Source organism: Eschrichtius robustus, chromosome 18 (genome assembly GCF_028021215.1).
Source record: "Eschrichtius robustus isolate mEscRob2 chromosome 18, mEscRob2.pri, whole genome shotgun sequence".
Classification (NCBI taxonomy): Eukaryota; Metazoa; Chordata; class Mammalia; order Artiodactyla; family Eschrichtiidae; genus Eschrichtius; species Eschrichtius robustus.
This window is the reverse complement of record NC_090841.1, coordinates 23,844,316-24,338,207: the sequence shown is the minus strand read 5'-3', so window position 1 is coordinate 24,338,207 and position 493,892 is coordinate 23,844,316. Positions and strand designations below refer to the sequence as shown.

The 493,892-nt window shown below is 41.6% G+C and overlaps 1 protein-coding gene and 3 pseudogenes across 6 annotated transcripts; all 4 read right to left on the bottom strand.

The window, feature by feature from the left end:
* Positions 1-76,317: 76,317 nt before the first annotated feature.
* Positions 76,318-77,646, bottom strand: LOC137752210 (spliceosome-associated protein CWC15 homolog; annotated as a pseudogene).
* Positions 77,647-89,269: 11,623 nt separating this feature from the next.
* LOC137751841 (adenylyltransferase and sulfurtransferase MOCS3-like) lies at positions 89,270-90,251 on the bottom strand (annotated as a pseudogene).
* Positions 90,252-96,178: 5,927 nt separating this feature from the next.
* LOC137752073 (dynein light chain 1, cytoplasmic-like) lies at positions 96,179-96,447 on the bottom strand (annotated as a pseudogene).
* Positions 96,448-131,256: 34,809 nt separating this feature from the next.
* On the bottom strand, positions 131,257-443,586 carry ENOX1 (ecto-NOX disulfide-thiol exchanger 1). 6 transcript variants are annotated; one of them, XM_068526690.1, is made up of 16 exons: positions 443,446-443,586; positions 410,332-410,478; positions 360,942-361,088; positions 359,947-360,081; positions 298,081-298,251; positions 296,660-296,866; positions 292,752-292,985; positions 282,289-282,501; positions 264,574-264,680; positions 260,534-260,651; positions 234,973-235,157; positions 203,587-203,694; positions 198,908-198,964; positions 172,758-172,860; positions 160,389-160,474; positions 131,259-132,144 (listed from the first exon to the last, which is right to left on the bottom strand). In XM_068526690.1, exons 2-16 carry the CDS (start codon positions 410,417-410,419, stop codon positions 132,013-132,015), a joined length of 2,091 nt encoding a protein of 696 aa, XP_068382791.1. In that variant the 5' UTR covers positions 410,420-410,478; positions 443,446-443,586; the 3' UTR covers positions 131,259-132,012. The 6 variants fall into 6 exon arrangements, with proteins under 6 accessions (XP_068382793.1, XP_068382792.1, XP_068382791.1 ...); XM_068526689.1 differs by having other exon boundaries at positions 131,260-132,144; positions 359,947-360,084; XM_068526691.1 differs by lacking the exon at positions 198,908-198,964 and having other exon boundaries at positions 131,258-132,144; positions 359,947-360,084.
* Between the last annotated feature and the right edge of the window lie 50,306 nt (positions 443,587-493,892).

Below are 493,892 nucleotides of genomic sequence, written 5' to 3'. Positions count from 1 at the left end.
GGTTGCTTCCATGTCCTGGCTATTGTAAATAGAGCTGCAATGAACATTTTGGTACATGACTCTTTTTGAATTATGGTTTTCTCAGGGTATATGCCCAGTAGTGGGATTGCTGGGTCGTATGGTAGTTCTATTTTTAGTTTTTTAAGGAACCTCCATACTCTTCTCCATAGTGGCTGTATCAATTTACATTCCCACCAACAGTGCAATAGGGTTCCCTTTTCTCCACACCCTGTCCAGCATTTATTATTTGTAGATCTTTTGATGGCCATTCTGACTGGTGTGAGGTGATACTCATTGTAGTTTTGATTTGCATTTCTCTAATGATTAGTGATGTTGAGCATCCTTTCATGCGTTTGTTGGCAATCTGTATATCTTCTTTGGAGAAATGTCTATTTAGGTCTTCTGCCCATTTTTGGATTGGGTTGTTTGTTTTTTTTGATACTGAGCTGCATGAGCTGCTTCTATATTTTGGAGATTAATCCTTTGTCAGTTGCTTCATTTGCAAATATTTTCTCCCATTCTGAGGGTTGTCTTTTCATCTTGTTTATGGTTTCCTTTGCTGTGCAAAAGCTTTGAAGTTTCATTAGGTCCCATTTGTTTATTTTTGTTTTTATTTCCATTTCTCTAGGAGGTGGGTCAGAAAGGATCTTGCTGTGATTTATGTCATAGAGTGTTCTGCCTATGTTTTCCTCTAAGAGTTTTATAGTGTCCGGTCTTACATTTAGGTCTTTAATCCATTTTGAGTTTATTTTTGTGTACAGTGTTAGGGAATGTTCTAATTTCACTCTTTTACATGTAGCTGTCCAGTTTTCCCAACACCACTTATTGAAGAGGCTGTCTTTTCTCCATTGTATATTCTTGCCTCCTTCATCACTCATTAGTTGACCAGAGGTGCTTGGGTTTATCTCTGGGCTTTCTATCCCGTTCCATCGATCTATATTTCTGTTTTTGTGCCAGTACCATACTGTCTTGATTACTGTAGCTTTGTAGTACAGTCTGAAGTCTGGGAGCCTGATTCCTCCAGCTCTGTTTTTCTTTCTCAAGATTGCTTTGGGTATTCGGGGTCTTTTCTGTTTCCATACAAATTGTGCAACTTTTTGTTCTAGTTCTGTGAAAAATGCCATTGGTAGTTTGATAGGGATTGCATTGAATCTGTAGATTGCTTTGGGCAGTATAGTCATTTTCACAGTGTTGATTCTTCCAATCCAAGAACATGGTATATCTCTCCATTTATTTGTATCATCTTTAATTTCTTTCATCAGTGTCTTATAGTTTTCTGCATACAGGTCTTTTGTCTCCTTAGGTGGGTTTATTCCTAGGTATTTTATTCTTTTTGTTGCAATGGTAAATGGGAGTGTTTCCTTAATTTCTCTTTCAGATTTTTCATCATTAGTGTATAGGAATGAAAGAGACTTCTGTGCATTAATTTTGTATCCTGCTACTTTACCAGATTCATTGATTACCTCTAGTAGTTTTCTGGTAGCATCTTTAGGATTCTCTATGTATAGTATCATGTCATATGCAAACAGTGACAGTTTTACTTCTTTTCCGATTAGGATTCCTTTTATTTCTTTTTCTTCTCTGCTTGCTGTGGCTAAAACTTCCAAAGCTATGTTGAATAATAGTGGTGAGAGTGGACAACCTTGTCTTGTTCCTCATCTCAGAGGAAATGGTTTCAGTTTTTCACCATTGAGAACGATGTTGGCTGTGGGTTTGTCATATATGGCCTTTATTATGTTGAGGTAAGTTCCCTCTATGCCTACTTTCTGGAGGTTTTTATCATAGATGGGTGTTGAATTTTGTCAAAAGCTTTTTCTGCATCTATTGAGATGATCATATGGTTTTTCTCCTTCAATTTGTTAATATGGTGTATCACATTGATTGATTTGCGTATATTGAAGAATTCTTGCATTCCTGGGATAAACCCCACTGGATCATAGTGTATGATCCTTTTAATGTGCTGTTGCAGTCTGTTTGCTATTATTTTGTTGAGGATTTTTGCATCTATGTTCATCAGTGATATTGGCCTGTAGTTTTCTTTCTTTGTGACATCTTTGTCTGGTTTTGGTATCAGGGTGATCGTGGCCTCGTAGAATGAGTTTGGGAGAGTTCCTCCCTCTGCTATATTTGGAAGAGTTTGAGAAGGATAGGTTTTAGCTCTTCTCTAAATGTTGGACAGAATTTGCCTGTGAAACCATCTGGTCCTGGGCTTTTGTTTGTTGGAAGATTTTCAATCACAGTCTCAATTTCAGTGCTTGTGATTGGTCTGCTTATATTTTCTATTTCTTGGTTCAGTCTCAGAAGGTTGTGCTTTTCTAAGAATTTGTCCATTTCTTCCAGGTTGTCCATTTTATTGGCATATAGTTGCTTGTAGTAATCTCTCATGGTCCTTTGTATTTAAGCAGTGTCAGTTGTTACTTCCCCTTTTTCATTTCTAATTCTATTGATTTGAGTCTTCTCCCTTTTTTTCTTGATGAGTCTGGCTAATGGTTTATCAATTTTGTTTATCTTCTCAAAGAACCAGCTTTTAATTTTATTGATCTTTGGTATCGTTTCCTTAATTTCCTTTTCATTTATTTCTGATCTGATCTTCATGATTTTTTTCTTTCTGGTCACTTTGGGGTTTTTTTGTTCTTCTTTCTGTAATTGTTTTAGGTGTAAGGTCAGGTTGTTTATTTGAGATGTTTATTGTTTCTTGAGGTAGGATTGTATTGCTATAAACTTCCCTCTTAGAACTGCTTTTGCTGCATCCCATAGGTTTTGGGTCATCGTGTTTTCGTTGTCATTTGTTTCTAGGTATTTGTTGATTTCCTCTTTGATTTCTTCAGTGATCTCTTGGTTATTTAGTAGTGTATTGTTTAGCCTCCATGTATTTGTATTTTTTACAGTTTTTTTCCTGTAATTGATATCTAGTCTCATAGCGTTGTGGTCAGAAAAGATACTTGATAAGATTTCAATTTTCTTAAATGTACCAAGGCTTGATTTGCGACCCAAGATATGATCTATCCTGAAGAATGTTCCATGAGCACTTAAGAAAGTGTATTCTGTTGTTTTTGGATGGAATGTCCTATAAACATCAATTAAATCCATCTTGTTTAATGTATCATTTAAAGCTTGTGTTTCTTTGTTTATTTTCATTTTGGATGATCTGTCCATTGGTAAAAGTGGGGTGTTAAAGTCCCCTACTATGATTGTGTGTTACTTTCGATTTCCCCTTCTATGGCTGTTAGCATTTTGCCTTATGTATTGAGGTGCTCCTATGTTGGCTGCGTAAATGTTTACAATTGTTCTATCTCTTCGTGGATTGATCCCTTGATCATTATGTAGTGTCCTTCTTTGTCTCTTGTAATAGTCTTTATTTTAAAGTCTATTTTGTCTGATATGAGAATTGCTACTCCAGCTTTCTTTTGATTTCCATTTGCATGGAATATCTTTTTCCATCTCCTCATTTTCAGTCTGTATGTGTCCCTAGGTCTGAAGTGGGTGTCTTATAGAAGCATATATATGGGTCTTGTTTTTGCATCCATTCAGCCAGTCTATGTCTTTTGGTTGGAGTGTTTAATCCATTTACATTTAAGGTAGTTATCGATAGGTATGTTCCTATTACCATTTTCTTAATTGTTTTGGGTTTGTTATTGTAGGTCTTTTCCTTCTCTTGTGTTTCCTGCCTAGAGAATTTCCTTTAGCATTTGTTGTAAAGTGGTTTGGTGGTGTTGAATTCTCTTAGCTTTTGCTCATCTGTAAAGGTTTTAATTTCTCTGTCAAATCTGAATGAGATCCTTGCTGTGTAGAGTCATCTTGGTTGTAGGTTTTTCCCTTTCATCACTTTAAATATGTCCTGCCACTCCCTTCTGGCTTGCAGAGTTTCTGCTGAAAGATCAGCTGTTAAGCTTATGGGGATTCCCTTGTATGTTTTTTGTTGTTTTTCCCTTGCTGCTTTTAATATTTTTTCTTTCTACTTAATTTTTGATAGTTTGATTAATATGTGTCTTGGCGTGTTTCTCCTTGGATTTATCCTGTATGGGACTCTCTGCATTTCCTGGACTTGATTGACTATTTCCTTTCCCGTATTAGGGAAGTTTTCAACTATAATCTCCTCAAATATTTTCTCAGTCCCTTTCTTTTTCTCCTCTTCTTCTGGGACCCCTATAATTCGAAGGTTGGTGTGTTTAATGTTGTCCCAGAGGTCTCTGAGACTGTCCTCAATTCTTTCCATTCTCTTTTCGTTATTCTGCTCTACAGTAGTTATTTCCAGTATTTTATCTTCCAGATCCCTTATCTGTTCTTCTGCCTCAGTTATTCTGATGTTGATTCCTTCTAGAAAATTTTAATTTCATTTATTGTAGTGTTCATCATTGTTTGTTTGCTCTTTAGTTCTTCTAGGTCCTTGTTAAACGTTTCTTGTATTTTCTCCATTCTTTTCCCAAGATTTTGGATCATGTTTACTATCATTACTCTGAATTCTTTTTCAGGTAGACTGCCTGTTTCCTGTTCATTTGTTTGTTCTGGTGGGTTTTTACCTTGCTCCTTCATCTGCTGTGTGTTTCTCTGTCTTCTCATTTTGCTTAACTTACTGTGTTTGGGGTCTCCTTTTTGCAGTCTGCAGGTTCGTAGTTCCCGTTGTTTTTGCTGTCTGCCCCCAGTGGCTAAGGTTGGTTCAGTGGGTTGTGTAGGCTTCCTGGTGGAGGGGACTGGTGCCTGTGTTCTGGTGGATGAGTCTGGATCTTGTTTTTCTGGTGGGCAGGACCATGTCCAGTGGTGTGTTTTGGGGTTTCTGTGACCTTATTATTTTAGGCAGCCTCTCTGCTAATGGGTGGGGTTGTGTTGCTGTCTTGCTAGTTGTTTGGCATAGGTTGTCTAGCACTGGTCGTTGAGTGGAGCTGGGTCTTAGCGTTGAGTTGGAGATCTCTAGGAGAGCTTTCACTGTTTGATATTATGTGGAGCCTGGAGGTCTCTGGCGGACCAATGTCCCTGAGCTCGGCTCTCCCACCTCAGAGGCACAGGCCTGACACCCGGCTGGAGCACCAAGACACTGTCAGCCACTCGGCTGAGAAGAAAAGGGAGAGAGAATGAAAGAGAGAGAGAGAGTAGAAAGGGGGGGGGGAGAGAAAAGGAAGGAAGGAAGGAAGGAGTGAAGGAAGGAAGAAGAGAGCAACCAAACCACAAAAAACAAATCCAAAAGAGAAAAAGAAAAAATATATATGTCTATATATTAAAAAGGAAGAGAGAAACCAAATCAATAAACAAATCTACCAATTATAATAAACTCTAAATACTAAACTAAGATAAACATAAAACCAGAAACAAATTAGGTGCAGTAAGCAAACCCTAAGCCTGCAGTTGCTCCCAAAGTCGAGCGCCTCAATTTTGGGATGATTCATTGTCTATTCAGGTATTCCACAGATGCAGGGTACTTCAAGTTGATTGTGGAGGTTTAGTCCACTGCTTCTGGGGCTGCTGGGAGAAACTTTCCTTTTTCTTCTGTGTTCGCGCAGCTCCCAGGGTTCAGCTTTGGATTTAGCCCCGCCTGTGCATGTAGGTCGCCTGAGGGTGTCTGTTCCTGCCCAGACAGGACGGGGTTAAAGTAGCAGCGGATTAGGGGGCTCTGGCTCATTCAGGCCGGGGGGAGGGAGGGGTGCGGAATGCGGGGCGAGCCTGCGGCGGCAGAGGCCATCATGACTTTGCAACAGCCTGAGGCACGCTGTGTCTTCTCCCTGGGAAGTTGTCCTTGGATCATGGGATCCTGGCAGTGGCGGGCTGCACAGGCTCCCGGGAGGGGCGGTGTGGATAGTGACCTGTGCTCGCACACAGGCTTTTTGGTGGCAGCAGCAGCAGCCTTAGCATCTCATGCCCGTCTCTGGGGTCCGCACTGATAGTCGCGGCTTGCGCCCGTCTCTGGAACTCGTTTAGGCGGTGCTCTGAATCCCCTCTCCTCGCGCACCCCGAAACAATGGTCTCTTGCCTCTTTGGCAGCTCCAGACTTTTTCCTGGACTCCCTCCTGGCTAGCTGTGATGCACTAACCCCTTCAGGCCGTGTTCACGCTGCCAACCCCAGTCCTCTCCCTGGGATCCGACCTCCAAAGCCCGAGCCTCAGCTCCCATCCCCTGCCTGTCCCGGCTGGTGAGCAGACAAGCCTCTCGGGCTGGTGAGTGCTGGTCGGCATCGATCCTCTGTGCAGGAATCTCTCCGCTTTGCCCTCTGCACCCCCGTTGCTGTGCTCTCCTCCATGGCTCCAAAGCTTCCCCACCTGCTACCCCCCGTCTCCGCCCGTGAAGGGGCTTCCTAGTGTGTGGAAACCTTTCCTCCTTCACAGCTCCCTCCCACTGGTGCAGTTCCCATCCCTATTCTTTTGTCTCTGTTTTTTTCTTTTTCTTTTGCCCTACCCAGGTATGCGGGGAGTTTCTTGACTTTTGGAAAGTCCGAGGTCTTCTGCCAGCGTTCAGTAGGTGTTCTGTAGTTGTTCCACATAGATGTATTTCTGATGTATTTGTTGGGAGGAAGGTGATCTCCACGTCTTAACTTCTCCATCTTGAAGCTCTCCAGTGGGGGAGTTTTCAACGTTGGCAATATTGACTTATTGAGCTGAATAATTTCTCTTTATGAGGAGCTCTCCTGCACATGGTAGGATGATTAGCAACAAGGGGCCTGTACCTATGAAAGGCCAGTAGCACCCCCTCAGTTGTGACAATCAAAAATGTTTGTGAATGTTGCCAAATGTTCCTTGGAGGGCAAAATTGCCCTGGGTGGAGAGCTACTGCTGTAAATGTTAACTGTGTCTTTTTTTCTTTTCATAAATTTATTTATTTATTTTTGGCTGCGTTGGGTCTTCATTGCTGCACGCGGGCTTTTCTCTAGTTGTGGCGAGCAGAGGCTACTGTTTGTTGCAGTGTGCGGGCTTCTCATTGGGGTGGCTTCTTTTGTTGCAGAGCATGGGCTGTAGATGCATGGGCTCCAGTAGTTGTGGCACATGGGCTCAGTAGTTGTGGCTCAAGGGCTCTAGAGCGCAGGGTCAGTAGTTGTGGCACATGGGCTTAGTTGCTCCGCGGCATGTGGGGTCTTCCCTGCCTATGGATCGAACCTGTGTCCCCTGCATTGGCAGGTGGATTCTTAACCACTGCGCCACCAGGGTAATCCCACTGTGTTTTCTTTTGGTACGTAAAATAATGGATGGCTGACTTAATTGATTGATTCTTAGAGTCACTAAAATATGGTTCTTAAAATCCCCCTGTGTGTCCTAATTTTCTTGTGCTTTAGTATTTTTTTTTTTTCTGCTCACTGTTACCCTGTACCTCAAATACCCTCCTAATTCTCCACATGCCCAAAGCCTAGGTATAGCTTAAGGCCAAGCTAAAATCTCTATCCCTCCATTTCTGGTGCTTTCAGCAAAAGTAATATCATGAATCATCAGCTCTTTGAGAGCAGGGACCATATCTGTCTTGGTCACTGCTACACTGGCACCCAATAAATATTTCTTTAATGAATGAATAAATTCCCACAGTACTTTATTCCTCACTTATGGTACCTTGTGAAACAACTGTTTGTGTAACATGACTTATTTCTTCTACAAAAGTGCAAGAGCCTTTAGAGCAAGAATCTTGTCATTCGTCTTTGTAACCTCTTTAGTGTGGAGCACTTGGCACTTAGTAGACATCATGAAGTTGTAAGTACTAAAAAAAATGTTGTTTTCTGAATACTGTGCTTCAAAAAATGTTACCACTGATTTTGAAAGTTATGCTAAGCAATATTGGGGTACCCTCAGGACATACCTGTTAATTGACATCATTTTCTTCTCCATAATGTATTCATGAAAATTTGAGTCCCCAGCATTAGTTTGGAATTTCCTTCATTCTGTTCTCATTTATCTGCTGAGCATGTGCCCAAGAGACAGATCTGGTTTTGAATACTATCTTCCTATCACATGATCTTGGGCAATTAATCTGCAAGTCTATAATTGCGTCATCTATACAATAGAGAAAATAAGAATCCTATCTTAAAAAGTTGTTGTAGGGAATAAGGTTGTATAAAGCATTTAGTCATATAGCAAGTGCTCAAAAAATATAATTACTCCTTCTTTCAGTGTCCCATCTGGTAGAATACCTTGAATTAAGGTTTGGTGTGCCAGTAATCATTTATTTTACTCTTGAATCTGCAGTTTGGTTAGTGCATGGTGGAGACAGCTCATCTCCATTCCATGCAGCGTCAGCTGGGGCTGTTGGCTCGGAGGTTAACCGGGGGTGTCGGCCTGGAGCCTCAGTTCCTTTGTACAGAGGTTTCTGCCCGGAGCTACTAGGGCATCATTACACCACCGCAGCTGCAGTCTAAGAGACAGGAAGTGGAAGCTGCAAACTCTACCTGGGTCTGAAAACTGGCAGTTTTAATGGAAAACTGTTTCATGGAGCCCCCCTAGATTCATAGGGAGAGGACATAGAGGACTGTGAAAGAATTAGGGGCCATCTTTAATATGTAGCAGGGCAGGGCCTGGAGTTTTTACCCCCATAATCAAATCAGTTAAGGCATTGTCTTTATTTATTTGTTTTTAATATTTGGCCTCGCAGTGTGGCATGTGGGATCTTAGTTCCCCGACCAGGGATCAAACCCACGCTCCCTGCATTGGAAGCACGGAGTCTTAACCACTGGACCGCCAAGGAAGTCCCGGCATTGCCTTTAAAAAATTCTTCAGGAATGTAGAATTTAAGTTCAACTACCTGGTGTAGTTTCAGATGATACAACTATTTTTTAAGGTAGATATTAATTCAGTACTCAGTCTCTAAAAGGCAGAAAACTTATAAAATTGGATAAACAGCTACCCACTCAACTCCTTATTATCTGTAAAAAGCTCATTTGAATGGTTACCTATCTTCAGTAAAGATTGCTTTTATGTATTTGCTGTCATTGCATATTCTTCTTAATTAAGTGCTTGTTGATGTTGCAGTTTCTGTTTATTCTTACATCTTAGATGCAATCTGAGGGATTAGGAAAGACCTTTTAAAAACAAAGCAATTACTTCCCAGATTCCAGAGAAAGTGTAAGTCAAGTAAACAGTTAATTAAAGGGGGAGCACAGAATGCCATTTACAGTATAGTTGATGGTGCCAATCTCCAGCATGAAGTCAAAAGTGGAGAGAAGTTGGGCTTCCCTGGTGGTGCAGTGGATAAGAATCTGCCTGCCAATGCAGGGGACACAGGTTTGATCCCTGGTCCAGGAAGATCCCACATGCCACGGAGCAACTAGGCCCGTGCGCCACAACTACTGGGTCTGCGCTCTAGAGCCCGTGAGCCACAACTACTGAAGCCCGCGTGCCTGCAGCCCATACTCCGCAACAAGAGAAGCCACCGCAATGAGAAGCCCGCGCACTGCAACAAAGAGTAGCCCCTGCTCGCCGCAATTAGAGAAAGCCCGCGCGCAGCAACGAAGACCCAACGCAGCCAAACATAAAGATAAATAAATAGATAAATTTTTTAAAAAGTGGAGAGAAGTTTAGTAAGGAAAAAAGTATGTTCACTGAGGGAGACATTGTTTTATTTAATCTTCAAATCATTTCCTTTATTTAGTTTGAAGTGCATTTTGGTTATTCAGCAAATATTGAATACTTACTATATCAGGCAGTAAAGATAGAAAATACGTTCATCCTTAAAATGTGTTGTATGCTCAAACTAAATAGAAGAAAAAACCAGATTCTTAAATATAGAGACCTTTTTTTTTTCCTGATACTTTTGAATTAAATATTAAGAGTTGTATTATTGGGTATGCTTGTGATTACCCAGCAGGGTCATAAGAAATAACATACTTTATCCAAGTATAGAAATCCTCTGCTTGTCATGGGGGACCTTGAAAGAGCTTCTAATGATGAATCTGCAACACATTTGGCAATTAGCTTAAGGTAGTTTAATGACGTTTGTGGGGGAAGATGAATTAGCCAGGCCCTTAATGTCAAAAAATATGAAGTTTCTATGACTCAGCCCACTTAGGACGAGCTACAGAGGCCGCAGCAAGAAGTGAAATATACTAGGAGGCCAGCTCATTTCGCACAGTGGGAACCACACCATTCACAGAGACTCTGCACCTTGCCCAGCACCTCCTGGACAAAGGCCTCTGGCTACAAGGAGGATTTAAGGGCAGTGAGTAAATGTGTCAGCACTGAGCCTCCCTCCTAGTGGAAAAAGAGCATATCCAAAGAGCATATCCTGTTAACACTAGGTCAGTATCATCTACTTGTCAAAAATATGCCATGAATTATGAGCCAAAATTTTATTTATGGTGGAGTTAGACACATTAGGAGATTAGATGATTTATTAGCTGGAAAAGTTGAGAAGGTTCTCTGGACTCGTTTTTTAGGTGGAATCTAAGTGATCTGGATCACTGCCCACTAGTGAAATTGCTGGGTATGGTAGACAAAGAAAATGTTCCTTCTAATGATTTTTATGAGCTCTGTAGCTCCTGTTCCCAGCCGAGTGCTCTTTTCCCTTTTTTTTATTGTTGCTGAGCAAAGAATTTATAAAAAGCTTTTTCTTCCTTTTTTTTAAATTTTATTAAAAGCCCTGCTCAATTGAAATGGAAGTTCATTAAGTACTGTTCATTTCTCCTCCTGTCGTTATAACCCCATCCCCCTCCACTCTATTCAGCAGTGCCTGGCAGCCTGGCCAACATTTTAAGTCTGAACAGACTATTACATAGATATAGATATGCAGCCTCCAACATCAAGAGGGAGTTCAGTGCCACATGGGCAGAATGTGATCACTCAGGCTAGAGGTCGACCGTAAATTTCAAATTAGCCCCTCACCTTAGAGGGGCAAATGCCCTGGGCAATTAAATCAGCAGTCGGGAACTGCTGTGCCAAGCGGACTGCCTACATTCTCCCTCTTAATTTTCATGGCACCCCTGAGAGGCAGCTGCTATTGCTGTGCCCATTTTAGAGATGAAGAGACAAAGGCCCAGAGGAGCTTAGGAACTTTGCCAAGAATACACAGCTAGTAAGAGGTGGGACTGGGATCCGAGTCCAGTTTGGCTTGACTCCAAAGCCCACGTGCTTTACCTTTACTGCACTAATTGTAGACAGTGCGGGAATCATGGTAGAATTAAGGGGGCTTGCGTGGCTCTCAGCTCCTTTGACAGCTGTGTCCTTGGGTTATAATTTGGGAGCTAGGTTTATGGCAGGATGCAGTGTCACTTGGCATGAGCAAGGAGTCCCTAATGTCCTTCCTTCTGCTCCGGAAGCCTGTTATGTCCATCCGACCGCTCATAGCGAAAGTTCCGTCATAGAGTTTAGCAGTGTGAGCTTCTCTGACTTAGAGTGTGGCTGGAGGAAACTTTGTTGAGATTTTATTTGAAACACTGCTGGGTAAGAGCTTTCAAGGAGAACATCTAGAGCAAGGTTCAGAAAACAGCTCATGAAAGTGAAGCAGCAGACCTTGGGGAGAGAAATGGAGAAATTACTCGGTATAATACAGATGAGAATAAGAAGCCTGCATTTATTGAAAGAAGTAGTGAGACAATGAAAAAAATTAAGGTTAAAAAGAGAGACAACTGAAATAAAAAGAGGTAACTTGCATTTGAAAGGGAATTGAGTGCTCAGAAGAATTTTTGAAAATTGCTTTCCAGTATTCCCAAGTGTGGACTTGGTTATTGGTTCAAGCCATGCTTTTATGCCAGATTCCACAATTAAATTTTGCACAGAGTATTGTCTAATAGAACCCACAGAACTGTAGTCACCAACCTAAGACTGGGTCTTTAAGGTTGTCACGTAACTCTCTGTTCTTTCACCTGCTGTAATCAAATGGTGAAAAGGTTTAACTCTTGGAGATTTCTACCTCCTCATGACTATAATATTCATAGCAGACTTGTGAGTTCCATGAACATAGATATACCTATATTCAAAAAATAAGTGCATTCCAAAGCCAACTCATCGATCTTTCCATTTATCCACTCTTGCTTTTGCTGTTTCCTTCTATGAATGTGGATAACCAAGAGCTGACTTTAGAAACTGTTTACATTTTGGCTTCCATGCCTCTGGAGTAGGATGAAAATATCTAATAATATTTTTCCTCTGGTGGTGAGATGTCAGACTATATTTGCACAGTCTGCATCTCCTAGGCTGGCCTGGAATGTTGGATAGCAGTGTTGCAGAAAGAGCAGTGTGTACACACAGAAATGCAGCCTTCCCTAATTGACCCCCTCGGACCTGATGTATGCTTTGTTCCTCAGCTTCTTGGTACTTAGGTATCCACTTTGCATTCTGTTCCACTGCATTTTGTACTCACTTATATACTGTATTTTTGTCGGGCTTTTTTTCCCCTCGTAAACAGATTTTTTAAAAATCCGATCTGTGAAAATAAAAAAATTAATAATAAATACTGCCATGTTTGTTTTGCTTTAAAATTGTAAAGGATAAACTATAAGACACTTCTATCTATTTAGTTTTCCGAATACAATTAAAATTAAAGCTGACTTGCTAAAATTGAATTTACACTCAGTTTTTTCCATTGTACAACTCTTGAAGAAAAGACACTAACCTTATGTGTTATGTAACTTCATCTGCCCTGTGAGCCCTCGTACAGGCCCTGCTCTAATTACTTTTTAGACCTCCCTGCTGGAGGAGATGCTCTGCCCCTTTGTCCCTCAGGACACAGTATTGATGGCTTCACTTCTAAAGGCAGCTATCAGAAACCAAAATCATAGACATGTGGGTTTTCTCAGAAGCCTTTAATGACACTTGGGTTTTCACCTCTCATACCAAAATAAGCAAGGGAAAAAATAGAAATCAGCCCTACAGTACTTTAAAGTTGATTTTTGTATTTATCTTCTAATGCAAATGCCAGAGAAAGTGCCTGCTTCCTGGGTTTGTTTAGTTGTTTTTTGCCTGAGGTATCTTCATGTCAATTTTTGACCCACAGCACTTTCGACTGCATAAAGAACTCTAAACATAAGCATTGGTAATAGAAATGCTGACACAACCCAACTGTCACTCCTGGAATATGTCATTGAATGTCTGCACACATGCCAGGATCCCGTACTTGGGGTAAGTGAAGAATAAGGCCACTGTTCAGTTTCCAGCGTCTAACAGGGGGAGAGTATGGAGGGTGGTGCCCTCTGTTTCTCATCTCCCCCCCTTTCATCATCTCCCCCCACACACCGTGCCCTGGGGAATGGTCACAGCTTAATTATCTTTTGTTCCAAGGCCAATTAGACCTTCAGAGGGTACAGTGTGTGTTGCCATCCCTCATGCTGTCATGAGACTCTGTCCTGTGATCAAGTGTTTTCAAGTCCGTAGAGAAAGGAGGACTGACAACGTTGGGCCAACATAACATGAAGAGTCTGTGTACCATCAAACGCGAGCTTGGATCTTGTTTCATCAGGGGAGGAATATGATTTTCACAGCAGTCTGGTGCATTAAGAACAATATACAGAATCACGCAGTGAGTCTGTTATATTTGACTCTGTTGATGGGATTTGCGTATGGAACATCAGTTTCCTCTACAGACATAATTGAGTACATATTTACCGTGATATGAAAACTGCAAGCATATGTAGGGTGTGTGTAATGTTAAATTTTAAGAAACGTAATGAAGAGGAAAATCAGAGAAAACCTGAAAATATGCAAATAATTATTAATTTGAATTTTTTGCTCAAGATATATGTGAAGCAGCTATGCCCTCCATAATACTCTGTGGAAATACAACAACAGATAGATGATCTTAATGTGTTACCATCTTCCTTTTTGGATTAATTTTTTAATAGAGCCATAATGCCTGATGGGCGGTTCCTAGGGTCTGGCATTGGTTCAGGAATGCTCTGTCGGTTACAGCTTCTTCCCTCAGGGCTCTGAGTGGTGTCTGGTGTCAGTAGGTCTGAGGGCCTCTTGTATTTCTTAATATCAAGGGAGTAGGATGTTTTCCCCCAAAGCCTGGCTGACGGTTACTCCTGGGGAAAGAAGAACAGTCGAGCTAAACTGACCAGAAATATCTGGAGGCACGAACACCTCGTTAGTGGAGGTCAGCAGGTCAGGCGGTAACTGCTCAGAGCGTCATTCTTGGGCAGCGGTGGGATTACCATGGTATAAATTGGCTTCGGGGGACAAATCGATCAACCAAAAGAGGTTTAACGATTTTTAGTGTTCAGTTACAATAAGGGTTCCGACTTTCTGGATCCAATGAGGGGATGCGTGGCAGTCGACTCTGCTTAATTCTAGGCTATGCATCCCCCATCCAACCCCCAACACCACCATTTTTTGTTCTCAAGGCTGCCTTAGCCTAAAACAGCTTTTGGTCTTTGCTGTCTGGGAGTTAGAAATCCACAATGGCAGTGAACGTTTCTCTTTCTCCTAGTGAGCCCGTCGGCTTTGTCCTCTCCTCTTCTTGGCCTCTTTTTCACTCTTGCACCAGTGACACCTTGGGACCCTCGCAGCCTCGGGGCGCCTGGGTGAGATTCCTCCCAGACCATCCGTGAGCTGCGGGTCCAAGCCCAGCACCCCAGCCTGCCTCGCCTTGCTTTCTCCTTCTGGAATACCACCCACCTGCCTGCCCACAGAGGGAGACAATGAGACTAATGAGAAAGGAATGGGAACCAATGGGGAGAAATGCACTGAATCCTCTGGACTCCTTGGAGAGAGGTGTTTGTTCAGGGCATTATTCATATTTTTGCGAGGAAGAGCAACATTGATTTTTTTTCATCCAAGAGCCATTCTGTCTTTGCACGGAGTCACCAGAGCACTGAACGTTCCTCTTTTGTAAATGGGCAAAGTGCCTCACGCATGGCCTAATAGCACGGGCTTTGAAGCTAAATTTTTTATTTCCAGCTCCAGGCATGAATTGTTGCTTCATTTTGCAGGTGACTGGGAGATCTTCTATTCACTGGAATCCGTCTTGGGTAATACTGCATTATTTTAAATTTTCTCTCTGGGGCTTGGTGTATGAGTTCGCCAATGTCAAGCACATACTCCATTACGCATAGAATGCTCTGCACGGGCTCCAGGCTGCAAACCTACCACGCTGCTGTGTTTAAAATTTTCCTTTGCAGCCCAGCCAATCAGGTGTCCGACTAAACCTTGAAGCCAATTAGTGTGTTTCACAGAGCCAGGTGCAGAGCTGCCAGATAGCGCCTGCAAGTGAGTTACATTGCTCTGATGGGATCTGCACATGTTTGGCTTTATATGAAGATGTTTTCACTTGACATGGAGTCATCTTTGGTCTTGTTCTCCAACCACTCCACTAAGCAGACACACCCACACATGTTACCAATTTGATCCGCTTTCAGAGGAGGATGGTACCTAGTCTTTCTCTTCCTGCTGCTAATATTTATGCTGATGCCCCTTGGGAAACTGTATTCTCCCATCCAAAGTTCTTTCAGAGGGGAGAGGACCACAAATCTTCGTTATTATCAGGGCATTTTCTGATAACACTGCATGTCTAACTTAAATTAGCCCATAAAGATCTATTTGAGAATTTTGTGCTTTCTTTTTCAAAAATATGTTTGAAGATGGCAATTTTTCTCAAAGAAAGAACACACCTGAGTTCCTGTAATTTGGGGACTGAAGACATGGGCTCTGGTCCTATAGCTCTGCAGCTAATGAGCTGTGTGCCTGGGCAAGACACAGCCTTTTCTGAGCCACTTGGATTCACTGTTCTCTAACGAGCATGGAATCTGTAGAAGCAGCACATAGACCTAAGTGTAATACCCTGATCCACTTTCTATTAGCAGAGTGACCTGGTCGAAGTTTTGTAGCCTCTCTTTTGGTCTCCTGACCCATAAAATGGGTATAATAATATGTACCTCAGAGGGTAATTTGGGGAGATTAATGATTTCATAGATACAGATATACCAGATTAGTGCCTGTACACGGTAGCTTTTCCAAAAATGTTCATTTTTACTTGCCTATCTCTTTGGCTTTGCTGGTTTTTAATTTCAAGTACTATACAGATATTACAACAATAAGTGGATTTTTAAAAATAATGAATACCAATACAGTTGACCGCTGAACAACGGGGGTCAGGGGCACCAACCCCCATCCACCACCCCACCCCACAGTGGAAAATCCTCATATAACTTTATAGTCAGCTTTATACAACTTTATAAAGTTGTATAAAGATTTAAATTCTGGCTCATATACTTACTTGCTGTGTGGCTTTGGACAAGTTATATAGCCTCTATGAGTCCTCAGTTTCCCTATCTGTAAAATGGGGATCGTTTCACTTCACACAATTGCGGTGAGGATGAAATAAAGTGATGCGTGTAAAACATCAAGCACGGTGCCTGGTGCCTAACTCCACAACTGTGCACATAACCGATTTCTTTTCACTAAGCCAGTGGTTCTCCACTTTGGCTGTTTCTTGGAATCACCTCTGTAGCTTTTACAACTCCTAATATCCAGGCAGCACCCCAGACCATCAGACTTTCTGGAGTGGGAGCCAGGCAACAATTTTTTAAAGCCCCTCTGGTATTTCCATGTCCAGCCAAGGCTGAGCATCCCTGCGCTAGATGCACCCTGTGTGTCTCAGCCTGTCTACACGGGCTCAGCAGGAGCACAGCTCAAGAAGGCGGCAGGACTGAGGTCCAAAGGGTGGTGTGGGAGGGACTCTGGGAGCTGCTGGCAGGGCCGTCCCCAGGGTCTGAGTGATGTTAATCACCCTGGGGCCTCTCCTTTTCCCACAGCATTTTTATCTAAGTGAAGCCAGCTTAAAATGGAATTCTGGGGGAGCCTAGAGAGGAATCATGTGCAGAGCAGGCAGCTTAAGGAGAGATGGTCAGCAGAAAGGGGAAGAGAGAGCGAAAGGAGATGGTGAGAGCAGGCTTACACCCGCAGGTCCTGACCGAGAAGGCACTCTGACCTTCAGGACAAGATAGCCAGAGTTATCTCCTTCTCCTCCAGGAGTCAAATCATCAGTGGGAAGTGCAGTGTGGTCAGTCCCAGAACCAGCAGCAAAGGTGTCACTGGAGAGCTAGTTTAGAAGCGCAGACTCTCACACTCCCCCCACAAATCTTCTGAATTAGAATCACTAGGGGTGGGGCATAGGACTATGCATTTTAACAAGGTTCCCAAATGATTACATGCTCGTTAAAGATTGAGAAGCACTGCTAAAGCGAAAACAGAGCAAGCTTTAGAGGCAAACGGTGCTTCTGAAAGAGTTCTAGCTCTTTCACTTACTCTGTGATCTTTGAAAATTTACTTAACTTCTCTGAACTCCTGTTTCCTCATCTGTAAATTGGGAATGAAAGAATTTACCTTAATCATAGACTGCCAAGGGAACTGTGGATGGAATACAGGGGTTCCGTGGACTCGGATAGGACAAAAAGGTCATTTTTATTTTCACTAATCTCTATCTGAAATCTAGCATGCCCTTCAATTATGAACATAGGCAAGAAATCACAGTAGTATTAGTAGCCCATAACTGTCAGCAGTAGAAATCACAGATATTTTCATATCACATTACAGTTCTCTGCAATTAGATATTTACAGTATCTCTACATATCATTGGTGTTCATCTACTTCAAAATTATAGTTTTTAGACTTGCCAGATCTCAATACTTAATGTATTAATAATGAGGCACATACATTACTCTATCATAAATGTGTTTTAGTTTTATAAAAACTGTATTTTAAACTAATTGGTTTCCTTTGTAATTTTATTTTTTATTGCCTGCATTTGAAAACTATTCTGAAAAAGGGTCCAGAAGTTCAAGGCACAAAAAAAGGTTTAAGAGAAGCCTCTCTTGCCTTGCAAGTTGTTGTGATGATTAAACAATGGAATCAGATGTGTCTAATACTTGGCAGAGACACAAATAACAGCACCCTGATTGCCCTCCTCCGCATCATCCATCATCGTGTTTGTCCTCAGCCTGGACCAAACCATCCTTCAGCCTTTTCTGGGGGGTCCATCAGAATGCACAGTGTCTAGTCAACTTCCCCCACAGGTATTTTTCTAGCTAATTCTGGTTTTATTGAATGAGAGTTAGTGTTCACTGAATGGCTGCTCTGTGCCAGAGAGGTGAAATAAGCTGTTTGGAATCACACAGCTGGTAGTGGGAAAGGTGGCATTCAGCCTCCACACTGCCATGCATATGCCTACATCCAGGCGTAGGGGCACAGATGAAGGGCTCCTGCATCCTCCTGGTTCAAGAAGGCAACAGAGGGTTATCATCTGGCTCACTAAGCACCTATACTCTCTTAGTTCTTGTATATTCAATAAACATTTATTGAGCACTTACTATGTGCCTGGCTCTGTGCCAGTTGCTAGGATACCCAGCTGAGTAAGTCATGAGCCCTGCCTCTAAGAAGACACTATGTGCTCTGGAAGCACAGAAAGAAAACCCCTAACCCAGCGGGGGCAAAATGTAGAGACAGAAATGAGGGGAGGGTCCCCCAGTCACTTGGGTACAGTGTGAAGTTTAAAATGGTTAATTTTACGAGTCAACTTGTCTGGGCTATAGTGCACAAATATTTGGTGAAAGGTTATTCTGAATGTTTCTGTGAGGGTGTTTTTTTACCTGAGTCTAGCATTTAAATTGGTAGACTTTGAATAAAGCAGATTGCCCTCCATAATGTGGGTGGGCCTCATCTAATCAATTAAAGAAATTAGTATAAAGACTACCTCTCCTAAGCAAGAAGGAATTCTGCCAGCAGATGACCTTCACATTTGACCTGCAACATTGGCTCTTCCCTGGGTCTCCAGCTTCCTGGCCCACCCATCAGATTTTGGACTTGCCAGCCTCCATAATCACATGAGCCAATTACTTAAAATAAATCTCTCCATATATACATACATATCCTATTGGTTCTCTTTCTCTGGAGAACCCTGACTAATACAAAATCCAACTGGAGCAGGATGGAGGAATAAGGCATCTCTCAATTATATCTCCCCTTCAACAACAATTTAGCATCCATCTACAGACAAAAGTGCTTTATGGGAGTGGTGGGATTCAGCATCACACAGCCAGGGACCCCAGGAAGAGTCTAGCCCACCCATGCATCAGGGTCCTTGGTCCTGCCTGTGAACCCTGAAGTGGTTCATGAACTGGCTAGAGCTCTTCTTGGCCACCGTACAGGAGCCCCTGATTTAGACAGTCACCCATGGGCAAGAGAGCCTTAGTGGAAGTCCAGTGGAGAAGGTCCAGGACATCATTGGAGCAAAGAAATCAGATTGGATGCATTAGAAGGGGTAAGAGGACCAAGTTGACTTTATCCCATCAACCACCACCCCTGCCCTGGGTGGGCACAGCTTGGGGCCAAGAGAGCCCTTCTTGGCCTGTGATTTCCCCCCACAGGGGAAAGTGAGAGCATGTGAATGAGCGTCTGGCTTCTCCAGCTGTGCTGGATGCTGCCACAGAGGCCCAGTTCTCTCTCACTCCATCCAGAGTACTGAGTTGTGAGCTGCACAACTAGGGGGCTGTGAGCAGCTGGGGGGACGTGAAGCTCATAGGTCTCCAAACAAATTCAGCTAAAAAAATCTCTTCTTGAAAACATATTATAACGAAACTATCAAAAATCAAAGACAGAAACTTAAAAGCAGCAAGAGAAAAGAAGGTCATTGCTTTCAAGGGAACCCCCAAAAAGCATCAGTGAATTTCATAGCAGAAACCTTGCAGTCTAGAAGGTAGTAGAATGATATATGTAAAGTGCTGAAAGGGAAAAAACAAAAACAAAAAAAAACTTGCCAACCAAGAATACTTTATCTGGTAAACTTGTCCTTCAGAAATGAAAGAGGGATAAAACATTCCCAGACGAGCAAAGGCTGAGAGGAGTTCATCACCACTAGATCTACCTTACAAGAAATGCTAAAAGGAGTTTGTCAAGCTGAAATGAAAGGATGCTAATTAGTAACTTGAAAACATGACAAAATACAACACACTGGTAAAAGTAAGTATATAATCAAATTCAGAATATTCTAATACTGTAATATGGTAGTGTGTTAACCACTTAACTCTAGCAAAAAGGTTAAAGAACAAATGTGTTAAAAAATAACTATAGCTACAATTACTTGCTAATGAATACACAATATAAAAAGAGGTAATTTGTGACATCAAAAACATCAAAGGGGGAATAAAAAGAGTTTTTGTGTGAGGTCAAAGCTAAGTTGTTAGTGGCTTGAAATAGACTGTTAGGGGCTTCCCCGGTGGCGCAGTGGTTAAGAATCCACCTGCCAATGCAGGGGACACGGGTTTGAGGCCTGGTCCGGGAAGATCCCACATGCCGCGGAGCAACTAAGCTGGTGCACCACAACTACTGAGCCTGTGCTCTAGAGCCCGCGAACCACAATTACTGAGCCCACATGCCACAACTACTGAAGCCCATGTGCCTAGAGCCCGTGCTCTGCAACAAGAGAAACCACCACAATGAGAAGCCCGCACACCGCAAAGAAGAGTAACCCCCGCTCGCCACAACTAGAGAAAGCCCGCACGCAGCAACGAAGACCCAACACAGCCAAAAATAAATAAATAAAATAAATAAATTTTTAAAAAAAGAGAACAACTGTGAAAATGATTTATTAAAAAAAGAAATAGACTGTTATATCTATAAAATGCTCTATGTAAGCCTCATGGTAACCACAAAGCAAAAACCTATTGTAGATACACAAAAAATAAAGAGAAAGGAATCATAATGTACGATGCCAGAAATCATCAGTTCACAAAGGACAACAGCAAGAGAGGAAGAAAGGAACAAGGGAACTACAGAACTGCCAGAATACAATTAATAAGATGCTGTTAGTAAGTTCTCACCTATCGATAATTACTCTAAATGTAAATGGATTAAAGTGTTCAATCAAAAGGCAAAAAGTAGTTGACTGGATAAAAAAATGAGACCCAACTATATGCAGCCCACAAGAAAGCAGCAATAACTATACTTGTATCAGAAAAAGTAGACTTTAGGGCTTCCCTGGTGGTGCAGTGGTTAGGAATCCGCCTGCCAATGCAGGGGACATGGGTTCGAGCCCTGGTCTGGGAAGATCCCACATGCCGCGGAGCATCTAAGCCCATGCGCCACAACTACTGAGCCTGTGCTCTAGAGCCCGTGAGCCACAACTACTGAGCCCACACACCACAACTACTGAAGCCCACGTGCCTAGAGCCTGTGCTCCACAACAAGAGAAGCCACCACAATGGGAGACCCATGCACTGCAGTGAGGAGTGGGCCCCGCTCGCTGCAGCTGGAGGGGGCCTGTGAGCAGCAGCGAAGACCCAATGCAGCCAAAAATAAATAAAGTAAATAAATAATTTTTTTTAAAAAAAGTGGACTTTAACTCAAAACCTGTAACAAGAGAAAAAGAAGGTCATTATATAATGATAAAGGTGTCACTTCATCAAAAGAGTATAAACAATATATGCAGTCAACATTGGAATTCCTAAATATGTTATTAAGCAAATACTAACAGGGAATTCCCTGGTGATCCAGTGGTTAAGAATCCGCCTTCCAATGCAGGGGACGCATGCTTGATCCCTGGTTGGGGAACTAAGATCCCACATGCCACAGGTCAACTAAGCCCGCACGCCTCAACTACTGAGCCCACGCACCTGAGCCCGTGTACTGCAACAACAGAGCCCACACGCTCTGGAGCCTGTGCGCTGCAATGAAAGATCCCACGGGCCACAACTAAGACCTGACGCAGCCAAAAATAAATAAATAAATAAATATTAAAAAAAAAAAGCCACGTGTTTCTATTCAGGTTTCAATTAAGATGCTATGAGATTCAAGTAGGATAAGAAATGAGATAAAAATTGGAACTAAATGTTATTTATTTTAAAAAAAGCAAATACTAACAAATCTGAAAGGAGAAATAGACAACAATACAATTATAGTAGGGGATTTCAATACCCCAATATATCAATAAATAGATCATCCAGATAATAACCTTTGCATATATGATCAACTAATATTTAACATGGGAGCCAAGAATACTCAATGGGGAAAGAATAGTCTCTTCAGTAAATGGTGCTAGGAAAACTGGATAATCATATACAGAAGAATGAAATTGGACTCCTATCTTACATCACTCATAAAAATTAACTTGAAATGGGTTAAAGACTTAAACATAAGACCTAAAGAACCATAAAACTCCTAGACGAAAACAGAGAGAGAAAACTTTTTGGCGTTGGTCTTGGCAATGATTTTTTAGGTTTGACACTAAAAGCAAAAGCGACAAAAGCAGACATAAACAAGTCGGATTACATCAAACTAAAAAGCTTCTGCACAGCAAGGGAAACCATCAACAAAATGAAAAGTCAACCTACCAAAAGGGAGAAAATATTTGCAAACCATATATCTGATGAAGGGTTAATGTCCAAAATATATAAAGAACTCAAACAACTTGATAGCAATAAATAAATAAACAAATGTTTAAAAATAATAAAAAATAATTTAAAAAATAAATAAAAATTAAATTTTTTGGGGGGGGAAAAGGGTCTTCCCTGGCAGTCCAGTAGTTAGGACTCCACATTTCCACTGCAGGGGGTGCGGGTTCGATCCCTGGTTGGGGAATTAAGATCCCACATGCCGTGGAGCGTGGCCAAAAAATAAAAAATAAAAAATCTTATTAAAAAGTGGGCAGAGGTAGACATTTTCCAAAGAAGGCATACAGCTGGCCAACAGTTTCATCAGGGAAATGCAAATCAAAACAACAATGAGATATCATCTCACATCTCTTAGATATCTTCAAAAAGATAAGTGTTGCCAAGGATGTGGAGAAAAGGAAGTCATTGTGCACTGTTGGTAGAAATATAAATTAATGCAGCAAATAAGGGAAACAACATGGAGGTTCTTCAAAAACTTAAACATAGGACTACCATATGATCCAGCAATCCCATTTCTGGGTACATATCCAAAGGAAATGAAATCAGGACATCAAAGAGATATCTGCGCTCCTATGTTCAGTGCAGGATTATTCACAATAGCCAAGATACAGAAACAACCTAAGAGGCCATCAACGGGTGAATGGATAAGGAAGATGTGATGTGTGTGTGTGTGTGTATATTTATATACATATATAAATGTACATATTTATATATATACAAAATGGAGTATTTTTCAGCCATGAGAAGGAAGAAAACCCTGCTGTTTGCAACAACATGGATGGACCTTGAGGGCATTATGCTGCGTGAAATAAGCTAGACAGAGAAAGACAAATACTATATGATCTTACTTATATGTGCAATCTGAAAAAAGCCAAACTCATAGAAACAGAGAGTGGAATGGTGGTTGCCAGGGTCTGGGGCATGGAAGAAATGGGGAGATGTTGATTAAAGGGTACAGACTTTCAGTTATAAAATGAACAAGTTCTGGGGATATAGTATATAGCATGGTGACCATAGTTAACAAAACTGTATTATATATTTGAACGTTGATAAGAGAGCAAATCTTAAATGTTCTCACCGCAAAAATTAAAAATGCTAATTACATGAGGTGATGTGAATGTTAACTAACCTTACTGTGGAAATTAGTTTGCAATATAAGTGTATATATATATATTATATATAAGTATCAAATTATCACATTGTACACCTTAAACTTATACAAAGTTATCTGACAATTATATCTCAATAAAGGTGGAAAAAAATAAAATTAAAAATTAAACAAACAAACAAAAACCCAAAGTCCAACTGGCTCTATCCACCTGTGATTATGCTTCGGTGTGCTTTACTTTTTGTCTGAATATGTCTTATATTACAAGGCTCCTGGTCTGGGATTCTGAGTCCCCAAGAGATTTTTGTTTCATTACAGACCCTTTGTGGCAGTGTTGTATCTAGGCTAATATAAGCAGTGCTGGGAAGCCTGGGGTTAGGAAGCAAAGGAAATAACGTTTATTGAGTGCCTACTGAGTGCTGGGCACTGTGCATTTTACCTTCATTTTAACCTCTAATTATTAGTATACAAAAAAGTAAATGGAATTGTGCCCATTTTACAGACAAGGAAACTGAAGCCTGGAGAGAGTAAGTGACTCTTCTGTGATCACCCAGCTAGCAAGGAGAATCAGAGCTGGCATCCAAACCTGAGTCTCTGCCTGGCACCCAAGACAACCAAGGCCAGGCTCTTCAAGACACAGGGTGTCACCTCCCACAGAAAGTGCTAGGCCCAGGGAATAAGACCTCCAGCTCCTTAGAGACCTCACTCCCTCGCTGGCACAGCTTCCTACCCCCAAGGGGCCCCTGCAACCACACTAGCCCCTCCCGTGAGAGATTACTCTATGCCCTGCTTGAAGCCCATGCAGAAGATCACCAAATCGCCAAATAAAGGAGCCCTTTGGTCTTAGTAGAGTCTTTGAAACATCCCACTTTGACGTTGGCCCCAGAGCTTGGGTTTCACCCAGACTCTCCGGGTCTCAGTCGTGTTGATCATCAAGGGCCTCTTGACTTACTTCCATATGTCACTCCACCAGGACCCTGCCATTTTGCTCTACTGATGGGAACATCACTTGGGCAGAGTCAAAATCTCTCCTGCATCCCCAGAAGATGGCATCTATTGCTGGTTTCCTTATCTGTATTCCCTTTCATCCATCAGACAAGGAAATTAAATTGGTCTGGCACCATTGGCTCTCCAGAAAGCTCCTTTGGCTGCCCAACCTACCAAAGAGGGTAGATTTTTTTTTTTAACAGCTTTATTGGAGCATAATTGCTTTACAATGTTGTGTTAGTTTCTGCTGTATAACAAAGTGAATCAGCTATACATATAGATATATCCCCATATCCTCTCCCTCTTGCGTCTCCCTCCCACCCTCCCTATCCCACCCCTCTAGGTGGTCACAAAGCACAGAGCTGATCTCCCTGTGCTATGCGGCTGCTTCCCACTAGCTATCTATTTTACATTTGGTAGTGTATATATGTCCATGCCACTCTGTCACTTCGTCCCAGCTTACCCTTTCCCCTCCCCATGTCCTCAAGTCCACTCTCTACATCTGTGTCTTTATTCCTGTCCTGCTCCTAGGTTCTTCAGAACCTTTTTTTTTTTTTTTTTAGATTCCATATATATGTGTTAGCATACGGTATTTTTCTCTTTCTGACTTACTTCACTCTGTATGACAGTCTCTAGGTCCATCCACCTCACTACAAATAACTCAATTTCATTTCTTTTTATGGCTGAGTAATATTCCATTGTATATATGGGCCACATCTTCTTTATCCATTCATCTGTCGATGGACACTTAGGTTGCTTCCATGTCCTGGCTATTGTAAATAGAGCTGCAATGAACAGCTCCAATTTTAGTATATGTGCTGCCAAAGCAAGCACGAGATGGTGGATTTATTTGGGTGTTTCTTTTTGGAGTGAGTGAACAGGCCTTTTCAGAGCCGCCCACAATTAGCTGAAAGGCCTGAACTGCCGTGCCAGGCCCACCTGTCAAGAGGATGGCGGCCAAATGGGGCAGATAGGATCCAAGCCAGGCCAGCAGAGAGCCTCTTAAATTAGCCTCGGAGTCCTTTTCCTCTCTTCTCTGGGCACCCTGGAAATAGGACAGCGGTGGAAGACAAGAACATGAGTCAGAGAAAACCATCCAGGAGCCTGTGTGTTAAAAACTCACCTCCAGACTGCAACAGTGATTGTTTAGAAGAGAAGAGCTGAGGGACTTCCCTGGCGGTCCAGTGGTTAAGACTCTGCGCTTCCACTGCAGGGGCACGGGTTCAATCCCTGCTGGGGGGAGTAAGATCCTGCGTGCCGCACGGCCAAAAAAAAAAGAGAGAGAAGAGCTGAAAACCAGAATTAAACATTGGTTTTGCTCATGCTGCCTGGAAGGCTCTCCCTTGCCTTGTTTTTTTGGGGGAATAAATGTCTACTTCTCCATCCTTCAAAGGGCGCCCCCTTTCAGGGGCTTTCCCAGCACTGCCCCCACCCCCCACCCCGCCCAGCTCCTCAGGCAGAGCCCACTGGCCCTTCTTCGTGAATCCTTTGCACAGTGAGATGACCTCTTGGTGCAATTGTGGGTGCAGGTTATATATTTTTATTTTGACATGCTCCAAAAGGGAGGTAAGGTGGATTGCAAATATGTAACTAGAATGTAAAATAAACCATTTACTTTAGGTGACAAGATCAGGGCAAAGGGAGATAAGGGTTAGAAAGGTAAGAAACAACAAAGGGTGGCATTTGTGCATAAATTACGTACTCCGGGATCTTATACTCAGGTTTCAGGTGGGCCATAGCTGCTGCTCTAAGCTTTCCGGCAGCCAACGCAGCTCTGTGAGGGGTTGTGAACAATGCCCTCCACAATGTCCTTAGAAGGGACGCTATATGTTTCATGGGGCTGTGTCATATAACATCCTTTCCTGTCCACCCATGACATCGCACCTAAGTGCCCTTCAGGGAAAGCAGTTCTACAGGGCGGCCAATACAATTTTGGCCTGGTTAGATTCACAGATAGGTGTTACTGAATCAGGGGAATTGAAGATCTTGCTGACTTCAGCGGAGGTTTGGATAAGTGTTGTGTTGTGCTCATTAAGGAGTATTCATTCTTTTCATCACCGAGCATCTGAGCCCCTTCCTAGCTTTGTGGAGTTAGTTCCCTGAGCTAAGGTAGATCCTGCCTCCCATTGTAGAAGCTGGAAGTGGCAGCTACTTGCTTCCCAGCCCCTCTGCAGCCAGCATGTGACCCAGGTACCACCAGCCTGCTCCAAAATTATGATGACAAGGTCACTGCCAGTGGCTGCAGAAGGATAACCTTTTGAAGGCGGCATTGGCACCCTGACCTGTGGCATCCAGTGACTGATGTCATCAGTATCAGTAATGGAGACTGTGACCCCCCCCCGCCCCATTCCATCCAAGCCACTGTCCTGGCTGCAGGGCGCTGAACCTGGTTCTTCTGCCTTCTCAGTGATTCTGTGTGCCTGTCAATATCCCTGTAATGAGTTCATTTCCTGCTTAAATCAGCCTGAGCTGGTTCCAGTTGTCGCAAGAAAGAAACTGTCTGATGTACAGAGCTCTTCTACTCTGCCTCTCGCCACCGACACATAGAGGGAAGGAAAGTCAAACCGCTGTGAAGATCGGGGGTGCATAAGGACATAAGGACACAATCTAGGTCGGCCCACAGAGAGTCACTAAGAGGCATAGATAGGGAAATTGAACCAAGGGAGACTGTTCCAGTGCTGGCCCCCTGGAATCTCAAAGCCTGGAATTACATTGTCCAATATGGTAGCCAGCAGCTACATGTGGCTGTTTAAATAGAAACTTAAATTATCTACAATTAAAATTAAATACAATTAAAATCTTATTTTCTCAAGTGCGCTAGCCACATTCACCTAGTGGCTACCATTTTGTACAGCAAAGATATAGAACATTTCCATCGTTGGAGAAAGTTCCATTGGGCCACACTGCCCTGGAACCTTGAAATTCCAGACTGAGTGGCAGGATTACTGCCTTATTTGGTCACATCTGTCCTTTCTGGTGTTTGATGAGGCTCCGAGTACAAAGGCAGTGGGGCAGCAGTTCTATGCTTCTCTATCCTGGTGGACCTCAAATCCACACCAGCTGGCAGGACCAGGAAACCCTGGGTGTGCCCTGTGAGAAACAGTGGGGTCATGGGGAGCCCCCTTTACCCTCCTGCATGTTCGTCTTATGTTCCCTTTATACTGCTTGTTGTTGGCTGCCCCGGAGGAAACAAAAGTAAAGGCAACTTTGAATCTAGCCCGCAACATCATTCTCATCTTTCCAGGACCTGGACCGGGCTCTGCAGCTTAGGCCAGTGTAGAGGCTGCCTGAAGGATGCAGGATGTGTGTTAGCGATGGGGACTACATGCTCACCCAGGACCTAGCATGGTGCTTGGCATATTGGAAGCACCCAGCAAACATTCACTGGATTGACATGGGTCTAATGCAGACTCCAAGGGACCTGACTTAGGACAGTCGGATAATTTTCATGCCAGATACCTTTCATCCAAAGGTTGAAGGAGACACTAATAATGACGATATGATGGTGAAGGTATGAAAAAAATGGGACTTAAGAGTATAAACTCATTATAATTGGAATTAGGCAAAAGTAGGGTACACATGTGAAGATGTTTGGAGCTATGGGAATGTTTCTCTTTTAAAATTCCTTAAATATTGTTGTAGATATCAGAGTGATTAAGAACGTTCAGACAGGTGTGATCCCTTTGGTGAAACGGCAGTAATAGTACCTACTCATGGGAACTAGGGCTCAGAGAGATGTCATGATTTGCACACTCTCGCAGACTTAGTTTCACTGCCGCAGGGCCCAGAATACTCATCTGCTAGGCACCTTCAGCCCCTGTCGTTCCCCTCCACGCCCCTGTCAGCTCTAGGACTCTATGATTCCCACCAGAAATTGCAAACCACTCAGATCAAACTTGCCCAAGAGAATCTGTGTAGCTTTGATGCACACGGTGTCCTCTATAAATCACAGTCACAGCCACACATGCTCCTGGGGACTCCAGGCTGAATGACCACTCAGAGCTCTAATCACGTTCTGGGTCTTAGTCCACTGCGGTGAATCTTACAGCAGAGCAGCGAGTGCTAAAGCAGAAACCCCGGTGACAGAAGGAGCTCTCTGAGGGTTTGGTAGAATAAATGACTCAAACAGTTGGATTTGTCTAAAAGCAGTGAAACTGAATTCCTGCTACGATACTGGGATAAACAAAATGTAATCTACAGCATTGTCCTAGCTCATCCAAATCGTGTCTTCCTTTTTCATGTAAGTAATTGAAAAAAAACTGCAGAGACCTTTAGGAGCGTTATCTTATTTGGATCCGATTTTAACCAGAACGCCGAACATTTCATACTGAAATGTTTAAAGCGACTCAACAATTTTCCACTTGCAGCTGCCCGTTTTATCTCTCGCAAAACTAGTAATGATACAAGCAGTTGATTATGGTTTACAATAGCAATAAACCTCTCACAATTGGTTGTTTCCAAAATAAATAGCCATTCTGTTAAATGTTAAATAATAAGTCATAAACGGCGAACAACCAATTTCTTGTGGAGTATTGCCTGAATAAATTTCAACAGGAATGGCAGATCATTAAGCTATAAACGCCACAGATCAAAACCATTGAAAAGTTTTTTAAAAAATCAATCAAGGAATTCATCAAGGACTCCCATTTTACAAACCAAATCACACCACACATTGTAACGTATTCTTTGGAGCTTTTCCTTTGCTGTTCATGGTTAGCTCTATTCTTGCCCAAATCCTTCCAAACTTTTTCAGAATACCTTTTTTTTTTTTTTTTTTTTTGGCCGTGCTGCACGGCTTGCAGGATCTCAGTACCCCAAGCAGGGGTCGAACCCATCCCTCACCCCACAAAAAAAAGAATACCTAGCCTGGTAGTTAAATTGGCCCATTCTGAGAGCACACAGTTTCACTCAGCTGCATTCTATAAGCCCTACATTTAATGTCTACAATATTCCAATTGACAAAACACAGACCTGTCCACTAAGTTAAACAGCTGAGTCAAAGCTCAGTGGCAAATATATTCAAACTGCAGCTCTAATAGAGGCTGTTGTTACAAGAGGAGCCAACTTCATCCGGGTGACTGACAGAAGATTCCTCGCCATAGCAACCGGGGTTATCTCTCTGGAATAACAACACTAACCTCTTTCATAACCAGTTTTTCATCCTTAAGTTTCAAAGGCAGTTGCATGCATATTGTGTGATCCTTTATTTTTATTTTTGAATGAACAGTTAGCACTTAGATAAAAATAAAACAAGATGCAGGGAAACCAAATTAATTTCGCATTCTTCCTGAAAAAGAGCGTTACAATGGGTCTTGTAGGCAGAACAGTTAAAGGGCAGGAAGGGTCCCTGTGTCTTCTGAGCACAGAGGGATGGCAGAGAGATTTCGATTCATCTGCCGCCTCTGAAATAGCCCTACTGCACTGATTTGCTTTGTGCTGTCATGGGATCAGGGTAAAGAATTTTTTTCAGATTTTATTCCTGCCTCATTATTTGACCTCATAATCCCTAATAAACACACACACACACACACACACAAACCCCTTAGGTATGATCCAGTGCAAAGTAATAAATGGTCTGTAGAGAATGGTAGAAAAATGTATATTCTCTCTGGAAAAACATGCATATTCCATCACCTTTTTGAAAGAAATTGCTAAATGAATCTCAAACCACCTCCTCTGTCTTATATCTAATGTTCTAGGGAAGCCATAGACATCAGTGTCTTTCAATGTCACTGAAGTGTCTCACCAGCCCCTCACAGGGATGCTGTGATAACGTTCTGGACCAGACTTCTAGTCAGAGACTTCAGTCTCTGCAAGTGAAAAGCATGGCCCTCAAGCCTCGAGGAACATGGAGGCTGTGACGAGGAGAGACAGACCATAATCCTAGATGGACCACTGCCAAATTCTCCCCATCTCTTGTCCCAGCTCGGATCCATTTCCCATTGGAGCCAACTTGATTGCAGTTGCTCTCTTGAAAGTTTGAGTGATCCTTCTCCAGTCTTGTATATCATTCAGAGCCACAGTCTTGAAACCTAGGGCCTCACTGTACCCCTGGAGACTTTCAGTCCTCTGCTGAGGAGAGAGTAGGCAGGAAGTGAAAAAGGTGCCACTAGGGCCAAAGCAAGAGGAATCTGGGGATATGGTTTCTAAAAAGAGCCAAACAATGTGGGACCCTAAGAGGGGGAGGGTAGCCATCCAACAGAATCGCTCCAGGTGAATCTTTGACCTGATTTGGATTTAAGCAAAGAAACTAGCCAGAAGGCATGACAAATGGATTCCAAAAGATGTTCTGTATAGCAATTTTTTTTTTTTAAAGATTTATTGATTGATTGATTGCTATGTTGGGTCTTCGTTTCTGCGCTAGGGCTTTCTCTAGTTGCGGCAAGCGGGGGCCACTCTTCATCGCGGTGCGCGGGCCTCTCACCGTCGCGGCCTCTCTTGTTGCGGAGCACAGGCTCCAGACGCGCAGGCTCAGTAGCTGTGGCTCACGGGCCTAGTTGCTCCGCGGCATGTGGGATCTTCCCAGACCAGGGCACGAACCCGTGTCCCCTGCATTAGCAGGCAGATTCTCGACCACTGCGCCACCAGGGAAGCCCAATGGGCCTTTTTTTACTCATCAGCAAAGGGTCGAACTGGGAGCAAATTAAGCCTCCTGGCATCCAAGGTGTTCGCAATTAGTTTCTCCTAAAACAGAAGAGAACTTTCTTTTAATAGTCAAAAGAACAATAGCAACAGCAGCAAAACCCCACAAACTGCAGGTCATCAGACGGAGGAGACCTCATGCCCACCTTGAACCCACACAGAGGTGGCGGTGCCCTCCCGGCCCAGAGGGAGGAAAGCCGGTGCTCTACTCTGCACTCAATGCCCTCCTCACGAAGTCTTGCTCAACCCTGCGGCACCTGTAAATATTTCATTATTTACAGGTGTGCTGGTTTATTCATGCGCTGGCCCAGCATCCTGTGATCTCTCTCTGTGTTGCGGAGTCTGTGTGGGGCTGGTTGGTTGCAGCTGGTGCTAATGAGGACAACGTGTGGTTCAATCCCCACGGGAGTCAGTTAACTTCAGTCTGCTCCACGGCCGGAGGCTGCACCCAACCACGGAGCTTGCGTGCACTTCCGACCAAGGGCGTCCAGGGAAGGGGGCGTGGCTTAACACTCCGCCCCCACCTCTGCTGGAGAAAGTTACTCCGCATGGTGGTGCCTTCACTCCTGCAGAGGTCAGCATGGTTTTCTCCAAGATTACCTCTTCGATCCTCTCTAAAGAGGTATGTATTTTTTAGAATCTTCCTTTTTCTTTCAGTGAGTGGGTATTTACCAAGCACCTGTTATGCGTTAAGAGCACACTCCTTTGAGCCCCTTTCTCATTTATTCTTCATGCACTAGAATGCAGTCTCCTAGGGGGAGAGGCGCTCTGTGGACCTCAGGAAATAAACTAGGTGGCGTTACAGATTTTTGTACGTTTCTGTATAATGTTAATATACTAGAAAACATTTATTCACTCAATAAATATTTATTGACTATTATGTCTTTCTTGGACACCTAGGGATACAACAGTGAAACAAAACAGCTTAAACAATTCCTATTCTCATGGAGTTTATGTTTCAGTGTGGCGAGTGATAGAGAGTAAATAAGAAAAGCTAGTTAAAAAATATGTATGTTGCCTGATTGTAAGTGCCAAGGAGGAAAATAAAGCAGGAGCACGGATGGGGGCTGCTGGGAAGGCTACTGCGATTGGAAATGCTGCGGTCAGGGTAGACCTCGCTGAAGTGACATTACGCGAGGACCCTTTGCCACGTGCCCTTGGCCGGAAGTGCACACAAGCTCCAGTGTCGGGTGCAGCCTCCGACCGTGGAGCAGACGGAAGGTAACTGGCTCCCGTGGGGACTGAACCCAGACGTTGGCCTCATTAGCACCAGCTGCAATCTGGGGAGAGAGAGTGAGCTGTGTGGGTAACAGAGGGGAGAACGGTCCAGGCAGAGGGAACAGCAAAAGGTGGAGACCACGAGGAGGGAGCATGCGTGGCCAGTTGGAGGAACAGCAAGGAGGCCCTAGTGGCTGGGACAGAGTGAGTGAAGGTGGCAGTGGAAGATGCACCAAGGAAGCGGGGAGGGAGGGGGACCAGGGAGGGTACACGGGCGCTCAGAAGGGCTTTGGCTTCTTTTGGACGAAATCAGAAAAGGCTCATCAGAGGCGTTACTTTGGACCCGGGTGGTACAGGGTGAGCGGTGTTAATGTGTGCGTCTGCACTCCCCTGGAGGGGGCGCTGTCGGACCTCGCGTGCGATTCGGGAGATGACTGTGCAGGTGCCGGCGTTGCCTTTTCAGACTTGAGGGCTGAGCGGAGTTAGCGCTGGCTCCCTGCCCGCCCCTCGCCCCCCCCCTCGTCCCTCACGTGCTACAAGCCTGGGAGTCACGTGTGGTCGCATGTTGGGAGCCCACACAGAGACTGGGATTGCATTACCCACCAGCCAGGCAGGTGGGAGCTGAGAACAGACGCGAGAGATCAAAGGGTTGAGTCATTTCTTACCTTGTAGATTACAGTCATCGTTCCCACCTGCCAAGACACAGGAAAATTGCCTAGCACGTGACCCAAGGCCACGTGAGTGAAGGAGAAAGCAGAGGCGTCCCAAGTTCCAGGAAGGAAGGTGTTGCCTTGGGGTTATGGAAGGGAGGGAAGGGGTAACTGTAGAACGCTTAGAGGAGGGGTGAGATTTAAGCGGGTCGTGAAGCATGGGAGCGATGTGGGTCTGTGGACAGGAGGAGGGAGGGATTTCAAGTCTTTGTTCCTGAGTGAGGAACGGTAGGACATTTGGACACATTCAGGGCTCAGGAATAGGGTGATCTAGGCTAGAACGGAGAGGCCGTGTTGGGAAAGAGCGAGAAAAGGCTGGCAAAGAGTGGGCCACGTTGTGGAACTCCTGGCATGCCAGCGGGAGGAGTTCGGACTTTTCCTGGAGGCGATTTGCTGCATTAGATGGCAGGGTTGTAGCAGACAGAACCGTGTCTGTTTCCTTTACGCCTATATATGTGTACGTGGTAGTCTTGCCAGATATAAAATACGGGAGACCCAGTTAAATTTGGATTTCAGATAAACAATGAATAATTCTCAGTATAAGTATGTCCCATGAAATATTTGGGACATAAATACAGGACACCCAGGTAAATTTAAATTTCAGATAAACAACGGACAATTATTTTTAGTGTAATGCAATATATGTCCCATGCAGTACTGGGGATGTACTTATACTTTAAAAAATTCATTGTTTATACGAAGTTCAAATTTAACTGGACATTGGGTATTTTTATTTGCTAAGTCTGTCAACCCTAGTATGTGGAGCTGAATCAATGCTGCTTTCCGATGCTGTGGCCTCCAGGCCAGAACCCCCCTCCTGCTACACTAATTGGCCCGGACAGCTCTGCCACCAGGGAGCTGATTTCTTGGCCACCCTGGGTGCCGGCTCAGCTCTCTGATGTCTCCAGCCTAGGCGTTACCCCTGAGAACTGTGGGGCTCCCAGCTGCCTCCCCAGGGACCAGCCGCAGCTCTCCACCCCTGCCTCTCTAGACATGGAATAGGAACCCTGACTTTGCCAGCAGAGCAGTGGCAGCGCTGAGAATCAATATCAGTCCTGTTGTGTAGGGTGAGGGGACACAGCCTGCTACCCTAAGTCAGTATTGATTATGCAAGCGGGCTGCCCTCAACCAAGCAGGCGTGCTGAAACAGGATGCTGGTGGCAGCCTGCCCTTTCATGGGGAACTCTTCAGCTATCCCTCAAAGTCTAACAGGCTCAAAAGGGAGGAGCAGCAGAGTTCTTTCCTTTCACTAATGCAATGCCTTAGGGAGCTACATTGTATTCTTTGTTTTTTCTTTTTCTTAAAGGCAAACTTGAGGGGGGGGGAACCCATAGCAGTCTTCTCTCCTTTGGGACTCTCTCTTCTTAAATGTGGTCCATCATTCAGTTCAAGAAACAGAGCACAAAATATAAAAACTTGGACTTCCCTGGCGGTCCAGTGGTTAAGTCGCTGTGCTTCCAATGCAGGGTTCATGGGTTCCATCCCTGGTTGGGGAACTAAGATTCCACATACCATGTTGTGTCGCCGAAAAAAAAAAAAAAACCTAATAGAAGTTGCATTGAAAGCCTAGAATGTGTTGGGCTCTATAGTGAGCATTTTGTATGTGTTGTGGGGTTTTATCCTTATGAGAATTCTATGAGAGGGATATTACTCTCCCATTTCACAGATTCAGAACTAGAGACTCACCAAGGCTGTGATTTGATCAGGGCCACACGGCCTGCCAGTGGGTCAGAACCTCGGTTCAAACCCAGGCCAGTTTGACTTGTAACACAACTGCAGGCCCAAGGAGCCAGACAAGCCACATACACCGCTGGTTTGTCATGAAAATGACAGCTTGTCCTTGAAAATTCCTAAATGGGAATTCCCTGGTGGTCCAGTGGTTAGGACTTGGCGCTCAGCCACAGGCCCAGGTTAGATACCTGGTCGGGGAACTAAGATCCCCGCTCTGCGCGGCCAAAAAAAATAAAGTAAAAAATTCCTAAGTGATCAACATCCTCTGAGAAACTGTCCCTGGCTGCTCTGAAAACCTCAGCTACTTCTCTCTGCTCTTAGATGATTTCCGTTCCACCTGTGTTGCAGAACCTCTGTCGTTGTGCTGTGAAAACACTCACCTTGGTACGTCCCCACTTATCCCCGAGGTCCTTAAGGTCAAAGTCTTTTTTCTATCAAGTGTGTCCCTCTCTGTCTTCAGGGGCCAGAATATTGTTTGGCACACAGTAGACTCTCAATATATATCTGCTCTTGGATACTATTATTTCTAATTCTCTTTTCCCATTTGTTTAGGGAGCCCAAGGATGCCGTCGTGTTGGTGTGTAGCATTGTGACTGCAGGTCTTCTGCATGCCTATCTATTTTCTTACACTGAGTTTTCTATTCTCCTGTCTTCACTGGGGACTCAGCTAACTGGTCAACACCAATACTGATAGAAGGTTCTTCTGCGGTCAAAAGATTGGACCAGCGTGGATGCCAAGACGGGTATATTTGCAAAAGTCCAAGCTGGTCTCCTCAGTTGTCCTTCCCTGTGATTTGGTGGAAGGGTCGAGGGCAAAGTGAGCCCAGTGGAAGGCCTGACTTCCCAGACTCAGGGTCTTAAGGCTGATGTATTTTCAGTCACAGCGATACAGGGATGGAGTATCAGGAGAAGGATGAAAAATATGCTATTGAATGAGGATGACAGGTTGGCTCTGATCCTACCTTCTCACAAAAGCTTCTTAGAGAAGTCACCCTGTTTTTGAAAAGCGTACATATTCCCACAAAACCTCTTTCAGGAAGTAGATAGGTTCATTCTCCCATGATTCTGCTTCCAGAAGGAAATGTGGGTATAAAGGGAAATGTGGGACCCCACGTGTAGTCTGACCCTTCAGGGATGAATGGGCCGTGGAGCGGGTAGTTGGTGCTCCGCATTGGCTGAGAGGGCTGGATGAATACCCAGCCTAGCCACCGGGAGCTCAAGCACGAAGGAAGTCTGTAAATGGAGATTGAAGCACTTAAACACTCCTGATCTTTGTGTTCTTCTGCACGTCCTTCAAGGGGTCTTATGACTAACAGTGATTGCCCTGTCACATTAATTCATCTCCCACAGGCTATTTTTCTTTCAGGTCCTATCTGGGGCAAAGATGACTGCGTTAAAAATCTGGGCTTGTTCTTGCTGACAGAGTTAAATTTGGTCTGTGTTTCTTCTGCACAAGAAGAAAAGTCTGAACTGCACAGAACAACTGTCTTGAGGGCACGTCCAGAGCTGAGTTTGTCTCTCTCATCTTCATCTTTTTATTGCTTTTGTTAACGGTACATATTTCAGTGGTGTCAGGATTTTTTAAGGCTCTACCTTGGGAGAAGCTCAAGAAATGGTCTGTGTTAGCATTGGTGAGGCTAAGACAGGTTTATGCATATGAGTCCGGCTGTTTATTGATCCCATGGAATGAGTAACCACTTAGAATATCCTGGCCGTGAGAAATGTAACCCTTGACCAGCCAAAGCCATTTGTCTGCCTTCCCTGTTGAGAGAAGCACATTTAAAATTCCTCACCTGGGAGGAACTTCTTGGAAAGAATATTTCATGCAAACGAATACACTCCTTGGACTTCCATTGCAATTTGGATTAGAAAATATGAGCTCGTTATGCCTGGGCATACATTTTGTTAGAGGCCATGTTGAGAATGAGAGCGTGGATCATTCCGGGAGTCTTGTGTAGGATCTATCGTGGAGTAGATTGGGGATGTATTTGGCTTCACATCTTGCGTGAGGTGTTTGAATCTTGGACTGCTGCTGCTTTTGGTTTAATGCTATATGTTGCTAGGGAGGAGGCCCAACAAAGTTCAGAATTTTGAAACAAAGCATTGCCATCTGCTGGGAGGAAATGGAGAACAGTTCTCAATTCCCATCTTGAGAGCTTTATGGTTAGTTACTGGGGGAAAGAGAACCTCCAAAAATTAAAGTCAGAGATTTATATTTTGTACACATTTTGCATTTGGTAGAATGTTAGGTTTTCCTCCAGAGGCTTGATTTTGTTTTTTAAACTAGCCAGAGTTCTGTGAAATATGATCTCTAAAGAATGTCGAAGAAACTTCCAATCAAGAATTTTAGTTTCTACTGCTTTGGGGGCACTAATCGTGCCCCAAACGTTCTGCCTCACAACCTGCCATCTTTGAAGGCCTGAGCTTGGAAGGCAGACGACTGAGTGGCATTTGAGTACCTTATTAGAAAAAGGACTTGGACAGCTCTGCCTGCTGTGAGGTAATGTGGGCTGTGATCCCTGATTGGGACTCGGTTACGCATCTGTTGCAGCCATGTGCTTGGCCAAAGATGGAGTAGGTACACAACTACAGAAACTTTAGAAATTGAATATATATATGTATAAAAATTATAAATTTGTATATTATTTATAAATTTATAAATATACTATCAATATATAATATTAAATAGAAAGTTTATATCATAATAAATTATATTATATTAAATATATAAATATAGTATATTTACTATAAATTTATAAATACATATATTATCTATGGATATTTATATGTATACTCATCACATGGATTTTGAGAAGCTGCTGTACAGAGAATGACTGAGGGGGTAAGCCTGTTTTTTTTAAATTAATTAATTTATTTTATGGCTGTGTTGGGTCTTCGTTTCTGTGCGAGGGCTTTCTCTAGTTGCAGTGAGTGGGGGCCACTCTTCATCACGGTGCGCGGGCCTCTCACTGTCGTGGCCTCTCTTGTTGCGGAGCACAGGCTCCAGACGCGCAGGCTCAGTAATTGTGGCTCACGGGCCTAGTTGCTCCACGGCATATGGGATCTTCCCAGACCAGGGCTCGAACCCGTGTCTCCTGCATTGGCAGGCAGATTCTCAACCACTGCACCGCCAGGGAAGCCCCCGGTAAGACTATCTTGAACGCATTGGCTCACACTCAGCGTAAGGGATGTAGGAAGTGGTGTCTGCCCTGCTGCTCCTCTCCGAAAGTCGTGGACGTCATCATCCAGGGTATGTGCTAAAACCAGATTTCAGCGCCTTTCTGGTTTTTGCCTCTCAGATGCTAAAGTGTTCATGAATCTCCACAATACCTAGGACAGAGTGCATAACTCTTCTGGTTACTTCCAGGTAATAACATACATTCTTATTAACAGATATTAAAAACCCCCAAACAATCTGATATTAAAACTGTAATCATTCGTCCTGTTAAATCTCCCCTACCCACCCACTGCCATTTAGCTCAGGCCAGACTCAGGTTCAGAAACCTGCAGGAAAGGAAGATGGAAACAGTTCCATCCGCTCTGGGTTAGGCTGGACTGAGTGGGAACAGGAGCAGGAAGGGGGCTAGAGATCTTTTCCACCAGAGCTGTTGGTCTCTGCCATTAGGGCCCTCCCCGTGGCCTGAGTCCTAAGCTCGCTGCCTGCTGGTTCCTTGTGGGGAATTTCAACAGGAGCATTTAGTCAGTAATGACAGCGCTGTTCTAGGTGCTACAGAAAATGAAGATCATCAAAATAACCCACTGATACTTATCAGAGTTTGCAAAGTGCTTTTCTCTTTCTTGATCTCATAAAGTCTTTTCCCTCAAGGAAAGCTCTAGTTCTGAGCCTAAAAGAGGGCCTCCCCTGGAAGACTAGTACGCAGGCCTGAGGTGACCATGGGCAACCAGGTCCAGATAGGCCTCTTTGCTGAAAACTTCTTGTAACTTCTCACTCTGTGCATCCATCCTTTTCCTGAGTTCTTGGATCATCTTTACGATCATTACTCTGAACTCTTTCTCAGGTAGAGTGCCTATCTCCACTTCACTTAGTTGTTCTGGGATTTTATGTTGTTCCTTCATTTGGAACATATTCCTTTGTTTACATTTCTATTTGTATTTTTATGTATGCAGTAGGTTAGTTGCATTTCTTGACCTTGGAGAGGTGGCCCTCTGTAGGGGATGTCCTATGTGTCCCAGCAGTACACTCCCCTCTCGTCACCCAAGGGCCAGGGACCAGCTGGTCCCAGGGTAGGTTCTGATCTGCTTTTTTTTTTTTAACATCTTTATTGGAATATAATTGCTTTACAATGGTGTGTTAGTTTCTGCTTTATAACAAAGTGAATCAGTTATACATATACATATGTTCCCATATCTCTTCCCTCTTGCGTCTCCCTCCCTCCCACCCTCCCTATCCCACCCCTCTAGGTGGTCACAAAGCACCGAGCTGATCTCTCTGTGCTATGCGGCTGCTTCCCACTAGCTATCTATTTTACGTTTGGTAGTGTATATATGTCCATGACACTCTCTCACTTCGTCCCAGCTTACCCTTCCCCCTCCCCATATCCTCAAGTCCATTCTCTAGTAGGTCTGTTTCTTTATTCCCGTCTTGCCCCTAGGTTCTTCATGACCCTTTTTTTTTCTTTTAGATTCCATATATATGTGTTAGCATACGGTATTTGTTTTTCTCTTTCTGATTTACTTCACTCTGTATGACAGACTCTAGGTCCATCCACCTCACTACAAATAACTCCATTTCGTTTCTTTTTATGGCTGAGTAATATTCCATTGTATATATGGGCCACATCTTCTTTATCCATTCATCCGATGATGGACACTTAGGTTGCTTCCACGTCCTGGCTATTGTAAATAGAGCTGCAATGAACATTTTGGTACATGACTCTTTTTGAATTATGGTTTTCTCAGGGTATATGCCCAGTAGTGGGATTGCTGGGTCGTATGGTAGTTCTATTTTTAGTTCTTTAAGGAACCTCCATACTGTTCTCCATAGTGGCTGCATCAGTTTACATTCCCACCAGCAGTGCAAGAGGGTTTCCCTTTTGGTTCCGCACGCTGCTGGATCGTAGTTCTCTTGCTTCTCTGTCTGCCCCATGGTGGGTGAGGCTGGTCTAGAGGCTTGTGCCGGCTGCCTGGTGGGAGGGGCTGGTGCCTGCCTACTGGTGGGTGGGGCTGGGTCTTGGCCCTCTGGTGGGCAGGGCCGTGTCTAGGGGTGTGTCTAGAGGTGGCTGTGGGCTCAGGAAGTCTTTAGGCAGCCTGTCTGCTGATGGGTGAGCTGTGTTCCCATCGTGTTGGTCACTTGGACTGAGGCGTCCCAGCCCTGGAGCCTACAGGCTGTTGAGTGGGCCAGGTCTCCATGTCAAGGACCCAAGCAAGACGTCTGCCTCTGGCTGGAGTTCACGTAGAGGAACACTCCCCGATATTGCCACCCCCTGTGTCTACGTCCCCAGGGAGAGGCACAGCTGCCCCTCCCCCACCTCCAAGAGACCTACCAAGGCCAGCAGGTAGGTCTGGCCCAGACTCCTATGAAGTCACTACTTTTGCCCTGGGTCCCGGTGCACGTGAGACCTTGTGTGCACCTTCCAAGAGTGGAGTCTCTGTTTCCCCCAGTCCTGCGGAGTTCCTGCACTCAAGCCCCACTGAACTTCAAAGCTGAATGCTCTGGGGCTCCTCCTCCCAATGCTGGACCCCTAGGCCAGAGAGCCTGGCTAGGGGCTCAGAGCTCCCACTCCTGTGGAAGAATTTCTGTGATACATTTGTTCTCCAGTTTGTGGGTTGCCCACCCAGGGGGTATGGGATTTGATTATATCTCGCATGCACCCCTCCTACCATCTTGTCGTGGTTTCTTCTTTATGTCTTTGGATGTAGAATATCTTTTTCTGGTAGGCTCCGATCTTTTGTATCGACGGTTGTTCGGTAGGTAGTTGTGATTTTGGTGTGCTCGTGAGAGGAGGTGAACTTAAGGCCCTTCCAGATAGCCCTTTAGTTCCCATAGGAAATCTCTTTGTCCTGCAGTCACCTGCCCAAGAAGTCTGCTCACAACAGACTTCCCCACACACTTTTGCTCAAATTGGCAGTCTACTGGAACTGAAAAATTTCAAGGCTCCCTGGTAAGAATTGCTTGGTTAATGTTGAAAAAGTACATTCTAGGGTTCAGAATAAGATGCCATTGGGGAAAGAAAGAAGGAACAGAGAAACCAGAGGTCCATGGGCCACAGCGGTTAGACCTCAGTGGTTTATGGCAGGGCTGCCCTGACACTCAGAGGAGAAAGGCCTGACCAGAACCAGTATGAAATGCTGACCCGTTGTCAAGACGAGTCAGGTTGAATTCATGCCTTAAGTCCTGCACACAGAATAAGGTTAAGCCTTAACGCCTTTCTCTCATTCACAAGAGTGCATCAAGTTTTAAAGATCCATATGTTATGTCCCCCACAGAAGGGATGTTGAAGTCCTAACCGCCATACCTCGGATGTGACCTTATTTGGAAATAGCGTCACTGCAGATGAAATCGGTTAAGGTGAAGTCATATTCGTGGATGGATCTAGAGACTGTCATACAGAGTGAAGTAAGTCAGAAAGAGAAAAACAAATACCGTATATTAACGCATGTATGTGGAACCTAGAAAAATGGTACAGACGAACTGGGTTGCAGGGCAGAAGTTGAGACACAGATGTAGAGAACAAACATATGGACACCAAGGGGGGAAAACTGCGGTGGGGTGGGGATGGTGGTGTGCTGAATTGGGCGATTGGGAATGACATGTATATAGTGATGTGTATAAAATTGATGACTGATTTAAAAAAAAAAAGATGAAGTCATATTGGAGTAGGGTGGGCTCCTAATCTAATATAACTGGTATTCTTTTTTTTTTAATATAATTTTTATTTTTGGCTGCGTTGAGTCTTTTTTGCTACGCGTGGGCTTTCTCTAGTTGCGGTAGCGTAGCGGGGGCTACTCTTTGCTGCGGTGCACAGGCTTCTCATTGCAGCGGCTTCTCTTGTTGCGGAGCACAGGCTCTAGGCACACGGGCTTCAGTAGTTGTGGCACACCGGCTCAGTAGTTGTGGCTCGCAGACTCAGGAGTTGTTGCTCGAGGGCTCTAGAGCGCAGGCTCAGGAGTTGTGGCACACAGGCTTAGTTGCTCCGCGGCATGTGGGATCTTCTCGGACCAGGGCTTGAACCCGTGTCCCCTGCATTGGCAGGTGGATTCTTAACCACTGCATCACTGGGAAAGTCCTGACTGGTGTTCTTATAAGAAGGCCATGTGTAGACAGAAACACACAGGGGGAACACCATGTGATGACCAAGGCAGAGACTGAAGTGATGCACCTACAAGCTAAGGAGCGCTGAGGATTGCCTACAACAAACAGAAATTAGGAAGAGAAAGAAATGGACCCTCCCCTCGGGTCTTCAGAGAGCGCATGCCCTGCTGGTACCTTGATTTTAGACTTCTAGCCTCCAGAATTCTAAGAGAATAAATCTCTGTTGTTTTAAGCCTCCCAGTTTATGGTATTTAATACAGCAGCCCTAGCAAACTGACGCCCCCTTTTATGATGCTTACAGCAGAATCGTAACAGCATTTACTTGTGAGCAAATCTGATCTTTCTCAGGAGTCTGGGAGCTCCTAAGGATCCCTAGCGCCTACTGCCTAACACAGACCACAGTGCATGCTAGTGGATATGGGCGGAATGAACACATTTTAGGAGTTTAGATCTCAATGGTATATTAAATACGAACAAAATATAAGAATTAACAAGGGAGAAATGACTGCCAAGATTGATGTGTGTATCTTATTTATAACATTACATAATTTCATTTACGATTTGCATAAATGAACTCTTATGCCATAATCTGAAACCCCAAACAGTGGCTTTCCTCTGCGACATGAATGAAACAAAAGTCTACGTCTTGTCTCTGTAGGTTAGAGATGACTGTTGTGTTAGTCACACAACAGACCCTGGTCTTTACCACCTCTTAACTTCTTAGCATTTTTTCTGGTTTCTCACTGGGGCTGGAATGGCTGCTGAGGGACCCTTCCTGCCTGTGAGATTTATATTATTGGAGATTTAAAGCAAACACTGTTTCAAAACTAGCAGTAGCTTCAATAACTGAGTGAAGTTGATGCCCCGAGGCAGAATCTCAGATCATCAGTTTAACTTACCTGGTTCCTAATGTCTGGGAAGTAGCTGGCATCTGGGTCACTGCTGTGTACCTGAGAGGCCACGACAGAAGGGACCCAGTGCCTTGGAAGAGATTTGTGGTATTAATCTCATTGGGTCTTTATTTCTGAATAGCAATTTAGCAGATACACAATTGAGAGGGACAGTTGCACATATGTGTTTGCATGTGTATCCCTGCATGAACCAGAACCAGCAGAGGTAAAGGATTAAGAAGGATCTATATTGCAGTCACTTATGGAGGATGTACAAGAAAATATATGGGGGATAAGAGAAAGAAAAAACAAACTCATTAGAGAGGGTCCCAATTCCTTTATTGTCTCTCTTTTCACAGTTTATCTATTCTCTGTACTTAAAGATTCTGGTTCCACTGGGTGGTGTCCTTTACTTCTTATTCAAAGGAGATCAGCAGTGACATTTTGGGGGATTTCTTTTTTAGACCCTGACAGAGCCCATGCCATCAACCTCATCCTTAAATTCATCATCCGCAGGCACATCGTATTCAATCCAGGCTTTAATTCAGTGCAATAAATATAGTGATTTCCTACCTTATGCCAGGTTCAATGCTTGACAGTTAAATACAAAGATAAGTAAAGCATAGCTCCAGATTATGAGGAATTTATAATCTAGAGAAGGGACTAGATGCATTATGTAGGTATGGAAGGGTCCCTTCATTTTCTATTCTTAAGGGTGATCTTGGCCAACCCTTGGAGGGCAATCAAGAAGTTAAGTCACATTGTCTCCGAAACCTGGAGTCTGCCCTAGCATCTCCTGGTCATGAGTCTCTTCTCTGCAGCTGAAGCAACAGGTAATCTCAGAAGTAACCCACTCAGAGGGCTGGACCAGGTCCACCTCTCCCTGGACCACCCTATGCTTCAGCCCCCATGAAGTCCAATAACTCAGATGACAATGTAGATGCATGGAGTTCTTTACTGAATGGTTAGAGGTTTGGAGGTCTCATTTGGGTTCTGATCAATCCAGAGATGGTATAGGTTGCCACCCTGGGGAAACGAAAGGTGGGATCTACTTGACTGTGGGCCCAGAAGAGGCTCAATGACAAGTATAGGGCTTCTGGGCCACTCAGGACTGCAGCACTGTGGGCACCCAGGGCCAAAATATGCCCTCTTGCTCCCTCCCCCAGAACTGAAGTTATGAGGTTCCCATTGAGGGCCAGCCCCACCTCCCCAGTGAGTCACAGATGGAGGAGAAGGAACTAAGAGGGCAGATACCTACCTGGACCTCCCAAAGCAGACCTGTCTGGTCTGTGACCCCCATCTCCACCCCCAGGGAGCTTGGGGACACAAAGGACCCTTTGGCCTGAGAGCAAGAGAGGGTCTGAGCCTGTTTCCCGCTTTTACGGCCAAGCACCCCGACCCACTGGCATGTGGGGTATGGTCCCAGGAGTTTCTTCCGCCCACCATTCCTCCATCAGGCCAATTCCTCCTCCTCTGGCCAGAGGGCAGGGAGGGTGAGAAAGGGAACCAAAATATGCATTCCGATACTTCCTCCTGATCTTGGAGTGGAAATTCCCTTTCCTCCAAGAAAATGTGCATGTGCTTTGGGTGCAGAAGGCAGCTAAGAATGTTCCTGGCAATGGGGCAAGAGAAACAACTGCCAGACAAACTCTCCAGAGTATTCTAAGTACGTAGAGAAGATTAGAGTTGAAATTCCAGGTAGACATTTCTTCCTCCCACACCTTCCAGACTTGGGCCTGCGCAAGGGAATTGTCCCTTCACACCTCCTCCCCTTCGATGCCGAAAGCTCAGCTTCTCTGTACACCAGTGCCGAGTCGAGGCTCGGAGACAGAGTTTTGGGTGAAGCAGAAAAGGATAGCTTTATTACTTTGCCAGGCAAAGGGGGACAGAGTGCACTCCTGCCTCGAAAAACTATGTGTCCCAACTTGGAGAGGGTAGGGAGACGTTTTACAGTAATGGTTCAAAGAGGGCATGATCAGCTCGTGGACATTCTTCTGATGGGTTGGTGGTGAGATAAGTGAGAGTCAGCCTCATCAACCTTCTGGTTCCAACTGGTCTGGGGTCTACATGCTTGCAGGCAGCATACCATGTTAATCGTTAACTTCTCCCACCTGGAGGGGGTTTCGTATCTGCAAAACAGCTCAAGGATATTGTTGTGTGTGTCCGTTGATGGGGAACCAGGACCTTGCCCCAAGGCTGCACTGTTGTTTCTCTTGACTTTGTTTCTCCCTTGTCTCGCATCCCCTCCCTTCCCTAATTAACAACTGCTTGAATCTGCCCCGTTGGAACTCAGGGAAGGTCATGGAGGCTGAATGAAGGCTGTTTCCTGTAATCAAAGAAATGGGGGACACAGAAAGGCTTTGTGCCCAGGAGCCCCACAGGGCCCTGCTTGGTATCACCCTCCCCCATCAGCTCTGGTCTTGAATTTCCTCCCCCTGGTCATCCCTGCAGTGACCTCCCCAGGTCTCTCAATACAGGGACCCCATACCGGCGTTGGGAAAATGCTATGCCTTTCTTTTTTTTAAAAAAAATATATTTATTTATTTTATTTTTGGCTGCATTGGGTCTTCGTTGCTGTGTGCGTGTTTTCTCTAGTTTCTCTAGTTGTGGCGAGCGGGGGCTACTCTTCGTTGCGGTGCGCGGGCTTCTCACTGTGGTGGCTTCTCTTGTTGCAGAGCATGGGCTCTAGGCGCACGGGCTTCAGTAGGTGTGGCTCCCGGGCTCCAGAGTGCAGGCTCAGTAGCTGTGGCACGTGGGCTCAGTAGTTGTGGCTCGTGGGCTCCAGAGCACAGGCTCGGTAGTTGTGGCTCACGGGCTTAGTTGCTCCGCGGCATGTGGGATCTTCCCGGACCAGGGCTCGAACCCGTGTCCCCTGCATTGGCAGGCGGACTCTTAACCACTGCGCCACCAGGGAAGCCCCTGCCGTGCCTTTCTGAAGGTTTCTTTGAGAATCTTTTAACCTACATCTTAGCCTAGGTGTGCCATGATGTTTCCTTCTCCAGCATCACGACTGCTGGACGGGGTGGGCTGAGGACTCCTGGCTGTGGACCCGGGGGAGATGTGGGTGGGCTGAGCACCTTACTAGGTCATTCATGAAGTTTACCTAGCGAGACAAGCACAGATTTTCCTCAGAGAGCGCACAGCCTCACCTTAGAATCCTACACGGAGAGAGGGGCGTGTTTCCCACTTGTCTGCTTTGGGCCTTGACTCTTGGGAAGAGTGGACGATCACTGCCCCATCCCTCCCAGGCCCTGTGGCCATCAGTGTTACCGAGTCCAAGCTCGCTCTGCTCGCCGCAGGACGGGCCAATGAATCGGAGACGAGGTGTTCAGGCAAGGAACACGACTTTATTCGGAAAGCTGGCAGACCGAGAAGATGGCAGACCAGTGTCTCTGAACAGCCATCTTATCAGGGTTTGGATGCCAGTTTCTTTTACAGAATAGAGAGAGGAAGGAGATGAGGAAGTAAAGTAAAAAGGCCATAAGATTTGCAGATGTCCCCTGGAATGGCCAGCCTTGGGGAGGGGATGTGTTCCTTTCTTCTTTCTTGCAGCCATCCGCAGGTGGACCGGGTCAGGATGTACAAAGGCACTTCGGTTTAACATTCAGGCAGAGGGGCAGGGTTCCCTGAGGCAGGCCATTATGTATGATTATAATAACAAAAGCAACGAAAAGCAAAGGTTAAAGTCAAAGAAACAGATCGAAACTAGAGTCTGATTTAGCTCTTCCCTGTTAACATCGGGAGATGCTCGCTGTCCCAGAGGGAGACGTGGCACCAGGCCTGTTGCGCCGCCTCAGATTAAGTTGTTTTGATCCAGGTTCTTCCTGATGAGAGCCAGCAGGAACGAGGGTCTCCAGGTTCACTCTAACATGGAGATGTAAATAAATGAGTTTATTCGGGGAGGAGAAAGGTAGGGACTGCATGGGGAGTATTGAGAGTTTTCAAGGTTTCTGAGACTGAAAAGCTTAAAAGTAGGCAGGGACCAGAGGATACGCCCTGGAGGCAGCCCTGGGGAGGGAAATATGGGGAAAGGAAGTCACAGGATCAGACGCCGGGAGGTAAAAAAGCAAATCTAGCCCATGTTTGGGGAAAATGAGGTTCACCCTTTGGCTGTGGTGTAGGGGGTAAGGAGGGAGCTGGGAAGACTGGCAAAGTATTGATACCAGGGCTGAAAGCCAGGCTGTGAAGCTCCTACTTCACACGGAAGATGTCCCGCAGTGATGGAAGGTAATGGAAGAGAGTGCGCTGATCAAAGCAGAACTTTAGGAAGATTGACCCCACAATGGCATGGAGGAGAGACTGGAGCACAGGTTAGGTTGATGGTGGTGATGAAGAAGAAGATAATGGTGGTAAGATTCATCAAGATAGTCACGGTTTTAAGCACTTCACATCCGTTATCTCCTCTAATCCCCACGACACTCTTATGGAAGGAGATGGCCATTTTCATCATTTTACAGATAATGAAACTAAGGAACAGAGAGGTTTAGTAACTTATCCAGGGTCACCCAGCGAATAAGGAAGAGACCGGGGTACAGCCAGGGGCTCTCATCTGTTCATCCAGGCAAACCACAAGGAGGGCCTGAGCAAAAGTGGAGTGGTGGCACCAGAAAGGCAGAGACGGTTGGGCTGTCACGGAATCGGAGGCCACCTGATCGTAGTGACAGCAGGAGACTGGCAGAAGGAAAAGTGGAAAAGATCCCCCAACTTATTGCCATGGGTTTCTGGAAACAGTGGTAATATCACTGAAATAGGGGCGCCCAGAGGAGAAGCTGGTTTCCAGAACCAGATGGGGCACTGACGTAGCCACCAGCATCTTTGCTCCCAGCCCTGTCTGTTCTGCAATCGCCTTCCCCCTGCTTTCCCTCCTTTCTCCTTGTCCCTCACCATCCATTCTTTACAGGGGGATCTCTCCCTGATGGAAAGCAGATCACGTTTCTCTGCTAAAATCCTCCAGTCTTCACAGCTCACCAATCTAAACTCCAAGTTCCTTACTCTGTACGACAAACCCTACCCGAAGTGGCTGCAGCCAGTCTCTCTGACGGCATCTCACAGCCCCGTGCCCTGGGCCGCCTTGCCTCCATCTCCCTGGCTTCCATTTGCTCCCCGCGCCCCTGGAGCCCCGCCCACCTGTGAGCCTCCACGTGGCCGCCGTCCTGTCTCTGCATTGCTCGGGGCTCACAGGCTCTTGCTGAAATGCTCGCTGCAGAGCGGCCTGCCTGTACCGTGTCCTCTGAAGTGATTCCTCCGGTCACCGTTTATCACGTCTCCCGGTCGCATTGATCGCCACTGATGTAATCATGCTTATGTGCGCGTGTCTGTGTTAGTTTCCTAGCGCTGCTGAAACAAATTACAGCACTCTTGGTGACACAGAAATGTATTGTTTCACAGTTATGCAGACCAGAAGTCCAGAATCAGCACCACTCAGCCAAAATCAAGGTGTCAGTCAGCAGGGCCACACTCCTTCTGGAGGCTCTAGAGGAGAATCTGTTCTTTTTTTAATTTTTTTTATTGAGTGAATTGTTTTTGTTATTTGGAAAACCTTTTTTAAAAAAGATTTATTTATTATTTTATTTATTTATGTAATTTATTTTTGGCTGCGTTGTGTCTTAGTTGCAGCACGCAGGATCTTTAGTTGCGGCACGTGGGTTTCTCTCTAGTTGTGACGCTTGGGCTCTAGTGCTCATGGGCTCTCTAGTTGTGGCACACGCGTTCCAGAACTCATGGGCTCTATAGTTTGCGACACGTAGACTCTCTAGGTGAGTCACGCAAGCTCAGTAGTCGTGGCGTGGGGACCTAGTTGCCCCGTGGCACGTGGAATCCCACTTCCCTGACCAGGGATTGATCGAACCCCTGTCCCCTGCACTGTAAAGCAGATTCTTTTTTTTTTTTTTTTACATCTTTATTGGAGTATATTTGCTTTACAATGTTGTGTTCGTTTCTGCTGTATAACAAAGTGAATCAGCTATACGTATATATATATCCCCAGGATTCAGTTTTGGTTTTTTTTCCTATTAACTTTGTTCTTTTTGTTGTTGTTGTTTTTTAACATCTTTATTGGAGTATAATTGCTTTACAATGGTGTGTTAGTTTCTGCTTTATAACAAAGTGAATCAGCTATACATATACATATGTCCCCATATCTCTTCCCTCTTGCGTCTCCCTCCCTCCCACCCTTCCTATCCCACCCCTCTAGGTGGTCACAAAGCACCGAGCTGATCTCCCTGTGCTATGCGGCTGCTTCCCACTAGCTATCTATTTTACATTTGGTAGTGTATATATGTCCATGCCACTCTCTCACTTTGTCCCAGCTTACCCTTCCCCCTCCCCATATCCTCAAGTCCATTCTCTATGTAAAGCAGATTCTTTACCACTGGACCACCAGGGACGACCCTGGAAAACTTTTTAAGGAGGTATTATTTTATCACTTTTACATTTGTGTTTTTTTGCTTTATTTATAATTATTATTTTTTAAAATTTATTTTATTGAAGTATAGTTGATTTACAATGTTGTATTAATTTCTGCTGTACAACAAAGTGATTCAGTTATATATATATATTTATATATATAAATATATATATATATATAAATATATATATATATACACACATTCTTTTTCCATTAGGTTTATTACAGGATATTGAATATAGTCCCCTGTGCTATACAGTAGGACCTTGTTGTTTATCTGTTCTGTATATAATGGTTTGCATCCGCTAATCCCAAACTCCTGGTCCATCCCTCCCCCTCCCCCACCTTTCCCCTTGGCAACCACAAGTCTGTTCTCTATGTCTGTGAGTCTGTTTCTCTTTCATAGATAAATTCATTTGTGTCATATTTTAGATTCTACATATAAATGATACCATATGATACTTGTCTTCCTCTGTCTGACTTACTTCACTTAGTATGGTAATCTCTAAGTCCATCCATGTTGCTGAAAATGGCATTATTCTATTCTAGGAGAATCTGTTCTTCCCTCTTCCATGTTTTGGTGGCCTCTGGCGTTCCTTGGCTTGTGGCTGCATCACTCCAATCTTCAAGGCCAACATCTTCTCTCTGTGCCATCTTCACATCACCTCCTCCTTTGTGTGACACTGTCAAAATCTCCCTCTGTTTCCCTCTTAGAAGAATACAGGTGATTGCATTTGGGATCCTCTCTGATAATCCAAGATAATCTCCCCATGTCAACACCCTTAACTTAATCACATCTACAACGACCCTCTTTTCATGTAAAGTGACATTTACAATGAGATTTCTGCATGGGGAAGGAGGTTGAGGCAAAGTATCTCCAAGGACTCCTCTGAAACTCAAGTTCTATGAAACAGTGAGTCCATAAAAAAGGAAGTACAGGGCAAAAAATGAGGCAAAACACACCACTCTGCTTTGACATGTATTCTGGTCCAGGGATTAGGAACTGATATCTTTTGGGGGCCATTATCCAGCCTCCTATAGTTTCTGTTTCCCTCCACTTGCTCAGTGGAAGAAATCTGCTGTATTTCAGGCACCTAGAACTGTGCCTAGAACATAGCAAGTGCTCAGCTGTTATTTATTAAATGATTAAATAAATTAACATAGCCAAGTGTTATTTTATTCTAAAAAGTATTTTTCATTATATGTTCATCATTTAATAATAATCCACCATACTCTTCTAACTTCTATAACAATAAAATTGCTTTGTTCTAACAGTCATCTTAAATACATGAAAACATGATTTAATGAAATGGCACTTTATGAGCTTTAGGCAAGCAAACATTTGAATTATCTTGTTTAAATTAAATGGCTCTTTTGTGTTCAGGAGTAAGCATCACTAAGTGTGTCTATCTTGCTAATACAGTGGCATCATTATATTCTGAATTATACAATTTAATTACATGTAACTTGAAATTTAAACTGAAACATTGTTGAGGTACAAGCCTGACCTGCACATCCACTCACTACCGTTTTTTTCAAATGATGTGACACTCAGAAACATTTAACAAAATCGTAGCTTTTCAGCTGCTTAAATAAACCTTAAGAAACGGACAACCCCGGTTCTAATGCTTGCTTTGCCACTTATAGGCTGCATAACCCTGGGCAAGATATTTGAGCAGCTAAGATGCTCAGGTCCCACTCTATAAAATGCAGTTCTTGAGAAGCGTGAGATGAGTTAAGATAAGCATCTCCAGTGTTCCTCTCGGCTGTCAGCCAGTACTAGCTCCCCCTTCCTCCTTCCTTTCCCACAAACATGCCAGGAAAAAAAAAAATCTATTTTAGATCTCATAACTCCTCCAACCCACACTACTATATGTGAACATATTGGCTTAAAATATATAGGCGCATAGCATGAAGGGCTGACTCTCCCAGCATGAGCTGTGCTGCTTTGCTTTCCCATCGCATTGTGAATCGAGACACAGCCACCAGCTGCTGTGTGGGAGTTGATGCCTCCCCCAGAGGGATCAGGGTCCAGGAATGAGAAGGAGTGAAGCTGAGCCCTTTTCAAAGAGGACACTCTCCTTTGAGCATCTGGTGGTTAACAAAAGCTTCATACCACAAATCAGGCTGAGTGGGCTGGCAGAGGGAAGGGGCGATTTGCCATCAGAACTGTCCAAGGGACAGAGAGAGAGAGAAGGAGACTGAAGCATGGCGACAGGCAGGTTTTCTTCAAGGAGAAACAGACTATGTAACCGGGTATGTTTTTTGGAACTTAAAAAAAAATAAGGGCCAGTTTACCAACCTGAGGCTGAGCAGGCAGTGGTATCAGAAATCAGCAGAGTGGTGTGTTTTGCCTCATTTTGTCCCCTGTATTTCCTTTTTTAGGGACTCACTATTTCATAGAACTTGAGTTTCGGAGGAGTCCTTGGAGATAATTTGCCTCAACCAAGTTCCACATGCAGAAATCTCCTTTATGACACTCACAACAGATGGCCAGCCTTTGCCTTGTGGCTTTTGATATAATTTATTTTCTTCAGTAATGGGTTTTTATAGAACACCATTAAGTTAAGGAGTTTATTTTTCAAGTCCCCATTGAAATTCCTCTCTCTTGTGTGTGTGTGTGTCTGTCCCATATCAGAGGCCGCCCTGGGACTTTCTGCCCCCTGGTGGTCCCAACTATTAAGGGAAAAGGACTTGACTTTTCAGGTAAGACTCCTGGGCAGGATTCAGTGCCAGGGAATGGGGAGGGAAGGGTAGGAATAATGAAAAAGAAATCTCCTAGCTTGAGAAAGATCTTTCTGACATTTAGTGGTGGTGGTGTTTTTTCAAATAGTGCCAATCGAGATTTCCTCCTTTTACAAGTAACCCAGGTTCAAAGAAAAAATTTAGAAATACAAAAAAGGCACACAAAAGATAATAAACATTTGAGAATCCCAAGATTATGCTTTTTTTTTTTCAGTTTTCATATTCTGTTCTTTTCATGGTATATTGTGGACATTTTTCATGCCATTATTTGTTCTTCTGCAGTGTAACTCCTAATTATGCATCATGTTCTATTGTATGGCTGTGGAATTATTTACTTGACCAGCCCCTTCTAGTTCCCCTCACGTCCTGCCTCCTCATGCTGGTCAGGGAAGCTGCCTCTGGCATAAGCCCTTCTTAATCTTCCTTGACTTTCATCCAGACACATAAACGCTCGTCCCAGTGCATTCGGATGGGATGATATGATTACAGTGTGTTTCCTGGGAGTCATCGTGGCGTGCCGTGGACTCCATCTTTGGGCTTTGTGTGAATGATATGTTAATTACACTCTGTCAAGCCACAAACTTCTATTCCCCAAGCCTGTCTCGGTGAGCTCAATCACTTGTGTTTCATGCCGCAAGTGAGAATAATTCTAATTGGTCTTTTTACATCAGCCGTGGCTGCTAACTTTGGCTCCACTGACTTGCTGCAGTCAAGGCTCAGGCAATGGGAGGGTCATTGGACCAGGCCTGTATTAGACCGGGATGGGCTACGGTAGAGCCACTAGCCTCGTATTCTATGACAATCGACCCAGGCCAAAGTGTGGTACCAGGGCTCCCACTCCAGGACCGGGCAGTACTGCTTGCATGCTCTAGTCCCACCCCACCTGGCCCCCCGCTGTCCCTCATCCAAATGAGGCATCGTGCTGCACTGTGGCTGCTGATGAGAGGTGACAACAGGGCCTGATGACCTGATGCTTTGAGAAGGACATCCAGAGTCAGAGATTCTAAAGTTACAGAATCTTGAATCCATCTAGAGCTGACTTGGATTATTCAGTCCCGTAAGGACACACACACACACACACACACACACACACACACACACACACACCCCAACCCTTTAAAAGAAATCCTGAGCCAGTAAGACTCCACCTGCTGGTCTGACCTTGACTTTCCAACTCTCTGTCTCATTTGGTGCTGCCTGAACAGCTGTCCTTAAGGGTAGCCTTGGTACGTGTTCCTTGACCTTGTTCTGATAACTTTCACCTCCTCCTCACACAGATCCATACCCTAGACATTGGCACCAACTTACTTCACCCTCCTCCCTCCCTCATCCTGTGCTGCACATAACTGCTGACTTCACCGGGGTCCTTGGGTATCAGACTATGAGTTTTCACAGAAAAGAATGCCCTCCTCTTCTGAGTGATGTGCTTTGTCACCTGGACCTTCAGCTTGTGCTCTGGGTCTTATGGTGGCATTGGCACTGACGAGGCTTTACCGTGTGGCTCTGGAGGCAGTGGACACAGACACACAGAGAGGATGACAGAGGAAGACACGCGTGTGGTGGCCTGTGGTAGCTGCTGATGTGGGCTGTCACTCTCTTTCTCCCAGTACCGACTTTGCCTCCTAGCTGCAGAAATGGCCATGTGCTCCCTTTCCCTGGACACAACCATCAGCCCAGGCTCGGGCGTGAGACCCACGCAGAGTTCATCAGAGTCTGTCCCTGGGGTTGATTCATGTAGCCATGTCCTGTGCCATGTGGGCGAGGAGAGAAACTGAAGCCAGTACATAAAGGAGAGCCAAGACAGCAGAAATGAGAGACAGGAGCAAAGGGAAGTGTCGTGGAGGCACTGAAAACTGCTTCTGGTCCTTGAGGTCCTGGACCCTCCACTGCTACTTCAGTTACATGAAAATCTTCAGCATCCTTCTTAACGATGGGAGCCACTTATTCTCTTGTCTTCCTTAAGCTAGTTTGTGATGGTCTCTGACACATATGGCCAAAATGGCCCGGACTCATACACTTTCTGATGCCAGCAGGTGCCAGTTTGATTAGTGAATTTAGATGAGACATCCCTCTAGGGACTTCTGGAAATAGCAGGAGGGTACTTTGAGAAAGAACTGTTTCCTGCAGGCAAGCAGGATGAGGTCTCCTGCCATAATAATTTGGATTGTAAAAGGGAAGTGTGACCTTGTTTTATAATCACAGGCTAATGAAGCCAGGAATATGTAGGTTATACCCTCACAAAGTCACATAAACCATTTAGCCAGACTGGCTCTGGCTGGATCTCCCCCACTTGCCTGGTGCCCCAGTGTCTCGGACAAGATCAGACACATGTCTGAAATGTAGCTGTGAAGATCACTTGATGATAACTTCACCCAACACTCTACAGAGAGAAGCTTCTAAGCGAGAATTGTGACCTTTTAATGGTAAGATCAATGTAGAGAGAGGAGAAGCGGGAGGAATAATCAAGGGTAACATCAAGGTTTAAGGCTGGGGAGGCAGGTGTTTGGCGATGCCACTGACCTAGATTCAAAAATTACTGAGGGGAGACTAGGTACGTGGCAGAGATCAGTTCAGTGCTGGACACATTACACAGACAGTGCAGGGCACTGAGATCCATTGTGTCTGCTGGAACTTGGAACCAGTGCTTGGAAAGCAGATCTAGAACTCAGGAGAGAGAGCTCCCAGCCAGCACTTAAGAACTAGATGTCACAGGCATGTAGATGGACTTGAAACCTTGAAGATTAAATTCAATTATTTAAGAAGGTGGTTGTGTTAGTTTCCTAGGTTTACTGTAACAAATGATCACAAACTGGGTGGCAGAAAGCAGGGGAAGTTTAGTCTGTCACGGTTCAGGAGGCTAGAAGTCTGAAATCAAGTCGTCACGAGGGCCATGCGCCCTCTGAAGGCTCCTGAGAATTCTTCCTTGCCTCTTCCTACCTTCTGATAGCTGCTGGTGTTAAAAAACAAAATTCAACTGACTAAATTTTCAAGACCTTTATTGGCTTTATTCAATGATTCATGAATGAAGCAACATCCCATGCAGCAGACAGAAAGGAGCTCTGAGGACCTCTACAAAAGGAGAGACTTTTGTAGGCAGAAGGGAGCAGGAACAAGGAAGTTATACTAGACGAAAAAGCGACTGGTTATTGCAAGGTTACTTTCTTTTAGGGGAAGGCAGGGGTCCGCGTAGCAGATGACCTCACTAGAGCTGAACAGGTGATTCCTGATTGGCTGGTTTAAGATTCCATTTCTGGAAGAGGCTGAAACTGCAATTAAGTATTAAATCTCTTTTTAGTGACGTGGGGTTTAGCATAAGTGACTCCATTTGGGGCCCGTTGTCTTGTTTTTAACACCGGCAATTGTTGGTGCTCCTTGGCTTGTGGTGGCACCACTCCCATCTCTGCCTCTGTTGTCACGTGGCCTTCTTCCCTCTGTGTCTGTCTGTCTGTGTGCGTCCTCTCCTTTTCTTATAAGGACATTAGTGGGAATTCCCTGGTGGTCCAGTGGTTAGGACTCAGCGCTTTCACTACTGGTGCCCGGGTTCAATCCCTGGTCTGGGAACTAAGATCCTGCAAATTGCATGGCACGGCTGAAAAAAAAAAGAGAGAAAAAAAATTAGTCATCCTGGATTTAAGACCCTTGCTAATCCAGTATGACCTTGTCAACTGAAAAATAAATAAATAAAGAAGCACAACCTAAAAGTTGTGAGTTATAGTCTACTCGGGGACCTTACTGAGGACTTCAGCCTGGGAGACAGCCTCTCAGATAGCTCTGAGGAACTGCCCCCCAGGATATAGAGGAGGGGTTGCTGGAATAAAAAATGTAGTCTGACATTAAAAGATTACTGCTAATGGCAAAAACCAGATATCTCAAGTTAATGATTTTAGTGCTTTCCTGTGTGTGGGAAGATGCAAGAATCTGGGCTCACTGAAATTGTTCCTTTGATCTGCACCTTAACTCTCTAGGGCCAGTGTCCTGTTTTACTCTATCCTGAGTTCCCCTCAGGGTGCACCACCCGGGGTGGCACCATTCCTTGTCCACAACCTCATCTTAACTAATTACCTCTGCCAAGACTCTAGTTCCAAACAAGGTCACATTCTGAGGTTCTAAGTGGACAGAAATCTGGGGGGGACACTATTCAACCCAACATGAAGTGAAGAGAGAAAGCAAGCAAGCTAAGGACAGAATCGTGAGAAGCACTGGCATTGTAGAGGCTGGAAGGGAAGTGTCAGCAGAGACAGGAGGTAAAGGAAGGAGAGGTGAGAGAGGGAGGGGGCAAGGAAGCCCAGGGGCAGAGAGGCTGCTCGAAGCACAGGGGCTACCACACATCCAGAGCCGCTGAGAGGGCACGTGTCCATCGGAGAGTACTGGTGACCTCAGTGGGGTGACCGACCATCCCAGTTTGCCCATGACTGGTGGGGTGCCTTGGATGCAGGACCTTCAATGCTAAAACCAGGACGGTACCAGGCCCACCCGGACGGTGGGTCTCCCTCCATCAGCATCCACTGTTATTTAGAGCTGAGGGTGGAAAGAAGACAGGGATGCAGAGTAAAGGTTGGGGAGTGAGTGGGAGTTCACAGATGTACTTCCCTGAGGCGTGGCTGTGGCTCTGATGGTGACTGGGTTGTCTTTTTCTGAAAATTTCACCACACTGGGAGTTTTCTCGGTTAAGATGTGGACTGGAGTTTTTAGTCCAAAGTAAAGGTCTTCAGGTAAGGTCAGCTCAGTCTCTAACATCATGAAACAACCAGATTATTGGAGATCAAAGTGTCCAGCAGATGCAATGAAAGCCACTCTCACCCTCCTTGGCTGGTGAGACATTCTAGGGCACACTATTTAAATGATAACCCACTGAATGTGACAGCTACCTTACTCTGCCTTCAGAGCACTTATTTTCACAGCATTCAGCACTAGGCAAAAGCCTTAATTTTTCCTCAAAAGGAAATCATCAGGATGTCTGATTCCGTCCAGACCTTTGGATGTGTGATTTCATTATTCATGGTTGACACCCCTCTTCTGGCTTTTGATCTGTAGTTTACAGAATATGTGCATAAGGAAGCTCTCTTTTCCATAAACTGATCTCTTTACCCTCTCAGCCCAGAATAACTTTCCATTTATTCCTCTGATAAAGTGTTGATGCCGTGAGCCAGCATATATTAAAACTATTCTTATACAAACACAGCACTAGACGTATATCCAGCCCAGACCGGCATCCAGGTCACTGTCAGGGCTCCTCAAGTGTCTGCTGATGATGAACAGGAGAGGGACCTGGGGGATCTTCCACAACCATCAGATCTGGAGAAGGAATCTCTTCTGAGAACAGTTCTCACAGTCTAGCACCAGTCTCCCAATTCTGTTGCTAGCTTGCCAAGGTAGCTAAATAATCTCAGCCTTAACTCAATAATAAGCATTTTTAAAAATTATTTATTTTGGCCACACCCCACAGCAGGTGGGATCTTAATTCCCCCACCAGAGATCAAACCTGGGCCCCCTGCATTGGAAGCGTGGAGTCTTAACCACTGGACCACCAGGGAAATCCCAATAATAAGTATTTTAAAATACACATTAAAGCACCAATTAATTTAAGTTCTTCAGTGGCTTTCCACTCTTCTGATGAAGACTAATATTGTTAACGAGGCTTCCAAGGACCCTGCCTGCCTTGCCAGCTTCACCTACCCCAGACTATTCCTCCCTTCTGCTCTCAGCTCTGCTGCCTGTCGTTCAATTCTTCAGAGGTGATACTGTCCCCTCTTCTGCCTCCTCTGAGTTTAGTGTTCTTCATTCTCCCTTCACCTGGACATCTCCTACTCATCCTTCTCCTGTCAGCTCAATTATCACTATCTCAGGGAAGCATTTCCTGACCCACCCTATGTCCCACCCATCTACTCACCCCCATCCTTAGGCTAAATCAGAGTCCTTTATTTGCTTTCGCAGAATCTCTACCAAGTCAAGATAGGCTGGATATGTGAGCATAGCAAGCACCACCGAAATCTCAGGGGTAGATAAATGAGGATCCACTGAACTTGACACTCACCCTCCAAAGCTTGATGCCAAATCCTCTCTTGGGAACTCACCTCTCTCTCTTGGGAATTCATATCTCTATCTATCTGTCTGTCTATCTATCATATCTCTATATAGTTTTTGTAACACAATTATTTGTTAGGTATAGACATCCATCTTTCTAATACTTTATATTATTTGCGCTGCTCTATTGACTGCAACTAAATTTACAAAGGATATGTTTTGCTACAAGTAGCAGAAAACCTAAATAGCAGGGGCTTAAGCAATAAATATGTTTTTATTTACTCACCAAGAAATCTGGAGGTAGGTAGGTGGGTCCTGGGTAAGCACTTAGCATTTCTATGACATCAAGACACTAGATTGTCATCTCATCTGTTTTTGGCTTTCTCCTCATGGTCACAAGATGGCTGCCACAGCTCCAGGCACTATATCCTCCCCTGACCATGTCCAAAAAGCAGCAAGGAGGGTCACATAAGAGTGTTCTCCTCGTGTGCCTCCCTCCTTTGATGAAGGAGGGAAAATACTTCCCAGAGACCTCCCAGCATAGTTCTGTTAGCACCACCTTTAGTCGCAAAGGGGGCTTGGAACATGAGTCTCTAGCATTTTCACTCTTTATAGTGGGAGGTGGGCAAAGGGAAGAGGGATTTGGAGTGTAGCAGTGTTTGCCATGGGACCATGTTTATTGATCTTAGTCCTTCAACCTCTGACTTGGAAACAGATAAACCATCTGTTTTCCCTTCCTGGGGAGTAGCAAGTTGTTAATAAATTATGCTGCCAGAGCACAGAGAGTCCTTAAAACAAAGTACTGTCAATCCAAGGCCCCCGTTTCATTAAACCCATATTAGTTTCTATTGCTCATTTGATGGCCTCTGATTGTTCCCTAGGAGGAGAAGTATTAGCAGTAGAGGAGAAGGGGAGAACGGTCCCTCACATCTACTCTCCCACCCCCTTTCCCCAGTTGCTGAATAATCATAAGACCCCAGGCATTCCAGCCACTGTTGGGTAACCAGGGAACTAAGGCTACAGGTTCAGGGCAGGGGGATTGATATGTTCCAGAAACCTCTGTGCTAGAGCCCTGAAGAAGGCCACTGGAAAGCGGATACATTTCTGATAGAGCAGCGGTGAGGAAGCTGGCAGTGCCGGGCAGCGCTGGGCTTTCCTAAGCCCCTGAGATGACTCCTGTGTCAAGCCCACCGATGTACCTCCCCGCCTCCAACGCTGTTCTCATCTCACTATGATTTCATCTTCCCAATTCTCTTAATCTCACGATTCTCAAGAGGGTTTTAAGAAACGCTCCGTTCATTTCCAGAGGACACTTCCTTTGGAAGCAGGGCTGGCTGATGGCCGATTGTGGACCCACAAGTCTAAACCGGAAAGCTTGAACATGCAAGAGGCCAAGCAAGGCAGGGTTCCTGAAGAATCAAGTGCAGCCACGTAATCACCGTTGTCACTCCTGACCTGAGCCTTCCCACGCCAAAGGGCCAGAAACACAAACGCCTTGACCTCCCCATGCCCTGCACGTCTGTCTCCCATATCTCACCCACACTCCTGTCTTCCTCTTGCCTCCTCAGATACTCACTGCTTTGCTGGCCTGACTCCACTGTATCTCTCTGACACAATTTGTCTCCTGTTCCCTGGTGTTTGGGGGCACATGCTTTGCCCCCCACCGACCACTCCAGGCTCCTAGGGACCCATCCTGCTTTGGTTGGCCTACTCAGGTTTCCCAAGTCCATCATTCCAAGCCAAGAAAAGAGATCCTAGCTGTGAACACCGCCTGGATCTTGGAGGTTAATCTAAACTTGAACAGGCTTCCTTGGGAGTTTTCTGGATCTGGTCTGCACCTGTCCTAGACCACGATCAGTTCCTCTCTTTCCCCTCATACTCTGGCCAGTGCTGGTCTGGCCCCCAGAAATGGGAATGATGCATGGCCTTCATGGAAAGGCCATCCCAATGGGCTCTCACCTCCACGGGCTGCTGGGGCTTGTTTGTGAGACCTGACTTGACATCTGTTTTCCAAGAGTACCAACAGACTCACAACACCATCAAAATGTGGCCTGGCCCCTGACTCCATTAGTTTGAAAACTGTTAGTCACAAGGAATTTGCAACCCAGATGTCAGCTGGGATCCTTGTGACTTTTGAGATTCGAATAGCATTGGCTTCAGAGCACTTGTGCAGGTGACTTAACCTCTCTGTTTCTTTGTCTGTAAAATAGGCATAATAATACTTTTATAAATTTGCGGTGATGATTCAATGAACCATTGCAAGTAAAGCACTAAGAACAGGGCCAGACATACAGTGTTACCATTAACTCTGCCCCATTTCTTCTAGCAACCATGGCTCTGAATTTCTGCGGTAGCTAAGGGGCCAGTTCCAGGGACTGTCTTGCCATCTCATGCCCTCTGGTTGTTTTCTACACTGCCACCGTGCTCAGTGCCACCCCATGCTCAATACCACCCTACTTTCTTTACTTGCCCAAGTACCTCTGATCTCTGAGGTTGGGTATGCAGATGGCTTTCTGACGTTGTAGGGCAAGGAGGGGGATTTATAGTACAGTGCTACACAACTTAGATTGAAATATGACATCCAGTTCTTAAAAGTTCTTTGAACTCCACAGTCCCTAGCCTCACCATCTCTCTTTTCTGATTGCCTCTTTCCTTACCTTTATTCCTCTGTCTGCTTATGACAAAATTCTTGAGGCTTTACCTCTGCACCGAATATTCCCAGTAAGGTATTTTCTTGAACACAGATAGCTCTTTTGTCCTCAGAGGAACTCAAGTTGCAGCTTTTTAAATAAAAAAATTCTCCTCTTTATATGTTTTTCATGATAACTAATTGTGACAAGCAGAGATTTTAAATGGGCACTAGTAATAAAATGGTAACTAACAACTATCATTAGCTTGTGTTTTACAGTTTACAGAGTATGTTCAAATTCCTTATTGTCTCATTTGGATGAATTTCCTTTTCTGTTTATGCCTGAAGGGTTTACAAATAAGGGCTTCATAGCAGAGAAGGGACACACACAAGTACCCATGAATACACACATGCACACGTGCGCATAGCTCCCCGTTTTGCGTGGGCTCTGTGATGCTCGCATAAAGCTCCATGAGGGACAAGGCCCCAGATCAATCTACAGACAAAGTCACTGATGCAGTGTCTATTGATCCCAAGTCCTGGGCTGGAAACTTCTGACACCATGGGCCACCATGAGGAGCTATTACAACCTTGTTCTCCTAGTGGATACACGTATTGAGTTTCTGAAAATTCAGAGAACGGTTGGGCTCATCTTCCTCTGGGATTATTGGGTCATTTCTCAGCATGTCTGAAGTCTGAACAGGAGTGAGGCCCTGATGAATCACACTCAGCGTCTACAGTTCAAGCAGGAGAAATCTGAAATTTGAACAAAGATTTAAGGACTTCCGAGCACACCGCCTTTCATCTTCAAGGACTAATTCACAATGTGCATTTTATACATCTTTATAGGGTCATGTTACCATTCCTGGACCCTTATTTCTTAACAGTTGGTGGGTGGAGTGACACTTACAAGTGAATTCATTCAGTGGAAGAGCTTGCTTTGACACGTATTTCATTGGCAGAGGCCATACTTTCAGCACATATGTCTGTATATCCGTGTGATGCTTCATTTTGGAAAGCAACAATAACAACTGTGTCGTTAAGCAACAGAGAGGCTAATGTGTCAGCTGGCCTCATAGAGAAGACAAACAAGAATTATCTTGTCAAGTCATAAAATGGATTGTGCTTTGGCATCAGGTGCCTGCTTATTGCTGGGTTCCACAATTCCAGGACTTGAATTTAACCTGTGATTTTAACTTAAGCTATCACCATGACCCCAGGCAACTTACCAGTTTCTCTCTGGCCTCTGGGGTCTTTGCCATGACTGGGATGGGAAGTTGCTGGAAGTCTACAACTTGGATCAGTCATTGCCCAGGCCTTTTCAAAGTGTCCCTGAATAGTTGCAAAAATGCAGCACAATGACTTGTCAGGAGTGTCCTTAAGGCTCTTTGCCACCATCATAGCTTTGAACACACGTTTAATGTTGTAATTGGCTGATCACTTTTCAGTCTCCATCGTTGGATCAAAAACTCCAGGCAGGGACTGTATCCTATTTATCTCCATATATCTAGCATCTAACATAATGCCTGGAATATAGTAATGAATTAACAGCTTTGTTGATTGAATAAATGAATGGCCCTGTCCCAAGGGGATAAAGGAATTAGTTTTCTCTGAACTGAATGATTCCCCTATGACAATGCTCACCTCTCCTAATTTCCTTTGGATCTCTTTATGTCTCTTGTGTGGTGCCAACTAAAAATTGTCACCTGCCCTCTGGTTCTACAAGGATTAAGTCACTAGCCACTGTAGTCGCTGACCTTCAACACACCCTGAAAGGAGTTCAGGGTGGAGATCAGGAAGGAGGCGCTCTGTGCTCTGGGAGAAACAGGCAGAACAGACCTTCAGATAGATATTTTCAGGAGAAGATTTTATAAGCTCAATTTCTGGCATGTTCTCACATCTAGAAAAACACTAAGGGACTTCCCTGGTGGTCCAGTAGTTAAGACGCCGCGCTTCCAATTCAGGGGGCAAAGGTTCGATCCCTGGTCAGGGAACTAAGATCCCACATGCCACACAGCACGTCCAAAAAAAAAAAAAAAAAATTAGAAAAGCACTAAAATCATTACGGAGACATCTGCTCCTCGTGACTAGCAGCAACCTTCTGCCAAAACGTGTGCTTGATTGCATGGACCCTGTCTTCGCTAAAATCATATGTATATACTAACCTCCCCCCTACGTCTTCAAAGCAGTTCCTCAGAGCTCTCTGAGAGGCTGTCTCCTGGGCTACAGTCCTCATTAGGCCCCAAATAAAACTTCACTCACAACTCTCACGTTGTACGTTTTTTGTTTTTGTTTTTTTCAGTCGACAGTTGCATGCAGGTAATGAATATTGATTGAGAACATTTACACTTTATTTATTCACTATCTCCCTCAACAGACATGACAGTGAATAATTTTATCATAAAATCAAATATAAGGTCAAAGGGAGGACTTCCCTGGTGGTGCAGTGGTTAAGAATCCGCCTGCCAATGCAGGGGACACGGGTTCGAGCCCTGGTCTGGGAAGATCCCACATGCCACGGAGCAACTAAGCCTGTGCGCCACAGCTACTGAGCCTGCGCTCTAGAGCCCGAGAACCACAACTACTGAGCCCATGTGCTACAACTTCTGAAGCCGCCCACGTGCCTAGAGCCCGTGCTCCACCACAACAGAAGCCACTGCAATGAGAAGCCCATGCACCACAGCGAAGAGTAGCCCCTGCTCGCCGCAAGTAGAGAAAGCCCGCGTGCAGCAACGAAGACCCAACACAGCCAAAAATAAAATAAATAAATAAGTAAATAAATTTTTTTAAAAAAAGGTCAAAGATGGGTTGGGACCATGGGAGAAGAGATGCCTAAGCTTATCCCAAGGCCAGGGGATGTATGAGCAACTTCAGCTGAGAGTGGGGCTCAACCACCTCCTGGGGCACTTTGAAATGTGGTTGTCATGATGAGAGAACTAGCAGCCCTTAATGGGTGAGGCTCAAGGATGCTAAACATCCTATAACATTTGGGTTGGTCCCTATAATGTATAATTTTCTGCCCTAATGCCATTAATGACTCCCATAATGGTGAGTCATCTTTTCTATTGTAAGTTAGTTTAATTTCAGGATATCATGTTTCTTTCCTTCCTCCACCCTTTCCTTCCTTCTTTTTCTTCCTTCCTGCCTCCCTTCCTTCTTCCAATACTTACTAAACATCTACAGGAAATGAATGGTGAGGCTTATGAAGATGAACCAGGCATGGACTTGATCTCAGGGAGCACAGCCATCCAGGGAAAGGTATGACATGTGCTTAAAAAGCAAGAGGGGCTTCCCTGGTGGTGCAGTGGTTGAGAATCTGCCTGCCAATGCAGGGGACACGGGTTCGAGCCCTGGTCTGGGAAGATCCCACATGCCGCGGAGCAACTAGGCCCATGAGCCACAAACTACTGAGCCTGCGCGTCTGGAGCCTGTGCTCCGCAACAAGAGAGGCCGCGATGGTGAGAGGCCCGTGCACCGCGATGAAGAGTGGCCCCCGCTTGCCACAACTAGAGAAAGCCCTCGCACAGAAACGAAGACCCAACACAGCCAAAATAAATAAATAAATAAATAAATAATAAAAGTGTTAAAAAAAATAAATAAAATAAAATAAAATGAAGAACAGGAAGGGTAAAACCCTATCTGGTTCAACACAAAATATATTTAAAAAAAAAAAAAAAAAAAAGCAAGAGAACTGGGACTTCCCTGGAAGTCCAGTGGTTAACACTCTGCACTTCCAATGCAGGGGGTGCGGGTTGACCCCTGGTCAGGGAACTAAGATCCCACATGCCACGCAGTGTGGAAAAACAAAACAAAAACAAAACAAAAAAACCAACCAACCAAACAAACAAACAAAAAAACAAGAGAACTGGGCAGAAAATAAAAAGTGGAAGGCAAGTAAAGGTAAAGTGTTAGAGGAGATCAGAGGGAGAGATGTGCTTGGTGTTTTCAATGAAATGCATCTTATAAATCAATACCCAGTCATGTTTATAGAACTTTACAGTTTACAAAGGCCTCTCCTATAGAATTTCTCATCCATATTCATCCTCACAATAACCCTATAAAGGTACTTTGTCCTCAGATTTATCCCTCACCAGTTCTCTGCTCTACTCTGTGTCTCCAGGGCCCTGACCATGTAGGCCATGCCCCGCTCCCTTAAGAGCCCGTTTCCAACAGGGTTTGATTAATGGGAAGTACTGGTGAGAGCTGGGAGCTTCTCCATTAAGCAGTGAGTGGCTCTTTCTTTTCTGCGACCCCACCTCCCACCAGACAGGCCTTGGTGCCTGGACTCCAGAGTTCTGCCTCCTTCCCCTTTCCTCTTCCTGCTGTTGTAAGTCTCTGGTTTCCCTTGCCCTCCCTTCCTGGGTTTCAGAGCCTCCATCACCTGACTAAGCAACTCCTTGCATGAAATTCCCTTGGCTGTAAATATTTGAAGGGGATTATGTTTTCCTAATTAGAAGGAAATCATTTTCCTTAACATTTAGAGATAGGGAGAGGAAAGAAGTAAAGGACTTTCCCAAGGTCAACCAGGTACACGAGGCAGAGCCTAGGTCTGTCTCCTGACTCCAAATACAGGCCTTTATCCACTGCTTCATGCCCCTTCCCATAGAGAAAATAACAATGAAAAAGTCATACAAAGATTTTTCCAAGATCATATGAAAGACATATCAGGGGTTTTTTTTCTTCCTCTTTTAAGCTTTTGTGATATGGCTTTTGTTTTGATTTGTTCTTGGAAAAAGTTAATATATTAGCTAGTTTAGGGGAATGCCACACAAGTGTTTATGGATATTAGCCTGGCATTTGGCAAAGTCGCTTATGATAGCCTCATGGAATAATGCATGTTGGTACAGTCACATGGATTAGCAAATGACTGATACAAGATAAAGTCCTCATGGTACTTTATGCCCTAATATCTCAGCATATTGCTATGATTATCATGGTTAGCTCACCTTGGAAGAAGAAGAAAAGTAAAAATACTGAAAAGACTTTGGGTTTAGAAACATTTTGATAAATATATGAATCAGAGATACATTTGTACAGATTACCACACCCTGACAAGAATATTTTAATTCCTCAATATTACTAAATTAATTACCAAATGTTACTAATCAATTAATTCAATAATAACAAATCCCTGTTCTCTGAAAAGGCCTCATGAGGAAGGGTCTGCATCTGAAGTAAGGGTCTTGGGGGATATGGGCCAGTGGGGTGCTGACCTGGGAGGGATGGACAGGAAACGGGGCTCTCCAAGAAGGCTCAGTTTGTGGAGGCTGCTTAGCCAGAAGTCCCATGCGGGGTGGGGTCTCCTTGTTCAGATAATGCCATGACCTGACTCCTATTATTTCTCCGATAGAACCAGCAACTGAAAATAAGAGTCTAGAAGCGTCAATCATGGTTTATCATGGACCATGGACCACATCCACCTCCAGGCAAATCTATCCTGCCTTGAACGCAGAGAAGGAGTAATAGGAGAAAAAGCGTTTGGTGGTGCTATTTCCTTCTTTGCACATGAGACCCAAGAAATAGCCTCTCTCTCTCTTTCTCGTTTTAAGTGCATGGCATTGAATGCTAAATTATCAACATCTTTGAAGGATTGGGTTTGGATGAGTTTACATATAAATCCCAGTGATTCTCGATTGTGGGTTCCAGTGGACAACTGGAAAATTGTGGGTCATTTTTGTTAGACACAATGGCTAGGGGTCATTTGGTGCATGTTGGGATAGTAAGGACAGTTCCACACAACAAAGAATTATACTAAAATTATCGCATCTGGGGAGACCTTCAAGATGGCGGAGGAGTAAGGTGTGGAGATCACCTTCCTCCCCACAAATACATCAGAAATACATCTACATGTGGAACAACTCCTACAGAACACCTACTGAACGCTGGCAGAAGACCTCAGACTTCCCAAAAGGCAAGAAACTCCACATGTACCTGGGTAGGGCAAAAGAAAAAAGAAAAAACAGACAAAAGAATAGGGCCAGGATGTGCACATCTGGGAGGGAGCTGTGAAGGAGGAAAGGTTTCCACACACTAGGAAGCCCCTTCACTGGCGGAGACTGCGGGTGGCGGAGGGGGGCAGCTTCGGAGCCACGGAGGAGAGCACAGCAACAGGGGCGCGGAGGGCAAAGCGGAGAGATTCCCGCACAGAGGATCGGTGCCGACCAGCACTCACCAGCCCGAGAGGCTTGTCTGCTCACCCGCCGGGACGTGTAAGGGGCTGGGATCTGAGGCTTGGGCTTCAGAGGTCAGATCCCAGGGAGAGGACTGGGGTTGGCTGCATGAACACAGCCTGAAGGGGGCTAGTGCACCACAGCTCTCTCGGAGGAAGTCCAGGAAAAGGTCTGGAACTGCCGAAGAGGCAAGAGACCATTGTTTCAGGGTGCGCGAGGAGAGGGGATTCAGAGCACCGCCTAAACGAGCTCCAGAGACGGGCATGAGAAGCTAAGGCTGCTGCTGCCGCCACAAAGAAGCCTGTGTGCGAGCACAGGTCACTCTCCACACCGCCCCTCCTGGGAGCCTGTGCAGCCCGCCACTGCCAGGGTCCCATGATCCAGGGACAACTTCCCCGGGAGAACGCATGGGGCGCCTCAGGCTGTTGCAACATCACGCTGGCCTCTGCCGCCGCAGGCTCGCCCCGCATCCGTACCTCCGTACCCCTCCCCCCCCCCCCCCCGCTCCCTGGCCTGAGTGAGCCAGAGCCCCCTAATCAGCTGCTACTTTAACCCCGTCCTGACTGGGAGGGAACAGACGCCCTCAGGCGACCTACACGCAGAGGCGGGGCCAAATCCAAAGCTGAACCCCGGGAGCTGTGCGAACAAAGAAGAGAAAGGGAAATCTCTCCCAGCAGCCTCAGGAGCAGCAGATTAAATCTCCACAATCAACTTGATGTACCTGCATCTGTGGAATACCTGAATAGACAACCAATCATCCCAAAATTGAGGCAGTGGGCTCTGGGAGCAACTGTAGACTTGGGGTTTGCAGTATACGACTGACTGGTTTCTGGTTTTATGTTTACCTTAGTTTAGTATTTAGAGTTTATTATCATTGGTAGATTTGTTTATAGATTTGGTTGCTCTCTTCCTTTTATTTTTTTTTTTTAAACAGTGGTTTCATGAGCAGTGATGGGGGGCCTCTGTGTTTTTTGTTTTGTTTTTTTAATTTATTTATTTTTTATTTATTTTTGGCTGTGTTGGATCTTCGTTTCTGTACGAGGGCTTTCTCTAGTTGTGGCAAGTAGGGGCCACTCTTCATCGCAGTACGCGGGCCTCTCACTATCGCGGCCTCTCTTGTTGCGGAGCACAGGCTCCAGACGTACAGGCTCAGTAGTTGTGGCTCACGGGCCCAGTTGCTCCGCAGCATGTGGGATCTTCCCAGACCAGGGCTCGAACCCGTGTCCCCTGCATTGGCAGGCAGATTCTCAACCACTGCGGCACCAGGGAAGCCCTCTCTTCCTTTTTTAAAACTATATAGTTATATATATATTTTTAAACTTTTTCTCTTTTTGTGAGTGTGCATGTGTATGCTTCTTTGTGTGATTTTTGTCTGTATTGCTTTGCTTTTATGATTTGTCCTAGGGTTCTGTCTGTCCTTTTTTTTTTTTTAATATAGTTTTTAGCACTTGTTATCATTGCTGGATTTGTTTTTTTGGTTTGGTTGCACTCTTCTTTCTTTCTTCCTTTTTTAAATTACTTTTTAATTTTTAAAATTTATTTATTTAAAGTCTTTTATTATTTTTTAAAAATTTTTTATTTTTAATAATTTTTAAACTTTTAAAATTTAATAACTTGATTTCCTTTCAATTATTTTTTCTTTCTGTCTTTCTTTCTTTCTTTTTTTCCTCCCTTTTCTTCTGAGACGTTTGGCTGACAGGGTCTTGGTACTCCGGCCAGGTGTCAGGCCTGTGCCTCTAAGGTGGGAGAGCCAAGTTCAGAACACTGGTCCACCAGAAACCTCCCAGCTCCATGTAATATCAAACAGCAAAAGCTCTCCCAGAGATCTCCATCACAACACTAAGACCAGCTCCACTCAACAACCAGCAAGCTCCAGTGCTGGACACCCTATACCAAACAACTAGCAAGACAGGAACACAACCCCACCCATTACCAGAGAGGCTGCCTAAAATCATAATAAGGTCACAGACACTCCAAAACACAGCACCAGATGCAGTCCTGCCCACCAGAAAGACAAGATCCAGCCTCATTCACCAGAAGACAGGCATCAGTCCCCTCCACCAGGAAGCCTACACAAGCCACTGAACCAACCTTCGCCACTGGGAGCAGACACCAAAAACAACAGAAACTATGAACCTGCAGCCTGCAAAAAGGAGACCCCAAACACAGTAATTTAAGCAAAATGAGAAGACAGAGAAACACACAGCAAATAGAGGAGCAAGGTAAAAACCAACCAGACCAAACAAATGAAGAGGAAATAGGCAGTCTACCTGAAAAAGAATTCAGAGTAATGATAGTAAAGGTATCCAAAATCTTGGAAATAGAATGGAGAAAATACAAGAAACGTTTAACAAGGACCTAGAAGAACTAAAGAGCAAACAATGATGAACAACACCGTAAATGAAATTAAAAATTCTCTAGAAGGGATCAATAGCAGAATAACTGAGGCAGAAGAACGGATAAGTGACCAGGAAGATAAAATACTGGAAATAACTACTGCATAGCAAAATAAAGAAAAAATGGAAAGAATTGAGGACAGTCTTCGAGACCTCTGGGACAACACTAAACGCACCAACATTCGAATTATAGGGGCCCCAGAAGAAAAAGAGAAAAAGAAAGGGACTGAGAAAATATTTTAAGAGATTATAGTTGAAAACTTCCCTACTATGGGAAAGGAAATAGCCCATCAAGTCCAGGAAGCGCAGAGAGTCCCATACAGGAGAAACATATTAATCAAGCTATCAAAAATTAAATACAAAGAAAAAATGTTAAAAGCAACAGGGAAAAACAACAAATAACACACAAGGGAATTCCCATAAGGTTAACAGCTGATCTTTCAGCAGAAACTCTGCAAGCCAAAAGGGAGTGGCAAGATATATTTAAAGTGATGAAAGGGAAAAACCTACAACCAAGGTTACTCCACCCAGCAAGGATCTCATTCAGATTCGATGGAGAAATTAAAACCTTTACAGACAAGCAAAAGCTAAGAGAATTCAGCACCACCAAACCAGCTTTACAACAAATGCTAAAGGAAATTCTCTAGGCAGGAAACACAAGAGAAGGAAAAGACTTACAATAACAAACCCAAATCAATTAAGAAAACAGTAATAGGAACATACATATCGATAACTACCATAAATGTAAATGGATTAAATGCTCGAACCAAAAGACATAGACTGGCTGAATGGATATAAAAACAAGACCTGTATATATGCTGCCTACAAGAGACCCAGTTCAGACCTAGGGACACATACAGACTGAAAGTGAGGGGATGGAAAAAGATATTCTATGCAAATGGAAATCAAAAGAAAGCTGGAGTAGCAATTCTCATATCAGACAAAATAGACTTTAAAATAAAGACTATTACAAGAGACAAAGAAGGACACTACATAATGATCAAGGGATCAATCCAAGAAGAAGATATAACAATTGTAAATACTTATGCAACCAACATAAGAGCACCTCAATACATAAGGCAAATGCTAACAGCCATGAAAGGGGAAATCTACATTAACACAGTAATAGGGGACTTTAACACCCCACTTTCACCAATGGACAGATCATCCAGAAAGCAAATTAATAAGGAAACACAAGCTTTAAATGACACAATAGACCAGATAGATTTAATTGATATTTATAGGACATTCCATCCAAAAACAGCAGATTACGCTTACTTCTCAAGAGCACACAGAACATTCTCTGGGATAGATCACATCTTGGGTCACAAATCAAGCCTCAGTAAATTTAAGAAAACTGAAAACATATCAAGCATCTTTTCTGACCACATCGCTATGAGATTAGAAATTAATTACAGGGAAAAAATGTAAAACACACAAACACATGGATGCTAAACAATACGTTACTAAGTAACCAAGAGATCACTGAAGAAATCAAAGAGGAAATCAACAAATACCTAGAGACAAATGACAATGAGAACACGACGATCCAATACCTATGGGATGCAGCAAAAGCAGTTCTAAGAGGGAAGTTTATAACAATACAATCCTACCTCAAGAAACAAGAAACATCTCAAATAAACAACCTGACCATACACCTAAAGCAATTACAGAAAGAAGAACAAAAAACCCCCAAGTTACCAGAAAGAAAGAAATCATAAAGATCAGATCAGAAATAAATGAAAAGGAAATTAAGGAAATGATAGCAAAGATCAATAAACCTAAAAGCTGGTTCTTTGAGAAGATAAACAAAATTGATAAACCATTAGCCAGACTCATCAAGAAAAAAAGGGAGGGGCTTCCCTGGTGGCACAGTGGTTGAGAGTCTGCCTGCCAATGCGGGGGACACGGGTTCGAGCCCTGATCTGGGAGGATCCCACATGCCGCGGAGCAACTAGGCCCGTGAGTCACAATTACTGAGCCTGCGCGTCTGGAGCCTGTGCTCCGCAACAAGAGAGGCCGCGATAGTGAGAAGCCCGCGCACCGCGATGAAGAGTGGCCCCTGCTGGCCGCAACTGGAGAAAGCCCCCGCACAGAAACGAAGACCCAACACAGCCAAAAATAAATAAATAAATAATTTTTTAAAAAAAGAAAAAAAGGGAGAAGACTCAAATCAATAGAATTAGAAATGAAAAAGGAGAAGTAAGAACTGACACTGCAGAAATACAAAGGATCATGAGAGGTTACGACAAACAACTATATGCCAATAAAATGGACAACCTGGAAGAAATGGACAAATTCTTAGAAAAGCACAACCTTCCGAGACTGAACCAGGAAGAAATAGAAAATATAAGCAGACCAATCACAAACACTGAAATTGAGACTGTGATTTAAAATCTTCCAACAAACAAAAGCTCAGGACCAGATGGTTTCTCAGGTGAATTCTATCAAACACTTAGAGAAGAGCTAACACCTATCCTTCTCAAACTTCCAAAACATAGCAGAGGGAGGAACAGTCCCAAACTCATTCTAGGAGGCCACCATCAAACTGATACCAAAACCAGACAAAGATGTCACAAGTAAATAAAACTACAGGCCAATATCACTGATGAACACAGATGCAAAAGTCCTCAACAAAATACTACCAAACAGAATCCAACAGCACATTAAAAGGATCATACAACATGATCAAGTGGGGTTTATCCCAGGAATGCAAGGATTCTTCAATATACGCAAATCAATCAATGTGATAAACCATATTAACAAACTGAAGGAAAAAAACCATATGATCATCTCAATAGATGCAGAAAAAGCCTTCGACACAATTCAACACCCATTTATGATAAAAACCCTCCAGAAAGTAGGCACAGAGGGAACTTACCTCAACATAGTAAAGGCCATATATGACAAACCCACAGCCAACATCATTCTCAATGGTGAAAAACTGAAACCATTTCCTCTAAGATCAGGAACAAGACAAGGTTTCCCACTCTCATCACTATTATTCAACATAGTTTTGGAAGTTTTAGCCACAGCAATCAGAGAAGAAAAATAAAAGGAATCCAAATCGGAAAAGAAGAAGTAAAGCTATCACTGTTTGCAGATTACATGAGACTATACATAGAGAATCCTAAAGATGCTATCAGAAAACTACTAGAGCTAATCAATGAATTTGGTAAAGTAGCAGGATACAAAATTAATTCACAGAAATCTCTTGCATTCCTATACATTAATGATGAAAAATCTGAAAGAGACATTAAGGAAACACTCCCATTTACCATTGCAACAAAAAGTATAAAATACCTAGGAATAAACCTACCTAAGCAGACAAAAGACCTGTATGCAGAAAACTAAAAGACACTGATGAAAGAAATTAAAGATGATACAAACAGATGGAGAGATATACCATGTTCTTGGAATGGAAGAATCAACATTGTGAAAATGACTATACTACCCAAAGTAATCTACAGATTCAATGCAACCCCTATCAAACTACCACTGGCATTGTTCACAGAAGTACAACAAAAAATTTCACAATTTGTACGGAAACACAAAAGACCCCAAATAGCCAAATCAATCTTGAGAAAAAAACATGGAGCTGGAGGAATCAGGCTCCCAGACTTCAGACTTTACTACAAAGCTACAGTAATCAAGACAGTATGGTACTGGCACAAAAACAGAAATATAGATCAATGGGTCAGGATAGAAAGCCCAGAGATAAACCCACGCACATATGGTCACCTTATCTTTGATAAAGGAGTCAAGAATATACAATGGAGAAAAGACAGCCTCTTCAGTAAAGTAGTGCTGGGAAAACTGGACAGCTACATGTAAAAGAATGAAATTAGAACACTCCTTAACACCAACACAAAAATAAACTCAAAATGGATTAAAGACCTAAGTGTAAGGCCAAACACTATCAAACTCTTATTGGAAAACATAGGCAGAACACTCTATGACATAAATCACAGCAAGATCCTTTTTGACCCACCTCCTAGAGAAATGGAAATAAAAACAAAAATAAACAAATGGGACCTAGTGAAACTTAAAAGCTTTTGCACAGCAAAGGAAACCATAAGCAAGACGAAAAGACAGCCCTCAGAATGGGAGAAAATATTTGCAAATGAAGCAACTGACAAAGGATCAATCTCCAAAATTTACAAGCAGCTCAGGCAGCTCAATATCAAAAAAACAAACAACCCAATCCAAAAATGGGCAGAAGACCTAAGTAGACATTTCTCCGAAGAAGATATACTGATTGCTAACAAACACATGAAAGGGTGCTCAATATCACTAATCATTAGATAAATGCAAATCAGAACTACATGAGTTATCACCTCACACCAGTCAGAATGGCCATCATCAAAATATCTACAAACAATAAATGCTGGAGAGGGTGTGGAGAAAAGGGGACCCTCTTGCACTGTTGGTGGGAATGTAAATTGATACAGCCACTATGGAGAAGAGTATGGAGGTTCCTTATAAAACTAAAAATAGAACTACCATACAACCCAGCAATCCCACTACTGGGCATATACCCTTCGAAAACCATAATACAAAAAAGAGTCAAGTACCACAGTGTTCCTTGCATCTCTGTTTACAATAGCCAGGACATGGAAGCAACCTAAGTGTCCATCGACAGATGAATGGATAAAGAAGATGTGACACATATATACAATGGAATATTACTCAGCCATAAAAAGAAACGAAATTGAGTTATTTGTAGTGAGGTGGATGGACCTAGAGTCTGTCATACAGAGTGAAGTAAGTCAGAAAGAGAAAAACAAATACCTTATGCTAACACATATATATGGAATCTAAAAAAAAAAAAATTCTGAAGAACCTAGGGACAGGACGGGAATAAAGATGTAGACGTAGAGAAGGGACTTGAGGACACGGGGAGGGGGAAGGGTAAGCTGGGACGAAGTGAGAGAGTGGCACTGACATATATACACTACCAAATGTAAAAAGATAGCTAGTGGGAAGTAGCTGCATAGCACAGGGAGATCAGCTTGGTGCTTTGTGACCACCTAGAGGGGTGGGATAGGGAGGATGTGACAGAGACCCAAGGGAGAGGGGATATGGGGATATATGTATACTTATAGCTGATTCACTTTGTTGTAAAGCAGAAACTAAGATACCATTGTAAAGCAATTATACTCCAATAAAGACGTTAAAAAAAAAAAAAAGAGCACAGGAGCCTATTATGGAGTAACGCATTAAAGCAAAGGCACAATTTTTGAAAGTCTGAGACACTTTCACAGCAAGACAAAGGTGAGGAGAGAATGTACGTTCCCAGAGTCAGTTCCTTGTCTCGAAAGATGTTAAAGAAATAAATAAGATTTTTAAAAAATTATCTCATCTATCCCTAGGTGTAATACGTGGTAGGTACTCTGTTGTGATTGTCCTGCTTAAACTATAGAGTTGAGACCACACTGCTTCTGGGGTTGGGACTGGGGTCTCCCCTGAAAAAGAAAGGCTTACAGGTATCAGTTTTTTGTAAAGGAGGTGATTTATCAGGAAAAATTCTCATAGTTCTTTGGGGTAAGACATATAAGAGTGTTTCTGCTTGGAACAGATGTGGGACCACCTGCAAGAGAGAGTTAACATAGGATCGTATCAGGTTTTGTTGCTTAGAGGGGGCAACAATTCTCAGCAGAGAGAACTTGTGAATTGGTGGAGTTATCACCAAGTTTCTTTGGGCTGTGTAAGGAACAAGCTGGCCTGTTTCATCTAGCTCCACTGGTGAATAGCATCTTTTCCACATTGTTAGGTTGGTGGAAAGTGTGAGTCCCTCTTTGGTGGGTGCACTTAAATGGTTGCAGAAGCCTCTGATGTCTGCATGGTGATGGTAGTGATGTGAATGGATGAGCTCCAAAGGAATGCAAATTCTGAGGGGAAAAAGAGTAAGGCTGCAAGGTCCTCTCACCCCTTCCCACTTGGAAAGTCTCCTGCCAGTGCCAGCTTTGGAAGATTGAGGTTTTATTAAATTGAGGAAGTTGTGGGTAGATGCTCATCAATACCACTTCTTCTCCTTGGGCACTTTGGAAGATTACATTTCCCAGCACTTAGTTTGAGGCTGGTGTGACCCATGAGATGTGGGCAGAAGTGATACATGCCACTGTTAGACCTGGCCCCTAAAATCTCCTGTGAGGTTCTTAGCTTACACTCTCTGTTCCCTATCCAAGTGCACGTTAGAGCCATTCTATGGAGGCAGCCCAGTTCCCTGAGTATTGCATAGTGGCAAGGTGCCCAGGAAAGTCATTTACCCTACGCTGGACTGAGACATGAATAAGAATTAAATTTCTGCTCTATTGAGTCCCTGAGATTTGAAGGTTAATTTGCTACAACATCATTGCCTAGTTTTTGTACAAAAAGGTTGAAAGAGCACTAATCAATGAAATGTTGCTGATTATCTGGAGAAAGGGGTACAGTGGTATATGGCACGGCTCTGCTTTCTGCCTGTTAATGATCTAGATGAGGACACTGGTAGTTTGCTAATCAAATTGGAAACTGATGGGAGACTGGAAGGGATACCTCTGTACCTGATGGTATCATAGAAATTTAAAAATAAGTTAAAAAAATTAGAATAATGGGCCAAAATATACTTCTCTAGGGCTAAATAGAAACACCTAGACATTTGCTCATGGCCATTTAGATATCTTCTTTGGAGAAATGTCTATTCAGATCCTTTCTCATTTTTAAATTGTGTTGTTTGTCTTTTTATTGTTCACTAGTATTGGTTCTTTTTATATTCTGGATACTAGACTCTGGACAGACACATGACTTGCAAATATTCTATCCCATTTTTTGATTTCTCTTTATAATTTCTGTTGTTTTTTTTTTTAGATTGTTAGAAACACATTACAAGCAGATTCCCTTTCCCATATTAAAAAGAAAATATATGACTGGAAATATTCAGAGGTGAAAACTGGGTTAAACCAATTCCCAAGTCCTTATCAAATAAGGTATCAATAAATGAAAAGATATTTTGGAACTTAAAATTAGGGAAACCTATACACAATTTAGAAGGGGGGAAAGAGAAAAAAAACTAACCAAAATAAATCAGAGTGTTTACATTTTACAGTCTTTAATTAAGCACAAAAACTGTACTATTTAATATATTTCTCCATGAACTTTTTGTGAAATTCAGATTGCAGCGTATCATTCACTAATCTTTTTCTTTCTTCTTCTGATCATCCACACCTTTTGCACAGTCCTTGAAAACAAAGTCATCCTCCCACCTCCTTTTTTTTTTTAAAAAGAGAAAGGTGGGCTTCCCTGGTGGTGAAGTGGTTGAGAATCTGCCTGCCAATGCAGGGGACACGGGTTCGAGCCCTGGTCTCGGAGGATCCCACATGCCACGGAGCAACTAGGCCCGTGAGCCACAATTACTGAGCCTGCGCATTTGGAGCCTGTGCTCCGCAACGGGAGAGGCCGCGATAGTGAGAAGCCCGCACACCGCGATGAAGAGTGGCCCCCACTTGCCGCAACTGGAGAAAGCCCTCGCACAGAAACGAAGACCCAACACAGCCAAAAATAAAAATAAATAAATAAATAAGCAAATATGGTAAAAAAAAAAAAAGAAGAGAAAGGTCATTTTAAATTTATTTATTTATTTATGGCTGTGCTGGGTCTTCGTTTCTCTGTGAGGGCTTTCTCTAGTTGCGGCGAGCGGGGGCCACTCTTCATCGCGGTGCGTGGGCCTCTCACTATCGTGGCCTCTCTTGTTGCCGAGCACAGGCTCCAGACGCGCAAGCTCAGTAGCTGTGGCTCACGGGCCCAGTTGCTCCGCGGCATGTGGGATCTTCCCGGGCCAGGGCTCGAACCCATGTCCCCTGCAGTGGCAGGCGGATTCTCAACAACTGCACCACCAGGGAAGCCCCATCCCACCTTCTTTTAACTTTGAAGTTGGCCTGAGGCTGGGATGGACCAGTGAGATTAAGGAGAGGATTTCCATTCAGAATGTTTTTCGTATGAATCCTTTTTTCTTCACCTTTTTGTTTTTGTTCTTTCCTGGCCTGCTCTTCAGCTCTTTCTTTGTTAATCTTTTCCAGTTCTGCAAGAGCTACAGTATCATCATCATCATCATCATCACTCTCTTTATCAAAGTCTTCATCTTCATCTTATCCGTTAGAGGATCAGCTGCATCAAGGTTGGCAGTGGGAATCTGGTCTAATCAAGGCTTCTTTGACACTGAAGAGGAGGTTGTATGTTCTCGGTTGGACAATCTCTTATTTTTTTCTCTCTCTTCCAACTCTCTCCTGAAGTCATGGTTCCTAACCTCTTCAGGGACATCCTGAGTGGTTTGTCTATATTTTATCTGTATGAGAGGATAGATCTCTACTTGAATATCGCTTTGAGAGTTGGCTCAAATCACTTTCTCCTTTTCCTCTCCTACCTACTGCAGGTTCAAAAGTTGGCCTAGCTGCTGCTGTCATGTTTTATGGGTGGCTGAGGTCCAATGCACCAGTCTCTGGAGGTTATACAGACACCATTATGACTCTATAATTTCTTGATAGTATCTTTTGATGCACAAAAGTTTTTAATTTTGATAAAATCCAATGTATTTTCTTGTTGGTTGCTTGGGCTATAGGTGTCGTATCTAGGAAATTATTGCCTAGTCCAAAGCTATGAAGACTTAACCTAAGTTTTTTTCTTACATTTAGGTCTTTGATCTATTTGGGGTAAATTTATTTTGAGCAAAAATATGGTGCAAGGTAAAGGTCCAACTCCATGCTTTGCACGTATATATTCAGTTGTCCCAGCACCATTTCTTTTATTTATTTATTTTTTAAACAACAGCTCCTGTTTTTTGTCTTTTTTTTGTTTTTTTTTTTTTATTTATGGCTGTGTTGTGTCTTCGTTTCTGTGCGAGGGCTTTCTCTAGTTGCGGCAAGTGGGGGCCACTCTTCATCGCGGTGCACGGGCCTCTCACTATCGTGGCCTCTCTTGTTGCGGAGCACAGGCTCCAGACATGCAGGCTCAGCAATTGTGGCTCACGGGCCTAGTTGCTCCGCGGCATGTGGGATCCTCCGAGACCAGGGCTCGAACCCGTGTCCCCTGCATTGGCAGGCAGATTCTCAACCACTGCGCCACCAGGGAAACCCCCAAGCACCATTTCTTGAAGACTGTTTTTTTCCCCCTTGAATGGTCATGGCACCCTTGTCAAAAATCAGTTGAGCATAAATGTGTGGATATATTTCTAGACTTTCAATTCTATTCCATTGATTTACACATCTATCTTTATACCACTACTATACTGTTTTGACTTTGTAGTAAGTGTTGAAATTTGGAAGTGTGAGTCCTCCAACTTTTTCAAGATTTTGGCTATTCTGAGTTCCTTGAATTTCTATATGAACTTTAGGATCAGCTTGTCACTTTCTGCAAAAAAAAAAAAAAGCCATCTGGATTTGTGATAAGGATGGCATGAATCTGTACATCACTTTGGGGAGCATTGCCACCAGAACAATATTAAATCTTCCAATCTGTTCACATGGGGGTGTCTTTCTGTTTAATTAGGTCTCCTTTAGTTTCTTTCAATGATGTTCTGTAGTTTTCAGTGTATAAACCTTGTACTTGTTTTGCTAAATTTAAACCTTAGTATTTCATTCTTTTTGATACTATTGTAAGTGGAATTATTTTCTCAATTTCGTTTTTAGATTGTTCATTGCTAGTGTATAGAAATACAACTAACTTTTGTTTATTTTTTATCCTACTACCGTGCTGAAATGGTTTATTAGCTCTAAAATATTTTTTGTGTGTGTGTGAATTCTTTAGAATTTTCTATATACAAGATTATGAGTTTGGAAGTGTTCTCTCTTCTTCAATTTTTTGGAAGAGATTGAGAAGGTTTGGTGTTAATTCTTCTTTAAATGTTTGGTGGAATTCATCAGTCAAGCCATCTGGTTGTAGGCTCTTCTTTGTTGGGAGGTTTTTTATCCCTTGAGCCACTCTATGTCTTTAGGTTGGTGATTTAATATATTACATTTAAAGTAATTATTGATAGGTAAGGATTTATGATCACCATTTTTGTTAATTGTTTTCAGTATGTGTTCACACACACAAAATATATATATATTTTGTAGTGGTGTGAATTGATTCCCTTCTCTTCATCTTTGGGTGTCTATTAAAGATTTTTTCTATGTCATAAATATGAAGTTTATATAAAATAGCTTGTATTTAAGATGTTATAAGAGCCTATTTTAAACTTATAACTTCACTTACATACAAAAAAACATAATTTTACTTCTTGCCCCACATTTTGTGTTGTTAATTTACATATTTTAAAATTGTATATCATTTAAATTATTCTAGTTATAGTTATTTTAAATGGTTTCACCTTTTAACTTTTATAGTAAACAGTGACTTACAAGGCATATCATTTTCAAATTATAGAAAATCAGAGATAAAGAAAAAATCATGAAGGAAACCAGAGGGAAAAAATATCTTACCTATAAAGGAACTAAGATAAGAATTACATCTGACTTCTCAGAAACCATGTGAGAAAGAAGTCAGTGGAGTGAAATAAAGTATTGAGAGAAAGAAACCCAACAACCTAGTATTTTGTACACTGGAAATTATTCTCAAAAAGTGAAGAAGCAGTAAAGGACTTTCATAGACTATTAAAAATTGAGAGAATTTATTGCCAGAAGACTAGTTTAGTCTGTTCTTGCTGCTATTTGTTATTGTTTGTGCATTTGTTTCATGACTTGTCTGAACTAATGTTGTGAAGTCTACATTTTTTTCTATGTGTGGCCACTTAAGTCTCTGCTCAGTTAGCTAAATGGTGCTGGGGAAGTAGGCTATACAGGTAGAAAATAAAACTTGACTTCTAGTCACCCCCCATACAAAAAATAATTCCGTATGGATTATAAATCTATATCTTAAAGATGACATGATAAAGTTACCTTTGGATGAGTCCTACATGATTTTGGAGTATAAAAATATTCTTAGAACAGTAAAGAAAGGTACTAACCTACAAAAATTGATGTTGATTTATTTTCCCACATTCAAGAGTAAAAGAAAATATTATCTCAACAGTTGCAGAAATTCAACATCCTCTCATGAAAAAAACAAAGCAACAAAACAAAACAAAACAAAAAAACCCCCAGAAAACAAGAAATCCTTTGCTAACTAAGAATAGAAAGGAGTAGTTATCATAGATGAGTATCTTTCTTTTTTTTTTTTTAATGTTTGTGGGTTGGCACTCCTAGGAGGGCTCCTCGAGGCCATATTTTTATTTATTTATTTTTGGCTGTGTTGGGTCTTCGTTTCTGTGCGAGGGCTTTCTCTAGTTGCAGCAAGCGGGGACCACTCTTCATCGCGGTGCGCGGGCTTCTCACTATCGTGGCCTCTCTTGTTGTGGAGCACAGGCTCCAGACGCGCAGGCTCAGTAGTTGTGGCTCACGGGCCCAGTTGCTCCGCGGCATGTGGGATCTTCCCAGACCAGGGCTCAAACCCGTGTCCCCTGCATTAGCAGGCAGATTCTCAACCACTGCGCCACCAGGGAAGCCCAATGAATATCTTTCTATGTGTAGGTCTATCTTTTTTTTTTTTTCCTGCAGCTACTGATATGATCATACAATTTTACTTTTTTTTTCTGATGCAGAACATTTTTAATTTATTTTTTATACAGCAGGTTCTTATTAGTTATCTGTGTTATACATATTAGTGTATGTATGTCAATCCCAATCTCCCAATTCATTCCCACCACCAACCCCACCACCCCTTCCCCCCTTGGTGTCCATACGTTTGTTCTCTACATCTGTGTCTCTGTTTCTGCCTTGCAAACTGGTTCATCTGTGCCATTTTCCTAGACTCCACATATATGCATTAATATAAGATATTTGTTTTTCTCTTTCTGACTTACTTCACTCTGTGTGACAGTCTCTATGTCCATCCACATCTCTACAAATGACCCAATTCCATTCCTTTTTATGGCTGAGTAATATTTCATTATATATATGGAATATTACTGTCGATGGGCATTTAGGTTGCTTCCATGACCTGGCTATTGTAAATAGTGCTGCAGTGAACATTGGGGTGTATGTGTCTTTTTGAATTATGGTTTTCTCTGGGTATATGCACAGTAATGGGATTGCTGTGTCATATGCTAATTCTATTTTTAGTTTTTTAAGGAACCTCCATACTGTTCTCCGTAGTGGCTATATCAATTTACATTCCCACCAACAGTGCAAGAGGGTTCCCTTTTCTCCACATCCTCTCCAGCATTTGTTATTTGTAGATTTTCTGATGATGCCCATTCCAACCAGTGTGAGGTGATAACCTCATTGTAGTTTTGATTTGCATTTCTCTAATAATTTGTGATGTTGAGCAGCTTTTCATATGCCACTTGGCCATCTGTATGTCTTCTTGCAGAAATGTCTATTTAGGTCTGCCCATTTTTGGATTGGGTTTTTTTTTTTAACATTGAGCTGCATGAGCTGTTTATATATTTTGGAGATTAATCCTTTGTCCATTGATTCGTTTGCAAATATTTTCTCCCATTCTGAGGGTTGTCTTTTCATCTTGTTTATAGTTTCCTTTGCTGTGCAAAAGGTTTAAGTTTCATTAGTTCCCATTTGTTTATTTTTGTTTTTATTTCCATTACTCTAGGAGGTGGGTCAAAGAAGATATTGCTGTGATTTATGTCAAAGAGTGTTCTTCCTATGTTTTCCCTAAGAGCTTTATAGTGTCCAGTCTTACATTTAGGTCTTTAATCCATTTTGAGTTTATTTTTGTCTATGGTGTTAAGGAGTGTTCTAATTTCATTCTTTTACATGTAGCTGTCCAGTTTTCCCAGCATCACTTATTGAAGAGACTGTCTTTTCTCCATTTTATATCCTTGCCTTCTGTGTCATAGATTAGTTGACCAAGGTGCGTGGGTTTATTTCTGGGTTTTCTATCCTGTTCCATTGATCTATATTGCTGTTTTTGTGCCAGTACCATATTGTCTTGATTACTGTAGCTTTGTAGTATAGTCTGAAGTCAGGGAGTCTGATTCCTCCAGCTCTGTTCTTTTCCCTCAAGATTACTTTGGCTATTTGGGATCTTTTGTGTCTCCATACAAATTTTAAGATTTTTTGTTCTACTTCTGTAAAAAATGCCATTGGTTAATTTGATAGGGATTGTGTTGAATCTGTAGATTGCTTTGAGTAGTATAGTCATTATCACAATATTGATTCTTCCAATCCAAGAACATGGTATATCTCTCCATCTGTTTGTGTCATCTTTGATTTCTTTCATCAGTGTCTTATAGTTTTCTGAGTACAGGTCTTTTACCTCCTTAGGTAGGTTTATTCCTAGGTATTTTATTCTTTTTGTTACAGTGGTGAATGGGATTGTTTCCTTAATTTCTCTTTCTGATCTTTCATTGTTAGTGTATAGGAATGCAAGAGATTTCTGTGCATTATTTTTGTATCCTGCAACTTTACCAAATTCATTGATTAGCTCTAGTAGTTTCCTGGTGGCATCTTTAGGATTCTCTATGTATAGTATGTCATCTGCAGTGAGAGTTTTACTTCTTCTTTTCCAATTTGTATTCCTTTTATTTCTTTTTCTTCTCTGATTGCTGCGGCTAGGACTTCCAAAACTATGTTGAATAATTGTGACGGGAGTGGACGTCCTTGTCTTGCTCTTCTAAGAATTTGTCCATTTCTTCCAGGTTGTCCATTTTATTGGCATAGAGTTGCTTGTAGTAGTCTCTTAAAACGCTTTGTATTTCTGCAATGTCCATTGTAACTTCTCCTTTTTCATTTCTAATTTTATTAATTTGAGTCGTCTCCCTCTTTTTCTTGATGAGCCTGGTTAATGGTTTATCAATTTTGTTTATCTTCCCGAAGAACCAGCTTTTAGTTTTATTGATCTTTGCTATTGTTTTCTTTGTTTCTATTTCATTTATTTCTGCTCTGATCTTTATGATTTCTTTCCTTCTGCTAAATTTGCGTTTTGTTTGTTCTTCTTTCTCTAGTATCTTTAGGTGTAAGGTTAGATTGTTTATTTGAGATTTTTCTTGTTTCTTGAAGTAGGATTATATTGCTATAAACTTCCCTCTTAGAACTGCTTTTGCTGCATCCCATAGGTTTTGGGTCATCGTGTTTTCGTGGTCATTTGTCTCTACGTATTTGTTGATTTCCTCTTTGATTTCTTCAGCGATCTCTTGGTTATTTAGTAACGTATTGTTTAGCCTCCATGTGTTTGTGTGTTTTAGGTTTTTTTCCCTGTAATTAATTTCTAATCTCATAGCTTTGTGGTGGAAAAGATTCTTGATATGATTTCAATTTTCTTAAATTTACTGAGGCTTGATTTGTGACCCAAGATGTGATCTGTCCTGGAGAATGTTCTGTGTGCACTTGAGAAGTAAGCGTAATCTGCTGTTTTTGGATGGACTGTCCTATAAATATGAATTAAATCTATCTGGTCTATTGTGTCATTTAAAGCTTGTGTTTCCTTATTAATTTTCTTTCTGGATGATCTGTCCATTGGTGTAAGTGAGGTGTTAAAGTCCACTACTAATATTGTGTAACTGTCAATTTCCTCTTTTATAGCTGTTAGCATTTGCCTTATGTATTGAGGTCCTCCTATGCTGGGTGCATATAAATTTATAATTGCTTTATGTTCTTCTTGGATCGATTCCTTGATCATTATGTAGTGTCCTTCCTTGTTTCTTGTAACATTCTTTATTTTAAGTCTATTTTTTCTGATATGAGTATTACTACTCCACCTTTCTTTTGATTTCCATTTGCATGGAATATCTTTTTCCATCCCCTCACTTTCAGTCTGTATGTGTCCCTAGGTCTGAAGTGGGTCTCTTGTAGACAGCATATATGTGGGTGTTGTTTTTGTATCCATTCAGCGAGCCTGTGTCGCTGAGCATTTAATCCATTCTCACTTAAGGTAATTATTGATATGTATGTTCCTGTTACCATTTTTTAAATTGTTTTGGGTTTGTTTTTGTAGGTCCTTTTCTTCTCTTGTGTTTCCCACTTAGAGAAGTTCCTTTAGTGTTTGTTGTAGAGCTGGTTTGGTGGTGCTGCATTCTCTTAGATTTTGCTTGTCTGTAAAGCTTTTGATTTCTCCATTGAATGTGAATGACATCCTTGCCAGGTAGAGTAATCTTGGTTGTAGGTTATTCCCTTTCATCACTTTAGATATAACGTGCTACTCCCTTCTGGCTTGTAGAGTTTCTGCTGAGAAATCAGCTGTTAACCTTATGGGAGTTCCCTTGTATGTTATTTGTCATTTTCCCTTGTTGCTTTTACAATTTTTCTTTGTCTTTAGTTGTTGTCAATTTGATTACCATGTGTCTTGGCATGTTTCTCCTTGGGTTTATCCTACCTAGGACTCTCTGCACTTCCTGGACTTGGGTGGCTATTTCCTTTCCCATGTTAGGGAAGTTTTCAACTATAATGTCTTCAAATATATTCTTGGGTCCTTTCTCTTTCTCTTCTCCTTCTGGGACCCCTATAACATGAATGTTGGTGTGTTTAATGTTGTCCCAGAGGTCTCTTAGGTTGTCTTCATTTCTTTTCATTCTTTTTTCTTTATTCTGTTCTGCAGCAGTGAATTCCATTATTCTGTTTTCCAGGTCATTTATCCGTTTTTCTGCCTCAGTTGTTCTGCCATTGATTCCTTCTAGTGTATTTTTCATTTCAGTTATTGTATTGTTCATCTCTGTTTGTTTGTTCTTTAATTCTTCTAGGTCTTTGTTAAACATTTCTTGCATCTTCTTGATCTTTGCCTCCATTCTTTTTCTGAGGACCTGGATCATCTTCACTATCATTATTGTTAATTCTTTTCTGGAAGGTTGTCTATCTCCACTTCATTTAGTTGTTTTTCTGGGGTTTTATCTTGTTCATTCATCTGGTACATAGTCCTCTGCCTTTTCTTTTTGTCTGTCTTTCTGTGAAAGTGGTTTTCGTTCCACAGGCTGCAGGATTGTAGTTCTTCTTGCTTCTTCTGTCTGCCCTCTGGTGTATTGTGTAGGTGTATCTTTAGACTCTCCATTCTATTCCATTGTTTCATTTGTCTATCGTAGCTCCAATATCATACTCTCTTAATTTTCAAAATTTGATGTCCAGTAGAGTGGGCACTCTAATATTTTTGCACTTCAAAATTATGCTGATTTTTGGGCTTCACTGGTGGTGCAGTGGTTAAGAATCCGCCTGCCAGTGCAGGGGACACAGGTTCAATCCCTAGTCCAGGAAGATCCCACATTCCGTGGAGCAGCTAAGCCCATGCACCACAACTACTGAAGGTCACATGCCTAGAGCCAGTGCTCTGCAGGAAGAGAAGCCACCACAGTGAGAAGCCGTGCACTGCAACAAAGATTAGCCTCCGCTAGCTGCATCCAGAGAAAAGCCCGAGCACAGCAATGAAGACCCGTAAATAAATGAAGCCATAAATAAATAAATAAATAAAATTTATTAAAAAAAATTATACTGATTTTTATCTTTTGTATTTCCATATAACTTTTAGAATCACCTTGTCAATTTCCACAATGAAAACACTAAAACATGTTGGTATTTTCTTTTGGAGTGCATTGAATTAATAAATCAGTTTAGGGAAATTGATATCTTGACAATGTTGAGTTTCTCAATGTATGTACATATACTTACTTAGATATTTTTTAATTTCCTCCATAATATTTTATAGTTTTCTATGTAGAAGTCTTGCATATGAGTTTTTGTTTGATTTTTTTCACAGATATTTTATGCATTTGGATGTTATTGCAAATGAAATCTCTTAAAACTTTATTTTCATTTTTTTCTGGTATAAAGAAGTATGATTAATTGGCATAATAGGGTTGTTCAGATAAACAGAACCAATAGGATATATATAAGTATGTATGAGGAGATATATTTTAGGAATTGGCTCATGCTGTATGGAGGCCAAGAAGTCCTTTGATTTGCTGTTTCCAAGCTGGAGAACCAGGAATGCTAGTGGCATAATTCACTCTGAGTCTGAAGGCCTGAGAATTGGGCTCTGATGGCATAACTTCCAGTGTGAGTTTGAAAGCCTGCAAGCCAGGAGCACTGAAGGGCAGAAGATGGAAGTCTCAGCTCAAACAGAGCAAATTCGCCCCTTTTCTGCCTTTTTGTTCTGTTCAGGCTCTCAAAGGAATGCATGATGGTCACCCATGTGAGTAAAGGAGATCTTTAAGCAGTCTACTGATTCAAATGCTAATCTCTTTCAGAAATACCTTCACAGACATACCCTGAGATAATGCTTTACCAGCTATCTTGGCAGCCCTTAGCCCAGTCAAGTTGGCACAGAATATTAATCATCACAATTGGTATATTTACCCCATGAAAGCTGTAACCTTATAAATATGATTTTAAATTTTAATAGCTTGTAATTGTACTTTGAACTTTCTACATATACAATCTTGCTTTCTGCAAAAAAGAAAAAAGAAAAAAAAAGAAGAGGAAAATGTTGTTTTATTACTTCTTCCTCTCCAATACGTATATACTTATTTCTTTTTCTGCCTTCATTGTGCTGACTAGAACTTTTATTAAAATGTGAATATAGTGGGTTGTGTAGGTTTCCTGGTGGAGGGGACTAGTGCCTGTGTTCTGGTGGATAAAGCTGGATCTTGTCTTTCTGGTGGGCAGGTCCACGGTTGGTGGTGTGTTTTGGGGTGTCTGTGGCCTTATTATGATTTTAGGCAGCCTCTCTGCTAATGGATAGGGTTGTGTTTCTGTCTTGCTAGTTGTTTGGCATAGGGTGTCCAGCACTGTAGCTTGCTGGTCATTGAGTGAAGCTGGGTCTTGGCGTTGAGATGGAGATCTCTGGGAGATTTTCGCCGTTTGATATTATGTGGATCTGGGAGGTCTGTGGTGCACCAGTGTCCTGAACTTGGCTCTCCCACCTCAGAAGCACAGCACTGACACCTGGTTCAAGCACCAGGAGCCTGTCATCCACACAGCTCAGAATAAAAGGAAGGAAGGAAGGAAGAAAGAAAGAAAGAAAGAAAGAAAGAAAGAAAGAAAGAAAGAAAGAAAGAAAGAAAGAAAGAAAGAAAGAAAGAAATAGATAAAATAAAATTAAATTAAATTAAAAAGTTATTAAAATAAAAACAAAAAATAATTATTAAACAATTTTTTTAAGTAATTCAAAAAAGAAAGAAAGAAAAACCAAACCAAGAAACAAATCCACCAATGATAACAAGAGCTGAAAACTATACTAAAAAAAAACAAAAGCAAACAAACAAAACGGACAGACAGAACCCTAGGACAAATGGTAAAAGCAAAGCTATACAGACAAAATCACAAACAGAAGCATATGCATACAGACTCACAAAAAGAGAAAAAGGGGGAAAAAAAATATATATATATCTCATTGCTCTCAAAGTCCACCTCCTCAATTTGGGATGAGTTGTTGTCTATTCAGGTATTCCACAGATGCAGGTACATCAGGTTGACTGTGGAGATTTAATCCGCTGCTCCTGAGGCTGCTGGGAGACATTTCCCTTTCTCTTCTTTGTTCGCACAGCTCCTGGGGTTCAGCTTTGGACTTGGCCCTGCCTCTGCCTGTAGGTCGCCTGAGGGCATCTGTTCTTCACTCAGACAGGACGGGGTTAAAGAACAGCTGATTCAGGGGCTCTGGCTCACTCAGGCCGCCGGGAGGGAGGGGTACGGATGAGGGGCGAGCCTGCGGCGGCAGAGGCTGGCGTGACGTTGCAGCAGCCTGAGGCGTGCCGTGCGTTCTCCCGGGGAAGTTGTCCCTGGATCACAGGACCCTGGCAGTGGTGGGCTGCACAGGCTCCCGGGAGGGGAGGTGTGGATAGTGACCTGTGCTTGCACACAGGCTTCTTGGTGGCGGCAGCAGCAGCCTTAGCATCTCATGCCCGTCTCTGGGGTCCGCGCTGATAGCCGCGGCTCACGCCTGTCTCTGGAGCTCCTTTAAGCGGTGCTCTGAATCCCTTCTCCTCCCGCACCAGGAAGCAGAGGCAAGAAAAAGTCTCTTGCCTGTTCGGCAGCTCCAGACCTTTTCCCAGACTCCCTCCCGGCCAGCTGTGGTGCACTAGCCCCCTTCAGGCTGTGTTCACGCCGCCAACCCCAGTCCTCTCCCTGCGATCCGACCAAAGCCCGAGCCTCAGCTCCCAGCCCCTGCCCGCCCCAGCGGGTGAGCAGACAAGCCTCTCGGGCTGGTGAGTGCTGGTTGGCACTGATCCTCTGTGCGGGAATCTCTCCGCTGTGCCCTCCGCACCCCTGTGGCTGTGCTCTCCTCCGTGGCTCCGAAGCTTCCCCCCTCCGCCACCCGCAGCCTCCGCCCGTGAAGGGACTTCCTAGGGTGTGGAAACCTTTCCTCCTTCACAGCTCCCTCCCACTGGTGCAGGTCCCATCCCTTTTCTTTTGTCTCTGTTTTTTCTTTTTTCTTTTGCCCTACCCAGGTACGTGGGGAGTTTCTTGCCTTTTGGGAAGTCTGAGGTCTTCTGTCAGCATTCATTAGGTGTTCTGTAGCAGTTGTTCCACGTGTAGATGTATTTCTGATGTATTTGTGGGGAGGAAGGTGATCTCCATGTCTTACTCTTCTGCCATCTTGAAGCTCCTCCTCCTGGATAGATAGTCTTTAATACATGAAAAAATTCCCTTCTATTCTTTGTTAACAAAGAGATTTATTTTTTATGAAAGGATGTTACATTTCTGCATCTGTTTAGATGATCATATTTTGTCTTTTATTATGTTAATGTGGTAAAATACATTGCTGTTTTTTTAATTCTCCCCTCCAGCTCTGTCACGTATTCAGATAACTTTTTGGGACAAGCCGTAATAAGAGTTCTGTTATATCTTCAAAACAGGAAGGGAATTAAGCCCAATCTGGCCTCTGTACCCTGACACTGAATGAATTCTCAGAGATAGAGTTTGGGGTGAAGTAGAAAAGAATAGCTTTATTCTTTGCCAGGCAAGGTGGGCCACAGCAGGCTTTTGCCTTCAAAACTCTGTGTCCCAGCCTGGAGGGGGTAGTGAGAAGTTTTATAGTAATGTTCAAAGAGGGCGTGATTAGCTCGTGGACATTCTTCTGATAGATTGGTAGTCAAGTAATTGGGAGTCAGCATCATCAACCTTCTGCAAGATATTTCATGGATTTCTGTGAGTCACTGCCCAGTTTTCAAGTCACGTAAATGAAGAGAGAGGGGCCACTTCCCATGCGAATCCCTTCCTGGATTACTTCTAGGATCTTCCAGCTCTTCTGCATCCCTCGATTACAAACGTTTCAAAGGGATGCGTAGTGCAAGAGGCAAACAACACATACTTTGAAGTGTGAAGTTCAGCCACAGGTGGGGTGCCCCAGAATCCAGAAGTCATTTAGAGTCGGTGACAGAAGCCTGCTCCCCTGGGCTCAGCAAGTGCAGGGAGCAGAACTTTCTGGTGGTTTCGGAGCCACAGAAGGCTTGCTTCGTAGTTCTGCAGATTAGCCACAGTGGGCTGCTCCTCGCCAGCTGCACAGTTGGCCCTGCTGCTCAGCTGCTGAATTCTGTGGAAATGCTTCTGAAGGCATCCCAGAGCGGCAGGCTGCCACTGTGAGAGGGCCCAGACGGCAGTGATCCTCAGCACTTCTACGGTCTGCAGGCAGCCCAGCATCCGGATTATGGTTACAACACCAGACGCTGAGCATCCCGCCATCCACGCATGTGGTTACTGCCTCTGTCAGAGGCAGCTGAGGGAAGATGCAGGGATAGCAAGGCCTGCTATCGTCGTAGTAAAAGGCTGGGATTTGGGCCTGTAAGCAAAGGCACTGGCCAACACGAGAGGCCGGCTGGCCAGCATGATGTGTCATTAACCAGGTGGCGAGTGAGCACGTGATCCGAGCAGTGGCGTATAAGGGCGTGGAGTAGGGCACGCACTCGAGGCCGAGGAGAGGTGGCCGCAGAAAAGGCCTCGTGGTGCAGCCCTCAGCGGGCCAAGTTGCTCATCTCCAAACAAGAGGCAGTCGCTTAAGCGGAGGAACGCCACGCCAGAAGTTGCCAGGTGCTATGGGTAGCTCAGCGCATCGTTGCTCACGACGCACGTTACGCTCCCAAACCCAGCCGTCCGCGCATGCTCAGCACAGGCAGCACTAGCTGCTGGCCGAGCGCGGAGTCTCAATTCGGAGAAGTTCCCGGGCAGCCGCAACACCAGAAGCGGATATTATCGCCCTGGCTACAGGCTCCAGCGCAGGGTCTGGCGCAGGCTCTGGCTCCTGCTCGTGCTGCAGCTGCAGCTCCAGCTCCTGCTCAGCCCAAAGAGCCTCCACCAGCCTGTGCTTTAGGAAATTCAGCCCCTCCTTATGCTTCAGCCTGGAAGGTGAGTACCTCCTCCCTGGCAGCCATGACTGCCTGTTTTGGAAATGGTCAATACGTTGATTTTTGAATGTTTAATCAAACTTGCTTTTTTTTTCTTTCTTAAACCCAAATCGGTCATGATGTGTTAAACTTTCTGTATGTTATTAGATTTGGTTTGCTAGAATTTTGCATAAAACGTTTGAATATATGTAAATGTGAGAGACGGACCTCTAATTTTCCTTTATTTAATATCCTTGGCAAGTTTTGTGCTTTCCTCGTTGAATGAGCTGGGAAATAGTCCCTCTTTTAATACTCTACAGAATTTGTCAGTATGATGTAATTTATTCCTTAAATATGTTGACTTAAAAAAGTGCACAATGGGAGAATTGTGAGTTAAGTTTTATTTGGGGCAAAATGAGGACTGTAGCTTGGGAGACAGCCTATCAGATAGCTCTGAGGACCTGCTCCAAAGAGGTAAGGGGAGAAGTCAGTATATATGTGATTTTAGGGGATACAGTGCAATCAAGCACACGTTTTGGCAGAAGGCTGCTGCTAGTGGCGAGATGCAGATGTCTCCGTAATGATTTTAGTGCTTTTCTAGGTATGAGAAGATGCAAGAAATTGGGCTCATAGAATAAGTTCACCATAAAAACAACTTTTCCATATGGGATTTTTCTTCCCAGTTTACAATCTTCTTATCACAAACTTACACAAGGTATTTCTCTCAGAAGTCCCATTCAGTAGACTTCTTATATCTCATTGGCCAGAACTATGTTGACTCTTAGATACAGGAGTGTTCAGGGAATTGATCATTTTCACCTGGGCCCACTGCTGCCACAAACAAGACTGGGGTTCTGTTAGATCACAGCAAAAAGCAATTAAGAAGATCTTAGTTATTTTGCTTTTGTATTTTTAAAGATTCCTCATAAAAGCAATATCATATGATATTTGTCTTGTCTTGTCTGACTTACTTCACTCAGTATGATAATCTCCACGTCCATCCATTGTTGCTGCAAATGGCATTATTTCATTCTTTTTAATGTTTGAGTAATATTCCATTGTATATATGTACCACATCTTCTTTATCCATTCATCTGCTGATGGATATTTACATTGCTTCCATTTCTTGGCTGTCGTAAACAGTGCTGCAATGAGCATTGGGGTGCGTGTATCCTTTTGAACCATGGTTTTCTTTGGGTATATGCCCAGTAGTGGGATTGCTGGGTCATATGGTAATTCTATTTTTAGTTTTTTAAGGAACCTCTGTACTGTTCTCCATAGTGGCTGTATCAATTTACATTCCCACCAACAGTGTAGGAGGGTTCCCTTTTCTCCACACCCGCTCCAGCATTTATTGTTTGTAGATTTTTTGATGATGGACACTCTGACTGGTGTGAGGTGATATCTCATTGAATTTTTTTTTCAACTTTTTATTTTATATTGGAGTATAGGTGATTAACAATGTTGTGTTAGTTTCAGGTGTACAGCAAAGTGATTCAGTTATACATATACATGTATCTATTGTTTTTCAAATTCTTTTCCCATTTAGGTTGTTACATAATATTGAGCAGAGTTCCCTATGCTATACAGTAGGTCCTTGTTGGTTATCCATTTTAAATATAGCAGTGTGTACATGTCAATCCCAAACTCCTTAACTATTCCTCCCCCCGACCCTTCCCCCGGTAACCTAAGTTCGTTCTCTAAATCTGTGAGTCTGTTTCTGTTTTGTAAATGAGTTCATTTATATCATTTTTTAGATTCTGCATATAGGCAATAGCATACGATACTTGTCTTTGTCTGACTTACTTCACTCAGTATGACAATTTCTAGGTTCATCCATGTTGCTGCAAGTGGCATTATTTCATTCTTTTTAATGGCTGAGTAATATTCCATTGCATATATGTACTATATCTTCTTTATCCATTCCTCTGTCGATAGACATTTAGGTTGCTTCCATGTCTTGGCTATTGTAAACAGTGCTGTAATGAACACTGGGGTGCATGTATCCTCTTGGACCATGTTTTTCTCCAGATATATGCCCAAGAGTGGGATTGCAGGATCATATGGTAGGTTTATTTTTAGTTTTTTAAGGAACCTCCATACTGCTCTACAAAGTGGCTATACCAATTTACATTCCCACCAACAGTGTAGGAGGGTTCCTTTTATCTCACACCCTCCCTGGCATTTACTGTTTGTGGATTTTTTGATGATAGCCATACTGGCTGGTGTGAAGTGATATCTCATTGTAGTTTTGATTTGCATTTCTCTAATAATTAGCAATGTTGAGCATCTTTTCATGTGCCGCTTGACCATCTGTATGCCTTCTTTGGAGAAATGTCTATTTAAGTCTTCTGCCCATTTTTTTTATTGAGTTGTTTGTGTTGTTTTGATATTGGCCTGCATGAGCTGTTTGTAGATTTTGGAGATTAATCCCTTGTCGGTCCCATAGTTTGCAAATATTTTTGCCCATTCTGTGAGTTGTTTTTTTGTTTTGTTTATGGTTTCCTTTGTTGTGCAAAAGCTTTTGAGTTTAATTAGGTCCCATTTGTTTATTTTTGTTTTTATTTCCATTACTCTAGGAGATGGATCCCAAAAGATATTTCTGCAATTTATGTCAAAGAGTGTTCTACCTATGGTTTCCTCTAAGAGTTTGATAGTATCAGATCTTACATTCAGATCTTTAATCCATTTTGCGTTTATTTTTGTGTATGGTGATAGAGAATGTTCTAATTTCATTCTTTTACATGTAGCTGTCCCGTTTTCCCAGCTCCATTTATTGAAGAGAGTGTCTTTTCTCCATTGTGTAGTCTTGCTTCCTTTGTCATAGATTAATTGACCATTGGTGTGTGGGTTTATTTCTGGGCTTTCTATCCTGTTCCATTGATCTATATTTCTGTTTTTGTGCCAGTACCATACTGTCTTGATGACTGTAGCTTTGTAGTATAGTCAGAAGTCAGGGAGCCTGATTCCTCCAGCTCCGTTTTTCTTTCTCGAGATTGTTTTGGCTATTTGGGGTCTTTTGTGTCTCCATACAAATTTTAAGATTTTTTGTTCTAGTTCTGTGAAAAATGCCATTGGTAATTTGATAGGGATTACATTGAATCAGTAGATTGCCTTGGGTAGTATAGTCATTTTGACTGTATTGATTCTTCCAGTCCAAGAACACAGTATATCTTTCCGTCTGTTTGTGTCATCTTTGATTTCTTTCATTAGCGTCTTATAGTTTTCAGAGTACAGGTCTTTTGCCTCCTTAGGTAGGTTTATTCCAAGATATTTTATTCTTTTTGATGTGATGGTAAGTGGGATTGTTTCTTTAATTTCTCTTTAAATCTTTCATTGTTAGTGTATAGATATGCAGCAGATTTCTGTGTATTAATTTTGTATTCTGAAACTTTACCAAATTCATTGATGAGCTGTAGTAGTTTTCTGGTAGCATTTTTAGGATTTTTTATGTATAGTATGATGTCATCTGCAAGCAGTGACAATTTTACTACTTCTTTTCCAATTTGGGTTACTTTTATTTCTTTTTCTTCTCTGATTGCTGTGGCTAGGACTTTCAAAACTATTTCTAATAGAAGTGGTGAAAGTGGACATCCTTGTCTTGTTCCTGATCTTAGAGGAAATGCTTTCAGCTTTTCACCATTGAGTATGATGTTAGCTGTGGGTTTGTCATATATTACCATTATTATGTGGAGGTATGTTCCCTCTGTGCCCACTTTCTGGAGAGTTTTTGTCATAAATGGGTGTTGAATTTTGTCAAAAGCTTTTTCTGCATGTATTGAGATGATCATATGGTTTTTATTCTTCAATTTGTTGATGTGGTGTATCACATTAACTGATTTGTGGAGATTGAAAAATCACCCTTCAATACCAGCATGTAGGTCTGGCCCAGGCTTTAATGAGGTCACTTCTTTATTTCCTGGGTCCTGGTGCACACGAGACCTTCTGTGCACCCTCTAAGAGTGGAGTTTTCGTTTCCTCCAGTCCTGTGGAATTCCTGCGATCAAACCCCACTGGCCTCAAAGCCAGATTCTTTGGGGGCTCCTCCTCCTGTTGCCAGACCCCCAGGCTAGGGAGCCTGACATGGGACTCAGAACTTTCACTTCTGTGGGAGAACTTCTGTGATATAGTTATTTTCCAGTTTGTGGGTCACCCACCCAGTGGGTATGGGATTTGATTTTATCACAATCACGCTCCTCCTACTGTCTTGTTGTGGCGCCTTCTTTGACTTTGGACGTAGGATATCTTTTTTGGTAGGTTCCAGCGTTTTTTGGTCCATGATTGTTCAGGAGTTAGTTGTGATTTTGGTGTTTTTGTAAGAAGAGGTGAGCTCATGTCCTTCTACACTGCTGTCTTGTTCCCTCCTCTCCTGTATGGGATGTTTTGTTTTGCATTCTTGAATTAATCTTTAACTGACTTCTTATATCTGCTGTCTTATTCCATTTAGGCTGCTATAACAAAAATACCATAGACTGGGTATTTTATTTTATTTTTTTAAGTGTAAATTCCTGCAGACTTTTTTTTTTTAAATGAGTTTCTTGTGACTTTTTTTTTTTTTTTTACTTTTATTTATTTATTTTTAGCTGCGTTGGGTCTTCATTGCTGTGTGTGGGCCCTCTCTAGTTTCGGTGAGCGGGGGCTACTCTTTGTTGCGATGCGCAGGCCTCTCATTGTGGAGGCTTCTCATTGCAGTGGCTTCTCTTGTTTCCAAGCACGGGCTCTAGGCATGCAGGCTTCAGTAGTTGTGGTGCATGGGCTTAGTTACTCTGCGGCATGTGGGATCTTCCCAGACCAGAGCTCGAACCTGTGTCCCCTGCATTGGCAGGCGGACTCTTAACCACTGCACCACCAGGGAAGTGGTGCACAGAAGGTCTCGTGTGCACCAGCCTTCCATGTGATTCTAATAGAGTATGCAGGCAGCTTTTTCCCTTTTAAGACCGCCTTTAATCTTTAGAGTATACTTTGGCCAAGGCAGAGGAGGGGACATAGTCTAGAGCCCAACAAATTTCTCAGTAGCCCAACTTTCTTATCAGCTTATTTCCATTTTACAGCCATAGAAGGTTTAAGGGAGTTCTACTACACGTTCATCACCAATTGAGGACTAAGGTCCAGAACACTCTAAATCAGTATCTTTTAACAAAATGAGCACTTAAGGAAAGTATTTATCAGATTAGGAGTAAGAGTTAATCCAGTAGTTTCTCTGCCATGCATTTCTCAACATGCACTTCTAAGTAGTATTCTTCCATGCACAACAGTAGCAGGATGGGCAAGAATGAAACTCAAGAGTATTGAATAGGCTAGTCTATTATATCGCACAGAAACTTCAAGGAATCACCCCCACCAACCTACCCAAGATCAAATAATAGGCCATCTTCAACCCTAGATTATTATTATTATAGATTATTTGGACAAATCATAATTAATGCACATTTCTCTAACAGATTTATTTCTTTAAAGGAGTGGATTCTGAAGAGAAGAAACATGGGGCAGAGAGGTATGGAATAGAAAATAAATACAAATGTAAGCTGTTTTGCTAATTGCTTTCTAACCACAACAAACTAGTACAGAGAATGCCCTGTACAAAACAACACTATAAAGATCGAGGTGTTCCCTTAGGCAAGGCTGAAGATTTCAGTCTCTGGTATTTGGAATTTAGGCTGCAGTTCTTGTGATGGATCACAGGGTATGTGGCACAGTCCATGCTTTTAACCAGATTTGAACAGGAGAATGGCCCTTGGCCCAGGTAGAAGTAGATGAAGTCTTTGGTTTCATGTGTCACATAATTACCGAAGTTCCTCCCCACAATGCAGTGCCAGGTGGGGTTGTACTTCTTGTCAAACTCCTTCTTGATATGGGCCGCAATGTGCTTCTCTATATTATATTTCTCCAGTGCCTGAGTAGCACACTCCAGCAAGTCCTGTTGCATCTCCTCTGACATATTGGCATTTTTGATCACGGCCTTTTGGTCACACATGGTTACCAAGAAGCAGGGGCTGGCTGACTGCAATGGTCTCCTGGGGGAGGGGCTGGTGAGGCTCAGACCTGTTGGGAGCAGCCAGATGGGGTATTTTAAACAACAAATACTTATTTTTCACTGTTCTGGAGGCTGGAAAGTCCAAGATCAAGATGCCAGAAGGCGTGATGTCTGGTGAGAACTCACTTCTGGTTCATAAAGTCTTCTTCTGAGAAATATTTATCTGAAGGCCTGTTCTGCCAGTTTTTCTCAGAGCACAGAGTGCCTCATTCCTGATCTCTACCCTAAACTCCTTTCAGAGTGTGTTGAAGGTCAGTGGCCAGAGACTTCATCCTTGTAGAGGCAGATGGCAAGTGACAATTTTTAATTGGCAAATATTTGATGGAAGGGACTGGTGAATTCTTCTGGATTTAAGATTCTCACTGAGGGAAAGCTTTAGATTATGGGCTTATTCCTGTAATAGAAATAGAACTATTTGGAGTTTATTTTTGGATTTGGTAAGTTGAGCTTTCCTTAGGGTACATTTCATCTAAATTTTTTAATTAATTGGCTTAAAGTTGCTCATAATAAGCTCTTATGATTTTTCCAATATAGGACCTGTAATGATGTCACCTTTTCCTTTTTCTTTAATATTTTTCATTTTTTTAACTTTATTTTGTTTATTTTTTATACAGCAGGTTCTTATTAGTTACCTATTTTATACATATTAGTGTATGTATGTCAATCCCAATCTCCCATTTCATCCCACCACCAACCCCCCCCCCCAACCCCGCTTTCCCCCCTTGGTGTCCATACGTTTGTTCTCTACATCTGTGTCTCTATTTCTGCCTTGCAGTCCAGTTCATCTGTACCATTTTTCAAGATTCCACATATATGTGTTAATATACAATATTTGTTTTTCTCTTTCTGACTTACTTCACTCTGTATGACAGTCTCTAGGTCCATCCACATCTCTACAAATGACCCAATTTCGTTCCTTTTTAAGGGCTGAGTAATATTCCATTGTATATATGTACCACATCTTTATCCATTTGTCTGTCGATGGGCATTTAGGTTGCTTCCATGACCTGGCTATTGTAAATAGTGCTGCAATGAACATTGGGGTGCATGTGTCTTTTTGAATTATGGTTTTCTCTGGGTATATGCCCAGTAGTGGGATTGCTGGGTCATATGGTAATTATATTTTTAGTTTTTTAAGGAACCTCCATACTGTTCTCCATAGTGGCTGTATCAATTTACATTCCCACCAACAGTGCAAGAGGGTTCCCTTTTCTCCACATCCTTTCCAGCACTTATTGTTTGTAGATTTTCTGAAGATGCCCATTCTAACCAGTGTGAGGTGATAACCTCATTGTAGTTTTGATTTGCATTTCTCTAATAATCAGTGATGTTGAGCATCTTTTCATGTGCCTCTTGGCTATCTGTATGTCTTCTTTGGAGAAATGTCTACTTAGGTCTTCTGCCCATTTTTGGATTGGGTTCTTTGTTTTTTTAATATTGAGCTGCATGAGCTGTTTTTATATTTTGGAGATTAATCCTTTGTCCATTGATTCGTTTGCAAATATTTTCTCCCATTCTGAGGGTCGTCTTTTTATCTTGTTTATAGATTCCTTTGCTGTGCAAAAGCTTTGAAGTTTCATTAGGTCCCATTTGTTTATTTTTGTTTTTATTTCCATTATCTAGGAGGTGGATCAAAAAAAGATCTTGCTTTGATTTATGTCAAAGAGTGTTCTTCCTGTGTTTTCCTCTAAGAGTTTTATAGCATCCGGTCTTACATTTAGGTCTTTAATCTATTTTGAGTTTATTTTTGTGTATGGTGTTAGGGAGTGTTCTAATTTCATTCTTTTCCATGTAGCTGTCCAGTTTTCCCAGCACCACTTATTGAAGAGACTGTCTTTTCTCCATTGTATATCCTTGCCTCCTTTGTCATAGATTAGTTGACCATAGGTGCGTGGGTTTATCTCTGGGCTTCGTATCCTGTTCCATTGATCTAAATTTCTGTTTTTGTGCCAGTACCATATGGTCTTGATTACTGTAGCTTTGTAGTGTAGTCGGAAGTCAGGGGGCCTGATTCCTCCAGCTCCATTTTTTTCCTCAAGATTGCTTTGGCTATTTGGGATCTTTTGTGTCTCCACAAGACTTTTTGTTCTAGTTCTGTAAAAAATGCCGTTGGTAATTTGATAGGGATTGCATTGAATCTGTAGATTGCTTTGAGTAGTATAGTCATTTTCACAATATTGATTCTTCCAATCCAAGAACATGGTCTATCTCTCCATCTGTTTGTGTCATCTTTGATTTTTTTCATCAGTGTCTTATAGTTTTCTGAGTACAGGTCTTTTACCTTCATTAGGTAGGTTTATTCCTACGTATTTTTTTCTTTTTGTTACAGTGGTGAATGGGATTGTTTCCTTAATTTCTCTTTCTGATCTTTCGTTGTTAGTGTATATGAATGCAAGAGATTTCTGTGCATTAATTTTGTATCCTGCAACTTTACCAAATTCATTGATTGGTTCTGGTAGTTTTCTGGTGACATCTGTCTTCAAACAGTGACAATTTTATTTCTTCTTTTCCAATTTGTCTTCTTTTCATGGCTAGAACTTCCAAAACTATGTTGAATAATAGTGGTTGTCCATTTTATTGGCATAGATTTGCTTGTAGTAGTCTCTTATGACGCTTTGTATTTCTGTGGTGGTATGTTGTAACTTCTCCTTTTTCACTTCAAATTTTATTGATTTGAGTCCTCTCCCTCTTTTTCTTGATGAGTCTGGTTAACGGATTATCAATTTTGTTTATATTTTCAAAGAACCAGCTTTTAGTTTTATTGATCTTTGCTATTGTTTTCTTTGTTTGTATTTCATTTATTTCTGCTCTGATCTTTATGACTTCTTTCTTTATACTAACATTGGGGATTGTTTGTTCTTCTTTCTCTAGTTCCTTTAGGTGTAAGGTTAGATTGTTTATTTGAGATTTTTATTGTTTCTTGAAGAGGGATCGTATTGCTATAAACTTCCCCCTTAGAACTGCTTTTGCTGCATCCCATAGGTTTTGGATTGTCGTGTTTTCATTGTCATTTGTCTCTAGGTATTTTTGATTTCCTCTGATTTCTTCAGTGATCTCTTGGTTATTTAGTAATGTATTGTTTAGCCTCCATGTGTTTGTGGTTTTTTTCCCTGTAATTGATTTCTAATCCCATAGTGTTGTGGTCATAAAAGTTGCTTGATATGATTTCAATTTTGTTAAATTTACTGAGGCTTGATTTGTTACCCAAGATGTGATCTATCTTCGAGAATGTTCCATGTGCACTTGAGAAGAAAGTATAATCTGCTGTGTTTGGATGGAATGTCCTATAAATATCAATTAAATCTATCTGGTCTATTGTGTCATTTAAAGCTTGTGTTTCCTTATGAATTTTGTTTCTGGATGATCTGTCCATTGGTGTAAGTGAGGTGTTGAAGTCCCCTACTATTATTGTGTTACTGTCGCTTTCCTCATTTGTAGCTTTTAGCATTTGCCTTATGTATTGAGGTGCTGCTATGTTGGGTGCATATATATTTATAATTGTTAGATCTTCTTCTTGGATCGATCCCTTGATCATTATGTAGTGTCCTTCCTTGTCTCTTGTTACATTCTTTATTTTAAAGTCTGTTTTATCTGATATGAGTATTGCTACTCCAGCTTTCTTTTGATTTCCATTTGCGTGGAATATCTTTTTACATCCCCTAACTTTCAGTGTGTATGTGTCCCTGGGTCTGAAGTGGGTATTTTGTAGACAGCATATATGTGGGTGTTGTTTTTGTATCCATTCAGCAATCCTGTGTCTTTTGGTTGGAGCATTTAATCCATTCACATTTAAGGTAATTATTGATATGTATGTTCCTGTTACCATTTTCTTAGTTGTTTTGGGTTTGTTTTTGTAGGTCCTTTTCTTCTCTTGTGTTTCCCACTTAGAGAAGTTCCTTTAGCATTTGTTGTAGAGCTGCTTTGGTCGTGCTGAATTCTCTTAGCTTTTGCTTGTCTGTAAAGCTTTTGATTTCTCCATCGAATGTGAATGAGATCCTTGCCGGGTAGATTAATCTTGGTTGTAGGTTCTTCCCTTTCATCACTTTAAATATAATGTGCCACTGCCTTATGGCTTGTAGAGTTTCTGCTGAGAAATCAGCTTTTAACCTTTTGGGAGTTCCCTTATATGTTATCTGTCGTTTTTCCCCTGTTGCTTTTTTAAAAATAATTAATTAATTAATTAATTAGTTAATTAATTTTTGGCTGCATTGGGTCTTCGTTGCTGCATGTGGGCTTTCTCTAGTTGCGGTGACTAGGTGATACTGTTCATTGTGGTTTGCACGCTTCCTATTGCGCTGGCTTCTCTTGTTGCAGAGGATAGACTCTAGGCATGCACGCTAAAATAGTTGTGGCCCGTGGGCTCAGTAGTTGTGGTGCACAGGCTTAATTACTCCGCTGCATGTGGGATCTTCCCAGACCAAGGCTCAAAACTGTGTCCCCTGCACTGGCAGGCAGTTTCTTAACCACTTCGCCACCAGGGGAGCCCTCCCTTGTTGCTTTTAATAATTTTTCTTTGTCTTTAATTTTTGTCAATTTGATTACCATGTGTCTTGGCGTGTTTCTCCTTGGGTTTATCCTGCCTGGGACTCTGTGCTTCCTGAACTTGGGTGTCTGTTTCCTTCCCCAAGTTAGGGAAGTTTCTGACTATAATCTCTTCAAATATTTTCTTGGGTCTTTTCTCTCTCTCTTCTCCTTCTGGGACCCTTATAATGCGAATGTATGTGTGTTTAATGTTGTCCCAGAGGTCTCTTAGGCTGTCTTCATTTCTTTTCATTCTTTATTCTCTTCTGCAGCAGTGAATTCCACCATTCTGTCTTCCAGTTCACTTATTCGTTCTTCTGCCTCAGTTATTCTGCTATTGATTCCTTCTAGTGTATTTTTCATTTCAGTTATTGTACTGTTCATCTCTGTTTGTTCCTTAATTCTTCTAGATCTTTGTTAAACATTTCTTGCATCTTCTTGATCTTTACCTCCAATTTTTTTCCGAGGTCCTGGATCATCTTCACTATCATTATTCTGAATTCTTTTTCTGGAAGGTTGCCTATCTCTACTTCATTTAGTTGTTTTTCTGGGGTTTTATCTTGTTCCTTCATCTGGTACATGTCCTCTGCCTTTTCATTTTGTCTATTTTTCTGTGAAAGTGGTTTTTGTTCCACAGGCTGCGGGATTGTAGTTCTTCTTGCTTCTGCTGTCTGCCCTCTGGTGGATGAGACTCTCTAAGAGGCTTGTGCAAGCCTTGATGTCACTTTTTTCATTCCTAATTTTTGTTGTTTGTGTCCCCTCTTTGTCTGTCTCCATTCTTCTCTGTCTCACACACATATCGTCTCTGGGCTCATCTTTTTCAGGCTGGTCAATTATAGGCTTGGGCCAAATCTAGCCTTGGATCTGTTTTTGTCAATAAAGTTTTATTGGGACACAGCCACACCTATTCATTTATTGTTTATGACTGCTTTCATACTACAGTGCCAGATAACGAGTTGCACAGAGACCATAGGCTTGCCAAGACTAAAAAAATAATTTACTTAGCCCTTTCCAGAAAAAGTTTTCTTACTCCTGATCTATGCTTTTAGTCTACTGAACGAGCCAACTTTTGTCTTTGTTTCTCCTGTGTTTATAAGTTTATTCATTAAACGTTATTATTATTATCAATAATTCATTTTCTTACATTTATTGTTTTCTTCCGTCTTGTTTATTTGCTATTATTTTAACTTCTTGAGATGGTTTCTCAGATAAATTGATTTTCAGTCTTTCTTCTTTACTACCTTATTTATGAAGCAGTAAATTTCCCTTTAAACAAGGCTTTAACTTCAACCCACAAACTTTGATGTGTTTTTAGTACAATTCAAAATATATTCTAATTTCCAATGTAATTTCTTATTTGATCCTTGGATTATTTAAATTTGGACTTCCTAATTCCCTTTGAATTGGCAATTCCAATTCTGTTACCAGATCATAAGGAAATTATTGAAGATGCAGAAAATAGTTTTATATATAAGGGTATTCAGAACAACATTGAATAGGAAAAGTTGGGTAGAAACTAAATATTTAATGAGAAGGACAATAATTAAATTATGGTATATCTATAAGGTAGAATAATGTGTGGTGATTGAAAATCATATTTTGAAAAGCATTTACTAATATGGGAAAATAAAAGATATAAATAAAGGAGAAACAGAATATTGCACTTTTCACATAGCATTATTCCAACTTTTTAAAAAGGTGTATTTTCAGAGATAAAATGATAGAAAGATATAAAATAATTTTTAATGTACTTAACTCTGAATGGTAAGATCAATTTTTTTTTTTTTGGTAGCAGATTTTTCCCAGTTTTATTGAGATATAATTGCCATGCAGCACTGTGTATGTTTAAGGAGTACAGTATAATGACTTGACCTTCATGTATTGTGAAATGATTACCAAAGTAAGTTTAGTTAATATCCATCATGTCATATAGACTCAAAAAAAAAAAAAAGAAAATGTTGTTTTCCTTATGATGATAAATCTTAGGATCTACTCTCTTAACAACTTTCAAATATACCATACAGCAGTGTTAACAGTAGTCATCATGTTGTACATTACATCCCAAGGAATGTTTTTTATTTTTTTTTTCTTTATATGTTTTTGTATTTTTGAAAGATTTTTATATTGAGTATGTAGTATTTTATAATCTAGAAAAAGGGTCCTAAAAAAGTAAGCCCATAACTCACCTTTAATCCAGTGGATTGTGTGAACTGTTCCTTTAACACAGTCTTTTTTTCAATTAAAGTGTAGTTGATTTACAATATTATATTAGTTATATTAGGTGTATAACATAGGGATTCAATAGTTTTATAGATTATACTCTATTTAAAGTTATAAAATATTGGCTGTATTCCCTGTGCTGTACGATATATCCTTGTATCTTATTTTATACATAGTTTGGACCTCTTAATCCCCTACCCTTATCTTGCCCCTCCCTCCTTCCCTCTCCCCACTGGTAACCACTAGTTTGTTCTCTGTATGTGAGTCTGTTTCTGTTTTGTTATATTCATTCATTTGTTTTATTTTTTAGATCCCACATATAGGTGATAACATACCATATTTGTCTTTCTCTGTTTGATTTATTTGACTAAGCATAATAAGGTCCATCCATGTAGTTGCAAAAGGCAAGATTTCATTCTTTCTTATAGCTGATAATACAAAATCTTTAGCAAGCTAGAGATTCTTTACATTTTAAAATATTTAGTTCCTATATTTCACACTCATAAATGAAGACAGAGACACTTGGAAAAACCATATGGGAGGTTGCTGGTGAGGTGACACCGAACATCTTCATCTTGTTCCAGGGAGCAGTCTGCTCCATGGCTCTAGTTGTCTTTTCTGTAGTTGAAAATGGTTTCATCCCTTGCAGCCTTGGTAGTCTTTAGTTTTATTGATTGAGTTAATACTTCTTTATCTACAAAAGTAGAATGGATTTTTAAAAAGTCCTTTTCGTTATGACAGGAATGTATCCAAGTGGATTCTATTAATTAAATATTTTGTTTTAAAAGTATCTAAGTAGTATTAGGGGAATTCTCTTCTTGAAATTTCTAGCTAGCTTTTATAAGAACTGATATTTTTCCTCTGTTCTTTATAGAGCAGGTCATTTGTGGAGGGATCTTATCTTCAAAGGAAGGCTGAAGAGGGGCAATTTGGTTGCTTGACTGATTACTGTACACAGCTTTTCTATATGGGATGTTTTATTTCACATTCTTGAATTAATCTTTTTTTATTTACTTTTATTTTTATTTTACCTACTTAAACATGCAGCATGTGAGTTCTTTTTTTATTTTTATTTTTTAAATAATTTTTATTGGAGTATAGTTGATTTATAGTGTTTTGTTAGTTTCAGGTGTACAGCAAAGTTATACATATATCCACTATTTTTTTAGATTCTTTTCCATATAGGCCATTACAGGGTATTGAGACATCTTGAATTAATCTTTAACTGATTTCTGTTATCTGACGTTTTATTCCATTTGGGCTGCTATAACAAAAATAAAGACTGGGTGTTTTAAACAACAAATATTATTTCTCACTGTTCTGGTGGCTAGAAAGTCCAGTATCAGGATGCTGGCAGATTTGATGTCTGGTGAGGACTCCCATCCTGGTTCATAGACAGCTGTCTTCTTGCTATAACCTAGCATGGTGGAAGGGGCAAGGGAACTCTCCTGGGTCTCTTTTATAAGGGCACTAATCTCATTCATGAGGGCTCCACCCTCACCACCTAATCACCTCCCAAAGCCCCCACCTCCTAATACTATCACATTGGGGGTTAAGGATTTCAGCAAATGAATTTGGGGGAACACAAACATTCATTCTATAACATCTGACTTTTGTTTTCTTTCAAATGTTGATTAACTGATTTTCTTCCTCTACCCCATCACTCTTCTTTCTTCTCTAGCTGAGTTTCAGAAAACTGGTGAACTTATTTTGTATATTGATTCAGATATGAATAGTTTGTGAACTTTCCGAAGGTTTGTATTGCTCATTTTGGCTAAAAATTTTCCTGATATTCCCAGGACCCTGAATTCTTCCCTAATTCAATGAAATGGTCTGTTTTTATATTTAAACTTTGGCCTGCAAGAATAAGGCCATCTTGATAGAGCTAGGGGGTCTGCTACCTTGGACTGTTGCTTAAAAACATATTTCAGTTTTATTTAAAAGCTTTTTTAATGTGTATTCCCCCAAAGCACCTTAGGTGAAAATCAGATTTTAGTCTAGAGCTTTATACAGACCAATGTCTCTTTCTTTCTTTCTGTATACCAGTAAAATTGTGTATTTCATTTTAACCTCAATCTGCCTGTATTTAAAATATAAAGCTAAGGTTAAGGATTTCACTACTAGCAATCCCACCTGGACATCTCAGTTTCTAGATAAAATCTTTTACAGAGACTATTTTATTAGCCCCACAGCTCAACCCTACTATATATGCCAATTTATCCTATTAATCCTTAGCTACAAAAATATCAGAATCGTTTACAAGCTAAAGTTTGTTTTAGCTTTTTAGTTTTCTGGGCCTTTTCCATGCTATTTCCATCAGCTTGGGGGAGAAGAGTCTCAGACCTTGGGGACAAAGAGGTTTTAGAACTGTCCACCTACTGTAGCTGGCCCTCTCCTGCTGGCCCTTTGGCCTAAGGCCTTGGTACCTCCTGGTCGAAAAAGAGAGTGAGGCTTGCGGGGAAAGAGAGTGCCTCCCCTGGCCATTTATGGTGGGGCTCTGATGATCCTCCTTTGTTGTAAGAGGGTCTCCTGTCTTATCCAGGGAGGAATAACCTGGGACGCCTTCTGTTGCTCGGTTGGAGGTTGGAGATTCTGTGTCTGGGTGGCCTTCCTCTTTTGGGTGGGGAGATGCAAGATGCCTTGCTACTGTGTTGTTCCTCAGGTCCCGAGGTCCCAGACCAGTTGGCTTTCTTCTTACCACATTTTGCTTTCCTTTGGTGCCTCTTGTGCCATTCGCAGGTTTTATACTTGTGCTTAGTGGACAGGAGTCAGGAGAATGGGTCTGTACCCATCTTGTCTGAACCAGCTGTTTTTAGCTGTATAAAAGGTTTTATTGTATTCACACTTCTTTTCTTATTTATAAAATGGTGCCCTGCATTCAGGGACCATATGTGATTTTCATGCCAGAAGAACTCCAGGACTTATTCTCTGCTCATATACAAAAGCAATGATTGGATTGAAATGCTGTAGAACCCATGAAATACTGCTTGGACCAATTCTGCAGTTGGGACTCAGGATGTCTTAGGACTGGGTTCCAGACTTTACACTCATATTCAGATTTCAACATCCTACTCATGAGCTGGGAAAATATGTGTAAGTCTGTTGGAATTAGGGGCTGGGGAACCAATGCCATGTACTTTCTGCTCTTTCATGTTAAATAAGGAAACAGTCTGCCTGCTGAGTCGGAGATCTTTATTGCTTGGAAGATTTTACCTCACCTGGCTTTCTTGCCTCCCAACAGAAACTTGGCTGTGTCTAGAATTTTATTTACCAAAGCAAAGATCTCAAGGTTAACCTGGACATTACAACCACCAGGCTTCAGGAATGTCTAGTGGCAGCTGGAGAAGTCATAGAACAGAACTAATAGCCTGAGGCGTCTCCTGGGAAAGAACTTAAGCCCCGTCCACTGCTGGGGTTCAGACACAGGCGTGTATTTTTCTTGACTGTTCTCTTTCCTTCACATTCCGTGTCTAACGTCTGCACAAATCTTGTCAACACCACCTTCTAATATGTCCAGAATCCAACATCTTCTCATTGTCTCCATGGCTATCCTCCCACAAACCACCATCAGTGCTCAGTACACTGGCTCACCAGCTGGTCTCCCCTCCCCTGTAGCTCCTCTGCCACAGAACTGCAAGTCAGATGATGAAACTGCCCTGTTTAAATCCCTCCAGTGTTTTCTACCTCGCTCAGGGTAAAATTCAGTGGCCCATAGGGCCCCACATGATCCAGCCTCTGATACTTCGCTGACCTCACTTCCTTCTCCCCTCCTCGCTTACTCCTCTCCAGCAATGGCAGCCCTCAGACATGCCAAACACCCTCCTACTTCAGCACCTTTACACTTAGAATCCCCTCTGCCTGTGGTGTTCTTCCCCACATATTCACATGGCTGACTGTTTGACTGCTCAAATGGCCCCCTTGTCAACAGATCCTTGCTAACCCAGGTATATAAAATACTTTCTCCACTCCTGGGTTGCTCTTAATCCCCTTACTTTGCTCTGTTTTTCTTTATAGCGCTTGGCATCACTTGAAATAGATATGTATTTGTCTCTTTACCTCTTAGGAAAACGTAAGCTCTGTGAGAGATAGGACTTTGATGCATTCCTTCTGTATCACTTGAACCTAGAACAGAGCTTCACATGTTAGGTGTTCACTGTTTAATGAATACATGAATGAGTGAATGAATATAGATGATCTCATACATCTCTTCAAGGTGGAACTGGGAAGCCTCCTACAAGAACTCGTCATAATGAAATGAGGCATGTAAGAGTTTTAACCAAGAGCTGGGAAGGGTATTCTAAAGACTGAGTAATGACTATCCCTAGGCCCAGTACCCATTGGACACATCTTTGGATCTTTGGAAACAGTAAGATTGTACATAAAATCAAAGATTCATTTCCCTGGACTGTTAAACACGGGTACCAAAACAACACTGGTGTAGGGACCAGAGGAGAGAATTTTCCTCTCCTTTCTCCATGTATAAGTTTCCTATTTCTGTGTAACACACTACCAAAACTTAGCAGCTTGGAACAATACCCATTCATTATCTCATAGTTCTGTAGGTCAGAAGTCTTGGCTGCATTCTCTGCTTAGTGTCTCACAAGGCCAAAGTCATGGTGTCAGTCCAGCTGAGCTGTTCCTTGGAGACTCTGGGGAAGAATCTCCTTCCAGGGACATTCATGATGTTGACAGGATTCCGTTCCTTGTGGCCAAAGGGCTGAGGTCCTTGTTTTCTTTCAGGGGCCAATTTCAGCTTCGGAGGGCACCTGCATTTCTTTCTACTTTGCCCCTCCATCTTCAAGGCAGCAACGGTACATCAAATCCTTGTGCTTTATATCTCTGACTTCTCTCTCTGCCATGAGCTGGAGAAAGCGCTGCATTTAAAGGGTTTATTCAGTTTAAGTTAGGCCCAGCTGGATAATCTTTTCTTTGCCATATAAAGTAACATAATCACAGGAGTGACATCTCGTTGTGTTCACAGATTCCACCCACACTCAAAAGGGAAGGGGCACAAAGTGAGGGTCACGGTGAGTCATTCTTAGAATTCTATCTAACACACTCATTTCACTGCACATCACAGCAAAGTTTGGTCCTGAAAGTTTGGTTTCGGGCATCAGAAATGATACTGATGGAGAGGCGGTGGAACCCACTGTACTTGTGAGACAAATAGTGGACTCCTGAGGACTGTTCAGCCCTGGGGAATTCTAGAGGGAAATGGGATACTTCTGGGAGTGGCAGTACCCTTTCAGCTTGGTAGACCAGTGGCACTGGCAGGAAAAGACTTGATTATGGACCCATGAGAGCTACCTTGTAGAGAACTATAGAAAGACTTAAGAAATAAAGAATTTCCGAAGGGTAGGTGATCCTGTAGCAGCAGATAGGGGCCACAAATGAATCAAATATGGGTAATTACTACCGTTCAGGTGACATGTTTGTGTATATAAGGTAGTGAGGACTGGGGAAATTTCCCCCTGTTGGAGCAGATGTTAGTAACTTAATCTGATGAGGTCTTGAAGATCTGATGCATGGCCTTCTATGGTCTTTCAGTTTCCCATGGATGGGAAACAAGTGACACACTTGCTGGGATTCACCACTCCCAATGCCCCAGCATTGGCTGACCACATAGACCTACCTGCTGGGCCTCAGAATCGTCAAGACTCTGCTTCTGACCACCACTGCCAATGAAACAGAGTTGAAATCCAGGGTAGAACTCATCTCCCATCCCTGGACTACGTTATACCTCAAATTCCAGCCATCCCAGAAACAGAAAATTTCTACTTATTTCTTATTCCAGCAGCAAAATTGCATACTGTAAATGTTAGAGGAATACCTTGACTCCCTCTATTATGTACCGTTAGTTGAATCTGACTAGAGAAAGGGAAGTAAGGAGAATTGAAATCTTTTATACATTTTTTTTTAGGGTTATTACTCAAACTTATATCAATTCTGGGATTCTCTTCTCCTAGCAGTCCCCTTTTCTAATGAATGGAAAAGGAATTAAAATGATTAGATGGCAGGAATACAGACCCATAGAGGATGTAGTAAAGTCATTTGTGCTATTTAACCTTGTTAGAGAGAACTCAGTATGTTAACATTAAGAGGTTGTGCCTTGTTCCCATGGAGAAGCAGAGCAGGCTTAGGAGAGCCGTCCGGAAGCTCAAGCGAATGCAAGTTACTGAAAGCTATGTGATCTGTTGCCAAGAGAGGCAGAGGGGTCTCTTGGGTGGTGCGGAAGCTCTGTTTGGAGGTACGAAGATAGAGAAGGGGCTACTGGAGCCTTGTGTGGTACTGAGGTTTGAACCTTGAAGGTTAACTTTTTTTTTTATTTATTTTTTAATTGAAGTATAGTTGATTTACAATGCTGTGTTAGTTTCTGGTATACAGCAAAGTGATTCAGTTATACATATATATGTGTGTGTGTGTGTGTGTGTGTATGTATATAATACATACTTTTTCATATTCATTTCCATTATGCTCTATTAGAGGATATTGAATATAATTCCCTGTGCTATACATAGGACCTTGTTGTTTATCCATTCTGTATATATTTAATAGTTTGCATCTGCTAATCCCAAGCTCCCAATCCATCCCTCTCTCACCCTCACCCCCCTCTTGGCAACCACAAATCTGTTCTCTATATCTGTGAGTCTGTTTCTTTAACTTCTTTATATTGATGTCTCAAGGATGGAACTACACATCGCAGCCAGCTCACACAGTAGAGATCAGGTATTTCTAGATTAGACAGTTGAGTCAAAGAGAAAAACCATGACTCAGTCTAAAAGACAATAAACAGAGGTTACCCGTAACTCGGCCTTCCAGAGCCCAATGATATAACTCTGACCTATTTCCCATCACTTCTCATGATCTAGGTGGGAGCCACCCCGGTCTCAAGGCTTTCTGGATGGCTGTTCTCTCTTCCTGGTCTGCTCTTTTCTCCCTCTTTGTCTGGTTAGCTATGGTTCAGTCCTCAGATCTCAGTTTAAGTGTCATGCCCTGCAGACCTGATCAGATACCCCAGTTACACACCTGCCTAGAGCCCTGTACTTGGTCTCAGTTACACTTGTAGTTACTTTTTAGTAATTCTTACTAATTAATTAATTACTTGTGGAGTTCTTTGTTTAATAAGGGTGTAAGTTCCTTGAGGGCAGGGCTTAGCTCTTTCTTCTTCACTTCTGTATCTGCACAGCTTGCCTCCATATTTAACACTCAGGCAGGGGCCCAGTAAACATGTATTGAATGAATGAAAGAACCAGAACACTAGGACATGGCCTTTGGAGCACTGGCTATGATGAAAGCGTGCTGCAGGTGGGTCTGTTTTTTTTTTTTTTTAACATCTTTATTGGAGTATAATTGCTTTACAATGATGTGTTAGTTTCTGCTTTATAACAAAGTGAATCAGCTATACATATACATATATCCCCATATCTCCTCCCTCTTGCCTCTCCCTCCCACCCTCCCTATCCCACCCTGGGTCTGGTTTTTAGTATGCCTTCCCCCTCCTGCAAACATCCACCAATTCTGAGTTCATGTGCGTAGGGCTTACTAGGCTCTCAGTTGGCTGTTTGGTATTTCCCCAGTTAAGGAGCTGAGCTGACAATGACCAGAGCTATTTTATTGTTGGAGAACCTTAACAATGTATTTCTAGGTTCCAGGTGCTGGGAAGATTGTAAACTGGTAACCAAGGTGCTGATCTGGGAAATGTCATGTGCTGTGAGGAGGTTCTCCTCAGACTGCTAAAGGAATGTCTAAAATCAGGCCACATGGCAGATGGTGATAGCTGGGAGGGAATTGTTTTGTGGTGGTGATGTGGAGGGAGGTGGATCAAACAACTGTTTCTGTTTTTTAACAGAAGCTGTGATAGTCAAAAATGTCTGCAAGACATCTGGCATTTTTATTACACCTCTCGAAACTATACACCTCAATAATATGTGCCTTACAGGCAAGGGCTCTGCTTGTTGGTTGATTGTGGGTGGTTGGTTGGTTGGTTGGCTGGTTGGTTAATTGTTTGTTTGTTTTCTTCTGGTCAAGTCTTGACTTTCTAATTGACTAACGAAGTCATGAAACTCCTTTACCTTGCCTGAAATGGGACTTTCTTGTCAGAATTAATCACGTGTGCCTTGGTGCTCCCAGAGAGGTTGGTAGACATTTTATTTCATTCTGAGTGCTCCGCAGCAGGCAGCAGGCCATTTAGGGTAGGAAGCGTGTCGCTCAGATCTGTGTCCAGAGCCTCAACCACAGTGCATCACAAGTTTGTCCTCCAGACAGGTGTGTTGGTCTAAGCTGAACTGAATGTGTTAGAGTATTCTACCTGGCCTCTCCATCACCACCAAGCGTGGACTGGCCATGGAGAAACAAATCCAAAGCATCTGGCCCCCTTCCTTTTTCTTTGTTTCATGAGTCTTCCTTCTGTCTTCTCCCCTTCCCTCCCTTCTGTCTTTCCTTCTCTTCCCTCCTTTCTTCGACCTTCCCTCTCAGTTTCATTCTCTGCCTTTCCATTTCTCTCTCTTTCTGCGTGATTCTTTTTATTCTTCTTTCTTCGTCTGTTTCTCTCTTCTCTTCCCCCTTCCCTGTGCCATGTAATGGTTTGTAGGTGGTTAACTGCACAAGGATACCTTGCCAAGAAGAGAAATGAGGGTGGAAATCCAGCCTACACTCTGTTTGCTGAGGCCTAAGCACTGGCATGGGGCTTTGTCTGCCCAGGGGAAGCATCTTTTTCTAATTTACAAAAAAGCATTTCTGGGGCTAACAGCAGCTCTTTCTTTCCTTAGAATACTCTCAGGGGAAGCAGTCGTTTTGTATTTTTCCCTTGACCCAGGCTTCTTCTGAATCTCAACAGGAACCTCCTTTGCCCTTCTTCTCTCACCTGCTGACCAAACCTGAGCAGGTTAGAATTGCATTTGTATCAGAAACATACCATTAAAAAAGTCTTTCTGCAATAGTCTAGTGGTTTCATCTTTTTTCTGCTGATCCTTTACTTTTTTAAAAAATTTTTTATTTTTTAAAATTTTTATTTGTTTATTTATTTATTTATTTTTGGCTGTGTTGGGTCTTCGTTTCTGTGCAAGGGCTTTCTCTAGTTGTGGCAAGTGGGGGCCACTCTTCATCGCGGTGCACGGGCCTCTCGCTATCACGGCCTCTCTTGTTGTGGAGCACAGGCTCCAGACGCACAGGCTCAGTAATTTGTGGCTCACGGGCCTAGTTGCTCCGCGGCATGTGGGGTCTTCCCACACCAGGGCTCGAACCCGTGTCCTCTGCATTGGCAGGCAGATTCTCAACCACTGTGCCACCAGGGAAGCCCTAGATCCTTTATTTTTATTGGGACTCTTTTGAGTAGAAGAGCTAACCTTTCCATCATGTATGTGCCTTCGGTGTTTAACTCTAATTTTCTCTTTTCAGTTGTCTACATAACTAAACCCTCCTAAGCTCTTGTTGATCCATTGTCATGGTAGTGTTTATTTAACAGTGGTGTTGGTTCCATAATCTCTGACAGGAAATCTTAGGATGGGATATCTTTGCAAGCTGCTGGACAGTCAGAGGACTGTAGACCTGGAAGTTCAAGTTCTTGGAATGCTCTTGAGGTTAAGGTCATTTCTCATTTTCATTTGTATCTGTAGTGCCTGGCATGTTGCTTGGCTGGCGCGAGATAGGCATTCATCAAGGCTGCTGAATGCCCCCAAAGGAGGGCATAAGTAAAGCCTCCTTGCACTGAAGGCTGCCTAAGAGACTCATCCTGGTGCTAAAAGTAGCCATTATAAATCCACATCAAGGCGGCGCACTGACGCTCACATTCAGCTGACCCGGGGTAGAGTGAGGTGATACCAGCGTTAGGCTCTTGAGAAATGCAAGAAACAGGAGCATGTTAGGTTAAGCCAGTTAAAAAACATAAAGTACATGGGGAAAGCCAGTTTCCATAGAGCAAGGCCTCATGCCAGGTCCGTCAGGTTAGGAGAGCAGGAGAGATTGTTCCTTGATCTCCTGTTCCGCCATTGTGGTGACAGCAGTTTTGGTCTGCCTTTTTTTGTTCCTGTTGACTGACTTCCTGCCGTCCTCCAACCTCCCAGCTCCTGCTTGGTGGTTGGTGTTAGAGTGTCCCTCAGCTTCTGGAGTCCCTCCTTTCTGGTGGCCTCCCTCTGTAGGTGCCATCATCCAGCTTTTCAGGAGGGACCTAGTGGGTTGCTGGGCCACGTCCAGCAGAGGACCCACTGCACTGTGCAGAGCCCTGTACCAGGCTGCGGCAGGGGCAGTGCCTTGTATATGGTGAGCCCCTCAGACAGGGACTGTGGGGGGAGGTATTCAAGGCTTCCTAGAAGTGGTCAGAGCGCTTGGCCTTCATACCTTGTGAGGATTGCTGCTGCCCCTTGAGTGTCAAACCAGAATGTTTTTAAGGGTACAGTCATATCCCATTCAGCACTGACCCATTTATTGCAGCTTGTCCCAGGAATACTTTTATGGTCCATAAACAAATCCAGTGTGGTACTGAAACAGTCAGTAAAAGGACAGTGGAGCAAGTCAATCAGTAGAGGGAGCATTATTGAAGCTCTTGGCCATTGGGTACTTGCAAGTCATAGACACCTAGCTTTGCTTGATTCACAGTCATTTTTACTTGGCTGTGATGTCTTTTTATGTCGTTGACTCAAATGACTGACAAAAGGTGCTAGAGGTGCCTCAAAAGTGCCAAGGGAGAGTACCACACTGGAGTGTTTTACTGAAGTTTGGGTCTCCTTCAAGAAAATGGTTCAGAAAACAGAATTAGGCCATTAGGGATTGGCAGAAATCCTTTGACATTATGAAAGAAGGACATCATAAAACTCCCTGCAGCCTGGGAGGACTGACTAAAGAGTATATGGAATTGGAAAAAATGATGGTTGGAGCTTGCCGGACGTCAGGGGATTTGATGAGGACAGTCACCACCTTTTTAAGGATTATGCTATCATGATTCTGTTGGTGCTTTCATTTTGGGGAATGCGTTATCTTCAACCTCCCACCCCCATGCTGTTTCCCAAGAAATGAACTCAAGACAGCAACCAGGAGAGCCCCGATCTTTCCCCCATCCTCACACAAGTGGCACTCACTGGGATTTTCTCTGCCAGTGTGAGGAACAAATGGGGCTGAATCTGTCCTCTCGTCCCACAGTGGGTGTCGCCATGAGCCCAGCATACAGTTTTCCTTTTGGGGACTTGGCAGCTAGCCCAAGCCTCCTGCCTGGGATTGGGGTTGGGGGGAATTGAGGAGACACCGCCCAGGTCATCGTCCTTGTCCCCCTTGATCCCTCCCTTTAAGCGGCAGACTCAGTCACTGACGCCATCCATCCAGCACATTTCATAAACAGTAAATTCATTTTAAAAACCTGCCACTGAGCAGCCATCTGTCTCCATTTTGGTCAGTCTGCTATTATAACAACGCTCCTGTACTGTGAGGCTGTCTTTCACGGAAGATTCCTCGATCTGAAGGAGAACATGTTAAACATGAGACAAGAGCGATGGGCCAGCTGACAGCATTTCCACCCAGTAGCCTTTCATCACTGGAGCTTGGAATTTGAATCTTGTTTTTGACCTAAGGTGATGATATTGATGGTTTCTATATTTCGCTGTGCTTGATTTATAGACTTTAAGATTACAGAGCGTTCCAACATCCTGATTTATAACTTATTAGGAAGAAGGCAGACAAATGTTACCACTTGAGCACTGCTGGTGGATAAACTGAGGCGTAGAGTAGTTAAGTTTCCAAGGTCAGATAGCAACGGAGGAAAAATTGGAATGTATCTTGGAGTTATGATCTCCCTCTTGAACAACCAAGTCATCTCCCCTTATCTCTGTGTGTGTGTGTGTGTGTGTGTGTGTGTGTGTGTGTGTGTATACTATTTAAGCATTTCACAAAACTGCTATACATGGACATTTTTCTCTTCAGAGACCAGTCTGAATATAGCAGAGAGAACTGGAACCAGCCCTGGGCCGAGTTGTAAGAAGCTGACACCTGGATCCCAAGCCAGTTTTTAATACATAACATCCTACCATGTTTCTTCTTGTAGCACTCAAGACCTCTCTTCGCTAATCATTTTTTATTAGGGGGGAAAACATTAAACAAAACTCAAAAACCTCAACAACATAAAAATCTCTGAAACCAAGCCAAGGATGCAGACGGCACCAGAAGGGATTGTAGGCAGTGGGAGCTCCTCTTACAAAGGAAGCTTGTTAATTTATGCTATGTCCCCATGTGCTTGTCTCTAGACGGAATCCTTTGCAAGAGCTTGGAGTATATTTTCCTATGCTTACTTACCATCAGTGAACACCCTTAAAAGCCATTTTGGATGATAGAAGAAGAGTTTAGGTGGGGAACAAGCAGAAGAGTTTAGGTGGGGAACAAGTTTTCAGAGCTCTTGGGAATTTCATTATTTCCATGACTGTACCATACTTTTATCTGTTAACATGGAGACTTATCTAAAACAGTCGGATCTAATCTGCAGGCGTGGATATCAAGGAAGGCAGCCATCCTGTTGAGCTCATACCTGCAGCATCCTGGGCTGTCACTAGCTTTGCTTCCCTCCACTTTTCTTTGAGGGAAGTGCTTGGCATTGACACATTCCCACCAGTCTCAGTGTTAATCCTCTTTGTGGCTTTCCCACTGCTTCGTTTTTTTTTGTTTTTGATACACTGAGCACAGTACCTCCTTTCCTACTGGAATCGAAAGGGCCAACTTGCCTTTGAACAGTCAGTGGATGTTAAGAAAAACACTTCTGCCTTACTCTTGTTCCTTGGGGCGATGGTTATAAGTGTCAACTTGGATGGGTATGGCACCCAGTTGTTTGGTGAAATACTAGCCTAGACATTGCTGTAAGGTAGTTTTTAGATGTGGGTAACATTTAAATCAGTCAACGTTGAGTAAAGCAGATTACTCTCCATAATGTAGGTGGGCCTCATCCGATCTGTTGAAGAGGAAGAACAGGCCACTGCTGGAAAGGCTGTACCCAAGGAGGATTGTCAGAGCGAGTGAGCTGCTCCAGGACCCAAGTTTACTGCTACTCAGCCCGAGGTCACAGGCTGGTGTGTGGGTGCAGGTGTCCCCCGTGTCTGCCCAGCAGTTCCCTGCTGAGGGCTGGGCTGTGCTCCCAATGCTCAGGCCACCGGTGGGGCGGGGACCACTGCCGAGTGGTCTGAAGTGTTCTTCCACAGACTCTTCGCCAGAAAATGGAAATAAGGTTGACAAAAAAGTGAATTAAGAGAGTATTTGCTGTGGATTATTATGAGGATTAAATGAGGGTGGACCTGCCACACAGTGAATGCCGTATGTTTATTGAATTAATCTAGTATCACAGTCTGTTGATTTGATGTTGTAGGCATAAAAAGATGTCCGTGTATGTACTATTGCATGAGGAGGGGTGGTGAAAACTGTGGAATGCCCTTCATAGTGTTCCCACATTGTTGGTTCTAGTTTTTCTGAAGGCATGTGGTTGGCGTGGTGGTGAAGGAAAGAGTGTGAACATTTGGAGGTAAATAAAGCCACCTTCAAATCCTTGTTCTCCCATCTGTGAGTTTTATGGTTTAGAGCAAATAATATTATCTTTTGGAGACTCCAGACTTTTTTTTTTTTTTAGTTGAAGTATAGTTAATTTACAATGTTGTGTTAATTTTTGCTGTACAGCAAAGTGATTCAGTTATACATATATGTATACATTCTTTTTTTAATATTCTTTTCCATTTATTGTAGGATACTGAATACAGTTCCCTGTCCTCTACAGTAGGACCTTGTTGTTTATCCATTCCATATTTCCATCTGCTAACCCCAAACTCCCACTCCATCTCTTCCCCAACCCCCTCCCCCTTGGCAACCACAAGTCCGTGAGTCTGTTTCTGTTTTGTAGATAGGTTCATTTGTGTCATATTTTAGATTTCACATATAAGTGATATCATATGGTATTTGTCTTTCTCTTTCTGACTTCACTCAGTATGACAATCTCTAGGTCCATCCATGTTGCTGCAAATGGCATTATTTCGTTCTTTTTTATGGCTGAGTAGTATTCCATTGTGTATATGTACCACATCTTCTTTATCCATTCATCTGTTGATGGACATGTAGGTTGTTTCCCTGTCTTGGCTATTGTGAATAGTGCTGCTATGAACATAGGGGTGCATGTATCTTTTCGAATTATAGTTTTCTCCAGATATATGCCCAGGAGTGGGATTGCTGGATCATATGGTGATTCTATTTTTAGTTTTCTGAGGAACCTCCATACTGATTTCCATAGTGGCTTCACCAACTTACATTCCCACCAAAAGTAGGAGGGTTCCCTTTTCTCCACACCCTTTCCAGCATTTGTTATTTGTAGACTTTTTAATGATGACCATTCTGACCGGCGTGAGGTGATACCTCATTGTAGTTTTGATTTGCATTTCTCTAATAATTAGCGATGTTGAGCATCTTTTCATGTGCCTATTGGCCATTTGTATTTCTTCTTTGGAGAAATGTCTATTTAGGTCCTCTGCCCATTTTTCAGTTGGGTTGTTTGTTTTTTTGTTATTGAGTTATGTGAGCTGTTTGTATATTTTGGAAATTAAGCCCTTGTCGGTCACAACATTTGCAAATATTTTCTTCCATTCGGTAGGTTGTCTTTTCACCATTTTTTATGGTTTCCTTTGCTGTGCAAAAGCTTGTAAGTTTGATTAGGTCCCATTTGTTGATTTTTGTTTTTATTTCTATTGCCTTGGGAGACTGACTTAAGAAAACATTGGTATGATTTATGTCAGAGAATGTTTTGCCTATGATCTCTTCTAGGAGTTTTATGGTGTCATGTCTTATGTTTAAGTCTTTAAAGCCATTTTGAGTTTATTTTTGTGTACGGTGAGAGGGTGTGTTCTAACTTCATCGATTTACATGCGGCGGTCCAACTTTCCCAACATCACTTGCTGAAGAGACTGGACTCCAGACTTTTTAAGACTCTCAATTTGACCCTGGCTTGATAGGGGTGGAGGTCTTGGGAAGTATGCTTAGGTGGGTCCACAGAGAATTCACCTTGAGAGGATGCATGCTTTGGTGAATCACCCTAGCTGACAACCGCTGAGAAGCAAGCCTTCTGAATGTGACACCATGTCATGCCACTGGAATCTTCCCCAATTTTGCCACAAAATTTGTCCCAAACTGCTCAAGAATGATGGTTATAGACATACTGGAAGCCTTATAAAGAGCTATAAAACCTTGTGAGTAGAGCAGCAAAAGTAATTGGAGGTAGAGGACAAGCGGAAAACAGAACAGCTGCCTTTGGAAGGTGAAAGGTCTTTCCCGTGAACAGCTGTGAGAAGTCCCAACTACTCACAAGGCTGGGGGATGGAAGGAAGCTCGACACCCCGGGACATTGCTTGGTGACGGTGGAGGTGACATCCATTTTTAACAGCAACAATAAAATTGGGATTTTTTTTTCTCATACTCTTGAGCAGTGGTTCTTAGCTAGTAGAGAGGTTACTCCCCGCCAGGGGACATTTGACAATGTCTGGAGTCATATTTGATTGTCACGCCTGGGGTAAGGGGTGCTGTTGTCATTCAGTGGCATCTAGAGCTGCTAAGCAGCCCGCAGTGCACAGGACAGCCTCACAACAAAGTATCCGACTCCAATTGTGACTAGTGCGGAGATGGAGAAGCCCTGCTGTAGAGGCCCTCCCTGCCCTACGCGAAGGGGAGGCTCTCCTGGTGCGTGCTGTCAGACTGCTGGCAGTAAAAGCATAGGAGGCACATCGCGGCCTGTAGGAGAACAGGACTCAAATGTATTTTGGATGTTTCCTCCAAGACAAAGGATTTCATTCAAGGCCGAGTTTGGTGCTACGGGAGCTGCCACATCAAAACCAGATATTAGATCGAAGGATTTGAAACCAGTTCACCTCATTGCCCCAGCGTGATGGTGAGGTAAAGCCAAGATGAATTTCATGACAGTGTAATAGCTTCCCTGACAAAGTGATCTTGTTTCTGCCATTCATTTGGTGCTTTCTTTGTGGTCTCCTATTGCTCCAGGTTTCATCTCCCCAGTTAGAGGGCAAACTCAGAGCAGCCAAGGGCTACAGATTCTCCCCTTTTCTGGGCCTCCTGCCATTCCTAACAAAGGGCAAGCCCTCAGGAAAGAAATGTGTAATAAAGGAAAGTCACCACCTAGCTCAATGTAGTCCAAAGGGCTGACAACCTGGAAGAAAAAAAAAAAATTAGGACAGGAAGAGAAAAACCATCCTCAGTGATGAATGTTCTAAAATTAGAGTCTGCAGTACAGGTATTGTATTTCCTCAGAATATTAATGTGCCCTCCCTGTAGTACATCATCGAGATTTCACTGGAAAATTAGGAAGGGCAAGGGAAGAGTTTCAGGCCGGAAGGATATTTTGAATATCTTAAGTGATTGAAATAAGCAAATTTAAAAATGAACTTGTTATATTCAGGACCAGATTAATGACAAGGCAGTAAGTTTTAGGTCATTTTTATGGTGGCAGATCGGAAGCATTAGAGGATTCTTGTGTCCTAAAGAGAGCGGTTCATCAAAATATTTTCCAGATTCTTCAAGTTGCAAGGGAACATAAAGAATGGTGTTTCCAATCTACCCTGCTTAAGAGGTTGTGACCTGTTCAAGAAAACTTAGTGGCCAAGTCAGGAGTAAAACCAATTTCTCAACTGCTAGACTGTCATCCTGTGCTGCTTCACCTGCCATTTGTCGTGGTGCCTGATATTCCACCACTGACAGGTAGGGAGATGAAAAGATGGTAGGTGTTTGGTCAGGCAGACGTGGGCATGCATCCCAGCTTTGCTGCTCCCTTTCTGCGGGGCTTGGTTAGCTTTCCTGACTCTTGGTTTCTCATCTGGGAGTAGAGAAAGTGATAACCACGAGCAGTTTATTAACCTGTGCCACGAAAGTTTCTAGGTCTCCTAAAGCTCTTTATTGTAATGCAGTTATTACAAGTTTTCATAACTTGGACGAGCGCTTCTCAGAATGTTATTCGGGAAACACGTGTTCTGCAAGATGTCTTCAGAAGTTTTCTCTGATTAATGTGTATGTGTCTCATGGCTAAATAAGTGTCTGAGACACCAGTTAAACCAAGGTAAACAGACATGGGAATTCTCAGAGCCTTTAATAGGTTAATGGGTACTGTGATTCACCAAAAGGATATAATAAACAGCACTTCACAAATTTGTGTGACTATAGAACTTTTTTTAGTGGAATATCTCTTAGCATCTTCTGGAACATTAGTTTCTGTGGAAGACAGTTTTGGAGTTATGGTAGGTTGATTGCATTGAAGGCCCCACCCCTTGTCTGGGCTCAGCTGTGCGACTTATCTTGGCCAATCGGTGGTTAGCAAGTGTGATGAAAACAGAGACTTGGAAAGTCGTTGTGCGTTGAGGCTTGCTCCCTTGCTGCTCTTCATAATCATAACCTTAATCATACACTTCTCTTGCTCCTTCATCATTGTCATGAGTATATGCTAAGGCTGGTCTGCTGGACGGATGAGAGACACTTACGGAGGAGAGTGGATTTGTCACAGCTGAGGTCATTGAGACATGCTTGCTTCAAGCCAACCGCCAGCCAACTACCACCAGAGACATGGTCCCAGTCAGCAGCTAGTTGAGTTAAAGTTCATGCAAGTGAACCTAAGATCAGGAGAAATTCCCAACTTAAATCACAAACCTGTAGACCTTGTGAGCTAAATAAATGATTGTTTTAAGCCATTCATTTTTGGGTGGTCTGTTATGCACCATTATGTGTGGCAGTAGAAAATTGATACAGAAATTGGAATGGAAACTGGTATAGAAGTGACGAATGTCTACACTCTGATCCCAACTATTCATTTTATTCACACATGCAGAATATGCTTACCCCCTCCTCCCAAGATCCCTAGTGATATCATTTAATCATAGCATCAGGCTCAAGGTCCAGGGTCTCAAGACATGTAACATGTTCGAATGTGGCTCCTGGATGTAAATTCTTTTTGACGAAGGCCTATGAATGAAAAAGGTAAGCTCTTTTACCCCAAACCTAATATACTAGGGTAAGAAAGGACAGGATAATCCTAGCAGACAATCCCATTCAAAAGGATGAAGAATGGAAGTTACTTGAGGCAGTAGTTCATAGCAGTTCTGAAGTCTAGTCCTGTGAATGCTGCCAGGACCTCCTATTCCAGAGGAGGGGAATATTCCTTGATTGGGCCTCAGTTCTGCTCCCTGAGAGTGACTCTGCAGTCCATTGTTTTCTATGGCTCTCTGCTCTACCATCCAGGATGACTTTAGTTATCCGCTCTCCTTGGCTACCTCTGTGTGCTTTGAGCAATTTTCTCACCCTCCTTTTTGTTTGTGGAAATGGGGGACCCAGAGATTTTCCTACTTTTTCAACAGTCGTCTCAGTTTCTTTTAGTATAAATTGGTAGAACTCTTGCCAATGCGGTACCCACAAAGTTTTTGTGAGTTTCTTACAAATCTGATGAGCCCAAAGCGAAACCTACAATTCTTTTAGAGCTAGATCTCTCTCTAGACTTAATTACTGTTATTTGGGCAAGTCAGGTTGCTGTGGGGCAAGGCTCTTAAGATTCCTAGCAGCCCTTTTGTCTAGCTTAGAGGTTCTGCTAGGTTCTGCTTGCTTTCTTTCAGAAGTCATAATAAAAGGTCTTAAATGTTTGTTTGGATACTTGCCCCAGGCGTTATTTTGCTTTGAGAATCTTTTGCTGACTGAAGAGACTAGAGATAAGACACAATTTTGTTTTCCAACCAGGAAGTTATGGTCCTTCTATAGTCCCTCTAAACTTGCTTACACACTGGTTGGTTATTTCTTGAACCCTTCTCTTTTCTTACAGGAACCTTATCAATATGTAGGTAGTGAGAGCCACTGATACTTTCAACATTCTGCCTGGAAATGTTATTACTCAAATCCCAGAGTTCAGTAGGTACATTTCCTGTCTTTTGAATTACCAAATGGCAGTTTTACCAGGTTTTTTTTTTTTTTTGCTGCTACATAATCAATGTTGCTATTTTTCCATCCTTCTATAGCATTTTTCTCATTACTTTCCCAGCCTCTGCCCACTTCTTGGTCTCAAAGCCAATGCCACATTTTTTACTTTTTTGTTATAACAGCACCCTAATTCTAAATCTCAGTTTCTGTGTTAGTTATCTATTGCCACAAATAATGCTGCATAATAAGTCACCCCAAAATTCAGTGGCTTAAAACAACCATTTATTTAAGCTCACAAGTCTGCCGACCAACAATTAAGGCTGGGGACTTCCCTGGTAGCGCAGTGGTTAAGAATCCACCTGCCGACGCAGAGGACACGGGTTCGATCCCTGGTCCGGGAAGATCCCACATTCCACGGAGCAACTAGGCCCGTGCACCACAACTACTGAACCTGCGAGCCACAACTGCTGAGCCCACATGCCTAGAGCCCGTGCTCTGCAACAAGAGAAGCCACCGCAATGAGAAGCCCGTGCACCGCAACGAAGAGTAGCCCCCACTCACCGCAACTAGAGAAAGCCCGCGCACAGCAACGAAGACCCAATGCAGCCAAAAATAAATAAATAAATAAAATAAATTTTTAAAAAACCCAGTTAAGGCTGAATTATACTTCTTGTCTTTGACATGAGATCAGCTGGCTATCAGCTGATCTAGGGTGGCCTGGACTCAGGCCACTTGCCTCAATTACTTATATTATTCATCCTCCCATAGGCTAGCCTGATATGTTCTTATAGCCATGTCAGAGTGCAAGAGTGCACAAACCCAGTCATGCAAGAGGGCAAGCAGAAATTTGCAGGTGCTCGTCAAGCTTCTGCTGACATCTCTTTGGCCAAAGCAGGTCAAAATGACCAAGTCCAGAGTTGGAATGGGAGGAGATTACAGAATTACAGGGAAAGAGGAGTAGATACAGATTAGCCATTAGATAGGGCTGTTAATAATCTCCATCTGCTATAGGAATTGTTGCTGTAAATATAAGATTTCCTGGGTTAGAACCTTGCTCCAGGGCCTCCCCGGAACAGGGCTCATTGATGTCCTCATGGGTTAGCTAGCTCAGTTTCCTTCCCTTTTCTGACTCTTTCATACATTTTTTGGAAAGTTTTCAAATCCACCTACATTTTTTGCCAGTGTCATCTTCTCAGAGTACATTTCATATATTTATTGTCTACAGTGGTTAGTGGCACCTTCTCTTATTTGTCCTAAGTTAATCATCCTCCTGGGAAGAGTGAATAGCTGATAGAAATAGAAGGAGAAGAGGGAAGAACCTCTTCTTCCAATCATTTATTTAGCTCACAAGGTCTACAGGTTTGTGATTTAAGTTGGGAATTTCTCCTGATCTTAGGTTCACTTGCATGAACTTTAAGGGGCAAAAATGATTACTGAAAGCAGAGGTGTTTGAGTGTCAGTATAGTTGTTTCTGTGTAAATGTGGCTACATCTGTGTACATTTGCATTGTGTATGATATACACACGTGTGTACATGAAGTTTTATTAGTGTGTGAACATATACATGTCTGTGCACATGTGCATTCGTGCCTGTATATATGCATAGTGGTGGGTGTTCCTTCCCAGTTTATTAAAATATTCCACTATACTTGACCTGATAAATCATGAGACAGTGAGATGAGCACTTACAGGGCAAAGCCTTATGGGAAGAGAAGGAAACAGGAGTCCAAAGGGGGGTTATAAGAACAAAGCAGGAGTTGGGTGCTTCCAGGTTTGAGAAATTTCCAGCGGCAGTAATGAGGATTTCCTCACCCCTTCTCCTCCCATGTTTTTCCTTAAACCTGGATGCTGGAGAAACATGAGGTAAAACATCCATGTTGCCTTTCCATAAAGTAATATGAAGCAGAGAAGCACAAGATAGATTTTATCCCTTCTACTCTCCCACCAAAATGTCCCCTCCTTACTGGAGATGGAGGACCAGGGATAACCTACCTAGTTCTTCCTCAGTCCCAAGATTGGGATTTTGTTCTGTTTCCCTTGAAATATTTTATATTTGAAAAAACACACCAGGTTTGTCTTTGCCAGGACTGTCTTCCAGGAGGTCTGGTGTGAGTTCGGAGCTTTCCTGGTTCTTCATTGATTTCGTGAGTTCTTCGGAAGCCTCGTTCTAGTTCCACAAAGTCCACCAGGCTCTTGGGACTGGGGGAGATTTCCGGTTACGTTGTGTTAAAGCATTTGTTATCCCAGGGAGGAATCAGGAAGCTGAAGCCACTTGATACATTAGTGATGACCTCTGAGGGGATGTACTTTCCAACTGGCAGTGGCTGTGAGGCCATGAGATTGAAAACGTTTGATAGAAAACATTTGCTAAGGTCTATGAACTCAGATGACCTGGTAAGACCCAGGTAATGGATAAAATTACAGAAAGACCCTATGAGACAGCTTGTTACTATCATCCCCATTTCAGAGATTTAGTCACGTTCCTGTGATCACTCACCTGGAATGATTCCAGAAAAATGCTCTTGAGTGCCTCACGATACAGTCTCTACGACCAGGCAATCTACTCCTTCCATGGCCGAAAGGCTGGAAGCTTCATTTCTCAGCCCGTAGAAGCAAGCAGCGATATATGAGATACTTGACTGTAGGTTGGCATAGTCTAGATTTTGCTCTCTGTCCTCTGCCACCCATAGTTTGATTGCACACCAGGCCCAGCACCACAAAGCCTTTTCTTTGGCATACATTGAACCAAAGTTACCGTTATCGGCTCAAGGAACAGATGTTGAGGTGCAAAGCCCTTCCCAGTTGCTGCCCAGCCTTAGGAAGTGACAATTCAATTATCCTCACCAAGAATTCATAGCACTTTCTATTTGAAACTTGATTTACTGTCATAAAAATGATGCATGATATGTTGATTTGATGTAACAATCAATGCCTGTTTAATAAACCACCCACAGTGGTGTTCATACATTATCTCCGCCTGAAGACAGTGTTTGACTTGCCAGCCCATATTTCACATTCTGTATCAAAAAATACTAGAGAAACCAACCCTCACTTAGGCATAAACGTATTCAAAGGCAAAAGATTTATTTATTGATGAGCGCCTCAACTTGACCAATTTTTAGCTTTTTCCATTCTTCTTGGAAAGAAGAATGCTTTCCAAAAAGAGATTGCTACCAGATGTCGTGGGTTACATAGCACTTGCTCAGATGAAAAGCATATGAAATGGAATATTCCGGTTTCTGATTCAGTCCTATTCTTATCTACACATAGCTCTTCTTAAGTGAACCTGACAATGTTGGGGTTGATATTAAGGCAGACTACTTTAGTAAACAAGAAAAAGAGTTTTACTCCCTATGGTAGCAAATGAGCTTTATATAGAAATTTCTTTGTGCAGGGAAAGATATTACAATTTTCAACACACAGTAAATATATTTGCTAGATTTAAAAAAAAAAAAGCATTTCATTACATGCAATGCACTTTCTATTGTACATTAACCACTTTTTTGCTTTGTATAGAAAAGTACCATCTTCTACTGTAAAATGTTTGCAATTTATTTTGTGAGTCTGTTTTTCCCGTGAAGTAAGAACATTCCATTCCATAGCCCTGTACAATACATGTACATTATAAAAGAGGTGAAATGTGCATTAGAAACGTCTGAGCTTTATTGTTTGGGTGTCTGTACAGTTCTGAGAGCAGGCAAACAGAGTTAAAATTTTGGACCTAAACAGCTTATTTTATTAACACAACCAGTCTGTAATTACTAGATTTACTGGAGTCTTTTACTTTGATACTCTCAGCAACTGTAATAGACATGTATGTTCTCTAAAATAATACTGTTGCATGTTCCAGCTACAACTATAATTTTTCCTGACAGTGTTTCTGCTGGGTTAAAGAAAACATAATGAATACTTTATTTAATCTTTGCTTACTGTATACCTAGTTGACCATCATTCAAAATGGCAGTTGCCCAGAGCCATATAGTTTCTTCCCAGTTGAATGTATATGACCCTGATTACTGTTTGTTGGAAATATGCGAAATAAGTAAAAAGGGAGTTGTAACAAAGAATTCTGGCTCTAGATTTACTCCTTGCTGAGGGTCACTGTGACGGTGACTGCCCATTTGCCGATAAGAGTTGTGAGAGTCTTTGCAGGTTAGAGAGTTGCAACTATTTTGCTTATGTTGGTCTTAACGTATTTAATGGACTATTGAACATATTTAATGGACTATTTGTGGGGATGATGCTTATACTTGTCTTATTTTATCTGTATGTTTAGAAACATATTGACTATCCCTAAAGACAGGAGTTGGCTAAGAGCAGGGAAAGGACTTGCCTGCTTTGCTTGGGATGATATATCTAAAGTACTGTTTCTGAAGAAACCAATGCCTTCAGTCTCCCTGGGTCTGATTTGCGTGCTTTATGCATGCTCTCTTATTTAATCATCACAGTGATCCTCCGACATAGGTGTTAACATTACCGTATCATGAATCTGGGACTAGCACCTCACTGGGTTTAAGTAACGAGCCTTAGTCACAAGGCCAGTGAGGGTTAGGGCTGGGACTCAACTCTGACACAGACTGAACGCTCTCCTACGTAGTATGAGAAATTGCTAAATGTTTGAAGCCCAGAAATTAAAAAAAAAAAGAATCCACTAGAAAGCAGAAGAGGGAAATTAGAGTTGGTGGAACTAGAAACACAGTATTTTTAATGATCTGATATATAAACACATTCATTATAAATTAACTCTGAAATGTTCATGTTTGGTGTGCTACACATAAAAGTACAGTTTATTCAGATACTAATGACAGACTGATTGAATATACATGTGAACCTTTTACCATTTTGATATAAAGTGAGCCAAGCTATAAGATTTTAGGAGTCTAACATCTCTTTATTTTCTCAGTTTATGAGGAGAAACTATGAGCATTATGGTAAAATAGTTCTAACGTTTTCAGGATAAAACATCTTTTATTGAGTGTAACAAGTAAACACAGCACCCATTTTTAGAAAAGCGATTTAAAAAAAAAAACCATCAAAGTAAAACATCCCCAACCTTTACCAAGAAAAAACAACTTGTCACATACCATATTTGTTGCATGGATGTTTGTTTAAACAGTCTCGTTTTCTACACAACTACTGCCAACATTTTCTACTTTTGTCATTTCTTTTTTATTACCGTCAATGAAAACGAGAGGTTTATCAAGATGGAAGCAAACTTCTCTACACTTTCAAATGTTTTTGATGTGGTATTTACTAAAAGTATTTGAGTACTTTCAAGCATAGACAACTGACTTTTCCTTGCTCCAACAGAAGAAGGATACTTAAGCCAGCCGGAAGAGTTCTCATACAATGGAATATCATTCAGCCTCAAAAAGGAATGAAATTCTGACACGTGCTACAACATGGATGAACCTTGAAGACATTTAGCTAAGTGAAGTGAGACAGAAGAACAAATACTGTATGCTTCCACACGTATGAGAGACCTAGAATAGGCAAATTCAAAGAGACGTAAAGTAGAAGAGAGGTTACCAGGGGTTCAAGGAGGGGGGATAGGGAGTTATTGTTTAATGGGTACCGTAAAATTTGTTGGGGATGATGATGAAAAAGTTATAATATAGTGGTGTCTGGTTATGTACCATTGTGAATGTACTTCATGCCACTGAATTATACCATTACGAATGGTTAAAAGATAAATATTATGTTATACATATTCTTCCACCAAAAAGATTGTTTTCCAAAAGGCAAGAATGCTGCCAAGATCTTACAACTGAGGGAAAGAAAGTTCTAGCCTCTATTACTGGACCTAATATCTCAATATGTTCTGATTCAGCAAATTCAGAAAATTCCTGTGTGGTCTTTGCTTTCATGCATTGGGTTCATTCAGTCGATAAATACTTAAAAGTCATGGTATGTCGTGTCAGTCTGAGGGACTAGAGGGGTGAGTGAGGGAGGGGTCTCCAGCCTGCAGGACGTGGGGGAGACGGCTGCATTCATACATGGTTAACACACAGCATTAGGGCTGCAGTAGAAATATACTGAAGTAGTAGTGGGAACACAGGAGAGGAGATTCCTGAGGGGATCAGGGCTTCATAGAAGAGTTAGTAATTGACCTGGGTTTGAACTTTAAGAAGGAATTGGGTTGCTTTTTGTATTTCAGTAGTTATGTAGTACATTATCACTCACGTTGTCTGTCTTGGAATCTTGGATCTAAAATATTTGCAGCCTTTTCAAATGCTTTGTAATGTTTCCTTTTGTGTCTAAGCAAACCGGTCTCTGGAGGCAGGAAAACATCTTGGTTCCTTCTCTGTCCTGCTTTCTAAATATTTATAAGTAAAACCACTTTGAGAAATAATTCAAAGTAAGCGAGACATGCTTGGATCCCTCAAAGAACTTGCGGTCTAATAGGGAGATGAGGCAAAGACAGCTCGGCAGTAAATGCCTTAAGAAATAGTCAGTGTGGGATGGCCATGCAGAGGCCGGAGAAATGACTTCTGGGGAATGGAGAAAAAGCTTCACGGCTGAGGAGGGTCTTTGTGTTTTCCTCTTAAGGCTGTGTAGAATTTTGACAACTAGATGTGAGTGAGGTCTTTTCCTTCAGATAGAAAGATATGAGCAAAAGCAGAAAGGCAAAAAATGTTAGCCCTACTCAGGGGAGCAGTGAAAAAGCCAGCCAGAAAGCCCTGTTGGGGCCAGGGTACAAGGATGTCCAAACTTTCAATGCTCTGCTTATTCTCAGAATCCAAGAACAATGATTTGTTATTGGGTAGATTTAGGAGAGAAAGGCCAGGGTTTTCCCACTTGTACGCACGTGCAGGGGATGGTGGAGAATAAAGGAGAGTAAAAGCGGTGATCCGAAGGTACTGCATGGGCCTCGGGCTCACAGGAGGAGTGGGGATAGACTGAACTAGAAGCATGATGTAGTGAAAAGAAGAACGTGTTTTGGAGTCATTGGGTCCTGGTTTCAAATCCCATATTCAGAATTTTCTAACTGTGCGAATTGGGCCAAATTGTTAGAACTTCTGAGCCTCATTCTCCTTGTGTGACCAATGAGGACAATAATACTATCCTTGTATAGGGTCATCCCGAAGATTAGGGAGGATGGGGTGACAGACATATGTAGACGGCCCTCAAAGGTACCAATGTTAGTTCCTTCCCCAGGTGATCTCTAAAGTCCCATCTGAAACCAGAATGTGGGTGAAATAATTTAGAAGTTTTGTTTTTTTTTTCCTGCAAAAATAAGTTATTTGCACAACTGAAGAAGTTAGGAAGTGGTGTCTTTTTGTCAGATCTAAAATAAGGTCGCACCAACTCCTTTTCCTAATCAGAGCTCTAAGCTAGGTTTATTTACCCTGTGCAGTGTATCCTTCGGCTAAAGTGACTACAGGCAATGCTTTAAAGTATGAATGCACATTTGAAAACATCTACCAGACTTTCAATTTGCAGGTAGTCTAGATTGTGGTACCTCCCCTTGTGTCCCTACTTTATAACTGCCACTTCACAGAATTCGTTTTTTCTAATTATTTTTCAGGTCAACCTCTTAGGTCTTCTATTTTACAGTAATGTTATCTGTAAATGAGGTCATCTCCTTTCCGACTGTTGTATCCTTGTGTCTCCTGACTTTTTTTTTTTTGAAGTCTTAAAATGTTCTCTCATGTTTTATTTGATATTTTTTTCTCTCTCTTTTTTTTTTTTTTTAACAAATTGACACTGTGTACAAAGAGTTCAAGTGGCCAGTAAAACTATTGCTTTAAAATTGTTGGCTTTACGTAACAGAGGTATAGTTTGAATTCACATCAGAGCTTTCCAAAATGGCAATAGTACAAGCATATGACTTTCTCTAATATCCAAAACCTGTTCTGGCTTTCCTTTGGCTAAGGAATAGAAAACTAGACAGCCTTCTAAAGCTGCCACAATTTCCTAAAATGCTTTGATAAAAGTTGGCATGCTTCATTTCTCTTGCTTACCCTGATAACACTGGACTAAACAGAAAATTAAGAGAATTCAGTCAATAGTAACTTAAACAGTAGCTAGCTCGCTCTGGATAAATGTGTCAGGATGATGGTGGTAGTGGGCATTAACAGGTGGTGTAATGGGAAGGCCTCTAGTATTTCAACATTTAACATGACACTGATATTTAGTTTGAATCCCATAGCTCTGTTGTCACATCTTTCCTGTTACATGGCTCACATCATATAGACACTTTTGGGAAAATGTCTTTTCCCCATTGAACTATGAGCTCATTGGGGGCGGAAGGGGGTGGGTCCTTTCTTACTCAGCTCCATATTCATGGTTTTAGCACTGAGCCTGAACATAACATATGTGTAGATATTTATGGGAGGCATGAATAAGAACCTTAATTTATCAGGGCTCAGTAAAAAGAGCCTGAGGACAATAATGTCCAATAGGGAATTATGAATGTCTTTTCAGAATTTCAAAGAACATTCACTGTTCAGCTGTCTTCCTAAAAAATGTTTCATTTAAAATTAATATCTTGAATACTTGTCTTTTTAAAATAATTTTTATGTAAGGAAGCAGGAAGGAGATAACAATTTAAAACCCTATTCTACTTGTAATTAAAGAAGGGAAGCCCAAATTCTCTCTAAACCGTTGGTCCAAGTGTGAATTCTTTAATTCCTTTTCTAACTTGTATGTATTCCAGAAAACATACAAATAAGTAAATCCAGGAATTAATAATATTAACTAATTAATTGGCTACTTTGTTCCTATGCATGAGGACACAAAACAACAGTAAAATTTATGTTGATTACATTTGGATGTCATATCATCTTGGTATTTTCAAATACAATCTATCTATTCTAATGCTGTATAATCTCCTTTTCTTAGTACTTTCCACTTTATGATTTTTATATATTCCTGTTTGAAATAACGTTTTGTCTCAATGTCACTCATGCATTTATTTAATCATTTAAAAATTATGGTCTGTGAGATGGGACTGAATAATGTGAAAAATATTTCTTAAGGAAGAATGAAAATATATCAAAGAACAATTTGCAAAACCAATATGGTAGAAGTCATATTTATTGAAAAAAATTAATATCTTTGCTATAAAATTTGTAACAGGAATATTTACTGAATGTTTATTTTGATGCAGAAACCTGAATTTTATACCAAGTACAAGACAGTAGCACTAGTTTTTCTTTTATTTACATTTTATGAAAATTGTTATGCAGTCCATGTTAAAAGAACTTATGATGGAGAATTGTTACATTAGAAAAATAATATTCTTGGTAAAGCATTCTCAAGGAGTCCAATCACATCTTCTGCCTCTTCAATAAGGCAAAAGTCCCTAGAACAGCATATAACTTAATTTACAAAATACAGTAACTGTTCAGACACATATTCAAGTTTTCTTTTGGTATGATTTTTTTTCTCACTGTAAAATTACTTTTTTTTTCTCTCTCCTTTTTTTTTTTTCTTTACTAAAACAGAAAGACTTCTTTCAGGAAAATGTCATTGAATGATTTCAGCTATAGATTACATATACAACAACTCTGTAGCCTAGCAACAACCATTGCCACACCATCATTAACTTTAAATATTTTACTTGGTGAGCTATTCTCAAATGTAGCATATTTTAAGGTTTTTGCCATCATGACTGTGGAATCATTGGTTTTCATAGCAAACAGATCTGTCACAGTATGAAGCTTTGTTTGTTTTAGGGAACTGGTACACAATTACATTTCCACTCACAAGAGAACGCCACAGATGCAACTAAAGTCAGGCTCTGATGGCTCCATAAAGGTCCTGTGCTGGACCAGCCCCAAACCTCTTGGGCTCACGCTGCACAGCCCTGGCTGGGTTCAGGCAGTTTCATATCCAGAGACTTTGCTGCTCTTCACAGTTAGGTAGTTTTAATTCCTTCAAAGGCACACAACTTCCACCTTTTTTCCAGCGTTGCTCCCACGCCTGTGAATTCCTGTTTAAACATGCGTGGCAACCTCATCAAAAGCATTTCAATTTCGTTTGCAGATATCTGTTAGAAAGGAAGAAAAGTCACTTTTGGGAAACAAGGAGGCAGGGGCTTGAGTGAAGACATGCTTTCCCAATGAGACAAACATGTAGTGTCCTACTAGGCTGTAAAGTAATGTTCTTATAAAAGGAGCCCAAGTTAAAGGGCTGAATGTGATTGATTGGCTTCATCATTTCCTGGGCAGCTGGTGGGAGGGGGGCATGAGACAAGTGGGTGGAAAGTTTCAGGTTCACCCTTCATATGGATGACTACCTTACCGACAGCACCATGCCTGAACAGCCCTCCCTAGATAGATAAAAAAGGAGATGGGGTGGGATTTAAGACAGCTCAGAGCAAACTGATCACCACTTGGGGAAAGCTACCACTCCTCTGATACAAAGGGCAACACTTTTATCTAACTTGGTGAGGGCCAGAGAGCATGTGGGTGGCTTTCTTGCCACCCTAACTTTCTCTTCCTTTAACTTTCACAGGGACCAGAAGACCATAAAGGTTTAGGAGTAAAAATGAAACCCAGCACCCACAGCAATAAAAGTCTCAATGTCCATCCAGTCATAAAACGCAGGTAGGTTTCTTAAATGCAGCTTTTTTTTCTTCTCCCAACTTTTATTACATATATTTTTATACCAGTAATTCATTTTTTCTTAAATAAAGAACAAAACCACCACAACCCTTTTACTCTAATGCAGCCATTGCTCTTTTTTGTGTGTGTTTGTTTGCATCCTAATCCATGCATATATATAGGGATCTCAAATAGCAAGTTGACTGAGATCCTGGAAATGGAGGTCTGACATTTCTGTTTAAATTCCATATCATACTATTGTTATGATCTAAATGACCCTACCAAGACAGTTTCTCTAAGTAAGTCTCAACAAGTGGGGATGACCACATTTAGTAAGGATGTGTGAAGACTACTGGCTTAGCACAGATTTGGGCACATAGAAATGTTCAGTGAATAAGACCTCATTATTTTTCATGGTACAATCAATCACTGTATGGATATCATTTTAGAGTCTGTACTTTACTTTCCATTTAACAATTAAGAGAGACCAGGGACTTCCCTGGTGGTCCAGTGGTTAAGACTCTGCATTTTCAATGCAGGGGGTGTGGGTTCGACCCCTGGTCAGGGAACAATGATCCCACACACATGCCATGTGGCCAAAAAAAAAAAAAAAAAACCCGATTAAGAGAGACCAAACAACTGATACCACAGAAAAACCGTAAAAGAATACTATGAACAATTATATACCAACAAATTGGACAACCAAGAAGAAATGGACAAGTTTCTAGAAACATACAACCCACCAAAACTGAATCAAGAAGAAACAGATATTTCGAACAGACTGATCACTAGAAATGAAATAGAATCTGTAATTTAAAAAAGGAAAAAAAGCCTCCCTGCAAACGGAAGTCCAGGACCAGATGGCTTCACTGGGCAATTCTACCAGACATACAAAGAAGAACTTATACTGATCTTTCTCAAACTCTTCCAAAAGATTGAAGAAGGAATACTCCCAAAGTCATTCTATGAAGCCACCATCACCCTGATACCAAAACCAGACAAACAATATAAAAAAAGAAAAGTACAGGCCAATATCTTTGATGAATATAGATGCAAAAATTCTCAACAAAATACTAGCAAACCAGGTCAGAAGACTAGATGGATGGCAAGGTGAGAAGGACTCATCTTGCTGTGGCTGGCTTTGAAGACAGGTAGGGAGCCATGATTCAAGGAACACAGCTTCTAGAAGTTGGACAAGGACTCCTGCCAATGTTGCTGAGGCATCCTGCATCACTCAGAATCCCAGTGGTTACCCAGTTGGTGCTGAAGGAAGTTCTGTTATGGATGCACAATTAGACTTCCTTATTACTACTGTGAAGGGGTGCTCTTGAGCCTGTTGATATGGCACTGGTTTGTAAAAAAATCTATCAATCAGTAATTAAGAGTATGTACATCATGAAGATGGCAGAATAGAAGGACCTTGAGCTCACCTCCTGACATGAGCACACCAAAATCACAACTAACTGCTGAACAACCATTGATAAAAAAGACTGGAACCTACCAAAAAAGATATTCTAATCCAAAGACATAAAGAAGAAACTCAGCGAGATGGTAGAAGGGGCACACTTGCGAAATAATCAAATCCCATATCCCCTGGGTGGGCGACCCACAAACTGGAGAACAATTATATCGCAGAAGTTCTCCCACAGGAGTGAGAGTTCTGAGCTCCATGTCAGACTCCCCAGCCTGGGGGTCTGGCATTGGGAGGAGGACTGCCCAGAGCATTTGGCTTTGAAGGCCAGCGGGGCTTGAGTGCAGGAGCTTCACAGGACCAGAGGAAACAGAGACTCCATTCATTGGAGGGCCCACACGATTTTTTGTGTGCACCAAGACCCAGGGCAAAAGCAGTGACTCCATAGGAGCCTGGGTCAGACCTACCTGCTGGTCTCGCAGGGTCTCCTGGGGAGGCAGGGGGCAGCTGTGGCTCACTGTGGGGAAAAGGACACTGGTGGAAGAGGTACTGGGGAATATTCATTGGCATGAGCTCTCCTGGAGGCTGCCATTTTGGCACCAGGACCTGGCCCCAACAGCCTGTAGGCTTCAGTGCTGGGACGCCTCAGGTGAAATGACCAACATGGCAGGAACAGAGCCCCACCCATCAGTGGACAGGCTGCCTAAAGACTTCCTGAGCCCACAGCCACCTCTAGACATGCCCCTTGACATGGCCCTGCCCAGCAGAGGGCCAAGACCCAGCCCCACCCACCACCAGTGGGCAAGCATCAGCCCTTCCCACCAGGAAGCCTGCACAAGCCTCTAGGCCAGCCCCACCCACCAGGGGGCAGACATGAGAAGCAAGAGAACTAGGATCCAGCAGCATGCGGAACCAAGTCAGCAAACGCAGATCAGAACCTACCCTGGGACCAGCTGGTCCCTGGCCCTTGGGTGACAAGAGGGGCGTGTACTGCTGGGACACATAGGACATCCCCTACAGAGGACCACTTCCCAAGGTTAAGAAACATAATTAATCTTCCACATACATAAACATACAAATCGAAATTTAGACAAAATGAGATGGCAGAGGAATATGTTTCAGATGAAGGAACAACATAAAACCCCAGAAGAACAACTAAGTGACATGGAGATAGGCAATCTAACTGAGAAAGAATTCAGAGTAATGATTGCAAGGATGATCCAAGAACTCAGGAAAAGAATGGATGCACAGAGCAAGAAGTTACAAGTTTTTAATAAAGAGCTAGAAAATGTAAAGAGCAACCAAACAGAGTTGAAAAATACAATAACTGAAATGAAAAACACTAGAAGGAATCAATAGCAGAATAAATGAAACAGAAGAATGGATAAGTGAGCTGGAAGACACAGTGGTGGAAATCATTGCCACAGAAAAGAATAAAGAAAAAATAATGAAAAGAAATCAGGACAGTTTAAGAGACCTCTGGGACAACATCAAATGCACCAACATTCGCATTATAGGGGTCCCAGAAGGAGAAGAGAGAGAGAAGGGGCCTGAGAAGATATTTGAAGCAATAAAAGCTGAAAAATTCCCTAACATGGGAAAGGAAACAGTCACCCAAGTCCAGGAAGAGTGTCTCAGGCAGGACAAACCCAAGGAGGAACATACCAAGAAACATAGTAATCAAATTGACAAAAATTAAAGACAAAGAAAAAATATTAAATTGACAAGAGAAAAGCAACAAATAACATACAAAGGAATCCCCATAAGGTCATCAGCTGATTTTTCAGCAGAAACGTTACAGGCCAGAAGGGAGTGGCACAATAGAATTAATGTGATGAAAGGGAAAAACCTACAACCAAGAATATTCTACCCAGCAATGCTCTCACTTCAGATTTGACACAGGAATCCAAAGCTTTACAGACAAGCAAACACTAGAAGAATTTAGCACCACCAAAGCAGCTTTACAAGAAATGCTAAAGGAACTTCTCCAGGTGGAAAGGAAAATGCCACAACTAGAAACAAGAAAATTACAAAATGGGAAAGCTCACTGGTAATGGCAAACATACAGTAAAGGTAGGAAATAATCTACACACAAATATGATATCTAAGCCAGTAATCATGAGGAGAGTACAAATGTAGGATATTTGAAACACATTTGGAATTAAGAGATCAGCGACTTAAAACAATTATGTACATATATATAGACTACTATATCAAAACCTCATAGTAACGGCAAACAAAAAAATCTATAGTAGATACACACACAAAAAAGAAAAAGGAGTCCAAACACAACACTAAAGACAGTCATCAGATCACAAGAGAACAAAAGAAGGAAGAAAAAAGACCTACAAAACCAATCCAAGACAATTAACAAAATGGCAATAAGAACATACATGTTGATAACTACCATATGTAAACGAATTAAATGTCCCAACCAAAAGACACAGACTGGCTGAATGAATACAAAAACAAGATCTGTATATGAGCTGTCTACAAGAGATCCATTTCAGACCTAGAGACTCATGCAGACTGAAAATGAGGGGAGAGAAAAAAGGTATTCCCAAATGGAAATCAAAAGAAAGCTGGAGTAGCAATACTCACAGAAGACAAAATAGAGTTTAAAATAAATACTGTTACAAGAAACAAAGAAGGACACTACATAGTGATCAAGGGATCAATCCAAGAAGAAGATATAAGAATTGTAAATATATTTGCACCCAACATAGGAGCACCTAAATATATAAGGCAAATACTAACAGCCATAAAAGGAGAAATCAACAGTAACAGTGGGGGACTTTTCATCAATGGACAGATCATCCAGACAGAAAGTCAATAATGAAATACAGGCCTTAAATGACACATTAGACCTGATGGACTCAATTGATATTTGTAGAGGATTCCATCCAAAAGCATCAGAATACACTTTCTTCTCAAGTGCACATGGAACATTCTCCAGGATTGATCACATGTTGGGCCACAAAGCAAGCCTCGGTAAATTTAAGAAAAACTGAAATCACATCAAGCATCTTTTCCAAGCACAGCGCTATGAGATTAGAAATCAACTACATGAAAAAAACCTGCAAGAAACATATAAACACGTGGAGGCTAAACAAGATGCTACTAAACAACCAATGGATCACTGAAGAAATCAAAGAGGAAATAAAAAATAATACCTAGAGACAAGTGAAAGCAAAAACTACATTCTAAACCCTACGGAACACAGCAAAAAGAATTTTAAGAGGGAAGTTTATAGTGATACAAGCTTATCTCAGGGGACAAAAAAAAAAATCTCAAATAAACAACCTAACCTTACACCCAAAGCAACTAGAGAAGGAGGAACAAACAAAACCCAAAGTTAGTAGAAGGAAAGAAATTATAAAGAACAGAACAGAAATAGAGACTAAGAAAACAGTAGAAAAGATCAATGAAACTAAAAGCTGGTTCTTTGAAAAGATAAACAAATTGATAAACTTTTAGCCAGACTCACCAAGAAAAAAAGGGCCCAAATCAATAAAATTAAAAATGAAAAAGGAGAAGTTAAAACCAACACCACAGAGATACAGAGGATGAGACTAGTACAAGCAACTATACACCAATAAAATGGACAACCTAGAAGAAATAAACAAATTCTCAGAAAGGTACAGTCTCCCAAGACTGAACCAGGAAGAAATGGAAAGTATGAACAGACCAATTACCAGTACTGAAATTGAATCAGTGATTAAAAGACTCCCAACAAACAGAAGTCCAGTGCCAGATGGCTTTGCAGGCAAATTCTACCAAACGTTTAGAGAAGCGTTAACACCTATCCTTCTGAAACTACTCCAAAGAACTGTAGAGGAAGGAACACTTCCAAACTCAATCTATGAGGCCACCATCACTCTGATACCAAAATCAGACAAAGATACCACGAAAAGAGAAAATTACAGGCCAGTATCACTGATGAACATAGACGCAAAAATCCTCAACAAAATACTAGCAAACTGACTCCAACAATACATTAAAAGGATCATACACCATAATCAAGCGGGATTTATCCCAGGGATGCAAGGGGCTTTTCAATATCCACAAATCAATCAGTGTGATACACCATATTAACAAATTGAATACAAACCATATGATCATCTCAATACATGCAGAAAAAGCTTTTGATAAAAATTCAACACCCATTTATGATAAAAACTCTCCAGAAAGTGGGCACAGAGGAAACATATCTCAAAATAATAAAGGCCATATATGACAAACCCATGGCTAACATCATACTCACTGGTGAAAAGCTGAAAGCATTTCCTCTAAGACCAGGAACAAGACAAGGATGTCCACTCTTGCCATTTTCATTCAACAGAGTTTTGGAAGTCCTAGCCACAGCAATCAGAGAAGCAAAAGAAATAAAAGACTTCTTTTCCAAATTGGAAAAGAAGTAAAACTGTTATATTTGCAGATGACATGATACTGTACATAGAAAATCTTACAGACACTACCAGAAAACTATTTACTAGACCTCATCAATGAATTTGGTAAAGTCTCAGGATACGAAATTAATACACAGAAATCTGTTGCATTTCTATACACTAACAACAAAATATCACAAAGAGAAATTAAAGAAATAATCCCATTTACCATCACACCAAAAAGAATAAAATACCCTGGAATAAACCTACTTAAGGAGCCAAAAGACCTGTACACTGAAAACTGTAAGATGCTGATGAAAGAAACTGAGATGACACAAACAGGTGGAAAGATACACTGTGTTCTTGGATTGGAAGGATCAATATTGTCAAAATGACTATACCACCTAAGGCAATCTATAGATTCTATGCAATCCCTATCAAATTACTAATGGCATTTTTCACAGAATTAGAACAAAAATTTTAAAATTTGATGGAAACACAAAAGACCCCGAATAGCCAAAACAATCTTGAGTAAGAAAAATGGAGTTGGAGGAATCAGGCTCCCTGACTTCAGACTATACTACAAAGCTACAGTCATCAAAACAGTATGGTACTGGCACAAAAACAGAAATATACATCAATGGAACAGGATAGAAAGCCTGGAAATAAGCCCACACACCTATGGTCAATTAATCTACAACAAAGGAGGCAAGAATATACAATGAAGAAAAGAGTTTTTTTAATAAGTGGTGCTGGGAAAACTGGACAGCTACACGTAAAAAAATGAAATTAGAACATTCTCTAACACCATACACAAAAATAAACTCAAATGGATTAAAGACCTGAATGTACAACTGGATACTATAAAACTCCTAGAGGAAAACATAGGCAGAACACTCTCTGACATAAATTGCAGCAATTTTTTTTTGATCTCTATCCTAGAGTAATGGAAATAAAAACAAAAATAAACGGGACCTCATCAAACTTAAAAGCTTTTGCATAGCACAGGAAGCCATATACAAAATGAAAAGACAACCTACAGAATGGGAGAAAATATTTGCAAACAATGCAACTGACAAGGGATTAATCTCCAAAATATACAAACAGCTCATACAACTCAACAACAAAAAATCAACCCAATCAAGAATCAAGAAATGGGTAAAAAATATAAATAGACATTTTTCCAAAGAAGATATACAGGTGGCCAAAAGACACATGGAACCATACTCAACATTGCTAACTATTAGAAAAATGCAAATCAAAGCTACAATGAGGTATCACTTCACACCAGTCAGAATGGCCATCATTAAAAACTCTACAAACGGGCTTCCCTGGTGGCGCAGTGGTTGAGAGTCCGCCTGCCAATGCAGGGGACACAGGTTGATGCCCTGGTCTGGGAGGATCCCATGTGCCGCGGAGCAACTAAGCCTGTGCGCCACAACTACTGAGCCTGTGCTCTAGAGCCCGCGAGCCACAACTACTGAACCCACGTGCCACAACCACTGAAGCCCACATGCCTAGAGCCTGTGCTCCGCAACAAGAGAAGCCACCGCAATGAGAAGCCTGCGCACCTCAACGAAGAGTAGACTCTGCTTGCCTCAACTAGAGAAAGCCCACGCGCAGCAACGAAGACCCAACACAGCCAAAAATAAATTAAATAAATAAATTGAAAAAAAACTCTACAGATAACAAATGGTGGAGAGGATGTGGAGCAAAGGGAACCCTCCTACATTGTTGGTGGGAATGTAAGTTGGTAAAGCCACTATGGAAAACAGTATGGAGGTTCCTTAAAAAACTAAAAATAGAGCTACCACATGATCCTGCAATCTCACTCCTGGGCATGTATCCGAAGAAAACTATAATTTTAAAATATACATGCACTGCATTTTTCATAGCAGGACTATTTACAATAGCTAAAACATGGAAGCAACCTAAATGTCCATTGACAGATGAATGGATAAAGAAGATGTGGCATATTTATACAATGGAATATTACTCAGCCATAAAAAAGAATGAAATAATGCCATTTGCAGCAACATGGATGGACTTAGAGGTTATCAGACTACGTGAAGTAAGCCAGAGAAAGACAAATATCATATGATATTGCTTATATGAGGAATCTAAAAAAAATGATACAAATGAACTTATATAAACAACAGAAATAGACTCACAGACATAGAAAACAAACTTATGGTTACCAAAGGGGAAGTGGGGGGGAAAGGATAAATTAGGAGTTTGGGATTAACATATACACACTACTATATATAAATAAATAACCAACAAAGGCCTACTGTAAAGCACAGGGAACTATACGCAATGTTTTGTAATAACCTATAAGGAAAAAGAATCTGAAAAAGAATAGATACAGGAGGAGGAACAAAGATGGCGGAGTAGAAGGATGTGCTCTCACTTCCTCTTGCGAGAACACCAGAATCACAACTAGCTGCTGGACAATCATCAACAGGAAGACACTGGAACTCACCAAAAAAGACCCACATCCAAAGACAAAGGAGAAGCCATAATGAGACGGTAGGAGGGGCGCAATCACAGTAAAATCAAATCCCATAACTGGTGGGTGGGTGACTCACAGACTGGCGAACACTTATACCACAGAAGTCCACCCACTGGAGTGAAGGTTCTGAGCTCCACGTCAGGCTTCTCAACCTGGGGGTCTGGCAACGGGAGGAGGAATTCCTAGAGAATCAGACTTTGAAGCCTAGTGGGAATTGATTGAAGGACTTAGACAAGACTGGGGGAAACAGAGACTCCACTCTTGGAGGGCACACACAAAGGAGTGTGCGCATTGGGACCCAGGGGAAGGAGCAGTGACCCCTGGGGAGACTGAACCAGACCTACCTGCTAGTGTTGGAGGGTCTCCTGCAGAGGCAGGGGGGTGGTGGCTGTGGCTTACTGTGGGGACAAGGACACTGGCAGCAGAAGTTCTGGGAAGTACTCCTTGGCATGAGCCCTCCCAGAGTCTGTCATTAGCCCCACCAAAGAGCCCAGGTAGGCTCCAGTGTTGGGTTGCTTCAGGCCAAACAACCAACAGGGAGGGAACCCAGCCCCACCCATCAACAGTCAAGTGGATTAAAGTTTTACTGAGCTCTGCCCACCAGAGCAACAGTCAGCTCTACCCACCACCAGTCCCTCCCATCAAGCCTCTTAGATAGCCTCATCCACCAGAGGGCAGACGGCAGAAGCAAGAAGAACTACAATCCTGCAGCCTGTGGAACAAAAACCACATTCACAGAAAGACAAGATGAAAAGGCAGAGGGCTGTATACCAGATGAAGGAACAAGATAAAACCCCAGAAAAACAACTAAATGAAGTGGAGATAGGCAACCTTCCAGAAAAAGAATTCAGAATAATGATAGTGAAGATGATCCAGGACCTCGGAAAAAGAATGGAGGCAAAGATCGAGAACATGCAAGAAATGTTTAACAAAGACCTAGAAGAATTAAAGAACAAACAAACAGAGATGAACAATACAATAACTGAAATGAAAAATACACTAGAAGGAATCAATAGCAGAATAACTGAGGCAGAAGAACGGATAAGTGACCTGGAAGACAGAATGGTGGAATTCACTGCTGTGGAACAGAATAAAGAAAAAAGAATGAAAAGAAATGAAGACAGCCTAAGAGACCTCTGGGACAACATTAAACGCAACAACATTCACATTATAGGGGTCCCAGAAGGAGAAGAGAGAGAGAAAGGACCAGAGAAAATATTTGAAGAGATTATAGTCGAAAACTTCCCTAACATGGGAAAGGAAATAGCCACCCAAGTCCAGGAAGCGCAGCGAGTCCCATACAGGATAAACCCAAGGAGAAACACGCCGAGACACATAGGAATCAAATTGGCAAAAATTAAAGACAAAGAAAAATTATTGAAAGCAGCAAGGGAAAAATGACAAATAACATACAAGGGAACTCCCATAAGGTTAACAGCTGATTTCTCAGCAGAAACTCTACAAGCCAGAAGGGACTGGCATGATATGTTTAAAGTGATGAAAGGGAACAACCTACAACCAAGATGACTCTACCCAGCAAGGATCTCATTCAGATTCGATGGAGAAATCAAAAGCTTTACAGACAAGCAAAAGCTAAGAGAATTCAGCACGACCAAAGCAGCTCTACAATAAATGCTAAAGGAACTTCTCTAAGTGGGAAACACAAGAGAAGAAAAGGACCTAAAACAACAAACCCAAAACAATTAAGAAAATGGTCATAGGAACATACATATCGATAATTACCTTAAACGTGAATGGATTAAATGCTCCAACCAAAAGACACAGGCTCACTGAATGGATACAAAAACAAGGCCCATATATATGCTGTCTACAAGAGACCCACTTCAGACCTAGGGACACATACAGACTGAAAGTGAGGGGATGGAAAAAGATATTCCATGCAAATGGAAATCAAAAGAAAGCTGGAGTAGCTATACTCATATCAGATAAAACAGACTTTAAAATAAAGAATGTTACAAGAGACAAGGAAGGACACTACATAATGATCAATGGATCAATCCAAGAAGAAGATATAACGATTATAAATATATATGCACCCTACATAGGAGCACCTCAATACGTAAGGCAACTGCTAACAGCTATAAAAGAGGAAATCGACAGTAACACAGTAATAGTGGGGGACTTTTAACACCTCACTTACACCAATGGACAGATCATCCAAAATGAAAATAAATATGGAAACAGAAGCTTTAAATGACACAATAGACCAGATAGATTTAATTGATATTTATAGGACATTCCATCCAAAAACAGCAGATTACACTTTCTTCTCAAGTGCACAGGGAACATTCTCCAGGATAGATCACATCTTGGGTCACAAATAAAGTCTCAGTAAATTTAAGAAAACTGAAATCATGTCAGGCATCTTTTCTGACCACAACGCTATGAGATTAGAAATGAATTACAGGGAAAAAAACGTAAAAAACACAAATACATGGAGGCTAAACAATACAATACTAAATAACCAAGAGATCACTGAAGAAATCAAAGAGGAAATCAAAAAATGCCTAGAGACAAATGACAATGAAAACGCGATGATCCAAAACCTATGGGATGCAGCAAAAGCAGTTCTAAGAGGGAAGTTTACAGCTATACAAGCCTACATCAAGAAAAAAGAAAAATCTCAAATAGACAATCTAACCTTACACCTAAAGAAAGTAGAGAAAGAAGAACAAACAAAACCCAAAGTTAGCAGAAGGAAAGAAATCATAAAGGTCAGAGCAGAAATAAATGAAATAGAAACAAAGAAAACAATAGCAAAGATCAATAAAACTAAAAGCTGGTTCTTTGAGTAGATAAACAAAATTGATAAACCATTAGCCAGACTCATCAAGAAAAAGAGGGAGAGGACTCAAATCAATAAAATTAGAAATGAAAAAGGAAAAGTTACAACAGACACTGCAGAAATACATAGCATCCTAAGAGACTACTACAAGCAACTCTATGCCAATAAAATGGACAACCTGGAAGAAATGGAGAAATTCTTAGAAAGGTATAACCTTCCAAGACTGAACCAGAAAGAAACAGAAAATATGAACAGACCAATCACAAGTAATGAAATTGAAACCATGATTAAAAATCTTCCAACAAACAAAAGTCCAGTACCAGATGGCTTCACAGGTGAATTCTCTCAAACATTTAGAGAAGGGCTAACACCCATCCTTCTCAAACTCTTCCAAAAAATTGCAGAGGAAGGAACACTCCCAAACTCATTCTACGAGGCCACCATCACCCTGATACCAAAACCAGACAAAGATCCAACAAAAAAAGAAAATTACAGACCAATATCACTGATGAATATAGATGCAAAAATCCTCAACAAAATACTAACCAACAGAATCCAACAACACATTAAAAGGATCATACTGGGGCTTCCCTGGTGGTGCAGTGGTTGAGAATCTGCCTACCAATGCAGGGGACACGGGTTCGAGCTCTGGTCTGGGAGGATCCCACGTGTTGCAGAGCGGCTGAGCCCATGAGCCACGATTGCTGAGCCTGCGCGTCTAGAGCTTGTGCTCCGCAACAAGAGAGGCCATGATGGTGAGAGGCCTACGCGCCGTGATGAAGAGTGGCCCCCGCTTGCCACAACTAGAGAAAGCCCTCGCACAGAAACGAGGACCCAACACAGCCATAAATAAATTTAAAAAAAAAAAAGGATCATACACCGCGATCAAGTGGGATTTATCTCAGGGATGCAAGGATTCTTCAATATACGTAAATAAATCAATGTGTTACACCATATTAACAAATTGAAGAATAAAAACCATATGATCATCTCAATAGAGGCAGAAAAAGCTTTTGACAAAATTCAACACCCATTTATGATAAAAACTCTCCAGAAATTGGGCATAGAGGGAACCTACCTCAACATAATAAACACCATATACGACAAACCCACAGCAAACATCATTCTCAATGGTGAAAAACTGAAAGCATTTCCTCTAAGATCAGGAAGGAGACAAGCATGTCCACTCTCACCACTATTATTCAACATAGTTTTGGGAAGTCCTAGCCACGGCAATCAGAGAAGAAAAAGAAATAAAAGGAATACAAATTGGAAAAGAAGAAGTAAAACTGTCACTGTTTGCAGATGACATGATACTATATGTAGAGAATCCTAAAAATGCCACCAGAAAACTACTAGAGCTAATCGATGAATTTGGTAAAGTTGCAGGATACAAAATTAATGCACAGAAATCTCTTGCATTCCTATACACTAATGATGACAAATCTGAAAGAGAAATTATGGAAACACTCCCATTTACCATTGCAAAATGAATAAAATACCTAGGAATAAACCTACCTAGGGAGACAAAAGACATGTATGCAGAAAACTATAAGACACTGATGAAAGAAATTAAAGATGATACCAACAGATGGAGAGATATACCATGTTCTTGGATTGGAAGAATCAATATTGTGAAAATGACTATACTACCCAAAGCAATCTACAGATTCAATGCAATCCCTATCAAATTACCAATGGCATTTTTTACGGAACTAGAACAAATCATCTTAAAATGTGTATGGAGACACAGAAGACCCCAAATAGCCAAAGCAGTCTTGAGGGGAAAAAACGGAGCTGGAGGAATCAGACTCCCTGACTTCAGACTATACTTACAAAGCTACAGTCATCAAGACAATATGGTACTGGCACAAAAACAGAAACATAGATCAATGGAACAAGATAGAAAGCCCAGAGATAAACCCACGCACCTGTGGTCAACTAATCTATGAGAAAGGAGCCAAAGATATACAATGGAGAAAAGACAATCTCTTCAATAAGTGGTGCTGGGAAAACTGGACAGCTACATGGAAAAGAATGAAATTAGAACACTCCCTAACACCATACACAAAAATAAACTCAAAATGGATTCGACACCTAAATGTAAGAGCAGACAGTATAAAACTCTTAGAGGAAAACATAGGAAGTACAGTCTTTGACATAAATCACAGCAAGATCTTTTTTGATCCATCTCCTAGAGGAATGGAAATAAAAACGAAAATAAACAAATGGGACCTAATGAAACTTCAAAGTTTTGCACAGCAAAGGAAACCATAAACAAGATGAAAAGACAACCCTCAGAATGGGAGAAAATATTTGCAAATGAAGCAACGGACAAAGGATTAATCTCCAAAATATATAAACAGCTCATGCAGCTCAATATTAAAGAAACAAACAACCCAATCCAAAAATGGGCAGAAGACCTAAATAGACATTTCTCCAAAGAAGACATACAGATGGCCAAGAAGCACATGAAAAGCTGCTCAACATCACTAATTATTAGAGAAATGCAAATCAAAACTACAATGAGGTATCACCTCACACCAGTTAGAATGGGCATCATCAGAAAATCTACAAACAACAGATGCTAGAGAGGGTGTGGAGAAAAGGGAACTCTCTTGCACTGTTGGTGGGAATGTAAATTGATAACAGCCACTATGGAGAACAGTATGGAGGTTCCTTAAAAAACTAAAAATAGAATTACCATATGATCCAGCAATCCCACTACTGAGCATATACCCAGAGGAAACCATAATTCAAAAAGACACATGCACCCCAGTGTTCATTGCAGCAGTATTTACAATAGCCAGGTCATGGAAGCAACCTAAATGCCCATCGACAGATGAATGGATAAAGAAGTTGTGGTACATATATACAATGGAATATTACTCAGCCCTAAAAAGGAACGAAATTGAGTCATTTGTTGAGACGTGGATGGATCTAGAGACTATCATACAGAGTGAAGTAAGTCAGAAAGAGAAAAACAAATGTCGTATATTAACGCATGTATGTGTAACCTAGAATAATGGTACAGATGAACCGGTTTGCAGGGCAGACGCTGAGACAGAGATGTAGAGAACAAACGTATGGACACCAAGGGGGGAGAAGTGTGGTGGGGTGGGGATGGTGGTGTGCTGAATTGGGCGATTGGGATTGACATGTATACATTGATGTGTATAAAATTGATGACTAATAGGAACCTGCAGTATAAACAAAGAAACAAAACAAAAAAACCCAACTAATACTACACTTTCTTTGGGTTATTTGTATGGAAATATGTTAATATAAATGTTTCAGACATTACATGAAATTTCTATAAATCTTATATGTTCTGGTATAATGTTATAAGTCATAATTCTAGTTATTACTTTAAAATGTATACCTCAGAAATAACTAAATTTCCTTGTCAATTGCATTATTATGAACTTTCATCAAATCTTTAACCATGGTCATTTTAAAGTCTTTTGTCATTTACAGACAGTTCTGGGTGTACTCTGATGCTTTTGCAAAAATGTTCCTATAAAAGGGTTTCATCTTCAAGGAATTCATGGAAAAGACTCTGACAAGTACAGGTTTTCTGGTAACTGACTATACTGGTGAACTGAATGAATAAGCATTTTCAGAACTCTAATGGAAAACTGATGAATTCAAAAAGTGCTAACAAAAGATCAAGATGAAGAAAAAATTAATTACATGGGACTGAGTGAACTGATGAGGATGATTATAATTTTTGTGACTTTCTGTTTGAATAAAAAAAAAAGAATAGATATATATCTATGTGTAACTGAATCACTTTCCTGTACACCTGAAACTAACACAACATTGTAAATCAACTATACTTCAATAAAAAAAAATAACAAAAAAGTTATCAAACAAAATCCAGGAACACATAGAAAAGATCACACCCCATGATCAAGCTGAATTCATCACAGGGACAGAAGAATGGTTCAACATACACAAATCAAAGAATGTGATACACCACATCAACAAAAGAAAAGACAGAAACCACATGATCATCTCAAAAGATGCAGAAAAAGCATTTGATAAAATTCAATATCCATGGATAAAGAAGATGTGGCACATATATAAAATGGAATATTACTCAGCCATAAAAAGAAATGAAATTGAGTTATTTGTAGTGAGGTGGATGGACCTAGAGTATGTTATACAGAGTGAAGTAAGTCAGAAAGAGAAAAACAAATACCGTATGCTAACACATATATATGGAATCTAAAAACAAAAAACAAAAAAACGGTTCTGAAGAACCTAGGGTCAGGACAGGAATAAAGACGCAGATGTAGAGAATGGACTTGAGGACACGGGGATGGGGAAGGGTAAGCTGGGACGAAGTAAGAGAGTGGCATGGACATATATATACACTACCAAATGTAAAATAGGTAGCTAGTGGGAAGCAGCCACATAGCACAGGGAGATCAACACGGTGCTTTGTGACCACCTTGAGGGGTGGGATAGAGATGCAAGAGAGAGGAGATATGGGGATATATGTATATGTATAGCTGATTCACTTTGTTATAAAGCACAAACTAACACACTATTGTAAAGCAATTACACTCCAATAAAGATGTTAAAAAAGTATATATATGAAGAAAAAAACCCAAATACCTAAAAACTTAATGGCATAAAAAAAATTCAATATCCATTTATGATAAAAACTCTTACCAAAGTGGGTATAGAGGGAACATATCTTAAAATAATAAAAGCTATTCATGACAAACCCACAGCCAACATAATTCTCAATGGTGAAATGCTGAAAGCCTTCCTGCTCAAATCTGGAACAGGACAAAGATGCCCACTCTCACCACTTCTATTCAACATAGTATTGGAAGTCCTATCCACAGCAGTCAGACAAGTAAAAGAAATAAAACTTATCCAAATTGGAAGAGAAGAAGTAAAATTGTCATTATATGCAGCTGATATGATACTATATATAGAAAACCCTAAAATATCCACACAAAACTATCAGAACTGATAAAATAATTCAGTAAAGTAGCAGAATACAAGACTAACATACAGAAATCTGTTGCATTTCTTTACTTTACACTAACAATGAAATATCAGACAGGGAGAGTAAAAAAAAATCCCTTTAAAAATCACATTAAAAAAACCCCCAAAAAACTTAGGAATAAACCTGACTAAGGAGGTGAAAGACTTATGTGCTGAGAATTATAAGACACTGATAAAGGAAATTGAAGACGATTCAAAGAAACAGAAAGATACCCCATGCTCTTGGATTGGAAGAATTAGTACTGTTAAAATGGCCATGCTAACCAAAGCCATCTACAAATTTAATGTGAACCCTATCAAGTTACTCATGACATTTTTCACAGAAGTAGAACAAAGAATCCTAAAGTTTATATTGGAACCATAAAAGACCCAGAATTGCCAAAGCAATCCTGAGGAAAAAAGAACAAAGCAGGAGGCATAACCCTCCCAGACTTCAGACAATACTACAAAGCTACAGTAATCAAAATGGCATGGTATTGACACAAAAATAGACATATGGATCAATGGAACAGAATAGAGAGCCCAGAGATAAACCCACACACCTACAGTCAATTAATCTTTGACAAAGGAGGCAAGAATATACAATGGAGGAAAGACAGTCTCTTCAGCGAGTGGTGTTGGGAAAGCTGGACAGCCGCATGTCTAAGTCAGCGAAGTTAGAATACTCCCTCACACCATACACAAAAATAAACTGAAAATGGCTTAAAGACTTAAATATTAGACATGACACCATAAAACTCCTAGGAGAGAACATAGGCAAAACATTCTCTGACATAAATTGTACCAATGTTTTCTTAGGTTAGTCTCCCAAGGCAACAGAAATAAAAGCAAAAATAAACAAATGGGACCTAATTAAACTCAAAACCTTTTGCACAGTAAAGGAAACCATGAACAAAATGAAAAGACAACCTACAGACTGGGAGAAAATATTTGCCAATGATGTGACTGACAAGGGCTTAATTTCCAAAATATACAGACAGCTCATCCAACTCAATAACAAGAAAACCAAACAACCCAATCAGAAAATGGGCAGGGCTTCCCTGGTGGCGCAGTGGTTGAGAATCTGCCTGCCAATGCAGGGGACATGGGTTCAAGCCCTGGTCTGGGAAGATCCCACATGCCGCAGAGCAACTGGGCCCGTGAGCCACAACTGCTGAGCCTGCGCGTCTGGAGCCTGTGCTCCGCAACGGGAGAGGCCATGATAGTGAGAGGCCCACGCACCGCGATGAAGAGTGGCCCCTGCTCGCCACAACTAGAGAAAGCCCTCACACAGAAACGAAGACCCAACACAGCCAAAAAAAATAATAATAATAAAAAATAAATAAATAAAATTAAAAACAAACAAACAAACAAAAATACTGTCTTTAAAAAAAAACAAAAAAAAGAAAATGGGCAGAAGACCTAAATAGACATTTCTCCAAAGAAGGCATACAGATGGCCAATAGGCACATGGAATGATGCTCAGCATTGCTAATTATTAGAGAAAATGGAAATCAAAGCTACAATGAGGTACCACCTCACACCGGTCAGAATGGCCATCATTAAAAACGCTACAAATAACAAATGCTGGAGAGGGTTTGGAGAAAAGGGAACCCTCCTACACTGCTGGTGGGAATGTAAATTGGTACAGCCACTATGGAAAACAGTATGGAGGTTCCTTAAAAAACTAAAAATAGAGCTACCACATGATCCTGCAATCCCATTTCTGGGCGTGTATCTGGAGAAAACCATAATTCGAACAGATACATGCACCCCAATGTTCATAGCAGCACTGTTTACAATAACCAAGACATGGAAGCAACCTAAGTGTCCATTGACAGATGAATGGATGAAGAAGATGTGGTATATATAAACCATGAAATACTACTCAGCCATAAAAAAGAATGAAATAATGCCATTTGCAGCAGCATAGATGGACCTAGAGATCATCACAGTCAGTCAGAACGAGATAGACAAAAACCATATATCATTTATATGTGGAGTATAAAATGTGACACAGATGAACTTATTTACAAAACAGAAACAGACTCACAGACATAGAAAACAAACTTATGGTTACCAAAGGGAAAGGGGGTGGGGGAGGGATAAATGAGGAGTTTGGGATTAGCAGATACAAACTACTATATATAAAATAGATAAACAAGGTCCTACTGTATTGCACAAGGAACTGTATTCAGTAGCCTATAATAAACCATAACGGAAAAGAATGTGAAAAAGAATATGTATACATGTGTATAACTGAATCACTTTGCCGTACACCAGAAACTAACACAACATTGTAAATCAACTATACTTCAATTAAAAAAAAAAAACAAAAACAATTAAGGGAGACTAAATAGACCAGGAAGTCAAATTAACCGTTCATTTAATATTCACATCGAAAAGATTTTACATGATACGGTCAATTTTCCTAGGCCTATGAAACAAAATTTTAGTTAAATAGAGGCAGTCCTGAAAGTTGAAATCAATTGTATTCTAAAATTTTTACATGAATTGTTTTGAAATCTGAATGTATTTTTCCATAAAGCCATGTTAACTGGATTATTAGGTCCCCATGTCAACTCACAAAAGATTCATAATGAATTTGAAAAAGTAAGTTTTCTTTCAGTGAGCAATGTCCAAAGCACCTTCATCAGCATCCTGAGTTCCTTCTCACAACACTCCTGGAATATATATGGGACAGACATTATGATCTATCTTCATGTTATAGCTGAGAAAACTGAGTGAGCTACAGAGGGTCGAGTGTTATATCAGAGAATGAACTGGGGAAGAGTTCACCACATGTGGACTGGCCCCTGGCATTGGTTTGCTCTAAATGCTCCCCATGATTGTCAGAAGCTGCGGGTGAAGAACCAGGGGTATAGTGCATTCTTTCTAAGTATCAGTCACCTGGGGCACTTGTTAAAAGCACATTCCCTAGCCTCTTCTCTGGAGTCTCTAATTCCACCCAGTGTGGGGTGTACCCAGATTATTGTTAATAATTGCCCCAGGTCAGGCATATCTGGGTTTACATTGAGGATTTAAATCAGATACGCTTGAATTTGCATCTGGGCTAGGCCTCGAGCAAGCTGTCTGACCTTGGGCAAGTCATTTAATAGCTGTAATTCTCAGTTTCTTCATGTGTATAACAGAAGTAAAAACATCTCTTTCAGTGTAGTTGTGAGGATTGTTTGTAAAATGTAACACAGGGCCTGGCACAAATACAATTTCTCTATATATCTGTCTTAGGCGATGCTGATCGAATACTACACACTAACAGTCAAACCTTTTGTGGTAGATGGGTCAAGCCCTGTGTTCATAAGCCAGAGAAAACAAGTACAGAGAAGTGTGTGGTCAAACCCAGGTTTTAGTTGGTCCAGAAGGCAGTTTTCCTTAAGCTTTGTGAAGTCAAGGTATTCTCTTAACAAGCTCCCTTTTTTCTTTTGGAGGACAGTACAGGTCATCTCCAGTAGGTTCCGGACCCCAGTCAAATTCAAGTGATACCCCTGGGATGAGCAGTCTTTTTCCAGATCAAGCAGAGGCCATAGAGAAACTGACAGATGGAAGGAACAGCCATCCCACCACACACTTGTTTCCAGCACAGCTATCAGCTTTTTTTTGGAAAAGTGGGGAGGAAGCCTTGTACTGTTCATTAGGAAGGGGAGAAAAAGCTGAATTCTCGAGGGGAAGATAAAGATCTGATCTAAAGCTAATGGCTTTGTAGGAGGCCACCTGGGGTTAGGTCAGGCCATCCCACCTAGCAGTCCTGCAGCTGACTGTAAAAAGTGTAACATCTCACAACCACTGCGAGACTTTTCCTTGCCAAACTCTTCTGAACACACTTTCTTTAATTCTCACCATGCTCTTATAAGAGAGGGAATAATTCACAAATGAGGAAACTGAGGTCCAGAGTGATTAGGTAACCCAGGCAGTAAGTGTGGAGCTGAGATGCAGATCCAGGCTCCCTGGCCTTGTTCTTTGACACTGACTCCAGTCCCCAAATGGGTTGGGGATTGTGGAGTGGGAATTAGAAATAATCCATTTGGTCATTGCCTCTGTGCTCATGGGTGGGGACCATGGGGGAGATGTCCCTGTACAGGAGGGCAGAGCTCCTCTGTGATGAATACTGTTTTAGAGTGATATCAACATCAACAGCAAAAAAAAAACCCCTGAAAGTTCCCAACTCAACCAGCCCATACACAGTCATATGCTAATGCTTGGGCATCCCCTCCTGAACCATTCACCAAAAATTTGCAAGCAAATCGTGAGGAATCTTGGCTCTCTGTACTGAAAAGTAGCAACATCTTGTTTTCCATGGTGGCTTTTGACCTGAGCCGAGACTTCAACCACAAAGGAAGCAGAAGAAGGCATGCAGCAGGAAATAGGTAGCGACCACTTCCTGAGTCCTCGCTGTGGGCCAGGCACAGCGTACATGCTTTAAGCGTATTATCTCATCAAAAAGTTCATTAAACAAGCAAATAAACCTTTCACTTGCTGGAAGAAAGAAATGTAGAGGCAAAAGATCAGATTTCAGTCATGGAATGACCATTAACCGGCTTCACCATCTTGCCTAAGTCACTTAATCTCTTTGGGTATTTTCTCATTTGCAAGACAAGGGAATTGGAAAGAAGCTCATCAGATGCTCTAAGGACTTGGATTTGAGTGCTGGCCCTACCATATAGTAGCACCAGTCTCTGGGCAAGCCATTTAAAATTCATCTGTCCACTAGGTTGTGGCAAAGATCTCAAACTGAGAGAATGTAATAGGTCTTTTTTGCACTTTTAAGCACAAAACAAATGGCAACCAACACTTAGTAGCACTTACTGTGTGCCAGATACTGCTGTGAATGCTCTTCATATATTAAGTCATTTAACACACATTATAGCCCATAAAAAAACCCATTTTATAGACAGTGAAACTAAGGTTACAGAGATGTTAAATAAGTTGTCCAAGGTCACACAGCTAAGAAGTAGTGAAACTAGGATTTGAAATTCTCATAATTACTTAGTTTGAATAACCAATTAGCCAGAAATTAGCATAATGAAAATTGGTGTCCTCAGAAGTAGTGAACTCTCAGTTGCTGTTGGTAGTACAAGGTAACAGCCTGATTCTGCCATGAAGATGTAAATAATGTGCACAGGGATGTGTGACAATTACGCAGCAGTCACCCTCAAATGGAATCCCATCTAAAATATCCGTTTAAAAAAAAATAAAAAGCTTCTGTACAGCAAAGGAAACCATCCACAAAATGAAAAGACAACCTACCGAATGTGAGAAAATATTTGCAAAGCATATGTCTGATGAAGGGTTAATATTCAAATTATATAAAGAACTCATAAGCTCAATAGCAGAAATACAAATAATCCAATCAAAAAATGGGCAGAGGATCCGAAAGGCATTTTTCAAAGAAGACATACTGTTGGCCAATAGGTACATGAAAAGGTGCTTAACATCACTAATCATCAGGGAAACGCCAACAAAACCACGATGAGATATTATTGTAAATAATCTAGAGATGATTTAAAGTATAGGGAGGATGTATAGGTTATATGCAAATACCAAGTCATTTTATATAAAGGACTTGAGCATCTATGGATTTTGGTAGTCACAGGGGTTCCTGGAACCAATCCCCTGCAGATACCAAGGGATAACTCTATTCAGGAACCAATAAAAGGAGCCTGATGAAAAAAAAAATCCATTTAATAAGGCGCTCAGCAAATTCTAGAGCATTTCCCTAAACATGTTTATATCTCATGTGAGAAGAAAAATGAAGGAGAAACTGCTTTCCTGTTAGTTTGATGGTTTCTAAACCTTTTCCCTACCCTGACAAAATAACCTATACAACATGTGACATTTTGGGATCTCCAAGACAAAGTTGAGAGAAAATTCAATTTGTCCTTCTGTTTTACCCTATGGCCAAAGAATTTTTACTTTACAAATATCTTCATTTACTTTAATTCTGTTTTCTTCTCTTCCTTATAAAAATGTGTCAGCTCCTGTGATACTGCCTTCACAATATCCTTTCTCTTCCCACCAATCATTTCAAGACCATTGGTCTTGAGACCTGAAAGCGTCATGGAGTCATCACATAAACAAAGCATCCAGCACTCACTGGCTGAGCTCAGAGTGAGAGGTACCCGTTTCCCCACCAGGTGTGCAGGATTTCCTTCCCCATATCCCTTCTGAGGTCAGGGATCCTCTCTAAGCTCCTGTTTGTCATAGATGGAACACCGCGGTCCAGGGAAGGGCTGCTGTGCTGGCCCAGCTGGTGAGTGGAGGGGCTAGAACTCAGTGCAGGGTTTCTGATGCTGAATCCAGCCCTGCTTTCGCAGCACTGGATTCGCTCTCTCACAAGGATACTATTAGGCGAATCAGATACACGTGGCTAAGAGAGTCCCGTGTGGCATTACGATATGGATCAGAAACGTGCCGTGACTATGAAATCTCATTTTCCCATATACCATGTATTGGTGCTGTAGAAACTGGGGAGGGCTCTCATAAACATGATGCTTTTATTACCCTCTTACCCAGCTGGCTTTTATTCTAAGAAACTGGTGGTCTGTGTCTTTTTAGTCTTTGACGTTGTCAGTGGGACCCTCCAATCCTATTTTGTTTAAAATTTTCTAACATTTATTCTTTTAGAAAGGATTGATTTGCTCTAATTAAAAAGAAAAGGAAAGATGAGAGAGAAGGAATAAAGGCTCCGTGTAACCAAGGGGCTTATGTGGTGGCAATACCACAGAGGTAATTTGTAATTTGACTTATTTTCTGATTTGCTGACTCTAGCTCAAGCCCATTGCCTCCTTGCCAGGCCACTAAGCACGTGTATAAATTGACACGGGCTGGCATAAATCAGTTGTTATGCGGGTGGTCAGCTCCATGCCCCATATCAGTCAGGCAAGGGAGGCAAGCGGAGAACGGTTCCTGTTTGGGGGACTGAAAAGACGCCGAGATAGGCTTTGTCAAGGCTGGAGAGTCAGAGAAGCCAACTGCAAACCCAGATTTCCTTCCATAGGATAAACTGACGGTTAGCCTTTAGCGCACATTTAAATCTTGTTCATCCTCATATCCCTGGGCAGAGCATGGCGTCAGCACACAGACACCTTGCAATAAACGTCTGCAGAGAGAGATACAGAACGTAGGTGGGGAGGGAGGAAGGACACAGAGGAGGAGGTATGAGAGGAAAAAGGAAAGAAGATAAACAGAAGTGAGGACTTAGGAAAAGAGAAGGAAAGAACTGGAAGGAAAACGAACAGGGAGGAAGGCAACGAGGTACGAGGAAAAGAACAGGAAAGAAGGAAGAAGATTAAATAGAAGGAAAGAATTAGAGGGAGAAAAGGAAGGATCTGGATGGAAGATGAGAGAAGGAAGGAAGGAGACAAAGAGGAGAAAGGGGAGACATGCAGCAAGGACAGCTAAAGTGCCCCAGAGGAAACCAGGAGAATGAACACGGACTCAAGGGCACCGCCTGGTGGTCATGACCCTTATGTACTTCGCCCTTCTCCAACTCCTATTTCACTCAGTATCTATCTGCCTGCCAAATTTAGCACTTCATGAGTTCACATCTGATTCTCAAGTTAGTTCATAAATATACCATTTCCTCATTTAGACTACAAGCTTTTTGAGAGCAGGGTCCTTTCTTAGATTCCTTTTGTGCCCTGGCCACTCCCCGTTCTGTTCTGCCTAGTCCCTAGACAGTGCTGGGTTTGTGAAAAGCAGTGACTTAGCCGAGCAGTCACTGGGTCCCTGGTGACCTTGTCAATTTCTCTTGCTGTGAACGAGCAGCTTCCTTTCTACTTTTCACGCAGCCAGATGGAAATCCCGTTACCTCCGAAGTTTCATATGCCTTATGCTTTCGAGAGGTGCTGTGATGTCTAGAAAACACATTCGTGATAGCCTGTCTAAGCAACAGAAAACTCATTCACTCATTAACATACTGTGACAGGTGGCTATTTAGGAGAACACCAGAATATACATACTATTAAAGATTATTCAGGTGGGCAATCTTACAAACACTACTTGGAACATTTTCTCCAACCTTACTGCCTAGCTAGCTGTCATCTGGGAAAGAATGCTCTTCAATTAAGGCTGATTTGAACCGCCTTGGAACTGACAAGATAGTTTGTGTTTCAGAGGCATGCTTCTAGTATACACATGCAAATGGTTTGCCCCTTTGGTGGGAAATGAACACTTCACGAACACCCAAGCCTGTTACCAAACACGGTGTCATGCCAAAAATGGCAGCTCTTTCTAAAAAACTCGTCTCTGTGGCCACATTACATCGAGTCTGGTTTCAGAATCAAATCTTCCACTTCGTGGGTTTTGGGAAGAGGCTGCCGGTATGTAGAGGCGGGAGCCAGACACACTTGAGGAACTGGGTCTTAATCTCTTAGACAATATATAAATTGGGGGAAGAGTAGAGGGCTCCCTCCTCTTGACTATAAGACTGAAAATATTCATCTGCTGATGTTCAAATGTGACTTCCTTGCTGCTTAGGATCAGTGAGTGACCTTGAACGGCTCTGGGCTGATGTGAGAGATTCTAGATATTAATCAGAAACCATTTTCAAGATAGTGTTGCCTGTGTGGAAGAGCTTACCTGCCCGTGCCCAAGGCATGAGTTCTGAACTCAGCAAAGCTTCAAGAAGCCATCTCCTCCGACCACCCCGGCCCTGTCTCCCTCTGAATGCATCTTTCTGACTCGGTCATATATTTCTGATACGAGAAAGCTGAGCGAATGAGAGTGAGTGGTTTAGAAGAGGCAGAGAAGAAAAAGAAATATGCAAATATCCTTCTCAAGAGCAGAATAGTATTTAACTGGAAAATGGCCTGTTTGGGGATATACAGTTTTAGGGACCCATGTGCAATTTATATGCCCAGCCTAATTTAAATCAGTTCCTGTCTCTCCTTCCATTTCTGATCATTCATATACCCAGCTGTGGCCTTTGGGGAAATCCCAAGAAAAACAGCTCTGTTACAGGCTGGACTGAGCCTGCTTTCCTTCTTCCCGTCAGCACAGGGGAGGGCAGAATCTAAATGTTATCTTAACAACAGTCGTGGTAATGGTGATGCCGTCTGATCTCAAGGAAACTGTGTTGTGCTAAGCGGAATTTTTAAAAAGCTCTTTCACCAGAGTCAGCAAACCTCCTGTGTTGCGAAGGCCGGGCCGAGTCCCCTGCTTTAATGCAGCATCCCCCTGACACTCGGTTCGTTTCTGATTAACCAGAGCAGGTGCCCCGGGCCGCTGTGCAGGAGAACCTCAGCATCGGGGTCTGGCGGCAGCTCCAGGATTATGAGCCTTCTGGCAGTCTGTGCAGGTACAAGGCCCTGGTGGATACTTAGAGGGCAAACCTCTCATTATTTTGTTTTCTGCTTAAAGCCCCAAGGATATGGAGTTCCAGTATATAGCAGTAATTTGCCCTCTGGATTAAAAAGTCTAAGTATCCTCTCAGCCTCACTGGGATAGAAAGAATATTCGGTCCAATCCCTGGCACTCAGGAGTTTTAGTCAGAACACTTTTTGATATATTTTCAGGCGTGAGGAAAGAATTCAACAGCCCCACTGAGCATTTTGTCCAGGAGGTGAAGGGCTGTCTGGGAGAGACCGAGACCCTGTATATTTCCTCTGTGAGGGAAATAACCTTCTTTATTATCTTCTAAAACAAAGGTATCAGTCTGAGATGAAATGGAATTCCCCTTGACCGAATCCCTTCCGGAAAGGCCCATCATCTAAGGGCCAGGGACCAGGTGTGTGAATTCTCTCCTTACTGAGGGAGACACCACAGATCTCACCCGAGCAAGTGAATGATGGACACCGTCCTGAGGGTAAGAATAGAACAAGAGCTCCTACCCATCAAATAATCAATTATACCTGGATGTGCACACACACACACACGTATGCAACTCACATGTGCACACACATTTCATAGACATACAGATCATCAACCTGCACTGATGGGCCAGAGGAGACAGGAGCCCTACAATTCTTAGATGAATGATGAGTGGATTCCTTGGCCATTTCAGCTCATACTGAAACAACCCCTACTTCTTCACAAAGGCTTCCCACTTGGGATTTCCAGAAAGGGAAGGAAAGAAATGTCAACAATACAAAGGAAGGATAATAGCAACAATAGGAATCCTTTCTTGAGGGCTTATTCTATGCCAGGTACAGTGGTGCAAGTGGCATTTCATTTAATCCTCCAGGCAAAGGTAGTGGTGATATTATGCAGAATGGTATTGGAGAAAGAAAAACAAACAAACAAAGTAGGTCTTCAAAGCTTTCTTTCAACAAAGTAGCAATGTATCACCCCTCCTCCTCATTTCATCTGAGTTCATGTGAGCGTTTTCTGTCACCCTCCCCTCCCCCCCATGGAAGTGAGGGGAGGCCACAGGGAAGGCAATGACATGATTCTGAACGTCAAGACTCTTCCAGTCTCCTCCTTCCATCTCACTCTGTATGGTCTACCCTGTCACCAGCTGCGGGAGAATAAGAGGGCATGGATCTCTATGACTGAAAAACACTTTTTGTCCCAGATGACTTCTCTCAAAGGTGAAGTGTAAGACCCATTAGAAAGGTCAAGCGGTTGTGGGATTGTGAATTGCTAAGATCATCTGAATCAAAATTAGATGACAGTGTAGCAGGGTGATCGATACTGACCACTGAAGATTCAGAATGACTTCATGTGTGTGTATTCAGGTCAGAGAGCTGTGGGCCTGGTCCTGCACATCCCAGGCGCTTTGCTGTGCTCTATGGAAGAGCTTCTTACTTCCACTTTCCTTCTCAGCAGGACACTTAGCAAACTGCCCAGTGACAGGCTTAGTATCTCTGTCCCCTTCCAGGGCTCCCCAAGGCAGTACTGGTTGATGCCATCACTTGATTTTCACAGAGGCCCCCCTCACTATTCACTGGAATTTGATACATAAATTGAGCTCTTTTTGTCCCTTCTCTTTCGGCGCACAAACACCCCAATGGGCTAGGAGGGTAGCTGGTCTGCAGAGGAGAAAAACTAGCCTCACAGAAATGAGGAGTGATGTCCTGACCCTGGGTATGACCCTCGAGGGGCACAGCTGAGAGGAACTTTCGTAGTCTTTTTTTTTTCCCATTTGGAGAATGATGCTAAAAAACCACCATTAATACAGTTTTCTTGAGGGTCATATCAGATTTTTATGTTATTTGAGGTGATCTTTCCTCTTTTGTGTGGAGCCCTTAACATAGAGTCCTGTGAGAATATGGTCTAAGGATAATGCCACATCAGTTACCCTGACATGATTTCTCCCTTGTTGTGGGAACTTTCAGGCCAACCTGCACTTTAAAATCCCTCATATGCTTTTCAAAGTAATCTGGCATCTGCTGAAAGTCATTGTCATTTTCGATAACTGCTTTTCTCTCTACAAAGACAAAAGCAAGTGAAAAAAAGACGACTCTCTGCCAGAAACTGGGTTCTTGTGAAGGAGTACAGATAAACCTCCATACACTATTATATCCCTAACCCAGCTCACACAGCTTCGACCTGCAGCCAGCAATCAACATGCTACATTTTAGCAATGCAAGTTGAGAAAAAGGACTTACCTTGGAGTCCAGCTGCTGCATGTATGACCAGAGATATTCTATATTGGCTCCAAAAGGGTGGACGTGAAGAAACGTTGATATGATGCCTGAATTAAAAAGACAAACACTGGACATTATTGAGAGGCAAATGAAAGTCTCAGGCGAAGAATGTCATCTGACCCCAGTGACAGTTTTGTCAGGCTGAGTCGTGGTCTTGCCATTTCTAACAGCTCTCGGCAAGCATTCAATAACTGCACATTTTGAAGACGGTAATGGTAACATGGCCAACAGAACACTGTCTCCTGGAACGACAGTAGTTGGAAAACCGAGACTCTGAGAAAACACATAGATGAATGAAGGTATTTCTAAACAAAGACTCCTGGAAGCATTTCAACTACCAATTTTATGCTTGATTTGCCAATATAAAATTGTAGTTATTGGAAGGATAAAATGATCCCTTTTCTTTCCCTCACTAGACCCTGCAGTAGGAAAACGGCTCCTACAGCTGTGTCAGATTCCCCTGATAATTACAGCTGCTAGTTACGGAAAGTATTTAATCCATATTTCCCCTCACTGCCACTGAAGGAAAGCACAAATCCTTTGCCGTTTCCCCCTGGCTCTTGCTGTGGTTTAAAGGGAGCTAGCCTGCTCTCTCCTTCTCGCTGCTGTAATTTACAAGATCATTTTAAAAGGCCCAGGAACGGACGGTTTGGCTGGAGTCTGATTATAAATCAGAGGGCTTTTCCATCGTGAAATTCAACTGTCAACGTTGTAGTGACAAATGAAAAGCGGAACGTTAGTGTCGGGGCTGACGTAAAAGCATTACCCTCCTTCCCTCCCTGCTCTTATATCCAAGATCAAAATGGTGAAGATGAGGACGTCAACTCCATAGGCTGTATGCTCTTGTTAAGAAACTGTGTTCAGACTGACATTTTTGGCTTCTCTTTGAAACAGGCTTTGAGATGAATCCAATTTGAGGATAAGGCCTCAACGTTCTGTTTATTGTGATGCTTTGGTGCTCGAAAGCCAAAGGTCAGAGGGAAGACCCACACTTGTATGAAATGCAGTCGGGGCAAGCACGGGCCAAGCACATCGTTCTGCACTACGTCATGCTACGAACTGCAGGGTGGCCTTGCATTGACCTGGGAGAGGGTCTCATGGCCCCCTGATCTCCTGTGTGGTGCTTGGGATGTTCTGGATGAGTGTCAGTTTTTAAAGAAAAGTTCTCAGTTTATCCTTAGGCTGAGAACAGAGGACCAAAGAGTCTACGCAAGTACTTTCAAGACCTACCCTCAGAACACTGCTTTTCTGTGGGTGTTCTTGGTGGACAGTGAAATGAGGAACATAGAGACGATTAGTTACATTTCTCCATAAAGCTAAAACCTCAGTCTTCAGAGATTGACCTTTTCCCGGAAATATAAAGAACTACTGTTTTATTCTGAGATTACGTTCTTCTTTTTTTGTTAAAATGTCCTTCTCTTATGAATGGTGACGATAGAGGGTAACAATGGTAGTTTTAATCTCTTTAAGTGGCAAAGAGCCATTTTTAATATACGTAAGTGGGATTGTTTTGTCCCCCTCCTACCACTTTGTTAATTTATGTTTTAACTGTATAGACCTGGCAACTACTTCCCTGTGTCTGAAATTCTCAAATCTCGTGAGGTGGCACTATAAGTAATTCTGTTACCAATAAGAGTTAAAGTATAGACTCTCATGAATGATTTACTTAGAAAATAAATTAGAAGTATTTAAAAAAATAACATTTCCATTTGCATTCCTTAAGTGGGAGAGAGGGGGCAGAATTCTTATAGGGAATTAATTTTTTTTTTTTTTTTTTTTTTTTTTGGCCTCGCCATGCTGCGTGGCTTGTGGGATCTTAGTTCCCCGACCAGCGATTGCACCTGGGCCCTCAGGAGTGAAAGCACTGAGTCCTAACCACCGGACCGCCAGGGAACTCCCAAGGGGAACTGCTTCTATTTCAGGATGGTGAGTGGGGCTTTCCCTGCTGTCCCAGGCTGAGGACAAGTGGTACTATGTCTACTGCTTTCCACAGAGAGCCTCCAACAAATGGTAGGCAGACTCCTGCACCCTATAAGGAGGAAAGGAGGACAGGGAAGGGAGAAGGAGTAGTCAGTGCTGGCTGGCTTTGTGAGAAGGCGAGGGTGTTCCTAGTGAGAAGCTTTTCTCTTCTCTTAAATGCGATGCTCCCAGGGAGGGGAGGAGGTGCCTCAAGAGAGCGGCTTGTAGAGACTGGAGGGGCCCTGCAAGGCGGGGAAGCACATTCCTTTCCTTGGCTGGACTTCCACTTAGAGCAGCAGACTGACTAATCTGGCTTTGTGCCCAGCGGAGCACAGGGGAGGCGGTGGGGTGCTGTAGCCTTTGGGTGACAAGAATGTGTGAGTTTCCCATGGGACAAGGGGGCATCTCAGAAGGTAGACGGGCTTGAGCAGCCTTACGAGTATCCCAAGGGCCTCAGCAAATAGAGAAAAACACTTTTTATGTTAATATCCCTACAGGACAAAGAATCATCAACATCTCCTGGATAACCTGCAGCCTCTCCTATAAATGCCCTTGGGAGTGTGACAGGAAGTGAGTGAAATGCCTCCAATAGAATGAATAGGATGGTTCAGAAGAGGATGGGGGTGGGGCTGACAACTCTTGACCTAAGAAGATGAAGGAGGAAATTCAGGGATACCAGAAGTGGGAGGACCTGGAGTGGCCGCTTTTCTTGCCTCTGTGATGATGGCCTCCCTCACTGTTTACTGTCCCACAGCCCTAATATCTTGGGTCTGTAACCCCAAGGAACTCTGCCCTTAGACAGTATTTGTGTGTGCTGGTTCAGTAGCAGGAATATAGTATACATTTACAATAAATGTATGCTGAATGAATTTATCCTCTAGAACTGAGAATGGCCAGTGTACTTCTTTAAAATTTCTACTGTTCTATTATTGACAAATCAGGAGAAATAAGAACCTTAAAAATTGCTACCAGTACTAACCAAGGATGGTAGTACTCTTTCAAATACCAGGTAACTTTGAGGAATTATTCATCAGTGATTCCTGCCCTTAACTCATCCTGTTCATCCTGTTATGAATTCAGGACAGAGTAACTTGGATATTTTGGGCATGGAAACTTTTTATTGAAACTATTTTGCTCATAAAGCTAAGGGGAAAACGCACATGTGATTTCTATATATCTTTGTAAAATCAGATTAGAAATCCTAATCCGGACATGAGTATTTTTCCCTAGGAGAGTATTTAGAACCATCTTAGTGGTAGCTGATATTAACAAGCCATTAGCTTTTCTTTATAAAAGTTTAGCAATTGCCACTAAATACATGTGGGGTCAAAGCAGGTAGTTAAATAAAGGTTTTCTAAGCTTTTCCTATGGATGGCAACCAAGTTCTTCAGTATTGCTAGAGATGCAGTAGAAATGGGAACCTGTAGTCATCACCCCCCAAGTACTGCACCCCTCCTCCTCCTCCCCTTGCTCCTGCCCATCCCACTAGCATCACAGAAGCATCAGGCATGGCGTCTGAGAAAATGTACTTTCTAGGCCCTGGTTCTGGATCAGATTCACTTTGGGGAAGCTTCCTAAACAAACTAAAGCCTCTTAAAACTCCTTTAAAGGAACTGGGATATTTCCTGAGAATGGGGAAAAAAAACAAAAAAAAAGGATAGCTGTAACTCAAAATCCAATGAAAAATGCTACAAACCCAGAATTGGAAACTATTTATGGTTCTCTGGAAGACCATAAACACTATAAAGGCTGGGTAAAAGGAACACCAGGAACTGAGGGTGGAGAACTCAGCCATTACTGAACTGGTGGATCTCCAAAGGGATGGACTCAACAATTGGTCTTGGCTGGTTCCATGGAGAAGCGAGGTCTCCACATGTAAGAATGGGTTTCCCAACAGTGGAAAATACAACTGTAAGTAGCTAATTTAAGAAAATAAAGAAGGAATAGAGGAGGCTGTCAGTACTCTTGAGTATCCTGCACAGTTCAGGGCCTGAAACACTACTTTAGAAAGATACACAAACCAGCTCCAGACAGCCTGTGGCAAATCCCTCATTAGGAAGGCCCATATAAACAAGCACATAAAGCATTTTGAGCTTTTCCCATCAACATCATCTGGTTTATTCTCATTTTTAGATGTCACCAAGACCAAGGGAGTGACATTTAAATTAACCAAGTAGTACTAGATTTTTACTGATTCATTTCCTTAGCAGCAATTAGGTGCCAAGGTCCTAGGGATACAGCATTGCCCAGACAGACAAGGTTCCTGCTCTTGGAGAACTTATATTCTAGGTAAGCAACACAGACGATAAATGCAAAGATTAAAAAAGGAGATATTTTCAGAGAGTGGTGGGCATATTGCAGAAAACAAAACAGGTAATAGGACAGGAGTGGGGAGTATCCTTAAGCTTGGTGGAGGGCTGCTTTACAGGAGGTCAAGGAAGGTGAATTTGCCCGTGTGTCAGATGAAGAGGAGTCAGCCACAGAGAGCCTGGGGGAAGGTGACTCAGGTACAGGACCAGCGAGTGCAAAGGACCTGAGGTGGAAATGAGGTGGCAGGAACAAACTTGGCTTCAGAGTGGTGCAGCATGCGTTTAGAGGTAGGTGGGGAGCCAGATCACGTAGGGCCCCAGTTTAAGGGGGTTGGATTAAGCTCTAAACGTAGTAGGAAACCAATGGAAGGGTTCTAAGCAGGGGCATGATATGAGCTGAATTATGTTTTCAAATTTTCATTCAAGCTGCTGTATGGTGAATAGACAAAAGGGAAACTGGGAAACCAATTAGAAGTGTTTGCAACAACCAATGGATCACTGAAGAAATCAAAGAGGAAATAAAAATATACCTAGAGACAAATGACAGCAAAAACACCACGATCCAAAACCTATGGGACACAGCAAAAGCAGTTCTAAGAGGGAAGTTTATAGTGAGATAAGCTTACATCAGGAAACAAGAAAAATCTCAAATAAACAACCTAACCTTACACCTAAAGCAATTAGAGCAAGAAGAACAAACAAAACCCAGCATTAGTAGAAGGAAAGAAATCATAAAGATCAGAGTAGAAATAAATGAAATAGAGACTTAGAAAAAAATAGAAAAGATCAATGAAACAAAAAGCTGCTTCTTTGTAAAGATAGACAAAATTGATAAACCTTTAGCCAGACTCACCAAGAAAAAAAGAGAGAGGGCGCAAGTCAATAAAATCAGAAATGAAAAAGGAGAAGTTACAACTGACACCACAGAAATACAGAGGATCATAAGAGACTGGTATGAGCAACTATGCACCAATAAAATGGACAACCTAGAAGAAATGGACAAGTTCTTAGAAAGGTACAATTTCCCAAGACCGAACCAGGAAGAAACAGAAAATATGAACAGACCAATTACCAGTACTGAAATTGAATCAATAATTTAAAAACTTCCAACAAACAAAAGTCCAGGACCAGACGGCTTCACAGGCGAATTCTACCAAACATTTAGAGAAGAGTTAACAGCTGTCCTTCTGAAACTATTACAAAAAATTGCAGAGGAAGGAACACTTCTGAACTCATTCTATGAAGTCACTATCACAATCACCCTGATACCAAAACCAGACAAAGATATTTTACAAAAAAAGAAAACTACAGGCCAGTATCACTGATGAACATAGACACAGAAGTCCTCAACAAAATACTACTAAATCAACTCTAGCAGCACATTAAAAGGATCATACACCAGGATCAAGTGGGATTTATCCCAGGGACGCAAGGATTCTCCAGTATCTGCAAATCAATCAATGTGATACACCACATTAACAAACTGAAAACTACAAACCATATGGTCATCTCAATAGATGCAGAAAAAGCTTTTGATTAAATTTAACATCCATTTAGGATAAAAACTCTCCCGAAAGTGGGCACAGAGGGAACATATCTCAATATAATATACAGATTTATTTTTCTCTTATGGACTCTTATTCTTAAAATTGTATTGATACTGGCACAAAAAGAGATATATAGATCAATGGAACAGGATAGAAAGCCCAGAAGTAAACCCACACACTTATGGCCAATTAATCTATGACAAAGGAGGCAAGAATATACGATGGAGAAAAGACAGTCTCTTTAACAAGCGGTGCTGGGAAAGCTGGACATCGACATGTAAAAGAATGAAATTAGAACATTCTCCAACACCATACACAAAAATAAACTTAAAATGGGTTAAAGACTAACTGTAAGACTGGATACTATAAAACTCCTAGAGGAAAACACAGGCAGAACACTCTGACATAAATCACAGCAAGATTCTTTTGGATCTGTCTCCAGGAATCTCAGCTCTGCAGAGGAATAGATGTCTCTAGACACAGTCATATTTTGCTGGAAACCTACAGAGGACTGACCAGAAGTCTGGAGAGCCATCAGGGAGGGGTTATGTGAAATCTGGGTCTCCCACTAAGCCACTAGCGGACAGTTGTCCGTGGGTGGCTGCAGAGTGACAAAGCATTTATGAGAAGTGGAGAGAGACAAGACTGGGAGTGGGTAGCAGAAGACTGACCAAACACTTGTGGTTTGGTCTGATGTTTCTAAGTGCCTTGGGATTCTAAAAACCTTTAATTTTCCAAAAAGCAGTTTTTTCTACTTATTTGGTGATTATAATACCTGATCTTGTACAGTTAGTTTTTTAGTTTTTTAAAAAACATCTGTCCTTCTGTCTTATTTTAACTAAACTCCTGAGACTGTATTTGGGCCTTTCAGTAAATTGTTCCTTGTATCTGAAATGGCCTTGACAACTCCCCATCTAACCAGAGGAAACTCTATCCATCCTTTAGGGCTCCCTCAACTGTCCTTTCTTCCCACAAGGCATCTGCAGCAGAAGTAGCTCCTTCTCTGTGTTTCTGATTTCAGTTTCATGGTCATTAACTACTTTCTTTCTCACTAGTCTATAAAATTCTTGAGGGAAGAGATCACCTTATCACCACCGTCCGCTAAGATACGTCTTGGTACATGGCAGGCCAGTAGCTCCCAAAACACAGTCCCAGAGGTGACTGCTTCAGTATCACCTTGGATGTTCGTTTTACAATAAACAGAATCTCTGTGTGTGAGGACAAAGATTCTGTCTTTTAAACAGGCTGCCCAGATGATTCTTTTCCACAGTGAAGGCTGGTAATTTTTAGAGTAGGCTCTTGACAAATGTTTGTTGATTTACTGATACGGACATTTGTGTCTTGGAAACAAGATTTAGGTCAATGACTCATTCTTTATGGTCAGTAGCTTTCAGACAAGAACACACACCCCAGATTACTTTTCTCAGGTGCAGCCTAAATATAGCCTCAACTCTATTCACTGAAAACACGAAAAAGTCGCCACTCAACCTTCTTTAAGTGTTTTTCTCTACATTTCCTTCATCTGCTTCCTAATACCCATGTGTAAGGGGGGACATTCCAATTCAGATATAGGCTGGCTGTGAGGAGATGGGTTAAATGGTGAGAGTGATGGAAATGGTGGTGGTGGTAGGAGGGGTGGGGCTTGATGTGAACAGTCATCTTCGTTACCCATAATATGTATGTCCTGATCCGCAGAGGAGTCACGATGGTATGTGAAGAAGCTTGCCTGATCGTTAAGAATGTGAGGATGGTTCTCAGGGGTCTGGGGGAGTTTGGAACAGCAACTTTATAAACAGAGTTGTTGAGAAGGTTATGACTATATTTGGATGGGATTTACAATGATGACCAGCATTGACAGGGTGCCAGTCAGGGCTGCTGGGATTGGAAATGTGTTGTGTTGGAATTAATTAAAAAGCAAGAGAAGATGGAGTGATACAGACCCAGGGTTAGACTGTCAACATCTCCTCAGAGCTATCTGCCTGTCAATAAAAAATTTTGATCCATTCTCCTTCATAACAATTGCCAGGGGTTTCCAACCAAACACAGCTCCAAAGCTTTGGTCCTAAACCAGAAGTATTGACTCATCCTCTCCCACACAGGTTCAACACATGCCAAATCCAACATGTAGGGCACATGTGAAAGGAACTAGGAGTTCTGGCATAGACACTAGGCAATGTCAAGCTGACCTAATGTGTGGTTACCATACAGTTTTGTTTTGTTTTTTTTTTTAATTTTTAAATTAAAAGAATTTTATTGAGGTATAATTGACGTATAACAATATAGTACTTTCAGGTGTAGAGCACAATGATTTGATACTTATATATATTGCAAAAAGATCACCATAGTAATTTTAGTTACCATGTAAATACAGTTTAATACCATACAGTTTTGAGATATAAAATGCTACCCTCCAAAACTCCCATAAAAATGTAATTCTTTTAGGTTCAATTATATGCCAACCTGTCTTCACAAGGATTGATTGCAAAATAAATAATCTAGCAATCAATAATGAAGTGCTTCCTAAGGGCCTAGCTACTTTAGTTGCGTTGGAACATAGCACTGGATGCCCGTTCATTGTCAAGCAGAAAGTTTGGTAGAATGGTGGAACTCCCAAGGGACTCAGGATCGAAATCTGCAAAGCTCCAAGTAGTGTTACTGATGAAATTCCACTGATCTTCTGTAATGTATATATAATTTATATGTCTTAAAGACACCAATTTTATAAAATGGTCGTGAGAATCTCTGGAAAGAATATACTCTTTTGCCCGGATAAATTAATGCCACAAATAACTAGGATTGCTCATTATTTAGGAAGCTCTAGCCTCAGTTTTATGTTTTCTGTAGATGAAATCCATTTGAATAGCTTATCTTTCACTCCCCTCTTCTCTTCCAGGCAATCAAGATTTGTGCCACTGTGCATTTTTTATATAACATCTGTGTGTCCCAAGAGGGTGTTACCTGAATATATTCGCGTATAGCACATATATAGGCATCTACATGTGCTGAAGATTTTGCCAATAAGCATTCCCAATACAAGGGAGATTTTCTGCTGTGCTTCTAGCCTTTTAGAGTGACTTAGAGCAGGCCTACTCTATCCTATATATGGGTTTAATTATTCCAAGGGAAGATTCCAGGGAAATTGCAGAGTATTCCTGACCCCTCCAGATGTATCAGAAGTCCAGGGGGCTCCCAGAATCATTCTCCCCACAAGTATTCTTCAGAGAAGAGTAGCCCCAGCACCAGAAGCTCCTTTATCTCTCTAGCCTGGTCCAGAGCAGTTTTGGACCCATATTCTGTCATTCTGTCTCTATCACAGTCCTTATACGGATTCCAGAAGCTGCAGGAGAGGTCTTTATGGTCCCAACATTTAGATTTCTACAAAACATGAACGGCCAAACTCAATTAGCAGAGAGGCACATTTAATGGCGGGGACAACTGCACCCTTTGGCAAGATCCGTGTTGCCAGTGTTGGAAACTCTTCTCTACCCTGGCATTCTTTTGGATGATTACTCTCTCTTTGACTACAAAACAGTGTAAGTACCTAGGAATTTGGGGGTAGGGTTTGGGCAGGCAGTCACATCTGTAATAAAACTTCCATTAAACAGAGTAAAATAAAATATTGTGGTGGAGAGGTAATGGAGAAATGGAGGGAAAATTAAACTCCTAAATTTAACCAAACCTTAAATCTCCAGCCTCCCTTCTACCTAAACAGTCTCATATATTGATTCAAATTGAGTGTCACGTGCTGTTATTCTTTTGCTCAACGCTGAACTTCAAATGCTAATATGAGGGACCAGTTTAAGAGACCAAAAGTGAGAGAAAAGGCCTGGAAAATTTGGAGTTGGTTGTACCTAATTTTTATTGAAGATCCCAACTTACTAAATTTTTAATCCCAAACACAGTTGAATTTACCAATTTTTAAGTTTTTTCTATTAGAGACCTCAGCAGAGTTGACACATTATAAACGTGACCCTCGTATTTACTCCCATTAACTTACATTGTGTAAAGCATATTGTTTTTAAACTTTTGAGATGGCTGATTGAAAAAAATGTTGGTGTCATGTGTGTGTATACACATGGTCCCCAACTTACAATGGTTCAACTTAACGATTTTTTTGACTTTATGATGGTACGAGAGCAATACACATTTAGTAGAAACCATAGTTCAAATTTTGAATTTTGATCTTTCCCCCACCTAGTGATATGCAGTATCATATTCTGATGCTGGACAGCGGTATTGAGACGAAGCTCTCAGTTAGCAACACGATCACGAGGGTGAACAACCGACACACCATTCTGGACCCACACAACCAATTCTGTTTTTAACTTTCAGGCGGGTAGTCAATAAATTACATGAGATATTCAGCACTTTATTATAAAACAGGCTTTGTGTTAGATGTTGCCCAACTGTTAGCTAATAAGTATTCTGAGCATGTTTAAGGTAGGCTGGGCTAAGCTATGATGTTTGGTAGGTTAGGTGTATTAAATGCATTTTTGACTTACATATTTTAAACTTATGATGAGTTTATCGGCATGTAACCCCATCATGAATTGAGGAAGACCTGTGTGTGTGTGTGTTTGTGTGTGTGTGTGTATACACCTATAGTAATTTATATATAAGTACTGTAAAATAAATTTATATATGTAAAATAACAAATACTGTGTGTGTATGTATATAATCTATCCATCTATCTATATATACAGTAACTATTTAGCAGATATTGTAAATGAACTATGTTCTCCAAGTAGAACATAAAAGGAGAAGCAGCAGTCTATTGTGAGAGGAAGGAAATAAAGAAAATGGATACCCATTCCCATTTTTTTACCGTCAAGTGCTCTATATTATTCAGACTTAAAGAGGGAGGGTTTACTGCTGATCATTAATTATGTGCTCTGTTCATACCCTGAAAGTATCGTGGGGGAAATCACAACTTTGTCACACTGAGCGGAAGAGAAACAGTTGTCAGAGTTTGACACATTTTCCAATAGAAGAAAAATCCAGTTGCCAACTACATACAGGTTCATTTTGGGTTCCTGGAACTGGTAGCACATCAGCATGTCTTATGAAATTTGTGCACGGCATGTTATTACAGCTGTATATCATCACAGAGAAAAAAAATAATTGGTTTTCCTTGGAGTAGCTCTAAGTTGATGTCATATTCAATAACCTTGTAGTTGAAAAATCTATAGATGATGGATGAAGTTGGGACTATCTTTTGAATTTAATTCCTCCTGTGCCAGCTTCTACAGGACCTGATGTACCTGTCATTTTGAGGTGAGTGCATGCAGTATTTAGAAAATGCAGCCAGGCGGTACTTCTGCCAGATAACGAACTATAGAAGAACAGTTTGTCTCATGTGTACAACAGCCTCGTTCCTCACTCTTAATCATGCCATAGAGGAGCCAGGCTAAACTTGGAAGCTCACACTGGGGTCAGTGCCAAGGTGCAGCTTGAATCAATGCTGTGCATCAGGGAGTGAAGCTGGTGGCTTCTCCTTCTCTGGATTTGAGAACTCTGGAGACAGCCTTAAATATACAGGCTTCGAAGGTGGGGTCCCAGGCACGGTACCACCACAGCCCCATTGAGAAGACTTCCTTATGAGACTAAGAACTGCTTTTGTATACGCTGATGATCACTATCAAGTGGGGACAGGGTTGGATTGGGAGTTTGGGGTTAGCAGATGCAAACTGGTATATATAGGATGGATAAACAACAAGGTCCTACTGTACAGCACAGGGGACTATATTCAATATCCCGTGATAAACCATAATGGAAAAGAATATGAAAAAGAATGTATACATATATGCATAACTGACTCACTTTCTGTACAGTAGTAACACAACATTGTAATTCACCTATACGTCAATAAAAAAAATAAATAAATAAATAAAGAGAGGATATTTAGAGCTTTCTCTGGTCCTGACAAAGAAAAAGCCAACTTAGATATATTTTATGGGGCAACTGAATATGTTTAGGTGAACAGCAACTTCCTTGCTTCTTCTTTCCCCTTCCTTAGTGGCCAGCTCGTCTAATTTATCTTGGATAAATGAGTCCAGACTTGGGCAGAGAAGCCTGGTTAGACTGTCCTAGATTGGCCTAGCACTGTATCATCAGCATTTCAGGTTTGGCCTTGGGACTGACCTCAGGACGTGGACGTACCTGAGGCTGGGGATCTGTCTTGGTGTGGAACTTTTGGACTGAACCCAACCTGACGTCCAGTTGTGTCCACATTTTGAAATTCAGATTTATAACATGTGAAATGCAAGTTAATCTGTCTTCCTTGTACTCAGTTTTATGTTGGATAACCAACTAATATACATAGTTACAGAAGAGCAAAGTCCCCACTGGCTTGTATGCCCCTAATTTGAAATGTGTGTAATACAATCTTGATGAAGTTAATCCTACCTCTGACAAAGCTTTTAAATCATTAACAAGTTGGAGGTGGATTACTTAAATATTGTTTAAGTGAATTATTACCTACGAGAGAACAGATGAGGAAAACAGAATCTCCTTACCGATTAGCAGAGCTTCTTTCTCTGATTTTAAGCCTGGGCTTCTTTTCTCAATATTGTTCTCTCGGTCTTGGTTGACCGATGCGACTGTCAACACATTAATTTCCTATAAAGTTAAAAAACAAAAACATACAGGTGTTTATGTAGATTCTGTGCATTCCAACAAAAGCCACCAGGTCTTTTAAACTCTATAAGAGGTCATCGCTTCCATTTATAACTGAAGATCAACTTTTATAAGTGATTGATCTATTTGCCCAAGAGTAGAAAAGTAATTCTAAAACTTAGCCTCCTAGCTACTGCTCCCAGCAAACTAAGTAACTCTTTGCAAAAGTGGCACATTCTGTGCAATTATCTTAATGTTTTTTTTGTTTGTTTTTTTTTTAAAGAGCAGGTGATATACAAGCTGGCTTTTTATTTATTTATTTATTTATTTATTTTATTTATTTAAACACTATTTTATTTATTTATGGCTGTGTCGGGTCCCCGTCTCTGCGCGAGGGCTCCCTCCAGTTGTGGCAAGTGGGGGCCACTCTTCATCGCGGTGCGCGGGGCCTCTCACTATCGCGGCCCCTCCGGACGCGCAGGCTCAGTAATTGTGGCCCACGGGCCCAGCCGCTCCGCGGCATGTGGGATCCTCCCAGACCAGGGCTCGAACCCGTGTCCCCTGCATCGGCAGGCAGACTCTCAACCACTGCGCCACCAGGGAAGCCCCCAATTATCTTAACGTTTTTAATCCATGTTTTGATAAAACTGTTAGCAAAAACTATTTGACTTTAGCTACTTTAACAAAGTTTTTATTTCAAATATGAAAAAAAATTCCTGAAAAGCATATACAGACTCATTTATAATACTATGCAAGTAATTTGTGTGAGTGTGTAGGGAAACAGGGCCTCTTGGGAAGGTGAGATAGAACTGTTGTTAGGAGTGTTTAAGGTGAGTAAGTCTATGTCCTTACACATAACTGCAAAAGGTAGATAAAGCAAAGGTTGGGAAATTGTTTTCTCTGGACACTAGAAATGAAGAATTGCACAGCAAGCCAGTATGTGAAACACTGAGGCTGGACTACTTTTAGTTCTTTTAGTATTTTTAATTTAAAAACAGAGAAAAAGACTTAACTCATATTCTCCCAGACTTGCTATTGGGACTCAAAATGGAGAATGATTTAATAGGAGATCAAATTTAATGATCAGAGACCTGCATATACGGGATGGTAGAATCATTAGGGTAGTGGAGTCTCATTGGAGGGAAATTTCTCACTTAAGATAGGTCTTAAAGAAGGACTAGCACATTGGACAAAGAGTTAAGGATACTGTTTCCATTAGATGATAAGGACTCTGTCAGAAGGACAAAGGGTAGGTAGGGAGGGACAAAGGACAACTTAGATGGTTTGGCAGGTGTTCCCAGGACTGGAATTGGTTACAGGAGAGGTATTTAGCTAGCTTATATAAATTAACAGAGTTGGCCAGATAAAAGAATATAGGAAATTATTGGGAGCATTTTGAACATGTAAAGATTTTACCTGAAGGCATTCAAATTAAGACTGGTCCAAGGCAAGTCGAGCCAGTTAGACTTAAAAGGTCATTAGAAAGATGCTCTTAACACTTCTAAAAAGGGATCTTGGGAAGCAGTCCCAGTAGAAACACAATCCAGAACTTGAAAACAACAAACCCAAAGGTGTATGTAGATGGGATCAGAATATTTTATAAAGAGAAGTCACAGGGAATTCCTTCTGTGATGAAATAACATATGGATGTGTTTTAAGGGCTTGAAGAGTTATAGGAGGAAACAGAGCAGAACGGGAACTCTCATTTCCATTATAGTCAAAGGTGTGTCCAAAAAAAATATGAACTAGGATGATGATTGTATTATTTAAGAAAAATATAAATAATGAAGCTCGTGGCTGAGTGGAAACAGTCTCTCCAGGAAGGGGTGATCTGTTAACAGCCTGGATGATAACTGGGGCCAAATGAAATTACTGAGGAGAGTTTAGCAGACAAGAGGCCCATATTAATTGCCAACACTGAGTGGTGTCCTGAGGCCATCACACAGTTAAGGATCCAGGTTTATTAAGGAAAATGAACCACAGAGGGCAGGCAGCACAGCAGGAGCCAGCAAGAAATGGCAAGGGCAGGCCAGACTAAGCCTAGTCAAGGTGCTGTAAGGCACCTGTCCCCATGTCCAAAGCTGGAGTCATAAAGAAAGGGGACTTTGAGCAGGCTCCAGCAGATGCTACTGAATCAACAAGTCTACAAGGAGCCAGACAGGCCTTACCAGTGACTGTTACTCTGATGATGTTTTAGGGTTGGCTACATGAGGATGGAAAACTAAGAGTCTGTGGAAGTATTTCTTGAGGCTGAATATTGCAGCCTGTGCTCTGCCGACCACAAACGGTGCGTTCCTGCATGGTCATTGTCTGTGACCGTGGAGTAGACACACCTCTCTGCCAGGCTCCGACAGCAAGCAGTCCAGCGGGCCTGGCCCAGCAGAGACCCAAGGCTCGGCAGATGGTTCAGCCTTTGGGTACCACTCTGAGTTCTGTCCAGGGTGGAGATGTTGCTGCTTTTCTGACTCCCCCGGAGGGAGAAGAAGAACTCTGCCAGGAAGCGGTGCAAGACTTAAGCTCATCAGGCAGGTTCCAGTTACAGTTGCATATTGTAGTAAGGTGGCCTCAAGAGCCTACATAAGGGGAACTCTCATTTCCATTATAGTCAAAGGTGTGTCCAAGCATGTAAACAAGAGACTTGGGTCTTTAACATCATTTAGTGAAGTGGACCAACTTGTGACCATTCAAAAGCATTACTACTGACTAAGCATCCTAGAGCCTAAGCCTGCCTCAGGCATGATATAAAAGCTCAGACCCTTCAGAAAGAGACAGACAAATACCATATGATATCACTTATCTGTGGAATCTAAAATATGACACAAATGAACTTATCTACGAAACAGACTCACAGACATAGAGATCAGACTTGTAGTTGCCAAGGGGGAAGGGAGGAGTTGGGGGAGGGAAGGACTGGGAGTTTGGGATTAGCAGATGCAAACTGTTATTTATAGGATGGATAAACAACGAGGTCCTACTGTATAGCACAGGGAACTATATTCAATATCCTGTGATAAACCATAATGGAAAAGAATATGAAAAAGAATGTGTGTGTGTGTGTGTATGTGTGTGTGTGCGTATATATATACACACACACACATATACATATATATACATATATATGTATAATGGAAGCACTTTGCTGTACAGCAAAAATTAATATTGTAAATCAACTATACTTTAATAAAAAATTTTTTTAAAAAGTTCAGACTATTGCTGACAGAGTCACAGAATTAATGAGATGGGTGAATACTTTTGTTATACATTTTGGCAGAGACATAATTTAAAGTTAATATGGGTGTGTTTTAAGGATGAGAAGACAGGACAGTAGTTTTAGATAGCCACTTGATGTGCTGTGCTTTTATCTTTTTCCACTATAACAAAAAAGGCGAGGAGTATTGTAATGACTCGTGACTCACTGGTTCCTTAGAAAAGTAAAGTTAATTTGATTTGTCTGTATTTGTAGTAGAGTTGTTTAATTTAACAGGAGAATTACAGTTATTAGTAGGTGGCGAGTTTGAGGTTGTCTTCAAAGTACAAAGTAGATATAAGCAATATCCGTACCCTCTTTTTGTGTTTTCATTTAGCTAAATTATCATCCAATGTTTGTCAAAAGAGCTCCATCATTATAACTGGTTAAAGGGAGTACACAGAGAGAAGGTGGAACTAAATAATTCCCCAAGTCAAACCCTTCTTGCATTTAAGCTAAGCCTATTTTTACTTTTAGCCACTCAATAAATATTTATGCTGCATACATATATTACATGCCTACCACATGCCAAGGAATGCTAAGTTTTAAAGGATACTGAGTCTAAAAGTGGCAAGAAGTGCATGCTTATCAGCAAGCAATTCTTATAAAAAGGTCTGTAAGAAAGCTTACAGGAAATGTCAGTAGATGAAGCTGGAGAAGTAGGTAGATCTGGACAAGGAGCTTGGATTTTACCTGGAAGGCTTAATGAATGAAGAGTGTTCAACATAGGAGTTATATGAACAATTCTGCATTTTAGGATATTGGTTTGCAGGAAGTGGAAGTAGAGGCAGGGATGCCAGGTTAGAGCCTATTGCAATTGTCTATTTAATTCTGACCTTTTCATAACGAGGGTAGAACCCAAGTCAGTGATGTGCAGAGGGCAAAACATAAGAGATATTTAAGAGGTAGAACTAAAAAAAATCCGATGACCTGGTGGATGAGGAAAATGCTGAGAATGACTAAGTGCCTCAGTGAAAAGGAAAATAGAGACAGAAGCACGTATGGGTGAAGATAATTTGTCCAAATTGGAACTTAAGGTTTCTATGACATATTGTCAAGGTATCTGAGAGAAGGTAGGATCCACAGGTTTTTGAACTTAGAAGCAAGGCCCTGACAGCTCTTTTATGGCCCATTTCTCAAAGTTAGTGTTTGTAGCACACATCCCTGATGTCTCCTTCTGGGACAAAGAAAAGGCTTGCTTATTGCTTGATATAAAAGAGATGGCTCCCTCAAGCTCACTGTTCCTCTCCTGTAACATAATCCACTGTATGTTCAGGCTTCCACCTGGGCCCCTCTATGGGGGCATGATCAGCCTGTAAGATCCATGAGGATAAAGCTGGTGAAGCCAGGACCACTGTCTTGGGAGCACAGGATAGAACCTCAAATGGACATTTGCCAAAACCTTCTCTGAGAACAACCCATCACAAAAGGGACAAATTGACCATAAGGGAGCACATTTTCAAGGATATCAGAGGATGTAACTAGTTTGTGCTTCATCTCTAACTCTATAAATCCATGCTTCAAGTCTAAGTCCTGGTCCTACCTTAAGAGTTTCACATTCTCTACCCAGAATGTTCCAACTTATCTCTTCAGTAATTGGGGAATACCTTTTACTGGGATGTTGGATCGTAAGTTAGAAAGACTTTGCCCCTTTCTTAAAAACTTCACTGTTCTTTTGACTCATTCCTACCCCAAATCTCTGGAATATAGAAGGAAACTTTCATCATTAGAAACATAAAATTAGAAGACTCTTTATCTTTTATCACATACAAATCCTTTACCCTGATAGTTGTAATATACCCTGAAGAATTACGTGTCTACTGGTGAAGGTGTTCCAGATTGCAAACTGGATGTGGATCAGTGCAGATGGAGGTTATTAAGGACAAATTGTTAATGGTGTACAAAGCGTACACTAGGAAGGAAACATTAGGATGGGGATCAAGAGTTTCCGCACAGTGAGATCAATAGGATTATGAAATAATATTCCAAAGGAAGTGGTAAGAACACCATTCACTTGACACAGTAAAAAGCACTCCAGACTAGAAAATGCACAATAAGTAACAATTCTGCACTTGGCAGGAGAATGAACAAGATTATCTAATAAATCTTTTCTCAGTCTACCTTTTAGCTCTAATTTCTGTGATACTTAGAAGGAATCATTAAAGGGCTGGAAGAAGAGGTTTTTCAACAACTGAAACTAGATATCATGGAGGTTTTTTTTAGACTTCTTAAAGGTTAAGCTACTCAAAGGCAGAAATTTCCCCTCTAAGAGTCCTTGTCAATTACTTTAAGAAACGGTCAAAGTAATTTATCCATTTAGAAAAGCTCTTTTTTAATAATTTACTGAGCTAGAATTGTGCTTTGCTGTTGTTTTGTTTTTGTTCCCCTGTACCTACCCAAGCCCCTAAGAACCAAGAATACGGTTTCTTCAGCCTGATAAAATCCTTTCGTTATTCCTTTCACTTCATTATTCCTGTGACCTGCTTAACTTTAGTGCTATTTGCTTTCTGCTGCAAAGCTTCTTGAATACATGGTGCATACCCACTGTATCTACTGTCTCACCACCTGAAACCTCAGCTTTCTCATTAATCACCCGATGAAACTATCCTTTGAAAGATTTTCAGTGACTATTTTCTCAGTCTTCGTACCATGTGATATTTGACATCACTGACTCTGCCCCCTTAAACCATCTGCCTCATTTGCTTCTGTTACATAAGAAGTCCTGGTCTTTTTCCTCCTAATTTTTTATTTCATCTTCATTGGTTTCTTTCTTCCCTCTGCTGGCCCAGTACACATGGATAAGAAGGTTACTTTCTCCTTTTATACTCTAACTTTGGTACTTTTGCCAAAGCTCAGTCACCACTTTTTCTTCTCTGTTTCCTTTGATCAGAGTTCTTTCATTCTCACGGGTTCAACTATCGTCACACTTAACTCTTTAGCTTCTGTTCCTTATCATCAACTGACCACTGGGTTTGTTTGCTTGAAATTATCACTTCCCATTTCAAATTCAGAATGAGAGGTGGTCATAAGGTGGTAGGAGACATACTACATGCTTAAGTTTTAGCCTTGGCTCTTCCACTAACAGTTAGTTGACCTGGGGCAAGTTATGCAACATCTTTAAGCCTCAAATCAGTTGTCTAAAAATGAGGGCGCTGGGTAGGGTCCATCACCTCTGAATAATGCTTTATGGAACCCCATCAGCTCTACAGAGGTGACATGGAAGGTCCAAGGAGCGGATGTCTGCTCAGTCAGAATTCCCACTCCATTACTACTTGCTTCTGTTTTATAAATACAGGACTTCTATTTAAGGCTTCATTGAAAGAAATGTCCTTATTTTGAAAAATGTGTGAATCCAAGTCCTTCCTGATGTGGTGGTTCTTCTAAAATTCTATAATTTTATGGCTGAAGTCCAATTCACCTCACATGTCAGACTGCATTTTCTTCTAACTTTTCTGTTTCTATTAGTAGCACCGTCATTCTTCCACTTGCAGGCCTTTGATTCATTCTCTTCTATCCCCTAAGGCCTCTCTAGATCTGAATTCTATCAAGTATCTGTGAAATGTCTCTCATTCCCCTTCCGCATTTCCACTACCAGTGCTCTACTATCAGTTCTCCTCGTTTCTTACTTGGACCACCGCAAGAGCCTCCTACCTTGTCTGTGCCTGTGGTTTCTTCCTCTTCCAGCCCACCTTACATGATATTACCAGATCAGTTTTCTAAAATGCCACTTTCATCTTGTCAATCTCCAATTTAAAACTCAGATGCTTTCTGAAAACCCATAGGAAAAACTCCGATGCTTTCCAATAACCCATGGGAAAATGCCAGATTGAGCCTGGCGTTCAGGTTCAATCCTACCGATACAGCCTATCTCCTTTAGATGTTCTGTCCAGATACGTTCTTAGAAAGCTCTCTCCTTTTCTTCACCACCTCCTACATATATTTTTACATACAGCACAAGTCCCGTATCTCTTAAGGGCATTTACTCCAGGCTATTTGTACATTTTCCTTATCTCAGCACATTTCCCCTGTCACTTCTGTGGCAGCTGGCCACTTATACATTTGGAATAAACTGAGTCACCTGTGTTTGCTTCCTCAAAAAAACCGCCAACTTCTTAAGGGCACTCACCATATCCAAGCAAGTGAGACAGCATGGCCGAAAGGGATCCGTGTTCTCATTCTGTCACCATTATTTACGTACTAGGTAACTTTAGGCAGGGTTATCTCTGAACTTTCTTTTACATAAATCATGGATAATAACCTATACCTATCCCCCGGGGTGCTGTGAAGACCAAATGTCATATGTGACATGGTGCTTTTGAAAACTATAACCTTCCAGGAATATTGTGGCATCACTATTATCATGATTGTTACTCACTTTTCTTATCCTCAGGACTGAGTGGATACGGCACAGGTGCATAATACATACTTGGGGTACTGAATCTAGGTGAGAATTCTGTATAAGACCTTGACTACAATTATATAAAAACATGTATGCAAAAGTGATAAACTGTCATGGGATTCAAATTGTACATATTTTCTGTTTTCTAAATGTTCTGTGGCACTGTTCTTCTACTGCTATCCTTATACTTTAAAAAGAAATAAAAAGAAGCCTAGGACAGGCAGATGCCATTTTGAAGAGCTATATGTAAGCACAGCCACTAGCTGACTACTTCACTGGGTAACATACCAAACGACATCCTCCCCACACCACACACGTATGAAATCTACCCTGTGGCCCTCCAAGGGCTGGCGGGCCCTATAGGTCCTAGCGCAAGGTGAATGGGGCAGTTGTCAAGATCCGCAAGGTGAAGATTCCCCATGTCACTTCCCACACCGTCACCGCCACACCATAAGGCCTCACACTCCATGGAATCAAGGGCCCCGCAGACTACGGTCAAGATGCCAGTTAGCTACTTCAGTATCCTTTACTCAGAATTTTTTCAGAGTACCCAAAGCAATCCATCAAGTGATAGGCCAGTCTCCACTAACCTTCAGGGATTACTCGTAAGATTAGAACCATGGTCAGAGGAGGAAGGGGGATGGGGATACGTCTCACACTTTCCTTTATGAGCCAGTGACTGTCACGTAGCAGGTGCCCAGTGGCTGATAAATGAAGGAATGGCCCACAGACAATGGCCTGGAATAGTGAAAAAAAAATGATGGATTTGGACACGGAAGACTGGTTCTAATTGCCACTCGCTGTGTACCCTTGTTTCATGATTCCTGTTTGTAAAGAGAGGGATTTGAAGCAGATGAGCTCTACAGTGTCTTCTTGCGCCAATATTTCATCTCTGCTGCGTGCCCTTTTCCCTGACTTAGAGCTTCCCTTCAGAGTAAGGCAGCCAACTGGGTACTGACAAGATACACTTACCCTGGATTTCAGTGCCAATAAAATTAGAAGGAAGAGAAGAAGAAGAGGGAGGAAAAAAACATTTAAAAAGAAAATGGATGAGAAAAGGATTGATGAGAATGAGTAACTGAGTAAGCTTCAAAATTTCTTACGGTTCAAGGGAATGCAAGAATGCATCAATCCCCAAGAGTGAGCAGGACCTCAGGAATTCTCTGTGGCTTAGAAGTCCCAAGGCCTCACTCATCTTACCAGTTGCTGAAGCTTGGTACTGCCAGTCCTGAGGGTCATGGGTGCCCCCCCCCCCACCTGTCCCTTTCCTCAGAAGCCTTTGATGTCCAGGGTCTGCAGAGGGGAACCTCAGAGCCCCAACAGGCTTCAGCCGCAGAGAGACCATTTGAGAGCAGATGTGCGGAGCGCCCGCCCTCAGCCAAGAGTTACTGATTCATCACAACACTAGCACATTTTACACACTGGGATATGAGCCACCTCACTGGGCTTCAGTTCCTGGACTCAGACCCAGAGTGCATGCATTATGTCCTAAGACAACTCCAAGATTTTCTAAGATTTCCACTCGCAAAGATTAAAATCAGTGAGAACTGTTTATGCATCATAAAAAGGACCCTTTAAGGGCTTCCCTGGTGGTGCAGTGGTTAAGAAACCGCCTGCCAATGCAGGGGACACAGGTTCGAGCCCTGGTCCAGGAAGATCCCACATGCTGCAGAGCAACTAAGCCCGTGCACCACAACTGCTGAGCCTGCGCTCTAGAGCCCGTGAGCCACAACTGCTGAGCCCGTGTGCCACAACTACTGAAGCCCCCGTGCCTAGGGCCTGTGCTCCACAACAAGAGAAGCCACCTCAGTGAGAAGCCCGCGCACCGCAACGAAGAGTAGCCCCCGCTCGCCACAACTAGAGAAAGCCCGCATGCAGCAACGAAGACCCAACGCAGCCAAAAATAAATGAAGAAATAAATTTAATTCAAAAAAAACCTTTAAAAAAATAAAAAATAAAAAGGACCCTTTAAGAAAGAGAAAACTCACTGTGGTTTAGTTACCAGAGATATCCACGTAAAGCATTTCTCCCGGTGGCTTTCTTTTTAGATCATTCTTGGTTATATTTATTTAATAAACACATATAGTGCTTAATTTGTGCAGGTAGTATTATAAGAGCTTTACACATATGAACTCACCCAATCCTCCTAACAGCTCTAGGAGGTCAGTACATTTTACAGATGAGGAAAATGAGGAATGGAGAGGCCAAGGACTTGTCTAAGGTCACACAAGTAGTAGCAAGCAGACTCGGGATGTGAACCGATGCTGTCTCACTCCAGACTCTTAACCACCATGCTGGGCTGCCTCTCTTGAATGGGCTGTAATGTCAGCCTATTACAGTCCTTGTCAACTGAAAATTGCCTGTTGAGCACTGGGACGCCATCCCCTTCTGAGGGCTGCCAGCAGTCCGGGCCTCTTGGGGGGCCAGCAGGGGCTCCGGGCTGGCTGATGAGCGGTGGCTCGGGTGCAATCGTGAACGCAAAGGGGAGCAGAGCAGAAAGGCAGCAGGGGCCTGGCCCAGGAGCGGTGTTAGCTGGGATGGGCCTGGCTCTCTGCTGCTGTTAGGTGGTGACACCTTGTCCTTTGGACAAGCGTGACTTGTAACCACGGTCCGTGCAACAGGCACGCAGTTTGGAAGATGTGTGCGGGGGAAAGCCGAGGTCGAGGCAGCGCTCCAAAGACCAAGTGAGGGCCACGGGCAGGACCGGCCAAGCAGGTGAAGAGACTCGGGCAGGGGGACCGGGGGAGCCCCAGGCATACCCCAAGTATGTGATAATAAAGCAGAATCACTGAGGTGATGGGATAAGAGAGAAAAGCGGGAGATACAGAAGCCATTCTAAAGGAAGAATGGACAGATTCTGTGTGTGAAGCAGAGGAAAGAATTAAAAAATTTTCAGCCAAGTCTGGACCACTAGCAGAGTAATGATGCTAGAATCAGAGGTCACAGAGAATGAGAAGCACTGGCTCCAGTATTTCAGAAATACTGGATGTGAGGTCTTGGAAAGGCAGCTAGAAATATGGGTCATAGGCTCAGGATAGCATCTGGGCTGGCAGGGGCTCTCCAGCCCATCTGCTGTGTCTCCCCCCGTCCCCGCAGGTAACGGGAAGAGTTGTCCCTGCCACCCTCAGAGTGTCTCTGCCTGGACTTCGTGTGCCTGCGCCACCTGCAGTCATTTCTCTACAAAGCGACAATGTCCTCAGTCGCTAGCACAGTCCCCTGCACACGGTAAATCTTCAACCAATATTTTTTGAAAGAATAAATGGTAGACTCTCGGTAATATCTGTTGAATGAATCTGTTATTACCCAGAGAGGATGAACTTCATAGGTGAGACAGACAGTCACAGGATCTGGTCAGTACCCTTGGCTGGGAGTGATTTCCCGGAAGTCCAGGAGGACTACATATAGTGGAGAGGGAAAAAACCAATGCAGTCGCTTTGGGTATTTTACATTCTTCTGGTCCCTAAATGTATTTGCTGTAGCATCATTTTAAAGTAAAATAATTTCTTTACTACTTTAGATTTAGACAGTAAAAAGTGAACTTTGAGTTTGTATCTATTATTAGTGCTTTCAATATGTTTTTAAATTAAATATTAACTTATTTTTTGGAGACCATAATATAAGCTTATAAACTTTTCCCTTTCTTTTCTTTTTTAAAATTTAAGATAATTCTCTAGTTCACGTTAATTCTTTTTTTTTTTTTAACATCTTTATTGGAGTATAATTGCTGTACAATGGTGTGTTAGTTTCTGCTTTATAACAAAGTGAATCAGCTCTACATATACATATATCCCCATATCTCCTCCCTCTTGCGTCTCCCTCCCACCCTCCCTATCCCACCCCTCTAGGTGGTCACAAAGCACCGAGCTGATCTCCCTGTGCTATGCGGCTGCTTCCCACTAGCTATCTGTTTTACATTTGGTAGTGTATATATGTCCATGCCAGGTTAATTCTTAATAATAACGTTTCTTGGTTTTTCTCTTTATAAATATATATATTGGCGGAAAATTGACAGAATATAGATTTTAAAAATTAACTGGAATTCTACCACTCAGATATAAGCACTATTAACATTCAGATATTTACCTTTCATATTTTATATATAACCCTCCTCCCACATACTCATATATATAATATTATGTAATATATATACACACACATGAATGTATATATATATAGTTTTGTGTGTGTGTGTGTATATATATGTGTATGTATATATATATATATATATTTATATATAGTTGTTTAATTCTTATTTGAAAAAACAGGATTATCCCACATATACTTTTAACAAGAGAACCCTGATAGGAAAGAGTAATTTCAATTTTGTAATGTTTTCCATTAAAAACGAAGAGCATACTGCTGCCTCGATCATAACTTAATTATGGCTATTACAGTTCACACCAAGCTTAAACTATGGTCTCAAGCTGGTGATTAGATGCCTTTCTTTTGGCATAGTTTTGTGACAATCATATTAAATAAAACCTATGTAAAAATGAGAAAAACATCTTTTGTATTCCTTTAGCTCCATTCATTGTTTAAAGTGTAGGTTGTAGTGTTTTATTTTAGTTTTACTATATGCCGCCATAAATGTTGCCAAGTGAAAAAAAATACATTTGATCTCAAAAACAGTTGTGTGTTTCTCTTCAATACGTAAAAAATGTAACCCATACTACCATATCTACACAAGTGAGGCTACCCTTCGTAGCCTGAGAAAGTACTGACATGAAAAATCTCCTTCACCAATAAAAATGGAGCAGCAAACAGAAGAAGCTAAAGCGAAATACTTTTAAATGTATGTATGTGCATCCAGAATTAGTCAGTTTGATTCATCTTGTATAATACTGACTCTGTTGTTGGTAAAGATTAATTGCATTATGGTGCTCTTGGCATGTTATTTTCCCAGTCCATTTCTCAGTATGACATTTCGTATTTTTCTCTGCTACAGAGCACTCACTATCATAATTTTCACCTGCTGAGTTTACGTTACTAATGATAATATTAAAATTCAGACTCTTTTTGACCTTTATAGAGGTAAATTAGGTCATGAGAATAGATGGGATGCAATCTGATAAATGGGAAAGAGAGACATTTAATTATTATTAAAGTAAAATCAAATTTTTCAAGGTTTGCCAGCCATACTGTGAGATCTTAGTAAACATTAAATAGTCTCCCCTCCCCAACACACCAAAATCCAGTTCTCTCTTCTCACTGCCTTCTTGCATATGCCACCTATGAGAACTACTCCAAGAACAAAGTGGTCTGGATTGCTGATGCATGGTTCATGATGGATGTAGAATTTGGGGTCCTCTGAATTAAAAAATAGTATGAATAATGGCAATGATTATAATACTAATAGTTAGCCCTTGCTGAGTGGCTGGTAGATGCCAGGTGTTGGTCCTGCTATTATCCCCATTTTACAGATGATAAAATCGAGGCACAAATAAGCTAAGTACTTTCCTCAGCTCACATACCTAGAGAGTAGTGGCTGTAAGACCGGGCCCCAGGTAGCCAGACTTTGGAGCTATTAGTCTATACTGCCTTCTGTCCAAGTTACTTCTCAGGGAATCACAACTTCTGGACTTCGTTCAAGCCCCTAATCCCAGCCCAAGTCCTTCCCTTGCTGAGAACACTGAAGCCAGTGTTTGGTGATTTCCCTTTTCAGCATCTGCTGTCTCCACAATGGGCCATGTGCTCCTTGAGGATGGTGACCAGGCTGTGATCGTGTGTGCTCCCAACACACAGCACTCTGTCTACAACACTGCACTGCCCATCGTGTGGACTTGGGTGGACACAGGAGCAGCTAGTTGTGAGTCCACCTATCTTTTGTGTATTCTCCAAATGGCTGTGATTTCTTATAAACCAGAGTCTGGCAATTAGTAACTGTATATTTTCTTTTTGGGATTGAATCACAGCAAAGTTCAACATTTAGACTAAAGTCTCTGGACACTTCAGTTCAGTATACTTCGATTAGAATTTATCGAACCTCCACCACTCTCTCATCCATCAAATATGTATTGAGCACCTACTATATGGTTGGTTTTGTGCTAGATAAGGTTCAAAGATGAATAATAGTGGTTCCTGCTCTCAAAGAACCTAAGAGTCTAGAGTATGGACAGGCATGTAAAATATATTAAAAGACAGTGTGATGTAACTATGACAAGGGTTGGCCTTGGGGGCTGTGGAAGCCCCTAGCAGCACCTAATCTGAACTGGAGTAGACAGCAGGCAGTAGTTACCCAAAGTGTGGTCTGCAGACTGATGGCCCTGGGAGCTTATTAGCAAATTCTCAGGCCTCAGCCCAAACCTTCCCAATCTCAAACTCTAAGTGGGGAGCCCAGCAATCTGTGCTTTAAGAAGCTCTCCTTTTGATTCTGTTGCCTACTAAAGTTTGGGAAGTATTGCCTTCGAGAATGTAAGACTCACAGACGCATAGCCATAGGCAAGAAAACTTACACCAAATTAAAGCTGTAAAATAAGAAAGTTGGATGAGTGATCCCTACTACCTCAACTCTAACTTTCACGGTCGGCAAGACTTCTGTACACATCTTAAACTGAACTGCAACGAGATGTGCTTAATCCTCAAGATCACCTGCAGATAATATAGATAAGGAAGGGTTTGCATTTCTCACCTAATCAGGCCAAACAGATTCACAGAGCTGTCTGAGGTGGCTGGAATTTCTACCTCCATTCAATCATCAGTCAGTAAGTGTTATAAATGTATTACAAATGTGCCCACCTACATAGGTTCATCACTCTGTTAGGTTCTGTAACACATACCTACACATTACCTGCCCTTAAGGCACTTACACCTGAGTTGAGAAGCTAGGCGTATCATAACTGGGTTGTTCAGAATGTTTGGGATAATGATAAATACTGTGGGAATATGAAGAAGATGGTAATTGATTTGGGCTGATCTTAGGATAAGACCCCAAGAAGTAGGAACTGAGCTGGGCTTCAACACAGCAGAATTTGCATTGCCGGCAAAAAGCATGACATGATAGATGAAGGAAAGCTGAATTACCAATAAAAATATCTAATTATTTAGAGTTTTTCATGTATGGTGCACCTAGCCGAATTCGACCTATTGACTAAAGTCATTTATTCAGGATCCCAGGTCAACGGTTATTCCCAATAGCAGGCCAACAGTTATTCTGTTCTTACCAAGGGGACCAACTTGAATATTGCTGTGTAAAGTGTCCAGGAACAGGCTTCCCTGGTGGCGCAGTGGTTAAGAGTCCGCCTGCCAATGCGGGGGACACGTGTTCGAGCCCTGGTCCTGGAAGATCCCACATGCCGCAGAGCAACTAAGCCCGTGCGCCGCAACTACTGAGCCTGAGCTCTAGAGCCTGTGTGCCACAATTACTGAAGCCTGTGAGCCACAACTACTGAGCGTGCGAGCCACAACTACTGAAGCTCGTGCACCTAGACCCGTGCTCCACAACAAGAGAAGCCACTGCAATGAGAAGCCCGCACACCACAACAAAGAGTAGCCCCCGCTCGCCGCAACTAGAGAAAGCCCGTGCACAGCAACGAAGACCCAACGCAGCCATAAATAAATAAATAAATAAATAGATAAATAAATAAATAAATAAATATATTTATTTATTTATTTATTTTAAAAAAAAAAAGAAAATGTCCAGGAACAATACCTAAGCTTACAGCGGTGAGACATGTTATACTTGTGTGCGTGTGTGCACGTGTGGTGAGGGGAGCAGGGGATTACCTATGTAGATAGGTTTGGGGGCTTTTCCATAGGTCGCACTTGCAGACCTTTCTCCTAGTTTCAAGTCATCTTTCTCAAAGCTGGCGATGGCAAGAAACTGTGCAAACTAGATTCTGAGAGTCTCATAAATGTAAGGAGCTCATTAGCATACACCGAACAGTCTGGAAACTGTCCAGACAAAGAAAGGCACTCTGAAACCTCACAAGGAAGCTGACATAACAATAAACATGACAGTGACGCAGCATTGTGGCCACAGATCTCTCCTACGAGGGCAACTTCAGGGCTGCGAAGGCTGAGGCTTAGAGGATTTTCTTGGGGGAAGGAAAAAAAAAAAAAAGAAGAGAAATCTTAAAACAGCAACAACCACAAAACCTATTAAGTGTTCCAAGGCTGATGAGTCTTTCTAGAAGGAACGTAAAATGTGAAGGCCTCTTCCACTGGGCAGGGGCAGTAGCTTTCCTCCCCGGCTCAACGTCTGCTCTGCCTGAATTAGGAAGAAAGCCACGGAGGGAGTTCAGGCTGAGGTGTGGCCCGAGGAAGTTCCAGGGGGCTGCAAACAGGGCGCCTGGTGCCTGGGAGAGCAGTGTGGCTGGCTGCCCCTCTGGGCGGGGAGGGCAGGCCAGGAGGGAGGGAGGGGAGGCTGCATTTGGCGGTGAACTCACAGCTGGGGCCGATTCCCACCTCTCAGGTCCTAGACAGGGCAGGGGGGAATGGAGAGGGGCGCCTCCGTCAGAGCAAGGCTGAAGGCGTAGCACGCGCTTCACTTGCTCATGGGTAGTCGGAAATTTCCAAGTAGTATTTCCAAGTCTGACCTTTGTAGTTACCCGCAGGAAGCCCATCAATATCGCATCTGCAGATTAAGATCTGAGTTGTTTGCTTCGAATTCCAGGATAAACTGCTTTTGGGGTAGAGTTTTCATTACGTGGGCATAGTCAGGCAACTACAAACACACCTTTGGTGAAGGCCGTTTCGCTACTCGAGTTGGCAGGGACGGGTGGGATGGTGACAGCAGAAAGTGATGAAACTTAGGAAGACTCTTCCCGGTACAGTCTTTTCCGCCCCTCTCCCCCTTTTTTCTTCTTTCCACCTACTTTCCTTCTTTGTCCTCTTCCTACACATTTCCTCAAAGAAATACCACAGTCTAGTGAGTTCTGTGGCCCTGTGATGGACGAGGGCTGGAGACGAGCAGTGTGTGTGGTGAGAGAATGACTGCCCTGTGTGCAGCGTTACAGAACCCTCCTGAGACCCAGGGAGTGCTGAGCAGAGAATCCTTGAGCAAGACCAGCGTCAGGATGGTGAGCCGAGCCACGCTGACCCCAGCCCTGGCCGGCACGTTTCACACCTCTCCCTTTCCTGGTCTCTGTGCTTAGCAGAAACTAGGAGTGTACAAATCACTGTAGAACATTTAGTATTCTAAAAACAACAACAAGTGTCTAGGAAGCCCTATAGCTCCTGAGAAACATAGACAACTGGGCTTCCCTGGTGGCGCAGTGGTTAAGAATCCGCCTGCCAATGCAGGGGACACGGGTTCGAGCCCTGGTCCGGGAAGATCCCACATGCCGCGGAGCAACTAAGCCCGTGAGCCACAACTACTGAGCCTGCGCTCTAGAGCCCACGAGCCACAACTACTGAGCCCGCGTGCCACAACTACTGAGCCTGCGCGTCTAGAGCCTGTGCTCTGCAACAAGAGAAGCCACGACAATGAGAAGCCCGCGCACCGCGACGAAGAGTAGCCCCCGCTCGCCGCAACTAGAGAAAGCCCGCACGCAGCAACAAAGACCCAATGCAGCCAAAAACAAATAAATAAATAAATAAATTTATCAAAAAAAACGAAAACCAAAAAACATAGACAACTAATAAGAGGCGACGCTCATCTCCTGGTGAATCCCTGTTCCCTGCTGTTTTCAGGTCACTAATCCTGGTGATATGTCAGCAGGAACCGAAGCTGTGTGAGAGGAGGCGCCTCACTTTCCCCCACCATCTTCCAGAGGCACTAGAACGAACTGCTTCTGTCCACCTTTTGGGCTCCTGGCTTTTTTCACAAATGCTCCTCAACTTTCCTCCTGTTCCGTTCTGAGCAGCACATCAGGCAGTGCTAAGCTGTATCTCCTGGGAGGCCCGGTTCCTGTGACTGAGCTCTCTAGGTTTATTACACTTTAAAATGATATTGCCTGCACTCAAGTCATGTCTGTATATTCCTGTGTGCATCTCTTGTTGATGGTTTTGAGTTTCCATGTATCTTCTTGGCCATATTAGAAATAAAAAGTTAAGGTTCTGTTTGGGCTTAGAACTCATGTTGTCCTTTTACTTGGACATTCTTCTCAATCTCATGTATTCTCTGGAGAGGGTGGACAAGCCTCATTTGGGTAGGGGTGGCCTGGGTTTGGGATCCATACAGAGAACAGGTTCTGCCATCCCTAGACCACCAGGAAGATGCTGTAGTTCACAGCACAAAACCCCCAGTAACATGTCTCAGTATCATTCTTCTAAATCATTCACGAAGGCTATACCATTTGCCTTTCTCTTCAGGATGCAGACATTCTTGGGAGCTATTTTCATCTCCTGTTGAAGAACTCAGTATCCTCTCTATGTGGTCACATCCAGACAATATTACTGGTTGTTTATCTCATCGCTTACCATGTAGGGGCTGAGCTTTAATCTTTTTAAAGAGCTAGTGGATCTCCCTCTATCCCTAAATCCCATTCAAATGGAAAAGCATCCCCATTTCAAAAGTGCTTAAATGGTGGATTTATTAACTAATACATTGTTAAAGAATACTCATTGCACACTATCCATGACAGCAAAAACAAGTAATATTTTAAAGTCCCACAGCAGGGACTGATTAAATACACTACAGCACATCTGTGGCATGAAATATTAGGCAGTCATTAAAAGTTGTATTTAGAAAACATTTAACAACATGGGGAAATGCTCATGATTTATAGTGAAAAAAATGTATGGCTGTAAAACTGCCCATATAATATGCTGTAAATTTGGTAAAAATGTATATATGTGCACATAGGCAAAGCTGAAGGAAACACAAAGAAGTGTAAACACTAATTTCTGAGTGGTAAGACTGCAGATGATTGTTTTCTTTATATTTTCCACAAAAAGAAAATGGCTCTTTTAAGATAAGAGCATTTGTGTGTGTGTGGGTATTGGATTTATAAAAGTTACCAATCTTCCATTCTAAACAATTGCTTTTCCTTCTGCATCACGTAGGATTATCATTAACCTTTTGGGGGAAGTATATTTGTCTCCAGAGTGGAAAATTTTGGTTTCAGATCTTGATTTTAGCTATATAGGTATCCATGTCTGTGTCAGACCATTTCAGTCAGCACTGAAATTTATGTCTACTTTGGCTGTTTTTGTCTAACCTGACCTGGGGGGAGAAGGTCTTTTCATGTCTCCAAACTCAACCTGTCAGCTTTATTAAACATGCACTAATCCTATTACATGCTCCAAATCCTCTAATGGCCAAGCAGGTCCAACCAGCTCCCGTCCTGACAAAAAGGACCAACTGTAGGCCCAGCTCCAGCTGTGGGAACACATGGTGGGTTGGCAGTGAGCCTCCTGGTAAGGAAACTTCTCGAGTGTTTACTGGAAACAAAAACACTAACCCTGAAGCCAGCTTGGTCCAACTTTGACAGCAGTTCCTTCTCTAATCCTTCCTTGGGGCACATGCTGAGAAGAGAGTGTATGAACAGGGTCTCCTCCGACCATCAATCCTCTCCGAGGGGGCTGGGTTGGGATGCATGTCGTTTTTTTCCCATGCAATTCTGGATTTCACAGCAAATGGCGGGGATACGGCTAATTCACAGCAGAAAACATGGTAAACTAGCTGGAAGAAGGCAGCTGGGTGGGCGCATGAGGGTGGAGTCAGGGTAGAGGTGGAAACGGAAGCACCAGCAGGAGAAAAGCAACGTTACAGAGGCTGTAACTGGAACGAAAGGCCAGAGTCTGGGTGTGAGCATTTAATACGTGAATGGGGCCATATATTACAGGCTAAAGGAAATATCAGTCCGTGAAAAGTCCCCCTTCTTGATTTTAGACATCTGCAGAGCAAGGGTGACCTCAGGCAGCTACAGACATGGGTCCATCTCTCCCTGAAGGAAGACAAAGTGGCTACGGATTTTCCAGTTGAGATTTTCAGGGGTCTCAAAGCTCCCTACATACCTACACGTATATACCACTCCCCTCAGACCCTCCTCCCCATGGACCCAATCCTTCCAATAAAGGTCTTGTCTCCAGAGAGTTTAGGGAAATGTGCAAACCAGCTACCTCAAGCCCATTCATTATTCGCACTGTGATATTGACCCAAAGGTGGAGAATGAGTCCTGATGGAATGAGACAGAGGACAACCACGTTTTGGTGAGAGCGGGGCACGATGACAGAGTCAGCTCCATGTGGGGCAGGAACCACGTCTGTATTAGTCACCGATGGATCTCCAGAACCCAGCACAGCACCTGGCACGTGGAAGGATGGAGCAATACTAATACCCAACACTTCCCGGCCACGTCAACACTGCTTCGCAATGCTCACAATAACCCTATGAGGTAGCTGCAGTCACTACCTTCGTTTTAGAAGTGAAAAAAATGGTGGCGCGGGGTGCAATGAATGGCCCAGGGGCCCCCAGACAGTAAATGGCGGAACCAGGACTAAAGCCAGGCTACTTGGTGCCCAGATCTGTTCTTAATCTCTATACCCCGCTGCCTCCTTCAATGAAGTCTTGTTGATTTATTGAGTCAAAAAGGGATGGAAGGTGAAGTAAGTCAGACAGAGAAAGACAAATATAATATGATATCACTGATATGTGGAATCTTAATTTTTAAAAAATGATACAAATGAACTTATTTACAAAACAGAAACAGACTTACAGATAGCAAAAACAAACTTACGGTTACCAAAGGGGACACATGGCGGGGAAGGATAAATCAGGAGCTTGGGATGAACATATACACTACTATGTATAAGACAGATAACCAACAAGGATCTACTGTATAGCACAGGGAACTCTACTCAATATTTTCTGATAACCTATATGCGAAGAGAATCTAAACAAGAATGAATATACGTATATGTATAACTGAATCACTTTGCTGTACACCTGAAACTAACACAACATTGTCAATCAACCATACTCCAATAAAATTTAAAAAAAAAGGGGGGGGGGTGGAAGACTGTGTTGGAACACAGACTGGGGGCCTTCGTACAGCCTCAGGCAGTGAGATGGTGAGAAGAAAGACCCCCAGGGGCTGGAAGGACCGTGGCGTCTGCAGTCTCACCCCCGGTATCAGCAGGTGCTCCAGTTCCCTGCCATGGAGACTGTGGAATGGGGCGAGGGAGGGACACACCTTTGTGCTGAGGTGTTTCTCACTGTCTCGTCTACTCCTCCTCCAGTTCAAGACTGGGGCCTCCAAGAGCAGGCCAGAATTTACAGGAGGGAAGGATAGAGCCTGAGTTGTCTTTGTCCTCTGAGACTATGGTCCCAATTTCCTGTGGGGTTTTTCTTTCTCTTTAGCCTTGTTTGATACATCAGTATGTATATACTCTCTTGTGCTTACGTACCCGAAGGATGGTAAGCACGTTCTGCAACTGGGCCAAGGGCTCGACGCTAGCAGAGGTTCCGCCATAGGCATCATTAGAATACACAGTTAACGGTAGCTTTCCGCCGCAGCGTGTACTAAACTTGAAGACTGTTCTGCACACAGTATCTCTTCCATATGCTCTTAACATCTTTACTCTGACAAATTTAAAGACAACTTGAGGATTTATTTACTTACAGAGGCAACGTGAAAAACTGAAAAATCTTTTCTCTTTTGTGTTTTTTGTTTTATTTGGGTGGGAAAGGTGTTCCACTAGACAGTGGTAACCTTCAGTGCTACAAATTCAACCTCTTTACAGATTGCAAATGATTTCTGTAACTCCAGTGTGTGAGCTTGAATTATGCAAGTAGAGGAGGGGGCAGTAAAAGCTTTCCTGTAGCAGAAACAAAGTGGGGGGAGAAAAAAATTCATGGAAAGCTTCTAGACCAAATTGTTCTATACGTTGCCGGCTTAAGTAGCCACTTTATTTGATTCCTCCTAGTTGTTCCTGCAACTAGGATTTCTTGCATCCTCTCCTTTCCCTTCCACTTTCTCGCCGAACACATGCACGCTAAGGATCATGGGTGGTGATACCTCTGGGAGGTACCTGGGAGGAAGGTCATCAAAAGAGATGCAAGGTGAGGACAGATATCAAATTAATTACATTCAATAAAGTAATTAATAGTAAATTTAATTTTAAATTAAATTTTTAAAGTTTTTAATTTAAGATTTTGATATCTGCTATACATAATGACCAGGGACCAGGTTAGTTATTCAGCAATCCTAGGGTTTAAGAGAGAGCTCGGAGACAGAGACCAAAAGAAAAATCATAGCTTTGCTTTTGAGGAAAGAAAATTGGTTCTGGAATAACTGAAATCGCTGAAGGATCTGTACTAAAGGCTAGTTTTAAACTTGGGTATACTAAAATATATCCAGTTCCAAATACAAGGAAAAACCTGTTTCAAATCTTAAGTGCAGTCCTCTTGGAGAAAAGGCCTTTGCAACTGATCTCAGCTTCTGGGTCTAATGCTTTTAGATTAGCCTTTCAGAAACCTCTTCTCATGGGCGTGAGCTCACAGAAGGTTTTGTGCACGGGGACAAGGGTGGGCTTTGTAAGGGTGCCTCTGTTTGGGGACCTCAAGGATACTGAACAAGGTGTTGGTCAGATACTGTCGTTGCCCAATAAAATATAAAAACAATAGAAAATAATTAGTAACTGACTGACTCTAGGTGAGGCTAGCACGTCCCATAAGCTTGGCTCTTGAGACTAAATAGGCAAAAGAGTTATTAAGTTGCAAGACCGGACACATCTTTGAGCCACACGTGTGCATCTGTCACACTAACATTCTGAATGCCCAACAATTCTGTTAAGTCTGAATCTCCCTGCCAGACTTCATGACACAGCTATGAATATACAGAATCCCCCAGAAACAAATATGAGCAATGCAGACCAAGATTTATGGATGTGTTAATCACGGCATTATTTATAAAATTAAAAAAAAAAATAGGAAGTTAAATGCCTAACACATAGGCACGTGGTTCAGTTAGTTCATATCTACATTACACAGCCATTAAGCACCATGTCTTTGAGGAACATTTACTGACAAGAAGAATACTCATGGTATAATGAGAAATCAATAAGGAACAAAATGGAAGACACTGTGATCATATTTATTGGTTCATTTATTTATGGTTTTTTCCCCTCTGGTCATATACATGCACGTGACTGGGAAGAACTAAAATAAAATACTGATGGTGACTATCTCTGAGTAATGAGATATTAACTTATTTTTCTCTACCTTTGTATACTTTTCTGTAATTTTCCAGTTTCATACAAACCTTTTCCTTTTCCAATAAAATATATTGCTTTAAGAAAGCAACTGTTAATTCTCACAAGAATACCCAGCTAAGCCAGCACCAGCCAACTATCTAATTATTATTAATAAATGATAATGTACACAGTTCCTATCCTTGCATGTGAATAATCAGGGTGAAAAAAAATCTGTATGTCTCAGTCAGTAACCTCTGGGCCAGAAGCTTTAAAGCTCATGATCTGCATTAAAATTCATCCTGTCAAAGTACTACCTACTGTATTGAATACTGCTGATATTGATGCACGAAGAGGGAATTGATACTTGTCAAGGACGAACTCTGGGCCAGGTGTTTATATATGGGATTTCGCTTAGTACGCTGCTGGATGAGGAAACTGAAGTTCAAAAAGGTCAAATTGGGCTTCCCTGGTGGCGCAGTGGTTGACAATCTGCCTGCCAATGCAGGGGACACGGGTTCGAGCCCTGGTCTGGGAAGATCCCACATGCCGCGGAGCAACTGGGCCCGTGAGCCACAGTTAACTGAGCCTGCGCGTCTGGAGCCTGTGCTCCGCAACAGGAGAGGCCGCGATGGTGAGAGGCCCGCGCACTGCGATGAAGAGTGGCCCCCGCTTGCTGCAACTACAGAAAGCCGTCGCACAGAAACGAGGACCCAACACAGCCATAAATAAATAAATAAATAAATAAATAAATAAATAAATAAACAAACCCAAAGTTTAAAAAAAGAAAAGTCAAATCGCTGGCTCTGGTCACATGGCTACTCAGTGATCAAAATGGATTCAAACCCTCTCAGTCTGGCTTGAAAGCCCCCTCTCCTTTCACCACCACAGGGCTGGTGAAAACTTCAGATGACACGCAGACTTCATTTCAGACATTTAAAAATATCTTAAAATATTTTGCTAGCGCTCCGACTGTGTGTCCAAAATAACTGATCTTTGTTTCTTTTCTTTCACACAACCTAGTGGAGGTGCTGGGGAAACTGCCCAAAGGAGACAACATGACAGACAGAAAAGAGAAGGACAGGTGAATAATCCACCTACTGGGAAACCCTTGAAAGAATAGGCAATTTTCAGAGTTGCACAAACGAGCCTAGCCCTCTGCGCAGTGAGAGAGGCGGCGGCCAGTTGAGTTGTCGGGCAAGTGCTACCAGACTCCATCAGTCCACAAATCTCTCCCCGAACCCGCCCCAGCGGGCAAGGTGCTGCTCCTGTCTCCTGCTTGGCCTGACTGAACCCCATTTCTCAACGGTCATCTTTGGGGGTTGATTACAAAGCACACGTCATGGATTCTAGAGAGGTATTTTTGAATGTCAAAAACTTTCCTCTAAGAGAGGACAAACAGACCTTAAAGATGATCTCTTTTCCCTCTTTCCACTTAACAATATATATACCTCTTGACATTTCTCAAGAAAGAGCCTACAGACTAGATGTTGTGTCAGGCCTATCTTTCCACGTAGCATCTAACTGAATTCAATCAGCAGATGAGTTTGTAATCCTAACAACATCCCATGTAGTTAGAACCTCACAATTACAAAGTGCTTCCGCATCAGTGACGTCATTTGCTTCTCACAGTAAACCTGAAGGAAGGAAAGGGAGGTAATGTCACCCCCACTTTACAGATCAGGAAATTGAGACATACTGCCACTTTGTCTGGCTTATTGGATTAGACAGCAGCTTCCTTGGAAGGCACAGAGGGACTGACTCTGAGGGGGGGGTGCGTATGAAAGTTTCAAAACGTGGCAGCAACGTGTCTCTGGAAAACAGGATCCTGAAAAGGGGTTTTCGGGTAAGGATGGGGTAATGAAATACTGGAGCGGGAAGACAAACACTACTTAGGTCACACTGTTGCCTATGGAGAGCTCTGGGTGAATGGCTTCCTTCCCTAACTTTCTGCATTCTCAGTCCTATGTGTTCTTCAAAGCCAAACCCAAATCCCACAGATCCAGGAGCCGTTCTTGAGTATCCAGCACAGAGAAACCATAATAACAACACCTTAAGATTTCCATGTGCCTTAGCTCATTACATCATGATAAGCTTTTGAGGTAGGCTGCATAGTCAGTTTTACAAATGAAGAAAATGAAGCTCAGAGGGGTTCAGTAACTTGTCAAGCTGACACGGCTAATAAGCAGCAAAGTCCAGATTTCAAACTACATCACATCACAGCTGCCTCACCTTCCTGTACACGTATCACATCTTGTAAATTGCCTGCCCACGTCTCCCTTAGTTCATCAGCCTTTTGTTGTAAGTTCTTTGAGGGCAGACACCAAGCCTTGTATTTCTTTCTAACCACCCCCTCCCACAGTTAGCAGAGCCCCACGTACACAGTAGGTTCTCAATAAGCGTCATACGTTAAATATCTGTTTGGTAGGAACAGTAGTTATTAAGAGGGATTTTTTTGGTACTCGGAATGTCAGGGTCTCTGCTGTATATCATTAAAACAAGAGTGAACATGGAATGTATAATTTCTCCTCGCTCGAGCTTAATCAGGCATTCATTACCATGTCTGATGCCGTGTTATGTGAAAAGAACTGCTTAGTAAGCATTTTCTATGAAGAGGATAGTCAAATACGTACAGATATCAAAGAGATTTAAAAAAAAGGCGAAAACAAAACCATCCAACATATGGAGAGACAATGATCTACATGGTGTACTATTTCACCTGAGACTAAAGAACTTCCAAGGCGAAGAGAGTACTTGACTAATACTGGGAAATTCAAGGTACGCCGAGGAGGAAGCAGAGTGCCAAGTGGGATCCTGTACCATCAGACTCTGTCTCAAGAGGACGGACGCTCCACGCAACCGATCGGGGTCAGAAACAGAGAAAGGTACGCTTTCAAGGGCTTCTCTGGGAGAAGGGGTCTGCTTTGAAACCTCTTCAGCATAGCAGCCATTTCACTACCCTCTTCGTTGCCAGGCAAACTTAATAAATACACATGCAATATACAATTTACTACCCTGTTGAGTCTCATTCCATTTGCCCTCCCAACACCTCATTGGTCTATAGCTTTGAAAATATAAAGGGCTCGAATAAATTCACTGAGATTAGAATTCTTACGATAGACCTTAGCTCAAGTACTTCTACGTCGACATTTGGTAACCTAAGCTAACAGTACCTACCATATTTTATTGCCAAACCACGCATTAGTAATCTTAATAAGCCGCTGAGACGCAGGGCTTCTGACTTCCTTTGTGTTAAAAAGTGCCACATTCTCGTGGGCATTCAACCAACACCAAGCAAGAAGAGCAAACACCAGGTTTGTGGTACCTACATTTGTGTCCTCATGGCTGTGGCCATTGGTCTCGACCAACTCCTTGGTACCCTTCAACTGCAGATTTTAAGAAAAAAACAAAACAAAACAAAAAAACCCAAATGAATAAGTAAGCATTATCTACTAAGTGTATATCATCCTGTTAACCCTGATTTACCTGAGGCTGCACTTTATGAAACTTCCAACAAGAAAAAAACAGATGGAGCACATAATTCTAACGAGTCTTACTGAAACCAGTTTGAGACCAGTATTTTATGAAACCTGATGGCTGGCAGGAAATAAATGGGCCTTGGTCATTATTTTTAAATAATAAAATTAGAAAGCAGTTCCATAGGCATAAAAGGCATAAAATTCATTCTTAAGAATAATAAATGATTTCATTTCCTCGTTGTATTGCTATTAATTTAAACCCTGCAGTGTTTGCAAGTTGCCACCAGCTAAATGATGTTATGCTAACAATTATTCGAGAATTATGTGTTTCCCCTTGTTTTAACATGCTGCAGTGCACTGTACGTGTCCTCCTTGAGAACCTATTTGCATGACTAACATGGTTTCTGGAGGTCTGAAAGAAGATGATTTGCTTCTTTTTGTAAAGGAAGAATTGGGAACACATCTCCTTGGTCACCGAGGCATTAGAAGAAAAGCTATTTCTCAAATGAGATTTTTAACAGTGAACATCTGAAAATGCCTCTCCCTCAGAAGGCTTAGGAGTAATCAGTTATCAGGAGATTTCTGGCAACCTTTAATTGGCATTTTATCCTAGCCTGACTTGAAGCAGACACATGAAGACAGAGAATAAGGGCAAAGGGGAGCAGGCCTTGCAGCTGTTTGCCGGTACTTCTTCCTGGCTTATTATGCTTAGGAAGCAGCATCTTCTGCATCCTCTTTCTTATGCCTAAAATATTCTTGGTGGGATATAAATGCTTAAAGTTTGAAAGAAAATAAATGCACCACCAATGTGTTTGATTCAAATGTTGGTTCTTTCGGGCTCTTTGTACGTGTTAAAATGAAAGCTTCTTTGATTTTTGTCAGGCGATCTCAGACCCTCAGCAAGAAAACCACATGCTCTCCGTGCCAAGAGAGAGGCTCTGCCAAAGCAACGGCGACACGAAGGAGCTGAGTATGGGGCAGCTGACTGTGGGCCGGTGCAGCAGATTAAGACTCACCTCCACATCGTCCTGCCTGAGAAAGAGGCATGCTGCCCAGTGTTCTCTGGGGCTACACCACTGATGTTTCTACACATAACAAAGACGAGGGAGCACGGGCAATGTGTGATACGCACGAGAAGAACAAGTGCGCCTCAGTGACAGGAGTGCCATCTGTTACCAGAGGGCACAAAGGGACTTAAAAATCCCTCTCTGTTTTCCTGTCTTAAGGCTTTCCTTTCATAGGTGTTCCTCATCTTCTCCTTTTCATCAACGCTCTCTGCTTGTCCCACCTTGTAACTCGTGCTTCTGGGAGTGAAGAGCGGGGTTGGCTCAGAAGAAGGTTTTGTTACTTTCCATCGGAAGTAATGGACTCTGTCCTTGAAGGCTTTCCCACCTTCACATGTTTCCCAGTGCAAACACGCCGTCGCTCTCCACCCACTTAAGTAAATTCCATCGTCCTGCTCCATATTACCTTTTCGTTCCGCTGTGTGTGTGTGTGTGTGTGTGTGTGTGTGTGTGTGTGTGTGTGTGTTTCTCTCATCTCACTCCCCGTCTGTCTGCTGTCTTCTGAGGGGTCCACACGGGTCCCCCCGTCTCCTGCCAGCTGAAGCTGCAGGCCAGCCACTGCTCTGCCCTCAACGGCCTGCTCCCTGCTCTCTCCAGAGCTGCTGCTCTCCTCCAGACGGAGGGGCTAACATCTTGTCTGAGGATACCTGGGCTTGGGGATAGGCTCCAGGTGTTGGAAGCTACTACCTCTGTGAAGGAAATGAAAGGCAGGAGCCAGTGGGGCCTGGTGGGACCTGGTGAAGCTGCATCTTAGCAAACAGAGAGCTTAGGGAATGAGCCTGCCTTCCCTGGGCTGAGGGCTACGGACGGTAAGGGTCTGCCCTCACGACCTGTTCCTTCTTTTCAGGATTTCCATCAAGTGGCAGTCACTTTAAAGAGCAAACTTCCAAGTCTTCAGAGAAGGGTATATCTTTTCCTGTGTGTGTGTGTGTGTGTGTCTATATAATACAGTAAGTCTCCTACATACGAACGAGTTTCATTCCGAGAGCGCGTCTGTAAGTCCAATTTGCTTTTAAGTCCAACAAAGTTAGCCTAGGTACCCAACTAACACAATTGGCTATATAGTACTGTACTGTACTGTACTGGGTTTATAATACTTTTCACACAAATAATACATAAAAAACAAACAAAAAATAAAGAAAACATTTTTGATCTTACAGTACAGTACCTTGAAAAGTACAGTAGTACCAGCTACATCACGGCTGCTTTTACGCTTGCTTCCGGACATCCTGGGCTTGAAATAAAGATACTGTACTACTGTACTCTATACAGTACTGTACAGTAAAGTACGCAAAAGCACGACCACTTGTATAGGATGCATGCACGTGACAATGTACGCCAGACGCGTGAACTAACTTATGTGATTGGACAGGCGAACGCACATTTACATCTTCGAAAGTCCTCAACTTGAAGGTTCGTATGTAGGGAACTTACTGTAGTAAGACTCTAGGCCCAATCAAATCTCTGGGGGTGAGGCCATCTGTTTAGGCCCTATCTATGCAGGCACTGAAAAGGTGTTTGCATGTATAGCTACTCTACACAAGCCCAAAGAAAGCTTTGTAAGGCATTGTTCAGAGATGCAGAGGTGTGTTTTTAAATGTATGTCTGTGTGTGGCAGGAGGCTACAGGGAGATGGAAGGAACGTGTCCATTGCCTGCTCTCATCTACAAGGATGACAGGGGCACCAGGCAAGGGGCTCTCGGGAAAACAGTCTGGTGGTGACAACAGCACCCAAATGCATTTGGCCGCTGTGGGCTCTCTTAAGCTTATGTCTTCTCGGTGCCTTTGCTTGAAAAAGAGCCATCCCATGACTACAGCAGATTTAAAAATGCTTCCTTTCCAGTCATATTTCCTAGGTTTATAATGATTTTAGTTGTTCTGAATCTTGTTCACGTTCCCCATTTATCTTTTTTTTTTCTTTTTTTAAGTAATGGAGAGTGAAGTGTGATGCTTTACCAAAGCCTGTGTGCGCACACTGCTCTTTAAAAACGCATGCCATGACGACAAGGATATAGCAATGAATTCTGCAAAACTTAGCATCTATTTTTATGACTGGAGTTTGGACTTCGAATCAAAATAAAGGATTTGAGTCATTTGGAGAAAGGAATTCACCCCTCCTCATCCCAGTAAATCAAGGAGGCAGAGAGAGAACATGTAAAACAACAAAGCTCAGAGCTATGTCTGTTTGATCAGGAGCAAACCTGGACCAAATCAGCTCTACTTTGCTGAAAGCCTTTTAATAATGTAAAAGAAGAAAGAACAGTGACGGCAGGTCTCTTAGACAGCAGGTCATTGTGAATTTAGTCATCAATATTTTTTCAGTTCAATCTAACTTATCCAAAATCATATAATGTAAGCCTCAGTCTAAGTTATTAAATCTATCTTAATCATATAAAGATAACGATTAGCTTTAGAAAGCATTTTCCTCCAAAGCTATAAAAGCTTACAGACTATCTAACATCTTCACTTTTCCCTCACAATTCACTTATGCTTTTAGGGGAAAGTGACTGAAAATATATTTTTTTGAGTCCAAACCATTAAAAAGTTAAAAATCACTTGTAAAGTGACTGAGTCACAGCTGACTAGGCTCATACTCTCCCAACTTCATAGTTTTTTTTAAACAATATCACTTTTGAAGTTATTTATGTTGTACAAAAGGACCTCCTCATATACCACTGTGAGTGAGAATTTTAAAGCAACCTAAATTTGACTACCCCCAAAGGGCTACGGTTACTATATGTGATTTTTTTTCCCCTTCCGTTTGCCATTCATTACATCATGGGCAGCATGTGAAGGCCAGAAATGGGAAAGCATTTCAAGAGCTTTCTCAGCTTCTCGCATGTAGATACTGGGCCTAGATTTCACTCAGCTGCCGAGAGATCCATCTTACCCTGCTGTAAGGCAATAGTTTCAAATCTACTTATCAATGTCAGGCTACACTTTAGTATCAAAGAAAGCCAGGATGAAACGTTCAGATTTACAAACTTCACATAAAAGGTTTGTTGCTCACCCTGGTTCGGTAAGTGCCCTGATGCACAGGGGAGAGATTTTTTTAAATGTCGTTATGAATCAGTCCTTCTGATTCAGATGTCTGCAGGAGGATAGTGGGCTATGCTAAACTCATTTTCCTTGCGATTAGGCTTAAGAGGAAACGAGCTGCTTGCTGTGAAATTTATCTGCATTGCCAATGTTTTAAAACTGTATCAAAATTCATTTGTCTTCTGGAAGAAACTTGCACACATCGCTGGGGGGCTTGGGTGGTCTAGAGAGGTACCAGAGTGAAAGCAGAGATGCTGGAGAGGAGATTATAAATTCTACCTAGCAAAGCTGCTAAGAGGTGGGGAGGGGCCAGGCTGGTCATTTCCAAGATTAACTGCAGCAGTGTTTGCATGTGTGTCGAACACGGGGGAGGCGTGTGTCAGTGTTGGAACTAATTCACGAGTCAGAGCTGTTGCATTCACTTACTTGTTCCTGGAGGACTTTGAGTAATGCTTGTGTGTGTGACTGCTCTTCCTTTGCTTGTTCCAATTCTGACTTTTTGTTGTTTAACTCCTCCTGGATGGTCAGCAATTGCTGTGAAAAGGATATTTAGGATAAGTAGGATTGAAGGCCAATGGAATTCTGTAAGATATTGACAACATCCATTCCAAAACACGAGGAAAAGGTTTGTACGAGTCTTAAAGCTTAATCCAGACTTCAGTTGACTCTTTTTAAATGTCTGTTTCACCACCCCCCCCCCCACGTAGTGTAACGAGTGTGCAGTTAACGCCGCAGTATCAGGCTGTTTGTGATACTGATGCACAACGCTTGTTTCAGTGTTTGTGAAGGCACCTTTATATTCCTTTAAACAGATGCGTATTTGTAAAAATATGTAGAATAGTGGTAAGAAACTAAGACACTGACAGCTGAAGAAATTAAATCATAAAAACACTTAAAATAATGAGTCAACTTGTCCGAGGTTACATCATTTTACATATGACCCTAAAGCTAGCTTTACAGTAGCTCTGTAAAGCTGCTTCACCAGGTGGCTGGGAGCACAAAAGAGCCTTTTACCTTCTCTGTTATGATGGTGATGTTTTATTAGATCAGCAGGACTGAAGTCCAGACTGCAATCAATATATCAGTCGAGAAAACTGCTGATGCAAGCTGTCAAAACACTCAGCTATGGCCTGCACTGTTGTTTTCAAGCAGGGCCACTGCACGGATTGCTGTTAAGCCTTGAGCGTCCCCTGCCCTATCAACTGTAATGCATGGGGGGGCTTACCTGGCCTGCCAGGAGGACGGGGCTGCCCAGCACGTGGTTATATGCTAATATATACACAGGCTGGATGGAGAACACATTCAAGAGCTTCAAAACAGGCCCTGGAAGCAGCTCTGTCTATTCAGAGCTTCCTGACAACAAAGGGCTAGTTTGCAAAGACAGATGTCTGTTTCCTCTGCTCCCACACATGACAAGTGCTGCACTAATGACATGAGAATGTCAGTGCGTTCCTGCCACGAGGGTAGCTGTCTCCACACCAAGGCTGCGACTTCCGGGGCTTGACAAGCTGGCTGCAGAGCTGCCTGGCCAGTTCTGAACTATCAAGGCCGGAATAAACACTGGCACTGGATTCCTGATGCTTCAGGTTGCCAAGTGGAAGGATTAAATTCAATCTTCAAAACTGCTAGTTTCGCAGTTCGTTGTCGGGGAGGAAGTACTCAGAAAAACACACTGTGCCTTAACCCCTGGGCTTGCTTGTCTTGTTCCCTTGTCCGGTGCTGGATGTAGAATTAAGAACCTACTTTGGTCCCCCAGCATAAACAGTGATTTCCTTGCAGTTTTCAAAACACTCAGCGCCCCTTATTTTACCACCTGCCCGTATCATACTCACATATGATGCAATACACACATCCCACACGGGCTCCCTTCACACGTTATGTGATTCAGTTGTGCACCAATTGATTAAAGTGCAGAAACCAGGGGGCCATATTGTACTCTGGCACCATGATAAGTAATGAAAATGACCATTTCCAAACAGTGGGGAAAGACCCTGTTTCTTTTTTTTTTTTTTTGAAATGTAGATTTATTTATTTACTCGGTTGCACCAGGTCTTAGTTGCAGCAGGCGTGCTCCTCAGTTGCGGCCAGCAGGCTCCTTAGTTGTGGCATGCGAACTCTTAGTTGCAGCATGCATGTGGGATCTAGTTCCCTGACCAGGGATCGAACCCGGGCCCCCTGCATTGGGAGCATGGCGTCTTAGCCACTGCGCCACCAGGGAAGTCCCGACCCTGTTTCTTTATTCTCGTTCACGACCAGCCCCAGAACAGTTCCGAGAGGATCTGGTGCTCTGACCTCCACGATGCCTAGTGGATTTTTATGTCATTAGACAATTTCGAATCCACTCCTCAAACCTCCTTTAAAAATGAGCCAAATGAAGGACAGGAAATTGTCTTCAAACGTAGGTAGCTTATGTTCACTCAACTGTAGCACTCGAAGTAGCAAAATTTAGAAACGACTGATGTCCAGCAGAGGGGGACTGGCTACAGTAATGATGGTACATCTGTACAATGGGGCACCATGCAGCCATTAAAAATGAAGTTGCACAAGTGTCTCTGGACAGAGAATTAACTCATAATATACTGTTCTCCACATGAAAAGTTCAGGCTGTGAAAGGGTTTCACTGAATTTTGCAAACTATTCATAGCAACGAATCTGGATACTGTCTCTGGGTGAGTGGGCTTATGGATCTTTCTGTTAGTTTTGCTTGTAATTTTCTGGTATGTCTGTAAAGGAGCAGACATTGCTTTAGTAAGAACAGCAACGACAGCAAACAAATGAACTTAATTAAGGTTGAGGAAAGGACAAAGAAAGGAAAACCACTTGGACACAACTCTCAGCTGTTATTACCAACACTGTGAATAGATCAGAGGGGAAGTGAGAACGCCATTGAGTCTGCCATTGCATCTACACATTTACAACACTGCTTCATGCTATTAAAACGTGCGTGCGCTCGTGTACACACACACACACACACACACACACACACACACACACACCTTTCCCCTGACCTCACTTCCCATGTAAGCGTCCATCCGTTCTCACTGTTCCTTGGAATCACACTTTTAAATTTAAAAAAAGTGTGATTCCAAGGACTCATCCCCAGTTCCTTTTCTTCTCATATGTAGGCAACCGCTTTCAACGGTTTCTGTCTTTTTTATTTGAATGCGTTGTTCCAAAATATATACTGTTGTTTTGCGAGTATGCATTTGTATGTAAGTGACAGCGTTCATATTTCTTGTTTACTATGTTTTTAAGATCCATGGTGATATGTATATATATCTAACTATTGCTTCTGGTGGTTGCATACTATTTTACGGGGTACGTCCACCCACTTATACCTATTCCACTCTCCCAGTGAAGGCCCCTCGGATTCTCTCCAATTCTCCTCCCCCTGTGTAAGGCTGTAGTGGGAGATGCTAGGGCTTGTCCCTGTGGACCTGTGGGAGACTTGCCCTGCTGCATATCCAGCAGTGGAGCTGCGGGTCATGGGGCATGCCGGGGGAGTTCACTGCCAAAGCTGCGTCACAGAATGGCTGTACCAGCCCACCTGCCCACCAGTGCTATATGAGTAACTGAACCCCACACCCACACTAACACTTTGCATTACCCAACTTTCTAACCTCTGTCAGTCTAATAATATCAAGATTCTTCACCTTGGGACTTCCCCGGTGGTCCAGTGGTAAAGAATCCGCCTTCCAATGCAGGGGACGTGGGTTCGATCCCTGGTTGGGGAACTAAGATCCCACACGCCACGGGGCAACTAAGCCCACGTGCCACAACTCCTGAGCTCGGGTGCCTCAATGAGAGAGCCCCGCGTGCCGCAAACTACAGGGCCCGCGCGCCACAACTAGAAAGAGAAAACCCGCATGCCACAACTAGAGAGAAGCCCGCGAGCCGCAACGGAAGATCCAGCGTGCCTCAGCGAAGACCCCGCGTGCTGCAACTAAGACCCGATGCAGCCAAATAAATAAATTAATTTATATATATTTTTAAAAAAGATTCTTCATCTTTGAAAAATCTCGTACTTTTCTGACCCCCTGGGGTTTTATGCATCTCACATGTCTGCCAGCTTTTGAGGTTTATTGACACTTCTTAAAGGGAGAGTCAAGGGTAGTGGTTTTTAAATCTGGAGAACTTGTCAAACACACTTATTCCTGGGTCCCACAGAAGACCAATTAACTCAGAATATCTAGGGGACGGACCCAGGCAATAATATTTTTTAAAAAAACCTCCACAGATAATTTTAATGTGCAACTGGGAAGGAAAACCACTGTCTCTTTAAATGCTTATTTAATCCTACTACAATGTTGCTTCTGTCCAGAGCACCCTACTCAGACTCTGCTGGTACTAAAGTCACTAACGCTGCTTTTCTAACTGCCAACTAGGATGCCAGGTTCTGTTTGCCTTGGCATGTCCTCTCTCTCCAGGCGATCCTGTTCACACCCACGGCTTCAACTGCACGGGCTCGGCTCCTGCGCTCCTGCTTTTCAAAGCTGACCTCACAGCCTCCCCCGCTCCTACTGCCCACCAGACCCTTTCCCTACAGTGTTTCAAACTGTGCTTACTATCACCCCGCCCCCACAAGGCTAATTCTATTCCCCTGGTAACCAGAGTTAAAACCTTGAGGTCCATGCCCGCCCTTTCATCACCCTCACAACCTCTCTGCCCGTTCCTCTGCCTTCTCTCCAACCATCTTCACTGTCATGGTTAGGATGAGCATCTCTCTTCTGGATCTGCTTTTTCCTCCTGTCATTCACCCTACACTCCTGAGAAAACTGGCCACCTAAGAATCAAAGTGCTCCTGTGCTTAAGAAATACCATTGATCCCCCAGTCTCTACTGGATAAAATCCAAACCACTGGCTGTGTCGTCCTTCCCCAGACATGCTAGGTCCTTTCATGACTCTATGAAAAGCTCACTACCCAGAATTCTGCCTGGCAGATTCCTATTCATTTTTTTAAGCCAACTTAAAGAATGTTTTCGGGCTAACGTCAACCCATATGATGACTTCATACGATAGAAAAGAGCCCCATCCTCTAGGCAGACAGGACCCTTCACTAAGGCACATGGTTGGGCAGGAGAGTAGGGGCTTGATTTCATTCCCTTTCACCCATTTGGCCTGGTGCCCTTGTCCAGGGCAAAACCCGCACAACTATAAGCAGTGGTCTTGGTTTCTTCCTCAATAAAGACCCCCTCTGATCACCCAAGCAAAGTTAGCTGTTCTAACTTCCATGCTCCAAAAGCACTTTTATATGATATATTACATTTCATAGCTATCTCCTCAACTAGCCTACATCCACCAATGGTAGGGTCCATAACTGGGTTACCTCTAACACACAGCAGGTGCTGAATGAATGAATGAGTAAAGAGGTGAATGAATGCTTGCTCTGGTTTCCCCAATTCTATGAGATTAAGCCATGATCTGGCAAAAAACAAAACAAAGGGAAAACAAAAAAACCACACACACACACACACACACAAAAGCCAAAACGACAACAATAACAACAACTACCTGAGGCTCTATCACTGGGTAATTTATTGTTCTAGACACATGGGTGTATGAAATCTTCAGAGGAAAATAGCATTTAAGACATTTGGATTCTTTACTCTGGAAGTTCCAGATACCATCCTTAATCTATAGGGGAATATTTCTTAAAAGTCTAAGAAAATCCAATCAGTGAATTTATAATTATGTAATTTCTTCCCCAATGTTCCACCAAAAAGCAAACAAATAAACCAAAACCACCACTAGAGGAAAAACCAAAATAAACACCCCTAGACTATTTTCTGCATTCTTTCAAATGAATTGTTTCTTTTGTTTACAAAAGGTAAACTCACGAATCTAAAATTTATGTATTCAAAACAGGGGTGATTCAAAACTGTGATTGTTCATATGACTAGATGTCTTATAAAAACAATGAGATAGTCTGCAACTAGATAATTTAAGTCAGCCTTTCTGGTCTTTTTTCACTTGAAATCTGTGAGACTGTATAATATTCTTTCCAGTTTGAATTTTTAAGTTCCAGAGTGCCTCAATTACAGAAGTTCACAGGCAGCTAGAACTTAATCAGAAGAGCCTCTCGGTTGGACTGGCTGACTGCAGCATAATTTTAATTTAACACTGGGAAGTGTGGCATTAAACGGATGCACTATTACATTTTTGGTGGTTACAACTGAGTGTGTTCCAATTAGGCAATTATCCATATGCCAATCAAGTGCAAACACTCTGGCAGACAATAACAGGTAAATAAACGCCGTAGCTGACACATCTTCATATTTCCAGGCCACTGATTTAATAGGATCATTTGTAATGCTCTTTGGGGATGTAGACTTCCGTGTGTAATGGGTCTTTCTCTCTGACAAATTCGAAGAGCATTACCAGTGTTATCTGGAGCCCCAGAATATGCGAGGTCACGTTTCCATTTTTACAGATGGGCGAATCATAGGCACCCAGAGGTTAAGTCATGTATCCGAGGCCACGGTATCGGGGAGAGACCTACCACTTGCACAACTCGATTTTCCTACTTCAAACTGTGGATTCTACCCTGACAACCACACTGATCCGTCAATTTGAAATGGAAGTCAGGACATGCCAGACTTAAAACCCTCCTAGCAACGACTTCTACCTAGGCATTCACCATTTCCACTTAAGACCGAGGCTGCTGGAGACGTGCCTTTGTGCATCCTTCTGTGAGCGCTGTGGTGGATTTAACTTTCCTTTAAAAACTGTAACCCTTTCCTTGTCTTTTCCCCTTAAATTTTATAATTTTGTCACTAAGGTCAAGTCTTTATATAGCTAACATATCAGATAAGGTTAGATTCCATGAAAGCCCCAGACTACGGTGCAGATTCTCTGTATGAAAGAACACCAGCAATGTCTCATGACAAGCTGACACTCACTGAATGGTGCCGCCTCAGGAATCTCTGGCAGGACTGGGGAGCTGCTGGGGGATGGAGCTGCTGGGTGGCATGAAACTGAGAGCATCTGACTTTGCGTCTTCCATGGTGGTGGAGGAGTACTCTTTCTAAATTCACCGTGGTGGCAGGTCACGTGAACTCGTGCCACTAGGTAGATATAATATATACTGATAGTGACTGACACCTATACACAAACACACACACACACATTTTCTCTCTTTCCCTCTTCCCCTCATTTCAAGATTTCCCCAGTGACTGGCTCTATGTTCAGTTCTTTTAAAACAATCCAGTAACATTCAATTATCAATCAATCAAGCAATCATTCATTTATCCATTCTTTCAATCATCACTTATCTCCTAAGTACACAGCGCTGGGCTAGACAGTATGGAGGACAGGGAGGAAACAGACACAAAGTAGCCTGTCCTCAAGATGCTGGGTCACGAAGATGCTAGTCTATCCACTAAAATGAGTTTAGGGTGGCACAAAATACTCTAATAGTGGCTCCAACCAATGTGGTTTCCCTAGGAGATTCTTGGGGATCAGTTCAGGTGTTAGGAGAACATGACCTCAGGGGATCCATTTTGAATCAGAACTTGTTCTCTACTCATTAGAAATGAGCCACCAAATACTAATGCTTAAAGTCTGGAAATATTTGAGCCCATACAGTGTCACCAATTTTTAATGTGTTTTTGCTCTTTTGATTCAGTTTTAATAAATGTTATTCCATCTCCATAACTTTGCTATAAATTCGATGCCCTACTTAGTGGGATAAGCCTTTAAAGGCCAGTAGGATATCGCCTAAGGAAACGAGGTCCGCTGGCTTCCAAAGAGAGTTTTCCACCAAAGGCCAGGGTGGGTGTGACTATGTCTGGACAGACCGATCAGCAGTTGTTTTAATGTCTAGACCGGGGGGCAACGCCTGTGGGCATCCAGCATCACCATGTCTGCACACCTTGTCTCCAACCTGATTACTCCGTGTATTTCAGCCTGCCATCTGAACCCCACCTGTGGCCAGCTCTGCCAGATCCTTGTCATCTTGGCCTGCTACAAGGCGAGGGGATCCGCTCATTCGTCCCTTCCTGCTTGGTGAGATCCTGCTACCCAAACACAGCTCCCTGCTTCTGCTGCTTTTCTCCCCAGGCTCTCCAGACCTTCCACCCCTCAGCCCTGCTTTGCTTCTCACTGACTTCAGAACCACTTAGGAAGGGCAGCCCTAGGCCCCACTGCTGAAGTCTGCCTGTTCCCACCTCACATCTAACACTGAATCCCGAGCCAACCCCTGATTGTTGGGAAAAGCCTGAGATGTAAAAAATCAAGTGCATATTATCACAACCTAAGAGCAAGGCTTTGCCTAAAGGCAAACATATCTAACAGTATTCCTGACAAAGGAGAGAAACCTGGCTCAGGGGAAGGACAGTCATTTACTACCTGGTACCCACAACGTTCACTTTTCTCCTTGGGGAAAAAAAAAAAAGATGGAATTGAACTAGTTTGAATTTTTTTGTCGCACGAGGTGGCAAGACTACTCCAAATTTATTCTTGTTTAAAATGTCATCTGCTTCTACCTGCGGATGAAACTGCGCTTCAATTTATATCAAGGTCCAAGGGTGACCAAGCCTGTGGCCTGGTTTATCCATCCCAGTGCCTCCCTCTCTGCCACCAGCTCAGTGACCCCTGGGGGAGAAACATCTTTTGGAGAGAACCCCACCATTTAGATGACTGATAGCAGGAACACCAGATCATAGGAATGAAATTGTGCTCAGGGTCTAACATCCTATTACACCAGGCTATACAGATTTAATTCCTTGGGTCTTTCCTCATAAATCAATTCCTTCAGGCCCTTAATCTCGTCAATATCTTTTCTGATATTGAATTTTAAATGCCATTCTCATTGCTAGGCAGAAAGGCAATCTCTTACTCGTGATGGGATCAGGTTTCATTTACAACAGAGAGTGCTTGGAGGAGCCTGGCCCTATTCCCTGACCCTGCTGTTAAGATCCTAATGCCGGTCAGAGCCAAACAGCCCAGGTGCAGGTCTGACAGGGCTGGCCCTCCAAGAGGTCAAGACAAGGAACCCTGGGGTCATGCCTATCGGTACCCTGGGAGCCTGGGACAGCTCTGGGAGACTGGGGAGAAGGCAGAAGTAAGGGTTTTCAAGGGTGTGGATCCTCAAGGGGGTCCCTGGGACATGAGGCACCCTGCCACCCACCCAGGGCGGTGTGCTCTGACAGGGGTTCCCGTCTCTGAACAGATGAGCAAGGGCCTGACCGAGGACACACACAGTGTGCATACATTGGAGCAAGATCTCGCGGGACGTGGGCGAAGGGAGGCCACGGGCCATGGGTTCTCTGGAGGGGAAGCGTACAACCCAGAGGGCAAGGGTTTGGAGCTGGAATGTTTCCAGGTTCCCTGAGGCTGGCCCCTAACGCTGGTGTTTCCTCTGCTGCAGGGAAAGGGAAGAATCCCTGAATTCTGTGAGCCGTGCAAAATTGCCGAAGGGAAGCAGGAGCGATAAATGTAAGACTTCAAGAGTGACTGAGAATTGGGAAATGCAGGTAACCTCTGAGCTGCAGATTTGGGGGCCTACGTCTGCAGGCAGTGGAAGGACTCCAAGGGCCCAAGGGCGGGGCTCTGGGAGCTGTCGACCTCGGTGCAGGAAATAAGCAGGTGCAACTGCACAACACTTAACGGTAAGCAAACTAACCGAAGGTCCATCCACTGATTATCAGCGTGCACCAGCAATTCTAACGTAATCGGTGATAAAATCCTTTGTTGATCTAAAGCCTAACCAATTGCTGCCGTTACTGATGAGAGTCAATATACATGTGCAAGCTTCAAATGAGCATAGTTTCACTTCTTACCCTTTGATAAACATACTCGATGTAGAAATGAATTTGGAAAATGTCAGTAACATAGTCTGCTCCCATCCCACCCCTCCCCCACCCCCATATGCTCACACGGGACTCAGCTACACCCAGTTTTTGGATTTTGAGCTTGTCTCAGACACAGTGTCTCCAATCCCTGTAGCACTACATGTATTCTTACATTTCTACAGTAGATTCGAAATAAACAATGGTAGCACAGTTATTGCGAAGACTGAGAACTAAAACTGAGCTACTTCATTCCACAGGACCTCTTAAAAAATTTTTCTGTCTAAAATTTGAAACAGTGAAACATGGTGAGAACCATGAGTTGTATTATTTTTGTTGAGTGCAAATTTTAGTTCTTATGTTACATATTTTTACTGAATTTTAATATTTTACAAGTTGAAATGAGTTCTTTCAAAACTGTTGACTGTTTGCCTTAAAGCTAAAGGACAGACCAAGAAAATGTTACCAAATCAGTGGTACTACTAGCAGTTGCCTAAATTTTATCTTTTGCATTTGGATTTGTTAAGATTCATGTAATTACTGGACAATTATTTACAGACTGTAATATATTAACTATAATCAAAAGATCAAAGTTCAAACTGTTAGGTGGGTTAAAAAAATTATTTAATAGAGAGTTGTGATTTTTCCCTTACATTGTACTATTTTATTTAAAAAGTTTTTTACAGGCATAATTATATGTGAAATTCAATATAAGAAAAATTTCACTGTATTTCTTTCTTGGCCATTGTTATTACTTGCTTCATTTCATGATTATTACTGAAAATAATTTTGTCGTGTAGCATAGGAGGACGTTTAGAAAAGGACCCCCTCGGAAGGTCAAGTTACACCAGGCACACCCCTGGCACGCAGCCCAGGGTCTGGGCAGGAGAGGAGATCATGACCTTGCGAGGGGAGAAATGTGTCATCCGACATGGTTTTAGAGACCATTTCCTTTACTTGGATATCCTCCTGGGAGGGCCCTGTGTAAAAGACAAGATACCCTTTGGCATTTGTATAATCCAACGGAGTTACTTATCACGATACACTATACCCCGATAAGGCAACATTATTATGAAAAGAAACACAGCCAAGGATTGGAGAAAAGGCAAAAAAATAAGCCCCAGGTCATTGTCTCAAGGTTAACATGGTTAGCTCTATCGCTGACTTGCTGTGTGACCTCGAACAAGCCACTTCACTGCTCTGGTCTCCTCTTTCCCTCACAACTGTCTCATGAGGAATGCTTTATCATTTGCAAAGCAACAAACACATCAATTAATGTCTTGCTTACTGAACGCAGGAAGAGAAGATGCAAAAGTGGCTTAGAAGACTCAAAAACCTATTTTCTCTTCTTCAGATGATTTTCTTTTTAATAGTGTGATTTGCAGCGTCGTTTCAACTTCCTGTTTTTCACTTTCCTCACATGTTAAATCAAGATGACAATACTCATGAGCGGGATACTATGAGACTAAAGAACATCCATTAATATGTGAGGCTCCTTAATGGCAAAGGGTACTAAGTTAAATGAAAGGGCTGTTACTATCCTCTTTGCAAAAATGGACAGACTAAGGTCAAGTGAGTGGGCCTTACATGAGTGGGCACTCCTGGGGATTAATATTCATGGCGGAAGGTCTGTTGTTCAGTCCCATCCTGGCCATGGCTGGTTGTCCTCCTTCAGCCAATTTTCAAAACACAGGGCCAGCCAACTTGAATTAACACCATTCATGCAATTCCCAAGAGAAGGTGTCAAATGCACTGCCGAAGTAGGAATATATATCAGTGATATTCCCTCTGTTGCCTCTGCTGGCAATTCCACTGCAAACGATAATCCAGTTTGCTGGGATTTATTTATTCTTGTCACTTTTTTTTGGCAATTATATAAGGTGGTCATCACCCCAGCCTCTGGGCACATGTACAGCTGTTAGTGCAGAAATTTAAAATATTAACATGCTTTCCAGCCAGGCTGGCCCATTTACTTCAAACAAGAACCTAATTGCACAGCTGGGTCTTGCATTGTGCCCCAAAGGCCAAAAGAGATTCGTTCTTTCTCTGCAGGGTTTATAACCCAGTCACGATCAGAGCTTATAGTTAGAAAACCCTTTATGGGTGACTTGGGACCAAAATCCTGTGGCCATCTTTGGAGTTGGCTTATGCAAAGTGATCTGGGCCTCATTAACAGTTCAGCCCGTGGAGAGCCAAACCATGCTCTTTCTGGCATCAATAACAGATACCACCACCATCAGTGACCACCTTGACTGCAGTTTTAGGAAAGCAGCTTTTGACTTAATGGTTACAGAGCAAGAACGTGAGTTGTGGTTTTGAGAGCTTTTAGTTGAATCCTAATTGGTGAGAAAGTTGTAATGATCTAACATGTAAATGAAGAGAGAAAATACAGCTGGAAGTTCTATCTCTACATCAGCCACAGATGTCTGACTAAGAACGGACATGGGTCATTACCTATGTTGCTTAACTCTTGATTAATGGTAGAACTTCAGTGAAGCTAATTCAATGATAACAATATTCCCAATTTTCCTTTGTTAGCGCAAGTTGACGTCTTTATGGCTAGGAGACTCAGACATCTAGGGGCAGGGTGAGGAGAGGAGAACTGTCCCTGAACTGAGTGCTGTGAATCTTTAGTGGCTCTGCAACAAGGTTTGCAAATAATGGGCACAGTCGTCTGTCACAGAGAAGGTGTGAGGCAGAGGATGTCTGCTCGTTCCCCGAAGTCTCCACGTTATTTTAATACACTGGGGCTGGTCTGGGACCCCTCATTAGGAGTCTCAGAGTAACCAGAACCTCGTGGAGGTCTCCAAGTTTCACCCGTTCCCTGTTCCAGGGCCGAGCCCTGGGGAGACAGGTGAAGGCCTCACCAGATCAGGACAGTCTCCGTGAGGGGCTGTAACCAGCTGCAGGTGGTCTCCGTGGCAGTTACTTAGCCTCTGGACTATCTCAGGTTTGCCCAGTCCCTGAACTGCAGACTGTCTTTAAGGAAAAAAACAAACAAAACCGCAGCAACAGTAGCAGCAGCTGCAAGAGAAAAGCTCAACAGAGACTGCCATTGTGAAATGTGCCACATATTCTTAATATCTGGGGCTGAGATCCATTGGGTAAAGTAAAATATAGCACCACCCATTTTGCATAGCTCTCAAGGATGCACACAGAAAATTACCATTTTAAACCAATCTTCTCTGCTTCTGGAACATTAAACATAGGAAGCACTAAAGAAGTGAGCTAAATCGCTCAGACCCTTTACAATAAATTGTGTCAGCATGGCCATGAATGATAACAGCAAAAAAGGGTCCCAAGGTATAAAAATTAAGAGAAATTAAAGCTGTAGCTCTACACTTAATATCAATATCAATCTACCCTGTGATGATGTGTTCCTCCAGCCTTAGCAATCCCTCAACTTGAGATCGGCGATTGCATGCAATTTAACATTACATGTGGGAAGTCTACCCATGTCCTTCTAATGAAAATTTCAATCACAGGTTTTGCTGAAGTCAGCTGAAAGGCCAGCTTCTAACAATGATGGCACAGAAAAGATCATCTTGTGTGATATACTGCTAGTTAAGTGTGCATTCTAGAAAAAGGGAAATCAACACCAAGATTAGTGTTGATGACTTTAATTTTTTTCCAAAAGAAAGAATAGGTAGACCACATTTTTAGGGTCTGCCAATAGACTCTATAAAGCAGTGATTTTTACTTCCTGATGACAATTTGAAAATGTAAATCATGATACAAGTAAGTGACATAAAGCAGTTATATTCTAGTTCAAGTGATTATATCAGGATTAAGAAGGATTATGTGAGAATTACTTTGGGAAGTTTAAAAAAAAAACCACCTGTTTTGCCACTGAGTTCACTGTGGATAATCTTTAAAAAGATATGAAAGTTTTCTTTTATTCCAAGTTGTTATAATCTTCATTTTTTTCTGTAGTTTCGTATTATGAATGGATATTCAGTAGCTATTAAAAAGATTGTATTAGCAAAAGCAGTGCTAAGAGAGAAGTTTATAGCAATACAAGCCTACATCAAGAAACAGGAAACATCTCGAATAAACAACCTAACCCTGCACCTAAAGCAATTAGAGAAAGAAGAGCAAAAAAACCCCAAAGCTAGCAGAAGGAAAGAAATCATAAAGATCAGAACAGAAATAAATGAAAAAGAAATGAAGGAAACGATAGCAAAGATCAATAAAACTAAAAGCTGGTTCTTTGAGAAGATAAACAAAATTGATAAACCATTAGCCAGACTCATCAAGAGAAAAAGGGAGAAGACTCAAATCAATAGAATTAGAAATGAAAAAGGAGAAGTAACCACTGACACTGCAGAAATACAAACGATCATGAGAGATTACTACAAGCAACTCTATGCCAATAAAATGGACAACCTGGAAGAAATGGACAGATTCTTAGAAATGTACAACCTACCGAGACTGAACCAGGAAGAAATAGAAAATATGAACAGACCAATCACAAGCACTGAAATTGAAACTGTGATTAAAAATCTTCCAACAAACAAAAGCCCAGGACCAGATGGCCTCACAGGCGAATTCTATCAAACATTTAGAGAAGAGCTAACACCTATCCTTCTCAAACTCTTCCAAAATATTGCAGAGGGAGGAACACTCCCCAACTCATTCTACGAGGCCACCATCACCCTGATACCAAAACCAGACAAAGATGTCACAAAGAAAGAAAACTACAGGCCAATATCACTGATGAACATAGATGCAAAAATCCTCAACAAAATACTAGCAAACAGAATCCAACAGCACATTAAAAGGATTATACACCATGATCAAGTGGAGTTTATCCCAGGAATGCAAGGATTCTTCAATATACGCAAATCAATCAACGTGATACATCATATTAATAAACTGAGGGAGAAAAACCATATGATCATATCAATAGATGCAGAGAAAGCTTTTGACAAAATTCAACACCCATTTATGATAAAAGCCCTGCAGAAAGTAGGCATAGAGGGAACTTTCCTCAACATAGTAAAGGCCATATATGACAAACCCACAGCCAACATTGTCCTCAATGGTGAAAAACTGAAACCATTTCCTCTAAGATCAGGAACAAGACAAGGTTGCCCACTCTCACCACTCTTATTCAACATAGTTTTGGAAGTGTTAGCCACAGCAATCAGAGAAGACAAAGAAATAAAAGGAATCCAAATCGGAAAAGAAGAAGTAAAGCTGTCACTGTTTGCAGATGACATGATACTATACATAGAGAATCCTAAAACTGCTACCAGAAAACTCCTAGAGCTAATCAATGTATTTGGTAAAGTAGCAGGATACAAAATTAATGCACAGAAATCTCTTGCATTCCTATATACTAATGATGAAAAATCTGAAAGTGAAATTAAGAAAACACTCCCATTTACCACTGCAACAAAAAGAATAAAATATCTAGGAATAAACCTACCTACGGAGACAAAAGACCTGTATGCAGAAAATTATAGGACACTGATGAAAGAAATTAAAGATGATACAAATAGATGGAGAGATATACCATGTTCTTGGATTGGAAGAATCAACATTGTGAAAATGACTCTACTACCCAAAGTAATCTACAGATTCAATGCAATCCCTATCAAACTACCACTGGCATTTTTCACAGAACTAGAACAAAAAATTTCACAATTTGTATGGAGACACAAAAGACCCCGAACAGCCAAAGCAATCTTGAGAACGAAAAATGGAGCTGGAGGAATCAGGCTCCCTGACTTCAGACTATATTACAAAGCTACAGTAATCAAGACAGTTTGGTACTGGCACAAAAACAGAAATATAGATCAATGGAACAGGATAGAAAGCCCAGAGATAGACCCACACACATATGGTCACCTTATCTTTGATAAAGGAGGCAAGCATATCCAGTGGAGAAAAGACAGCCTCTTCAATAAGTGGTGCTGGGAAAATTGGACAGCTACATGTAAAAGTATGAAATTAGAACACTCCCTGACACCATACACAAAAATAAACTCAAAATGGATTAAAGACCTAAGTGTAAAGCCAGACACTATCAAACTCTTAGAGGAAAACATAGGCAGAACACTCTATGACATACATCACAGCAAGATCCTTTTTGACCCACCTCCTAGAGAAATGGAAATAAAAACACAAATAAACAAATGGGACCTAATGAAACTTAAAAGCTTTTGCACAGCAAAGGAAACCATAAACAAGACAAAAAGACAACCCTCAGAATGGGAGAAAATATTTGCAAATGAAGCAACTGACAAAGGTTTAATCTCCAAGATTTACAAGCAGCTCATGCAGCTCAATAACAAAAAAACAAACAACCCAATCCAAAAATGGGCAGAAGACCTAAATAGACATTTCTCCAAAGAAGATATACAGATGGCCAACAGACACATGAAAGAACGCTCAACATCCTTAATCATTAGAGAAATGCAAATCAAAACTACAATGAGGTATCATCTCACACCGGTCAGAATGGCCATCATCAAAAAATCTAGAAACAATAAATGCTGGAGAGGGTGTGGAGAAAAGGGAACACTCTTGCACTGTTGGTGGGAATGTAAATTGATACAGCCACTATGGAGAACAGTATGGAGGTTCCTTAAAAAACTAAAAATAGAACTACCATACGACCCAGCAATCCCACTACTGGGCATATACCCTGAGAAAACCATAGTTCAAAAAGAGTCATGTACCAAAATGTTCATTGCAGCTCTATTTACAATAGCCAGGACATGGAAGCAACCTAAGTGTCCATCATCGGATGAATGGATAAAGAAGATGTGGCACATATATACAATGGAATATTACTCAGCCATAAAAAGAAATGAAATGGAGGTATTTGTAATGAGGTGGATGGAGTTAGAGTCTGTCATACAGAGTGAAGTAAGTCAGAAAGAGAAAAACAAATACAGTATGCTAACACATATATATGGAATCTAAGGAAAAAAAAAAAAAAGGTCATGAAGAACCTAGTGGCAAGATGGGAATAAAGACACAGACCTACTAAAGAATGGACTTGAGGATATGGGGAGGGGGAGAGGTGAGATGTGACAGGGTGAGAGAGTGTCATGGACATATATACACTACCAAATGTAAAATAGATAGCTAGTGGGAAGCAGCCACATAGCACAGGGAGATCAGCTCGGTGCTTTGTGACCGCCTGGGGGGGGTGGGATGGGGAGGGTGGGAGGGAGGGAGATGCGGGAGGGAGGAGATATGGGAACGTGTGTATATGTGTAGCTGATTCACTTTGTTATAAAGCAGAAACTAACACACCATTGTGAAGCAATTATACTTCAGTAAAGGTGTTTAAAAAAAAAAAAAGATTGTATTATTCGTGTTTAACCTGTTAATGGGATTATATCATATTAATAGACTTTTGTAACATTGAACCAACCTTGCATTCCTGGAATAAATCCAGTTTGGTGGTTTATAAAATACCACCAGTTTGGTGGTTTATAAAATTAGCTTTTAAAAAGGAATTTTCAATCTCTGTTCATAAGTGAGACTGACCTGTAATTTCTGCCCCTCTTTTTTACTGCCTTTGTCCTGTTTTGATATCAAGTGTACTAGGTACACTAGTCTTATGAGTTAGTTGGGAGGCGTTTCCTCCTTTTCTATTCTCTGAACAATTTTGCAAAAGATTGGCATAATCTTCCTTGAATGTTTGGTAGAAGCTTCCAGTAAATCCATTTTGGATCTGTTGCTTTGATGTAAGATTTTAAGTTTCTAACTCCAACTTTTTTATGAGATCATCCAGGCTTTCAATTTTGTCCTGATTTAATTTTGATAAGGTTTTTTTTTTTTTCTTTAGGAATTTGTTTATATCACCTGAGTTTAAAAATTTGTAGTAAAACTATTCCTGATTTTTTCATAGTTCTTTAATCTCTGTCACATCTATAGTTATAACTCATTTTCTTTTAAAATATTGTTTATTAAGTTATTCTCTTTATGATCAGTGTTGCCAAATTTTTCCATTCTATTAGTCTTTTCAAATAGCAACTTTTGGCTTTGTTGATCTTCTCTAATGTATGACTTTGTTATTTTAGTAATTTCTATCCTTATCTTTATTTATCTTTCCTTCTTTGTGTTTATTTATTTTTTTTGTAATAAGAGTTGGATGCTCATTCCTGTTTCCAGTTTTCTTTTTTCCTTAAACAGACAGTTAAAAGTTTAAAACTTTTCCTCTAGGTTCTGTTTTAGCTGCATCCCACAAGTTTTGATATGCTGTATTTTAATTATCAACTTCTTCCAACTATTTTAAAATTACAACTCTGATTTCTTTTTAGACCTGTGGATTTAGATGTGTGTTTTAAAATTTCTAAGTATATAGAATTTATTTTAGTTATCTTTTGTGACATTGATTTCTAACAATTTTATTGTGATCAGAAAATATTATCACCCCTTTGAAATTTGTTGAGACTTGTCTTAAGGTCTACTATGGGATTAATTTTTGTAAATGTCCCACATATATTTGAAAAGTACAGTTTTCTGTACAGGTCCTGCCAATCAAGAGTATAGGAGCTGAGTGCTATGTAAATGCTTCATCAACTGCAAACATCGGCAGGAACAGCAAGAAGGGAACGGCAGAGCTGCTTAGGAAAATGTCCTCACTCCCTGACATCTTCTAGGGTCTTTCATTCAAAGTAGGCTTGGCATGTTGCCACTGTCCTTTAAGTATCAACGTGTGATGTAATCTCACTTTCAAAAGATTAGGAAAAACAATCAGGAAGAAATTTTAAGCACTCTATTGCCTGGTTTGGAGTCTTCTTACTACTCTTTCTAAGCCTTGGTTCCTTGATAAGCATGATAAAAATGTCAACCCCCAGGATGCAAGGCTCTTAAAGCATTTGGATAGTAGAAAACATTGTCTGAACAGAAACATCTGTGACTGCACGTACACACACTCAGCGTAAGTAAAAACACAACAGCTTATTTCCCAAGGTTGTAGTCATTCTTCCATAGCCCTGGGGCCACACCAGATGACGTCGGTGACTAATAAGCTCCTCAGCATCTAATACCAGCAGAGAGCATTCATGACCCCTAAAGACAGAAGGGCTCCATCAATCCTTACACTTCAACAAAGACTTGTCAGAAATCTGGTTCTATTCAATCAATGAGATGAGATTATTATGTATTCAGGCATGAGTAGGAAGAGCAGCAGAGGTTATGAATGAGGGAAGTTGGGGCTTCCCTGGTGGCGCAGTGGTTAAGAATCCGCCTGGCAATGCAGGGGACACGGGTTCGAGCCCTGGTCTGGGAAGATCCCACATGCCGCGGAGCAACTAAGCCCGTGAGTCACAACTACTGAGCCTGCGCTCTAGAGCCCGCGAGCCACAACTACTGAGCCCGAGTGACACAACTACTGAAGCCCACGCACTTGGAGCCCTGTGCTCCACAACAACAGAAGCCACAGCAGTGAGAAGCCCGTGCGCTGCAACAAAGAGCGGCCCCCGCTCGCCGCAACTGGAGAAGGCCCGTGCGCAGGAATGAAGACCCAACGCAGCCAATCAATCAATCAATCAATCAATCAATTCTTAAAAAAAAAAGAACGAGGGAAGTTGGTTTACAGTTTTCAATAGCTGAGAATAAAACGTGTGGCGACTCAACAGTTTGTTCTTTTCTTCATCTGTTTATTCAGAGAGCTGTTGGCTATAAATGACTAAATTAGCCATGAAAGACTGGCCTTAGGTGCCAGAATTAGTCTCTACTCCAATATCAGAAGAAAAACGAAACTAACAGTTATTTAACATGCTGGGGGGAAACCACAGCCCCTGTGTCTCACCTCATTTTTCAGGGGGCTAGGAGATCGATATAAATGAATGTAAGAGGAAAAGAGTCTCAGAATGCAAGCATGTGGAGGCCCAGTAAGGAGCCAAGGACCAGGAATCAGGAGCCACGAGCAGCAGGAGGTGAGAAGGGGGGTTGGGGGGGGGATGCGGCTTAGCTCAGAGACTTAAACTCTATTTGATTAAAATCAGGAAATAAGTGGGCTGGTCTAGGGGCTCACCATTGCCCCTCCTAGCTTCAGCAGTCTGTATTCTGCAGTTCTCTTGAGGTAAAAATAGTGGTGAAATTGAGCCCATCTCCAGTCCAAATTTTATATGTAAAGCAGAATTCCCATTATCATCACATTCTACACCTTGTTTTTTATACTGTGGGTGGACCATGAGAAACGTCCAGCAAATCGTGGACTTAAAATCAAGCACATCAATCACCAGCTGGGCAGAAAAGCAGACTGAAAAGACCAGACCAATCAACTAAGACCCAAGGACCCATGAGGGAAAGGTCGGACCTCGGAGTGCTCCTTAAGTGACCTGGCAACTCTCAGAAATCTATCTGAGCTCATGTTATCCGATGTAGAGCGGTGCAACTACATCACAGACACCTCTTTTCTCCTTCTCCCTAAATGATAAATAGGAGGATTACCTGGGGAAAATTATATTGTAAAAAGAAACTCAGCACAACAGCTTTTTTATGGACTTTACAGTTAGGTCATTACCAAGATCTTCCTGAAATAAATTGTGAGTAGCAGTGAAGAAATACAAACCACTAGGGAAGAAATATAAACCCAGGAGAAAAGAAAACAAGATGCACAGAGAATTAGTGAAGGACAAAATTGCAGAGTCCCGCTCTGTATTTAAATGATTGAAAAATGTGTAATGCACTGGTTCAGGAAATGACTTCGGATAAAATGTAAATCATGGGCGAAAACATGTATCTCTAACACCGTGAATGAGAGTTCCGGTGCTTGCCAATGAAAGCCTTCTGACCGGAATACCTGAGTGATACCTGGCTTAAAATAAATTAAAGCGGTGGTGTGGTGGAGGACATAAAAAATGGAATGTGTATGCATGGGGGACAGCAGAATAAATTACAAATGTAATTACAATAAACTACAAAACAAACGAAAGAAGAAAAAGGTGATAATAAAGGTGTGGAGTGTCATTTTGCTCATCTTTCATTTATAAGCACCATTTGTAATGCCCCTTCCTTGGAAACCTATAACCAGAGTTCAAATATACTTTCTCCTTTTTTATCCTCCCCAATACTTCCAGAAAATAAAGCTGTTGTGGCCATTTACTTAGTGTGTGTGTGTGTGTGTGTGTGTGTGTGTGTGTGTGTGAGAGAGAGAGAGAGAGAGAGAGAGAGAGAGAGAGAGAGAGAGAGAGAGAGAGAGAGACACTCAGAGACATACAGAGATGAAACAGAAAGCACCAAAGCCGGAGAGGTAATTACCAAACTGAGGAAGTCGCATCAAGTTAAGAACTTCATGAGGCAGGGTCTTTTCAGTGATCAACTGAGTGAAGTGGGTGGTCTATAAAGTGAGCACCAGATTGGGCAATAAATTTGTTTAAGTTTCCCTTGATGACTATTCAGGGTGCTTTGTTAAACAGAGGAGAAAACTTAGTCTTTAACTAACCATCTAACATCCTGGTACTGAATTCCCAGTTCCCCTCTTTGGTTGCAAGTCCAGAAACGTTAACTGACCATGTCTGGCTAGCCCACTGGTTGATCTTTAAAACTGATAACACTACATGTTTATGTGCAAAGAGAGAAGGAGACCGAAAGAATAAATGTAAATGTTAACCATAGTTATATCTGCGTAGTGACACTCTGAATGATGTGTTTCCTTTTATATGCTTCTTCTAGGTTTCCAAGTTTTTTTGCATTGAGCATATACTCTTTTGTATGAAGAAAAATAAAACAAAAATCAAAACGACAAACCTAGACCCAGAAAAACTGCAGCTCCCACCTACACTTCTGGGCCTGTTTATTCTCTTACTCAGATAAAGAGGATTCTTTTCCCTCTGAGTCATTCTTCTCCTTCCTCTTTGTTTCCATGTTGTATTCTTTCACCCCCCCCTACACTTCTCCCTGTGTTCTCTTCATAGCCTTCATTTCTGATGAGAAGGAGATGGGCTGCTCTTCCTAATCCTGTTTCCTCTCCTAACCAGCTGCACGGAGAAAGCCCCAGAGCACGACTCCCTCGCAACTGCAGCCCAACTGGAGATGATGGATAATTACATCAGTCTGGCTGGGAGCGTGACACCTGCTATACACAGGCGGCCATGTGTGCGTCCGGGTTCAGGGTTTCAGCGTGGATGAGGCTGCTTCTTTGCATGGTTAGACTCTAAAGAAATGGAGTCAAGGCCAGAACACACGGATTCATTTTAGTGTCCGTGGCTGGAGGGAGACACGACAACGGGCAAACAGTATGTGTCTGCGGCCAAAGCCCATTTTGATTTGCTGCATTCAAGAAAAGATCCATTTCACTATAAAGCTGGTACTCTTGGCCTGGAGGCAGTTTCTAAAAGAAGTGGTGGAGGGGAGGGTCATTCAAAGGTCAGGTCATCCACCAACTATGGCTGACAGTGTGCGGGAAAAGCCAAGTTCCTTTATCCTGGGAATGGCTGCAAGTCTCCCAAGGGTCCATACTTCCTACTGCAGACACTGGGGAAAGTGGCAAAAGGTAGAAGCCAAGCGATTTTAATGGTCTGCAGGGCAATGCCATTATTTCTACCCCTGGCTCCCACACGCGTTCATCTGCTAGCCTCATTGCTTTCAGAAGCGATGATTACTAATGAGGATGCATTTGATGATCAAATTAATTACGGGCAGAGCAGGAGCTCTAATGGTGAGCTGAAGCCTCCCAGAATTAAACTTTATTAGGGCTTCTCTTTCTCGTCCCAGAAGTGAAGAGATTTCTTTTCACAGTTCAAATTTAATAAATAAAAGCCACGTGCGTGTTACTTTCTTCTTGCTAGCTCTTACTCTGCTAATGTAAAAACCACATGAAGGGCTGTGACATAGTCAGAAAAGAGGCAATGGGTTTTTGCCAAAAATATTTCTCGCAAGCAAGGAGCGCCGGAAGGGCAGAGCTTCCCCATGTCCTGCTCCCCTGGTCACCGTGGCCCTGAAGCCCCACTTCTCTACCTGGTCCACTGTGGGGAGTTACGGGGTGACAGAGAGAACGCAGGGGCCGTGGTCAGCCAGGCCTGGGCTGGAAATCTGACTCTGCCGCGTCCATGCTGGACCCCGGGCACGTCACTCGTCATCTCCGGGTCTCGAGTTCTATACCTGAGAAGCCGGGATAAGCGCATACTCCTGAGATGTGAGCGCGGAGTGGAGTAATGAAGGAGTTTTTGAGAGTAAACTGGGGCGAGCAGGTCCTCCGGCTGTAAGGGGCGGAGGAGCAACAGCGCTGGCCACCCCAGGACCAGGAACCTCAGCTCTGGATTTGTCCAGACTTACCCTGCAAGTCCTGAGTCTTCTCTTAAACCTCTACGTGTCTTCACGTTGGCCCCAGGAAAGTGGCGATTGCAGTTTGCATTTGCAGAACAGCTTTTCCAAATGCGTTCACATACATCACCTCATTTTACAGCCACAAACGCTGACCGAGGCTGGCAGGGTCCATTCTCCAGATGCAGAACCTGAGGTTCAGATAGGCTGATTTGTACAAAGCTGTGCAGAAGACGGCCAAGCTGGAAACCCTCTCCCTCCTACTGCTCTGGTGTTTTCATTTTCTTGGGCAGAAGCTCGGTGCCGCTCACGTCCATGAAGGCAGAGTATCTCCTTCCTTATCTGAAGGTCTCTGTCCAGTGAAAACGGAAAGATGCCCATGGTCCTCCCCTGTTTGAAACTGCTAAAAACTCAGGGCGGTTTCCTCTCCATGAGCTTCACTTTTAGTCCTTTGTGTCTTGTCCGGAGTCAAATGGGAATGTGCCTTAGTAACTCCTAAGCCCCTAAGCAGATGTCAGGTGCGATCATTTCAAACGGGTTGGGCTTTGCAATGTGAAGCCCTGAGCCAAGAACCGGAGCACTGGTTACTATTTCTCGTTCCAAATGTCCCCAACCATCCCTTCAAGAGTCTCACACTGCAGTGGGTACAGACATTCTGAGAAGTGCCAGGGAGTGTGATCTGCAAATGTTAGAAAATGCACATGCTGCCACCAAGACAGCTGACATTTAGCAGCCAAAGGGAAGGGGCACTGAATTATAAATGAGGATTATCATCACCATCACGCCGGCTGCTATGACAATGCATCATGCCAAGGTACTGGTTGAAGAACAGGTAGAAAATGAAATGACAAACTCTGGGGTAGTTAAGGAAGGACAACCACGGTAGACCCCAGATTAAGCAGCGTTGTGAACCTTGATATCCTGCCCTGGAACCTATGTAAAGCCACATCTGAGAGACGTACATGTTTTTATGATTGTTCTGATTCTAGCAAAATATCAAAGACTTTTAACATGAATGTGGAAAATGCCTTGTGAGTTGTTTTCTATTCAGAAAGAAAGAAACTTCATCCGGGTGAGTTGAAATAGAATAAAATAAACACGGATTATGTCTCTGCAGCCACAGCTCGTAAAAATTCCAGCTATGTGTGTGAATATGTCTTTGTGCATACATATATTTTTTGAACTTTTTTTTTTTAATAAATTTATTTATTTATTTATTTTTAGCTGAGTTGGGTCTTCGCTGCTGCACGCAGGCTTTCTCTAGTTGCAGAGAGCGGGGGCTACTCTTCATTGCGGTGCACGGGCTTCTCATTGAGATGGCTTCTCTTGCTGTGGAGCACGGGCTCTAGGCGCGCGGGCTTCAGTAGTTGTGGCACGTGGGCTCAGTACTTGTGGCTCACGGGCTCTAGAGCGCAGGCTCAGCAGTTGTGGCACACGGGCTTCGTTGCTCCGCGGCATGTGGGATCTTCCCGGACCAGGGCTCAAACCCTTGTCCCCTGCATTGGCAGGCGGATTCTTAACCACTGTGCCACCAGGGAAGCCCCCCTGTGTCATGCTTTTAAAGAACCCACTTAAAAATCCAACTTCTCTCTTGTTATTACATACTGCAGCCTCTTCCTGTCACCTTTTTCAGACTATTTATCTTCCTTTTCTCCTCCCTTAAACCCCTCTAATTTGCGGATCTGCCTCCTCAGTCTGAAGCGTCTATTATCTGAAATATGCTGCCTTAAGTTCCTATGTTCCTGCCTCTTAGACATTCAGAAAATGTGCTCACTGTTCTTCCCTTCCCTTGTTTCTGGAAAGCCAGAATAACATGTAATATTCTTCCCCCACCCCCTCCCCGGGCACCATGCTAACCAAGGATTCATTCAACAACTGGATTAAGCTAAAAGCCCCTGAAACAGGTTCTTGTTCAAAATGTCAGACTTGGTCCATGTGTGTTTGCTTTTGCTTTTACCTTCCTCCACAGGCAATTAAAATGTCTGTCAGTGGTTAAACTTAAAAGAGCAGAGCGAATGGGAAGGGAATTCCATGGAGTTCTTAGTGGAGGACAGACTCTGGCCTTTGTGGAATTCCCAAATCTCCTCAAAATGTAGCCTGTCAGTCAGCCAACCACCAGGCAGGAGAAGGACTCAGCTGTGGAGGCGACCTGGACTCAGCCATCAGTAAGCCACACGGAGTCCTAGAAAAGTGACCCCAGCCCTTCATCCCCGATACAAACAGGCTACCACGCATTACCTCCCGTGAGAAGGAACCTGGAGCATGAAAGAGACGGACAGACACACAGAAACCAAACCACCAGTCCTGGAATAAACAGAAATGATTCAGGAACAATAAGAATTAAAAAATTCTAATTAGTATTCTCAAAAAGATTTGAGAAGATGCTGCAACCAAAAAATAAGACTGTGTGAAAAGACAGGAAACAAAGAACAGAAATAACATTTGCAAATAAAATAACATGATTATCAAATAGAAACCTCAGTGGGAAGGATAAAAGATAAAAGCTTAAACAGATACTATGAGAAAAAGGACAATGGGCACAGAGCATCAGCCTCGTAGGTCCCTTATATGACTGCTGGGCATTTCAGAAAGAAAATGAAACCAGAAATGACAAGTGAACAGTTATCAAGAGAACAGAGACCCCGTTGCATTTATCCGTGTTATCTGTCTGCAGCACCTCGCCCAAGTTCTTTGTAGCACTACCTGTGAAGGCCACGGGGAACAGTGGGCTGCTGGCCTTTCTAGGATTTTCAAAATGTTTAAGGGACATGCTTCTTTTCAGAAATTAAAAAGAATTATCTAAAGTTGTCTGGGGTAAGTTCATTTTACCTGTCTTCCCCTAAAGTTTTCTGATGATCAAAACCACCACCACCCCCAGCAGAGGCACCACCCCCAGCACAGCCATCATCATCGCAGTCTTTGATATGACTCCTGCTGCCATAATAATGATCCTGGGGGCTTCCCTGGTGGCGCAGTGGGTGAGAATCTGCCTGCCAATGCAGGGGACACGGGTTCGAGCCCTGGTCTGGGAAGACCCCACGTGCCGCGGAGCAACTAGGCCCGTGAGCCACAATTACTGAGCCTGCGCGTCTGGAGCCTGTGCCCCGCAACAAGAGAGGCCGCGATAGTGAGAGGCCCATGCACCGCGATGAGGAGTGGCCCCTGCTTGCCGCAACTAGAGAAAGCCCTCGCACAGAAACAAAGACCCAACACAGCCAAAAACAAATAAATAAATAAATAAAATTATTAAAAAAAATAATAATAATGATCCTGACTTTGACATGTACACGTGAGACTTCATTACATATGAAATCAGGAGGGGAATCGAACACAAACTTTTCACTATCTCTAAAAATGTACTTACTAAGCAACCGAATCGTTTAAAGAGATTTCACAAGAGATGCTTAACTTCCCTTAAGTGGTCAGATGCACTCACTGATGTTCTCGTTTCAACACACTTTCATTTATTTCTTAATATACATCCCAAAGACCAATCCTTGACCAACTTTTGGCAAAAGTAGCTGGGGTTACTCTTGTATTTTAAGAGAGTAACATTATTGTATTTCTCTGTCCTCTTCTATAAAATTAGTCTAGATTAGCTTCTGTAATACATATACAGAGAATCCCACATCTACCCCTCTTTGAGCATAAGGGAAAAAAACCAATTACTTAATTTCTAAAATGGTGTTGATCGTAATAGTCCTCTTTCCCTCAATTTCTTTCCCTGGTCTCCCTTGCTGGAAATTGTCAAGGCAGCTGACTAGCCCTGGTCTTTAATAATGGCAAGCCAAGAGTGTTAGAGAGTTCTACGTGGGCTAATGGTTTACTGGCCTAAGACAGCTGGTCTGCAGATGACATTTGCTAACAGCGTTAAAGAGCATCAGCTGGAAGCATGTATGAGGGACCCTTCTGCCATAATCATCATTAGTCACTCGCAGTTTTATGACCAGCAGCTTAAAATGGTATCCTCTTACCATCTAAATATTTACCAGTCCTATCAATATGATTTACACATGGCTTCAAAAAGAATTCTGGGGCTTCCCTGGTGGCGCAGTGGTTGAGAATCTGCCTGCTAATGTAGGGGACACGGGTTCGAGCCCTAGTCTGGGAAGATCCGATCCCACATGCCGCGGAGCAACTAGGCCCGTGAGCCACAACTACTGAGCCTGCGCGTCTGGAGCCTGTGCTCCACAACAAGAGAGGCCGCGATAGTGAGAGGCCCGCGCACCGCGATGAGGAGTGGCCCCTGCTTGCCGCAGCTAGAGGAAGCCCTCGCACAGAAACGAAGACCCAACACAGCCAAATAAATAAATAAATAAATAAATAAATAATAATTAAAGGTGCTAATAATTTTTTTAAAAAAAGAAAAGAATTCTGATTTTTAAGTTGGTTATTTAGAAATATGACATACTGACTTGTCCTCGTGAATAAAAATACAGATCCTGTTTAAATTCAGGTATGGTTAAAACCATAACGAGATACTAATATACACGTATTATAGTGGCTAGAAAAACAGAGTAAAACAGAACCAACTGGCCATTCCAAGTGCTGGCTGATTAGGACACAGAACAATTGGAATTCTCACGTAAACCCTCGGGAAAGCACAATGGGACAGACACTTTGGAAAACAGTTTAGCAGTTTCTTAAAATGTCAAACACACTTACCATATGACCCAGCAATCCTACCCCTAGGAATTTACCCAAGTGAGATGAAAAATTATGTCCAAACAAAGAGCCTGTAAGTGAATGTTTATAGCAGATTTATTCATATTGGCCTCAAACAGGAAACCACCCAAATGTCCATTAACTGGTGACTAGATAAACAAAGCATGGCCCTTCCTCACCATGGAATGTCATTCAGCATAAAAAGAACGAACAACAGACACATACAGCAACACAGATGAATCCCAAATTCATTATGCTGAGTGACAGAAGCCAGACTCAAGAGGTTGTATACAGTACGATTCCACTCATGTGACCTTCCTGAAAAGGCAGAACCATGAAGGTAGAAAACAAATCAGTGGTTGCTGGGAGTGGGGTGGACTAAAAAGGGGCATAAGGGAATTTTGGGGGACGGTGATGGAATTATTTTATATATTGATTGTGGTAGCGATGGTTACATAAGTGTATGAATTAGTCAAAACTCATAGAACCCTCAAAAGAGTATTTTTACTGTGTGTAAATTTTACCTCGATCGACCTAAGAAAATAATTCAGTGTGGTAACCTGAAGGTAAATAAGAATTTCAAATATGGGTATGCTTTTCTTGGATCCCTAAAGATATAAACGAAAGCCCACGACCTTACTCTCCCTGTGGCAGAGACAGGTTAACTTTGTTGCCAGCTTCAGATCAGGTTAAAGCTACCATGTTACCATGGATACAAGCTATTATGTCCTTTTGTGTGAAACCTCTAATATTAAACTGTGACTCACATGCAAGGCAAGGGGAGACTAAGAAACAACCAGACAAAGTCACCTGAGGCTTTTTCATTTTTCAGAACCCTGCCCTTAATGTTTCCTCCATGAACTCATGAGAAACCATGTGAAGTCAGTGAACATATCCTTCAGGGATGAAAAGAAGAAAGGTTAGAAACTTTTTGGCTAAACTTGAAGGCAATTCTAAAAATTTTATGCTAGTCTTAAGGCTGTTAAGACTGTTTATATTCTTCTGTTTGTTGCAGAAATAATTTCCCCTATATGGATTGCTAAAACAATGACATACGAGAGACCAGCCCTCTCCTCTATCTGTTGACTTGCCTGGGAGACGATGCTTTTCTGATTTATAAAGTGGACAGAGGGCAGATTGAGGGTGGGTTTTAAAGTCAGGAGAATTCTTTGCAGTGGGGCTCAAACTGGCAAGAAGTGGGGATTCACTCAAAGCGGGTAAGGTAGAAAGATGACTCTTAAATAAGCACATATATTAAGATGACTCTTAAATAAGCACATATATTTAAAAACTATATTAAAGATGTGTTGCCACAGTGATCGCCATGCATCCACCTAACGACTAGTGAAAATGAAAATCATAACTGCTGCCTCTGAGCTAGTGCTTTCCCCGTGCTAAGGAGGTGCTACGTGGACCCCTAGGGCATCACCTCTCCCCACACCCTGCCCTGCTCTTTATGATCCAAGAATCCCAAACAACCCAGAGCTCCCCAGAGGCACCAGGCGAGTTCTTGCCTCTGTGCCTTTGTCCATTCGTTCCTCCATTCAACAAACATATTTTGACTATCTACTCGTGTCTGCTGTTGATTGAATTGTGTCCCCCCAAATTTATATGGTGATGTTCTAAAGCCTGTACTTCAGAATGCAAGCTTATTTGGAAACGGGGTCACGGCAGATGTCATTAGTTAAGATGAGGTCATACTGGAATAGTGTGGGCCCCTCAATCCTATACAAATTGTGACCTTATAAAAAGGGGAAATTGGGACGCAGGCACACACTCGGGGAGAAGGCCACCTGAAGATGAAGGCAGAAAGCAGGGTGATGCGTCTACAAGCCAAGCAAGGACAAAGCTCGCCAGCAAACCTGAGGAAGAAAGGGGAGAGTCCGGAGCAGACTCAATCGCCGCCCACAGAGGGACCAACCCTACCAGCACCCTGCTCTTGCACTTCTAGGTCCAGAACTGTGAGACAACAACTTTCTGTGGTTTAAACCAAACCAGAACAAACCAAATCAAACCCCCAAACAAGATTCCCCCCAAAACAAAACAAACACAGTAAACTACATTTCCTAGGGACAAGGAGATTCTGCAAATGTGTGAGAAGCCGCGAGAACGGAACTGCTCCTTTAAGGGGCTGGAGCTCAGTGGGGACGCACAGCCCGGCTCCGGTGTGGACCGGGGCGGGGCGCTGACACCCCTGCATGCTTCTTCCTGATTGCCTAGCTCACCCTCACCTCCTGACTTCTTTCAGCTTTGAATCTTCAACCAGCTTAAAGGTTGTTTTGTTTTTTTTTTAACATCTTTATTGGAGTATAATTGCTTTAAGACCGGTGTGTTAGTTTCTGCTGTATCACAAAGTGAATCAGCTATATGTATACATATACCCTCATATCCCCTCCCTCTTGCGTCTCCCTCCCACCCTCCCTATCCCACCCATCTAGGTGGTCACAAAGCACCGAGCTGATCTCCCTGTGCTATGCGGCTGCTTCCCACTAGCTGTCTATTTTACATTTGGTAGTATAAAGACGCAGACGTTGAGAATGGACTTGAGCACACGGAGAGGGGGAAGGTCAGCTGGGACGAAGTGAGAGAGTGGCATGGACTTATATATATACAGCTTAAAGGTTTTAATCAACTTTTCATGCAAGCAGAGTAATCTTTTCTGGAGGAAAAGAGGGCCCAAGGCATGAGGTATGAGAGACGGCCAGACGCTCCTCGTCCTGGCAAGGGCGCCACTCACCCCCAACGTGCGGACAGATGGACAAGCCCCGGGAGCTCCCCGCGGCAGCTGTTAACACCGATTTCCAAGTGCGGGGGCCTGAGCCCCGCCTGTAATGACATTTTCCTGGCTGGTTCTGACCTCTGAATCTCGCTGATTTGTCTAACACACACTGTGAACATCAGCGAGTTAGGACTCAAAGCCAAGACGCCAAAATTGCTTTTAAATGGCAGGAGATGTTGAAGACAGAATTTCTGTGACTTGGTCATTAACTTGTTTATATCCCGAACCACGCTTTTTTACATCCCTTCCTCTCAATTATTTTTTCCCTGCTTGGCGGAGGTTTCAGCAGCAGTTACCTCTAATCATTAAGACACTTTTGTAGGCAATTCAGTCTCCTGCTCTTAGAGAGCAGCCAATATTGGTGGGGGAATTTGAAAAAAATATCCTACTCACTATATAATTGCCCATCGTCTTGCTTATATTTTCCTTGTTTATAGAAAACAATCTTTTTTTTCCAGAAAAGAGTGGTTAGATTTATATATTCAGAGGAGTAATACAAATAACCGTGTGTGATGATAATTTAGGCTACATTATTCTAAGATAACTCACACACCTTAAGGGTATCACGTATCAATCAATGTTTTCAGATATAAATCCAGCTATGACTCTTTGATTCTACCCTCTGCTGCCAGTGCCCAGTTTTTTCCCCCACCCCCTCAAGCCCTCATTTCCCACAGCCCGCGTTCCTTCCGCTTCCTCCAAAGTCCACAGCTTCTATCTCTTTCTTACATGAGCTGGAAAGACCCAGCTTTAATTTGAGTGTGCCAGGATGAAGCCTGTCGATCTTGAACAAAAGCAGAGATGCTGGCCTGTTTCTGAAGTTTGCCTATCGCCCCAAATTCTAGTGCTTCATCCATCCCATCAACAAACATTTCTGAAATACAGAGTGTGTTCAGAGAACCGGTCTACATCCTAAGTATCATCCAAGAGAAATGGAAATGATACAGTTTACGTACTCATCGATCTCAAAAACAAACTCGCCATGCTTTTGTAGACATCAGTGTGCCTGCTTTTAAGCTGAGAAGTTCTAAGATTACAGAACACTGGTGTCACAACTGGCAAGGATTCTCTGACCTTTTGCCATGAGGCTAAATTTTATGTACGGAGCTTTCGAAGTCCTAGATTCTCTTCCTTGGCTTCCCACTTCGAGGGTGTAGTGCTTCAGCCTATTTCTTTAGCATGGCTTCTCCCCTGACCCTCCCCTTCCACGGTCATCAGCACTTTCCTGACCTAGCCACTTTCTGCTGTTCTTTTTTCTCCTCCACCTTTCCCAGCAAACAGCCGCCACTGCATACGCACGTCCCTTTCTCTCGAGAACAGAGACACCAGTGCGGGCGCAGGTACCTGTTGCATGCCTTGCATCGTCTGCTGCAGGAACTGCACCTGCTGGTCCTTGGTCAGGTTTTCTTCCATTCGAAACAGCTGCTCTTTCTCCTGCTTCAGCAGCTCCACTTCGTTCCTGTAGGCGTCCAGCTGCCACCGGAGGCTGTCGTTCTCTTCTTTAAGCGCGTAGGCCTGGGCGGCCAGGGCTGAGGGGCAAACAGAATGAGTTCAAGTGAGTGACCTTCTGGCTTAGATGGACAGCCTTCAGTGCGAAAGGGATTCTAAACCGGATTCTTAACGTTTGTACCAAACCCAAATGAGCTACCCTGGGTGCTTTATTTTGCAGCTGGTGAGCATTGCTTCTTTGGGAATTTTTCGCTATTCTATTTGTCCTGTCTTATGTATGATTGTGGGCACAGGATTGACTCCTTCCAGATTCGTGTCTCCTGACCTCTTCCCCGATCCTAGGCTCCCTCTCAGAAACTGATCCGTGTTGCTAGGTCATGACAGTGCTCAGAATTCCAGGCAATCGTCGTATCTACCTCGTGGCTGTCCTTTCCCTTCCGGCAGGACGGCTTAGCTCCTTGGAGGGCCACTTTCTTTCAAATTATCAGCGGCCCCCCCAATGGAGGCACGCAGCCGCAGCTGCCCAGGGGAGCTGGGGACTGACCCACACACACACTGTTCCTTCCTGCTCTACTGCCGGGTCAGACTGACTGCATGAGTCAGTTAGTTAGTTCCCTCTGACTCCTATCAGAATGCTGACCTGGTTCCATCTGTTTCACCAACAGATTCCTACCCTAATACTCCTTCCTGAAACCTGAAATTCTCTATGTGCAGATTCAGAGCTCACTCACATCTCCACCTGACTGACAAACCGAGACACTTAATTCAGGGTCTGACGCACCTTGAGGCTCCAAAAACAACTGAAATGGAATTAAACAGAGTGAATGGTTCAAAACAAAATTGAGGATGGCGACTCACTTCCCTAGTTTCCAGCTTACTGTTTGGTGGTCTCTGCAATAATCACAATAGCTTTCTAAGCACTCTCTACATAATAGACGCTGGACCATGAACTAACTCACTTCATCCCCCCATCAAGCCTCTGATGTGGGCACTGCTCTTAGCCAGCCCCTCTTTACAGATGAGAAAAATGAGGCTCCGGGAAGTTAGAGAACTTGTCTGATCCCACAAAGAGAGTAGCGTCAACAGCCTTCAAACCCAGATTGGGCTCCAGAGTCCCTGCTCCCTGTCACTGGGGTATTCTGCCAGCCAGATGAGTTTACTTCTTACCAGACTGTTTGGAAAGAACTCCAAATGCTCCCCCCTCTACTTTCTCACCAGTTTCCCATACTTTCTTCCCCCCTCCTTCAGAAAATCCGTTCTCTACTTTTGTAAGCAAGAGAAAAGTGAAGGTATTTTAAAAGCTTGTTATCAGAAGCTTCTTTAAAGAAGTAACTTCTGGTTGGTAAGGGCATGGCATGGAGTCTCTGTCCAGCAGGTTCTCGGTCCAGGATCATTTCCGCACCCCACACCATGCCCAATCCCGATCCCAGAGCCAACTCGAGGTCAGCCTCTCAGATGTTCCACCCACACATTACCGTGCAATGGTGACAGATCTGTACGGAGGTGCTCTGAAACCCCAGTGAGTTCTCTCCTTAAATATCAACCATCAAATTACGTTAATAGGAGTTTTATAGTTGAGTGTTTTATGGTATTCTACTTTGCAAAATGATTATGTACAGTACACACTGAAATACTAATCAAACAGAACATGCAATTAACCAGAAAATTCCCTACCTCAAACCATCAGGGATCAATTAGTCAACAAGCAGTTACTGCATATGTACTCCATGCCCGAGCCTGTCTGGGCATCTTGGATCACAAGACAAGGAGACAGAGTATGTCTCTTCTCTCAAGGAGCTTGAAATATAATAGAAACCAACACGTTTGAAAGGAACACACTCAAAGCAAGAGAGAAGAGCCTGATGCCTGGCATATAGTAGGCACTCAATAAACGTTGGTTGGATAAATAAACGAGTGACTAATTTAGTGTCAAGGTTTATGGCAAGAGAATCCATCCTACAGGAATTCAGAGAAGAGAAAGGAAAAGGCAGACTGGATTAATAAAAGAGGGCTTTGAAGGGTGAAAGCCCAAGAACTGGGGAAGGGCACCTCACTCAGCAGCAAGAGCTGAAGCAAAGCCCAGAGATGAGAACTGAAGATAGAATATCTGGGGCAGGAAGCAGAGAAGCTTGACCAAAAGGCAAGAGTCTGTCTGGAAGCAGTGAGAGAAAGGTGAGCCATGCCGGGTGATGAGAGAGGCTGGAGGTTCAGAAGTCAGGCTGGAGAGGTGGGATCAAATGGGGAGGCCAACTGAGAACCACTGAAGGTGCCCAGGCGGCAGAAGGACGTGATGAAATCGGTGATTTAGGAAGATTGGTTTGGCAATGGTGCATGGAATGAACTGAAGGCTGAAGAGGGTGAATAAAGGAAATTTTATTTGGTGTATATGTGTGTGCAAAACCCAGGAGCTGCCAATTTTACAGTTTTCAGGGACTGACATAAAAGCGGAAACAACCCAGGGTATACCCAGGAGTATGAGCTAGTGCTTTTTCAACACTGCGCAGCCCAACTTCAGATCTTGTCCACACCCTGAGGTACCACCTCCTGACAACTCCGTTTACCAACCCCTAAGGAAATGGTTATGAGGCATCATTTAAGAGAGGGATGTTGTAATAGGGCAAAATTACAGAAAATGCAAATGATGGAAAAAGTGTTGGCGCTACAGAAGCACATTACTACATTTCGTAGCATTCAAAGACACTTAAGTCGTTTCCTTAGGAAGCTCTATCTGGCCCTTTCTCAATTCAGAGTGGCATTTTTATTTTCATAACTGATAGCAGGTGTTTGTGAAGAAATCGATTAGTATGCAGGGATGGAAATCACATTTTCCAAACGAATTGCATAGTCTGCAAGATATGCTGAAATCTGTGTAGCAAAATGCAAGCAGCTATAAAGCATGTGCCGCAACATTATTTCAATAAATTGTCTGAACATAAATACATACAGGGAAGTGTACCATCCATTATTTTAGGGCTTCTCTTATAAGCCTGTGGAATGGCACTGCTGACATTTCTTATTCTTGGCTTAAGCCAAGTGACCACTGTTCCTACCAAGTAGGATGCAGTGTCATTTGCATTTCTGGAATACGAATGTGATATCATCATATGAAAAAAGATTTAAAAAAACCCAGCAGCTGTAACTCCATCCCCTCCCATCCCCCCCCAAATCAATACCATAGCCAATCCCATCAACGTTTTTATAATTGGGGCATATAACTGATTTTCATTCCTTATTAAATAATTTCAAGCTTGATATTTGCAAAGAAAATGTTGGTTACTCATGTGGCAGCAAAGTGGTTTTCTTCTAAAGGGTGAGAAATTATATATTGACTCCACTTAACTTCTGGTCACCTGTTTGTAAACATTATTCAGCATCATGCTGCACGGATCCACCCCTCAGATGAACCTTCCTGGAAGAAGCTAGATTATGTTTCTTGGACCAGAGCTCTAAAGGAAACAAAATCCTAATAATTTCTAACTTAACATCATTTCTCAGTGTATTCAAAATTCAGAAACTTGAAAGGACCACCCTTTCATTTCTCTCTTTCTCTCTTTTTCTCTTTCATTCTTTCTGGGACACTGTATTAAAGTAAACAGTTTTGAACAATGTATAATCAAGCTTCTGCGAAAAAACTGACCCCTGAGAGATGGCACAACCAATCCACTATTCAAATAAGCAGAAGGATTAAAAATAAACAACAGTATGCATCTTTTTATAGGAATCCCTGCAGACTGCACCGTGTTCCAATAAATAGAATATTTAGCTAACATGTGGATTACCAATTTTCAATACAATTTAAAAAAAGAATACAGTGAGATACTTTAGATGTAAACTATTCTGAACACAATTGAATTTTCCTTTGGTGATTTTAAAGGCACTGCTGAATCCAGGGATGCCTCTGGATTATCATTCATTCATTCACCAATCAGCTATTTATAGTGAAGCCATGTGAGGAGAGCTGTGGCCTCCACGAGGGGAAGGCCAGTGTAGGCATCAGTTTATATTTGCTCAGGACCTTAGAAAAATTCTGTTACAGGGATTTTCTGATTGGATCAAAACCGAAATAACGACGTTGGAAAAACTCTGCTAAACAAGATTAAATTCCATTTCAAAACTTAGCACTAGACTACTAAAATTACCAAAGTGTATATAAGTTGATCCAAAGATTAAATTGCACTGCTGAAGAAGAGGCTTAAAGGCATTACAGCATCTTGCTGCACCCTTGACTAGATCCTATATAAACCATTAGTCTTTGTATTAATTATGGTCAGAGTGACCTCCTCTGTCTCCTCCATTACTTACTGTGTTTCCATGGGAACAGATAATGGCATGCTTACCTTCTTTAAATAAATACTCTGGTGAAAGCCTTGAAATCTCTCTCTTAGCAGCCTAAGCCAGCCTCAGAAAAATAATTAGCCCTATATGAAAATATGTAAGTTATTTTGGGTTATGTCCCTGTAAGCTGACAGTATGTTAGTATCTCTTTCATGCTCAGGCAAGATGCAACTAAATAATCAAACACTTTAACATATTGTTTCTAACAATATCTGGATTTCTCAAAAACTGTCTTAGTGTCGTTGGGGGACTCTGTGTTTAACGTCCCCCCCTCCACTTTGCCAGATGTCCTCCTGAAATGCTGGGAGGACGCTGCCCAGCTGTGCATTTCCTCCCCACGCGCAAAGAACGTGGTTTTCAAGGTTTTCATCGGCTGCTGCCCAGAAAGGCACTTGTGCTGAAAGGTCCAGAACCCAGGATGACCGGATGGGTCTGAGACCTGGAAGATATGGCCACCATATCAGCTTGCCTTCCAGCCCCCATGGCCTGGGCACTTAGGGACCGTCCCCAGGCTCCAGCTGCCTTCCTGCATTCCGCTCCTCCTCCTGCAGGGTGCCTGGGGTGGGGGGTCCAGTGCCTCTGCTGCGGCACAGACAGCACACTGTGTCATGCTTTTCTCTGCTTAGTGAAGCTTGCTCCTGAGAGGTGACTGGCCCAGGGGCTGCCATCTGACTGGTCCTCACCAATGCAGCGTGAGTGGGGTGTGAGGTGTACCTTCTGTTCAATCCCTCATCATCTTCCTGCTGCCGGAACGGGCCTGGGTCTCTGAGTCATCACGTGGAGGAAAGGTGCCCACAGACCAAGAATATCTGCTTTGGACTCTACTGTGCCCAAGAAATAAACTTTTTTTTTTGGTAAAGACACTTGAAGATTTGGAACTTCTTTGTAAAACAGCTGGCATTACTCTAACCCAGAGTTTCCCAAATATTGGCTTGAATCAGAAATTCCTGGCAGGTGTGTTAAACACGTATTTCTGGGCCCCTTCTCCAGAGTTTCCAATGGGGTATGTCCGGGATGCAGCCTAAGAATCTGCATTCCTCCAGGCTCCGAGTGGTGCTGATGCTGCCGGGGCCGAGACCACACTTGGAGAGCGGCAGCTCAGGCCACGGCCGCTTCTATCGCCGGGCTTCTGAACTGGAGCTGCAATTGGCTTGTTTGGACAAATATGTCTGACGGCACCACAGGCTCAGCCTGGCATTCTGGTTCCATTCCCCGACCTTCTGAATGAGCCTCAGCCCCATGCGCTGCACCTGTGAAGGCAGTCCTGCCCCAGCCCTATCTCCATGCCCCAGCCACCTCTTTATGGAGGGAGGGGGAAACCCGGGCAAAAGGTAACAGTCACGGGCTTCCCTGGTGGCATAGTGGTTGAGAATCTGCCTGCTAATGCAGGGGACACGGGTTCGAGCCCTGGTCTGGGAAGATCCCACGTGCCGCGGAGCAACTGGGCCCGTGAGCCACAACTACTGAGCCTGCGCACCTGGAGCCTGTGCTCCGCAACAAGAGAGGCCACGATAGTGAGAGGCCTGCGCACCGCGATGAGGAGTGGCCCCCGCTTGCCGCAACTAGAGAAAGCCCTCGCACAGAAACAAAGACCCAACACAGCCAAAAATAAATAAATAAATAAATAAATTAAAAAAAAAAAAAGTACAGTCACTACTGTTTTCCTTCCCCCATTTTCCCCCAATAACAGTAGCAGTAGCAGCAGGAGTAGCCGTAGTCATAGGAATAGTAACAGTGGGAGTAATAGCTAATAATTTTATGTGCCAGGCAACGTTTGCACAATCTCCTTTCGCCTTCCCAAAAACATGATAAATACAACTATTATTTTTATTTTCCAAGTGATGGGACTGAGTTTGAGAGATGTGGAGGTTTGCACAGCTGGCTGGAGGTGCAGGGTTTATCCTCCGCAAGGGGGATTCCAGAATCTACACTCCCTGACGTGATGGCACCAGGGTGGCCCCTTGCAGGTAAGCACTGCAGCTCGAGTGCAAAGGAAACCAGGGACCCTGCTGTGGGACCTGATCAGCTCCTAACAGAGGCAAACATTCCCTTGCTGGGTCTTTTTGGGGACTGTTCTGCAGGAGAGGGGCTCCACTATGGAGGCAGAGAGGATGAGCCTATTTTAAAACGAACACACGTACATCTTCTGCAGGAGGAGTCTGGGAATGAGCCATACAGAAGTTAAACTCAGGCTTCTGGAGCCTTGAGGCCTGACTTGATCCGCTCAGGGATCCCGCCTTCTATGCTGTGTCCCCCTCCTCTGAAGTGGCTGCACTGAGACCACCGACCACTGAGCTCCTGGGCCTCGGCCGGTTATTAAGGCTCCATGAATTGACCATAAGTGCGTGGGTTCATTTCTGGGCTTTCTATCCTGTTTAAATCCTATTCCATTGATCTAGATGTCTGTTGCTGTGCCAGTCCATACTGTTTTGATGACTGCAGCTTTGTAGTATAGTCTGAAGTGAGGGAGCCTGATTCCTTCGGCTCTGTTCTTCTTTTGGAGAAAACTCTAATTTGAAAAGATACATGTACCCAATGTTTACAGCAACACTATTCACAACAGCCAAGACATGGAAGCAACATAAGTGTCCATCAACAGATGAATGGATAAAGAAGATGTGGCACATATATACAATGGAATATTACTCAGCCATAAACAAGAATGAAATATTGCCATTTGCGGCGACATGGATGGACCTAGAGATTCTCATACTAAGCGAAGTAAGTCAGACAGAGAAAGACAAATATCATATATCACTTATATGTGGAATCTAAAAAATGATACAAATGAACTTACTGACAAAACAGAAATAAGACTCACAGACATAGAAAACTTATGGTTACCAAAGGGTAAAGGGAGAGGAATAAATTAGGAGTTTAGGATTAAAATATACACACTACTATATATAAAATAGATAACCAACAAGGACCTACTGTATAGCACAGGGAACTATATTCAACATCTTATAATAACCGATAGTGGAGAAGAATCTATAAAAAAGAATGGATATATTTATTATAACTGATTCACTTTGCTGTACACCTGAAACTAACACAACATTGTAAATCAATTATATTTCAATAAAAAATTTTTAAAAAAGGCTCTATGAAGAGAGCCGTGTCCAAGGACTCCGCCTGGTCTCAGGAGTCCCAAAGGACCAGTGTTCCAGTGCCTACCCCACCCAGCTCCTCTACGTTCTGCTTTTCTAGGTGTCCTGTGCCTTCAGCTGGAGTAAAGGCAGTGAAAACCCTTCTTCCCACAGATTCCCCAGGGTCTGAATAGGCTCAGGACGGCCCAGGACAAGCACCAGATGACCCTCAGGTGACCAGACAAAGCACGGGGTCTTTGGAATGCTGGCATGTCGGTGTCCCCCCAGCATCCAGGCACAGAGCTGGAGAGCATCAGAGATGCCTGCTGCACAGTCTCTTGCTATAGACAGCCTCTTGTGGTCCGGATGAACTATAATCAATCTGTTTTCCAGTAACACCTGTATCGCCACTGAAGCAGCAACCTTCCTCCAACTGCTGGCAGAAATTCCTTCAGCTGCAGTTTTGCAGGATTATTATTATTACAACTTAGCATTGACATGACATTTTCTATTTGTAGTGTGTATTATAGTCTGAGCATTAGCTGTGATTAGGGAGAGCTCACCAGAAGCACAATGCAGGGTCTATTTCCATCTTTGTGTGAGGCCAGTGGAATAAGGGTAATTTGGAGAGTGCAGGTAAGCTGGATCTTGTTATTATAATGGCTTAAATGCGAGTCTGCAGGCACAACCGGCAGCAGGTGACTCAGGAAAAGAAAATCCTCTGTCACCCTGTCCATAGAGCTCCTCCTAAGGAAGCGGTCTGCACCGGTGGCCGTGACCGCGCGGTGCCTCTGGGCCACTCACGCTGCTGACAATTCGCCTCATTCATGCCTTACCACTTTTCCATTGACGTTATTGTATCTAATACCTCCCCCAACTCTCCCATTGCCCTTGGAGGAAAGGAAGTGAAGGAAAGAGGCACGCTCGCTTCTTCCAATAGCAGGGTGCCTGCCACTGAAAAGGTTGAAGGATACTCTGCTGGGTGAGGGATGCCCTGAGAGTCCTCAGCGAAGCACAGCTGCGGTGAGTCCCGCAAACCTCGGCTCAGAGCCTGCTTTAGGCAAGCACACCCGCCTGACCTCGGGGCTCCACACACAGCGATGGGGAAAATGATGCAGGTATGGACGTGGGGAGGCCGCATACCTGCTCTCCCCACCCCGAGCCGTGGTGGTCAGACCGAGGAAGAGGCTGGGAAAGGAAAGCTGGGGGTGGGTGAGGCTCCTTTCTGAAGAAGGCGGGGCGGGGCTGGGCCTTGAAGTCAGGCTCACACTGTGAAAAGCTGCAAGGAGTGGGAGTGGGGCTGTCCCACCGTGAGGACCACTTTCCCAAAGGACCCTGCCGACTCCAGAAGGAGCCAGTGCCCAGGAGACAGGGCAAGATGGGTGCAGGGAGGAGGGGAGGCTGGGTTGCTGAGGGCCCCATGTCTCGGGTCCCGGCAGCAGACACATCGAGAAGGGCAATTCCCCCCAACTCTCTTTTTTTTTTTTTTTTTTTTTTTTTTGCTTAGGCTTCAGTCTTCTTTTTCACTTGCAATCCCCATTTCGATTTCCAAGATGCAGGTACAGTTTTTTCTAACTCTCTGAAAGCTTTAGAGAGTCTTTTTTAGGGCCATCAGACTTAGACCAAGATACATCACAGAATGGCACGGGTCTTCAGGAACAGCGCCCCCTCCCTGGCCATGTTCCCCCTCACAGACAGCACACCTCCCCGGGGTACCGTGCTCCACCCTCGCTAGTGGTTGGTCTCATCCAAAGAGAGTAGCTTTAAAGCAACCCTTCCCCCGAAGGCATTACTCCTCTCATTTCTCCTCCGGCTGCAACGCCAGGGCTGGGCCGACACCTTTCTCTCCTCCCAACTGGCAGATTTCCTTCCCTTTTAACAAATGGTCACTTCCAATTTTCTTCAAGAAACCTTCCCCTCAAGGAGTGATGTTTTTCTACTCCTTCTAAACCCCTAAACACACACACACACACACACACACACACACACACACACACAGTCTCTCTCTCTCTCTAACGGCTGCTTTCTACTACATAAAACATTTCCCTCTGAAATGTGCAGTGGAGGTCAGCCCACACCTGAAGCGTGTTCTCAGTCCTAGGCATTGCCCTTTGCAAGGAAGAGCGACATTTCCCACAAAGCTTTTCTTCTAAGACACCAAATACTTGGGCTAACAAAGATGAGTTGAATAGAAAGGGCTTCTCTTCCCTTGGGTTTTGTGCCGCACACAAACTCTATCCAGTCCACGGAGTGGGAACCAAGGCTGCTGGGAAGTGGTGGGCAGTGAATTCCCCTCCCTACCAGCCTCATCATCAACGCTGAGACTGGTTTATTCAAGCCCACGTGTTTGTGCCCGGCATCAGGGAAGAAGATTCCCATCCTCTCTAGATACATAACCAAGGCAGAATGACACTGGTATGAAAAAGTAACTGGTGTCTCCAGGCCAGCAGTCCTCGAAGTTTGTCCCACACACAGCCTCCATCTGTCCCACCTTGGTATCTCATATGTGAGAATTCCTAGACCCATCCCAGACCCTCTGAATCTGAGTTTCTGGAAGGGGGGCCTGAGGGTGTACATTTCAGCAAGTTTCTGGAGTAACTCGAATGCACACCGAAGTTTCAGAACTTCTTCACTAGCCTTTAGAGACCAGATCCCCACTTCTTCATAACTTTTCTCCGGGCTTGTGTTTCTTTCATTATTTTTTGACGCCTGCTTTCTCTCAGCCTTTTCTAACGGCTTCTCTGTTACTGAAAGGACCTACTCTTCTCCAGCTTTTACCATCCAACACAGCCTTCCAGGGTTCTCTGCCATCTGCCTTGCCTTCTCACATTTCATTCATCTATCTCCCTGCTCCTCTCTGAATGCCGGTTACTGCCCCTCCCGTGATGATACTGTGACTGAATGCTTTCATAGATCCTCCAGGCAGTGTCTCCAAAACACATTTTTCTGACCTACTAGATGTGGTTGTGTATTACTTTTCTTTGCAGCCATCTTTCTGGAGAAAGCTCGGCTGCAGCAGGTTTGTGGCCTGCACCCAGGAGAGGCTGAGCTATGCCTCCATGCTCTGTGGGAACTAATCACCCTCGACCAAGGGCCCTTCGACCAGCCTCTCAGTGGAGGAGAGGAGGCCCTTCCTGCGTGCACGCTCTCCCCAGACCAGTCGCTAGGTCCTCTGAGGCTTTTCTCTTTGGCAAATGCCCAGGCATCCCTGCTTCTCTCTCTCACCACTGATGGATGAGAAAACAGTCCTTGGCTATTCTCCTAGCATCAGAGAAAAGCAGGGACTCTGTCTTTCTGCATCCAGCCTACTTTAATTTTTCCCTTTCCTCCCAGCTAGTCTTTTTTCCAATTAACCAAAGGATACTTGGATGCATCTCGCACAGATATTATGAGGGGGGTTCTCCACCCGTGTCACGCATGCCATATTTAAACGAATAAACTACCTCCCTTTCATTTCTTCTTTCTTTGGTCCTTTATCATTGCCCATGTCAGTCACCTCCTCTCCACTAATCATTTATCTTCATTTTAATTTTCTTCTTGTTCTCATATTTTGTTACCTTCTACTTGTTTTTTTTTTTTCTTCTTTCCCACCTATAATTGATAGCCATCAATCTTCATGTCACATGCCAGTAGTTTCCAATCCTTTGTGCATCAGACTCGCCTGAGGAGCATTTTAATAACACAGATGCCTGGGCTTTAACCCCCAGGCATTGGTGTTTGTTGTGTAAAGCTTCCCAGGTCTTTCCTGTGTGCCGCCAGGGCTGGGAACTGCTCATTTTACCTTTGTTACTGCTTCGCAGTATCCATTCTCCACATTGTCACAGTACCATTTGCAAAATGCCATGGAAACCCTTAATTGGTTATTTCTTACAACCTCAAGGAAACCCTCTTAGGATGAGCCTTATGTTACTGCTAAGAAAGCTGAGGCTTAGGGAAGGGACATCATTTGCCAAGCCACGCTGGAAACAAAACGAAGATCCCTCAAGGGGCCTCTGACCTCATCTGGTTCAAAGTTATTTCTGCACTCTGTTTGGTGACTCTAAAACCTCTCTTCCAGGGACACCAATTCTCACTCATGTAGGCCACTTTCTCAGAGCTTTTCTAGTGGTTTGACCACCTCTCTTCAAAAGAGCGTCAAGGTGAGCTCGGCGTTCCTCAGTCAGGCCCAGAAAATGGGAAGGAAACTTGGAAGGAAGTCTCTCAAAAACTTATTTTCAGAACTCTTGATTTCTTCTCCACTTGGATGGCTCCAGCTCACATTTGTCAACTGGACACCTCTTCTCATTACTTCTTCCCATCCCCAGAGCCTAAGTGCGACAAAATCCTGCTTTGACAAACTCAGAGTCCTTGGACAGGGAAAAGTGCATGCATTTTATAAACTGTCTGGATGGCTAAATTATAGCAATTTTTCCCTGGGAGAGAGTTGTTCGGATATTAAAACCCGCTGTACATTGAGTACGATCATCTTTCTCACATCCCCATAAAAAAAGCAGTTTTTGCTTTGTTCATTAAAATGATTTGCTTTTGGTTTCTGAAGAGTATACTTTTTCAGGTAGCAATGCCTTATTCTTACTGGCAACTCCTTAGAATCCCTCTGCAAGTGCTGAAGCCCCAGTTCAGCGCTACTAATCAGATGCTAAATGCTTTAAAACAGCTCTACCCCTTTTTCTAAGTGAGAAATAGTGCTGTCTGGGCAAGTTTAGGAGGTGACCTTGATTGAATTAAAGAGGTCGGGGATGGAACAGACTTCAAATTCATATTCAATGATTTGAAAGAAATGACTTCCCTCCAATTAAGCAGGAATTAGCATGAAATATTTTGTTTTTGAAAGGTGAAAAGAATTCCTCTGAGAAAGCAGCTCTCTCGTTACTAGCTTTTTATTGAACGTGGAGGAGAAGGCACCACGGATGGTTTTATATCAAGTGCTTTGTTAACATGGTGCTGATGACCTGGCATCAATTACAATATTCCTTAGGAGCCTAAATGTTATATAGCTGGGGCAAAAGGTTCAATTTAAGTTTTGATTTCTATTTCAAAAGCCCAAGGACTTAACAACTTTCGATTAATTAAAAAAAAAAAAAAAGCTATACTTTCCATGTGCAATCATTTCAATGTAGTTCCAGGAAAAAAGGTTTCAAATGTTAACCTTACTTATTTCTTTGTTGTTTCCCCTTTTAGCTCCATCCTTCACCTTGCCAAGTCCCCCATCTTTTAATGACCTGAAAGAACATGCCCTCCTTCTTCCTGCTCTAAAGAGTAACATGGTCAGTACTGTGAGGATGAAATAGGTAATTTTTTTTGGTCTAAGCTGCAAAAAATATCCTTCAACAGATTAAAAAAAAAAATAGTTCTTCCTGGTTTTCATTTCTTATCCATTCATTTAATGAATTCTTGTCTACCTACTGTGTACAATGCAACAGGCTGGCCATTCAGGGAGGAAAAGATCCCGAGCTAGTCTTGAAGGAGCAGATTGGGTAGAAGGTCCTCCATCTCAGCATGTGTTCACCTTTATTTGCTTAAAACAAACAAAGAAACAAACAAAACCTTCTACAGGGTTGGTAAGAGTTCAGATGAACAGATTTACACCACTTCTTCTCAGATACTCTCAGCTCTCACAGCTCTGCATGTTAGAGTTTATCTGCTAGTTTTGGCTCTGACTTCTGAGAGCAAGAGCTTTACGGACCCATGATCCAGTGCTATTCCAGGAAAAGGAGAACTCTGATGAGCTACTAGGATTTTTCAGAGCAGAGAAACACCACTCTCAGGTCAAAGACTGAGTCTCAAATAGTCTTACAAGACTTTGTTTGCTATTTTCCCCCCTTAATATGGCACTGCAAGACAAATGATATCACGGTCCCATACATGTCATAAGTAAGAATTCACTAAATATTTGTTTTCATTTTATCATTGCTTTGTATTATGGCGTTGCTTAAGACAATTTCATGGAAGCAAGGAGCTAAGGATAGAGAAATGGATGGCTTTACGACGTTTGGATTACATAAACTATATGAGAAAAGTCTAGTATGGCAGGTGGAGACATTTCTTAAACAACTGACTGGTAAATCACTAAAAGAAGAATTAAATCTCTTATCCTACTTCCAAGAGATTTGCCAAATATGTGTTATCACTTAAGTTTTACCTGAAAACTTGTAATTACAAAAAAAAATATCCCCAATACAAACTTGCAGACATTATTCAGCATTCCAGCTGATTATTGTTTGGGGGTAAAAACCACATTTTTCTCATTAATTTCGAACATGGGATAAGAAGGGAGAGGACATATTACTTCTAAGATCTCTTCCCAATCAAAACTTCCCTGAGTCTGTGCATCTCAATAACACTGATATTATTGTAGGTGCTCTCCCTCAGACTTTTATTTTTAAGATTGATTGAGGGGTAGATCTCATAAAGAAAAGCCTCAGGAACAAGGAAGGATGGAGAGCGTTTCAGTAAGTCTTGAAATTAGATGGAGAGTCAATGAATGATTTTCAGGTAGGCTCTCCCAGGCCCTGGGGATGCAGGGGAAACATGGGATGAGATGGGAAAAGAAAGAACTAATATTGTAGCTCAGATCATTGCAGATCAATCATCACATCTGTGCTTGTCTTTAGAGAAGTAGTTTTATTTTTCTCTTTACCGTTTTGGAGAGTCAGGGAATGGAAGACTCGGGCTGTGACAGTGTGGCCGGTTTACCAAAGGAATACATGACATGGCATGATTCCTTCCCGATGTACTTTGCCTCTTCAAAGCAGTTCTTCTTCTTGCCCAAAGCCATAGAGCTGGTTGTTTTTGAGGAAATAAATATCATTCAGCTAGAAAAGGGACTGTGCCAATTTCCTGAATATTTTTAAAAGCTGGCATTTCTGTTGGAATGGGCTAGAAAACAGTTTGCTGGATGCCCTGCCTATGTTGAAGCCAATCTCTTTCTAGTCAGTAGAAAAATCCAGAAAGTAATGGGAAGACTAAGCAAAAGCCCCAGTCAGCCTGGTCTGGATTAACATTTTAAGGTAATAAACATCTCCAGCCTACCTTTGCTTCCAAACGGCATCATGGTGCCATGCACATAGCAGGCATTCAAAATCCTTGGTTGATTTTACTGACTCTTACGATGCCACTTAAGGCATTTGAGGGATATTCTATTCTGGAGCTTTTCTTCCCCACAACATTTAGTGGTGCCATAGAAAGGTCATTAACGTGGAAAGAAGGAAATTAGTACTGAGTTCTAATACTAATACCTAGTATTAGTACTAGCTCTAGTTCTAGTACCTTCCACTTACTATCTTGGGCAAATAACGTTAACTGCTCAACATGGGACTGCACGTTCCTGTTTGTGAAGAAAGGAGAAGGTTATGCAAGGTGCTTTCTAAGGGTCTCTTCATATCTGAAGAGACTCATGGTTGCCACTCTCCTTGTGGGTAAGAATTCAACATGTCTGCCTGGATCAGAACTTGAATTATTTCTTGGATCCTTAATTAAATAGTTACGCAAATATGATCATATCTGGAATAGGAAACTGCAAGACGATGTGGTCTAGGAAGGTGAAATATTATGGAAAATTAAAGGTGATTATTCCCCAAGTTGAAGCAAAAGAGGGCAATTCAATAAACTTCTATCATCTGATACCAGTTACTATTCATGACTACTTTCAACTTTCCTGAATGATTAGAAATGGCCAGGTAGTATACCTCAATCAATACAAATTTTACCACAGATTCTCCTGGGTAAATTTTATATTAATATTTACTGTAGTTCAGTTATTTAAATAATATATGTATGTGCTGTAGAAATTTTTGAGATGCACAAATAAGAAAAAAGATCACCGGTAATCACACCATCTAGAAACAGTCACTCTGAATATTTTGACCTATCTCCTTACAGATTTTCCCCTAACATACAAATTGTGAATACAACACATACACAAACACACAATTGGAGTGATCTGTACATTGATTTGTAACTGCTTTTTTTTAATCACTTAGCAATATGCAGAGAACCTTCTCTCATGCCATTATATAGTTTTCTAAAACATGGTTGTTTTCAAGGCTGCTTATGGATATATGATTAATTAACCAATACCCTAGTGTTAGATATTTACATGTTCCTAAGGTAATTCAGATAACTGAAAATTTGGGTAACTGCATCAAGTGGCATGACCCACATGCAGGAAGAGGAATGCAGAGGTCTCTGGGACACAGCGGCTCTAGAAGTTATCAGAACAATGGGCTCATTAAAGAACCTGCAACACCCTCCCTGAAGCACTACGATGAATCGACTCTGTTTTGCAACTTTTGCTCCAGAAATGTGTCTCCCTACTTCTCTGCTGGTAATGGGGAGTCTCAAATAAAACGTCCCTTCTCTAGCCCCTTCCCAGAAAGCTTCCCACACTGTGTCCTGGAGCTGGGGAGAAGGTCTGCTGAGCACTCTTTGGGATCAAGGACATGCATGCCAGTAAAAGAGACGAGTCTCTAAGCCATTTAGACATGGGAGCGCTCACTATAATAATAATTTTTAAAATTGCTATAAACTTCAATGTCCAGCGCTTCTAAGTATCATAAATGGAAGGTGGAATTTCTAAGAAAGGGGAGAAATAATTACTGCTACTTCTGTCAATTACTTTTCCCATTAGTTATGGGGCATTTAACTGAGTGTGGCTCACTGGAATTCAATTGGATATCTGTCCTCACTTTCTGTATTCCTACAGTAGATCTTCAGGTCTTGGATTAATGAAGCTTATGGGCAACAGTGTTAGGAGTCAAGGTACAATAACTTTATGTCACCAACTGTGTCCTGATGAACGATGCGGTATAAAAGCATAGGAGAATTAGGTCAATGGTGTTCATAAACAGTACATCAGGGCCAAGAAGCTGGTAGCAGCATAGGTTTTAATAGTCTGGTATCGATTCTTTTGGCCAATGTCCCACTTTAACAGTGTTAAAGTCACACTTTAAGATTTCAGATGGAGAGGTAGAGAAGAAAATCAATAGATACGATCTTTCCACTACTAACCAGCTACGTATCTATAGTTCTCTGCCACACTCACATTTAAGGGACCTAAAAGATGCTGTGGGGAGGGCTGGCCCAATTTTCAGGCTTTAATGACCTCAGGTATCTACTCTGACCACCTCAAAGATTACAGCTTGGAGTCCTAAAGGTTCACGGGAAGGAGCCCATGATCCAGAAAGGATACACACGCATTTGCTCTATATTTTCTATTTCATTAATATATAAAAAAAGCTTTAAAAAACCCCGCTTGTTATACAAAAAGGTCTGACTAAAAACATAATCATGTATGTATTAAAAAAATACATACAAAAATGCTTATAGTGTTAGGCTGTGAAGAAGAAAACGAATCAGAAACTAAAGAGTCTTTTGTAGTGTTATAACTAACAGTTTTATCTTTTATTATTCTTAATCATTAGACTTTCCAAAATGAATAGGTTTTTTTAATATAAAAAATAGATTGCATTTTCAAAAAGTCACACGCTGCTGGAGGGCAATGAGCTGATCTACTAAAAGTGTTTTCTTTAAGCACCAGCTAGAATCATAGGTGAGCACTTAAAAAATTACGTCAGTGTCGAAAAGGATAATCCTCATTTGGGAATCAGAAATTCCGACTCATTAGTTACCAACTAAAAGGAAAAACTAGGAATAAATGCCACTAAGGAATTCTTTCATACATTTAGGAAAGAGAAAGAAGAGAGTTACAAACTTACCCAGATTCTGTCATTTAAACTCCCTCGAAAATATTCTGCTTTTTTCCAGAAGTTGTGCAAACCCCACTTAAATTCCAACAACACTGTGTTAATTTTGCTCAAATGCAAGCTGAAAACATATTTTAACATCCTGTCAGAATGAGATACTAAGAGTGTCGATAAAATGATACTAAAATAAATGTACATTTAGATTGCTGTTATAAGTGGCCGCCTGGCTCTGCGAAGATGTTAGGTTGCTATAGTATTTTCCATAGCAACTTTGCACCTTATTACATAAATATTCCCTCAGTGTCCTCAGAGCCTGCTAAGAAAACAGGATTAAATCTACACCCCTACGTAATGATCCTGCATCAAAACTTATCAGAATGAAATGCCCCGAAAACATAATAAACTACAATCTAGATCATGGTGCTCCTGGCAGTTGAAAGGCATCACAGCGCTGCAGGCTGGGCACGGGCGGCTGTGCCGTGACCTCGTGCTGCCCACTGGCCATTTGTCTACATTCCTCCTGGGCCAAGGTCTCCGCACGTCTCCCTTTCTGAACATTGGCTGGTAAGTTCCTCACTTTTCTCCTCTGCCTGCCAACTACCCATCAGCCCAAGAGCCCTTCACCACACTCCAGGGACTCCTGTCACCAGGCCAGAAGCCAGGGCTTGATAGAGCCGGAGTCCTCTCTGCAAGGTGGCTAAGCTGGGAGCATGTGCTGGGCTGTCACACAGAAAACTATTCAGAGAATAGTTTTCTGTGTGACAGCCCAGCACATGCTCCCAGCTCCAAGCTAGTACTGACCAGGCTCCAAGCTAGTACTGACCAGGCGTGAATTGATGGAGACCAAGCTAGTACTGACCAGGCGTGAATTGATGGAGACCCTCAACCAGGGCTCGCCTGGGTTTTCTGGAGGCGCCGCTCAGCTGAGTGGCTGGAGCATTATGGAAAAAAATCTGTGGTCTCCGAGACACAACACACTTTCAGCAACCCAAATCGATTTGACACGAAACACACGATTATGGAAAATCTGTGCATATATGAGAGCGATGTTGGGAATCCGGCATTGTCGCGGGCTACAGAAAAATAAGATTATAGGGGGGCTCCGCTTAAAGACAGTTTAGCCTCCAAATGTGAATTTACAGAGCAGATAAGCACGGTGCTGCCGTGACAAAGGAATCCTGCTCCACGGGGTCGGTTTAACAGCATCTGCCGCTTACATTTAAAAGGTAAAGAAATGATTTCTACACTGTTCAGGAACATATCCATTACGAAATGGGAACACTAACTGCACATGAAATCAAGGAACTGAAAAATCTACCCCAAATAAACACTGATTTGATTTCCTTTGGCAAGATTAGCAAGATTTAAAAAAATAAATAAATAAAGGGAAGGAACAGAGAAAAAAGCCTTGTCTCCTTGCAAATGAAGCTCTATTTCAAGAGATTAGGAACGAAGCAGGCTGCTCAGCCCACCTCGGAAGACTGATTTCATCATCTTTAAGCCATATAAGTTTTAATTAATCACACCTCCTTGTTTGGCCCTTGGGTTCCCAGAAGACATTCTGTCATGGTTGGAAATAAAACGCTCGTCTTTAACTTGGCGGTGACTGATGGACACACGTCACTGTTCTACGTCTCCTTCAGATGGTCGTCACGTGTGAAAACAGAAGGTCTACAAACAGCCGATCCTTCTCACCACTGGTGCTCCTGCCTCTGGGAGTCTGCTGGGCAGGGAGCACAGTCCCAGGCATGTGAGACTGAGCCGTCTCACTCTCCACGTCTGAAGGCCCTTGTCCCTCTGCCCGGTTCTGAGTGACCCCAGAGTAAGCCTGCTAGGATCACACTCAATGTTTCCTAAAAGGAAGCTTCTGCCAGCTGCGAGTGATATGGCTCCCGTCAGGCCCCCATCAGTCGGCTGCAGGACCCTGAACTGGAATCCAGTAGCCCTTCCCTTCTGTGCCTAGGCTGGTGCTGGGGGCTGCAGTGAACCTCTTCTTGGACTCGTGCCTAAGTGTAATCTGTCTGTTGGGCATTCTTATGTCTTTCAAAAGCACTCCCATACAGGAAATAAACTGAATCAGAAAAATGAAGGCAGTCCTGGTGTCCAAAGAGATCAGGGGATAGCCTGAGAGAGCCTTATTATTAATTTTTTTAACCTAAGACTTCCAGTTATATATGAAACTGTTCAGACAGACTGAATACTGCTGATTCCAAGTGAACTGAATTATGAGTCCCTAATTTGACTCAGTTGGCTGAAAGAGCTGGAAAATCTTTGCCTGACTTCTTACTGGAATTAAAAAAAAAAAAGTCGGTACCTATTTTGTGGTGAGTTTCCATGGAAACTTGACAAGCCAGAAAACATTCTTCATAATTAGAAGAGTATTTGCTCCTATAAGGAGCTCAGAGTTTAAATAAGGTGTAACTAAAACCCAAGAGGATTTGTGCATATGGAATGGTTTAAGGGTCGTCTATTAAGCAAGGGCTGTTTTAGATTTACTCTCTTCTAAAACCTGTGTTCAATGTACAATGTATACTCACCAAATATTGGGTTAGGTACATACACTGGAGACTGATGTTCATTCTGCTTTATCCTGAATTTAAATTAACAGCTTAAAATATATTTGGCATCAGGCACTGTATTTCTATTAACTTAAAATGTTTATTTATCTCTTTAAAAGTATCTCACACCTCGGAGTGCAGGGTAGGCTGTGTCTAACTCTCTCCATACCCCCTGGGTCCACAGTGTCTTGAACACAAGAAGATGCTTGACAAGTGTTTGTCAATCATTAGAATGATGCTGAGTTTCAATTCTCTGGTCCATAGTCTCTTCAGCATGTGGCAGTGAATTCTGGGTGTGCAAAGGTTCTGAACGTTGTGGAGAAATGAACCATTCTTGTCTGAACACGCTTCTTAATGCCTGCCATTTCAGTTTAACCAGAGTAAGTGTTCTTAGGGCTACCATCGTCTGATCAACTTACGTGACGGAACCATCAAAAACAGGGACCAGAAGAAGGGGATTATGTAACTGAAGTCAACAAACTTTTATTGAGCACTTACTTGGTGAAGGGCCCAGGACTAGGTGTTGGGGGATGAGTAAGATGAGAAGCAGAGTCACAGTCACTGAGTTACCTGTTACATGCTCCCCACTAAGTACTGTTGGAAGGGCTTCATACGCACCGACTCACTGAACTCACGATACTGACACTAATCAGGTTCTGCCAGGGAAGCCTTACCATCTAGGACAGACTTCTCTTCTCCCTTCCTTCCTGTGCAACTCCTGGCCCTCCCCCCCACTGCCAACCTGGAGGGAGGGAGGAAGGAGAAAGGGTGAGGGGGAGGAGAGAGGGAGAATAGAGGTGAGGGGAGAGAGAGACGGAGAAGGAGGGATTGATCTGGCTTTTAAAGTTTGGCTTGACTGCAGCAGGAGACAGACTACTATGCAACAATACATTTGAATTTTTATCAAAAATTATCTTCACAGACTTTGGAACAGGATGCCGATTTTCTTGAATGAATGCTTCGATAAATCTGTCTTGATTTTCAAATGCATTAGCAAAAGTCATTTTCACTTTTATCAGCATCTTAGTTTGGCTCCAGCAAACTCCTTTTTCCCCTTTAAGAGTCACCGGCTGAGCAGCGGTGACTGGCCCGCCCAGAGGCATGTGGAAGTGACAGCCGGTCTGGCGGAGCTCTGGCCAAAGACACACTGTAAATTACTATACGTGGTAAACAGCAAAAGTACAAGGAAGTATTCTTCATCATCAGAAAAGCAGAGATGCCCTGAAAAACTTTGATTAAAACAAAAAAAATTGAACCCTAGGTATCATACAAGTCCTCACATAATAAACCTTGCTTTTTCTGAAAACCGAAGTCAATTCTCTCCACCTCCCCCTCAGAAATGCAATAAAACCTGCGCAGGTTTTTGTTCTAGGTGGGAGATGGAGGGCAGGGCAGGCCGGGGGCTCCTGGGAGGGAGGGTGTTATCCCCTGGGATTTCCAAGAATTCCTGGGTCAGCTGCTGCCCGTGAGGCAAGGTCTCACTGTTTTGGCAAAAAAGGAGGGGGCAGGGATTCCTTAAAGGATGGAGAAATTTACTTCTATTTCAGGTCTGGCAATTCCTCTGTCCGTTCAGTACAGCGCTCTGTTTTCAGAGGCCTGCTTGGAGGTGACTAGACTAACACATGCAAATTTGTACCTAAAAAAACGAGTGGCCTTTCACCTAAGGAGATGCCGCTGGAAGGCCTGTTTCCCTCAGGCTGTAGGGCCTCAGTCCCCCCTTTCAGCAGTTCACGCGATCTTGTCTGAAGCTTGGTGAAAAGACAAGATGGGATTCTTGCTGTTAGGCTGCGCCTCCTGCAGATGCACGGCTGAAAGAACCACCACCACCTGCCTGCCTTTTGGCAGGATCTTGAGGGCCCAGCAGAATAAGGAAGGTCAGCTGCTTTCCCTTCCCTCCAATCAGTCTTGCGCTTTCCTCATAAACCACACACCGCATTCTCCGGGTCCGTCTCATTTCGAAAAGCACAAAAAAGACTTTGAACTCCTCAGGGCCTGGCATCTGAACCCCGGTTCTTTCATCTCTGCCCTCGGCCTGGTGTGGAACACGCACTGTATTGTGTTCATTAATTCTGCTGACCAAGGAACAAGCCTGGAGAAAGTTCTGCAAGTTCAAGTCCTACTTCAGGCTCTTATCAGACGCCTGGGAGGAAAACCACAGAGGTCTGGGAAGAAGGCTCTTCAGTCGAACTTCCCGGCAGGACCCCTGCAGTCCCCATTAAAAGGAGAGGTCCTTGGTATCCCTGTGGATTCTTCCGGAGCACAGATCAGGGGTCAATCCTGCAGGTATATGCTTGCTGCCATGGTCTGTAAGATCTCCTCTGTGGCCTATTACTATTCTTGAGTCATTATTATTCTTGTCTTATCCCAAGCAGGCTATGAAATTATAGATATTTCTTACTTGAGAAATTGACAGGTTGTTTAAAAAGAAATGTCACTCCCCGCAAAATAAGGGGAAAAAAGCCACAGGTTCAAATCAGAATTCCTGATTGATTCCATTCTTTTCTTCTACACCTACCTTATAAAGATGTTAAGGATCCAGGTTTTGCCCCTCATCTAGCCAAAGACACATGTAAATTACTATACGTGGTAAACAGCAAAAGTACAAGGAAGTATTCTTCATAATCAGAAAAGCAGAGATGCCCTGAAAAACTCTGATTAAAAAAATGATGAAAGCTTTTTTTGAGGAAAAAAGTTATTTATTTATTTATTGGAAGAGCTCATTGAATTTAAGAAAAATCACACCCAAAACTCACTTTCTTCTTCTGATATATGAAGGTTTGCAGAATAGAAACGCTGCGTGGAAGGTGGTTTCCTCAAATAAGCAAATCCAAACCCAATAATCGAGCAGTCCTGAGAAATCTGATATCAGTTTAATAAGAGACATACATTGACACATAAATGCTCGGTTCATTTTTCAGAAAAAGGATATATGGCTTCAAAAAATAGTGGCGTGGTGCCTGCTTTTATGCTAAGCTTCTAAAAGATTCAAATGAACGGAATTTGAGGACGAAAGGGAAATTTTCTAAGGCAGTGGTGGTTCTCAAACTTTAGCCTGCATCAGGATTCCACGGAAGGCTTTAAATCACAGATTCTGGATCTCACATCCCCCCCTCCCCCATCCTCTCGAGTCTGATTTAGTAGGTCTCGAGTAGGACCTGAGAATTTACATTACGAATAAATTCCTAGGTGATGCTAACATTGCTGGACCGGGGACCATGCTTTTAAGAACCACTGTTCTAGGGAAATGAAACCCCCCTCTGTATACGTCTGGATGCAGGAGCTTTTTCTTGTGATCATCTTATGCTTCTGGCATTCTCTTCTAAAGCCCTGGAGAAACAGAGCATTCTGACCGCTATTTATTTATTTATTTATTGAAGTAGAGTTGATTTACAGTGCTGTGCCAATCTCTGCTGTACAGCAAAGTGACTCAGTTATACACATACAGACATTCTTCTTTATATATATCCTTTTCCATTATGGTTTATCCCAAGAGACTGGATATAGTTCCATGTGTTATACACTAGGACCTTGTTGTTTATCCATTCTAAATGCAATAGTTCGCATCTATAAACCCCAAACTCCCAGTCCATCCCTCCCCCTCGGCAACCACAGGTCTGATCTCTACATCTGGGAGTCTGTTTCTGTTTTGCAGATAGGTTCAACTGTGCCATATTTTAGATTCCACATATAAGTGATATCATATGGTATTTGTCTTTCTCTTTATCACTGACTTCACTTAGTATGATAATCTCTAGTTGCATCCATGTTGCTGCAAATGGTATTATTTTGTTCTTTTTTATGGCTGAGTAGTATTCCATTGTATACATGTACCAAATCTTCTTTATCCATTCATCCGTCAATGGACATTTAGGTTGTTTCCAGGAGGCATAACTCTCCCAGACTTCAGACAATACTGCAAAGCTACAGTAATCAAAACAGTGTGGTATTGGTACAGAAACAGACGTACAGATCAGTGGAACAGAATAGACAGCCCAGAAACAAACCCACACACCTACAGTCAATTAATCTTTGACAAAGGAGGCAAGAATATAAAATGGGAAAAGACAGTCTCTTCAGCAAGTGGTGCTGGGAAAGTTGGACAGCTGCATGTAAATCAATGAAGTTAGAACACACCCTCACACCATACACAAAAATAAACTCAAAATGGCTTAAAGACTTAACTCTAAGACATGACACTATAAAACTCCAAGGAGAGAACACAGGCAAAACATTCTCTGACATAAATCGTACCAATGTTTTCTTAGCTCAGTCTCCCAAAGCAATAGAAATAAAAACGAAGATAAACAAGTGGGACCTAATCAAACTTACAAGCTTTTGCATAGCAAAGTAAACCATAAAAAAAAATGAAAAGACAACCTATGGAATGGGAGAAAATATTTGTAAATGATGCGACTGACAAGGGCTTAATCTCCAAAATATACAAACAGCTCATACAACTCAACAACAATAAGAACAAACAACCCAACTGAAAAATGAACAGAAGACCTTAATAGACATTTCTCCAAAGAAGAAATACAGACAGCCAGTAGGCACATGAAAAGATGCTCAACATCACCAATTATTAGAGAGATGCAAATCAAAACTATAATGAGGTACCACCTCACACGGGTCAGAATGGCCATCATCAATAAATCTACAAATAACAAATGCTAGAGAGGATGTGGAGAAAAGGGAACCCTCCTACACTGTCGGTGGGAACGTAAGTCGGTGCAGCCACAATGGAAAACAGTATGGAGGTTCCTCCGAAAACTAAAAATGGAATTACCATATGATCCAGCAATCCCACTCCTGGGCATATATCCGGACAAAACTATAATTCAAAGAGAAACATGCACCCCTATGTTCATAGCAGCACTATTCACAATAGCCAAGACATGGAACTGACCGGTCAACCTAACTGACCGCTTTGTAATCTTGATGACTTGACCATTTCGGAATCTTGATTTTGGCTTCTACTAACCAAACTAGCAAAGATCCTCTGTTCCTGGTCGCCCGAAAAGGCCTGGGAGAGGTAGTGTTTTATTCCCTTTTTGGCAAAGTTGGCGACTGTGGTTGTTCCCAGGCCCTTTAGGAAACACTCATTCCCTCAGACAAGCAGTCTCCCTTGGTGCCTCCTATGTTTGAGTGAGCACTTCTCCTGCTTGCTTTTACAACATCAAGGGAATTACATACAATTTGAGAAGAGAGTTTTACATCAGCATCTCAGATTAGGCAGAGAATATCAATCAAGGTTCTCTCTAAGCTTCTCTCCTTTTTATAACTCAAGGATTGATGCCCCTTTCTTGGTACCAAATGGGACCATCCCTTTGATTACAGGTTAGGAACTAAAATTTATTGGAAAGCAGTCTAATTCTCCAGCACATTGCTTCAGAGGCTAGAAAGCTTCTTTAGAGATTAAACATTTCCCATGTAAGAAGTACACTGACTGAAACCAAATTTTATCTGCATTTCAGCATCAGTGGTGACTGCCACACTCTGGAAAAGGATTTTTATGGGAACAGGCAAATATCCCCCAAAATAAGTGTGGCCCCAGACCCACATACAGAGAAACAACTGGAACAATTTAAATCATTACGTTCCCAAGAAGGAATTTCAAGTTCTATTAATACAAGGCAGAGTCACTCAAAGATGAAAGTTTAGTTGAACTCAAATAAAAGTGAGTTATGTGGCCATTTCTCAATCTGTATGCCCCATCTAAGATTAGGAAGATCATTAAGGTATCTCACAGGGATGTGGCAGTTATCCACGTTACCTGATTCATCAACTCTCATTTTTTTAGTAGGGCTGTCACAGTTCTCATCATCCGACATTTCCATCTCTTCTTCTCGGCGGATGCCCATAAGCTGCTCACTCTGAGCGTTCCGGAGCTCCTGGAAGCAGAGGACCCATGGACGTCAGAGTCAGCGACACATGACACACCTTTCCCAGTGGTCTCTCCGTGTGTTATGACTGACATAGGAATGTCTTCACCTCCCAAACACTGCCCCACCTAATCTAGAGTGAAGTTCTGAGGGGTCTGGGGTGTGGACCAATCGAGGGATTCGGTATCAGACTTGGGAGAAATTCCTGATCACCAATGGTGAGTCAAGGGCTCTTCAGCAAGTTATTTAATCTCTGAATTTCCTCATTTGTAAAAAGGGGGACAATAACGTCCACCTGGTAGGGCTGTCGTGAGGCTCCCATAGAAATGTCTATTACCAGAACTGGAACGTAGGGGGCGCTAGGAATGTGAGCAAGAGAATTTCTTAAAAGGCCGGTCTACCACTGACCCACTGTGTCACTTTAGGGATGTTTCTTCATCTTTCTTAGTGTCAATTCACTCACTGAGATAGTGTGACAAGGAGAGTTTTGCGGATAAAAAGTTAATACACGTGAGATACTTAGCATCACGTGAGAGACTTGGTTCATTAAGTTGAAAATGTTGACCACTATTACTATTCATGCAAAATAGTGTCCCTGCATGTGTGTATGCGCCCATGTGTGATCACATACACACACACACACTTCAGATATCCAAATGGTGAAATTCAAATGATGTTGGAGGACAAAATAAAAACAGATGCCTTCTTTGTTGGTGTTTTACAATATCATGTGGGGTTTATTGTTTATGTTGTAATGGTTGTTCTAGCATCCCTTTAAGATCTAAGGGCCATTTCTTTCTCCACTTCCTAGAAAAGTGACTGCAATCAAGGCATTTAATTTCCTGAGCCTTTGTCTACTCACACATAAATGGGGTAGTAGTAATACAAGGCTGTTTGACTGCAAGAGTGTATGTGAAAACTCACTGTAAAAAGTAAAGAATTACACAATAAATTGTTTACTACTGTGCTTAAAAATCAGGACACTGTAATTGCTTACATTAAATAATTATATTATTATTTTCGGTCAAGCTGTAAATTATATATTTGCAAATCCTTATCCATTCTGTTCTTATATATGTTCTGTCCTCAAAAAAAAAAACAAAAAACGGGGGGTAGGGTGGAAAGAGCTGTATTGTTGTTTTTCTCCCCATTTAAATTGGAGTCTCTAAAAAAAAGTCAAACAGTTAAAATAATTTCACTTTATAAAAAATCTATGAATAACAATAAAACTAAATTACAACACCTAATGTATTAATGGCATGACTTTAAACACAATTTAAAGTGCTCATTCGATGGATGGATGCATCTATATTATTCTGTTATAGGTGCTCTCAACTCTCTTCTCTCCTTAGCACACAGATTTTTAACTGTAGCACGATGGGAAGGGAATTCTGTATTGCTAACCACATTTGCGTGGTCAGCTCTGAACCCTGGGAACCACAATTGCAGAGACAAAGACAGGGAAGTCACCAAAGACAGGGAAAGGGGGAGGGCAGAAGGCAAGGTCCCTGGGACAGGGCCACCCATCACAGGGCAGTCCTGAGAGGCACCAGGATGACAGGCAGTGTCCCCTCACTTGACCAGGTCACCCTGTAGAAAGAGGTGCCAATTCCGCCTTAAATAACACCATCGGGTCTTGGAGGCGGATGTCACATGTGATTAGTAGGGAAGTTTTTAGGTTGTGGACAACTAATCTTTCTACTGACAAAGAGCCCAATTTCCGAGGAGGTGGCCTGAAAATACTTGAAGCAAAGAAACTTCAGGTGGAAAGAATAAACGAGGCTAAAAGGACCTGTTGTTTAGTTCCTACAGTTAATGACAAACTGTCACACAGTAGCCGTTCTCGTGGGGAAGGGTGGCAGAAAGGAAAAAATTGGAGGAAAAAAAAAAAAAAGCTGAGGCTGTTTCCACAGGGTGCCTCTGGTTCAGCAGTAAATCACTTGTACACTCTAATAAATCTGTAAAGGTGTTGCAGATAATTAACAGATGCTGTTCACAGGAACGTGGAAAAATCAAGCCAATTATCAAGCTCATATGCAACTGAGAAATCATCCACCATGTTAAATTGCCAACTGGTATTTAATCAATCGGGCAACATGTAGGAGAGAAAATCAAAGGTAATTCAGAATTCTATTTCCTACTATATCAGAAGAGGTGGTGGTGGGAGTGGCAGGGAGACACAAAGACCCTTTACAGAAGCATCTTTCTGGGCTGTGTCCCTTTCCACCTCCCAGTAGGGAGCAAAGCAAGCAGGCTTCCTTGGGACAAGGCTGGAAGCCTTCTCGTGTCCTGCTCAGCAAGGGAGGGGATGGCCCTGCACGGGGGAGGCAGGGCTGGGGGAACGGGATCCCACGTGGCAGGAAGCGTGATTTAGATCAGTAACGGATAGTTGCCGCCACTCCCAGATTAACGACAGCCTTTTTGATGCCCGGGTTTATTCAGCATCATGCCACCTGCCCTTCTCTTAAGGTTTCTTTTCATCATGTCTGGTTTTATGTGAAGCCAAAAAAACCAAAAAAACAAAAAACAACAATTCATAGGCAGATCATTCCCAAATCTGAATCATAGTTTATGGATTCCAATTAGTGTTTCAGAACCCTCGATTCATGTATTTCATCATTGATTTTCGGGACTCTTTCCTCATGAAAATCAACCTTGACATGGGGCTCAAGTCAGTGTCTGGGAGAGCACTGGGTAAGCATCCTTTGGTTTTCTGGTCTCCGAAGAATAAAAGAGAAATCCCACCTCTTGCATCAGTCACCAACCACCTTCCCGGTATTTGTGAACAAAATAAAAAATGTCCTTCTTAATAATAAATTGCACTAGCCTTTTAAGTGTCCCATTATTGTGCAGTCATTCAGTACTCACCGTAATAACAGTGATAATAAAGAATTCACTTGGTATGCATACGGATGCTACATCAAGTGCCATTGGTATTCAACTGTAATTTAGCATTAGTTAATGGGCACTTAAAATGCTACCCAAATGATTGATACTGCAGTACTTTGTGGTTCCTCAAACTCTACATAAAACACTTATTTTACAAGTGTGAGCCCAAATCATTAAATTAATAAACCTTACCTTCTATAAGTTTGGGATTTGGAAAGAGGGGATTATCATTTAGAGAACTTTAATATTAACATGCTAGAGACGGAGAGGCATCCAAATGAAAAACATTCTCTCATTTAAAAAAAAAAAAAAGCAGCAGCAAACAAAGACAGTATACTTACTTTTAAATTACAGGTTCAAAGCGTACACTACACTGAGGAGTTAAAAATAACAGCTGGACCACCAATGACTAATGACACAATCTGGTCCTTCTAGGTGGCAGCGAAGGTTAAGTTCTGAACTCTTGCCTTGGGGTAGATACTCACACTTCACACATGCATTGATGCAGAGGGGTGGACAGGGCTAGCTTGGACATTCACTTCCCTGAGGAAATTTGCTCTGGGGAGAGGTCTGATAGGACCTGCTGGCTAGCACAGGGGACGAAGACACTGCTTAGGATGAGAAGATGTGGATGAAAGGCATACTTGCCATTTCTAGCCAAAGAGCAAACCGTCACCATCATGTTGTAGAACACTGAAAAAAAACTCAGGAATTTAAAAACTAGTTTTCTATTTTACGTTACACTTGTTTTTCTTTTTTTGCACAGTGATTAGGCCAAGTGTCTTAGCTTATTTCTGAGCTCTTTGCTATGAATGGGAGAGATGCTTTTCTCCCCTTTGCAGGGGAGAAAAGCACTCTGTCCTCTTAGCATTAAGTCAGCTGCTTTTCTGGATAAGGAACAAATCTGAGCTGCATTTGGAGCCGACAGTGAGGGCAGGATGACTGCCCACTGGAACAAAAACCATCGTGGCTGCAACCACACTATTCCCTGCCAATCCAGCTGTGTGATGGTGGTTAAAAAAGTAATAATAAAATCACCAACCTCAGAATGCTTTCGCCAAATGTCTATGTTCTTGCGCTGAGCTTTCGAGAAATGGTCCCAAGCTTTTTGTCTGGTAGAAGCGTTGAAAACGGCCACAATCTGCTCAACTTTGGTGAACAAGGAAGTCAAACAAGACAAGTAATTTATGTTGTGATCACTATAGGGAAGCAAAGCAAAGACACTAGGAGTCTATGGATGATGTCGCAGCAGAAATAACATCATCAATATCCATCCAATTTGTGCCTTTTTGTACTTACATTTTAGCAAGGTTGGGGAGGTCTCCCTTCATGTCTGTCTCCATAACTTTAGGTTAAAACAAATTCTAAATATGACTGGGAAAAGTTCATGGACATCTGCTTCCAAGCATTCGTTAGCTCTTGTCTAAAAATATGACTTGGTACATCTATACACCTAGATCTACAGATATACAGGCACTGGTGTTGACACACAAATATAGATATACAGATCAAGTAATGCCTGGATTGGGGCCTTAGAAGTGAAGCCCGGGGGCAGTGGCTGAATGAGGAAGAGCCAAACACATCTCTTTTTCGCTTTTGGTCTCCATCTCAAGGACCCCAGTGCAGCCCGCTGAAGACATTACCGTGTCCAAGTTCCAAGTTGGGGCAATGAGTAGTTGTGTCATATCTCCCTTCAGTCTCAAGGCCATTGTTACTCCTTGGTCCCCTTTTCTCCCCCTGTTGCACCCATTATAGCCAGCCCTCCAGCCCTCTGGCAGAAAATGGGAGCCACTGCCTTCACCTCAAGACAGACCAAGGCTCACCCAACCAGCAGCACCACATGCAGATCTTATTTCAACACCATATGGCGTCCTTCGTAGTTCATCATGGCCACATACCATTCTCTGTTACTCCATTTTCACTTTCATAAGGCTCTCCTCCCTCTGGCTCCCGACCCCCTGGAAGTTCTAACACTTTGACTTAATTTAGCACTTCTGTGGCTTCCAGGGGAGGTGCTAGGTCCATGATCAATGTTGAAGGGTGGTGAACAAACGAAGATGTAGGGAAAGGGATGGGCTCTTAGTAGTGGATGTGAGAGGCGGGGTCAACCAACTGCAGATTCAATCTTGCGTAAGCAGTTATTGATCTAGTAAGCACGGGATTAAGGAAATTACAGCACTGAATGAACCATATGATTAAACCTGAACTCCTAAATATTTAGTTAGGAAGGCACAGTCAAAATGAGCTTCTTAGCGATGCTAATGCTCTACTTAACATAAATCTTTCTAAAGTGATTCCCAAGGCTCTGTTCTAAAAAAGGGCATCAAAGCTCTTCCAAATCTTCCAGGTGTCCAAGGAATGTCAAAGAGTAATAGAATAATCCCCACAGAGGAGCAACACCTGGTGCCCCAATTTCAAAAATTAATCCATAAAATAAACAAGTGTGTGATGGAGGAAAGGAAGAAAACAGATTCCCTTCACTTACTACACGGTAAATATCTTCTAATGCTAATAAGCAACTACTTCTCAATCTATGGGTGATTTTCACAGCGGCTTTTACATGGACCGTTTTCTAACTCAAGAAGATCGCAACTCCAAATCTCCTTATTTATCAAACTTGATCATCATGTCTCCTGATGAACTTGTTGCACTCGCCTGTAACAGGAGGATTTAAGCTAAGCTCGCGCTGCCCTTGAGCGCGTGCAGGTCCCCTCTCCTGCCTCACCTGGAGGAAGTAACACTGCCAGACTAGTCACAATGAGTTGCTCCCGGTGCTGACTTTCCCCTGACCACCCACCCCCAGGGCTCTGCTCGGATGCACTGCCCATGGCTGGCCGAGGAGAACTGGTTCAGCCCCACTGCCTGGGCTTCCTATGGCTTTGCCTGCAGGGAGGCTGGGATCATCTGGGGCCTCCAGATGCCTGCTGCACGGGCAGCACAGAGCATTCGGCCCAAAATGCCCATGGTGGAATCCACTGCCTGATGAGACTATCTGGCGGGGGTGGTGATCATGGGATTGTTAAAGAGTAATGGGTCTCATTGCTTTTAATAGTAGACCTCTTTGATCAGCATCACTTAGAAGAGTAAGACCTGTGGTGTCCTGACACCAGGCCTGAGGAGAGAGGACAGGAAGGGTCGAGGCTGAGTTATCTGGGTGATAGAAGTCAAAATTCTGCCATCAATCAGAGAAGGCTGTTAATAAAGGGGATACACTAAAGAGAAAATTATGTGGTCATACATGCATGTGTGGAGTGGGAGGAAGGTAAGAGAGACCAGTAACGCACTTGGAGGAGTACAGAAGGGAAGGTACTTAGAAGAAAGACTCTGCACAGGTTCAACGGTAAAAATGGATCCCCTAACATCTACTCAAGGCATGTACTCTTGCAGATATCCCCTGTTTGAGGATAAATGCCTCAGTTATTTAGAACATGTTATTACCATATCCCAGGGTTTAAGTTCCATTCATTCATTCATTGAGAAAACATCTGAGATCCTCCTAGTCACCAGGCATTTGACTGATTGCTAGAAATATATGATTAAGACAAAGTCCATGCCCTTGATGAGACCATGGTCTCTAGGGAGCAAGAAAGACAAGCAGATAATTATCCTATGCAAGAGAGGTATGGATGACAGCTATGGGGACACAATAGCTAACTCAGTAGATGGAGTCAGGGGACACTCCCAAAGAAAACAACATTTGCTAAGTCTTAAATGATGAATCAATGCTTGCCCAGTAGAGAAGGCAGGGGCGGCCGGTTCAGAGGTGGGCATGGAATTGTGAAAGGACTTTGTGTGAAAGTAGGGGATAGGGCTAAAGCTGGGTGGGAATAAGTCAGGAAGGACCGTGTATGCCAAGTCAGACTGTGACTTTATACTGTAGGCTAGAGGAGGCATATCCCAGTAAGATTTGTTTGGGAGAGATGATGAAGGCTTGAATTAAGACAGAGCACTGGAATGGAGGGAGGAGCAAGGAGTCGACAGGACACGATGGCTGACTTGCTGTGAGGCTGGAGAGAAGAGAGACCAGGATGACTCAACCTTGAGAAGTACATCAGAGACCAAGAGCACAGGTGGAGGTCTGAGAAAGAAGATAAGGAGTTTACTTCTGGACAGGCTGAATTTGAGATGCCTGAAGGTCATCCAGAGAGAGCCAGAATACATACCGGAGGTTCAGAAAGAAGTCAGAATTCAGAGGTTTATCTTGAATTTTCTCGGCCATTCTCAATTTCATGTAATTGTATTCTTTTCAACAGCATAATTAATTAAAAGCAAAACTAAATGTGATTACTTTTATACTTCTTTTCTTGTTAAGTTTTATACTTTCCCCCCACATATTAACAAGTTAAAAAAAACCTCAACCCCAAAAGACAAAAAATGTGTAACTCAGCTTAGGTTTAAAAAATACTCGCACAGTATTTCTATGGCCCAGTTGACTTCTCTCATTTCTGTTCAGACTGCCCCTGAATCAGCCATTCGTCTTGCAAATGAAAGATCTTGGGCACACAAAAGGACTCAGCAGAGTGCTAGGATCTGCAGGAATTCATCATCATTAGTGAAAAACTACCTCAAAGAGTATGCCCAAGTAATGAATGTGATTCAAAGACGGCATGTTTGTAAAACCATAAATCAGGACGACCACTAGGATTGGTGTCCCAGGGAAAGACCATCCTCTCTTCACTGTCTGCAGCAGGAAACACCAAAGAGCAAGTCCCTGAATCCGACTACCACTCACTACTTCTCCAGTATAACTCATACTGCTTATTCTATACACAGTAAAACTACGGGTAGTTACTAAGTGGAATCTTTAACACTCTACTTCACCACTCAGACCACTCACTACTTCTCCAGTATAATGCATACTGCTTATTCTATACACAGTAAAACTACAGGTAGTTACTAAGTGGAATCTTTAACACTCTACTTCACCGCTCAGAGAAGACAGAAACAATAGCTAACTCAGTAGATGGAGTCAGGGAACTAAGATGGCACTGGCCTTTGTTCAAAAAGGTAGCGTGCAGACGTTGAGCTGAGAGCAGAGCAGATTCACATCAACCGCCACCGGGGCCTTCACCACCCAGGGGTCTGCAGAGTGGTGGCTGCAGGGCCCCATAGGAGCCTATAGCAATTAGAATACTTCAGCATTTTGGAAGTATTAACAACAGAAAGGGCGCTCCGTAAGAGAATTAATATTTACCCTTCACACCTTGCAAACCGCCCTCCCACAATTCTATGTATTAACTTTGCCTAAATTAGGTTATTTGAGAGAAATGAAAAAATTCAAAGTGACTGATTTTTCTAAAGTATGCTTGCATGTCCGTCTTAGGTGTCACAGTAGAGTCCCTAGTACATTTCCAGCAGGTATAAGTGAACATTAGCGGAGGATAAATAGAGCTTTGAGCAAATTGCTAATCACTCTTGGCAGAGACAAACCTCTTGTTAAAAGATCAACTGAGGTATATTAAAATTTTTGAAGTTTATTTCAGCAAAACTGGATTCCAGTCGAGCTGCACCAAACTGGAAGTGTTTAGGAGGGCACCATTGACAGGAGTTGGGGAGAGACTTACAGGGAAAAGGCAGAAGCAAAGCAAGGAGATGATTGTTTGGTTGTCTCTCAAAGCCTAGTTGGTTATTTGTGATTGGCTGTCCTTAGGTTTCCATTTCTTAACCGTGAGGCATTTACAGGCTTAGGTTTTGGTTTGCACACTTAGGCCACCACGACATTAGAGCCTCCTCTAATGGCCTCTGTGTTTAATTAATTGAACACCCTACTAGTGATTATTCATTCTCTTATACACATAACGTGCACACACGTGTATAAATTCTTCAGCATTTCAACAAAAAATCCTAAGACTAGGTAATTTAACAACCTTTTTTTTTTGTACTTTCCCCTCACCTCAAAATGTCTGGACATCTGCTGACTTCAGAACAGACTTCTTACATGAGAGAGAACTTTATCAATTATCTTGAGAAGCACTTGTCTTCAGTCTTCTCAGAAAAGACAAGCTCAGAACAGGACATTCTGGGTAAACACCCAGAAACAGAACACACTCAAACAAGCTCCCTGGGAAGGAGCCGGGCACCAAGCACAAAACCTCAGACTTCTGGGGGGCACGAGGCTCCTGATTCTTGAGCTCTGGGCAGAAAAGCTTTGGAAGCAATGAAGAGAAAGGTTAGGTTCCTCCAAAGAACAAACCCAGACCTTTTCCTCCATGTGCTCCTGAGTGCGTGTCTTGAGTCCCCGCACCTCCTGCATCTTTTGTTCCAGCTAAGCAGCTGTGAAAGAGCTTTCAATCCATTTAGTCTCCCAAATATCAGGAGAAACCGATTAAGTCCTTACAGGCAGTAGGCCTGCCTAAATAGACCACCTCAAACAAATCTTCCAAGCTGAATTTTTGTTTTTAATGTTATCTAGGCTCCTGATAGAGCCTTAGCTCTGTGGGGTTCAGAGGAAATCTTATTTTCCTTTAAGGGATAACATTTTCCCAAACCCTCTGTGAAGAGCTCCTAAGAGATTTTCAAAGGCATGTAACAAATGAAAGAGCCGAGTTCCCCCACTAGCGTTTTAGTGTTGTTTTTAAATACCAACAGCTAGGGTGGGATTGACGAGCCTTGGCCCTGGATTGCAGAATTATAACAGAGAATGGAGTAAGTGATTTGGGCCCTCTGGATGCCCAGAGGAGTGAGACAAAGCCAGAGGAAGGAGCAGTTAGTGCTGAACACGACAGGGGAAGCTGCTAGAGGGATTCCCAGAGAGATTCCTGTGCCCTCACTTGTGTTCTGGGTCCTCACTCAGGAGCCAGTCAGTCTGGCGGGAAGCCCAGGAAACAGCATTAACTCCATCAAGCCCATACATTAAGGAGGCATGGACCGGAATTTCAAGTCAAGGGGGAAAAAGGGCATTCTGGGGTTTTTGTCTTGAGATGAGTAAAAAGAGCCATGCTGTGTAACCCTGTGAATCCATTCCAGCCCTGGTAAACCTGAGGCCAAAACGCCACCAGCAGGCACCACGGTTCTGAACTTCCTGGTGAGATGAGGCCAGAAATCTGGTTCTTTTGGGGAATGGGGTGCAGACAAGAAGAAAAACATGCTGATCAAAGTATACAAAAAGAAACAGGGTGCTTTTGGCAAATTTTAAGCAAGCAGGAAATGGTGACATTGTTCCAATAAATGGTAAGATGTTAGGCAGACAGTGACTTTTGAAGCTCTGTATAGTATAAATCCCAATACACTTCAGGGAACTGTAGATACCCTTATTAATGCATCTGTTCAAATATTCTGGAAAGTAATGGAACAAAAATCCATGAAGCTATTATAATTTTAATGGTTCTTTACAATACATAGCATCTATTAGGCTTTTTAAAATCCAATCAATCACCCTGTCTGGATTATCCCTATTGACTAAATGAAAGTAATATACGTATATAAGAAAAAAATGAATAAAATGAAAAGTAAAAGTCTATCTTCCCATCCTGACTACTGCTCATCCAGTGTCTCTCTTTAAAGGTAACCACTGTTAACAGAGTATCCATCCAAAGAAAAAGTTATACATACAGTACACTATGTGTAACCTTGTTTTACTTACATAAAGTGCTACTATTGATATATACACTGTGCTGTATTTTGCTCTTTTTTACTTAAAGTATCTTGGAAATCTAGTCCTACGTGTATTATCAGTAAGGCTGCAGTGAACATCGTCAGACATATTTTCTGACACATTCTTACCTAAATATCTTTATAAGAAATTCTTAGCAGTGGAAAAAATATATAAAAGAGTGAATGAATGAATTTTTAATTTTTGAGAGCTATCGCCAAGTCGCACTCCCATTTTATGCCCACAAGTGTTTTTCAGATTGTTCTCCTATCCCTTGTCAACAGCTGGTAATCAAATGTTAAATTTTGCCATTCCTGATCAATGAGAAAAGGCCTGAATTACATGATGACCAATTCTCTGAACCCGAGCTACCCACATCTGCAGTTTCCATTGTGAATCACGGAACGAAGTCCACAGACTCATCCGAACTGCCCTTTTTATCAGTATCTGGCTTGTTGTGAAGACCGATCATCCAGCAGGAAGGGAAGAGACCTGGTTTCTGGGTATCCCTTCTCTTCTGTGACCCTCAAAATGGTGACCCTGCTTTCCTCTGGGTCACCATCAACTCCATGAGTGGTGCTAGGAAAATCAGGTAACAGTGGCTGGCTATTTCTGATTACTTAGACTTACTGGGCCAGGCACTACGCTTGATGATTCAAAACAGTGGTTTTCAAAGTGTGGATCCTGGGCTGGCATCATGGGCGTCATTTGGGAACTTATTAAAATGCAAGTAGCCCCTAGACCTACTGCGCAGAAACTCTGGGGGGTGGGGTCCAGCAGATTCTTTTTCTAAAAACATCTTTCCCAGTTTTATTGAGATAGATATAACTGACATACAGCACTGTGTAAGCTGAAGGTGCGCAGCATAATGATTTGCAGTATGTACGCACCATGAAATGACTACCACAAGGTTAGTTAATATCTGTCATCTCACATGGTTACAAGTTTTTTTTCTCGAGATGAAAATTTTTAAGGTTTACTGTCTTAACTTTCAAATACACAATACAGTATTGTTAACTATTGCTGTCGGGCCGTGCATTTCATCTCCGGGAATTACTTATTTTATAACTAGAAGTTTGTGTCTCTTGCCCTCCTTCACCCCTTCCCTGCACCCCCCAACCTCTGCCTCTGGCAACCACCGATCCAGCAGAGTCTGTTCTTCCAAGGTCCCCGGGTCATTCCAACGCATAATGAAGTTTGAGAACCTCTGACTTAAAACATTACCTCATTTAAATTCCCCAACAGTGATCTGAGGCAGGTGCTCTTATCATGCCCATTTCACTGAGAAAGAAACTGAGATTCACAGGGAGGGTATCATTACCAGTCATATACCTAGCAAGTGGTGAAGTTGGGAATGGAAAATAGCACCTGTGCAACTTCAAATCGTGCATTTATACCCATCCGAATATGCATTTGTACTATGGGCCAAAGTCTCATGGACACTGGGGAGCATACCATGCCAGACCTTGCACTAGGCACTGGGGACAAAACGATCCAGAGATGCTGTTGGTCCTTGCAGCCCCGGAGAATCCCAGTATGAGAACTGCCAAGAGGGAGGCTGCAGAGAGCGCCAAGGCGGGCAGGAAGGGCTTTAACAACGGCTGGTCCAAAACGTTAAGGTGAGCAGAATTTTCTACGCAAAGAAGACAATTATTTGCGGCTGTGATGGGGCAGGAAGCTGCACTGAGCCCTCTCCAAAAGGGTACTGAGGAACGTGAAAGACAGCAAGGAAGAATCCCAGGGTCTGGCAAGAGGGCCCCTGCTCACCTGTCTACCAGACTGCAACCGACTCCGTTCGGGGTGCGCGCTCAGCACACGCTTTCACCTAAAATCCGTGCTGTCCTACTTTTGCTTATCACTGTTGTTGAATAAAAGCCTCAGCAGGGGAAGCTTGAGGTGGGGCTGAGGGAGAGCTTTTAGGGGTCGAGGAGTCGCACAGGGTTTCGGGGGGCACGCGTGCGGGCAGGGAGGGTCATTCAGCCTGCATTTCTGAGGCCGTAGCTCCACCTCTAAGCAGCTGTGTGGCCTGCGAAACCTCCACCTGTTTGAATCCCAAGGTCAAGGGGGGTCAGTCCTGAATATCCTTCCTACCTCTGCCATCCCATGGCACAGGGGTCTGCGAACTCTCTGTGAAGGAACAGACAGGATATATTTTTGGCTTTGCAGATCACACGGCTACCTGCTAGAGCACGGGTCTGCACACCTAAGCAGTCTGTCTCCTTAACTAGATGTTCTCTCACGTTGTCTGTGGCTACTCTGTCACGAGTCTCCCTGGACATTGTTCTTTTGTTTGAGCACAAATACTAATCGGTACTTCTTCTTCAGTTGCACAGAGAGTCAAGAACACATCATATCTGCCTTCAAGAAACTTTCCTGACACCTCACTTTTCCTCGGATCTAGCTTGAAAGTGTCCTGGCTTTGAAAGGTTTTCATGAAAGATTTTTTTTTTTTTTTTTTTTTTTACATGTGATTCCTTCCAAAGTAGCTCAGAGACTGTTTCCTCACACGAGCCCCCGCCCCCTCCCCGATACTGGGCAGTGGCTTTTTTCCCAAGTCCCTACAACTGGGCTGGGATCAAGGTAGCAAGGTTTTCTTCCTCAGCTCCCAGGAGTTACGTATTTCCTGAACTTCTGTGTTTCACTCAACATATATATGGTAATTCTTGAAATCTAGCCTTCTACAATGCTTTATTGTTCCAGTGTATAAGACTTAATTTCTCTCTCATATTTTGCTATCATTAAATTTTAAAAGAAATGCAAATATCAATAGTGTATTACTTGGCTCAGTCACATATATATAGAGAGAGAGAGCCAGAGAGAGAACCCAGATATATATATATATATATGCAGGCTGAAAGCCGATACCAAAAAAAGCTCAACTCGGTTCTGGCGGGCTTCCAGCATCTTCTGCTATCAGCTTTGCTGTCCTGTGAAATAGAAAATTCTGTGCTCATCCTTGATTTGGAAGTTTTTATAAAAGGTATTTTCTCTGGACATTTTGTCCCTGAGAACAAAAAAGGTATTTTTTTTTTTAATGAAAATTATGTTTGCAGCACTTAAAACACTGACGAACACAGCCATCTGTATAATTTTGAGGAGAAACAGAAGACCTGCCGAGTCACTAAGGCAGTCATGGGGAATTTTTTTCCCATGGATGCACGATAGCGATGACGACCACAGACATGGGAAAACATTTTAACATGTCATAAAATTCTTTTTCGACAGCAGGGACACGGGAGCCAAATTTCCCCTAGCGGAAATTAAAAAACAAAGAGTTTAGCTGACATGTTTCTAAGAAGGAAATGATTTCAGAAAGAGCTCTTCAGGCAGGAGAAATGTGGACGAGGATGCCAATCTGCCTGAAACGGGGGTCGAAGTTCACAGGGAGATCAGACGCCCCTCATATTTCACTCCAGCACTCAGTGCTCTACCTGGCACTTAATAGGGACCCAATAAATACTGTGGATGAGTTTCATCATTCATTCAAACGCCTGAGGCTTTTACGATTTTAGTCAAGAAAACAGATGAGGATGCGGCAGAGGAGATGCAAGATGCAGCCTCTCTGACACGAGTTTTGGTGCATCTGCAGCAACAGCAGGAGGCCACACACACTCTCAGGGGGCAGAAGTGGCTTAAAACTTACAGTACTGCCCGGAGATGTAACCTCCGCAGCCAGGCAGAGTCGGGACGGGCATGGAGAGTGTCATCTGATCCCCTGTTCTATGATCAGCTCCGGAGTTTCTGACATCCCGGCAGGTACTTGTTGTGTGTAGACATTCAGAGATGTTCAAGGGTCGAAGTTGTTGATACGATAAGGACAGCTGAATTTTCAGAGTGGGAAGAGAGCCTAGGAGACTGTCTGGTCAAACCCTTTCACCACAGAGATGAGAAAACAAAGACTTAAGGAGCTTCAAGGCCTTTCCTAAAGTCACCTGGCTAATTTATGGTCAAGCTGGGATCAAAACCAGGATCTCTTGGTGCCTGGTCAAAAGTCTCTCCACTGTCGGCTTTTTTCGAGATCTAAGATGAGGTTGATGCCATTTCCTATCATAAATGCACAAAAAAAATCTGCATGATAGTTCTAACCTTCCCAATCTCCAGGTTAAAATAACATCAATGACAGCGCTCTAATACTACTTCTGCAAAATTCTCAACTGAAGTATATTCTATGTATTTCACTTTTAAGGAGAATGGTATATTAGATCAAAGCCAGTTAAGATCACGGTTTACCCCCAAAACCAACATTTAGAATGTGTTTCGCAGTTACTAGGTTCCAGCCCAATTTCCAATACTACTTTCATTTCCACCTGTGACATATGATCAACAACCAATATTTGTATACTGAGGTGCTTACAAGAATGTTGCCTGAAAGTGGTGCAGTGAGGCGGGAAAAGAGAACAGCAAACGGTCTCTGTCTCCGCTTAGCCTAAAATCTTGCTGGAGGAAAAAACCAAAACCCCAGACCTGATGCTTAAAAGAATAATCAAATGCCCAAGTAGACAGTACCGACAAGCGCTACAGAAGGGAGGAGAAAGGGAGGTGATAATGCGTAGAACAGACAGAAAAGATTCATGGAGGAGGTGTGATAGGAGCTTCGGTTCTGGCCTGGGGAGGAGGGGAAACGCTTCCGACAAGGGATGGGGAGGAAGTACGAGTGCGGAGGCGGGGAAAGAGGGCCGTGCTAGAGGCAAAGACTTTGTTTTCCGACCAGGTACCAGCTCTTATATTCAGTGTGATGCCAGCACACTTCTTCACACCCACCTGTAAACTATAAACTTATACTTATCCTCCTCTGATCACTTTCATTTTTCATAAACACACACGCACACAGAGAAAGCGAACTGTCCAAGGAGCCAAGAGTCCTGAGTTCTAATCTGCCCATGAATTGCTAAATGACAGGGGCCTATCAGGGCTGCTCTTGGGACCTCAGTTTCTTCCTCTATAAAATGAGGGGGCTCGGGCCAACGAGGGTCTGAGGTCCCCTCCAGCTCTGACACTCAACAATTTCTAGTTTTCCATCCTGCTCATACTTATGGCACATAACCTTAAATTAATATGACTAAGTCCTTCTCCATCACCTTCTGCTTCCCGTTTGCCTTTTCCCCACTTTGCTCCCTTCCCTCTCTCCTCTCTTACCAGGAAGTGTGCTGGGAAATTACCAGAGTGGGACGATCATGGAGTGTTTAAATTTTCATCAGATGCGTGTGTGTTGTAACAAGGCATGGACAACTGATCGACCTGGCATGCACATTAATAACGGAGTGTTGTGGAACATGCTTCCTCAACGTTATAAATAGCTCTTCTCTGAGCTTTGAAATGACAAGCTTTGCTCGTAACTGAAAACCTGAATGTGGGCAGGCCTATGGGGAGTTCCTCTGACATATAAATGTTTAAAAAGCAAGGAAGATCAAAACCCGAAAGTCTCTCAGTTGGGAAACTTGGGGGAGTTTCTGCCCAATGGATAGGTTGAGAGGTGACATAAAGATGAGATAAGGATGATATGAGAATAAAATGACATAAGAATGAGATGATTCATCCGTACTGAATTTTTTTTCCCTTTCTTTATATATAGTGAATGAGATCTATCCAGCTGGCCCAGAAAGGAAGGGAAAGCCCTAGGTGCCCCACCAGTTTAAAGGATGCTCTCATCTAACATCTATGAAAACTGCACATCCGTTGTCACAGGTGAAAAACGATCCAAAGTAGAAGTGAATGGATGCCATACTCCCCAAACTCTTGGTTGGGTTTAGTTGCTGCCCTTTGACACTTTATGACAAGGCTCAGATGGAAACAATGCCTATTTGGTTATATCTACATAGCCCATCCTGGGGTGAAGGTCAGAGATAGGAAGAAGGTTAGAACTTAAACAAATGTTGGCAGATCTGAACACCAACAAAGCTAGAAGGTAACTGCTGGCCTTTGATGTGGACCTTGAAATAAATCTCAACCTTTAAATTATCCATGGCTCTTGGGTTTTTTTCCCTTTGAACAAATGCTGTTTGTTCAAATATGAAAGCAAGGATAAGCAAGGCAAGGAGATATGCGCATTTAATCCATTTTAATGGACTAACATGCAATGGAATTTCCCTTCCCCTGGTCAACCAGTTGGCTATTTCCAACAAAATCTATATAGGGACCCACACTTTTACTGCACTCGGCGCTTTGTAATGTACCTGAATTTTCCTGGAAGTTGTTCAGTGGGCCTTCTCTTCAGGACACCAGGCCAGCCCCACTTACTGTAATAAACTAGTTCAACAATAGACCTGCTTCCAAACTGCCTATGAACGACTCCCTGAAACTTGACTTTCTAATGGAGAGGCTGCCATGGAATGCTAGGAGCATAACATTGACATTGTGGGGATCTTTTACGTGGGAGGGAGCAACTGTCAAATAACCAGGAGATTTCCAGCCACTTTGGAGAAAGAAAGCTGAGATGTCATTCCCGAATCCCAGTGCTTTACAATCCTTATCTAATTCTAAAAGAGAACGCCAAATGTGATTCCTGTGGTGTTTGCCAGAAATATTAAAGCCAATAAATAGGGGTATGACTGGTTCTACTTTTGGAAAATATGGCAAGTATGTCGATCGCTGTGGACTTCCGCAGCTATTATTTTAGAGTCAGCTACGTGTATGGACACCAAACTCACCCTGAAGCCATCTGGGGAAGCAGAAAATGCGGTGGAGACAACCAAACATAACTCCACCAGACATGAAATGAGATATATTTCAAAATTCAAAGGATGAGGAAATGTACACACACCTACCAGGCTAGTCAGGTTATTGCTAATATTTTTATGGTGAATTTCATGTTAGAATTTGGTTCCCCTTTGCATCTGGGGAATTGTCGTCTTTGTAAAAGCACATAAAAACGAATGGAAAATTCTGAGATTGCTCAGTGAGCTATGCAACGTTCCCGTTCTACCTCACAGGCTTAACTCCAGCTGAGGCTCACATTGAAAGTATCTGCCATCTTCAAGTCATCCTGAAGGGTCCTGGCTATTGAGGATTCACATGAAGGCCCCTCAGGCCCTCTGTGGCTGGGGCGTGTACCCCTTGGACAGCTCTGGGGGCTGTCAAGTTCAGCTGGGGTTTTCACAATCCCTGTTGATATCTGCTGACTGTTGAAATACTTCCCAGAATCAAATTACAGGGTTAAGGGGGGAATCTCTCAAACAGTAATAGGGAGATGGGGAAGGTACAGGTTGTCAGACAGTGACAACTGGGGAGATGTCAACATGAACTTTTGTGTTTATTCTTCTACCCCAACTCTCCTAACATCCTCTAGCCTGCTACCAAGTGTCTGGTAAAATATAGCAGTTTCCAACAAAAGCATAGCTGGTGAGCTCTTTCTTCAACTTGTTTGATTACACATGCAAGGTGAAACTCTGTTATCCACAGACAGTGCTAACACCGATGCCAAACTGTTCTACAAGGTTCCTGGAAACTTCTGAGCTTACTGTTTCAGGCTTACTTCCTGCCTTCCTTCCAATGTACTCATTCATTCACTCACTCATCCACCAAATATTTGTTGCATATTTCCATGTTCCAGGCACTTGATATATATCGATGACTAGGAGGAGAGACATGTCCTTTCTTTTGTGACGTTTATTATAATAAACCAAAACCAGAGTCATACCCATTTGGATAAGTGCCCTGAGGAACCTGAAGAGATGCAGGAATGGTGAGCCTGCTTGGAGAGGATGGATCAGGAAGGCCTCTCTGAAAGGGTGGCCTTACAGCCAAGACCTAAAGGATGAGAGGGATGGAAGCATGCAGAGTACAGGGAAGAGCACATCAGACAGAGGGAACAGATGTGCAAAGGCTCGGAGGTGGGAAGTAGCTTTGACGGGCTCAGCAGGAAAAAGGCCAGTGGAAATGATGCCTTATGAGGTGAGGGAGAGCTGACGTTGAAGAAGCAAGCACGGACAGCTTGAGGCTCGGGAGGATGAATGTCATTGTAAGTGCAATGGGAATCTACTCAAGGGATTTAAGTGGGGAAGACGTGCTCTGAATTATGTCAGACAATGTGTGAAAAATAGATTGAGCTGGAGGAAAGGCGGAAAGGGAGGAATTACACATGGCAGAAACTGCAAAATGTCTCTCTGTAGCCATTCTCCCCTCCTTCCTAACTCGGAGAACTCCAGTTTTATTCTGGAGAACAATGGGCCCAGTCAAAAAAGTATATTTCCCATTTTCCTTGTAGCTCGGCATGGCCACATGTAGTAATTCTGCACAACAAGACATAAATAGAAGCTTATTGGGGATCTTTGGGCAAGTTTGCTTTCTTGCTCTAAAGGTGCAACCCCTTCCTCTTCTTTTCTTCCTCTCCTTTTTCTTATGTGATTCCAGCTTGTAAAAACAAGATGTGATGGCAGGAGCAACAGCAGCCCTCTTAGACAACTATCTAAGAAGGTTAATATTGATAGTATCACAGAAACCTCAGGCCTGACAGCCTTAAACCACTGAGCCAGGGCCAACAAATCTGGATTTCACTGTGTATAAAAAGAAAAGGCTCCATTTGTTAAGATAAAGTTTGGCTGGGTTTTCTATTACTTACAGGTGGACACCATATTTAACTGACATACCAGGCTCTTATCCGCGTTCAGGCAGCCTGCACTTGAATGGTGGCAGTGAAAATGAGTAAAAGTGGGTCAATTTTGAATGTTGAAACAATGGGATTTCCTGCTCTCCTATATGTGGGCTTTGGTGGTGGGGGATGGTGGGTGTGAAAATTACTTACAGGATTTTGGTCTGCGAATTTATTAAAATGGGAAGGAAAAAACCAAAGAAGGACAGGTTTGAAGGTTAAAAGCAAGAATTTAATTTTTGATATTTTATAGGTGTGGTACCTAAGTGTTATCTATGATAGTAATCTCCATTCTTGTGGTTTCCATGAGGTGGGATCTTCCTCCAAAATTCCTGGCCCTGCTCTAGCCCTTCATTCTCTTCTTTTTCAGGGAGCAAGTGAACAAGCCTGCCTGTACAGGCTGAGCAACGCAGGTTTGAACTGCGCAGGTCCACTTATGTATACTACAATACTGCATCATCCATGCTTGGTTGAATGTGCGGATATGGAACTGAGGACAGGGAGGGCCGACTGTAAAGTTATTCTCGGATTTTTCATCCTGCAGAGGGTCCAAGCCCCTAACCCCTGTGCATTGTTCGAGGGTCACCTGTACTCATTCCCGTCTGCTTCTCCACGTGTGATGTGGTACATATGGATACAGGCTCCACAGGAAGAAGCCTGTGGTCCTCGGAGCTGCCTGTGGCTGGATGCTCAACCCCCAGGTCCAGCATCAGGAAGCCCATCATCGCTGCAGATCTCAACCCCATTATCCAATTCAGCTTTTATCAGGAGTAAAACACTGACGTTTGTATCCCCACGTGCTGGACTTCTTTGTCTATCTCTCAGTGGTTTTACACTTAGGTTGGCTTCTACCTGTATAATATCAGACACATCCCATTCTTTCAGCCACACGATGGGGGGCTTGTTTTTAACAAGTGCTTCTTTCAACAGGTATTGCAAGAAAAAAACTAAAATCCCTCCCCTATTCTAATGTGTGGCTGCCTTCCTATCTTCCTTGTGAGAGTCAAGGATTGAGTCTTCCCTGCCCAGTCGGACTGTAAACCGCACAGAAATGAGGATTTATTTAAACCTGACGCTAGTGAGCAAAAGGTAATCAGTGATCATTCTACTGTTCAGGCAGTGGGCTTCTTGCCATAACTTTGTAGGAACTGTATTATTAGAATGGTGTGGCCTTTCCCTCTCTCCCTTTTCTCTGCTATCAATCCACCCTACCCCACCTACTAATCAATTCTCTGCTTCCCTCCTTTAAAAGGTGGTCTGGGTGTTACAGGACTTTAGCCTAGCCCTAGTAACCCCAACTTCAGAACTGCTGGGCATACACAGTCGGGTAAAAGGTCATTGCTCACCACCAGGGAATCTAGGTAAGGTGGTCTGACAATGGTCTCTATCAGATTCAGCAGTTCCGTTTTTCCTTTTTTTTTTTTTCCTACAAAGACAGGGTGTCCCAGGTTGGTCTCATACTGGATATTCGGTCACTTATCAGAGTTTATGTTTGGGAGTTTCCTTATGTGACATTTTACGCTGTGGCAAAAATGGTCTTTTGACAACAAAGTCATATAAAACACATTTACAGTTAAGATTCTGGTTTTTCATCCCCTCCTCTCTTTCCATCCTAATGGATATATTATGGCTGGGGCTTACACTGATGAAAGAGGTGATGGGCATTTTGGCACATTATGTCATTGAAAATAATACTTATTCTCAGAATGAATATGTAAATTGCATATATTGCCATCCCGTGTAGGGTCCTGCACCTGGTGTGGAATGGAGCGTGGCACCGTTACAAGTGTCATTTAATAGCTTTTACCAAGCAAGGGCACAGCAGCAGCTGTGAGGCATGATGCCACTGTGACATTAACTACAGACACAGAGTGCCCATAAAAAAATATATGTCCTTTGTTTTGAATAGAGCCCTGGGTAACTTCCCTAACTATTGTTCTATGAGAAAGCCCCGTTTACACCCTTTCATCAATTTAGGATCTGGACGTGAAAAATCATCGGCATCCAGTGGTTCAGGCAATTTGCTTTCCAAATGAATAAAGGACAAAAAATAATACTGCAGAAAAATCTCTACTCCTGAGTTGCCTGTGTTGACAGCCAAGGCTCACCTCAAATAAAGGATCCTGAGGAGGAGTCTTTCTGACCTTCTTTCTAAACAGAGCCCAAGGACAATGCGTGACAGTGTATTCAGGGGCTGCTTCTACTCTCGGCACGGGGAGGATGTGTGGGTCTGGGTCTCACCCACAGGTGAGGGTGGCCACCCAGCAGGGGCGGTGTGAACTGTAGTGGGTCCAGCAGGCACCGAAGCATCTGTCTGCCCCGCCCTGGGGGCCAGGCCGGGTGTTCTGCGGAAAAGCTACAGAAATGCTGCTCACCTTGAGAAGTAAGCTCTCAGGGCGGGGTCCATGTTCCTCCAAGTTGCCACAGGACATGAAATCGGTTATGAGGTTTTGCCATTCGATATGGAGTAAGATGGGAAATTATGGGACTACTTACCCCCAAATGAAAAAAAAAAAAAATGAGTACATAAGAAAAGGCAACATCATGACAAAAGAGATGGCCCCCAAAATCTTACTTACATTGAGTGAGGATCCCGGTTAAGGCATTTTTGAAATTCTCCTTGGCTTCCTCCATCTCCTGCTCATGGGTGGCTTTCTCGTTCATCAGCCGGCGGACGTGGCTGTTGGCCGACTGCACCATGGAATAGAACTGGTTTGCAGACCGCCGGTTTACTTCCCCTCGCTCAATCCAGGACAGCAGCACTGTGATGGCCTCTGAAAACTTGCTATCGTCTGGAAATGCAAAACCACCAAGTCCAAATCACGCCCAGGAAAGATTTTCGTTTTCACTTTGGTTCCTCTCTAAAGGCAAAGCACGGTCCATCCTAACGGATACGTTTTCAGAACTTGACCTTGTGAGCTTTCCTGCGACTAATGGCTCCATCATCTCTTAGCTTGTCTTCCCTCATCTAACTCCACGGCACTGCACAACCACCCAAGAAACAAAGGGTGGTTCACCCCCTCACTACCAACTCAATGAGCTCAGTTTTCAAAGATCTGCTCTGGGCATCCTTTGAAATACGGTACAACCTCACTCTTCCACCAAACCCAGATTTCTCTTTCTTAAGACTGGCTCGAAAAACTGTTATCCACCTATTTGGCCTCCAGTTGATTTCTTTATTCTTTCACCAGAAATAGCATACAGTGATACTAGTTTTCTGACTTAGAATCTGCTGAGTTATTGTCAAGATGTGGAGGACAGATTAAATTACTTTTAAAAGTGGTTGTGATGTGAGATATTGTTCCCAAGGTGGTAGTAGGAATAGGTCAATTCTTATTCTACTGCAGTTCAAAACTAATTTCACCTTAGGTTTAATAGAACATATTTGTTTAGGCTGAAAACTAGAATATTTCCTTGTTTTCAACAAAAGAGGACCTGATCCGGGGTGGTCAGTGTTTGCCTTGGAAGGCGACTGGAAACCCATTTGAACTTGGTTTGAGGGGTGTGTTGATGGGGGGAGGGGTTCTAGCTGTAAATAAGTGATAAAGTTTATTTCAAAGAAATCAATATACTTGCCCGTTTGCAAATAGTTACTGGAACAGATCTGTGTTTTACGACTGACTTGGAGGGTGAAGAAGAAGCAAGTTTGAAGGAGATTAAGTTAATTGGAAGTGGAAGCTGTATGTCGGTTATTACAACATTAATTGATCCTATTGCTGAAGGCTCACTGCGTATTTTCCAGACAAACTTGAGGAGATGAGCCTTTCATCCATATTTTTTACCCCCGAAAAAATGCGATTTAAGAGAAATATCCTAGAAACTAACACAACATTGTAAATTAACTATACTTCAATAAAAATTTTTTTAAAAAACCCAATAGTTTCCAAGTAAACTGAGTAGAATCTGAGTTCTAAAAATAAGAGGCAAAATTAGACTAAAAGATTCAGATGCTTCTCACGATTCTGACAAATACTAAGTGACTACCATGTTCCCTCTACTAGAGGAACACCGGAGACATCCTTATACACTGTATGTGTATATTCCATTGTTTATATATTATTATATATTGTGTGCATACATATACACACATACATACATACACACTCTAGATGAACAGATAGAGGGTGATTCATATTTAGTAAAGGAATTTTATTTTATTTTACTCACCAGAGGTTTTACAATCAACCGTCGCCGTTAGTATTTTACACACCATACAAAGTCTGCATTTGCGGAGTGCTTTGTGAATTTTGCAGAGCGCTGTGGAAATACCATTAGTACCTTTTCTCCCAGAGGCCCCCTTTCAGACCAGGGCACTTCACTGCTGTGGCTGCTTCTTGCCCAGGAGGTACTTGCACTGAGTGAAGGCGGGATCGCTTGACCCAGTGCCCGTGGATTCTCCAGGATGGAAATCCTGCTGTTGATGGACCACCACCCCGGGCCCTCTCCCGCCTGGGTGGTGCCAGTCTGGGCTTGGGGATCAAAGCTTTACTCCTGGGCAAACCTGCCCCCTCTGCCCTCACGCTTTGATCCGAGGAGATAAGTGGCCTGGGGAAGGCCCACAGGGCAGCCTGCACGTGAAAGACTCAAGTTTCCTTGCCAATTTCAACCGACCCGTGAGCGAGCGCGCACTTGTTCAGCGTCACAGCTGGTTTGCACAGTTTTGTTAACTCTGGAATTTCAGTCTGAGTTCAACCCTCAGTGAACTCCAGCTGCACGGGGTTCTTATTTCATGGACCAGGGCGGCTTGTATACGATAGAATCCATCACACAACTTAACACTGCGTTCAACCCGTGGAGAGGCCCATAATTCAGCATTATGCTTGTGGGAGCGCCACTGCAACCCTTACAGTCAGAATAAATTCTGCCTCTCTCCCTCTCTCTGCCTCTCTGCAGATATGTGTTAGGAGAATGGGCCTCTGAAAAGACAGCAGAAATCAACCTAATGCTTATAAGAAATCTTTTTTTTTTTTTCCCCTCTTAAAAAATAACAACAACAGAAAAGAGAACTCTGACTTCATGGACCATTTTTCCCCTTTGCTGTGACTTTCATCTCTACGTAACACAAAGAAAAATCCTAGATGTTTTCGTTATGGGGCTTCCAAGGAGAGAGAGAGAGAGCAAGGGGGTCCCATCTTTCTTTCACCCTCGTACGGGTGCAGTTTTTTTCTTCTCTCGCTTGTGGTTACGCAGTTCATAAATACCCTAATTTACTGTCAGGAAGAACACACTTAAATTTTAAAAATGCATGTTTCCTTGAATGACCTAAAAGCCAAATGTTATTGTTCTTCACTCCTAGACCTAAAGCATAAGTTCACCAGCAGATTAGAGTTAATTGATAGTTTTCAGAAAGAGAGACAGCAATTTTAGGATTAAGCAACTGAAAATACTCAGTTGAAAAAGTAAGTAGGCAAGAGACTTTCTAACATTGTAACAAGTAATAGGCAGAATTCCATTTTCTCAGTATATAGGAATAAAATAAAAATATACATTATATACTGTATATATCTTATATATACATATATATATGGCTTACTACATAGTTTTGAAAACTCCCAATTTCATCCTCATTTCTGAACTTTCTGAGGCGGGCTGGTGGATGACTGATGTACTGACGTTCAAATTAACTGTGAAAACATTAGCTAACGTACGACTGGTTAAGTCTAGTCGATATCTGTTGCCATGTAAGAGGTGACTTTATATTAAATGAAGACTAAGTCAGCAGCTCCCCCTGAATGGCTACAGGAGGGTGTTGGGAGCGGTCATTTTCAATACCCAAATGAAAATTCAATTCTGGATTCAGGGGAAAGATCACAGAGAAAACAGAAAACAATATAAACTAATTTAAACAGGATTTAGATTGCAGCACTCTTAAAGCTATTCATGCGGAAAGAAATTAACACGGCTCATAAAATTCACATCAAGGACGCACTTATAAAGATTCCAAATACTTTCTGTGAACATGCATGGGTTTAACTCTGAACATGGGTGCCCTTCAGAAACTAGAATGTGCAGACATGCCTTCTCCACACAAAGAACTGGGAAAATTGGCACATTATGGAGTGACTATGGACCATTTGCTCATTAAAAATTGCGCAATGTTTTCTAATCAGCGTCTTCACAATGTCACACCTGCTACTGCAACTGCTTGCTCCATGGCCTCCCTTGATCTGCAGCTTCCCCTTCAATCCGTTCGCCATTCCTTTGTCACACTCCTCTTTGTTAAGGACCGTGGCCTTGTCTCCCTACTTTTGCATGTACTGTGCACTCATCCTAGGGGCCCCGGAACTCCTGGTCCACCCGGTTAACTGTTATGCTTCCCTCAAGAGTCAGCCTAAGTGCCTTTCATAAAGGAAGCTTTTCTGCAACCCTAACATGAATTCGGTGTCCCTTTGCTACGTTTCCACAATTCCCTACATATCCTGCTATGAAAACATTAGTCACTCTGTACAGTGATTGTTGGTGCATGTATCCACTGGCCCTCCAGTTCTGAGGGGTCAACGTGAGAAGAAAACTTCCAAAACATATTTCAGTCTTCTGCTCACTCTGACTTTTTCCCTTCGTAGTTTCTTTCATTATACTCTATTTCTAATAGATTTGCAGTGCATTAGTGCTGGAAAGTTACGGCAAATCCAGTGGTCAAAAGTTGGGAAATACCAGTTGATAATAAACATTTTAATTTCAGGTTGAAGAGTATTTTCACATTGTCTACCAGAGATAAATGTTCTCATGGCACTTAAGCTGGCTGGTCCTTTTATCCTTCAGGCCTCCGAGGTTATTACCATAAGCAATGAAAGTTAAGAGAGATGTCAGATAATTACACAGAAGCAGAGCTTTCCACAGTAAGCTCATCAGCTTATCCAATGACTTAAAAATCTTTTTGAAAGTTGTTTTTTTTTTTTTTTCTAAGTTCTGGAAGGTAATAACCCTTGCATTTAGCTTTGTATTTAGCTTTTTAATTCTGGGAAGGTAATAACCTTTGTATTCAGCTTCGTGAGGACTAAATAATATTATAATGATTATCACACTTCAGTATCGCTATCTTGAATCCATACCCAACTTACTTCATTTCTCGTCACATCAGAATTTGTCAACCTCCCTTCCTATCCCTCTTTTCCACGTTTACTGAGCACGGGGCACATAGTAGGCATTTTAAAAATTGCATATGGGACACATCTTTGCTAGTCAAAGATCACAAGCATGAACCTCATTTGGGGGCTTATCAAAAATGCAGCCTCACCCTACTCAGGCCTCCTGACTCAGAATCTGTGTCCTAGTCCAAGCGTTTCATATGCACATTGAAACTGGAGAAGCACTAGAAGAAATCACTCAATAAAAGCCAGGGAAACTGGTGAGGCGCTCACCTAAGTTAAAAGATAATGAAAACCTGAAATGGAAAGTAGCATCTGAGAGAGTGGCGAATACGGAAAGGCTCTGATGGGATTCTCATGAGCTTTGTGAATCCCTGTCCCCAAACCCTGCACCCCCATTTAAAGAAGAGCTGCTTAAACGTCAGTCATCTTCATCCCAGAAAAAAATGTGAAAAAAAAAGTCAAAGTCTTGGAAATGGGCACAGAGACTGCAGATCCTTTCGACGGAATGCTGGGCTAGAGGATCCTCTCCAACCCCCTCTGGGATTAACTGATTTTACAGGGATGTGAATCTCTAATTGTTATTGACTAGGCTATTTTACAACTCTTTAGGGACAGAACATAAATTGTGAAAACGCATAACAATGCAAATAATTCTTCTCTGTAACAATGTAAATGAATTTTTGTCCAGAAGAAAATATAAGTCTTTACAAAGCAAACTCTCTTTTGAACCAGTTTTAACATCTTCCTCATCCTCTCATTAATTAGTGAGTTAAGTAAAATCACTGATACAGGCTCATTTTGTATTTCTTCCCCCTCTTTGGGTGCATAGGGAGATCTGACCCTGAATTTCAGAACGATAAGTGTGACAAGAGCCAGGCCATGAGCCCTGAGTATGAAAACTGAAGTGGGCTGGAGTAGCCTGATTTCTGGTGGGTCTAGAAAGGAATGACAGGAAGGGAGATTCCATGTTTGAACGAAATGTCTCGAGAATGAGGGAAAAAAGGAAGACACATCCTACAACACTTTTCTTTCCAGAGAAATGGGGATAGACACACACACACACACACACACACATACACACACACACACAGAGAATGAATGGTATGTCTATACAGCTGTCCCTGATTTCTAGCTTCTGTGATAGGTGGAAATAACTTCTAGCATACAGTCACATACTGATTCAGGCAGAATGGACATTCCAGGATGGAACAACATCCCAAATGCTACTACAACATTCCCAAAATTTCACTACGTGTACCTAAAACTTAGACATCCCTAAACAAATCTCCATTCTCTGGCTGCTCAATTAACCATCAAGAGGGGTGGTACCTTACCTATCCTTCAAATCACGGATAGCGTGAAAGGCTACACAAATGTTAATACTTCCCTCTCTACCCTCGACATACCTACAAGTTCACTTACACACACAGAGACACACACACACACACACACACACACAATCTCTCCAACAATTTAGTACCTGTGAAAATGAGAAAATTCAGCGGGGACAACATAAACATGCACTGATTATTCCTGTTTTTGGATCAGGTAAAATGTTTCTAGATGAAATGGTCTATCTTGCCTTGTGAAGGTCAGTAACGCCCAAGGACGTGATCCTCAACCAGGTTCCCGTGCTTCATATTTCCTTTGCCCTGAGAAGGAAGCTTGGCTTCTAGCTAATGGAACTTCGACTTGGCTCAGAGCATTATTGATTTTTTTTAGTTTCTCAGAAATATAAATATTGACAACCATCTCAGCAAGATGCTGGCAACCACTTCCGCGGTTTCTCCCTCTGGCAGGCTGATCGGGGGCCATTCTGTATGCATATCAGAGACTAGTCCTCAGAAATTACAAATGCTGATCGCAGGAAGACTGTATCCTGGATGACATATCAGGGAATCCCAAGGACAATGCTTGCAAAGCTTTTGTCAAAACTTCACCTGATTCAGAGAGAAACTCTTCATTCATCACATAATGAAAGATTATGTGACGCTTTCCAAAGGGGGAAAAAGTACACAAAAACTTGTAAATGCTCTTGCCAGGAGAAATCCCCAGTGAATCAGGACATCATCTTTCCTCACTGTCTAATCAATCTCTCCCTTCCACAGTCCAAACATGGGGCTCCTCCAGGGGTGGACGGTCTGTGTTAGACAAAGAGAAATTCATTATCTCATCTGCCTGGTGCTACTGTTTCCAATAAAGTGTAATTATGGTGGTATTGAGCTTCTTCTCACTTTCTCAAAGCCGTGTTATAAACTTTGGATCTGCAAGCAGTTACTTCCCAGTCAGTCTTCATTAAGTTGAACTGTCTCAGAACAATGTCTATTTAATCAGCAGGGTGCCCGCTCATCTTCTTTTTTAGAATTTGTATTAACCATAACAGACACTGGGTGATCAGTGCCTCAGACGCTACACCATTACAACTCAGTGTCTCCTCTGACTTCAGAAGACCCAGGGACCACTGGATCGGGGCTACCTGGTCCCAGAAGGTCACCCCTCCCTCACCCCACCTCTGCCGGGCTGGGTTGCCTACCACTCCCGGGCTAGCACACTGCACTTCCCATGCATAATAGTGGGAAGAGCTTTGGAATTGCCTCTGTCACTCAAGAACCTAAACTACACCTAAACTCTGTGAGGCAGGGGCTTTGTGTGCTGCTTCCCTGGCGTCACAGTGTCAGGGATATGGCAAAGAGCTCAGCGAATACTTGCGGAGTGAGTGGAATGATGGCCGAGGGCACATCACACTTCCCTACACTTCCCATCATGCCTGGTAGCACTGCTGGCCAGAAGTGCAACACGCTCCTAACTCCAAACAGCTAAGAAAGAGAGACAGGAATTAATTTACTGAGCATCTACTGTATGCATAGTTTTACCACCGGGCAGGATATGGAGGGCCTTGTCGGTTATAATAAAGACTTGGCTAGTACAGATTTTTCTGGATAAAGCTGATTTTCCACAAGAAAATTGTAAGGATAAACGAGTATGGTGTAAAATCGGGGAAAAAAATGCTTGTAATAAACCCGAGATAGCAAGATTTCTCAGGGGAGGAAAGAAAATCAAATCCAATTAGGTATTTTCAGATTGTATTTCCATTTCCTTTCTGATCCAGGCTTTTTTTCACCTGAGGTCTTGATGGTGTTTTACATCCCCACGTCAAGGAAATCATCTTCAGGGAAAGAGTTTCCTTGGCTCCTCCTGCCTGGCTTTGCAGCGTTATCAGGAGCATGGAGTGGATTTCCTCTCAGAGGCAGCCAATTTCCTAAGCAATTAAATGCTGTTTATATTCCAAACTCTGTGCTTGGGTTGAAATTGTCAAGCTTGATATTACCTGACTGTTGCCTAAGATGTCGCCCCAGCTAGCTCATTTTACTGTAACTGCCATCTATTAAAATTTCCAATCTGTTCTCTCCTCAAGGGATCACACAGTACTTGGCAAAGGTACGGCTTCTAAATTCTTCAAATTATACTCATCTATATAAATACATAGTTTTGAAATGGCAAGGTTTGCGAATGACTTTACCAAACTGACTTCCCAATCTGCTATCCTCTAACAGGAAAGGCAATGCTGTGGACCTCTTACACGCAAAGACACTTCTGTGCTGGTTTCTTAAAAAGAACCTAACGTAGATGCCAAACTTTCCTGAAACTCCTCCAGGGGGTCACAGCGCCAAGGTGCTAGTTTTTGTCACTTCTAGGTGTGGACACGATCGAATACAGTTTAGCTGCTGCAGCTCATTAGCTCAGACTACACAATGTACTGGATATTAAAGAAAAAATTATTTGTTCCAAAATCAACATTCCTGCTTGAGAATGTTGCTCTTTCTCATTCTGCCCACTCCTCGTGGACTCTAGTCTGAATGGAAAAGTGAGAGGACGTCTGCATTTGCATTTTACATGCTTTTTATTAAAGGGACAGCCACAGCCTATGATGGTAAGACACGCCTTCTCGGAGCAGCAGAGCATGTGCCAAGGGCATCAGTAAGAGGTGCTCCATGGTTACGTCAACTAAAGAAGGTTCTACAAGGATCAGGTCATTAGCCACTGCAGTCGCTGACCTTCAACACACCCTGAAAGGAATCCAGGGCAGAGAAAACGAATGCGGCACTCTGTGCTCTGGGGAAACTGGCAGAACAGGCTTCCACACGGGTAGATATTTTCGGGAGAAACTTTTATGAACCCAAATTCGTGCATCTTCCCATACTTAGAAAAGTACTAAAGCCATTAACTAAGATATCTGTTCCTTGTGACTAGCGGCACCCTTCTCCTGAGATGTGTGCTTGGGTGCAGGCACCCCCTTCACCAGCATCACATATATGTTGACTTCCTCCTTTACCTCTTTGGAAAACTTCCTCAGAGCTCTCTGAGAGGCTGTCTCCTGAGCTAGAGTCCTCAGTAAGACACTGAATAAACTCAACTCACAGCTCTTACAATGTGAGGTGTTTTTTTTTTTTTTTTTTTTTCCAAGTCAACAGTTTCAGTGGCAACTGCATCTGATTAGGGGTTCCCAAGGCTGGAGCAGGGGATGAGGGCTAGAGACAGAAGTCTTTTTTTTTTTAAATGCTTTTTCAAAGAAATAGAATGTCCACTTCCTATCTTCCTAAAATAGGTTTCAGCAGCTTTTCATATTTCCTTTAGTGAAAACATCCAATCCACTTTAAACACTGCCAGGTATGTTCTAAAACACTCCCAAGGATCAATCGCATCTCTCCTCTCCTAATGACTTCTCCATTGTTTATGGAATAAAACCCAAATCTGGTGGCAGCCCTCGGGGCTTCACCATCTGGCCCCAGGCTGCTTTCCCAGCTTCACCTTCTCTCTGTAAACTTCCAAGCAGCTCTCACGTTCCCCCGAGGAGGCGACTTGCCTTTCTCCGCCTGTGCCCAATTCCCCTCTGCCTCCTTCTGTCTTTACTCCTTGAGCTCCAGCCTCTGACAAGAATGTCTTCAGGCCCTTTCTTCTCCTGGGGAAACAAATCTTGTTTATCCTGCAAGGTTCAAGTTCTGCCTCCTCTGTGAAGACTTTCTTGACACTGTCATCAACACCACTCACACTTGTCCGTGAGTTCCCAAAGCATGTTGCTCATATGTTGGTTGACAATCATGTCATTGGCTTTGTATTACAGTTCATCGTGGCCAGCGACCACGACCTGTTTTTTCATCGGAACCTGACACGCCCGATAGACTGAGGAGGGTGTGGCCATCACTTGCCTGTAAAGTGCACCCATGTTGCTGGAGTCAAACAACTTTGCTCAATAATGGAACAGAACTGACACACGTGTCATCCTAACTTCCAAATCTGGCCTCTCCCCAGTCATCTGTAGTTCACTGTGGCAGGTACTAAAGCCTCCGTCTCTCTGTCTTTATCTCCCAGGGCCTCAAACCCAGGAGAGGAGCACAGAAAACAGTTAAAGAAATGACACATGCTCACTTCTAGTTCTAATTCTTCCCTAGACGTTAGGAGGGTCCCTTCCCCTCCATCTCTAAAGACAGGGACCCTACTCTACATTTCTCTTCTGTCCTGCACTGGCCCCAGCACGGTTTCTGATGAGCCTTGTTGGGGGGGGGGGTGGCTTTGTTAAGAGCCCAGAAGAGGTGCAAACTACAGACCTGGAGGAGCCCCGGGACCTGCCCGCCTGCAGGAGGAGACGCTGGGTCATTCAACAGGGGTAGCAAGTCAGACGGTGCCCTGCTACGGGGCTAGTGCGGAGGGCTCTTCTGCCCCTCTCTGCTTGAGTTTGGTCGATATACACACACATTCAGGGAGAAGGCTGGGAAGGCGCACGGCTCTGTCCAGGCAGCAGGAGGAAGCCCGGGTGACCTAGGTCCCATGAACTCAGCACGCAAAGGGACAGGAGAAACGCCGGGGCCCGGCGCCTGGGCATCACGCTGTTGCCCTGGCGGCGGGCCATGACCGGCGGGGAGGCGGAGGAAGCAAATGCGTGCAGCTCCTACCTTTCAGCTTCTCGGCCAAGAGCGCGGCCTCGTGCTCCGAGTAGTGCATGATGGGCGGCGGCGAGGGCGGCCGCAGCCGGTCCTCCTCCAGCTTGCGCCGGTGCCGCTCCTCGCGGGCACGCATCCTCTGCTTGCACTCCCACTCGTAGAAGTCGTCCCGGGCCTGGGCGAAGTCCACGTGCAGCCGGCCTGAGTCCTTTTTGTCCGTGCTAGACCCTAAGCGCATCCGGTAACCTGAAACCAGTGGGAAGGCGGGTCACATCAATCACACTGTCACAACACTGTCATGCACAACTGTCACAGTCTGGGGCCAGGCCCTCAAGGCGGGCCAGGGGAGCTCTCACTGATTTCTTCTTCTCTTACAAAGGACAGCCTTCCCATAGGAGGTAGGAAGCTGTTATCCTTCTCCGAGGCCATCCAGAAGCACGGCCCAAGGTACGCCTATTACAGATTTGGGGATAAACGCTCCACTGGGAGGTGTCTTCAAGCCAGTGTTACCAAGAGGATGATCTCAAGAACCAGGGCACTTATCCTAACTCCTTCTTCCTTCTGGCTTCCAGGAAGATCAGAAAAATATTGGGCATGTAGCTTTTTTCCCCCCTCCACTTTTAATGGCCTCAATTTTATATTTTCAATTTACTGTAACTCTGTTGCATAAGCCCTCTTCATTTTATTTTTTAGAAAGAGGTGGAGCGCGAGTTAATAAAGATTATCTATGATATTTAAAAAGATCTACAAAGTAAATTCCGCGACACCTCACTCACAGGCTATTGCTTCATTCTCCTAGAAAATGCCGCTTGCTCCATTCTCTCTCGGCAGCTGCAAAAGCCACAATTACCAAGGCAATTTTGCAATACTGTTTTATTTCCACTTATCCTCTGGGGCACGCAGGAGAATATTTTACCTTCAATCAAGAGGCCTCACCGCGGCCTTCCTTACAGCCCTCCAGCACCTCATCTGGCACGCAGCACTGCACAAATTGTCCATGCAATCTTTGAAGGCCACGGGAGCCCGTGTGAGAGCCCAGAGCTAGACCAAAAAATGGGCCTGGAAGTCTTTGGGGGATTTACTGTGAGCTACACAACCTATAAAGATTATAAGCAGAAACTTGATCTGAGAAATCAACACAAACAGAACTGAAAACAGACCGCCAGCCTAACTTCAAGGGAAGGAGGTTTGGCTTTGAGGTTGCTCTTCAGTTTGGGGTACTCAGATTTTTAAAAACATAAATTCAGGTCCCAGCAGGATCCCTGCTGTCAGGGGCTGCCAGAAGAGAGAGCAAAATAAGCACTTTTGCTGTGCAGGGACTTTGCAAATGAGGCACCACTGTGAAATGCTAGGCTGCACTGCACTGATGCTCAAGATCTTGTGGTAGATTTCAATGGATTATTTTAGCATTTGGGGTTGAAACTCAGCTGAAAAATCCCAGGAGAGGCTGGCTTCTCCCCAGTAGGGTACTTCACACCTTTGAAAAGTTACAAATGTGAAACAGATCTCAAGTCTGATTCCCATTATGACCTTCTCCCTCCCAGGTTTAGAAGGTATTATCTCTCTGAAACTGGGAAGACATAACAATACCTATCAAAAACGCAAACATCTCAAGAGGGAGGGGATTTGGGGATGTATGTACAGGTATAGCTGATTCACTTTGTGATACAGCAGAAACTAGCACACCATTGTAAAGCAATTATACTCCAATAAAGATGTTAGAAAATAAATTATAAAATAAGTGTTCACAAGCAAAAAGAAAAAAAAAAAAGCAAACATCTGATCACAGAGGGGCAGAATTAATGCTAAAGCAGAGTCTATCTTGGTTGTGGGCTGTGGAAACTGAACAAATCAGCAGGCCATGGTGATATATACATAACAGCTGAGCAGGCAGAATGGCCTAAGACTGGCCAGCTGTCCCAACTGGCCAAGCAACTTTCCCCTGGTCATGTCCAGAGCATCACTTTTCAGACATTTCTGGTTCCAAAAATCACCCTCTCTTTCACCAAAACACCATCATTAAGGCCTTAAAAGAGCCCGTGATGAGGCTGAGCCTAAAATTAGCTTGGCCTTCAAATGTGATTGTGGTCCTAAAATTAGACAGGCCATCCAGCTGGGCTAGGGCTTGCCGGAGCTCTTACACAGAAGCCGCAGCCTGCCTTCCTTCCTTCCTGCCCCTCCCAGTCAGCCTTTCAGATCTTCCCAGGACGGTGCTGCAACCTTGCCAGGGCAGCCCAGGCAGAGCTGGGAGACCCCTGTGTACTCAGGCAGGTAGGCTGGAGGTGAGGCCTTTGCTGTGGGCTCCTTCTGATGCCAAGGGGTAGTCAGGCAGGGGCCCGGGTGAGAGCTTGAAAAAAATATAGCATCAAGGCATAAATCTGAAACTTTCATGTGCCTAAATTTGGAACTGTTCATCTTTGGCAATGTACTATGAGTTTTCTGATTGGGTCTAAACATTGTGTTATGTCAGTGTTGAAAAGCACCTCTGATTTACTGTAGCCCTTTCATTTAATCAGGTGGGGGTAAAGTCATAGTTGTATTGGTGGAGCTGTGATTAGAACCCAAATTCCCAGGGCAGGATTCCTTCTCTATCATCATCAGGATATTTGTGTTAAAAACAACCACTTACTGAATGGTTCCCATGTTGCACGTGCCCTGCTAGGCGCTTAATATCCCTTATTTTGATTCATTCCTCATAACAATCCGATGAGGTAGCACTATTACTATCTCGATTTTGCAGAAAAGAGAGGCTCAGAGAGAGGTTATCTTGCCTGAGACATGTGAAAGCCAGTGCCATACACTCAACAGAATCCCCAGTTGTCTAATAGATTACTCGGATGCTGTAGTTCAAGACTTTGTGAGAGAGATGAGCGTTGTATTTTTATTCGATGTTTTATCGTCCACCTCCATTCTGGAATACTTTCAGGTTTTCTTTTCCACTGTCAGGTTTTATTGGAATAAGGGTTTTAAAGTTCTCCAGGTCACTATCTAGCTCAGGAAAGTCTCTGCAGTGTTGGAGTAACCCCAAGGCTTCTGGGGTTTGCAAGACAATTTTACGGTAATAGGGGCTGGCTGCGGAGTTAAGTAAACCTGGTAGTAATGTTCAGATTTTTTTTCCCCTTTTCTTTTCCCACTTTTCCCCACTAGCTTTGCCTCTGGAAGAGGGACGTGATGTGCTGAGTGACAGACTGAAATATGCAGATGGAGACAGAGAGGGAATGACAGTGAGTTAAATCTAAAAAGACATCCTTCCAAAGCTACATTTCAATACCAGCTCTGCGATGCTTAGATTTGGCAAAGGCCTTGTTGACAGGCTCCGTACATTTGCTCCAACACCCACAGGGTGGAAGGCAGGGGGAGGCTTAATTTCAACCTCTGTAAAAATTTCACTTATAAATGGCACCAGAGAAGCAGGGATGGTGGGGCGGGCTTAGCCAGGCCAAATGCACTAGCAACTGGGCGGTGATGCTGGGCCTCCTCCTCAGGCCCGAGGACCACTTTCTGCAAGGCACTCGTCTTGATCTGGTGCCCTGGTGTCTAGAAAGTGAACCACTTCTGAAAAACTGAAATTATGCTGAGAGAGGACTTTATTCCCCCAGAGAATTACATCCAATAATAATAATGGTCCTCAGTATTCATAATATTGCTTCTCATCTAAGAAGCACTTGAGAACATTAATTAGAAACTCAATGGAATTCCTAAAGCCTGGATGGTGGGACACGCTGTCTGCAGCAGGGAGGTGCGTTCACAGACTTAACAGGGAGCTTCTGGCAGCCTAAGGAAAGGGCAGAATTCCTCCTTCTCCAGCCCCAAACTGTGAGGACTTTTACTGTGCATTAAGGCAAAAGGGAATACGCTCATATTAACATAACAAAACATCACAAAGCGCCGAGAAAACCCCCTTATGTGATGCAAAGTACCAGAAAGGTAAATGGCTTTATCAACCATGAACTCCTCGGCAAAGCGAATGTGACAAAAATTCTTCTTGCTTTTCCGAATCGCTGTGATGTCACCGCACTGCTCAAAGACTTCTTGGATGATTTCCTCAGTGGCGTTTTCTGGTAATCCTCCGACAAACACGGTCTTACACCCGGGAGGTCGTTCTCTTGTGGAGGGAGGTGGAAGATCTGAGAATCACAACAAAACAGAGGGTTTTGCCTTTTAGTTATAGTTGCTTTTTTTTTTTTTTTTTTTTTTTTTCTGGTTCACCTGGTGAAAGTCAAACTCGCAGACTAACTTTCTCCATTCTGAGTAATGATGGATTTCTAGAGTGATTTACACAGATGGCAGGCGGTCCTGGTTTTCAGTGCCTGTCCCCTCCTCCTCCCCACCTTTCTTTACTTTCTGTGTTCATTTCTACACAGAGTGGCTATGCTCTTCCGCGAACAGAGATAAAGCAAATGTTACCATAATTTCATTCCTCCTTCATAATACAGAGGCCCAGAAAATCGGAAAAAAAAAAAAAAAAAAACTTCATGAAGTACAAAGCATGATGAAATGAAAACATGATGAAAAACCGAGGCTTGTTATCTGCTTTGTCTTGTTGCGGGATAATGGAGCAGTAAGGCAGAACAGGGTGCAGAGCCTGAAAGCAGGCGCAGTACTTACTTGGCTGGGAAACACCAGGCCTGAAACCAACCCCTCCTTTTTTTTTTTTTTTATTATTATTCACATTTAAATGAGCAAACTACTAAATTTGAGGGAGGCTGCATAAAAAGATAAAAAGCAATCTTCTGAAAAGTCCACTTTAAAAAGGCAACACTGATTAATATGAATAAAAAAAAAATCCCAGCTATTTAAGCCCATAAATTTAGTATCAGAGGCTAAATTAAAAAAAAAAACAAAACTGCCCTATTTATTTCATCAAATGTATGTTTCCTTCAAGCGAATGCAGTCTGGTCCAGGAACTCTGAGATGCAGGCTCCCCGCTCCCCTCCACCACCAAATTGCTAACTGCCAAATTAATTCCGTTTTCCATCTAGCAAAACGCATTTCAGAGTTTCTCTCCCACATTTGTGAAGATGGATGGAAGTGTTCACATATTTCACACTCTGATCTGCAGCAAAAGCTAGACTTCGTTGCACGCAGAAAGGTTCTTAATGCTGGCTATTCACGCCAATCACCCATGCTCCCTTCGTGGTGTCAATTCAGCTCCTGGAATAGACACAGGGACCCACATATTTGTTTTAATCTAGAGACGAAGGACTTCTGTAGAATGATCCCCACTCTGTGTACCTAGGTGGGAGAACTTTGAGTCACATCTGAAAATGAATGCAATACCATATTAAAAAAGAAAGAAACTTAAATCGTTGATCAAATACTTCTCACAGATATCACTTACTTGGGTTTTGGGGGAAAAGAGTACAGCTTTTGCAGTGGATTATTTCTTTGACGACAGCCACTTCTGTTGGCGGGGGAGGTACCAGCCCCAGGCCTGGTATCATTGGATTAATAGGGGTGATCCCCGTCATCATGTTGAGGCCTGGATCAAAGCCTGGTACACAGATTGAGTCTGTAAAGTACACAAGATATCATTTTGGCTGGAGGATCTTAAATTGGTTTTTGTTGTTACTTTTGCTGTTTTCCTGCAAAGATGATTTGACTTTATGCTTCCTATGTTTTAGGAATTTCTCCTGGCGTAAATATAGCAATATAGAAAGCTATTTCAGAAAGGTAAAGAGAAAATAAAAGATGAACTTAATGCTACATGGAAAGGAAGTTATATTATTTAAAATATTAACATGGCAGGACAGAACACAGCGTATTCAAGTGTAAAACCACGCACCATGAAGCTTTGCTGTTATTGTGAATGCGATTTTCTGTTTCTTAACTTCGATGTAGATGTGACTGCCTTATGACCCAGGATGTGGGAAGAATATCATTTAACACTGAAGTGCCCAATGAATACAACTGTCAACCCGGTTTTATCAAAAGAGCCTTCTTACCCAAGTGACCTCGATTTAAGAAAGTTCAGTTTATATGTGCATACTTTATAATGATGCATTCAGGTCCAACCTAACCTATTCCCGCCAGGAAATAAAAAACAAAGAGTGATTATAATTACTAAGGCTGGGTTAGATACATGCGGGCATAAAATTAGCTATATACATTTCTGAGTTCTATTGGATAATCACACGTTCTTCCTATAATTCAATCAGCAAATAATTGACCACCCTTCTGAAATCTTTATTTGTTGTATAAAAAATACAAGTTTCTGCCCTGTATAAAAAATGGAAGGGCACAAAAAGGATGGGTTTTCCAATATAAACACTGAATTTTTTTCTTTTTTAATGGGATAATAAAGCAAGTCATTTCAAAGGTGATATACAGGGATTTTTTTTTTTTTTTTTTTTTTTTAATTAGTAAGACCTTTCTAAGAGTAGGGACTGCTAAGATGTATTGAGTTTCTAGAGTAGCTGCAAGGGGATCCCTCTCCTGAGAATTTTTCTGTTTTCAGATAACATACTCTCATTGGTGGTGTGATACAAACATAAGCACAGATGCCCCCAGCAGTAGCCGTGGTGACCCTCCACTATAGTTCTCAGGGATGAAATTTCCTTCTCTTGTCTTCCTTTTCTTCCTATTATGCTAGATCATTCCCATTCTTCCCTCCCGCCCCCTCTCCTTTGTGGTTCTCAAGTCCAGCCAGCCCGTGCCTTAGGCCCCTGCATGGCCTCACCCTTTGCTTACCTGTGCTGAAAGGTCAGATAAGCCCAGAGGCAGGTGAAGTGACAACTATAGGCTTTGTTTACTAAGACTCTCCAGGGGATACAGAAGGACCAGCATGGACTTTTCCTTTCTAGGAAGAAGTTTATTATAGCTTTCCTCCAGCTGCTCTGGGTATTTCCATTCCTCTTCTGGGTTGAACAGAATAAGCAAGGTGATCCTGATTTATAAGCTCAAGAGGACTGCTGTCCCATTTATGAGGAAATCCATTTAATTTGACTGCATACCAGCCTTACTTCAGTAAAATGAGGTGGGGTTTTGGGTTTGTTTCTTGGTTTTGGCCTTTTTTAAGAAACCCTCAGTGTAAATGTCAAATAAGCATTCTCTTTCAAAGCAGTCACCCTGACATTCGAGGTACTTCTGTAATTATGGTTCTCAGGTTCTTCTTCTCTCACACGGGGCTTTTGAGTGGATAATCTCTTGGAGCACTAGCCTCCTAGGACTCCAGGATTCTTCACTGATAATTGTGCAAAACAAAGTGAAGTACAAATGACATAAAAGTTTAGAAGTGACAGAGGCAGGACTCACACTTTGGTTATTCGTTTGAAATCTTCATCAAGTTTCACAGGTCTTATTCCCATTTCACAGCTAAAGTAATCGAGGCTTAAAGCAGTAAAGTAAAATTTCCAACATCACAAAGCAAACAAATGGCAGAGTCAGAACTAGGGTCCAGGTCTCTGGCTCCGGATATAAAAACATCTCTTTTAACCACTTCGAAGTTTCCACCTAGAATGACCCAACTAGATCATTTACCTAATACATGCCACTACCACAAATGTACTCTACTCTTTAAAACAAACCAAGATGTAGCCTTCTGATCCGGACACCAATTCTAAAGGAGAGCTCCAGAACAGAATGGCTTCCAATGTCATCATCACTGAAATAACACATTGGCTTCTCAGGAGGATATATCAGAAATAGAAATACTGGTAATGGGAAAACTGGCATGCTGATGCCTTTATTTAATCTCATTCCGTACATAAGATTGGTCTGTTCCTTTCCTGGCCTGGCCCTTACTATTGTTTGCCAACACAGGGTGATTTAAGGCTGAAACCACTCAGGACCACATGAGAGCTCCGTGAATTACAATAACCAGATGTTTCCCAAAATGAGACGAGAAGCCCAGTTCTTGTGTTCTCTTTTAGTTGTAGCAGACTTGTGTTTTCTTTTTTTTATTTTATTTTATTGATTGATTGATTGATTGATTGATTGATTTTAGTTTTTTGGCTGTGTTGGGTCTTCGTTTCTGTGCGAGGGCTTTCTCTAGTTGCGGCGAGTGGGGGCCACTCTTCATCGCGGTGCGCGGGCCTCTCACTGCCGCGGCCTCTCTTGTTGTGGAGCACAGGCTCCAGACGCGCAGACTCAGTAGTTGTGGCTCACGGGTCCAGTTGCTCTACGGCATGTGGGATCTTCCCAGACCAGGGCTCGAACCCGTGTTCCCTGCGTTGGCAGGCAGATTCGCAACCACTGCGTCACCAGGGAAGCCCTTGTGTTTTCTTTTTGAAGGCTGAATAAATAAATACATCTTCAGAAATGGGGACAAAAGATACTACTCTTGAGCAAAATATTTGAATACAGAGCAAGAGTTGCCTTGCTTTTTCTGAGACATTAATACAAAGAGACTGTGGGGTTGAATGAAATCTGCATGGTGAGTGTAGTAGCTTGAAAAGAGCTTAGCAAGGAATTAACACTTAAATTATGCTGAACATCAAAGGATCTGAGATTCAGTATTTGAGAGGAAGAAGTGGGAAGGATTAGACTTTTTTTTAAAAAAGTATGAACCCATTACTTTTTAACAATATATGAACAGATGAAAACTGTTTTTTCCAAGAGCACAGGAGGATCTCACCACGCGCCTGCCAGCAGCGTCTTCCGGATTCCACAGGGTAGAAGGAGTTTTTGACTGTGGCTGCTGCTAGGCTAGGGTCTGTGTCCCCAGCAGGAGACACCGCTGCCCCAGCCTCTCCAGGAGGCTCTCCAAGGTCAGCAGAATGCAGCCTTTGAAGACCTTCAAGATGGCGGAGGAGTAAGCCGTGGAGATCACCTTCCTCCCCACAAATACATCAGAAATACATCTACATGTGGAACAACTCCTACAGAACACCTACTGAGCGCTGGCAGAAGACCTCAGACCTCCCAAAAGGCAAGAAACTCCCCACGTACCTGGGTAGGGCAAAAGAAAAAAGAAAAAAACAGAGACAAAAGAATAGGGACAGGCCCTGCACCAGTGGGAGGGAGCTGTGAAGGAGGAAAGGTTTCCACTCACTAGGAAGCCCCTTCGCGGGCAGAGACTGCGGGTGGCGGGGGGAAGCTTCGGAGCCACGGAGGAGAGCGCAGCCACAGGGGTGCAGAGGGCAAAGCGGAGAGATTCCCGCACGGAGGATCGATGCCGGCCAGCACTCACCAGCCTGAGAGGCTTGTCTGCTCACCCGCCGGGGTGGGCAGGGGCTGGCAGCTGAGGCTCAGGCTTCGGAGGTCGGATCGCAGGGAGAGGACTGGGGTTGGCTGCGTGAACACAGCCTGAAGGGGTTAGTGCGCCACAGCTGGCTGGGAGGGAGTCCGGGAAAAAGTCGGCACCTGCCGAGGAGACAAGAGACTTTTTCTTGCCTCTTTGTTTCCTGGTGCGCGAGGAGAGGGGATTCAGAGCGCCGCTTAAAGAAGCTCCAGAGACGGGTGCGAGCCGCGGCTATCAGCGCGGACCCCAGAGACGGGCATGAAATGCTAAGGCTGCTGCTGCCGCCACCAAGAAGCCTGTGAGCGAGCACAGGTCACTCTCCACACCGCCCCTCCCGGGAGCCTGTGCAGCCCGCCACTGCCAGGGTCCCGTGATCCGGGGACAACTTCCCCGGGAGAACGCACGGCGCACCTCAGGCTGGTGCAATGTCACGCCAGCTTCTGCGGCTGCAGGCTCGCCCCGCATCCGTACCGGTCCCTCCCCCCGCCTGAGTGAGCCAGAGCCCCCTGATCAGCTGCTACTTTAACCCCATCCTGTCTGGGTGGGAACAGACGCCCTCAGGCGACCTATGCAGAGGCGGGCCCAAATCCAAAGCTGAACCCCAGGAGCTATGCGAACAAAGAAGAGAAAGGGAAATGTCTCCCAGCAGCCTCAGAAGCAGCGGATTAAATCTCCACAGTCAACTTGATGTACCCTGCATCTGTGGAATACCTGAATAGACAACAAATCATCCCAAGATTGAGGTGGTGGACTTTGTGTTATTTTGTCTGTATAGCTATGCTTTTACCATTTGTCCTAGGGTTCTGTCTGTCTGGGTTTTTTTTTTTTTTTGGTTTTTTTTTTCAGTATAGTTTTTTAGCACTTGTTATCATTGGTGGATTTGTTTTTTGGTTTGGTTGCTCTCTTCTTTTTTTTTTTCTTTAATTACTTTGTAATTTTCTTTTATTTTTAATAATTGTTTTTAAATTTTTTATTTTAATAACTTTTATTTTTTTTTCCTTCTTTCTCCCTTTTCTTCTGAGCCATGTGGCTGACAGGGTCTTGGTGCTCCGGCTGGGTGTCAGGCCTGTGTCTCTGAGGTGGGAGAGCCAAGTTAAGGACACTGGTCCACCAGAGACCTCCTGGCTCCACATAATATCAAACGGTGAAAGCTCTCCCAGAGATCTCCAAGTCAACGTTAAGACCCGGCTCCACTCAACGACCAGCAAGCTCCAGTGTTGGACACCCTATGCCAAACAACTAGCAAGACAGGAACACAACTCCACCCATTAGCAGAGAAGCTGCCTAAAATCATAATTAGGTCACAGACACCCCAAAACACACCACCGGACGCAGTCCTGCCAACCAGAAAGACAAGATTCAACCTCATCCACCAGAACACAGGCACCAGTCCCCTCCACCAGGAAGCCTACACAACCCACTGAACCAACCTTACTCACTGGGGGCAGACAAAAACAACAACAGAACTATGAACCTGCAGCTTGCGAAAAGGAGAGCCCAAACACAGTAAGACAGGCAAAATGAGAAGACAGAGAAATACACAGCAGATGAAGGAGCAAGGTAAAAACCCACCAAACCAAACAAATGAAGAGGAAATAGGCAGTCTACCTGAAAAAGAATTCAGAATAATGATAGTAAAGATGATCCAAAATCTTGGAAATAGAATGGAGAAAATACAAGAAAAGTTTAACAAGGACCTAGAAGAACTAAAGAGCAAAGAAACAATGATGAACAACACAATAAACGAAATTAAAAATTCTCTAGAAGGAATCAGTAGTAGAATAACTGAGGCAGAAGAATGGAAAAGTGACCTGGAAGATAAAATAGTGGAAATAGCTACTGCAGAGCAGAATAAAGCAAAAAGAATGTTGAGAACTGAGGACAGTTTCAGAGACCTCTGGGACAACATTAAACACACCAACATTTGAATTATAGGGGTCCCAGAAGAAGAAGAGAAAAAGAAAGGGACTGAGAAAATATTTGAAGAGAGTATAGTTGAAAACTTCCCTAATATGGGAAAGGAAATAGTCAGTCAACTCCAGGAAGCACAGACAGTCCCATACAGGATAAATCCAAGGAGAAACACACCAAGACACATATTAATCAAACTATCAAAAATTAAATACAAAGAAAAAATATTAAAAGCAGCAAGGGAAAAACAACAAATAACATACAAGGGAATCCCCACAAGGTTAACAGCTGATCTTTCAGCAGAAACTGCAAGCCAGAAGGGAGTGGCAGGACATATTTAAAATGATGAAAGGGAAAAACCTACAACCAAGATTACTCTACCCAGAAAGGATCTCGTTCAGATTTGACAGAGAAATTACAACTTTTACAGACGAGCAAAAGCTAAGAGAATTCAGCACCACCAAACCAGCTTTACAACAAATGCTAAAGAAACTTCTCTAGGCAGGAAACACAAGAGAAGGAAAAGACCTACAATAACAAACCCAAAACAGTTACGAAAATGGTAATAGAACATACATATCGATAACTACCTTAAAGGTAAATGGATTAAATGCTCAACCAAGAGACATAGACTGACTGAATGGATACAAAAACAAGACCCGTATATATGTTGTCTACAAGAGACCCACTTCAGACCCAGGGACACATACAGGCTGAAAGTGAAGGGATGGAAAAAGACATTCCATGCAAATGGAAATCAAAAAAAAGCTGGAGTAGCAATTCTCATATCACACAAAAAAGACTTTAAAGACTATTGCAAGAGACAAAGAAGGACACTACATAATGATCCAGGGATCAATCCAAGAAGAAGATATAACAATTGTAAATATTTATGCACCCAACATAGGAGCACCTCAATACATAAGGCAAATGCTAACAGCCATAAAAGGGGAAATTGACAGTAACACAATTATAGTAGGGGACTTAAACACCCCACTTTCACCAATATACAGATCATCCAAAATGAAAATAAATAAGAAACACAAGCTTTAAATGATACATTAAACAAGATGGACTTAATGGATATTTATAGGACATTCCATCCAAAAACAAGAGAATACACTTTCTTCTCAAGTGCTCATGGAACATTCTCCAGGATAGATCATATCTTGGGTCACAAATCAAGCCTTGGTAAATTTGAGAAAATTGAAATCATATCAAGTATCTTTTCTGGCCACAACGCTATGAGACTAGATATCAATTACAGGAAAAAATCTGTAAAAAATACAAACACATGGAGGCTAAACAATACACTACCAAATAACCAAGAGATCACTGAAGAAAGAGGAAATCAAAAAATACCTAGACACAAATGACAATGAAAATTGGGATGCAGCAAAAACTGGGATGCAGCAAAAGCAGTTTGCTTCATGGGATGCAGCAAAAGCAGTTTGCTTCATGGGATGCAGCAAAAGCAGTTTGCTTTATTGGATGCAGCAAAAGCAGTTCTAAGAGGGAAGTTTATAGCAATACAATCCTACCTCAAGAAACAAGAAACATCTCAAATAAACAACCTAACCTTACACCTAAAGGAATTAGAAAGAAGAATAGAAACCCCCTAAAATTAGCAGAAGGAAAGAACATAAAGATCAGATCAGAAATAAATGAAAAAGAAATGAAGGAAACAATTGCAAAGATCAATAAAACTAAAAGCTGGTTCTTTGAGAAGATAAACAAAATCGATAAACCATTAGCCAGACTCATCAAGAAAAAAAGGGAGAAGGCTCAAATCAACAGAATTAGAAATGAAAAAGGAGACGTAACAACTGACTGCAGAAATACAAAGGATTTTGAGAGATTACTACAAGCAACTCTATGCCAATAAAATGGACGACCTGGAAGAAATGGACAAATTCTTAGAAAAGCACAACCTTCCGAGACTGAACCAGGAAGAAATAGAAAATATAAACAGACCAACCACAAGCACTGAAATTGAGCCTGTGATTAAAAATCTTCCAACAAACAAAAGCCCAGGACCAGATGGCTTCACAGGTGAATTCTATCAAACATTCAGAGAAGAGCTAACACCTATCCTTCTCAAACTCTTCCAAAATACAGCAGAGGGAGGAACACTCCCAACCTCTTTCTATGAGGCCACCATCACCATGATACCAAAACCAAAGATGTCACAAAGAAAGAAAACTACAGGCCAATATCACTGATGAACACAGATGCAAATATCCTCCACAAAATACTAGCAAACAGAATCCAACGGCACATTAGAAGGATCATACACCATGATCAAGTGGGGTTTATCCCTGGAATGCAAGGATTCTTCAATATAAGCAAATCAATTAATGTGATACACCATATTAACAAACTGAAGGAGAAAAACCATATGATCATCTCAACAGATGCAGAAAAAGCTTTCGAGAAAATTCAACACCCATTTATGATAATAACCCTCCAGAAAGTAGGCATAGAGGGAACTTACCTCAACATAATAAAGGCCATATATGACAAACCCACAGCCAACATTGTCCTCAATGGTGAAAAACTGAAACCATTTCCTCTAAGATCAGGAACAAGACAAGGTTGCCCACTCTTACCACTTTTATTCAACAGAGTTTTGGAAGTTTTAGCCACAGCAATCAGAGAAGAAAAAGAAATGAAAGGAATCCCAATCGGAAAAGAAGAAGTAAAGCTGTCACTGTTTGCAGATGACATGATACTATACATAGAGAATCCTAAAGAAGCTACCAGAAAACTACTAGAGCTAATCAATGAATTTTGTAAAGTAGCAGGATACAAAATTAATGCACAGAAATCTCTTGCATTCCTATACACTAATGATGAAAAATCTGAAAGAGAAATTAAGGAAACGCGCCCATTTACCACTGCAACAAAACGAATAAAATACCTAGGAATAAACCTACCTAAGGAGACAGAAGACCTCTATGCAGAAAACTATAAGACACTGATGAAGGAAATTAAAGATGATACAAACAGATGGAGAGCTATACCATGTTGTTGGATTGGAAGAATCAACATTGTGAAAATGACTATACTACCCAAAGCAATCTACAGATTCAATGCAATCCCTATCAAACTACCAATGGCATTTTTCACAGAAGTAGAACAAAAAATTTCACAATTTGTATGGAAACATAAAAGACCCCAAATAGCCAAAGCAGTCTTGAGAAAGAAGAATGGAGCTGGAGGAATCAGGCTCCTGGACTTCAGACTATACTACAAAGCTGCAGTAATCAAGACAATATGGTACTTGCACAAAAACAGAAATATAGATCAATGGAACACGACAGAAAGCCCAGAGATAAACCCACGGACATATGGTCACCTTATTTTTGATAAAGGAGGCAAGAATATACAATGGAGAAAAGACAGCCTCTTCAATAAGTGGTGCTGGGAAAACTGGACAGCTGCATGTAAAAGAATGAAATTAGAACACTCCCTAACCGCATACAGAAAAATAAACTCAAAATGGATTAGAGACCTAAATGTAAGCCTGGACAGTAAAAAACTCTTAGAGGAAAACACAGGCAGAATACTCTTTGACATAAATCACAGCGAGATCTGTTTTGATCTACCTCCTAGAGAAATGGAAATAAAAACAACAGTAAACAAATGGGACCTACTGAAACTTAAAACGTTTTGCACAGCCAAGGAAACTGCAAACAAGATGAAAAGACAACCCTCAGAATGGGAGAAAATATTTGCAGATGAATCAATGGAGAAAGGATTAATCCCCAAAATATATAAACAGCTCATGCAGCTCAATATTAAAAAAACAAACAGCCCAATCCAAAAACGGGCAGAAGACCTAAATAGACATTTCTCCAAAGAAGACATACAGATGGCAAAGAAGCACATGAAAAGCTGCTCAGCATCACTAATTATTAGAGAAATGCAAATCAAAACTACAATGAGGTATCACCTCACACCAGTTAGAATGGGCATCATCAGAAAATCTACAAACAGATGCTGGAGAGGGTGTGGAGAAAAGGGAACCCTCTTGCACTGTTGGTGGGAATGTAAATTGATACAGCACTATGGAGAACAGTATGGAGGTTCCTTAGAAAACTAAAAATAAAACTACCATACAACCAGCAATCTCACTACTGGGCATATACACTGAGAACACCATAATTCAAAAAGAGTCATGTACCACAATGTTCACTGCAGCTCTATTTACAATAGGCAGGACATGGAAGCAACCTAAGTGCCCATCGACAGGTGAATGGAAAAAGAAGATGTGGCACATTTATACAATGGAATATTACTCAGCCATAAAAAGAAACGAAATTGAGTTATTTGTAGTGAGGTGGATGGACCTAGAGTCTGTCATACAGAGTGAAGTAAGTCAGAAAGAGAAAAACAAATACTGTATGCTAACACACATGTATGGAATCTAAAAAAAAAAAAAAAAAAACAGAAGGTTCTGAAGAACCTAGGGGCAGGACAGGAATAACAACGCAGAGGTAGAGAATGGACTTGAGGACACGGGGAGGGGGAAGGGTAAGCTGGGACGAAGTGAGAGAGTGGCATGGACACATATACACTACCAAATGTAAAACAGATAGCTAGTGGGAAGCAGCTGCATAGCACAGGGAGATCAGCTAGGTGCTGTGTGACCACCTAGAGGGGTGGGATAGGGAGGGTGGGAGGGAGACGTAAGAGGGAGGGGATATGGGGATATATGTATACATACAGCTGATTCACTTTGTATAAAGCAGAAACTAACACACCATTGTAAAGCAATTATACTCCAATAAAGATGTTTAAAAAAAAAAAAAAGGAGCACAGGAGCCTATTATGGACTAACGCATTAAAGCAAAGGCACAATTTTTGAAAGTCTGAGACACGTGCACCACAAGACAAAGGTGAGGAGAGAATGTACATTCTCAGAGTCAGTTCCTTGTCTTGCTTAGAAAAGCTGCCCCTGTGAACTTGAGAGACAGTGAGCTCCAATTCTACTCAGGGAAAGGAGGGAGGAGGTGGAAATTGCAGGAAGAAAGAATCGAATTAAGCATATAATAGAACTTTCTTCTCAAAACTGTACTTAAACAAGAAGAAGTGTTACTTATGGCCAAGGCTGCGGCCCTGTCCAGCTCCCCTTTGTTTGGCTGGCTGCAAGCACAGAAGCAGTGAGGCCGAAGCTCAGCAAATGTTCTAGCTGTCTTTTCCCAACTGGACAAGACAGAAACAAACAAAAATCCTGTTGACTGATTCGCAGTCCAATGTTTTATCAATTAGATGAGCATTTTTCAGAGGGCAGCCTGGGGTTTTGTGTTCAAGACTTTAGAGGTGTGGCAGTTGAATTCATTCATTCATTCACTCATGCATTCGACATTTGCTGTGCACATACTATTACCAGGATCTGGAGTTACAGAGGTAACAGCTACATGTTCCCCACTTGGGGAAATCACAGGGTTTGAAGACAGCATAAAGGATGAGGACCAAACTCAGCAGAAGAGCTGAGAAATGTGAACAGAGGCTCAAAGGACTAAGAGTCATCTAGGAAGGGATCAGTCAGGGGGAGCCTGATAAGACAGGAGAATTCCAAACAATCATCCAAGGCTACAGCACAGTGAGCTCGTGTCAGTGTGGCCGCAATGTCCTGACGGGTCCTAGGAGGCAGATCAGAAGGGATCTTGCCGTTCAAGCTAGTGTGCCACCACTGGAGGGCAGCCACTGAAGGCCAGGTGTGCCCTGTGCCAGGCCACAGGCCCCGTGCCATGCTACCCTCCATCCTTCCTGCTCTCTTGTCTGCTGCCCCTAGCGGTGGCTTGCCCCTTTTCTGCCCTTTCCAGGCAATGCCTTGGTAAAGAGTCTCATATTTAAGGTGAGAACTAGATTCCATTTGAAAGAAAGGCAATAGAGGCCTGTCTCTGGTCAAGGCTGGACAGAACTAGGTTAGGTGTGGGCTGGGCTGAGGCTGAGGGGACAGAGGTAAGCTGTCAGTGCCAAGAACAAATGCGGCCCAGAAGGCAGGACACAGTGTTGCCAGAGAATAATAAGAGAAAAGAGGTGGGAGTCAGGCCAACTGGTAGCATTCTAGGTCTGGTGATGGGTAGAGATCGTTAGCAGCAGATAAAACGCAAGGCCAGCCCAGCCATCTTTGCCAGGAGACTCCATTCACAGGTCACAGGGCCTGAGCCACCCTGATCCACGGTTCTAACTCAGTCCAAGGGGAACTGGCACTTAGCAACCACACTGTGGGGTCACAGATCAAGAAAAACTAGGCAGTCTAGCAGGTTACCTAATCTGGGACTCAGGCCGGAGAAGTAAGAGAGGCTCCAGACACCAGAAGCGAGGGCTGGGGTTTGCAGAAGGAGCAAGACACCCTGGTAATCAGTCCTGGAGCACCGGGCAGAGCATGACCAGGTCAACCCAGCTGGATGCTGAGTCCCAGAAGCAGGGCTCTGGGATCCCCTTCCTCCTACCCGAGGGCCAGGTGGGACCTCAAGTCCAGGGAGATGCCATGCACGTGGGGGTCCCGGACCCAGGACTTGCACAGGCAGAGGCAGGCTGGAGGGGCTCTGACAACCATGCAGTAGCTCCTCTCCTTTCTTCAGAAGAATTATTGATTCAAAATATGATCTGTCGGGGGCTTCCCTGGTGGCGCAGTGGTTGAGAATATACCTGCCGATGCAGGGCACACGGGTTCGAGCCCTGGTCTTGGAAGATCCCACATGCCGTGGAGCAACTAGGCCTGTGAGCCACAACTACTGAGCCTGCGCGTCTGGAGCCTGTGCTCCGCAACAAGAGAGGCCGCGATAGTGAGAGACCCGCGCACCGCGATGAAGAGCGGCCCCCGCTCGCCCCAACTAGAAAAAGCCCTCGCACAGAAACGAAGACCCAACACAGCCAAAAATAAAATTAATTAATTAAAAAAAAATGATCTGTCGTCCCTCGACAGAGAAACCACGTGATACTTGAGGACATTCTGTTTCCTGGGAGTTCAGGATGGGGAGACTGTCTTTCACAATGGTTTCCCATTGCAACTGACAAGCCCTGCCCTTCTATAAGATCGGTTAAGTTCATGGACTATGAAGGTAACGCTTTTTCCATTCCGTGTCCTCCTTTTCTTTAATATTCTTAAAAAATCATTTCATGATCAACAAAGGAAAGTAGTTTCTAAAAAGGTGATCCTCAAGTAAAAGGATGTGGGCACAGCTGGGTGACCACGAGGCTGGCTAGTTCCTTAACCTCTCTGGGCTTCAGTGTCTTCATCAGGTAAAGGTGAACATGAATACCAGACACGCTACATCCACAAAACGGTAGCATCAGAGAAGACAATCTGCAGGACAGCCGTCTATCGCACCCAAGTCCAAAACCTGTGGTCAGGACCCTGGGTCTCCCACACACTGGCTGTGTGACCTCAGGAAATTTAACTAACCTTGCTAAGTCTCGTTTATAATATCTGTAAAATGGGGATAATCATATTTAAATCTTAATGTTCTTGGGTGGATTAAATAGGATTAAATACAAACCCAAAGTGTTTAACAGAACGTCCAACACATGGTAAGTATGCAACTAATGGTAACAATTACATACAACATCAATATGTATTTTTACATCTATTTAATGTAACCTTATATAAGTATGTTATCAACATTGTCTACACATCAGAGATCATCATGGTGATGTATTTCATTTGACAAACAGTTGAGTGCCTACTAGGTGCTGGATGTTTTGCTAGGTACTTGGCCTGCAAAGACAAAGATATGAGTCCTCTCTTCGTGGAAGTAGCCGTCTAGTGGCAGAAACAACTAAACAGAGAATGACAATCACTACAGTGTGATGACAGTTGTGGAACATTTAAATTAGATGTGCTATGGAAATACAGAGAAGGGGGGCATCAGAACCAGTCTGGGAGAGGGGGTGTCCTGGGTTAAACTGTGTTCCCTGAACGGGTATGTTGAGGTCCTAACTCCCCTGGTACCTGGGAATGTGACTTTATTTAGAAATGGGATCTTTGAGGATGTAATCAAGTTGAGGTCATACTTGGTTAGGGGGGGGCCCCATCTAATAGGACTGGTGTCCTTATAAGAAGAAGAGAAGAGACACAGACAGACACACAGAGAGGACGGAGGTAGTGACTGGCGTGATGCAGCTGCAAGCCAGGGAACGCCGAGGACTGCTGACAGAAACCAGCAACTAGGAGAAAGGCGTGGGGCAGATTCTTCCCTAGATCCTTCAGGGAGACGACAGCCCTGCCAACACTGTGATCCCGACTTCTCGCCTCCACAACTGTGAGGGCAGACATTTCTGCTTTAAGCCCTCCCAGCTTTTGGTACTTTGTTTTGACAGCCCCAGGAAACTAATACAGCCGGGCGGGGGTAACTGTCCCAGAAGGAACCCGGGAGGGCATGACAGCTGACCCGAGTCTTAAAAACGATGGCTTTTATATATGCAATGGGCATATAAAAAAGGTATCTCCACAATATCCTTATTGGGATCATAAACACAAAGATAGTTCTAAATATTCTCTTAGAAGAAATGTCCCAAATCGGTCCGCTGGAGGCAGAACTGCTCTTAGGTTCTCCCTCTGCGAAGAAGCAAACCTTGAAGACTGCCATATATTTGTCGAGAACAAAGCAACCACACAGATTATCAGTTAACATAATAGTGTGCTTTATACGATAAGTGAACATCTACAAGCAGAGTCTCTACGAAAGCAAAACTGAAAATGCTGTTGTGATCTTTCCAAAGAGACCCAAAGGTGAAGAGGTATGTTTTCCGTTTAAACCCAGGATGTACATCCGAGGTGAGCTTCTGGAGCCCTGCTGTGCACACGTTATAAACAAAGACCTCATTCCATCAATAAAGCCCTCTGTCCCCTTCCACGGGGGATGTGATGCTGGCAGCTGGAGGAATGTAGCCGTCAACAGCTATTTCAAGCACTGTTGACTTGAGTGAGGAAATGTGTGCCCATGTCTGAAACTATGACATGACACCAAGTGAAGAGGATTTTCAAAACTTCTGACCAAAACCGGTGCAGAGAAGAACTGACAGCTAGAAAGGGGTCTGACAGATCTTTCTAGCAACCTGTGCACAGGAACCAGATACATTTTGAGGGAGCCGGAGGTAAAAGCCCATCAAAGGTCCTGGGAAATTCATGCACGCTGGGGGCCGGGTGATTTGAATTCAGTGCCGGAGCAGTTTTTTTTACAGAGGCCTGAGCTGTCACACTCAAAGGAAGCGGCTTTGTGTCCCCTGGGCCTGCTGAAACACACCCTTCAGACACAATGGGCCGCACAGCTGAGGCATAAAAGCCACGCTGGCAGTGCCAGCTAGGCGGGGAGTGGTTCACTTAGACAAGGAAGCAAAAGACACTGGGTGCTACTTCCAAGGCTAAAGGCGACTTGGGCATTTCCTAGTCCTACCCTCTTGATTTGGAGAGGAGAAAACTGAGGCCCAGAGAGGTTAAGTGACTTGCCCAAAGCGACACAGCTGGTTAGGAGTAAAGCTGGAGTTGGAATCAAAAGTCCTGCGCTTCTTCACTGCGCATCTGCCGTCTCCAACGCCTCTCCATCTGCCTTCCTTGGGAGGCGTCTGGAGACAGCACATTCGCTAACTCCCAGGGTGGCCCATTCTATTTTCTAATGGTTTTCACAATGAGACAGTGACCCTTCCTGCATTGACTCAGGACCTGACATCCTGTAGTTAAATCCGTTGTCCTTAGTCTGCACTCCTGAGCTGCTACCCCAGGCCTAATTCTCTCTCCCACCTTTACTGGTCAAATCCATGAAGGAAGCTCACGGGAATACCCGCGTCTTCTCTCGGCCGCGCTCGGCACCCTGCTTCCTGCAGTCCTTCCACATGGGACGGTCCTCGAAGACCACCTTCTCTGAGGTCTGGGGTTGTCCCCAGAAACAGGCCACGCAGACGCCGACGCTCTGATCAGCAGTGCTCGCTCCCTTTCGGAATTCTGAACTCTGTGCTTTTGCTGACTTGGTACATCGCGACTGAAAGACAGTGGTCACGTTCGAACACCTGCTCTGTGCCAGGCCTGTGTCGACAGCTTCACATCCTCTAGCGATGCGGGCCTTTCTGGCAGTCCCATCACGGAGCTGACATCACCGAACGGCCTCATTCAACTAGAACACACGTCTTGTCTCTGCAGGATGCCATCGGGCAGCTCTGCAGTTGGCATTGTGAAATGAAATAGAAGATTTTGCGTCCTGCACTGAATTTTCCCCAATCTGTCTTTTTAGGTTCTCCTCCTGTCTCGAATGTTCCCTCCCGGGCCTTCAATGTCTTGTACAACAGCGGGACGAGTCTCTCTGTAAGTTCCTGCCCCTTCCAAACCCCCAGCAAATTTCTCCTTGCAGGTCACACTAAGCCACAGAAGGAGAGGAGATCCCCTTAGACAAATCCATTTAGACACCATCCCCCTAACGCTTATTTCTTCTGAACGCTTTGTTGTTGATTTCCAATTTGGAGGGCCATTGCCAAGTCCGCTGGCAAGCGGGGTTACCCCTACTTCCTGGTGTTGGAAGCTCGTGCTGAGTTCTTTTCCCTGCCCTGTGGCCTCCTGCACCCTCTCACTTGTTTCTATGTTTTGTCTGAATGTTCTCCATGGCAAACTGTTGACAGTGTGCAGGGCATCCGTCTTGTTCCAGTGCTATTAGACACTCTTGAGCAGATGAAGTAACTTCAGGGTTTCCCTATTTCTTTTAATGGTACTTGCCCTTTCTCTCAGTTCCCAGTTTGAAACCTCTGTAGGCAAACACATCCAGGATACGCCTTTCAGACAGACCTACCCTTGAAAGGTTTTCTACGGCATCTTCTTTTTCTGCCCCACGGCTATTTAGATTCTCATTAGTTCTCATCCAGAGCACTGCAAAAGCCTCTTTGTGTGCCCAGAAGTTTCTATATCTTCTTCCCTCTTCTCCCACCCTTCCCTCCCCACACCCCCAGTCTCTCCCTGCAACCCCTTCTCACACCCCTGGACCTGGGATCAGCCAGCAATGCTCATGGGAGACCCACGAGAATAGGCCCTAATTGGGGTCTCTAAATTACTTCTTTCAAACTTCCTTTCACATCCCTATCTCATTAGCTGATGATTAATTTCCTCTCTGTACGATGTTACATGACTTCGTACAGCAGGACTGTTACATAACGATAGGGAAAAAAGGACTGGATAGGCTCTTGGTGTTCTCTCGGTGTGTCCACCGACAGGCTCGTGGCACAGGAGCAGAAACTACAGGCCAAACACTACTGAATCTTGAGAAATATTTTTGAATGTTCAGTCAAGCACGTAAGAAGCACTCTTTAATTTTTAACCCATCTATTAATCCATTTATCTGCCTATCTTTCCAAGGAGTGGGGACACTCCAAGTGTATGCTGAAAGACTAGAGAATTTATGTCAACACATTTCTTTCTGGCACTCAGTGCCTCTTCGCTCTGTAGAGCTGTTCCTCTTCTTTGAAGTCAGGGTAATAGCCTGGCGTCATACTGATATAAAGCCCGCTGTAGTCAGTGGTCATGACAGCAGAGGTGGTATTTCACAGCCTGTGAACGTCTTTATAGGGATCTTTCCTTTGAAACCTGCATCTTTCCAAGGCAATATACAGGGCCTAACCTTTTGATTTTATTTATCAACCTTGGTTTCAGTTTACAAAGGCATCTGGGAGATAGGTAACATCTCGTAAATTTAAACAGGAACAAAGGAAAATGTATTCAACGTTTAGCTTCAAAGAAAACATTCACATCATATTATTTTAAACAATTTATGTAGGCTTCAATTTAAACTTACTGTTTGAAGGGGTTGAAGGAACACAGAGTTGGTCTCTTTAAATAAGATCAGTCCAGAGCTGTGGACTTGGAGAGAAAATTGAGCCTATTTTAAAAGTAAACACTTCATGCTCCTAAGGGAAACTGTGAATCGTGTGTTGCACTGAAATCATAGACTAATCTAACATTAATTTTTCTACTGTGTGAGCATCACCTTAACTCCTGGATCCAACACAGTCTCCGGCACCGGGTGTCACCCTCAAGAAATATTTGTTAAATGAATGAAAGAAACTGCAAAATTCGCAGAATTGACAGAGTTCACACTAAAGGCACCGGGTGTCACCCTCAAGAAATATTTGTTAAATGAATGTAAGAAACTGCAAAATTCGCAGAATTGACAGAGTTCACACTAAAGGGACAAGACAATGTAATGCTTGGTTGTTGTTCAATCATAGTGTCACTGCATAAATTCATGTAAGATTCTAGGGCAAATGATATCTGGTGTTCTTTCTGTTTAGCTTATTAACTGAACAATGAGAGCCATGAGGGTTTCCGCTAGCCATTCCTCTTGATATCATTGGGAAATGACATGATTGTTACTCACATGTGGCTGATACTGAGTCTGAGAGGCAGAGGTGTGAGGGGTGCTCGAGACCACAGAAAACACTGACGGGACAGGTCTCAGTGCTCGTCACTGGACCATCATACTCACCCTCCGGCCAGCTCGTGTCTGCAAAACACAGGCCTGATCCTAGAGGAATGGGGTGGAGAGGCAGGAGGGGGATACGGTACCACTGAAATCCATACAAAGTCAATCGGCTTGGGACCACTTGGAAAATTCAGGCCAGGAATGGATACTTTTATTAAGATTATTTATCATGGGTACAACTTACTTTCATGCCACAGGGGAATGCTATAATCTAACGGTGGCATAAGTGAAGAGCTACTTAATCAAAGCAAGCTGACAGAAGAGGTAAAATAAAAATTTTAACTCATCCACTGCTAAAATTTTACATAGGAAGTATAAACCATATCTATTCAATAGACACTATCTTTGATTTTATACTATGGTCAATTAAGGGAAAAATAAAGATGGAGAAAGTAAAGGAAATGTAGATTCTGGGTAGGAATGAGGAAATAAGGGGGCAAAGAGAGTTGAAGATGGAAAGAAAAGAGAAATCGGAGGGAAAGGCAGCAACAGACAGATGGAGGGACGGTCTGAGTCCTAAACTCCAGGGCAGGGTCACACTTCTGCCCCGCTGACCAGCCTCTCTGCTTCTCCATCTTTAATCTTCAAAAAAGAGGAATAAAAATAATACTTACCTTGATAGGGTGGTTGTGAGGCTTAAATAAATTAAAACACATAAAGGGCTTAAAAGAGTGCCAGGTACATAGGAAGTGCTCGATACATATTAGCTAACTACTTTAATGATGAGTATTATGTATATTTGTGTGTGTAGAACATGCATGTGTGTGCTACACTGTATACATGATACAATATTGCCTGAGTATCCTCTTTTTAAAAAAAGGCATATCTCACAGTCCCCCGTTGCTTTCTAAGTTAAAGTTTTATTATCTATCCTAATTTCAAGAAGTAATTCTTTAGGTGGAAATCAGGAGGGTCTTCTAGGTAAACAACTGAGAGAGGCAGTGCTGTACAGTTTCCCCACAGGAGAAATTTCTCCGAGAGTTTAGTATCAGGAAAATACTCCTCCCTACCCCCCAAGGACCCAAGATGTTTTTCTGTGCCTGGAAATGAGAGTTACAGAATTCAGTGCTATTTCCGCTCTGCTTTTTCTGCCAGGAATATTAGGTGTTATACCCAAACACACCATTCTGCTCTTCATATATCTGGCATATCTGTTTTCCCCTTAAACTTAGCTTTTCCCTTTGCAATCCTATTTTATTAACTTAAATGAACATATCTATGTTATTAAGCTTCTTTACACATACACATGCGCACACACGCATATCTTTTAAGTAAATTAAAACTGAGCAGCACCAGACTTTAAAAATACTTTGTTACATCTGATGCTCTGGCCAGATTTAATTATTTACACGTTGGTGTGCATTTTAATTTAGAAAACACCAATGCCAAACCATACTCTCTGATAGCCTGCCATCTCTAGCGATATCCTGAGTAACCCCAGTGGCTGACTTTTTCAGAGAAGTAAACTAAGGTGGAATAATTTCACTAAGAAATGGCCATTTAAAACTAATTCAGCTTTTTGGGCTGAGCGTGGTATACTTTGAGGAACATTTCTTTTTTTTTTTTTTTTTAAATTAATTAATTTATTTTTGGCTGTGTTGGGTCTTCGTTTCTGTGCGAGGGCTTTCTCTAGTTGTGGCAAGCGGGGGCCACTCTTCATCGCGGTGCGCGGGCCTCTCACTATCGTGGCCTCTCTTGTTGCGGAGCACAGGTTCCAGACGCGCAGGCTCAGTAGTTGTGGCTCACAAGCCTAGTCGCTCCGCGGCATGTGGGATCCTCCCAGACCAGGGCTCGAACCCGTGTCCCCTGCATTAGCAGGCAGATTCTCAACCACTGCGCCACCAGGGAAGCCCCGAGGAACATTTCTTAACTGCTTGTTTTGGTCAAGTCTTCCTCCACGGTGTCAATTCCTCAGTATGAAAAACTCAGAGAACTCATTTCCCGCAAGAAATGTACGCCCCAATTTTTTTTTTTTTTTCCTGGAGAGTTCAAGGTTAAAAGCAGAGACTAGCTGCCAGATTTTCACTTGAAATTATTTTCTGTCCAGCTGTAAATCCAAAGAATGTTTTTGTTCTTCCTTTGGGGGTCCACCTCTCATGCTCATTCCCAGAGACATGTTGTTTTGAATTGTCACTAAGCCTTTAGGCAACACTATATTTTCAAAGTCCTTTTCCTATCGTTTAATAAGCCAGTCCTCATTACATCTCTCCAAGATCGTTCCCGCTTTAAACATGAATGAGGAGGTAGAGGTTTGGGAGACTAAAGACATTTGCTCACAGCATCACTGGACTTGGAGGAGAGGTAGATTGCGGTCCATCCTCTCCTGGCTGCAGTGAGGGTCTACTTGCCTGTGGTCTCCAGGGAGGCCCAGGACCCAGGGAAAGAGCTGGGATGCCCAACATTTAGCGGTCAGCCCCACCTCCACCTCAGGTTCCTCCTCGCAGATGTGAGGCTACAACCAGCCCTGCCTACTTCCCACAGTTATTGTGGCTGCCAGATGTTACGACAGGTGTTTATATGCCAGCAATTTACAAACCAGAAATCAATATACAAATGTAAATTATAGTTAGGGTTTTCCACTTCAAAGGCCTCTGGGGCTCCACAATGGTGCTAAGTGTTTATCTTGTGCAGAAAGAGAATTCAATACATTATTCCATATATTATTGTGCTTTAAAGAGTACACAGGCGCATGACAGGAGGGAGGAGGGGAAACGGAGGGAGCATGGATGTGTGTGCATGTGTGTGTGTGGTGTACCCTCTTTCTTCTCACCATAACCTATGGTCCCAACACAACTATGCCATTCTCCACGTTAGGGTCATCCACTAAGTTCTTTTTTCTTTCTTTCTTTAAAGATTTTTTGATGTGGACCAGTTTTAAAGTCTTTACTGAGTTTGTTACAATGTTGCTTCTGTTTTACGTTTTCTTGGTTTTTTTGGCCCCAAGGCACGTGGGATCTCAGCTCCCCGACCAGGGATCGAACCCGCACCCGCTGCATTGGAAGGCAAAGCCTTAACCACTGGACTGCCAGGGAAGTCCCTGCACTAAGTTTTATAGCTGGAAGCACTGAGGAGCTGAGCGGCCTACTGTCCTAGATCCCTCTGAGATGTTTGCTCATTCAGTATCTACCGGGTTGCTACGCAATGTGCTAGTCGCTGGGGACACAGAGGTAAGCCAGGACCCCTGGCCCTGAGGTGCTCAGCACACTGTGATGCAGACACATGGGCACATAACTGCATTAGAAAGTAGCAGCAAAATTCGGGAGGGCTACACAGCACCTGTGCCATCCTCCTGAAAAGAGACTGTCCACACTCTGAATGACAAGTAGCCTTCCTCACCGAAAGTATCTGTCTAGCTGAGCCACTGTGCCCCCAAGCCCGAGCACAGAGCACTTTGTAAATACATTCCCAGGTCAGACGGTGGCTTCCCCTTGGGGCTGGAGCCAAGCTTTCAGTAGTGGTCATTTTTACTGCATTTATCGAATGACTTTTTTGAGGGCAGAGGATTGTTGGGTGTTTTATCTTTCTTTATCTATATTATTACATATCTTTCTCCTCTATCTTAGTATGGGGGGCATTCTGGATCAGCAGGCCTCCTTCAGGCTGAGTTTACATCAAAAGCGTCCATGGCATGGAGGACTGTGGTTACAAAGTACAGATCTGTCAGGGACCGAGTCCAAGGCCCAGCTAATCCACATCTGCTGGTTGAAACTGGACAGGGAATTTCCATTCGCCAGAAAAGCCAGAGTAGAAATGCTAGCTTGGGCCTTCATACCCTTATTGTTATGTTTTTTTTTTTCTTTTGACTGTAACAAACACAGATCATCACATTTGGGTTTTTTTTCAAATACATTTGGTAAGTCAGTGTAAAGGATTTGAAACCTTTATCAAAGGTATTTGTCTTCCTTCCATCCCAGAGTGATGGGACAGAGGCGTGAGCGAAATGAATAATTTCAGCATAAAGTGTTTGTTGCACAAACAGAGCTAAGTTAAGCTCAAATCAAAGAGAGTAAACTGGGAGGTTGTATCAAGTGTGTATTATGAGGGTTGATCCTGGGGCCTTTTCTGCTCAGTACCCTTACTTGATGTCTGGAACAGAGAACTCTGTGACACACTTATTAAAACACCATCATCACCAAGCACTTGTGCTCAAACCTTGTGTTGGGTGCTGGGGACACAAAAAGGTTGAAGACTGGGTTTGGGCTTCACGGTTCTAGTGGGACAGAAACTTCCATGGAAAATAAAAGCGACAAATACAGAGTGACTTAATTTGTTGAAAAGCATCTCAAAATGAAATGAAAGGGATGATGGTACTTGCGGCATTACACGACTGACACATTCACAGTGGATGAGGAAAAGAAAGCCATATGTGTGAGAGGGAAATCCATGATGTCAGAGAAACCTAGTCCCACAAAGTGCCCCTCACACTGTCCCCCTTTGCCACCATTTGTCAAGGGACTGTGCCAGGATGGCTCTGAACTATTATCACCTCAAGAAGCAGAGAGGGATGTGTCGGGAGGATGCCGGCCAGACTCCCACCAAGTTCTCCTAACTGAATTCGGGCACCTCTCCCCTTGTGTTACCCCTCTGCCCCCGGCTGTGGCTGGTCCCCCTGGCACTGGCCTCTCTTGTGGCCATGGACGCTAACTCCCCCTCGGTCTGACTTTACATTAGCCTGACGGGGACGTTTTCTGAGCTATGGTGATCACCACCCAGTTTTCCCCTCCCTTGCGCCTTCTCACGGTTCTGATTCTTTCGGATCCTTTTCCCCACAAACAGCTCCTGGGTATAGTCCCTTCTTCCTCTTGGGTGAATTGCCCTCTTAGTTGTGGGTGGCCTTGAAGAATCCATGTGGACCATGGAGGAAGGTTTGGTTGGGGTCTGGAAGAGTACTCATTTTTTACTGAGTATTCTAGGGGTCAGGCAAGATGCTAGGCACCTTCACAAACTTTATTCCACTTAATCTTCACTACAGCAGTTCAGGGGAAACTAAGGATGGGAAGAAATTTAAGTCAAATCGTCTCTTAGCAATGTCAGAGTTGGAACGCAAACCGAGGTCAGTCTTACTGCAAAGCTCCTTTGGTCTTACCAAGACTGTCAATGACACACCGCTGAATTGGATGGATTATGGGGTTTTATCACTACACAGGACTGACTTTTAGCTGGTAAACACCAGGATGGCCATACCACCGTTTCAGGCCAGCATCTGTTCTGTTTGGTCAGTGCCCAAGACCTATCAGTTGTTAAATATTTGGGTATCACTGTTGCCCTTATCAAAATGAAATATGTGGCAAATGTTTAACTTCTGCTTCTGGCAAGGTGAGAGTCACAGAGACTGGAAATGCTCTCCCACCTGAAACAACTAAAAAGCCAGGTAAAATGTGTGAAACATGGTTTCAGATAATGGACATCAGGCAGTGCAAGACAATGATTCCTGAGAGAAGGGAAACAAACAAGGTGAGCCGTGTGACTCCCCAGCGTACTTCCAAGAGAGGGTTTCCAGGATGCAGCACAGGGACAAGCAGTCCAGGAGGAGCCCAGCAGTTTCCCCGGGTTAAGATATAGTTGGTAGTTTGGGGAGGCCAAGCCCATCAGAGCTTGCAGGGCAGACTACTGGAGAGAAGAGAACTGCACACACCTGTGCATGTGCACACACGTACACACTTACATACACACACGCACATAGCCCAGAGATTAAAAGAGGACCCCCACACACCTGTATACACACATATACACACACACACACACACACACACACACACACACACACAACCATCCACAGCTTGGAGACTTAAAGAGGACCCATATCGAGCCTTCAGCTGAGAACTGATGATGAATGCATGTGAGGAAACTACTTAAGGCTGAGAAAAGAACCACTGAAAAGGATTAGAAGAAACAATCCATAGAGATCACAAAGGCTGGGGAGAGTCTGTGCCCTCATCAGCTAGAGTAGAAAAGCCTCACCATTCATGGGGTACTGGGTAGAATACTCTGAATGGCATTGCCTCAGTGGTAGGGCAAAATGAGCCCTGGATTAACAGAGCGTCAAAGCAAGCCTTGAAAGGTTCAAACTATTGCCAATTAACTTAAATGTCTCCTAGAATAAACCTCAAGGATATTTAGAGGAATACAAAAATATCTAGCACCTAACAAGGTGAAATTCACAATGTTTGGCAACCAGTGAAAAATTACCACATGTGATGGGCTAACCCAAACCTGTGAATATGTTATTTTACATGGCAAAGGAAGATTAAGTCTGCAGATGGCATTAAGGCTGCAAATCAGCTGACCTTAAGATAGAGAGATTACCCTGGATTATTCCAGGGGACCCAACATAATCATAAGGGTCCTTCAAAGGGGAAGAGGGAGACAGAAGAGAAAGTTAGAATGATTTGATGTGAGAAGGATTCAACCTACCATTGCAGGCTTTGAAGATGGGAGAGGACCATAAGCCAAGGAATGCAGGCAACATTGAGAAATTGGAAAAGGCAAGGAAACAGATTCTCTTCTGGAGCCTCCAGAGAGGAATGCAGACTTGATGGCGTCTTGATTTTAGCCTAATGAGACCTTCTAACCTATAGAACTATAAGATAATAAGTTGTGTTGTTTTAAGCCACTAAGTTTGTGGTAACTAGTTACAGCAACAGAAAAAATACACTAGGCATACAAAGAAGCAAGAAAATGTGACCTATGCTTTGTGACCACCTAGAGGGGTGGGATAGGGAGGGTGGGAGGGAGGGAGACGCAAGAGGGAAGAGATATGGGAACACATGTATATGTATAACTGATTCACTTTGTTATAAAGCAGAAACTAACAAAGCAATCATACTCCAATAAAGATGTTAATAGAAAAAAAAAAAAGAAATAACAAGTAAGTTAGAAAAGACAAAAAAAGAAAATTGATAAAGTCCATGTGTGGTCCTTTGAAAAAAGTATCAACAGAACAAGAAAATAATGAAACTATGTGTGCACCAAGTGAATTTTTAAAATGCAGAAGGAGGAAGCATGTTGAAGGCAGAATAACCACAGAAGGAAGGGATGAGGGAGAGGGAGGGGAGGAGGAACACGAGTGCTCTGCTCGACCTCAAATCCTCCCTCGGACCTTAGGGAAGAGACTGGTGTCTGATGTGGCCGCGTGTGCCCCTCCACCAACTTCCCAACTGGGCGGCGAGAGGTCCTGTGACTCCCATTCCTGGGGAATCCCATAGGGGAGGGTGACTGCGGTTCTCTGGGCTCATACGGTCCTGGTAATCCCTGGTCTGCAAGCTCTCAGAAGGCAAGGACGACACCTTTTTCACCACCAAGGATGACAGTCACGTACATACATGACACATAGCAAATGCTCCATAAATGGCTTCAAATGAAAAAACAGCACAAAAATTCTCTCTTAGCAAGATGTCATGAGTTCAAGGTCATGGAAGGGAAGAATAGTCCCCAAACAAACAAAAAAAACCAACTGATGCTTTAGAAGAGGGTATGAAGTATGACTTTTTTCTCTATTTCCTCAACTTTTGATAACCATTTGTTTATAAAACTAACAATAAAAGGAGAAACATATTAAATCCAGGATGTCTAAGTGACCTCAGAAATAGGACTGTCTGCCACCTCCCTATTATCAGGACAGCATGAATCAAACAAATATGCTCCAGATTCTTCCGTGTATTTATCCCTACTCTGGAACCCAAACAAAAGCCTGTCAATAAACTTGGAAATTAGGAAATCCAAAAAAAAAAAAAAGAAAATGTGACCTATAATTAAGAGAAAAATAAATCAATAGAAACAATAACATAAATGACAGATGACAGAAATAGTAGACGAGGATATTAGAGTAGTTATAACTGTGCTCCATATGTTCAAAAAGGTGGAATAAAGATTGAACATGTTAAATAGACATGGAAGATTAAAAAATTATAAGTCAAACTTAATTAAAAATAAATCCATTTGGGGGCTTCCCCGGTGGCGCAGTGGTTGAGAATCTGCCTGCCAATGCAGGGGACACGGGTTCGAGCCCTGGTCCGGGAAGATCCCACATGCCGCGGAGCAACTGGGCCCGTGAGCCACAATTACTGAGCCTGCGCTCCGCAACAAGAGAGGCCGCGATAGTGAGAGGCCCGAGCACCGCGATGAAGAGTGGTCCCCGCTTGCCGCAACTAGAGAAAGCCCTCGCACAGAAACGAAGGCCCAACACAGCCAAAAATAAATAAATTTAAAAAAAATAAAAATAAAATAAATCCATTTGAACTTCTAGAGGTGAGAACTACAATGTATGAGATGAAAACACAATGAATGAAATTAACAGCAAATTAAACATTAGATTAAAAAATAGTGAATTTGCAGACAATATAAACAGCAGTAGGAACTGTCTAAAAATGAGACATGGGGAAAAAATAAGAAAAAATAAACAGAACATAAAAAAAGCTGTGGGACAACTACAAGTAGCCTAATATACTTGTAATCACATTCTCTGAAGGAAGGAGGTGGAGCCAGAAAAATATTTGAAGAAATAATGGCTGAAGATTATCCAAATTTGATAAAAACTATAAACTCACAGATCCAAGAAGCTCAAGAATATATGGCACAAAAAACATGAAGAAAAGTACACCAAGACACATCATAATCAAGTTATTTAAAACCAGTGATAAAGACAAATTATTAAAAGCATCCAGAGAAAAGTAGTTATATTATGTACAGAGGAACAAGATAACAATGACAGCAGATTTCTTGCTGAAAACTGTAAGCCAAAAGACTGGAGTGACACCTTTAAAGAACTGGGAAAAAAATTTTGTCAATCTAGAATTCTGTACCCAATAAAAATATCTTTCAAACATGAAAGCAACATATTGACATTTCTGGACATAATAAACTAAAGAATCCAACACAGCAGATCTACACTATGATAATATTAAATAAAGTCCTTTAGGCAGCAAAAAATGATATAAAATGTAAATCTTAGTCTTATTCTACACAAAGGAATGAAGAACATGGGAAATGGTAAATATGTGGTTCAGTATAAAAGAGATTTTTGTATTTCTTTAAAAGATAATTGAATGAAAAAGCAAAAATACTAGGAATGTATTTGGGTTCATAATAAATGTAGAAGTAAAATGTATAACAGCAAATAGCACATAAGACAAGAGGGGGATATAAAATTATACTGTTTATGGTTCTTATACTATACATGAAGTGGTAAGCCAACAAGAGAGAAAATTGGAATCATGAAAGATACTCAGTTGAAAAGAAGATAGAAAAACAGAAAGGATGGCACAAAGAACAGAACAGACAAATAAAACCAATTAGTAAGATTTATTTTAACCCAATTGTACCGATAATCATATTAAAGGTAAGCAGTCTAAGTATCCTAATTAAAAGACAGAGATTGTTAGACTGGATTACAAAAGCAAGACCCAACTATATGCTGCCTATAAGAAACCCATGTTAAATCTGAAGTCATAAATAGGTTAAACGTATTTAAATTATATACCATGCTAATACTAGTTAAAAGAAAGCTGGAGAGGGAGGCTATATTAATATCAGACAAAGTAGATGTTGGAACCAAAAAAAATGCTACCAGAGATAAAAGGGTCATTTCATAATAATAAAGGAGTCAAATAATCAAAAGAACATAAGAAACCCCAAACATTTTTGCACTGAATAAGAGAACTAAAAATACATGAAGTAAAAATTGATAGAATGGAAAGATGAGGTAGAAAAATCCATAATATCAGTCAGAGATTTCAATACTTCTCTCTTAATGATTGTTAGAACAAATAGGTAGCAAATCAGTAAGAATATAGAAAGCTAAAATAACACTATGGATCAATTTGACCTGATTAACATTTATAGAACACTTCTCTTAACAATAGCAGAAAACACATTCTTTTCAAGTGTACATGGTGCATTTACCAAAGATAGATCATATTTGGGGCATAAAGCAAATCTCAATAAAATTACAAAGATACAAATCTCACATAGTGTATTCTCAGACCATAATGGAATTAAATTAGAAATTAATGACAGAAAGACACCTGGCCAATCATCAAATATTTGGAAACTAAATAACATATTTCTGAATAACCTGTAGGGTCAAAGAAGAAACCAAAAGAGAAATTAAAAAGTATTTTAAACTAAATGAAAATAAATACAACAAACCAAAATTCATGGGATGCAGCTAAAGCAGACTTGGAGGGAAATTTATAGCACTAAAATGCCTAATTAGAAAAGAGTCTCAAATCAAGGCACCTGGCTTCCACTTTAAAAATCTACAGAAAAAGATGAGCAAATTAAGCCCAATATAAACAGCAAAAGGAAATAATAAAGATAAAACAGGAATCAAATATAAAACCTTAAAACTATAGAGAAAATCAATGAAACCAAATGCTAATTCTTTGTGAAGATCAATTAAATTGATAAACTTCCAGCCAGGATTAGGAAGGAATAGATAGAAGATACAAACTATTACTATTAGACATGAGAAAGGTAACATAATTACAGATCCTAATAAGTATAAATTAATACTGCAAACAAATTTATGTCAATAAAACTGACAGCTTGGATGGAACAGGTTCCTTGCAAGACACACATTACTGAAGCTCACTAAAGTCAAAATAAATATATAGCCCTATTTCTATTAAAGGAATTGAATTCATAGTTAAAGCCATTCTTATAAGGAAAGTGTAATTCCAGATGACTTCAGTAGAGAATTCTACCCTAGTGTAAATTAAATATTAAAGAAAACATAACCATAATTCTTCCAGAAAATTGAAGAAGAGGCAATATTTCCCAATTCATTTTATGATGCCAACATTACACTGATACCAAAACCAGAAAAAAGCATTAGAAGAAAAGAAAATTATTAGTATCTGTCATGAACTTTGATGAAAAATTTTAGCAAACTGAATCTAATGATCCATATAAAGGATAATACATCATGACCAAGTAGGATTTATTCCAGGAATGCAAGATTGGTTTAACATTAAAAAATCAATTTAATTTACCAAAGTTGCAGACTAAAACTAAAAAATAAAACAATAACAAAACCCCAAAACCACAATCATCTCCATAGATGCAGAAAAAGCATTTGAAAAAATCCAACATCCACTCTCTTAGCGAACTAAAACTTGAAGAAAATGTCCTCAACCAAATAAAGGTGATGATAAAACCTAGAGGCATCCTCATGCTTAATTGTATTTTCTTTATAAGATAAGGAACAAGGCAAGGATATCCACTCTTACTACTTCTATTCATCCATCAATATATATGACAACACAGATGATTTTCAGGATGATTATACTGAGTGAAAGAAGCCAGAAATGGAGTACACTCTGTATGATATCATTTATATAAAATTCTGGAAAATGCAAAATAATGTATAGAGACGAATAGAAGATTCATGGTTGCCTGGGTGTTGGGGTGTTGGGGAGAGTGGGTTTGAACAGGCAGGAGGGAGCATTTACAAAAGGAACAAGGACGCTTTTTGGTGTGACAAATATGTTCATTATTTTGATTGTGATGATGATTTCACAAGTGTATTCGCATGCCAAAGCTTATTGAGTTATGCAATTTAAATATGTAGAGTTTATTGTGTGTCGATTATATCAATACTTCATAGATATATGAAGTAAAATTTAAACAAACAGCCCACTATTATGCCAATTCTAAAATCTCAGAAGCCAACAGGAAACATATTGGGGATTATCGATGAACTCAGCAAAATTTGGCATGAAACATGGTTCCAGACCTCAAGCAGTTTTGGAAATTATAGATGATTTGGTAGGGTGAGATTAATTCTCACTCTCAACTCAATCCAAGAGCGAAAAAGTCTCCCAAGTAACATACCAACTTGCAGGGTTTTAGATGTCACTGTATATCTGAATTTCCTCCACAGAAATTCTTCTCCCAACTTGTTAAATTTTAAGACTTCTCCTTGGAACCATGAGCAGAATGAGAAAAACACAGATGGCTCAACCTCACTGTCATAATGATTCAAGGCAAGCAAAGCTTAAGCTGTTTGTATTTCAGATTTTAAAATAGAACTGAGGAGAGCAACGTCCTTATCCTGGGTGCTAAAATGAATATTAAGGCAAAGCTAGTTTAGATCTTGTTAATACTGCAATATGATTCTTTTCAGCTTGTAATGCAATGGGAAATCCACACATCCTTCCACTGCTTCCCTCAGAATTAGTATTTTAAATAAATTCTACTTGCTTATTAATAAATAAGGTCTGTTTACTTACTCAAAGGCAACAGACCTTACAGTACTATCAACAAAGGCTTCCCTTGTGGTCTCCTGCTGCTGCTGTTTATAGGGCTGCAATTACAGGAAAGGGTTCTCAGGAAAAGAAGAAATGACACCATTACCAACGATAGGAATTCTCCCGGCGCTGTGGAGACTCTTTATTGAAAGAAATACAATGCCAGTTTGTTGTTAGCAGAATGCGTGGAGTTTGCTTGGCAGTGGCTTTGCTCCTTCTGGATACCACCCTGCTGGTTAGTGACGTTCAACTCTGAGCATCTTCCTTCTCTTCTTTCAGCATCTTTCTGGGTTAAATGTCTCAGAACAGGAAGGCTGCCACTCCAGGGAGGCAGCACAGCAAAATGCAGGAGACTGATGGGCGGGGGAGCCAGACTGCTCATGTGTATTTTCTGGCTGTGCTTCTCACTGGCGTTGTGGTTCAGAACATATTCCTTAGCCCCTCTGTGCCTTGAGGGTACTCGTTTGTAAAAATGAGGTACTATTAGCACCTATTTCATTAGATGAGGATCAGATGAGATAATAACTCTAAGATGCTTGGCAAAATACCTAGCACATACACAATGAATGTAAGCAGTTATTACTATTAACACAGCTTTGCTGACACAACCGCAGTTGTGGAGAATGGATGACAGAAGCATCTCTAAGCTGCCTCCTTCTGACAAGCGCAGTAGGAATAAGACATAGAAGTACTTCTTCTAATGATGCAGCAAAACCTTCTTGGAAAGAGGACTGTACAAAACCAGTTTACCAGATAATAATTATACTAATACCGCCAATTACTGAGTACCTTTGCATACACTGCAAAGGCAGCACACACACTGTATTATTAATTCCCATTGCAACCCCAAGAAGCAGATGAGAGAACTCCCATTTTCGAGACAAGGAAACTCAGGTCTAGAGAAGTTAAATACTTTGCCTCAGCTCATATGGATGGTAAGAGCATTTCTGCACAGAGCCTGGCAGAGTCTGGCTCTTAGCCCATGGTTTTGCCACTATGCCAGGTGGTTTTTCAACCCACAAAGTGCTGTGGTGCTGTGTTCTGAGCAAAGCCGTTCAGGAGGGAAACAAATCTTTCAGAAGGCAGAGTTTCCAACAATGCACAGTCTTTTGAAATTATTAAAACAAGGACAGTCTCAAGTACTGCTGGGTGAAACATACTTTCCTTGTCATACCTGAACACGGAGATAACATCATTATTGCCGAGCCATCTCTGTCTGTCAGGAGAATATACTTGAAATGATAATGAATTTCTTTTTTTTTTTCTGCTTTTTCCTTGGTCCCTACCTGGTACCATAATTCACATCAGTCTGTTTAGTGTTTACTTCCTCAGGGAAGGATATTATGCAGAAAGCACAGAGCAAAGAAATATGTGGCATGGTGGCATCAAGGTCTCACAGGGGTTGGAAGGACCTGAAGCATCAAGATATAGAGTAAGGGGGCTTCCCTGGTGGCGCAGTGGTTGAGAATCTGCCTGCCAATGCAGGGGACATGGGTTCGAGCCCTGGTCCGGGAAGATCCCACATGCCGTGGAGCGACTAGGCCCATGAGCCACAATTGCTGAGCCTGCGCGTCTGGAGCCTGTGCTCCACAACAAGAGAGGCCGCGACAGTGAGAGGTCCGCGCACCGCGATGAAGAGTGGCCCCTGCTTGCCACAACTAGAGAAAGCCCTCTCACAGAAACGAAGACCCAACACAGCCATAAATAAAAAAAAAAAAAAAAAAAAAAAAAAATGACATGGGAGGAAAAGTACTAGGATGATCTTCATTAAAAAAAAGATATAGAGTAAGGCTTCCTGTTTCCCAATGGGAGGGAAGGATCCTCTGACTGATGCATAAATGAGTGCATGTTAATGTATATTTGGAGTATTTCATGAATAAAAATTAAGAAGTAGTTATAAGCAGGAGAAAATTTGATCTTATACTATCAATAAGCTCATAGCTATCAGAATACTCTCAAGATTCTCAAGAAAACTTACCATGATTAACTTTTATATAAAGTAACAATTCTATTAAAACATAGTAGCCTACATTAAATTCAAATCGTAACTATTAAAAATATGTGCAACATATATATATATGACATATAAAAGGGCAAAGCCCCTAATATGGAAAGAACACTAATAAGTCAAAAAGAAACAAAGGAAAATGTTTCAGTAGAAAACAAACAGGGAATTCAGGAGAGGAGAAATAGATGCGTATAATCAATTAAGATTTTGAAAAGGTCCAAACTCATAAAAAAGAGATTAGATTTGTGGTTGCCAAAGGTGAGGGGTGGGGAGAGGCGGAATTGGATGAAGGTGGTTCAAAGGTACAAATTTCCGGTTAGAAGATGCATAAGTAATGAACAACATGCTGACTAGAGTTAACATTGCTGTGTGTTATATAGGAAAGCTGTTAGGAGTTCTCAAGACAGGAAAAATTTATTTATTTATTTATTTTTCTCACCTATATGAGATGATGAATATTAACTATACCTATCGTGGCAAACATTTCATGATATATATAAATTAAATCACTGTGCTGTGTACCTTAAACTTATATAATGCCGAATGTCAATTATATCTTAATAAAACTGGAAAAAAAAAAGATTTGAAAAGGTTCAAATAAAAGCAAGATTCTTTTCACTCATTAGCAAAGGTTTAAATTACAATAATAGCAGTTTTAGCAAGGATTTAAGGAATGGGCCAACATTACATGTGGCTAGGTCTACTATTACGCATCCAAAGAATATTTACTGACATGAGAAAATTATGTCTTTTTCCTCCCTGGTAAGAAAAAGTGATAAACAATTATATATTTGAAACGACACCATATTTTTAGTATCAAATACATTTGTTTATACTTTTGTAAAAAAAAAAGTGACCGGAAGTAAATATATTGATACAGGAGTGGTTATTCTGAGCCCTTAGATTACAATATTTTTCTTCTAAAGATAACTGTTATGTACTCAAAATTTTTATAATAAAACTACGCTATAAAATTTTTCTCTGTATGTTCCAAGTTCCTTTAAAAAAAATGCCTATCTTAGTTGGGAAATAGATGAGACAGGATTCATGTTACACACCCCTCTATGTCATTGAGCATGTCATTATTGAGACATGCTGATAATGTACACAATTTCTTTGTAACAGTGTTGATGTTGTTTTCCCAAGAGGATTATTTAGGATTGGATGAGTAGGCCTATTAAAAATTTAACTTTACATAAAATAATTTTTAGAACTAGGAGTCCAGTTCAGCATGGACAGACTCGTCTATGATAAAGGAATGAAGAGAATACAAATTACAATACTATATTAACATATTGTTTTTTCCAAACAAATGATGTGCTTAATAGCTGCTTCCCATTCAGTAAATCTACAACTGGGAGAAAAGTGATAAAAACCAATGTTCACCAAATAGTAATATTAACAAACCATTGTTTACCAGCCATTGTTTACTTGGATATAAAATTTTTAGCTTTTTGTTTAATTTCCAGTTAAAAAATCAGAAGTAAAATTACTTTTGGGCATTGTAATTTAAGTGGTACAAGAACGTGACAGTTCCTTTGGGGAAATGAACTTTGAAATTCTACTTAATACTTTAGTAAGTAAAAGTTCTCTTCAGGTGCACTTTTAAAATGTTTAGAACTGATTTTAACACATCTTATTCTTTGTAGTAGCCTTTGACCATGGGCTTTCAAATTCCTACCAGCAATCAGACTTCAAATAACAAAACTTGACCTGATAACATTAACTACAGAAAAAGCCTGTGAAACACATTTTTAAAAATTGGGAGGTTAAAAAATAAACCCTAATGGATTTAGAAATGAGAGAAGGAAATTGTAAGAAAGTTTTCAAGTCCTCTAGGGCTAATGTCTCATCAATATAGTTTTCCCCCAGCAAATATTAATCAGTGCCTTCTAAGGACAGAGTGGCCTCTCCCCTGCCGAACCTTACCTCCTGGTGGGGAATTGGTGGAACATAAACCATAAAGAAAGGAGCTACTTTCAGGTAGTGGTAAGTGCCAGGTGTAGGGATGTAACAGAGTTACCTGGAGGTGGAAAGGAGGGAGGAAGCCATCTGACTGGTGAAGGAAGGTCTCTCTGGAAATGTGACTTTTGATTTGAGCTCCTAATAACAAGGGGTCAGGCCGTGGGAAGTGGGAAGCTCTAGGTGAAGAGATTCTAGGCAGAGGGTATGGATGGAGCAAAGGCCCGAGGGCAAGAACAAGCTTAGCACGTTCCAGAACTACGAGGAGGCCAGTGTGGATGGAACCTGGTGGGCAAAGGGTACAGTGAAGAGATGTGAAATCAACAGCAGGGGGACAGATCATGGTTTTTGAAACGTGCTCCCTAGAACCTCCGCACCCCTACTATTCAACTGGATAATCACTGTCTTTTATGACTTTCTGCTTCCGTGATCATTCAAAAGTGTTTTAACGGGCTTCCCTGGTGGTGCAGTGGTTGAGAATCTGCCTGCTAGTGCAGGGGACACGGGTTCGAGCCCTGGTCTGGGAAGATCCCACATGCCGCAGAGCAACTAGGCCCGTGAGCCACAACTACTGAGCCTGCGCGTCTGGAGCCTGTGCTCTGCAACAAGAGAGGCCGCGACAGTGAGAGGCCTGCGCAGCGCGATGAAGAGTGGCCCCTGCTTGCCGCAACTGGAGAGGGCCCTCGCACAGAAACGAGGACCCAACACAGACAAAAAAAAAAAAAAAAAAAAAAAAGTGTTTTAACGTTAAAAAGATTTGAAAACTTCTGTAGTTTTAATTTGATTCTAATTGCTAGAGGATATATAGATACACACACACATATATGTATATATACATGAATGTATATGTGACTATATAAACACACATACGTTTATAAACATATATACATATGCACAAACATGTATACACACAGACACACACACACACCTACATACCGGTGTTTTTGGGCATTTGCCAAGGATTCACTCTAGAGAATCAGTGGCTTAGAAATCGTGGCAGAGGAGGTATAAAACTGAACCATCACGATTTAGAAGAGCTTGAAGCTGGGGAAGGAGAGTTAGCCACAAGCGGGTGGCAGCTTTTCCTCAGCCGGAGAAGCTCAGTATGTCAGTGAAACCTGAGATGACTAATAAAAGACACATGAATGACACGAACAGGTATATTCTGAAAACAGCAGAGTTGGAAAACACTAACATTAGAGACGGAGTCAATAATAACAACGAAGGCTGCCAGGATTAAGTGGATCCGTGTCACTTAAGAGACATGATCTAAATAGAGAAGAAACTCAACCCACGTGTGAGAACGTTTCAACTATTTTGTTTGGGGAGAAACTAATCTTGCTCACTGGAAAAAGCCAGAAGACTAAGCAAGAAAAGACCACGAGGGGACGGTCCCTAAGGAGCAAATCAGAATGATCTGAAAACAGTAATGTTGGAAGATGAAGTATAATAATAAATTTGCTGTGCTTGCCCAGAGTTCCGGAAATGACTTGAGAGGGGAGAGGATGGCTTTTCTTGTACTCCGTCGCTCTTTGGAGTAAAATCTGTCTGACGTGGGATTCATTCCAATACCACAATCCATGTAAATTATGCATCCCTAGCACTGTGCTAGGCAGAGTCTCTGCTCACAGAGAGGAAAACCTACTAAAGAGAAAAGGCCTGGTGTGAACATCCTCTGGCAGGTGGAGTGTATCCATTTTACAAACTCCTATCAGCAGAACAAATAATGGAAACAAATTGACCATAGCCCAGGGTCAAACCATATGGTAAGAGCAATCGCTGCCTTGGTGTGGAAGGGGAAGGGCAACACCACAGTTGGCCCAAGCTACCAGGGTAGGCTATTTGAATGGACTGGGACCTGGGACCGGAGGTGCCCTCGGAGGACCTGGTAGAATTTAGGCGGTTGGAGAGGGAGGCGAAGGTGTTTCTGAATCATTAACAGCCCAGCAAGAGCAGTTCAATCCGATCCAACTGTGAGCCTGGAAATATTGCCTAATTATTAACTAGCAGGTGAAAGAACAGAAAAAAACACCTCTGGTGTCACTGCAGGCTTCCATCTGGCTGTGGGACCATTAGGAGGCCCTTTACATTATGGCTCCTGGGCGATACAAAGAAGGCAGAACTCTTGCTTACTAAATTAGCAGAAATAATTTCAACAACACCCAGAGTGAGCAAGGATGCTACAAAGAAAACATTCAGCCATCGCTGATGAGGGTAGAAATCGTAAAGCCCTTTCAAAAATAATCTGTGATGCCTCCAGAGTAACTGAAATGACCATATCATCGGCTGACCTGGAAACTGACCTTAAAGAAATATTCCAAATGGGAAATAAAAAGTCCAAGATACTAACTGCAGAGTTACTTATGCTATTTGAAACTTGGGAACAGTTCAAAGACTACCAACAGAGCAGTCAAAGTAATGCAAATCGATGTGTGAGATCTTTTTCACCCAGAGAGAGAGTAAAGGTTAAAGTGCTTTTAAATATCCACTATTGGTTAAAGTGTAAAATGGGTGAAACTTTTGTCGAGGACAATTTGGCAACATCAAAATTTAAAACATTCATTCCTCTGAGTCAGTTCTAGAAACTTAGTATTTCAACTTTCCGAGCTCTAGAAACTTGGATAGTTAAAATACTTAAAGTGTGTAAAGGGCTTTACTGATTCCAAGGCATCTCCTAATTTCCTTTTCAAAATTATATAATACACGCTACATCTGATCCCTGAAAGAAAGGATGTCATGATAGATATTATTGATAGGCCCATTTTCTAATAAGGAACATGAAGGTCACAGAGATTAAGAGATTTACCCTTACTACCCCTAAATTCATAAGCCTAGCAAGTAAAAGTCAAATCCTTTACTAGTGTTTACTAGAATTCCATAAGGCTAAATACAGTCATCTTGTTTATGTAAAATATCTCTTTGTTTAGGCATAGAGCTCCATTTCACGGAGGCAAACCACTAGGGTCTGGGGAGCAATTCCATATTTTCTGTGGAATAATGGATAATACTGCGCCCACTATATCTGGGGGGTGGTGTTTTTGGGGGGAGGGGAGAGAGAGAGAGGGAGGGGGAAGAGGGAGAGACAGTGGGGTGGGAAGAGAAAGAGAAATGATTTGTTGGTCCTCTGACCTAGCATGTGTGAAAGAACAGACAAAAATAACTTATATGCAGATATAAGATGCAATGTGAATGCTTAAAAGGAGGTGAGGATTGTGAGAGATCTACTATTCACAAGTGTTGTGTATCCTTGGAGAGCTGGTTCCAAGAGGGAGGTGAGGCCTTATTATTTCACAGCAAGAGAATTAATAATTCTCATCATTTCTAAAAGCCATGTGTACTACAATGGGTTTCACAATAATCAATTAATTAACCAAAGTAAATATTTAGAATGAGTTACAGCACAAAGATATGAAATCAAGGCATATAAATGAACTTTAGACATGTAAAATCACTCTTCAGAAGGAGAGATTACACGAAAGAGAGCAATGGTGTCGCACGAGATGGCCGTGCCCAGTAATAACTTCAGTGAACACTTGTCGTCATTCCTCTGTTATTTATCAAGGAAAATGTCTGCAAAAATTCGGTCAGTACAGGCACAAAAACAGAAATATAGATCAATGGAACAGGATAAAAAGCCCAGAGATAAACCCACGCACCTATGGTCACCTAATCTATGACAAAGGAAGCAAGGATATACAATGGAGAAAAGACAGCCTCTTCAATAAGTGGTGCTGGGAAAACTGGACAGCTACACGTAAAAGAATGAAATTAGAACACTCCCTAACACCAAAATAAACTCAAAATGGATTAAAGACCTAAATGTAAGGCCAGACCCTATAAAACTCTAAGAGGAAAACACAGGCAGAACATTCTTCGACATGAATCACAGCAAGATCTTTTTTGACCCACCTCCTAGAGTAATGAAAATAAAAACAAAAATAAACAAATGGGACCTAATTAAACTTAAAAGCTTTTGCACATAAACAAGGCGAAAAGACAACACTCAGAATGGGAGAGAATATTTGTAAACGAAGCAACTGCCAAAGGATTAATCTCCAAAATATATAAACAGCTCATGCAGCTCAATATCAAAAAAAACCCACAACCCAATCAAAAAATGGGCGGAAGACCTAAATAGACATTTCTGCAAAGAAGAAAAGAAGACATACAGATGGCCAAGAGACACATGAAAGGATGCTCAACATCACTAATTATTAGAGAAATGCAAATCAAAACTACAATGAGGTATCACCTCACACTAGTTAGAATGGGCATCATCAGAAAATCTACAAACAACAAATGCTGGAGAGGGTGTGGAGAAAAGGGAACTCTCTTGCACTGTTGGTGGGAATGTAAATTGATACAGCCACTATGGAGAACAGTATGCAGGTTCCTTAAAAAACTAAAAATAGAACTACCATATGACCCAGCAATCCCACTACTGGGCATATACCTTGAGGAAACCATAATTCAAAAAGATACATGCACCCCGGACGGAGGGAGGGAAAATAGATGGATACTGTCACTTTATACAATGAGAAACAGTACAGAATCCCTAAAATTGGGAGGGGGCAATATTATTTCAAAAATCCATTTTCTTGAGAATAAAATTTTAGTTTCAATACTTTCTGCATATTTTGGCTTTATTTTTACATACACTTTAAACATTATAATACGTTTTTCCTTAAAGGCTACTATTTTCTTTACCGATTTGTTTTTTCAGTCAAAGCTCGAAAAGCGTGACTCTCCTGAGAAGTCTCTTGAGGAAATCCCTTCTCTGCGTTCTTCTCTCTGTCCTCAGACAAAACAAACAAGCAAACAAACACACAAACAAAAGGTGTGAGGGGTGAGGCCGCTACCGGAGTGGGGTGGATCCCCAAATCTTGACCACTGTCAGTTGGTACCAAGGAGTTTGAGGCAAAGCCAGGCACAGCTCTGCGGATATTTCTGATATTTATATTAGTTATTATAAATAATTCATATAAAAAAGGTGAACCACGAATAATAAGAGGAAAGAAAATGAAGCACTGTATGTTTCTGAATTGCTGCTGGAAGGAAATTCATTTTCAGCCCAAACACAATAGCACTTCACCCCTTTGATATGTCGTTGGCTGGAAATACAAGTAAGTAGCAACGAGAAACTTACAGTCTTAGAGCTGCCTGCTGTGAGTACTCAGGTGTACGACCTGATAAAAGATAATCATAAGCCTTTAAGCAAGGTACTTTTTCTTTTTTTCAAATAGGAGAAAAAGGGGGTACAAATGGTTTGTACCATTCTAATAAAAAGAGAGCGGGTAAAGGGGCAAGAAATCAAAGGCAAAAAATTCCTTTTACAAACATTTACTGAACATGTACCGTGCTAGGAGGTGTCAGGGCACAAAGATGAATAAAACATAGTTCTTTCCCTTAAAAGGCTTAGCATCAAGCAGAAGATACAGACTGGGTGGAAGGAAGAAGGGATGGGTGGACGGATGGACAGATGGATACACACACAGATACAGCATGAGGAAAGGATGAATGAGTAAGTATGGTCTCCCAGGGAAAAGAAAGTAACCAGAATACAAAATTTAACAAGGAAGAGTTAAGGAGACTGATTATAAATGTGGAGAAATGAGCATGGTTCATTAATTTTATCCATATCTCAATTGCCTTGGGAAATATCAATAGGCTTTCCCTTTATTTTAATGTACACAAAACTCTTACAATGAATGAATAAAAAATGTAGTCTCCTATTAAGTCTTGTGCTTAAGCAGCCAAGGTTAGAGTTTAGTTGTTGCTTTATAACCAGTTTCATTCAGTGGAAAATACAATGGCACTCCCAGACCTGGCATGTTCTTCACCAGGTGTGGAAGGAAAGAGGTAAGAGTGCCTGGATGGTCCTCTCCACCTATGCAAAGATGGAGAAAACAGTCAAGATACATTATTCTGTAGAACTTAACTAGACCCTATCCAGACCTTATCTCCTCATCCATGAAATGCAAGGGCTGGACCAGATCAGGGTCAGCAGAAAGTTTTCTTCACGTTTGTACTGGTGTTGGCTGCCTGGAGTGCCATGTTGACATATAAAAACACATCCTACTTCAGTAGGAAAGAGGGTCCTGACAGGTTAGTAACGTCTGCATGGGAACAGTATAAGACACATTTGCCACTGTGGAGTGGATCACTAAGGTTTAAATGAAATATGGTATCTGAAATCTCTCTGAAAACTTAAACCCTAAACACCAGTATAAGATATTACTATCTAAAGTCCTTTCTAACGCCCAAATCTTATTTCTACTGAGTTGGAGCTCTTAGCTTCCCATACAATGGATATGTTAGATAAATTCTTAATGATCCTTATTAATGGTTCTTAATAATTCTTAATAATGATTCTTATTTCAGTTATTTTTTGCCCCAAGTCTTGTTTTCAGGTTCTCATGAACACGACTGGAACAGGCCTGGCCTTATTTCCTTTTCCTTCCTAAGCATGGGGCCCAGCAGGAGGCCACTGAAAACAGAACACGTGGTTCACTCACTCAAAAAAGGAGCCCGTCACACATCGACCGTGCAAAGGGCTGCACAGATGCCGTGTTGGCTCCTTTCCTCAGTTTAAGTCTGGGCTCGGGAACAGCAAGAGCTTTGTGAAGGGAGGTGGGTGGGAAAACGAAAACAGACACTTCTGGTTCCTCCCTACTCATGTGTTTACAAAGTTCCTAATTTTCCTTAAGGAACTGACAATTCATAAATCAGATATAGCCACGACGAAGAGCAACTACAAATACGAACAAACAAGACCGCTTATTTAGGATTTTAGATAGTCTGTCCCCTATTACCCTCTGTTGATAGGAAAAGGTGAGCTACAAAAGGCCCTGCTCACCCCTGCTCCCAAGGTTGCTTGAACTGAGACCTGATTTCTAGCATCTACATGACTCTCACCTTCACGTTTGCCCTGGGTTATTGGTTATTCAGTAGATGCCATGGCTCTGACAAAGGACTTGCCTTCCCTCTGTTGCAAGTTGTTTCTTCAAAGCCTAGAAAGATTAAAGTTCCTCGTAATGATTCTCCCACATCACTTCCGTGGCTGTGTGTGCGATTAACTCTGCAGGGGCTCTCTGGGTCCATTAAAGAACAAATACACAAACAAACAAATAAAAACCACCACTGCCGCCAGAAAGATTACCTTAATTATAGAGATACTCTTCCTGTGGTTCTTGTTAAAAGTTACCATCCTGCTTTATTTCCTCAAGATATTACCTGGATGCTAGTCACTGTGTATAGTAAGGGCTTATGTCTTGAATTTTGAGGATTTTCCTAAATCTAGCATTTCAGAGCTTTAAGAGAACCTGGACACCCTCCTTTGACAGGTGGGCATAGCAAGGCCCTCGGGACCTGTGCAACTGGTCCATGGTCATTTAGCCCCCACGTGACAGCGCAGAGGGGGATTCACACCCAGCCTCCAGGGCCCTCGTCACTCTGCTTCCCTATATGATGTTGACTGGCTTTTCTGGCACCTTCCTGCCTTCCCAGTCTTCTCTGGTCAGTCAGGGCCTCCTCGGGCCCCTGCAGGGCCTCTGGCCTGTCCCTCTTCCAGCCAAGCCCCAGCGAGGATGACACAGAAATCCAGACACGTATGACATCATCATCTTCCTCTATTATTTCCCTAAATTGCTTTTTTCCTACCATGACAAGGTAGTATTTTCTCACAGCTGGGGATGAACACATTCAAAAAGACGTTCTCAGATACATGGTTTCCGAGAGAGGCCACAAAGTTTTGAAAACAGAAAATGAGCATTTTTGAGTGATTGCCCAGTTCATGAAAATGTCTCTGGTTAGAGCCTCGTCAGCAGTGATTCACTGCGAGCGAGGGTCCCCTGCGGAGACTTCAGTTGCCTCGCATTAGAGCGTGAGGCCTATTTTTCCTGCTGAGATAGAATACATGGCTAGGAAGCATTAACTGATGGAGGTCACAAGAGTTCCAGCCAGTGAAGTGAGGAATATTTCTTTAAAGATGCCCTCATGGTTGCAAAGCCTTAGTGAACTTGAAGACTACAACATTTCCCCTTGCTCTTAAGGATAAAGTGTCTCTTCGCCCACAGGCATAAACCTGCAGAAGTAAAGCTTCAAGGTCAAAGATGTGCCTTCTATGAGAACAAGTAAATGTCCCTAATGAGGAGGAAAATATAGTTTATTATAGTTCAAGGATGTGTATCTTGATGCCCAAGACCTTTTTTTCCAAGATAAAACCTGGTTAGATAAGATTATACACAGTGCTTGAACATAGTAGATGTTCAAAATATGTTTTTTAGATTTGCATTGGCAGCTCCCTTTTAGGTACTTTATGGCTCGGGTACTTTTACCAAAAAAATCAGTTGTAAAATTATGTTACAGTTAAGACCATGGAAATGTAGCATCAGACAAGTTTCCCTACCCATTCCCAGGCCTAACGGGGTATTTTGTTTTGCTTTGTTTCCCCACCAGCCCAGGTCCTGAAGTACTTCAAGGAGTTATGTTCTCAAGTTTTCAGCTGTCATTTCCAGGCCTCGTGTCTCAGAAGGTTTGAAATAGGCCCTGGAATCTACAGTCCAGGGAATGTTGACACAGTGACTTGTGGAAATTACTTTGAGTAATACTGTCACAGAGCTACAATTTATGGGTGTGCTCTGGTACATGTGGATGCCTCCACTTGGCTTGTAGAGGAGAAGGGTTGCCACTGCTCTTAGAACAGGGGAAAAGTCAGAACAAGGGAATCACTGTTCAGAGGGGCCACGTCTTCTTCTTTCTTTCCCTTAAAATAGAGTCGGCCAAGATCGCTCCCACCCCCCTACTCCTCCCTACACTGCCCTCCAATGAGGGTAAAGGAAACTCACATTTTGGATCCCTACACTATGTCCCACACTTTCATTACCCATTGTGGAAACTGCAACAGTTCTCTGATGTTGAGAGTATTATGTCCCCTCTACAGACAGACGAACTCAAAGAAGGGAAATACGTCGCTCAAGGTTATACAGCTAAAGGAAAGAGCCTGGATTCAAACCCAAGACCTCAGGCTCTAAAGCCACCATCTGCCTCTTGCAGAGGGAGAGCTCATCAATTTCTAATGAAAAGGATTTTTCTTTGCAAAGACCACAGAAAGTGTTCCCATTTATTGCTGTTATCAGCTAACTCCGCTTTCTCCTTCACACCTTCCAACCCTTCCAACCTCCTGCTTGCCCTTACCGGCTTCTCCCATCCAGTGACCCCTCCACATTCTCCCTGACACCAGTCCTCCCCCTTTTCACTGCTCTGCCCCCAGTCTTGTAGGACTCTGTGGTCTGGCTCCATAACGACTCTCCTGCAATGCTCATCATATCCACTTTGTGCCCTTGTCCTTTTATTTCAGCCACCTGCTGAAACCCAACCTGGATAAAAGCCACCCTCCTTCTCTCTGTGCCCCTCCCCCCGGGAACATGCACCACTGCTGGGGGAAATCACGTCAGGCTCACAATGAGTGTTCATCAACCTTCCTAAATTTCCATAGTCAGCTTCTTCTCACTCCTCCAGCGACTGCCTTCAAGGGCTCTCCCTTCTCAAACTTTTCATTCCTCATCAGCTCACTTAACCTCACCAGATAACTTTGCCTCCTACTCTTTTGGGAAAGCATCAATAGAATCCTTCAGCCAAGAACTCCTTCCACCCAGTGTTACCAAATCAATCAGCCCACCTGCTCCGGATTTGGTACCTTCCCAAGAGTGAATACGTTGACTCAAGTCCATCTGACCTGTGTTAATCACTGACAAGTTCAAAGTTTCTTTTTTCCTTTGGGAGAGCTTCCTTTACTTATTTTTAGACTGAAATGTACATATTTGCCTTATATTTATGATCATTTTTGATTACTGACATTAACTGGAGGGCATGACCAGCACGGTCTTATTCATAGCAGTCAACTTTGAATTACTAAGTTATTCCTGGTTAAACTTTAGTACAGACCTTAGATCACTGGACCCCAAGTCCTAAACTTGTAACTTTTAATGGAAATCTCCAGAGTTCAAGCACAATAAACGATACACATAAAAATTAAATAATTGAAACCTTTTAAATTTCAATGCAATACAAAAAATCTCTACAATCATCACTCCCTCCCACCCCCCAAGATATATTTCCACCTAAGGTATTTATTTTTAAAAGTAAAAGTGTAAAGATAGGGCTGGCCTGAGGCAAAAATGTAGGAGGTTTTGTTTTAATCATTTCCCCCCCAATTCCTGATAGAGTGGAAACAGTTTAGACAGCCAGACCTGGATTTCCATTCCAGCACTGCCTCGTTCTACCTGGCTAACCTTAGGTAAGTTAATTAACATCACCCAAGTTCAGTTCCCTTATCTGTAAAATGGGGTTAATAATATTTAGCTAGCAGAGGATTAAATGAGGCAAGGTATTTAGAGTATTTGGTACATACTAGGTGCTCAATAACTGGTGGAGTTATTACTATTATTTTCAGTATTCCTAGTAAAGCCATTCACAGCATAGCCTCAGATTCATACTGATTATGTCCCTAGGGAAAACACACACACACACACACACACACACACACACACACACACACACACACACACACACACACACACACACACACACTCTTTTTTCAAAAGACTTTGAAAACTTCTGCTTGCAGCCATGAGGAAGCAACAGGGATAGAACTAAACCTTCTGCTTCAAGCAACTAAAAAGTAAGACAAAATACATGAAGTGACAGTTTTCAGGGATTGGACAACGGGAAGTACAGGACAGTGATAATTGAGAGAAGAGAGACAGATGAAGTGAAACCTATGATTGTCCTAGTCTGCTGTCTAGAAAGTTTTGAGGATTTAACTCAGGGAAAAGAAACCCAAACAGAGCCTGAGGTGTACCTGAGTTCAGTGTCTGAGGAGGCCAAGCCAGCAGGAAATTATAAGGTTGAGCGCTGGAAAGGAAGGAGCTAATCAGAGAGAGAGCTCTGGAGATCTTCAGATGATTCCCCTCAAGTCTTTGGCTGAGTATTGATCAGCCATGTGAAGGAAGTACCAAGGCAAAAATCATGGAAAAGGAGCAGGTGGTACCATTTCTGAAGCTCACAAAGCTCTGGGAGCCGATCAAATTTCCAATAACCAGAGAGGGGAAACCTTGCAATGTACTGGGGTAGAGTTCCAAGTAGGGTCTTGCCTCAGCAGGAGGATAAAATTATCTCCAGGCCAAAGGCTTCTCTAGATCCAATTATCCAAACTTAAAAGCAAGCCTTTGAATGAATTAAACTATTTTTAAGGAATTTAACTGTATCTCAGAACAAATCTCAAAAATATTTAAAGGAATACAAAAAAAAATCCAGCACCTGACAATATAAAATTCACAATGTCTGGCATCCAACAAAGAATTACTAGGCATGCAAAGAAAGAAACAGAAAAATATGACCCATCACAAGGAGAAAAATCCACAGAAAGAACTTAGAAACATCACACATAACAGAATTAGTAGATAAGTACACTAAAACAGCTGTTATAAATATACTTCACATGTATAAGAAGATAAATGAAAGAATAAGCATGATAAGGAGAGATGGGAAGATAAAAAGAAGAAAAAGACATCAAATCTCACAGACATCAAATAAGGAAGCTGATGGTTGTGGCCACCCTTCATATCTAACCATGATTCATGACATAAAAGCTATACTTTAGAATAGTCCAAGGACCAGGTATAAAAGTGACTTTTCCAAAATTAATACATTTTATATAATTAATTATATAAAGAAATCAAATCACACATTCAATCAACTATATAGTTATTGAGCACCCAGCTCTGTGTTTGATGATAGAGGAAATACAAAGATGAATTTGATATGGTTCTTGGTTGTATAAGTGTACAGTCTGTCACAGTCTGTTAGATAAATGATAGCCTAATTATATAAAGGCATAATGTGATATATCTACAGCTCAGAAACACAATATGTAACACAGAAAATGATAAGGCTGCAAAATAAAAGGAAATAAAAAGAAACAAGATACAGAAGTCACTATGCAATTATTCTATATTTACAAATAAAAGGCGTTGACATTCATTCAAAACAAAACTCCAATATACAGTAATATGCATGTGTGCACACAGGATAGAAAACACACAAATTGATTTTAATATAGGATTAAAACTGTTTGGTTTTTCTTTCTGTTCCCAGCTGCATTAGAATGTCTACTGTAAGGCCAGGACACAATTTTCCATTATGAAATGCAAATATCTCCCTTCAGCTCATGTTGCTGTCAAAGATATCAAAGCTGCTCTATCCCAGTGGAAGAAAAGGAAACCAAGAAAGCTAGGGAATGCGTGTGTTTGTGATGTATATGCACGTGTACATGTTACATATTTCTATGCAATATGTGTATACTTAATATATCTATACATATATAAATATACATGCAATTCTTTGAATATATTTTCTCTAGTTTTAGGCTAGTGGGTAAGAAAGTGACTTGTACAGTTCAACACGCTAGTTGAATGGTACATATACCAGAGTACAGCAGACCAAATAAAGACTAAGCTAATCAAGAGATGGAAACGATTTTAAAATTTTCAAAAAAATTGTTATGGCATACACAGGAAGAAAGAAATTACACATCGATAATTCAAAAGAAGTCAATCTACAAAGGAGTAAATTTACAAAGCAAGTAATGTTTATGTGCTTCATTCCATGGAAGAGAAAAAAGTGACTATATTTCAAATAACTATATTATGTTATGCAAGCATTTGGAAAGGACTTTCATTTCATAACAGCTCTAGCCAACAAGGATATGGGCTGTTGTCACTTGTGGAGAGTTACTGGAGGACAAGCCTTGATTTGTCTGAAGTGACATCAATTACCTTATACAGTACACAGTACAGGCAGAAGCAAATATTACAGTTTTTGGAAACAATTATCTACAAATTCTCTTACCTCTAGAAATACTGTAGACACACACATCATAAACAAAGCACTAGAACGAAAGCTCCAGGAGGGCGTGTACGTCCCCAGCACCTACGGCAATGCCTGACACATAATAGGTACTCAATACTCCGTTCTACCATTAATCTCTTCTGGGATTTCCAGAAGTCTCTAGGTGTGAGGCCAGGTGCCTCTCACTGCTCTTCAATCCAGTCCCTATAAAACAACTTGGCTGACTTTTTTTCTCTTTTAAACATGAGTCAGAGGTTGCTTCCCTGTTTAAAATCCTTCAATAATAGCCTGCACTTCAAATAAAATCTGTACTCCTTGCTTTAGCAGGCAGGATCTGGCCCCAGCCAACCTCTCCAGACATATGTTAAGTACCAACCTGCCAACCCGCCCCATGCCAACTGCCGCTCCTTGCCCATGCATACACCTACTTTCATTTCCTTGAAAGAGCCAAGTTCTTATCACCTCAGGCCATTCCACAGGGAATTTTCCGCTTTTAGAATTTTCTCATCTTCCCAAATTCGCCCTTTCTTCCTGTTCTTCCCTCCTGCTACCAGGATAATTTCCATTTATCCTTGGGGTCTTAGGCCGAATATCACTTCTTCAGGGGAATCTTTTCTGAACACACTCCAATCCCTCTGAGCTAAGTCAGGCTCCCATCCCTCTTTTGTAACAGCCCACAACTGTAATTATATAATCACCTGCACAGCTATCTGGATAACATCTGCTTCTTTAGAAATGTGTATCTCCACAGGAACATCACCTGTCTGTCATGTAAACTGCTGTTTCTCTAGTGTCTTGTAACATACACTGTACATTATGAACTTTCAGTAATATTGTGGTGAATGAATGAATACACCAATGTACTGTCCTGCTGTCCTGGGGAGAAAAGGGTAAATAACCGTGGAAAGTATAACAGAACTGTCAAGGGGACATGAAATCAGGTACATAAATTGTGAAATATGAGTCAAGGGCCTATTTGTTTTCTGACACTTGATAATGAGAAATCTTCCAACAAGATGGAAAATGAAAACAAAAGAGGACCGAGCATCATCTTTTAGAGAGTCCAACTACTAAGCACCAGGCTACCTGCATCCCTTAATCATGCCTGTGACAGAGTGTCACCATCAGTATCTGAAGGGACTAAAGAAAGGAAGTTTGCTGGCTTGAGTGTAATTTTCATCTTAAAAACGAGTATGGGGGATGGTTTATCATCATATAGTCTATCTGAGTGTCTCTGTGAGCTGATGAGATGGCTTCAGGTATAGATCCCTAGGTTACATTTTAAAGTCTCTGACTACTTCTCTTATTTCAAACCTTGAAGTCCAGCAACAGACAGCAATCTAGTGGGTCAAAAGAGAGGGCACAGATGAATGAGCTATTTGGAGATGCAATTAGAGGTTAGGCTGAGACCTGCATGAGCAGCTGAGGGCCTATTTCTAATTTCACAGCAAAAGTGTAACTAGGAGAGATAGGAGTCAATGGCCATCCACGTGCTGTGACTGCCAAAGCAACATCTCCATACCCGTTTCTTTCATGAGCTCTAGACCCTTACGTGTGACTGATCACCACGTGTTTCCTTCAACAGCTTCTTCATACTCAACACATCCAAAGAGAAACTGGCCATCTTCCCTCACCCTTTTCCCTTCCAGCCTTCCCCATCTCAGTCAATGACTCCACCATTTACACAATTTCCAAAGCTAGAAGCTCAGGAGTCACTGTTGATTCTTTACCCGCCTGACGTTCCACATGGACTCAGTCATCAATCCCTGTTTTTTTTTTTTTTTTCTATAATTAAATGTCTCATGGGTCCCTTCACTTCTGCCTCCACCACCATGATTATTATTGCCATTATTTTCTCTTACCTGGTAACTGCTACAGCCTCCCAACTGATCTCTTTGTTGCCAATCTTCCCTCATTCCCATCAGTTGTCTGTAGGACTTAATAAAAGCAGTCTGTAAAACTACAGCTCTAGATTCCACATATAAGAGCTATCATATGATATTTGTCTTTCTCTGACTTACTTCACTCAGCATGATAATCTCTAGGGGAAGGATAAATTGGGAGATTGGGATTGACATATACACACTACCATATATAAAACAGACAACTAATAAAGACCTACTGCATAGCATAGGGAACTCTACTCAATACTCTGTAATAGCCTATATGGGAAAAGAATCTAAAAAAGAGTGGATATATGTATACGTATAACTGATTCACTTTTGCTGTATACCTGAAACTAACACAACATTGTAAATCAACTATACTCCAATAAAAATCATAAAAAACAAAACAAAAAAACAAAACAAACAAAAACTACAGCTGTAATCATATGATTCTCCTGCTTACCGCTTTTCAGCGACATCCTATAGCACCCTTTATCTGCTAGTGGCAGAACCACTTACGTTGATCTGTATTGGCTTCTTCCCTCTTCTCTATTTCCCCCACTAGGGTCTAATACAGGAGAGTGAGGTCTATGTCTTGTATTCCCAGTATTCAGCACATCTGGCTCAATAAACCCCAGTTAAAAGAGTGACGCTTCAGGAGATGAAAGGATTTAACAAATGCCTCTTCATATCTGGGCATACTGAAGAGGATAAAGTTGTTCCTGGGAGGATTAAACAACCCAACAAGGAAACTAGAGAAAAAATATTCTGAGGAAGCAGAGTAGAATTAAAATGAGTGGGGGCATCCGTGAGTCCGAGAGAGGAAGAGGACAGAGAGGGGACTGTCCCCATGAGTTGTAAATCTCAGCTCTTCCCAGAGTGGCAGAGAACAGAGGCGCTGAGAGCAAACTCAGAGCTTCAGGAGAAACCTCAAGGTAGGAACCAAGGAACAACTCGGATACTTGTGAGAGGAAAGAGATCTTTTACTGGCTCCAGGTTAAGCCGTGATAAGGCACGTGGCACTTCCACAGCTAACAGGGAGGTGTGATGCCTTTTCCGAACACGTATTTGAAATACAACAAATGGCACACTGAGAAACTTCGGGTAAGAGATACATGTCCGCTTAAAGTCAATAACAGCTAAGGAGAGATTGCTGACATTAGGAAAGAAAATTTCAGAAAGTTTAGAGCAAAGCAAGGTATAATCTTACAGTCAGAGAATATCCAGGAAATATTACCCGTTCCCAGGCAGGCCTGGGCAAGCAACTTAACACCTGGGGACTCAGCTGCTGCCTTCCAAGCTTTCCAGTTGATGATGATAACTTTGGAGAAGAAGCCAGGGTATATAGGAAGGGAGCAGCTGGTCACACAGATGGTGTCAAAGCTCGGGATTTGATATTCTTGGTTTCAGCTGATGACACCAGAGGTGGGGATCGGGGGGGGCTCCTGAAAGGAGACAACGTGTATCGTAGGAAACTGGGAAGAAGCTTTCAGGCAACACCAGACCACGTGAGGATTATTTTGAAACTTGAGATTAGGCAGTGACACTGTTCAGTGAAAACACAAACAAACAAAATTGTAAACTAGATCACAAGGAAGATATCATATGTGGCAAAGAAAGATGGATGGTCCTAGAGAGGGATCTCCACAGTTGACGGGAAAAGTCTGGTGTAGATGGCTATATTCTAGTGTCTCATGAGATGCTAATAGATATTTTTAAAAGGCTAAATTATGTCTAGGGAATCCTACATAAGAGATACCACTCTTTTAAACTGCGCATTGCACATTAGCAGAGTAAAGGCTCTGAGGAACCTACAAAGAAAGCAACCTACTTGTGTTAAACCCAGAATTTGCCATGCTTGTTAGGCCACGTAAATACTTACATGACATCCACCCTACCTAACAACTGTGGGACACTGATATTCCAACAGGCCAGTTTAGGAAACCTGGATCTATACCAATGCACAAAGAACTGATAATTAAAAAAAAAAAAAAACAAGAAAAAATTTTAAATTCCACAAATCTAAAAGTATGAGGAATAAAATAAACATACAATACCATATGGAGGGAAATATTAGCTCATAGACAAAGGAGGACTTCGAGTATGGGATTTAGTATACCAGTGTACCAGTAGAATGGTATATTTTGGATAAAAGAAACAAATTCAGAGTGATGATCTCAAGTAGCACTTCATATGAAGAAGGTAAATGGGGAAGTTCATGAAAGTGGGAATGGGATTGTGGTGGGGAACATGTGGGTGATGATGAAAGAGGAGGAAAATGAAGGAGGTGTAGCTGTGGGAGCTCACAATGACCCATCAAAATGGCATGATATGGCAGCAATAACTGCATCGGATTTCCTGGGAAATCCTTTTGATTAAAATCAGAGGATATGAAAAATGTGTGCCTTGTTTTGCTGGTAATTTTAATCTCTCAATAAATAGGAAAAAAGTAGTAAGGAAAGGGATTTAGTGTCAATTTAATGTTAACAAACATGGGAAGAGGCGTTGGTCATTTAGAAACATCAGAAACTTTGGGAGAAAGCCAAGCGCTCATAAAATCTAGCCTCTCCATAATTCTGTCAGAGACATTTTAGAGGAGATTTCTTGGAAAGAAGGCTACACTAAATTATCTTTATGTCCCTTCTGAGACATTAAAGTTTGCCTCAAAGAGGCGCCAGCATGAAAACTGGGCCAGGAGCAACATTCTGTGTCTCTATGACTATGGGAAGAAGAAACAAATAGCACCACACATTGGGTACAGTAAAAAGATACTTTATATAAATATACTATAAAGCTATAAGAATTGAAACAATGTGGTGCCAGAATAAAAAGAGATCAGTAGTACAGAAGAGGTATTTCAGCAACAGATCGAAATATACATGAGAATTGAATTTCTGATAAAGGAAGTACATTCATGGAGGCAAGGCAAATTAGGACTATATATCAACTGTAGAGAGTGGGCAAAACCTTTCTGTATTTAGAAATGGAATAACCATAAGGGACTCATAAAAGAAATGTTAAACTTTTGTTTTTTTTAAAGGAACAATACTAAAGAGGCAAAAAACAGACTGGATAAATATTTTTAGAAAATATGAACGTCAAGATTAAAATGCTTAGGGCTTCCCTGGTGGCGCAGTGGTTGAGAATCTGCCTGCCAATGCAGGGGACACGGGTTCGAGCCCTGGTCTGGGAAGATCCCACATGCTGCAGAGCAACTGGGCCCACAAGCCAAACTACTAAGCCTGCGCGTCTGGAGCCTGTGCTCCGCAACAAGAGAGGCCGCGATAGTGAGAGGCCCGCGCACCGCGATGAAGAGTGGCCCCCACTTGCCACAACTAGAGAAAGCCCTCACATAGAAACGAAGACCCAACACAGCCAAAAATAAATATAAATAGATAAAAATTTAAAAAAAAAGATCAAAATGCTTAAAAGTAATGACCAAATACAAGCTAATAAAAACATCACCCAGAACCCTATGTGATAAATGGATATAGTATGAAAGTAATATATTTACAAAAGAGGAAATATGAATAGAAAATAAATGCAGGAAAATGATACAATTTAAAAAGGGTACTTATAAAATAATTTAAAGTAAAATAAAAGGATGCCATCTTTGCATATCAAGTCAGTAAATATTAAATATGTGTTTATATTTTGGAAATTACCCAGTATTTAACAAGAAAGTTTAATATGTTCATTTGTTTTGACCAACTAATTCTACATGTAGTAGTCCATCCAAGCAAAATAATTCTAATTGCTGCAAAGCTCTATGCATAAAAAAGGTTCACTGAAATATTATTTGTTGAAAAACATCAAAAGGAAGAAAGGAAGGAATAACAGTTAATGTTTAATGAATGCTTACTATGTGTAGGTACTATGCAGCTATTGTATGTGAAGTTATCATATTATAATCTCACAACTGTCCCAGGAAACAGATACAATCATCATTTTACAGAAAAGGTAAAATGTTTTTACATACTTGAAGAGATTATGTTCTCCAAAGAAACTTGGTTAGTAAGAGTAAAAAAATGGAAATAGCTTAAATGTAAATACAGGAAAACTGTGGAAGATTTATTTAATGGATTATTCTAAAATTTTAATATAAAACTATAGAAAGGAAAAATAATTTAGGACAAGGTGCTAATAAAAAACACAATAGAAAATTTTATATTTAATAGGATCCAAATATTTGCATAGAAAAAAGACTGGAAGAAAACACATAATAAACACTAACCAAATAAAACAGGACTTGGCCCTGAGAGAGCGTCAAAAAAGAGAGTCTGCTGGCAGCCCTGAGAACAAAGCAGAGTGTAGTTCAGTTGGTGGATGAGGGGAATGACGAAGGATGCTCAGGAAGAGCCCAAAAGGCTCAGACACAGTTGAAGCAGTTTGGCTAATACAGGAGATAGAGAATGTAATTCACGGCAGATACGGTAAATCTTTTATAACAAGTAGGGCTGTAATTCTTTTCATGGTAAGTTGCTGGGAAAATCATAAACTGGTCATGGTTAAAATGTCAGAAGACTCAAAATCATAAGAAAAAATCATGAATTATTGAGGTTGTGGCTTACTCTGGAAGTCACACAACATTTTCTGAGAGGAGTGGGAGGTGGAGACAAGAGTAAAGTAATTTCTGCTATAGGAATAGTTCAATTAGGCAGTTGAGAAAATTTGGGCAGAAACATATAAATCTCTGCTCTCAACTTATTAGAAGGAAGTATCTGTCTAGATTAGCTTTAGGGAAAAGGAGTCCAGATAAATGCATGTTCAAACCATAGAAAATGTCATTTTATGTATATACACACACATCCGACAGCAGACCAATCTTCAACTGTATGAATTTTATAACATTTTGGAGAATTTTATAAATATTCTAAGTATAATGCTTTCAACTCAATATTTGACTTTCCTTTTTCAGTTTCCCACTTTCCTGTCTCCTGTCCTCTCTTCTCATGTTCTTTGTTATATTAAATAAGAAACCACATATATATTTATATATGTATGTATGTGTATGTGTGTGTACATATATGTTTGTATACATGTGCATATACATGTATACATGCACATATATGTTTGTACACATGCACACACATTTTATATAATTTACTACAGCTAGTTTAGACTTTTACATGTATGGTCCATATTGACAAAAAGAACAAAAACAAACAACAACAACAAAAAACAAAATGTTTGGTCAACTCAACTCAAAGTACACAGGTTCGTGGGTGTGAAACTTAGTAACTCTCCAAAGGCAACTGGTTTCTACTTAATGCATACCGTCTACCCTCATCTAACTTGATGCGCAAAAGTGAACTGTTCTTCTGACATATAACAATGACCACACTATAATAATAACTGTTGCTCCTCCATTGCAAATTCTGGGAGGGCAGGGACCGTGCCTATTTTGTTTACTGCTGGAGCCACTGCACCAGGACAGTGTCTCAAAAAACGTGTGTTGAGAGTGTGACTCCCTCTTGCAAGAGCACAGGAATCACAACTAAGTGTTGAACAATCATCGACAGGAAGACACTGGAACTCACCAAAAAAGATACCCCATATCTAAAGACAAAGGAGAAGCTGCAGTGAGATAGTAGGAGGGGTGCAATCACAATAAAATCAAATCCCGTATCCACTGGGTGGGTGACTCACAAACTGGAGAACAATTATACCACAGAAGTCCCCCCACTGGAGTGAAGGTTCTGAGCCCCACGTCAGGCTTCCCAACCTGGGGGTCCGGCAATGGGAAGGGGAATTCCCAGAGAATCAGATTTTGAAGGCTAGCAGGATTCGACTGCAGGACTTCAATAGGACTGGGGGAAATAGAGACTCCACTCTTGGAGGGCACATATAAGGTAGTGTGCGCATCAGGACCCAGGGGGAAGGAGCAGTGACCCCATAGGAGACTGAACCAGACCTACCTGCTAGTGTTGGAAGGTCTCCTGCAGAGGCAGGGGGTGGCTGTGGCTCACCACGGGGACAAGGACACTGGCAGCAGAAGTTCTGGGAAGTACTCCTTGGCATGAGCCCTCCCAGAGTCTGCCATTAGCCCCACCAAAGAGCCTGTAGCTTCCAGTGCTGGGTTGCCTCAGGCCAAACAACCAACAGGGAGGGAACTCAGCCCCACCCATCAGCAGACAAGCAGATTAAAGTTTACTGAGCTCTGCCCACCAGAGCAACAGTCAGCTCTACCCACCACCAATCCCTCCCATCAGGAAACTTGCACAAGCCTCTTAGATAGCCTCACCTACCAGAGGGCAGACAGCAGAAGCAAGAGGAACAACAATCCTGCAGCCTGTGGAATGAAAACCACATTCAGAGAAAGACAGACAAAGTGAAAAGGCAGAGGACTATGTACCAGATGAAGGAACAAGATAAAACCCCAGAAAAACAATTAAGTGAAGTGGAGATAGGCAACCTTCCAGAAAAAGAATTCAGAATAACGATAGTGAAGATGATCCAGGACCTCAGAAAAAGAATGGAGGCAAAGATCGAGAAGATGCAAGAAATGTTTAACAAAGATCTAGAAGAATTAAGGAACAAACAAACAGAGATGAACAATACAATAACTGAAATGAAAAATACTCTAGAAGGAATCAATAGCAGAATAACTGAGGCAGAAGAACGGATAAGTGACCTGGAAGACAGAATGCTGGAATTCACTGCTGTGGAACAGACTAAAGAAAAAAGAATGAAAAGAAATGAAGACAGCCTAAGAGACCTCTGGGACAATATTAAACACACTAACATTTGCACCGTAGGCGTCCCAGAAGGAGACGAGAGAGAGAAAGGACCCAAGGAAATATCTGACGAGATTATAGTCGAAAACTTCCCTAACGTGGGAAAGGAAATAGCCATCCAAGTCCAGGAAGCGCAAAGAGTCCCAGGCAGGATAAACCCAAGGAGAAACATGCCAAGACACATAGTAATCAAACTGACAAAAATTAAAGACAAAGAAAAAGTATTAAAAGCAACAAGGGAAAAACGACAAATAACATACAAGGGAACTCCCATAAGGTTAACAGCTGATTTCTCAGCAGAAACTCTACAAGCCAGAAGGGGGTAGCACAATATATTTAAAGTGATGAAAGGGAAGAACCTACAACCAAGATTACTCTACCCGGCAAGGATCTCATTCAGATTCGATGGAGAAATCAAAAGCTTTACAGACAAGCAAAAGCTAAGAGAATTCAGCACCACCAAACCAGCTCTACAACAAATGCTAAAGGAACTTCTCTAAGTGGGAAACACAAGAGAAGGAAAAGACCTAAAATAACAAATCCAAAACAATTAAGAAAATGGTAAAAGGAACATACATATCGATAATTACCTTAAATGTGAATGGATTAAATGCTCCAACCAAAAGACATAGATTGGCCCAATGGATACAAAAACAAGACCCATCTATATCCTGTCTACAAGTGACCCACTTCAGACCTAGGGACACATACGGAATGAAAGTGAAGGGATGGGAAAAGATATCCATGCAAATGGAAATCAAAAGAAAGCTGGAGTAGCAATACTCATATCAGATAAAATAGACTTTAACATAAAAATAGTTACAAGAGACAAGGAAGGACACTACATAATGATCAAGGGATCAAGCCAAGAAGAAGATATAGCAATTATAAATATATATGCACCCAATATAGGAGCATCTCATTACATAAGGCAAACGCTAACAGCTATAGAAGAGGAAATCAACAGTAACACAATAATAGTGGGGGACTTTAACACCTCACTTACACCAATGGACAGATCATCCAGACAGAAAACTAATAAGGAAACACAAGTTTTAAACGACACAATAGACCAGATAGATTTAATTGATATTTATAGGACATTCCATCCAAAAACAGCAGATTACACTTTCTTCTCAAGTGCACAAGGAATATTCTCCAGGATAGATCACATCTTGGGTCACAAATCAAGCCTCAGTAAATTTAAGAAAACTGAAATCATATCAAGCATCTTTTCTGACCACAACACTATGAGATCAGAAATCAATTACAGGGAAAAAAATGGAAAAACACAAACACATGGAGGCTAAACAATACGTTACTAAGTAACCAAGAGATCACTGAAGAAATAAAAGAGAAATCAAAAAATATCTAGAGTCAAATGACATTGAAAACATGATGATCCAAAACCTATGGGATGTAACAAAAGCAGTTCTAAGATGGAAGTTTATAGCAATACAATCCTACCTCAAGAAATAAGAAAAATCTCAAATAAACAATCTAACCTTACACCTAAAGGAACTAGAGAAAGAAGAACAAAGCAAAACCCAAAGTTAGTAAGGTTAACTAAATTTAAGCTAGAAGGAAAGAAATTAAAGATCAGAGCAGAAATAAATGAAATAGACACAAAGAAAACAATAGCAAATATCAATAAAACTAAAAGCTGGTTCTTTGAGAAGATAAACAAAATTGATAAACCTTTAGCAAGACCCCTCAAGAAAAAGAGGGAGAGGACTCACACCAATAAAATTAGAAATGAAAACACGAGAAGTTACAATGGACACTGCAGAAATACAAAGCATCATGAGAGACTACTGAAAGCAACTCTATGGTAATAAAATGGACAACCTGGAAGAAATGGACAAATTCTTACAAAGGTATAAATTTCCAAGACTGAACCAGGAAGAAATAGAAAATATGAACAGACCAATCACAAGTAATGAAATTGAAACTGTGATTAAAACTCTTCCAACAAACAAAAGTCCAGGACCAGATGGCTTCACAGGTGAATTCTATCAAACATTTAGAGAAGAGCTAACACCCATCCTTCTCAAACTCTTCCAAAAACCTGCACAGGAAGGAACACTCCCAAACTCATTCTACGAGGCCACCTTCCCCCTGACACCAAAACCAGACAGAGATACTACAAAAAAAGAAAATTACACACCAATATCATTGATGAATATAGATGCAAAAATCCTCAACGAAATACTAGCAAACAGAATCCAACAACACATTAAAAGGATCACACACCATGATCAAGTGGGATTTATCCCAGGGATGCAAGGATTCTTCAATATATGCAAATCAATCAATGCGATACACCATATTAACAAATTGAAGAATAAAAACCATATGATCATCTCAATAGATGCAGAAAAAGCTTTTGACAAAATTCAACACCCATTTATGATAAAAACTCTCCAGAAAGTGGGCATAGAGGGAACCTACCTCAACATAATAAAGGCCAAATATGACAAACCCACAGCAATCATCATTCTCAATGGTGAAAAACTGAAAGCATTTCCTCTAAGATCAGGAACAACACAAGGATGTACACTCACGCCACTATTATTTAACATAGTTTTGGAAGTCCTACCCATGGCAATCAGAGAAGGAAAAGAAATAAAAGGAATACCAACTGGAAAAGAAGAAGTAAAACTGCCACTGTTTGCAGATGACATGATACTATACATAGAGAACCCTAAAGATGCCAGCAGAAAACTGCTAGAGCTAATCAATGTAATTGGTAAAGTTGCAGGATACAAAATTAATGCACAGAAATCTCTTGCATTCATATACACTAATAACAAAAGATCAGAAAGAGAAATTAAGGAAACAACCCCATTCACCATTGTGACAAAAAAGAATAAAATACCTAGAAATAAACCTACCTAAGGAGGTAGAAGACCTGCTGTCCTCAGAAAACTATAAGACACAGAAGAAAGAAATCAAAGATGACACCAACAGATGGAGAGATATACCATGTTCTTGGATTGGAAGAATCAATATTGTGAAAATGACCATACTATCCAAAGTAATCCACAGATTCAATGCAATCCCTATCAAATTACCAATGGCATTTTTTACAGAACCAGAACAAAAAAATCTTAAAATTTGTACAGAGACACAAAAGACCCTGAATAGCCAAAGCAATCTTGAGGAATCAGACTCCCTGACTTCAGACTATACTACAAAGCTACAGTAAACAAGACAATATGGTACTGGAACAAAAACAGAAATATAGATCAGTGGCACAGGATAGAAAGCCCAGAGATAAACTTACGCACGTTTGGTCAACTGATCTATGACAAAGGAGGCAAGGATATACAATGGAGAAAAGACAGCCTCTTCAATAAGTGGTGTGGGGAAAACTGGACAGCTATATGTAAAAGAATGAAATTAGGACACTCCCTAACACCATACACAAAAAAAACTCCAAATGGATTAAAGACCTAAATGTAAGACCTGACACTATAAAACTCTTAGAGGAAAACATAGGAAGAACACTCTTTGACATAAATCACAGCAAGATCTTTTTTTGACCCACCTTCTAGAGTTATGGAAATAAAAACAAAAATAAACAAATGGGACCTATTGAAACTTAAAAGCTTTTACACAGCAAAGGAAACCATAAACAAGATGAAAAGACAACCCTCAGAATGGGAGAAAATATTTGCAAATGAATCAATGGACAAAGGATTAATCTCCAAAATACATAAACTGCTCATGCAGCCCAATATTAAAAAAACAAACAACCTAATCCAATAATGGGCAGAAAACCTAAATAGACATTTCTCCACAGAAGACATACAGATGGCTAAAAAGCACATGAAAAAGCTGCTCAACATCACTAATTATTAGAGAAATGCAAATCAAAACTACAATGAGCTATCACCTCACACTGGTCAGAATGGCCATCACCAGAAAATCTACAAACAACAAATGCTGGAGAGGGTGTGGAGAAAAGGGAACCCTCTTGCACTGTTGGTGGGAATGTAAATTGATACAGGCACTATGGAGAACAGTATGGAGGTTCCTTAAAAAACTAAAAATAGAATTACCATATGACTCAGCAATCCCACTACTGGGCATATACCCAGAGAAAACCATAATTCAGAAAGACACATGCACCCCAGTGTTCATTGCAGCACTATTTCCAACAGCCAGGTCATGGAAGCAACCTAAATGCCCATCGACAGACGAATGGATAAAGAAGATGTGGTACATATATACAATGGAATATTACTCAGCCATAAAAAGGAACGAAATTGGGTCATTTGTAGAGACACGGATGCACCTAGAGACTGACATACAGAGTGAACTAAGTCAGAAAGAGAAAAACAAATATTGTATATTAATGCATATATGTGGAATCTAGAAAAATGTTACAGATGAACCGGTTTGCAAGGCAGAAGTAGAGACACAGATGTAGAGAACAAACGTATGGACACCAAGAGGGGAAAGCAGGGAGTGGGGGGTGTGTGGGATGAATTGGGAGATTGGGATTGACATGTATACACTAATATGTATAAAGTAAATAACTAATAAGAACCTGCTGTAAAAAATAAATAAATAAAATAAATAAATAAATAAATAAGTAGGGGGAAAAAATGTGTGTTGACTGAGTTAAGTGAATACTGAAGCCCTATGTATCTTTCCAGACAGCTCAAGTCTCACCTCCCTGATAACATCTTCCCTCAGAGCCCTAGGCATTGATCCTTCTGGAAATTAGTGAACCACCTCTTAGCACCTGATTCTACACATTTTTATTGCTGTTTTTGTCGCTGTGTTTTTCAGTTTGGGGAGATATGCTCCCTGAACCCTCAAGGACACTTATATACATATATTTTTTTTTCTATCTCCCAAAGCACTTGTTACAGGGCACATGGAAAATCTGCAATAAACATGTGTTATTAAATGATCAACTCTTTCAAATGACCTTCTACTTTGTGACATCTCCAACCATTTTCTAAATTGAATACACGACTGTTATTACTATTCCAAAGTGTGACAGAAAGAAAACAGGGAATGCAGTGCCAGCTGAGTTGGGTTTCTAAGTTCTGCCACTTCAGTGCTGGACAAGTCACCCAAACTCTGGTCCCCTCTTTCCCTGTTTTTAACATGGGAACATGAACAAGAGCCACGACCACCATAAGTGTATACCTGTCTCAAAGAGAAGACTGTGGAATCAAATGGCATAACGTCTGTGGAAGAGTTTTGCAAACTGGAAAGCAAATATTAGCTCTTCTATTTACCCATTTAAAATACAAAATTGATGTTGCAGTGCCACCGGTGAGAGAGAACTGCGTGTGGCTTTTTCTGAGAATGGCTGTTAGGCAGAAGAGTGAGGTGATGAGGGTAAGAATCTCAAGCACAGGGGCTTCCCTGGTGGCGCAGTGGTTAAGAATCTGCCTGCCAATGCAGGGGACACAGGTTCGAGCCCTGGTCTGGGAAGATCCCACATGCCGCAGGGCAACTAAGCCCGTGAACCACAACTACTGAGCCTGCGCTCTAGAGCCCGCGAGCCACAACTACTGAGCCCATGTGCCACAACTACTGAAGCCTGCGCACCTAGAGCCCGTGCTCTGCAACAAGAGAAACCACTGCAACGAGAAGCCCACGCACCGCAACGAAGAGTAGCCCCCGCTCGCCACAACTAGAGAAAGCCCACATGCAGCAACGAAGACCCAACGGAGCCAAAAATAAATAAATAAATTAAGAAAAAAAAAAAAAAAACCAGAATCTCAAGCACACAGTCTGCCAAACCACGCCCCGGTCATAAATCCCAGACCGGGCTCAACACCTGCGCGTGGAAAGACTGCCAAGGCGCCTGTCACCCACACCCCGTGGCGTGGTTGCAGGCATCTTCCAATCCAGGAGAAAGCTTACCCGACACGAGCTGCTGTCCAGGCAACCCCACGGGAACCATGCCCAAGTTATTCATAGCGGTGGCCCAGGCGGTGGGGTCCGTCACTGACATGTTCAGCTGGGTCGTGTCGATCGCGAGACTCCCCAAACCATCGGCTGCTGTGATGGGGTGGGGGGAAAGAAACTCTGACTTAGAGTCCACAGGCAATGGTGTCTCTTTGAAAACAAATCGCATTTCTAGAGAGGTGAGGCTTCGTTTAAGCACATTCCCAAACCACAAAAAATAACAGCACTGTAATCTACAGCAATGCTTTCTCCAGATGTAAACATAAAAGAGTTTCCAAATATATTCTGGGAGGAAACTTAATGACATGCAGCTTATATTATACACACCATGCCATTAAGGAAGTACCCCTGGAAAAAACTGAAGAATTGCTTCCTTCTCCAGGTGAAACGTTAGTTAAGTTCCCTGGTGGAGAGGCAAAGTCAGAGGACTCTCTGGGTAAAACAAGTCAACTGGCTTAGAATAAATAAATTCATCTGTTTCCAAGTGTAATTCTGAAGCAGGCACACCCTCTAATCATGTAATAAAATCTCTAAAATCAGCTGTCAAGCAGTCAAACTGGTCCTGACTGAATTTATTAAGTGTTACCTTGTAACATATTCCGTCCTTTACAAACTATTTACATCCGTACATTAAGGAAATGCAGGTGTCTTTCTAAAGTGACTCCCAAAATATTTCTTACAAGCACAGGCTTTCATCGAAACAAAATAAACAAATAAATAATATTGAAAACAAATAGCACAGAGCTAAAAAAATAAAAAAATAAAAAAATAAAAGGTCAGCAAAATAAGTTACATTTGACTTAATGCTCTTTGATGTTCACTAGTTCCAGAGCCTGGTTTCTTTGAGGAGCCCAGGCTCCTGGTTCAATACTTATTTTCATGGCTGGGGAGGCTTTCCACTAAGACGCAGAATGCCTTGTTTGTGTTCCGTGCTGGCCACTGACGTTTACCTGCAGCCATCATCTGAGGAAGCTGCTGGGGACACTGTGTGATGCTTTCAACGCCGCCGCCTGCATCTACTATTGAATTACGAGCATCCTGAGGGGCGGGAGGGCTTTGATGGCTGAGTGCAGGGTCCCCACGGAGATCATCGGATTCTGCAAAAGGGGAAGAAGAGCAGTGCGGTGAGAAAGCGTAATCGTTAACTGGGGGAGCTCTCATGGGAAGAACTGTTGTCTATTCAAAACAAACAACAACAACCACAGCCAAACAAATAAACAACAAAGAACAGCTTTCAGTGGCGGGCACAGAGGCGAAGCTGCATCCTTCTCCGGTCTCGGTCTTGGAGCCCGGGAGATGTGCGGGTCAACTGTCAAACCACCCGGAGCAGCGCTGGATGAAATAAACAGCCTGTCTGTGGAGCGGCTAGTGCCTGGCCTCCTACTGAAGAGACTTCACAGACGGGGCTTATCAGACCCTCACAGCCTGCTCCGCACATGACACATCAATGGAGAGGGCAGACTCAGGGCTAAATGTGATTTTTTTTAAGTTAAAAAATTAATTGATGTTGTTATTTTCGAAGACGGTCGTCTGTGAAATGTATTCAGAGAGGGAGAAAAAGTCGGGAAGAGGGAGAAAAGAAAGCAAGGAGCTACTCCCCGTGAGATTGGTAAAGAGTGTGCCCAAATTACAATCGTCAGGAAAGGCAAAGGGAAAGAATGGCGTGCTGCCCACCCGTCAGGGAAGACGAAGAGGGTGCTGGGGCGGCAGAGGAAAAGCATTTGTTTTCTTAGTTCTGTGACGAGATAAATTTAACTGGCCGCAATTGGTTTGGTCTGAATTTTCCCGAGAACTGCACAGCTTATATAGAAATGTATTTTTATAAGACTTTTCAGAGCACCTTTCTGAAAAAGACAAAAAACAAAACATTACTTAAAGTTACAAAGGGTCCCTCTATGTTGTACCATTTATAAAATGCTATGCCTTCTCTCCATCCTTAAAAATACAAAGACGTAGCATTTCCTACGTACATATTTTAAGAGCACTTTCACCAGTTCAAGACTGGAAGACAAAACGTATCACTTGGATGGCTGATCTGAGAAGTTTGAATTTTAAGTAGATTGGTAGAACAACTGAATTCGAAGTATTTATCTTTATTTAGGCACAAATTTAGAAATTTTTTTCAACTGTCTTTCTGTTAATATATATTTTAGAATTAGTGTTATAGTCTGTCAGTGTATCTAGTGCGAAGTTTGGCCCTTTTATGGTATGCTCTTTTATTTCTTTGATTCTTAGGTGCAAGAATCAGTGATCCTTTTGAACACTGTATTCTCAAAAAAACCAAAAACCAAAAACCAAACAAAAAAACCCTTACTGCCAGGTGAGTGTAAGTTTAATTCAAATGGAAGCTCAGGTTTCAATATCTCAAGGATCTGTGGATATTGAGCAAATCGTTTCTATGGTCTCCACAAATCCCTAGCCCTCAGACGTAGGGGAATGAGAGATGGTGGGGAATTATTTCCAATAGTCTATCAGGAAGATAAAACACCTTCATCAAGAAGTAGTGAATGATTTCAACTTTGGGAGCAAATTGTACTCAGGACAAATGTTTCAAACCTCACAATTAGGCTCTACCACCCAAATAAACTCAGAACGTGTTTATATATTATATGCATCATTTATCCTAGGCAGTGGATGCCATCAGACAAAGAGATTCTCACCATATAAAATACACCCAATAACATCAATACATAGCTAACCAAAATGCCTGCCCTTTAGCTAGCCACACGCCAGCAACATTTCTGTGGTGAAACCTCAAAGCATTTTCCTCTCTCCACCTCCAGCCATTTCAGAACACCAAAGCAAAGTCAGGCTACAACGTGTTCATTCTTTTGCTCAAATGGCCCAGGAGGAGGAGAGGCCCTTCAGATCACTGCAAGGTCACTATTTGTCTTACTTATCTCCCCAGTGAAGTTTAGTTGGCTGGTTTTTTTTCTAGCTCAAGTTCTCCCCAAAGGGGCATTAATCACAACTTTTTTTTCTGTCCATTGAGTCTGCAGTTCTGGAACACTGTATCAGAGAATATCCCTTTACTTTGTAGGCTTTATGACTTGTGCCTGACTGGCCATGTTTCACTTTGCCTTTTTCGCTACAGTATTTTAGGGGTGGTGGTAGCTCTCCTTGGCTTCATAACTGTTCCAGTGTTAGTTTTCACTTTAGTGACTGTGGTCTTACTAAGGGGCATAGAGTGTCCTCGGGGCCCTTAGGTTCTACCCACGCTTTCCATCTCCATCTTAAAAGACTGATACCGTTTCACTGAGAATAGTAACAACACCGCTACTGTCTCATCACAAAAGTATTGCTTCTTGGCAAGCTGTGGATTGTAAACCTGAATTTATCCCCTAATGAGTCGGTGACATTCTATGTATGACATCTCTTCAATCTCCCTACCCAATGGTTTGAATGACATACAACTTCATGTGGCTGCCATGTACCTAGAATGGTGACTCTAAAGGAAGTTCTATCATGTCTTAGGCATTTCCAATAGACTCAAGGATGCCTTGCAATTCTTTTTTTAATAAATTTATTTATTTATTTATTTTTGGCTGTGTTGGGTCTTTGTTGCTGCGTGTGGGCTTCTCCCTAGCTGTGGCGAGCGGGGGCTACTCTTCGTCGCGGTGTGTAGGCTTCTCACTGCAGTGGCTTCTCTTGTTGTGGAGCACAGGCTCTAGGTGCACGGGCTTCAGTAGCTGTGGCACGCGGGCTCAGTAGTTGTGGCTCGCAGGCTCTAGAGCGCAGGCTCAGTAGTTGTGGCGCACGGGCTTAGTTGCTCTGCGGCATGTGGGATCTTCCCAGACCAGGGCTCGAACCCGTGTCCCCTGCATTGGCAGGCGGATTCTTAACCACTGCACCACCAGGGAAGCCCAAGGATGCCTTTCAATTCTTTAAAAATTTTAAAGTGATTTGGTTTGGGAGAAAGGTGATATTTTAAATTAATTACTACCTGGTAATTTATGAATAGTTACAAGAGTGATTTTTATACTCTACTAACATCTATTGTTCCTATTGAGTACCTGCCTCTTTAAATGATTCAAGGCCATAATGCCTAATTCATCATTCCAATGAATGTCTCTGCCTTAGTTTTCTTATTTCTAAACTATAGAAAAGATGAATATTCTTAACGTTTATTTACACACAGAGATGTGGGGAGTTAAAAATTATAGCTAATAAAGCACTTGGAATATAGTAGGTGCTAATTATTATTATTTTATTTGAAAGTGTAGTGTTTCCATTAAGGTACCCTGGGATCTTTGTGTTCTACTGGATAATTATGTAATTAATTTTAAAACAGTGAGTAACACTTGATATTTCTAAAAGTAAGTGTTGCCCTAGTTTTCTGTGTCACCTCTAAATTGTACCAGAATATTTCTTCCTTTTCACCGTTCCTTTATAAAATAATATAATGTAATTTAAAAGATGTATAAATTTTTCTCTCTAGGTTTTTTTTTTCTACCTATGCAACTGCAAACGATTTCAAGAGATTCATGATGAACTGTGAAATTGGCAGTTTCTATTTACAGCTTTTAGTGAAGATCATCCCCAAACAATCAGATGTACAAAATGCCAAGGATAACAGTACAGTTTTGTCCAGGTTTCAACTGAAATCTAACCTGTTCTTTTTTTTTTTTTAACTTATTTATTTATTTATTTATTTTTGGCTGTGTTGGGTCTTCGCCTCTGCGCGAGGGCTTCCTCCAGTTGCGGCAAGCGGGGGCCACTCTTCATCGTGGTGCGCGGGCCTCTATCGCGGCCTCTCTTGTTGCGGAGCACAGGCTCCAGTAGCGCAGGCTCAGTAGCTGTGGCTCACGGGCCCAGTTGCTCCGTGGCATGTGGGATCCTCCCAGACCAGGGCTCGAACCCGTGTCCCCTGCATTGGCAGGCAGATTCTCAACCACTGCGCCACCAGGGAAGCCCTAACCTCTTCTTTGTTAAGGTACATTCAAGTACAAAACCTCAGACCTAATTTCATAACTGTTCAACAAGACATATTTATGCTCAGAATTTCATTGAGCTGTATCAATGGGGCAAATAGTTTTTGAAACTCACCAAGCCTAAGAAAATACTATTTGGCCTAAAAAAATGACACAGGCTTCTCCTGCTCTAAGAAACACAACTCATTCTACCTGTCCAAGGTCCCAAGGTCCCAAGGAACACAAGGGCGGACACACACACCCCGTGAGTAATAAAATCCATCTGTAACTGTCCACAAAACAGATTCCTATTAAAAGGGGGTGGAGATGAGTTAAGTCTTGAAAATTTTTCTTTTGTTAATTTAAAAGGATGATTTTGTTTGACTAAAGTCCTTAGGTTTATACCTACTTCAACAGAAGAATAATTATAGTGAGAAAATCTGATTTATTAATGTCTTGTTGAGAGTTCATTCCAAAGGAAACTTATTTCATATGACATCTGAAACTTTCTTACTTTATAGGAAGTATTCACTAGCATTATCATGGTTTATATCCTAGTAAAAAGAAAAATGCATTCCCATCCAAAGTTCTACTTTCTGCTTCTATTACTAAGAAAATATCTCACTTTGATCACCATGTAATCAGTAGGATGTTCTCTTGAGGTTATGGAAATGCTCATAGTTTAAAACAATACAGAGTATTGTTAAATAGACATTACTTACGTTTTAACCCCATGATTTTTAAGCAACCATTTAGGAATAAGGGAGACATATCTGCTTCCTATAATGGTAAGTGAAGTAATTCAGACTAATTCTCCCACTGAGGAACAACCAGAAGAGCCTAATGTCTTTCGTCAGTTTTATAAAATTCTCACTATTATCTCTTCAAACACAAAAGGATCACAAAGACATGCTTCAATTATGGTAGAGGATTACTAAACAGGCTTCTAAGGAGAATGGGCCCTCTTACACTGATCTAGGAGATGGGTGGAATCTGCAAGTTTCGAGGCTGAGCAGAATTGCTCTGCAAAATGTGGCAAAAAGGGGTTTCCATGGTGGCGCAGTGGTTAAGTATCCGCCTGCCAATGCAGGGGACATGGGTTCAAGCCCTGGTCCGGGAAGACCCCACATGCCGCGGAGCAGCTAAGCCCGTGCGCCACAACTACTGAGCCTGCGCTCTAGAGCCCACGCGCCACAACTATTGAGCCCACATGCCACAACTACTGAAGCCCGCGTGACTAGAGCCCGTGCTCCACAACAAGAGAAGCCACCACCGCAGTGAGAAGCCCGCACACTGCAACGAAGAGCAGCCCCCGCTCGCCGCAACTAGAGAAAGCCCGCGTGCAGCAACGAAGACCCAACTCAGCCAAAAATAAATAAATAAATAAATTTATTAAAAAAAAAAAAAAACAGTGGTAAAAAAAAAAGGACACCAAGGCTAAGCGCTTTGAGAAAGAAAGAAAGAAAGGATCTTTGGTAGCCACTCATGAGAAAAGGGGACTTCAGAGAAGAGACATGACTAAAGCGGACTTTGAGGTGGTTCACTGGGAAATATACAATGTAAACCTTTCCCCTGCACCCTCTATGGAAATGTCAGCAAAGTCTATGTGGCTGCTTACTTCTTAGATGGGAGTAGTTTTTGGATGGTGGGTACCCTTTAGAGGAGAGAGCTTGAAGAGGATTATAAGAAGGCAGCTGATAGCAGAGACTACCTAAGGTACTACATGATAACGCATGATGAAGTTCTCACGTCTGCTAAATATACAGGATGTTGGTTATTAATGATTGATGTCTCCTGATTAGTGTGAAATAAGAGGATTAAGGTTTTGAAGAAGAGATTTAAATTCTATTAAAGTTTATGAAGAATTAGATTTTGTGGGGGAATTTCTGATGAAGAGAATTGTAAGGTAGAAATATTATATCAAATAAAGCTAGAAAGATCCTACTCGGAAATGGACAGAAAAGTCAGCTCTTGGAAACAGTATGGGCAGAGGATGAAACTGGGCTAAGATCGATTCAGGCAGTGCTGGACCCTGTAGTACTTTCTATCAAAGCCATGAAATCAAAAGGTCTTCTTTAATACCTGACCTAGGACCTTCTTTAATATCTTACTCACATGTTTATAAAACCATTGAACTCTTTTTCAAAGGGGTCATGATGTGACACACCTCACAGCACAGTGCACCTGAGGAGAAAAATGCCATTCCTGTTCTAAGTAGTTTTTAGTTTGCCCTTTAAGGCAAGAAGACAAAGGAGGTATGTATTCCCTCCTCTGTGTTCCCACAGTGCTCTGAACCTTTCTCTATACCAGCACTTGTAACTTCATATCCCAATTAGTTGTTTATGTCTATGTCCCTAATAAACAACATGCTTAGAATGATCATGGAAACTGGCCATTTTTGCATCCCTGCAGGGAGCAGGCATAGAACCTAGAATATGCCAGATGCTCAGTATACATATAAAATTATAATGTATTTATAAATTTAAAATGTATTTAAATCATCATATAAATTACATATATAAAATTTTATATACACACACACGCATGCACACACGCATGCACACACACACACGCATGTTTTTCAAATAAATTCAGGCATAGAAGGAAGGAAAGAAAGTAAAAAGGAAAATAAGAAAGGGAAAGAGGGAAGTAATAAGGGAACAAAAAGACAAAATTCAGTTCCAGGGTCCAGTCTCAAAGATTGGAGGTTTGAAAGCTAAAGAACACAAAAGGGAAAATTGCTGTTGGAAACTAGAACACAGACAAAATTTCAAGTATCAAAGACAATTTTTTTTAAAATGTTAGATTTTTCCAGATAAGCTCTTGGTGTGCTTAACAAGTCATTCTCCAAGATCTAAGATTCCACACCTCCCTGGTAACCAATGTAGGGTCATAAGCAGGTTACAGCGATGTTCTCCTTTTGTGAGACTTCTTCCCAGCTGCTCTTTGGAGGAGGTGAAATCTATAAATAACGGCATCGTCTGATCCATTAAGTGCTGCATTAGTGTAACAAAGGCATATACCTATAGTGCTAAAGAAGTGAAATCAGGCGAAGAAAGGAAAAGTTTCAATTTGGCATGCACCACAGAGGATAAAAAGCAGGTCTGGCCATTTCTCAAACACAAAATGCCATTAAGGGTCTGTGATTACATCCTCCATTTTTCTACTTTGTCTAGTAGCCAATTTTAAACTACAGATCGTCATCCTTCCAGCTTAGGGAGGAAATGGTTACTGAATGGATGATAAAGTTTTACCCATGACATATCTGTCTGCGAAGAACTCAGTGTTGAAAGAGAAAAAGAGAGAATGAATATGAGAGAAACAGAAGGTCTCCCTCTGTAATGATGCAATCAAACAAAATAACCAACTTTACCAAAGAGATAACTCAACCAGCATGGCAGGATAGCAGATAAAGCCAATTATCTTTTGATACAAAGAAAAATACTATTTGGCATTACATGCATAAGTGTAGACAAATGACAGAGGTAAAATTATTTTGTTTTCAGGAACTCTCTGCTTTTGAAAAAACTTACACTTTATATTTCTAAATTGAAGAAAATAATAAAAGAGAAAGCTTGAGACCATAGGAGTAACGTACTTCTCTTTCCATTAAAAACAGAAAAGAAAAGAAAATAGGACTGGAAGCTACTATGATAAAAATATGTAATTTCAAAGTCTTTGTAGAGACACCTTCCATACTTAGTATATTTCAGATTTTCTGAGAAGGGCAATATTATACTTGAAGACTGTTTATGAAACATGACATGGGTCAACTAATTCCCCTCATTAATGGATACCTATCAATCAGGACAAACACACCCAAGCTCATAGAACATCAAGATTCCAACCTGAGAGTTCATCACTTCTAACTTCTCCCAGATACAAAAGTCCCCAAAATGTTTCTGACAGGCAACTGTTTCAAAATAGCCTTAACAGTTCAAAAAGTCTCCCTGCAGCAAAGCCCTTATCTAGAAAACAAGATAGCTGAGGTCCGTCTTTCAATCCTACTTCTACAGTCATGTGTAGGCCTTGGGACTCTTCGAGCCCCTGAATAGGGACACTGAGGCATAACTGCCAAATAAGTAAGTCACAGACAAGTTAATTAAAATAAATAAGGACGTATCAGAGAATTCTTGCTTCCACTCAAACGACGAGTTTTTTCCTGCTGGCACCCTCTCTGTTCTCTTCCCTTCCCATTCAAAAAGTTCTACAGAATAGACAAGGTAAACAGAAAGCTGGAACTACAAAAAAGCTTCACTTGAAATGGTAAAACTACAGGCTGGGGCTTCCCTGGTGGCCCAGTGGTTGAGAATCTGCCTGCTAGTGCAGGGGACACGGGTTCGAGCCCTGGTCTGGGAAGATCCCACATGCCGCGGAGCAACTAGGCCCATGAGCCACAACTACTGAGCCTGCGCGCCTGGAGCCTGTGCTCCGCAACAAGAGTGGCCGCGATAATGAAGAGGCCCGCGCACCGCGATGAAGAGTGGCCCCCGCCTGCCGCAACTAGAGAAAGCCCTCGCACAGAAACGAAGACCCAACACAGCCAAAAATAAATATAAAAATAAATAAATAAATAAAAGATTACTATTAAAAAAAACCAAAAAACAAAAAACTACAGGCTGCCGATAGAGAGCAGCAGAGAGACCAGAGGAAGAGTCCTTTTGAGAAAGGGGGTAATGCCTCTGACATAGACTTCAGGTGGATTTCTGGCTTCAAAGACACAGCCATCAGGAGAGGCAACCTCTGTAAACCATGAATGGCACCACAAATCAAAGAAGATTTTAAAATTAATGCATAGTGTATTAAGGCATATCATTCACATACTGGTCTTTTCAGCCACACTTATGTACAGAAAGTGATTTCTGTGAACATTATTATCTTCTTATGTAAGGGAAAGCAGAGTATATTTAACTCCATAATTTGTGCTGTTTTGTATTCGTTTTTTTTTTTTTTTTTCATTACTCACTCATTTTACACCTTGACCCAACCACGGAAAACATATTAAGCTACAAAGTGGAACATTTTAATTGTAGTGGGTGAAAAACTTACCCTTAAATGGCTGCAAGCTCTAGTAAATGAGTTATCTGTTTTCCAAAAAGCCCTGATTAGAGCTCTTAAATCTATGGAAATCTACCTGCAATAAACCCTGGATCAGACCACGACCGGCCTGAGCTGGTTGCTCATCCTGTTTAATGTTTCTCCTCGGAGGGGCACCAAGAACATATTAGTTACTCTTTAAACTAATGTGCTCTTAATGATGCCATTGCAACACGATGAATAAAGCATTAGCCCCACAGCAGTGATCGCCCCCGGAGCAGGACACCTCACCTCTAGTGTGTCACTGGGGGCTGGAGACCTTGTTTTCTCTTCTCCAAATGAGCAGGCACAGCCCTTGCTGATGTTCTGTAACCAGTGGGCAGGACAGTGGGGGCCTTGGGTTCCCTGGGATGGTTGGTCCTTTTTCCTCTTCAGGGAGTCAGAGATGGTGACATGGCGTTGGGCTAGTTGGGGGAGGGCTACTAGGGCACGAGTCATGCATGTGCAGCGAGATATCCAATTGGAAAAGTCTAGGCTGGCAGGGAGCATCCTGAGGAAATGCGTCAAACTTTAGTTGTTATTGGCTGTGTTTGGCAAGAGTCAAAAAGAGGGGGTGGGATAAATGCTGATGGGAAGGTTCCAGCACTGAAGACAAGGTTGAAGGTCACTGTAAAACACTGCTGCTATAACCATAACTCCTTCCCTTCCTTCCCTCCTCCCTCCCATCCCCTTTCTCTCACCCCACCTCTCTCTCTTTCTCTCTCTCTCTCCTCCCATACAAAGGTGTAGATGTGCTGGTCCACCCCACCTTCTCCCACGAACACTCATACTCCTGACACTCAGTGCTATCTGCCCCTTAAGCATGTCTTAATAGAAACCATTCCTCTGTACAAGGGGATGGCATTTGGAGGACTAAGCTCCTCAAATGGAATCTCTTTCTCTACTCCTATCTTCCACATTAAGAACCCATCCGGCCCTGGGAAAGTCGCCTATTTTTCTAACTACGGCTGTAGTTACCAACAAGGCACTAAAGGCACCGAGGTCTACAATAATGTTGGAGTACTGAAAATGGTTTGTGTCAACCTGCAGTGAAATGCGCATGATCAAAAGCAAATAGTTGGGGGCTTCCCTGGTGGCGCAGCGGTTGAGAATCTGCCTGCCAATGCAGGGGACACGGGTTCGAGCCCTGGTCTGGGAAGATCCCACATGCCGCGGAGCAACTAAGCCCGTGAGCCACAACTACTGAGCCTGTGCGTCTGGAGCCTGTGCTCCGCAAGAAGAGAGGCCGCGATAGTGACAGGCCCATGCACCGCGATGAAGAGTGGTCCCCGCTTGCCGCAACTGGACAAAGCCCTCGCACAGAAACGAAGACCCAACACAGCCAAAAATAAATAAATAAATAAATAAATTTATAAAAAAAAATAAAATAAAAAAAAAGCAAATAGTTATTTAATGAAATACCTATGCATTTTGTATTATGACAACTTCTCTAATTAGCAAAGTTAATATCCATATAGACATCGTTTGAGTTAGAAATCATTTGTACGTGGGGCTGTGTCGCACTGGAAAAAGTCTCTGAGCCCGCACGGTTATGGAGAAGTCAGAGCTGGCTGTAAATGAAATGAGCAACTTGTAGGAAAATAATTTCAAAAGCAGAATTATAAAAACCCTGCCCGGGACTTCCCTGGCTGTCCAGCGGTTAAGAATCCACGCTTCCACTGCAGGGGGTGCAGGTTCGATCCCTGGTCGGGGAACTAAGATCCCACATGCTGCGTAGCACGGCCCAGAAAAAAAAAAATCCTGTCCAAAAGTCCTATAGACAAAATTATATTGAATGTCACATGTGAGTGCATTTTGTATGTTTGATACGATGTGGGGTGAGGCCTCCAGAAGAAAGCTGCTGGCGCCTGGAGCCTAAGAAGTTTAAGTGGCTGTTTTGAGGCACCATCTGGCCCCTTCCTGCCTATTGCGTGTGAGACAAACAAAGATCCATCTCCCCTCAAACTCGCCAAACTCAAGTTCAAGATCCAATGCCATCCCCAGTTATTTATTCACAGATTACTTACATATTACCGGTGGTGATGGCGGGGGGCAAGCAAAAACTGACCCTAAAGAAGACAGATATGAGAGAAAAACATCTGGCTCCTGGCGCTGAAAGTAATTTCATGTGAGCTGAGAGTAATCATATTTATTTATGGTTTTATTATTTATAAAAAAAAGAAATTATGCTGAATGTGCTTTGTGGGAATTACAGTATATTGCCATTGCTACCGTGGTTTATTATTTTTCACAGCTAGATGGCTTAAACCCAACCTAAACAAATATTTTAAAAGAATTCCCACTAGCATTATCACGTTTTCCCCTTTCTAGTCTTAATGAAAAAGATCATCTGCTCTTCAAGAACTCTGACGTTCTTGTTCTTGTGCATTTCTAAATTTTATGGTTTATTATGAGACAATGTTTACTGTAAAATGATGACTAAGAAAATAAGCAGCAACTGCAGTGCAGGGTATGAGGTGATGGCACTTGAGAACTACGCGGCTGCCAGCTCCAAATATTCCAAATGGACCAGGCCCTGGCCCATTAATGCAATCACAATAATGATTTTATTACTTGCACGATGAAGCAGACATGTGTTCACGCGCTTATCCAGCATATCAATCTGATACCATCTCTACAACACAAAGAGTTTTATTAATTATTAATAAGCTAAAAATAGGGTAGATAGAACCGTGAGATACATAATCATCATGAAAACTAAGTGTAGCATTATTTCCAGACTTCCCACAGCAAAATCTCCTAATACTAAACCCTTACTTTAATAGGAGACAACATCTTCATTCAAACACACTCCCCAAACACTTGCTACCCTTCCTATCTACCAGCTAATTCAACTGCCCTTTTTTTGAGTAGTGAGATTTGCATGGAAATGCAGTGACGCAGTTCCTTTCAATCTGAGAATAAACATCAATATACGTCAGGTAGATGGAAACTAATATTCTTTTAAGGACATTTTTATTTTAAAGGCATTTTTACTAATACTAATGCTTGGAATGAGTTAAAAAAAAAAAAAAAAGCTGAAGTCTATAAAGTGAAAGGAGAGTCATTCCCTCAGCCCTCCCCCAGAGGCACCCAGTGGGAAAACAGCTTACTATATAACAGCTCCACATCTTTGATTTCATGAAAACTCACAACAACCTACGTGACAGATGTTATTAGCACTTTTTTGCGATAGGAGAAAAGCTAAGTTTCAGAAAATTAAGACCGGCCCATTTACCCCGGGTAACAAAGTTAATGACTGGCAGAGACCAGGGTTTAGTTTGTCTTAGCCTGGACCTCTATTGTTATAGATTTGGGGAACTTTTCTCCAACAAAGAGCCAGACTAGGAGGTCCCTCTTGGTTTGACTGGAGGAGTCTGGGGTAAACGGTTAGTTCGTCCCCCAGGGATGCATTCACTCAGTAGATCTTTATTACATGCTTACTGTATGTGGGTCACTGTGCTTGAAATTCGGAATATAGTGGTGAGCAAGACACAGACCCCTGTCTCCAAAAAGTCTGCAAAGTAAGAAGCGCTAGCAGATGAACAAATACAACAAAACAGAAACAGAGTCACCGATGTAGAGAACAAACTAGTGGTTAGCAGTGGGGAGAGGGAAGGGGATTAAGAGTACAAACTACTAGGTATAAAATAAATAAGATACAGTACAGGGAATAGAGCCAATATTTTATAATTACTTTATATGGAGTATAACATACAAAAATATTGACTCACTATGTTGTACACCTGAAACTACCATAATACGTCCACTATAGCTCAACTGAAAAAAAAAATTAGCAAACCTGAGCTTGCTGCAGTGTGGCAAACTAGATACTCTTCAGAGCCTGCCTATTATAAGAAAACAACAAGTGGATTCTGGATATAACTACTTATTAATGTATTGTTAGTCTTGAAGGAAGGAAGGAAAAATCACTAAGATTCTTTGCTTCCCCCGCCCACCATTCTCCTCCTTCCCCCACTGCCCAACAAAGAGAAAGACAAGGAGGCTGAAACCAGGAGTTGCTGGCGCAGTAGGCAAACATGAAGCCAGAGTTGCTTGGGGGGAAAAAAATGCCAGCATTGGCACTGTGCCAGGAGACAGCCTGTCATGGTGAAGTAGAGCCAGGGTCTGAGTCTCCCTCTGCCATCAGGACCTAGAAGCCTTGTTGTGTCTTTGCACGGCCCTCACCCCACCCCCATTCAGCCATCCTGACCCTTCTACTTCAGTTATAAAAGTAGACAGGGGAAAGAATCTGAGCAAATCAGCAGAAACGTCTGCTGGAAAACATCTGAAGACCCAGGCTTTATGGAGAAGCACATTTTTCTTAGAATATTCATTGTGCATCTAGAGAAACAGAGGTGGGGAACATATGCATAAGATGTCTACCTAGGGTTGATCGACAGTCTGAGGGTTTTAATGGGTTAGGTTTTATCAGACAACCTCACAGATGCCTTAGCCCCACATTGGGCTTAATTGTGTCCAAATACATACAATAAGGGTCAATCTGTGGTCTGAGCTGAGAGCTTGGTGTAAGTATCGTCACCATCGAGGCTTGCCTAGAACTGCTATCCCTGTGTAGACAGCTTCTATTGGAATCTCCAGTTTACCAACACTCCCACCACATTTCTGCCACCTAACGAACTACGATAGTGAGAGATAAGGAGGGCAAGATGGAAAGGCTGGTCAGGGCCGTATGAGTGGGATGGCTGGGAGGTAGGGTCAGGTTACTACTCCTCTTTTCCTTTTCCTCACCCGTTTCATGCTAGCACCCCTTCCCATCCTACCTCTCTTACTTCACAAGCTATCTCATTCCACTGGCAGCTGGCTACCAGGCTGGCCCGGAGTTCAAGCCTGCTTTCTGCCTTCCACCATGAAGGAGAGCTACAGGAAGTAGGAAATGGGGGTACCTCAGGGCCGGGTAAAGCTGGGAGCTGAGTGAACCAGAAATCCCAACTTCTAATTCCTCTCCCAGGGGATTGGCGACTGCAGGGGCTGGAAGCACAAGGGTCTGTGTTACTGTGTGATGTACACTTGAGTCCAACTCCCACTGCGTGCGTTATCAGGATCAGTACCATAGTGGCAGTTACTTTTTCGTTCCCAGTGAAGACAGCCTTAAACCCTGAGAGCTGGTCTGGGGACCCCCTTTGTGCCTCTCCTGTAAAAATATGCACAGCGGTTTGGCAGCACAATTTGTACATCACAAGAGAGCTCTCATCACAAGTTCGCCCCGGGCCGGTTCCCTGAGCTTCTCCACTGTATGCCTTCACTCCTCATCTCACGAGTTATGTGAGGGGCTAACGCATAATGCCTCTTGGAGGAACTGAAAGAAACGAAGCATTATTGGCAACACGGTGAGACATTTTGATAGTTAAAATCCAGATCCCTTTAGATAGGTTCTCATAGAGGAATTCTTTGGATTACGTAACAGCAGCAAAACCTCCACCAACGACAATTTTGTGAGCGCATCTTCACACCAACTACTCCCCCCCTGAAAAGTCCACATTCTGGTCTCTCTGGGTTTTTTTCCATCAGTATTTTGGCTTGATTCATTGTTGGTTCACACGACACCTAGAATAATAAGCTAGGTGGTTGGAGGCTGTGAGTGGCAGGGTTTGGCAGTATCATCCCTGTTTTGGTCTGTAAACTCCTGTGGTCCAGGAGATCAAACGTGGGAAAGGCATGTAGTATTATCACCTTGATGACTTAATCCATTAAACGAAATTCAGAACAGTGGCCAACAGCGGCAGGGATCTTTTGGCTATGTTATCTGCCGTTGGATCACACACTCGGGAACCAGGGAGATGAGGAGGCCATTTTACGCAGGGCAGCAAATTAAAGAGAAGATGTGAGTTAATACTGAAATGTGATGCAGGATAAAATAACAGGTTAGAGTCGGATCCTTCCAATCAGAGTTGTATTGAGCTCAAATTGTTCCTGAACTTGCAAGCTTCTTGCTGAGTTAAATTGCAAAAATAAGTTCATATGAGGAGAAAAGGTGATTTCTGAAATATATTAAGTGTAATACGATGGTTGTAAATTTATATATGAAATCCAGGAAAGTGTTTTCCCTCCATGCCACGTGATCACAGTTTTGTTATATACAGTTACACAGTCTTATTTTATACTCTCCACTAGTTTCCTTTTTTTTTTGCTTCTCTTTTTTTTTAAATTTAATTTACTTTTTTAATAGTTTTTTATATATTTTCTTATTACTTTTCATTCTTTCTTTTTCCTTTTTGGCCATGCCATGCAGCTTGCAGGATCTTACTTCCCCAACCAGGGATTGAACCCAGACCCACTCAGTGAAAGCGCCGAGTCCTAACCACTGGACCACCAGGGAATTCCCTGCCACTAGTTTTCTAGTATGTGCATATTCTTGACCCAAATCAATGAAAGCACATGAAGTGTAAGCAATAGGGGCCCCACATGGAGATTAACCAAGACACTGAACTGCAGAGTATTGCTTGTCTTGACCACTGCAGCAAACAATATGCCCAGTATTAAGAAGTGGTACATGACTTAGGTCTCGCTAATGTGGGTGGAGGGGCGTTAGAACCAGAACAGAGAAGAAGCTAAGCCAACAGCCTACTCTTCAGTTTCCTCCATTTTCCAAAAAGCAAAACAACCAAACAACCGACCAGCTCTTAGTTAATACCACATTTAAAGATTACTGAGAGGCAGAACTTTAGAGCAGTAACATGATGTTGAGGTTAACAGAAGATGGTCTGCCCCTGTCCATTTACCTACATTATACTAAAACTAAATCAGGAAACCGCAGCATATTTGGTCAGAAGGTCTTTCTAGTTATATTCATAATTTCTACCCACCACCCCCCCCCCCTTTTTGTTCTTCAGAGAACACCTTCATAGAGAGGGGTGTTTTAAAATTCTGATCAGAATTGGCAGTGGGAAAAGAGCTGGGGAAATAATGGAGACTCCAGTACTTAATGGACACGTTTATAAACCCTATGAATTTTTAACAAAGGAACAATATCCACAATTAGATTTGAAATGAGCTTTTCTTTCTGGGCGTGCTTATGTTAACTAGATTGTGAGTGGATTTTACTTTATATTTAGTAAACGATACCAAGTGCAAAAGAAATCACGATTTAACAGAAAATGAAAGCAAATTGTTGATTGTTCCCAGATCTTTTTTCTTCTTCTAGATTTTCAGAAGTGTGGCGGTTTTCAAATTGTATTTCATTTTATTTAAATGCCACATATATGCCAAGGAACTCAGCAGTACAGAGAGTCATTTTCCAACACCCCTGATCTAAAGCTGTCTTTTTGCATTATATGGGTAAGTTTTTGTTTGTTTTCAACTTTAAAAAAAATTTCCAAATGTAAAACTTTGGGGAGAAAGACAGTAAGCTTTCCCATTTGCAAACAAAGCCATCTCAAATAAATATTGAAAAAATTGAATAGTGTAGAAGAAAATAGTGAGGCGACGGCTATTTAATTTGCATTTTGAGACCAAAGCTTAACTCTTATCTTCATATGGCTTGAATTTCTAGCATCACAGAAGCAATACACAGCTCCCCTTTGCCCTTGGATGGCCTCCAAGGTCCTTCAGATTCTGCCTTCTGGTCACCTCTACCGCCTCATTTCCTACAGCCCCCCTTCTCCCGGGGATCCCAGGACACGGGCCTTGTTACTGCTCCCTGAGTCTGCCAAGCAGAATCCTCTCAGTGACTCGGCACCTGTGGTTCCTCCAGATGCCTGGACATCTGCCCTTTTCTAGCCCCTTAGTCCCTTCTCTATTGAAATATCACCCTCTGCAGAGAGGCCGTCCCTGACCTACCAAAAATAGTAACTTCAGTTCCCTTCTGTCCTTCCACCAGCTGTATTTTTCTCCATAGGATTTCTCAGTATTTGAGGTTATATTACATAACTATTTCTTTGATAAGCTGGTGTTCCATAAGGGCACGCTGACTTTTAAAAATTGTTTATGTTTTTCCTGCTAAATCGCCATCAACCAAAACAGCGTCTGGTACACAGTAGACATGCATTCTCCCTTCCCCCCGCACAAATGCGCTGAATAAGTAGAATGAGTGTGTATGTCTGTGTATGTGTGTGTGTACATATATATACATATATATACGTACTGCATTAGTTATTTTTTTTTTTATCGTTTCTATTTCCTAATGCTTTAACCTCTGGGCCGTTCTTGACACTGGAGGGACTGCCTCTCCCAGGGCTGGTCAATTCCTAAAGACAGCAAACAATAGGAGCATAATCTTCAAATGCGAGCTAACCAATCCAGAGCTCACACCCTCAATAGACTCCACTATCCCCCTGCCCTAATCACCCCAGGGCTAGGCACCGGACAACTAAAGACAGCCCCTGTGCCTCAGAGCCCGAGGAAATGATTCAAACTAGCCAATCCTAAACGTGCTCACCCTGTTTCACCCGTTCCTTCTCTCAGAAACTATCATGAAGCCTCTCGCCCACTTTCTTCCCTTGCTCCTTCCGCATCCTGCCCGACCCTGGTGCCTCCCCCTGTGCCCACCCACCTCCCGGGGTGGCACGCATACTCTCTCCTCTTAGGAACTGTGAGTGACACACTATCTTTTCAATGGCAGTCTTCTCCTAATCTCTTGGCTTCACCATACCTGAAGAATACTAAAATCCACATTTTAAAATGCACACATACAAATTTGTTGAATGACTTATACAAGTGAAGTTCACTGTATCTTCAAGGAACATGATATATAATCATCACCAGGAGTTATGGTGTCCTTGGACTCACGATAAATAACTGTACCATTTTAAAGATCTGTGGGTAATTTGGCCCTCATCTTGGCTCTGAGATTAATTTATGGATTGATTGTTTTTGTGGTTATTATTGCTGGTGTCTATTTGACCTTCAAAGCTTGTTTTTGGATCTAGGGACCAGCAATGCAAGGGAGCAGCCCTGCCAGGTTCTTTCTGCCACAGACACAAATAATTAACACTGGATACCAAATGCCAATACACTGTCAAAACACATACAGATTTATTCTCTTTAAATATAAGGAAATAATTAGTCCTACCCATACTTTCCTAAATTACACTGAGCTCTAAAAGTACTGAGGACACATTTCTACAGCTGAAGCACTCTGAGTTTTTCCAACACATGAGAACAAAGTTGTTTTCTTTCCATTCCAAGAGAATATAGTTCATGTTGTTCCAGGGCCCAATGCTCAGATGGCTCGATGTTCTCTGCTGGAACACACCTCGGGCAGGGCTAAGCCTGGGCCTGCAGGCATGGCAGCCACGGAAACTGATCCTGGGAAACTGACCTTTGATTCACCCTCCCAGTAAGCGCTGGGGAATCTGCTGGGTGTTACCCTCCTTACCCACCTGGTAAGGAGGAGAGCCCAAGGCTGGAGTCTTCAGCACAGTAGGGACGGGCCAGAAAGATAGAAAGACGTCCGCAGGGATGGCCAGGGGAGCTTCTGGAATGAACTGGAGGGAACCTCAACCCCGTCAGTTGCTGTCTTTGGCAGGAGAGCCCTCTCTGGGATTTGACAGCCTGGGAAGCTTGACTCTCTAAGGGGGAGACAGCCACGGAGCCTCCCGCCCCATGCAGCTGTCTGCGTGCAAATTCACACCTCCTGTACTTGCATTACACAGCTCTTTCCAACTGTGGTCCCGCTGCAGACGACTGCATACTCCCTAACAGAAATGCTACCTGACCCTGCTTAAGGAATTAATCATCATAACAGAGTAATCTGCAGAAAACTTCAGAAGGGTCATAAAACTGCGCTCATGTGCTTTGAAAACATGTTTGCCAAATAAACGCGAGGATTAAGAATTTACATCAGAGGAGTCCGGAGCGCCCTCTCTGGTCCATCGGCTTTCCTTTCCCACAGGTGGCGCACTCAGCCCCCTACCCATCCTCACGGACGGCTTCTCCCCTGTGATCCCTGCTCTTCCCTCTCTTGTCTATGCACCCTTCCTTCCAGCTTCACATCCCGGCCCCCCTCCCCTGAGAAACCTTACAAGATCAACTCTTAACAACTACTTGCTCCCTCCAGCTCCAGAGTTCCTCCAGGGTGATATGTTCCTCCGGTGTTATATCCGGGGATTTAATGTGACTCATGAAACCATCATTTTAAATTTTGAAGAGTTATGTGTACTTTAAGCTACGTGAAATGGATGTTTTCGTGGATTTAAAAAATAGTCAAATATCGGCAGCTTCATATAGTTCAACTTAACACGTATCAGGAAAAAAGTGTATTAGAAGAAAACCATGTGATTTTGCAGATATTATTACTTAGGAAGAAGCTTAAATAGATACTTTTTGGAGTCGTATATAAACAAAAAAGTAAATAAATGTTCTGATGATACAGACACGGCAAAAATTGTTAAGCTGGTATCCACCATCAAACTGAGGAACAAATGCATTTTGACAACCAGTGTTCCATAGGCCCCTCTGGCCATTTAACATGCCCGATTTTTGTGTGTGTACATGGTTATTTTCTTTGTGTGTCTGTGTTTGTGTTTTCTCTCCAACTAGTTTCCCAGGCATGTAAAGGCAGAGAGCAATTTGAATGATCAACCTCTTAGCACAGTACCTTCTACGCAGCAGACCGACCTATGAGCAGGATTTGTCTGGTCACTTATGATGATGCTATCTCACCAGGAAACACCATTTGTTTTCCCTCTTATTATTCTAAAGCTAGAAACTGATGGGCCGTGCTGTTCTGGCCAGGAAGCCTGAGACCGGGAACAATTTATAACTCAGGACCCTTAGTAGCACTGCTTGTTAGAAACTGCCAAGAAGTGTTAAGAGGCAGTGTGGTCTGCTGGACAGAACGCAGTTGACCATCTGGACTCTCTGTTTAGCGGCACAATACGCATGGTCCCCTCCGCTTCCCAGTCCCAACAGACAGGGCCACAAGCAGGTGGGAGAGGACAGACTACGGGAAGCCACCTCCTCCTGTGACATTCTCCTGGCCCCTGACCTCTCTGCCCAGCTACTGAGCACTGAAACCAGCATCAGTTTCAGTTAAATACTGTCCTTTAAAAAACGAAGCCCGCGTTTGCAGCAACATGGATGGACCTAGGGATTGTCATACTGAGCAAGTCAGGCAGAGAAAGACAAATATCATATGGTATCGCTTATATGTGGGTACCAATGAACTTATTTACAAAACAGAAATAGAGTCATAGATGTAGAAAACAAACTTATGGTTACCAAGGGGGAAAGTGGGGGAGGGATTGGGAGATTGGGATTGACAGATGCACACTACTATATAGAAAACAGATAACTAATAAGGACCTACTGTATAGCACAGGGAAGTCTACTGAGTACTCTGTCATGGCCTATACGGGAAAAGAATCTTAAAAAGAGTGGATGTATGTATATGAATAACTGATTCACTTTGCTGTAGACTTGAAACTAACACAACATTGTAAATCAACTCTACTCCAATAAAAATTTTTTAAAAAATGATGCCTGGGTGTTTTGAAATGTGTGGGGAGAATTATGACTCACATACTTTAAAACATGAACTAATGCCACTCGTACATTATTCATTTCATTTCTCTTTTAAACACATTATATATTTATCTTTTAAACACATATAAAATATTATGTGCAGTCGGTATTTTGAAAGCTCTTATAACTTAGCTTTTATATTAAATCCAGTGTTTAAGGAAAAAAAAAATTCTGCCTACTAACCAGTCTTTACAACCATGCACAGCACAGAATGATGTGTCTCTATAGTACCTAGGAGGTCAGTCACTAGATGTCACAATCAGAAAAAAGTTATTGTAGAAATGCGTGGTGAGGAGACAGAGAGATGGTATTTTCTTCTGGGGTGCCAGGGAAGTACCACAGACAAGAAAAATATAGGCTGAGTCATGAAGGATAAAAAATACCTCAATAGGAAGAGAGAGAGATAAAGTAAGCAGGCAGCTCAGGAAGGGAAAGGTAAACGCTGATGTGTGAAATCAGTGGGAGAGGCCACTGAAAGGACAAAGCTGCCTCTCTCTTCACTACTGTACACTGAAGTGAAGTCATTCAGATTACATTGGTCTCTGTATCCATATAATGACAGGGGTAGCTTTTATTCTCTAAGATGTTGCTTTGAGGAAAATGTCAAGGGATTTGAATGCATGCTTCCTAAGTAAAACATTTTCCTACATAAAGATGCTGGCTTATCAACTGGAAAGCTAAAGTGAGGTTTGTTTTTTTTTTTTATATAAAAGATAGACTGAAAAGATTAGGAAAGTCTTGACAATATAAACATGCATTTACTCCCCAACTCATGCAATACTAAAACTAGGGTTTTACTGCTCAAAAGCGTAAAAGAGATCATTTTAGTAGAAAGAAAATAATGCACAGTTTTTATAGCATAGAGAGTAATCTCAGAATTCATTAACCAAGAGACCGAAAAAATACACAAAATATTACAGATCTTAAGAGAGTTTTAAATAAAGTCATGGAGAGCAGATTACCAATGGTTTAATTAAACTAGGTTAAGAGTGGCAGGAATCTGTTCCCAAACTTCGAGGCCAGGGAAGAACTATGTAACAGCCTTAATATTGACTAGCTGCAAAAAAAGTCAGTAACAACATGAAGATCACTGGACTCTTAGAAGAAAGTTACTATACCAGCCTGGATTCCATAATAGTGAGGATAGAGAACACTAATTCTAATCAGATCCACACCACTGACTTAGGAAAAACATTTTAAAACACCAGCAAAAAGATAAGTATAATATGAACGCAGAGATGTCAGCTCTAATTTAAAAGAGATTCTGAAAAATAAGATTTTGATCACATAACTATATAGTCATAATCCTAGTGAAAGAAAAGGGGATGCCATCGTAGAATTCACCATGTCTTTACAAGAACTCTGATGAATTCTGATTCTACAAGGATGAGAAATAAATGGAAGCAATGACACAAAGTAGAGACAATCATAAAAGTGTCAGCAGATTCCTTAGGAGAACACTGGAGAGGCCTAAATCCAGAAGGACTGGGATGAACATTTTGAAAAACAACCAAAGGTAGTACATAGAATATGTTTCAAAATATCTGAAGACGAGGAACAAGGAAAAATTGAAATATTTGGGGGGAAGGTCATTAACAATAAACAACAAAGACCACAGAATTGTTCAGTTCCCCTTTTGTGAGTTTCCCTCTGCAAGCAAAATAATCCACACATGCAAGCAAAATAATTCATAAATTGGGAAGTTATAATAAACAATGCAAGCACGGAATGACAGCCTGAGGTGGTGGTGGGAGAGGGGAGAGGAAAGGCATTAGGCGAGCCTCAGATATTCTCAATATGATCCTGCAATCCCACTCCTGGGCATATACCCAGAGAAAAACATGGCCCAAAACGATGCAGGCACCCCAATGTTTACTGCAGCACTGTTTACAATAGGTAAGACATGGAAGCAACCTAAATGTCCATTGACAGATGAATGCATTAAAGAAGATGTGATACACACACACACACACACACACACACACACACACACAATGGAATATTACTCAGCCATTAAAAAGAATGAAATAATGCCATTTGCAGCAACATGGATTGACCTAGAGATTGTCATACTGAGTGAAGTAAGTCAGACAGAGAAAGAGAAATATCGTATGATATCACTTATATGAGGAATCTAAAAAATATACATATATAATACAGGAGAACTTATTTACAAAACAGAAACAGACTCATAGACTTAGAGAATGAACTTACGGTTACCAGGGGGGAAGGGTCAGGGGGAGGGATAGTTAGGGAGTTTGGGATTGACATGTACACACTGCTATATTTAAAATGGATAACAGTCAAGGACCTACTATATAGCACTGGGAACTCTGCTCAGTATTCTGTAACAACTTAACTGGGAAAAGAATTTGAAAAAGAATAGATACAGGTATATGTATAACTGAATCACTTTGTTGTACACCTGAAACTAACACAACATTGTTAATCAACTATGCTCCAATATAAAATAAAAAAAAAAAGAAGCAAGTGTGAGACTCAATACTGGGAGGAGAGTGGCCAAGATGGCAGAGTAGGAAGACCCTGAGCTCACCTCTCCTCACCGGCACACCAAGGTTACAACTACTTACAGAGCAACTATTGATGAGAAAGACCAGAAGACTACCAGAAGAGACCTTCTACAACTGAAGATATAAGGGAGGAACCACAAGACAGGTAGGGGGGAGCAGAGATGCAGCAAAGGCAAGACCCACATCCCACAACCTGGAGGATAGTTACAACTGCAGAGGTTCTCCCCAGGGAGCGAGGGGTCCGAGTCCCACATTCTGTTCCCCAGCCCAGGGGGCCTGCACCGGGAGGATAAGCCCCCGGAATGTCTGGCTTTGAAAGGCTAGCAGGGCTTACTTTTGGGAGAGCCAGAGGTCTGTGGGAAATAAGACACTCCGGTCAGACCCACCTGTTGATCTTAGAGAGCCTCCCAGAGAGGCAAAAGGCAACTGGAACTCATCCTGTGGATACAGACACTGGTGGCAGCCATTTCTGGGAGCTCGTTCCCCCACGAGGACTCTGATGCTGGCAAGTACCATTTTGGAATCCTCCCTCTAGCTTTTCAGCCTCAGGATCCAGCCCTGCCCCCACCCAATAGCCTGTAGGCACCAATACTAGGATGCCTCAGGCCACGCAGCAGCTGGGAAGGGACACAGCTCCATCCGCCAGCAGACAGGCTGCCTAAAGATCCCCTGAGCCCACAGCTACCCCAGGACCTGGCCTTACCTGCCAGAGTGCTCAGGACCTGGTGCTACCCACCCGGGCACTAGCCCCAGGAACACCAGCAACCTGCAGTCAAAGACCCCGAGACCCAGCTCCACTCACCAGTGGGTCAGCAATAGCCCAGGGACCAGCCTCGATCCCTAGTGGGCAGGCGCCAGCCCCAGGAACCCCTGCGCCCCAGCCCCGCCCACCAGCAGGCCGGCGTCAGTTCTGAGACACCTTGGACCCCTCATCCAGCCACCCCAGGATCCAGCCCCCCTTACTAACAGACCAACACCAACTATGGGACACCCAGACCCTGCAGCCAGCTGTGCCAGAAAATGATCCCACCCACCAGCAGGCTGATACTAGATCTGGGACCCTTGGTCCCAGAACTACCCACCCTAGAACCTAGCTCTGCCCACCAGTGGGCTAGCAGCCTCCACACAAGGCAGGGCCTGGCAGCCAACAGGGCTGGGAGCCAGCCTGCCAGACTGCCCATGGTAGTCAGCCCACCACGAGAGAAGGACCCATGAAGCCCACTTAAGGGGCACCCCTAAAGCATACAGACAGCTCTGGTGACCAGCAGGAATTGCACTGCCAGGATGCCTAGGACGTCTCCTACCAAAGGCCGCTTCTCCAAGGTTGGGAGATGTAACTAACCTTACAAACACATAGGAATAAAACCAGTAAATCAGGCAAAATGAGGTGACAGAGGAATATGTTCCAAACGAGAGAACAAGAGAAAACCCCAGAAGAACTGAGTGAAGACGGGCAGTCTACCCAATAAAGAGTTCAAGGTAATGATCGTAAAGATGTTCAAAGAACTCGGGAGAAGACTGGACGGACAGGGTGAGACGTTAGACGCTTTTAATGAAGAGTGAAAAAATATAAAGAAGAACCAAACAGAAATGAAGAATATAATAATTGAAATAAAAAATACACTAGAAGGAATCCACAGGAGATTAGAAGATACAGAGGAATGGATCAGCAAGCCGGAAGACAGAGTAGTGGAGATCACTGACTCTCAACAGAAAAAAGAATAAAAATAAAGAAGGACAGTTTAAGAGGCCTTTGGGATAACATCTAGTGTGCTAACATTCATATTATAAGGGTCCCAGAAGGAGAAGAGGAAGAAAAAGGGGCAGAGAACATATTTGGAGACATAATATCTGAAAACTTCCCTAACCTAGGAAAGGAAACAGACATCCAGGTCCAGGAAGCACAGAGTCCCAGACACGATCAACCCTAAGAGGACCAGACGAAGACATGTCATTATAACAGCAAAAGTTAAAGATAAGGAGATAATATTAAAAGCATCAAAAGAAGAGCAACAAGTTACATACAAGGGAACACCCATAAGGCTATCAGCTGAGTGACTCTTCAGCAGAAATTTTGCAGGCCAGAAGGGAGTGGCACCATATATTTAAAGCAATGAAGGGGGAAAACCTACAACCAAAAATACTCTACCTGGCAAGGCTTTCATTCAGATTTGATGGAGAGATCAAAAGTTTTACAGATAACAATATCTTGTAATGGCCTATAATGGAGGGGAGTAAAAATGCAGGATTGTTCAAATGCATTTGAATTTATGAGATCAGCAGCTCAATCCTGAAACCAATGTAATATGATACTAGGTTAAATGCTACCCACTTTACTCTCTTGCAAATCTGAGTTTGTAGCAAGTTTATCAGGATGAGGTCATTTGACTTTGAGAACTTAGTGCAACTTTGAAACTACCCATAATGACTACTGGAATCCCAAGGAGTTGGTGTCAGTTTTAAAATGACAACTTACTAGGTGTGTGACTAGGGGAAAAAGACAAAGGGTGAGAGTAATCTTCATATATTAGGAGAAAAGCAGACATATATGATGGACTAGATTAGTTAAGTAATATACCAAAAAAAAAAAAAAATGGAATTAGGACCAGTGGGAGGGGATACAGCAAACCAGTTTCAGGTTAATTCATTCTTTTTCCCACTCACTCAGTGAATATTTAGTTAACCCCTACTGTCTGTAGCACCATTTTAAGTTCTAGGCAAACAAAAACTCACTCCAAAGAGGGCTGGCCCAGATAGATATGTCAGTATATAGGTATGCACATAGACAAAGGGGTACATTAATTAAAACACAGGTTAATATAAAGAACAGAGAGGAAGACTCAATCAACTCTGCCAGTGGAAGTGATTTTAGATTTTCTTGAAGGACGAATGAAGGTGAAAACTGGAATAAAAAGTGTTTCAGGCATTGACAACATTATGAGCAAAGACGCTTAGCTGAAAAGTGCATGTTGTGGTATAGAAATGAGTGTTTTTAATCGCCTGGAGTTTGTGGGGCAAATGGTGAAATGGTGGGGAATGACGCTGAAAACATAGGTGCGGGCCAAGCTAGGGACTTTGATCTCCATAGGCAATGAGGACCAGAGTGTTTTAAATTGGGAGCGATAGGATCAAATTTGTAATTTAGAAACCTTCTCAGAGTAAACTAAGGGTCAGCTCACAGGGAGAGAAGCTTGGGGGAGGGTAATTCTAAAGTAATTCCTAGAGCCCAGGCAAAATGGGACAGTGGCAGTGGAGATGGAGAGAGGGAATAGACTGAGAGAAGCTTTTGGAGACAGAGAGATAGGACTTGAGGAGCAGTCAGAATATATAGATGATGGTGCAAGAAGGTTTAGTTCCAAAGGAGGACAATGTGAGCTTTCCATAGAGCCGTCAAATGCTTCCAGTGCTGAACTTATATAACATGCAAAGCCATGTTTGTCCCTAGGCAGACATGTGCTTTTCTCAGTAGCCACAGAACTAGCCTCTGTGCCTGGCACACCGTGGTTCTCAGCCTTTGACGGACACCAGAGTCCCCTGAGGAGGCTTTTACAAATGCATATGCTGGTTTCCACCCTCAGATTTTTAAACAAACCCTCAGTAGATCTGATGTGAGGTCCAGGCATTTTAAAAAACAGCTCCAAAAGAGATTCTGATGTGCACCAAAATTTGACAGCCATGGGAGCATATAGTTGATAAATAACAGATTCATTAATTAAAAGAAGAAAGGGAGGGAGAGAAGGCTTCCTGCAGTTTTTGAAAGCAGCAGCTAGTTGACCTTCTATACTCAACAGTATAGTGTCGGCTGGCAAGTCTGCAGGATGCCCTTTCAGATCTTCCGATTTCAAGGGTTCATGAACATGCTGTTACAGAATCCCTGGCTTTGACCCTTGCAGACAGAGCACCGGCTAAGTGATTGTTGGCCTGACTTGCAGAATCTTTTCTTATATCTCTTCCATGATTAATGACTATCCTCTCTTATGGCAACCTGTTCTTTAACTTCATAACATTTTGTGTATTTGTTAATACATATTTTTCTCCATTTGCTTTCCTCTCAATGCCTGTCTCTTCTACTAGGCTGAAGTTCCATACAGGCAGGCATTCTGTTTCTTTTGCTCACGATTGTGTGTCCGGCGCCTACCTAGCAAAACACAGGTGCTCAGTGAATAAATGAGCAATGAGCCACACTTTTCTCATGAAAATGTTTAGGCCACATTGCAACACTTTCAATATGCCTACAGATCTGTCAGGAGGGTATTACAGACAGAAGAAACAGTTTCAGAAGTATTAAAATCACAAACAGCTGCAGACAAGATATTTTTAGATTTTCTTCCCCGAGAAAACACTTTAGTTCCAAAAACTTTGATGTTCTATAGGATACCTCCTTATACAAAATAAGTCAAATTTTAAAATAGGGAATAAATAAAAGGGTGAAATAGGGACAGGTGTTTAACCTGAGAAATATAATTTAAGCCCTGGTCCTGTTCCTTATCTAGATCTAAAAAGTCATACCCTCAAAGTCTGATGAACCTGGGGCTTTCATATCATTTATGTGTTAATTACCACGTCTAACAATTAGGTACAGAACAATGGGAAAAATCCTGAAGTTCATACTAGCAGAGCAATTAAAGAAGTAGAAACAGGCTAACTTCAAGAGCCAGAAATGTTAAAAACCTCTATACTAATTTTGATCCATGTGCTTCTATATGTTTGAACAGTAGTTTGAACACTAGTAACTACTGCCGACAATAGTTACTATGATATTTAACTAACTCATGACTTTATTAAACATTTTACTACCTTGAGAGGTAATGTGATTTTTTTTTTTTTTTTTACATAAAAAATTATCAAAAAGAGAATTCTACTTTTCCTAAAATTTGCCAGGCACCAACTATACGCTACCACTTTCACATTTAATATCTCATCTGATTCTCACAACCACTTTACAGATCAGGAAATAAAAAATCAGAGTTACCTTAGACGTATGCCTAAAACTGGAATACTGTAAGAACTGTTAATTACAATAAAAAAATTCATTGAAGAATCATGTTAATCCAGGTGAAAATGTATATTATATTTATAAAGGCACATTTTTATTAAAATGGTAAATTTAAACATCAATCATTGGAATGATAGAATACTATGTTCTAATTAATGATATAATTTCATTAACTAAGGAGAAAATAATATTGTTTCAACTGATGTTATCAAAAAGACGTTAAGACCAGTGATAAGATTATATTGACAGCATGTGCCCCTTGATATGATACACTGAGAAGTGTGTATCGCCTCTGTGGTATCTTTGCCAAAACTGTATAACCTCAATTTAGTTGTAAGAGAACATCAGACAAACCCAAATCAAGACATCTAAGCAGTACTCTTCAAAAATGTCACAAGTGACAGAGTAATGTCAAGGTTTGGGAGCACAGATGATGCTTAGGAGAAGAGACAATGCTTGGGAGGAGAATGACTCACCTCATCATGAAACAATGGCTGCAGAACTTCCAGGCCACACAGTCTCATACCAAACCCTCTAGCCAAAGCCATGTGGCTGACAGGGTCTTGGTGCTTCGGCTGGGTATCAGGCCTGAGCCTCTGGGGTGGGAGAGCCAAGTTAAGGACACTGGTCCACCAGAGACCTCCCGACCCCACATAATATCAAACGGCGAAAGCTCTCCCAGAGATCTCCATCTCAACGCTAAGACCCAGCTCCACTCAACGACCAGCAAGCTACAGTGCTGGACACCCTATGCCAAACAACTAGCAAGACAGGAACACAACCCCACCCGTTAGCAGAGAGACTGCCTAAAATCATAATAAGTTGACAGACACCCCAAAACACACCACTGGATGCAGTCCTGCCCACCAGAAAGACAAGGTACAGCCTCATCCACCAGAACATAGGCATCAGTCTCCTCCACCAGGAAGCCTACACAACCCACTAAACCAACCTGAACCACTGGGGGAAAACACCAAAAACAATGGGAACTACGAACCTGCAGCCTGGAAAAGGAGATCACAAACACAGTAAGTTAAGCAAAATGAGAAGACAGAGAAATACACAGCAGATGAAGGAGCAAGGTAAAAACCCACGAGAGCAAACAAATGAAGAGGAAATAGGCAGTCTACCTGAAAAGGAATTCAGAGTAATGATAGTAAAGATGCTCCAAAATCTTGGAAATAGAATGGAGAAAATACAAGAAATGTTTAACAAGGACCTAGAAGAAGTAAAGAGCAAAGAAACAATGATGAACAGCAAAATAAATGAAATTAAAAATTCTCTAGAAGGAATCAATAGCAGAATAGCTGAGGCAGAAGAATGGATAAGTGACCTGGAAGATAAAATAGTGGAAATAACTCCTGCAGAGCAGAATAAAGAAAAAAGAATAAAAAGAATTGAGGACAGTCTCAGAGACCTCTGGGACATTAAATGCACCAACATTCGAATTATAGGGGTCCCAGAAGAAGAAGAGAAAAAGAACGAGACTGAGAAAATATTTGAAGAGATTATAGTTGAAAAATTCCCTAATATGGGAAAGGAAATAGTCAATCAAGTCCAGGAAGTGCAGAGAGTCCCAGACAGGGTAAATCAAAGGAGAAACACGTCAAGACACATATTAATCAAAGTATCAAAAATTAAATACAAAGAAAACATATTAAAAGGAGCAAGGGAAAAACAACAAATAACATACAAGGGAATCCCCATAAGCTTAACAGCTGATCTTTCAGCAGAAACTCTGCAAGCCAGAAGGGACTGGCATGGCATATTTAAAGTGATGAAAGGGAAAAACTTACAACCAAGATTACTCTACCCAGCAACAATCTCATTCAGATTTGATGGAGAAATTAAAACCTTTACAGCCAAGCAAAAGCTAAGAGAATTCAGCACCACCAAACCAGCTTTACAACAAATGCTAAAGGAACTTCTCTACGCAGGAAGCACAACGGAAGGAAAAGACACACACAAAAAAACCCCAAAACAATTAAGAAAGTGGTAATAGGAATATACATATTGATAACTACCTTAAATGTAAATGGATTAAATGCTCCAACCAAAAGACACTGACTAGCTAAATGGATACAAAAACAAGACCCATATACATGCTTCTACAAGAAACCCACTTCAGAACCAGGGACACACACAGACTGAAAGTGAGGCGATGGAAAAAGATATTCCATGCAAATGGAAATCAAAAGAAAGCTGGAGTAGCAATTCTCATATCAGACAAAATAGACTTTAAAATAAAGACTATTACAAGAGACAAACAAGGACACTACATAATATCAAGGGATCAATCCAAGCAGAAGATATAACAGTTGTAAATATTTAGCCACCCAACATAGGACCACCTCAATACATAAGCCAAATGCTAACAGCCATAGACATAGAAGGGGAAATCGACAGTAACACAATAATAGTAGGGGACTTTAATAACCCCTTTCACCAATGGACAGATCATCCAAAATGAAAATAAATATGGAAACACAAGCTTTAAATGATACATTAAACAAGATGGACTTAATTGATATTTATAGGACATTCCATCCAAAAACAAGAGAATACACTTTCTTCTCAAGTGCTCATGGAACATTCTCCAGGATAGATCATATCTTGGGTCACAAGTCAAGCCTTGGTAAATTTAAGAAAATTGAAATCGTATCAAGTATCTTTTCCAACCACAACACTACGAGACTAGATATCAATTACAGGAAAAAATCTGTAGAAACTACAAACACATGGAAGCTAAACAATACACTACTAAATAACCAAGAGATCACTGAAGAAATCAAAGAGGAAATCCAAAAATACCTAGAAACAAATGACAATGAAAACATGATGACCCAAAACCTATGGGATGCAGCAAAAGCAGTTCTAAGAGGGAAGTGTGTAGCAATACAATCCTACCTCAAGAAACCAGAAAAATCTCAAGTAAACAACCTAACCTTACACCTAAAGCAATTAAAGAAAGAAGAACAAAAACCCCCCAAAATTAGCAGAAAGAAAGAAATCATAAAGATCAGATCAGAAATAAATGAAACAGAAATGAAAGAAACGATAGCAGAGATCAATAAAACAGAAACCTGGTTCTTTGAGAAGATAAACAAAATTGATAAACCATTAGCCAAACTCATCAAGAAAAAAAGGGAGAAGACTCAAATCAATAGAATTAGAAATGAAAAAGGAGAAGTAACAACTGACACTGCAAAAATACAAAGGATCATGAGAGATTACTACAAGCAACTATATGCCAATAAAATGGACAACCTGGAAGAAATGGACAAATTCTTAGAAAAGCACAACCTCCCGAGACTGAACCAGGAAGAAATAGAAAATAAAAACAGACCAATCACAAGCACTGAAATTGAAACTGTGATTAAAAATCTTCCAACAAACAAAAGCCCAGGACCAGATGGCTTCACAGGTGAATTCTATGAAACATTTAGAGAAAAACTAACACCCATCCTTCTCAAACTCTTCCAAAATGTAGCAGAGGAGGAACACTCCTAAACTCATTCTATGAGGCCACCATCATCCTGATACCAAAACCAGACAAAGATGTCACAAAGAAAGAAAAGTACAGGCCAATAACACTGATGAACACAGATGCAAAAATCCTCAACAAAATACTAGCAAACAGAATCCAACAGCACATTAAAAGGATCATACACCATGATCAAGTGGGGTTTATCTCAGGATTGTAAAGATTACTCAATATATGCAAATCAATAAATATGGTGCGATACACTATATTAAAAAATTGAAGGAGAAAAACCTTATGATCATCTCAATAAATGCAGAAAAAGCTTTCGACAAAATTCAACACCCATTTATGATAAAAACCCTCCAGAAAGTAGGCATAGAGGGAACTTACCTCAACATAATAAAGGCCATACATGACAATCCCACAGCCAACACCATTCTCAATGGTGAAAAACTGAAACCATTTCCTCTACGATCAGGAACAAAACAAGGTTGCCCACTCTCACCGCTATCATTCAACATAGTTTTGGAAGTTTTAGCCACAGCAATCAGAGAAGAAAAAGAAATAAAAGGAATCTAAATCGGAAAAGAAGAAGTAAAACTGTTACTATTTGCAGATGACATGATACTATACGTAGAGATCCTAAAGATGCTACCAGAAAACTACTAGAGCTAATCAATCAATTTGGTAAAGTAGCAGGATACACAGTTAATGCACAGAAATCTCTTGCATTCCTATACACTAAGGATGAAAAATCTGAAAGAGACATTAAGGAAACACTCCCATTTACCATTGCAACAAAAAGAATAAAATACCTCGGAATAAATCTACCTAAGGAGACAAAAGACCTGTATACAGAAAACTGTAAGACACTGATGAAAGAAATTAAAGGTGATACAAACAGATGGAGAGCTATACCGTGTTCTTGGATTGGAAGAATCAACATTGTGAAAATGACAATACTACCCAAAGCAATCTACAGATTCAGTGCAATCCCTATCAAACTAACAATGTCATTTTTCACATAACTAGAACAAAAAATTTCACAATTTGTATGGAACCACAAAAGACCCCAAATAGCCAAAGCAATCTTGAGAAAGAAAAATGGAGCTGGAGGAATCAGGCTCCTTGACTTCAGACTATACTACAAAGCTACAGTATTCAAGTCAGTGTGGTACTGGCACAAAAACAGAATATAGAGCAATGGAACAGGATAGAAAGCCCAGAGGTAAACCCACGCACATATGGTCACCTTATCTCTGATAAAGGAAGCAAGAATATACAATGGAGAAAAGATAGCCTCTTCAGTAAGTGATGCTGGGAAAACTGGACAGCTACATGTAAAAGAATGAAATTAGAACACTCTCTAACACCATACACAAAAATAAACTCGAAATGGATTAAAGACCCAAATGTAAGGCCAGACACTATAAAACTCTTAGAGGAAAACACAGGCAGAAGACTCTATCAGATAAATCACAGCAAGAGCCTTTTTGACCCACCTCCTAGCGAAATGGAAATAAAAACAAAAATAAACAAATGGGACGTCATGAAACTTAAAAGCTTTTGCAGAGCAAAGGAAACCATAAACAAGATGAGAAGAGAACCCTCAGAATGGGAGAAAATATTTGCAAACGAAGCAATTGACAAAGGATTAATCTCCAAAATATACAAGCAGCTCATGCAGCTCAATATCAAAAAAACAAACAACCCAATCCAAAGTGGGCAGAAGACCTAAACAGACGTTTCTCCAAAGAAGATATACAGATTGCCAGCAAACACATGAAAGGATGCTTAACATCACTAATCATCAGAGAAATGAAAATCAAAAGTACAATGAGGTATCACGTCACACCAGTCAGAATGGCCATCATAAAGAAATCTACAAACATTAAATGTTGGAGAGGGTGTGGAGAAAAGGGAACCCTCTTGCACTGTTGGTGGGAATGTAAATTGATACAGCCACTAAGGAGAACAGTATGGAGGTTCCTTAAAAAACTAAAAATACGACCCAGCAATCCCACTACTGGGCATATACCCTGAGAAAACCATAATTCAAAAAGAGTCATAATTCAAAAAGAACCATAACCACAATGTTCATTGCAGCTCTATTTACAATAACCAGGACATGGAAGCAGCCTAAGTGTCCATCCACAGATGAATGGATAAAGAAGATGTGGCACATATATACAATGGAATATTAGTCAGCCATATAAAGAAACGAAACTGAGTTATTTGTAGTGAGGTGGATGGACCTAGTGTCTGTCATACAGAGTGAAGTAAGTCAGAAAGAGAAAAACAAATACCATATGCCAACACGTATATATGGAATCTAAAAAAAGAAAAAATGGTTCTGAAGAACCTAGGGGCAGGACAGGAATAAAGACTCAGATGTAGAGAATGGACTTGAGGACACGAGGAGGGGGAAGGGTAAGATGGCACGAAGTGAGAGAGTGGCATGGACATATATACACTACCAAATGTAAAATAGATCGCTAGTGGGAAGCAGCCGCATAGCACAGGGAGATCAGCTCAGTGCTTTGTGTCCACCTAGAGGGGTGGGATAGGGAGGGTGGGAGGCAGACGCAAGAGGGAGGAGATATGGGGATATATGTATATGTATAGATGACTCACTTTGTTATAAAGCAGAAACTAAGACTCCATTGTAAAGCAATTACACTCCAATAAAGATGTTTTAAAAAAAATAAAAATAAAGCTACAATAAAAAAGTCACAATTATGAAAAACAAAGAAAGAATACAGAACTGTCCTATTCATTTTTTATATCTCTGATTATCCTGATCATCATTCTGAAGATCAGTAGTCAATACATAGTACTGGATGTATAAATGTACGTTTAAGAAATTGGAATAATTCCTTATCGCATCCTAGGTATTAGCTAAATTCTATGATGTAAGCCTGTTTTTATATTATTTGCAATTTTCCCCGAACAGCTGTAATCAAAAAAGGATTCTCTATGAACTAGAGACTTCAGTTAACTGATTGAAAATTACTTTATGCTAAGCTAAATCTGTGTCATTTCTTACAAAGGCTGTACGTCTTTCTAAATCAGTATCTCAGCTCAGATTATTAGAATTATGATGGTTGTTGCCACTGTCCAAACAGGAAAGCAGGCAGACGAGAAAAGTAAAACAAAAAGAGAGAGGGGGAAATTGAAGCAAGGAGGAAGGAAACGCTATTCCCTTGAAACACATTCATTAACCTGGGATTACTGCTAGAAGCTCCAGGCTAGAAGTGAGCAGCTTGCTTCTAAACAGATTTTAATTTTTAATCCAGTGGAATATAGGTCAGATGCCACTCTCGCACCTGGAGGCCCATCCCAGAACCTACCTGCCCCAAGGCAGTACGGCGGGTCTGCTAGTAATGGTCACATTTGGGTAAACGCAACCTCTAGGCAACCACGTGGCTCTGTGGCTCTGCGTGTTCTCATCCCAAGGACCAGCAATCAAAGTTGGATGAGCTCTGACAATGAGGTAGGGGGTTTCTCCTTAGATATTTTTTAGGAGTGAGAAAAGACACAGCTAATAAAAACATTTTTTAAAGTGGAGGTTGGAGGGGGGATATCTATGTTTGAAATTCTAATAAATAGAGATCAGCTTTACTACTTAATTAAAATTGGGTGGAGGCATATACGTTGGTCCAAATGTGATGCTCATGAGAGAAATGTCCAGGCACGAGAAAGATCTCCCGGGAAACTGAACGCCTAAATGTAGGGAGAATTGAACAGAGCAGGCCCCGTGCTTCCACAGGTGGAGCTAAAGCAAGCGAAGACGAACCGGGTGTGACCGATTCCCAAGCCCTCCGCAGACCTAAGATCAGCTGCGTATTAGCGTAAGCAGGCCTCAGCCGTCCATGAAAATGAGAGCGCATATTTAAAGTTGCGTTTTTTTTTTTTAACATCTTTATTGGAGTATAATTGCTTTACAATGGTGTGTTAGTTTCTGCTTTATAACAAAGTGAATCAGTTATACATATACATATGTCCCCATATCTCTTCCCTCTTGCATCTCCCTCCCTCCTACCCTCCTTATCCCACCCCTCTAGGTGGTCACAAAGCACAGAGCTGATCTCCCTGTGCTATGCGGCTGCTTCCCACTAGCTATCTATTTTACATTTGGTAGTGTATATATGTCCATGCCACTCATTTTAATTTAAAAGGTACTCAACATTTCTCGTCTTGTTCACTGAAAAAGGCCAACACCCGCGTGCTTTATTGATGCACTGCAGAACCTCCGTCTAAAAGAACTAGGTTTGCCACATGGCATTTGCTGAGGATGTGTTAAATGCATAGTTTCAGAGCCAAGAATATTGTTTTTCAAACTCAGCGAATGCATTATTAAAGGACTTCTGCTGTGCCCACCACCGGGGGATGGGAGAAGAGGCGGCAGTGGCCCTGCACTCTGAATGCAAAGGAACAATGACTAAGTCATTCACTATAAACTCTAACAGCAATAACCCCAAGCTTACACGCCTCCGCCCCTCTCTTCAATTCCCTTTGGCCAATCTAGAAAAAAGGAAAATGGAAACCTTTAAATAAAACTCGTATAAAACTTTAGTTCCCAGCACAACATCTTCGGTTCTTCAGATGGTAAGTATTTCACTGAGATGGGTGCCTGGTCCTCTTTTCCACATTCCGGGGCTGCGTAAGCCTTCACATCAGCCCCCAGTTCTACTTGCAGATCAAGAGTGTAATATACTGACTCTTTCCAAGAAGCTTTGTGTTAAAGTCATTAAATGCCCACACAAGTAATTTTTAAATTAACTGAACCAGAAATAATACATAATACATATCAATTTTATGACAGTGAGAAGTTATTCACTTTTAGTAAGCCAAGAATATCTGTTGTATAAATTTAAAATCTTAGGAGTAAGTCCAGTGTTTTAAATAGACCATGGAAAAGCATGAAATTTATGCCAGGTGAATTTTGAATATAGGGGAGCCTTTATCATTCTAGGAAAAATACTTCTCTACAACAGGCAAACTCTCTGGTAAGTCCGGAAATGATTCATTTTCTTGGAAAATTATCCTTTTTCACTTGGAAAAATATTTTCTTTAAACTGCTCCCTTAGTGCATTTTAAAACCTAATTTGATTTATAGACATCACTTTTACACACAACTTTTCTAGTATATATCTTTTGCGCAGGGCAAAGTGAATTGGTGACAAAAATTTCTATCCCGTTAAGATGTGGGGAGCAAACACATGACTAGTATCCCCAGATGCAGGCAATATATGCTGACTTTTTATGTAACAGTTTCCCCTTAAAAATAAGAATATAAAATTCTTGCTTCAGAAAATTTCAGAAGACCATGCTTTTAAAATTATACCTTTACTTGACACACTTTCCAAAACCTCAGAACCCTGATGTTAAAAGAGCTGGTGCTGACATAATTTGAGTCGACCCCATAAATATGTATAGAACTCCCAGTGCACCTCATCTGCTGTGCTGAGCAGGTGATGCAAGATGACTACCGTCTGCTGGTCCTGCCTTCAAGTAGCCTGCGACTGGTCTGGCAGGACAGACACATGTATATCTGGTTGTAATGTGCTCGGATTATGTTCTCGTGGTACGAATCAAATGCTCCGGCAGCACAGAATAAAGAGTGAGGATTCTGGAAGGGAACGTGGGAGTAGGGAGGGTAGATGTTCAGCAGAAGAGATGACATTTGAGCTGGGTCTTAAAGGATGAAGAAGATTAGGCCAGGCAGGGGAGAGCATTCCAAGCCAGAGAAAAAAAACAAAAACAAAAATCAGCCCATCCATAGCAAGGGTTTAAAATCAGACTTTTAAAAGTGTTTTCCTTCAAAAAGATTCAAGTTTGAGAAGTCTAACATGACGTAAAAATCACTAGATGGTTTCTTTCTCACTGGCCTGCCCTTCTCACAAGCACCCTAGATGGTTAGAAGTACATGTAACAAGAAGGAGAGGACTTAAAGTACCTTGGTAGAAACAGAGAGAGAATGATTCCATAACTGAAGCAATAGTCGGAATTAGCACTGTAGGTTTGTGAGTGAGAAGTGCTACCAATGAAATCAGGTAAAGCATACTGCAATAATCATGCCTTTTCGGTCTGTTTAAAATACAAGTTAAATTGATCTCATTAAGAGGGTCTGCTAAGAAAAGAGTCTGCCAAGAGCTATCAGCTACAGGGTGTGTAAGAATTTTGCTCTGTGCTGGGTCCTATTAGTCAGAAGGGAGGAGAGTAAGGAGAAACCCATCATTTTCTCCCAGTCATTTAATCACATTGGTCTCTTGAATAGAGATGAAGGCTGGGCTGCAGACTTCACGTTTTGTACTGTGTCCCTCTTCTGCTACAGAGGGACAAGGAAGCGGGGAAGCAAGGTCTCCTGGGTAGACCTGGACGGAGGAAGCATGAGGCTCTAATGCCCAAGTGAAGATGCTGCTGAAAGGCTGAGACCAAGAAGAGGACAAGACTTTGATGGGTTTTCACAGGGCCTAGAAGCTAACGAAACTGGAGTTAAAAACCTAAGGGAAATTTAAGTTAGCTGGAACCTAAATATAATAGGTTATACTTTTGCTTATTCATTTTATAAGAGTTAATTCATTCATATTGGTATTTTTCCAAAGAGGTGTGCGTGTATGTGTAAGTGTATGGGTGTGTGTGCCTGTGTGTGAGAGAGAGGTTAAAAAGATAAACAAACCAAGTGTGTGGATTGTGTTCATTGTTTTCTCTGAGCCATCAACAAGTAGAGCCAAGACGTAGGAAGAGTGTATTTAGGAAGACGTGCCTTGGAGACTTAACCCTCCTATTATTCCCCATGTAAAAGAAGGCAGCTTCGGAGAGCTGAGAGCGTGGCTCCCTAGATCCACGTGTCACCCCTCCTCCCCGGGCAGGTGTGCAGACTGTGGGGCTGCCTGGGTCTCGCTAGACTTGGGTTCTGGCTTCTGGCTCTGGGTCTGCTGCTGACTCACTGCATGAACTTGGGCTGGTCACGGTTTTCTCAGGTGGAAAGGAAAAGCCAGTGTTTGGATTACACACTCTGCATCGGCTTTCCTCTCCCAGTGTTCTCTGATTCGGCAGCACAATACGATGTTCTAAAGAAATGTTTTCATCCTTCTGGGTTTCACATATTCACATTTGAGAGCCACTGTAATAATAACAATGCCCCATCTAGTGTCAAGGCAGGGAATATTGGTTCAGGAGTGCAGAGTGAGCAATGGCTCTGTGGTCCTTCATGGCTTCAGGGGTCAGAATGGCAGTGGGCATAACTGCTGTCCGAGGGGGTCTTTGTCAGGTCCCACCCGCCCAACTTGGTGACGTAGGACATTTTGAAAAAGACTGTGTTTTACAGCTTCCGTGTGTGATGCACAACACTAGCACGACAGGACTTTTATTAAGGTCACAAGGAATAATCTTTCCTACTCTTTTGACTGGTGGCTATCGCCATCAACATAAAAGAGCCTCTGGGCGATGGAGACGGGCAGGCAGTACCTTCCCGAGGGAAGATCAGAAGGGATCCTGGGTGAGCTGCAGGCAAGTCACCCAATTCTGGCATCTCGCAGACTTAAACCTGGGAGTTCTGCAGGGCTTTGGTCTTCCACCCTTCCCTCTTCATTTCTTTCTTTCCAAATGCTCCCACAAGGAAATCATCTCCGAGCAGCTCACAGCTCACCACACACACTTCCAACTTCCCAGGTTCTGTGCAGCTCTGTCCTCTCCTTGCTAAACACCACCCCACAGGAAAGAAACCAAAGGAGGGAACAACTGCAATACAGGGGCAATGCATGTATCATTTAGACAAACGGTCCTCCTCCTCATGTGCCTGACTCTCCTGTGGCTTTTCTTTGGTCTCCATTAAGTGCCAGGGCAGTTTAATTTTTATAATATTGCCATGTACAAACCGCTTCATTTTGGAACCTGCCTCCCTCTCAGGACGCAGGTCAGTTTGGCAGAACGGTGTCTACCGCGTGCCAGGCACCGTCTTAATGATGTCTGGGCCGAGAGAACGTAATGAGCCCAAACTCAGATATTCTCTGCCACGCTGCCCGGTCTGCTCTCAGCCTGTGATCTAGGTAACTAGAAGCGCATTTTACTTCCTGTGACCAAGTTCAATGGAAGAGGTTTTCTCCCTGTTTTATCATCCTTATGCCTCATTCTCGTGATGGCTGGACCCATGCCAGCAGCAGTGGCTGAGGTTCTGGAATGCTCACGTGCTGGCTGGGCTGCCGGCTCCAACAACTCACCTGCTCTGATCTGTTTTAAGAAGTTGCCTCTGCTAGTCTGCCTTCTGTCCTTACCTTCTAGGCAGTCACTTGGAATTCTACCATTTACTGGCCCAGTGTGACTTCTGCCCAGCCCTCTGCCCTGGCTTGTCAGTTTAATGTGCCTCTACATTCCCCAATCAGCTTGATTCTAAGTGGCCCAAATTGTCCTTAAGTCCGTTATCACCAGCCCCACATTCCTGCTCCAGGATCTTCACGCCCATCCTGAGGGCGGCACATCCTTTGAGTTCAGAGTGATGGTCTCAGCTCAGTTCCACTGACCAATCCAGGTCTGGCAGCTGTGGTACTCTTGAGTACAACTGTTACCTGGTAATCAGCAACTGAGGTAGTCCCCACAGAAGACTCACAAATGAGATTTGCCTCAGGGGGCCACCAGAACATAGTGGTCTCTGATAATTACCAGACAAAGAAAACATTTAGAATATTTACTGAAGACCTAGAGTGGTGCCTGGCATCCTATGGGGGACTCAAAAAAATGTGGCAAACTATGTAAAGACATCTCTCAAATAACAAATTACAAATGTTGACAGTTATGATTGGATATTGTAAGCTCCCTCAGGATAGAGAGTCTGTCTGGGTCTATATCTGCATCCCCAGGGCCCAGCGCAGGGCCTGGCAAATATTTGCTGAGTTAGAATGACTTTGTTGAGAAGAGTATGTCAAAGGCACTTTTGGAGGATATCTAATTTCCCAAGAATTGGGATGAGGCAGGACTTTTGGAGATGCCCCAGACAAAACTATCAGATTGGTTGGAGCCCTGAATCTACATGCCAGGGTGTTCTTGAGGCACCAGAATCTCTGAGTCTATCCAGTGAGTAAGGACCACGACAGGATGGGTGTGGGAACTCTGCAGGACAGTCTATGACCTAACGTACATTTTCTCCTGCTGGGATCCTCGGCACCTTCAGGTTCGACCTGGGATGCAAGAGATTCTACTGGACAGCTACTTATAAGTAAAAAACGGGAATCTGGGTTTGGCCAAGCATCTTCGATGTCTGAAACACATCTGAGTGTGAAACAGCCAAGCTACAGGCCCTCTGACGGAGCCCAGCAGAGCTGCCAAAACAGCTGGGTGGCAATGAGCTAAGAATGCCATGCTTTCAGTGAATGGCGTAAGGCTAGTAGTTTAGAGCATTTCTTTATTTATTTTTATGGTTTAAGCTCTCTATGAATGTATGGAACACTACACTTAGGTCAATCAAGGGTACTTGAATTTCAAAATATATTAAAATGTGTTAGTGTTCATTTCACATAAAATATAAAGCATCCATCTTTAAAGTGCTCGCAGCAATCAGTGCTTTTAATTGAGCAGAAAAGCATATACAGATATAGAAATGTTTAGTCCTAGCTGGGGTCCCTGATAGTCATCTTCAGACATACGTTTACACAACAGATGTTTCAATTATGACAATAATATTTATTGAAAGGTGAACCATAATGTATAGGCACTTGAAACATTATTGAACAAACGTAATTTAAAATGCTGGTGAACTGCATTTTAGCCCTGCTTTGATTTTATCAGCATTTGTCAATTAATCAACGTGAACCTTGTAAAACATGTTCTCTTACTAGTGGAAACAAGCAAGTGCCTGCAGGCTTTGAAGGAAAGGTCATTTAATAATTTGCTAATTGTGCAAAGATAGATTTAAAAAATTTTTTTTAAAAAAGGGAAGCTCTCATTACCACTCTGCATAAACATAACTTTATTTAAGCTTAAACTTGCTAACTGAAATATGGTCAATGGTTGAGCTGTGGGGTTTGTTTTTTTTTTTTTTTTTTTGGTATTAAATAGTGGAGAAACATTAAGACGGAAAGAAATTAATCTAGCTGCACATTTTCAAAATTTATTTTAAGAAGCTTTCCGTTGTCACCTCTGACATTTCAGAGCTGCCAACCTTGAGGCTATGGTTATAAACAAATCAACTATAACTTCTTGGCAGACAAGTGAAGAGAAAAAAGACAAAGCAACAGAAATGGGAAATGGAGCAGTGCAAAAGAGCCATGCAGGGGCAATGTTCTGGTTTCTTCTCTTTTCTTCTTTCTTCTTTGCTTCACTTCATCCTTCATTCTGCTAGATGGATGTCAGCTCCCTACTCCCTACTTCTGACTGCCTCGTTCATTTTAAGTGAGAAAGCAGCTGAGTCCAACTCTCCCTTGGGGGAAGCCAGGCCTCAGCACACCCGTCACCTCTCCTGGCCACCAAGGAAGTGCCTTAACTTCCGGGCACAGCACTACCACCACCACCACTACTCTGCAGTCATCTGAAGGACTCGAGGAAGTTTAAAATGGGTAACGTACCTCGGAGAGCAATTTCTACCCTGGGGTCTGCAGGGCTGAACCGAGAAATCCGCACCATCTTAGAAGTAGAAGTGGAACTTGAGAGAGCGTGCCTCGAGGCGTTTGTAGGAGTCAGAATTTTGCACGGAGTTTACAGAGACAACGTTCCTTGAAGGGAGATGGGTCTTGGCAGGCGGTCTGGGCAAACCGCTTTGCTGCAGGACTCCTTTTATAAGAGTTACGAGGGCCTGGGTTGCTCTCTGCCTGCTCAAACTGGCTTATCAATCCATTCCATTCCATTCTGTTACTCGTTCTAAATAAGTCATTATTTCAGGCACATTTCCCTAAGCAGATGCAAACACTCTTTTCCTGTGTGAGACTCCCTTGGGCAAATTAGGTTTCTTGGAAAAGGGTCAAGGAGCAATCAAACAAAATACCTACTGAGAAACAAGCAGGTGGTTTCAGGGGACCCTGTCGTTCGTGCAGGCCACACCACAAGTCAAATTTTAGACACTGCTCGGGCAGTAATGTTGAATCTGATAGGGCCAGGTATGGAAAGCAAAATCCTGATATCTGTAGCCAAAGTTTCTTTTTATCGTCATGACAAATAAGTTTTTTCCCCTCCCAGCGTTATCAAAGTATAATTGAGAAATACAATTGTATAACATGCATTTAACATGATGATTTGATATACATATGATGAAATAAAAATTCATATTTGAAGGCAGAATCAGAAAAATTTAAACAGAAATTTTCTTCTCTGCCCGTTTGGGCCTCCTGCCACCCCTCTGGTGTGCACTGTACACCTGCTTTATGCATTAACCAGACTTCCCCAATGGCAGAAAGGCCGGCTCAACCATAAAGATCAATTTCTCTTCTTCTGGCACCAGCCATGTAACTCCTTGGAAGATAACATTCCTGTCTCAATCCCGTAAGGGGTCAGGATGACCCGCCTCTCGCCTTGTATGTACAGACATCTCTGCTGAACTTTATGTATTGATACAAAGCCAATATATCATTTCCCTTAAAGACAGCGATTGGTGCAGACCACATTGGTCAAAAGACTGAGGAGATACTGGGCCCCCCCAGTGGAAGTCCTTAGCTTAAATACTTATGACCTTATTAATGTTAACTAGCTATATTACTTGTATTCTTGTATTACTTGCATTGTGTTACTTGTATTCTGCCTGTTTTCCAAGATTATTGTTTCTTGCATTACCAAATGTGTCACTGAGCCTCTGGTAAGAAATAATGATGACGAGGTGACTTGAAACAATTGACCAAATACAGAGTTCTGTAAGATCCATGATGGTAATAGTGTAACCCTAGATGTGAAAAGAAACAACAAGAGGGAACCGTCTCCTGGACCGTAACAGAGTCTCAGTTCCCTTACCTATAAAATGGGGCTTTTGGCTACTGTTAACAGGGCCTAGTCCAGTAATAGCACACTGAGTGGTCCATCAACGAAACACCTGCCTTACCTGGGAATGAGCATTCCTAGCATAGTGGGACAAATTGGTCATGGTATGCCTCCAAAACCTTGGTAGAAATTAAGACTGAAAAGGAGTGGACTGTAAAATAAAGAATGTTGTTCACCATCCAATTCTACAAGACTCAAGTCATTAACCACTGCAGTCGCTGACCTACAACACACCCTGAAAGGAATTCAGGGCAAAGATCAGGATGCAGTACTTTGTGCTCTAGGAAAACTGGCAGAACTGACCCTTAGATAGCTGATATTTTCAGGAGAAAATTTTATGAGCTCAGTTTCTTGCATCTTCCCATACTTAGAAAAGCACTAAAACCATTAACTATATCTGCTCCTTACAAAGAGCAGTAACCTTCTACCAAGATGTGTGCTTGATTTCATGTACCCCCTTCTCCAAAATCACATATACACTGACCTTCCCCCTTTACCTCTTCGGAACAGTTCTCAGAGCTCTCTGAGACACTGTCTCTCGGGTTATAATCCTCAGGTTGGTTTGAATAAACTTTACAATTTTTTCTTAGATTGACTGTTGATTGATTTTTCATCAATACACATATATTGTGAAATGATTACCACAATAAAGTTAATAACATATCCATCACCTCACATAGTTACCTTTGTGTGTGTGGGTTTATTTTTTTATGGAAGCAAAACTGATGGTCATAAAATAATGGAAAATTTCCTTGTCTAATATTTCTAATTAAAAGTAGCTAATCAAATCCTAATTCCTTAATAAAACTGTAGTACCAATTTTTGTAAGGGAAAAGTTACTATGAAATTATTATCTTCTGTTCTCGTTATCTTATCTAACACATGTGGAATATTTCTGAAATAGATATTCCTTATTGCATTTTTCTTCTTTGAGTCATAGGGAGAAAAGTCCCTTTCGTGTTCCTTTAATATTTGCTTTTATTAACTTCAGCTTCAGTTAGCTCACTTCCGTATATCAAGATTCTTTTCAAAACAGAAGAGACAAGAGGTAAATGCAAATGTGGGAAGGGAAGCTGCTTGGTGACATGACAGCCGCTCCCTGGTAGGAGTTATTTCTACCTAAAACGTATACACCATATTAAGAAGCCACAGGGAAGAAATAAATGCATGTGGATGGCAGGTTTTCATTCGTTTCCTTGACGTCTCAGAAATATTGTAAATAATTTAAGTTTGTGTGTTTCAATTCAAACGGTTCCACGATCTTGGAGGTCTTAATCATTTGTTTTTTTTTTTTACTCTTTACTATTTTTTTTAAATTTTATTTTTTTATACAGCAGGTTCTTATTAGTTATCTATTTTATACACGTTAATGTATATAGGTCTTAATCATTTGTATTAACAGTTTCTGGAGTGTACAAAGCTTGTGCTTAAGGACCATGATTGGCATTCAGTGTAGTCAGACTGCATTAAGCAGAGGTACAACCTTGTTCATGGCTATCTCTGATCATCTTATTTAACAGTAAGTTCAGGCCGATGAGGTGGCTTAGCATCCTCCTGTGTTTCAGCCTGTCAGTCAGGCCCCACCAGAACACCTGGCTCTGCTGGGCACCCTCACGCTTCTCCAAATGAAACCAAAGTTGGCAAGGTGAATGGGAAGGACTGGCAAGTGGCATTCAACCCGGGAAAAAAGTTTAAAAGTGGCATATAACCCGGCAGCCCTGTTTTAAAATGTATCCAGGGTTGTGGTTTTATTCAGGTATGGTATGGCGAACAGGTTAGGAGATGCTTGCCATAGAAAAGATAGTTGGTTACATATAGTTTCCAAGAGGAAGAGGCATGAAGTGCCGCATCAGGCCATGCAGGGTCACATGGAGAGGTACCAGGGTTGCTCAGGAGGAGAGGAAATAAGGAAAAAAACGTGGGCAAAAGCCTTTCCTGTGGTTTCTGCAGGGCAAGAAGGTTTAGGATTGGATAGCTTAAATAATTTCAGTGCGTTCTGCGGCACAGGGATGATTCCTACTTGTCCAGTACCTGGCCCTGGTGTGATTTAGGGCAGGGGGATAGTGTTCTGGACTGCAGGGGCCTGATAAAAAGGGGCAGGTGTGGGCATGGCCTCAGGATTGGTTCACTTGGCAATCTAAGGTGTGCTCCCAGGCAAGCTGTTTGCTGTCTGTAGGAATTAGCTAACCCTGGGAAGGGCAGTGCCTCCTTGGCATCTGCAAGACTCTAAGATGTCAAAATACATCGTATAAAATACAGAAGATAAAATAAGATTAATACAAGCCTGTCTGAAACACTTGTGAGAAGCATAAAAACAGAGCTTCTCAAACTTTAATGTGCATAGGAATTACCTGGGTATTTTGTTAAACTACAGGTTCTGATTCATTAGGTCAGGTGGGCGTTGAGATTTTGCTTTTTTTTTTTTTTTTTTTTTTGGCCACACCCCACAGCATGGGTAACTTCCCCCACCAGGGATCAAACCCACAGCCTCTGCAGTGGAAGCATGGAGTCTTAACCACTGGACCACCAGGGAAGTCCTGAGATTTTGCATTTCCAATAAAGTCCTTGGTGATGTTGGGGCCATGCTTTGAGTAGTTAGGGATAAGAATATCCCTTGGTCACCTTCTGCAGGGAAAAGGGAAGAACCTGACACTTGCCGAACCCTGCTTTGAACCAGATACTGCTAGGCCCTGAATACACAGACTTCATCTTGTTTTGCTTGGACAACATCCTCTGCTCTTAGGAAAAATTATCCCAGTGTTACAGGGAAGGGAACTGAGACTCAGGGTAGTTAAGTAACCTGCCCAGGTCACTTAGCTGAAAGTCAGAAGATACAAATGTATCTGGCCGAAAACCCGAATTTTTTCCCACCACAACATACGTACAGATGGTTCCACTCCAGTGGAAAATAAAATGTCTCTGTTGGTAAAGGCTTCATAAAATATAAAGTGTGGACTTGAATCGTGGACCATTTACAACTTGAATTCTGAACAGAAGAGAAATTCTGAATGATGTTCATTATTTCAGGACCAGAAATAAATGGTGCTGACTAAATAACTTATATTTTATTATAGCTATTCGAGAAACACTTCACATGGGATTCCCTATTACGCTAGTGTCCTTATTTTAAAAAGTGTCGCATGTCCATGGTAAGATATAAACGACAAAAGTCTGCCTTCCTCCCATGTGCTTCCATTTCTATTGCACAAAGAGAACTACTGTTAGGTTTGTGTAGCCTTCTAGAAATTCTGGGCAAATAGTAACCTTCTATGCAAATAATAAACTTTTTCATACAAATTCATTCACCCAGCCATTCATTTTTCCAGGGGGAAAAGGAGTAAGTAAAACATGCAACATCCCTCATGCACCTCACATTCCAGTAGGGGAGCCAGATCATAAACAAAAGAGTGAAATAAACATTATGTCAAATAAGGATAAATGATAATGAAGAAAAAGCCGGTGGAGTTGTGGGGGGAGGGGGCGTGGGGAACGTCTGCAATTATAAATGCAGTGGTTAAGGAAGGCCTCATGGAAAAGATGGTATTTGAGTAGAGACATGGAGGTCATCCTATTCCACACTGACTTTTTCCTTTAGCAATATATGTTAAAGCCCTTGCCGTATCACAACTTAAAGATCTACCTCGTTCTTGTTAATGGCTCCATAGTACTCCACTGTGTGCATATACCATAATACTGATGGGCATTCTGTTACTTAAGCAAAGGGAATGTTTTAGATTAAGCTTGTGATCGAACTTATTAGGTGATCGTTTGAGTGGTCATAAGGAGATTTCGGGAGCATGGTATAAAGCCTGATGAAGTAGAAAGAGCAATTAGACGTGAAGCTGTGGCTGGGAGCCCTAGTGTGCCACTCGACCAGGTGACCATGTCATAACTGAGTATTCACTGAATGCCTGCTTCATATTAGTGGTTTTTCTTCTGCCACATCTTAGGCAGGGCTACATCCACCAGGTGCAGGGGGCTGTCTAGGAGCTTCTCTACCCTGAGGGCAAGGCGACAACCTACTTGCAACATTTTCCTCAATGCCAGGCTACCGTGTAACCCCTGCGGAGTCAAATACAAACCCTCCAGGTGACAAGTTTTCCACATTCCCCACACAGGAAGCACAAGCACAAATTTTAGGGAGCAGTTAACCATCTGGGCTCTGAGTACAATCTTCCTCTTTTAGGAGAAAGCACGTAAGCTTCCTCAAAACAATAAGGAACAAAAACTCCTTACCTTCTAGTAATATTTATTTACATGGATACAGATGTTTAGCATTGGGCCATATGACTGAACATATTTCACATTTAATGAAAGGTTCATTTATGCATTTAATTATTATCTGAGGCAGTACCTGGATTATGTCAGCACTCTGCCGGGCTCTGTAGGAGGAATAAATATCTGTGCAGTATGGTTTCTGCCCTTGTCACCTGCTAGCTCTTAACAAAGACTGGACAAGGGAAAAAATGACCGTGATTGAAAGCAGTGTGTGATCAGTTTGTGGTGCCAAGGACAATGTAACAGGAATTAAAGGAAAGGGGAGGATGCTATGATCCAGAGAGGGATCCTGGCTGAGATATAAACAGGTAGCGATGCAGGTGGAACCAGGGGACTTTGGGAAGGGATATGTGTGTGTGTGTGTGTGTGTGTGTGTGCACGCGTGCGTGCGTGTGCATGCGCGTGCGTGTGTGTGTTTTGGGAACATGTATGAATGGAAGGTGAATATAACTGCACAGCAAGCAAAGGCCCAGGTGAGGGAAAATACAGGTATTATAAAGGGAACACGAAGTGGCCCGCTAGAGCTTAAACACAGAATATGGGGGGTGGTCGCAGATGACAGGAGATGTTGGATGGAGTGAGACTGGCAGAGGGTTCTGAGGCTCCCACCTTGCAATCAGACATGAGGTAAATAAATGAGTCTTGAAAGATGTCAAGAAAAGCACCATCAACCTCTTCCTCTTTTTCTGTTTCTGCTTTTATGGGGAGGAGGGGTACTGCGCACTTTGGTTTTATAACCTCTGCTTCCAATTCCAGTAATTTAAAAAACCAACTTAATACTTATGAAAGTAATATACGCCTGTAGCTTAAAAAAGCAAGTACTCCGTAAGAGGCCTATAATCAAAACCAGCCATCCCCACCTGTCTCCACCACCCCCTCCTGGCTCCTCAGAAACCCCTTTTTTGTTTGTGGTTTGATTTTACTATGAAAGATAATGATTTGCCAGAGTGAGTAGCCTCCTATACGGGTAAGACTTTGCCCCAAGCAGTTGCTCTCAAGTTTGGTTAATCTACGGGCTGGCCCAGGGCAGGAAGACTAACCGGTAAGTCTAACCCAGCTCTCCCCCGTCAAGGAGGTTGAATCCTGTCATGGGAAAGAAAGGACACCACTTTTAACTTTCAATTCTGATATTTGATTCCATATATTTAAGTGATATATGTACACTGATATTTCTTAAATGATCATTTTTAGAGATTATCTAACGTCTTACTACTCTGCAAAATGAGGAAAACTTGACACTGTTACACCATCACCACCTCCCAACAAGCGTTCCTCCCCCATCTTTCCAGTTGATTAAACTGCAATTTGGGGTTAAATCGATATTCTATGTTTACATTGTTGTGACCACGTAATATTGTTTACTACTGAGCCACGCGGTGTAAGAACGCACTTCTTAGCTTGTTCAATATTTTTTTCCTGGTGCTACCTTTTTCTTCCTTCCTTTTTGTGTGTATCTATTACTAATCACTCTTGACCTTTTCAAAGGAACTATAAAAGCCCTACTAAAATCATTTTTGGCGTGAACAACTCAACCAATGTTATCTCTCAGATCTGTTTTTCCCTCCACAAGCCTACCATTGAGTCCGTCCGGTCTAGTGGTTTCCCAGGCCAGCTGCCCACCTGTTGTCCTGGGGCTTCTTTTTAACACCATCTTGCGAAATCCCTGTGCCTCTCGCCTGTGTTGGGTCCCCCGCTTCCTGGATCCCATGGTTTCCTCTTTCTTGGTTTACATCCTCATTTTTGTGGAGCTCATTCTCTAGTAGCTTCCTAAGAAAAGGTACATGGGAGGTAAGTTTGTTGAGACCTTCCTTGCCTGTCTGAAAAAGTCTTAATTCTACTCTCACGCGTGCTTGCTAATTAAGCTTGTCATTTAATTCTAAGTAAAAATTCGTTCCCCTCAGAATTTTGCAGATTGAGTTTCACTGTCTTCTAGCATCCAGTGTTGCAGTTGAGAAGTCTGAGGCCACTGGTTCTCCTGCTTTTTTATCTGTGACCTGTTTTATTTCTCTGGAAGGTTTAGGAATCTTCTTTTTAGTCCCTGGTTTTCTGAAATCTCATAGTAAAGAAACCTTAATGAGGATATTTTCTTATCCATTGTTCTGGGCACTTTCTCTTCCCTTTAAAGTTGGAAATTCCTGTTGTTCTGGTTTGCAATTCTTCTTGAATTATTCTTTGATACTTGTCTCCCCACCATTTTATCTATTTTCTCCTTTTGGAACCTCTGTGGTGAAATGCTGAACCTTGTGGACTGATCCAATACCTTTTTTACCTTCTTTTTCCCACCCCACTATCCATCTTTGCCTGTTAATCTGCTTTCTAGAAAGTTTGCTTGATTTTACCTTTTACACCTCTGAATTTTTTTTTTTTTTTTAACTCTGAGTTTAATTTCCAAGATCTCTTTCTTATTTTCTGAGTGTTTCTTTTTTACAGAATTTACCTTTTATTTCATGGATATAATATTGTCTCCCATCTTTCTGAAGATATTATAGATTTTTAAAAGCTCTTCTTTCGCTTCTTGATTATCTATATTTTTCCAAGCCCCCCATCCTGTTTCTCTCTGTTTTGATCTCGATATTTCACTCTATATTTTCTGTTGGGAGCCATACTCAAATATCTGGTGATCCTCTCACTATTCATTTATATTTAAGACTTTCACATATATATGTAACACTTATATATAAAGGAAATATAGAATTTACTTACATTTAGGTACAGTGAGTCCCTACACAACTGATTAGAAACCCTGGCAGGGTGTGCCTATCACCTGGTAGGCGTCCCATGAGGTAACTGGGTAGGAATCTAGCCATTCCGATAGGGACTCCAAATGCCAGTCAGGTCATTTCTTTGAGTCATTCAGTTTCTCTAGATAAGAATCTTTTAAACTCCTGTCTAAAGAGCCTGTCCCAAAAGAATTTGGAAAAGAATAGATACATGTATATGTATAACCAAATCACTTTGCTGTACGCCTGAAACTAACACAACATTGTTAATCAGCTATGCTCCAATATAAAATAAAAATCAAATAACAAAATAAAGAGCCTGGCCCTGGCTACAGGTGCTTTGGGAGCTACATTGTAGAACAGTCCAGGAGGGTCTCACCTGTTTACTCTACAGAGTTTCACTTAATTCCCCTGGTTTCACCTCTCTATCCTGGGCCTCGTTTCCCTGAGTCCAGAGCACCTCTGATTCAATTTAGCCCAAGACTATGCCTCAAGCCTCCAGCAGGGATGGAGACTTGGTAGTGGCAGTGCGAGGGTGGGAGAGGAACAGGGCCGAGCTATTCCCTGCACTCCATTCCACTAAGTACTACTAACTACTAACTACTCTGTAACTACTGTGAACTAGTCCCCCCTTTTCCAGGCTCACCCTCACACCCTTCTTAAGTCTCCCCAGGGTCCTGCAGAATGAACCTGCGGGCTTCTCTCAGTACCCCTCAGCCACTCCCCCTCCATCACTGGGCCATCTTCCCAAAGTTTGCTGACATCTCTTGTTTAGTACCACCTCCCCCTCTGTTCTCTCTCGCTCTCAATCTGTGTATAGCTTTTTTTAAATTCTTTGCTGAAATTTTAGGGAGATTTTTGGAATAAGAAGATATAAATGCATGTGTTCAATCTGACAGAACGACAAGTTACCAGTCTTATAAATTTTACTTTGTACTTAAGTACTTATTATGTACTTCACTCTAGAAAGTTTATCCAGAGAACTTTAGGTGTTGCCCTAAATCAACTACTAACTATGTAACAACTGTAACACTTTCAGGTAGGATATTACTGAAATCATTTTAATTCTCTGTGACTTTCTAGCGAGTACCAGGCAAAGTGAGTTAAACTCCTCCATAAATTTATCTTTATAGAATCTCATTATTATCTTGGCTCTAGAAATTCGGACCAATAGTCAATTTGAGGCAGATGCCACATCAATTTTTAAATGTGAAGGAAGGAAGGAAGGAAGGGAGGGAGGGAGGGAAGGAAGGAGGGAGGGAGGGAGGGATGGGGGGAGGAAAAAAAGAAAGAAACAGACATCAAGAAAATGATTTAAAAATAGAATAGTGAGAGGATTGGCCTAAATAAATAACCATTTTAAGAAAAGCTATGTAAGTTTATTAAATAAGAAAAGAGACTGCAGAAAATCATCTGCCTTTAAGATAACTAAACAATGATCACTCACTTGGAAGGCAGTTGAATAATTTCTGCCCTGAACATTAGCTGTGAAACTCCAGTTATTCATTCAACAACTTGCACCCAAAATTCATATAAAAAAAATCACCATTATCCAGCAAGAAACTATCCACATAAGAAATGCTCACAATTACATACACAAATCACCTTCCAGTTATGCACTCACCTTTTTATTGCATATATATATATATGCATTCCTCACCTCATCCCCCAAACAAATTTAAGTCAGCTTGCTGGTTATCCTTTTAATATATTAGTTGAATGTATTTTTATTTTTCTGAGTATATTTCTTACAAATTTGTCTACCTAAAATTATGTAATCCTCTTTATTCTGTGCCACACTCAATTATGGGCCAATAAGCTTTTAAAAAGTTAACCATGTTGTCAACAGGAATGCTTCTAATGTAGCTGTAATCACATCTTCGAGCTTGATAAGATAAAAAACTTTGTAGTCAGATTGACCTTGTTTTGCATCCCAACTCTTCCACTTATTGAATGTATGACCTTCAGGGAGCTGATAACCTCCCCACAAGGAAAATGGACATACTATTATCTATTTTGCAGGTTGCTATATGGATGAAATTGTAAAATGCATATAAAGAACCTGACATATTGTAGAGGTGTCCAATAAATAAAAGCTATTAAAATCAGAACATGAGAAGACATTGACGCCTTAACTCTAAAAATACACTTTCTAAGTAAAGAGTTTTCACTTCCATTTTTAGGCATCAGATCACTGGTATGCTGGTCAACTAGAAGCAACTTGTCAGCCACTGAAAAGCAATGGGGAAGTTCTTACGGGCAATTAGGGAAAGCAATGTGAAAGTAGGGGTGTGGGGAGGAGGCCTGGAAAAAAAGTTAAACAAAGTATTTGACTTTGGATCAGTTCCTTAACCTTTTTGCAGTTTATTTAACTATAAAATTAGGAGGTTGGATGACGTCCCTCCAGATGTTCACAATAAAGAGTTCTGTGGCTGGATAATTTTGGAATATGACCCTTCCTCCCATGCTTGCCCCCTCCCCCGTTTAAGGCAGCAGTTTGATTTTGTTTTACCTGGCATATTACAAACTTCTCCGTGTACAAATCCTCCCCATTTTTTTCCCCCCAAATATTAGCTTATTTTCGAAAAGACAGATGAGCTGATCTGCAGTTTCTCATTCTATAATACGCTACTCTGAGTTTTACTACTTCACGTAAACGTTTGGTTAAGGAAAAAAGGGTAAACGTGACGTGTGGGAAGTTTTATTTATTGATGCTTTCTCCTATAGCAGCATATAACTTTTAGAGTGGGAGAAAAATCTATCGCCATTCCAGTGAAACCAGATATTTCTAAGTACAGTTTAACATTTCATCTATATGGTACCGTCAATGTCTTGAGCAGCTGATCACCAAAGCATCCACTGAACTGCTGCCAATGAAGACAGACATATTACTGGGACACATCTGGCAATTTTGGCAATCAGTGAATGAAATGAATCAACCATGTAGTGATCGGACTGGCTGCTTGGTGATCAACGTGACTGGAATGGAAAATAACTGTGGGATAAATTAATCCTTAGACCGCAGGACTGTACCGTGATACCAGAATAAAACTCAAATGGGTGTTCATGATGAATACATTTTCATGCTACAGTTACAAATCCAACAGTTAAATTATTTCTAATAGTAAAATACGTTCACTTTTTCTATCAATCTACCAACATTTACTTTTATCTGAAAGGAAAAGACTGTGCAAAGTGTTTGCTGGGAATGAAAAGATATAGTAGGAAAGAGGCCAAAGAACCTACCAGAAAAAGATCTAGGAGCCAGATGCTCTGTCAGTAACTTTCCATGTAGCCTTCAGTAAGTCTTTGTTTTCTTACTTTTAAAAATAAGTAGCCTCAAGTAGCTTATAATTTAGTTGATTATATTTACAAATTTGGGATTTCCATTTAATGCCTTCTTACATTACAAAATCATTCTTAATTTATCTACATAGCGGAGATGAAAGTGAATGAATATTCTGATGTTCTTTAATTAACTACATGCAATGAAGCCCCCGTTTCACTTTAATTGTAGGAATTCTATGAGAACCTGTTGCAATGTGTCTCCTTCCTCTCTTGACATGTCTCCTGCCCCTCAAGGCTGCTAAGGTTTGAAAGTGTTCTAATTATTTCTATATTTTCATAAAATACTCTCTTCCCACCCCCAAAATACTTTTCCTTCTTCTCAAGAGGAAGTTTTTCAGAAAGCAATTCTGTAGAATCCAAAGGATGAGTGTTAGTAGTAGGGTGACCAACTGAGGGGTTTCCCACTGTGTAGGACTTTCTGTGCTAAAACTAGCACAGTCCCTGACAAATGGAGATTGTGGGTCACCTTGGTTGGTAGCTTGAGAGAAGGATTGGAAGTGGCAATGGATGCCTGCATCAGAAAGTTGCCATTTTAATCCTCCTATTAGAAGCACTCTTCTTTCATTGTTAACCAGCTGTAGAAAGCCATCCAACAGCAGATGGATGAATGCATTCAATGACCTTTAACTTTCTCTTACACCAGTGGTTCTCAATTCTGGCTTCTTACTAAAATCATCTGGTTAGCTTTCTTTCTTTTTTTTTTTTTTTAAGTGATACTATTCCCTGATTTAACTGATCTGGAGGTAAGTCCCAGTCATCAGCATATATGTCTAAAATTCTCGTGCTTATTCTACTGTTACTCAGGGCTAAGAAACACTGCTTTGCATCCATTCTGAGATTCAAACTATAGGTCTAGCAAGAGCTATTCAAAGCAAGGAGAAATCTACTTTGTTATCTCTGACTTTTAAAATACTGCCTGCAAGTTTCCACTTCATATTTAAAACAAATGAGAACCCACAAACTAACTTTAAACGTATTCACCTAGGGTTCATGGTATGTTTCTCCCTTGTCATGATTATCAATCACCACCATCTACTGACATAATTTTTTGCACAAGAAACTGTGTTAGGCAGGTACTGTGGGACCACAGAGATTTCAAACTCAGGGTCTCTGCCTTCAGGCAGCTCACTGTAAAACACAGGAAGGTGACTAAATGATCAAGCAGAGGACCTCACGAGGAGCTCAAAGAGGAAACGACTATGGCCTGAGACGGTTGGGAAATCTGCACAGAGCAGGCAGGATTTAAAGAAGGCCTTTGAGGACTAGATAGGATTCTAATTAGAAGGCCAGAAAGGGCCTTCCAAGCAGAGAGTGGGTAAGAAGCAATCGGACTACCAAATTTAAACATATACACAAATAAGAAAGTTCACATTCTGAGCAATACAAACTATATGAGGCCAACTGCTGAGCAAGGGGACATAATTAGCCCTATCACTTTTTTCGGTGAGAACCACTCCTGACACTGAAAAGAAGAACTAACCTGGCAGATGAAACAGTTGGTTCAGCCGGAGCATAGAGACCAGCTTGGTGCACAACGCAGAGAACAAGCCACAGAACAGCAGCGACAGTACAAGTCCCTTCCCTCTCTCATGCTGGGCCCCCCAAAGAGACCTAATTACCCAGGCATCAAGGCAAAAGCTGCTTAGTTCATTGCCAAACCCTTGAGGTCCCTACTCTATCCGATCGGATGATTATTTAATGTTGAAGGAAAACATTTAGGACAAAAATCATGCAAAAGTTATGTGCTGTCTTTTATGCCATGTTATGTGATTATCAGTATTGATTTTCAATTACTTTTATAATGCGGTGGCCTTCTCTCTGGATTTCAGAATTAAAGCAACACTGTGCCATTTGTCCTTGACCCCTAAAATAGTTAACTTTCGTATTTATTCCAATATCTGGCCTTCATGCAAGATAGGAACTAAATGGGTGTGGGTGTGAACGATCTGGGTACGCATCACCTCAGGAAGTCAGCTGGCAAAAAGAACACTGAGAAGTAGGCACCACTGGTATTTCACACATTATTAACTTATATTACAATTCAAATAAGCTTACAGCTGGCAAAAAAAAAAAAAAAATCTCTTCTGTAAAGTGATCTCAAACATAATAGGCTTAATCAGAGATAAATTAAATTAGGCAGCCATGCATACTACAGCATATTAATTCTGAGTAGTTATTAAATACACTTTCTGTTATCAGTGGTGTGAACAACATTATATGCAAACAAATTCTTCGAGAGGATAGGAAATAAAGTTCATGTCTGGGATACTGTGTGCCTGATATCTTCCCATGCCTTCTTATAATGTTAAATAATCTTTTCTAATAATGGTACTGGGTTAAGTCTCCATAAATGAGTCAACTTCACTCCCAGGCAATAAGGCAAAAGAACAGCAGACAAAACTGCCAGTGTGGTTTTAGTTTTTTCCAAAGGGAGCTTTTCTACCTTTCTACTGCAGTTTTTAAAAGAAGGCATTAGTGAGTCAAGCTGGAGCAAAGTTGTCCAAAACATAAGGTAGTGAATATTCATTATGTCAATTTTATGATGCATCTCATTCTGTGTTTTGGGTAACCTGTGTTGCCTGAGGATATTCAAAGAAGGAAATTATTAAGGTTGAGTGCTATTTTGTAAATAACATCCTACCATTCTCTCTTTGTTTCCTTAAATGGTAGTAATCTAACCCATCCAAGCTAGCATGCAGATTCCATAAACTAGCAGGTGGTGCTTCTGTGAAAGAAAAGAAAAAGAGACATCTAAGGGATGAAATATATCGAGAAAGGTAATGTACACACATACACACATGTTACCTTCCTGGATGTACTTTTGCCATATTATCTTGTTCTTTTATTAATCAATCAGGCCCTTCAATTTCTGTATCCAGAAGCAACTCAAGTTACTAGGTATGACCCTCCCACACACACCCAACCCCCAAGTCTGAGAAAAACGTTTGACACTCTTTGCGCTTTGCACATTTAAAACTCAATGTAAGGTGACAAGAACATTAAGCTGCCCAGTGAGCAAAATGTGAGACTAATCACTATCTGTTCTTAGCCATGTGTATAATAATTGGCAAATTAAAGTGCCTGAGAATAGCTGGGCCACCTGCATGAGAAAGCATCACCCTGGAATGACTAATGAAGACAAATGTATGCGGCCAGCTTTACTGACAACTCCTTCCAACACCCACAGCCTGAAAAGGCACATTACAGTACCTGTTTCATTTACTGTAAAGTAAGCACCATGTCAATTTTTTGTAATTTAAAGGCATAAAACCTAACAACCCTCAATATTTTGTATATACATACTGATTGAATTGACTGTTATTTACTTTTGAAGTAAGTTAGAAAGAGAAAGACAAATATTGTATACTAATACATATATGTGGAATCTGAAAAAATTGGTATAGACGATCTTATTTACAAAGCAGAAATAGAGACAAAGACGTAGAGAACAAAGGTATGGATATCAAGGGGGAAGGGGGTGGGATGAATTGGGAGATTGGGATTGACATATATACACTATTGATACTCTGTATAAAATAGATAACTAATAAGAACCTACCGTATAGCACAGGGAACTCTACTCAGTGCTCTGTGGTGACTTAAATGGGGAGGAAAACCAAAAAAGAGGGGATATATGTATACGTATAGCTGATTCACTTTGCTGTACGGTAGAAACCAACACAAAATTGTAAAGCAACTATACTCCAATGAAAAATTTAACAGAAAATACTTATTTACTCTTGAAAACTCAATGTTTCTCTTTTTAAGCTGGCAAACTGGGATCAACTTGCTTATTAAAATGTTCAATGTGAAACTTTATAACAACTAAATTCAAATAAATACAAATGCTTCAAAAATAATTTTGTTTTAATAAACTTGCTACTGTTATTCATCCATCCGTCCATCCATTCGACATTTACTGAATACCTACTATGTGCTAGGCACTTCTTGATATTTGGCAGAGAGAGATGAATAACATATCCTTAAGGAGTTTGTCAACTATTGGAGGAAAGTTGCACGCACACAGCCAATTTCTACATGTTATTGTAGAAATCTTTTCAGAGCACCTCCCTTTCTCTTAGAGACTTCAGAGAGAAGACTCTTGAGCTGCATTCTAGGACCATATAAAGAGGGCACAAAATGAAGAGTTTTTGTGGCTGAACAAGCTTAAGAAAAGTCTTCCAAGCTGAGAGAGAAGCATGTGCAAAATCAACAAGAAGGTCATGGTCTGAGTGAGGAAAAGAAATCGCCTTCAGAGTAAATGAATGAAATAAACACAAGAGGCAAGAAAGTCAACAGATGATGGTGAACAGTAGGCAAGGGTGAGAATGTGCAGGGCCCCAGAAGACATGTCTAGCACTTGGGATTTTATTCTATGGGGCAGTAGTTTGCAATACACATGCCAGGGAACCCTCGGGTCCCGGGAAGGGAGGGAGACAGACTGGGAAGGCGTGAAAAGAGTGAAGGAGAGGCCGACCAGTCAGGACTCTGGGCCCCGAAACTCTGCTTCAACCACAGTACCTTTGCCAATGTGTGTCTTCTGCTGGGCCTTCTAAATTTTTTAAATAACTTTTGAACTTGGAAAAATTTCAGATTTACAAAAGTTGAAAAGATAATACAGAGAGTTCCCATAAACACCTCACCCAGTTTCCCCTAATATTAATCTCTTTATGTTACCACCACGGCACATTTGTTACAACTGAGAAACCAACATTGGTACCTTGCTATTAACTAAACTCCGGACTACATTCGTATTTCACCAGTATTTCCACTTGTGTACTTTCTCTGTTCCAGGATCCAATCCAAGACACCACACTGCATCGAGACACCATGTCTCTTCTGTCTCTTTTGATGTGTGCCAGTTTCTCAGTTTTTCCTTGTTACTCATGACCTTGACAGTCTTGGGGAATATTAGCCAGGCATTTCACACTCACTCTGGGTTTGTCTGATGTTTTCCTCGTGAGTAGACTAGGGTTATGGGTTTTGGGAGGAACGCCACAGAGGTGAGGTACACTTTCCATCACATCATATCAGGGGGCATATATCATCGACAAGACTTGGCACTTGCAATGCTAACCTTGATCGCTCGGTTAAGGTAGTATATACTGAGTTTCTTCACTGTAAAGTTACTATTTTCCCTCTTCACAAGCTCTCTGATTTGGAAGCTAGTCACTCCAGCCCACACTGAAGGATGAGGGTAAGCTTTACTTCCTGGAGGGGGCTATATCTACCTACATTATTTGGAATTCTTCTACAAGGAAGATTTGTCCCTTCTACTCCAATTATTAATTTGTTTAATCATTTGTTTATATTAGGATGAACTCATGCACATTTATTTTCTATTTTAGATTATAGGACAATAAATACCGTATTATCTATTTTGTTGCTCAAATTGTTCCAGCTTCTGCCATTGGTAACTATTTTAGGTTGGCTCTTCTATTCCTTTGACATGACCCCATCCTTTTGTTCTTTGAGCACTTTATTGTTTTAGGGCAAACCAGATAATTCAGTCCTATACTGTAGTTTTACTGCCCCAGCCCTAGAATCAGCCATTTCTCCAAAGATCCCTAGTTCCTTTTAATGGAGGAGGATATTTAGAAACTAGTATCTGGGCATGGGTGTGCTAAGATGCTACTGGGGTATCACTGCTCCCAGGCCCTCTCAGCAGAAAGAGTTAGGAATGTATGTATATATTCAAGCCCAGGTATATATACATAGCTATAACTGTTTCTGTATCCATCCATCTGTATATATATTACACTAAACATGAGTTCATACTAACATGTCCAACTATAACCCAGTACTAAATGGTTCATTCTGGCTTTCCCTCCTTGCTTATCTGCAAAGACCCTGACAGAGAGAAACTCGGCTCCCACCACCCATTTACTTCTTTGTTTGACTCTAGTATTTGCAACTTCTTTCGAAAACAAAATTCTATTACTTTAAAATAATAGAAAAAAGCTTGAAAACAAACATTGTAAGAGAAGATCTTTAAATTATTTAATGTAGAAAAGTGACTTAATTATATTTATATTTTTAGAAACATTATTCTGACTGAGTGAGGAATGGGTTGAAGGGGGCTGAGACTTGAGGTAAGGACAAATGTTAGAAAGCATGCTGTGTACTCCACAGAGGATATTAAAGACCTGAGAAGAAACAGCAGCTATGGAAACACAGAAGAAGGAATTAACTTGAGGGATATTTTAGAAGATTCATAAATAGAACTTAAGTGATTGGATGTGGAAAGTGAGAGAGAGAAGATGGAGATAAATATGGATGAAGTAATGGGGCAAAGGTGTCTTTTTATCTCAGAAAATACACTGGGAGGAAAGGATTTGGGAAGAAAATAATTGAGTATAAGGCATTTAAAATGGAGTATCCATGTGGACATGCTTCAAAGACCTCCTGAAATGTGGTTCTGGATTTCAAGAGAGTTGTCTAAGCTGTAAAAGTGAATTTCAGGGTCTTAAGCCCAAAAAGGAAAATGCAAAATCTTGGCACCAAATAAAAAGGCCAGGAATATGGGACGAATAAGAAATAGAAGATCAGGGACAACAAACTATACAACAATAATATTGAGAAATAACATGCTGAATACACGAACATGTGGTATCTCTCCATTTATTTAGGTCATAATTTCTTTCAACATGCTTTGTAGTTTTCAGTGTACACGTCTTACACTTCTTTTATTAAATTTTTTCCTAAGTATTTTGTTATTTTTTATGCCATTTTAAATGAAATTGTTTTCTTAATTTCATTTTTAGATTGCTCATTGCTGGCATATAGAAATATAACTGGTTTTTATGTACTGATCTTCTATCCTGCAAGCTTGATGAACACATTTATTATATTAGCTCAACAGTTTTTTTGTGAACTCCTTAGGATTTTCTATATATGAGACTGTGTCATCTGTAAACAGAGTTTGTTTTATTTGTCCCTTTTCAATCCAGATGCCCTTTATTTATTTTTCTTGCCTAACTGCCTTGTTAGAACCTCCAGTAAATTACTGGATAAAAGTGGCAAGAGTAGACATCCTCGTGTTTTTTGATCTCAGGTGGGAAACTTTCAGTCTTTCACCAGTAAGTATGATGTTAGCTGGGGGTTTTTCATAGATAATTCTTTATCAGATTGAGAAAGTTTCTTCATATTCCTAGTTCGTTGAGTGTTTTTAACAAAAGGTATTTTGTCAAATGCTCTTCCTGCATCTATTGAGATGATCATATGGTTTTTGTCTTTTATTCTATGAATATGGAGTCTTACATTCATTAATTTTTGAATTTTGAACTAACCTTGCACTCCTGAGATAAATCCCACTTGGTCACGGTGTATAATCCTCTCTACATGTTGTTGTATTTGATCTGCTAGAAATTTTTTTGTTGAAGATTTTTGAGTCTACATACGTAACAAATATTGGTCTGTATCTTTGTTTGATTTTGGTATCAGGATAAAAGTACACTTACAGTTTTACATATTAGCAGGAACGAACTGGAAGATAAAAAATTTAAATTACACCTAAATTATTAAAAATACATAAAATTCTTAGTAATAAATGCACCAAGAGGCATGTATGAATTATACACTAAAAACTATAAAATATTGCTGGGAAATATTAATGAAGAGAATGTACATTTATGGATTGAGAGGCTCAATACTGATGTCAATTCTTTCCAAAATGAGCCTCAGATTTAACATATTCTCAACTGTAATCTGACTAAACTGATTATTTTTAAAACTGGTAAGCTAATTCTAAAATCTACATAAATTTTCAGAAGAAATAGAATATCTAAGACAATTTTATAAAAGAACAAAGATGGAGGACTTACACATCTGACTTGAAGACTTGCTGTAAAGCTACAGTAATCAATACAGTGTGGTACTAGCATAAGGAGCAACAAAATCAATGGAACAGAATAGAGAGCTCAGAAATAGGTGCACACTTACGTGGTCACTTGATTTTTGAGACTAGCACGAAGGCATTCCAATAAGGAAAGGAAAGGCTTTTCAAAAATAGTTTTGGAAGAATTAAACATCCCATATAGAAGATAATAAACAAATAATATACAAAACATAATAAATATAATATACAAAAGTTAATTCAATAAGGATCATAAATCTAAACATAAAATCTAAAACTATACAACTTTTCAAAGAAACCACAGAATTTTTTTGACTTGAGCATAAAGTTATCTTAGGATACAAAAGCCAGTGTCTATGAAAGAAAAAAAACCCCAATAAATTACACCCCCCAAATTAAAACTTCTGTTCAACAAAAAACATCATTAAGAGAATGAATAGACAAGCAATACATTGGAACTGGAAGGAAGCAGTTGCAATGTATACATCTAATAAAATCCTGGAGACTAATATATATCTTATACCTCAAAAATAAAAATACATACAAGCAACCCAATATAAAGATGGGCAAATACTTCAATGGACACTTTACAAAAGAAGATATGCCAGTAAGCACATGAAGAATATGTCAACATATTAGTCATCAAGAAAAATGCATATTTGATCACAATGAACTATCACTGCAAACCCAATTCTAGCTTACCAGAATGGCGAAAATTAAAGAGACTGACAAGACCAAATGCTGTTGAAGATGTGTAGCAACTAAAACTATCATATATGGTTGATGCGAATGTAAAATGGTACAACTACTTTGTACAAAGATATGGTAATTTCTTCCAAAACTCAATATACACCTACCTATGACTAAAATTCCACTCTTAGATATTGACCTAAAAGAAATGAAACCATATCTTCATGAAAGACTTGTTCAAGAATGTTCATGGCAACTTATCCAAAACAGAGCCTGAAAAGAACACAGGTGTCCATCCATAGAAGAATGGATTAACAAACTGTTGTATATTCATGCGATCAAATATCACTCAGCAAGAGACAGAAATGAGTTACTGATAGACTCAAGAATAGATTAATCTCAAAAACATACTATGTAAAAGAAACCTGACACGAAAGAGTATGTAGTATATGAGTCTACTTATACGGAGTTCTAGAACTAGAATTGATTTATTACTCTAGAGGTGGGGATGGGGATGTGCTGGGAAGGTGTATGAGGGAATTTTCTGGGGTTGATAGACACTTGGGTAGCACAGGTGTATATCTCTGTTGGAACTCATAGAAATGTACACTTAAGATCTGTGCATTTTATGTAAATATGTAAATTTTACCTAACAATTTTACTTAAAAAATAAGAATCATATAAAAAATCATAAACTTTGAATTCTAGTAATGGTACATATACCAAAGTATTTGGGGGAATTGTAGCGATGTCTACAGTTTACTTAGAAATGTTTCCAAAAATAGAGTGGATTCGTGGATGAAAACAGGGATGCATAGAGGTAAGCATATGAGTGTTCACTGCCAATTTCTTTCAACTTTTCTGTGTGGTTAAACATTTCCATAATAAAATCTTGCAAAAAAAAAAAAAAGAAACCTGAAAAACCGAGTCTTTCACAATAAATAATAAATTAAAGGAAAAAGTTAAAAGAAAAAAAAAAAAAGAAAGCAATCCCAACTCATAAGTTACTAGCCAGGTGAACTTGGCAAAGTTTTTAAATAAAGAGTCTATGTCTAAATTTCCTTATTTGTAAAACGAAAATGATAAATAATACCTTTTATACAGGATCCTTAAAGGACTATACTTGCTAATATACGTAAAGAACAATAAGCACTGAGTAAATGTTTGGCTACTATTTTTAGTGAGCACGGAGCACCTGTGGCCATAAACCCACAAAAATAAAATGTCTCAGAAACAGAAAAGGAGGGCACTCCTTGCAATTGCCTTTGTTAAGGCAATTGTGATGTTTGTTGCATAGATAAAATCAGATTCACTGTGATTTTTTTTTTCTGTGCATGAATGTCATTTATCAGGACCCCTAAGCAAATGAGCTAGTAGAAAGGAAATATTGTATTTTAAAACACCCATAAAGCATATTTTTAGAAATGGTATTTCCTTGACTTTCATTCCAGGAAAATGCTAACACATGGCGTGCAGCATGCTGGGCCCAGAAAAGAAAGCCTGCCAGATGCCACAGCAATAAATAGAGTGGGGCTTTGGAGAGGAAAAGTAAAATGAGAACATGTAACGTTATGCCTCCAATACCCTTACCATCTGGTATTTAGCCCACTGAAATTATGGGGTTTTTGGAATTCACCTTTGTAGGCCACCTTTAATTAATTTTCTTATTTATTTGTTTAGCAAACATTTAAATCACAGCCTACTATGGGCAGAGTTCTGCATGCCCTCCAGGACCTCAGCAAAATGAAGGGTGAGGTAAAGTTAGAAAGAAGAAGTTCTAAGTGCAGTATAATGAGAGGTTAGTACCATTTACACCTGCCGCCTCCTTCTTTAATATTCATTTTAAAAACACAATTTTAACATTTTCCATCGATAGGTTAAGCAGCCACATATTTTCACAAACGACAGGAATTCGCAGACAGGAAAAGAGGTGGCAGAATGTGTTACGTGGGTTATGTTTTACTTTGCTGAGAAATGCGTAAGTAGAAATACATTTTTATAAATTATATTTCCTATAGTGCTTGCATTATCATTTTTATCAATATTTTAAATGCAAGTGGAATTTCTTAATGTGGTATCTTTTACTTTCAATTCAGCACTGTTTCTGAGGAGAAAACTGAGCTCTAGAATGTTGAAAACTGTCTCATTCTATTACGACTGCTCTCCTTAGGGTTTTCAAATATGTATACTTGTGATAATCCTAAGAAACTGTGATTGACGGATTTTTACCCAGAATTTTAAAACAACAACAATCACAAATTCTTTTCAATGAAAGGAAAAGTACATTCTGTTCCCTTAACTTGTCTTTATTTTGGGATTATACGTTCTCTGCTAAAATTTAGGATGGAATTTCTAACAGTGATGGCATTGTTCAGTAAATAGCAGTCCTTTGTGTGTGTGCAAATTTTCAAATGAATGGAAATGGTCTTAGACATTTTATCTGGAAAACTTTCGCCTATAGTATTTATTCAAATGTTGTCCATATTTTCAGGAAAGAATTGAGAAAAATGTCTTTCTCATAAAAAGATGTCATTCCCTTGTGGCTATTATGAAAGGAACTCCCTCTCCTCCCTCCAGTACACAACACACAAACCCTGTGCTATCAATAGAAGCAGAACATAAAATTAAAGAAACACTGACTGCATGCCAAATTCTGGGATAACAGGGAAGAGAAAGCCAGTCGGCAATCACCTCTCCTAGCCCTTATCTTCTCCTCCCACTTATCTCTCCCAGGCTGGGGATGTCCGGACTCTGTGACCTCTTTCTTCAGTGGAGACACAAGCTGTGAGTCAGGTGCCCTGAACTTTAATGTCTATTCTTCTTCCCCTTTAACCTTACTGTTAAGAGAAAATAAAATGTTTTATGTCAATGAAAATACTCAGTCACTTGGAAATCATCTTTCTGGGTTTCAGCACCGATACACCTGTGATCTTAAAAAATCCTTTCAATTTAAATAGTAATGAATTTGTCACAGAAGTATATTAGGAGACCTATATTCAAATAAAGTTGCCCACTGACTTTAGGTGAATCCACTGTTTTCTAAGTCAATACAAGTTGCTTAGGATGATCAAAGGCCAAACTTTTGTAATCTCTCCCCATGTAGATCATCTTAGACTAAAATTATTAGGGAGAAATTAGGGATTCGTAAAGCAAGACAGAGAGCGTTTTTGTTGTTGTTGTTGTCAGTTTGGTTAGCCACAAGCTTATACCACTGTATTCACTGGAGAGTGTATAACTGTCTTGAAATGAAACATCACATAATTCCAACAAGTATGCTCTCTCTAGTTCACCTAAATTAGGGAGGCTTCCCTATATTCATTTTGTCTCTTTCACAAGCATCCTTGAGATTCTTTGTCCTTAATTACTTACATCTATGCTTCAAGTATTAGGAGCACGCTTGAAATTTACAATTTTTCTAAGTTCCTAACACTTATTAGCTTTGTTTTCTGCCTAGACCTGTTAACCTAATTTTGTCTTCAATGCTTTTGGGAATAATGCATTGCTTATCTTTAAATTTTCCATAGCTGTTTCTATATTAAGGAATCCAAATGCAGGTTTCAATTTACTCATTATGAATTTGCTGATCCTCTAATCTGAATTAAAAACCAATTTTTTTTCATTCTTCTCCGTTGCGTTTCAAATTTTAACAGATACTTTCAAACTGTATTTGAAAAACTTATAATCCAACACCATGACCAATCTTCTTTCTGCCAAGCACTGGTGTCTAAATCTTTCTTTCTTTTTGTTTTTTTAAGTGCTACGGCTCCTGATATAAAAGACAAGGGAAAGAAAATGCAGAAGGATGACAGTAGGCCTATTACTGGACACATGTCCTCTTTCTCCTCTGCAGCTTCAACTTCTTGGAGGCTATCAGAACCCAGGGGCTCCACCCCAACTCCTGAGAGAACGGGCCTCCACAGGAAAGGAGAGGGAGGAAAGGAAGGCTGCAGATCTGGTGATAATTTGAGCTGAATCCCGATGCCACATCTTGTAGGCAGACAGATTAACAGAGCAGCATTTTGATTTTCTAAAGTGAAATCCACCAGAAATTAAGAGTGTGCAGTTTGTGGGAATTCTAGCACTCTTTTTTTTAAATTAAATTAAATTAATTAATTAATTAAACATCTTTATTGGCGTATAATTGCTTTAGAATGATCTGTTAGTTTCTGCTGCATAACAAAGTGAATCAGCTGTACGTATACATATATCCACATATCTCCTCCCTCTTGCGTCTCCCTCCCACCCTCTGTATCCCACCCTTCTAGGTGGACACAAAGCACCGAGCTGATCTCCCTGTGCTATATGGCTGCTTCCCACTAGCTATCTGTTTTACATTTGGTAGTGTATGTATGTCCAGGCCACTCTCTCACTTCGTCCCAGCTTACCCTTCCCCCTCCCCATGTCCTCAAGTCCATTCTCTATGTCTGCGTCTTTATTACTGTCCTGCCCCTAGGTTCTTCAGAACCATTTGATTTTTTAGATTCCATATATATGTGTTAGCACATGGTATTTGTTTTTCTCTTTCTGACTTATTTCACTCTGTATGACAGACTCTAGGTCCATCCACCTCCCTACAAATAACTCAATTTCGTTTCTTTTTATGGCTGACTAATATTCCATTGTATATATGTGCCACATCTTCTTTATCCACTCATCTGTCGATGGACACTTAGGTTACTTCCATGTCCTGGTTATTATAAATAGAGCTGCAGTGAACACTGTGGTACATGACTCTTTTTGAATTATGGTTTTCTCAGGGTATATGCCCAGTAGTGGGATTGCTGGGTCGTATGGTAGTTCTATTTGTAGTTTTTTAAGGAACCTCCATGCTGTTCTCCATGGTGGCTGTATCAATTTACATTCCCACCAACAGTGCAAGAGTGTTCCCTTTTCTCCACACCCTCTCCAGCATTTACTGTTTGTAGATTTTTTTTTGGTCATGGCCATTCTGACCGGTGTGAGGTGATACCTCATTGTAGTTCTGATTGGGAATTCTCTAATGATCAGTGATGTTGAGCATCCTTTCATGGGTTTGCTGGCAATCTGTATATCTTCTTTGGAGAAATGTCTATTTAGGTCTTCTGCCCATTTTTGGATTGCATTGTTTGCTTTTTTGATATTGAGCTGCATGAGCTGCTTGTAAATTTTGGAGATTAATCCTTTGTCAGTTGCTTCGTTTGCAAATATTTTCTCCCATTCTGAGGGTTGTCTTTTCATCCTGTTTATATTTTCCTTTGCTGTGCAAAAGCTTTGAAGCTTCATTAGGTCCCATTTGTTATTTTTGTTTTTATTTCCATTTCTCTAGGAGATGGGTCAAAAAGGATCTTGCTGTGATTTATGTCAAAGAGTGTTCTGCCTATGTTTTCCTCTAAGAGTTTAATAGTGTCTGGCCTTACATTTAGGTCTTTAATCCCTTTTGAGTTTATTTTTGTGTATGGTGTTAGGGAGTGTTCTAATTTCATTCTTTTACATGTAGCTGTCCAGTTTTCCCAGCACCACTTATTGAAGAGGCTCTCTTTTCTCCATTGTATATTCTTGCCTCCTTTATCAAAAATAAGGCGACCATATGTGCGTGGGTTTATCTCTGGGCTTTCTATCCTGTTCCATTGATCTATATTTCTGGTTTTGTGCCAGTACCATACTGTATTGATTACTGTAGCTTTGTAGTATAGTCTGAACTCTGGGAGCCTGATTCCTCCAGCTCCATTTTTCTTTCTCAAGATTGCTTTGGCTATTCGGGGTCTTTTGTGTTTCCATACAAATTATGAAATTTTTGGTTCTAGTTCTGTGAAAAATGCCATTGGTAGTTCGATAGGGATTGCACTGAATCTGTAGATTGCTTTGGGTAGCAGAGTAATTTTCACAATGTTGATTCTTCCAATCCAAGAACATGGTATAGCTCTCCATCTGTTGGTATCATCTTTAATTTCTTTCATCAGTGTCTTATAGTTTTCTGCACAGAGGTCTTCTGTCTCCTTAGGTAGGTTTATTCCTAGATATTTTATTCATTTTGTTGCAGTGGTAAATGGGAGCGTTTCCTTAATTTCTCCTTCAGATTTTTCATCATTAGTGTATAGGAATGCAAGAGATTTCTGTGCATTAATTTTGTATCCTGCTACTTTACCGAATTCATTGATTAGCTCTAGTAGTTTTCTGGTAGCATCTTTAGGATTCTCTATGTATAGTATCATGTCATCTGCAAACAGTGACAGCTTTACTTCTTCTTTTCCAATTTGGATTCCTTTCATTTCTTCTCCTTCTCTTACTGCTGTGGCTAAAACTGCCAAAACTATGTTGAATAATAGTGGTGAGAGAGGGCAACCTTGCCTTGTTCCTGATCTTAGAGGAAATGCTTTCAGCTTTTCACCATTGAGAACGATGTTTGTCATATATGGCCTTTATTATGTTAAGTTTCCTCTTTGCCTACTTGCTGGAGGGTTTTTATCATAAATGGGTGTTGAATTTTGCTGAAAGCGATTTCTGCATCTATTGAGATGATCATAAGGTTTTTCTCCTTCAGTTTCTTGATATGGCTTATGCTACTGATTGATTTGCGCATACTGAGGAATCCTTGCATTCCTGGGATAAACCCCACTTGATCATGGTGTATGATCCTTTTAATGTGTTGTTGGATTCTGTTTGTTAGTATTTTGTAGAGGATTTTTGCATCTATGTTCATCAGTGATATTGGCCTGTAGTTTTCTTTCTTTGTGACATCTTTGTCTGGTTTTGGTATCGGGGTGATGGTGGCCACGTAGAATGAGGTTGGGAGTGTTCCTCCCTCTGCTATATTTTGGAAGAGTTTGAGAAGGATAGGTGTTAGCTTTTCTCTAAATGTTTGGTAGAATTCGCCTGTGAAGCCATCTGGTCCTGGGCTTTTGTTTGTTGGAAGATTTTTAATCACAGTCTCAATTTCGGTGCCTGTGATTGGTCTGTTTATATTTTCTATTTCTTCCTGGTTCACTCTCGGAAGGTTGTGCTTTTCTATGAATTTGTCCATTTCTTCCAGGTTGTCCATTTTATTGGCATAAAGTTGCTTGTAGTAATCTTTCATGATCCTTTGTATTTCTGCAGTGTCAGTTGTTACCTCTCCTTTTTCATTTCTAATTCTATTTATTTGAGTCTTCTCCCTTTTTTTCCTGATGAGTCTGGCTAACGGTTTATCAATTTTGTTTATCTTCTCAAAGAACCAGCTTTTAGTTTTATTGATCTTTGCTATTGTTTCCTTCATTTCTTTTTCATTTATTTCTTATCTGATCTTTATGATTTCTTTCCTTCTGCTAACTTTGGGGTTTTTTTGTTCTTCTTTCTCTAATTGCTTTAGGTGTTAGGTTAGGTTATTTATTTGAGATGTTTCTTGTTTCTTGAGGTAGGATTGTATTGCTATAAACTTCCCTCTTAGAACTGCTTTTGCTGTATCCCATAGGTTTTTGGTCATCATGTTTCCACTGTCATTTGTTTCTAGGTATTTTTTAATTTCCTCTTTGATTTCTTCAGTGACCTCTTGGTTATTTAGTAGTGTATTGTTTAGCCTCCATGTGTTTGTATTTTTTACAGATTTTTTCCTGTAATTGATATCTAGTCTCATAGCGTTGTGGTAGGAAAAGATGCTTGATACAATTTCAATTTTCTTACATTTGCCAAGGCTTGATTTGTGACCTAAGATATGCTCTACCCTAGAGAATGTTCCTTGAGTACTTGAGAAGAAAGTGTAATCTGCTGTATTTGGATGGAATGTCCTATAAATATCAATTAAGTCCATCTTGTTTAATGTATCATTTAAAGCTTGTGTTTCCTTATTTATTTTCATTTTGGAAGATCTGTCCATTGGTGAAAGTGGGGTGTTAAAGTCCCCTACTATTATTGTCTTACTGTCAATTTCCCCTTTTATGGCTGTTAGCATTTGCCTTATGTATTGAGGTGCTCCTATGTTGGCTGCATAAATATTTACAATTGTTATATCTTCTTCTTGGATTGATCCCTGGATCATTATGTAGTGGCCTTCCTTGTCTCTTGTAATAGTCTTTATTTTAAAGTCTATTATGTCTGATATTAGCATTGCTACTCCAGCTTTCTTTTAATTTCCATTTGCATGGAATATCTTTTTCCATCCCCTCACTTTCAGTCTGCATGTGTCCCTAGGTCTGATGTGAGTCTCTTGTAGACAGCATATATACGGGTCTTGTTTTTGTATCCATTCAGCCAGTCTATGTCTTGGTTGGAGCATTTATCCATTTACATTTAAGGTAATTATCGATATGCATGTTCCTATTACAATTTTCTTAACTGTTTTGGGTTTGTTATTTTAGGTCTTTTCCTTCTCTTGTGTTTCCTGCCTAGAGAAGTTCCTTTAGCATTTGTTGTAAAGCTGGTTGGGTGGTACCGAATTCTCTTAGCTTTTGCTTATCTGTAAAGGTTCTAATTTCTCCATTGAATCTGAATGAGACTGTTGCTGGGTAGAGTAATCTTGGTTGTAGGTTTTTCCCTTTAATCACTTTAAATATGTCCTGCTAGTCCCTTCTGGCTTGCAGATTTCCTGCTGGAAGATCAGCTGTTAACCTTATGGGGATTCCCTTGTATGTTATTTGTTATTTTTCCCTTGCTCCTTTTAATATTTTTTCTTTGTATTTAATTTTTGATAGTTTGATTAATATGTGTCTTGGCGTGTTTCTCCTTTGATTTATCCTGTATGGGACTCTCTGTGCTTCCTGGACTTGATTGACTATTTCCCTTCCCATAGTAGGGAAGTTTTCAACTATAATTTTTTCAAATATTTTCTCAGTCCCTTTCTTCTTCTCTTCTTCTTCTGGGACCCCTATAATTCGAATGTTGGTGTGTTTAATGTTGTCCCAGAGGTCTCTGAGACTGTCCTGAATTCTTTTCATTCTTTTTTCTTCATTCTGCTCTGCAGTAGTTATTTCCACTATTTTATCTTCCAGGTCATCTATCCATTCTTCTGCCTCAGTTATTCTGCTATTGATTCCTTCTAGAGAATTTTTAATTTCATTTACTGTGTTGTTCATCATTGTTTGTTTGCTATTTAGTTCTTCTAGGTCCTTGTGAAACGTTTCTTGTATTTTCTCCTTTCTATTTCTAAGATTTTGGATCATCTTTACTATCATTATTCCGAATTCCTTTTCAGGTAGACTGCCTATTTCCTCTTCATTTGTTTGGTCTGATGGGTTTTACCTTGCTCCTTCATCTGCTGTGTGTTTCTCTGTCTTCTCATCTTGCTTAACTTACTGTGTTTGGGGTCTCCTTTTCACAGGCTGCAGGTTCATAGTTCCCATTGTTTTTGGCGTCTGCCCCCAGTGGCTAAGGTTGGTTCAGTGGGTTGTGTAGACTTCCTGGTGCAGGGGACTGGTGCCTGTGTTCTGGTGGGCAGGACCGCATCTGGTGGTGTGTTTTGGGGTGCCTGTAACCTTATTACGGTTTTAGGCAGCCTCTCTGCTAATGGGTGTGGTTGTGTTCCTGTCTTGCTAGTTGTTTGGCATAGGGTATCCAGCACTGTAGCTTGCTGGTCTTTGAGTGGAGCTGGGTCTTAGCGTTGAGATGGAGATCTCTGGGAGAGCTTTCGCCATTTGATATTATGTGGAGCTGGGAGGTCTCTCGTGGACCAATGTTCTGAACTCGGCTCTCCCACCTCAGAGGCACAGGCCTGACATGTGGTTGGAGCACCCAGACCCTGTCAGCCACATGGCCAGGGACGTGGGGAGTTTCTTGCCTTTTGGGAAGTCTGAGGTCTTCTGCCAGCGTTCAGTAGGTGTTCTGTAGGAGCTGTTCCACATGTAGATGTATTTCTGATGTATTTGTGGGGAGGAAGGTGATCTCCACGTCTTACTCCTCCGCCATCTTGAAGGTCCCCCTCCTCTAGCCCTCTTATCAACAAATATGCCAAATGAGAACCCAGAGCCATCCGCAGAGCTATCGTTATGATAGATACTGATAAAAATCATACCTTTACCATTAGAAAATAGTACTAATAATCTCTTACTGGGGATATCAGTACTACCAGAACAACTTCTACTTAAAAACATATGTGAGCTAAGATTGAAAAACACTTTCCTGCTGATTTCAGACATATGGGAAGGCCTAAATAGTACTGTGAAACTTGGCAGAGCAGCTAGAGGTAATGTGTGCAAGAATATCTGGCTGAAATCCTATTTTCTGATGACTTATACTCAGTTACAAACTAAACTTGGCGCAAATCTTAGCTTAGTAGAACTCCATCAAATACAACCAAAATAAAGATTAAGGGTGGGGAAAAACCCTATAAACTTGACTTTCAGAAAAGACCAGAGCATTGCTTGCAAGGGAAACAAAAGGAAATTCTCAATACTTACTAATCTTTTTATTTAGAAAATTACATTTTACAAGTGCTAAGATCAATTACAGTCTAATAATTTCCAGTACTTTGAAAAGAATAAATAATTAAAAGGAGCAAGAATTGAACCCAGGAAAGGCTCTGTCGGTTCTAGAAATAATTGCTTTTACTCTTCAATTTTTCAAAGTTTCACTTTTTTAGTGGTGTCAACTGGCTCAGTCCACTGTCATGTACAAAAATATAATGGACTAAAAAACTTTAATTTCTTAGAATAACAAAACAGAATTTGAGAATAGTCTAAACACTGAGACATACAGCTCTTAAAATTTTAAGGGAGTAGACACTTGTTTTAGAGCCCTAAATAATCTGGTAAACTTAAATAGAGACTTTAATTTTAATAACTTTTGGGAATTGGTGCTCTCTTCTAACTCCGATCTTTCATTTGTTTTTAGATGTTTAGTTTTCAATCACAGGAGATCTAAATGTTGAGGTTAAGTGTTTTAGTAGATGAAAGATGATTACTAGTAACACTAAAATACCTCTAAATCAAATGACCATGTAACCTCTACAAATATTTATTACTGTAGCTTCTACAAATATTTATTTCTTTGTTTATTTATTCAACCATTCACCAAATATTTATTTAGCACATGCTAGGCAAAACACAAAACAACAGTAAAATCTACTAGAAAGTACAAATATATATCTGTTTGAGGATTTTTGATAGCTCCCATTTTTTGAGGCACCACAATCTAAAAAAACACTTGAGATAGATCTTGAAATATACCAAACTTTAAAAAAATAATATACATTTGTCTAATGTTATTATGAAAGTAAGAGACAAAAGGAAGTATCTGAGTGGTTAAATGGAAGAGAAAGGCCTCCAAAACTGGCTGACCTCTGAGGTGATGGAGAATAAGAAACTGTGCAAATGTCCTTTAAAAAGTATCTCTCAGGAATACCAATCGAGTCTCAGAGGCTAAAGATTAGAAGTAATCCCTTCTTCCTTCTTTCATTCTCTTTGTTTGTCTTTGCTCTATTCCTTTGGTCTTTTCTCATTGCTTACACATAAATATACTTGATTTAGATGGAATTAATAAAGCCACATTAGAAACTGCTCATAGAAAATTCAGTGGAAAAGGGACAGAGGCACATCTAATGGTAATAACAAAACAAAATAGAAAACTTTGTTGACAAGAAGGAAATAAAAGGTTTTCTAGTAGAGTTAAAGAATAACTGTTTCCTAAGTGCCTATTCAATGGCAGGGAGGGTGCTGCACTACCAAACGTTAAACCCATATCTACATGTCTACGTGTCTACTGTGAATGATGAGATGGGTGTAGGAAGGTGGTTGTCCAGGAAAAAAAAAAAAAAAAAAAGACTGGTGAATGTTCCATTATGAGAAGGTAGATACATAAAACAATTAACTACTACGAATAAGTCTAATGTCCATATGTTAACAGATAATGCTAAAAAAAAAAAACCCCAAAAAAACTGTTGAGGAAAAACAAATTGAAAGGTATAAATCAGTATGATCTCATCTATGTAAACTTAAAAATAATATCCCATATATATATAGACATATAAGTTATAGTATCTATGGCGATGGGTAAATAGAAAGAATGGTAATTTTTTTTCACTTTAAAAAATAGATATCCAAAGCAACTTTAGAAGTATTAACATTTTAAAATATGGCAGTGGAGATGGTGGCCAAGGTGGTGAGTAGGAAGACCCTGAGCTCACCTCCTCCCATAGCAAACTAAAATTACAACTGTTTACAGAGCAACTATCAATGAGAATGATCTGAAGTCTAGCAGAAAAGATCTTCTACAACTGAAGATAAAGGAGGAGCCACAACAAGATCAGTAGGAGGGGCAGCGATGCCATATAGTCAAGACCCACATCTCTAGGTAGGTGGCCCACAAATAGGAATATAATCACAATTGCATAGATTTCCCCCAAGAAGCAAGGAGTCTGAGCCCCACACTGGGCTCTGAAGCCTGGGGGTCTCGCACCAGGAAGATGAGCCCACAGTGTTTCTGGCTTTGAAGGCCAGCAGAGCTTGCATTCAGGAAAACCAGAAGGCTACAGAAAACAGAGACTCTGCTCTTAAAGGGCACATGCAAAGTTGCACATATGCAGAAACCCAGTGCAGAAGCAATAATTTGGAAGGAGTCTGAGTCAGACGCACTTGCTGATCTTGGAGAGCCTCCCAGAGAGGCAAGAGGCAACTGGGACTTACCCTGGTGACAGAGACACTGGTGGCAGCCATTTTTAGGAGCTTATTCTACCATGAGAACACTAGTGCTGGCAGGCACCATTTTGGAGTCCTCCCTCTAGTTTATTAGTGCCTGGACCTGGCCCCACTCGCCAACTTTTCAGCATTAGTCCTGGGATGTCCCAGGCCAAGCAGCCAGCCTTGCAGGGACACAGCCCCACCCACAGTCAGGCTAACACCGGGTCCAGGACCTACTGGGTCATGCAGGCAGCTAGCTAGGACACAGGCCCCCTACCGCCCACCAATGGCCAGCAGCCTCTGTACTAGGCAGGGCCTGGCAACCAACCAGGCTGGAGACCAGTCACATCAGCACACAGTAATCAGCCCCACCATGACAGAAGGGTCCACGCAGCCTACATCGGGGGAGGAATACCTAGATCATATAGCTAGGGTGAACAGAAGGGAGTGTGCAGCTCGGACCCATCGATGTCTCCTACATAAGGGCAAATTTCCTAGATTGGGAAATGTAACCGACCTACCTAATATATAGAAATAAAAGCAAATAATCAGGCAAAATAAGACAACAGAGGAACATTTTCAAAATGAAGGAACAAGGTAAAATCTAAGAAGGGCTAAGTGAAGTGGAGATAAGCAATCTACCCAATAAAGAATTCAAGATGCTTGATGAACTTGGGAGAAGAATGGATGAACATAGTGAAAAGTTTAAGAAAGACTTAGAAAATATAAAGAAGAGATGAACAGAGCTGAAGAATACAATGACTGCAATAAAAAAGAAGCAATCAACAGTAGATTACATGATACAGAGGAAAGGGTCAGCAAACTGGAAGACAGAGTAGTGGAGATCACTCAAGTTGAACAGAAAAAGAGAAAAGGATTTTAAAAAAAAATGAGGATATGTTAAGAGACCTCTGGGACAACGTCAAATGTACTAACATTCTCATTATAGGGGTCCCAAAAAGAGAAGAGAGAAAGAAAGGAGTAGAGAACTTATTTGGAGACATAATATCTGAAAATTTTCCTAACCTGGGAAAGGAAACAGATATCCAGGTCTAGGAAGCTCAGAGAATACCAAACAAGATAAACCCAAAGAGGTCCACACCAAGATATATTAGAATTAAAACGGCAAAAATTACAGATAAAGAGAGAATATTAAAAGCAACAAGATAAAAGCAACTAGTTACATACGAGGGAACTCACAAAGGCTATCAGCTGACATTTCAGCAGAAATTCTTCAAGTCAGAAGAGAGTGGCACAATATTTTCAAAGTGATGAAGGGAAAAACCCACAACTAATAATACTTTACTGAGCAAGGCTACAATTCAGCTTTGATGGAGAGATAAAGAGTTTTACAGACAAGTAAAAGCTAAAGGAGTCCAGGACCACTAAACCAGCTTTACAAGAGATGTTAAAGGAATTTCTCTAAGCAAAAAAGAGAAGAGTACAACTAGAAATATGAAAACTATAAAAGGAAAAATCTCATTGGTAAAAGCAAACATACAATAAAGCTGGAGGAATCAGGCTCCCTGATTTCAAGCTATACTACAAAGATACAGTCATCAAAACAGTATGGTACTGGCACAAAAACATACACATAGATAAATGGAACAGAATAGAGAGCCCAGGAATGAACGTACACTTATATGGGCAATTAGTCAATGACAAAGGGGGCAACAACAATACACAATGGGGATAAGACAGCCTCTTCAATAAATGGTGTTGGGAAAACTGGACGCCTATAGGCAAAAGAATCAAACTGGACTACCTTCTCACACCACATACAAAAATAAACTGAAAATTTATTAAAAACTTAAATGATCTGACACCATAAAACTCCTAGAAGAAAACACAGGCAGTATACTCTTTGACACTGGCCTTGGCAATAACTTTCTGGAAATGTCTCCTTAGGCAGGGGAAACAAAAGCAAAAGTTAAAAAATGGGACTGCATCAAGCTAAAAAGCTTCTGCACAGTGAAGGAAATTACCAACAAAACAAAAACGCTAGCTATTGAATGGGAGAAGATATTTGCAAGTGATATATCTGGTAAGGGGTTAATATCCCAAATATATAAAACTCATACAACTCAACATCAAAAAATGAAACAAATGACTGAAAAGTAGGCAGAGGACGTGAACAGACATGTTTTTCAAAGAAGACATATAGATGGCAATGGACACATGAAAAAATGCTCAACATTTCTAGTCATCAGGGAAATGCAAGTTAAAATCACAATGAGATATCACCTCACACCTGTGAGAATGGTTATTATCAAAAAAGACAACAAATAATAAGTGTTGGTGAGGATGTGGAGAATAAGGAACCCTAGTCAACTGTTGGTGAGAATGTAAATTGGTACAGCCACTATGGAAAATAGTACGGAGGCTCCTCAAGAAATTAAAAATAGAACTACCATACTATCCAGCAATTCCACCTCTGAGCATTATTCTGACAAAAACAAAAACAGTGATTTGAAAAGATATATGTACCCCTATGTTCAATGCAGCACTATTTACAACAGGCAAGATATGGAAGCAACCTAAGTGTCCATCAATAGATAAATGGATAAACATGTGGTATACAACTCAGTCACAAAAAAGAATGAAATCTTGCCATTTGTGACAACATGGATGGACCTAGAGGGTATTATGCTAAGTGAAATAAGTCAGACAGAGAAAGACAAATGCTGTAAGGTTTCACGTACATGTGGAATCTAAAAACCAACACAAATGAACGAACATAAAAGAACAGACGCATACATACAGAATGTAACAAAGAGGTGGTTACCAGAGAGGAGGGGGATTGGGGGATGAGTGCAATAGTTGAGGGAGATTAAGAGGTACAAAATTCCAGTTACAAAAACAAAAATGAGTCACAGGGATGAAATGTAAAGCATGGGGGATACAGATAGCTACACTGTGATATCTTTGTATGGTGACAGATGATAACCAGACATATCACAGTGATCATTTCGTAAGGTACAGAAATACTGAATCACTATATTGTGTACCTGGAACTAACTTAGTGATGTAGGTCAATTACACCTCAATTTTTAAAAATGTGTAAACACTGGGAGGAAATGCATAAAAATGCTAATAATGAAGGTTCTCTCAGGGGGGTGTTATGGGTGATTTCTAATTTTTCCTTTATGTTTTTATGTATTTCTATTTGTCTGCAATGAACATGCATGTTTTGCTTGTAAAATTAGAAAGAAAACAATAAATGTCATCAAAAATGAAAATCTTAAAATAAAATATGGCAGTAGGTACATACATCTATTATTTTCTGTAGGCTTAAACTACTTCATAATAAAATTTAATATATTTTTAAATTTTGTTGTTTAAAAGAAGAATGCTGTAGAAATTTAGGCAATTAGAAGGAGCTAGTCCAGTAAGTCCAATTTTCTTACTTTTGAGCCCAGAATATACAAGGCTGATTATTTTCCATCTTTAGCAAGAGGAACAATGGAGAGTTAATGTAGAAGAAGAAACTGTCCTTGATATGATGAATCATTGGCACTTTTGGCAAATGGATGGTCATTTCTAGAAGGAAGTGAATTACCTGAACATAATTATATTGAATCCTCTAGTTTTAAAAGAGTGTTTCAACTCATACACTATCCATGTAGGTTACTCTTTTTCTTCCTTACAGGGTGTGAATGTGAAGCTTTAGGGGCACACTCAATGGATGATACATTTTCATTGCTGCTAAAAATGTGTAAATAGAGTCTGGATTTTGAAGTAACAATTTACACACATAAAGTACTGACTAGCTGTGCAAGACCACAATTGACTTTTTATTTTTAAACTCCTCACAAAACTTCCTCTTGATTCAAAATGGCCATCAGACATTTTCTAATGTAATTAGAAAGGAAGCCACAAGCATCTTAACTTCGGATCATATGTAATTTTTAGAATTAATAGCAAGATCCGGAGAGTTTTGTTTGTTTTTAAATCTGAGTGGTAAATAAGTCTGAAACATTTCACTAGTGAGGCAAGACTCACTTGAGATATATTGTTAAACATGAGGGGTGAAAATACATCACAGATACAAGTGGTATTACACAGCCCACATTTTTCTGAAAACGTAGTCTCTGTAACTCTGAATGTACTGAAACTCTGAAAACGTAATCCTCTGCATGAGGATTAGATATATACTCACAATAAGAGAGCATATTGGCCTGTAATTTTCAACATTACATGCTTGTATTTTTTATTGTATGCTATTTTTCAACTGCTAGAGCAACATGGTCTCATAAATCTAATATTTATTCCTCGTTGTTTATAGAACTAGTAGAGCACTTCAGAAAATGAGAAACTCTGAGAAGTCACATATAACTTGGTGTCCTGTGCACCAAAGAAGAGAGGACAGGAAAGTCACCATGTTTGAAAAATCGGGCTCAGGAACTCAGTTATAAAGCTTTAAATAATTAAACAACACAAGGTAAGGGAGGCCTTTGATGTTATTTCTATCTCCATAAACGTGGTCTATTTATAGATGATAAATCTTATCATGTACGATTCTTCATTTTACTAGAGAGCAAAGAAAAAGAGTCCTTTAGTTCAGTTCCCACGTGCAACTCTGTACTTGCTGTGTGTATTTCGTGCAAGCTAAGGCGGAGATTAAGTGTAATCCACTGTAACAACCAAGATACCCCTACTTATAACTGTGCCTTTAAATCATGAATTCTTCTCATTTTCTTATTAAGTAACCTCTGTACTAAGGAATTCAATGATTCCTTATGTCAAGTCCAAAGAAAATAGCAGTGAATGAGAATTTGTTTTTCTATGGAAAGGTTGTGCCTGTATTACGGTAAATGTCTCAAGAGATCACACCCCTTAACAAAGCTTTTGTGGGAGAAATTTCCTGAAGCTCATTGTTTCTATGTACTTTCCTTTTAATGGATAGCCTTACTTGAGATTTGGGAAGAATCCAGAGAAATAAAAGTCATCAAGTCATTTCCTCATTCTCTGCAGACATGAAGAATGGAGGGCAGGAATGGGGGGAGCTGCCAAAAGATAAGTGAGGGACAAGGCAGAAATGTGGATGGAGGGTGGGTGAGGGATATCGGGGCTGATGGGAGAGAGAGTTTCAGCTGCAGTGAAGGGCCCTTTGAGCTACCCGCAAACTGATCCCTGAACTACCGAGGAAGCCTGTGACGGAGCAGAGAGCTGACACTGGGGTGCATGATACAAAGCAAGTGAAAAAATACTCCTTTGCTACTGACCTCTTCTAGTCTTCCCTTGGATTTCAGATGCTCTACCCCTTCCTCTCTCAGTGACTGAGCTGATGATACCTTTGCAACACCAGCCCCACTATTTCCTCTGGGGTCCGAGCCCTGTCTTTGCTGTAAGTCCCCAGAGCTGTCCACTCTCTCCTGTTTTCCTGCACTGAGTTCTGATGTTATCTTCCCCACATCCATGTTCCCCTATCAGACAACAGTGATCCCCCTTAAACACCAAACCAGAAATTCTGGTTCTCCAGAAGAGTATCCATATACGCACGTGGGTGTGTTTCTAGACAGCTGAAAAGCCAGTGTAGACCCAGAATTGAAGAATGATAGGGGGGAAGAGAATGGCACCCAGAGTTTAAAACCGGGGTCCAGGCCCGGCCCCACCATTTGCTCAACTCTGCCCATTTCAGCATGCTCAACTCTCACCGGCGACTCTCTGGTCTGGGCAATCCGGGTCCTCCTCTGCAGGGACAGGCAAAGGAGGTTTGAATTTGGTTATCACGTCAACTGGGGACGGGGTGGCGGGGTGCTGCTGGTCTTTAGTTCCTTGAAGGCAGGGCTACTAACCTTCCTATTGATAAAATCCATGGGCTGATCTTGCATCACAAAGAAGTGTCCCCCTGAAAATGTCAATAGTGGCCCCACTGAGAAACAACAATAGATGATTTTTCATGTTCCTGCAACCTGTCTGTATTCTCAAACCTAAGTGGAATGTAGAGAACTTAAGAGACTCAGAACAAAACTGTGGGGATAAACAAATTTGTGGACTGTATAATTTCATAGGAAAAGGTTCAAAAAAATGGATTTCTCTCTCCTGAAGAGAAAAAGGATGACTTGAGACTTAAGTCTATGATGACCAATACATTCTGTCTCCATAACAGAAGAAATAAAGTGCCATGTGAGGAGGTCGGGAAACGCTTAGGCTTTCTAGACAATGAGGTTTCTAAGAAAGGAGAATCTATATTAGGATTCAAAAGGAAAGTGGATACCTAGGTATGCAGGTCTGAAAACAAATAGTTTCTCATTGGTTTCAGACAGTTCAAGTGGGATCTTATTTGCAGACTCGGGAAGAACATTTAGGTAACTTCTCAAGTCCTTTCCAGCACCTCTTTTTCCGTCAGACACTTGTTACATCTCTGCACACCATAACATCCTACCAAGCTGACAGACTGGAGAGTTAAAGATGGAGAAACAACCTCCCATCCGTCCTCTCCCCCAGTAGGTACCACATGCCTCACCCTTCAAAGTGAATCAATCATGGGGCCCAGCAATGAAGGGTGCAGTGGGAAAACTGGAATCTAGCCCAGCACTGCAGTGAAATCTACTTTGATTTCTCAGTAGAAATAAGAGAAAGTTAAAAAAAAAACACAACCCACAGTAGAGGGCCATTACGGGAGAAAACATTTGTCACCGTGGACAGAATAAAAGTCCAACCGAATGAAATAAATGTCTGTGGAAAAAGACATGTCCTTCTAGGGAAAGTACTCTGTTCCTTCTCCCTCGCTCTTCACTTAGTTTTTGTCCGCTCAGTGAGCCAAGCTTTATCTGCTCTCTTGCTCATTTTTCCATCTATGAAAGATGGGTGGATTAATTTCAGCCTTTAGGTAGGTCTTTGTCAGAAAGTACTTTCAGAATAAAAGTGGTTTACTTGGTACCATCTCAGAAGCAGAACACGCACTTCCAAAATAAAATGCTTGCTTTGCTAGCAAGCTCTGTCCTTAAGTGAGTAACAATACTGTTAGTGATTTTTCGAGCTGTTAACGCACACACATTAAACAACCACCACGGTCACCCTGTTCTATCATAATAAATCATAGGGTGAGGACCCCTTGGTAGAGCTAAATGAAAACATTCTGGCTACTGAGATTTTATAATTTGAAAAATGTCATGACGATAACACTAGTTGATATTGACAAATGCAGCTTTGATTTTTCAATGTTTCAAAATATAATTTATCAGCGAGGTCTTAGCTAATTGAAAGTACTTAACAAAATCTGATATATGTAGACACTCAATATAAATGTACTGGATCTATTCAGTTAGAATTTATGAACACAGAAATAAAACTTGTTTTAAGCCAACGTGGGGGATATTTTATTTCTAATATCCTTGTAACATCCCACAGAGTATATAATAATAAGTATGAGAAGCATCATATCAAATTTCTTCTCATTTATATCCATCTCCCAATGAAATCAAAGGATTACAATCTGTGCGCAACCTACTTCCACAGTTCTTACTGCAGTAGGGTATGACTATTATCCATTTAAAAAAAATCCCTCAAAATTAATAATAACTTCAGTGAGACAAATGGAAAAATTAACACAAACCTTAAGACCTCCAGCAGATCAGAAGACAAATGTGTTCTTTGGGAACTTGACTGAAACAAGGTATTCACACAACTCTTTTAAATGGAAGCTGTTCACAAAGGAAGTCCCATGGAAGACACTGTAGCTCTGACATGCCAGATGCTTCTGGAAGGAGAAAAAAAGCACACACCATTAGGATGTGTCCAAAGTACCGTGACTGCCAGTACCAGCCACTGTGGTCAGAAAGTGCTATAGTAGCACCTACCGCTATTATTATGGTAACCGTATTAACTGCTATTACTTTTGTACCCCCAGATCTTCTTACTCATAAATGACAGGGTGGATGGTAACCTTTCAGCATTGTGTTTAGAAACTTCTAAAGGCCAGCAGTATTTTATAACTAAGCGAACTCTGCTTTTCCTCTTATTTAACCAGACAAGGGTTGCAGGACGGTGCTCAGGGTATGAGCATGAAGGCGGGAACACTACTTCTCACTGAGAACCCACCAGCTGTGAGGCACTGGGCACAGGCTCTTTAATCTGAACGATCTCCCTGCAATTAGAAGGCACTGGCCCCATTTTCCAGATAAGAAAGCTAAGGCACAGATTCCTGAAGTCAGGTTTACAACCCAGGCATCAAAGCCTACAAGGCCTCAGGGCTGACTCTTCCCCTCATTTCACTCTGTGGCCTGTGTGATTTAGAAAAATATTTCACTTGGTGCAGCCACTATGGAGAACAGTAAGGAGCTTCCTTCAAAAATTACAAATAGAGTTACCATATAATCCAGCAATCCCACTCCTGGGCATGTATCCAGAAAATAAGGAAACTCTAATTCAAAAAGATACATGCACCCCCTACGTTCATAGCAGCACTACTTACAATAGCCAGGATATGGAAGCAACCTAAGTGTCCCTGGACAGATAAATGGATAAAAAGATGTGGCATATATATACTATGGAATACTACTCAGCCATAAAGAAGAATGAAATAATGCCATTTGCAGCAACATGGATGGACCTAGAAATTATCATACAAAGTGAAGTCAGTCAGACAGAGAAAGACAACTATCATATGATATCACTTATATGTGGAATCTAAAAAAAATGATACAAAAGAACTTATTTACAAAACAGAAATAGACTCACAGACATAGGAAACAAACCTATGGTTACCAAAGGGGGAAGGGGGGAGGGATAAATTAGGAGTATGGGATCAACAGATACACACTACTATACATAAAATAGATAAACAGGGCTTCCCTGGTGGCGCAGTGGTTGAGAATCTGCCTGCTAATGCAGGGGACGCGGGTTCCAGCCCTGGTCTGGGAGGATCCCACATGCCGCAGAGCGACTGGGCCCGTGAGCCACAGTTGCCGGGCCTGCGCGTCTGGAGCCTGTGCTCCGCAACAAGAGAGGCCGCGACAGTGAAAGGCCCGCGCACAGCGATGAAGAGTGGCCCCCGCTTGCCGCAGCTAGAGAAGGCCCTCGCACAGAAACGAAGACCCAACACAGCCATAAATAAATAAATAAATAAATAAATAAATAAATAAATAAAGAACTGATAGAAGGACTTTATATTAAAAAAAAAAAAAAGATAAACAACAAGGACCTATGCTATAGCGCAGGGAACTATATTCAATATCTTGTAATAACCTATAATGGAAAAGAATCTGAAGAAGTATATATACAACTGAATCACTTTGCTCAACACCAGAAACTAACACATCATTGTAAATCAACTACACTTCAATAAAAAAAGAAAAATATTTCATAAACAGAAATATTATTGACAAGAGAACAGGTAATGCTGCAATATACTAAAGTAACTCACATACTACTAAATTGATCAAGAAAATTCCTCTCCTCATTTGCTTTAGTTTTATATCAGACATTGTCTTATTGAGTCAGGCCCCACAGAAATACAGACAGCCAACTTTAAGCAGTGCACTTCCTCTCCCACCTTCCTCCTTATGCAAAGAGAGCTCTTTGGAAACCCAGTGGTGCCCATGGGTTGCGGGGCAGGTTTGTGTGCTGTGTGACATCAAGGAGATAGCAATGCAAACGGCCCATCTTCCTCTGATGCCTCCATGTGACCCACAGTGCCTTCATCGTCCCAGTGAGAGAGCACATCACCTTTCCCTAAGGGGAACTGCATCCCTGATGCAACCAGGAATAGAGCCTGCCTCTTCTGTGGATGTCTCTGAGTGACAGGACTGCATCTCCTCGCAGCTATATCCATCTTAACAGCTAAGGGATGGCTGACAAGTCTCGGCAGGGCTCCATCTAGATTTCCGTTCTTATTTTTAGTCAAAAATCTACATGTTTTGGGTTGTTCCATTGCCAACAGTTTACTCTCCACCAGCTGTCCGAGCACCCACTCTTACAGTATGTTTCAGGGTCACTGCCCACCAATCAATCACTTCAAAATTCCCCTCGAAGTGCCAGCTTTTAATGCCATAGCCTTCTGTATGAGCCTTGGAACTTCTAGGTCATAACCACACTGTACTTGGGAAGCTCCTCGGAAAGGCTAGAGAAGGATAAAGCAGGAAGGTCACGTGTAACTTTTTAAAATTTTTATTTTAATTTAGGCAACTAAAGCTTAAGGCATGAATAAAGAAACAAGGAAGAACAATTGATAGAGTTTTCAGAGCTCTGCAGAACTGGAGCCTAGGATTATTACATGGGGGAAAAAAAAAAAGAGAACAGAGCCAAACAGAGCCAGTTTATCTTTACATAAAAGAAGGAAGAAGAGCTTGACAAAGAACAGGGAGTGAAAATATCTGGACCATGGAATCTAACCTAAATGACGGGAATATAAAATGAAGAGAAACTCTTCTTAAAATCTCACATACGAGCTTTCTGATTTCCTCACACCCCTTAAAAACAAAGTTTCAGGTGGTATGCCTAAATGTGTAGACCCTGTTTCCCATAAAACCTCGACGGCAATTTCCAAACATTCACTCAACCACTATTTACTGCACACTTCTTTTATGCATACTTCTTTTATTTGTTAAATTTTTATTGAAATATAGTTGATTTACAATGTTGTGTTAGTTTCAGATGTATAGCAACATGATTCAATTATACATATATGTATATAAATATAATATTCTTTTTTACATTCTCTTCCATTATAGGTTATTACAAGATATTGAGCATAGTTCCCTGTGCTATACAGTGGGTCCTTGTTAGTTATCTATTTTATATATAGTAGTGTATGTATTTTAAACCTAAGCACCTAATTTATCCCTCTCCCCCTTTCCTCTTTGGTCATCATAAATTTGTTTTCTATGTCTGTGAGTCTATTTCTGTTTTAAAAATAAGTTCATTTGTATCCTTTTTGTAGATTCCACATAGAGGTGATATCATATGATATTTGTCTTTCTCTAAGCCAGACAGAGAAAGACAAATATCATAGTGCATACTTCTGAGTCAGTCAATATGTCAGATAATTCCAGGAATACTGAAAAAAGCAAGATAGCCTTTCCCTCAAGCATGTTACTGCTTTGGAAGCGGATGCAGCTTGGACATCAAAAATTATGAGAAGGTGGTACTAATATGTGTTTTGAGAGAATGGGGTCTGGACCAGACTGCGTGGGGTTGTTCTTGCTTCATCACTTACAAGCTGTATGATCTTGGGCAAGGTATTTAAACTCTTTAACCTTGGCTTCCTCATCTGCAAAATGCAGAAATGATATACTTCCCACATAGGCTGCTGTGAGCATTAAGTAAGATAACCTATACACACTGCTTGGCACAATAAGGGGTGCATGGTAAGAACTCATCAATTGTTAGGAAGGAGGAGTAGTGCTGTTATATAACAGAGCATGATGATGTCAGTGAGGGAAAACGTGCTCTGAAACTTTGAAAGGGCTGGCGATCCTCTTTCTCAGGGATGAGGGGAATCAAGAAGTCTTCAGTAAGGAAGGTAGCATTCAAGATCAACCATAACTAAACACACACAAATAATTATGCTTTCACAGAAATCCTCTAATGATAATTGAAAAGCTAGAAAATGAGCTACCTTAGAAAAAAAATAGGTCCATGAAATTAGACATTATTTTCCAGGATTTGGTGTGAAAGTAGATATCTACCATAACAACACAGCCAGGGAACGATACAAAGAAGAAAATCTATGTATTGCTACCAAGAAAGATACAATATCCCACTGGGTCCTGTTCTATTCAACTGTAATCCAAAATGACACCAGGGCTTTTTAATGGAATTGGCAAGCTCTGGGCACACCATTTTTAAACTTAGCCTCAAATTTAAGTCACAGGGCTTGTGACTCAAATCTCCAATGTGACCTTTACAGGGTATTGTTCAAGGAAACATGCCTGTCACTGCGCAGAGAAACTATATGCCGTTTTATCCCGGAAAGTATGATGAAAAGATGCACTATATTGTTATAAGCACAGAGCCACAAAAGGATTCTGGCTTTGATTCTCTAGAAGCAATGAAAACAAAGACTCTATTTGATTTTGTATCATTCACGTAGAAATGCTGTCTTATCGCATTAATGAGCATTCCTATTTCCCCCATATTCTGGACTTTATTTAATTCGAAAGAAGCTTGGCAGGAATCTCATCATTTATGGATTTAAAATATAATGCCTCTGACTAAATCCCTTTTTCAAGGGCTTACTGAGCCACGCTACTTGTCTTTGTCAGACCCATAGGATATTGTACTGAACAGTAGAGCTAAAAGCACACAGTGACTTGAATTCTCTAACCCCTTCTCTGCTTCCCAGCCCTGGGAGGTCTGCTTAAAGAGAAGGACCTTGCAAAAGACATGGTGTCATCATTCCTTTCTCACCCTTCTTTATCCCTTCCACTGAATTAGGAAATCCTATCAACTCCTCTTCCCATTCATCCATCTCATGACACCACGTTTCATGCACTACCATATGCTTTTTGCTGGTGTTCCTTCTTGTAGCTCATCCTACAAACAGTCAAAAGATCTGGCATCTTCTTTGACTGGTCTATGGTGGTGAGAAGTAAGTATCAGAATAAAAAACATGAAAGAATGAATGCATAAATGAAATATTTTTTAAAATGTAACTCAAATTATACTCATCCACTACTCAAGAACTTACCACGGCTCCCTACTTTCTTAAGGATCAGATCTACATCCCCATTAGGAATACCTGTTCCCACCATCCTCTCTAACCTTAAAACAGACTATTTATGACCCAAACCCTTGGGTCAATTAGAAATAGTTTGCTCATTATATTACAGTGAATCGCAACTAGGGATACATCGTAATTACCCAGGTCAACTAAATTGGAATCACCAGAGGAAAGTCCTCACTATATGCATTTTTAAAATGCTCCACAGGTGATTCAGATGTACATCACTTGTTAGGAACTGCTGCTGTGTCTCCTCCTCCTCTAGGTGTATGAACCCACCTAGCACAGCACATGGAAGCCTCACCTTTTTTTTTAAATAAATTTATTTATTTATTTATTTTTGGCTGCATTGGGTCTTTGTTGTCGCGCATGGGCTTCTCACTGCGGTGGCTTCTCTTGTTGCGGAGCACCGGCTCTAGGCACACGGGCTTCAGTAGTTGTGGCTCACGGGCTCCAGAGCGCAGGCTCAGCAGTTGTGGCGCGCGGGCTTAGTTGCTCTGGGGCATGTGGGGGAAGCCTCACCTTTTCAGTGAATCTTCCTAGGCCATAACAATATTCCATCCCTTCTCTAGTTTCTCATCATAGAGTTAAAACATTTCAAACTAGAAAGGATCTTCCATTGATTCTCTTGATTGACTCTGTACTAGTATTCACACCCTTGTGTAATCCCCTCTCCTTCCCCACCTTGAGCGTGGGCTAGACCTAGTGTCTTCTGATGAACAGAGTATGGCAGAAGGGATGGGAAGTGACCTCTCTCTTGCCCTGACTCTAATGATGCCAGCTGCCGTGTTGCGAAGTGCTCTATGGAGAGGGCCATTTGGCAAGGGACTGAGGCCCTCAGTCCACCCACCTGTCGGGAACTGAACCCTGCCAACAGTCACTGAGGGAACTTGGAAATGGACCCCGCTCCAGTTGAGCAGGGTGAACTGCAGATCCAGCCCCAGGTGTAATAACTGTGAGTCTGGCCAACACCTGGATTGAAGCCTTGTGAGAGACCATGAGCTGGAAGGACCCCTCTAAGCCATGGCCAGATTCCTGACTGTGATGGTTAATATTACGTGTCAATTTGGCTAGGCCACGGTACCCAGATATTTGGTCAGACACCAGTCAGATGTTGCTGTGAAAGGATTTTTTAGATGAAATTCAGATTTAAATCAGTAGACACTGAGTAAAGCACATTATCCTGTGTAATACTGGTGGGTCTCATCCAGTCAGATGAGGGCCTTAAAAGAAAACAAGCTGAGAGCTCCCAAGAAAGAGGTATTATGCCTGCACACTGCCTTTGGACTTGAGCTGAAACATAACTCTTTCTTGGCTCTCCAGCCTGCCCTGCAGATTTTGGACTTGCCAGCCTCCATAATCACGTGAGCTAATTCTCTGAAATAAAGTTCTCTATAAAATAGATGGGTAAAGATATATACCTGTGTATCTCTCTATATTTGTGTATATATATATTTGCATCTATAGATATATATACACTACACACACACACACACACCCACACACACACACACACACACACACACCCAAACACCCTATTCTGTTTCTCTGGGGAATCTGCTAAGTTTCAGGGTAATTTGTTAAGCAGCAATACCTAGCTACTATGAGACTCCTCCCCCTCCAAAGCACTATTACTTCTTAAATTCCTCTCTAATTAGGGCCTTCAAGCTCTGTCAAGGTAGGCACCATGTTCACCATGCTTGCAACCAAACCTACAGCTCCCAGTATTGTGCCTGGTATATGGCAGGTGCCCAAAACATATTTGTTAAATAAACTAGTCAGTGATAAAGCTTTAGCAGAAGTGTCTTCCTATAACCAAAAAATAAATAAAAACAAAAAAACAAATACTAAACAAAACAGAAAACAATGGAACAATTCCCCAACTAAGATTCTTACTGTCTACAAGCATAGGTACCTTCACAAGAGGTACAAATCAGTGTGAAATTTTTAAGGTGACACATATATCCCTTTACTAGTGAGCAAAAAAGTAGAGATGAGGAGAACTGAGACACATTTGGAGACTGGAGTGGAGATTTTATGGAGCTGGAGAATAAGACTAGAGTGTGAATTCCAGAATAACACATTTGAAATTTTGTTGACTGGCTTAGAGCTATTGGAAGTGTTTCTGTTTCAGGTGGATTTTGACTAGGAGTGTGCTTTTGAAAATAAATGTGGCATCAGTGTTCAGAATAAGAAAAAAAAGGAGAGGACTATTGCTAACAGAGTGAATTAGAGAGAGAGGCGTGAAAATATAAAGGAAGGCCCAGATGGAAGAAAAAGCAGAGAATAGAGGAAATTCCATGAATTAGATGGAATTCATGATAAAAGAGAAGAAACAGTCAAAGATTATAAGAATATTTTAAGCCTGGGTTTGGTGAAAATTGTAAGAACATTGACAGAATGTGGAAATTCAAGGGGGGAAACTGCTGTGTGTCTCCATGCCCAGGAGAGTAGAAAGCAATAATCAGAGCTGCTTTAAGATTTAGAAAAGTCACATTCCTTCCTATGATTATAAATATTGAAAACTCAAGGTCTGATAAATCCCCAAAGATCAGTACGGAATATCAAAGACTATGTCCTCAATTTTTTTCAAATGGGATGTAATTTACATACAGTAAAATACACAGATTTTTAAGTGTACATTTCAGTGAGCTCTGTCAAATGTAACCAACACAATAGTTAAGATAAAGAGCACTTTCATCACTCCAGAAAGTTCCTTTCCAGTCAAGCCCTTCCAAAAGGGGAGTTCTGGTTTCTATCACCATTGATGTCTTTGCCTATACTTGAACATCATATATATAGAATCATACATTCTAAGTTATTTTTTGTCTGGCTTCCTTTGCACAGCACAGTGATTATGTAATATTAATTCTGTATCCTGCAACTATCATTCTTTTTATATATCACTGCATTCTACTCCTAATTTGTGGGTTAAATATTTTTGTGTCCATGGTCATGACAGATAGCAGTGTGTATTTTTTTAATAGTGTCCTTATCAGAACTTGGTATTAAAGTAGTACAGATCTCAGAAAATGACTTAGGAAGTGTACTACTCTATTTTCTGTATTTACCTAAGATTAATATTATTTCTTCCTCAAATATTTGAAGGAATTCACTAGTAATACCATCTGGATCTGGAGGGTTTTTTCTTTTTTTTTGATTGTTGCTGTGGGAATGTTCAAGTCAATCAATTAATTCAACAAATACAGAGCTAGTCCTATTTTCTACTTCTTCTTGTAACAGTTTTAGTTGATCTTTGTCTCACTAAACAAGAAATTTTGTCAACTTCATCTAAGATGATTTTGTCTGTTACTACTTCTCACACCCTAAAATAACAGTTCCTGCGCTTATTTTTTTCCTTTCCACTTCACTTGACTAAACTAGATCCATCTCTCTAGGTTTCCTTTCTTGATATATTCAGATTAATGTTATTTTTTTCCTATTCTGTGAGCTTCTCCAGTCCTTACTAATTTAATCTTGTACTGCCTTGTATTTTCCATTATACCTCTGAAAATAGATTATAGAATTCTTGAAGGCAGAAATTATACCGTAAACTTCATTGTTCCCCATAGCAACTAGCACACTCATTTAACATTAAATAAATATTTATGAGATTACTGATTTTTCCACGCTGTGGGTTAGTTTAAACATCTACTGTGGATGAGTCTGGAGCACCTTATATAGTGCCAGGAAGCATGGAGTGTTAAAAAATAATGATAGTAACAAGAAACTAATATTGGGCATGTCAAAAGGCATAGAAGCCAACCTGAAAGAACTTCCAACGGCCAAAACTGGAAAAACTTGAGAAACAAAACAAATAATTATAGTACCAGACCATATAACCCAAAGAAAAAAAGAATAGTATGAGTTCAGAATCCTATAAATAAATGATTGAATAAATAAATAAATAAATGGGAGAGAAGAGACTAGTCTTCCTTACAGACTAAGTAGAAAATGTAGAGGGTATGTACGCTTCAGCAGTACATGGGATTAAAGTGAGAAAGATGAAGACATGGATCCCAGGAAGATTAATGCAAGACAAGATGCCTAGACAACAGTTGCTCCAGTTTGGGACAGCAGGAAGTATCTAGGAAAAGGGAGTATTGCAAAGAAGCTGAAAGTACTTAAGGATGCCATAAAGACAGATTATGGAAAGAAAAATAAAAACAATGAGAAACTCTAGGAAAAACAAATAGCTACAAAAAATAAGGCAATGTAATCACAGTATACTACTTCAGTCAGCAGTGAATAATAATGCTTACATACTCATAATAATTTTTTGTTGAGGTTTTTAACCTTTAGAGTCAATCTACTGACAAAAAGCTGAAGTCTTAATATGATTAAAAAGAGAATATAAATGATATCAACCTTAGTAGTGTAAAATTAAAAGCACAAGTGAGCAAAACTAGAAAATATTAAAGGGAGAAGTTACGGAAAGGGTAATAATCTCATCTCATAAGGTAAGAAATCATTAGATACTGCCTGTGGTTAATAAGATAGAAATATAGGAATAAATATATTATTTAAAAATATGTAGGTAACAAAAGAAGAACTAAAAATGGTAGTATATTGAGAGTGGGACAGTAGTAGTACAAATAATCTAGATCCTTATTTATCATAATAGTAAGTCAATATATTAATATCTAAATTTGACAAATCAACAAATGATTATACACGTACACAAACACACACATGATACAGCCAATATCACAAATATATTTAGAGCTACAGCAGCAAAAGTATAAACAGAGAAACATACAAAAGAATTATAAGCTTTTCTCTGTGTTGGGGGTGAGGTCCATTTCATTATAGGCCTACTGTATCTTCCAATTTTTGAAAGTATATATATATGTATATGTATATATATGTGCATTTTATTGATAAAAATAAATATTTTTGAAATATTAAACATTTTGAATGTGAAATATTTATTAACATTTAAAAAAATCTATCTGGAAATCATCCCATTAGACTATGCTTCATAGTGTAGCCCTTAGCATTTAAATAACGGTATTTTAGAAATTAAAATAGTACATTTTAAAGTCTCAAATAGAAATGTCTTCTATAAATCCTATCTTATGGCAGGCCATATCACAGAAATATTTCAGAATACATGACAAAATAGCCTACTTTAGGGACATTAGGTGTTGATGAAATTAAAAACCTGTGCTTAAAATATTTATGAAAAATATATGAGGTGGGTAAATGCCTGTCCTTCGTGACTCTTCATGATGGCATCTGACACATATCAGAGAAAAAGGGGCACCTTGGTCTCTCACTCACTAACACAACAATGAAAAACTCCTTAAACTGGAGCCATCCTGAAATACCCTGAGTCTGTCATTTATTCCCTCTGTGATTGCCAATATATGAAATGACAGTGTCCATCAGAATCAGGGTTTGTGAACTACATCCCTGACTTTCATTTCTAGGTGACAATACCTCCACTATCAAACATGATAAAGCTCAAAAGACTTTAGGCATAGTAGAACACCACAGAATTTATGCCACTTGAAATTTGGGATGTACCTGATGTGGCATGAATTTGAATTTTCTGGATATAATAAACTACTCTGTGACATAGATTTGGAAAAAGTAAAAATGAAGTGAAAAACTTTAAAAGGAGACAAATGTCAAAATACGAAAGACTGTAGAGTCTGTGGATGGTATTCTCATTCATCTTCAAATTTCCTACTATTCCTTCCTCCATGTCCAAACATTTCAAATAAAGAATTTTTCCAATATCATTTGATACAGGCAAACATCTGAAATTCAACAGCAGACTTTAAATAATTCCCATCTTGTAGGAGCTTTAAAAATGAATGCTGGCTTGCTTTTCCTAAAGAAAAAAAATATGCAGGCGCTTTTTTTCCCCCTTCCTGAATGAGAATTTTCCAGCCGCTGCTAAGTTTCCAGACATATGTTCTCAGGGTTGGAGAGTCCTACTACATGTATATTCTTTTTTAGCAAAAATTAGGGCTCGGAAAGGTTGACAAGTAGTAATGGACTTCAGATATCCATTGGAAGTCTTTAATGGGAACAGTTTATCTGTGTGTGTGTGTGTGTGTGTGCGTGTGTGTGTGCGTGTGTGTCTGTGTATACATATACATATACATCTAGAGAAGAGGGAAGTCACCAAAATGTTTTTGCAATGGAATAACAACCAAAAAAGTAAATAATATATAAATGTTATAAGATCCCCTTCCTATGAATGAAATCAGAGCTTAAAGAGCCTTGAGATCATGGCATGTGAATTTTCACAAGCCTTCTAGAATCAGGAAAGAACAAGATGTTGCCGCCCTGCCTGCCTGCACTGCCTTTCTGAAGCATTCACATGTAGCAATGGTTGTTACTAACATTATAATTACTACGCAGTCCTTTTAAGTAGATAAGTTCCAGGAGAGTGAGTTCCATGTCTCATTTACTACGGTATCCCATCTTCTGGAAGAGAATCTGACATATAACAGGTATTTTGTAAATTCTGTGCATTAATAACAACCTTCGAATTTTATGGTATTTACAGAGCAAAGGAGCAAGTCGAGGTGAAAGTGCTTTGCAAATTCTCAAACACTCTAAGATGCCAGTGATGGCTGGTGCTATTCTGCATAATCCAATCCCCTGTTGGGGACAGCTCCTAAGGGCTCTGACAAAGCCATTCCCTGCACTTTGAATTCTAATACTGGGCTATAAAAATATATGCACCTACAGAGGTGAGAGACAGAATCATGCAGTTGTTTGGAGTATAAACTCTGGAACCAGGCTGCCTGGGTTCAAATTCCACCTCTGCAACTGACTTACTGGCTGTATGACCTTGAGTGAGTTATTTCACCTCTTTATACTTTGTTGGCTCATCTGTCAGTTGGGAGATGATAGTACCTAACTTACATGGCTGTTGTGAGAATTAAATGGGTTACTTTACATAACTCATTGAAAAAGGGCCTGGCACACAGAAAGCATTAAGTAGTGTTGCTGGTGCTGATGCTACTATTCCTATTATTGGGTTGGCCCAAAAGTTTGTTTGGGTTTTTCCATAACATGAAAAACCCGAACGAACTTTTTGGCCAATCCAATACTACAGGGAAGCGGAAAAAATATGAGGAAATTAGGTCATGTCCATACTGTGATTTTTAAAAAATTTTTTACCAGTGCCATACAAGGATAGAGTTTATATTCCTGAATTCCTCTGAATATTCAACTTGATGCCCTATTCCACATACTTAGCTCCTTAAAGAGCCCAGTGGAACTACAGCTTAGTAAGGTATATGTTTTGGATAAAACATGGATATTAGCTGAGGCACTTAATCATGGAGGCAGCTTCAGGGTCTCTGTTCACCCTGTGCATGTTTTTCAAAGCACATGGCTGAATGTGTTTTCTCTTTCATGAAGGCCTTTTAAAATGATGTGGACAAGACAAGCTTCTTTATACATAAAACTATTTTAATTTTTATTGAGATTTGCTTTAGGAATGTTCTTAGTGTTGGTAAGCTGACACATTTTCTGACAGCAATTTCATTCAGAAGAGCTTAGTTTATGATTATTGTACACATGATGGAGTTTGTGCAGTTACATTTATATTGACTCTTCACTCCATTAGTACTGAAATCCAGATGTCACTTTACTTCAATGCAAACATATCAGATTGACCTGAATTTTTCCAGAGACTTAAAAGGAAAAATCCCAAACAAAAAAACACGCCACTTCTGAACCACACTCTGTGCTGTGAGCAAGACCTTTCAGTTAGAACTTACTACAATTAGGTCAAGGGGTTCTCTTGGGGGGAAAAAAAGTAGTTTGCCAAAGAAATTCTAAAATTTCCAAAATAAAGCATAAAGCAATATGCCATTTCACTGATTCTTATTTATTCTTTTATAGTGCTTTAGGAAATGTCAGACCATTGGTCTGCATCATTTCATCTCCTTGTAGGGGAAAAAATTGTCACCAGCAACTGCTGCTTCAAACTGTAATAATCTTGCAGGTTTGTTCTAAGAGATCCCCAGAAATTTCCTTCCCATGGGTGACCATGCTAGTACCCTAGTGTAAAGCTTAGAACTGTGTGTGTGTGTGTGTGTGTGTGTGATTTATTTACTTATTTGTACTTTTGTAAGATCAGGTTGAGCTTTTCTATTACTAGGAGGTCCAAAGATGGCTATTCAGATTTAAACCACTGCAAACAGTTACTTAAAAATCTTCCTAGCAACTAATTGCTGAACAATCATCAACAGGAAGACACCGGAACTCAGCAAAAAAGATACCCCACATCCAAAGACAAAGAAGAAGCCAAAATGAGACGATAGGAGGGGCGCAATCACAATAAAATCAAATCCCATAACTGCTGGGTGGGTGACTCACAAAACAGAGAACACTTATACCACAGAAGTCCACCCACTGGAGTGAAGGTTCTAAGCCCCACGTCAGGCTTCCCAACCTGGCGGTCTGGCAACGGGAGGAGGAATTCCTAAAGAATCAGACTTTGAAGGCTAGTGGGATTTGATTGCAGGACTTCCACAGGACTGGGGGAAACAGAGACTCCACTCTTGGAGGGCACACACAAAGTAGTGTGCACATCGGGACCCAGGGGAAGGAGCAGTGACCCCATAGGAGACAACCAGACCTACCTGCTAGTGTTGGAGGGTCTCCTGCAGAGGCGGGGGGGTGGCTGTGTCTCACCATGAGGACAAGGACACTGGCAGCAGAAGTTCTGGGAAGTATTCCTTGGCGTGAGCCCCCCCAGAGTCTGCCATTAGCCCCACCAAAGAGCTCGCGAGTAGGCTCCAGGGTTGGGTCGCCTCAGGCTAAACAACCAACAGGGAGGGAACCCAGCCCCACCCATCAGCAGACAAGTGGATTAAAGTTTTACTGAGCTCTGCCCACCAGAGCAACACCCAGCTCTACCCACCACCAGTCCCTCCCATCAGGAAACTTGCACAAGCCTCTTAGATAGCCTCAGCCACCAGAGGGCAGACAGCAGAAGCAAGAAGAACTACAATCCTGCAGCCTGTGGAACAAAAACAACATTCACAGAAAGACAGACAAGATGAAAAGGCAGAGGGCTATGTACCACATGAAGGAACAAGATAAAACCCCAGAAAAACAACTAAATGAAGTGGAGATAGGCAACCTTCCAGAAAAAGAATTCAGAATAATGATAGTGAAGATGATCCAGGACCTCGGAAAAAGAATGGAGGCAAAGATGGGGAAGATGCAAGAAATGTCTAACAAAGACCTAGAAGAATTAAAGAACAAACAAACAGAGATGAACAATACAATAACTGAAATGAAAACTACACTAGAAGGAATCAATAGCAGAATAACTGAGGCAGAAGAACGGATAAGTGACCTGGGAGACAGAATGGTGGAATTCACTGCTGTGGAACAGACTAAAGAAAAAAGAATGAAAAGAAATGAAGACAGCCTAAGAGACCTCTGGGACAACATTAAACGCAACAACATTCGCATTATAGGGGTCCCAGAAGGAGAAGAGAGAGAGAAAGGACCAGAGAAAATATTTGAAGAGATTATAGTCGAAAACTTCCCTAACACGGGATAGGAAATAGTCACCCAAGTCCAGGAAGCGCAGAGAGTCCCATACAGGATAAACCCAAGGAGAAACACAACGAGACACATAGTAATCAAACTGCTAAAAATTAAAGACAAAGAAAAATTATTGAAAGCAGCAAGGGAAAAATGACAAATAACATACAAGGGAACTCCCATAAGGTTAACAGGTGATTTCTCAGCAGAAACTCTACAAGCCAGAAAGGAGTGGCATGATGAAGTGATGAAAGGGAAGAACCTACAACCAAGATTACTCTACCTGGCAAGGATCTCATTCACATTCGATGGAGAAATCAAAAGCTTTACAGACAAGCAAAAGCTAAGAGAATTCGGCACCACAAAACCAGCTCTACAACAAATGCTAACGGAACTTCTCTAAGTGGAAAATAGAAGAGAAGAAAAGGACCTACAAAAACAAACCCAGAACAATTAAGAAAATGGTCATAGAAACATACATATCAATAATTACCTTAAACGTGAATGGATTAAATGCTCCAACCAAAACACCTAGACTGGCTGAACGGATACAAAAACAAGACCCATCTATATTCTGTCTACAAGAGACCCACATCAGAGCTAGGGACACATAGAGACTGAAAGTGAGGGAATGGAAAAAGATATTCCATGCAAGTGGAAATCAAAAGAAAGCTGGAGTAGCAATACTCATATCAGATAAAATAGACTTTAAAATAAAGAATGTTACAAGAGACAAGGAAGGACACTACATAATGATCAAGGAATCAATCCAAGAAGAAGATATAACAATTATAAATATATATGCACCCACCATAGGAGCACCTCAATACCTAAGGCAACTGCTAACAGCTATAAAAGAGGAAATTGACAGTAACACAGTAACAGTGGGGGGCTTTAACACCTCACTTACACCAATGGACAGATCATCCAAAATGAAAATAAATAAGGAAACAGAAGCTTTAAATGACACAACAGACCAGATAGATTTAATTGATATTTATAGGACATTCCATCCAAAAACAGCTGATTACACTTTTTTCTCAAGTGTGCACAGAACATTCTCAGGATAGATCACATCCTGGGTCACAAATCAAGCCTCAGTAAATTTAAGAAAATTAACATCATATCAAGCAACTTTTCTGACCACAGTGCTATGAGATTAGAAATCAATTACAGGGAAAAAAACGTAAAAAACACAAATACATGGAGGCTAAACAATACGTTGCTAAATAACCAAGAAATCACTGAAGAAATCAAAGAGGAAATCAAAAAATACCTAGAGACAAATGACAATGAAAACACGACGATCCAAAACCTGTGGGATGCAGCAAAAGCAGTTCTAAGAGGGAAGTTTGTATCTATACAAGCCTACGTCAAGAAACAAGAAAAATCTCAAATAAACAATCTAACCTTTCACCTAAAGGAACTAGAGAAAGAGGAACAAACAAAACCCAAAGTTAGCAGAAGGAAAGAATTCATAAAGATCAGAGCAGAAATAAATGAAATAGAAACAAAGAAAACAACAGCAAAGATCAATAAAACTAAAAGCTGGCTCTTTGAGAAGATAAACAAAAATGATAAACCATTAGCCAAACTCATCAAGAAAAAGAGGGTGATGACTCAAATCAATAAAATTAGAAATGAAAAAGGAGAAGTTACAACAGACACTGCAGAAATACAAAGCATCCTAAGAGACTACTGCAAGCAACTCTATGACAATAAAATGAACAACCTGGAAGAAATGGACAAATTCTTAGAAAGGTATAATCCTCCAAGACTGAACCAGGAAGAAACAGAAAATATGAACAGACCAATTACAATAATGAAATTGAAACTGTGATTAAAAATCTTCCAACAGACAAAAGTCCAGGACCAGATTGCTTCACAGGTGAAGTCTATCAAACATTTAGAGAAGAGCTAACACCCATCCTTTTCAAACTCTTCCAGAAAACTGCAGAGCAAGGAACACTCCAAAACTCATTCTATGAGGCAACCATAACTCTGATACCAAAACCAGATAAAGATAGTACAAAAAAAGAAAATTACAGGGCTTCCCTGGTGGCGCAGTGGTTGAGAATCTGCCTGCCAATGCAGGGGACGCGGGTTCGAGCCCGGGTCTGGGAAGATCCCACATGCCACGGAGCAACTAGGCCCGTGAGCCACAGCTGCTCAGCCTGTGCGTCTGGAGTCTGTGCTCCGCAACAAGAGAGGCCGCGATAGTGAGAGGCCCGCGCACCGCGATGAGGAGTGGCCCCCACTTGCCGCAACTGGGGAAAGCCCTCGCACAGAAACGAAGACCCAACACAGCCATAAATAAATTAATTAATTAATTAAAAAATATATATATATATACACGTCACATTTTAAAAATAACAAAAGAAAATTACAGACCAATATCACTGATGAATATAGATGCAAAAATCCTCAACAAAATACTAGCAAACAGAATCCAACAACATATTAAAAGGATCATACGTCATTATCAAGTGGGATTTATCCCAGGGATGCAAGGATTCTTCAATATACGCAAATCAATCAATGCGATACACCATATTAACAAATTGAAGAATAAAAACCATATGATCATCTCAATAGATGCAGAAAATGCTTTTGACAAAATTCAACACCTATTTATGATAAAAACTCTCCAGAAAGTGGGCATAGAGGGAACCTACCTCAACATAATAAAGGCCATAAATGACAAACCCACAGCAAACATCATTCCCAATGGTGAAAAACTGAAAGCATTTCCTCTAAGATCAGGAACAAGACAAGGTTGCCCACTCTCACCACTATTAGTCAACATAATTTTGGAAGTCCTAGCCACGGCAATCAGAGAAGAAAAAGAAATAAAAGGAATACAAATTGGAAAAGAAGAAGTAAAACTGTCCCTTTTTGCAGATGACATGATACTATACATAGAGAATCCTAAAGATGCCACCAGAAAACTACTAGAGCTAATCAACGTATTTGGTAAAGTTGCAGGATACAAAATTAATGCACAGAAATCTCTTGCATTCCTATACACTGATGATGAAAAATCTGAAAGAGAAATTATGGAAACACTCCCATTTACCATTGCAACAAAACGAATAAAATACCTAGGGATAAACCTACCTAGGGAGACAAAAGACCTGTATGCAGAAAACTATAAGACACTGATGAAAGAAATTAAAGATGATACCAACAGATGGAGAGATATACCATGTTCTTGGATTGCAAGAATCAATATTGTGAAAATGACTATACTACCCAAAGCAATCTACAGATTCATTGCAATCCTTATCCAATTACCAATGGCATTTTTCACAGAACTAGAAGAAAAAATCTTAAAATTTGTATGGAGACACAAAAGACCCCGAATAGCCAAAGCAATCTTGAGGGAAAAAAACGGAGCTGGAGGAATCAGACTCCCTGACTTCAGACTATACTACAAAGGTACAGTAATCAAGGCAATATGGTACTGGCACAAAAACAGAAATATAGATCAATGGAGCAGGATAGAAAGCCCAGAGATAAACCCATGCACCTATGGTTGCCTTATTTTTGATAAAGGAGGCAAGCGTATACAATGGAGAAAAGACAGCCTCTTCAATAAGTGGTGCTGGGAAAACTGGACAGCTACATGTAAAAGAATGAAATTAGAACACTCCCTAACACCATAGACAAAAATAAACTCAAAATGGATTAGAGACCTAAATGTAAGACTGGACACTATAAAACTCTTAGAGGAAAACATAGGAAGAACACTCTTTGACATAAATCACAGCAAGATCTTTTTTGATACACCTCCTAGAGTAATGGAAATAAAAACAAAAATAAACAAATGGGAACTAATGAAACTTTAAAGCTTTTGCACAGCAAAGGAAACCATAAACAAGACGAAAAGACAACCCTCAGAATGGGAGAAAATATTCGTAAACGAAGCAACTGACAAAGGATTAATCTCCAAAATATAGAAGCAGCTCATGCAGGTCAATATCAAAAAAAACAAACAACCCAATCCAAAAATGGGCAGAAGACCTCTATAGACATTTCTCCAAAGAAGGCATACAGATGGCCAAGAAGCACATGAAAAGCTGCTCAACATCACTTATTATTAGAGAAATGCAAATCAAAACTACAATGAGGTATCACCTCACGCCAGTCAGAATGGCCATCATCAAAAAATCTACAAAGAATAAATGCTGGAGAGGGTGTGGAGAAAAGGGAACCCTGTTGCACTGTTGGTGGGAATGTAAATTGATACAGCCACTATGGAGAACAGTACGAAGGTTCCTTAAAAAACTAAAAATAGGACTACCATATGACCCAGCAATCCCACTACTGAGCATATACCCTGAGAAAACCATAATTCAAAAAGAGTCATGTACCGCAATGTTCACTGCAGCACTATTTACAATAGCCAGGACATGGAAGCAACCTAAATATCCATCAACAGATGAATTCATAAAGAAGATGTGGCACATATATATAATGGAATATTACTCAGACATAAAAAGAAGTGAAATTGAGTTACTGTAGTGAGGTGGGTGAACCTAGAGTCTGTCTTACAGAATGAAGTAAGTCAGAAAGAGAAAAACAAATACCGTATGCTAACACACATATATGGAACTGAAAAAACAAAAACAAAAAAAAAACAGTGGTTCTGAAGAACCTAGGGGCAGGACAGGAATAAAGACGCAGATATAGAGAATGGACTTGAGGACACGGGGAGGGGGAAGGGTAAGCTGGGAAGAAGTGAGAGAGTATCATTTACATATATGCACTACCAAATGCAAAATAGATAGCTAGTGGGAAACAGCCACATAGCCCAGGGAGATCAGCTCGGTGCTTTGTGTCCATCTAGAGGGGTGGGATAGGGAGGGTGGGAGGGAGATGCAAGAGGGAGGGGATATGGGGATATATGTTTACATACAGCTGATTCATTTTGTTATACAGCAGATGCTAACACAACATTGTAAAGCAATTATACTCCAATACAGATGTTAAAAAAAAAAGAATTACCATATGACCCGGCAATCCCATTACTGGGCATATAACCAGAGAAAACCATAATTCAAAAAGACACATGCACCCCAATGTTCACTGCAGCACTGTTTACAATAGCCAGGTCATGGAAGCAACCTAAATGCCCATTGACAGGCAAATGGATAAAAAGATGTGGTACATATATACAATGGAATATTACTCAGCCATAAAAAGGAACGCAATTGGGTCATTTGTAGAGACGTGGATGGACCTAGAGACTGACGTACAGAGTGAAGTAAGTCAGGACGAGAAAAACAAATATTATCGCATATATGTGGAATCCAGAAAAATGGTATAGATGAACCAGTCTGCAAGGCAGAAATAGAGATACAGATGTAGAGAACAAACGTATGGACACCAAGGGGCAAAAGCGGGGAGAGGGGGCAGTGGTGGTGGGATAAACTGGGAGATTGGGATTGACATATATCTACTAATATGTATAAAATAGATAATTAATAAGAACCTGCTGTACGAAAGTAAATAAATAAAATAAAATAAAAAATAATAGCTTGTATGTTACGCATATTTTAGAACAATAAAAAAAGAACCTTACCATTAAAAAATAATAATTCTTCCTGAATGAAAGAGCCCTGAAAGCTAATTCTAACTTGCTTTCCTTCTGACTGTGCTACACACTTGTAATTACACATGCTGTTTGAGGCACTTGTACCATTTTGCACAGTTTCATTACCAGATTCAAACCTATTCCATCCTGAGAACAAAAGCTGGCAAGAGGCACTCAAGTGATGAGTGAACAAAATGCAACAGAAAAGCAACAAACTGACATGGAAATGTCATGTGAGTTGCTGAATGGCACGCAGCTCTAAAGTTTACCAAAATATTTTGAAATACTTTGCCAGTGAGCATGTGATTGACTGAAAGATTTGCCAGCACTGCTCTAGAAATGTCTAACATACTATATAATAAAGAAAACCATTTACAAAAAAAGTTGTATGTTAAATTTTTAGAGAGCTTTCAGAACCAGTGTGCTTCCCCTCCCATTTTTGGCCAAGGAAATAACTGTGATATTATCAGCTTTCATATTTTGATGTTCATACTTTCCTCACTGCCTATCACTTGCATTTTTGCATGGCAGTCAAATAAATCAGTCAATGAACCTAAGCACCTAAAAACCTAAGAAGTACAAATTTCCTGGCTCAAATTGCTATTAGTAAGATTCTGACTCATGAGGTCAGAATCTACCCTTTTAGGTGAGCATCATATTCTTCCATTCACCCATCCACCCATCCATACATCCATCTAGTCATCCATCCATCTATCCATTTTTCTAACAAATATTAGTCAAGTATCTAAGATGTGTCAAGCATTGTGCTGGCTGCCAGAGATATAACGATGAAAAAGACAGAGTTCCTGACATTATGGAATTTACAGTATAGCTTGGAAGACTCACAGTAAAAGGAATAATAATTATAATTTGTGCTAAGTCCTAGGATAAAGAAAGAAGAGCAGGCTAGATAGGAAATAGAGAGAAAGGTCATAAAGGATTCCTAAAGAAATAGCATTTATCCTGAGGCCTTAAGAATAAGTAGTACTAGGTCTGAAAAAAATGAAGGGACTTAGGGACCAGACGGAACAGCACAATGGAGGGTGTGAAGCATTAAAAAAAAAAAAAAACCCTCAAAGAAGGAAGGGCTGGTGGGTAGAGAGCAAGCAGAGAAGTGGCAAGAAATAAGACTAGAGAGATGGGCACAGTTTGGGACTATTCCTGTTTTTGCCCTTCTCTGATTATTTACTGTTTTAACCAACACTGGAGAGGGTAACTCTAAAGATACTTCAGGGTAACTCTGAAGTAATAATAAACAAGAAAAGTATTATTCCATTATCCTTAACACAAACCTCCCCTTGCAACCCAGTGAACTGTCTATAACTAAACGTGAGCAGCTATTCATCTACTCGTTCAGGAAATTTGGGGGAGCTTTTAATTGACAGGTCGAGTATCATGACCACATCTCCAAGTGTGATTTATGTTTCCTTTGTGAGACTTATAATGAGAAAAAAGTAACACAAAAGTAATGAATACATTTAAAATCAATATATAAAAAAGGAGAAAAATCACAAGTACTCCTTCTAGTAAACTTCAACAAGTAACAGTTCAACTTCAAGTAAAAGTTCTCCCTTAGCTGTTGATCACATAGTTTGCAAAACAATAGTTTTCAAGGAAAAATAAGGATCTCAACACAAGTATTTTGCATTAATTTATTATATAAACAATTGTTTTCCTAGAATACATCAAAATCTTTAACCATGAAATGCATATATTAATGCAATGCCTGTTTACATACAGACACATTTATGTACACATTTGTATGTGCATATAGTTCTCTCTTAGCAGGCAGGGAGAGGAGCAGTAATAATTAGCTTTTATTCTTATATGTTAAATAGAGCAAAAATATCTATTTCATATTCACCTCTAAAGACAAAGAGGTAATTTTGGATTTCAGCTCTTTTTCTTGTTGGATTCTATTAAAATTAAAGTGGAATAAAATAAAATTCAGACCAGTTTTATACGTCCTAAATTTCCAATTGAGATTTTTTTTTTTTTTTTTTTAGTCCTAACTAGTTAGTTGCATCACAGTAAGTCCCTATGGGTAGCTGGTAAATTCCTAAACCAGAAGCAACTATATTTCAGGAACATGTTTATATCTAATACCAAATATGTTTTTATCTTAATAAATTAAAAAATATCTCTCCCATCCTTTCGTTTTTTTCCTAAATTCTCTCTTCTCTCTTCACTTTGGCATGTGGACTTGTGGCTGCAGCCAAACGCGTTGGTTGAGAGGGAGTATTAACTGCAATAGCTGGGAGGGAACACTGAACAGTATCTTCCAGCCAACCCTCCTCTGTGTTCTCCCCACCCAAGTTCTGGGTTCTGGCCCCATGCAATTCAAACAGCCTGTTCTAATTAACCCTTCCACATTCAGTTGTCTAAAATGATACGCTGAAATCTAGCATATCAAATGGTAGGCCTACCTTGGCTTAATCTGTAGAACTTTCTTATAACCAGAGCTGTCTAATAATGGGACTGTTTACCTTATAAAGTAGGTACTCCCTCTATCTATGTCTGCTGAGCGCTGGAATATTAGGTAGATAATCACACAACAGAAAGTATAGGTGGATTCCACAGAAAAACATGGCCAGAGGTCCAGCATCCATCACCCTCACCCTCCCCAATCCTAAAATAACCTTGTCATCAGGGCTGAGGCTTCCTGCCTGCCCAACTGTGGGCTGAGGCCCCCTCCCTTCCAGTAACGAGACCACTTCACAATGGTCATCGGTTCACTGGTGCCTTTCAGATACACGTCTCGTTTCATTTTCATAGCAGAGCCATGCCAGTATACACAGACAAATGCACGGATGTTCACAGCTTTAATCCACATGTCCAAGGTCACACAACCAGGAACTGGCAGAGCTGGGACCAGAACACAGGTCTTCTGAGTGCCTACAGGTCACTTGCTCCAAAAGGGAAAAGGCTTAGGCAATGTCTAAAAAGGATTCTGGGACTGTGTGCATGAAAATCACTGATCATTGCGGGTGATTTTTTAAATGCATGCTTCTGGATCCCAGCCAAGAGCTAGGAATTAGATTCTCTGGAGGGTGGGGCCAAGAGTCTGCATTTTAACAAGCTCCCTGGGTAATTCTTCCTCGCAGTAGGGTTGGTGGACTGCTGCTCTAAGTCTTTTCTTCCATCTTTAAACTTTCTGGAGGGTTTGTCAGCTTGTCATTAGGAACATTTCTGGGAATTTTTTATTCATCATTTGAGCGTCTTATATGAACAAGTCACTGCCCTGACCCTCCCAGTCTCACATATTTTACTTAACAAATACTTACATAGTATTGCTATTTACTACATGCTAGGCCCTGTTACTTGATTAAATTCTCACCACAATCTCACGTAGGAGACGATATTATCATAATACTCGTGTTATAGATGAGGAAACACATGCACAGAGAGGCTAAAGGGACTGGCCTCAAATCACACTCAAGACGTGAGTCCAGGCTGTCTGGCTTGAGTCCGTGTGTCAACCATTGCACTAGGCTAGACCTGCAGCTTCAAAACCAAGATTTGCAATCGCCCTGACAGTGCTAGGGGAGCACTGCTCACAACACCTTCAATTTGAGCTTAATGGATTAATCAGCTTAGGGTTGCTCCAGGACGTCCCCCTACTCCACGCCCCATGCCTCCACGTGCTCGGTTCCCTCCGCCAGCATGCCCGGTACGCCCCCAGCCCCCTCTTCACACGGCTAATGCCTTCTCATCCGACAAAACCTGGACACCATCCCTGGATGTCCAGGATGAGTGAGAGTCCCCTCTGCTTCCCTTCCAGGGCCCAGAGCACACTGGCCTCACGGCACTGACTGCACTGAGCGACACCCACAGATCTACTCCCATCTTCCACCGGAGACTCTAAACCCCTTTGGGGCGGACATTAAGCCTTATTTATTTTCTGCCGCAGGTGTCTGGTGGTGAGTAGGAGCTCCAGAGATGCTTGTGGCATAGAAGAGTGGTTGTATGCAAAGTAAGGAATGGTTATTCGCTTTATGATAGAATTTACCAAAGGTTTCTAAACCCCTGTGCTCATTTACATACCATTAATTTCTGGACAGCAAGCCTGGAGAACAGAAAGTTAAAGCCACTGCCAATTGGAGATCAATCCAAATTTCCGATAAAATAAGCTCTGAAATTATCATTTAAGTCAGTGGGAAATCTCCTATGGACCTATGAAAATGCGAACAAAACTGGGACACGCCTGTACACGTTAGCGCACGCTGGCTTTGGTGCTGTAAATGTGTAAGCAGGTGGGGGAAGTGAAGCTTGGCTTGTGAATTTGGTCCTTTCCTCTCCAGCTGGAAGAAGCAAGAAATTTTGAGAGCTCTCTGCTCTCCTGGCTACTGAAGGATCAAGTTTCCCAGCTCGGCAATGACCACTGAAGCCACCTGGGGAAAACAAAATTCTTTCGCACAAGAAGAACATAGAGAACAATGGGGAAGGATTGGTTCCTTGGCTCCTGCTTCTAGAAGTCTAGTTGGTGTTCTGTCTAACTTGTCTCTCAGTGGCCTAGGACATCAAACAGGATAGTTGCAAAACGTTCTACAGTCTTGGGGTCAGAATAGCCTACATGCCTAGAAAGCCACCCAAGTTGTAATTAAATTCCTCAAACAAGCAAAGCGGCCCCAAACACAGAATATTAACTTCCCAATCTTACACGGTTTACTAAATTCTTGAGATTGCATACATGCTAAACAGACTCGCTGACATTCTTCTTCCTTTAAAAGAGATTTAGTCTTTTCCTTCACATCAAAGAAACTATATCAAAGAAATACAAAATGGAATTTGTGATTAGTAGAAACAGACCGTATTAATTTTTCCTTCTAAACAATACCCTAAGACGAAAACAGGCTAAAGCCATTATGCTAATTCAGTGATGGAGAGCTCAGATTGCCACACGAATAAACAATGTGTTTCAGATAAAACAGACTATACACCGTACCTCACAATTACATTTTACAGCGGAAAACATATTTATGAAGCTTTTAGCCTGGTAATTTAAGAGAAATGCCCTTAAGTCTTCAAGTCCCTACAAGTTTCATGTGAAACATACAGTTCTATGAATCCTATTACTTTAGGAAATAAAGTCCAGCCAACGTCTTTGAACAAAAAGTTCAGGAGTTAGTGCCCTCTGCCTTTGTTGTAGGCCTGATAGGCCCTAGTGTGGGCCAATTATCTCTGCTCTGCCCCATAGTCAAAGAATGCACTATTATTTTCCTTCGAAATGGAGCCTATGAGACAAGTCAGGGAGCCCGGATGGCCAATCAAAGAGAGCAGCCCCCAAATAAAACCAATCTAAAGAATGCATTCCTCACTAGGAAGAACTCATCAACCGTATCAATAAGGTTTCCTCTCCTTTAAATGCCCTGCCTCCTTCTTTCAGTTCATTCTCAGGAAGTGAGTTGTGAGAACTAATCCAAGCCAGTTTGATCATTCATGGATATTCGATTTCCTTTGATAGGTGAGACTGTCTCCTCTCCCACAGCCTGGCTACAAAACTTGGCCGCGTATGCAAACATCTATTAGCAAGCAGGCACAACAACAGGTATGTAGTCAGTTCCATGAGAAATCCCTCTTTCTGTTCTTTTTGGTGTTCCAACATCATTTTGGGTCAAAAGTTCAGTTCAGGCAGATATCGTGATATTCTAATACAACATTCAGCTAACTCTTTTAGTTAGTTAAGGACAGTTTTGCATACAAGACGGTGCTGATCTATAAACCTATGGTCATGTTCAACAGGTGACTGGCTTTCCCATATTTGGTTCACTAGATTCTAACATCTTGTTCATCCACAAATCTTGAATCCCTTAATTTCACCACTGGGGGAGAAATTCTAAACCCTCCTTGTTGATCAGATGCAAAGATTACCGAAACATTTATCGTAACCATCTCACGAATCTTTCAAATACTAGCAAAAGCCCTGAACTGAATATTCTCAATTAGGAACTTCATATTAGTTTTCCATCATTGTGATGTAGATTAATTCACATACAACACACACACACACCATTGCGTCTACACTGAAGAATTTAAAAGTAGATTACAGAAAACATGACCAAGTAGAATATCCATTCATTTTAACATTCTTTCATTAAATTTCAGATTGAAATTAGTAATTCTAGGCAATACACGACAAAACTCTCTCTCCTACCCAAGTCGGAAATTCTTGCCAAATCTTACTTCCTTTTCACAGTATATGAGAGACTTGGGGGCCTAAAGAGAGCATGGGTGGAGAATATGAAAAGCCTGGGTGCTAGTTCCAAGTATGCAAATAACCGTGTAGTGCCTTTTGGTTAGCAATCTTTGTGCAAAAGTTTCCTCAAGAGGTACTGTCAGAGCAACTGAGATGCATATTAATTCATATCAAATTGCAACAGATTCAACTCAGTTCAATTACATTACTGAACACGTGTGTGTGTCCCCCAATCTTACCATCCACCATAGATACCACCTCTGACCCCACAGCCTGCAGCACTGCACTAATCACATGCTGGTTTGGGAAACAAAACAAAAACAAAAAGACAACAACAGAAAAAACGCATCTGCCTACTAATAAGGAATATATTCTTTATCAAGGGGGTGGGGGGGTCAGTGAACCTAGGACCTCTCTGACCTAAAGTCCCAGCCTACACCCAAAGATACTTGGCCCTAGAAGGCCATTGCTTTGGACAAACATGAATAGAAGTTTGAGCTTAAAGACTGAAAATATAAATTGTCCAGTACTGTACTTCTACTGTATTTTAATCATTTATTTGTAAGACTAGCTCCTCTGCTGGACTAGGAGCCCCCTGAGGTCTGGGACTATGTCCTCAAGGCCTAGCTCAGTTCGGCAGATAGAGCAAGCTCATTACGTGCTTGTCGAATACACGGAAAAATTAGCGCTACGAGGCAAGAGAGTTGCCCCCAAATGAAGTATGAATTTTTAAGCTGATGTGGCATTTAAGTATTTATAAGACACCATGGAGACTGATTAGTACAGCATCACGAATAGATTCAAATCCTAAGTATCTGACAATTTATTTGTGGACCAGAACATTTGTGAGGGCTTGTGGTTATCAAGGTGAGGCCACCTTCTGAGAAGTCAGAGGCTGATGCTCATTGGCATATACATCAAAGTTCTTGAATTAGCAGGAGAAACTCTATTTAAAAATAGGGAAATTGAAAAAAAATGAGTCTTGTATTAATGAGATTCAGATAATTCAATATTTTACTACTAAACCACAGAGATCTAGATTACTAGGGAATAGCAATTGCTTTGAGTTCACCACCACTCTGGATAAGCCAGTGTTAGCTTAATGAGCTTTCTGTGTACTGGGCTTAATAAAAAATTGTATTAGCGTTTCATACAAATGAGGTAGAGTTGATGAATTACTCATAATGAAGGAAAATAACCTCTAATCCATTTTAATAATTCCCTTATTTCAAAAAAGAGAAATTTATCCCTAAGCACACAGAATCCTAGAAGATGATACAAGCCTAGAGAAATGAATTGATTTGCTGAAGTCACATAGCTAATTAATGATGGAGATAAGATTAGATTCAAGGTCTGCCAACTCCTTGTCTGGTGTACTTTCCACCACCTCAGTGGTTCTCAAATGGTGCTCTGTGGAACTCACCGGGCACCCAGAAGTGGGGCGCAGGGAGGCCTGGAGAGCAGAGTTCCACTGTTTGCCTCGTGCTTTCTTTTCAGGTAGAGCCACTGGGCTTTTGGTGCTTTAGTATGCAGATTTGTGGATTTCATGCCATTAAAAAAAACTACTATATACAATTACCATCATGCCATAAAAGAAGAAGGGATATTTTGTTACTAAAAACATTTCGTATTAAAGAATCTCAGAATAAATGGAGATTCTTGATAAAACACAATACTGTCCTACATTTTTCTCATTTCGCTATGGATCACAGAACAAAAGCCAAACATGGAAAGGCACTGTTCTGTAGACCTGCGTTTGGGAAGCAACAGTTTTGTGGGAAAAACATAGAATTTGGGGTCTCAACCACATCACAGTAGCAGGGCATCCTTGAGTGAGTTGTTTTGTTCTCTGCATTTTATCCATAAAGTTCAATAATAATTCCTGACCCACAAACTGCAGGGGTTCTTCCTTCACAAAACATCGAGTCTGGTTATTCTCAAAATGTGGCCTCAAGACTACCTACAAAAGCAACGTCTGAGGTGCATATTAAAAACCCAACGTTCCTTGGCCCTACCCTGGATGAGGCTCTCAGAAAATGAGGTCTAGCTCTAAGAGATGTGGGTTAGAAGGCGGGAAAACCTAGGTTCTTATTTTGTCAATGGTGGTGTACCACATCTGCTCAATCCCTGCAGAGGCTGGTGGTCAGATTAAAAGGATGGAATTCCTTTGAAAATCTGCACTAACTAGGAGATAACTAAAAAGGGGAACATGAAAAGGAGGAGAAGAGCAAGAAGGACCAGAATAAAGAGGACATCACTTATTCTCACAGTTGCTATTTTCCCATCTGACCAAGATTGTGAACGGGATCAGTGACTTTTTAACCACCCCCCCCCCACCCCTTTGCAGTTAAGCTATTTTCAAGCAGAATCTTTCGAGGAAAAAAAAAAATCTTCCAACAGATGCAAAGCTGCTCAGGTAGAAGTGACCAGGGACCCTGTCCCTTGAGCCCCCTCTCTCAGACACCCTCCACCCTCCAGGTAGTCTCTGAGGTCCCCTACACTGGACGATAACAGAAATACCCGCTCTCTGAAATGTCATTCTGGCTCTAGAGAAGGTAAATCTAACCATTAAGCATCAGTCATCAACCAATGCCACTGGCTCGACTATAATTAGCACAGAAAATGCAGCCACTCAATCATCGGATTCTCCTTCTTAATGAGGGATTCACGTGCAGGTGAAGTGGCTGGCATGGCACACCACAAACACAATCAAGGAGAAGACCCGACCCTTAACATTTTTTTTAAAAAATCTATTACTCTTCTTCCCACCAGCAGTGCACAAGTGTCCCATTTCTCCACATCCTTATCAACACTTGGTATTTTCTGTTTTGTTTTGTTTTTTTGATAGCAGCCATTCTAAAGGGTGTGAGGCGATACCTCATTGTGGTTTTGATTTGCATTTCTCGAATGATAAGTAATGGTGAGCAACTTTTAAACTTGTTGGCCATGTGTATGTCTTCTTTGGAGAAAAGTCTATTCAACCCCTTTGCCCATTTTTTAAATTAGGTTGTTTGTTTTCTGTTGTTATTTTTGAGTTGTAGGAGTTCTTTATATATTCTGGATATTAATCCCTTATCAGGTATATGATTTGCAAATATTTTCTCTCATTCAGTGGGTTGCTGAATAATATATATTTTTAATTCCTTGGACTGACTGGTGTCCTCTTAACCTGTCCATAATTTAGTTTGGATGGTGTACTGCTAGAGAAGAGAGATGGGTCTGTTAGTCTGATTCGTGCAATTCTTAGCAAACAATACTCTATGCAGGCTTGATGCCTAAAGTTTTTTGAGGATGACTATGAAACAACGTAGGATACTATTTGGTATCACTCTTCTTTCAATAATGGCCGACAAATGGGAGCACAACTGTTAATTAAAAGCACATAATGTTGCCTGATTATGAATAAAATGTCCCAGCTCACTAGAGCATAATTTCTACAGCATTAGTGGAGAATTAACCAGCTTTATTAAAGATTGGAGGACTAGTCACTTTTTCATCATCCTTTAATTAAAACCTCTACATCTTGCACTTAAAAGCCTTTTTTTCTTACCCATTATTTTCATCCTTTATTCTGGCCTTGAAAAAACAGGATGAAAAAAATTTTTTAATTAATTTATTTTATTTATTTATTTTTGGCTGCATTGGGTTGTTTGTTGCTGTGCGCGGGCTTTCTCTAGTTGCAGCGAGCAGGAGCTACTCTTCGTTGCAGCTCATGGGCTTCTCATTGCAGTGGCTTCTCTTGCTGCGGAGCACAAGCTCTAGGTGCACGGGCTTCAGTAGCTCTGGCTCGTGAGCTCTAGAGCGCAGTCTCAGTAGTCGTGGCGCACGGGCTTAGCTGCTCCGCGGCACGTGGGATCTTCCCGGACCAAGGCTCCAACCCGTGTCCCCTGCATTGGCAGGTGGATTCTTAACCACTGCACCACCAGGGAAGCCTGGATGAAAAATTTTGAAAAGCACAAAAGTTTCTAAACGAGCTTTTTATGCTCTGTAATAATAGAAAGGCATAGTTTTCTAAAATACTGGTAAAAAATTGAGATTTTAATGTTCTTTGAACTAGAAGGCCAAGGAGAAGAAAAGAAAAGCAGTGGTGCAGAACAGTTTGGATTTAAAGTTCTTTTATAGTCTAAAATAAATTTATGTTCATAAACAATTTCTCCCGACTTCCGTACTTACACTAACTGAAAGGTACTATAGTTCAGGGGTACAAGTTCAAAGTCCTGAAGCAGAAAATCGTCCAGTTACAGCATAGCTTACTTTACGTTCTTCTTTTAAAAAAAAAAAAAAAATTATTTATTTATTTTTGGCTGCGTTGGGTCTTTGTTGCTGCGCACAGGCTTTCTCTAGTTGCGGTGAGCGGGGGCTACTCTTCGTTGCGGTGTGCAGGCTTCTCATTGTGGTGGCTTCTCTTGTTGCGGAGCACGGGCTCTAGGCACACGGGCTTCAGCAGTTGTAGCTCGCAGGCTCTAGAGTGCAGGCTCAGTAGTTGTGGCACACGGGCTTAGTTGCTCCACGGCATGTGGGATCTTCCCGGACCAGGGCTCGAACCCGTGTTCCCTGCATTGGCAGGCGGATTCTTACTTACTTACTTACTTACTTACTTATTTACTTACTTATTTATTTATTTATTTATTTATTTTTGGCTGTGTTAGGTCTTCGTTTCTGCGCGAGGGCTCTCTCCAGTTGCGGCAAGCGGGGGCCACTCTTCATCGCGGTGCGCGGGCCTCTCACTGTCGCGGCCTCTCTTGTTGCGGAGCACAGGCTCCAGACGCGCAGGCTCAGTAGTTGTGGCTCACGGGCCCAGTTGCTCCGCGGCATGTGGGATCTTCCCAGACCAGGGCTCGAACGCGTGTCCCCTGCATTGGCAGGCAGATTCTCAACCACTGCGCCACCAGGGAAGCCCCAGGCGGATTCTCAACCACTGTGCCACCAGGGAAGCCCCTACATTCTTCTTAACTTGGAATTTGCTTTGAAGTAAATGGGAGGGCAAGACATAACCTCCCTCAACCTTGGGTCTCTTCCCCTCCCAAAGACCTATCCTTGAGTGCCTGGCACAGTACCTGATGCAGAGCAGACACTCAATAAGAGTGTGTTAAGTAAACTAATAATTTAAATATATTAGCGAGGATTTGTGGGGTATTATGTGCCAGGCTTTGTGCTGTGTGCGCCACAGCCATGATGTCACAATCCCAGGGACAGCTGTTGTCACTTCACAACCACTATACTATACTCAATTCTATATTTCTCCCCATAAACCCCAGTTATGGACTTTCTCTCCACTGAAAATTCTACTGTATGCTTCTTAAGGAAAGGAGAACTGACTTGGTATTTTTTTATATTGATTTCAGGACCCTCATTTCTCAATCCTTTTATATAAGTAGAGTTTATTAAGCTTGTTTCAGCCCAGCTGGGAAGAAATCTAAAAACAATGTATTTTTTGGTTTCATCCTTTGCCACTGAATTTGGCCTGATGCATCTTGCAAGAAATACAAATGGATATGATGTATGTGATAAAGAATCTGAGTGATGGAGAGCAGTAAGCAAGGCAGCTAACTTTCTACACCAGAATTATTATCCATACGATTAAAATATAAAGACACCTGAATTTATCTTTTCTATTTATGCTGTTTGAGTCCCATTAAGTCCATGTTTCTGCTTTCTTCTAAATATTGTTTTCCGTATTTCAAACGTCTAATTAAGTAAACACAATGTAAAGTGAGATGATATACTGTTTGGAAAACCATAGAATTATAGAGTAGATAGGTTTCCATTATAATCCAATTTTCACTCTGTCATAATTTTCCCAAAGGGTTTCCCTTTGGGGTTGAAGCTTTCTAAGCTTGGTTTCAGCTCAAAACTGAATGTTTTGATTCACGTGAATTTGGAGAAGACTCAACTCCACCTTTTCTCTGCTGATCATATGTGTTTGTTTCCTGTAAAAGTAGATCAGCCTTCACTTCCCTTTTGCTGACGTAGCCTCTGCAAGACCCCCTCTCCTTCTGAATTCTTGAGCGCTTAATTACTTAAGTCACGTAAATGGCGCAGAAGACTAGTGAGACGACGTTCTTGGCTCAACACCAGCCCCCCAATTCTACCCCTTGCACATTGCACCCCCTAGCATATACTCTCTCTCTATACATAGGACTGTTGTCTTACTACAGACACCCAGAACTGCTGGATCAAATGGAATGCAGATTTTAAATAGTAATATATGCTGCCACACTATCTTCCAAAATGACTGCACTAAATTATTATAATTTCACCCAAAGTACATATATGAGAGTACCTATTCCCTATATTCACCAACATTGAATTTTATCAATCTATTGGATAAAAATTTCTGCACTGTTACTTAATATAAAATTCCATCCTTGTTATGAGTTTGGATATTTTATTGTTCATTTTTTAATTCTGTCACTCATTTGCTTTTCATTTTGTTGTGTTAGATCTAGAAGTTATTTTTTGTAGAAGATTGGGCATCTCTAAAAATATCTTTATGGTACCTTCATGTTTGAGATTTCTGGGTTCAAAATAATTTTCCATGACAATTTAATGTTTTAAACTTCACTATATTGCAGAATCCAGGGTGGCCAAAAAAAGTCTGCTAACAATGCTTTCTTTCTTTTTTAGGTAGCTTTCTTTTTCAACTTTGGGGACAGAATTCTTTCTTTACCCTATCCTAGGAGTTCTGAAATTTCATCAAGATACACCTAGGTATCGGTTGTTTTCCTTTCATTTTGCTGGAGATTGGCCAAACCATTTAATCTCAAGACACAAGTCTATCTCCAACTTAGAGAAATTATCTTCTGCTATTTCTCTGATAATTTCTTTGATTATTTTCTATTTTCTCTGCTCCCTTCTAGAACTCCTAGACAATAAATGTTTGACCACCTGGATTGATTTTCCATGCCCCTACATTTCTCTCATGCCTTCATTTTCTGTCTCATTGCTTTGGATTTGGGGAGGAGTGCCTTATCTTCCCAAATCACCATTCGGCATTCAGCATTTTCATTCTGTTATTCAGCTACTCCATTCATTTTTTTTTTTTTTTTTTTCCTTTAAATTTGGGAACTTACATGTTTGCCAGTATCTCTTTCTGGTTCTCTGACTTTCTTTTTTCTTATTTTTAAGTTTAAGCAATATCATGTTCTCCTACACTTGAAATTGTCTTTAATGAGGTTAGAGTATGCAAAACTTGATTCCCAAGCTACATGTACTCTAATAAGGCACTTGAGTTTAGGTTGCTTAATGCAGAAATTGGGGAGAATTCTGTAACACTACTGTATGCTTACCTAAATAGTGAATTATGGTGCTACTAATAATAACAGTAGTTAATATATGTTGAAAATTTCCTGCTTTGTAAAGTATTTTACATGTATTAGCTCATTTAATCCTCATAGAAACCCTGTTACTCCCATTTTACAGAAAAAGACATTGATAGAAAGAGACTAATTACTACTGGTAATTATTATTACTAGTGATCACTAGTAATACGAAATACGACTACTAGTATTATTGTTACTATTACTATAATACCAAATACTACTACTAGAAGTAGAGGAGCCAGGTTTGATCCCCAGCAGAGTATCTCCAGCACCCACTCAATTAAAAAAATCAATAGTCTAACAGTTGTTTGCACAACTATTAAAACAACAAACAAATAATTAATGCAGCTGTCACACTAAGCTGTCCAACCTGTACTAGTCTGAATTTAGATGCCAAGAATGTCTCTGACTCAGTATCCCTCTGAATCAACCACTGAAGCTAGGACACCCCTCCTGGATCTAGGTTACATTTTAATATCCATCTAATATTTCATGTGGCATGTGAGCGAAGACTATCTTGGAGTAGACAGGAAATAACTAAACAAAGCATCCTATGTTCATAGTATTTCAAACAATACCTATCAGCTTTCATAAATCATCTGCTTCAATGGAGGTAACAAGCTTGACATAGATATTGTTAAGAACTGAAGTATATAATCAGAGTAGACAAGATGTTTGGGGGATTTACTCTGTGACAGAAAGAGTACAATTTCTCCAAAAGAATCAAAGCTGCACAAAGGAAAGGTGCTGCCATTCAATTATTTCTCACTTATCACTTCTGATAGGAAGCCACCTGGGAGTGACCCTGCAGAGCCTACCTGTGTTAAAATGCCCTCAGCTAGAGTTCATCATACAAGTGATGCTAAGAAATTAAAATTACATGGCTTGGAAAATGGCTGTAGCTGAGTGCCAACCAGCAGAAATCTCTCTTATGCAGACATAATGCATCACCAGAATTTGAAAATCATTATCTTGCCACATTAGCCCTAAGTGGTGTGTAGAATCAACCAGGTTGAGAATGATTAAAGTTAAAAGACTGTAGTTACAGCGAAAATAACAATAAATGAAACTACCTAAAGTACCACTGGCTATTTTTAAATCTTTAAGAACAAACAGGAATTTGCTAAATCATTAAAATCAAATTAGCATAATTTAGGATCTAAAATTATTAGAGTGTTAATGCAGTGATTACATTTCTTTAAAGTCGGTTAATGAAAAATCACTGTTACTTCCTGTTTGGAAGAAACTGCATTAACTAATATCATTGGGTACCATTTAGATTAGCCAGTTCATCTCCATAGGAGCCAAAATTTGTATCAGTAATACGAATGCTAATATTTTATATATAATTAGGATGAAAGCTCTTGGCCATGTACAGTAATAAGTAGAAAAATGAATTTTCTACTACTCTATTCAAAATATATATACAAATGAATTAGAAACTAAAATGAACAGGAAGTAAAAACAAGTAAGTTCTAGCGATCCGTTGTACACACTGCCTACAGTTTACAACTCTGTATTGTACACTTAAAAAGTTAAGCGGGTAGATCTCATGTTACGTGTTCTCACATCACAATAAAATTTTTTTAAAGGAGTTAAAACAATCTTCTTAGGGTAATGGGACTACAAGAGGTTTTGCATTTTGGCTAAAATTTCAAAAATATTTAATTTCTATCATATTAAAGACTGAATCAATACCTGTTCTGTTACAAAACATTTTCTGTAAGAAATTCTATAAAATAAACAAAAGAGAAGAAAATAAAATGACCCCTAACTTTTCCATCCTGAGATATTACCATTGTTCAACAGTTTGATACACACTTTCCAGTTTTTCTCTTTACTAGAAATATTTTTATTTAAGAAATTGGACAATTTTCTGTGTCCCTTTATCACTAATAGCCATGGACTTTCCCCCATGTTTTAAAATGTTTTTCCATAACAGCAGTTCTCAAAGTATGGACTGCAGACTCCTAAGTGTCCCCTGACATTCTTTCTTTGGATCCGGGAAGTCAAATCTATTTTCATAATAATACTAAAATGTTATTTGCCTTTTTCACCATGTTGACCTTTGCACTGATGCGGCAAAGGCCATCGTGGGTAAAACTGCTGTAGCCTTAAAAAAAATTCAAAGCAGTTTTTGAGTGTGGTACAGTATCAGAGAACAAGGTCCACAATTATTTGAGAAGGCTATTGAAATACTCCTCCCATATATGTGTGGGATGGGATTTTCTTTATATTCTTCAACTGAAACATATCATCAAACAGATTGAATAGTGAAGTAGGTACGAGAATCCAGATGTCTCCTATTGAACCAGTCAAGTAAGATATAAAAGGGATTCGCAAAAATCGAAAAGAACACTTACTGTCCTCGCTAGTATTTTTGGTTTTGAAAAATATATTTTCCAAAAAGTCTGTGATTTAACAGGTAATAGGCTTAATGTTGCTTATATATTATTTTTTATATATATTTTTTCTATTTAATTTCTAATACAGTAAACATTGATAGATATAAATCACATGAACAAAAGTTCTTTGGCATCCTCAGTCATTTTGAAGGGTGTAAAGAAGCCCCGAGACCAAAATGTTTGGGAAAGGTCTTTTATCAAAAGCATAGTGGTCTTTTTAATGGGCATGCCTTAAAGTATTTAACACCAGAATATACAGTTCTTGAAAGCAGGGACTACTAGGTAAATCCTAAAGGGCCTGGAGAGGGAGCTACAGCTCGTGGCAATCCTGTCCTCCCCCTAGGGATGGGCAGATTGAAGACAAAAACCAAAGGCTAAACTTCCCTCGGCTGTTTAGACAACCACATTGCTCTCCTGCTTAGCTTTTCTCTCTTCTCAATATTTTGTCTAATTTTTCTAGGATTTCCACAGAAATAATGTTCAAAGAAGGTGAAATACAAATTTATTTCAGAAAGCCAAATGACATTTTCCTTGAACTCACCATACACTTCTGATATCTTTACATTTCTGACAGCTTTTTAAAAAATTTCTGATCGATACTCAATCAGGTTGAGTCCTGAGCACCTTAGCTTGGTCACTTACTCCCCCCCTATCTTCACGGCCTCTCAGTCAAATGCTGGAGACCTGAATGGCCCTTAATGAATTAGAAAGATTATTTAAATCAGTCTTTTTTTTTAACAACGTTAAGAATATATTTATAGTACTAAGAACTCATGGCCCAGTTTACCTATTTTGCAAATCTGGATTTTCTTAAATCAGGATTATCCACGCTGAATAATTGATTTTTTTTTTTAATTAATATAGAATTTAAAGAATGTCTGCTCAGAGTCCTAAAGCATAAAAATTCCATAAGGGCTTCCCTGGTGGTGCAGTGGTTAAGAATCTGCCTGCTAACGCAGGGGACACGGGTTCGAGCCCGGGTCCAAGAAGATCCCACATTTCGTGGAGCAACTAAGCCTGTGCGCCACAACTACTGAGCCTGCGCTCTAGAGCCCATGAGCCACAACTACTGAGCCTGCACGCCTAGAGCCTGTGCTCTGCAACAAGAGAAGCCACCGCAATGTGAAGCCCACGCACCGCAACAAAGACCCAACGCAGCCAAAAAATAAATAAATTAAATAAATTTTTTAAAAATTCCATAAAATGCCATTCTCTCATGCATTAATATTGCTTTTTTTCCCATTTATTTATTTATTTATGGCTGTGTTGTGTCTTCGTTTCTGTGCGAGGGCTTCCTCTAGTTGTGGCAAGCGGGGGCCACTCTTCATCGCGGTGCGCGGGTCTCTCACTATCGCGGCCTCTCTTGTTGCGGAGCACAGGCTCCAGACGCGCAGGCTCAGTAATTGTGGCGCACGGGCCCAGTTGCTCCGCGGCATGTGGGATCTTCCCAGACCAGGGCTTGAACCCGTGTCCCCTGCGTTGGCAGGCAGATTCTCAACCACTGCGCCACCAGGGAAGCCCTTAATATTGCTTTTAATGAATTAAATATATACAGAGTTAGCCGCATTAATCTCAAATGGTCTCTGGGGGGCTTACCTAAGTAACTTTAAACACGACTATACTCCCTAAAATGTGTTCCGCAGTCCTTAGGAATTTTCATTGTTATAGAGGCGCTTGAGTACCTATTTAAAGTAGTCTTGGTATCCACGCCAGAAGGCTAAAGAGAGTAGAACTAAAGGACAGTACAGCCACGTGAGGTTCTAAAACTGTGAACACTGGAGCTGCAGATCCTTACTGTAGTGCCCAGTGAGTACGGGACTCCTTATCAATGATTTTCAAATGTGAAAGTTGAATTTTCTCTCCAAAAATGTATACTGGATCTTCCTATTTTAAATCACACCACACCCTTCTGTCCAACTCACCCTTTCCATTTTACGAGTCAACCACAAACAGACTTAGAGTCCTCAATAAACAGAGATTCTCAAGAAACCTAAGAGTGGGGTATGACACAGTCCACTTGGGTCCTCTTCCCAGCTTCCTGTGGGCCTGGGATACTTGCATTTGGCCAGGTCTTGTGTTCTCAAGACTAGGCACACTGTTGCTGCAACCAGTGAATTAAATTCTTCCTACCTCTACAATACCCTTCACCCATGGCCCTACTCCTAAATGCCTACCCTTTTCCTCTCCTAGGATAAGAAAGTGATTATTTGGACAGGTTCTTGTCATTTTCGAGGAATAATGTTTTTGCCCTCTTCTCTCCTATAACAGAAGGAGAAAACACAGAAAAAAACAAAAAACTAAAAACTGTTCCCTACCTCATCCCCTGACAGTAATGCCATCACAGAGGAAGGGAAATGCACCTAAGCTCGCTCTTCTAAGGGCTGTGCAAAGTGATGCTGTTGGTTTCTGGAAGGTATAGTAATTCCCAGGTGACCACAGTAGGAATCCGTGTTTCTGAAGTAGAGGCCTCAGGTGGCCCTTCTCACTCCGGGACTTCTCGACTGGCAACGATTTTGCCCTCTAGAGACACTTTTGGTTGTCACAACTGGGACAGCGGGAGTGGGGGAATGCATGCCCCTGGCATCTAGTGGGTGGAAGGTAGAAATGCTGTTAAACACCCTACAAGGCACAGGACAGCCTGCACGGCAAAGTATTACCTGGCACGAAATGCAACAGGTTAAGAAACCTTGCCCCAGTCTAATACAGCTTCTAGGTCCATGGATATAAATGGAAACACTGCTTGCATGACTTACTAGTTCATTCAACTACTTGCATTTTTGTACTGTTTTCATTATCAGAGAGATCTGATCCCCAGCTCTTACACTTACTAGCTGTGGGACCTTGGGCAATGGGCTGAAACTCTGTTCATCATCAATGAATGAAAAAAAACCAATAACACCTTCAAGACAACTACCATGAAGATTACATTAGATAATACATATAAAATGCTCAGTGAGTAAATGTTAGCGGCTGCTGCTAGCACCATCATCATCACCAGCATTATTATCACCGCCAGATACTTAATAACTACCAAGTGCCTGGCTCTGTGTTTGGACCTGAAAGTACACTAATGAAGAAAGACTTGGAACTTATCAGTAAGAAGCTCACAGACATACCCAGTAAGCAAAAATGCAATCAGGAGGCATATCCTAAGGTTCTGAAATCCTAGAGAATTGTCCCAAAGCAAGACGTACGCTCGTGCGCCCCTTGACCACTTGGTGAGACCCATCTCTTCCTTCTCCTCCAGCATCACAGGGTGCTATGCTTGTCCTAACTGGGTCTTCTCACGCTCTGCTTCCCTGCTACCTCTCCCTGCCACCACAACCCCGGGTTCTTTGGTTTGGGACCTCAGGCACTTTGTGGTGGAGAGTTACTCTCACACCAAGAGAAAACAGCATGCAGGTGAAGTGGCATGACTTCCCGTGGGTCTCAGAAAGAAGGAGGGCTGACCGTGTCACCATGCTCAAGATTCAGGGGTCAAAGGTCCAGCCCAGGAGGAGCATGTGGTCAGCATGTACCACCAGTCTACCCATGCCCCGTGGCATTTTTGGCGTGTGTCAGCTAGAAACTCTTAATTTAGCAGAAATAAGCATCTTTCCAGGAAAAAATTCCCCCAGTTAAAAAATTCTCCAGAATTTATCTTCTTTATTGTATCACATGACTTTTACTTATCCCTCTTATACCACCTGATACAGCTCTGCTTCTTGCTCTGTGCAAGAAAGTTATAATTTGCACATGCACACTGTAACTTGTAACTGTACGAATGACTGCAGTGTCACATTCACTAGAATAATGACTTAGAGCATAAATAAATACGGCTTGGAAGGAAGGCATAGGCCTTATGAGAATATCCTTTAAGCCCTACAGTTCAGAAATGAAGTTCTGTCTTGCATCATTCTACACATTCAACAGTAGGAAAAATTACTAGAAAGGTAAAAGCCCCATTTAGACGGTGCATATTTTTTGTGGATTTGGATTAAACCCAAATGATTATTTTTCCATTAATGTAGAAACAGTGTGGAAAAATGAATCATATTTTAATTGCCATAATGCTGTATCATTTATTTACACTAGGAATGACTGGTGAATCTGGTTTGGTGCTAAGTCCTAAACAAGCCAATTAGTACTCAGATTAACCTCTGTAATCACTCTCTAGCCAATTGCTTTCCATAATTTTTTCATAAAATTTGTTTGCACTCATGTTTCTTAATGAGGCAGGTAACTAGCCTTGCACTTCAGGAATTTGGTCCTCCAGCATAGGAGAGTTTATAGTATTTGCTTTGGGGAAATTTACTTGAATGTAATACAAAAATCCCCTATTTTGCTGAAAGGCTTCAAACCGTAGAGGATACAAGATAATTAGTTTTTGGACTATTAAAAAACAGAGAGTTTCACTTAAAAAAAAAAACAAAAAACTCCATGGGTTCTCAACTCTATAAACCCTTCTTCAAGAAAAATACACATTCCAGACCAGAATGATAAAGGAAGCAGAGAAGTGCCTTCATGACAGGCTTCCCCCTTCAAAGTATATCATCACCTTCCATAACATTTGTCTAGTATCCTGGTTACTCACAATCTTATACGTTCGGGAAATAATATTTTTAAGATTTAATTGTGAACAGCACTCAGCCATTTCCCCTTCTGTTGCGGGAGTCCTAGGCATGTACTTACTTATGTCCCAAATCTGAGCTGAAGCCCTATGTGCCCCCAGAGTCAGGTGTACCTGGTGTGTGGAGGACTGGCTTTGGACCAGTCCATGCAGACACAGGAGGAACCAAGGAGCCTCCTGGGCTAGGAAGGGAAGGAAAAGTACTGACAAGGAAACAACTTTCTTCTACAACAAGGGACAAAGATACAAGTAAAAAGAACTGATGCTGAGAGCAACAAAATGGTTCCTCTCCGAATACGGGGGTACTGTTCCAGCAGGCGCATAGGAGTCCTCGCTAGAGAAATTACAATAAAGGTAGTGTCAACAAAGAAGAGCAGTTTTTCCGAAATCTCAGTGGGGCACTAGAAATGCAAGATACTAGTAGCATTTATCCAGCAGCATTTATCAATTGATGGGAGATGACACTCACTCCTGGTCTGTAGCTAAGTGCCCTGGATGTGAGACTCCGTCACCCTCGAATGGGCATCAGTAGAAAGCACAAGAACTCCCAGTCCCCAATGACATAGGGACCACATGTGGAGTCAGAGCCACTGGAAACCCTTCCCGGGGTGGGTGGGGAATAAACTTGCTGGTGATTAGCAGTAATCAAGAGGACTCGCTCACAGAATACATGTGAGACATTCACTAGAGACTCCCCAGCTGCTTGGGAGGAATCTGAGGGAGCTAGCTGGAGCCAAAGAAATGCTGTTTTGTAACTGTTCTTGTGATGTGTTTCTATTCCCAGGATGAAGGGGCTTGGGAAATACAGAAAATGTGCAGAAGTAATAATGATGACTGTGATAATAGCTACTTTATTTTCTGTGTAGTTCTCGGCATCGTTTCTGTGAATTAGGACAACTGTATCAAAATATTTCACTAGAAATTAATAAGCTCTCAAGTTAAATTATAAAAGACCCCGTGATGTGAGATACAATATCCAAAAGTATTGAACCAGGGGAAGGAAGCTGCTGAAAATCAATGTTTCTTCTATCTTCTCATGATGATGAACCACAGACATAAGAATTTTCTTGTCTTATTACTGATTGAAACCCAGGAGTAGAAGAACTACTGTCTCATTCACCTGGAGTCTAAGGATTATTTGGGGGCACCCCAGGCACCTGCCAAGTCTCTTACCCCAGGGCAAGGTCCTTCTGGCCACAGTTAACACCCACCAGGTGGAGTTTTCAGATACCTGGAAGAAGAAGTCATTCTACAGGGTAGTACTTACTTAGCCCCTGTCCTCCAAGCAGACGACAGCGCTGTCTCTCAGTCAACTTGCATTTCCTGGTCTCTGGACACAGCCTCTCTGGACCTAGGACAGCTGCCCATCTTCTCAGCACTAGCGGTTTTCTCTCTGCTTATCCTAGATCTTGCCCTTGACCTGTGCTCTGGCCCTGGCCCTGACTTGCAATTCTGCATTCCTCTCAATACGGGTATTCTCTCAGGCAATGTCTAACTTAAAATCATGATATTTAATCTATTCTTAACAACTTTATAGGCATTCTATATGGTATCAAATATTAAAAGTATTCCCTTCATTTTTCTTTTATTTCATCAATTTTGATGATATCATAGAGAAGATGAGCAATTAAACGTCAAATGGCACAGCACAGGTCTGAATGAGGTCAGAATGACCTCTGACAGGACACAGGCTTTAATTACAGATTTGGGGGGCACATATGCAAACTATACTGTAGATTTTGGGGTGGATACCCTTTTCAGACTAAGGAAAGTTCCTTTTCTTCCTGGTATACTAAGAGTTACTATCATGAACTAATGGTGAATCTCAATCAATACCTTCTTGATATATAATGAAATAATCACACAATTTTTCTCCTTTATAAAATTAGTGTGGAAAGTTACATTAAACCAATCTTGTGCTATACCTTAAACTCAATTTGCTCGTGTGGTAACTTTTTTATATGTTAATTGAGTTAAACTTGCTAATATTTTCTTTAGAAATCTTACCCTTATTATAGTTGTTGATAATATTCTTCAATGTCTGCAAGGAACTATACTGATATCTTCTTTTTTCATTCCTATTTTATTCTCTTTTTCCTTGTTTGACCTTGCCATTTTTAACAGACTTTTCAAGAACAAACTGGCTTTGATGATGGTCTCTACTATACATTTGTTTTAAAATACGCATTATTTTTTGCTCTTCTGTTTGTTTTCTTCCTTCCTGCTACTTTCTTTCAGTTTATTTTTCCTTCCTTGTTGAGATGGATATTCAGTGAATTAATTTGCAGTCTTTATTCTAACACATGCATTTAAGGCTATAAATTTCCCTTAAAGATGGCTTTAGTTGCATTTTTATACATGAAATTTTGAGATGTCAAAATTTCATTATCATTCAGGTAAAAATATTTTCTAATTACCATTGTTATTTCTTTGACCCATTTCATTATTTATGTAGAAGAATAATTCTTAATTTTTAAATATGAAAATACTCAAGATTTTAGTGTTGTTTTCAAGATTATTGTCACTGATGTAGCTTGAATAGTGATCAACTTTTAATACTTTGTGAGATTTTTATCCTTTCAAATATTTTGAGACTTGACTTTGATCTGGTCAAGTTTTGTATATGTTCCGTGTATATTAGACAAAAATGGTTTTCTGGATTTGTTGTGTATTCAATGTTCTTTATGTGTCCATAAGTAAAGTTGGTTATAGTGTTCAAAACTTCTAAATGCTTACTAACTTTTTGTCTGTTCTCTCTATTACTGAGAGAGATATATCACAATCTCTCACTATCTGTTGTATTTTAAACATTCCTTCTCTTACTTCCATCACTTTTTGCTCTAATTAGCTCATATTATTAAGCGGCTAAAATTTGAGGATTATTATAACTTCCAGGTGAATTAAAGCTCTCACCATTGCAAAATACCCTCTTTATATCTGGTAATGTTTTTTGCTTTAAAAATCATCTTAGTATTAATACAGCTACCACTGCCTTTTTGAGGGGGATGGAGGGACAACATTGGTATTTCCATTTTATGTTTTTTCCCATCTTTTCACTTCCAACCTTTTTACAGGGTCCTTATGTTTTATATATAGATATTGAAGTACCATTAAGTCGGGTCTTATCCAGTCTAACAACCTTTGTCCTTTAATTAGAGCATTAAGCCTATTTACAATTAATACAATTGCTAATATATTTAGATTGATATTACCATCTACTATATTACCATCTACTTAGCTTTCTGAGGATCAGTATCAACTTCAATCATGGGTCTTATGAAAATTTAAAAAATTTTAATGAGAAGATTTGTATAAGTGCTTTGGAAATTATAATATCCTAAACCAAACTTTGTATTAGTAAATATTCTTCCACTGAAGATTTAAAAACAAACAAACAAAAAAACCTCTGCAATGCAGGCTCCTGAATGCAGTTTCAAAGACGTTTTAAAAATATATCAGGTATGTAGCACAGGGAACTATACTCAATATTTTATAATAAACTACAATGGAAGAGAATATTTTTTTAAAAAATATATATATATAACTGAATCACTTTGCTGTATTCCTGAAACACAGCATTGTAAATCAACAATACTTCAATAAAAATTTTAAAAATATATCAAGTAATGGCAGCACCGCAAGAATATATGCACAATCTTCTAAGATGACTCCTTTGAGACAAACAAAACTCATGATGTTTGGAGTCAGAAGGTGTGAAGGAAGGGTTTGAGAAGGAAAGGGGCTTGGTGAGTTTAAGTAACAGAAAGGAAGTATGGCAGGAAGTGGTGAGATTAGTGACATGGGCATAAGCTAGATCCTGTAGAGCCTTATGGGGTTGTTGACTGTATTAGAAAAGCACCTCCCAGTATATAGGGCAATGTCATGGTCTGATTTATGTTTGTACTAGTCTACTTGGGAAGCTCCAGTAAAAGCTGATTAGAATAGGCAAGAATGGAAGTGGGTGGACAATTAGGTAGCCAGTGCAGACTCCTAACGACGTCTCCCCTCCAAAGACATGTCTTTCACTTGAGAAACAGAAGGAGGTGGATTCGAGGTACCTCTCAGGGTAGAATCATTAGGAGATAATTAATAACGGCTCACGTGGGAAGTGAGGGAGAGAGTGGTGTTAACACGATGGCGTTGCGATTCTGGCTCAAGCAACATGCTGATGGGAAGTGTTTGTAATGAATTTTTATCTACAATGAAGTCTAATAATTATAGACCATTTATCAAAACTACTGATTATTATCTTATCATTATCTCATTTTCATTATTTAATAAATTTTCCAAATTGCAAGCTTATGAAAGCCTCTCACGGTTCTACGCTCAAACTCCAATCTCTCTTTAAATATTTTTCCTTTGCAGTTTTTGTGCTAAAAATGATTTCAAACAAAACTGAACAGTGCACCACATACTATCCAATATTATTCTTCTCACAAAAGACGTTATAAGGTTTGGTCAGAAACCTTCAGTGGTTCAGACCAGGTTAACGCTGACTCTAAAAAAATTAAAACGAAACTTTTGTTCTGTTGCACTTTTCACAAGAAAACAAAATTGAAGCAGACAATTCTGCTGAACGACAATTGGTTTTTCCCTAACACAAAATTTCAGTACCACTATTTTCAAAAGAAGCATTTCTATTATAAAAACCATCATGTTTTTAATTGAAATGATCACCCTCAAAACATTTATTGGGCCTACATTTCATTTAGGTTTTCAAGTTTTGACCTCTCTCTTGAAAATAAAAGGAAAGGTTCCCAATGGAATTGTAAAACTGTTGAGTATCAAGTTTCTCTTTTTTTTTTCCCTCCAGTTATAAAAGTTATGTCAAAAAGCATCCAAGGAGGAGTTGAGGAAGATGGCGGAAGAGTAAGATGCAGAGATCACATTCCACCCCACAGATACATCAGAAATACATCTACATGTGGAAGTGCTCCTATAGAACACCCACTGAACACTGGCAGAAGACCTCAGACCTCCCAAAAGGCAAGAAACTCCCCATGTACCTGGGTAGGGCAAAAGAAAAAACAAAAAACAGACACAAAAGAATAGGGACGGGACCTGCACCAGTGGGAGGGAGCCGTGAAGGAGGAAAGGTTTCCACACACTAGGAAGGCCCTTCGCAGGTGGAGACTGCAGGTGGCGGAGGGGGGCAAGCTTCGGAGCCACAGAGGAAAGCGCAGCAACAGGGGTGCGGAGGGCAAAGCGGAGAGATTCCCGCACAGAGGATCGGTGCCGACCATCACTCACCAGCCCGAGAGGCTTGTCTGTTCACCCGCCGGGGCGGGCGGGGGCTGGGAGCTGAGGCTCGGGCTACGGTCAGATAGGAGGGAGAGGACTGGGGTTGGCTGCGTGCACACAGCCTGAAGGGGTTAGCGCACCACAGCTAGCCGGGAGGGAGTCCGGGAAAAAGTCTGCAGCTGCCGAAGAGGCAAGAGACTTTTTCTTCCCTCTTTGTTTCCTGGTGCGCGAGGAGAGGAGATTAAGAGCGCTGCTTGAAGGAGCTCCAGAGATGGGTGCGAGCCGCAGCTATCAGCGTGGACCCCAAAGACGGGCATGAGACGCTAAGGCTGCTGCTGCCGCCACCAAGAAGCCTGTGTGCGAGCACAGGTCACTCTCCACACCTCCCCCCCGGGAGCCTGTGCAGCCCGCCACTGCCAGGGACCCGTGATCCAGGAACAACTTCCCCGGGAGAACGCACGGCGCGCCTCAGGCTGGTGCAACGTCATGCTGGCCTCTGCCGCCGCAGGCTTGCCCCGCATCTGTACCCCTCCCTCCCTCCGGCCTGAGAGAGCCAGAGCCCCGGAATCAGCTGCTCCTTTAACCCTGTCCTGTCTGAGAGAAGAACAGATGCCTTCAGGTGACCTACACACAGAGGCGGGGCCAAATCCAAAGCTGAACCATGGGAGCTGTGCGAACAAAGAAGAGAAAGGGAAATTCCTCCCAGCAGCCTCAGGAGCAGCGGATTAAATCTCCACAATCAACTTGATGTACCTGCATCTGTGGAATACCTGAATAGACAACGAATCATCCCAAATTGAGGAGGTGGACTTGAGAGCAAGATATATTATTTTTTCCCCTTTTCCTCTTTTTGTGAGTATGTGTATGCTTCTGTGTGAGATTTTGTCTGTAAAGCTTTGCTTTCACCGTTTGTCCTAGGGTTCTGTCCGTCCGTTTTTGGTATTTTTTTACTTTTTAAAAAATTTTTTTCCTAATAATTATTTTTTATTTTTTATCTTAATAAATTTTATTTTGTCTTACTTTATTTTATTTTATCCTCTTTCTTTCTTTCTTTCTTTCTTTCTACTTTTTCTCCCTTTTATTCTGAGCCATGTGGATGAAAGGCTCTTGGTGCTCCAGCCAGGAGTCACTGCTGTGCCTCTGAGGTGGGAGAGCCAACTTCAGGACACTGGTCCACAAGAGACCTCCCAGCTCCACGTAATATCAAATGGCGAAAATCTCCCAGAGATCTCCATCTCAACACCAAGACCCAGCTTCACTCAATGACCAGCAAGCTACAGTGCTGGACACCTTATGCCAAACAACTAGCAAGACAGGAACGCAACCCCACCCATTAGCAGAGAGGCTGCCTAAAATCATAATAAGGCCACAGACACCCCAAAACACACCACCAGACGTGGACCTGCTCACCAGAAAGACAAGATCCAGCCTCATCCACCAGAACACAGGCACTAGTCCCCTCCACCAAGAAACCTACACAACCCACTGAACCAACTTTAGCCACTGGGGATAGACAGCAAAAACAACGGGAACTACGAACCTGCAGCCTGCAAAAAGGAGATCCGAAACACAGTAAGATAAGCAAAATGAGAAGACAGAAAAACACACAGCAGAGGAAGGAGCAAGGTAAAAACCCACCAGACCTAATAAATGAAGAGGAAATAGGCAGTCTACCTGAAAGAGAATTCAGAATAATGATAGTAAAGATGATCCAAAATCTTGGAAATAGAATAGAGAAAATGCAAGAAACATTTAACAAGGACCTAGAAGAACTAAAGAGCAAACAAACAGTGATGAACAACACAATAAATTAAATTAAAAATTCTCTAGAAGAAATCAATAGCAGAATAACTGAAGCAGAAGACCGGATAAGTGACCTGGAAGATAAAATAGTGGAAATAACTACTGCAGAGCAGAATAAAGAAAAAAGAAGGAAAAGAACTGAAGACAGCCTCAGAGACCTCTGGGACGACATTAAACGCACCAACATTCGAATTATAGGGGCCCCAGAAGAAGAAGAGAAAAAGAAAGGGACTGAGAAAATATTTGAAGACATTATAGTTGAAAACTTCCCTAATATGGGAAAGGAGATAGTTAAGTCCAGGAAGCACAGAGAGTCCCATACAAGAAAAATACAAGGAGAAACACACCAAGACACATATTAATCAAACTATCAAAAATTAAATACAGAGAAAACTTATTAAAAGCAGCAAGGGAAAAACAACAAATAACACACAAGGGACCCCCCCCCATAAGGTTAACAGCTGATCTTCCAGCAGAAACTCTGCAAGCCAGAAGGGAGTGGCAGCACATAGTTAAAGTGATGAAGGAGAAAAACCTACAACCAAGATTACTCTACCCAGCAAGGATCTCATTCAGATTCGATGGAGAAATTAAAACCTTTACAGACAAGCAAAAGCTGAGAGAGTTCAGCACCACCAAACCAGCTTTACAACAAATGCTAAAGGAACTTCTCTCGGCAAGAAACACAAGAGAAGGAAAACACCTACAATAACAAACCCAAAACAATTAAGAAAATGGGAATAGGAACATACATATCGATAATTACCTTAAATGTAAATGGATTAAATGCTCCCACCAAAAGACACAGACTGGCTGAATGGATACAAAAACAAGACCCATATATATGCTGTCTACAAGAGACCCACTTCAGACCGAGGGACACATACAGACTGAAAGTGAGGGGATGGGAAAAGATATTCCATGCAAATGGAAATCAAAAGAAAGCTGGAGTAGCACTTCTCATATCAGACAAAATAGACTTTAAAATAAAGACTATTACAAGAGACAAAGAAGGACACTATACAATGATCAAGGGATCGATCCAAGAAGAAGATATAACAATTGTAAATATTTATGCACCCAACACAGGAGCACCTCAATACATAAGGCAAATACTAACAGCCATAAAAGGGGGAATCGACAGTAACACAATCATAGTAGGGGACTTTAACACCCCACTTTCACCAATGCACAGATCATCCAAAATGAAACTAAATAAAGAAACAGAAGCTTTAAATGATACATTAAACAAGATGGACTTAATTGATATTTATAGGACATTCCATCTAAAAAGAACAGAATACACATTTTTCTCAAGTGCTCATGGAACATTCTCCAGGACAGATCATATCTTGGGTCACAAATCAAGCCTTCGTAAATTTAAGAAAATTGAAATCGTATCAAGTATCTTTTCCTACCACGATGCTATGAGACTAGATATCAATTACAGGAAAAGATCTGTAAAAAATACAAACACATGAGGCTAAACAATACACTACTTCATAACCAAGTGATCACTGAAGAAATCAAAGAGGAAATCAAAAAATACCTAGAAACAAATGACAATGGAGACACGACGACCCAAAACCTATGGGATGCAGCAAAAGCAGTTCCAAGAGGGAAGTGTATAGCAATAGAATCCTACCTTAAGAAACAGGAAACATCTCAAATAAACAACCTAACCTTACACCTAAAGCAATTAGAGAAAGAAGAACAAAAAAACCCAAAGTTGGAGAAGGAAAGAAATCATAAAGATCAGATCAGAAATAAATGAAAAAGAAATGAAGGAAACAACAGCAAAGATCAATAAACCTAAAAGCTGGTTCTTTGAGAAGATACACAAAATTGATAAACCATTTCATCACGAAAAAAAGGGAGAAGACTCAAATCAATAGAATCAGAAATGAAAAAGGAGAAGTAACAACTGACACTGCAGAAATACAAAGGATCATGGGAGATTACTACAAGCAACTCTATGCCAATAAAATGGACAACCTGGAAGACATGGACAAATTATTAGAAATGCACAACCTGCCGAGAAACTGAACCAGGAAGAAATAGAAAATACGAACAGACCAATCACAAGCACTGAAAATGAAACTGTGTTTAAAAATCTTCCAACAAACAAAAGCCCAGGACCAGATGGCTTCACAGGCGAATTCTATCAAACATTTAGAGAAGAGCTAACACCTATCCTTCTCAAACTCTTCCAAAATATAGCAGAGGGAGGAACACTCCCAAACTCATTCTACGAAGCCACCACCACCCTGATACCAAAACCAGACAAAGATGTCACAAAGAAAGAAAACTACAGGCCAATATCACTAATGAACATAGATGCAAAAATCCTCAACAAAATACTAGCAAACAGAATCCAACAGCACATTAAAAGGATCATACACCATGAACAAGTGGGGTTTATTCCAGGAATGCAAGTATTCTTCAGTATACACAAATCCATCAACGTGGATACACCATATTAACAAATTGAAGGAGAAAAACCATATGATCATCTCAAAAGATGCAGAGAAAGCTTTTGACAAAATTCAACACCCATTTATGATAAAAACCCTCCAGAAAGTAGGCACAGAGGGAACTTTCCTCAACATAATAAAGGCCATATATGACAAACCCACAG

Coding starts and splice junctions, on each gene's coding strand:
- ENOX1 (XM_068526689.1), bottom strand. CDS start 410,419: ATGGGATCCAGGAAGCGGGGGACCCAACACAGGCGAGAGGCACAGGGA. Junction 292,986..296,659: donor TAAAGCCATTTACCTTTCTG/GTACTTTGCATC, acceptor CACTGGTTTCAG/GTTACCGGATGCGCTTAGGG. Junction 264,681..282,288: donor AACCGGGATCCTCACTCAAT/GTAAGTAAGATT, acceptor TGTTCACCAAAG/TTGAGCAGATTGTGGCCGTT.